The sequence below is a fragment of the Alligator mississippiensis genome, chromosome 2, assembly GCF_030867095.1.
Source record: "Alligator mississippiensis isolate rAllMis1 chromosome 2, rAllMis1, whole genome shotgun sequence".
Classification (NCBI taxonomy): domain Eukaryota; kingdom Metazoa; phylum Chordata; order Crocodylia; family Alligatoridae; genus Alligator; species Alligator mississippiensis.
The window spans coordinates 32,619,244-33,190,589 of NC_081825.1; the positions used below are offsets into that span (position 1 = coordinate 32,619,244).

General features: G+C 44.1%; 5 protein-coding genes and 2 long non-coding RNA genes across 18 annotated transcripts; 3 read left to right on the forward strand and 4 right to left on the reverse strand.

Annotated features, from left to right (window-relative positions):
- Positions 1-6,247: 6,247 nt before the first annotated feature.
- On the forward strand, positions 6,248-113,538 carry C1QTNF7 (C1q and TNF related 7). Of its 7 annotated transcripts, none has more exons than XM_019479799.2 (5): positions 6,250-6,561; positions 37,768-37,907; positions 96,950-97,140; positions 100,306-100,551; positions 103,304-113,538. In XM_019479799.2, exons 4-5 carry the CDS (start codon positions 100,314-100,316, stop codon positions 103,933-103,935), a joined length of 870 nt encoding a protein of 289 aa, XP_019335344.1. In that variant the 5' UTR covers positions 6,250-6,561; positions 37,768-37,907; positions 96,950-97,140; positions 100,306-100,313; the 3' UTR covers positions 103,936-113,538. The 7 variants fall into 7 exon arrangements, with proteins under 7 accessions (XP_019335365.1, XP_019335344.1, XP_019335351.1 ...); XM_019479806.2 differs by lacking the exon at positions 37,768-37,907 and adding an exon at positions 64,539-64,647; XM_006265975.4 differs by lacking the exon at positions 37,768-37,907.
- Positions 113,539-125,854: 12,316 nt separating this feature from the next.
- Positions 125,855-267,759, forward strand: CC2D2A (coiled-coil and C2 domain containing 2A). Of its 4 annotated transcripts, XM_059721590.1 has the most exons (36): positions 125,855-127,462; positions 128,533-128,607; positions 128,850-128,940; positions 151,917-152,005; positions 152,488-152,589; positions 154,199-154,300; positions 155,252-155,437; positions 156,438-156,591; positions 158,443-158,579; positions 160,221-160,352; positions 169,519-169,728; positions 177,442-177,548; positions 185,901-186,041; positions 186,892-187,048; positions 201,975-202,213; positions 205,727-205,904; positions 209,091-209,247; positions 210,442-210,589; positions 221,256-221,394; positions 224,668-224,871; positions 225,678-225,770; positions 227,849-227,940; positions 230,937-231,104; positions 233,339-233,444; positions 235,452-235,561; positions 235,855-235,951; positions 237,318-237,416; positions 238,843-239,019; positions 247,106-247,309; positions 251,284-251,373; positions 253,241-253,354; positions 255,860-255,994; positions 259,183-259,305; positions 260,069-260,127; positions 260,718-260,895; positions 266,597-267,759. In XM_059721590.1, the coding sequence occupies exons 1-36, from the start codon at positions 127,424-127,426 to the stop codon at positions 266,783-266,785; spliced, it is 4,821 nt and encodes a 1,606-aa protein (XP_059577573.1). In that variant the 5' UTR covers positions 125,855-127,423; the 3' UTR covers positions 266,786-267,759. The 4 variants fall into 4 exon arrangements, with proteins under 4 accessions (XP_059577573.1, XP_014463100.3, XP_019335389.2 ...); XM_014607614.3 differs by lacking the exon at positions 125,855-127,462 and having other exon boundaries at positions 128,523-128,659; XM_019479844.2 differs by lacking the exons at positions 125,855-127,462; positions 128,533-128,607 and adding an exon at positions 131,156-131,321 and having other exon boundaries at positions 128,798-128,940.
- A 4,197-nt stretch (positions 267,760-271,956) lies between these two features.
- On the reverse strand, positions 271,957-337,654 carry FBXL5 (F-box and leucine rich repeat protein 5). Its single transcript, XM_006270611.4, has 11 exons — positions 337,506-337,654; positions 315,484-315,699; positions 311,441-311,536; positions 308,655-308,841; positions 305,555-305,737; positions 299,805-299,930; positions 298,118-298,266; positions 297,839-297,921; positions 295,566-296,291; positions 283,469-283,617; positions 271,957-272,874 (listed from the first exon to the last, which is right to left on the reverse strand). Exons 1-11 carry the CDS (start codon positions 337,587-337,589, stop codon positions 272,798-272,800), a joined length of 2,076 nt encoding a protein of 691 aa, XP_006270673.2. The 5' UTR covers positions 337,590-337,654; the 3' UTR covers positions 271,957-272,797.
- A 43,205-nt stretch (positions 337,655-380,859) lies between these two features.
- Positions 380,860-494,362, forward strand: LOC102559494 (ADP-ribosyl cyclase/cyclic ADP-ribose hydrolase 2). The gene is made up of 15 exons (XM_019479854.2): positions 380,860-381,228; positions 412,812-412,941; positions 415,083-415,218; positions 415,726-415,805; positions 416,652-416,728; positions 419,499-419,591; positions 421,682-421,768; positions 422,269-422,328; positions 476,453-476,582; positions 477,230-477,365; positions 478,313-478,395; positions 482,526-482,602; positions 485,805-485,897; positions 488,645-488,731; positions 490,856-494,362. Exons 1-15 carry the CDS (start codon positions 381,068-381,070, stop codon positions 490,929-490,931), a joined length of 1,506 nt encoding a protein of 501 aa, XP_019335399.1. The 5' UTR covers positions 380,860-381,067; the 3' UTR covers positions 490,932-494,362.
- Positions 455,134-461,063, reverse strand: LOC109281238 (uncharacterized). Its single transcript, XR_002087828.2, has 3 exons — positions 460,795-461,063; positions 460,388-460,401; positions 455,134-459,051 (listed from the first exon to the last, which is right to left on the reverse strand). It is a non-coding gene; the product is annotated as an uncharacterized LOC109281238 (long non-coding RNA).
- A 33,466-nt stretch (positions 494,363-527,828) lies between the features above and the next one.
- On the reverse strand, positions 527,829-530,499 carry FGFBP1 (fibroblast growth factor binding protein 1). The gene is made up of 2 exons (XM_006278620.4): positions 530,413-530,499; positions 527,829-528,965 (listed from the first exon to the last, which is right to left on the reverse strand). Exon 2 carries the CDS (start codon positions 528,945-528,947, stop codon positions 528,240-528,242), a length of 708 nt encoding a protein of 235 aa, XP_006278682.1. The 5' UTR covers positions 528,948-528,965; positions 530,413-530,499; the 3' UTR covers positions 527,829-528,239.
- Positions 530,500-547,037: 16,538 nt separating this feature from the next.
- On the reverse strand, positions 547,038-559,002 carry LOC109281239 (uncharacterized). 3 transcript variants are annotated; one of them, XR_009459729.1, is made up of 4 exons: positions 556,209-559,002; positions 553,989-554,135; positions 549,992-550,125; positions 547,038-547,717 (listed from the first exon to the last, which is right to left on the reverse strand). It is a non-coding gene; the product is annotated as an uncharacterized LOC109281239 (long non-coding RNA). The 3 variants fall into 3 exon arrangements; XR_002087830.2 differs by having other exon boundaries at positions 549,996-550,125; positions 556,209-559,000; XR_009459730.1 differs by having other exon boundaries at positions 547,694-549,132; positions 549,996-550,125.
- Between the last annotated feature and the right edge of the window lie 12,344 nt (positions 559,003-571,346).

Genomic DNA, 571,346 nt, shown 5'->3' on the forward strand with positions numbered 1-571,346 from the left:
TTACCAAACTGTTGCTTTATATCAGCTGAAGATCCAGACCCTAATTGATCCGTTAGGTAATTAAACTTGCATATTATGTAATTTTTTCAGGTTTGTGGACTTGCTATAGTTTAGTAGAGGGCAGGGGAGAAGTGACTGGCTAGACAATGTAATTAATCATCTGAGCTTTAGATGATCAATGCATCTTGGTTTTCAAGCATGTTTAGGCCTAGGATAAATTATTATAATTTTGGAGGGTCAGATGTTGTGTTGAAAGCAAACTTCACATCTGTTACAGATACAAAGCTGAATGTGGAGGCAATCTTTGGTATGCAGACGCCTCCCTGAGCTGTAAGGCTGTTGCAGCTGCTCACTGGTACATAACCCATTTTATATTGATAAGTTTAATTTCTCATGGTGGGTATACCAGCTCTGAATGAAGAAGCAAAAGAGTTTCTCCCACCCCTGTTACCCTCTTGGTCCTTTCTTCCCCATGAGCTGAAATATTCACTCATGTGGATTCTCATACTGACCTGTGCCTCATCCCTGGCTTGTGCCACTTACAGTGCAATCTAAAATAATCTTCACCCTCTTTCAGACTGCACATTAATAATTCCAGAAATCCTTCATGGCCACTTCCACTGAGCAGGTCGTCTCCTATTTCCAGCATTCATATACTCCTAATACCTAAGTTTTGCTCTTGTTGGACCAAGCTGTAGTCATATAAAAACTTCTCTTCCCACTATATTTTGCCATTAGGTTGCCATCTAAAGGTAATTTTACACTGATGTAATTTCACTGACCTCACTGAAATTATCATTGATTTTTAAACCACTGTAAATGAATGGAGAATCAAGAGCCTGGTTTCTAGTAATCATGTCCACTTGCTTAGGGCTATAGTGCTCTATGTACATGTGCCCACCCTCCCAACATGAAATTAAAACTTGTCCAGAGCTATCATATTAACCTAACCGTCATATTAATCAAGCTGCTTTGGCATTTTGGGGATGCAGATACAGGCAGTCATAGCACTCGAAAATCTCAGCTGCTGACTTCAGAGGATAAATTATTTTTTATGCCAAAAGTCACATTCCTTCCTGACAACAAAGCACTGCTTAAAGATTCTCTTCACATGAAAGAGCATAGTTGGATTTCCAGAGCCACTGCTTGCATTGGAAATAAAATCCATGGTAGTTTTTAGGACCTGCTGAATCTCAGAGCTCTTTGGATGGAGAAAGGAATTAAGTGCATCACTAACAAAGCCCCAGCTGCTCACCACATGAGTGGATTAAAGCTGACAATTGTCAAGGGCATGATGATGGCTGGAATCCACAATGCTTTTGCTCCAAACTGCTCTTGTGCATCTGGTGCATTGACTTATTTTATTAATGTTCTAGATGTAGTTAGACAATGAACATCCAAACCAAAGTGTCCATATAGAGAGAAATGCCAGAAGTTTCCGAGGTGGGCCAAGAAGGAAGGTTTGTTTTGTCCCTACAAGTTTTTCAGTGGAGGGATTTATTCTACTATTGTTAACTCGAGTGAGTGGTGTTGGATGGTCCAGATTGAAAGTATTCTGATTCTAGCCACATCTGAGTTTAGACAAAGCAAAAGAGGAATTTAACAGAATGATAATGAAGGAAATGGTTGGTTGCCTTTAACTTTACCTGAGTTAAAAGCCAAGTGTACTGCAAATGCATACTGGCAATCCTCTAAGAATAAGCCTGGCTTGCACCTGCTTTGGATCCCTCAATTACAATCAAAGCTAAAAGGTTTGCAGAGGTCCATTTAATCCCTCCAGGTTTACTTCCCTTTCCATCTGTAAAGCTCAGCGGGTGAAGGTAATGGCTCTAACTCCCTTATCACTGAGACTTTATGATGTCACATCTGGCTTCTCTCTCTCCATCTACAAACTCTAGTATGTCACTTCCTGTGACCTCTTTCAAAGAACTTTCTCATAATGACCCTGTCTATTCTTTGTCTGTGATTCAAGACATAAGCAATGACAATTTCTCACCTGGACTTCATTTGCTGCTTTACTTAAATCTTACTTTATAGGTCCTTGAAGGAACTCAAGGTAGCCATGAAGAGCATGGCATTTAAATCTAGGAATCATAGATTTTAGAAGAAGGAACAGCTGAACTGCTGGACTTAGTATTGGTGCTGATATTATAACAGGGTTTAGTAAGAATACTTATTACTTTGCGGGCACCTGTTTAATCCTTTGTGACACTCCTAAGGTAGGTACATAGATATAATACAATTTACTTATGGAGAAGTGAGGCAGAGACATGATATGTTATCTCCAGACCCACAAATATATCCTAGAATTCAGGAATTTGTTGGAGACCAGTCTAAGGAGTAGATTGCTGGAATACCCTTTCTTCTGCAAGTGAATACTCCTCTCCTCGAAACAGTATCTGCTAGGAAAAGAGAAAAGCACCTCAGGTCTCTGTAATACCACCAAAATAATTAAAATAGGTGAAACTGGAGATGAGAATTTGGGAAAGAACTGTGATCAGTTGAAGTGGGGGGGGGGGGGGCTCAGTAATAGGGATGTCTTAATTTTCTTTTTTTCTTTTTTTTTTTTTTGCTAATTCATATAGGCATCCCAATATTTGTTTTTACCAAACTGAGTGCAAGCACACAAGCCATTAGCTGTGTAGCAGACTGACTTTGCTACATAGTAAAACTGGAACGGATGCATCATGTTCACAGACCCTACTATGTAATAAATTGCTCAAATCCAGGGTGAAAAATTACCCCCCAGACAAAATATGCAGTAATTTTATTATGTGCAAAAATCAATATGTGATATATGTCTGGTCCCCTACTGCGGTCAGCACAGAGGATTCCCACCATTGCCTCTGTCCCCTCCCCAACAACATCTATACTGCTCCAGAGCAGCACTCCTACTACTGTCATCAGATCATGCACCTTGGCTTCATGCAAATTGTAAAGGAGTACAGCTGCCATTTTATTGGGAGCCACCACCCTTCACTTGGCTGACCCACCCATTGCCACTAATCTTTCTTTCTTATAACTCCTTTCTCTTGCTCCTTTCCACCATTCCCTGAACTTGTGGAAGGAGGAAGACCTTTGACATTCTTGGTTTTTGGAATAGAGCTGTACAGTCTAGAGGTTTAACAGAAAAATTACTGCCACAAGGACATGGATGTTAAGGTGGGTGCTCAGATGACAGAAAAGGGACACAACTGCTTGCTCCAGCAGTGCACCAGAAAGCAGATGACTTGCAGACTCTATACAAGATGTGCAGATGATGTCTTAGACACCTGTTGGGTCACTTGTCCCTTTGCTATGAGATCTCTATAAATTGAGCTAGCAGTCCCTCCTGCAGTGTCTATTTTAATGTTTTCATTTTGCTGCTTGACCTGCCAGCCGGGCTGTTTGCTACTGTTTTAAATATGTCATTGCTTTTGCTTTCCTGGCAATTAGCAGCAAAGGGCCCTGCCAACAGGGCTCCTCTGCCAATGCGGGGAGGGGGAGGCATGGCAAGCAGCAAAACAAAAACATTAAAGGAGCCCCTGCAGGGGCACTTCCAGTGTGATTTACAGAGATCCCTTGCTCTGAGCTGTCCCAGAATTCTGGTTGGAATCAAGCCATAAAATCTAGCAGGCTTTCTGGAGAGAACAAGAAAAGCAACTTGGAGAGAGGACCAGGGTCAAAGGAGGGCACAGGACACTGGTAACAGTATACTTCTGTTTGAAACCCAGGTCATACAGATGCAGCTGGAAAAGGCTGAGGTGAGACCACCACTGGTGGGCTCCACTCATTCAGCATGATGGGTACCCACAGATCTTGTTGCTAGAGGCCATGGATAGCTAAAGTATTGCTCTCAGGCCCCTGTTTATGGGTATCAGCTCTTCTGAACTGCTCCAGGCACTTAATGCCCCCCAACAGCCATGGATAATATTCTGTGGTTGGTTGTACCCAGCCTTCACACTACCAAGTGCCCCACTCCTGTGGTCTCCAGCACATAAGAAGATTTTGTCCCAGGGCCACCTTCCCTAGGTGGTCTGGTTCATTACTGTACATTTGATACTATCACCATACACACCCTGCGATCTTGACCCCAGTCTTGTTCTATCCCCCAGAACACAATGTAATGTATACTCAGTCCTCCCCAACAAACTTCACCCCCTTACTTGGGCAGCTTCCTTGCATTATCTCCTCTTCTTCCTCCCTCAGGAACTTTCTGAGTGCTGCTGTTCCCCTTAGCTTTTTTCCAGCAAGACACTACACCTGTGGTCATCATGCATCAGCCATACTCCATGGGTCTAGTCATTGCTGTGGAGTAAGTCAGTGAATGTCACCACACTCATGCTCTGCTATTTTTTGTGGTTTTCTGCCAGGCAAGTGACCAGCAGAAATGGCCAAGTAAGCACACACAAGGAAATTTGTTCACCAGATATCTGTAATAGTCACAACTTTTTAGAGCTCCAGTGTATAGTGATTGGCTGACATTTGCTTGTATCTGCTTCTACTATTTAGTAAAGTTACCACATAGTAATATCCAAAGTAAATTTATTACATGGTAAAAAGTTTTGCGTATCCACATTCTAAGTTTCCAGTGCTGTGGATACAGCACAGATTCCCCCAAAACATCTTCCACTAGTTTCAAAAACCCTTCTGGGTCCCAAGTAAAGTCTACGCTATATGCTAGCAGGTTTGCAAAAGGTACTGTACTAACCATATCAAAGCTTTCATATTTTAATGAAATGTGTTTAACATAGCATGCTGTGTCCTAACTCATATCACTTAGTATTGAAATTGGGATTCTGTTAGAAAATAATTTTCCATAAGCCCTCTCTCTTGTCATTAACAACACCCTGTCTCCTAATCTTGATCCAATACATATATGTTTTAGACATGAATTAAAATATTTAGCCACACATTAAAATATATTTAAAGTGTATTATTTTGATGCCATGCAATTTGTAGCTTTGGATACCAGCTAAAAATAATCTATGAAACCAATCCTTTATAATCTTTTTACCCTCAGTAGTTTTCTAAAAGGTTTTTTAAAAATTTTAAAAGGTTGTTGGTATATTCCATTCCTAAAACAACAGTGGTTACCATTACAGTTTTGCAAGGAACTGGCTGTTAACATAGATAGAAACAAAGTCATTTTGTAAAAAGCCTTCTGCCTCTTCAGCATTAGTCAATGGGGCCTTCATTTTCAAAAATGACTTGTCTTTGGACCTCACATGAGATACACTTTACGGCAACCTGGCATTCAGAAAGTACTAAGTGTGTATGCCTTTTAAAGGTATTATAAGTTTTGTATTAAAAAAAATTGCAGTTCCTAAAATTTCCAGTCATGTTTGAGAATTGGAGTCTGGGCATGTATTTGTGGATTATTCTTTAATCATTCCACAGAGTTATCTTAATATAAAACTACAAAAGACACCATATACTATTATTTTCAATTAAATGGGAAGAAACAAAGGCCTACTAATTTGTCCCAGAGCTAGTTGAAATAAGGAACAGGACTTGTTCCCTCTATCTGAGCTTTGGCAAAACCTTCTGCATGCCTAATAACTTCAGGTGTTTCTTTTTTAAATGTCTTAATTTGAGCATCACAGAGTGGAGACATCCCAAATTGGTGAACAATTTTGAAAATCTTGGCTTTTATGTGTAGGGCTCTACAGGATCTTGGAAAGCAAAGATGACTGTAATGGGTGCAACAGGCTCCTTGTTGAAACCCATTCATATTTCTACAGAGAAATGCCCAGAGTTGTGAGGAACAATAACATTCAAGTCTTCTACAGTTCTCCTTTGAATGAAGAAAGGGCACAACAGTGGACCAACAGTGCAATCCAGAAGCCAATAGTGAGGAAACCCAGGAAAAATGCACAGAGGATTAGGGAATCTATGGCCAGTAGATAAGCCAAGATCTGATGAGAATGATTATTCCAAAGTCCATCAAAGTTAATAGGAGATTGTTAATTGACTTTGGATCAGATCTCTACTGGCCACTCTGTGTGTATATTCAAAGCCATGCCTTCTTCCTCCACTTTGAGACTTTTTTCCTTCTCCCATGTCCCACATTAAGGAGAATGTGTGCCAAAACAAGTACAAGTTTTTCCCCTTTACACAGAAGGGGATAATTTGGCCCTAAATGTTTTCCAGATATGATATCATATTGCCTAGGAAAGGCTATACACATTGGTAGGACTGTATGTCATACTGCTTCAGTCTGGAGCTAACACTAGCTCATTCCTCCATAGTATATACTGAGATCTTTCCAATGGGAGTTTTATAGCAAGCATGACAGTTGCTTTAAATTACAGAAGTTGGCAAGTGTCCGAGAAAAGGAGTGGGAGCTTGTTTAGCTGAGAGAGGCAGTTTGAAAACTTATTTGAAGCTTGATGTTCTTGAATTAAGTTTTCATGGTCAGAGACATACATTATTTGTCACCAAGACACATTATTTTGTTATTCTGAAGGACCTTAAAACACCAACACTTACCTGTCAGTTTGAATTTGCAACACTTATGGGACAACCCAAAGGAAACACATTATTTTTGTGGCAAACTTGACTATCCTTCTCCAAAGTAAGGTAAGTTTTGTAACTGGTTCTGTTTTGCTGTCCTAAATTCTTTGTAATGCACTTAATCAAGGGAACAAAAATATGGTGCCTTTGGAAAATGTAGATTGTTATTAGGGAATGTGTGATTACCTTAGAAATCCACTGCTGTAGAGCTGCTGTTAAATCTGTTTACATATTCTGCCTAGCTTACAAGTAATGAACCTTGATGTTTATGAACATAATACTTCTACTAGGAGGTTTACAGACATGTTATTAAAATCAAAGACAAAATGTAATGATCAAAATTATTTATAAAAAGCCCATTTTTGCTAGGGTTTGGTCTAATTCAATTGTTTTATACTGGTAGACATTTTTCTGCATATTTAGTGTTAATCTTGCATTCCATCAACCCAAAGTAAAGATTTAGGACTTTTTCTCACGAAGGATTCTAACATCAATCCAAATATTCACTTAAGCTTTGTTGCTGTGGTTTCCCATAAACTTGTTTTTCAAAAGAGTCTGTAAACACTGAATAAATCATTTTGCTTTAGGGGCATAGTTTTGCAAAGCAAAAGGAACTGACTAAATGTATTCCCACAAAAACTTAATTAGATATTAGCTTACATGATAATCCTTTTTTTAAAAAATCAAAGCAACTAACCTACTATGCTGTCTTGATATGTGTGCAGACAATTTGCTTTGTGTTTAGGTGCTATATCCAGTCTGGGAAGGCAGTTCACATTGTTGAATGAAATATGTTTTTAATCTCAGTAGTCACACATAAACGTGCTCTGGGTAAGTGAGAAAGTAGAGGCATAAACAATGAACTGAGACTTTGTTTCCCCTAATTCTCCATTGTCCATTATTTGGACATTTATGAGGCAACAATTATTTGCATGCCAAGTGTTCCAAACAAGATATTCTGAGCAGTGTACAGTTTCCATAATCCACTCACTTGTGACCAAATGATTGATGCTTTCTTTGCAGGCTGAGGCTTTAGGGAAAATATGGGTGTGAGTGCAGTCCTACAAGCTGTGTGGAAATTTGTGGATGTTGGCTTTGGAGCAGGCTGGAGAAACAAAAACCTGCTGCAAAAGCCACCAAGCCACCAGGGCTACACAACATCACAGAGCTTCCCAGGAAAAGAAATTCCTTCTCCTCCATGGCATTACTTCAGCCTAACGTTCTACCTGTCCCATAGGAATGGGCTGTTCTTTTATGGCAACTTTCAGCTTTTAAAAAGAATGGACCCCTTAATGGGTGAAATTTAAAGGCCTACTGAGCCCTTAAAACTTTATAAACCCAGTTTCCTTGAATCTCTTACCCAGCCACCCACATTGCTGGGACAGGGCAGGCAGCTAGATGTTCTCAGCTTGGGAAATGTCCTCACAGGGCTGTGGCTTTGGGTCTTTGAAAAAAAGGCAGACTTGCCAATTTAAGTAGAAATGGGTTGGGGCATAGAAGTATCATACTTAAATACAAGACAAGGTTCCCCCTCCCCCCCCACCATTGGCAAAAAGCCCCTCATATAATTGCATTCAAGGAAATCTCACTAAATACATTGTCTATCATTAAATTGCTGCCAAAAACAGCATGTGCAAAGCAATGAAAACCAACTGTAAAGTTGATTAAATACAGCCAACTCTGAGCATGACTATAAACCACGTGGCCCACATTGGGCAAACATGCTGATGGGAACCTACCACAAAAATAAGTTAGCGTAGCCCATCTGAATAAGACATATGTTAGTGCACATTAAGCGTATCCCTCATCACTGCCAACTTTTTTTCAAACCAGGATGAACCACAACATTGCATATGGTTCACCCAGCATTGCCCCCTCTTTCAGCCTCACAAGTATGATTGGTGTGGCTCCACTCTCCATGAGGTGAAGCTGGACCCAGTTGTCCTGCACCTCCTCTGCATATAAATGTTTGGAGCATCCCAGGTCTTGCGATAAGAACACCCGGTTTGAGTCATGAATGAATGGACATTATTACATGGATCCTTTGTGGAGTACATGCACATACTAAGTAGTGCTGAGCAATGGGATCACGATGGCTTGAAATGTTGTTGCCTCTGATAGGGCCCCACGCAGTTAAGTATGCAGTAAATCATGAGCCTTTGGTGATAACTAATTTCATGCAGATACTATGATGACCTGGGTGGTTTCCCCAGGGCAAGGCCTGTCCTTTGTAAATATAGTAGGTAATATTGCATTTCCTCCTCAGCAGGGTCCTGCAAGGATTTAACCCCTCTCCTAGTCCTATGCTGAGCTCTCAATTGCCTCTGGAACCTTCTGCATTTTACACGTGAGGTGGAAAGGAGGGGATCTTTACACTGAGTAGCTTCATGTCTCACTTCCCTTGCAGATCTCCAAACTGGAGTCATCAGCCAAAAATAGCCTAGTTGAGTAACATCTGCTTACTTAGGGAAGAGCCCATTAGGGGTGTGCGAAACAGGCTGTATTCAATTCGCATTTGGATTCAGCTTGAATCGGAGACAGTGATTTGATTCATTGATTTGGATCACTGTCCCCAATTCGATCGAATCCAAATCTGAAGATTCAGGGAATCAGCAATTTGGCCACAGACACAGCTTTAAATGTTTTTTCTACATACCTTGAGCTACCAGGTGCAGCTTGTGAATGCTATGATGCTGGGGAGGATGGAGTGTCCCACGGGGAGCGGGGGGCCCTGTATGCTTGGCAGTGAACCCAGAAGTGGACCAGAAGTACTTCCAGTCCATTTCTGGGGCCGCCGGAGAGCACATGGGGCCCCTCCTGTGTCCCCCCCCAGCTTGGCAATCAGTCAAAGGGGGACCCTGGGTGCCCCCCCAGACCCAGGAGGCACCAGTTGCAAAGCCAGGGCGGGCACAGGGCGGCTCCCCTGCTTGGTCCCTGGTGGACCCGGAAGTGGACCGAAAGTGCTTCTGGTCTACTCCCAGGTCTGCTGCTGAGCACGCTGGGGAGCTGCCCACACTCCTGTGGGATGCTCTATCCACCCCAGCATCTCACCATTCACAAGCTGCCTGCTACCCTGAGGTTTGTAAAAAAGCATTTAAAGCTGTGCCTATGTCCAAACTTCTGAATCTTTCCAAATCTCTCCAAATTGATTCAAAGGCTTCCATTTCAATTTGGAGAAATTAAAGGGTCTCCTGATTCAATTCAGATTTGGAGATTCGGCCACTGAATCAGGCCGAATCTCCACTGAATCGAATCAGGGACCGGAGCTTCACACAGCCCTAGCACCCATGTATGTTAGATGGAAAGTGTTTACTGAGCATGTTCAGTGATTACCCATTTCTTTGCCATACTTTTTCAACAGTCCATGAGTCTGAAGGCAATTTCGATGAGGATGAGGACCATAAAGTCTGGTTCAATGTCAGAGAACAGGGCAGCTCAAAAGTTGCATATTGGCATGATAGGGTGGCCACCACAGAAAGGATATTTTAACGCACAACTCTTGTGGCTGTATATCTAGATGGCTTACAAAGCTTCAGTGGCTATCACAGGTGCCTTTTGATTTAGCAAATATGATAAAAAAATAAAGCAAATTGGGGTTTGCATAAAACTGTGGTATATACAAGCTCATGCTGTGCTGTCTTTTTTCCCATTGATGTGCATAACTGCTCAGGTTCAAATGGTATTTAAAGTAGAAGATGAAGAAGACTCTACATAAATAGTTCTATAATGGTTGGAATTAAGCCACAGAATCTCCCCACCCCATTCATTTTGTTAAAGTTGACATATTCTCTGGGGCATACCTGCTTGTGGGTGTCTCAGATATCCTGAAAGCCAAATTCCAGGATAATTAAAAGTCCTAGCTCTTTCTCAGAGATCCAAATGTTTTTCCACATAGTGATGTTGGCAACACACAAAGACATGCTGTCATTACATGATCAAACTACATCAACATACTTGAAAAGAGAGACATTGCAGACACAAGTATGCTACATTAGGGAGGCTACTAAAAGCTTAACTTGGAGGGGCAATCAAATCCAAAAATCTAAATCCTGCATGTAGATTAAAAGGCAACAAAAACTAATTTTAGCTTTGGTGATTTCTAGAGGCCACCTGACTCACCTGTGAGATAAGACAAAATGTATGTTATTTGCTGATGTGAAATGTTTGTAAACCTCAAGGACAGCAAAGCAAATGAACTGATTGCTTTGACACACAACTATGAAAACTTTTAGTTATACAGGAAAATAAAAGCTGTTGTAGAGATATTTACTGGCATTATTTGTTTTAGTTATAATCTGTTTCTGCAACTGTCAGCCAAATGTATCCTAATTAATCCCTGTTAATAGGCACTCCAACTTAAAAGGCACAATATTTAGGAACAAGGATATGAATATATTAATTGATCTTATTGTAGAACTTAACAATTGAAAAGGAAGATACTATGTCCACTGAACTGCTTTAATCATCTAAGGCAGTGGTTCTCACCCCTTGTTAGACTTGAGGCACCCCTTGAAAAATGACAACTCTTAATTTTCACCTATTTTTTTTTTTTTTTTTTTTTTTTTTTACTAATAAAAAATAATACAGCAATTCTTCTGCACAGAGAACTGGGAAATACCACAACAGGTTGAAATATTTTTAATGTTATGGATTCATTTTTTAAATCTCTCGTTTTTATATTGTGAATCATGTTGTACACCTAATAGTGCAAATATTGTGTGGCATACTGTGTCACCCTTGTAAAGATCTCAAGGCACCCTGTGATGCCACAGCACCCTGGTTGAGAATCACTGGTTTAGAGTGTAGACAGATAAAAAAGTACCAAATTAAAAGATGGAGACAGATTTATGATATATTAACTGATGTGCTGCAGCTGTTGTGCATGTCCATGCAATCCCTTAGTAAATGGAAGCTGAACCAGGGTATTTTATCCCTAAATGAAACAACTGCTAAATTAACTATGAGAGAAGTTTTTAATTCAATGTTGAGTATCTTTGCCTCTCCAAACCTCTCAGAATTATCACTTCCAGGGTCAGTGAGTTTCCAAATAACAAATTCTTGCTACATTGTGATCTGGGTAATTAAAAATCCACTCCAGCGCCAGTACAGGGGGCTGGTCTAGACAGGGATAATCCTGCCTTGTGGAGTGGCTTGAACTAGCTCTATTTTTCTCCGATTCTATTTTTGTTTCTTATGAGCAGTTAAAAATTTGCTAACAGCTTGCCAAGCCTTTCACAAGTTCACCAGAGTGCAATTATCTGCTTTATTTAGGATTCATATTAGGCCTTTTAAGTTTCTATATTGATTTTAGAGGAGTTGATTCACCATTCTTTGTCCTCAGTATACCATTCCTTATTCAGTTGGGACATAGATTTGGTTTTTGGGAGCGTAAAGCCTGATATGATAAAGATAGCCTGAATTATTTTAAAGTTATCAGATTTGTGATGGGGTGGAACTATTTAGTGTGAAACAGAGTAATGTAACAAGGAATAATGGAAACATACTAGAATATGGAATTAGGGTGGGAACAGGTTCCTGTCAGGGAAATGTATTAGGTTACAGGTAAAGATAACGCATCACTAGTTGGGATGCTCAATTAAACTAGGCAAAACAATAGGAAAGAGGTATTAAATACAGCTGATTGATTGATAATCCATACGTTTTATGGGCTTCCCTCTAGTCTATTTATTAGGGCTTCCTTGTCTCTGAGTGCATCTACGTGAGATGCTGACTACACAATAGCCGAAAAATACTGTGCAATACTGCATCACAGCATGAAGAGTACTAATATGCTACTGCACGGTATTATTAGGCTACTGCACAGTAGTGTCACCTAAAAGATGTTCACTGACACTACTACGCAGTAACATCTCATGTAGATGTGCCCTGTGAGTACTGAGTTTGTCAGACTTCAAAGTGATGCAACTTACTCATGCTGATTTGAACACTGACCAGATTTCATATAGATATATGTCTTTATAGAGTAGACTCCGTCAGGCCACCCATGCTATTTTCAGCTCATATCCCTTTTGGAAAGACCCCAAAATCAGACATAATTCCATAAACAGGAACATCTGGTGAGAGTCTGAAATTAAAACCAGGGAGTATTGTTCCACAATGGGACACTTAAACCTCTCTGCAGGAATAATGCTCCCTGTACATTGTAATTTGTGTGTTCTGTTTTATTTCTCTCAGTCTTTGTTCCATCCGTTCAGTAAATATATTTTTATTTTCAAAGTAAAGAAAATTGTTGCATACGAGAGGACTGGAATTTATTGAGAATTCCCTATAAAAAACATAGGGAGAAGAGATAAGTGGTCACTTATCTCATAGGATGCTATAAACTTAATAGTGTTTAAAATAGAGACCTAAAAAGGTGCTGCCCCCTCTCACACCCTCATTTGGCTTTGCATGTGGCAGCCTGCAGCAGCCTGCAGAGAGCTCCGCATGAGTAGATCTTTCCACCCCAAAGAACTCCATTGCCTCTGGCCACACAGAGAAGTCTGCCTATGCAGTTTGTTGCAGGATTGAGAGGGGGTGGGTTTAGACTGTAAGCTGCTCAAGGCCAAGGCCTCCCATTTTTGTCACCCTCTAGAGAAATGCTCTGACTTCACTCATGGATGAAATTCACCATTTTCTTGGAAAGAGAAGAATAAAAAGTGTCTTCTGCTTGAACATGTGTCTTTTGTTCTCACTAGCAATTTGAAACAAGAAGGAAAATTTCCGTCCCCTTTTCATCAGCCTATAAAAACTTGATGTTACACCAGTTTTGCTCATGTTGCCTAAATACTCTTCCACAGCTCTAATTTGCTGACCTCTAGGCAAGCTGGAGATCGATCCTGTAAGCTGAAAATCAGTTGGTGCTCTCATGGCTGGGTCCAGGATTTGGCCTGTTGGGGCTCAGTTCAGCTTCCACTAAAGACTAATTAATTGCACAGAGAGTTGATTCAAGCAGTTAATGATCTGTGGGTAGAACTTCTGACCACCATGTCTGAAAAGTCTAAATTTTCTCTTCTTGTTATCACATTCAGATTGAAGCAGTGGGCATGTGTCTCATGACTGGGAAAGAGAAGCTGACATTGAGCCCTTTGCTTGCTTTATATGATATATAGGGTGTCACTGCTTTATGACAGAGTAATGAGCTCTTCAAGGATTGTCTCCCCTTCAGATTCTGCCCAGTGATGTCTTGCCAAATTTTGACTATTAGCACCCTCAATTTTTTATCTCCAATTAATGATACATTCAGCTATTCCTGAGTAAGGTGATATTCCGTACTATGCAACAGTACCATAGCAAGGAAGTTTGGTGCTCAGGGCAACCCTGCAGTGGCAGCCTGCCCTCACCCCATGCACAGACCTGGGGGGTACACATCCCAGGGTACATGTCCCAAGACCTGGACCATGCTTGTCCAGGGGTGCTTGAAGAAGCCACTCCCCCCGTCTCCACACCTCCCAAACAAGCCACTCCTGGCTCCATCCTGCACCCCGCTCTGGCTGAGCAGCACCTCTTGGTGCCCCTTTCGTTTGGCATCCAAGGCAGTTGCCCCATTCACCCCTGCTTGCTATGGTACTGATACAGAACCCCACCCACAAAGTCCACTCAGTCTCTACATGCTTTATCTGTATGCTGAGATAATCCATTTCATACTCTTTCCGTCTCCCAAATTCATCAGTCCTCTCAGACCAATACTGTTGATCCAACACACTTCTCCCTTCCCAGGATCTCATGGAAGGGCCTGTAGGTGACTTCCTCAAGTAATTGCTCTTCCAGCAGCAACAGTAGTGACAGAAGATAGGTTTCTGTAGCTGCTGCTTGATAGTGGGAAGAATATCAGCAGCCTCTGGTGGATTCCACGGTGGTAGGTGAAAGTCCAGTCGGAGAAACAGTCTCCTTTGTTTCTACACGTGAGGAGGTTTATTTTAATTGTCGGTGTTCAGGGTATGGGGAAGAAGGTCTCCAAGCTGGTGCATAAGATCAAAATGTGAGGCTCCTCTGGCCAGTAAGTAGTAGTATAATTTAGAAGTCTACAAGCTCTCTCCAAGTCCACCTCTTCAGACTTTGTATTTATTTTTGGACAGGCAGGCATCAGAAGAGTTTGATAAATTGCAGCAACTATAGGACTTCCACTCCTGGGTTTGTGTGGATCTTGTAATGCAGTAACGTGTGCAGCAGTTAAATAACAGATGTTAATGGGTAACACAGCTCACATTCTTCTGCTGAAAGCAGGGGGAGAAGCCATGCTTTCTCTCCCAGTGAGTTAGCAGAGCTCTCTCTCCTTGATTCACCCTACTTCTGTCTTTACTTGTGTTCATCTAGATATGGGGTTTTCAACCTTTTGCACTTTTAATAAGTGTACCCCTGGCGGCCTTCTTTTTAATCAGTGTAGCCCAGGGGGAGAGGGGAGCAGCCGGATGCAGAAGGTGGGGGGAGGGGGTTGGCGAGTGGCCAGACATAGAGCAGGGGGAGTGATGGTGGCTAGATGCAGAGCAGGGATGTGGTGAGTGGCAAAGCAATGTCTGTGCAGCCCTGCTCTTGCCCTACTCTGGCCCTGCTCCTGTGAGGCAGCAGCATGGGCTGGCAGCACTCCATCCCTGCCTGCTCCCACGAATGCCCTGGGACCTTTCAAAGTACCCCCAGGGGTATGCATGCCCCCGGTTGACAACCCCTGATCTAGATGCCTTATATGAGAATGTAAGGAATAAGTCCCTGTGCAGCTGCCACAGCCACAGAGAGGTCAAGCACACCTGAAAGGCACTGACAGAAGTTACATTTTTTGTGCAATTGGGCCCCTGAAAGTGCTGTGATACATGTGTATGGTGACAGCTTTTAAAGTGGCCAATTGCATGAAAAATTAACCTTTCTCAAATGAGGTATCAGATGAAGTGCAAAGTGCTGCATCTAGGGAGGAAAAATGTCCAGCATACCTACTGCGTAGGAAATGACCTGCTTGGTGGCATGGAAGCGGAAAGGGATCTTGGAGACCTAGTGGACTCCAAGATGAACATGAGTCGTCAGTGTGACGAAGCCATCAGAAAAGCTAATGGCACTTTATCGTGCATCAGCAGATGCATGATGAATAGATCCAAGGAGGTGATACTTCCCCTCTGTCGGGTGCTGGTCAGACCGCAGTTGGAGTACTGCGTGCAATTTTGGGCGCCGCACTTCAAGAGGGATGTGAATAATCTGGAGAGGGTCCAGAGAAGGGCCACTCGTATGGTTAAGGGCTTGCAGGCCAAGCCCTATGAGGAGACACTAGGGCACCTGGACCTCTTCAGCCTCCGCAAAAGAAGGTTGAGAGGCGACCTTGTGGCTGCCTATAAGTTCATCACGGGGGCACAGAAGGGAATTGGTGAGGTTTTACTCACCAAGGTGCCCCTGGGGGGTTACAAGAAATAATGGCCATAAACTAGCAGAGAGCAGATTTAGACTGGACATTAGGAAGAACTTCTTTACAGTTCGAGTGGCCAAAGTCTGGAACAGGCTCCCAAGGGAGGTGGTGCTCTCCCCTACCCTGGGGGTCTTCAAGAGGAGGTTAGATAAGCATCTAGCTGGGGTCATCTAAACCCAGCACTCTTTCCTGCATGTGCAGCGGGTTGGACTCAATGATCTATTGAGGTCCCTTCTGACCCTAACATCTATGAATCTATAAAAGTGGTCTGCTTTAGAGCACCTAAGGAACATGTGTTTCCTAGGGTTAATTTTTTGTGCAGTCAGTGCTGAGCTGATGCACTGGAACTGGACAGGGTGGGGGTGGATCAGAACCACCCCCGGCCTTGCGGTTCCCACCCCCCCAGTCCCTTTTGCTGGGGTACTGGGGGGAACCAGGCTGGGCCCACAAGACAAGGGGATTGAGATCCACCCCCCAATCCCTCCAGCTCATGCCAGGCAAGCCATCAGTTCCTGCTGCTGGCTTGCCCCTCACTCCCCCCCCCCACTCCATCCCTGATGACAGCCCCAGAGCCGGGGAGGGGTGGGGGGCTGTGGAGAGGGGTTCCTCCCAGGCTCCTCACCTGGGGAATGGGGCTCCTTGGCTTGTTAGGCAGGCTTGATTCCCTTCCTTCCTTCATCCAAGGTGAACATGTTTTTGGGTCAGAGGTAGGGGGCATTTTAACACATGGCACTTTATGTAAAATACCATGAGTTAGAGCAGGGATGTATATGGTAACCATATCAGTCTGAGACAAAAAGAAATGCAAAAGTCTAGAACTCTTGTTTCCAAAATGATACCTAATAAAAGGTATCATTTTGGAAGCAAAAATTCTAGATTTTTGCATGAGTTAGAGCAGGGGCCTGAAGATCTGTCCGCACCCAAAGGGACCGAGCCTCTTAGCTGGCAGTGACAGGTCTGTAGTTTTTGGGTGGTTTACAAAAAAATTTTGCTGACCATGTCAGCCCCTTTCCCCCTAACACTCGCTCAGTGCAACAACGTAGTCCATTTCTGTCTGAGAAAATCATACTGCTGTACCTACTGTTTAGATAAAGTTGAGGAGATGATTCTTTGAGATATGCCTCAAGTACAAATAATGTACTCTCTGCAACAAATGCATGCTTGTTGGGGGCAGGGGCATCTTATGCAGGAGAGGAGCCCAGTTGAATATTCCTTTTAACTTTCATGACTGGTTTGCTGTGATATGCATCAGCATATAGTTGTCAAGGCTATGTTCTCAAGGAAAAGGGCTAGAGACTGACTTTAATCTTTAAATAAAAACAGTTTCTCCTATGTAGAGCTCAGATGCTGAAGATCTACATGCAGATCATTATCTGTTACCAAGAAACAGTGATCTAAGCCCTGTCCAGGGCACCAGAGATTCATGCCAATTGAGATAATCTTCCTGTGAATTAGCAGGCATCCCAGTCCTTTGTCTCTTCCAAACATATTCTCTCTTGGTGGGCCACATGTTATAGATTGAGACCACTCAAGCCAAATGGCCCATCAGCATTGAAAAGTTAAGACATACCAGTCCCTATCACTAACTGCACACACCTGGATGCCTGACTTCCCAGCCTGACTAACCAGGAAATCAATCTTAGCAGGGTCAGCTGGGGACAGCCTTCAGCATGAATCTAGTCCAAAGCTCAAAATCCTGCTTCTTGAGCTGTAGCAAGACATCTTCACTGCTTCACTACCATGCCCTGTTGTAAACCACTGGCTATTATAAACTGCATAGCTCAGCATCTACAACAACATTTAAAACAGTATGGGTAATATGGAGGCCCCACTAAAGTTAAAAACATTTTTTGTCATTGACTTCAGTGGGATCAATTTGATACTAGAAATAAAAGCCAGTTTCATCCCTGGTGTAATTCTGTAATACAGAGATAAATTCAGATCCCTTCATCTGCTAGGATTCAGTCTGTTCGTTCCACTTTTGTGAATACGCCCTTTAGCATAGAAGATTGTTTTCATATCTTATGTATGAGGTGAAAATGATTGTGAGGTGACTTCACCATAGCACATCTCTGGATGTGTTCAGTCTGTCTCAGCAGCCAGGAAGTGTGTGCCGCAAACAGAGGTGCACTGCGGTTTGCACTGAGGTTATAATCTGTATTACATTAGATTCCCCAATTAGCAGCATGTTCATCAGAAGAAATAGCTGAACTGTTCTTTCTGCATACACTAATAAATGCCATTGTTTCTCATGTTTAACTGACCTCTGTGGTTAGTCTGGAACAAGCTTTGGATTCTTTGAAATTAAGGCTAGATGATCCCATAACAGAAACAGTTTTGTTTGGACAGAAAAACTGCCAAGATGCCCTTAAAAGGAAGGGTCTGCCTAATGCACGCTGTTCAAAATATTAATTGCTGTTCTGACTTTCTTCAAAAACCACTCTAACTACAGCCTGAGAGAAGCTATGTGGCTCCTCCTCCAATCATTAATGCGCAGGAGAGAGGCCAAATCCTCTCTGTCGTTGCCTTCAGCGGGACTATGCAATGACTGTAGCAGCAACTTCATGACAAACATCTGAGAAACTCAGCCCGCTGGTTTGCACTGTACGTGTCATCTTTCCATTGAGTCAACAAAAGCATATGTTCCTAATTTATCTTAAAAAATAAACAACTTAATCCCCAAATTTTGCAGCACTTGGGGTGGGGGCAGGGACTTAATCCTGTATTGCAAATTGGATAAGTAATCTGAATTTGTCCATGAATGAAGCAACTGTGTGTTGGTTACTGTCGCCAACCGCTTCCTTCCTATAATATTTGTAAGTCCTGTAGAATGGCCTGGTGTCTGAAGTTTTTCAAACTGAGGTTCTAATGCATTTTCCTATTAATGTGGTCAAAAGTGTCTGGGGAGGATTTCTTTAATTAAGGACTGTAATATAGATACATATGTATATGCTTATGGATTCAGGGACTCGTTTGTATATAACAAGCATGCTGAGCTTAGCCAGTGAAACATGCTGTCTTTGTAGTTCCAAAGTGAGGCATTGATGGGAGTTTGCCAAAGGGCAGCCTTCCTCCCTTTGGAAGCCGTTGCATCACTTCCTGTTCCAGAGTAGCCAGACAAGCTAGAGCAGAGGAGGGCAAAATATGGTTTACAGGCCAGATCCAGCCTGCCAGGAGTCTTATCTGGCCCACGGCATGTCCCTCAGCCCCACCCAGCCCAGGCTTGGGGGCAGTCCAGCCAATGGTGCATGCAGCCGCTCCACCCTGCACCTGCACCTCGGAGTGCTGCATGGAGCAGGCGGTCAGGGTCTCCATAGAAATTGACCTGGGCCCCCTGTGGACAGTGTGTGTTCAGCTGGCCAGGGGGGGGTGTTGCTGTAGTCAGGCAGGGAGCATCATCCAGGAGTAAGGGCATCATCTTCATGGTAAAGGTAGCCAAAATTTGGAATGGGCTTCCAAGGGAGATGGTGCTCTCCCCTACCTTGGGGGTCTTTAACAGAAGGCTGGATAGGCATCTGGCTGGGGTCATCTGACCCCAGCACTCCTTCCTGCCTAGGCAGGGGGTCAGACTTGATGATCTGTTGAGGTCCCTTCCAACCCTAGCATCTATGAATCTATGAGTGGGATGGGTGGCTGGGACCAGAGCAGAGTCTGAGCCTGGATCATGGGGCACTGACAGCATGGGGCTGGGGCCAGGGCAGAGTCTCAATCTATTCCCCACGTGGCAGATTGTGACCCAACCCCTGCTGCCCCCGCCCCAGCACATGTGCATGCAGGCAACCCTAGTACAGCATGGCTGTGGACAGCACAGACCAGGAATGCAGGGCAGCACCAACAGATTGTGACTGCATTAAGCTGCCCCACACTGCCTCTAGGGTGACCACCCATCCCTAATTGGGCGGAACAGTCTCAAAATGGAAACTTCAAGTCCCGGTCTGAGGCTGAATGACTCTGGGACAGCATTTGTAATGCGTTCATAGTATCATGCAGGAATCTGGGATTTCCATTTACTTTGGAAAAGTATGGGAAATTGTGGGTTTCCCTTTGCAGGCTGGCAGAGTTCCACCCAGCAAAGGGCTTCTTGGAGTTGGGGGGAGTGGGATGTAGGGAACGCCACATACATGTGTGCTGCATATACTTGCACATGACCAGAAATACAGCCCCAGGCAGTGGTGGAAAGCAGCTCCCCCAGCTGCCTGCAGGTAAGTCTATTGGGGGAGCAGATTGAGGCCCACACAGTGAAGAAAGGAGAGGGACAGGGTTTGCAGCTGGGGCTGGGGGTGCTGTCCAGTTGGGGCAGTGCATGAGGCCTGGGGCAGAAATGTGAATGTGTGGTTGCAGGGCCCAGCTGGGGAGAGGAATGAAGCCATGGATGGCTTGTAGGGCAGGGGGGTGCAGCTCCCTGCCATGTGCACGGCTCGGCCCTGGCCCTGCCCTGGCTCCACGGTGTCACCACCACACAATCCCACCCCCATCTGCTTGCCCGCTCCCAGACACTACTTCCCCCCTCCAACCCCATCCCACCCACCCAGCCAAATGTGCCCTGCCTGCAGGGGTCCCAGGCCAGTCTCCATGGGGCCCCTGCCCACCTGCCCTGTCTAGCACCCCTGGGCCATCTACCACTTAGGGAGTTTTGGTGAGCTATTGCAGGCAAGCTTGCGGTGGGGAGGGTGCTGACCTGGCCTGGCCTGCAACCGCTCACCAAAACTCCCTAAGTAGCTCTCCAGACAAAATGATTGCCCACCCCTGAACTAGAGCCATGTGAAGCGGGCAAATTCTGCCTTCTTTTGTGGCTGTTATACACCACTAAAGTGCTGAGTTCTTAATGTTGGATGAGGTGTTGGGGAGATGAAATGAAGGTTAGTGAGATGAGACCTGGTCACAGACCTGCTGTGGTTATGGCTTATATTGGCATTATTTATGAGAAATGTAACTAGGGGTGGGTGAGCAGGGCCCCAGCTCTCCACATGGACTTAGAGGGAACCCCTTCATGGCAGCCTCCAGGGAGCCTTCATGACAACAGCATCAGCCAAGGTCTGGGGTCAGGTAGGACTTTCCCATGCTGGACACCCCAGTGCTCTCCTCCATACTCCAGTATCTCTGCCTACAGTGCAAAATGGCCAATTACATCTCTCTTATGTGTTGTCTGCATCCTATTAGCAGCAGAGGCCTCATTCAAGCATTAGAGCCCTAGTAGGCAAAATGCTGTACAAACAAACAGAGAGAGAGTCTCTGTCTTGATGAGCTAAGCAGAGAAGGAAGCCAAAGGGTGAGGGAAAAAAAATCAATACAACCTAGAGATTGGGAGCTGAGAACTTAGCATAGGTTCCTTGAGTCCCCATCCAGTGCTTAACCCCTTTTCTCTCGGCTTTAACTGTTCAGATTTAGAAGCGTGGGTTCCAATTCAATAAGACCCAACAGTTTTGTCAACTAATGGTCAGATAAGGTTAGATACAAGTCCACATGACAACCACCTTTGAGGTGGCTGTATCTCAGGATGATGCATGCCTTGAAATGTCATTGCAATTATAAACTAGCCCTGTCACAGTCAGGAAATATCAAAAGTATCTTGATCTCATTAAAATATTCCAGATGCTTTAAAGTTATCATCTTTCAGTGAACTTTTGGGCTAATACTTCTCGGTAGTTTCTGGAACAAATCACCTTCCCTATTTCTTCCTGCTCCTCGTCTATTTCTCTACATTTTGGGGTGGGCTGTTGGCCCATTTTTTATGCCACCCTGTTTTCTCTCACCTGTAATCAAGCCCTATATACCTCTTCCACATCAATTTGTAGAGGGCCAGCTTGAGGGTTTGAGAGCAGTTTGGAAGATGAGCCATTATGATGAATCCTCCAAATGTATTAGACTCCTTTTAAATAAAAGGGGAGAAGAAAGGAAGAAATAGAAGAAAGGAAAAGTAGCCCCATTTTCTTTTATACAAGTGAAGCCCACCTGCTTGCCCCTTTCAGCCTTGTTGCCCAGCAGGCAGTGGTTTATGATTTTAAAACTATCCACATAAAATGATAAGAAACATGCTTTTTCAAATGAAAATTGAAGCTTTTTCCATTTCTAGAATCTTCATGTCAGGGACCCCCTGCTTTCTTTCAAATCCAGCTTCCCCACTTTTGGAGGTAAATGTCAAAACAGGTAACCTAAATTTCATCAAGAAATTATAAGGGTGGACATCCTAGATCATATTTCTAAGTGCATAGTGGAGGTTGGCAGATGTGAACAGCCATCCTGGTGCTCACAGGTTCTGCATGCACAGTGCAGAGCTATGCAAATGTTACCAGTACAGTTTAGGCGGTGGGGTTTGGAAGTCTGGCTCTCTATATTCCTCAGAGCTAGCCAAGTGAGTTGTAATCAAATGCTTTGCGTTCAGCTTTTAACTTAGGGTGTAGAAAATCAAACCCTCCGTTGAAATGGGAGTAATGCTAAGAGACACTGTGTTGATAAACCAGCACTTCTCTCAAAAGTTGCTTCTCATTTGAAAAGCAGCAGTTGCCCAATGCAGCATTTCCAGGGGGCTAGAGCAGTAGGAGGCCTCATTTGTCATCCTCTTTGCACTAAATGAGAGACTGATTAAACTCTTGTACTACTATATTAGAATCCAACAAACCTCTCTCTGAAAAAACAAGAAACAGAACTGCAGATAGGCAGGACAAAGGAAGGGAGAAGGAAGGAGTATAAAAGGACAGAAGAAGTAAAAAGGAAGCAGGAGCGGGCAATAAAGGAAAAGAAATTGAGTCAATTGCAGAGCCAAGAACTGAGATCCTAACTCTCAGTCCTGTGCTCCAACCACTGCATTCACTTCCTCCACATCTATGTAGAAAAAAAATCAGGAAGAAAAATTAGGTCTGGCTAAACCAAAGTGGAAACATTTAAATTTCATGGCAACATAATTACCCTTCCCCCATCTTTTTGACCAAAACAGTTCACCATAATTTTATTTAGTGTGGGGAATAGATTTGGTCCCTCAAAAATTCCAGCTTTCTGTAAATTAACTCTTGGTTTAAAAAATATTGCCCAGTTCTATCATGGTACCTTCTTTCTCTACTTAGAAAGATTTAGGAGAGATACTACAACTTTGTTCCCATAATTGCCTCTGTTTTCCCAAAAAAATACCCACACCCACACAAAAAACCCTCTGCCACTAGCTTTTAGGGGTCAAAAAAGCCGAGCGGTGATTCTCTTCTATCTGACCAACTAGGGACCACAGGTTTAGTAGATGAGCCTCTTGTGGGAAGATCCTCAACTGGTATAAATTAATTGATATAGCTGAGCTAAAGTTAACCAAATGAAGGTCTGACCTTAACTTCAAAGTGCTTTCCTGCTGCCACCATGTACTGCATTACTTGACACAGTCACCTAATCTAGTTGCTCATTATGCTGTGGATGTTCTGTGAGCTTCCCTAGATGCCTGTTGCACCCTATGTTGAGCTTATGGTATGGGTATTATAAAGCTCTGACTTTTAGGACAGTCTGAGGACTGCTTGAAAGAGTACCTTTTTCCTGGTGCTATCCCTGCAGTTGATTACCAGAAGCAGTCCTACTGGAGCTACCTTGATTTTAAGTGAAGTGACAGATTTCAATTTACAGAATTTTTATTCGCCCTTTGGTTTGAAAGAGCTTAAATCGATGTACCCTCAGAGCAGGCTGCAAGTACAGCTTTCAGCATGGGGGACTTGTATATGCAAATAGGCTCAGTATGGCCTGCAGCTAATTTTTATTTCTGGATGGTTATTTTTCAGTGTTGTGGAGGAGGAGGAGAGGCAGTTAATCTTATCTCTCAGTGGTTGTATTTATAATCTATGAATCTAAATCCTGGCATACATGTTTTTTTCATATGATATAAATAGAATAACATGAAGGGGCCTAATGCCAAGTTTAAGGAAGGCTGCTCAGGCACACTAGCTATTTGATAGAAAGTCACACAAACTAACACTATAAAACAAGCACCACTCCCCAGTTCCAGTGAACCTGTTCACCTTGATACTATTCATGGAGTAATGACTGAAATCTGAATCTTAATAGTGGGAGAAGACACCACTCCTCCACAAAGAAAGGGGAATGGCTGAAAGCTGGCACAAAGCTCATATCCCATGAGATTCAAGCTAATCATATACAATTGACACTTTTTCTAGTTAGTTTTATTAATACAGGTCATGGATGTTCATAAATTGCACTGCTCAATAAATCCAAATGAAACCATATGTGGACATTAGAAAGAGGCTAAGCATGATCTTTGATTTGTATATAGGACTGTGACAGTTGACAGATTTGGGGTAATAGTCTAGTGGTACACATGAGGAGGATGAATGGGTCTGTGCACAATCTGAGCCATCTCCTCAGCTGGTACACATCAGCATAGCTCCACTGCAATCAATGGAGCTGTGCCAGCTCATGACAGCTGACAGGCTAGTCCTTCAGTTTTAGAGACTCAAAAGTTTAACTGTGTAGTACATAATAAATTATCTATTTAAAAAGAACCATATTGGCTGTCTTCAGTTGAGAGAAAATTCTCTCTCAGTGATGTATTCTCAGTAAGAAGTTACACCAATCCTGCCTATCATTCACTAGTTCCTACATTAAAACTGAGAACATTTGAATGAATGTCAGTAATATAGCATGAGGTACAGTTGCCACCTTGAAATCACCAGTGTGGGGGTTTGGGTTAGTACAGCAGCATGAGTCCAAGATTGTGTCTGGTCACACTGGACTCACAAGGATATGTAAATAGAAACCATGTTGTCACCATGAAGCAAAATGAGCTCTAGCTAGGTGTATGAATAGAGCTAATATTTTACATTACTTTCCCCTGAAACAGCACTGTTGCCCTGCTTAGCTGATTGCCTTATTCCACATCACTTGTGTATCTTGGCTGGAGTATGCATAAAATGCTGCTACTTAGTAGAAGCTAAACAGTGAGGTCAAAGTGTCGGGGTCAAGTATCTAGGGCATGAATAGTCTTAGAAGCTGGGATATGAGCTTTATAATACTGTCTTGTCTTCTTTCATTGTTTCACAGGATTTCCTTTTGAGTGAAAAGTTAAATTTTAAAATAAAAATAGATTCCAGATGTCTTAAGTTTACTATTCTGGAGCAACAAGTTAAACTAGTTAGCAACACTTACCTTAATATACTTTTGGGATAACTGTAATGTTACTTCTCATTGACACTCTGATGTGAACTATGTGCACATTCCTGTTTTCTATCACCAGTGTTTGTTAATTTTTTTCAGTTTTTTTGAAAAGCTGTATTTTAAATGAAAGCATTCTATAACCCATAAGACAGCTGCCAAGCATATGTACATCAACAGGCATATGTGAAGCAGCAGTGAATGCTGTAAGCACCACAAGTATCTTTATTTTAACCTTTCTTATTTTAGCAGTGAAGTCTGTTGAAAAGCTAGCATCTTACTAATCCCACCTTTTTCCTCTAAAAAAGTACATTGTAGAAGTAGCTTGCAGTTTTGTTATTATGTAAGATGTATTCATATAATACACTTAATGGAAAAACGTGAGGAATCAAAACAAGTAATTATCATTATTAGTATAATACATCATATTAGTGTACAATTAGTATACTTATGTATATTAAAAAGTTTTGGCAGTCAGATATTACAGGAATGGGGAGTTATAAGTACATAAGATAGGTAACTGGTAGGCAAAATACATAAGAATAAAATATGCTTTTCAAACTATACTTACCTGCCTTTTCAAATTATACTTACCTGCCAGACCTTGTTACATCTATGGCTCTGTTCTCACTTGTGACAGTGAAGCTATATCTCTTGGTTCCAATTGTTTCTACATCTATTGAATTGTAGCATTCCAGTTCTGCCAATATAGATAAAATGTAGAATGGGATTTTCATAAGTGCCTTCATGGCTTGCTCTAAAAGCTCCTATCTTCAGGTAGGAAGATAGGAGCCAAACCTTTTCAAACTATTTGTAAGCCAAACCTTTTCAAACTATTTGTAATATTTTTTTTTACCTTTATTTTTTAAAAAAATCTTAAAATCAAAAGGTATAAGTGCATAGCCCTACAGGCAGTGGGGCATGAATTCGTTCATCAGTCAAACCTATCATCTTAACCAGAGATTAGAACCACCTGGCCATCTTCATCCATGAAGAGTGCTCCCTCCATGGCTCACTTTGACACAAATTGGTCCGTGGTGAAGCAGAGGGAAGCGTCCAGATTCTAAAACAAAACATGCTTGGACCAAAAATTGAAAGAGCTGGCCTCTATGAGATGGTTCCTGGGACTCTTCAGGTTCACCATCTTGGTCAATTTGTAATATTTGGCCATTTCAAATTGATATCTACACAATACTTCCTGCCTTTAGCATTGTGCATTGTTTCACTTACTAACTTTTATTTTTTTTATAGCAGGAGTCAGCAGCCTACAGCCTGTGAGCTACATCTGTCCAGACTGCAGAACAGGGATTTTGGCAGAGTTCAGTAGTGGAGAGAAATGGCAGTTTAGAGTAGCAGCAGTGGCTGGGTCCTAGCACCAGCTGGTCTTGGATGCAAGTTGGTCTGGGAAAGATGCAAGGTTTGATGCGGCAAAGCAGTTGCACTTGTCTTCTGCTGCCATGGTCCCTGGCTGCATGGGAAGCCCCAGAGCTGCATTGGGTGCCAGGCTTGGCAGGAGACAGCAACAGCAGTGGGTAGGTTTCCTCTCCCTGCACCTGCCCCTTCCACTTCCCCTCCCCACAACCAATATCCCCTGCTGGAAGGCAGAACCTGTCCTGTGTTCCCATCAGTGTCTCTGGCTGACAGAGACAGGTGGAGTCCCAGAGCCACTCCTGGCCCACTTTAGCCGCAGGCTACCTGGAAAGCTTTATAGGGTGTCGGGCTTTGCCAGTAACAGTGGCAGTGCACACAATCCTTCTTTCAATACCTGGTTCTGGCCAGCAAGGGATACCTGAGGAATGTGGCCAGGCAGGGATGAGGAGCTTGAAGGAAAAACCTGTGCACTACTTCCACTGTCCTCAGCCATGGCCAACCTGGGGCTCTAGCCATGCCTTAGCCTGTGTGCTGAGAGGCAATGTGCTACATCTCACATTAGTAAATCCTGGATCTGCCCATGGCTGGGTCATTCCAGCACACTGCCAGAAAACGTTGCTGACCCTAGTTTGAGTGTAATATTTTGTAGCTATTATCAGAACTCATTTTGCCATCTTATATGATAAATATTATACAAAATTAATTCATAAGCAGTCTTATGGGGCAGCTGGCTGGAAAATGAGATTTTTTTCTTGCTGTGGAGGTATGAAAAAAAAAATTTTGAGCGGGGTGAGGGGAATCCCTTTTCTGGACTGGAACAGAGTAAAAAAAAATCAGAATTTTTGTTGCAGGAAAAATTCTGAACATTTCCATTTCAGAAAAATCAAAATGGGATTTTTTAGGTTGCTCCTGGCTGCCCAGTTCAGCAGGGTGGCAACAGGGGGCGCAGCTGTTCATGAAGCAGGAACCTGCTTCCCCATGCTGCCCAGTTCCCCAGGAGCTTGATGCCTGGGTTGGGCAGCTTGGACAGACAGCTGTTGTGGGAGCTGGAGGAGACCAACCTGGCAAGATACCAGGAAGCAAGTTGTCCAGCCTTACAAGCAGCCTGGTTCCCATTGAAGGTTTTGATGGAATCAGCATGTTCCACTGAAACACTGAATCCATCCAGCATTTGATGATTCAGAGCATTTCATTGAAACAGTTTTGACCCTCTCCACTCATAAGTCCTGATCCTACTTTTCCTGTATGCCTAAATTCCTGCTGAAGTCATCAGGAATTGTTAGTGCATAACACAAGAACGTTCAGCTACACAGATTTGTTCTCTAAGCCAGTCACTGCTTCTTTCCACAACAGCCAGCTCATCTTTAAAACACTTGTGGCATCATGATGGCATGATAGTTCTAGAAATGAACTGCTGGTGTTGAAAGAGCATAGCTATGATATGCTTACAATTACTGAGTCTGTCATTAAAATCAAGCCATAGCAACTGTCTTGCAAAGAGACAATATTTCTCTTGTGGTAATAGCATTTTCTGCCCATCAACTCTGTTTGGCCTCATCTGATCGCAGGTTTGACCTTGTATGCCACCAGAGCTCATAAATTTTCAGTAGTCAGGTGAAACTTCCTATCCTGCAAAACCAAGTTACACAAAACAATATTGTTCTCTGACAAAACCACCTGAAAATGCACCCAGACATTTTACTGAGGTTTACTGTAGTGTATGAATGCACCAAGAGTAAGTCCTGCCTGACCAACCTGATTTCCTTCTGTGATAAAGGTGACAGCCTCTATGGAATGGGGGGAAAGCAATGGATGTGATATATCTTGACTTTAGCAAGGCTTTGATACCATCTCTCATGACATTCTCATTAACAAGCTAAAGAAATGCAGACTAGAAGAAAGTACTGTAAGGTGGATACATACCTGGTTGAATAATCACACCCACAAGTAGCCATCAGTGGCTCAGATTCTAAGATGCAGAAAGTATTGTATGAGGTTCCCCAGGGGTCTTTCCTGGGTCTGGTATTGTTTCATATCTTCATTAACGATTTGGATGATGGGACTGAGTGCATGATTAGCAAATTTACAGACAACACCAAGTTATGTGGAGTTGCAGATACTCTGGAGGGTGGGGCTAGAATCCAGAATGACTTTGATAGACTTGAGAAATGATCCGCAATAAATTAGGTAAGATTCAGTAAGAACAAGTGCAGAGTCCTGCACTGGGAACAACATGATTGCATATACAAATAAACACTGGGAAATGACTGGCTCAGATACAGTATTTCAGAGAAGGACCAGGAAATTACAGTAGCTCATAAGCTGCATATGAGCCAATAGCAGTGCCCTTCTTGCAAAAAGGCCAACAGATACTGGGTTAGAGAGAGGATGGAGATGGGCTTTTCTCTGTAGCTGTAGGGGACAGGACTAGGAGCAATGGCCTCAGGATTCAGTATAGGAAATTTAGTGGAGATTAGGAGGAACTTTCTGACTATGAGGATGATCAAGCATTGAAACAGGCTGCCTAGTGGAACTTTGGACTCTACATCCCTGGAAATGTTTAAGAGCAGGTTGGACAGACACTTGGGTGCCATGGTCTAGTCAGGGGTGATCCTGCCCTGAGCAGGGACTAGATACCTTGGGAGGTCCCTTCTAGACCTACTTTCCCATTATCCTAAGATCAAAAGTGCTACATGCTCGCTACAGTAATTCTGATCTCTTGAGGTTCACTTTGTGTGCAGGGCTGGATTTCATCTCTCTTCATCAAGCAGATTGTCCTGAGTTGTTGAGTAACCGTATCTTGTAATGTTGCTTTCTGTTTGTCAGAAGCAACGAGCCTAAGCAAAAAAAAAATTGATATAGCACAATATAGTTCTCAAAAACTAGCAGAATGCTTTTGGGATGGTAGGCACAGCATTTCCTGAGGACTGTTGAGACTAGAACCCTAGATGACATGCACTACAAGTAGGTTTCTGTAGGAATCACTGCCACCTCTGAATACCAGGTCAGCACTTCAGCAACTGTATTACATCTGTGATCAACACTGAATATTGAACTTAAAACTCGTTAAGACAGCCACCCATCTCTGCCCTATAATATCTAGTATGATTCATTTATTCTAAATCTAAAAGAAGAATAAACAGAATTCTTCTATAGAATTGTTTATTAGAGAAACTTCTACTGAAGCACTGTTATTTATTAATATGGATACTAGGCATTGTTTATTTATTAGACAAGCTACTCCTGATAACACCTCTTTGCTCCTACTTTACAGCCCCCCTCCATTACTTTTTAACTGCTTCACGTTTATATACGGAATTACACAGAAGTCAATATTCGATTTTTTTTTTTTTATTGACCTCAAGCTATGTCTGCTTCTTTCCCAGACACGAGGAAGGGCACTTTGTTCCCAAAAACTTGTCCAATAAAAGTTGATCCAATAAAAAATAATATAAAAAAAATCATTGCCTCCCATATATTTCCTGGATTGTCATGGCTACAGAACCACCCCAACCTTATTTATTAGATACTCTGAGCTTCAGAAATAGATGCTCATAGAAAAGGCTTCATTGATTGTCACCTAAGTTTACTACTTTGCTTAGCCAATAAATCTTCATTGCAATATTACCAGAGGATTAAAGGCTGAGGTAAATATGCAGAACCAGGATGATATGTCTTTTCTATAGCTGTAAGTCCATCTGGTGATGACTCATGGGAGCAAGTGGGTATGTTATGGACAAAGCACAAGGGTTTGCACAAAGTGTAAACATACAAAGGTGAAACCCCCTATAAACAAAGAATAGTGGGCCACAGCTAGACATGTAGATTAGAAGGCAACAAAGCCTGTCTGAGCCAACAAATGCCTTCCCCCAGCCATACTGGGCTCCAGCGCCTTTTCCTCCCATCCACTCAAAACTTTGCTTCACTTCTTAGTAACTGGTCCATAGCTCTAGAGTCCTCATGCTGTTTTCAGGGGACAGCCAAAGTGCTCAAGCTATAGATCATAAGCCCTCTACAATCAGAGATGTTTATGAAAGCATATACAGTACTATATTTTCTTGCATATGACACAATTTTCCCCAAAATCCCACTGCTGGAAATCTTAGTGTGCAGTTTATGTAAGAAATATGGTAACAATCATTCCTATTGGTTATGGGAAAGGGGAAAATAAAAAATGCATGAGACTCATAGGGAGTAGAACAATGCACAGGCTTTGCTCCCTAACTGCTGCTGATCAATTACTTACTACAAAGAAAGATCAATCTACCTTTTAAAAACAAGGTACATTTTATATTCTTGGCTGTGCTGTATGCAAAAATAATATGGTGCCTAGTAAAACAGAAGGAGAACAGGGTTGAGGTGCACCTTATAGACTGACTGAAGCAGAGATGCATAGCCTGATCGCTACACGTCAAAGAATCATAAAAAATTATGGAGGCCTAGTTCAACCTACTGCTCAAAGCAGAACTATCCACAACTATGTCATCTCAGGCAAGGCTTTGTCTAACCTAGTCTTAAAAACCTCCCAGGACTGAAATTCCATACCCTCTCTATCTAACCTGTTCCAGTGCTTCCACCACTACCTGTCCTCATAAGAAAGTTCTTCCTAATATCTAACCTAAACTTCCATTGCTGCAACCTGAGACCATTACTCCTTGTTCTGTCATCTGCCACCATTGAAAAAAAGAGTCCATCTGAGTCTTTTTTGGAACCACCCTTCAGGTAGTTGAAGGCTACCCTCAGCCTCTCATAAGTCATGTGCCCCAGCCCCCTAACCATTTTGTTGTTCTCGCCTGGACTCTCTCCAATTTGTCCACATCCCTTCTGTATTGGGGGCCCAAACCTGGACACACTACTCCAGGTGTGGCCTCCCCTGTGCCAAATAGGAAGAATAACTTCCCTCACTTTGCTGACACCACTCCTACTAGTGAAGCCCACTATGCTGTTAGCCTTCTCTGCAGCAAGGGCACACTGCTGGCTCATTCAGCTTGCTATCCACTGTAACCACCAGGTCCTTTTCTGTAGAGCTGCTGCTTAGCCAGTCAGTCATCAGCCTGTAGCAGTGCCTGGGATTATTCCATCCTGAGTGCAGGATTTTGCACTTGTCTTAGTGAACCTCATGAGATTTCTTTTAGTCCTATCCTCCAGTTTTTATGAAAACCAGGCTGTGTGATTGGGAAACTTCTACTGGCTGTTTGAAGAAAGCCTCATCCACCTCCTCCTCCTGGTCTGGTGGTCTGTAGCAGATCCCCACCATGACATAACACTTGTTGCTTTCCCCTCTGACCCTAACCCAGAAACTTTCAACAGGCCCATCTACATTTTCATACCAGAAATCTGAGCAAGCATACAGCTCTTCTACATAAAGAGCAATTCCTCTTCCTCTTTTCTCCTGTCTCTCCTTCCTGAACAGTTTATATGCATTCATGACAGTGCTCCAGTCATGCAAGCTATCCCACCAAGTCTCTGTTATTCTAGTTATGTCATAGTTCCATGACTGCTCAAGGACTTCCAGTTCTTCCCTCTTGTTTCCCAGGCTCTGTGCATTCATGTACAAACACCTGAGGTAAGTAGCCAGTTGCTCTACTTTCTCAGGAACAATCAGAAGGCCTCCCTTGTTACCCCCTCCAGCTTGTGCTTCTTCCAGGTCTCCTGCTTTCCCACTTACTTCAGGGCTTTGTTCTCCATCCCCCAGTGAACCTAGTTTAAAGCCCTCCTCACTAGGTTAGCAAGCCTGTCTGCAAAGCTGTTCTTCTCTCTCTTCACCAGGTGGATCCCATCTCTTCCTAGTAATCCTTCTTCTTGGAACAGCATCTCGTGGTCAGAGAAACCAAAGCCCTGCTGATGCATCTGTGCAGTCAGGCACTGATCTGCAGGATACGTTTGCTTCTGGCCAGGCCAGATGAATCAGATGGCTGAATGAATCTCGGTAATCCTTCCATGACATCTTGGATCTGGACAAGCATCAGACTTCCCGAGACAACAAGTCAGGCCAGCAGATGGATGCCTCTGTCTCCCTCTGTCTCCCACAGAAGGGAGTCTCCCACCACCAACACCCATCGCTTCCTCTTGGTGGCAGAGATCTTGATCCTCCCAATGTCGGGGAGGCTTGGCCTGGCCTCTTCCACCAATGGAACATGCTCCTCCTCCTCTGTTGCTAGAGCTCCATATCTGTTCTCCTGGGAAATTGCTGTAGGTGGTGATGTAGACTTCTGCTTACTGCCAGAGGTCACAAGCTTCCAGCTTCCACCTTCCTGGGAGTCCAAGTCGTCTTCCTTCTCCAGTGCTGACTTTGGCAGTCCTTCCTCTGCAGTCCTAGAGTTCTCCTCCAGCATCAAATTGATGGAGTTCTCATGGCAGAAGATGTTTCAGAGCCTTGCCACCTCCTCCTGTCTCTCTCTTGCCTGCTGTCTGAGAGACACCACCAGAAGGCACTGCTCACATTGCAAGCACTTCCCCACCTGGCTGTCACTGGAAGGAACCTGCAAACTGCCATCTCCACAGCGCTAAACCAGGACCTGGGTGGAAGCCTTGACTGTGAGTGGTCCTGCTTGGACAGACCCCTCACAGATGCAAGCAGAGGAAGAGCTGGCAGTGGCAGTAGCTCTAGCATTGGGACATCCTGCAGCCATTTCCCCAGGTCTCTTAATGTGCTGCCTCTCTCTTTCTGTCCCCTTTTCCAAGCAGACTCTCCCTAGTAGACTCTCCTGTAAACTGGCCTGTTCACTGCTCCTTGGTCTCAAAAGGTTCCCTTTTCCCTGCTAGCCTGCTTCCTCTCACCAAGCTTACAGTGAAAGAAGGTGAGAGAGAGTTTCCAGGCAAACTTGCCCTCAACAAGGGACTTAAGGATTGGTTTAATAAAGGTGCAGCACAAGTGATCATTTTTGCCCAATCTAGCCACAAAAAGCAGCTTATAGCTGTGACCAAATACAAGTCCACAGCTGCAGAGAGCTTCAAAAATGGCAAATCTGGTGAAAATCTGATCCCTCATTGCATGAGGGATCAGATAAGGACATTTCAAAATGTAGCATCTTTTGTAACTTGTGTCTGCAGAGCTCCCAGCCTGTCACTGTTTTCAGAATGGGACGGGAGGAGGGGGAAAGGGAATGAAGGGAGTTCAATCTAGGGTTTTTCCAGCCCCCCCTGAAGAGTGGGGCCAGGGGTATTGGAGCCTCCCTCCCCGCAAGGTAGCACCGGCTGGTAAACCCCAAGAACAAGCTCCCTCCACTGCCTTTTCCCCTTTCTAGTCTGAAAGTAGTGAGCACTGGCAGAGAGTGGGGCCATTGCTATAGGAACATCTCCTTGGAGCCAACAGTGAACTTCTGTTTGGTCGGGGGTAACCTTGCAACTCAAAATGCTTTGCAGAAATCTTTGGTTACAGCTGGGAGCTGCACTTCTGTCTGCACCCTACACTGCTGAGTTTTAGCTACTAGTACTAAATGTAGGTTAGTTATACTTAATTAAAGAAAGGACTTACTTAAAGACTCCCCTTCAAACAGCAGGGTGGCAAACTACCCTATTTACTTCCCCCAATCACTTGCTCCCTGATTGCTCTGGGAGTCTCCTTTTATACACTCCTGGGCCTGGACTGGCTCCACCCCCTTGTTAGGGCTTTTGTCAGACACAGGCAGCAATCATCCAGCTGGGACAGGGGTGGGCAATTATTTTGGGCAGAGGGCCACTTACTGAGTTTTGGCAAGCCATCAAGGGCCGCATGACAGGCAGCCAGGGGCAGATAAATGATTAATTTTCTAAATTTTTAGGGGCCCCACAGGTTGGAAAGAATGGCCTGGCGGGCTGCATTTGGCCCCGGGCTGCATTTTGCCCACCCCTGAGCTAGGAGCATGCCCAGCTGCTCAGAAAACATGCCCAAACACCCAGCCCACCAAACAAACATTCAGCAAGCCAAACACACAGGCAGCCCTGGCTCACTTACCTTTCCCAGAACGGGATCTGGTGCCTGGCTTCTCATCCTCTTCCTCTTCCGCCTCTTGGTCCCAGAAAACTGCTCACAAACTGCCCGACTAACTTCCTCTCTCTGCTTAGTAAAACAGATGCTTTAAACCTTGCAATAGTATTTAGAGACCACTACTATCTACTACTGTACCAAGAGGACACAAATACTTTTTGTTGTAGTGAAACAAAACACTTGGAACACTGTTCTAGCTTTACACAGCTGTTCTATGGCTGCAATAGGCCTGAAGACTGAGAACAACTAAACAATCTGTACACATGCTGTGTAGGTGTACCACAGGCTGAATTGTGTGTCTGTCAAGTGAAAAATGAAAAATCTTGGAAGTAGGAATGAATATAAAGGAACACCTGTGGCTAAGTAGTTGGCCTTGAAGCTGGTTGTATATTCCAGATATTTGTACTGAAGATATATTTATGTAACAGAATGGGGAGGAGGGGGTTGTGCTTGATATATGCCAAATGTCTCAAAGAGCTTTATGAGAGGATGGGTGCTAGTATAGTATAGTATAGTATAGTATAGTATAGTATAGTATAGTATAGTATAGTATAGTATAGTATAGTATAGCGGCCGTGAAATCAAACTTGGAATCCAGTAATAGCTCACAAACAGTTTTGGATGTTAAAGCCTCTTTTATTGAGACAGACAGCTGGATAGCATAGTAGCACACTGCAACATTTAGAGCCACTTCCTGAAACATGGACACATGTACTTCATCCTAGTCTGTTGAGTATTGATTGTTCAGATAAAGTCTATCCCACATACTCTGCATTTTAAAAATAAGTGAAAATACATCTGTAAAGCTGAATGGCAGGAAATAACAGTTAAATTAAAATGCATAAACAAGAGAGAGAAGATGTATTTGCTGCTGATTTAATAAAGAAAGTCTGAAACAAAATGACTCCAGAAGGGAGGCTTCTTCCACTACACTAACAAAACTGATAAAGAACATCAGAAAAATGAAAGGAGGACTAGATGGGTGAAGAGAATTAGAAGGAGGTTTTAAACAAAGGATAATAGGCAGTGTATGATAACCTAACAAGGCTAACAAGGCTGAAAAATAAGGTAGGAAATTTTGAAATGGATTGTGAAAATGATTGAAAATGAAAACCCACAGAGAACAAGATGATAGGCTTAATGAAATGATTGCACATATGTATTACTGTCATAAACCTACAATATTTTCAGGTGTTTGTGGAATGTTATACATGTCTTCTTGAATTTGTTTTACTGATATGGCATGTGTACATACATGATTATGTTTGCATGAGCTGTGGTATTTGATATAAATGTAATTGTCATATATGTTTATATTTTAGTCAAGACTGTTCAATAAGGCAGTACTAAGTTCCTCACCTATGCACAGTTGTCAGGTGCTAATTTTCTTCCATGAGTTTGTTTATTCATCAGACAGATCCTTGCCAACATGGTCTCTGGCACTTGAGCCAGACCCTTCCAGAAAAGGATGAATTTACATTTCAAAAGAAGAGACCTGTAAAAGTGATCTATCGCAGAGCCCAGACAGGGACAATGTTCCCTTGCCATTGCAGCAGGCAGCTCCTGGCCACAGCTCCAAGATCAGAGTGGGAAATGTCCCAGTCTCTGACTTTGATCTTGGAGCCAGATGTGGAGCTGCCTGTTGCACGGACAAGGGGACATTGTCCCTGCCAAGTGCCACAGTCAGAGTGGGGGTTGGGCAGCAGGCAGCTGCCTGGGGCAGGGGTGAGGGTGGGAGGCAGCTGCCCTGGAGGTGGGACAGCTCCCCTCATTCCCCCTCTCTTCCCCCCACATCTCAGGCCCAACACTGGTGCCCCCTGCCAGCCTATGGCTGGCACCTTGGAGAGCCTAGAGTTCCCCCTGGCTTCCATATAGTAGCAGAGTAAGGCAGGAGCATCCCTGCATTGAACTGCTGCCTTTGGGAGCAAATTTGATTCCAATGGATGCATGTGTGTAGAGATGCACTCTGGGAGAGCTCACTGTGCAGTATTTTATTATGCAGTAAGCTTTCTGAGCGTTAATTGCACATGTTGTCATGCCCAATGTGTCATCAGTGGTCAACCAGCAGAGGCAAAGAGGGGTTTGGGGTTGAAGGGCACCCCTGAACACCCCACACAGCTAAGTACAGACAGTCAGAAAGCCTGAGGCTGAATCAGTTCCTTCTTTGCAGCTTAGTCTAAGCTGCATAGATTGAACTGATGAGCAAGTGAACAGACATTCACTTTCGATTCTGGAAATACAGCCAGATGCCTTAAGGGCCCAGTCCAGAAGCCAGGGGGTGCTACAGCATGCCTTCCTGCTGGGCTGGAATAGATAGCTTGGGCCAAGACTAACCTGTCTACTTTGTGAAGGGGGGGGGGGGTTGTAGGGAGGTGCAAAGCATCCTAGGATGCTGGGGGACTGTGAGTTAGCTTGAATCTGGAGGGGATCTGAGTCAAACCATTTTGACCTCAACCAGTTAAATCTGGTACTACATCCATCCAGGTTTATCTTAAACTGGTTTCAGCCATTTTGAAAGTGGTTTAAGTACAACTGAACTTCTGTTGTGTTACAGATTTGAACCAGTTTCTGATAACTTACACTGGTTTATGTGCAATTTCTGTTCCTAGCCCAGAAGTGTGGCTCAGAGGTACACCTGACTGCACCTGGGATCTGAGTCAACAACTACAATGTCTGTACCTAAGAAAGAAGGCAGCAGGAGGGACAGTGTAGAAGACTTTAGTGAGTGGGATGCTGGAGAGAGTGCACAGAGAAAAGATTTGCAACAGTGTTTGTTACAGAAAAAAAATGTGGGGAAGCATTTATCAGTAATGGTTCCATAAGCACATGGTATGTGTCACTGGTTTGGTAACAGGAATACTTCCAGTGTGAGGTTATAATGCTGTAGAGTATTAAATTAATATAGTATATTTGCTTAAAATAACTAGGGGATCTTTGGATGAGGTTCTCAATAGTACAACCCCATTGATTTAAATTGACATTTGCTCAAACTATTACCTGAAAGTCTGGCCTTTCAGTTTCCACCTGAATAGTCAACAGAAACAGGTAGAAAAGACACTGGTTGTTTCTCTGTTACTCTAATGCAGTATTGAAGCATCACTATTGGGTATGAAACCAGTTATTAGTGTGACTAAAATTCCTGACCTAGAGAGATGGTCTTATCTTGTTTTGAGAAGGCTGTTTACATTCCTGTCTATTTTAAAGTAGCTTCCTGACTTATGTTGCTAATGTAATGTTGACCAGAATAAAATATTGAAAGCTTAAATGTGTTTGAATTTCAATACACAACTTCACTGAATACTCACATTTTGGATTGTGAAACTGGTAATATGTAAAAGGAGGAGAGGGAGAATCATCATGAAAAAGAGTGATTGAAATCAACTATTTTTTAAACTTTTGGTTTTAGGTATTCAGCAGAACAAGTGGATATGAATGGAAACTTCTTTGAAAACTAAGACCTCTTCTCTTGTTCAGCTTGATATATCATTGGTTGTAGCCAGCTGCAACTCAGAAAGGCATCTTATTTAGACATACTGAACTTTTCAGGTAGAGCATGATATCAATCTAATAAATTAAATATATATATAAATAAACCAGGCTTTGGAGTTACGTGTATGTTTTGGTATCTTTAACAGATTTTACAAATAAAAATAAACTAAGACTGAGCATCAAATAAAAACATGCCACCCAAATGTTAAAATAGTTAAAATGTTGTGAAGAGACATTAAGTCGCAAGTACTGAACAATAGCTCACTGAGTATTTTTACTTTAAACTGTTTTTCTAAACAAATGAATGAATTTTTTTTTCAATGGGGAAGAAGTAGTAAGATCTTCCATTTTTAAAAATTGGTTTAAATTTTCTGGTTTTACATTTAAACCAGGAATTTTGAAATTACAATGCATTGAAGTTTCAGTTTTAGTTATTTTAATATTACTTAGATTAATATCCCAACCTGTCCAAAAGGCTCAGTGTGGCTTACAATAGACAAGCAACCCACTGAAAAGGAAACAACAATGGATTCCCCAAACAACACCCCAAAATTTGAGAACTCCAGCCCCCTCCCCAATTGCTGCTTTCCTGCTTAACCAACACCCATGAAAACAAGCCTTCCAGCCAATCCCAGCTGTGCTTTGCAACTGCCATGTACATCCAAACAGCAGGCTTACCTTCCACTTCATACTGTACCACAGAACATGTGTACATCACCTTTGTATATCATGCAACATCTCTTTTTGTCCCTGTCTTCCCTGAGCAAACTGTACCTATCCATTACTGTATTCTAGTTATGTGAACTATCCCACCACAGCTCAAGTCCAATTACATTGTAATTCTGTCCTTATACTAGGATCTCCCGTTCTTTCTGTTTTTCCCCCATGCTACTCATATTTGCATATAAACATTTCATTTATATATTACTAAGGTAATTCTGAGAACATTACTAAGGTTTCTGCTATTGCTTCCCTTTACAAAGCTTTTATTCAGGTCCCCTGGGTCTTTACTTACCTCTGGGCTTTAATCTCTATTTGCTGGTAAACCTAATTTAAACCCTCCTCACTAGGTTAGCAAGCCTGTATGTGAAGACACTCTTTCCTTTCTTTTTCAGGTTGCATACGCCTTTATAATGTTTTAGCAGCTGTATAACCCTATAATCCATGGTATGGATAATAATAATAATAAAGGAATATTGTGTGTCACTATTGCCACATGCTACCCTTTCCAAGAATGCAAGAGATATTGTAGAATTGTTCATTTTTCCATTTTCTTCCTTCTCTCCATTTGTATTCCCCCCTTCCTTCCTTCTCCTTTTCCATTCCTTCCTCTCATGTACCCTCTAAAACAGTGATTCTCAATAGGTGTGCCATGAGTTCCTTTTAAGTGTGCCACACAATATTAGTGCTGTTAGCTGTGTAAACACCTACGCACAATTCACAAAATAAACCCAGAGATTTCAAATGAGTATCAAAAACATTCTGACCTGTTGTAGTCTTTCAGAGTTCTTTGAAACAGCAGAATTCCTCTGTTCATTTCCTGTAGACAACAAGTGGGGTACCATTTAGAAATGGGGTACCAGTAAATTCAGAAAAGTTATGTAGAGGGGTGCCTTGGGTCTAAAAAGACTAAGAACCACTGCTCTTGGAATTTGCCACAATTCCCCAGTAGTATGCCTATCCTAATTTGAGTAAACAAGTATATTACCGTGTCATCTCTGCCAGCTACATGACATGAGAAGGTGCCTGTCCTCTAGTTATGAGAGAACAAGTTACTGTATTTTCTCACATAAAGCACACACCTTTTCCAAAAACTAGCTGCTGGAAATTGGGGTACACATTATAAGATGGCTATGGACACTTTCCCTCTTCCCCCCATACAGAGGCTTAGTCTGCAGAAGCTGCTACTCAGTTGTTGACTGCTAACTACCAATATTTTCAAGGAAAAATCCCTTTTTCTTCATTCTGCTTTTCAAAAACAAGTTGTGTATATTATTTGGGGGCATGTTGTACATGAGACAATTCAGTACCATGCTCTTAAAATACAGTGACTTCTCATCTATCATTAAAGGGGAAAATATTAGGGCTGTGTGAAATTTCACAAACAGTTTTGTTTCGACACTGTTTGGACTCATTTTGAAGTTGAAACAGCAAAATCAAAACAAAACAGATATTGTCAAAACAGCCTCGAAACAAAATGAGGCAAGTCAAAACGTTTTGCCATTTCAATGCTGTTTCAACAGTTCGGCCATAGGCTATAATGAGGAAGGTTGAAACAGCATATAACTTTGTCATTTCTGGCCTGATTTGGATGGAACTTGCACGAATGGTAGCCCCTTCTAAGGGCATGAAACCTGCCAAGTTTCAAGGAGATAGGTGCAGGGGGCTCAGAGAAACTGCACCCCAAAGCCTTGAAAGCAAAACTTGTGTCACGTGTATGTGTTAAGCCACAGCAAAGTCAAAACTGCAAGCATGCTAGCCCCTGCTGAGGCCACGAAGCCCACTAAGTTTCAAGGAGATAGGTGTAGGGGTTTGGGGAAAATTGTGCCTCAAGCTGTGGACAAGCAAAACTCGTGACATAGGTGACACTGTGTGTGTTAAGGCGCAACAGGGTGACAGCTGCAGGCCTGCAAGCCCCTGCTGAGGCCACGAAGCCTGCCAGCTGTCATGGAGATAGGTGCAGGGGGTTCTGAGGCCCTGCACCTCTGGCTGCTGACAGGCAAAACTCGTGACATGGGTGCTTGTGCAACTGACTGTGTCTGTCTTGGGGCAGAGGGCGGTGAAAACTGCAGGCCTGCTAGGCCCTGTTGTGGCTATGATGTTGGCTACAAATGACCAACTCGCAAAATCATCATAAAGTTCTAGTTTATTAGATGGATGCAAAAGTCAGATCATAAACCTTGGGGCTGATCCCCTCAAACACACACACATTCATGCATACATACACACTCACAGTAGCTAGCTATGAATACTAAGCACCGGTGTCAAGATATACCTAATTGATTGAGAGTAGGTTCAGGCTTCATATCAGGAGGCATTACTTTACAGTTAGGGCTGCCAGGCTCTGGAATGGGCTCCCAAGGGAGGTGGTGCTCTCCCCTATCTTGGAGGTCTTCAAGTGGAGATAGATATCTGACTGGGGTATTATGGTCCCAGCACTCCTGCCCAGGGCAAGAGGTCGGACTTCATGATCTGTTCAGGTCCCTTCTGACTCTAGAAACTATGACACTATCCTGAAGCACTGGAGTCTGTCATCGATGGCCAATCGAGTCTTCTTTCAGTGTGATGTTGCTTCAGAAGCGGTTTGCCAGCTGGTCCTTCTGGCTGGACAGGCAGGGTGCTGTTCAGGTCAAAGATTGGGGGTCATTCTTCGCTGCCTTTTATCCCTCTCTGGCAGATTTTGGTGACTCCCCAATTCTCGGGCTTACCCAATCCAGGGGACATTAACCTAGTGGTTCGTCCCTCTTGGTGGCTGCTGAATGGCAGCTGTCAGCCCCAGGGGTCACATCCGCGAGTATGTGCAGTCTTGGGAGTCCACTGATAAATTTTGATTAATTCACTGCCATGATGAATAGGACTCTGGGAGCGGTTGATCGGGGGGTATTCAGTCCCAAGAGTCGGTCTCCAGCATTTATTAGTTCAAACCGGAGCTTCTGTACCTTTAATAGTGAAGTTTCAAGAGGTTCCCAGCTCTGTATTGATTCTTTCCTCTGGTTAGTCTGTGGTTTTATAAGTGTTAATCCTTGCTCATTAACTCATTATCATAGCTAGCTACTGTGTTATGCAATCAATCATGATTCACTCAGGGACCAGCTCAATACAAGAAGGCAGCGGTTCGATTCCCACACTTGTTAACATTGTTATATGGTACAACTTACTTTTAAACATAAAGTACATTTGTTACGAAGTTAAAAAGCATAAAATATAAAATATAAAAGGGTGAAATGCCATGACACATACAACAAATAGACCAAGTACAATGAGGGGGAGACATACCAATGCAGAATACTATTTTACACTCATAAAAGCACCTACAAAATATATTTTTATTACAAGTATACCTTAACTTTGGTTTATGATCTGACTTTTGCATCCATCTAATAAACTAGAATTTTATGATGATCCTGCGAGTTGGTCCTTTGTAGCCAACATCGTGGCCGCAGCAGGGCCTAGCCCTCTGCCGCAAGACAGACACAGTCCCACAAGCACCCATGACACGAGTTTTGCCTGTCAGCAGCTGGGGTGCAGGGCCCCAGAACCCCCTTGCACTGATCTCCTTGACAGCTGGCAGATGTCATGGCCTCAGTAGGGGCTAGCAGGCCTGCAGCTTTCACTCTGGTGCACCGTAACACACACAGTGTCATCCATGTCATGAGTTCTGCTTGTCTGCAGCTTGAGGTACAGTTTCCCCCAAACCCCTGCACCTATCTCCTTGAAACTTAGCAGGCTTTGTGGCCTCCACAGGGGTTAGCATGCCTGCAGTTTTGATCTTGCTGTGGCTTAACACATACACGTGACACAGGTTTTGCTTTCAAGACTTTGGGGTGCAGTTTCTCTGAGCCCCCTGCACCTATCCCCTTGAATTTTGGCAGGCCTCATGCCCTTAGAAGGGGCTACTGTTCCTGCAAGTGCCATCCAAATCAGGCCAGAAATGACAAAGTTGTATGCTGTTTCAACCTTCCCCATTATAGCCTACGGGCAAAATGCTGAAACAGTGTCGAAACGGAGAAACTGTTTCACCCGAACGGAATGAAACAGCCGTTTCGAATTAAAATAAAATTCAAAATGGAACGCTGTTCTGTCGAACCATTGAAACACCGGGTGAAACGGAACGCTGCCGTTTCGCACCACCCCAAAAGATACCATACGTGCCACAGAAGAAGAAAGATTCCAATTTAATCCTTTGGGTCCAGAATGTACTGTCACCAATACAGCTGCTTTGATATATCAAATATAAAATTATAGTGAGTTATAATAAAGGAAACCAATAAGCTAAGAGAACAATTTATTGAAGTCTATAGGAGGTTTGCTGCTGTCTACCATTCACCCATTGCCTTCACTATCCATAACCTTTTCAGTGTTAATAAGAAATATGCACGTGCTTTGAAAAGATTCTCCAGTCTGTAAATTGTTGTACATCTGTCCAAGTACACCTTGAAATTCATGCTAGGCTCACTAAAGCTAATGGCAGTATTCTTGTTTTATATACTGGATTGAATTTCACTCTCTTTATCTTGTGAAAGTCTATGATGTAGGGGTAGCAGAAAGCCATTGGGCTTAAGACCTCAAAATAGAGCATAAGTGATGTTCAGATGGTCCCTAAATCTTTCTTCTGAATTTCTGCATAATGGTAAAGAGTTACTCCCTTAGGAATAATTATATTGAGTTAGGGATTGTGGGACTGTTTTCAAAACTAGTAACCAATATAGTCCATACCAAAATATCAACAGACCTTACAGTTTGAAAGGGTCAGAGAGTATTCTTTAAAAAACAAGAAAGGCACCTTCCATTGTTATAGAAAGCATGCTTTCTATGCTTCTTTCTGTTGAGAACGGAAGAGAGAGGTTATTAATTTGGCACCTGCAGGACTAATCTTTAAAATGGAAACTGAACTATATTTTTAATCCAATTTGTCCAATAATTTTGCATCTATTTTGTTGAAGAGCATGGATTTTCTTTTTACTCAAAGCTTATAGCTGAGTATCTTGGCCCAGCTTGTTTTTGACACAGCCTAACCATTTGCTCCAGTGGCATTTGGTCCAAAGGCCTGTCTTGTTGTTTTATGAAAACTAGAAATATTTGAAACGGTACCAAAGGACGGCGTGAAAGAGGAGAGAGATGGAGAGAGGGAAAGGAAAAAAATAAAAGCCAACCTTTTTTAGGAGGAAGGAAAAATCTGTAAAAGGCTAAGTCTACTCCACTGCTATATATGATACTGTGAATGCCAAACTTCAATCTGGGATGTGTTTACTGGCTGAGATATTGAAACTGTTAGAAATGAACATTTATAATAGTCAATGGGAACTAATTAAAAATATAAATGAGATTAAGCAGAAGGAGCAAAACTAAGAAGCCTGATTCTTCTCAGGGAGTTGAAAGATGAGAGAGTGAGACATTGATTCTATCTATTTTATTTTTATGAGCAAACAAAGAACCAAAAACATGCACAATATTTATTCCAATGTCTCTCTGCAGGAAGTATTCATATAACATACTAGTATTTAACATGACATACCACAGATCCTATGCTGAAATTGCCCACTCTTATGTTACTGCTCAAATATGCATTCAGAAGAGAGCCAACAGATATAGCAGATTTACTCAAGTTGCCGAGGTCTAGGATTCTTTTTTTGGATTCAACCAAGAAGGGAACTCTTAATAACAAACAATATTCTCTGCTTTACATTCTGCTGTCAGTGTGCACCACTGATAAAACAGTATGTGAGAATATTTTTAAAGGGGAATCAGGAAATTACTTATCAATCTGAAGCACCAGAGAGCTATGTGCAGTCTTCGGTGCCAAAGTTAGAGGTTTTTCAACAAAGCAAAACATCTGCATGCACTGTAATTCAGAGACTCCAGCTGCTAGGAGCTCTTGCAAGCCATGTAAGTAAAGGGCTTCATTTCTGTGAAACAAACTTTATTTATTCTCTTATCTCGTAAAGATTCTTAAATAACCCAAATTCCACCTAAGTTTGCTAATGCTAGTTCTGTTTTTATCTGTCTGTGTTGCACTGAATAATGAACACCCATGGGCAAGATAAATAACTTACCTATTCAAAGAATGCTTTACTGGTGAACTGTGTTAGGAGCAGAATCTGTATGCTGGTCACTCTGACTCTCCTTGCTTTTAAGATTGCTGAATGTTCTGGTCTATATTTGTGATTTCTTTAATTTTGCACTGTGCTTTAAAGGGCAGTATGAAGCTGACAGCAACATGCAAAACCTACGTAAATAAAAGTAATTAATGGAAAGCAGGTTTACACAGGGGTATCACTGAGGTCTGTAGTATTGTGTGAACAGTATTAAACTTGGGCTATTGGTGGGATTCATGTTGTAGTCATTAGGGTTGGGAAAGGCATATGAGATGCTTTGCTTGCTTTATATTAGCTCGTCTCACTGTTCTTGTTTGTATTTAAGTTCCGCATTAATCATTACTGTGTGGCCTTTTTACTCTTAAAACTTTCTCTGCTCTTCATGCTGCAGCCTAAAAAAGTGATATATCTTATTAATGTTAAGATAAATCCCACAGTCTACACATTTTTTGCCCAGGCCAAATTCCCACTGATGTTTCTATGCTCAGGTACGCAATATAGGCTTTGGCCCCTTCTTGTATTGATTTCATACATGCAGATAGTTTGAAAAATGAATGATGAGCCACTGTTGTACCCAAAATGCTTCAAAAGCTATATGTCTTTATTACTCAGGGCAGCTTTGTTTTTGTGATATTTTGAAAATATCAGGGGTTCACCTGAAGCTTATCCAAATGTTATATCTCCTCCTACTCAAGTAGATTCTAAGCTTGCCCACAATCACTATAGTTTTACAAAAGTACCTAATGCCCTTTGACTTTCTAGCAGGATCACTTTCCCTCCCACTTATAAAAACCCTCTAGCAGGTGCCTCCTTTCATACCTTTAGCTCTCCTACAGACACTAGCTGTCTTCTGTAGATTCCTTAATGAAAACCTGTTAGACTCCCACCTGGTAATACTAATTATTATTTTTATTATTATTATAGTTATACGATGTATCTTGCATACAAAACACATTTTTTCCAAAAGCCAGCTGCTGAAAATTGTAGGGATTATATGCAAAGACATACAGTAAGAGCAGTTTCTGCTTCTTACCCTGCAAAAGCAAAAGTATAGGCTGCACACAGTCCCCAGGGAGCAGAACGATGAGCAGGCTTGGCTCCCCAGCTGCTGCTGGTCAGTTACTACAAGGAAAGATCTTTTTCCCTTCATTTTGCCTTTCAAAAATAAAGTGTGTATTTTATTCTAAGGTGCATTTTATGTGATAAAATATGGTATTACCACAGTGTCTCATTGTGCAAGGTACTCCACAAGCACAAAGGGACACTGCTACAAAGGGCTGGATACCACTCCCAACCCTACCATAAACCTTAACTTCCCCTGTCCTTTTTTCACCTTTAGAGACAGGAAATTTGAGGTGATGAAGAAAACAGTGTCCAGCATAAGGGGCTGGCCCAAAGTCCACTGAAGTCAAAGGAAATGCTCCCCAGGACTTCAGTAAGTTTGAATCAGGTTCCATGTGCAAAAATGTTGGAGAGCTGAGGAATATTAGTGAGATATTTAACCTTATTCTGCTCCCTATGAATTTGGTGGCAAAACCTGATTTGTCTCCAGTGAGAAAAGAATATGGCTCACTGCAGGAAAACTTCCACTGTGGGTGGAAAGAGTTACATTTTGGAGGGCCATGAGATAAAGAATATTTCACATATTAATGATCAGTGTAACGCTAGATTTAGGTACAATTTGGATATGGGTGTCACTTGATATGACACTCTGATTTCCTTTGCCTCAACTTATTCATACTAAGTCAGAATCACCATACTCTAGCAAGGAAATGAGGCTGTATTTTCAGAATTTATGTACATTCATGCCTTTTATTAGTCTCCTGGCAAATGCATCTTTTGAACGCTAAAGCCTTCTGGACTTTTCATAGTCTGCTGCTTTGATGCAGCAGATGTCTGTGATAAGCAGATGGTTATAGCTTTGAATGTTAACATCTTTAAATGTTCTGCTGTGTATTTTTATGGGGAGGAACCCGCTCTCTCTTACTAGATAGAATTGATGCAGTAAATAAAGAACAGCAATGTCTGGGTTTGTGGTATCATTTCCTAGTCCACAAATTAATAAGCCATTCACCCTCTAAATTATTTTCTTGTGAGACATTTTCACTCCCATTACGTAATAGGTGTTTTCAAGTTAGAAATCTAACTCTTCTCTCAGAGTTGGGACAGATGTAACATTTGAAGTATTTCAGCCGCATAGAGACATACAGCCGCCTGCCACACCTCCCGACTGGACCACTTCAAAATTGCGGCTAGAACAAGGAGACACGCAAGGGAGTGTGGGGCCTCTAGTCTCTTGGTTATGGCAGGGTGGCATGCTCCAGAAGTACTTCAAAAGTTATGTTTGCTCACACACTCAGATGCACTAATCTGATGCAAGCTTAGTCTGTGCAAGCAAGCAAAATGAGGTGTCTCTTGAGCTGCAGTCATGTAACTAAGAATTAAATTTGGACTCTAATGCATATCTAGTAAAAAGGCTGAAATGTCAGTGTTAAAAAACATCAAAGAAAATACTGCAGTGCCTGTGATAGTACCTAAAATGAGATACAGATAATTTTCGTGCTAACTTCTTATTTTCAAGAGCAACTGTATTCATGAAATAATCCATTGTGTGAGTTACTGAAGAATATAGGATCTTGGCCTACCAATAGGTTTTAGAAGATAAGATGAAAAAAAAAGGTGAGATCCTGACCACAGCAAAGTCAGTGGCAAATTTCTCACTGATTTCAATGAGGCCAGGTTTTCACCCAACAAGCGTTATGCTGTTTGAGATTTGCATTCTGTCTAAAACTTTTTCTCTCATCTCCCCTTTACTTTCAGACTTATGCAATCTGTTCTGCAGACAGACTATGGCATGTGAGAGCATTGTTTAAAACAGAATTAATTGATTTCAAGGGCAGAAAACTGTGTGTGTACTGTAAGTTTTTTTGTCAATTAAAATGACATCTGATATGGATTTAATGTGCAGGGCACCACAGCTGATCTGCCAAAGCATAAATACCTCATTCTGATCAATGTTTCAGAATGTTTCAACTACAAATGATCCCAGGATGGAGTACAACAGAAAGCTGATACTTCCCATTGCTGATAATTGCCTCCTCTAGGGGATTTTTGCATCTTCCATAGTGCAAGCTGTGACTGATCATTGCCTTTGGCAGAACACTAGATTTAGATGAACCACAGGTTTGAGCAAGCATGGCAATTCTTTTGGATCCATTTGGGGGGATCATTATGGCCTGTTCTTTTTTCTGATACTGTAGAAAAATATATAAATAAAATATAAATAAATAGAGATCTAAAAATACTTGCAGCAGATGGTCCATGATGACTAGAATTATTTGATGGTACAAAGCTTAGGAATTTGTTTACAAATTGGGAGAGATTTGGCTGAAACATCTGACGAAGGGGATGTTTTTCTATTTTAAATTGGGATTGTTTAAAGGCTATGAACATGTGTCTATATGAGATGGTATGAACTGTATGAGACCCATACTGTATGAGACTGTATGAACATGTGACTTTATGATTCCAGGTGGCACTCTGTGACATAACAGCAGCATTGCTCACAGAAAGGTTATTTTAAAACAGTCTTAATGGTGCAAAAATACTATGTATGGATGTGTACCAAGCTTCTTTCTGCTTTCTGAAAAATGAGGGGAAAATCAGAGTCCAGGTATAACTCCTAGATATTCATGTGGTGAACACTGGCATTGAACACAGAATTGAACTTGCATCTACTGAATCCTATGTTGAAACCTTAAGCACTGTGTATTAGAATAATGAGGCAGTGGAATATGCTGCCTGGGGAATTTGTGGACTCTCCATTACTACAGGTGTTCAAGAAGAGTGTGGACAGCCACTGGTTGGAGATGATTTAGGCTATGTCTATGTTCTACTATAGGTATTTCCCAAGCTTCTGGGCTTTGCTGATTGCCACATGGGACAGGGAGGAAATTCCCCCTCCCCACCCCACACTGCTATGAGGTTTTTGAAGCCTTTGTCAGAGACATTGCCTGTTGGTTACAGCCAGCACTGTAGATTTTGACTGATGTGTGCCAGTACTCCTGCTGGGACATAAAGCCAGAGGTTCCTGGCTACAGGGTCTTGCCCCTCTGGTCTGGGTCAGCCCGATCGACATATTTGAGGTCAAGAAGAAATGTTACACCATGGTCAGATTTGCATGGACTGTGAAGGTTTTTGCCTTCCTCTGTAGTACAAAGCATGGCCCTCTTCCTGGGATTTCTTGAGCATATGTTAACAACCTTTACAGCAGCAGGACATTGGCCACTGTGGTCCCCCTGCTTTACCTGTGGCAGGCTAGGGTATTATATCTTGGTTGTGTCAGCATTGACTGTGTAGCTTTGCTTATAGCTTAGACAATGGATTTTTATAAGATGGTTTAGATAGGGATAAACCTGTCTTAGGCAGAGAGTTGAAATAGATGACCTTTGAAGATCCCTTCTTGTCCTACTTTTCTATGTTTGTGAGGGTGGTAAGGCCACTAGCAGGCCTATAAGAAAAAAAAAAAAGAGATAATATAAAAAAGATTTTGAATACAAAGTTGTGTTGTATTCACCCTGACTTCAGTGTCTTGGGTCTGTGATTTCCTCCTGCAGTCAGAAACCAGGACAAATAAGAACAGCACAGCAAAAAGGAAAAGAAGTAAAGAAAAAAAGATCAGCTAGTCTCCCAATGCAGCTAGAATAACCTAAACTGTACTGAGCTATCAGCAAGGGAAACAGAGAAGAAGTGTTAAAAAACTTTGATGAGTTTAGACTGCAGTCCCAACACTGGTGCAACAGGAAATTCTTGACAGAAAGCAAGAGGTAGGCCAAGACATTGCAAAATAGAGAACTGCAGCTAAACACTGATGGCTTCAACTATAGTGGAGAGCTGAGAAATGTGATTCTTCTGCTTTCATGAGAATCAACCCACTGAAAATCTTGTTGCTCTCTGGTCTATTGGGCAGGCCATGATATCAAGTCTGGAGTGACCATTCCTAGCTAGGTAATACAATCTACTTTAGTGAATGATATCATCTCAGGAGTAATTGAAATTACCAGATGACTCACCATCATTTCAAGTGCAGTTGTAGATGGCTCAAACTCATCTTTCCCTGTCTTGGGATACGAAAGTAAATTATCTTTGAAAGTGTTCTATGCTTTTCCTCTGAGGCCTCAAAGAAATTTGCTGATTCCTGAAGTTGCATTCCTCTTATGCCCAGTCCCCAGTTTTCTCAGAGTAATGTTGAAGCATTGTGCAATACAGAGGTAAAGCAACCTATTCTTTACGTCATCACATCCCTCATTAGCCCCATTGGCACACTCTCTTGTAGTGAATTGTTTGTGGAAAGGAAATTGAGGTCCACTACCCCAACCATCCCTTCTGAGCCAGGCCTTTGGAGGCCTGACTTCCTGTATCTTCAGAAGGTGGAAGATCAATATCAAATCTGTCAAAGACTTTTATAGGGACCAGAGTGCCAAACCCTTGCGAGTCCTGCATCCATGAAATCACATCTGGGTGAAATATTCTTAAGAGGTACAGGGATATGACAAAACTCCTTGATCCTTTTTTTTGTTGTTGCCTTCAAAGCACCTTGACTTGATGCTGACCTTCTTAGAGCCACCATGCCCTTCATATCCTCCCCCTGTGAGGAGTTATCCAGAGCAAAGGAGGGCCCCCTGCACTCCTGAAGGATGATATATGACTTTGAGAATGCAGGAAAGTCAATTGAGTAGTAGCTGAACATCTCAAAAGGGCAGAATAAATTCCTAAAACATGGTTTCAAGTTCAGGCACCCAATCCTGTCCTTCCCTGGGCTCAAGAGTCTTGTTTGTCTGGCTATTCTATTCCTGTGACATGTTGTCCCTTTATAAAAAGTTTGAATAAGAGCTTTGTCACCCAACACGTTTTGAAAAGGGAAATTAGTGAGTGTTCAGAGTGACCAGCTGGGTACACGGAGTAAGAAAGTTAAAGTCTGCGTAACAGGACATAAAGATGGACTTGCATTACATACATCCTGATCATGTGCCTCTGTGTCTCTCTATTCCCCAAATATAGAAGCATTCTTCCTCTATAGGTATCATGCTCTTCATTTTTATCAAATTGCCATAAGATGAGAGGGAGTCAGATTTAACAGTAGGTTGTTTAGGTCCCTGTTTGAAATGAGATGACTGGGGCCAAAGGCAGACCTGTGTGACTTGCATGAGGCTTTGAAAAGTGAGCATCTTGGGTGTGCTACTCAGTAAGTGTCAATATTGATGCCTAAGTCTTGCCCCTGTGAAAGATAATGCCCTGCCAAGTTTTATCCATCTAGAAATGGTGCATTATTATTGCATGCAGTCCAGTTACAGATGTAAACTAAGTGAAGATGCTGCCAGGTCCTAAAAGTGCATCTCCATTGTGCGTAGGGACATTGGATGTCAGCAGAGATCTAGCTCCTAGTTGGGTAAGCTAGTTCAGGTGTAAATTATGCAATAAGGCCCTGTAGAGAGAGAACGCCACAGCATGAACCAATCACAAGATTTCAGCCTTTATGGAGTGCATTTTCCTAACTTCGCTTTCCTGCAAAGTTCTGCAGCATACCCTTTAAGTCAGGGGTGGACAATTATTTCGGCTGGTGGGCCACTTAACAAGTTTTGCTGAGCTGTTGAGGGCTGCACACATACAATCTATCAGAAGATATCATTTTAACAAATTATAGAAAAAAACAAATCATATACTAAAAATCTAATGTCTACTATAACACATTTATTTCAAAACATTCTATTTGTCCTGGTTTATATTTTTTTGAGCAGTATATATAGAAGTAATTGCACAATAGCTCAAAATAAAGTCTTACTCTTATGTATTGTGTGTTTGGGGAGTGGGGGGTTAGGGTGTATGTGAAAGGGTGTGTGTGTATGGGGGGGCATACGCATGTGTGTGGGGGCTAGATCCTGCTAGATCCTGGAGCCAGCCAGGAGGAAGGGAAGGAGTGGGGGGAGTGGGCAGGGGGAGGATGCAGCAGAGCTCGCCTGGGTGGTGCTGTGCAGATGCAGGAGTGGTCTGCCCCCTCCCCCATCTGGCCCATGGCTGTGGTCTGCATGTGGCTGAACCCTGGCCACTCCTGCCCAAGGCAGCCTGTGCCGTGCTCCTGTCTACACCTCCCCCCCCCACACACACACACACCGGGCAGCTCCTACCCCAGCACGCAGGGCTCCAGCTCCAGGCCACCTTCCACCCACTCAGACACCCTCAGGTGGCTGCTCATTATGCCAAGCGGCCAAGTGGGTGAAAGGCAGCCAGAAACTGGAGCTGTAACCCCACACACTGGGGCAGAAGCCACCAAGCTACAGCTTCCCCCCCGCCCCCACCTGGCTGGGCATGTAGTGCCAGGCATGCATCCCCAGAGCTGCCCTCACTTCCCACGCTACCTGCTGTCCAGAGCAGTGCAGAAGGGGCAAGAGGAGAAGGAGGAGGAGCTACTGGAGGTGGGGGGGAGCCAAGCAGGATCCAGGCAGTTGCAACAGCAGCAGGAGCAGAAGTGCCAGGAACAGTGGTGATGCATAGGGGGTGCATGGGGGTGCACCCCCTGAGAGCACTGGTGCACCCCCTGATAGGCAGCACTCCTCGCTTAGGTGATGGGCAGGGGGGTAGGTGGGAGTGCTAGTGCCCCCGCTGTGAGCACTGGCTGGGAAGTGGGGGTGCCAGGTGAAGCACTGCTGGCACTTCTGGTAGTGCCGCAGCCACTTCTGGGAGCTCTGCTTGCACTTCCCATTTGGCCCGATCGGGATCCCCTGGCCCTCCCTGGTCACTGACTGGCCACTGGGGGGGCACATGCCCCCCATGACTCAGGTGGCACCAGTTGCCCATGCCAGGAAGTTGTGTGCACTGACTGAGGCCAGGGCTGGGGCTGGGGCTGGTGCCAGGCCCAGAGCAGTGCTGTCAGCAGGCACGGGGTGGGAGCATGGCATGGGGTGCCCGTTGAGGGAGTGGGCAGGGCTTGACCCCATGCAGAGTGCTGTGGGACAGCCATGGGCCAGATACAATCAGTTGGTGGGCCAGATCTGGTCCATGTGCTGTATTTTGCCCACCCCTGCTTTAAGTAAAAAAAACCTCCCATAGTCAGGTCTCTGATGGTACCTTTTTACGATGATTGAAAAAGATACTCCAGTTTCTTTCTTTTTTTGAAATAGCAGCAGCATGACCAGAATTTGTGTAAATACAACCACTTGAGATTATATTAGTGCTTAAATGTGCCATGGTAGATTAAAGTACATCAGTTTTCTGAACCCTCTGGTTCAGGACTAACCTGCAGGCATTAGCATCAGATCCTTCTCAGGTAAAACTCGCAAGGAAAAGAGCACTTTCCTGTGGCAAATGTGGTTGTCATAGTGGTCCTAAGGCAGTGACTTTTCCTCTGGGTTTAGTGGTTGTTTGCATGTGGGAGAGGATCCTGGCTCTGTTTTTAGTCCATCAGATGAAAGATGGAAGCCAGCCATGCTACAAAAGCACTCAGTAAGTGTGGTTTGTGACTCTTCTCTAGTAGCTAAAGCAACAGACAGTCCTCTGCACGTGTCTATCAGGACTTGTCCTTCAGCTATACTGGTCTGAGGTCTCTTGGTAAGTCTTTCAAATCAACTGAGAATGTATCATATAGATTTTGCCATTTTCTTTCTGGATGATTTTGATTAGTAACTCTAGATGTCCCTTTTGTTTGTTAACTCGATGTGAAAGTCTTGGGCTATTTCCCACCTGGGCTACAGAGCATATATCATGGAGCTGCTCACTGGTTGGTACTTGCCCTCCTGTGCATTTTCTCATGCAAAAGGATGGCCTTTTGGCACCTCAACAGTAAGTGGGAAAGTTTCAGTGTAGTTCTTGCAACATTTATGGGAGTTTACCTGTGTAGTCAAATCCCCATGTACATCATGCTAAAACCTGTCCTTGGAGAGTTCCACTGTAATATCAGTCTGCTGCCCCTATTGTAGCTAGTCAGACTGCTATAGTTTTCAAAATTGTTAGCAAACTTTTTGTAAAATGCAAGTTCACTGCATGCTGTAACGGTGCATCATTTCACTGTGTCTTTGAGGCTCAGCTTTAAAGAAGGTGCATAAGACTGCATTTGTACGTGGACTTCAAGAACAGACTGGATGCTTGACTAATTTCTGTTCAGATGGCTTCTACCATCTTTTCTTCATTGCTGCCAGTGTTTTCTATCATCTCCCCAAGGACACCAGATGCAGCTAATGATTCAGTCTCCAGCTTCCAAAGTGAAACAGATCATGGAAAGCAGCCATGTGTTGTTCAGATGCTGGAATTGGAGGGAAAGAGTGTTTTTTTCCCTTGCTTTTTTTCCCCTCTCACCCAGTGAGAATTTGTTTTATATTGAATTACTGCCACTCTTGTCCTATATCCTAACATAGCAATACCTGGAGAAGAGGAAAGATGGCTTTAAAAAACAAAAGCTGCTCCATGTCTAAGACAAACAGTCCAGGTTCCCATCTGAAGCAATCGGACAGGAGGGAAAGGCATTTAAATGTAAAATCATCACACTGTGGCCATCCAAAAATAAGTGAATAGCCAGATACTTATATATGCCTCCTCCAAACATAAACAGATATGCCATATTATGTGGTACAACTTCACAGCAGGTCTCCAAAACTTAAAAATTAGCAGCAATAAAATACTACTGTATCTTGGCTCTTCATTCCATTGAACGTGTTGTCTATGTTGATGAGTTACTTTGATTTGTGCTTCACAGCATAACTCACTTTCCCTTTAATAGAGTTTCAGCATGTAAATTGTCACTTAGATTGATAGTATTTGCACCAAGTTGGATAATTAGGCGGGAGCTGTAGAATATATTATATTGTTTGTTTTTCATTATGATTATTCCAGATGGTTTTTGTCAGTGACTTTTTCTGAGTTTAGCTATTAATAAAAATTGAAGAAACCTAATGCATACATTTGGTATGTTCAATATGAAGCTCTCTTGGTGGCTGAGATTTGTGTAATGTCCCCATGCAATTTTCTCAGATGAGAACGAAAGAATTACTCACAAATAAATGTGCAGTGGAGAAAAATGGAGTTCACAGATAATAAGGTGGTGTAAGAAGAATGCAGTTGTTCCTGCCTTAAACATCAGCCATTTAAAATAATATGAAGGATTCACTGTGATAATGTGCTGGCTCCTAGAGTTGAAAATTTTCTTGAGGTTAAGGCAAAGAGTTGAGACTCAAGAGAGCTGGGTTCAAACCCTGTCTCTGGTACAAGTTTTCCCTCTGCCCCTGAGTCACTTGATCATTGTATGCCTTAGTTCCTCAATGACAATACAACAAAGCTTCCTCTTCCTGCCTTTAACTGTTTTGTCTAAACAGAATAAAAGAGAATATTTAGGGATTGGAAGTTGAGGAATCATCTAGAAAAAAGAACTGGAGATTTTTTGGGGTAGAAATGGATGAAGAATGGAGCTGTAGTCAAAAAGTCCACATGGTGCCTGGACAGCTTAGAGGTGTTTGGTTGCCAAAAAATCAGAATAAGCTAATATGAGATGGATACAACATATAAAGCTTTCTGTGTGATATGCCAAGGGGTCCCTAAAGAGAAATATTATTTTAAACATTACTTAAAATGGCTGGTGCTAGGACTTACCTAAGATCAGAAAGAAACATCAGAAGCAAAAGGGCAAAAATACAAGATGTCTACCCTCTGCCAAGCTACAAGAGAGGTCAACAGGTGATATAGCATAGAGTGCCAGAAAGCTGATGAAATGCTTAAGTGTCAAGAAATCATATGTTTTGAAATTTAAACCAAAACACTGAGCTGAGTTTGGTTAGCAATAGGTGGTCAGAGCAGGGGGCACAGAGCAGATTTTTGGAAGATCGCCAGAATACACATTGCAACAGACAAACTGGCATTGTATTAGTTTCGTTGTATTAGTTTTATGTGGGCTTTTCCGAGGGCTGCCTGAAGGCCCAGTTGCCTACAGTGTTACTGTCTTCAAACAGGATGTGGTCCTAGTGTTTCTTATTCACTGTGTGGCCCCCACTATGAGTTCTTAAAGCAACCTTGAACAGGCAGCTTGGGGTTGTGGATTTCCAGCAGCGGAAGTTTTTAAGTGTAGGTTAGACAAACATTTACCTTGGATGTTTGTGCCTTCAGCAGGGGGTTGACCTAGATGACCTCCTGAGGTCCCTTCTAGCCCTTTTTCTATGATTCTAAGGTCTCAGTCTCATTAGGTTATGTGAGGCAGTGCTTCCCTGTGTTCAAATGACTGAGCCGTGCACAGGAAAGCTTTGATTTGTAGTGAGAAGGGAGAAGGAATTCAGTATCACAGACTGCATAGGCCCGGCCAACACAGTAAACAGATGGTTGCAACAGCACTTGTCTCTCTCATTCTCTCTGTGTGTGTCCCCTCTCCCTCCCGCTCCCTTCAGCCTGTATACCTAGAGCAGAGATCGGGTTTTCTCTTATGAGAGCACAGAATTTTTTCCTTTATTCCATTTTTTTTGCAGCTGTTACTGAGAAATCTTTTCCTTAAGATTGGATTTTAGCCTGGTTCATCTAGATGCGGTTAATTTTTCAAGAATCGGTGTTAGGAATAATACAACAATCTTGGACTGCCATTAAGTCAGTGTTGGACTCGTCACTCATCTCTTTTGCCGATTTCAGATACATGCCAGGTAAACTAGGCTGAAAAGATGAGATTTAAGTACGTTTGTTGGCTGGCAATTTTGGAGGATTCTTGGAATAAGAAAGGACAAATCGATAAATTATCAGACTTTTGAATCTGACTTATCCAGCTGAGATGGCATTACCTTAAGGCCACCATCTGAGACAACCACCAAGTTAGATAATGACAAGGGAAAAGTTTGACTGGCAAAAGTTGCTTGCCCTTTTGCCTCTGAACAGGAAGGGGGAGACAAGGAATAATGTAGTTGATAAATGACGAGGACAGCCAGGTGCAGGTGGAGCAATAATTCAAGAAGTACCCAAAGGAACTAGACTGACAAGACCAGGAGGAGGAAATGGCTATTTTGTTTATTGCGGCATGAGACAAATGACAGCAAACACAGTGCATTTGGCAATGTATGTCATGTTTTGCCAGTACGTGAGGAATGGAAGTGGTAACCCTTTTGGAACTGTTACAGAACATTCCACTCCTTTAGGGCATGAAGTAAAATAAATTTTCGTTGGGGCTACAAGCAGAAACTCTTTGCCTGTAGTTTTAATGCCTCACCCTTTGATTCAATAAGAAAACACTCATGCCAGGTCTGGTGATTAATTGCACATATCTCCTGCTCTTCTTACAAAGTCACGGGGGGGAAGGGAATACTTAATAAAAGCTTAAGGAGCCACAATCTCTTCCCTACAGCCAGGCAAGATACCTTCACGGTCCATGATTCACCATTGTCCTGCCTTGTGTTGACACTTGCATTTGCAATGTGAATGCAAAATTCTTGCTGTGTTGTCTATGTACACCCATTGCACAGATATAAATAACTGTACAAGTGATGGGGCAGCAATGATTCAAGCCCACAGTGCTCAGTTGTGTGCTGGAAAGTGCAGCCAAAGGATGTACCAGCCTACACAGCAAATGTGCAAGATAGTTTAGTCTGCATGATCAGAGGTATGTGTAGGTATCTCTGTCCTAGCCATATCCATGCTTCCACCAGGAGTAAAGCACATGCTAGGTACATGTTGTTTGCCAAGATGATTCCTAAAGTTGTCACCAACTTTGTTCCCCATTTTTCCTTCATTGGTCAGGGAAGGACCCTCCCACACATTCCCTCCATGGTGCACAGCCCCCGCAGGTGGCGACAGCAGCAGCAGCAGAAACAAGCATGGGCTCTCAGGGCACTTGTGCCTGGTGCAGGAACTGGTGCCTGGCAACACGTGGCTCTAGCCAGTGCTGCACATGGGAGTGAGGAATGCAGCCCGGCCCGACTGACTTTATCACCAGGGTTCCCCGCCATGCACGTGCAACTCCTGGACTTACGCACCACAGTAGGGAAGCTCTACTTGCTGGAGCTGGCTGCCTTTGCTGCTCCCTACTGCACAGGTCCCAGACTCTGTGGGGAAGCAGGCTTCTGGCAGAGTTCTGGGATCTGCGCCACAGGGAGCAGCAAAGACAGCCGGCTCCAGCACATGGAGCTTCCCTCCCTTGGCACGCAAGTCTGGGAGTTGCACGTGTATAGTGGGGAGCCCCAGTGATAGAGGTGGCCCAGCTGGGCTGCACTCTTTGCTCTCCATGCGCAGCACTGGCCAAAGCCACACACCGCTGGGCACCAGTGCCTGTGCCAGGCATGAGTGCCCTGAGTACCCCACCTGCTTCTGCTGTTGCTGTTGCCACTGCCTGCGGGGGGGGGGGGGGGGGGGGAGGGGGGAGGGGGCTTTGTACCATGCAGGAGTGTAGAGAGGTTCCCCACCTGGGAGGGTCCCCACCCCACCTCACATCCACTCTCTGCCCACCCAAGCTCTGCACTGCTGCCACCCCCCAGGCACGCTGCCTCCAGCCCCATGCTCCCGCCAGCCCCATGCTCCTGCCTAGCTGCAGCTCCCTTACCGCTGCCCCTGCCCCTGCCCCTGCTGCTTCCCTAAACTTCTGCTCTGAGTGAGTGAGACACTGGAGAAGCCAAAGAGGTTCCCTGGCGGCTGCATGCTGGCTGCGCTGGGCTGTCCTGTCCACAGGGGTGGGAGCAAGGCACAACAGAACATGTTGCTGCGGGGGGGGAGGGGATGTATAGTGGGTGCCATGCTCCCACCATCATGGGCAGAAGGGTTGGCAGGGTACAATTAGTTGGTGGGTGCTGTGGGCCAGATGAAAGTGCCTGCTGGGCTGCAGGCTGTAGTTTGCCCATGCCTGTGGTAAGGGGATAATGCATAGTATCACTTTCTAATAGAATCCGTAGACTGTGGATATGCCCTGGATTTCTACCAAACATAAATGATAACATAATTAAGCCAACTAATGTTATTCTAGATCTCAATGGATATTGATTTGGTACATTATGTATTAATATTGGTCTTCAGTAAGGATTATTTGGAAAAGTCTCTATCAATCTGCCAAAATCCCTTCCAGGCCTACAATCTAGGAATCTATGAATCTGTGTTAGTGTTTTTTGCTGCCATTCATCACAATGGTATCTGAGTAATTTGAACATAATATTTACCTACTTATGATGTTCTATCAATACTTGTAGTACTTTGGCCTCCTTGATCATGCCTATTCTTGTCTGTTATAAACTAACTCTTCCCAATCCTGCCCTACATTGAGTACCTTCAAGTCTCTTCTTATGTTGTCCATCTGTTGGCAAGGCCTACCCAGAACGTAATAGCAATAACAAATAGTGTAGAGAACTTCTTGGAGTTTGTTGCATTTTTTTTCTTCTTAGGGTAAAAACTGCTTTGGATAGGATTTTGATTTATGTTGTTTGTAGATTGTATTTAGTTACTATTTTTAAATCAAGAGAAGCTAGTTTGCATAGAAGTTTTACTAGAAATGTTGAAAAAATACAAATTGTGCAGTAGTTCATGTGGAACATCTAATTTGCTATAAGACTCAAAAGCGTGTTATTTTGCCACCCTCAGGAATCTGATCTACAAAATCTGTTCCATTATAGGAAATGATGGTAATAATGCAGCAACCTGTTAACGATATTTAGAAGTAGGAGCTATGAAAAATTTAGTGAAGGGACACTGAATTTTCCAAAAAGTTGTTTTACTTAATATCAGTGAAGTAACAACGTTTTAGGTGACAGATCATCTTATAGAAAAATGGATTAATTTGTTGATCTGACTTACTTGCATTATTTCTGTGCTGTTTGAGATGCCTCAAGCCAGCTAAAGTCAATAGACATTGGATGTCTTTAATGGTCTTTGGATCAGACTACATGCCCCCGGCTATCTTAACCAAGGCCTCAGTTCTATAAACACGTCTGCACTTACTTAACTTTATTTATATGATTCCATTGGCTTTGTTGGGATAATGATAACAACATGTGTAGGTATGTATTTGCAGCACTGAGACCTCTGGGCCTGTGGTTCACAATCCTTGACCAGTGAAGGTAGCAGTGAGGTACAGATGGTCATTTCAAGCTTTTCTGACATTACTAAATATGGCAAGCAAAAAGAGAAAAATAAACCTTGCAGGTTGTTCAAGAATGCCAATCAATATGCTCTGCACCCTGCAGTGGAAATCTGATCAGTGTTACTTGTTAATTCCCTTATTGATGGCACATGAAGAGTTTTTTACCTTTATAACATGCCCTACTGCCAGACCTCTGCAGCAACTGCATGTGATGCCAAATGCCAAAAAGCCTCCTGAGATGTTACCAAATAAGGTCTTGTGAATATCCTATACTTGATAAATGATATTTGGATCCTCTATTAAAAAGGACAGCCTTATGCCCTCTAAGTGATGCCATATGTATTCATTTCTTTATGCTGGCACAGGAAATCCATTTTTTTCTTTGAATTCTCCAGTGGCATATACCAACCTGATAAACATGTACAGAGTGAACTGAGGTTTATGGAAACTACACTTGTCACTTATTTCTTGTTGTGGTATGCATATTTAATATGATTTATTTTGGAACATATTTCAGTCCCCGAGTAACACTTTCCTGCTTTTCCACTTGCTAGAAAAAAATAATCTTGAAATAATTATTGCTTATAATAAAATGAATATTAACACCTAATTATTATAGCTGTCATGTTTATTATAATAGTACTCAGCATAATGACATCTCTCAACCTATGGTCACAAATCTTTCTACAGGTAATTATACCTTTCTGCATCCTTTGTGGGGGGAGGGGAGGGAGGATAAGTTTCATGTTCATTTTGATAAAATGAGGCAAGGAGAAGCTAGTTACTTGGCCAACATCACAAACAACGTAATGGTAGAATCTAAGAAAACCAGGAGACTCATTTCACAGTATTGCACTCTAGACAGGACAAGACAACCCTACCTTTAGCATAAATAGCACAGTAATGCAAAATCCTCTGCAGTACAAAGGAGCTAAGGCCTACATCCGAATCCCCTTTGAATGAGCACAGAATACACAGTTAACTTTAACTATGAAAGTAGCATTTTGGGCCATTTGTACCGATTCCACATTCTGGTTCCCCAGGAAGGCACATAACTCCTTGTAAGTCTCAGATAACAGGAAGATGTAAGGGCACTTGAGCAGGACAGGAAAGATCCAGGTTTTAGGCTCCACCTCACCACAGAGAATTTGAACAAAAAATGCCATAACGACCAGATGACAGGCATGGCAGGCCCAAGAAGTAGCTAGCTGCTGGCTTCAAATAACCATGGAGAATGATAGTGAGTGAGAGCAGGAATGAGAATTCTTGGAACCAGCTCTTAAGTAACTGCCCCATGGAGAAGCAGCAAGGCAGTGAAATAATCACTGAGGAGAGGGGTGGCACAGAAGGATTATTTTTAACTTTTAAACACTCTCTTGTTTCTTTAAAAAAAAATGTTTTAGGTGTTTTCAAGCCAGTGCAGTCCTTGGGAGTGCACCATCCCACAGGAATATTTTGCCTAACAAATTATCTGCCAACTGTGCCCAAGTCACTGGAAGCTCTCTTTTCTCTACTGCCTTCCCGTGGCACAGGGAGGGCTTTTTGTAACTGAGCACTTGTGGCTGTGATACAAAAGAGGGGCTGGAGTGAACCTTCTTATCAACCCTTTTGGGCACAGACTTATTGCATGGTTGCTTGCTTCACAGGGAACTGGACTTAATGACCCAGGAAGTCCCTTGCAAGCCTGTTGCTATGAGAATTAGTTGGGAAATAACAGCATTGGTTCAGCATTGCCTCTGAATTCAACATTCATCCAAGATGTATTCTGCACCCAAGCAGCTCCTTACTTAGCTTGAGAGCAGTTGCCAAGATTCCTTTATTCATTTTTTAAAATCTTAAATGGGAATTGAAAAGTCTCCAAGATCATCACTGAAATGTGCATCAGAGAGAAGGGGAAAAACTAAATTTATCACTGGAAAAACAACGCTGATATTCTTGTGGGTGGTTAGAAATCATTTTGACATCCAGATTATGGCACTTCAGAGGCTTCTTTTTCTGATTAAAATTGTTTTTCTCAATTTTTTTACAGGAAAAACTCAGTTTAATTGTTCTTTATCCTTTTTGGGGGGGGAGGGAGAGAGGGGAAAGTTCAGCCTCGTTCTTGCACAGCTATCTCATTCACAGTTCAATTTCAGTGGATGCTAAACATGTTGTTGATAAAACGCAGTGTCATTAAACACACAAATGTCATATATGCCATAAAGGAACTGTCATAGCTGTGGAAATACCCACACATTTGATCCCTTTTCACAGGCAGTGGAATCGACAGTATTAAGCATGCCTGAAAATCATTGTTCATTGTTACAAAAGTGCTGGTTCTGGAATGTCATGCTAAATTCATTTTTTCCACACTTGCTGAGCCTAGAAATCTTCTCTTTAATAAATTAATCAGAAATGATGGCAAATTCCAGGTATCTGCTGTGAAATACTTTGGGTTTCCTTACTGTATTTGTATTACACTGCACCCCATTAAAATGATAATGACAAGAGAAGTATGTCAGCCCATCATAGCACTTGTGTAAACTGCTGTTGTGAAACTTGCAATTTGCAAAAGATCTTTTGCCTTTTTGTTTATATCTCAAGAATGTGAATAAAACCGTAGTTTGTTAACTGATGGTATCAAGAGTAACATGATCATCAGAATTCAAGGATAGATTCATGGAGCTCGATCCCAAAATATGTTAAAATCCTGCAACACTTATGGAAATCAAAGAGAGCTGTGGATGACCAATATCTCATGATCAGGGCCATAATTTTTAATAAGATCCTGAGATTGTCTGAACCACAACCTCACATCTGAACTGCCTGATCTTTAGATAATTTTGACTTCAGATGTGAACTTAGAACCTCAGGGGCAAGGAAGGAGATAGGGAAAGCCTTCCTGCCAAAACCTGTGATTTTCCACAGAAATAAAATTAGCTATATGAACACTTCTCCACGACCACAAAAGAAGCAGTTCAAGCCAGTTCACCAGAGGTTTAAGAAACATTCAGTCATATTGATGTACATTTGTTAAAAGCGTGTATGCGTGTATGCGTGTGTGTGTAATATATATGGAATTAACTGATGGGAAAATTAAAGAACAGTGGGCCTGCCATCAGTACACATCACCTCTTTCCCTTCTGGCTTCTCCAAAAAATGTATGGGAGAAAAGTTTGTCATGCTAGCCAGCTCCATGCTAGAATAAGTATGTATCTTGTGCTTTAGGTGCAATATGATAAAGATTGGACTGAAGACTTGTTTCTTGCAACGTTTATCAGTAGCCTGTGTCCACTATGTAACTTTCAGTCAAATAACACAAGCCAAACTCTATTTTCAACTGGCTAGATGTATTTTTTAAAACCAATGTTATAAGAATGTATACTTGCATTTTTCTCTTATCTGTTTGTTTGTTTGCTTGCTTGTTTGGTTGGGGCTTTTATTTCTTTTTTGTGGGGAGGATGGGAATGGAGAGTACTAGAAAATTATAGCTTTTTGAAAAATTAAGCTAAGATAAAATGTAATAAAAGTGCTATTTTAGATTGTTTTTCCCACTTGGAACAATTTCATTGCAGTGAATAGTATTTCACTGGTCCCTTTGTAATGCCTTGACACCTTCAGGGCTTTCATCTGCTTTAAGAGAGACTCCTTGCATCAACATTTTCCAGCCAAATCAAAGCATGAATTCAGAGTGCCACTTCTTTAAAATTTCACTCCTTCATATTTTACTTGTATCAATAATCTATACAGTGTTGCCAACTCTCATGATTTTTGACTTTGTTCTTAAAGTCTATGCTTCGGGAATGTGAAAAACTTAGTTCTTTTATAAATATATATATAATATATATAATAAATTCATTTCTAAATATAAATGAATATATATATATATATATATATATATATATATTATATATATATATAAAAGAAAGAGCTAAGTTTTTCACATTCTCAAAGCATAGACATCAAAAACAACAGCAAAACGCATGAGAGTTGGCAATACTGTCTATAGCCTGGCAAAAATTAAAGAGTGGGTACAGCAATGCTTACAGCTTGCTTTACAGGAGCATCTATGAGTTCAGTACCAGATCCTACAGCAGGAGTTCTCACCTTTCTGGACTTAAGGCATCCCTTGTTTGAGTCAAGGCATGCCTTCATAACTTCTGTGAATTGAAAAGCAACCCATTTAAAAATGAATTTATTATAGTGCTTACCTCCCTGCAGAGGAGCCAGACAGGGAGGAACTTACCTCCTTACATCTTTTTATCTCTTCACACCTTGCAGTGCCCCAGAGTCCCCTGGTACCTTGGTTGAGAATCATTGTCATAAATCATAGACACTTCTAAACGCTGAACTCTAATACCATATAATTCAGGAGCAGGTGCCCACAACAGCATACGTACTGCCATCTAGTGGTCAAAAGGGAGTATAACTGTTTACAATGCTTGAGAGGCAAGGCTCTTTTGTGGATGAGATCGTGTGGCTTGTAACATATGGCTGCTCTGTGCAGGAGGCTCAGGAGATGGAGCTCAAAGATCCTTGAGGAAACTGTTGATGATGCTGATTTTTGATAAGAGTCCAGACACATTCAAAACCTCAGAAACAAAGATATTGTTACACATTCAATTTCTGCTGTGGTGATTCCTGACTTGACCAGGACAACCTGTTCATGTCTCCACTTCTTTTATTGCTGTTGTTGATCTTTTCACTTGATTTCAATAATTGCTGCTTGTGCAGTTAAATGTTGAAAAGCTTCATTAAACATAAAGATTTGAAATCAGATGGAAGTTGAGGGATACTAATGGGGCTATTCTCTACTTACAGAAATCATTCTATACTAGTTGAAGTAAATATATGGAATTAAAAATCCTAGTATTTCTCTGGAATAAACATCTCCATTCTGCAACTGAGGAGCAAAAAGAGGAGAGAGAGGGTAAGCAGTTTTCCCAAGCTCAGAAAGCCAACTAATTGCAGAGCCAGGAATGCAACCTGCCTATCAATGCTTTTACTTTAGCACTAGACAACATTTGTTTTCTCACATGTAAAATATTTTTAAAGGGAAAAATAGATTACCTGAATAAGGCACGTTGATAAAGTGAAGTTCTGGAATAGGCTTCCAAACAGGGGGTAGTGGCGAGGAGCTTACATTGTGTGTAAATGGAGTGTCAAAGGTCATGGAAGATACAGTAAAATGGGATAGGAGCAAACCTGAGGTAAGACTGGAAAAATGATCATAGTTCTTTCTGGAATAAGTTTCTTTCACTCTTGAATTTTCCTCTTGAGTGCTTACATTACTTCTTGTATCACATTATAGTGTTTCCCATGCTTCAAGGCTTCTGCTGATTACCTGCAGGTGCTAAGAAGAACCTGCTGCTCCTTTGAAGCATTACTTTGCTTTGGAGCAAAGGATGCCCCAAATAAGCCTGGCACCCCAGAGTCTCTACCAGGGAACAGACAGTATAGATTTCAGGGCCAGTGTTGAGCAACGATGGAGATTTTAGGGGCACCCGTGGAGCATGCAGCCTCCCAGAAACCACAAGCAAGGGGGGCACGCAGCCCCCAGCACCTGGCAGGAACAGATCCAGAGGCGATGCATTAGTGTGGCTTCACCTCCCCTTCCCCCGCCCTTCAGACCATGCTGTGGAAGCAGCAATCTCCCAAAATGGACAATAATCTTCCTCTTCCCCTTCCCCTTCCCTTCCCCTCTATCCTGAGCAGCATGTCCCCTCCCCTCCCCATCCACAGTGATTGCAGTGGGAGAGCCCTTTAGAGCTGCCCCTGCCCCACTCCAGCTGCGCTCAGTCAGGGACCATGGTGGTGGCAGCAGGTGGGTTCTCCCTCCCCACATTTGCTCTGGGGCTGGCAGGGAACACCTGGGGGGACTTAGCACAGAGGAGGAACCTGTCTGTGGCTCCTGCTGCCACCACTGTTCCTATTTGGAGCAGGGCAGGAGGGGCTCTGGAGTCCGCTGAGAACTGGGGTGGGATTCTTACCTGATTTGAAAGCTAAAAAAACAGTCTCTGCTTATGCTCCTGTGGTACAGGCTGCCCACCCCAGGGGAGGAAGCACTCCAGAGCACCCTTGCCCTGCATGTGTTGTGTGGGTCCGGTGAGTGTGAAGAGCAGTGCAGTTTGGGATGCATGGAGGACTGACAGGACCCTAGGCCCAGAATGCTTTGTGTTTCCACATAATATTGAACCAGTTCACAGAGGACAGGCTTAAAATATTTGATTTTTCCTGCTGTACTTTTGAATTTACTCTGGAATATGACACAAAGCTATGGGGAGAAGTGGACACGCCGGAGGGCAGGGAACAGCTGCAGGCAGACCTGGATAGGTTGGACAAGTGGGCAGAAAACAACAGGATGCAGTTCAACAAGGAGAAATGCAAAGTGCTGCACCTAGGGAGGAAAAATGTCCAGCACACCTACAGCCTAGGGAATGACCTGCTGGGTGGCACAGAGGTGGAAAGGGATCTTGGAGTCCTAGTGGACTCCAAGTTGAACATGAGCCGGCAGTGTGACGAAGCCATCAGAAAAGCCAATGGCACTTTATCGTGCATCAGCAGATGCATGACAAATAGGTCCAGGGAGGTGATACTTCCCCTCTATAGGGCGTTGGTCAGACCGCAGTTGGAGTACTGCGTGCAATTCTGGGCGCCACACTTCAAGAAGGATGCGGATAACCTGGAGAGGGTACAGCGAAGGGCAACTCGTATGGTCAAGGGCCTGCAGACCAAGCCCCACGAGGAGAGACTAGAGAAACTGGACCTTTTCAGCCTCCGCAAGAGAAGGTTGAGAGGCGACCTTGTAGCTGCCTAAAAGTTCATCACGGGGGCACAGAAGGGAATTGGTGAGGATTTATTCACCAAGGCGCCCCCGGGGGTTACAAGAAACAATGGCCACAAGCTAGCAGAGAGCAGATTTAGACTGGACATAAGGAAGAACTTCTTCACAGTTTGAGTGGCCAAGGTCTGGAACGGGCTCCCAAGGGAGGTGGTGCTCTCCCCTACCCTGGGGGTCTTCAAGAGGAGGTTAGACGAGTATCTAGCTGGGGTCATCTAGACCCAGCACTCTCTCCTGCTTATGCAGGGGGTCGGACTTGATGATCTATTGAGGTCCCTTCCGACCCTAACATCTATGAATCTATGCGCACACACAGTTATCATAAGGTAGTCAGTGTGCTATAAGGTCATACCCTATCTTATCTCAAAGTAACCTGTTGATGTAGCTTTACCCTTTTCTTTCCTCAAACCCTCCAACCACAGGAGAAGTGAATGAATATGCTTCAATTTATTATTCAAGTACTGTACAACCCAGTATATTAGGCCTTGGCTACTCCCAGACTAGCACAGATTTAACTAAGGAGATGTTTTAAAACTATTCAGTTGAAACAAAAAAAAAATCCTCCCCCCAAACATGCCTAAATCAGTTTAGACATAACATAAATTTCTGTAATTTGCATCCATTCCTTCCTGATTTAAGCTAAAACAAAATAAGCTGTTTCTAAATCAGGGTGAGGGTAGTACCTACATAGAGCTTTGAACAGATTTAAATAAAAATATATCAGTGCAAGTTTGCGTGTAGGCCTTTGAAACCTCATATCTCAGAGGACTTCACTTAGTCCCTGGAATGTATAACTTCCTAATTAGCCAGATGTTCAATGGGCTCACTCATAGACCATCCCTGCATTAGAAAAAAAGTAAAATTTTTATTTGGTTTAATCCAGGGGTGTCAAAGATATGGTCCATGGGCTAGAGCCAGCTCACAGAGCTATATCTTCTGGCCCTTGGTGCTGCCCTGGGTCTCAGAATAACCCAAAGGAGGCATGCAGGGTGTATGGGATGGCCCTGCATGCCTCATGCAGTCCTTGCTCCAGTTTGTGTCCCAAAGTGGCAAAGTGGTTCTCATGTGCAGCACAGTCCTGGGGCACCTGCATGAAGCTTTGGGGCCATACGGCATATGGCAGCAGCTCCCGAGCCAAGTGGCACAGCCTGGTGGCAGCAATTGCTCTGGGACCATGCAGCGTAGCCAGAGCAGCACCTATTCCAGCTGCTCCAGGACACACGCTGGAATGTGAGGCTAGTCTGTGGGTCCAGTCCAGCCCATGGACCAGCCCTGCACCTCTCATCTGACCCTTTTGGGCTGAATGAATTGGCACCCCAGGTTTAATTTGTCTTGGCATCATGTGGTGAGCCTGGTATTGCATCATCTTGTACTAACAAGACACAATTTTCCAGAAGAGGGGTGAAGGAGTGCTGGGGGAAGCAGATGTACATTTTGGGAAATGGTGGGGGCAGGTTCTGCTATTGGTAAGAAATTTGAGGAGCCCTAAAAATTTCTCAGACAACAGTTGGGGCCTTCTGCTGCTGCTCCCAATTGATATTATCCTATCAAGTGATTCCTCACCCTATCAGCCATCCAAGAAGGGAAGTGCAGCTCCCCTAAGCCGGAGTGTGGAGGGTGAGCTCTCCCTCTGCTTACATCACTCCCTTACTTTACTCCAGTCTCTGGCTGCACCCTCCTTCTCAGGAATACTACGATGACCCCACCCAGGCACCTGCAGACAAGCTACTGACTCATTTATGAAACAGGCTGTTTGCTGCTTTTAACTGTACTTGGCAAAAGCTTGTCCCTTTGAACCCATAGTAGCAGGCAGATATTAACCAACATCTTCCTACCATTTGTGGCGGTTATGGGTGAGAAAGAGCACAACTGCCTTTTATGGACTGTTGTTATCCCCTAATTTGGGGATGGAGCCCAGAGCCATGGTGGAAAAGAGAATGGAAAAAAGTCTACCCTATTACATACGAAATAAGCAATATAACATTCTCATCATATAATGGCTTTCAATTTTTCCCAAATCACTACATTTGCTTTTACGCAGTGAGTCGTTATTGGACAGTTAATCCTTTCTCTGCAATTAGACTCTCTGGAAAAGAGACTGTACTGGCTTCAATTAGATTTGTACAAGTGGTACTACATGTAGCAAAATTTTTAGGTCTTGTTTGGTCTACAATAGAGGATTAGACTTTAATGGGAGGGTCACCAAAGGAGGGCCAGGCACAGTCCATGAGTTGGTTCCACACCAACATTGCTGCTTTTCAGCAATTGATTTTTTTCATTTGCTGGCATATTGGATGGCAGTTGTGAAATCTAGATGGACCCCAACTATAAAGAAATTGTTATAGGATATTGACTTGCCATAGCTTCTCCTTTTATAGTAACCAAAGCACATATTAAGCTGGCTGGGATGTAGTTGGGGCTGGTCCTGTTCTGAGTAAGGGTTTGGACTAGATGACCTCCTGAGGTCCCTTCCAGCCCTGCTTTTCTATGATTCTAAACTTCTCTCTTCAGAGACTTTTGTAGGAAGATAGCAAATCAGCTCAACCCAGCACTGCCCCTGCACATTCAGTGTCTATGATATATTATGGTCCATCAGAAAGACATCTGCTTCTGTTATGTATAGGGCTGGTTTGTGCTTAGATCTGTCCATATGATGTAGATTGGAAAAAGGAAGGTACAAAGATCCTTCCCAACTTTATGCCCTATGAAGGAGCAGAGGCAGGAGCTGTGAAAGTCTTGGTCTTTTCACTCCTGACACTCAAAAACTAGGGAGTAAGAGCTATAAGTAACACGGCTATAGGAATGGCAATAAAAAGGCTGTGCATCAGTAGGCTGGACCAATACAGAGCAATGCAAGAGGCACATATTGCATGAGAGAAAAGGGCGTAGCAGAAGTCTTCACTGTGATGCATGCTCACAGCCCCAGTATCCCGAGTGTTCCTCTGTAATACTGTGCTGGACAACTTTGCAAGTGAATGGAAAAGTACAGGGCAGGATTAACACATAGGCAAACTAGGCACATGTTCCAAGGGGGCCTGGTTCTTCCCTCCACGGTGGCGGCAAAAATGTCCCCATCCGCCTCCCTTCCCTTCCCCCTGCCCTCCACTAGCCTCACCACCACCGTGGCTGCTTCCTAGCAGTGGCTCCAAGCCCTGCTCCCTGGGGGTGGCAACACTGGGGTAGGAAGCAGGGTCTAAGTCTTGACCGGCCTGGAGCCCATGAGTTTGTTTGCCTAAGGCCCACTAAAGGGTTAATCAGGCCTTGGGAGGGTGGCAAGGCCAGGCTGTCACTGCTGATATTTAGTAGCACTCCCTGGTTAGATTAGCTGCTTATTCTGATTGAAAGGTGCATCTAGGCCACTTGGCCTTTTGTGATGAAAGAAGTGAAATTAGCTTTGAACAGTGATTAATCACAACCTTTACTGGAAAAAGAAGCCTGAATTATGTTGTCAGAAATGTACCAATTAAAGCAAAATGCCACAAAATGTCTGAACTTTCCTTTCAGTGCCACATAGCAACCATATAAAAGTGTCACTCAGCTCTTACCAACGTAAGACCCACTTATGTCTCTTGGAAAACATTTGATTTAGAAACACTTCTACATATAGTTCTTATTTCTCTTGGGAATTAAAAAATACCCAGTTTTTGAAAAGTTAATGCAGTCCTTATTTTATGCAGACCTGATGAAATTCTGGGATGGTGGGCTTAGCAACAGCAAAACACTTGTCCCAGCATGTGGCAAAGAGGCCACAGGACTCAGAGCTTAACCTGATAACAGCATACAACAAATGGAAAAAAATTAGGATGGCACTGAACATCCTGGAGTCACCAAAGGGGAACCAGATGGGAACTCTGAACACTGGGCAATGCCCAGTCATAAAAGATGCAGATTTTTGAATCCCCACATGTCCATAATACAAAAACTACCTGCTCTCAGGAGAGGTGAAGGACAAAAAAATATATAGGATCACCTGATTACAAGGGACAAAAAAGAAAAAAAAAGCAAGAAGAAATTTTGGATCATAGGGTCAAAATCAGAGTACCAAATTGGTTTTGCACCCACTGAGAGGGTGTAGGACTGGCAGCCTTGGACATTAGTGTTCTTTGGTTATCCACACGTGAAGCACAGCAGGAGAGATGAAAGCTTCCCCAGCAGTAATCTTCAGCCACCTCATGGAAGGCCCTGTTGAGTGGTATAAAAAGCTCCCTGTCTGTTTAGTGCTCTTGGGGCAGACTTTTATGGTCTCATCTGTAATTAATAATATTTGTGATGCCTATTCCTGTTCACTAGAAGCTGGTCTGAGATGAGCACTCCAACTCATTTCACATCTACCACTGAAAAGCCACCTGGCAATCCTCCTCCGCTGTGAACATAGGCAAAAGACTTGCCCCTCTGGTTTAGTTAGTCTATAAAGTGCAAATGTACTTGGGCTTCTGCCTGACTTCAGCATAAAAGTAAAGTTACATGTTACACCTAGGCCATACTAGGGGCACTTAAAACACAAGTGTCCTTATATTCAAGCTTGTTAACTAATGCTAAATGTCCTCTAAGCATGTCAAAGTTATGTGACTTCAGGCGAGAGTTAACTCTGGGCTCTGCTACCTAGCTTGTGTTAGGGTAAATTCAGCTTGCTCCAGGGAGACAAATGAGCAGTATGTGTCCTTCAACACCCCAAGATGCACCATCCTCAGCCTTCCCACACCCAGACAGCCTTCCCACCCCCAGACAGGAGGTAGGTGTCTTGGCTCCTAGCCACACCCCTCATTGCCAGCCCTCTAGTGGCAAATCAGAGCTGCACAGGCAAGAAATAGTATTTACCCTTCGCATGCGACTGCTCACAGAACAATATTACTTTATACCTCTTAACATTCTACAGATTTCGTATGGTCTAAGTGTAACAGGTAACTTCACCCTAACACAGCCTCTCACTGGATGCATCTACACGAGACGCAGTACTGTACATTAGCATAGTTTACTGTACAGTAAAAACCCTTAATCCTGCTTAAATTTCGTGTAGCTGTGGGGCAAGGCACAAGTGCTGCATCAGTTTGAGCAGGGCAGGACCTCTAACCCCCACATTTATAAGCATGAACACCGCGTGCCCCCAGAGGCCTGGGCCCTGCTCCAAGTCTGCCACCATCCAGCCCCCGCACCTAGGCCCAGCCCCACTGCTCATCCTGGCTCCATATGGGTGCAGAGATGGAGCTACTGAGGGGAAGGAGGATCTGTTTGATGTGAAGGAAATAAAAGACTTGTTCTTCTGACACGTGTCTGCAATGAGTATGGTGCAGGGGGTGGATGCGTAGGGTTGGGGGTCCGTGGGTAACGGCATAGGCAAGCTAGAGCAGGGAATGCTGGAGGAGGTGGTCAGCCTGGGCCCCTTGCACCCAGTGCCCTGGCCCCTGCTGGCAGGTGCATGGCTCTCCTGGGGCCTGGGCAGGGGGGGTCCTGCTGGGGCCAGCACCTTGGCCAGCAGGAGTGTGAGGCACTGGTCATCAGTGCCGGGGCTAGAGCAGCCATAGCGTGGGGAGGCAGAGTAGGCAAGGAGAGAGCTCCCGCATGCTGCCCCTGTGCTTGGCATGCTGCTCCTGAGCAAGGAAGAGGCTGCCTAGGGAGCAGAGCTAGCTTTTAAAGATGGCTGCCAGGTGCTGGCAGCTGCAGCCGGAGCCTAGAGCTCCCCACGGGGGCAGGAGGGGCCCATTGCAGGGTTGCAGGAAACTGGGTGCAAATCTGTTCCCTAATCCCCACACATGTAGACACCTGCCCTGAAAATGCTTCCACCAGAGTGAGTTACATCAGAGTAAACTTAGGCCGGAGTAAATGCATGTGTAGAAAGAGGGTCTTAATTTTAATGTTCTCCTTAGCCATCTCATCTTGCACCCATGCATCCCAAATTAGAGTGCAGTTTATAAATGGCAATTTCTTAAAGAGCAGTTCTGTTCTTTTTCTAAATTCAGAGTAATGTTTGCTTATTTTAGTGATAAATGTTTCTACTTCTTAGCATTCCTGCTAACACTGCAAAATCAACACAATAAAGACTGAGGCAGCCAGATTCCATTTCATCTTGCAGGTCATCAACAGAAATCTAATCAGCTCTATCCCTGCTTTCCCAGTGAGATGCCAGTGGGTTTATGTGGATGCAGCTGGGGATATAATGTGAAGGCAGTACAGTTGCACAGACCTGCAGAACTTAATTAGCCTGCAGAACGTTCACTGCTAGTGAAGATGAAGAAGGACAGCTGACTTGTAGAAATCCTTTTAACAGAAAAAACAGGAAAAAATATATACCTCGTTTTACTTGTAAACTGAGTACAGTCAACTTAGAAACATGTGGCAATAATACAGAGCTCCATAATGCCATTTTGGAAGATTAATAGAAAAGAATGAGGCAATATGAAATTGCAATTTCATTTTAAATTGTAATTTTGTTTGTAACATCATAATCATCCCAGCAGCTTGAAAGTGTGTCACAGAGATTGCTGGGTTTTATGAATAATGGAACTTCTGCAGAGACCTAATTTCATGTGGTACTGTAATAAAAACAAACAAAGCACATAGGAGAGAAGCTGTATAAATATAATTGTCTGCTAATATATTGTGTGTTTAACTTTTTCCCATGCGGTATCAATGCATGTATAAGATTTCAATTTATTTTTTTACTTATTAGTTTACATACATATATAAACTTTCCCAAAGGAAAGAGGAAACAATAGAAACCATTCAACAAATCATGGTATCTCATGAAAAGAAAATAAGCATATAGCATTCTATTAAGTCTTCTGTTAGGTTGGAGTTGGGGATAGTTCATCATCAATAATCGCAGTCATCCAGTTCAGAGCTTAATCTGTTTTTCAATCGATATCTAAAATCACAAAAGATCGAGATAGCAAATTCTGCAACCTTGAATGCAGATGTCTGTAACAAAGATAAAAAAAAAACAAAGAAAAAACAGCTAATTGGATAGAAAACAAACCTAAGTAGATAATTATTTTAGGCCATCTTAAAACTTACCTGTTTTGGAGCAAATTAACTCTCATCATCCAAGTCACGTAGAAAAGAGTCTTTAATACTACTGTGATGGGAAATACATTCAGTGTACTACAGGGTCTTGAAGAAATGAGGATCAAGAAATCTCTGGCTTAGTGAAATGAAGAGGTATGTATAAAATATAAATATTCAGAGAAATGTACATACTTTCTGATTAATAACAAACTAGCTGGACTGACTGGAAAGAATTCCAGTGTAATGTAATATTGGAAGCATATTTTTTTTATCCCATTTTTGTGACTTCAGTTTTATGTCTGAAAAGAATTTTTTCTTTAATCAAGACAATAGAAGACTTTGTAGAGCTTTTAGTACTTTCAGTTTCATTTACACTCAATAGATTTTTTATTTTTTCCATCAGAGTGAAAATTGCAAACATCTTTACCCAGCTCAGAAACTTGAGGTCCATATGCCTTCCATCTCTCTTGACTCCTTACTTAAATTTTAACTATATGCACAGTTGTTCAAGGGAATTTTTGAAGGCAGGTTTACAATAAATACATTCTTGGCCTGAAAGATGGTAGGTAAAACTTGCATTGTTTTCAAACTGTCCAGAATATCTGAAGGTCTCTGGCAGAGGTTATTTTTGTATTGCTACGCAAGCATGGGCCCCCTGGCAGGAGCATGATAACATTGCCACAAAGGCAAGTTTTCCAGCCAAGGTGCTAGGGGGCTGCTCCTTATAGGCAGCAACTGATTGAGACTGGAGGACACTAGAGCAGGGACGAGCAATTATTTCAGGCGGAGGGACGCTTACCCAGTTTTGGCAGGCTGTTGAGGGCCGCATGGGTAGCCCCTCCCCTTGACAGGTGCCCCGCCCCCAGTCACCATCTTGGGACCAATGTCCCAATGTCTTGGGACCAATGTCCCAGTGCCAGCACCGGTGGGGCCCAAAGCAGGGCACAGGCTGGCAGGGGTCTGTGGAGCCAGGCTGGGCTGCAGCAGCAGGGAGAGGAGGGAGCTGGCCCAGCTCCATAGAGCTCCTGCCGGCTGGGACCCTGCACTCCTGCCACCCTGCTCTGGGCCCCGCTGGCACTGGCCCCGGGACACTGGTGCAGGCCCCATGCTCCTGCTGGCTCCCACACCTGCTCGCTTCCAGTGCCCCCCAGCCCTGTGGTACAGGCGGGGGGCAGCACACAGCCCCGACCCCCTGCTCCCTGGCAGGAAAGAAGCTGGTGCTGAGTGCGGGGAAAAGTGGCCCCTTGCCTGCCCCATGGCTGGTGCTCCCTGCTGCAGGCACTCACAGCCCATGCGGGGTTGTCTGGAGCAGGCACAGGCAGCCCCATGTGGGCTGCAAGTGGCTACAGTGTGGGGTGCCAGCCATGGAACAAGAGAGGGGCTGCTTTTCTCTATGCTCAGCATCAGCTTGTAACCCAGCCCCATTGCCAACCTGGGCACCACACTAGCTCTGGGCTCGCCCGTCGGTGGCAGCAGCTGCGGCCCCCCTTCTTGCCATGCTGGGCAGTGTTGGCTGCTGCTGGCTGCCCAGAGCTCATGTGCTGGGCAGCCCAGAGGCAGTGGTGGCAAACATTGCCTGGTGCGGCAAGCAGTGGGGTTGCAGTTGCTGTCGCCATGTGCAGCCCCAATGGGCGAGCCAGGAACTGGCGCGGGGCCCAGGTTGGCAGTAGGGCAGGGTTACAAGGTGGTGCTGAGTGCGGGGGGGGGGAAGTGGCTCCTTGCCTGCCCCATGGCCGGCGCCCCACACTGCAGCTGCTCGCAACCCATGCGGCCCCATGGCCAGCCCATGTGGTTCTGCCTGTGCCTGCTCCAGACAGACCCACACGGGCTGCGAGTGGCTGCAGCTTGGGCGCCGGCCACGGGGTCGGCAAGGGGCCACTTTCCCCCTCCCCCACACTCAGCTTTTCCCTGGACTCCTTTCTGGTGCAGGGAAAAGCAGCCCCTGCCCCGCCCCGTGGCCCGTGTCCTACAGGCACTTGCAGCCCACGTGGGCTGCCCACGGGCTGGATAGAATGGCCTTACGGGCCATATTTTGCCCACCCCTGCACTAGAGTGAGACTGCTTGCCAGGTGGGAACTTTCCAGGGCCACTGGTGCTCCATCACCAGCAGCCATTTAAAGTTGTAGGTGCTTAGAGCTTACAGCTTGCAGGTGGCCCAAAACTGAAACTGCTGCTGGGGTTGGAGACCAGAGATTGGTGTGGCATGCAAGCCCCTGCTGCTGCTGCAGCCCTGCTGCAGGGTAGCAACTGGGACAAGGCCTTCTGGAAGCTGGTCCTTCCCAGGCTCCCTTACAGCTCCCCGCTGAACTTGCTGTCACAGAGGTAGTCCTTCTCTCCTTCTGCAGAGTGAGGGAAGGAGAGCACAGCCCTACCAGATAGTGGGGGGTCTCCCAGACCTGTCCACTTATTAAATTTGTCCCAGAAGACAATTGCTTGCAGTTTCTTTGTTGTGATTCTGTCATTTTTGTCGCATAAATCAGCCATTTTTTCAGTGTGACAGACAGCATGAACATGTGAACAGCTGCTTTTTATCACACTAAAACAACTGATATGGTGGAACGCCTGTCTAAGAAGAACCAAGAACTAATGATACTGTGTAAAATGTGAAAAGATTATGGAAAGCAACTGTACTTGATTTGCTTCTGAGGAGTAATAGGGACTTTATCATTGCTGTGGATTACTGCAGTAGATAACTTTAATCAGGAAACCTGTAAATATTAAATAACCCACAAAAGTCATATTCACTAGCTATGGAATCACTGGGAATATTACCTATGAATCTCAATTTTCCTCAAAGGATTTTGCAGACTTTGGCATAACATAGGTTTATAGATGCTAAAGAGTTATTCCAGGACCAGGGGCATACAGAGAACCAATCCAAGCTATCAGATGCATAGTGGGCTGAGTCAAGATTCTGCTTGATAATCAGAACACACATATGGAAAACTAAGTCAGTTGACCCGTGGCTCATAAGCCAACATCGTCTATGTACTAGGCCTGTGTGAAGTGGCTAGTATTTGCTTTGGATTTTGCCAGTTCTGGGGTCAATAATTCGATTCGGTGATTTGAATCACTGTCCCAAATCAAGTCGGCTGAATCTGATTCGGAGATTCAGCTGCTGTCAAAAAGGCCAAATCTCTGAATCAAACAGGCCACATCCCCCACATGGCCCCAGCTTCCGACTCGTTAAAAAAAAGAAAAAAAAAAAGCCCTGCACTCACCGGCTGCTGCCAGGCCAGGGGGAGGGAAGGAAGTGATCCCTGCTGTACCTTGCTGCCCCATACTGCATGGGGAACTCTGCCATGAGCCCCCGAAGCCCTAATGGCCACTGTAGCAGCCGGTGAGTGCGGGGCTTTTTTTCTTTTTTTTTAAAAGAACCGGGATGCTGAGCCTGGGTGGGGCAGCCATCAGGTACGGCTGTGAGAGCATGCAGGGGATGGGGGCTTTTGGCAGAGTCCCCCACACAGCACGGGGCAGTGGGGGCAGTGGAGATTGCCTCCCTGCCTGGCATGAGCCAGTGGGGTGGGGCTTTTTTTTTTCTTTTTTTAAAGCACCAGGACACTGGGGCTGGGCAGGGCAGCCATTGATGTGACTGGGAGAGTGGGTCACTTGGTGGGGGCTGGGGGAGCAGGCAGGGATGGGGCCTGGCGAGGGTCCCCCCATGGTCCCCTCCCCCTTCCTCCAGCTCTCCCCCGCCGCCTCCTACTTACCAGCATGGAGTCTGGATCCAGCTCCCTGTGGCAGTGAGTGGGGACTGCCCAAATCTCTGAAGCTCTCCAAATCTTTTCCAAATCAATTCAGAGAGCTTCAAATCGATTCGGACCTTTTTATTGGTCTCCCAGTTCAATCTGGATTTGAAGGTTCAGCCTGCTGAATTGGGCTGAATCTCCTCCAAACTGAATCAGCATCTGAAGCTTCACACAGCCCTACTATGTACTGTCTTTCATAGAGAAACAGTAGGAATATGAAGCAACATGTACTAGCTAAATAAATCAGTTCGGCTGAAAGGCAATTGGCAATAGAATATTATGATGGCAAATCAAATGAACTACTTCTAAGGCCAACTCAGCTTCAGTGCAAGTAGGTATAATTAATATCAGTGGACCTGAATTTAGCATTTAATTGGGAACTGTTACATGACAGATGCCATTAAAAAGTCTGTCTGCCAACTGTTGCTAAATGACCCCTCATACTAATTATCGGGAACACCAGTGCTGAATGCTGACATTTTAATCTGTCTCAGTAAAATGCTATTTTAAATACAAAAGGTGGTTCAAGATTGTCAAAGAAGTGCTTAAGAAATAACTCTGGTGTTCTCCATTAGCACAATAATAGTATGATTATTATTACTACTGTAATTTTAAAAAGTGAAAAACTCAGGTATAGAGGTTAGATGATGGCAGCAAAATAGTTATGTAACAGATACTAAGAGCAAAATATATAGCCTGAGATTAAACCCAGTGCTTTAGTCACAAGACCTACTCTCTTCTTTGGGGTAAGCTTAACATTTCACCACTGAGGTAAATGGGGGTTTACATTTAACTAACATGTATGCAGAATCAGGCCCAAATTACAGATCTTGAATTAATCATTTGAACTAGTGCTCTTCTAAGTTAAATCTCATCAGTTTTTCCATGGCGACTCTTTTTTTCTAACCCGATGCACTCAGACTTTAATTTGTGAAGGGATTTATAGGAAATGCTAGTTACAGTTGTTGTTCAAGAAGATTGATAGAGGTTCTGGAGCTGCACATGGGTTTTTGTCTTTTTCAGGTTTTGTGCAGAAGATAAAAGAAACAAATTATATATGCATGATACTGCTTTTTATTTTACTGCACTTCCCTTCCTCAGAGATTTAAATCTGTCTGTTTGAAATTCTATCCTCCATCCAAGTCTGTATATCATAAATACAGAGGGGAAAGATGAATTGCAGCTTTAGTGCTTGAATAAGTGAGGAGCTCTTAAGCTGGATTTTAAATTTTAAAGTATTTATGCAAGAAGATTCTGTAGGCTTCTTCAAACAAGCAAGTTAGATATTTAAGACCCGATTACATGTTGCAGCATGTACATTTAAAATCTCCCCTCAAACCAAACCTTGCAAACCCAAAACACTCAAGTACACAATTTTTTCCTTGAAGAGAGGATGAGAAAAGCAAACCACATGTAGCAGATACTACTCACATGACTTACTGGAAGTTTCTCGTCTACAAAGGTGTAAGAAGCTACGTGGAATAGAATAGATTTTCCACTGCTGTATAAGTGATTTTATACAACCAGAATAAAATGGTAATGCTTTCCTTCCACTTCACGTGCTCTACACACAAATTCAAGGAAGCAGAATATCAGGCCTTCAAATCAAAAACACATTTAAAGTGGTGCTTAATATTATTAATTTGTGTATTTAATATTAAGAAATCTGTGGAAGAGAAAGCACAGCCCATCTGGAAAATGGCTAGATGTAGCTAACTGGAATTTTCCTTGGGAAAGAATGAATATTCCACTGCAGCTGTTCACACGCCTTCCATCCCTGCTCATCTTCGGGGTTCCTGGAAGGTGGCCCAGGCCTTGCTACAAAATGAGCAGAGAGAGGGTGGGCCTGGGTGGAGCTGGATTTTCTGTGAAGCATGATGAAGGCAGGACACCTCAGCCTTTTGACTGTTGAATGGAAACTCAAATCTTTCATTTGAATAAAAATTATTATACCCCATAGCATTTCAATTTTAGTTTACAAGTCCAAATGGTGTAGAGCTCACTCTTTAATATGACTGTTCTTTAATCTCAGTCTCACAGACAAAAGGGTCAGCCTCACTGGAAGTTAACTTATAATTCAAAGGTTCCATTTTCTTCAGGAAGACACATAATTAAAATTCCTGCTATTACCAAAAAGCAGACATTATGTACATTTAATCCTATTTTTATATCTTTTTTGGTGTTGCCTCAAAAATCTGACATTGACCATAATGATTATTTTACGTTGGACCAGATCCTGTTCTTTGTTACTTCAGAGTATAACTGCAGTGACACTATTAAATGAATAGAGTTACTTCAGATTTGCTGTGGCATAAACAAAGAAGAAAATTTTTCTTTTAATTACCACTAATTGATGGATAATCTGACAACTAGATAAAAAATCTCAGACCCAATTTTTTATCTCACTTTACACAGCTGTAAATCCAGAGTAGTATCACTACAGTTTGCGTGGCTATTACAACTCCAAATGAGGTCAGAATTTGGCTCTCAGGATGTTATTTGATGTGATGACTGGGTCATAGAGCATCAGCACCTCAAAACCCTTCAGCTCATGTTACAGGGTAACATTTTCAAAAGCAGTGAAACAACTTAAGAACCTGAGTCCCATTTACAAAGATGACTTGGGCTCTTAGGAGAGTTAAGTCTCATAGACTTGAAATAACACTTAGGGTCCTAGGTGCCTGTGGGCCAGATACAAATCATTTTCATATGTGCCAAAATTCAGCTTAGTTGGAATTTAGGGCCTTGGCCATGTTATATGAACATATTCACTGTGCCATAAATAGCTACATGCCACATGTTTATTGATTTTTGGCACCATAAAATGGCAAATCAAGCATAAAGATATTATTCCAAAAATGCATAACATCTTTGTGGATATTTTATATGATGCTATAAATGGAACATGTGGCATGCCTCATCATCAAGACCCGGGGAGCCACAGGTCTGGAACCTGGATGGGAACTGCCCAGGTCTTAATACTAACTATCAGCTGAATATCTGCATCAGGGTTTGGGCTCAGCAGGACTCGGCATCTTAAAAAGTCTTGCCCTACAACCCCTGATCTTTGACACTCTTTAAAGTGCTAAGTTCTGGAGAGCCTCAGGGCATGGGACACCTTCAGGGTCTGGCACATAGCCCCCATCCCAATCTTGAGGTTTGGACAGAGGACAACTTTGGGTCCAAAGCTTGTATACACTGGTACAAAGAGGTGCCTGACACATGCAGCAGGGAATGCATTCACCCATTTAGGAGCCACCTGGCACTAGAAGCTGGGGAGGGAACTCCCCCATCGTCCTCTGCTTGCATAGGCACCTCTTTAAACCAGCACTGTGCAGCAGGAGATGGAGGAGCTCTCCAGTCCTCAGTGCTACCAAATAGCTGCCTGGGTTCTGGACCCAGCCCAGGCTGGGCTTTCCTGTGTGGTTCCCAGTGGGAAACCACATGACCCCAGGGAATAAATGGATCCACAAGCCCTTGTTGGGGAGGCTAAAGAAACCCGCAAAGTGCACACACTTCCCCGGGGTCTTGCCCTGACAACAGTGTTTGTAGACTTGCTGTTTAGGACCTCCCTGTCTCACTCTTGTCTTGCCTCTCTCTTAGGTCCTCTGCTTTGGAGCCTCCTGCTCTGCCTCTTGCCTTGCTCCAGCATTTGATCTTTGTGCCTTCCTCTGCCTCTTGTCTTGCTCCTGCCTTGCACTCTGCCTTGGACCCCAGTGCTTTGTTCTTGCTTGTGGTGTGTTCTGAACTCTCCAGCTTCTGACTTCTAGCTTGGCCTCAACCATGGACCCATCTCAGCCCTCAGCATGATATCTCAGGCTCAAGCTGACACCTGGCATTGTGATCTTCAACTCTGACTTGTGGACTTCCAGTAATGTTTACCCTTAGCTTCTGAACCCTGATCCCCAAGGCCAAGATAAAACCCATAACAGAAACCTATGACAGTTTCTGGCTCCTAGACCCATGTTGAATTCTCCTTTTCAATATGGGTCTGCATTTGATTTATTGATTCTTGAGGTGGGCCCTTTTTCTCAAGATATATGAACTAATTCCTGTGAGGTTTAAGAGATTGAGCGTTGCAGCTCATCAGTTTCCCTGTGGTAGCTGCTTGTGTATATACTCTTAACCTGTAGTAAGTGAAAGCTAAACCCTCATCATTATTTTAAGAAATTTGGTAATAGTAGCCCAAATACCAGAGGAGATTTTAGAGCATTTCCGGCAAATTAAAGATCTTTTCTACTCACTCCTCTCGGTACCTGTAATCTCCCATCCCATACAGATATTTAAAGAACAAGGTGCTTCCTGGTTTGATAAAGAATGTGTAGAATGGAAAAGAACATTAAATAGGAAAGACAGGGAATTAAGGAAAACCGGGCACACTGGAACAACTTTTCAGAGTGAGTTTTGAAAGTTATGGAAAGCATATAAACTGCTCCTCCAGGATAAGAAAAAAGAACATTACAACCAGCAATAGAACAAATTGGGGTCAACAATTATCACCAAAGATAGTAAAACCTTTTGGCTACTTGTGTCAAAGGGAACGGCTAACTATAATTATAACATCAAAAATAACATTACTGCAGAAAGTTGAGTAGAATATTTTTCCAATCAGTTTACTTCTTCCATGGAACAAATAAATAGTAATCAAGGGGGTAATATACCTGTTACTGATACAACTAAGTATCGGGTAACAAAGGATCAAATAAAACATCTCCTCAAAGTACAACAGAAGAATAAAACCCCAGGCCCAAACAGAATACCAGTGGAAGTTGATATTGATAATATCAAATGGTGCACTCTGGTCTTGGAAAAATGGTATAACGCTATAATTGAGCTGGGCCAAATCCCAGATTCCTGGAAAGGGAGTACCATCCTACCTATTTTCAAGAAAGATCTAAAAGATAAGCCAGAATCTTATCACCCCATAAGTTTAATAGACATCTCAGCTAAAATCTTTGGGCACCACTTGTTATACCATCTCATAGCATGGGTAAAAGGAGAAAACATATTATATGAACATCAGACCTTTAGGAATGGATATTCCACTATTGATAACATATTTATCCTTCCGTTTTTGAGACATAAAGATACGCACTTGCATAAATCAGCATTGTATGTTGCATTTGTTGATCTGTCAAGAGCTTTTGACAGTATAGATAGAAGTAAACTTTGGGAGAAATTGTTAAATTATGGGATTGACACTTCTCTTTTGCATCTGTTGATAGATTATCATAAAGATACATGGGCGCAAGTTAGGTGGGGCTTGAGGAGCGAACTTACACAGAAATTTCAGACACAAAAAGGGGTTAGACAAGGATGTATTTTGGCCCCCTTGCTATTTAACCTTTATAAGAATGACATTATCAGAAACATGCAGGATGCTCATTTTCATCCCCCAAAGTTACTAGCAACCCCAATCCCTATTTTAATGTATGCAGATGACACTGTCATACTGTCCAGAACCCCCAACAGATTACAGAGAGCAATTACAACTTTTGAGCATCTTTGTGGACAAAATAACTTAAAGATAAATTATAATAAATCCAAAATAATGTTTTTGGGAAGCTGTTTGATGAAATACCCATGGAACATGGGGAAAATCAAACTCAAAGTTGTTAAAACCTGTAGGTACTTGGGTGTGACGTTTACAGCTTCCCATCATGGAAACACCACATTCAGTTGGTTAAAACTAAGGCAGCCCAAACAGCAGTGACTATAAAGAAATGTTATGAGACCACAGCAGGATGATCAGACCAAGCCCCCACATTACCATAAAAAGTCTCCGATCCTGTATGGTGCTGAGGTATGGGGCTATGCCACCAGTAATGGTGTAGCTATACCTTAGAATAAGTTTTTCAGGGCTCTTCTGGGTCTTCTTCCTCCAACTCCCGATTCCTTCTTGAAAGTAGAGATGGGATTAGATTCCATTTTAACTAATATTATTATTAGACTGGCAGGAGTCTGGTTTAAAATGTTGACTGCCTGCCCTTTGGGCAGGGGGTGGGACCCGATGATCTTGAGAGGTCCCTTCCAGCCCTAATGTCTATGAAATCTATGAAAATCCTGCCTTTTCTACCATCTCACTTGCTCAAATTGTGCTATATAGAAGACATCAATAATCCCCCTTCTCTTCAATCTTCCTGGCTAGCTTTTCTCTCCTGCACTTTTTAGGGTGGGACACTGTGTCAAAGACAATGACAGACTCTTCTCCTCCTTAGAAAAGATCCAGGTTTTCCAGAGGTTCTGAGATATTGCCATGCAGAACAGATGCCCACAGTTGTTTTGGCTGGATGTAGAGTTTCTATTCCAAGGTCTAAAAGATGTTGCCCAGCCTGTCTAGGAGTTTTGGAAGACACTATTCATTATGTTTTAGAATGTCCTCTATATAACAACATAAGGAGAAAGTATTTATCACCATTCTTGCAGAAATTGTCATACTATTCAAATAGAGAGCAATTAATATGGCTCCTCCAGCAAACAGATCTATATTTAGTAAACCGTCTTGCAATTTTGCTTAGAAGGCTGAAGTGATCAGAGCTAAACATCCTTTACTGTTGATATGACCGATAAACTTTATAACTATATTTGTTTTTTACTGTATTAATTGTGGACCTATGCACAACATCTTTATAGATTCATGATCTGATTTATCACCATATTTGTACTTGATTATGTTAGTTCTAGGCGTAGGAAAAATGCTTTTATAATGGTTGGCCCTATTTTATTAATATATTTGTGTTTCTGTTATTTTTGTTCAAATTTATATTATGGTTGTATGTCTGTTATGTTGTTTTTCAGAGCACAGCTTTCAGCCAGAATTCTTAATAAATTGAATTGAATTGAATTGAAACCCTCATCATTTACTCTTTTTTCACTAAAGGCTTATTTTCAGTGTTTGTAGCTTTCATAGGATCATAAGAAAGTAGGGCTGGAAGGTATGGTATGTAGTCATCTAGCCCAGCCCCCTGCTCAAGCCAGGATCATCCCTGACTAAATGGTCCCAGCCAAGTGTCTGAGGCCTTCTCTTAGAAATTCCAGGGATGGAGATTCCACAGCTTCTCTAGGTACCAGTTCCATCCTCATAGTCAGAATGTTTTTCCTAGTATCCAACCTAACTTCCCTGTATTGTAGTTTGAGGCCATTGCTCCTAGACCTCCATAGCTCTAGACTAGGGATAGACATTCAAAAAGCCTGAGCCTGAATTGATTCAATCTTTGCAGGTTAGTCTAACCTGGCTAGGCTGAATCACTTTGAAACTGCAAAGACATCCCAGAAATGCAGGTACATGCTAGCAGTGGCTCAGCCTAGAACCCGGGTGTGGGAGAAGGGAGGGCACTAGAGCAGCCCTCCTTTCCCTTGCATAGGGCTGAGCTGAAGGGGACATGGCCAGGCCCTGGCAAGATTAGAGAGGGGTTCCCCCCCACTCCCATGAATGATCACAGAGCATTTATCAGCTCTGTTATCACCATTTATCACCCATTAGAAAACAAACAGCCTCTCTCATTAATTCAAACTCTTCTTAAACAAAGAAGAAATAAAGGGACATTACCAGCTGAGCTTTGATTAGCTCCAAAAAGCCCTAAGCCAGGGGTGTCCAACCTTTGGGCCGGCGAGCCATATTCAAAGACCTCACAGGAAGTGGTATCACATCAGGAAGTGATGTCACATGACCTTTGACACCAATGAAGTTGCAGGAAGTGATAATGAAATGGGTCTGGAAATGTGGTTTAAAATCCAAAATAAAAACAATATAAAAGCAAGAATGAAATAATACCAAACACTTGACTAAAATAAACACTTTCGCTTCTACTCACTTCTCAATAAATGAAAGAAGCATAATGCAAGTTGACAGATCAAATGTGGAAAAGATATCAGCCAGAGTGGAAACTGTAGCAGGGCACTAAGGTGCCTGCTACTTGAAGAGCTGGGATAACTACTCAGGTGCCGGTTGCTGAGGCAATTAGAAGGAACTAGTGACCCACACCTGCCTAGTCAGCTGACCAGAAAGGTCAGGGCCTGGCTCCTATATAAATCACCGGCTGGAGGCCAGGAGGGAGTTCCCTGCTGGCAGACAAAGGGGAAGGAGCTCTGCCTGAGCGAGGAGAGGGAAGAGCCCTGAATGCATCAGCCACTGGAGACTGGTAAAGGATGGAGCACCCTAGGGGTGGCTGGATTAATGTTATAGCTGGATGGCTGGAGTTTGCGTTGTAGCCAAGGGACTTGTGTTTTGTTTGCTGTTTGTGACTGGTGGTTTGGGTGAGGCTAAGAGGGGATGGAGGAGGCCTCATAGGGGACCTGCAGCAGCGTGGGAACCCCAGCTCCAGAGAGTGGGGGCAGAGAGAAGCCCCAGAGAGTGGGGCAGCGATTGCCAAGCGCCACAGAGGGCGCAGAGAGAGAGAGACAGGGCTGCGGAGAGCCCGAGCGCCACAGAGGGCGCAGAGAGAGAGAGACAGGGCTGCGGAGAGCCCGAGCGCCACAGAGGGCGCAGAGAGAGAGAGACAGGGCTGTGGAGAACCCGAGCGCCACAGAGGGCGCAGAGAGAGAGAGACCGAACAACGTCAGTTACATCTGTGAGGCTTGGGGCGTGGTACAGGGGTGGCTGGAGCCATGCATAGCCCATAAGGCTGGGGTGTACAGAACACCCAATACAGGAGAGGAACTAGTGATAACAGGAGAACTGTGGACAAGAGGATGAAAGGCAGCCTCCCTATAAAATATATATATGAGATCAAAGTCATGGCGGGCAAGAATTGGAGGGTGCTAGTTGGCAGCTTGGCATGGTAAAGGAGGCGGCAGGGGAGAGCACGGCAACCCTGACCGCCCTCCTGTTACAGAAACTAATCAAAGCAACAAAATATGGGCATTTTTGAGAATAATCTTCAAAAAGATTTACTTTTATTGAATTAATAACTTGTTAGTAACACATCTTTAACAAGTAGTAACAAGTTGAACCCCCAATCCCGCACAAAGAGAAACAGAAGCAAACACAATCCAAACACCGGACAGTATTTTGACAGACCTGTTGCCCGGCTAGCCTGGTGCCATGCCTGGGTTGACATGGTGCTGCAGAGCTGCTTGGCTACAACCAGGTTGACCTGGTGTTGGAGAAGCCGCAGGGCCAGGCCGGGGTTGACCTGGAGCCCTCCTGGCCTGACGGTGCCATGCCCGGGTTGACATGGTGCTGCAGGACCTGCCTGGGCAGAACCGGGTCGGCACCAGCGAGGAAAAGCAGCATGCAGCTGAAGCCAGCTTCCCATGTGCTACTGGGACAGGAGGAGGCCAGCCAAGTTGGCACCAGCCAGCAGAAGCGGTGGCAGAGTCATGTGCCACTCAGTACTGACCGGTGCAGGCTTGTCCCATCCCGAGCAGCACATGGCTCTGCCGCCACTTCTGCTGGCCAGTGCAGACCCGACTAGGCTCCTCCTGTCCCCAGCAGCACATGAGAAGCGGCCCCCTCGGGGCCACACATGCGGGCAGCCAGACTCGGAGAACCACAGTGCCCGGGGGGGAGACTGGCTGGCGAAGCAGGCGCCGCCTTGCTCTGGGGTGGGGCAGGGCAGGGCAGGACAGAGGGGCTGGCTTTAAGTGGGCAGCTGAGGAGGCAGGCGCGGGCCGGCAGTGCCAGCGGCTGCTGCTTGGCCTCCCGCTCGGGGCTGCTCTGGCAGTGCAGGGCATGGGCACAGGCTCGTGTTGGGGTGGGGAGGTGGGGGCAGGAGCACTGGTGCTCCCAGATGTGCATCCTCCCCGCCAGTGACTGGCGTGTCCCGGGACCGCGAGCAGAGCCGCTCCTCCACCACCCGGCAGCAAAGTTTTCCCATGAAGGCTCCGTCCTGCACCTGCCCCGACCCCGTGGCACTGGCTGCGGCCACCCAGGCAGGTACCAGCTCTCGGGGCGGGGCTGTTCAGCAGCCACAGCCAGCACCAGCCCCGGCCAGGGAGGGGTCTGGCCCCGCAAGGGACCTGGCCGCGCCGCGCTGATGCTTGTCCATTCCCCAGCCCTTCAGCAGCCATTAGGAAGCTGCTGAGGGGCTAGAGGAGGAACAAGGGGTGAGAACAAAAGTAAACCGTGTTTACTTTTGTTTCCTGTCGCAGCACCATGGGCCACAGAAAATGCCTTGGCGGGCCGCATGGCGTCCCACGGGCCATATGTTGGACAAGCCTGTCCTAAGCCAACATTGCTGTCTGCCACAGCATGGACCGTAGCCACCATGTAGTCTGTTAGCTAATGCTTAGGTATCTGTTTAAGGCAGAGGAGACAGGGGATCCCTACTTAGCAGGGAGTGGGGAGGGGAGGGGGAAAGCAGGGGAAAAGTGAGAGGAAACCAGACATTGCTGTGCCTGCAAGTCTGTGCTGGAGCTGCGGCCAGGGAACAGAGGCGAGGGGACAGCTCTGGTGTGGAGCAGAGAGCATCGCCCAGCCCAGAGATAATGCCAAGATGCTGGGGGAGTCTGGTTTATCTTAAACCAGCAGGGGTTCTGGGACAGACATTGCATAAACCAGTTTGAGCCAAATCAGTTAAGTCAGATACTACATTCAACCAGGTTTATCTGAAACCGGTTCCAGCCATTTTCAAACAGGTTTATGTGCACTGAACATCTGTACAGGTTTAAACCAGTTTCTGATCACTTAAACTGTTTTTTGTGTCATGTCTGTCCCTAGCTCTAGAGAAAAGTCTATCCTCTTTATAGTTGTCCTTCAGGTATTTGAAGACTGCTATCAAATCCCCCCTCAATATTCTTTTCAGACTAAACAATCCTAGTTCTTTCAGCCTTTCCTCATAAGCATGTTTCTCAGGCCTCTAATCATTTTTATTGCTTTCTACTGGACTCCTTCCTATCTCTCCATATCTTTCTTGAAGTTTGAATCACTTCCCTTCATTTGTAGGTGACATTCATTTAGTGTCTAGTCTCCAGAGTGCACCCTTCAGCAGCTGCCACAAGGCAGATGATGTGGGCAGAGCACTGGCCTTTTCTACCATACAACAAATTGCTCATGGGTTAATATCCTCAATAGTTTAACTCTTAGTTGAATGCTTAACAGTTTTAATCAGTTCGCATCCCATTCAAACTTTATTGAGACTACACGGGAACTTAGCTCTAATCAGAAGTTTGCTTTTCAAGGATATTTTTAGCACATATATAGTGCCCGAGTGATCTCATTTGCACAGCTTCAAAAACAGAATTATTTGCCAGTGGGAGAAAAATCCCTTTTAGAGGACTTGGGTGTATCCCTTCCCCAGGATTGAGAGCCTAGTGATACATTCAACCCTGGTGTGGACAGAAGTTGAGTAATATCTGGAAAACAGGATAAATTCTGCCAGACACAGCAGGGAAATCCCCAGCTTCTTCCCACACCTATGCATAGAAAATGGAATTATGATGGTAGCATTTTACACATTCTTTACTTAGCACAAGATACAACGTGGAGGAGAATCAGCCCCCAGTGGGTACGGAATATATGAATGTTATTTCTGCTCCTTCTAAGGTAATGTTCTGGCCTTTGGTTTTGCTATCCTATGTCTTCCATTGTCTTTCAGGATCTGCCATTTTATATTTCCTGTTCTCTATCTCTAGTCCCCTGCATCTTCCCTCCCCTTTTCCCTAACTGTATTTCTTCAATCTGAGCCCCACCCCCCACTATTCTATTGCTTCCTGCCTATGATAAAAGTATTATATTTGGTCAGGCAGACTGTATGCTAAGTTTTCAAAAGTTAGATACTGACCATTCTTTTCATAAAACTTGGAATTTGCAAGGCACCTCTCCCTGCAAACTGTGAGTGACTGTCTGAGTTTCTCAGCTTTCTATCAGGAACAAAAGCACAACCACCAATGCCATCTGCCATGGTTTGATTTCTTTTTCAATTATGTGTGTGTTGGCAGTAAAATAGTTGTAGACATCTGCCAGCCCAAATATTACAAATATATTTGCGCTCTCCAGGCTAACATAGTCAGAATGCCTCACTTACATAGACCCAGAACAGCCTGTAGGGCAGCTTTTAGCAAAATGTTTGTAAAACAATAGGACCCGTTAGGACCAGGAAAGGTTTGAAGCCAAGACTGAAAAGAACATGAGCCTTGCCTTGACTTCCCAAAACACCAAACACACTGACTTCCTGGGAAGAGTGGTCTTTCATAGATTTCATAGACATTAGGGCTGGAAGGGACCTCGGAAGATCATCAAGTCCAGCCCCCTGCCCAAACGGCAGGAAGTCAGCTGGGGTCATAGGATCCCAGCAAGATAAGCATCCAGTTTGCTCTTGAAAGTGTTCAATGTAGGCGCTTGAACCACCTCCGGTGGCAGACTGTTCCAGACCTTGGGGGCTCGGACAGTAAAGCAATTCTTCATTATGTCCAGCCTGAAATGGTCTTGTAGTAGTTTATGACCATTTGACCTAGTCGTCATCCCTTGGGGCGCTCTGGTGAACAAACGTTCCCCCAGATACTGGTGGTCACCCCTGATAAACTTGTAGGTGGCCTTCAGATCACCCCTGAGCCTGCGCTTTTCCAGGCTAAAGAGCCCCAGGGCTCTCAGCCTGTCATCGTAGGGTCTGCTTCCCTGACCTCTGATCATGCGCGTGGCTCTTCTCTGGACTCTCTCAAGCTTCTCCACATCCTTTTTGAATTGTGGAGCCCAAAACTGGATGCAGTACTCCAGCTGTGGCCTCACCAAGGCTGAGTACAAGGGGAGAATGACGTCCTGGGATTTGCTTGAGAAGCATCTATGGATGCAAGCCAGTGTTTTGGTCGCTTTACTAGCCACAGCATCGTATTGATTTTAAGCCCTATATTGTCAGTGTATCCATAGCTGTTAACTGTGTTATTGTGGAGCTATTGGAATCCCCACCAAAATCTTCAAGCAGGGGAGAGAGGAGTTCACATAGCAGCTCCATGCCCCCTTCTTAAGGATCTGGACTGATGAGGAAATCCCAGATGACCTCAGGGATGATATTATAATCATGACAATCTTCAAGAAAGGAGACAAGTCTGACTGGAAATTACAGAGGAATCTCCTTGTTGTCCACCACAGGAAAGATCTTTGCGAGAACCCTCCTGAACTGTCTCCTTCCATTTGCTGAAGAGCTCTTCCTGGAATCTCAGTGTAGGTTTAGGGCATCAAGAGGCACATCTAACATGATCTTCACTGCTCACCAGTTGCAGGAAAAATGTCAGGAACAACCTAAATCCCTCTACATTGGCGACGTGTAGGGGGTGCACGCCGGTGCACATGCACCCCCTGAGATTGGCCGTTGCCGACACTGCCGGCAGTGCCTTCAGGCAGTTGCCGCTCGCTACCCCATCCCTTGCTGCTCACACCACCAGCAGCATTTGAGGGCAGTTGCCAACCTCTGCTGACCACTGCTGATGCTGCCAGTGGCATCTGTGGGTGGTCACCAATCGCTTGTTGGCGCTCACCCCCATCCCACCCCCACCGCCAACATCGCTGCAACCGCCTCCAGGAGCTGCCCGCTCAGCCCATCCCTGCTGCTGATACTGTTGCGGCTGCCTGCGGAAGCTCCCCGCTCGCCACCACCACACCCCCGCCGCCACCACCGCACCCCCCCAGGCTCAGCAGGCACATGACATTCATGCCCCTCTATATGGCCTTCTTTGACATCAAGAAAGCCTTTGACTCTGTCAATTGAGAAACACTGTGGAGGATCCTTCTGAAGTATGGATGCCCACAAAAATTCATCACCATTCTTTGCCTGCTCCATGACAGTATGCAAGTGGTGATTCTCCATAACACATCTATCATAGGTCCCTTTGAAGTTAAGATGGAAATTAAGCAAGGCTGCATCATTGCTCCAGCACTCTTCTCAATATTCCCTGATGCTATATCTGACCACCAACAAGCTTCCAGCTGGAGTGGAGCTAAACTACCAAATGGATGGTAAACTGTTTAATCTCAGTCGACTCTGAGCCAAAACGAAGACCATCCCAACCTCAGTCATTGAGCTCTAGTACTCTGATGCTGTAATGTGTGCTTATTAAGAACAGATCTTCAGGCAGTTGTTGACGTCTTTACTGAGACATATAAGAAAATGGGACTGATGCTCAACATTCAGAAAACTAAGGTCCTCCATCAACAAGCTCTTAATGAGCAGACCCCTACTCCTATAATTCAGATTCACAGTGAGACTCTGGAGAATGTTGAGTATTTCCCGTATCTGGGAAGCCATCTCTCACAGAAGGCTGACATCGACAAAGAAATCCAGCATTGCCTCAAATGTGCAAGTGCAGCCTTTGGATGCCTGAGGAAATGAGTGTTCAAAGATGACAACATCAGATCCAAAACCAAGCTCATGGATTATCAAACAGTCATGATCCCCACCTTACTTATAGAGCTGAGACATAGACAGAGTACAGGAGACACCAAGTCACTGGAGAAGTATCACCAACACTGCCTGCAGAAGGTCCTTTGAATCCAGTGGTTAGACAGACGCACTAACATAAGCATCATCTTGCAAGCAAACACCACGAGCATTGAGGCAACTATCATCCAACATCAACTTTGCTGGACTGGCCACATCATTCTGATGGCCAACTCAAGACCCCCAAAGCAAGTTTTATTCTCCCAGTTCAGTCAAGGAATATACTCCAGGGGAGAGCAGAGAAAGTGCTTCAAGGATGTCCTCAAGACCAACTTGAAAAACTGCAACATCTACATCAACTCATGGGAGACTATAGCCCAGGACTGCCCCAAATGGAGAAATTGTCTGCTGCAAAGATCTCAGTGCTTTGAAACCTTACAATGACAACAGAAGATGGAAAAATGGGAGCGGCAGAACCAGTGTGTTGCAGACTGAACCAAGAATCCAGAGCCACCTGCCCCTCACAGAAATATGTACCTGAGCTGCAACAGAGTCTCTTGATCCCAAATAGGCCCTGACATCCATCTTCAGACCCACAGATAAAACAATTATGGAAGACAATCATACTCACAGATTCGTAGAAGTTTAGGGCTGGAAGAGACCTTGTGAGATCATCAGGTCCAGCTCCCCTGCTCTGGGCAGAAAAGACTGCTGGGGTCAAATAACCGCAGCAAGGTGTACGTCCAGTCTCCTTTTGAAGATCTCCAGGGTAGGTGCCTGCACACCCCCCCCCCCCCCTGTCTATTCCAGGGTCTGGTCACAAACTGTGAAGAAATTTTTCCTTATATAGAGTCTGAAACCTTCTTCTAGGAGTTTGTGACTGTTGCTCCTGGTTTTCCCTTGGGGTGCTTTGGTGAATAGTTGTTCACTTAGCCCCTGATGCTCTCCCCTGACATATTTGTAAGCTGTCACCAAATCCCCATGAAGTCTTGTCTTTTCTAGGCTGAACGGTCCCATATCTATCAGCCTTTCCTCATATGGCTCGCTCTTCAGGCCTCTAACTTACAAATGGCTCTTCTCTGGACTCTCTCAGACCAGACTTCTTCACATTCTTCTCGACTTCGAGGGATTGCCAGTAATGATGTGCTGAAACATTCAGCTAATGTCCCTATCCATTGCCTGCAGTGGTAGATTACCTTGGGGGTTATGTATCATTCTGGGGAAAACTAAAGTTCAATCTTAAAAAGTTTCAGATCATCCCTCCCCTTCCTATGCAAATAGAAAGTAAAGAAATTGAAAATCTTCTGTAAGCTACTGACCCATATTATCTGTCCCTCTGTGTGTACCAAAAATAAAGCACATGAGTCTTTGACACTGGCCAGATACAGAACTTATATATCTTGATCAAGCCTCCGGTGTCTGCTCCAACATATTCTGTAATGCAGGTCTGAGTTGCCCATGCATAACTCCTGTGGCATATTGAAAATTTATGGACAGTGTAAAATACATGGAAACAGTCCATAATCAAGACCTGTATTTGAATCAGTATAAAAATAAATAACTTGAAGAATACTGCACTGATTGGACTGTTTATTTAATTAACAGTCAAAGTTTCTGAGGCATCTCAGAAACTTCAATAGCATTGTCAAATTGAGGCTTGTTCAACTTCATAAGCAAAACTTCAGATTACATCAGGCCATGGATGGTAATACTTATCATCTGTTTTTCTGCACACAGAAGAAACAAGAGAAGGCTGTGAAGTCTTTTTCTTCCTCAAGCATGAATGTGTATTTTGGAAGTGAATGTGAAACAGGCCAGGAAAAGCAAAAATAGCAATACAGCCAGGATAACCTGTGACTAATATGTCCTGGTTTTTAACACTAGGGACTATGAGGAAATCTCTTATGGAAATTGTTGTTTTAAAACAGTCGTAAATAAGTGCATTTTAGCATTGATCTCAGCAACTGGAAAAGGGAGGAAGACATTATCTGCCATACTGACTGACACTAGGGGAATTTGCTATAAATCCATTAGGCCTTGATCCTAAAAAGCTGGAATAAGATATGCCAAGTAAATTGACAGTGCAGTATATAGTGCGATTTCTAAGGGCTTGATGTAAAGTTAATTGACGCTAATGGAAACACTCTAACGTTTCAGCCCCTAAATGAAAATCTACTGCATTGCTAGGGTAGTGGAGTAGGAGTATGATCCAAAGAGTATCTTTTAAGGCCAGCTCTATAATTTTAATAGCTTGTAACACAATTTGAGGGCCAGGACAGTTTTTTTTTATATGTTTATAATATTGCAAGAATCAGATGATCTCCTGGCCTTGTACACAAATCCAACGATGATGATGCTACTGGGATATTAATGGTGATGGAAAACATGAATCTGCCCCTTTTGGTTGCAAAAGCTGTGCCAAAAACCATTGTGCTTCAGATCTGATGAAAATGTGCCTAATATATTTCAGAGCACTGTGTGCTGGAGTGGATGCTTGTTCTTGCCTCTAGCTCCACATAGTGAAACTGGCTTTAGAACCTTAACATAACAAGCACAGCATATATTGAAATGCTTCTTGTTGAATTTAGAAGATTATCATCGTGTAAGATTGATGTTATAATTGTGATTATCCAGAAATTATGTGAGAGGCAAGGATTTCTTAGGGTGATATATTTTATTGGACTAATTGTACATACAGTTAATGTGTACAGTTGGTCCAATAAAAGATATCACCCTAAGAAATCCTTGCCTCTCACAAGAATATTATCTGTAATTGTGGATATGTATCTCCCAATATTATTAACACTGAGAGCTTCTTCCAAAATATGAGGGAACAGTCAACCCCTGATGGGTTTTTTTTCCTTGATGGAAGAGAAATTACTTAGGTCAGATAAAAAACATCATTTCCTAATTTAATTGACTGACAAATAAACACACCTTTGAATAGAGATACTAGATGTCAGAAACTAAGTGGAACTCAGTTTCTTGCTGATTTAATAATTACTTTCATAACCCAAATAACCCAGCCATAAGGAATTCCTTCCATAATTATAAGCCTTGATCACTTAAACTATGGCCTACTCCTGTGCTCTTAATATGCACTTCTTAAAGTATAGCCAGGTCTCCTTTTCCTGTCAGAATTGCTTCCCAGAGGATCCTGCCCACCAGTTCCCTGAGTTTATTAAAGTCTGTTTTTTTGGGCTAGGGTCCAGTCAAAAAACCTGAGCCTGAATTGATTCAATCGTTTCAGGTTAGTCTAACCTGGCTAGGCTGAGTCACTTTGTAACTATACAGACATCCAAGAAATGCAGGCACATGCCTGCAGTGGCTCAGCCTAAAAGCTGAGGGGCACTAGAGCAGTCCTCCCTTCCCTTCCATAGGGCTGAGCTGAGGGGGACATGGCCAAGCCCTGGAAGGATTAGGGAGGGGTTCCTCCCCCTCCTTGAATGATTACAAAGCATTTATCAGCTCTGTTATCAGTATTTATCACCGCATCAGAAAACAAACAGCTTATCTCATTAGTTCAAACTCTTTTTAAACAAAGAAGGAATAGAGGGACATTAACAGCTGAGCTTTGATTAGCTCCAGAAAGTCATAAGGTGACACTTCTGTCTGCCAGAGCACGGACCGTAGCCAGCATGTGGTCTGCTAGCTAATGCTGAGGTGTCTGTGTAAGGCAGAGAGGATGGGGGATCCCTGCTTAGCATGGAGTGGGGAGGGGAGGAGAGGGGGAAAGCAGGGGGAAACCAGGCAGACGTTGCTGTGCCTGCAAGTCTCTGCCAGAGCTGCAGCCAGGGAACAGAGGGCAGGGGCCAGCTCTGGTGTGGAGCAAGGAGCCCCGCACAGCCCAGAGAGCATGCCAAGATGCTGGAGGAGTCTGATTTATCTTAAACTAGTAAGGGGTCTGGGACAGACATTGCATAAACCAGTTTGAGCAAAATCAGTTAAGTCTGATACTACATTCAACCAGGTTTATCTCAAACTGGTCTCAGCCATTCTCAAACTGGTTTGTGTGCACTGAACATCTGTTCTGTTACAGGTTTCTGATCACTTAAACCAGTTTATGTGTAATGTCTGTCCCTAGCCTTGAAGTCCAGTGTCTTTATTCTGTTTCTCTAAGCCTTTCCTTAGGATCTTGAACTCAATCATTTCATGGTCACTGTCACCCAAGTTATATTTTGCTTTCATATTCTCAACCAGATCCATCCCTGTTTGTGAGCACCAGAACAAGGACACTTTCCCTCCTAGTTAATCTCTCCAAAAAGTTATCCCCAACACACTCTGAGAATTTGCTGGACTGCCTGTGCACTACTGTTTCCCTCCAAGCAGATGTCTCAATAAGTAAAGTCCCCCATGTCTTTACAGGTCCTGCAATTTGGTGCTTTCCATCAGTTGTTTAAAGAAAGCTTTCTCCATTTCTTCCTCCTGGTTTTGTGATCCATAGCAGATGACCACTGTAACATTCTCCCTGCTGGTCTCCCCTCTGACCTTTACCAAAAGTCTTTAAACAGAGCTATTTCCCAACTCATATTGCATCTCAGAACATATGTGCATCTCCTTTTTATATAGGGCAATTCCTCCTTTATTCCCCTGACTGTCCTTCCTGAACTTAGGAAGTAATACCTATCCACAATAGTACCCCAGTCATGTGAACTATCCCACCATGTCTCTGTAATCCCAATTACTTCAACATTTCTAGGACCTCTAGTACTTCCTGTTTATTTCCGATGTTTCTTGCATTAGTATATAAACATTTCAGGTATCTAACTGATTGTCCTATTGTCTCCCTGGTGCTCCCACTCCTAGGACTACCACTATTGCCTCTCTCTACTAAGTATATATCTGGGTCCCCTGGCTCTTTACTTAACTTTGGTGTTTTGTCTCCACCTCCTTGGAAACCTAATTAAAAGCCCTCCTCACTAGATTAGCAAACCAGTACACAAAGGCACACTGTGTCAACACTACATTTTATCATATATTTGGGGGAAAAAAGATCCTTATTATAATTTGTGTTTGGTGACCCAGTAAAATCCTTTCCTCTCTGTGGAACTGAAAAGTCCATGTTTGTAAACTGTAAGCTGTGGGTGACTCCAATGTCTTTGATGTTCATACCAATCAATAGGTGATCAGTTTGTATGACAATAGGACACTCAGGATATCTATGGAGACAGGTATGTAAAATATAGATTTCTACCAGGAAAACAGCCTGATTCTATGTACAGCTTGCCAGAGTATGTTTTATTGCCACAAGGTCATAAATAGCATTTAAACGGTATTTTGCAAGTAGATTTCTTTGTTTCCCTCATTACATTTTCTTTTTTTCCCCAGAAACAGGTGGAATCTGACTTTGTTAGAGCCAGTAAATTGGCACTGAAGGATGGATAGTTTCAACAACAAAAACACACAAACACTCTAATGATCTGGAGAATCAAAAAGAGAAACACAACTCAATTTGCAGAATCACAGTTCACCCATGAGTGAGAGGTGTGACACTAATTTAGGACAACATTATACCTAAGGTACTGCAAGTTGTTGGCAGCAAGTGCCTGTTAAAATGTTTCTTCTGTTGGCACACAGTAAATTATAAAATCAAAAAATAAAAGGGGAAAACATCTTCCTAAACTTGAATACAGACAATCAGTACAATATAATATTCCTTAAAAAGCAAGTAAATCAATTTGAACTATAATCAAAGCCAGATAGGAAAAAAAGAATATAAGCAGTCTTTTCAAGCTTTGGGCTTAACCCTGATTCTACCTAAGTGGTCTCACTGATATAGTTAACTGTGCTGTTATTATAGTAAAAGGTCTTTTTTTTAAATTGCAGTTATGGGTATCTTACAGATATTATTTCTGTAGACTTAATGAGAGAACATTTCATTCTAGTGCTAACATACAGGTTACAGACAATAATCCAAATATAGCCAATGGTGTGCTCTTGTTGGGGAAAAAAAAAACTAATGGCATAATGGGCTGTATTAACAGGAATATCAACTTGCAAATGAAAGGAAGTGATTCTTTCACTCTATTCAGCACTGGTGAGGCCTCAACTGGAGTCTTGTATCCAGTTTTGGATCCCATACTTCAAGAAGGATGTGGACAGATTGGAAAGAGTCCAGCACAAAGCAACAAAAATAATTAGGGGCCTAGGAAGCAAGACTTATGAGAAAAGGCTGAAAGAACTAGTTATTTAGTATGGAGAAGAGAAAACAAGGGATGGGATTTTCTCTGTGGCCATAGGGAATAGGACTAAAAACAACAACCTCAAGCTTCAGCAAAAAAAAAATTAGGTTGGCGATTAACATAATAACATAGGAAGTAGGGGTGTGCGAAGCTTCAGTCGCCATTTCAATTTGGATAAGATTTGGCCCAATTCACAGGCTCTAAATCAATTCAGAAAAGATTCTGAAAAAGATTCGGAGATTTGGAAGGCAGTCTTTCAGAGAACAGACACTGAGAAGAGTGGGGAGAGCAGGGGAGGAAAGACTGACACCTGTAGCTGGCCATTGACTGTGATTTTTCCCTGAGCCCCCTTCCAATCACAGTGCTCTGGGGCAGGGACATAGAAACAGCATATAAGCCTCTGTCTGCAGCCTTTCTGTCCCTTTTGTGAGCTGTTTCTCCCTGAGCAAAAGAGGAGTGGGCGGCTGGCCCAAGAAACAAGTGGGCAGGTGGAGATCTAACCGGCAGGCCCCCTATTACAGGCTATCATTTCAGCTATTTTCATCCAAATCTGCCTTAACACACACAAGTAACATGAGTTTTGCTTTCAACAGTTTGAAAAGCAGAGGGTGGGATGAATCTGATGGCCCCTAGTCCTGGGGTCTCCACTTTCTCTCTCTGTCTGTCTCTGGCTCCAAGCTGCTCCAAGGCTTCTGCTCCTTTGAGACTAGAATCCAGAACCTTGGGCATTGCAGCCGCTGTGCCCAACACCTTAAACCACTGCAGCAGGTCCTTCAGTGCCAACTCCAGTTTGGGTTCCTGTCCTTAGACTATCATGCCTGTTACTCCAGCCTTCACCTTAGGAAGGATATCAGGCAGAATTCTGGGGCACCCTGTTATGCGGCCTTCACATTTCCCCTTACAGCCACTCCTGTCCCACCAGGCAACCCTCAGCAGCCAATCGCCGCTGACCAGGGGACAGGAAGGTGGAGGGTCCCCCAGTGGCCAATCACTGAACCCAGATCTGCCAGCAGTGAAACTTCTGATTTCATTGACAGCACTTCTCTTGGTGCAGGGGGGCACACCGGTGCTTCTCTTGCTGCAGGGGAGGCACGCCAGCACTTCTCCTGGCACCCCCACTTTTGGGGGCCAATCTCAGGTGGGCACATGCCCCCCTCCGTGCCTACCCTATGCGTCGCCAATGCCCATATCCATCAGCCTTTCCTCATATGGCTTGCTCTTCAGGCCTCTAATCATACAATTGGCTCTTCTCTCAACTATCTCAAGTTTCTCCACATCCTTCTTGAAGTGAGGCACCCAGAACTGGGTGCAGTACTCCATCTGTGGCCTCACCAATGCTGAGTAGACTGGGAGAATAACTTCCTTAGTTTTGCTTGAGATGCATCAGTTGATGCATGCCAGCATATGGTTTGCTCTGCTAAACATAGCATCACACTGGTAGCTCATTCATTTTATGGTCAGTTATGACCCCCCAAGTCCCTTTCGGATGTCATGCTAAATAGAGTAGAACCACCGAGCCTATAAGTTTGTTGTGGATTTTTCCTCCGCAGATGGAGCACTTTACACTTTTCAGATGGCCTTGTGAGGTCCTTTCCAGCCCTACTTTCCTATGATCCTTTAAGATTCAAAGGTTTTCTTTGAAGTCCTGAAAACCTGAAAATGAAATTAAAGCTTTGACCTTTTCTACAATACAAACATTTGCCAATATAGCTATTGTCACAAACCTTTTTTTTTATGTTTCTACTTCCTGTATGGCAACCTAAGACAATTGCCAAGAAAGAAGCTCCATCTACTATCTCCCTCTCTGCACATGCATCTACCAAAAAATGTGTGGTCACTTTTTGGAGAGGGCCCAAAGATTCACTCTAGATCTGTGTCTCAACTATGCTTCTGTGAGCTGTGTTGGATATACACATCACTGCCGTGACAGCAAACAAAAGACATGTTTTTTCTGAGTTACAATATATATGGAGCAGCAGTATGTGGATGGAGCTTGTTTTTGACAGCCATCTCTGGATCACTGTAGAAAAGGTATAATAATATCTCTAGTAAAGACACTGTTTACACCAGCAAAACACTTATTTGGACAGTAGCATAAACACAGGATCCCATAACAAAATAAACTATACACAGAAAAGGACCATGTTATAATTGTCATTATAACTGTCATTATAACTGCATATTGTCATTATAATTGCATCTACAGTCAGAGGGGTACCAGTATAAAAACACTGCAAAGAAATCACTCCACTAAGCAACATCGCTCTACTGGCAAAAGTTTCTAGTGAAGATCAGACATTAAATTCTTCAGAAACTTATAGACCACTGCAGAAACCCCAGTTCAATGTGCCACTTTATATTGGAAAACCCATTTCATGTTTTAGAAGTGCAGCCCCTCCCCCACCACAAGCGCACACACCTATTATCTAAATCAAAATAATTTAAGGGCTTGAATGAAAAGGAATGTATTGATGGTCTCTACGTATGTATTTTTTTTTCCAGAACCAAAGATGTTTGTGTTGCTTTATTTCACAAGTTTTGCCATCTACACAAGTGGACAACCTCTTCACAACCAGTTCAAAGGCGAAAATTCCTACACCAGATACATATGTAGCATACCTGGCTTACCAGGCCCTGCAGGTCCCCCCGGAGCTAATGGATTACCAGGGCCTCATGGACGTATTGGTCTTCCAGGAAGAGATGGTAGAGATGGCAGGAAGGGAGAAAAGGGTGAAAAAGGGAATGCAGGTATTGACTATTCTTGTAACCTAATGAAATAAAGCAATAGCATGGGACCTTCTCATTGTATTTTCTTTTGTTATGTACAGTAGTACCTCACTGAGTATAAAATACTAACAAAAATATAATGGAAAACCAAAACATGTGTCAGCAATAGTCAAATAATTACCATATTTTTTCATGTACTGCACAGACCTTTTCCCCAAACACCATCCCTCCCATACTGGGGTGCACATCTGAAGTGGGAAAGCTGATTTTCTGCCCAGAATAGGAATATGGAGATGCTATAAAATGGCTCCTGCTTTTTTCCTTCTTTCCTGCTAGTGACCACATGGAGGAAGGGGCAAAGTCTAGTCTTCAGCAGCAGCCACTGTTTTAACTCTTTCACAGCTGAATTGAAGCAGGGACAGAGCCTAATCTTTATCTGACTCACATCTTTTTCAATAACTCTGGGAAAATTGTTTTTCTTTATTCTGCCTTCCTAAAAACAAAGTGCATGTCTTACATGGAGCGGGGGGTGTGGTATGTAAGAAATGATAGTATTTTTCATTTGTGCTATTACCCAGTGGATAAAAAAATAATGCACATATATTTGATAAAAAATATCTTAAAATTAAGGAACAATCAGTGTGTAATGGCACTTGTGCAAAATATGCACACATGTTAAATAGCAATAATCTTTCAACACAATGATGTCTGGATTTCAGTCATCTGTGGAATGACTGTATGGGCACATCTACATGTCACCATGCGGCGACATTGCTATGGCACCGTGCTTTAGTACTTTTAAAGTAAAGCACGACACAGTACAGGTGGCTACTGTGCCGGGTGCACAGTGCATGGTTAGATTTCACCGTTACATCGCCATAGCGGTGCACTATACCAGGGAGTGTGCAGCTACAGCTATGTAGCTGGTAATCAGGTGTAGACACATGTGATCACTACATTGTTGTAGCATGCTGTACGGCGATGTAGCGCATCACTATGTCACCATAGGGCAATGTGTAGATGTACCCTATATATAAAATACTTTGGCATGAAGAGTTCTGTGTGAATGTAAAATAGTGTAATGATGTATGGAACTAAAAAGTACAAAAGATCAGGAGTAAAAGACAATGGCCATAGAACTGTAAAGGATTTTTTGCCTCACTGGGTTGAATGCCATTTATTTCAGCTAACCTGAACATTTTCATAAGCTCATTGTGATCCACATCATCATCATCATCACAAACCTCATTATTATTATTACTATTTTAAAGTTTTGTAACTATGAGTGACCTAAGGGTAAAAAAACAGTGAAGGGAACTTGTAATTATTCCCAAACTAACATTACAAACATAAAAAATTCAGGATTAAGGCTAAACTTTAAAGAAATCTAAATACATTAAAATACTATTCAGTTATTATTTGTGCATTATTCTGTTGGTTATTCTGAATTACCTTATATTAATTTTAAAGCCACATTGTAATAATTTTTCCTCATGTTATCTCAGCAGCGCGCAGTTTGGGGTTCTATGTGTCTGACCTGACTATTTCCAAATCTTGGCATGTGTCAGGGCAGTTCGGGAGTCATTCACCTGTATACAGTTATTTGTGTGATTATATATTTGCAACAATGAACACGTTAGACAATACATAACAGAAGCCAAGAGTGGTCAGAAATAGGACAGTAGATCAAGTGTGTAAAAATAATGTTTTGCAGTCACGAGACTGAAACTGTGTACATTTTTGTCCCTCCTTATAGAAACATCCTTTTCTGAAACTTTCCTATCTTGTTTGTGCCTGAAATATCCCTAATCAGCCAAAGGACATATCAACATTTATAGGATAAAATATTTCTTATTATTGCACTTATGCTCTACTTCTGCCCACTTCTAGCACTACAGTTTCTTTGGTTTAAAAAAATCTCACCTGAATGTTGCCACTAGTGTTTTACTTAAAATTACCATTTGCTTTAGGGATATCCAACATATGCAGCAATTACAGTAATATGTCACAGAGATATAAGAAAAGCATACTTTAACAGATCAGATTTAACAGAGATTTTATTTATTTTTAATACTTAGTTTCAAATGCTTATGCTGTTTTGTATCTGGCAGATTTAAAGAATTACCAGTAAAAAGTGTCTTTTCCACCAGAAGTCACAACATTTACTAATGGCAAGAATGTGGATGGTATCTTTTATTGCGCTGCTTGCATGGTTGAGATAGACTTATACAAGCTTTTCAGCATGGCAGTACCTTTACTCAAATCTCGAGAGAGTACTCAAAGAAAGGTACTGTGGTATCTGAAAGCTTATCTTAGTCTATCTCAAGAAGTCAGTTGGTCCAATTAAAGATATCACCCACAAAAATCCTTGCCTCTTGCATATTTCCTGGACCGTCACAGCTACAACATCACTTCAATACTACCAAAACATTTGCTAATGGAATTTTGAAGTTGTTCTAGCTATTTGCAGTCATTGTTCTACACACAGATCTTCCATTTGCATCAATGGAAGATTTGCATTTAAAAAAATAGCAGGATGTACTCTTTAGTATAAAGAATGCATTTCACCCTATTTGATATGTGATTAATTTTATGCATCTTTAAATCTGTGGCCATGATATAATATTGAATTCCACTCTAAATATATGGTGTTTTAAGACCTCCTGAAATTTCACATTGTATATTTGGTGTTTAGCCCACACAATCATTTGTTTTACCAACCAACAAAGAAATTGTCTATGTGATCATTAACTACCTTAAAATGTTTTTGAAGGTTTTAGAGGCAAGACTGGGCCTCTAGGAGCAACTGGAGAGAAAGGAGATCATGGAGAGATTGGTAAAAAAGGACCTACAGGATTGGTTGGTGCCAAAGGCGGTGTAGGTCCAGTTGGACCAGCTGGACCTAAGGGAAATAAAGGAGACCGAGGAGAACCAGGTGCACCAGGGGTCTGTAAGTGTGGAAGGATAGTGCTGAAATCAGCCTTTTCTGTTGGCATCACCACAAGCTATCCACAGGAAAGATTACCAATTGTATTCAATAAAGTGCTTTTCAATGAGGGTGAGCATTACAGTCCTTCCACAGGGAAGTTTGTATGTGCCATCCCTGGTATCTATTATTTCTCTTATGATATTACCTTAGCAAATAAGCATCTTGCAATTGGGTTGGTTCATAATGGGAAGTACCGGATAAAGACGTTTGATGCTAACACAGGAAACCATGATGTAGCTTCTGGATCCACGGTGATATATCTTCAGCCAGAAGATGAAGTATGGCTTGAAATCTTCTACACTGACCAAAATGGTCTCTTTGCAGATCCCACTTGGGCAGACAGTCTGTTTTCTGGATTTCTGTTATATGTTGATACAGATTATCTTGATGCCTTATCTGATGATGATGAACTGTGATATAGGAGATGATCCATCATGGCCAAACTGGACAGTCTAGCAAAGGATTTGATCTGTATAGGAGATAAAATTGTAATGATATTGTGTTTTATTTTTGCTTTGATGGGATAACAAGTTGTATATTGAAGAATGTTTCCAGATCTAAGCAAGACACATTACCAAATAGCAGGGATAACAAAATGAATTATATACTAACCAATGACTATGTCACTCCAGACCTGAATCCTATTGAAAGTTATGTTTATATTAATATTTAAACAGAGTTAAAATAATGTACATTGGATTTTATAAAAAATATATTGAATTATAAAGTAACTGGTACAGTGAAATTGACTTATTAAACATCTAGATTTTTGTATTTGTTATTAAAGTAAAATTATATGTCTGACATCATGTCTTTGCTCATTCCAAGGAGATAAACATGTAAAAGATACAGGTGATAAGAGATTTAGAGAATGGACTACAACAGGTGTTGTATGCCAGAGTGTGGCACGCAAAGGTATTTTGCTTGGCACGTGTGCCTTGGGATGGATGGCAAGGGGGTCCACAAGAGGGCCAATCCTTGTTGTGGCAGTGCAGCCCTGGCTCCTTCCCCACGCTCTGCCTTGAGGTGCGTGTGCACCTGCTGCCAGCAATGAGCCAGGCCAGGGCTCCGCAGACCCCAGGTTAGCTGCTTGCAGCCTTTCTGCTGCCTGCTGCAAGCATCCCAAACTCTGTGGTGAGCACATGCACCTTGGGGTGGATGGTGGGGAAGGGGCTGGGACTGCACTGCCACAACAAGGATCAGGCCCTTTCTTATACTGCCCAAAAACATTGCTGACCCCATGGAATAGAATAAATTGTAAAGGTTGTTTCTGGGCAATATGGACTGTAGAACGGCTATTACTGTATTTCAATCAGAGTCTGGTGCTAAAGATATATACTTGGATGCTGATGACGCATTTGTAATACCATGAAGGTTTAAACCAGCTGAGGATCTGGCTCAATGACATGAGTTAAACAGGGACCAGAACCACAGCTCTGCACATCTTCAGTGGTTTAAAAACTGGCTGAAAGAACTCAAAAGTAGTTTTAAGTAGGGAATCATCCTCCTGTAAGGACTTTTTGGTGTAGTCCTAGTAAGGTTTGTTGTTTCTGTAATATTATTCAATATTTTTATCAGTTATGTGGCAGAACATTTATTGTAATTGTAATTTATTGTATTGTAATTGTTTGCAGATGACAAGAATTGGTCAAAATATAAAGTGAGGAGGATAGGTCCATTAGACAGAATCCTACTGTAAACTTGAAAAGCAGGCATTTTAATACAGCCATCCATAAATAAAATTAATTTAGGTCACACTTATACTGAGGAACAGTATTCTGTAAACAAGTAACCTTGAAAAAGACCTATGGTCATGGTGGGTAATCAGCTGATCATGAGCTGTCACTGTGCTCTCTATCTATGAAGAATATGGACGTACTGGATGTGTAAGCAGTAGAATTACAAGTAGAAGTAGGTTGCATTACCTCTGTATGCTGATAAACTCATGACTGGGACACTGTCTAGTTTTGGTATCAGCACTGAAAACAATTCTGAAAAATTAGAAAACCTTTAAAAAAATGTTAATATTAAGTCTGGAAATCCTGTATTATAGTAAGAGACGTACAGTTGTAGAACTATGCAGCTTGTCAAAGAAATGCTTAAAAGGTGAATTGATTATACTCTCCAATAACCTACAATGGAAAAAATTCTGGGAGTAGATGGAAATTTATTCTAGCAAATGGGCATAACAAGATCCAGCAGCTGGAAATGGAGGCCAAATAAATTCAGACAGGAAGGCAGGCATAAGTTTTTAACAGCAGTTTTTAACAAGTAACAGTAAGGGTAATTAATCATTGAGACAACTTACCTGACATGTCCCATTGAAGGGCATCTCCATCAATAGATGTCTTTAAATTGGATGTCTTTGAATGGGTATCTAGTAATGCTGTATCTCAAGCAGAAGTTATAGACTGGGTGCAGGAGTTAAGTGAAACTTTCTTGCCTAAATTAAGCTAAGATGATTGAAATTATCTCTTATAACCATGAAATCTATAGCTGCCCTGGAAGGCAATGGCAAGCCTCCCATTAAACTCATTAGGACCATGACCTGACTTTATGATTAATATAAGAATCTTACTTATGCAACCAAAATCTTTATTATAGCAAATAAGGGAGCAGATGCAGTAATCAACTACAATAGTGTGTTTATATTCAAACAGAAATACACTTTTATGTGTAGGGAAGTCAAACCTTTCTATTCTATTTTTCAATTCTTTTGGTTGGAAAATCTCTCCTAAAAATGCTTGGTATATTTTGGGGGAAAATATTTATTTTTCTGCAATTATTATAAATGAGAAATAAATTTTTTTCACTAAAAAAAACAGTGAAAATGAACTTTTATGTTCATTTTCCTCCCCAGGAAAATACCATATTTACTCACATACCATATATTTACTCACCTTTCCGTATTCAGGAAGCTGAAGGAATCAGTTGACTTAATGGCTCATTGTTCTTTACTCCACAAGTGTTAATGTTCATCTCTTCTTTTTAATGGTCTTTATGTTCCACTAATAAAGCTAACCTTTCTCATGGCAATTTTACTATCTGCCCAGCTGCTGGTGGTCTTCCTCCTATTTTGCAATCCTGGAGACTCTTGAGCTCTTTTCAAAATCGTAGATCCACCCATGGAGTTCAGCAATACTTAGGGTTATAGATTTAGTGAAGCATAAATTCATAGAAGTTAGGGTCGGAAGGGACCTGAATAGATCATCAAGTCCGATCCCCTGCATAGGCAGGAAAGAGTTCTGGGTTCAGATGACCCCAGCCAGATGCCTATCTAACCTCCTCTTGAAGATTCCCAGGCAGTAAAGGGTGCGTGAGTCAGCTAAAGATTAGGCTCTGTCCTTAGCAAACATTATGCAAACATAGTTCTGGAAAAAAAACCTTTTTTCTTCATTATGCCTTTCCAAAACAGGGTGCATGTCTTGTTTGGGGGTGTGATATATGCAAGAAAATAAGATATCAATATTATGCCCAGTTCTACCTATGCTTTTAGGAACCAATATTTAAATAGATTATTATAAATAAATGATCGGTTAAGGAGTTATTTATAATATTATGGTAAAATCTCTAAAGTTAAGTTTAAGTGATGGATTTTTATTTTAAATACCTATATTCAGCTGCATCTAGCTTCCTTAAAATTGAATTTGGGGCTGAAACTACTCATTCTTCTCAGCCCAGCAGATGATTTTTTTTTTTTAAATAGGGATAATGTGAAGAAAATTCAATTGATTGTTAGTGAGACATCTGAAAGTGTACAAAAATGAGGCTTGAATCTTTTAAAAAAATCAGTTGCACTTTTAAAACTGGATTTCTCCGAATAGCTTTATTTTAGGTCATTAATACAGGCTTTTCTTTGATAAAATTTGCATCTGAATGTAACTTCTTTTCCTGACTTAATTATTTACTAGGGCAAATAACCTTCTGGTGATGCTCTAAGCAGGTAGTTCTCAACCTTTTTAGATTCCAAGCACTCCTCCAAAACATTTCCAAATTTAGTTTGTACCCCATTTAAAAAATAGAGATATATTATGAATACTGTAATATAAAAATAATTTTATTATTAATTAATATGTTAGTAAATGTAAAGCTGGCAAGCACATTTTTCTGCTGCAGCTCTTCGCAGTTCAGGTCTGACATGCCTCCTGAAAACCAAGGTGCGCGGAGGGCAGTTTCTTTCCACAGCAGCAGCACGAGTATCGCAGCGCCTCTGGCAGGTTCTTGCAACACCTTGGTTGAGAACCATGGTCCTGAGCAGTCCTAGATCTTTTTTTTCTGGTTAATAATTCTCTTACCTTCAGGCAATTCTATATCACTATATAAAGATTTTGAAACCTTTGGAGATATCACACAGTAAACTTATAATGTTGTTGGAGTTCAGACTACTTTTCCAGGGTGACCTTCCTGCAGCATCCTTTTTTCTTCAACAGTAACGTCCTCCACTTTACATCTTGCCACAAGCACAATGCCATGTGACATGTTAAAAATCATTTTGTATCTGACACAACTTTGATCTGAGTTCTAAAGGATCTTGAGATAAATAATAGTAAATTATGTAGTCACAATAAGTTGTAAATGGAGAACCCATTTCAGTATATTTGAAAAAGATTTACTTCCTTGTTCTGAGTCTACCTGATATTATCTAAGGCTAAGTATAGATGTTCAAAAAGCCCCTGGCAGAAGCGCTCCAACTATTGCACATTACTTAAAGGGCTATAAGGTAGAATGGAAGCGAATTGAGCAGATGTTCAGTGTTTGGTTGGGGACAGGTGGGGGCTCAGAGCTTGCTCACACCAGCCACTGGGGGCACTCCCACATGCCTTTCAGGAGGCTGCTGGAATGGCTCATCTCCCCAGCCCACCCCCTGCCAGCTGGAGACTGTCAGCAGTGGCTGGGTTGGGACCCTAGACCTTTTCCCCTGAGGTCATCCTGGCCAGACAGTGGTTGCGAAGCTGGGGCTGCTGTGGGGAGGGAGAGCCTGGACACCTTTTGATGTGCCTGCCCCAGCTGGGCAGGCCTCCCAGCCAGCCCATGGGAGCTGCAGAGGAAAGGGATCCATGCATCCCCCAGTCAGACACCATGGGAGCCCCTGGCCCCTTCCCCCACACCTCCCCTGGCCAGGCAGTGGCATGCCATAGGGCCGGGGTAGCTGCAGGGAGAAAGATCTCCCCTTGTCCCCCACTCCTCCAGCTGGCTGCAGCTCACAGCTGGCTGTAGGGAGGAGGTGAGGTTCAGGTTAGTGAGAGCCGAGGGGGCAGGGCTGACCCAATGCTCAGACACAGCAAAACAGCTCTACTCAAGGCTAGAGTACAGCCCTGTGCAACGCCCCCTGGGATGGTGGCAATAGCACTCTAGCTTAACCCTTGATGGGATCTGGCACAGACATTCAATAAAGCGCTTTAACAGAAAGTGCTTTAGTCTAATACCTCATTGTAACAGCGAGCCAAAGGCTCCTGTTCTTTTAAGGGTGAATGAGCAGCAGAGAGACGCTCGGGCAGGAAAAGCTGCTCCTCATGAGATGCCAGGGAACAGGTACTGGGGGATTTACCTGCAGAACTAGCTGCACTGTGGAAGCTCAGGGAGGCAGATGACAAACAGGGGCTGGGCCAGGGAAGTGTAGAAACACAGGCCCGGGGGGTCGGGCTGGTCCTGGAGGCTGCAGAGGCAAGAGCCCCAGAGCAGGGGGAAAGCAGCTCCTAGCTGGCACTGGGGCTATCCTGAGGAAAGCAAACAGAGTGCAGCTGCTTTATAGGGCAATGTCACCTAGGGAAAGGCCTTGTTATTCTGGTTGGATAGCCATTGTTTATGTTTGAACCCCGAGAGGGTTTAGTTTGTGTTTGCCAGAAGGCTTACTTCTTGGTTAGTTTCAACCAGTGGTTTGGGCATGGCTAAAAGGAGAGTGAGTGGAGGCCATGGCCCGAGGGGCATCTGGGGATTTTACCCACAGTGGTATGCCAGAGGAATGCCAGTGTTTAGAGCCCTGCTAGGGGTCTTGACTCAGGGTTTAGACCTGAGGGAGGGGTTCAAGCCTAGAGAGAGAGAGAAGAAAAAGGCTGAAGCCTCACTTGAACATGAGCTGGACAAGGATCAGGAGGCCCAGTGCCCAGGGAGGGCAGAGACAGGGTGAAGGACAGTGGGGCCAGGGTCCCAGATGGAGCCAGAGTAGGCTCATTGCCCAAGGCAGGGCAGAGATAGCCAGTGGCTCAAAGCCCAAGGGCACAACCTGAGAGAGCGAGAGTTGGGCTGGGATCCAGAAGTCAGGCCTGGCATAGTGGGCCTAGGCTAAGGAAACCAGTGAGAGAAAAGGACAGAGGATGGGTAGGTATATGCCCTAACAAGCGTGTAAAAGCCTGAGGTGGCGTGGTATCAGACTGGGGCCAAGTGCCCAACTAAGTCATTAATTGGTAACACATGCAAGGCATGGGCACAGCTGTTGAATCCAACCAGGTGGAGTTCAGAGAATGAGTAGGAAGGTCTGGCGTTGCTGCCTATCTCCTTCTTGGCGCTATGACTTCCTCAGGAAACGTGGGGCCATTATCACCATGAGTGCCCCAACTCTAGCTTCCCCCCTCCCTTAAGTTTATATTTGCCAGTTTTTGTGCAGCACCATGAATGGTTTGTAAGTTACATGTACAGTCCTTCAAACTTCCTTTAAAATGGCCTCCGATCCAGTTTTAATGAGTGCTGTGAAATTAACACTGCTATGAAATTAAGTCTGTTCTACAGGGTAAAGGTACGATAAACTACCCACTCCCATTGTCTCTCTAGTGCACCGATATTCAAGGATCGACAGGGGTACATCTGCCTCCATGGTCTATGCAATCTTGGCTTTTGGCTGAGTCTGCCAATTAGTGCAGAGTTGGTGGCAGTGCATGTATTCTATCAGGAGCGTTGCATCTTACAAACAAGCTATCAACTACATAATAAATGAAACAGAAAAAACCTTTCAAACTGGTAACCTAGAGAAAAAGGCACAGAAACCCATTTCTGACATATCCAGGCCTCTTGAAGTAGAAGTTATCATAGAGAGATGGAAATGCCACCACTCTATTAGTGTAGCTGACACTTCTTATTATAAGATCCTGTTTTCAGTTGTTTGTAACCTCCAAAATTTAATAAAATGGGAAAAGCAATCTGGGATGCCTTTTCCTATACTGGGTGCCTGCCTCTTGCTGATTTTTGTTTGGGAAAGTTTCATCCCAAATGATTTTTGTTTGGGAAAGTTTCATCCCAAATGATTCAACTATTTTGGATGAGTGGGATGGGGATGAGAGGAAAGGGGGGCAGGAAAGATGTCTTCTGTCCTACCAACTATCCCTTGAAGGTGAATTATACATCCAAGTTGACCAATCCTTCTCTGGTCTGGAAGAGTAGGGGCATTGAATTATGCCTGTGTGCATTTTGATATCCTCATTAAGCATGTTAGGCCATGTTTGCCATGTTTCTGATCATCCAAAACATTACTTTAAAAGAATGTTAAGCTTATAAAGTACTCAAGACAAACAAAGTTAAGAAATGGGAGAAAAACTTTAATTTAGGCCCCTGTGAATATGTGTTATGAAACAACTTATAAGTGCATGATAACTGGTTAGGCCGCAGCTGGAGTACTGTATCCAATTCTGGGCACCGCAATTCAAGAGGGACGTGGACAACCTTGAGATGGTCCAGAGGAGGGCCACTCATATGGTTAGAGGCCTGCAGGGAAAGCCTTACGAGGAAAGACTGAGGGACCTAGACCTTTTCAGCCTTTGCAAGAGAAGGCTCAGGGGGGATCTTATGGCAGTATACAAACTCACCAGGTGGGCGCAGCATGGAATAGGAGATGCTCTGTTTACCAGGGCACCCCTTGGAATAACCAGGAGCAATGGCCACAAGCTGATAGAGAACAGATTTAGGTTGGACATCAGAAAGAACTTCTTCACGGTTAGGGCTGCCAGAATCTGGAACAGGCTTCCAAGGGAGGTGGTACTCTCCCCTCCCTTGGGGGTCTTCAAGGAGAGACTGGATAAGCACCTGGCTGGGGTCACATGACCCCAGCACTATTTTCTGCCATGAGCAGGGGGTCGGACTCGATGATCTATTGAGGTCCCTTCCGGCCACAGGATCTATGAATCTATAACATATTATATGCATTTATTAAATGGCCTTGGTACATAGGATGGATGAGGTTTTGGAAAATGACTGTAATGGCTATGGATCCATTGCCTTATTTACTCTAGAAATTAGAAGAAATGTAATGAAAGGGGAAGGGATCTTATATATGCCTGTTCATCCTCAATGTGCCGACTAATATACTTTTTTATAAGCTAAGGGTACTCACCATATGGAATACATGAAGTGTGGCCTTCTTGGAAATCCTAAAGAAATTACTCTTTTGCTTTAGCTTGGTTTTGCATAGTCTGCAAATTAAGTACCATATTTTCTCACATATCATGAGACACGCACCCTGCTTTGTGAGGGCAAAATGAAGAAAAACAGATTTTTTCCAGTCATGGCTGAGTTTTGACTGTTCTGCTGCATCAGCAAAAGCTAGAGTTTTAACCCTCTCACAGACTCTGTTGAATTAGCAGCAGCTTTTGACTTATTAGCCAAAAGCTACTTCCAATTCACCAGTGGCTCTGAAAGGGCTGACACTGTAGTTCTGACCCTGAATTGTTCCCCTCCCTCCCTGGAGCTGTCAGGGGAGAGAAGGAAGGCACCCATTACAGTTGTTATCCATACTTCCATTCCTCCATTCCAGTGCAGAAGATCAGCTTCCCCACTTAAGACACAGACCTCAATTTGGGAGACCTTATTTTTGGGGAGAGGGTACATGTAGTATGTAAGTAAATATGGTATATAATGGGAGTAAAATGCAAATAGCAATTACAACACTTTATTCAACTTTGTACAAATATAAATAACTACACAAAATGCAAAGTAGGAAGAAGGGTTAGGGGGTTCAGTGCTATTTCACTGACATGAATGGCACAACTCATAATAAAATTGAGAAAACCTGAGGAGCATAATTCAATGAGCAAGATTCAGCAATACACTATGCACCAACACTTCTTAATAACTTTGCTTAATTACAATTATTTTTTCCCACATATGGCATGATTCTGCAAGGAACTCTAACTGTATGACTAGTGGGAGGACTAATAACAGCAAATTTGTAACTGTGGGGAAAGATAGGTAAATGTAAAAACTTTAAGTTGGGGAAATTTGTAATAATTAGTAATAAAAAGCATGACTATTTTTCTTCAAACTCTGCAAATACGTTCCCATCAGAGCAAATCTCGCATTTTTTAAATTTAGCAATCAGGCAAACCTATTTCCCAAGCTAAAATTATAGTCAGAATAAAATACAGCTTTCTAATGAAAACTCCCTGGTTGTAACCCTAACTGTTAGCAGAGCTACTGTTTCTCTGTACTCACCATGTAAAAATAAATGAAGTGTAGAGCAGATGAATATTTTAACCACACCTCTGATGAAAGTTACATCATGGGAATAAGTAAACAGAAATGTTACTGCTTCAATCAACTTAATAATCTTAGATACGGATTTTTAAAGTAATGGAAAAGTAGCAGCAGCTTCCTTAAAGTTTCCCAGTTGGGATTACGCATTTATTTGAGCAGTCTAATATTTTTGGCATGAGTCTCTGAAAGTAAATAATTTAAGAAAAATTTTCTTACAGGTCTTGACAAGAACTGCCTCTTACTGTGCATGTATATCTGTACAGAAAGAGCTAGGTATGCCTGATCTCATAGCCTCTAAGTATTTAAGATAATTATTGTTAAAGTTATTACTGTATTTTAAATAGACTGCTTTTGGAAATACAGTCTGTTTTATTGGAAGGTCTTATCTAATGCTTACTTTACAGTATACACATCTTGGGATAAGTTCTTATCTCTGTTTATACCAGTATATTTTCAGAGTACCTCCATTTGATTCTGTGGAGATTTGGAACTACACTAAGATAAAAAGATTCTGTTCTTGTTTATATTTGAATTATATTAAAAATGTCTACATGGTAGGTTCTGTTAGTCTCTGTGAAGTGCTGTCAAACTGAAATAAATATACAGGCAGTCCTCGACGTACAACATTTCGAGTTACAACATTTTGCATTTACAACGTTTATAAATTGACACCCTGTTTCAACTTTATGATGTCAGTTTCGACTTTACAACGCTTGATCCGATGTGACGCCATGCCAGCGAACAAGTTCACTGCATCGCTCATCTCCCTGGAGAACATCTGTCCAAACTTCCTTGGACACTTTCTTTAAGAAAGCAGACAAGACTCCAGAAAAACCTGCAGCCAAGACTTCTGAAAAGACTCCAGGCAAGAACCCTTCAAAAAGTCCAACCAAGAGCTTTTCAAAAAGTCCAGCAAAGTCACCTCAAAGAAGTCCTCCACAACTACAGAGCTGGCTCTGGGAGACGAGGGTCTCAGAACCTGAACCCCACGACTGCGGAGTTTGGGCTGGGAGATAAAGATCTCCAAATGAGAGCTCTGCCTCCATGTAGCTGGCATTGGGATATAAGGGTATCCCAGCCCCCCGCTCTCTGATCACAATGGTGAAGCAGGGGGCTTGGAGCTCCCTGCTGCCAGGCCCAACCGGGCTCTAGTGGCAGAGCCCACCCTGGCAGTAGGCAGCTCCCAGGGGCAGGGAGCAATCTCCTGCCCCCTTGTGGCTGGCTGACCAGGGGCAGATTGGTTCCTGGTCAGGCATCTACATGAATGCTACTGCATCGTTACTAATCGAAAATAAATTTGCTACTTGCATTTGCAGGTAGCAAAGTTACTCACGATTAGTGTGGTTTACTGTGCAGTAAGCATGTGCACGTGTAAATTCACATGCTTACTGAGCAGTAAATTATGCTACTGTGCAGTAAAGTATCTCATGTAGATGTTCCCCCTGCTGGTTAAATTCTTCAAACTCTTTAAAACCACATACATTAAAGCATATATATTCTATTATGATGGGCAGCTTTTTATGGCTTTACAGGGTGCATCTACACAAGATGCTGAAGGCACAGTAGACTAATTCTACGACACATTAGCGTGGCAGGCAAAAACTGTACTATCGTGCAGTAGAAATAGTCTACTGTCCATTAGCATCACAAAAAATTGTGCGTTGGCATTACTGCGCAGTAGAACAAATTATGTCTCATTAAGTCCTAGTTACCACGTAATTACGACACATTAATGAACATGTACGCTCTCCACAGTAAATAATGTAAAATCCCAACAACAATGAATGGTTAATGTGCTTTATTAGGTCTGCGTTAATAGTTGTTGTAGTCATTTATTTATGTAGTGTTTTATTTATATTTATATTCCACAGGTCATGCCTTGGGTCAATTAATTAATATAACATTTACTGGAGTACATATTCTGATACACTTAATTTATCACTTGGTTTACATTTTACATGCAGCTTGACTATATTGATGTTTTACTATGCAATTTGTTTAGATTGATAAGTGGTAACTTCAGTTTAATGTGAAAGCATCCAGTTCACTTTTATAAATGTGATTCAGTATGTGATGGATCTAGTTCAGTAAGTAATATATGTGAATTAGTAAATGATAAATATGGTTGAGAAAACAATACATCAGAATCAAATGATGATATATCACTGCTGAACTGCATCTGTGCTATTTCATTAATAGGTATGTCTTTCCCTTTGAGTAATATATGTTTTCAAGAAGTAATTTATCTGTTTCAGTATAAACTATTTAAAAGTCACCATGTGGAGCATTTACATTAGTATGATATATGCATCTTAGAGTAATATACCCTTTCAAGTACAGTTACAGTATTTCTGATTTTTAGAGGAATAATAATTCTTTTCCCTGTATTATTAAAAGTTCTATCTACTCTAATGAAGTTCTTACAATAGTATTAATTTTATCTTGGTGATATGTGGAATATTGACTCATCATGGAAAATAGGCCACAGAGCATTAGAAAAAATAACCTGGACATGTATATGAGTAATAAGACTATCCAGACTTCAAAAAGCAAACATCTAAATGAAGACCATAGGAAGAGATATAAACCTTTCATCTTCCAGTTATTGGAGTGGTAGAAGGACATTTTCTTAAGGGGTAGGTTCTTTTACAACTGTCTTCCCCCAGGTTTCCTTCCTCTGAAAAATCTGGTATTGGACACTTAGAGACAGGACACTGCATTAAGTGGCTACTGCCTTGATCTATTATGGCAATTTGTATGCCTCACAACCAGAAAGAAAATTTGGATTGATGAGAAGTAAAGGGAAATCTCGTTTTAATGATTCAAATGACCTCTGTTATAGGCTTTGTATAGGGTCTGTCATAGGCTTTGTAAAATTATCACTTAGGTTCCTCCAGGGACATCTTGTGCAGAAATAATTTGGCTACCCTCCAAAACATTAACCCAGAAAATTAGTGTATACTGGGTATTCCTTTCATGGGTCATAATTCAATATGTTCCCTAAGGCTACCACTTAATGATATAGTGAGCCCTTCCTGCCGGTTAAGGTAGCCGGATAAATCATATAACATTCTGGAGTCCCCACAGGGAGGTAGAACAAAATGTATTTCTGGGGGTTTTTTTTCATTTTTAGAGCATCTACTTTAATCCTAGACTCTATACAAAATGTAACATAACAATCATACATTGATTTTGTGAGAAACTGACTGAGTTTGTTTAATGTTAACACGATAACCAGACTGAGAAAGAAAAATTTCCAAAACTGAGTGGCTGTCATGAAGAATGAACTACCACCAACTTCCTTCCTTTTCATATCAAGAAAATAATATCCTGATCTTAAGAAGATGATAGTTACTTGAAGATTAGAGAGAGAGAGAGAGCAAGAGAGGGAAAGAGACCGAGTTGATGCCTCAACAAATGTCTACTAAACTATTCAAGGCCTGTTCAAACCCAACTTCTTTATGCACTTAGATATTATTCAGTAGTAATCAGTGCAGACCTCAAAGTACTGCTGTAATTTCTTCTCCTTCCAATATAATTCATTCATAGTCCAGCAAATATTTTGGTTGTGACTACTGAGTGAAAAAAATTATGGGATTTACTGGGTGTTCTATTGTTATTTCTATCATGTAGGAATAATCAACAATCTTTTTAACCAGGATGGTCTTAATTCTTCCCAAACTTTTGATAATCTTTTTGAATTTGAGATTATTGATGGAAATCTATATAATAGAAGACTCTTAACCCATTAACAGATCGACAACCTTATCTAAAGGTTGAAAAATTGCTTATCTTAGAGTTTTTTTCTTTGTTTGATTTTTTTTCTGTTTCGTTTTGTTTGTGGAGGGGAAACAAAGTTGCCAACTGTATATAAATTCAGGGTTCAAATTACGGGGGAACTTGGAGGGGGCTGAGTCCCCCATAAGAGACAACAGCCCCCCTGTAAGATTTGAAAATCATAAACTGGGGGGCTCTCTGATTTTATTAGGGCATTGTGATGGGGAGCCCAACTTTTTTTGCAGATCTCCACCAAGAGTCAAAGTGTGATTTGAACCCTGCATAAATTTACAGAGTCCGTAAAAAAGGGCTGAAGCACTCATCCATAAAGTCCTTAAAAAATGGATCTTTCAATAAAAGCTAAGACACAGTGAGCTTCATTGAAGATCCCCTGTCAGAATGAGGCAGGATGCAATAAACAGAGCAGTGCCACCTTGTGGCTAGAGAACAGAGGAAGGACCTACCTTCTTCACCAGGACTTTGTGGCCCATAGGAGCCTCCACAGTGTCCTCGTTCTCCCCACAAAAGTTATGTGCTGCTGCTGCTGTGTCCCATCAGCCACTGTAGGCAAGACCACATAGCCCTCAGCAATCTGAGGCACCTGAGAGGACAGGGAGGTGGGCACAATGAGTGGGACAGTGCTGCAGGACCGGGAGGGAGAAAAGGAGGCAGGTTGGGGTTTGTGTCAGGACAGAGGGACTATAGCTAGTTGGGGTGATAATTCGGGGGCAGGGGGGGCGCTGGAATAGGGGCAGCATAGTGCAGAGTGCAGTCAGGGGTGAGGCGTGCCAGGGTGTGGGAGTGAATATGAGACTCCTGGGATGGGGGCATCATGGTGTAAAACCATTGCGGCAGTCAAGAAAGACTTCGTTAAAGGTTGGCGTTGTGCCCCTGAATTTGAATTTGGCCCTTGTTACTGCTGTCCAGGGCCTGGCAGTAGGGTTACATTTCCATTATGTAAAATATATGCAGTATCAGTAAAAACATATATCAGCGTAAAAGCTTAGTTGCCAGTAAAAAGTTTGCAGATTATGAATAATTTATTTTTCCTGGGTTGGCAACCTAGAGGGGAAAAGATACACTGATGGTGATCCAAGTGACAGAACTACCATGAAAAGACAGAAAGTAGATCTCAGCCCTCCTTGTTATGTTTGTGGAAACTATTTACCTTTGAATTTAGGGGCAGAGATATTGGTCTATATTGCCATTGAAACATTGGCTAGTGATTTATTGGCTACATCTTGTCACACCATCTTGTTTGCTTAGTAAAGGAACACTGGACATGTCTAATACAACTAAGTGGTTATGGTCTTGCAGTTGTTTTTATAATGTTAACTGAAATGGATGTGGTTTTCTCAGCTCTGAAAAATGTATGTTGCTTGGATTCTCTGTTTCTCCTGTGACTCAAATACTTGCACTCACATATGTTACTAAATATCTTCCTAATCCTGTAAAACAAGCATCTGCACCAGTGTTCAGTTCTTTCAGGGCAAACTACTATTCACATTCATCCATCATTTTAAATTGTTTGCATGACTATTTATAATACAGCAAGGAATCATTGGGAGACTGACCTCTTAGTAAAACAAAATGTTTAAAAGGGGTTATTATAGAAATGTCATTTGTGTAGTCCTGCTCATTGTATTATTTCCATAAATTATATTGTCATTCTCAGCAGTTATGGAAGGTTATATAATTTATATGCACTTTTAGAAATATGTCTTCTGATAAGATTGCTCTTATAATTTTTGGTCACTGTAAGGTAAGCTATTCTCTGACTGTGATAAACTGCTGTCTCATATATTACAAATTCACACATCTATCTCTGTTATAACAATGTATTCTGCTTTTTTGCTGCTTCCCATGAGCTTACTTTTATCATAACAGGATCCATAAATAGGAAAAAAATTATCTTCTTCCTCTGATATTACTAGAATGAATTTGTAGAAGTGGTTTTTGGGATACTATTTGTGGACAGCTCGCATGAGAGTCCCATGTTTACTCAATTCTAAGATGAGGTTTTTCCCCCATTTAACTGTTTGTGTGTGTGGGGGGAAGCCCCATTGCAGAATTGTGTATAAGGGTGGTATGGGGGCAGGCAGCTGCTATAGTCTGGGGTTCAGCCTCTGCCCAGGTTTGGAGCCATAGCTTCAGCTACTGCCTATCTCCCCTTCACCTGCCGCCCCCCCCCACCCCCCCAGGCCTCTGCACTGAGCAATCTCCTCACAACCTCTGCTCCCTTGCCTGCCCCTTTCCCTCCCCCACTTTCCCCTGTTCCACGCTGGCTGGTTCTGTCCCTGTTCCAGCCTGGAGCACTGAACACAGCCCCATCCTAGCCCCGTAGCAAATATACCAAATCAATTTGTGAAATCACTTTCATTTCCAGTACCTAGATGACAACCATGTTACTCTAGAATACTGTAGAAATAGGATCCATTTTCTATTGCTTCTTTAATAACAGTTATGAAAAATAAGCCTTCCTTTAAGAATGATACCCTCAGACTGAATATAGTTTTGATATCCTTCTTCTGTCCTTTTAGTTGTGAAAAAAAAATTATTATTCCCGCAAGAAGTCTACGGGCCAATGACAGGTAAAGCGCTGCTTGACCTGGTACTAGCTATGGGGAATGACCTAATCAGTGATCTAATTATCAAAGAGAAGCTGGGTAACAGTGACCATGAGCTAATCACCTTTACCATCTGCCATAAAGCTGGCAAGTCAGTCAGCAATACAGAAGTCCTCGACTTCAGGAAAGCTGACTTTGACAAGCTCAAGAGGCTTGTCAGTGAGGCCCTAAAGGGCCACAAACCAAAGGGGAGGAGAGTTCAGGATGAGTGGTTGCTCCTCAAAGGAGCGATCCTGGCTGCACAAGCAAAGTCTATTCCATCTTGGAGGAAAGGCAGCAAAAGGGCACTAGCCCCCTTGGCTCTGCAGGGAACTAGAGAACCTCCTGTGTCTAAAAAGAAAGACCTACAAAGGATGGAGGACTGGTTCCACCTCCAAGAAGGAATATTCTGCACTGGTCCAGACCTGCAGGAAGCGAACAAGGAAAGCCAAGGCTGCGACCAAACTCCATCTAGCTACAAGTATCAAGGACAATAAAAAGTCCTTTTTTAGATATGTAGGGAGCCGGAGGAAAAGCAAGGACAACATTGGACCTCTGATAAACCAGATGGGACAACTGACAAGCGACACCCAGAAAAAAGTCAATTTGCTAAGTAAGTACTTTGCGTCGGTCTCTCACCAGTCCCATGGAATGCCCCTGCCCATTACAGGAGAGGGAGGCCCGGGTGAGGGTGATTCCTTACCCTCTATCAGTGCTGACCTCGTGAAGGAACACCTTGAGAGGCTGGATACCTTCAAGACAGCCGGCCCTGACAGTTTACACCCAGGGTACTCAAGGAGCTGGCGAGCATCATAGCTCAGCCCCTAGCATGGATCTTTGAGAACTCCTGGAGCTCTGGTGAAGTGCCCAAAGATTGGCAGAAGGCCAATGTGATGCGTATCTTCAAGAAAGGGAGGAAAGTGGACCCAGCAAACTACAGGTCCATAAGCCTGACCTCTATCCTGGGGAAGGTCTTAGAAAAGATTATCAAAGAGGCCATTTGTGGTGGCAAGATGCCTCCACAGGCTCCCGAAGGGGAGATAGTAGTCCCCGCAGGCCCCAAACCCCACAAACAGCCCCCCCATGGGGGAAACTTACCTCCCGCTGGGCAGCCAGAGCCCGAGCAGGAACCGTGGCTGCGGCCGCGCGAGCCGGCGTTATGCCGGCTGTTTAATCAGCTGTTCCCTGGACAGGAAACAGCTGAGCCAATCGCGGCGGCCGTTCCAGCCACCGTGGGAAGATTTAAAAGCCCCACTAGAACTCAGGGGGCAGGAGGAGCAGAGGGAGCATGCCAGACGCACTGAGGCTCCTGCAATAGAGAGGAGCAGCGCAGCCGGTGCAGCGCTGGCAGGCAGAGCAGGGGAGGTATTTGAGCCCCCTGTAGAAAGATGGGAGAAAGGAGGCAACTCCACACCCCTCTCCTCCCCACGGGCCTATTTCTTTTGAAAAAAAAAAATGGAGAGGAGGCTTAAGAACTAAGCGCCCTACCCAGAGGCACTGAAGTAGGTGCCAGCCTATTAACATATAGTTTGCCAGTCTCTAGGGCGGAAATGCTACTTGTTGAAACAGAAGGGGCAGCCTGACAAGTGCCAACAGAGCCCACCCAGACGTGGGGTGCCCCTCGAAGCAAGCCATGGTCGAGCCAGCATGACCAAATCATCATTGCTAGTGCCCATCCGGTTGGTGAGTGGACAGGGTGTAAGGGAGGCGGAGCCCCGTGGAACATCACGCCTCGAACCATGAGTACTGCCATCTCCAGGGACCCCCCCCAAGAATGAAGATCTCCACTGAACCCTCTCTTTATATAATAACACCAAGTCGTGGCAGGCGAGTCGAGGGGCGGGTCTCCACACCAGACGGATAGTGCATCACCCAGGGAACCCCACTTAAGGCACTGTCGCAGGGCACCTTAGTGCCTGCTCCTAGAGAGGAGAAACTGCCAGGGAGAGAGCCCTGGCAGAACCAAGTGAGCACAGCTGTGGGTTGCCGGAGCAACTAAGCGGAGCCAGCTGCCTGTAGGGGGCAGGGCCTGGCCCTTATAAAGCCCAGGGCTGAAGCCAGGCTGGCAGTTCTCTGCCAGCAGCCGGAGAGGCAGGAGCTCCCTCGGCCGAGATACGGGAAGGAGCCTAAGTCGCAAGTACAGCTCATGATAGCCCTGGAGGCTTGAGCTATGATGATGAGTTATGGCCAGGCGGCTTGCATTTGTGTTACAGCCTAGGGGCTTGTGGTTTTGCTTTGTGTTTGTATTATTACACCTGGAGGCTTGGGTGAGGCTGTAGGGGTTGGAGGAGGCCTCAATTACTCGCACGCCAGTGCGTGAGCAACTGGCGGCGAGGAGCGCGGCCAGTGGGTCGCGGGCGCAACCCATAGATTGCAGACAGGGACCTAGACCCCGGATTGCGTGTGGGGGAACATAGACCCCGAAGGCGCAGTTCGCACGCCACTGCGCGAGCAGCTGGCGGCGAGGAGCGCGGCCAGTGGGTCGCGGGCGCAACCCGTAGGTTGCGGACGGGGACTGAGACCCCGGATTGCGTGTGGGGGGAACATAGCCCCCGGCCCCAGGAAAGGGGCGGTATTACTGAGTAGCCCAGTGTGGCCACGGCGAGCCCCAGAGAAGGGGGGAGCGCCATACTGAGCAGCCCTAGAGAGCGGGGCCATACTGAGTAGCCCAGTGTGGGTGCGGCGAGCCCCCAGAGAGGGGGAACGCCATGGTGTTTTATTGAGTAGCCCAGTGTGGGCGCGGCGAGCCCCCAGAGAGGGGGAACGCCCTTGTACGTTATTGAGTAGCCCAGTGTGGGCGCGGTGAGCCCCCAGAGAGGGGGAACACCCTTGTACGTTATTGAGTAGCCCAGTGTGGGCACGGCGAGCCCCAGAGAAGGGGGGAGCGCCATACTGAGCAGCCCTAGAGAGCGAGGCCATACTGAGTAGCCCAGTGGGGGCGCGGCGAGCCCCCAGAGAGGGGGAACGCCATGGTGTTTTATTGAGTAGCCCAGTGTGGGCGCGGCGAGCCCCAGAGAGGGGGAACGCCATTGTGCTTTGTTGAGTAGCCCAGTGTGGGCGCACGGGCATAGCGAGCCCGGCCGCAGGCTAGTGCGGCAATCCCCCTCAGACCAAGGCAGGGCGCTGCGGTTGCCCCTGAGAAGACAGGGAGTAGCAGCGCGGGGAGCCAGAGTCAGGGAGGGTGTCTGTGCGGTTGGCCCATAGGACCGGAGGCCCGCTGGAGAGTCCCGGAGCAGAACCACACTGGCAGGGGAGGCCCAGAGTGGGCCAGACGAGAGTCCCAGCAAGAGGCTGGGCATGAGAGAGGGAGCCCAGGGTGGGCCACAGTAGAGAGACAGACCGGACAACGTCCTTTACATCCGCGAGGCTTGGGGCGTGGTATCAGGGGAGGTAGGAGCCACGCATAGCCCATAAGGCTAGGGCGCTTGGGTAGTGCCCATTATACGGGGAGACCCACGAGGGGTCCAGGAGCTGACAGGCCTGAGGAAACACAAGGCAGCCTCCCTATTACATATATTCCATCAAGACGTGGCGGGCGAGAATGGAGGGTGCCCTCGGGCCGAAGTAGCGCGGTGAGAGGGCCTCAAGGAGATCACGGCCCTCCGCGAGGACCCCGCCGTGACAGGCACCTTCCATCACACCATTCTTAACAGACTGGCCACCGGCAGCATCCTGAGGGATAGTCAGCACGGGTTTGTTGTGGCTTGAATACTGGGTTTGTCACGGGAAGGTCTTGCTTGACCAATCTTATTTCCTTTTACGACCAGGTGACCTATCACCTGGACAAGGGAGAAGAGATTGATGTCATACATCTTGACTTCAAAAAAGCCTTCGTTCTGGTATCCCATCATCACCTCTTAGCGAAACTGGCTAACTGCAGCCTCGGCTTCACCACGATCTGCTGGCTGGGGAACTGGGTCCGTGGTCGGACTCAGAGGGTGCTAGTTGATGGAAGTCAATTGTCATGGTGCCCTGTGACCAGTGGGGTCCGTCAAGGCTCGTCCTTGGGCCAACACTATTCAACATCTTCATTAATGATGTGGACATTGGTATCAGAAGCAGACTGGCCAAGTTCACCAACGACACCAAACTTTAGGGTAAAGCGTCCATACCTGAGGACAGGAGGGTGATCCAGGCTGACCTTGACAGGCTTAGGAAATGGGAGGACAAGAACCTGATGGTGTTTAACACCAAAAAATGCAAGGTTCTCCACCTTGGGAAGAAAAACCTGCAACATACTTATAGGCTTAGCAGTGCTACGCTGGCTAGCACTACAGACAAAAGGGACTTGGGGGTCATGACTGACCACAAGATGAACGTGAGCCTTCAGTGTGATGCTGCAGCTAGTAAAGCGAGCAAAACGCTGGCTTGCATCCATAGATGCTTCTCAAGCAAATCCTAGGATGTCATCCTCCCATTGTACTCAGCCTTGGTGAGGCTGCAGCTGGAGTACTGCGTCCAGTTTTGGGCTCCACAATTGAAAAAGGATGCAGAGAAGCTTGAGAAAGCGCAGAGGAGAGCCACACACATGATCAGAGGTCAGGAAAACAGACCCTATGATGAGAGGGTGAGAGCTATGGGACTCTTCAGCCTGGAAAAGCGCAGGCTCAAGGGTGATCTGGTGACTGCCTATAGTTTATCAGGGGTTCACACCAGGAGCTGAGGGAACATCTGTTCACCAGAGTGCCCCAAGGGATGACAAGATTGAATGGTCACAAACTCCTCCATGACTGTTTCAGGCTGGATATAAGGAAGAACTTCGTTACTGCCCAAGACCCCAAGGTTTGGAATAGACTGCCGCTGGAGGTGGTTCAAGCACCTACTTTGAATGCCTTCAAAAGACATTTGGATGTTTATCTTGCTGGGATCCTATGATCCCTGCTGACTTCCTGCCCCTGGGGCAGGGGGCTGGACTCAATGATCTTCCGAGGTCCCTTCCAGCCCTAATGTCTATGAATATATTAATAATTTTATAAATAAGAATCAATGGCATTTTACCTGATCTGTTATGTCTGCTTCTGAGTCTTGTTTCCCCATAGCCAGAATATTTATTAACAGCTTTATAGTCATGACACTATAAGAAAAACATCCTACTTTTCTACATCATAACTTCTGAGAAACACATTGTTTTACAGTATGCTATGTTTCCATTTTTTTCCAGAGCTTGTTCCAAACAAATACCTCTTAAAATTTTTGCTAAAATTTGCAATAGTGTGAAATGCATACATATCTTCAAAGAGGGTGGGCATGATTATCTGCAGTACTGATATAGATTTTTTCTAAAACTTTGTGGAATCAGAAATGGAAGATGGTATTAAAGAGATTGTGTCAAGTGATGGTTTTAAAGGTCTATCTTTAAATGACTGATGAGAAATAAAGAAGTCTGCATGGTATCTAATATTGTAATATTCTCAAGGAAATCTTTTTACCATCTGTTATGTTTTTGAATGAGGGAAATGTCCCTTTGGATGATAGGACTGAATAGGATTAAGTAGAGATAGTAAACAGAAAAGCATTATTTTGGAATCTGAAGCCAAGGAGGTTTGCTTTTCTATATTCTGCCATGGTTGGATCCAGGATTGTGTAAAGGGGGTGTGGGAGCAACGACTGACATGGAAGGGGGGTCTGTAACTCCACTCCCAGTTCTGCCTCCCTCGCTCCCTCCACCACAAGAATGGGCAAGCCACGCCATGGGAGCAGCAGCTAGGGATTTTTTTTTTTGAGTCCCCAAAACAGGTAAGAATTTTCCCTGCCATTCTTGGCGCTCCCTCCCTTTTCCTTTGTACTCTCCTCCCACTCCTGCCTGCGGCTGTCCATGCTGTTGTGCAATGCAGTGCTGCCAGAGACCGTGTCAGCAGCAGCACTGGGCAGGTTCCCTTTCCCTGAGCTTACTCCTTGGCTAGCGAGGAATACTCAGGGGCCTGGACATGGAGGAGGAACCTGCCCACTGCCACTGCTGCTCCTGGCCAAGCCTGGCTCCATCTGCAACCCAGCTGAAGCAAAACTGGAGCAGCTGTGGAGCACCCCACTCCCCTGGGGCAGCCAGAGACACTAGGGACAGCAGCAGTAGTGGGGGGTGGGGGGAGATGGGATATGCCACTGAGCACAGAGAATCATAGAAAATTAAGATTGGGGGAGAAGGGAAGGAGAGATTCGTACCTGATTTCTGGATTTAAGAAAAGTTGCCTGCTGCTGCTCCTGCAGCGCAGACTGAAAGATGGAACCACTTCACCCCTTGTAGATCCATCCCTGAACTCTATTCCCTCCTTGCCCACTGTCACACCTACTCACTTATTACTGATGAACTCTAGATCCTCAATGCTGTGTAATGTAATGTAATGTAACATAATGTAATATAATTTTAAAATGGTGGTACTTGACTTGGATGGGAATATAGGTGAATATGCACGTTCAGATTTTTCTCACATCTCCACTTAACTTACATTTCAAGAAAATAAAAGGATATATATTATGCATTCTGTCTATGAACTGGGGAATAAAAAAGAGCCCCAGATCTTTACATACATTAGTGTAATACATATTGGCCATTAGTGCACAATTTCATTTTGATCCTGCAAATCCTGCAGATATACATTTGGAGAGTCTTAATGAAGTGAACATAGGCAGACAAGGTTCTTAGGATAAATGTGATATCTTTTATTAGACCAACTAAATAGCTGGAAAAATTGAAGTGAATGCAGTTACTCACATGTGTAAGTAAGTGCTTGACCAGGGTGGCCATGATCCCTTGATCTTTTGTATGCATTATTTACCACTATTTCTTTCCTTTGATTTTTTTTTAAAGGGATGGTCTTTCCCTATGTGTATGTAGCAAACCATAGACACTTTGCTGACTCTTTCTCTTTAAAAACAAATCTCAGTGACCTTCCTTAGCAACCTTGTTGCTAAGATGGGTGTATTTGTTATGGCAGACTGTTGATTGCAACTCCTGAAATGCTGCCTAAGAAAACCCAGGTATGACCCAAATATTTCCTTTTTAAAGCTTTTAAAGTATCTCCACATTCTCCATTTTTATTAGAGACAAGTTTAAGATGCAGAAATCCTCAAAACAACTTTTATAACAACTTTTATAAAGATTCTCAAGGTAATTTATTTTTAAAAGTGAAGTTAGTAAACTGCAGAAATGTCTATTTTCAGTTGTAAGTCATCTGGAGACAGGCAACTCCCTGTGATACTGAATAATTTTAAATCTCTTGTATTCTAGTGTAAAGCATGGAATTCAATTATTTATTATATTTTTAAAATGTTTCTTATGGCACTTAGTTTCCAGAAATATTAGAAAAGCATTAAAATGATTCAAAGGCCTTGTCCTTTTCATGTACATACAAGACTATTCTAATGTTTTAAAAGTGAAATCTGCTAAGTATTAAAATGCTATAATTTACTGAAGTATAATATTTATATTGCCCTGGGATATTAGTGCTGCAAACAGGCAGATGTTTCAGTTTTACGCAATGACATTATACTTAGCCATTCTGTGCAGTACTGGAGTGGGAATGAACTTGTGAGCTGGTATGATTGCACTGATCTGGGCTGCCTAACTAGCATGGGGCATAGCTGATACTGCTGTAGGAATACAAGCCATACTTTGGGCTAGTTTGGCCCCCAACACTAGTTAGGAAAGCCTTTGAATTTACTACCTAAATCTCGTTTGGTGTTTTTAGCAGCGGAGTGACATTTTCTGGTCACATTTTCTTAACCCTAATACATTTGTAACCTGCTCCTATGCAGGAAGCAGGGATGACAGTACAGACTGTCAGTGGCATCACTCCTATTAAGAATTATCACACATTATGCCTTAGTTTGAAGATTATGCGAATTACAAAAACAGGAAAAAATCCAGTTTTCAAAACTGCAAAACTGCTTTGAAGTGTTAAATAATTATATTTTAAGACATCATAAGTCTAAAGGTTATATATATATGGTGCAGAGGTATGCCTCATGTGGAGTGTGTTGGATCAGTGTGTAAGTATTTAATCTGTATATTGGCCCGCCAGTAATTTCTGTTATTTGTGACAGCCAAGTACCATGTATCACAAACATGAATCTCAGTGAAGAATCTCAGATGATGGTTATGGAGGTTAGTTTAATAATTATGACACATATTGTTTTAACGAAATTTCTTTCACCAAAAATTATGATACGGTTTTGTTCATCCACCACCTTTGTCAATTACATGAAGAGTAATATATGTATTTCTGGACCGCTTTGCGACTTGCAATGCTTATTTAGTCATTTGTCAGATTTGTTCTGCATTTTGGGGCCCTGTCACCACACGGGTTGCTTCATGGTAAATCTGCCACTGTCCCCACTTTCCCTCTACTGCCAAATTCCCCGAGTCCTCCTGCAGCAGGTGGAAACTGGGCCATACCCCCTCTTCCACATGGCCACATCACGGCTGGGCTCACTCACTTCTGTGTGAGGCCAGATCACTCCCCTTTCCCCCTGCCCGGCTGGGCCTTTCCCCCTCCCCCTGTGGAGCTGGATTGGGGTCAGGTCAATCCTCCTTTGCCAGGCGAGCTAAGCCCCTGGATCAGGGCTGGGCTGCCCATCACCCTCTTGTGCGACTGACAGGGGCTCCGGCGCACCCTCCTTGGGCAGTGGATCAGGACCACCAGCTGGATGTGGCCCATAACAGGCCCGTGCATGGCCCATGAGGCCTGGCAGGCAAGAGGGCAGGGCAGCACTGGTGCATAATCTGGAGCAGGCGGGTATTAAACAGGGGGCGCAGCGAGGTCTCCATCCTGCACGTCCCGACAGGCACGCAGGTTGCCACCTCTGCATCTATCCTGGGAGGTTTCAGCACGCGACAGAACAACATTAATGCCCAATTAATCTATTGCGCTGCACGCCTGTACATTACTGTTACATTTAAAAAACCCACTGGACTACTGTCTAAATGGGAGCCGGCATTTCGTATTTATTTGGACGAATGCCCCGTCGTTTATCTCCCCGGTGACTCTCAGCAGTCTCCTGGAGACTCTGCCCGGCGCCAGCAGCCCCCCAGGGCAGGTGCCAGCTGCGAGGGAGCGGTTTCCCAGGCCCCCGGCCCAGCCGGGCTCAGGGCAGGACGGCCCCGCAGGCCTAAACGTGTTTCTTTCCCGTGTGATCTGTTTCATGCACCGACGTGCCTCCCCGCGGACGCGGCAGGAGCGCGGAGCTGAGGCGGAGGCGGAGGCGGGCGGGCTGCAGGCGGCGCTGGAGGCCCGGAGGCGGAAGAACCCGGTGAGCGGGCAGGCAGGACGGACCGGAGCCGCAGCAACGCCAGATCAGCCCAGTACGCATGCGCGGAACGCCGCACGGGCTGCACGGGGGGATTGACTGCTGCGCACGCGCGCCGGGACTCTAGGGGCGGGGCTCTGGGGGGGGTGTCGCACAACATCCGGGTCCTGCGGAGGGGGCGGGGCTTGAGTTTGACTGGGGCCGCGCGCTGCTGACGCTCCCCCTCCCGTTGCTTGTGCTTGCAGCTGACGGAGCCGGCGCGTCTCGTCACGCCACCAGAGGCGGAGGCGGCAGAGGGTGGCACAGCTGGCATGGCGGCGGGCCGGCCATCGCGCAGTAAGTGTCTCCGACCGGCCTGGGGGGCGGGGCTCTCGGGGGAGGGGTGCGCGTCACGTGAGGGCGGAGCTCCTGGGGCCTGTGGGCGGGGCGTAAGTGCGGAGGCCTGTGAACACGTGAAGGGGTTTCGCAGCGGGGCCTGCCGAGGAATCGAAGACCCCTTTAATACAGGGGGGCCCGAGGGAGGCGTTACTGAGTGCCTGGGCCAGCTCTGCCCAGGGTGAGGCGGGGGGTGGGTTAGTCCTCAGCAGGTGGCCCCACACCTGGTGTGTGGGGTCCAGCGCACGGCGCTCTGGTGCGAGGTGGGACCCAGCAGGTGGCTGCCGAAGCAGCCTGTGGCCCCAGAAGTGGTGCGCTGTGTTGCACCTGGCACGTGACTCTGGAGCACCGCAGTGGCATCCCCAGGTTCGGCGCCTGGGTTTGATCTGGCAGCTGGCTCCCGAGCTAGAGCGCCAGGTTGGACCCTGGATCCGTGTTGTGTTGGTTCGTGGTCCCCAGCTGACCTGAGGAGCTGGCAGCAGGTTTGGAGTCAGCGTATTTCACTAACTGTTGCTCTTCCTCTCAGTGGGAGATTTTTTTTTCCCCCTCTCCCTTCAGGTTGCCCTTTAAAATAAGGGTGTATGCTATATATTGGGTTGTGCTGTATGTGAGAAAATAAGTTATTGTTAAACCTGTAAACACAAAAGTGATATGTGAATCCAACGCAGCAGAACATTTGGTTGTGGGGATGCACAGTGTGTGTCGAAGTATCTGATACTTTTTAATTTGCTAGATGGAACTATTTGCACTGTATTGCTGGCAGATATTTTAGGGAACAGTAATACTATGAATATTTGCACAATTTTTTTTATGGCGCGCATGAATAAGACAACTCTCCACTTAATGAATCATCTCGATAAAAGCTGAAAACCTGAAGATGTAGACAAGGCAAGGATTAGTAATAAATAGTATTTAAGTGTATAATCACCACTTTGGATAATAAAGATTGTTGTGGTTCTGGGCCAGAAATAAAATGTACACAGAGAATGAACAAAACAAAGCATCTTTATGGAAAAGGGACATCCTTGAATATTTAAACAGGAAAAGAAATACATTATTTTGCTAGATTAGATAAGTCAAAGTAGTGATACTGTGAGAAGGTCTATTTTTTGGCAGAAATGTTTGCAAAGTTTAAATGGATATAAAGAGGGAGGAAGGTCATCATTACCTGTAACATACAGGAAGAATTTCAGGAGTCGGGTAGATTATAGCAGGTCATAAAATCCATGTTGATGTTCAGTCCTTGGTTCCTAGTGTCCAGCAGACTAGGAACAAAGGACTGAACATCCAAAATGGATGTTATGACACACTATAATCTGCTTGATTCCTGAAATTCTTATTAACATTATAGGTGATAATTTCTTTCCTTCATCTGGATAGATCTTGCTCACCCAGTAATCAGCTTCTTTTCTTCTGCTAATTGTTTGTCTGCTACCCCTGGAAATTTCCCTCCACTCCAGTTTCCTGCCTTTTTCAACTGCTCTTAAAAAATTCTGTGCTTGCTTTCCTCTTCAGACATGAAGAAGAATGCTTGGCATCTGCAAGCTTGTCTGATTTTTATCTCAACTATACAGTTGGTCCATTAAAAGGTATTGCTCCAAAAAATCTTTGCCTCTTGAATAACTTATGGACCATCACAGTTACTCTAATACTACCACTTTTATTGATTGGGAATTTAATACTTAATATGAAGGCATATTAGTGTACTTGAGAGAAGCAGTTAAGGGCTGTTTGTAGGTCCTCCACAGTAAGTGCAATGACAGAACAATCATTGGCATACTGAAGTTCTACAATCAAGGCCAATATAACTTTGATTTTGGCATGGAGGCGGGAGAGATTGAAGATTCCCATCCATCCAGTGCCATGTATCAGATGGTCATGGATGAGCATCTTGATGACAGCAAGAAAGATGGAAAACAGAATAGGTACAGTCATGAAGCCCTGCTTGACACCAGTTTGAATGTTAAAGGGCTCCATAGTGGAGCCACTGCATAGGCTGGAGGCAGTCATCTGGTCAGGAAGGAGTCTTAAGATGTCGATAAATTTTCCTGGGCAGCCAGAATTTGATAAGGACTTCCATAGAGCCTTACGGTTAACAGTCAGAGGATTTGGTCAAATCAATAAAGGCCATATATAGTTCCTGGTGTTGTTCTTGGCATTTTTCCTGGATCTGCAGGGCCGCAAAAATCATGTCCATGGTGCCTCTTGATGGTCTGAAACCACACTGAGACTCAGGAAGGATTTCTTTGGCAAGAGGGAGCAGTTGGTTCACCAGAATTGGAGTGAGGCTCTTCCCAGCAATGAAGACGGGGGAGATAGCGTCCACAGTTAGACTTATCAAGGTATCTCCCCTTTTTTAAAAATGGTGATAATATTGGCATTCGTTAGGTCAATGGGAATTTCCTCACTGTTCCAGATTTTAAGAAATGGTGTGTGTACCTTGTTGGTCATAATTGGCCACCAACCTTAGAGACCTTAGCTGGTGTGCCATCAGGGCCAGATGCTTTGTTGTTCTTCATCTGTCTTACCTGGTGGACTTCTTCAGAAGTTGGTGGATTGGTAAGTGCTTCCCTTACTGGATGGTGTGTGATGGTGTCAGTGGTTTCATTAATCACCATCAATTCTTGATTCAGGAGCTTTTGGTAGCACGCTTTCCAGTGGTTTTTGATAGACTCATTTTTAAGGAGTGTACTGCCGTCTTCAGAGTCCACAAGAATTTGGTCCATACAGAGCTTTGATTGCTGCAAAGAAGCTCCACATGTCATGGTTGTCAACAAATTGTTGCATTTCTTTCATTTTCTCTTCCCAACATTTGTTTTTGATTTTTCAAATCTTCCTCTGGGCTTCAGCTTTAAGCCAGTAAGAAGTTCCCTTCTTCTGACTGGATGGTTTTGCCTGTCACAAAGCTTTTTTTTTCCAATTGAGAAGAGCTTTGATCTCAGCTTTGTTTTTATCCAGCCAGTCCTGATGGCATTGGGTGATAGACTCCATGCAAGCCTCATGGATAGTCTTTTTTAGAGTTTGCCAATCTTCCTCAACACAAGTGCTACCATTTTCAGTCCTAAGATTGGTGAGTTTTTTACTGAGATGTTTGGAGGGTTTTGTGGTATCTAAGGGTCTGAAGGCATTTCATGCTGTACTGTCTTTGGACTGATTTGGGTTTGGTTTTTTTTGATGTTTCAGTGCAACCCTGATGGACATGATTGATCTCACTAATTGATGATTGATTTGGCTGTCATTGGCTTCTCATGACACGTGTTATAGGGGTGTCTTTAAGATCACTTGCTCTACAATGACATAGTCTAGAAGGTGCTATTGTTTTGAGCGGCAGTGTTGTCGTGTTGTTTTGGACTTGTTGCATTGTCTGAAGATGGTGTTAGTAATGACAAGGTCATGCTCTGCATATTTACTGGGTAACAGGATGCAATTGGAATTGGCCTTGCTCACTCCTTCCTTCCCTGTGGTGCCTCCCACATGTTAAAGTCCTGGCCAACTCTTGCACTGAAGTCTCTAAGGAGAATGATTTTGTCCTGTTTCGGGATGATAGGATTTCATCAATGTCAGCATAAAATAGTTCTTTCTGTTTTTCTTTGGCATTGAGTTGTATGTACATATGTAAGTAGCAAATGTAAGTTGGCCAGGTGGAGACAGAGTTATAGAATATAACCAGTGGAAGGTTCTCTTAAATTTGGCCCTCTGACTACTATCCCATGCTGCTCCTCCATGTGGGTACCAGTGATACTGCAAAGGGAGACCCTGGGTTGATCAAAACTGACTACAGGGCTCTGGGTGCAAAGGTGAGGAGGTCTGGGGCTCAGGTTGTATATCCATTGATCCTTTCGGCCAAGGGAAAGGGCCCAGGCAGGAACAGGTGCTTTCTGCAAATCAACACCTGGCTGCGCAAGTAGTGTCACAAGCAGGGCTTTGGCTTCTTTGACCATGAGATGTTGTTCCAAGAAGGATTGCTGGGTAGAGATGGGATCCACCTGACAAAGAGAGGGAGGAGCATCTTTGTAGACAGGCTTGTTGACCTAGTGAGGAGGGCTTTAAACTAGGTTCGCTGGAGGATGGAGATCAAAGCCCTGAGGTAAGTGGGGAAGCAGGACACCTGGAGAAAGAGCAAGCAGGAGGGTGCAACAGGGGAGGTGAGCACATACTTCCTGAAAAATCGGGACAATCAATTAGTTACCTTAGGTACCTGTACACAAATGCATGAAGCCTGGGAAACCAGCAGGAAAAACAGGAAGTCCTTGCACAGTCACAGAACTGTCACCTGATTGGAATAACAGAGACTTGGTGGGATAACTTGCATGACTGGAGCACCGTCATCAATGGGTACAAACAGTTCAGGAAAGACAGGCAGGGGAGAAGAAGAGGAAGACTTGTGCTGTATGTAAAAGAGCTCAGAACTCTAGTATGAAACTGGAGATAGCTCTGTTGAAAATTCTGAAAACAACAAGGATGATGTCTTGGTGGGGGTCAGTATAGACTACCAGAACAGGAGGAAGTGGTGGATGTGGCTTTCTTCAAACATTGCAGGCAATCCAGGAAGTTTTTAGAGAGTGCTGGGGGCAATTTCCTGGTGCAAGTGCTGGAGTGGCCAACTAGGGTGCATGTTCTTCTTGACCTGCTGCTCACAAATGGGGAAGAATTGGTGGGGAATGTAGTAGTTGATAGCAACTTGGGCAGCAGTGACCATGAAATGATTGTGTTCAGGATCCTGAGGCAAGGAAGGATGGAGACCAGCAGAGTAAGGACCCTGGACTTCAAAAAGGCAGACTTTGACTTGCTTGGGGAACTCAGGGGAAGCCAGACTGAGGGGGAGAGGACTCCAGAAGAGCAGGCTGTACTTTAAAGAAGACTTACTGAGACTACAGGAACAAACCATCCCAATACCCAGGAATATTAGCAAGTATGGCAGAAGACCAACTTGGCTTAGCAGGGAACACTTCAGTAAACGAAATCAGAAAAAAGGAAGCTTGTAAGAAGTGGAAACCTAGACAAATAACTAGGGAAGAATATAAGGGCATTGATCGGGCATGCAGGGATGAAGTTGGAAAAGCAAAAGTGTAAATGGAGTTGCAGCTAGCAAGGGACATGAAGGGTTTTTACAAGTATGTTGGTAGCAAGAGTAGGATCAGGGAAAATGTGGGTCCCATACTGAGTCAGGGAGGCAACCTTGTGACAGAGGATGCAGAAAAGGCTGATTAACTCAATGCCTATTTCACCTCAGTCTTCCCAGTCAAGGTCTGCTCCCAGACTACTGCACCAGGCAGCACAGTTTGGGGAAGAGGGGACCAGCCAGCAGTGACAAAAGAACAAGACTGTTTAGAAAAGCTGGACATATACAAGTCCATGGGGTCAGATGGGGAGTTGGCTCATGTGATTGCAGAGCCACTGGCCATCACCTTTGAAAACTCATGGCAATCAGGAGAGGTCTCGGATGATTGGAAAAAGGCAAATATAGGGCCCATATTTAAGAAAGGGGAAGAAGGAGCATCCATGGAACTACAGACCAGTCATCTTCACCTCAGTCCCTGCAAAAATTATGGAGCAAGGAATCCATCTTGAAGCACTTGGAGGAAGAGGTGATTAGGAACAGGCAGCATAGATTCACCAAGGGCAAGTCATGCCTGATCAACCCGATTGCCTTCTACAATGAAATGACTGGCTCTGTGGACACGGGGGTGGGGGGAGGGGAGGGAATCACCAGTGGATGTGGTATACCTGGTTTTTAGCAAGGCTTTTGATACAGTCTCCCACAGCATTCTCACAGGCAAGCTGAGGAAATATGGGCTGAATGAACAGACTGTATGGTGGATAGAAAACTGGCTGGAGCGTTGGGCTCAGATGGTGATAATCGGGGATCCGAGTTTTCCATTTCCTATGAAAAAATAGAGAAAATCACAGATTTTCCAGTTTAAATGGACAAAACATGGATTTTCCTTTTTAGCAGGGAAACCCGCGGGTTTCTCCCTTTTGCAAAGAGCAGTGCAGGCTGGCTGAGTTCCAGCCTGCAAGAGCTGTTTGCAAAAGGGGCAGGAAAGCCCCAGCCCTGCTTGCATGTGGAGGGAGAGGGGGAAAGGTCGGGACCTGACACAGTCACTTTACCAGAGGGTGCCCCAGGAGGATCAGTCTTCTTCATTCCTGAAGGTAAGTGGGGCTTGGGGTTGCAGGGCAGGGCTGTGGGGGAAGCTGGCTGAGGGAGTGAGGATGTGTTGGGGGAAGACATGGAGTGCCTGCCAGCCAGTGGAGGGGTGAGGGGCACTGCCAGCCCCCCACCTCAGCTTATTCTGTGCCTGCTCCCAGAAGCAGGGCTGGTGGGGGCGAGGGCAGCAGTGCTTCTCGGTGGGTCACCTACATGCTGCTTGGCCAGGGGAAGAGGGGGAGCTCGCATGCAGCAGCTGCCAACACGCCACAGCTCTCGCCATTTGCCTTCAGCCAGCAATGGGAAGGCCACATAGGGTGTGGTGGTGGCTGCTGCGTGCAAACCCCCTCCTCCCTGACCGAGCAGGCATGTGAGGCCTGCAGAAGGGCACTGCTGCCCTCACCCCTGCTCTGGGCAAGCAGCGCAGGGCTTGGTGGTGGTGGTACAGTGATGCTAGCAGCCGCTACCACGTGTGAGCAGAGATGCATTTGTGGGGGCAGCTGCCGGCGGCGGTGGCAGCCACTGCATGCCAGGACCACTTAACTGCCGGTGCCACGCCCTGTGCCACTTGCATGCAGCAGGGCCAGGGGGGTGAGTGTAGCAGAGCCCTTTTGCAAGCTGCACATGCCCGCCTGGCTGGGGAGGAGTGGGGGCTCGCATGCAGCAGCCCCCAGTACACCACTGCATCCATGCAGCTTTCCTGCTGCCAGCTGTAGGCAAGCAGCGCAAGGTGCGGTGGCGGTGGTGCAGTGGTGGTGGTAGTGGCTGCTGAATGCATAACTCTCTCCCCCTAGGCTGGGCAGTACGTGTGAGGCCCACAGAGGGGCACCACTGCCCTTGCCCCCCTGACGCTGCTCCTGGGAGCGGGCACAAAGTGACCCAAGGTGGGGGGGGGGGGCGGCACTGCAGTGTGTTGCGTGGGGCTGGCAGTGCGCCTTGCTCCTCTGTTGCCTTACCCTGCTCTGTTTCTGCCCCCCCTCTCCCATACTCCCCTCTGCTGCATGTTCACCCGCCCTGGCTGAGGGAGGGGAGGGTGTTGGGGAAAGCCCTACCAGGAGTGCCTGCCATCTGGCAGGCACTCCATGTCTTCCCCCAACACATCCTCGCTCCCTCAGCCCCGTCCAGCTTCTCCACCCCAGCAGTGGTGGTGTGGTAGTGGCAGCTGCATGCGAGTTTCCCCCCTCCCCGGGAGCAGGCACAAAGATGCACTTCTCCCCCATTCTCAATCTGTCTCCCCAACCCCTTCTTTTCCTCCCCTCCCCCAACACACACCTACCTCCTGGGGTGTGTGTGTATATGTCTGTGCCTGCGTGTGTGGGGCTGGGGGCTGTTGTGGGAGTAAGGGGCACAAGGAGGACTGGGCAGGCTGTGAGGGGTGATTAACAAGGCCATGGGGGGCCTTTAATTTTTATCACAGATTTTGGATCTTTTATCAGATTTTTTTTTATCGGGGAAAACCAGAATCCCAGGTAAAAATCAATGGCTCTATGTCTAGTTCGCAGCCAGCATCAAGTGGAGTGCCCCAGGGATCAGTCCTGGGTTCAGTTTTGTTCAGTAGCTTCATCAGTGACCTGGAAGATAGCATAGAGTGCACCCTCAGCAAGTTTGCAGTTGACACCAAGCTGGGGGGAGTTGTAAATATGCTGGAGGGTAGGGCTAGGATTCAGAGTGACTTAGACAAATTGGAGGTTTGGGACAAAAAAAAAATCTCATGAGGTTCAGCAAGGGCAAGTGCAAAGTCCTGCACTTAGGACGGAACAATCCCATGCACTAGTGCAGGCTGGGGGCTGACTGGCTGGGCAGCAGCTCTGCAGAAAAAGACCTGGGTGTTACAGTGAACAATAAGCTGAATATTCACCAGCAGTGTGCCCTTGTTGCCAAGAAAGGTTATAGCATACTGGGCTGCATTGGTAGGCATATTGCCAGTAGGTCCAGGGAAATGATTATTCTCCTCCTATTCAGCACTGGTAAGGCCATGTCTGGAGTACTGTGTTCAGTTTTGGGCTCCCCATTACAGAAAGGATGTGGAAAAAATTGGAGAGTCCAGTGGAGGGTGACAAAAATGGTTTGGGGGCTGGGGGACATGACTTATGAGGAGAGGCTGAGAAAACTATGCTTATTTATTTTAGAGAAGACTAAGAGGGAATTTAATGGTAGCCTTCAACCACCTGAAGGAAGCGGAGGGTGTTGAAAGAGGATGGAGCTAGACTGTTTTCAGTGGTGGCAGATGACAAAGCAAAGAGCAATGGTCTCAAGTTGCAGCAGGGGAAATTTAGGTTGGATATTAGGAAGAATTTTCTCACTAAGAGGGTAGTAAAACACTGCAACAGGTTGCCCAGAGGAGTGGTGGAATCTTCTTCCTCAGAGGTTTTTAAGACCCGGCTGGACAAAGTTTTGGTTGGGATGATCTAGTTGGGGATGGTCCTGCTTTGAGCATGGGGTTGGACTAGATGACCTCCTGAGGCCTCTTACAACCCTAATTTTCTATGATTCTATGAACATCATTCAACAAAGCTTTCATTTTATCCAAAGGAGTCTTTCCAACACTTAGTTCCTTTTTTTCAAAATAGTCCCTTAACAGAAATCTGTCATTTTTACCTTTAATCTTATTTTATATTCTTTTGGATCCTGGACTGATTTCTTAACCCCAAGGAATTGGCTGTATTTTAATTTACTACTCAGACAGACTAACAAGTGAATAGAGAACAGCTGCAAATAGGAAATGTTTCAAGGAAACATCCCAGCATCTGTTTATTATTCTTTTGAGAATGCTGGAGGACCAAAATGTTGGGAAGTCTTTCCTGCATCATTATTTTATTTGGAATGCTTTATTATTTTCTCTATTATTCGAACTAGGATCCTTTAAATGTGTTTGTGTGTCTGACTTATTTTGTGACCCCTGTGGGCACTTTTACATATGTTTTGGAGGTTGAGGGGGGCAGTGCTTTAATTAGAGCAGCTCCAAGAGGCTGCTGGAGCATGATAATTACCATACTCCAGCAGACTCGATTAATGGAGTCTGCTTGATACACTGTAGTTACAGAGTATTGGAGCAGGTTCCCCACGTGTGTACAGGCACCCTATATTTCTCACTTGCAGGCCAAAGCCTTGTGCATTCATTTCTTTTGTATAGTTTCAAAACTTCTTGGCTTACAAAAACTTGAAAATGAAAGAGATCTTAAATGCCAGGAAAGGAGAAGCTACGAAAAAAAAGTTTGGATGGGGTCAGAAGTGCAAGAGGTAAGAAAATAAGCAAAGATTGAAAAATCAATAACACTTTTAAGCAACTTAGGTTTATATATTATAAAGGCCTTAGGTGCCTAATTCTGAAGCATTTGGGCCTGGAGTGAATTACAGTACTATGTGCAGAAGTGCCTAGACACCCACGTGATACATGGGGAGGAGAGTTACGTTCCTCTGAATGGCCATCCAGAAATCCACACACTGTATACAGGGAAGTGTTTCAGAGAAGAGATCACTTAAATGCTGCCTTACTCTGGAACCAAGACACCTGGGTCTAGGATGTAGTACCTTGTCTAGTTAGGACCCAGAACATGAGCCCTTTCCTTAGTGTTGGTTTACTTTTTCTTTTGAAAGTTGAGAAAAGGAGGAGAAGCTGGGAGTGCTGCTGTGGTTGCCCACCTTTTCTGGGAAAGATGGGAAAGTAGAGTCTTGGTCCTCTGTGCTCCTATGACTGCTTGTGTTTCTTATCCACTATTTAATGTAAGCTACAAGCTTAATGTAGTACAACTTTGTAAAATAGCTTTGATTAAAGTATTAATTGGCACTGCATATACTGTGGTGGTTTTATACTTCAAATAATAACGTAATTGCTGGTTGTGAGGACTAAATGTTGAAACAAAATGAAAAGTGTGTGTTCCCAAGCAGTTTACTTGACTTATCTATAATTTTCTTAAATGCCCCGATAATCTAGAATAAACCTTGCTAGGTTTTATATTTTATCTTTTGTAATGCATTGTAGACATCAATAGCACTGTTAATGAAAAAGATATAGATTCATAGATGTTAGGGTCAGAAGGGACCTCAATAGATCATCGAGTCTGACCCCCTGCATAGGCAGGAAAGAGTGCTGGGTCTAGATGACCCCAGCTAGATGCTTATCTAACCTCCTCTTGAAGACCCCCAGGGTAGGGGAGAGCACCACCTCCCTTGGGAGCCCGTTCCAGACCTTGGACACTCTAACTGTGAAGTTTTTCCTAATGTCCAATCTAAATCTGCTCTCTGCTAGCTTGTGGCCATTATTTCTTGTAACCCCGGGGGTGCCTTGGTGAATAAATACTCACCAATTCCCTTCTGTGCCCCCATGATGAACCTATCCACAAGGTCGCCTCTCAACCTTCTCTTGCGGAGGCTGAAAAAGTCCAGTTTCTCTAGTCTCTCCTCGTAGGGCTTGGTCTGCAGGCCCTTGACCATACGAGTGGCCCTTCTCTGGACCCTCTCCAGGTTATCTGCATCCCTCTTGGAGTACTGAGTGCAATTCTGGGCGCCATACTTCAACTGCGGTCTGACCAGTGCCCGATAGAGGGGAAGTATCACCTCCTTGGACCTATTTGCCACGCATCTGCTGATGCACGATAAAGTGCCATTGGCTTTTCTGATGGTTTCGTCACACTGCCGACTCATGTTCATCTTGGAGTCCACTAGGACTCCAAGATCCCTTTCTACTTCCGTGCCACCCAGAAGGTCATTTCCTAGGCTGTTGGTGTGCTGGACATTTTTCCTCCCTAGGTGCAGCACTTTGCATTTCTCCTTGTTGAACTGCATCCTGTTGTTTTCTTCCCACTTGTCTAACCTGTCCAGGTCTGCTTGCAGCTGTTCCCTGCCCTCCGGCGTGTCCACTTCTCCCCATAGCTTTGTGTCATTTGCAAACTTGGACAGAGTACATTTCACTCCCTCGTCCAAGTCGCCGATGAAGGCATTAAAGAGTATTGGTCCAAGGACCGAGCCCTGCGGAACCCCACTGCCCACACCCTTCCAGGTCGAAGCCGACCCATCCACCACGATTCTCTGGGTGCGACCCTCCAGCCAATTCGCCACCCACCGGACTGTGTAGTCATCCAAATCACAGCCTCTTAACTTGTTCACCAGTATGGGGTGGGATACCGTATCGCAGGGCTTCCTGAAGTCTAAGTATATGACATCCACCCCTCCTCCTGTGTCCAGGCGTTTCGTAACCTGGTCATAAAAAGAGACTAGATTGGTCAGGCATGATCTGCCTGCCACGAACCCATGCTGGTTTCCCCTCAGCATAATTTTTCCTGTTGGGCTCTCGCAAATGTGAGCCTTGATAATTTTTTCAAAGACTTTGCCAAGGATGGAGGTGAGACTGACTGGCCTATAGTTGCCCGGGTTCTCCTTCCTCCCCTTCTTGAAAATGGGGACCACATTGGCCCTTTTCCAGTCCTCCGGGACTTGGCCCGTGCGCCACGAGTGTTCAAATATTCCTGCCAGTGGCTCTGCAATGATGTCAGCCAGTGCCTTCAGCACCCTCGGATGGAGCTCATCCTGTCCTGCCGACTTAAAGGCATCCAGTTCTTCCAAGTGACTCTGCACCATCTCAGGGTCTACGCATGGAAGTCTGGCGCCTTGCTGCTGCCTCTGTACAACCCCAGTGAGAGACTTGTCGTGCCCCTCGCTTAGGAACACTGAGGCAAAGAACTCGTTGAGGAGTTCAGCCTTGTCCCCCCTGTCCGTCACCAATTGTTTCTGCCCATTTAGTAGGGGTCCTATTCCTCCCTGGGCCTTCCTTTTACTCCCTATATATCTAAAAAACAATTTCTTGTTATCCTTTACTTGGGATGCCATCCTCAGCTCCATGGTAGCTTTGGCCTGTCTAACTGCCACCCTACAAACACGAGCAGAGGAGGTATATTCATCTTTGGTGATCTCTCCCTGTTTCCACTTTTTATGTGCTCCCCTTTTGGCCCTTAGGTTGCCCTGGATTTCTGTGGTCAGCCAGGGAAGCCTCCTGGCCCCTTTCCCTCTTTTACCTTGCACAGGGATCGTCTCTCTTTGTGCCCGAAGGATCGTTTCCTTAAGGCACAGCCACCCTTTTTGAGCTCGTGTCACTTCAAAACTCCTACTCTGCAGTGCGTCCTTGACTAATCGCCTGAGTTCATTGAGATCAGCTTTCCTAAAGTCTAGCACTTTCACCCTACTAGTTATCTTACCCACTTGACGTCTTATGGTGAATTCTATTAGGTGATCACTGTCCCCCAGATGGCTACCGATCTGTAGGTCCCCTACCATGTCATCCCCCATTGCCAATACCAGATCCAGTATGGCATTCTCCCTACTGGGACCATGTATCTCCTTTGTCAGGTGGAGGTCCTGTACACAGGTTAGAAACCTGCGTGAACGGTGGGACTTTGCCGTCTGTGTCTCCCAGCAGATGTCTGGGTAGTTTAGGTCCCCCATGACTACCGCCTCTTTAGCTTTTATGGTCTCCATGAGCTGCCTCAGGAGCCCCGCATCTCTTTCTTCCCCTTGATGTGGGGGTCTGTAGCAGACCCCTACCACCAAATCCCTTTCTCCTTGCCCCCCATGTAGCCTAACCCACAATCCTTCTACTTCCTCATCCTTGGATTCCGTCTTGATGAGGGTTGACGTATATTGCTCATTGACATAGAGCGCAACCCCTCCCCCTTTTTTCTCCACCCTGTCCTTTCTGTACAATCTATAACCCTCAATATGTACCGCCCAGTCGTGGGACGAATCCCACCAGGTTTCCGTTAGCCCTACTAAGTCGTAGGTGTTTTGTGCAAGCAGGAGTGCTAGTTCATCCTGCTTGTTCCCCATGCTCCTAGCATTAGTATATAAGCACTTAAACCCTGCGACAGGTGCCTTTGCTGCCCCCCCGCTTCGAGTCCCATGGGGCCCCTTATTTCTTACCTTCTCGTTTCTTACCTGTGCCGTAGTGCTGGCCGCCCCATGTCTTGCAGGTTCCCAATGTTCTCTTTCTTCAGGCTGGGCTGTTCTTGTGGGTGCCACATGGCTTGGTGGTCCACAGCTTCCCCCGCCCTCAACTTCCCCTCCCCCCGGCGAGCCTAGTTTAAAGCCTGCCGGAGGAGATCCGCCAACCTAGAAGAAAACACATGCTTACCTTTGGGGGACAGGTGAAGCCCATCCCAACTGAGCATGTCCCTCGTCGTGATGTGCGGGTCGTTGTCCAGGAAGCCAAAGCCTGCCTCGAGACACCACTGCCGAAGCTGCCAGTTGGTCTCTTGGATGCAGTTTTCATGCCGTCTTCCGCGTCCATTCACTGGTAGGATAGAAGAGAATACCACCTGTGCACCGAACTCCCTCAGCATGCCGCCCAGAACACTGTAGTCCGCCATCAGGTGATCGGGGGTTCTCCTGGCCGCATCATTAGTACCCACATGTACTAGGACCATGGGGTAGTAATCGGTGGGCTTGATCCTGGTCTGGATTACCTCCTTCACATCCCGAATCTTTGCTCCAGGCAGGCAGTATACATCTCGTGTTGAGGGGTCCTGGCGACAGATGGGCCCTTCCGTACCTCTCAGGATGGAGTCGCCTATGACAAGCACTCATATGTCAAATTATCCTAGTTTTCAAACAGTACCTTGTCTATTAAATATTTTCTACGTATGCATGTACAAAAATGGGTTTGACTTGTGAACATAATAAAATGTTTTAAATAGTTTTTCCTTGAAGTCTACAAATGTATTGTCTGTATTGAGGGAGTGTTAAATAGAGATGCACCAATTAAAGAGTTTTTTGGATGGATACTGATGGCCAATTTATTAACCAGTCATACTGGCCGATACCAATTGTCAATATGCAGCTTGGCAGCTTGGAGAGTAGCATGCAAGGTGCCAGGGGCAAGAAGCTGGCAGGAGGGGGCACGGATCAAGGTCCCAGTGGTGAGGAGGGGCTGGGGTAGGTGCTGCGCAGCTGGGCCAGGGCATGGGACAACCATGGCTAGTCTGCAGAGGGTGAGGGGGCTAGCTCCTGTGGCTGTGCACACCCTTGGGGCAAACACAGGGTGCATATGCCCCCTGGATCTGTACATGGTGCGAGGGTGGCTGCCTGCTGCGCACTTGGGGTTGGAGCCTTGGCCAGGCTCTTTCAAGTGGGGGGCTAAGCCTCAGCTGCTTTTGGGGTGGGCGGCAGCGGTGCTGGGAGGTGGTGGCTACAGGGGTGGGGGGGGGGCTACAACCACCTCAGACTTCACCGTAGCCCTCCTTCCAGTGCTGCTGCCGCCCACCCCAAGCACAGCCTGGGCCTAGCTCTGGTCGGGAAGAGCCCGGCACAGCCTCCAGCCCCAAGTGTACAGCGTGCAGTCCATCCTTTCCCTCCACTGTGTTAAAGAACCTTGTTTGGGTATACTGAGTGACAATAACACTTGTAAGTTACAAAAAGAATTATAGTTGGGGCTGAAATTTTGTAAATTAAACTTCTGCTTAAAAAATCGTTGACTAATAATTATACAGCCAGCCTGAAAGCAGTGTTTTAGTCTAATGGTTTATATAGCGCGCTGCTTTCACTGATACCCAAATTCTTCACAATAATGATTTCTGCATGTTTGTTGTCTTTCTATGTGAACCAATTACTTGTCTCTTAGGTCTTGTTTTGTGGATGAGAATATGCTCTCTACATTGAGAGACAACTGAAATTAATTAAAATAATGTTATATGGTACTTTTGGCAAAGAATCACATGATTGAGATTAGCAACCCTTCTTGTACATCCCATCCTATAGCAATTAAAGTGCTTAAATCAGTTTTACCATGACTGAGTTTAAAAAAAACCAAACTAAAAATATGTTCCCATTAGATAGAGAGGAGGGGACAAAAACCTAGAAAACCCCCTTTGTATCAGGCAAGTGATTACATTCACAAAATATGCCTTTCTAGATTATTGAACATATATTTTTTAGGTACCTAAAATGTCGAAGGATTGTTTTGGTGCCAATTTTATAAGCCTAGACTACTCAGTCTAATTTTGTTTGGCTCAGGGGAGACTTGGAAGGATATGTCCAATTTCTTATGGTTTCCAAACCACGTTTTTATCTGTTTTTGCATTGGCTATAAATAGTGAGGAACTGAGGTATAAATGCTTTTGATCCATTGGAGCAGTGCATACTTCTATAAGCTGATATGTCTCAGAGCAAATAATAATGTCATGTTAAAAATTTCCAAATGTGAAGAATGCTTCTCCTTGTATACCTGCTTAGCTAACGCCATAGTTTAAAGGAGACAGAGTCAAACAAAGCTTTAATATATCCTTTTTGGAGATCATAATTCTTAATCACAATGCTACAGACTAACATGTTTTCCTTTTAAATGACCCAATTTAATTCTAGAATTTAATTTTTACCTTGAGGTTGGTATACCATGTAGCCTGTACATGTTTTTAGAGTGAGTCTTCTGTATATCTTCTACTGACAGACCATGCATTATAATAATCTTGGATCATATTCTCAGTTTATCATCAATCTTACTTAATTACATAGTCCTCCCAAATGCTCTGGCCTTTTCAGTTTTACATCCTTTTTAAAAAAAAAAATGCAATCCTTTTTATATAAATCTTAAATCTCCCTTTACTCAGGCTTTGGCAAGTAATATTTTTTTCCAAAAGAGAGAAGAGCAGAGCAATGTTTGGCTCAAAGAACTGACTAGTAATGCAGTGGTATAATTGGAGATAGCTAAGAAACTTGTTTACTCAAAATGTCAGTGTTCACAGCTGTTCAAAGAAAAGTCTGAGATCTCGAAAAAGCTTCAACTAAAAAAAAACTGCTGCCCTTTTTGTCTGACAGTCATTTTCCAGCATAAGGACTAGCTTGTTGGGCATGGGATGTAAGAGGTAATAGTTACTTATAAAGGTGCAGAATAGAATCTTGTTTAAGTGAGGGGTGAAACTGGACCAGGAAGAGGATTGCTGAAAAACATCAAGTAAACTCTGGAATTGCAACAAGAGTAAGGCCCTGGACAGACATTAACATTTGAAGCCCTTCAGGTGGCAAGTGGAAAGATGTACTTGCCTTCAAAGATAACCCAGGATGAAAGAGCAGCTATTTGGAAGTACTTTGTTTCATTGCTCTGCTCTTCCCAGTCCCATACTGTTCCACAAGAGATGTGTAGCCATCATTGGCAATCTCCGGAGGTGGAGAGGCACATAGGGAAGCATTCTGTTCAGCCCTGAGGCTGCAGAGCATGATTTTTTTTTTTTTGCATGCTTCTCTGGCTGGAACCAAGAGACTGGTGGCCAAGTGTACAGGAGAACAATTATAGGCTGTACTGTGCTCTCCCCATGGATCTTCGTTATATAAACATAATGCATCTTCTATTATAAAATTTCACAGACCTTTTATAGCAAGTTTTTTTGAAGCGTGAACTCGTACAGAATGAGACTTGTGTATTCTCAGACATATCACGGAATGAAAATATTACCTATACTTAGGGACCTGCAGAATTCAGGACTGCTGCCCCCCCAATTTTACGGGCAGAATGCATTGCCCAGCACCCATTTCATAGGTAGAGTGCAGCAGGCCCCCACACCTCTCGCCAAAGGGCCCTACTTTTTGCTACTGATTGGCTGTGAGGGCTACCTGTTGTGGCCCCACTCCTCACTGCTGATTGGTGGAGAGGGGCAGGGCCACATGACATGCAGCCCTCACAGCCATTCAGCAGTGAGTGTCAGGGGCGGCAGCCGTCTTGCTGGCAGCCCTTCGAGCAGGCCCCCTTGCCTTCCCTTCCTTGCCCTGGTTCACTGCCACAGCACCCTGAATATTGCTGCCTCCCTCTGGAAAGCCACCATTTGATTTTTAGTAAGGTTTTGTTTTTTCTTCCCTCCATCTATTTTGCAGGCTTTACAGGCATTGCCAGATTTTGCAAAATACGTGAAATCGCAATTTTGGTAAGTCCCTATCTATGCTGTCCAACCTATCCTATGGCTAGTTATGTTTTAATCTAGTTATACACAAAAATCTTGAGTGTATCATGACAATAGACCTACATGTCAAGCTTTAATATTCTTTCAGTCTGTATGTATGCAGAGTTGGGCCATGGACACTAGCTCCTTCGGCTTTGTGATATAGACAGTCAAACCCTACCACCAATTGCACTGTGGAAATCTACTGAAGAATTATTAATACATTTCTTGCAGTAGTCCCAAACAAGACCACGTTGTGTGTATATACGCAGTATAAATAGTGTTTGCTGCAAAGAACCTACAGTTGAAGTTGTGATGTGTAAAGTGGTAGGAAATAAATGCTATACAATATATGGACCAGGAAGCATAATACATTTTGATAAAAAAAAATTGTGTATTTATTCAATTTGAAAGTAGTCATATCAGAAGAGATGCCAAAACCTTTAGGGAACAAGGATTTATAGTAGAAAGCCCCTTTTCATCCAACAGTTCAGTTATCTGAACCAGTGTATCTCAGCCTTTCAGGCTTGGAGACTTCTTATTCAAAGTAAAATAAAATAATTACCATGCCTGTAATTGCTATAAAATTAAAAATAAGTAATATATTATGGGTAATGATACTTTTATAAAATCTCTGCATTTCAAGATGGTGAATGCAGGGAATACTCGACCTTCCAAATAAACGGAGAGTGAGTCTTTCTTTGTGTTAAGACTGAAAGTTTTCGATGTCTTGTGGCGCTCCTAATTGTCTTTTACTATTTGGGCTTGTGACCAGTTGCTTGAGAAATACTATTTCAAAAATCTTTCATTTATACTTACAGGTGAATTTGGTATTCTCTCTTTAGAGGGTTTTATTTTTGGGTTTTTTGGCTATTTGTACACTGCAATATATTTTGAATAGGGATCTTAATGCTATAATTATCACTTGGGACACTTTTTTTGCTCCTTGGGATCTGACCCAGTAAATATACTGTAATCAGCTAACAGAACAAGTATACAAGACTTTCTGTAAAACTGGGAAGAATGTAGACAGACTTAATTTTTAACATGGAGACATTTTGTGGGACTAAGTTTAAAAACTTGGTTCCATTGAAATCAATGGGGAAAAAAAATCCTTCTGACTTCAGTCAGGACAGGCTTGCATCTTGCATGTTCCAGCAGCTGTCTTTTAGTGAACACCCTTTCTCTCTCATCAGAATAGGGCATTACTTCCTTTGATCAGTGCTTCTCAACCTTTTTAGATTCAAGGAATTTCAGCCTTTCTAGATTCTGGGTCCCCATTGGAAAATGCCAGCTCTTGACTTTCACTCTTTTTGACTATGAAAAAATAATAGAGCAGATTTTCTGTTGCGGAGAACAACAAAAACCATAATAGGCCAGAAGTGCGTTTGACACTCTGGACTCCTATTTGAAATCTCTGGGTGCGTCCAGACAAGCGCAGCCGTGCGGTATGTAGTGCCGCAAACACGTCCATGGCGTCATATACCGCGCAGTCAGTAGTTCAGTGTTTTTCCGCGCTGCAAGAGAGTGCTGCCTATGCTCTCAATGCTCCACGTTTTTTCCCCACAGGTTTTTTTGACCCCTGGACCCCCAGCCTCCCTTACCTCATCCAGTATAACTAGCTGTATGCCAAAGTGCGCGTGGCATAGGCATTCCCCAGGGATATGTAGCAGTGGTACAAGGTGCACCTAGCACTATGGTTGAGAATCACTGCTATAAATGGTGCCTGTGTTAAAGATGAGCTTTCCTGGAACTGCAAATTTTGATTTTTTTTTTTTCTTTTTTTGCCACAGGATGTACCGTCTACTACAAAAATATTTATCACTATTAGAGACAATAATGGGCGGATCTAGAATTTTGAAAAAGGGGGTACCGGTGGTGTAGTGCATCATCACATATAAAAAAACAGCACACATTTTTTTCCAGTTAAAAATTAACTGGAGGCTTTACTAATATTCTAGAGACTTAGGGGTTCATTATTCAATTTAAGATTGAAGCAAAAAGAAATATAACTTCATTGGAAAGAGTTAAAAACCATTTGTGGGGCTGTGAAATAGAAACGTCATTACCAGGAGTAGCTAGCAGACAGCAGGATTGCAGAACAAAGTATAGGTTGATTGGTGGAACATTGAGACCATTAAAAAAGGAGAGGGTAACACCGGTAGAATGAAGAGATCAGGTAGATAATAAATCATGAAGTCAAGTGACTCCTTTGGCACTGTCTTCGCTAGAAATGCTGCTGCCTCTCAGGCAATTGGTTTTAAACTTTGGGTGGAGCAGGAATCAAAGTGGGGTGCAAGTACACCAGTGCATGTCCCCTGCATCTGCCCATGGAAACAATTTTACAAGTATTGAACCACTTGAAATTCTTGTCTTGTAGTTGCCTGATGACTGATTTCCTAAGCTGTTGTTTTTCATAAAATTTGCAAAGGAAACCTTGCTTTGTGCCTGTTTTGCTAATTTCATATTTATGTGGTGTTTCTTATTTTTCAAAAAAAAAGTTCAAAGAAAATCCCTCACTAAAGTTTTTTCTAACTTTCAGTCTCACAAGCTGAATTTGCAATCTAAAAGTCAAACTGTTGTTTCCTTATCAGTGGCTCATGCGTCATCAGCACTTACAGAGGTTCTTATTGCCCAGTTTTGTCCTCACTTTCAGCTCTAAAACTCTGACTTTGATGGGACTGCACAGCTCAAATTGGAAGTTCATTAACAATTCTGTTGGTCATATTTGAGTCAGAATAGACTCTTTATCTTACTGTCATCATTATGTTGGAATTTAGTGCTAAAATGATTTAAGATTGTGTGATAGAGATCAGTTAAAGCAAATGGATATGGCTAAATACAAAAAGTGGACGTGTACAAATGGTTGTGTTTCCAATCTTTGCTGTTCTAACCATGCTTCAACTTTAACTCTGTAAGAGGCAAGAATCTTGTGGATGACTTTTATTGGACCATGTGTATGGTTTGTATAGACAAAGATATCACCCAGAAGAATTCTTGCCCCTTGCATACTTCCTGGACATCATGGTTAGGGACAGAAGTTACACTGAAGTGATCAGAAACTGGTTTAAACGTTTAACAGAACAGAAGTTCAGTGCACATAAACCAGTGTGAAAATGGCTGAAACTAGTTTACAATAAACCTGGTTGAATGTAGCATTAGACATAACCGATTTAGGTAAACCAGTTTATGAAACTTCTGTCCCTGACCCCTTCCTATTTCAAGATAAATCCACAGTCCCCCAACATCCCAGGATGTTTTGCAGGCCTGGGCTGGGCTGGGCTGTGCCGTCTGCTCGAGCAGAGCACGGTTGGCCCTGCCCCTCTGTTCTGTAGCTGGAGCACTGAGGGTTGCCTGACAAGGGGGTGATGGTGGGAAACCCAGCTGGGGACGCAGCCCTGTCTGCCTGGCAGGGGCATGGCAGACTTTTCCCTCCTGGAGAGGAGGGGGTAGGGCCATGGGACAGCAGGCTCAAGTGGAGGGGAGAGTGGTGGATTAAACCCCCTGCCTGTCCTCTCCCACTTGCACAGGACCCTCCTACTGGCCACTCAAGTGGTGGGGGGCATCGCCCACCGGCAGCATGGGCAACGCCTTGGGCTTGGGAGGGAGGGGGATTAAACTCCCCTGCCTCCCCTCTCACTGCCCTGGGACCCCAGCTGGGGTCTGCCAGTTTTTCCCCTTCACTGGCTGCTTGAGCGGCAGGGGTTGTGGCCAGCCGGCGACATGGGCAGCGCCTTGGGCTTAGGCGGAGGGCAGGGAGGGTGTTTAATTCCTTTCTCTCCCTTCCACTTGAGCCTGAGGCACTGCCCAGGCCACGTCCCCTGCCACTGGGGAACAAATCTGGAAAGGGCTTCTTCTCCCTTCACCCTCCAGGCACACCCCAGCTAGGTCCTTGCAGGCCACAGTAGGGGTTTAAACCTGTCGGGACCCAGGGCAGCCGGCCAGCAGCTCTCCCTGACTCCCACCCGGGCAGATAAGGGTCCGGGGCCTTAGAAGGCCATCAGGCAGGTACTTGTGACACTTGGAGTGGAATTAATTAGGCGGACGCTTATCGGTTGCAAAGCAAGATTGTTTACTCACGTCAAGGTGGTGTAAGACAGAGGTCAGAAATACTTCGTTAGTTACAGCTTAGAGATTATCGTTCAGTCGTTCTGCAGATATATATATACGGGCTGGCAGTCGGCTTATTGGGCATGCAGGGCGAGGGTACGCCAGGGAGGTCGCGGCGGGAAGACGCTGACAACTGATCAAATTGTCAGATTTACTCCAAGGTGTGGGCAGAGTTGTCTTCGACTTTGCGAAAAATGTAAGCGGGTTTTGTTTGTATGATAGCCAATTGTTTTTCGCCACGTCATAAATCTAATTAGAATCGCCAATTATCTAGCAGTCTTTGCTAGAGTGTTATTTTCACAGGGTTACTCCTTGTTTTCTTTGACCAATTATAATGATTTATATAAAGCAAAGAAGGCAAAAGTTTTTATCTCTGTTAGTGGCGCAGCAATAAATTTCTTTTCGACATGCGCAGAAAAAAGCGGTTACTATCATTATTGTTAACCCTTAGTTAACCTAGTGCAGAAAAAACTGTTTTAAATGGTTATTACTTGTTTGTGACATGGGCACTACTTAATTTGGTTGTGACAAAACCCCTCCCCAATCATACTCGGTGGCCTGGCAGGGCCTGGCCACCCCCCCCGTTCAGCTTCCCTCCAGACAACACCACCCCAACACTACCGGAATTAATTCTGAATATTCAAAGTCCTAGATCTGTCGATATGTCATGGCTTAATCATAAGTGAAGCTAATGGGAGTGCAAATGAACTTTAAGTTAATCATATATCTCCACAAGCATCCTATTTTGTGGAGATATCAAAGATCTACCCTGTGGAGTCATGCTATCCGACCTGTGGGGCTTCTAAAGATGAGTGCAGTTGGGGCTTGCTGCTGGATTCTAGGGTACAGAGCACCTTTTGGAGATGCATTTGATTGTGGCAGGATCAATGAAGTCTTCATTAGTCTTGATGTCTCCCTGTGCTGACACAGGAGCTCAGACCCTGACTAGAGCTACTGCTGGAGGTGGGTCCTGATCCAGCTTTCAGGGAGCCTCAGTCAGATGAGTTTGACCCCTGGGATTCTTTACTATTCTGTAACACAAGGCAATGACAGGACATAACAGGATTGAAGCTTTGAAGAAGCCAGAAGATGGTATACAAGAATACTAAAATCAGGGATCAGCAAATATATTAATCTTGGTTTGTTTAATTTAATTACTTGTAATATATTTATTCATCTTATTTTGAAAAGGTTGAAGATGATTACCTAGATTATTTCTAGGGTTATGGTAAAAGAAAAATCAAGGTTTTAATTCATTACAGTGTTATTACATTATTAAAATATAATAGATTAAACATTATTGTATTTGAATAATATAACAGACTTGAGTAAAGACCAACACTTCTCTCTGACTTCAGTGTTTATTTTGGGAGTTTTCGGTATGTTATTTAATCACCATCAATTACTTACAAACCTATATAACGTTTCCATCAGTGGAAATGAGAGCACATCGGATTCATTCCTTTAATGGAAAGAAATATGAAGTACTTTGGATAGGTCAGATCTCATTAATTTAAATTTTGGTAGGTAGATCCAGCTGGACTGAAGACTTTCAATTGCTAGTCGAAAACATGGAAATCAAAACTCGTTTCATTAAGTTAAAGCACATGTATATCTTTTCATATTTTCTCATGTAGGGGCCTTTCAGTTAGAAATTGGAATTTTCCAATTCTGTAAAAAGCTATTAAAATAATTATACACTTCTTGATTCTTTCACAAAGAACTGCAATTGTAAACTTGTTATCATGACTTTCCTGTTTCAGGCTTGCCTCCTGTTCCTTCTTCATCAAGAACAAGCTTTGCTGAATTTTCCATTAGGGAACGAATGAGAGAGAAATTAAAAGCTGCAAGGGTAAGCATTTATAAAACATTTTATTCCATCTACCATATTTTACTTACTTAATGCTTCACAAAAGTGAATTACAGATGCTTTTTGTACTCTAAGGATGTTTATTTTTATATCTATAGGTTTTACCCCCCATATCTAATTCTGTATTATTTTCTTAAAGTTAATTTGATTCTTATTTGAAATTTAGAAATGACAGTTGTTTGGAAAAATCTTATTATTTGTATTATAAGCCAAATTTTACCATGTTTATGCAGAGTTTTAAAATGTTAAGGTCCTTTTTGCAATTAATGTTTTTTTCTGAATTAAAGTTAATATGTAATAAAGGGTATCAAAATGTTGCTCTGTTTAATCATTTAAGCTGATTCTATAGTTAAGAGTCTGTCACAATATTCACATGTATTAAGACTTTGAAGCTGCTGGGATTGATTGTAATATTTACTTTTATATGACATAACCAAACCTTTTTTTGGGGGGGGGGTTCTCAGTCTAAAGCAGAAAGTGCTTTGTTGCAAGAAGTCCCCAGTCTCCCACCACGACGTATAAAAAGCCTCAGAGAGAGGGAATCAGAAACCGTATTGCACGAAGAGGTGAGAAACGGGGTGTGAGTATATGTTCTATAGTGTCATATTGCAAAAAACAAAGATAAAACGTAACTATTAAATATTCAACATCTGTTACATTTGATCAGCATCATAACTTATCTTTCAAAAGGGCAGAGCTGTCACTTTTTAAAGAGTCTGGTAGTTAACAGTAGCTTTCCCAGTCAGTGCTTTCAGTGCCCATAATGTACAATACCAAATATTCTGTTCTTTTAGAAAGGAAGCATCTATTACAATGATTAGGCATTCCAGACGTTGTGTTCCTGTCATTTTAACTTTTTGTTGTTGTTTTTTTTTTTAAATATGGTTGTATTTGGACCAAAGATGCCATTTTATGTATAAATGTTATAGCTTTATATAATTTCTATGAGAGGTTATACAAATAAAGCTAAAGCTTTATGTAAAGGTACAGAGCTATAACAGCTGAACAGCTCTGAATTGCTTTGTAATCGTTGTATTTCATTATCGGCATTTTGTATTAGCTGTAGTTCTTTTTAGTTAGACACAATCTTTTTTTACTAAAGAAAAATATCTAACATAAAAGTTAATGGATATTTCACCAGATCCCTAACATTTTTATACTGTAATTTTCAAGAGTGTAATTATCATGGTTCAAATCAAATTGTAAATTTACTTTAAAATTTCTTTGTTTGGGGGAAAGTGTGTGTATATCTATATATCTATATATTTTTAAAAAACAATGATGAAAACAGGCGTTTTCTAGCTGCCAGGCCAGTATTGTCTTTTTGTATATTTGCATTACTAAATTGTGAAAGTGCTATCCATGCTTATTGATAGTTATCAATTTCTGTATAGGGCTCATTTTGAAATACCTCAAATATGTTTTGCTTCTCCATTTATACTTTCATAAATTGCTGTCACCATAGTAGCTGTAATACAATATCAAAACCACATAATCAGGTGTAACTGTCACATTTAAAAAAAAAAATGTCCTCATGTTTGCCCTAGTTAATTTGGATTGTTCAGTGTGTGACAGCTCTCTACTTTTCTGAAAACTATTTTATGGTTTACAACTATCTAAAAACTACAGGGTTTTTTTTTTTCTTTCAATATTTATAGTGCACATTTTTGTTACATCCAGGGTTTCAGTATTTTTCAGTTTAAACTTCTTTGTTTAGACTTTACTGGAGCCAGGATTTCATTTGAAGTCAGTGGGAATTTTTCCATTGACTTGAATGCAGCCAGTATTTTATCCAGTATTTTTTTTTTCAGTTTTTCTTTTCATGGATGTGCATGACTTGTATTTTGAAGTTTATGATTTGGGGAATTTTAGAAAGCTGAGAGAGATTCCAGTTTTCAGGTTAATATATAAAAACAACATCTTTTATAAAATTATGCTTCTGATATCTTTACAATATATTATTGCATGAATAAAAAAGAATTTCTATTATCCTGGTTAAAAAGAATGTTGAAATCTACACCTGAATTATCTTGTGTAGACAATTCAGCATGGCATTGAAAAGCCAGAGTTTTTACTGTCAGTACACAGTAGTTATCTGTATGCTCAGTTAATCAATGTCTTCGTTTTGTTGGGTGTCTAAATAACTCATGTAACTAAAAAGTTGTTTCTATGCAGTCATATAAAGATGAGCCAAGGGAGATACAAGAAGACAAACCCCAAATACCTTCAAGATTAAAGTTTCATGATTCTGTCAAAAAACTCAAGCAAAAGCCGCATGTAAGGATCATTTTCTTTAACTTGTACTGCCTTTACTCTGCATGCAGCAGCTAGCAAGATTTGGGACCTTAATTTTTAAAATACCCTCCTCGTTATTATGGGCCTTAAGAGTTTCACAATTTAAGATTTTTATTTATAGATACCTATAATTCAAATATAAAGCATAAAATTGAAAAAACAACAAGAATGACTGAAAAAGAAAACTAACAGTCATTGGGACGCAATTGGGCCCATAGCATTTCTTATTGGTTATCAGACAAGTTTCTCTAACATAGGCCATCATTTGACAGTCTCAGTGATTTATAAAACGATAACCTCTGGTTAATGCACTGGTCCAAGGGAAATGCAAATAATTCTGAATTATCCAGTTGTTACCATTCATCATTATGGGTAGGGGATGCTGGCAGGGAATTGGAACAACAGCAAACTGAACTCTAGGTAAATCAACGAGACTTTTCTTTGCATGTAGCAACAAAATGTTATTAATTGTGTTCTCCTCTAAACATCCAAAAGAGTATTTTTCCTGCCTTTGTCCTTTACAGGCAGAATTTATCCAGAAACTGCTATTTATATAAATGTTTTTATTCTCAACATGCAGGGCTATAGCTTTTACAGCCACAACACAACAGACATATTTGAGATTTTCACAAGTATGTTTTTGTTTGAAAAGATGAGCAAACTAAAATTGAACTAATTAATGTTAAAAGCATTCTAATAAATGATTTATTATGTAGTAAATATATTAAAGGTTAAAGAGTTTGGTATATAAACTAGTTAACAGCTGTTTTATTTTAGTCAGTTTTAGTATTTATATGATCTATTTTTTTTAATTAATTAAAATGTTACAGTATATTATTTATAAATGTCCCTGGTAATTTTTGTGTGAGAATATTTTTATTTTTACTAAAACAGTTGTAAGCATCTTAAGTAAATGTTGGCCTTTCACCTTAGGTCCAGAGTGATTTTCCTTCTGCAGAGGAAGCATATAATTTTTTTACATTCAATTTTGATCCTGAACCAGAGAATATAAAGGATGAGACCAAGAGCAAGAAAGAGAGAGAATCCAATCAGGAGGAAGAGGTAGAAGAACAAGTTTCTGAAATAAGCCATCAGGAGGAACAAGATGATGATGAAATGGTATAAATCAAAGAGCATATTTTTAGCCAGGTTGCTGTATGCTAACTAATTTTGTTTATCCATTTTGATAAATTGAATTGTATTCTAATTAAAACCAGTAACTTTAGGACTTTTGGAAGATTTGCATTCAGATTTTGACAGCCTCTCCACGTGGCAACACTATCATGACTCATAGTGCTTTGAAAATGTGTCCTGTTGTTTGTTTTCCTGAATTATACTAATAGCTAATACATTGTATCTGTTACAGATTAAATACAACTATTTGTCAATATAAACCCATTTAAAATTTCAAACCTGTAGCCCAGGTACTAAGTAGAATCTGATTTCATTGCATTAATGCTTTTCCTCCAATAGTAAAATACTTCCTCCTTAACGGTTTTATAAAATAGTTAATGCTCTTGATAGAAAAGCCTAATAAGACTTCATAGACTTAGATGAGAAAAAAAGCATTCCTTTGTAAAGTGAACAAATCAATAGACTTTGTGTAGAAGTTGTCCAAAGTTTAACAAAGAGATCAGAGAAATAATATTAGAGACTATTGTTTCAACACAGTATAAAAACCAGATGAAAAGGTATAAAGTAAAAGTGATCAAAGTTGATAACAGATCGAACAATCTTTTTTCACAAGTTTTTCTGTTCATTCCAAAAGGATTGCTTGAGTAATATATTCCTTAGAATGAGTAAGCTTGGCAGGATCTGGTCCTAATTAACACATTTATTAATACATTAAACATTTTGTTAAAATTAACTGAATTTTATTTTATTTTAACAATAAATAGTGTTCTGGCAGCTTGAGGATAATGAAGTTAACTTGGATCATTCCAGCATATGAAGATAAATAATGTGCTTTACAACTAGAAGATGGCTTAAATAAAACATGCTTTTTTCTGTTGGCATGCAAACTGGTGACATTAATATTCTCCAGCTTAGTGTTTAATACTAAAAAAAGAAGAGCAGGTTCAACTGCCAGCTAATACTTTTTCCTTTATATAAAATATAGGATGAAGAGGATCACCTTGTTAAAGAAGATGAGTTATTCCTAATAGAACAGACAGTCAGTGATTTTTTGGTAGTAAAACCTGCAGGTTATGAAAGCTATTCTGAGCGACTGAAGAAGGAAAGAGACATTCTCTTCATTCCCAGCATGAGAACAGGTATACAAGTCTCCCCCTTCTGTTGTTTATTAGATAGCATAATATTATTATTGTAACTCCAGTTGCAACAGGTAAGTAACCCTTCTTAAACAGGATTCTCAAACAGGATGCCACAGCACCTTGGGGTGTCTTGCGATCCTTTCAAGAGTGCCACGAGATGCCACACAGTGTGAGATGCCACACTGTTAGTTGTGCAAGCAAGGTCAACAAGATAAACCCAGAGATTTCAAATAAGAATCCATACTGTTAAAACCATTCTGATCTGCTGTGGTCTCTCTTAAGTTCTTTGCAACAGAAAAATTATTCTTTTGTTTCTCTGTAATCAAAAAATAAGTTAAACTAAGAAGTTGCATTTCTGAGGGGTGCCGTGACACTAAAAGAGTTGAGAACCACTGCTCTAAAATGAAGTCCCTTTAAGTATTATGAGTAATGAAATATTTTTGTTTAATGTGTATAAAGCATGCTTAGTATTCTTATAAAGCTATGCTGGAGATTTGTCCTGCTCATAGAAATGAGAACTGCTTGTGTGTGTTGTCTATACACTATGTCAACAGATATATATATGAGGGCCTCTGGGGGCCCCTCAGCCAATTGGTGGCAGGAGGCAAAAGTGGCGCCATATTTAAAACCATGTTTTTCACTTCCCTGCTGGTCAGGAGCAAGTGGGGAGCAATGGGGTCCCTCTGTCAATCAGTGGTGGGAGGGAGGTATGTGGGGAAACCTGAAAGATTAAAGTAGCTGCTGTGCACTCCACTTCTGCTGCAAATTAGGTAGGTCCCTATTTATACATGTGCTTTTATGTATATATACATACATACATGGGCAGATCTAGAATTTGGAAGAGGGGAGTGCAGGTGTTGTGGCACACCATCACATATAACATAGGACACTCTTTTCTCCAGTTAAACAGAAATGAGAAACTTGACTAATACATGAGGGATCTGTCACTTTGATTCAGTTTAAGATCCAAGCAAAAGCTAATATAACTTTATTGGAGTTTATACTGAACAGTACTGAACTTTATTGTTCAGTGATTTATCAGTTTAGATATTAAGTGTAAAAAGCACAAGCCAGGCAAAACATAGTCAAATGATATTGCCTCTTTAGTCCTGTGGTTGTTATAGCTTAATGTATGTCTTTTATTATGATTTGTGGAAAAAAAACCAACAACGTTCCCCACCCAAACTAGCCTCCCTGTGTTCTTGACAATGCTTCCAATACCTCATTGTCAGTCATTTCTACATCTGAGTTAATAATATCACACCTGAATTAAAGATTTTAACTAGAGCTAAAAACAGTCTGTAGGGCTGTGAGTTAGAAGAACACCATTCCTGGTGGTGTCTAACAAATGGCAAAATTGCAGAAGAAAGAATAATCTCAATAGTGGAACATCAAAAGGAGCATTAGAAAGGAGAGGGTTGTTAACACCTGTGGAATGAAGGAAAATTAATAATAATCAGGTAGATTACATCAGATATGAAGTCACTTGACTCCCTCAGTGCTGCCTGAATAGAAATGCTGATTTTAAAGTTTGATTGGAGTAAGAATCAAACGGTGGGGGGGGGGTTGCAACTCTACCACTGCACCTCTCCCTTTGGATCTATCCATGCATATATATATTATTAATTAATAAAAAATAATTAATTTATTAATATTTATATATATTATATAAATACACATACAAAATTAATAATCCTTTTTATTAAAAGGAACATTTCAGTCTCAACACTTTCAAAGTATGTGCATTAGAGCAGCAAATTATCAGTTGTTGTTTAGAGGACAGTGTAGGACCTTGCAAAGCTTATATCTCCTGATATGAGTCTTATAAATTTGGATATGTTTGTTCTTTAGTGCCTACTTCTCAGAAGGTGCCTACAAACATGCAGCCAAGGTACCTTGAGGATGAGGGTCTTTATACAGGAGAAAGGCCCACTGTGTCATTCTCTAATCAAAACATCTTGGAAAATAGAATAATCAGACAGGAGCAGGTAAGTCACTGTTACATTATTGCTAATATTTATTTTATGGTGAATGTACTTTGTCATCTATATAGGAGTCTTCATGATTCAGACCTAATAATTAGTCAAATTCTTGTCATTGTTATGATTTAAGGAAGCATATACCTTATTTTATCTCAAACAGTACATCCCCAAATAAAACATACATTTTCTTGCATGTAGCGCACCTTGTTTTTTGGAAGGCAGAAAATAAAACTTTTTTCAGAATCTGGTTGAGTATGTGACATAGAGTAAGTCTTCCTGGGAACATAGAGTATCCAGGAAGTGTGTCACCCCAGGAGACAATCTGGGTTAAGTAACAGGAGCTTTCTAACGGTCTCCTGGGATGCCACACTTTCTGTTCTCCTGGAAACAGAATGTACTTACTCTGTTTCACACAAGGTTAGGTCCCAGACCCTTGCAAGGGCAACAACAAGACTTTGTTCTTTACCGTAAGTAGTTCTTTAAATACGTTCCTGTAAATAACATGTTTCTTCCATATCAAGATACTACCATTAGCTCACTTGCTGCCTCGGGCATAGCCTACTGTTCTCATCCAATAGCTGTGTGTCATGGGTACATCCTGAACAAGGGTCAACAATACCAGAAGTCCAGAAGCCAAAGCGGAAGGTCACAGTATTAGGTGTCAGTTTGAGTCTGAGGTATCCCAGTGGGTATTGAGATGAGTCTGGGCTTGAGATGAGTTCGTGCTTCAGTGCCAGAAGTCAAGGCAACCATGAGGCAGGAAAAAGATACAAGGGTAAAAAGCTTGAGCAAGACTGAAGCAGGACAGGAGTATGGCTGGGGGTAGGCAGAACCGTTCGCAGCAGAAGTGAGCAAGGAGGAAAGCAGAGGGGTCCCAAATAAGGCTATAAATGCTTTTGCCAACACAGAGCTCCAGGGGAAGTAGGAAGACCCCATCAAGAACCTCCACTGGTTCTCCTGGGCCACAAGGTCCCTCACTAGGAACCTCATGGGAGGGCCCAGACTAGGCTGGAAATACACTATTTTAAATCCCAGGTCTGGCTACATTAGCATTTTTCTTAACGTGCAATGTTGAAAAAAATGTCAACGTAGACAGGGGTCAGTCTGGATCCTTCAGATTCTTGAAGCTTCTAAATAAACTAGAATATGCTTAAAGTTTTATCTTGGAATCATTTAAAGCAGTGATTCTCAACCATAGTGGCAGGGTACCCAAGGGTGATGCAAGTTCCTTTGAAGGATGATCTCAGGTGTGGTGAGATAAGCAGATAAGTGCAGGCTCAGCCTCTTCCCCACAACTTTGCCCCTGCTGCCTGGCCCCTCCAAAGAGGTAAGTTTTTTAAATGGGGTGCTGTTCACTTCCACAGCTATGGGAGGGTGCCTTGAGTTTAATGAAGGGTGCCTTCAGTCTATTAAGGGGTGTCTTGAGTCTAAAAAGATTGAGAACCACTAATCTAAGGCCTGGTGGAGGGTGTCCATATAAGTTACTCATGTTTTTTATATTTTTGTTAGGTAGCTTCTTAAAAGAAAAGGATTTAAAATCAAACTGTTTCCTAAACAGTGGGGTCTCAGTCTTTGAAATAATTGTAATTTTGCAAGTCATTTTCTGATAACAATTGCTAAAAAATAATTTTACTTCATTATTCATAGGGGAAAGCATGGTTTGGAGATGATGGCAATATCTTGGCATTGCCTAATCCGATTAAGCCATCTCCCACAAGGCCTCCAATATTCTCATTGGAAGAAGGAATAAAGCCAGAACTGGAAACAGTATATAGAAAGGTATTTTGTATATTCTGTTACTGTGACATCATTTTAGTATGGATTACTATACACCCATAAATACCTTATTGTAGGAATGCAGGCTTATCCTGCATCCTGATATGTTTTAGCTCATCTCCACCCCTACAAGGCACTTACAGATCTATAAGCCTGTACTTGTATGTGCTGAGAACTTGTGTTTACTTGCCTGACCTGAGGTATAGATTGAAATTCGTGTTTTGGTTAAGGTAGGCTTAGACTTGTTCCCCTTGTGAGGATGCAGCCTAAGCACAGGTAGCTGAGCTCTTGTTTAGATAGCACTCTCGTGCCACCCCCCAAGTTCAGGAGTGTCAAACTGGTTTCGTCCTATAGATGGATTTACTCTACAACTTGCTGTAATAATGAAGTCACAAGCAGAAACAGCTTGTCCAGTAGTAGTGGATAGGACAAACAAGTGATCCCACAATAAATCACAAACTGATTTTTAGAATGGTTCCAGTTAGTGAGGCACTGAGAATCCTAGAATATGACCCAGAAACTTCCAATTTCTGTCAGTATAGATGTAGGTAAATGAGTGTATTGTGAGAGAGAACACTGTGGATATGCCTTATGAGATTTAAGGCATAGCCACACCACTTTAGAGCACTGCACTGAGGCATGCCATACGTTCTTTACATTCATTACCTTACAAAACTGAAAAAGAGTTTTATTCTGCCATTCTAATAATGATAGCTCCATTATTACTTCCATTTCAAAAGTTAATACATGAGCTCTGACACCAGTTCTGAGATGGTATAGGCATACACTTAATTTCTAACTCAAGATCTTGTGTATAAGGTGTATTTTTGCACTGATATGGCTATACCAGTGAAAACCCATAGATACTGTGAATTCATTTATGAAGAAAATTTCACTTGCTTGAGCTGTAGCAGTTAAAGTCACTATTTACACTGGGGCAACAAATCTGTTTGGGTTGTTTGTACAGTGCATCTGCTTTAGTGAGTGCCTACATTCTTGCATTCTGTTGGGGTTGCAGACAAGCTTTATGAAAAACTGGTTGGTGTTATCGGTAAGATTCCAAACATTGAGGACTTATATTTCTTGGGGGACTTAACTGCCAGAGTTGGTGCCAACAGTGAATCCTGGGCTCGTATAACACGAGGGCTAGGGACAGACATTACACGTAAACCGGCTTAAGTGATCAGAAACTGGTTTAAACCTGTAACAGAACATAAGTTCAGTGCACATTAAATCAGTTTCAAAATGGCTGGAACTGGTTTAAGGTAAACCTGGTTGAATATAGTGTCAGACTAAACTGATTTGGGTCAAACCGGTTTATGCAGTGTCTGTCCCAGACCTCTTCCTAGTTTAAGTTAAAATGCAATCCCCCAGCATCCCAGATACTTTGCAGCCCTGGGCTGGGCTGTCTGCCTGCTTCAGAAAGTAGAGCTGGCCCTGCCCCTCTGCTCCCTAGCCAGAGCTCTGGCAGAGACTGCAGGTACAGCAGCATCTGCCTGGCTTCCCCCTGCCCCACCCTCCCTCATCACTTGCTGCTCAAGCAGGGACTCCTCCCTCCCATTTCAATTTCGCTGGGACAGGGCCATGTCAGACAGGACAGTGAATGCTTAGGGCTTTTTGGAGATAATCAACAGGTCAGCTGGTAATGTCCCTCCTTTTCTTCCTTGGAAAAAGCTGTTTAAGAAGATCTTGAACTAATGAGAGAGGCTTTTGTTTTCTTGATGACCTGATAACACAGTATTATCAGCTCCCTTGCCTGTCAGGTTTGCTGCAGACAGTGTGAAGAAGCAGGGAGAGGAAGACTGAAAAAGCTCACTATCATCAACAGATGCATGCACTCCACCCCTTTACTTCAGAGTGCTAGCCGGTGGCTGGGGTCTGGCAACACTCCTGACCCTTGAGCAGCGAGTGGGGAAAAAGCCTGGGACTGTGCAGGCAGGGTGGAGGTTTAAATCCCTCCCTAATCAGAGCATCCTGCCAGGGCCTGCCCCTGCCCTCCACCCAGCTCAGCATTGTGGAAGGGAAGGGAAGGGAAGGGAAGGGAAGGGAAGGGAAGGGAAGGGAAGGGAAGGCTGCTCTAGCACCCGCCAGCTTCTAGTGAGAGCCACTGCAGGCATGTGCCTACATTTGCTCAGTCCAGAGGGAATGTCTGTACATTTGTAAACTGGTTCAACCTCAGCAGGTTATACTAATCTGCAAAGATTAAATCAATTCAGGCTTTTTTAATGTCTGTCCTTAGCTGAGAACCATGAAGGATAATGGACGCAGGCTGTTGGAATTCTGCTGCTGCCATAACTTGTACATCACCAACTCTCTCTTTTTAAACAAAACTGTGCTATAAGGTGTCATGGAAGTATCCAGGATTCGGTCACTGGCACCGGTTGATCTCATCATTACTAGGCAGTCCAGTCTCACTAATGTCCTTCTTTTATCCTCCTTACAGCTATCATGGCTCTGATTGTAACCCTGATCACTTTCTTATGGTCACTAAGAGTAAACTGAAACTAAACAAAATCTTCTGGTCTAAGTATCAGTGTTTGCAAAACATTAACATCACCCATACATCTAATCATCATCATGCAGTTTTTAAGAGGCTCTGGAGGAGGTTGCTTCAGAGCTGCCTTTGTATAAGACTGCAGAAGAAAAGTGGGGAAGCTTTAAAAAAAAAAAATCTATGTCACTGCTGACTGTATTCGGCAAACAGGTCACAAGAAAGTGGAATTGGTTTGAGGTGCGCTCATGAATTGAATTTTTTTTTTTTTTTTTTTTATCAAGGCCTGACAAACTGCTATGTTAAATCATAATGCTTGAGGTGCAACATCAGAGGAATTTAGGAAAGTAAGGGGTGTTGTCCAACAAATGTCAAGGTGGTATACCAGTAATTATTGGCTGCAACTTCAAGAAAATTCAATCTGCATTGAAGGGGGCATGTATGACTTTCAAGAAGGCAGTAGGTCCAACTGCAAAGAAGTTGGTTTAATTAAAAACAGCAGCAGGAGAAGTTGTGGCAGACCAAAAGCAACAGATGGAAAGATGAATGAACACTTAATTGAACTCTGTTTAAGGGAAAGTGATGTAATTGATACAGCTCTTAACGCTATTGAAAGTCTCTCTGCCCTTGAAGAGTTTGATGGTATTCCAGCTGTTGAGGACCTAAGTAAGGCCATAGGCAATCTGGCCAGTGGCAAGTCCCCAGAAAAAGATGGCATTCCCACAGAAGTGATCATATGTGGAAAACCCATGCTTCCTCCCCACCTATATGAGCTTCTTACTCACTGCTACACAATACGGATGTGCTACAAGATATACAAGATGCCATTATGGTCATGTTATACAAGAGCAAAGGCTACTGCAGTGACTAACAACTGTCATGGTGTCTCACTACTAAGTGTTGTTAGAAAGATCATCACTCTGGCATATATCACACAGGTGGTGCTTAGAAGACTTCAGATCTTTGCTGTCTCTGCTTACCCTGCAGCTTCAGAGCTAGTAGGTCCACCATAGATATGATCTTCTTCCAGCAAATCCAAGAAAAATGCAGGGAACAAAGACTCCTTGATATTGCTTCCATTGGCCTGACCAAGGCCTTTGACTTTGTCAACAGAGAAGGCCTATTCAGATGATTGGAAAAGACTGGCTGTCTACCAGAGCTGCTCAGCATAATCTGGTGTTCCCATGATGGAATGCAGGGGGGATGATCAGCTTTGATGGATCAACACGTGAGGCTTTGGAGATTTGAAGCAGTCAAGTAGGGCTATCTCCTTTCCCCAACCCTGCTCAAGACTCTTTTCTCTTTTGATGTATGCTTTTGGAACCACTACTGAAGGAATTTACGTGCATGTATGCTCAGGTGGAAAATTAGTCTTCGCGTTAAGCATGTGAAGTTAAATAAAGTGGAGAAAGTTTTGTTTCATGAGTTGCTGTTCGCTGATGAGAGTGCAGTGAAAGCTCACACAGACATTTAAAACCTCATCAGTTGCTTCACTCATGCCTGCCAAGAGTTTGGTCTTACAATCAGTATCTAAAAGACCAATGTTATGAACCAGAACATTGGTTCACCACCAGCAATTGCAATAGGTATTGGATATTGTAAGTAAATTTACATACCTTGTGCTCCATTGTTACCAACAGCTTGTCATTTGGCTGATTTGTATAGGCTGAACTGAATACCTGTATTGGAAAAGCATCAGGTGTCATGAGAATACTGAGCAAAGAAACATGCAACAACAACAAACTGACTCAAGAAAAGTGCCTCAACAGCTTTCACTTACATTTCCTTTGCTGCATTCTAGGAATTTCCCATGTCAACATTCTGAGCATCCATTCTCTTCACAGTCAGCATGAGCACTGATGGCTTGGTCATATGTAGAGAATGGATGATGACCATATACCTAAGGATATTTTGTATGGAGAATTCTTTACACAGAGGAGACCGCGCTGGCACCCTTGCCGGCTTTTCAAAGATGTTTGCAAGAGAGGTGTGAAGGCAATGAACATTTAGCCAAATGATTGGGAGAAGATTGCTGAAGATCAGAGTGCTGGAAAATGATTAAGTGTGGAGTGAAGGCTTTTAAAGAAAGAAGATCCTAACATACAGTAGTAAGAATAAACCTCAGGAAGAATCCTGCATCACACTCAGGAGTCAGACACCAACTTCACATGTGTTAAGTGCAAGGATCCTACAGCCATTCACAGATGTTTAATGAGTTGATGCCTCACTCAGTACATATCTGTTTTGTCTGTGCATCCGCTTGGAAAATGCTGTTCCTTAACCATTTAAACCTTTCAGCAGTGTTTGCTAGGTTTTAAATCCTAAATTTTTGAATGCTTCTGTTGGAGCATTGAGAAGAAGCAGTGACACTTTAGTATGTGACCTTAGCTGCCTCTTTGCAAATGAGAATATTTCTAACTGCAGTTTTGGAAGTGATTTTGAGAGTTGCCCACTAACTACTCCTAGTGACAATTACAAATACGTAATTCTCCATCCAGTCCAGTTCCAAGGATCTACTAATGGGTCTTCCAGCCTCTGCTGCAAGAGGAGGTAGAATTAGGTGCATCTGGCACTAGAAAATGCTTAGCATAGGGAACTCGCACTGTCTCAGAAGTTTGATACCTGGCTCAGGATCCATATTAGGTGCTCCTGTTCACCTGGAATCCACAATCCTAGTCCTGCTTCTTAGCACAGTTGCCTAAGTGAATTGCAGTGTCTACTTTTTGCGTAGTAACCGAGTGGCAAGATGACTTCCCAAGAAATGGGAAATTTGAGTTCTAGACCTTCCTCAGCCTGAAGGGATTCACATCCAAATTTCCCAATTTCCAGGAGATTGCCCTAACCTTCAAGCTATAGAATATGGTTGTGTGGGGGAATCTTTGAATCCTGCTTAATCTTGGCCACTGAGCAGCCAACAATACAAATGTCATAGGACCAGAAGAAGACCAAGTAAGAGAATGTGTTTCTGTAGCCTAGAGATTACAATACCCCCTGCAGGAAGGGAGACCTGGTTTCCAATGCCTGGTTCAGGGTTTTGTATGCATTTTACATTAGACAATCATTGGTTAAACAAGCTTGGCATGATTTGATTTTATTGACAAACATCAATAAAGGGTGATTTTTGCCACACACTCATGATCCAACAGAAAAATATTTCCTTCGGTAATAATTGAAATTAATAGAAAAGGGACTGTAACAGGGAACACTTACCCCGTTACTGGACAGTGGCGAAAGACAGATGGAGGGACAGAGGGCATAGGGGTTAAAAAAGAAAACAATGAGTGGCCCAGTAACTTGCCAATTAAGCAATTAGTTTGTCATTCACAGGTGTGAGAAACAGGCTGGAGGCAGATAACAGGCTAGATCAGGGGTGGGCAAAATATGGCCCGCGGGCTGCATCTGGCCCGCAAGGCCATTCTGTCTGGCCTGCAGGGTCCCTAAAAATATTTGGAAAATTTAATATTTCTCTGCCCTTGGTTCCTGTCAAAAATGACAGGAACCAAGGGCGGTAGGACCCAGGGGAAGCCCAGCGGGCTCCAAGGGGGGCCTGCCTGGCCCTGCCCCCCAGCCAGGGTTTCTGGTCTGGGAGTCCGTGGCTGCCCTGGTGTGGGAAGCTGGGGTAAGTGGGGCGGGGGGGACCCCGGGCAGGGAAGGAGCACAGGGAGGGTGAGAGGAAGTGGCCCCTCCCCACCCACGCTCAGTGTCCTATGCTGCAGCTGCTCGCAGCCTGCATGGAGCTGCCTGTGCCCGCTCCAGACAGCCCCATGTGGGCTGTGAGCACCTGCAGTTTGGGGCACCGGGCTGGGGTGGGGGAGGGGCTGCTTCCCCCCCCACGCTCAGCTTTTCCCTGGGCTCTTTCCCTGCACGGAGAAAAGTGGCCCTTCGCCCACCCCATGACCAGTGCTCCATGCTGCAGGCGCTCGCAGCCTGTGTGGGGCTGTCTGGAACAGGCACAGGCAGCCCCAGGCAGGCTGCAAGCGGCTGGGGCACTGGGCACGGGGTGGGGAGGATCTGCTCCCTCCCCCGTGCTCAGCACCGCCTTGTAACCCGGCCCCACTGGCTGGCAGTGGGGCCGGATTACAGGCTGGTGCTGAGCGCAGGGAAAAGCAGCCCCTCACCCGCCCCATGGTCGGCGCCCCACGCTGCAGCCACTTACAGCCTGCCTGGGGCTGCCTGTGCCTGCTCCAGACAGCCCCGTCCAGGCTGCGAGTGCCTGCACCGTGGAGCACCGGCCGTGGGGCAGGTGATGGGCCACTTTTCCCCACACTCAGCACCAGCTTCTTCCCTGCTGGCGAACGGGTTCAGGGCTGTGCACTGCCCCCCGCCTGTACCATGGGGCTAGGGGGCACTGGGTGAGTGGGCAGGGAGCCAGTGGGAGCACAGGGCCCACATTGGTGTCCTGGGGCCAGTGCCGGCGGGGCCCAGAGTGGGGTGGCAGGAGCGCGGGGTCCCAGCTGGCAGGGGCTCTATGGAGTTGGGCCAGCTCCCCGCTCCCTGCTAGTACAGCCCAGCCCAGCCCAGCTGCCCGGACGCCTGCCAGTCTGCACCCCGCTTTGGACCCCACCGGTGCTGGCCCTGGGACATTGGTCCCAAGACATTGAAACGTTGGTTCCAAGATGGTGACCAGGGAGTGGGGCACCTGTCAAGGAGTGGGGCTACCCATGTGGCCCTTGACAGTCTGCCAAAATTGGGTAAGTGGCCGTCCGCTCAAAATAATTGCCCACCCGTAGGCTAGATGAACAAACCCCTAAGACCAGAGGGAACAGTATTTGAGGCTCCAGCCCAGTGGCAGCAGAGTCCTGCCCAAGCCGGGCCAGCTAAGCATGGGGGGTGGCGGAGAGGGCAGCCACTGCCTCTCCCTCTCCCCATGTTCTCAAAGCTCTGTTAGTGCCATTGCCCTCCTCTTCTGGTCCCTGCCTTTCCAGCTCTTTCCTGGTGAGTGAACAGAATTATTTAAAACAGGTATGTTTTATTGATTTATGGATATTTACTTTTTATATTTTGACATGTGATTTTTAACAGTATATTGTCATTACTAAACTGTCTGCCCCCAAGACCTCTAATTTTTTACAGTCCTGAAAATTTAAATCGATTAAAAAAACTGTAAAAACATTTTTTTTTTTGGCTTAAAAATTGGGTTTTTTGGGTTTTTGGGGGGGTTTTTTGGTTGTTTTTTTTTTTTTTAACTAATTATATATATTAAAATTATATATATAAAAAAAGAGCTAATTCTGCCAAGTCTAGTTAAATGATAGAATTAACCTTGGGAGTACTTTGGCAGGGTTTCTAGGAGGGGTTAGCTAGCTCACTCATACCATGGGTGGACAGATTGAGTTCTGCTTTTTTGGAATAGGCTGGAAGAGTTGTTTGTGGTTCTGTAACCCTGAATTCTCAAACATGATTTTTTTTGATAAACAAGATACAACTTGAACTTTAAGAAGGTCTTCAATACAGTATCCCATCCTATTTTTATACACAAATTGAATGGCTGTGTCATAGGCGATTACACGGTTATGTGGGTGGCAAATTGATGTAAGGGTCGTACCCAGAGAGTGGTGGTGGATGAGTTGTTATCAGCTTCAAAAGATGTGGGCAGTGGGGTCCCCCAAGGCTCGGTCCTTGGGCCGGTGCTGTTCAATATCTCCATCAGTGACCTGGATGAGGCCATAGAAAGCACTGTGTTCAAATTCGCAGATGACACCAAACTATGGGGTGAAGAAATACACTGATGGGAAGAAACCAAACCAGAACCTGGACAGGTTAGAGAAGTGGGCAGAGAACAATAGGATGCAGTTTAACAAGGAAGAGTGCAAGGTGCTGCACCTAGGGAGAGGGAATCACCAGCACACCTATAGGTTGGAGAATGACCTTCTCAGCAGCAAAGTGGCAGAATGAGATCTCGGAGTCATTGTCAACTTCAAGATGAATGTGAGTTGTCAATGTGATGAAGCAGTTAGCAGAGTTAACCGTACTTTGTCGTGCATCAGTAAGTGCATGACCAGGTCCAGGGAGGTGATGCTCCCTCTGTATGCGGCACTGCTTAGGCCATAGCTGGAGTACTGCGTCCAATTCTGGGTGCCGCAATTCAGTGGACAATGTTGAGAGGGTTCAAAGGAGGGCCACTCATATAGTTAGAGGCCTGCAGGGAAGGCCTTGTGAGGAAAGGCTGATGGCCCTGGATCTTTTCAGCCTCTGCAAGAGAAGACTGTGGGGGGATCTTGTGGCAGTATATAAATTCACTGGGGTGGGCATCAGGGAATAGGTAATGCTCTGTTTACCAAAGTACCCCTTGGAATATCCAGAAACAATGGCCATAAGCTGATGGAGAGTAGGTTAGGTTGGACGTCAGAAAGAACTTCTTCATGTTTAGGGTTGCTAGAATCTGGAATAGGCTTCCAAGGGAGGTGGTGCTCTCCACTACCTTGGGGGTCTTTAAGAGGAGACTGGAAAAGCACCTGGCTGGGGTCACATGACCCCAGCACTCTTTTCTGCCACTGGCAGGGGTTTGGGCTCGATGATCCTTTGAGGTCCCTTCTGACCCTAGCATCTATAAATTTCATATTGTTGAAACAGATAAGATTACTAGGTTATTGCCTATTAAGGGGTCATCTTTCCAATGTTTAATGTATCTTTCAGAATAATCCTACAATACAATTTTAATCTTTTCTTTTCTTTCAGGCAATAAAACTGATGCCTGCCAACCAATATATTGTTGGCTCTGGGGATCCTCATGGCCAGTTTCAAATGGACATAGATATTTCTGGGTTAATATTCACCCATCATCCTTGTTTTAGTCGTGAGCATGTTCTGGCAGCCAAACTGGCTCAGTTATATGATCAATATCTAGCAAGAAAACAGCAAAATCTTGCCCAGCTTCTTACAGATAAGGTATTTTCACTACATACTTTTGGATTGCTGACATAGTTGGTAAATGGGTTAACATTAAAACTGAATTTGAGATTTAAAAAAGGTAACAATGTATTTTCTAGGTATGTACCATAGTTCATATGTTTTGGCGAGATGATTCTGTATTGCTAGAAAAGATGTTTAAAATGTATATATTTGGTCTTTTAAAATCAGATCTGAAGATCTTCAGTGCCATTTGATTACTGATTTAAACCAAAGTCAACAGATTTCATAAAACATTCCAAGTTTAATGCAGCCTTATATTTGTAAGTTTATTAACTACCTTAATTTATTTTTAAATTAAATCTATAAAGATTAGTAGTTTCAGGCGGTAAAATAGAGTACACTTTATGTAGCATCCTTTATACAGAGTATCAAAAAAGTTCCTCGGTGGACATGTTTACAAAAGATACTACTGTGCAGTGATTACTGCACATTTATTTAGTACTTTTATTAGCAAGCACTAAATAAATGTGCAGTAACCAGAGTTACTGTGCAGTAGTGCCAGCGAACATCTTTTAAGTGATGCAACTGCGTAGTAGCCTAATAACTGTGAAGCACCATATTAGCACTGCCCATGCTGTGATGCGCTAGCATGCAATATTATTTGGCTACTGCACAGTCAGCTTCTTGTGTAGACTCGACCAGTGAGAGGTAGATTCAAGGCATATGGCTTTACAGGGTTGTATACAGGGACTCTTGACAGGTAGAAATGAAAAACAAGATAAAAGAAAAAAGTGATTACATTGCTTAAATTACATTGACAAAAATTCCTTATCTGACATTTTTAGGAAAAATTGCCACATATAAAATAATTGGATCTGTAGCAATCCAGTCCAATGTTTGGATCTGGAGTGGTTTGGACCTAAATAGATTCTGTTTGATTATTCTGTCTCTCTTTATTCCTTTGCTCTTTATTACATAATTAATGTAAGATGCTTTTCAACTATCTTCATTTATTTCTATTTATCATCCGTATTGCAGTACTTGGGTGTTGTTCCATTCAGTTTCTGTTACCTCTATAAGGGCCAATTTTAAATTCGACAGCAGTAGTTCTCATTCTTCCAATTTATTGCTCGTATTCTTTGCATTCATTTACAAATGTTCCCGATGCCACTCATTTTCCTTACCAGATGGGATACTGCTGTTGCTAACAATATTGTATGTCTGGCTATTGTTCTTCTCAGTATTAGATGAGATGATTTAAATTTTTTTTTTCTCCTGGCTATCCAGATTCCTACTGTAAAGTTGCTTAGCCTGCTAGTTTGCAGGGGAATTTGTTCTTTGAGAAGATTCTCAGTAAGTCCACTAAAGCAAAGTTCGGTCTTTTAAATAAACAAAACAAAATCCCTCTCTGCCCTGTCCTGGACACTAGGAAGGGATCCCCACTTTTTTTGGGCCCCAGCACACCTGCTTGACCCCTCCTTGCAGCAAGCTGTTCCTTTCATAGATTGCTTCCTCCTCCTTTTACATACTTTTCTGGGAGCTCCCAGTGGGATACTTTCTGCTTACCCAAATGCCCAATGGCAAAGCTAGACTTTCTTGAAAGGGTTAACCATTCCTCCTTAAAAGGATTGGATCACCATTTTACACCTATCTTCTGGTGTTCCTTTACCTCATGTTTTAGTCATGGCTAGTCCATGAACTTTCTCCCCCATTTCTTGGTTCAAAGCTTTTTCTTATTAGTTGCTAGCCTTGATCCCAAAAGTCTAGTATCACCATTTAGAGGAGTTCAGCATTTGAGGAGTGTCTTCATTCTGTGAATGCCTTCTGCTGCACACATATCCCCATACCTAATCTGTAGCACCAGTTCTGTTGATTACTTTTTTTAACTGTCACCCTCCTTTTGTATGGACCAGGAAAGGAAGAATTGCACTGACAGTCATGAGAGCCACCTTTTGATTTGGCATAATCATACTTAATCTGTTCCAATGCAAACTTGGTAGTGTCATTTATCCTAAAATGAATGAACACAGTCATGATCTTCAGTTACAGGTCCATACCTTGTGTAAGATTTCAGCTGGGATGGGTCCCCAGAGAGCAACAAGGAGGTCAGCTGGGTAGGGGTGCAGGTTACCAGGCTGTCAGGTCAGGGTCCGGGACACTGGAGCTAAGGTCCATGAGGTATAGTTCAGGGTGTAAAATGAGGTCAGAAACCAAGAGAATCAGACAGCCGGGTGCCAAGTTCCAGGGAAGATCCAAGAGCAGGGTCAGGGAAAGCTGAAGCTGCGTCAGGAGCTAGGAGAACTAGAGACAGTAGTGAACATAAAGCTTGCCGGAGCAGACTGAGGCTGTTATCAAGTTGTGCCTGCAGCCTGAGGCTGCAGGTGTACTTAAATAGGCTGAGTGGTGCTTTCAGCAGCCCGTCCAGTCTCAGAGAACTGGGACAGTCACATTAGCTATGGATCAAGGTCAGGTATGGCAGCTCAAGAGCTTGCCCAGCTGGGTCTGACTGTCCAGAGACCCTGACGCCTTGCATCTCTTCTTACAGCATGCTATCCTGTTCTCTGGATTTGCTCAGGTGACAGCCAGTTGATTCTTCTAAAAGTCACAAAGCTCGTAGACTTGCCTTTTTCTTTACTCTCCAATTCTCTTCTTAATATTCTTTTCTTCTTGGTATTCTTTTTCTGCAAAACACTCCATCTTGTTTTGACTCTTGAACTCCTCAGTATTTCATCTGTGTTCCTCTTCAGTCTTTTGGACTCTTTGGTCCCCATCTTATCTTCTGAGTCTAGCTAATTTTGTTTCTTCTCTTTCTGTTTGTATATCATCCTTATTCTCCAGTGCTACAATCCTCTATCCCTCTGTAGCCAGTCTCTTCCATTGCCTTGTCCTAATGGTCACCATTATCTAGCAGTCAGTCCTCTAGGTCATGTGGTTTATTAGCAAGTGTCTACAAATCTTGAGTTGTCCATACAATCTCTTTTTTCTCCTCCACCATATTTCCATCTGAATACCACAAGCTGCCTCTCTAGTTCTTGGATCTTGTATTTCATTAAGCCTCTCAGGTGATACTTCATACATAAATGGATTATATCAGGTGAACACTCAAGGTTAATGTATATCCTTCAACTTCTACAGCTTTCTTTCTTGTCTACTCCATTATTGGGTCTCCTTCAGTGCTGCCTCAGGAGCCATCATCCGTATTTTTATTTAGTCCTTAAATTTGCATAAGATAAAGTCAAAAGTATTCAAATAACTGTTCTCTGGTTTCTGGTTCAGTTTGGTCACAGGTTGCTTGGCTTTTAAATCTTTTTTGCTTATGTTAGCCCTGGCCCATTGACACACATTTAAGTATCATTGGTGATCAAAATCAGGAAGCTTCCATCTCACCCTTAGTTGTCAGTGTTGTCCTACACAGAACACACTGCTCTGAAACTGACTTGTCAAACTAAGAGCAACCGTGAAACTGACTTTTCAAACACAGAGCAATCAAACCACAGACTCTAGGAAATATGACTCGTGTGAAAAGGTTGGAAAAACAGTTTATTTAGTCTGGCAAAGAGAAGATTGAGGGGAAGTTTGATAATAGTCTTTATAACCATCCTTCAGGTATTTAAAGAAGAAGGTCATAGACTACCTTCTGGGGCCAAAGGGAACAGGACAAAGGATATTAAAATTGCAACAAGGGAAATTTAGTTTGGGTAGTAAGAAGCTTTCTCACTATGATTGTGGTTAAACATTGAAACAAGCTACCTAGAGAAGTTATAGTTTCATAGTTGGTAGGTTTGGAAGGGACCGGAGCAGATCATCAAGTCTGACCCCCTGCCCTGGGCAGGAAGGAGCAGTAGGGTCAAACGACCCTGGCTAAGTGTCTATCTAGCCTCCCTTTGAAGACCCCCAGGGTAGGGGCGAGCACCACTTCCCTTGGAAGTTGGTTCCAGATCCTAGCCGCCCTGACTGAAGTAGTGCCTCCTGATGTCTAGCCTGAATCTACTCAGTCAACGTATGGCCGTTATTCCTTGTTACTCTCGGTAGTACTCAGGGGAACAGGGACTCTCCCATTGCCTGCTGGTCCCCTTTGACCTGTTTATAGATGGCCACCAGATCCCCTCTCAGCCTTCTCTTGTAGAGGGTGAACAGGTTCAGGTCCTGTAGCCTCTCCTCGTAGGGCCTGCCCTGCTGCCCCTGATCATGTGAGTGGCCCTCCTCTGGACCCTCTCCATGCTGTCCACATCCCTTCTGAAGTGTGGCACCCAGAACTGGACACAGTACTCCAAGTGTGGCCTGACCAGTGTCGCATAGAGAGGGAGGATCACCTCCTTGGATCTGCTTGTGTTGCATCTGTGGATGTGTGACAAGGTGCAGTTAGCCTTATTGGCCGCATCCTCACATTGGTGGCCCACGTTCATCTTGGAGTCAGTAATGACTCCAAGATCCCTTTCTGCCTCTGTGCTGACGAGAAGGGAATTCCCCAGCATGTAGGTATGTGGCTGGTTCTTCCTTCCCAGGCTCAGTACCTTGCACTTGTCAGTGTTGAAACCCATCCTGTTCTCATCTGCCCACCCTTGTAACCCATCCAGATCTAGTTGTAGCCTGTCCCTCTCCTTTAGCATGCCCACTTCTCCCCGCATCTTAGTGTCATCCGCAAATTTGAACAAGGTGCTTTTCACCCCCTCATCCAAGTCGCTCATGAAGATGTTGAACAGTGCGGGCCCAAGGACCGAGCCCTTGGGGACCCCACTGCCCACATCCCTCCAGGTTGAAAATGACCTGTCCACCACTACTCTCTGGGTGCGACCATCTAGCTAATTTGTCACCTATCTGACTGTGTAGGCATTGACACCACAGTCGCCTAATTTTTTAACGAGAATGGGGTGAGAAACAGTGTCAAAGGCTTTCCTAAAGTCCAGAAAGACTGCATCCACCACAACGTAGTTTCACAGGTCCGTGTGTCGTCTGAGTTAGAGTCCACGTTTCCAGCATGCTGTTTTCTTCTTTCTCAATTTGCTTTCATCCTCTGGATCAAAGGCACTTCATGTTGACCAGGCACCCAGTGCTAGATGTCCCCTCCAGATTGGACAGGAGTCCAACCACTCTTCCTAGCTTTCTACGCTGATGTTAAATGACTTCGATTCCAGAATGTTAAATGACTTCAGTCATGGTACCCCGCCTTAGAGCAACTCTACTTTCTAGAGCTGTCTTGAATCTAGCTATACAAAAGATTTTGTATTGTCTTCTCCCATTCTCCTGACATAGCCAGTCCATTGCAATCTCCTCTTCTTGACAGTGGTTTCTAAGTGTGTTAGTCCTGTGCACTTTAGTACCTCTGTGTTTCATATTCTGATCTTTCCAGTTTATTTTCAGGATCTTACACAGGCATCTCATGTGGAAGCTGTTAAGTCTAGCATATGTAGTCCACATTTTTGAACCATAAAGCAGGAAAGACCGCATAAAAGTCTTATAGATTCATATATTCACCTTCGCTGCTAGTTTGCTGTTCTTCCATGCATAGTTTCTGTAATAGCCCCAAATTCTTAGCTTCTTTCTTATTTCTGTCAGTCAGTTCAGTCTGAAGGTCAAGATTCCTGCTGATCATAGAACCCAAGTAGCAAAAACTGTCAACAACACCAAAAGATTCATCCTGATGTCAGGCACTGGTTCTTCCACCCCTTGGTACATGATCACTGTCTTCTTGAGAATAATTGCTATCCTGAAGCTCTTGCATGATTCAGAAAATCTGCCCAAAGGATTTTGCAGGGAAGATTCATTGTGAGCAACCAAAGCTGCATGATCTGTAAACAGGAAATCTCTCAGAACCAGTTCTTCCACCTTGGCATCAGGTCCCCAGGGCCCAATCCAGCCTGCAGACAGGCCGCATACCACTCCTGTGGCCCATAGGGCCAAGAAGTCAAGCAACATGGGTCTAGGGGAAACCTATTCTGTAAATCAATGACTTCAGACAAGAGAGAGTCACAACCCACATCACAGCTGATGCGGCAGAGAGAGTGCACTGGCAAGAAAAAGGATGTTTAGTGCAAGCATCATCCATGGAGGAGCATGACTTGGTTAGTGGAGAGGTATTTGAGTCCAGACAGAAGTTCATTCTTTCTCATCTCAGCACCAGAGGTAGAAGGGTCTGGCAACCAGGCTGAGGTGGAGAGGACTGCAATGTCTCCTGCCTTTCCTGGGGTTTTCTAAAGGAAGCAGAGCCAGAGATTCACTGAGCAGCCCGGGGGCACCTGCAGCTGCCCTCCAACTCCACAGACAGGGAGCTGGATACTCATAAGTGTAGGAAATAAGCTGTTCACAGAAGCCCAGACAGGGAAATTGCGGCGTTTCTCCATTGTGTGTAGTCTCTGGTGCCAGAGAAGTTGCGTACTGCAATGGAAGCCTTTCCCACACTCATCACACTTGTAGGGTCTCACTCCTGTGTGGATTCTCTGATGTATCATAACATGGGAGCTCTGTCTGAAGCTTTTCCTACAGTCAGGGCTTTTGTAGGGTTTCTCCCCTGTGTGGGTTCTCTGATGTCTGACGAGGTGCGAGTTGCAATTGAAGATTTTTCCACAGTCTGGACACACGTTCTGCCCCTCTGCTATCTGCTGCATCTTAGTCTATGTAATCTCCTTGGAAGTTTTGAATGGAATGGCTTGAGCAGGGGTTTAGACTACATCAATGGTTTTCAACCTGTGGTCCGCGGACCATTGGGGGGTCTATGTCTAAAGGGTCTGCAGAAGATGACTATGGTCAATCAAAAATATGTGAATATCCACACTTATAATTCAAAGGAATCTGCACCTTCATTTGAAATTTTTTGGCAGTCTGCAAATGAAAAAGCTTGAAAAGTACTGGACTAGATGATCTCCTGAGGTCTCTTCCAGCCACACTTGTCTGTTTTTAAACCCCAACAAGCCACCAAGCAGCAGACCATATAAACAAATTTACTTATGCCCATGGAACAAAGATGTGCTCTTCATCAAGAACAAGTCCCATGGAAATGCCTTTTATTTCTGCTGTCTGCTGATTGTCTGGTCAGTGGGCACGTTCTATAGCAAAAGGATGCTGTATAGACAAGGGAGCAAACCTATTAGATGTCTAAGTGGCATTTAGATGTTTACATATCTAAGGCTGTTAGCACATGGTTATGGCACCACAGGTCTAAATACCCAATCCTAACAATAGTGCATCCTACCTGCCTCACATGTGTATGGTAGAATGTGCAGTTGTCTGGTTTAGGAACAGATCCCAATTATGTGGCAGCTTGCAGCCCTACCAGGGCTGTCAGTTGCAGGGGATCAGAAGCTCCCAAACCCCAGGCCAGTTGGAAACTCAGTGTAGTCATGGCCAGGAGACCCAAAGCTGCCCAGGGCTAATTCTGGCAGTCAGATGTCTGGGGCTGATACCCATCAATCAGCATGCCATATGTTCAGTTTATGGCAGCATGCATTGTATATGGAACATTCTTTATGGCTAGTTATTCCTAATATGGCACCTTGAGTTTGGTGCAAAAGTAGCACTGGTGCCATTTATAGCAAGTCTGAGATTTGTCATTTGCTAATCTCTCTGAATCCCACTAATTTCTGAGGTGCATCATTTCAAGAGGATACAGAGTAGGAAGACAAACTAAACTCTCTTACATTTTAGGGCTAGCAGTTTTCTCTCTGGCAACTAATTTGTTCATTTCAGGTTATAGATCAGTGTATCCTCCATAAACAGTGAAAGCATGGTGAATTGTTTGTTTGTTTGTTTAAGCTACATGCTCTGAGGAATGCTGTGGGATGTAATGTGGACATCAGTAGAACCAATATACCTAACCCTGTTGCACACCAGAGTATAACTGACTATAAATTTGAAATCAGGTAGGCAAAATTTCATCAAATTATTTCTTTCTCAAATTTTATTCCAGTTTTTTTCTTCCTGCAGGTACAGAACTATAAATACTACAAAATGAAGTTTAGCATGTTAAATATTTGTGTTTATGGAACTAGGCTGCACAGTCCAAAAAACAACCTAGCCAAACATCCCAGAAATCATTCACTGAATTTACATGAAACCAGATAGTGCCATGTTTAATGTTGCATTCCAAGAAATCCATTTTTATTATATGATGTACTTTTTTCTGGGTGATTTAACAGCTAGAAACTCCCAAAGGAAGCCAAGCAGACGTATGTACTTTTTAGATGATTAATAAGTTATGTTAGTTTAGGCTTTCAAAGTGCTCTGAAATACCTTGGATGTGTATTTTTCACAGCATTCGATTGTCATTAAGAAAGTAATAGTCCTGAGGACAAAATCAAGTTGCTATTGCATTGTTTTTCACTATGTGTCAACTGTGTTTTGCTCTTGTAAAAAAAATTATACCCACAAACAATGAACCCTGCAATTGTCAGCTAACACTATCCATATGAAATATGGATTTCCACTTAAAAATTCAGATTATTTCCACTTGTGTGGAATCTGTGTATGTAGCATGCAGAGTACTTTTCTGGCCCCATTGAACCATTGAATAACAGAAAAAAAGCACCTTAGTAGACCTAATCCATTGCCCTGCCCTACAGCTCAATCACTCCTAACAGATATTTTGTCTAATCCATTCTTAAAGGCTTCCAGTGATGGAGATTCTACAACCTCCTAAGTAATCTATTTCAGTGCTTAATTACAGTTAGAAATTTTTTCTGATGTCTTACCTAAATCTTCCTTGGTACAGTTTGTGCCCATTATTACTTGTCTTCTCCCCTGGAGAACAGTTTATAATCTTGCTGTTTTCAGTAACCTTCATAGTATATTGCTTTCTAGTGGGGCAAAGCTCATCTTAAAGTCTACTAGTTTTCCAAGAATTTAAACCCTGGTCAGATACCAGTTTATACGGAATTGTGCTTGCGTGCATATAGGCATAATGATCATCAGCTAAACATAATATTTCTGTAACAATATACTGGCACGTGACAATACATTGATATTTAAATATAATTTCTTATTGCATTCCAACTGGATAGCTTAGATGACTGGAAACCAGAGAAAACAGCTTTATATCTCCTGTTTATATGCAAGTCATTATTATAGTGTGAAGGTTGAATGGGGCCTGTGTGAATTGTTAATCTCAATTAACATATTAGGGGGAAAAGATAATTATAAAAAAGGAAACATCCACAAAATCTGGCATTATTCATGCTATTGTTGGTTTAATAATTCATAGCTTTCTACTTAGAGAGATTAAGGATATAGTATGTGCCTGAAGAATACATCTTCAGCTGGCCAGCTCAAGGTTGGACATGATGATTTAGGTACAAAATTGTAACATGTAATAACGTACCATGGGAATGATCAGGAACTTCACCCTATCAATTGAGCCTGTCAGTTGAGCATTTTTCACATGGAGTTCAAACAGGCTGACACTTTGTATATGCACAGAACTTTCATTTACTTTTTGGAGGATTCCAATTTAATTTATTTAGATGTCATCTATTTCATTTTCCACCTTGTATCAGGAAAATGTATATATATTTTATTTAATCTCAGTTAAGAGAAAGTTTAAATAGTAAATGTTCCTTTGGCCTGTTGTAAACAATTGCTTTAAATTTTTTTTTTCTCAAATTTACTAATGTTTTATTGTTCCTAGAGGAGCAGGGTATTTCTGGAAAGCTTTCTAGAACATTTTTGGTTTTCTGACAGAGAATTATTAACAGATGAGCAATATCTCACCAATTGGGAGCAGCTGTTATTCTCTTCTGTATGACCTAATTTGGGGATCTGAAGTCCAATTTAAATGTAATGCAAAAGACTGTTGACTTACACAGTTGAATCATTTCTAACTAACGGTCCCATTCATTACTCTTTTCTCAGGTAGATTATGTGGGCCCTAAAACGTTTTGCTTGTTAGTTACGTACAGACTGTAGCAAAAAATAGAACTTGGATACAAGTCTTCTGAAGCTTTTATTTAGAAAAGTACTTTCATGTGATGCCTTGCTTACTAGAAAATAATGTGCACAATTAGACTTGCCCCATGCCTAATCTTGATAGAATCAGCCCAGTGACTGTTAGTTTTGAATTGCATTAATCAGGAATGCTAACTGTTTCCTTGAAGTTGCATGATAAATAATGTTATTTTACATATCCTCCAAAAAACTATTTAGAATGAATTTTTCCTTCCTTTTGATTCCACCTTTGCACCATATGAAATAATGAGTTGATTTCAAACCGTGTTCTAGGCCTGTTTCCCATTGTCATAAATGGGATGCTGTGGGCATGTTATTGCTAACAGGTTAAGATGTATAAAATTATTTAATATAAATCAGTAGTATTTTATACAAAATTATCATTATTGTTTTTAGATAATAAATCATAGGTAGCAAATATTTTCCAGTACCTGAATCATTAATAAAACCTGTTATTAATGAGAGCATATGGACAGCATAGCACTGTAATAAACACAGGCCAGAGAAAGGAACATTTATTTATTTATTTATTTTTTTACATAGTTTTGGATCTGTACGAGGAGATGCGTTTTCTGAGATGCAGTGCATGCTGATCATCCTTTTAACTAATAGGTGCATAAGAAAAGTGATTTATCATAAACTGAAAGCAGACAATCATGTGCACATGTTTCTCTGAAATGGTGGGGTTCTGCCCCCCAGCTGCCAGGGCTACAGGGCCAGGGACCCAGGTCCACTGCCCCCTGCCCTGCCCCCCCATCAGTGACCGAACCCTGGCTGTTGCCCATGGGAGGCAACAACTGCTTCAGTGGAGCAGAGCATGGAGCCTGGTTCCCCTTCCCCTCATGGGCGGCATTGCCTGAGAGGAGTGGTAGGGATGATTGTGGGCTTGGGCTCTCTGTCCTGCTGCCAGGGCTCCACAGCTCAGCAGGCAGGACCTGGCATGGCAGGGCAGAGTGGGGCTGGGCAGGGAAGCTCCTTGCTGCTGCAGGTCCTGTGCTGCCTTGGCGAGGTGCCCCCTGCGCGCCCAGCAGCATTGAAGGCCACAAGTCTGTGCTGCTGTCCCCACTACTTCTGGGCAGGCAGGGGGTGCTGGCCCAGGGTGTCGTAGGGCTTGCGGAGGCAAAGAGCTTCCCCATCCAGCCCTGCTCTACCCTGCTGTGTCAGGTCCCACCCACTGGGCCACCAGAGGCCATGGGGGGGAAGGCAACAGGGTGGGGAGCCCCAAGCCCCACAATGGGCATCTTGCCCTTGCCCCCAGCTGTGCACAGATTTGGGGGGCACATGCCTCCTTTGGCCCCCTCACAGGAGCATACACAGTGGCCGGGAGCTAGCCCCACTCCCTGCCCCCAAGACAAGCCGCCTGTGGTCCCTTCCCGCTGGGGCCCTGTGGCGGTGCATTCAGACCCTGGGCCCCAAGCCCCATATGCCGCCCAGCTGGGCAGTAGCCCCAGCCCTGCTCAACTCCGTTCTTCCCTATGGGGGCCTCAATCCCCCCTCACCCCTTCCACCCAACTTACCTGCAGGAGTTGCTCTCCAGCATGTGCACATGGCACCCCCTGCCTAACTGCTCTCCTGCTGCTCTCCCCAGCCCCTTGCAGGCTGGAACTCTGCCACCCTGCAGAGAGCTTTTTGCAAAGGTGGAAATCCACGTGTTTCTGTTAAAATGAGAAGTCCACATTTTTCCTTAGTTAAAAAGGAAAAATCCACATTTTTTCCTGTTTCCCATGGGAAATGGAAAACACGGATCCCTGTTGAGATGATTATTGTTCCAAGAGCAACTGGATTTCATCAAGGAAAGCCATGGAGGAATTAATTTCAAACGGTGTTTCTCAAGCAACGTCAGTATAGACCACATCATTACTAGACCAAATTAATGAGGAGTAAAATGACCAAGGTTCATTCACCTGCACTTCTACCAGAGTCGTGTATGCCAGCACCTGGTTATTGTGCCCCTCTACAGTCTACATTGAACAGCCAGGGCATCCCTACTTGTAAAAATAAATGCCAGTCTAAGACACACAGGTCTGCAGCACAGTACTTGAGCTTTCCTGGACATTCCATTTCCAACCTCAGGATAGTTGTTCATAGTCAGTAAAACTTTAAAAACTAACTTGAATGGGAAATTACAGAACAAGAAATCCATTTGCGGACTGCCTGGTGTTAGGTATAGTTTAAATCTGGACTATGGATTCTTATCCCATTACCTGGATTAGCTTTTGTGACCCCCCCCCCTTTGTTTCTAGGTGTTTATTGCTTGATTGTTTGCCTCATCCAACACTTCCCTACTCCCCACCTTTTGTATTCAAACCACACTGTATACACTGCTCTGCGTGTGTCCTTTCACAGCATCTGATTAAGAGAGTTCAGGCTTACCAAAGCTCATGCTAGATCTCTGATTTACTCAACCTATAAGGTACAAATGTGCCCTGTCTTCAGACTAACATGACTGAGTACCTCTCTAACTCAAGATCAGTTTGGCTATTGTAGAACTAGGATGTCTTGTACCTGTAATTTTCTTTGGATACAGCTTCATTGTTGGAAACTGTTTTGTATCTGAGTTTGTGGTAGAATTTTTATCACCTGAAGTTGTTTGTCTTAACATTATGTTGTATATATATTGGTGAACACCTGTCTGAACCTTGCATTATTGCTTCCATAATGGTGGCAGACTCATTGAGAATTATAGATTACAGATCTAGAGTAGATAATATTCTTCTAATATTTCTTTCTCCTTTTGGTAGCAAGATAGCTGTTGGAATTCACAAAGTTTAGCTGGAAATTCGGCAAAGCCTGTACTCCCATCTGTATTGTTAGACTTGCTGTTAGCCGATCAATATTGTAACTAGAGTCCACAGATTAATTTATATAGGGGTGGGCAGGCAAGTATTTAAAATACTGAGGCAAAAGGAGTGGTCAAGAGCCATAAGGTTTAGCCACATAAGAGTTAAAACTCAGACTGGATATCCACCGGACTTTATGTCAGAGTTTGTGTAAAAGAGCCCAAAATAGACACATGCACAAGGATATATTAAACCAAATGTAAGTATGTTGTTAGATATAATAAAATGCAAGTTATAAAACAGGATAGAACGGTAAAAAAAAGTTATATTAATATATACCAGAGTTGCTTTCAGTATGCGGACACAGATAACATGCTGGCGTTGCTTTGCAACCCTGGCCACTGGCCCACAGATTTACAAATTCATACTCCTCTCATGCCAAACAGTCTCTTCTTTCTCAAACCGTCAGCTATTACAGAGCTTGCATACACTAAACCTTTTTCTAATCAGATGTTGAGGTACTTGGGTAAATACTTCACTTAGACTATTAAGTAAGTACACACTACCCCCTCCTGCCTTCCAGATCCCTAGCTTCACTTCCTCTAGGCTTCCCCAACAGAAAACAGAGGCTAAGTCCTTCATCTCAATATCAGGGTCAGGGTGATACTTTACCAGAAGCTACAATTCCTGCAGCTCTAGGAATATCATGCAAAGAAATTACCGAGGGCTTGATTAGAGAAGAAGTATGTCCAAGTTCAATTCTCTAAAAGCTCACCTCACGTCCACCTGGGACAGCACCAGAATCAGTACACTTCATGGATCAGAGCCTCCCTCTGGAGCAGAAACCCCCTCCTACTCCAACACACAAGCTAAATTCAGACTCTTTCACCCCATCTTACTCATCCAATCACTTCACGCTCAGGCCTGTTCATCAGAAAGTTTTGTATCAAGCACACACTCAGACTGTATACTGTCCAAACAGATTCTCACTTACCTCATGCAGTCTGCAGTAATTCCCATCATCAAACTTTGTATTGAACACTTGCTCAGACCATGTCCTGTCCAATCAAATGCCTGTCTATACACTACCACGCTATTGCACACAATGCCATACCTTGCACTCAGCAGGTGGATGCTAGCCACTACGCATGCCTACAGCAAAACTAGGTCGCTTAAGTCAGCCAAGGGCAAGAATTCACTCTTCCTAGAATAATCTTAACTGAAATGACTACTGCACATGGGCAGTATAAGATCTTATGCACTTAAAACCACAACTATAACAACTTAAGCAGGGGAGTTGTCTAGTGCACTGAAAATTCCTCTCATCGTTGCAGTCTCTTTTCTTGTCCTCCATATTCTTTTCTCCCAAGTTGCCCCCCTATCCTGACACATGCTTTTCCTTCCTCTTTCTTTTATTATTTTTCCTTTCTTTCAAAACCTCTCCTCTTCCCTGCCGTCTTTGATTGCTGTTTCATGTTCTTTTACTAGGATGTAATGTCTATAATGAAAAGGCTTACTGAAAACAGTCCCGCTTCAAAAATGATTTAAAAAATTGGTATTTTTATAAAATACATTTAAATTAAGGTACCACGTGCTATTAATGCCACTTCAGAGCCTTAGGGTATGGATACACTTCTCTAATGAAAGAAGATATTTTTTCTTTGGCTACATAACTGGAAGCATTTAGGCATGAATCTATAAATAAATGTATTAAAACCAATACAGACAATAGTAAACTCAAAGACAAATCAAAACCTGCAAATAAAACATTAACAGCAGCAACAAACAGCCTTATAATAAACATATACTAGAAAGAAAAATTAATGTGGGTTTTGGCTGGAAAGATGCTACATAGGACCTCGGTACTCTACAGCTCTACCCCCTGCTCTCATTTGCTGTAGCTCTACTTAATACAATTCAGAGCTATCAAGTTACCCTATCATTCTTTTAAATAAGTTGGTGTGGGCTGTGGAGGTAAGATGTCACAGACTTTTCTGGACAAAGGCTTATAACCTAGTTCAACAGCTGCACTCTGGGTAATTTTTCAAGCTTAAGCCCTAAAGTATTTTATTAATGTAGGAGTGAATAAAATACAAGTATTTGAAAGCAGAAACAAAGTTCGTGCAAATAATAAACATAAGCTACTGCATATCTGGATCTTAACTTTAAAAAACCCTCTAAGTATCCTGTTTTACAACAGTAATGTTCTAGGTTGAGTATCTTTTTATGTAAATTAGTTTTGTGTTTACTAGGCAATTAACTATCATGACAGTACTGAGACCATAGTCATTTAATTCATCTTACAAAGCCAATTACAAAAGAAAATAGACTTTATTTTCTAGAAGTACATCCTTGCTTAAAGATTTGAACTCACATATCCTTTATGTAATGATGTAGAAGATGGAAATAGTTCCAAATGTCAAATATCTACACCAAGCCAAAAGAAGCTGTTAATTTTGTTTGTGTTTGGAGTCCTCCAGGGCAATGACATGATTTACATTACTTCATAGATGCGTAGTTCTCATTGGCTGCTGTCTACACACGCTGGGCCAAATTCATCTGTTTGTGTCATGCCAGGATCAGGACAGCTGGGTCTAGGGCCACTTGAGGGATCAAGGTGCTGACCAGGACCACGATGGCAAGCAGTATCCAAGGACAAACCAGGTCAGGGAGCTGAGAGATCAGTCAGAGTGTGGAGTCGAGGAGCAATCTGAATCCAGGGATTGGAGGAGTAGACAGAGAGCAAGATTACCAAGAAGCGAAGCCAGGAGATCGGTCAGAGAGCAGAGTCTAGGATCAAACTGAAAGAAGCTGCAGCACAGTCATGAGTCAGGTAGAACCCTATTGCTCAGACACCTCCTGTTGCAGCTAATGGGTTTATATGGGGGAAGTGGCAGATTAGCAGACTCCAGCCAGCCGCTCCAGTGACAGGGAGTGGGTGGAGGGTGAGGCTCTGCTGGATGCTTCAAGTCCGCTTTGACCAGTCTGGATGATCTGCTTTAGGGTGGCCAGCTGGCATGAATGGCTTTATTGGTCAGGCTGAGGCCCCAGGTTTGAGACTGCAGACTGATCATTTATTAGTCCATTTCGTTCATGCAGGAGTTCAGCCTGTTAATTTTAAAATGTGTTTTGTAATGTATGACTGTACTAGGCATTACTTCATAGCAGCAGTGTTGGGTTATTGTTTACATATATTGATGTTAAAATGCTTTTAATAATATACAGCTGTAATAAGCCTTTTTGAAGACTTGGAGAACTGAAGAATTACTATAATTGGAGTCAGATTGTCCATAATTTAAAAGAATAGAATGCAGATCTTAAAGGAAACTACGTGTTATCATCTTCAAATTTTATGTGGGTTTTTATGCTTTCTTGGTTTAAAAGTCATTGCAGACATCAGTCAAATTGAAAACAACATCATTACTACATCGCAGATTCTCTCTGTATTGTTTTGTCTAGTTATGTAAATCCAATTTTGTTTGTATATATTTGTAGGCAAACTCGACGACTTCGAGATGCCGAACAAGAAAAAGATCGAATGTTGCTCAAGACTGTCATAAAAGTTTGGAAAGAAATAAAATCCCTGCGTGACTTTCAGAAGTTTACTAATACACCCATGAAACTATATTTGCGAAAGTATGTTTTAATAACATTTTTGTTACTTCATGAGCCAGCAGTTGGATTTCATGGAGCACAGTCAAGTTTGGGAACTCAAAAATTACATGAAATAGACACTAAGATAAGCCTTCAGCCAACAATTGTTATAGGGTGAACCTGCTACTCTTCCTTTTTTAGGTTAAAAGTTACAAGTAATTATTGTAGCAGAGAGAAATTTCCAGAGGATAACAAACAAAGCCAGAATTAAGTTCATCATTGATAGTTACTGTCCACTTTCCATTCTTTTAGAATCTATCACAAATCTTGACACTAATTCCCTGCCATTTTGAAGTATTTATTGTATGCTGCATATAAATTGTTCTGGAATGTCTCACTTATTTTATGACTTGCTTAGTTTTATCACCACACTAGCTTATTAATTTCTAATTAATTTTATTTTAGGAGAATGCAATCACTTGCAAACTAATGGCAACAAAGGGGTGAGATTAGCTAAATTCTGCATTGAAGAACTGTCATACGTGAAAATTAATTTACTAATTGGAGTTTGTTGTTGCTTAATAAGAAACTCATCTCAGGATTCCAAAAACTTTCTTTGTATTTATCTGAACTTATGAAAAAGATAGTACTGCTAGAGTCACTTTGCTGAGAACTGTTTGAAAAATTACCCTCTGTGGCAATGTAAATGAAAGAAAGGCTAAGATGTGAATGAATTTTTCAGTAGAACATATTTTTGGTATAGTGACAGGATTCAACTTTGAATATAACATTGTTCTGTAATGTTTATTTTGTCATTTATAAGCTCAATAATACAACATATAGACCTAATAATGCATGGTACGTTGTCAAATTATAACAAACTGTTTTGAAGGGAAGAGGTTGATCGAAGATCAGATGAAAAAGCATTTGAAGAAGAAATTCAAGCTGAAATAAATGAACTATTGGAAGAATATATAGAAGAATATGGAAAAAAAATGGAAGAATACAAAGCTGAGTTACAAGAGTGGAAATCCTGGAGGAAGGCAAAGGTAATGGAAACAGCTCAGATTTTCTAGATTGCATTGTTGTTAAACGTGTCTTTGAGGTATCTTTTGCCAAGTCCTACTTCAGAATGGTCCTGCTTTGAGCAGGGGGTTGGGCTGGATGACCTCTTGAGGCCACTTCCAATCCTAATTTTCTATGATTCTAAGGTAGAAATAGCTTAAAGTCAAGGATGGTCATGTACAAATGTTTAAACCATAGTTGAGTTCACATGGATAAATTATGTTTAGGATTGCTGCTATATTCTTTTCATGTTAATTGTATTGATGCATGTTGTTTTCGATTGAGTACAGGAAGTTACACTTTCTGAAAAGCCTTGTCTACATTACAGAGTTTTTTTGTTCATAGCAGTATTTGGCATGGACAAATGTTCACTTGCAGTAGAGTGCAGCAGCTGTTGCACTTTAACTGTTGCACTTGCAGAAGCTTGTAGCAATACAAGTTTGCTAAATCGCTCTAATTTATAATCACATGTTGCCTATAGAAATATGATTATAACAAAACCGCTTCAGCTTTAACCCTGCTTCATCCAAGTTTGTCTCTGCATGTGGCTCTGGAGCCAACATGCAGGATTAGACTCAGCATGCAGGATCAGACCAGGTCCAGGGCTGTGCGCCAGGTCACAGCTGGTGTGCTAGGTCTGGCCGTGGATCAACCCAATCCATTGCATAGAAGGGGAGGGGGGGCTCCCCACAGGTTTAGTAATTTGGTGATGGAGGAAGGGGGGAAAGCATTGTCAGTGTTAATTGCCATGGTTCCCAGAGTTGTGCCAAATTTTCCCATGCCAAATTTACAGACCCATGGGTATCATTTTTCCTCACATATAATGCTCACCTGGATTCTACCTAGCTGGTTTAGGGGATAAAGGTTACATATGAGGGACTTGTTGCACATTGCACTTTGAGCAACTCAGATGTTGATCAGTTTTCGTGCTAGCTCGAGTTTGCAGCAGTCATGCCTTAAGGCTAAAAACCTTCTCTCACTCTTCCCAAGCTGCACAGCTATGACTTGGCACTAGAGCAGGGGTGGGCAATCATTTTGCGTGGAGGGCTGCTTACCACATTTTGGCAAGCTGTTGAGGGTTGTACGAGTAGCCTCACTCCTTGGCAGATGCCCTGCCCCCTGGTCACTATCTTGGGACCAGACGTCCCCCCCCTTCCCCCCCCCCACCCTCTGACCCTTGCCACCAGAAGTCCCTTCCCTTGCCCCTGGAAGTACTCCGTTGAGGAAGAGGGTTTGCCATCTTAGAACTGGAAAAAAACAAATTATGTACTAAAAGTCAAATACCCATAACATAAAATTTTAATTCAATTTAAAAATATATATTTTTGTCCTGATACGTGTGTGTTTGTGCTTTATATGTAGAAGTGATTGCATATGAGCTCTAAATGCAGTTTTACTCTTGTATAGTGGGGGTGGGGGTAGGGGTGGGTGTATGTGGGGTTTTTGGAGAGCTGTGGATGTGTATGTGTGTGGTATTTGTGTGATATGTGAATGTGTGTGGAGGAGGGTGTGGCTGTGGGGTTTGCAGGTTTGAGGGTATGTGAGGTGTGCATGGGAATGCCCTGCACCCACCCCCACTCTGCAATAGCCCAGAGCCCAAGCGTACTGGTGCAGCTGCTCAGATCCAACTTTGGGGGAGCCTCCCCGGGCTTCCGCTGCTCTGTGCTGGGTCCCCTCTGGCTTGTTCTGGCCTCAGCTGCACCCCTGTGCTGTTTCCCAGGCCAGCCAGGCCCTTCCCAGACAGCCCCTTGGTTCCTAGCAGCTGCAGGAGCCTCTGGAATGCAAAAGCATCCACGGGCCTAATCCTGCTCCTGGCGGAGCCTCCCTGCCCGTCCCGGGGATGGGAGCAAGCTGCCGATGGGACTCCAGGCCCCTGGTGTGCAGGGGACCTTGGGCCTTCCCCCCTGGTATGGCACCGCACCCTGGGGCCAGCTGTAGGGGGAGCCAGCCAGACCCTTGCTGCATCAAGCCTCACGGCCACATTTGCACTCTGGCAGCTCCTGGTGCTGCCATGAGGCTGGGGGCCACTGAGGAAGGGCCTGTCAGGCCAAGAGGGCAGCATGGGGAGCTCCTGGAGCCGCTGGGGAAGCAGCCCGGGGTGTGGGAAGCGCAGGGAAGCAATGCATAAGTTACATCCTGTGCCTGAGGCTTGGGGCAGGAACGACCCAGTTGCCCTGTCCCACGGGTGGCTCCGGTGGGTGCCACCACCCTGGAAGGAAGTTCTGACCCCCCCACCCCGCAAGGGCCCAGCTCATCCCCTGGCCCCAGGATGGGCAGGGAGGCAGTGCTAGGAGATGGAGTGGAGCCGCGGCCACTTTTCTGCTCCAGAAGCTCCTGCAGCTTCCAGGAGCCCAGGGGCCTTAGGGAAGCTCCTGGCCATCCTGGGGGACATCATGGGGGACTGCCCAAGGCCACTGGGGTGGCACGACTCAGCAGGGATGCGACCCAGGGCGTGGGAAGCATGGGGAGGCAGCACAGAAGTTACATCCTGCACCTGAGGCTTGGGACGGCAACAGCCTGGCTGCACTCCCCACGGGTGCCCCAGTGGGTGCTGCTGCCCTGGGGGGGAGACCTGGCTCTCCCTCCTGCTCTCCAGGGGTTCTGCGGCCTGCCAGCAGCTCGCCTCCTGGCCTCAGGATGAACGGTAAGACTGCTCCAGGATCTGGATTGGGTCCACGACCACTTTTCTGCTCTGGAAGCTCCTGCGGCTTCCCTGGGCTTCCTATGCCCCAGGCGGGGTCCCTGCCAGGTCATGCCACCCCCAGCAGCCTCGGGAGGCGACCCGTGCTGCCCCCAGGGCTGGCCAGGAGCTTCCCCGGGGCCCTCAGACTCCTTGCAGCTTCAGGAGCTTCCAGAGCAGAAAAGCGGCCACAGCTCCAGTCCAACTCCTGTCAAAGACTCACCGCCTGTCTAGGGGCCAGGGGGCGAACTGGCAGTGGGCCGCCAGGCTCCTGTGGAGCAGGCAGGGCCGGACCTTCCTTCTGGGGCAGCAGCTTCTGCTGGGCCTGCCTGTTGGGGGGGAGCTTCACCATTGCTGCCCCAAGCTTCAGCTGCGTGATGTAAGTTCTGCGCCACCTCACAGCGCTGCCCACGCCCTGGGCCACATCCCTGCTGGCTCTTGCCACCCCCAGTAGCCCCGGGCACCCCCTGTGTTGCCCCCAGGGCCAGACAGTTCCTTCCCCCAGGGCCCCTGGCTTCCTGGCAGCGGCAGGAGCTGCTGGAATGCAAATGCGGCCATGGGCCCAATGCAAGTCTCCATGGCCACCTGGCCCCAGGCCAGGCTGCCAGGGAGGCAGGTACCTGCCTGGGCAGCCTGGTGTCTCATCCTTTCTCCCAAATAGGTGAGTGTGGGACACATGAGGTTGGGAGTGAGCACTCTAGTCTCTGCCTGTACTATGAGGCAGGGGTGGTGGGGCTGGAAGCCAGCAACAGCAAACAGTCCACTGGGGCCAGCACCAACGGGGCCTAGAGTAGGGTAGCAGGAGCCCAGGGTGCAGCTGGCTGGGCTCCATGAAGCCAGGCTGGGCTCTGCCAGCACGGAGAGAGGGGAGTGGCTCTGGGACACCAGCGCTAGCTCCCGTGCCCCTGCTCGCTCCCAGCCCCTCCGCTGCAGCCCTGTAGCTAGGCAGGGACCAGTGCGCGCAGCCCTGACCCTGCGCTCACCTGTCTGAATGAAAGGATCCCAGCTGTTGCTGGCTTCCATGCCTACTTGCTCCCGGCTGCCCACAAGACCCAGCAGGAGCTGACCTGGCCCCGAGGACTGGGGTGATTGCCTGTGGTCCTCCCCTGCCCTCATCTGCCCCCCATGCTTAACCTGAATTTCCTGCTCTGGCACAGGCACAAGCAGCCTCATGGTCCCAGGCCAGAAGCCTCTGCTAGTCAGGGTTTCCGGCTGTGGGGGGGGTGGGACCAGGTGGGCCCTACTGTTCCAGGGGCCTGCCGTGGCTTCCCCTGGGCCCTACTGCCCCTGGCTCCTGTCATTTTGACAGGAGCCAGAGGCAGATAAATATTACTTTAAAAATGTTTTAGGGGCCCCACAGGCCGGATAGAATGGTCTGGTGGGCCAGATGCGGTCTGCGGGCCATATTTTGCCCACCCCTGCACTAGAGTGCTGGCAAACTGAGGCCAGACTAGTAGCTATAGCTTTGAATTGCCACTAGAGAGCTGGTGAACCAGGTCAGGCTTCTATTCCTGCTTGAGGTGGGGATGTGTGAAAGATGGGTTGGTGGGGGGGAAGGGGCAGGAACATGAAGCTGGAAGGCAGAGAGTTAATGGGATGGTGGTGGGTAATAAAATGGGAGATGGGAAGGAAATGGGGTTAGGGGATGGATAGTGATATGTGGGAAGTCAGCCATTGAAGGATACAATACAAAGAAATAAAGAGGAAGTAAATTAAAGTTGGTCTTCTTTTTTCATAAACTTGGATTTGGGATTGGGAGGTGGGAGTGCTGGTCATGCTTCCTGGGGTGGCCGAGAGGTGGGAGCAGTGAGGGAAGACACTTTTGAGGAAGCTACTGCCCCTGCCCTAGGAAGGAAGCCTCATCTCCTGGGGACCTGATCTGATTTCCTACTTTGTTCCCCCTATCACCCCACTGGACCCCATTCCCAGACCCATCTGTGCCCTGGAACCTGGATAACTTGCATATGCTCTGCAGCCTGTTTGCATAGGGTTGCACCCTAGGAGTGGGAAGGTCATATCCCTGGGGGCAGGCAGGGGAGTTGACTTGGTGCCAGAATCCCTTCCCTGAGCAGTAGAGTTAGATTTCAGAGGGTGGAAAGTTTGTCCACACCGAACAGGAGGGTGAGGAAGGGGACACTGCATCCTGGGATGCTGGGCCCCTGGGATGCTGAAGGATGCCTTGGGCAGCTCATCTTTGAGAAGTGACTACACATTAATGAAACACAAGCTGGGTAACACAGATCAGAGATATACTTGCCCTGGAATGGCATAACTTTAAGCCACCTAAAGCATGCTTAAAACTAGTTTCAGGTGTTAATATATGGACAATCCAGGCATTAAGAGCTCCAGGAACCACCTAAATTAATGTGTAACAAGGCCCTGAGAAAATATGTTAACTACTACAACCTAACGGAGGGCAGGCGATCCAGAGTAGTGTTTCTCCCTCCCCTTTTGAAACTACTGCAAGTGAAGGATTGTCTACACCCCCTGTATCCAGTATCTCTGCCAGGATTTTGGGTGGTGTGGATGGAGCTGTTGTGTTGGGAGCTGGTTTGGATCTAGTAGCAGAGGAACTCCTGCTGGAGGACCTGTGTCTATACCAGCAGTCTGCCAACCTTACAGCTGCCAGGTGAAGCAGCAGGGCCCTCCCCGCCCCCTTCCCTGGTAGGATAGATATGGCCTGAGAAGTTTATTTTGTATTTCTAGAGTAGATTGTTTTGCCTGGTGTTGATGTTCAGGCTCATTTGCTTGCATTTCAGCAGTTCAACTCTTCCATTAAATCAGATCAAAAAATGTTGTTCTTCTGTGTTTTAAGTTCAGATCTCTCTGATTGTGGGCATTTTTCATGTCCCAGCAGACGTCAGCAGACATTAGAAAGAATGTATTTCTTATGAGCAGTGAACAAAATGGTATAGGATGTCTCTTATAATCTCATGGTAGATACTAAATGAGGCAGTTACATTAAGGAACATCTTAAAACTGGAAATGAGATAGTGTGTTAGCTTTTTACTCTTTCAGAGATGTGCAAACAGTTGTTTTCAGATGCACATTAAGAGCCCTGTGGTGCCCGGAAGCTATATCCCAGAGGAGAGTTTTCAAAGGTAAATTTCAGCAATCTCAGCAGTAATTGCAATGTGGAGCAGCCACAATATGGTCTGGAGCTTTCTGGCAGTGTAACTTAAAATATTATTTCTTTTGAAGGAACAATGTGACCTCCCTACAAACTGTGCTGGAGGCTACAAGAATGGGCATATAACAGACTATGTCCCCAGGCATGGTAGTTGCATCCCCTGTGGCCTGAGTAGCTCCTAGTCGACTCTGGTATCCTAGTCTCACCTCCTCAGCCATGCCTTGCTGGAATTATTTAACTTGGAAACAGAGAGGCTGCCCAGGCCCCAGAGCGAATTCTGGTCTGCTGTTGGTTAGAGTACCAGCAACATTACCCTCATGGGTCAATTTTGTGGCCTCCAAGCTCCCCCCCCCCCAGCCATGCCCATGCCTTGCAGGTGCTAATCATTAATGTTCAAATGAGCTCTAGACCGTAGTCCAGTATAAGACCCTCTCTGGCCTCTGTGTCTAAGTGTCCCAGTAAGCTCTCAATTCCACCCCAATATATAGCTTTCTTCAGCCTTTGTGTCTTTAGGGTTCTCAGTGAGCTCACAGGCCCAGTTCGGTATATGGTTTAGGGCTGTGCAAAACAGCGCCATTTCATTTTGACTTCCATTTCATCATTTCGACAGGACAGTGTTTCATTTAGTTTTGAAAGCACTGTTCCGTTTCGTTTCATCAAAACTGTTTCGATGTTTCACCCATAGGCTATAATGGGGAAGCAGGAAACTGCCTATAACTTTGTCATTTTTTGCCTGATTCAGATAAAATTTGCAGGAATGGGAGTCCCTTCTGTGACCATGAAGTCTGCCAAGTTTCAAGGAGATAGGTATAGGGGTTTCTGGGAAACTACACCTCAAGCTGCTGACAAGCAAAACTTGTGACGTGCTCCCCCAGAGCACTGGGATTGGAAGGGACCTCAGGGAAGAATCACAATCACTGGCCAGCTACACATGTCAATATCAGAGCAGTCCTTCCTACCCTCCCTCTTGTTAGTTTCTTTTTCCCTGCAAACAAGCCCAACTTCGAAACTCGCTTTGAGGCTGTTTCAAAGCCTTTCATTTTATTTCAATTTCACTGTTTCAAGCTCAAAATGAGTCAAAACAGCATCGAAATGAAATACCCGGAGAAATTTTGCACAACCCTAATGGTCATCTCTGGTCTCTGGGTTTTTAAGAGTCCCAGCAGGCTTGCAGTCCAAGTTCAGTATGCAGCCCTCTCTGGTTTCTGCCTCTCATGGGCTAAACTCTAGCTTGTGCCCTGCCAGTCTCTTCATGCCTTCCTGGTACTATCAGGACTTCTGCCTCCCCTTGCTAGTCCCAGTCTGGTCCATTAGTAATAACTACAATGAAAAGGTAAGCCCTCCAGCTATAACTCTACTAGAAGCGCCCTGGCTACCCAGCACATTTGGTTCTTGGCAGACCCCCGGCTCCTTGCTTGCCGTCAGCAGGGAAGTGGGGTTCCCTAGCAGTCCCTCAGCCTCAGTTACCACTACACATTGTTCCTTCCCTGGCAGCTTGTAGGGCTAGTCCCCTTCCCCAGATTCAGCATGGGTTATATATCCGCCAAGCTGTATCCCTGGGAGTCGCGTGCTTTCCTTTGGCCTGCTGCAGGTGTCTTCTATTAAGTCTGCAAGCTGGCCTAACTGTGGTAGCAGTTTCCCTCTTCTTCAGGCTGAACTCAGTCTTATAGTACTATTGCTGTACTACGAGAGTTTCAATAAGTACTCTGCCGTATCTCCTTACTGCTGAGCCTCTGGTTCTGCACTGCATGCCTGCAACCTGTCAGTACCCTACAGACTGGCCCCTTCTGGCTGCTGCTAAGCAGTTTCTTGCACCTCAGATTTCCTGTGGCTGTTGGCCACTTAAAGTAACAGGGAGTCCCCAGGAAAGCTCATAGCCATTTTCCCTCCATGCTGCTTTTGAGAAACGCCAGGCATGCTGGTTAGGAGGAGTCCTTGTGCTCAGTTGGACTTCAACCAAACCTTGCAACATCTTTTAACATTTTGTGCTTATCACAGAACCGTTATGTCTTCTCCAAACAAGAAATGCAAATTAATGATCATCTTAATTGCCAATAGAAGAAGGCAGATGAAGAGAAAAGTATGAATGCTTTTAATTGTTCTTTTCCCACATGGTCTGGAGTGGAACACACACCCATTCCATAGTCCTTTGCCCCTCCTGTCCTGAGTTTGACACCCTTCTGTTATTATTAGAAACATTGGTATTGTTATTATTTCGTTTGTTATTACTTCTTGATCTTTGCAGTGTCATGTTACTGCATTGTCCTAGGCATTGCATAGACATAAAGAGACACAACTATTTCACCAACAAGGCATTTAAGTACAGTCCTATGCCACTTTCTTGACTTCCTAAAAAGTGTTAACACATCTTTTGTCTATCCTAGACCTAAGCCCAAGTCATGTAAAGCAGTTAGGAGGAGGAGGATCCATCTGCTTTTTGCATAAAAAATGTTTTCCAGAACTTGAATAGAAACTTAAAAGACAGTTAGGGTATGTTTACAGTACGTCCCTGGTGTTCCCAGGCATTGTTGCTCTCAAGCATACGGTGACCATGTGTTTCCCACGCACATATACCAAACCTGACAATGATATGTTGAAAATGATCTAGGGACCCACTTCTGCTGTTTTTGAGATCTTTGCCTGCAGCATTAAGAGATGCCCTTGGTGGCTTCACCACCTCATTTCTGAGGTTGGCCTTTCACATGGGAACAAATAAGTGGGGTGTGCTTAGGAGCAATTCTCCCCAGGAGTGCTGGGGACACATTGTAGATATACCTTCAGACATCCAAGTAACCTTTACATAAGGGTTGTCCAACTGGTGGCCCACAGGCTGGATGTGGCCCATGAGGGGTAATGTGCAGCCTGTGGTAGAATGCCATCTCTGTCTCTCCCCAAACTCTGCTGTCAGGCTGATTACGGTTTGGTTACGATGATGACTGCAGAGAGCAGACACCCCTGGCCCCATTGGCTTCAGGTAACCCTGAGTTGTAACCTGAGTTGAATACATTCCTGAGGGAGGGGGAAACCTGCTCCCTCTGCCTACGTGAATGGCCTCACATACCTGGGTGGGGGACTTAAATGCTTATTGTTCTAAGCAATGTCATCATGACTGGGATAGGGCTAGAGACCCTGCCAATCTACCCAGCAACCAGTGATGCATTTCAGATTGGTTGGCTGGCAGCTAACAAACTGCTGTCTTTCATTGTATCGGGTAAATGAGGTCATAAGGTCCATATATGTTAAAGACTGCCCAGGAGGTGGGGAGGAGCCCTGACGAAAATTCTCAGAGAAGCTGGACTATCTCTCTCTTTTGAAATGCATGGTCAATGAACAGCTTGCCTCCAGAGGAAATCTCCACCTGCCTTTGGATGATACTTATGAGTAAGCTACTTAAGCTCTAACTAGATATATAGCTTGCAGTAACACAGATCTGTAATCAAAGGCTACCATGCCACTGTTTGCTCTAAGGGATTTCTCTTATATTGCTCTACCCTGTACCCTATTCCAAACCTACTCTTTGTAACCAGTAAAGTTCTCCTTTGTACCTACCATGAGAGACTTACTGGGAGAGGGTCTAGATTATGCCTTGGAGTCCCCTTGGTCCAGCTGACTAAGGGAGACCACTATTTGCACTATTTGTGCTTCAGACTGAGCAAAGCACCCCAAATTCATGCAGTAGGTCAGGTACCCTCAAGGACTATTAGATCTGTGTTTCCCAGGGAGCACAGGGCCAAGATGAGTCCAGAACCTGGGTGGTGGCGGTGTTATCCCCAGGCTTGTGGGTGTGCTCCAGGAAGGGGATTGACCAGATGTGAGGCGCCCCCAGGGAGGCACTCGGAGCCTGGAAGGTGATTGGGCGCAGTGAAGCGGGTGGCTCAACACAGGAGCACTCCGCGCTGTCCCGCCACACTGCCCACAGGTTCTTGCCTGGCCCCTACTTCTTCCATTGCTCCTATTTCTCTGGCAACTAGGGTCTCTGGGGCAGGGCAGCGTGGCCAGCAGTGGCCTGATAAGCTGGCTACCTGGGTTGTGGATGATTGTTTAGGCTGCCCGTATGACACTGCTGAGTTGGGGAGAGGGTTGAGTGGGAGGCTCATGCTACTTATACAGCAATGATGGCAGGAGCCAGAATTTCAGGGGAGGTTGTGGTGCTTGCACAGCAGTGGGGACATGTAAGGTTAGGGGTCCTGGGAGCCTTTAAAATTGTGGGGGAGGGTGATCCAATGAATTTGCAGAACATGCAGCCCCCATGGTGTGTTTCCCAGGGCCCGTGACTCATTCAATGTGCAGCCCCTGGCTACTTGGAAGTTGAACAGCCCTGCCTAGATTCTGAAGTTTATGTAAGAAGAATTGTTCCATAATGTGAAGCAGGATATCTTACCTAAAGACCTGTCAGAGCTGTCATGATGAGAGCCAGCAAGTAGATTCAACAAATAGGGAAAACAAGTGAGTGCTGGATGGATATGGTCAGTGTAACCTAGCCATGTTTATGTTTTTTTTATAGATCATACAACAGAAATAATCTGTAGGGAAAGCTTTGAAGACCATGTACTGAGTTTGCTGATTTTCATGGATAGCTCTTCTGTTGCATCCTCTGAGGAAGCTCAAAGGTGTTTGAAAAGCATTTTGACTATGGGCAGTATAAACCACTATTGTTGGCGGAACAGAGGTGGGATTTAAAAGATCAGTAGCATGTAAAATATAATAGGTAGGGTAAACCTAAGTTAGAAAAACCTTTAAAACAAAAAAGAATACTATATTTTATTGCATACTATATGCTGCCCAAATAAAACACTTCTCTTGTTGTAGGAAGGCAGAATGAGGAAAAAAGGTTTTTCCAGAGATGTGGCTGACTGCGAGTCAGTCCTCTTCGGAAAATAGAGTGCCTAGGAAGAATGGCCCTAAGAATCACCTAGTGCCAGCTGCCTTACCCTGCCTTTTCGCTGGGATGCAACACTTCCTGGAAACTCTGTTCCCAGGAGGACTTATGATCTGTCATGCAAGGTTAGACCCTAGATCCTTACAAGGGCAGTAGAAAGACCGTTACTCTGACTGAATGTGAGTAGTTATCATACCAGGTTGTGGGTGTCAAGGTCTGGGGATCACTCAGGGTTCAACGGGCTGACTGGGGTCAGGAGGAGTGAGCAGAATCCAGGTATGGGCCAAGTTAGGAAGCCAAGCTGATTTCAATGAACTCAGGCGATTAGTCAAGGATGCACTGCAGAGTAGGAGTTTTGAAGTGATGGGAGCCCAAGAAGGGTGGCTGTGCCTTAAGGAAATGATCCTTTGGGCACAAAGGGAGACAATCCTGATGCGAGGAAAAAGAGGGAAGGGGGCCAGGAGGCTTCCTTGGCTGACCAGAGAAATCCAGAGCAGCCTATGGGCCAAAAGGGGGGCACATAAAAAGTGGAAACAGGGAGAGATCACCAAAGAGGAGTATACCTCCTCTGCTCGTGCTTGTAGGGAGGCACTTAGACGGGCCAAAGCTACCATGGAGCTGAGGATGGCATCCCAAGAAAAGGATAACAAGAAATTGTTTTTTAGATATATAGGGAGTAAAAGGAAGGCCCAGGATGGAATAGGACCCCTACTAAATGGGCAGAAGCAATTGGTGACGGACAGGGGGGACAAGGCTGAACTCCTCAACGAGTTCTTTGCCTCAGTGTTCCTAAGCGAGGGGCAGGACAAGGCTCTCACTGGGATTGTAGAGAGGCAGCAGCAAGGCACCAGACTACCATGCGTAGACCCTGAGATGGTGCAGAGTCACTTGGAGGAACTGGATGCGTTTAAGTCGGCAGGCCCGGATGAGCTCCATCCGAGGGTACTGAAGGCATTGACCGACGTCATTGCACAGCCACTGGCGGGAATATTGGAACACTCGTGGCGCACGGGCCAAGTCCCGGAGGACTGGAAAAGGGCCAATGTGGTCCCCATTTTCAAGAAGGGGAGGAAGGAAGACCCGGGCAGCTATAGGCCAGTCAGTCTCACCTCCATCCTTGGCAAAGTCTTTGAAAAAATGATCAAGGCTCACATTTGCGAGAGCCCGGCAGGACAAATCATGCTGAGGGGAAACCAGCACGGGTTCGTGGCAGGCAGATCATGCCTGACTAATCTAGTCTCTTTTTATGACCAGGTTACGAAATGCCTGGACACAGGAGGAGGGGTGGATGTCGTATACTTAGACTTCAGGAAGGCCTTCGATACGGTATCCCACCCCATACTGGTGAACAAGTTAAGAGGCTGTGACTTGGATGACTACACAGTCCGGTGGGTGGTGAATTGGCTAGAGGTTCGCACCCAGAGAGTCGTGGTGGATGGGTTGGTATCAACCTGGAAGGGTGTGGGCAGTGGGGTCCCGCAGGGCTTGGTCCTTGGACCGATACTCTTTAACGTCTTCATCAGCGACTTGGACGAGGGAGTGAAATGTACTCTGTCCAAGTTTGCGGATGACAGAAAAATGTGGGGAGAAGTGGACAAGCCAGAAGGCAGGAAAGAGCTGCAAACAGACCTGGATAGGTTGGACAAATCGGCAGAAAACAACAGAATGCAATTCAACAAGGAGAAATGCAAAGTGCTGCACCTAGGGAGGAAAAATGTCCAGCATACCTACTGCCTAGGAAATGACCTGCTGGGTGGCACGGAAGTGGAAAGGGATCTTGGAGTCCTAGTGGACTCCAAGATGAACATGAGTCGGCAGTGTGACGAAGCCATCAGAAAAGCTAATGGCACTTTATCATGCATCAGCGGATGCATGACGAATAGATCCAAAGAGGTGATACTTCCCCTCTATCGGGTGCTGGTCAGACCACAGTTGGAGTACTGCGTGCGATTCTGGGCACCGCACTTCAAGAGGGATGCGGATAACCTGGAGAGGGTCCAGAGAAGGGCCACTCATATGGTTAAGGGCTTGCAGGCCAAGCCCTACGAGGAGAGACTAGAGAACCTGGACCTTTTTCAGCCTCCGCAAGAGAAGGTTGAGAGGCGACCTTGTGGCTGCCTATAAGTTCATCATGGGGGCACAGAAGGGAATTGGTGAGGTTTTACTCACCAAGGCGCCCCTGGGGGTTACAAGAAATAATGGCCACAAGCTAGCAGAGAGCAGATTTAGACTGGACATTAGGAAGAACTTCTTCACAGTTCAAGTGGCCAAGGTCTGGAACAGGCTCCCAAGGGAGGTGGTGCTCTCCCCTACCCTGGGGGTCTTCAAGAGGAGGTTGGATATTCATCTAGCTGGGGTCATCTAGACCCAGCACTCTTTCCTGCATGTGCAGGGGGTCGGACTCGATCTATTGAGGTCCCTTCCGACCCTAACATCTATGAATCCAAATCGCTGATAAAGATGTTGAACAGTACAGGCCCCAGGACTGAGCCCTGGGGGATTCCACTGCCCACATCCCTCCAAGTCGAAAATGCCCTTCCACAACCACTGTCTGCGTGTGACCATCTAGCTAGTTTGCCACCCATCTGACTGTGTAGACATCAGTGCTGCAGTCACCTATAACAGGACTCCACTGTTTTGTCTTCTGCATAGCATGCACAGTGTGCATAGGCTTGCTTCTTTTCCAGTGAAGAAAGGAGTTTCCCTGATTACAACACTTATGCCAGTTTGGGGGGAGGCTGCTTTTGGGGAACAAGGTTTGTGTTGTATGTGAGAAAATACTGTAATTTGTTACAGTAAAGAAGAAGGAGCTACAGGTCGGATGTAGAGAAGTGGAAATCATGGCTGTTTCAGTAGCAGCATTTGAATGCATGTAGAAATTAACAAGAGCTGCACCTAGCTTCAGAAATGACTGTACATGTTTGAAATTTAGGTTATAATAGAATCTGTAGTTCTCAACTGTGTAAATCCTTGCCTTTTTGCAGTCAGATGCAGGTGAACAAAATACTTCATTCCTCAGCAAAGCATTTTCTTATGTGAGCAAATAGTTATCTGAGATTTGCTAGCACATGTTGTAGTTTTAAAAAATATTTAGGTAATTTGGGTAACAAAATAGAATGAGGGAAAAGGGAATGGAATAGGTTAAAGAGAAAATTGACGACTGAAAGTGCAGAGCAGAGTGAAATTAAAGCCCAAAAGGTTAGGATGTTAGCAATAACAGTTACACAAGTTGTTTGGCAAGTTACAGAAATCAGGGTGAGAAATTCTATAGTCTGTTTATGTAGAAGTTTAGACTACATCATCATACTTTTGCCATTTGACTTTAAACATGTATGAATCATAGCATTAATTTAATTAATTTATAGGAATATAGAACAAATATTTCAATGAAACTATCATGTTCCTCAACCATTCTGCTAAAACAGTAATCCTAAGAGGGGTTCATGAGATCAGTTAACTGATCTACAATGATAACACTATTTTATTAGAGCGATAGAGGTACATGGTGATGCCTGGTGTAGTAGTCTACCAATCAGATAAAAATTTTACAGTGCCAGTTTTCTTCTGTTTGTTCCTAAGTTTACCTGTTTCTAATAACAACAGGAGTATTGGAGCCCTGGTTTGGTCAGTAAGACTAAAAGGTCAAAAATATAAACTCATTACATTACTAGGAGAAGAGAAAAGAGAACTGAACTACAGCCTATTATGTACATGATAATCAATAATAATGATCCCCTTTAAAGCAGAAAAAAATGTTGGCTTAATGACCTACTTAGAGCTTGTGGTGTTAGTAATATGAGCTTTATTTCCTGTATGCTAGATGGATTAATTGTAATAATAATTATCACAGTCTTGACCTATTATAGTATTTAAAGAACCAAGTGTGGTCTTGGAAATCATTCATCACCCCTAATAGAGAGAGTGAACGTGAGGCTCATGTTAAAAAGAGAAAATAGAATAAACGTGACGTTTAGATTTTTCAGGTAAGTTATCTGGGGTGTGGAAGCAAGTTCTCTTGTTTAGGTACATGAATAGTGAGGATCACTATTTGAAAGCCTGTGGAATAAGATTCCTGAATGAGAAAGCTTTGTTTCTCTTTGTTATACTATGCGAATAACAATTTAATACGTGTAAGGAAGACGTATCAGTCAGATCAGCTAAGTTTTAGCGTATGCTTTTATTAAAGGGGTTTCAAGTAGAATGTTAATTTTCTGTGTTCAGAAAACCAAGAAAAACAAGAAAAAACATTATCAAGATGAAGAAGAAGTAGGAATGGCAGAGGACTCTGAGCTTGGTGAGGAGCCCATAAAACCTGTGCCTCCTAAACCGGTTGACAAGGTGGATGTCGAACAGCAAGTTAGAGAAAAAGCTGTCACCATCAGGAGGAAACCTGGAGAACCTCTCTTGATCCCTGAGTTGAGCCTGACAGGAAATGTAACCCCAAATGAGCTGTGTCCTCGGTAAGGCTGCTCAAAACCAACCCTTTTATTAGTATGTTATAATTTGTTATTTTATTTTATAATTTTATGTTATCATTATCACAATTTTCTATTGTTTTCATTTTTAATATTTATGTTTCACTGTTAATACATTCAACTCTAGAAATATGCACTGAACACTCTGTTTTTCCTGGCGATTAGTACCTTGTTTTTTAAAAATTGATAACGTTTGATTAAGTTTATGATTTACATCTTGTATCATACTTATGTTTTAAGAATGGTCAGGGTCCTTGGTCATGTCCCCACAATGAGGAAAGTGCATTTCCTTGGGGATGAATAGCGGCACTGTAGTGCTGCTGCTACTTGTCCTGGGGAACGACCATGCATGCATGCTGTGGCTCACTGTACGTTGCCCTGGGTGGGGTAGGGGAGGCTGGGGCCAGCACCTGGGCTGGCCCCAGCAACTTTACCTGGGGTCTTGGGGGCCTCCAGGGGCTGGAGCCCTGGTGATCCAGCATCAGGGAGATGGCTGGCAGCTGGAGTGTGGCTCTGGTTGGCCAGGCTCTGGTTTCAGAAGGCACATGCTGCCATCATATATGCCAACCCACTCTTTTTTGGCGGGGGGGTTTACACCAGGCTCTCCTGGTGTCAGAAACCCCCCTCTGCACTCAAATTAGCAGCGCAGGGAATACCTGCATGTGCAGCACCGCGTACCGCATGGGCATGTTCATCCGGTCGCATCCTTTGGGACTTCTTTGTGGCCAAAGAGAGAAAACAGTACTGCTATTACAGGTGCAAAATGGAAAAGCCACACACGGGAACGTCGCAGCCCTCTGTACCATGCAGTCAAATTCTGTGACAGGTTTTTATAGGAGTGAAAATGCATGTCTGAGAGATGCCAAGGGAGTAGCGTGAAAACTGCAAAGATCCTACGGTGATGCTGCAGGCAATAGTCATTTGAACTCTAAGTTATATGTGTAAGAACCTACTTAATCTGCAGTTTCACAGATTGTCTGCAAAATCTGAGAAATCTGCAAAATCAACAAAAAAAAACTTTAATAAAAATAAAGGGCACTTACACACATGTGGGGAGCCTGCTTTGATGCACTGGAAATCTAGTGTGTAGGAGCAGGCTAGATTGACATACTCTGGCAGCCTTGCATATCAGTAGCACAGTGCACCTTCATGCTGACAAAATGGTGGCAGTGTGCTTTTAACTAAAACATGTTCAATGTGCTTTAGTTCAGAGTGCACTGCCGCCATTTTCTCAGCACAGAGCTCACTGCACCACTAATACTTGTGATGTGCGGGTGCTTTTAATTAGCTTTTAATGTGCGGGTGCTTTTAATTTTTGATGAAACGCTAATTAAAAGTGCTTAGCGCCACGTCATGAACATGTGCGAGCCAGGCCCCGATCCCGCCCTTGTTGCCATGTGCGGCGGTGATTCCGATCCCATTCTGGCTGCCATGGGCAAGCTGGGGGTGAACCGGGGTCGTACCAGACCCGTCTCCGGTGCACGTGGGCTGTGGCTGGCAGCCCGGGCACGCGGGGTGGGAGAGAACCGCGGTGCGGTTTTGCGCACGTGAGTTAGAATTAGTCACGGAGGCGTAATGGTTGATTGAAAAGATTATTTACTTACACCGATGATGGTATTGGTGTAGACTGGACAAGTTTCCAGGCACAGCTCTTGCTTGAACCCTCATTGGAGGACTCTGACAAAACGATTGCTCCCATGGAGTTTGCTAGGCTCCGCGGGTCCGGTTAAGTTGGGTTCGAAAAGTTTCCCCGGAGTTATTCAGGCTCCGCGGGTCTGATGAGTTTTCCCCGGAGTTTGCTAGGCTCCACGGGGTCCGAAATTACCGGAAAGGGATACGTCTAGGATTGCGCTTGGCGACGGGGAGAGGCGAGAAGCGAAAGCTCCGTAGGCTCGGTTCTATTGCCTCTCTTGCCTGCTTAGGGGAGGCGCGCCGGGTCTGCGAGGGTCCACAGCGCTTGAAGATCTTCACACACAATCTCTCTCGTCCTCCCTCCTCCGGCTTGGACGGAAACTACCCAAGCCTTTTGTACGGCTAGCAAGCCAATCGCTAGCCTCCATGTGTGCCTAAATTAGGAATCGGCCAATAACATGGTGCGGATCCTAATACAAATGGCAGGAACTTCTTTGCAACGTGTATCACTACGATGCAAGAAAGAGATGCACACTGCAAAGAAGCTACAATTCAGCGGGAAATCCCCCGCTGCACCAGAGTTCTCTCTTGCAGCAGAGAACTCTACGGTGCAAAGAAAGCGACAAATTGGCAGGAAATAATTTAGCAGTGCCGAAGCGCGCACACAAACAAAAAATCACAACTTTGGGTTGTGACAGAACACACGTAAAAATGCCCAATATGCTGGCTTCCCAGTTGGAGCCAGTGGTCCTGCTGCCAGGAGGGGAAGACACCAACTGATAGGGCAGCAGATAAAATGGTTTCTGCTTCTTCATCCCTTCTCCCTGATGTCTTTCTTCAAATCGGCACCAAAGGTTGGGGCCACAGCAAAATGACCATGAAATTGGTAAATCTCCCTGCAATTTTAGGTAGACCCTTGTATATGTGGTGTAACTATAGGTAGAACTGTTATCCCCTCTACTTCCCTCTGCAAGACTACTTTGGTCAAGCTTTTGCGCTAGGTATCTAGAGGTTAATCAGGACAGGAGCTATCTCATGATTCAAAGTTAAAGAACAACCTACATCTGAATGCATCCACTTCAGCCACTCGTGGGCTGTTGTAGCTTCAGGGCACACCATCCCATGTGAAGTGTAGAGGCAGTCTTCAGAGAGTCAAATCTCTGATAATGTTTTCACCTTTTCCTCCCCCTTACTTTCCTGCTTGTACCAAAATCTAGCATTATGGTTGTATGTGAGATCTGTGGATGTTGGTGGGGACAGAAAACCAAACCAAGGGCAGAAACTGGGCAGCTCTGCACCTGCCAGTACTGTAAACCCAGTACTGTATCAAGTAGTGTTGTTACTGTATCTCCTCAGACCTAAATGAACTTTGTGGCCAATAGATTTTCACAGATAGTACCCTCTTTCATACACTTGCTTGTCCACAAAGAATCACTTCCTGTATATTCCTCTTATTAAAACCAAAAGGGTAAAGCTTTTGTGCATACAAATTCTATTGCTGAAATATTATAAAAACATAGAATACTGTGTTTGGAATAGACCTCAGAAGGTCATCTAATTCAGCCCCCATGCTCAATCAGGATATCATCTCTTTCTAAACCATCCCAGCCAAGTGTTTGTCTTAACTGACCTTAAAGACCTCCAAAGATGGTGATTCCACAAGCTCTCCGAGTAGCCTGTTCCAATGCTTAATCGCTCTCAGAAAGCACTTCCTACTATCCAAATTAAATGTCTCTTATTGAAATAGAGGACCACTGCTCTTTGTTCTGTCCCCGGTGGTCAAAAGAAAGTCTCTCACTTTCTTCTTTGTATTCATCCTTCAGGTATCTGAAGACTAATACCAAATTTATTTTGTCATGTTCACAGGGCAGAAGTTTCACGACGAGAAGATGTAAAGAAACGTTCAGTATTTATAAAAGTCCTTTTCAACACTAAAGAAGTCTCGAGGACTGTCACCCGGCAAATAAGCTCAGACTTCAGAGTACACTTTGGACAGATTTTCAATTTACAGATATTCAATTTGCCAGAGAGTTTGAAGCTTCAGGTAGACAGCAATTCTTTTATAAATCCTGTGCTACATAATTAGCATGGTCTTTTTAATATTTATCATGTCATTTTATATTATTTGCTTCTACTCTATATTGTTTATAGTAACACGTCAGAGATCATGGAAACCTCTGCTTTGGCTCTTAAGTGCTTGAATTCTTCTCTCCACTTTAGCTGTACTTGACAAATATCCAATGTTGCCCTCTGCATTTTTGGCATCATTCAGTGAAGATGTGTCCCATATCTCTTGGTCTGTCTTTTGTGGACAATATTAATAGGAAAACTTTGAGAAAAAAATTGAAACATCTTCTTAAAACTACACTTGAAATTAATAGTTTCTGACTGGATGATAGGCTTCAAAGGGGAATTAAAAACAGTCAAAATTGTATGGTTTATTGGGTTAGTGGAATAAGCTTTTATTTTTAGAGAAGCTGGGTCTTGTGTCACAAATTAACTCAAATAGTAGAAAACATTCTTCTTTGCAAGCTCTCGGGTACACTCACCCTTCGTCAGACAGGGAAACATCTACACGTTGTCTGTGCTCTTCCTGGATGGACTAGTAAAGCAGCCAGAGGCCAGTACATGTGCAAGAAAAGAAAACCAGTCAGTTAAAATGTAAATTGGGTTGGTCAGTAGGTGAGACAGGTAGGAGTGGGGGAGTAGGAAGGGGAATGAAAGTAGCTGTAGTCAAAGGATGAGAGATTGTGATAAGGGGTGGGGAGGGAATGAATATAGTTGGTAAAAAGTGGAGGATTTATTTGGGGAATCAGATGTTAAGCAGGTTATAATGTGTCATGAATCCAATGTCAATATTTAGTCCATGATTTTTTGTATCCAGTAGATTGATGAAGTTAATCATAGGTTCATCTGTGATAGTTGTTTTGTAAATTTCCCTTGAGGATTAGAACTGATAGATTAGAAAGAGTGGTTTTCTTGTGAGAAGTGCGCACCTGCAGGTAATTGGATATTTTTGTCTTTGATACATTTTCGGTGTGCATTCGTTCTGATATGCAGTTGTTGTTTGGTTTCTCCTGCATATTTTCCATCAGGGCATTTGGTGCATTAGATGAGATGTATTACATTTCTAGAGGTGCAGGTGTAAGATTCAGGAATGTTGATGGTTCTGTTGTGGGGTGTAATACTTCAATCTCTCAATTCTGATCCTCAAAGGGAATTTACAAAACACCTTTCACAGATAAGCCTATGAACTTTACTTCATCAATCTACTGGATACAAAAAATCACAGACTAAATATAGACATTGGATTTATGACACATGACCTGCCTAACATCTGACTTCCCTGGTAAACCCCCCACTTTTTACCAGTTATATTCATTCCCTTCCCCCCCACATCCTTTGACTACAACTGCGTTCATTTCCCCCACCTTCTCTCTCACCTGTTGAACAACCCAATTTACATTTTAACTGATTGGCTTTCTTGCAAAAATACTGGCCTCTGGCTGCTTTACTATTCTATCCAGGAAGAGCACAGACCATCTGCAGATGTTTCCTCTGCCTTACGAAGGGTAATTGTACCAAAAAGGTTGAAAAGAAGAATTCTTCCAACTATTTGAGTTGGTCTAATAAAAAAGTATTGCGTTTACCCAAAGAAACTTGTCCGCCTATGTCCAGACCAGCACGGCTACAACCTACACCCCTTATATCACAAATAAATTTGTGGTTGTTTCTGCCTCTCAGGAAACGTGTCCACATCTGAGCTTCTGGACAGGCTGGGATATAAATCAAATGAATGAATACATGATAAAACCACCATTTAATTTGAAAGAATTTAGCATTGTTAGGCACCTAAATTCATGAGGGGTCCAGCATTTTTGATCAAGTTAACTGTAGTTAAAGGAAGCATTGGTTTTGCATCTATCTGAAAACTGCTTTGTTCATTCAGAAAATAGAATGATTAAATAATGTAGTGAAACAGATGCTAAAATATATTTTTTAACAAAGTACCACTAAAATCATATTGCAACGAGTGCGCAGTGCATAGTTTTTCATCCAGTCTGTGTCTTGTGATGGTTTACCAAGAGGTATACAAGATGGCTTCCTTCTTCTCCTTTCTATATGTAACACCCAGCATCCTGCAGAATAGTTGTAGTTCCTGTTCTTAATGAAGTGAAGAAACTAAGCCCACCAACTGAGCCCACCCCATTTGGCACTAGAAGGAAACAGGGCCTTACCCCAGTCTTTTATTCATCCCATCTATGGAGCTAGCTGGGAAAGGCAGGATACCACTGTCCAAAGGCCTGAGTCTGTATTCAGCCTGATAGCTCCAGGAAGGATTGAGTATTATAAAGCATAGTTCCTCCACTAGTTTCCCTTGGGACAGAGTGGCCTTTCACCACCACACTGGTCAGCAGTTGTATATTGCAAAGTGTCTTATGAGGCTAGAGCTCATATCTTGATTGCATCTATGAAACCACAGTTCATAGGTGATTTCCACTGAAGGCCTGTTTTTGCCCTAACTTCCATCAGTCTTACCAGCCTGTGGAGAGGATACTAAGCATCACCCAAAATCCCCAACAGGAAATTTGATTCAAAGTGAGCTAAAATTCCTTCTGGAAACTCCCACAGTTATGTCTACTAGGTAGCCATTGTTTTAAAAGCTGTATGCATATAATTATTTAAACCTTTTCTTACTGGTCAGTTTCTTCATCCTGTAATCATAGTAACTGCTTTTCTCTGAACAGCCTCTGATTTATTTACTGTATTTACTCAATTCCAAGACAAGCCCCCTCTCCTCCCCTCACGTTTTGCATGCGGGGGAGGGGAGGGGGAAGCCCCTTGTCTTAGAACTGAATGTAACATGGCAGGGGACAGGAAGTTGCTCTGGATCCAGCTTTGGCCCCGACCCTGGGTTTGGGCTGGAGCTGCAGCTGCTGCCTGCCCTGCCTCTTTCCTCCCTGCTGTCTCGGCATCCCTTACCTCTTCCCACTGTAACCTCAAGCCCCCCCCCCACACCTCTCCCCTTATCCTTCCTCCATTTTTGGCATGTTCTGTCCTGCTCCAGCCTGGGGTATGGAGCATGGCCCCTGCCTGGCCCTATAACATGTACAGAATCTAATTATTGGGGGTCATCTTAAATTCTGGATCATTGTGGATTCAGGTATATAAGGTGTATTATCAAGAACTGAATGTAGGATGTTACCTTTTATGTCTCTGTTTACTTCAGATATATGAAACAGTAGGGCTCAGCAGCCCTAACGTGGTAGCAGAAGTGTTTGTACCCATTCCTGAGACTACAGTTCTTACTGGTAGAGCTCCTGTAGAAGAAATCGAGTTTAGCAGCAACCAGCGTGTGACGTTGGACCATGAAGGAGTCGGGAGTGGTATGAGTTATTACTTACTCTGAGTAATTCATTATTAGACTGTTTTGTCCTAAGATTCCTCCCACTGCATTACTTTTTAACCAAGTACATAAAATATATTTCTTTCTGTTAAGGATGTTCTCCTTATCTCTGGCATAAAAACTCTGAAAATGAATTATGTAAAACAGTCTCAGTTCACATTATTAGCTAAGTTTGTAATGGGATATTTCTTCCACATACTTTTTTAAAGTACTTCTAGTTTTTCTGTAATAAAATACATTTTTATTACATTGTTTAAAATTTCAGAGGAGCTCTTTTTAGTCTAGTTACTTTTCAGTATTTAAAAATATGGCCCTCTCCAAAGCTTTGACTATAGGAAATAAACAGATGGTATTAATCAGTGTAGCTCCACTGATTTTAATGAATTGCAGCAGCTGATGGCCCTGTAAATATATTCATGTACTAGTTGTTTTGCTTACATATTCTAAAACACTTTTTTATTACTTGTCTTGACTTTTAACAACATTAAATTCTAATAGTTTCTTTCTCGGTTGGCTTAGAGTCCCAGCATTTCAGGCTCCATCATCATTATTATTATTTATTGCTTTAATAAAAATTTATATAGTACTGTAAATTTATATGATGCTTTAAAGATTCTTCAGAGATTAACAAAAAGTACTGCCCCAAGGAGTTTGCAATCTTAAGTCAAATAAAGTAAGAACATGAAGATAAAAAATAGTAGTACAAAAAGGTGAACAAGGGCAGAAAAAGTCATAAAATGAATGACCCATGTAAATTGCAGTAACTTAGGTAGGGCAAAAGAGTAGGAGCCATCCACATAGAAAGAGAAAGCAATTCAACACAAGGTGAAAGACGTAAGTGTTGAAGAGTGGGAGGACAAGAGGTCACTGTAGAACTTGGATGTGTAGAAATATGCACATCATGGTTCTGTCAGGATGGACTTTTTAAGCTTTCCTTCCTTTTTCATTACTGCTGAGGAAAAAAAAAACGTTTGTGCTGATGGATGAAGAAATTAAGAATTAGGAAAATAATTATTGGTACTGATTGGATCTTTCATAATAATATCGGTACTGATTGGTGTTAACATATGCATTCTTTTCACAAATACCAAATTAATGTTTAATACCAATAGCGTATTGCTGTCCTGAAACATAAAGGAAAGATCATCATATGTTCTTTTTGTTCTTCTTGTAGGTGTGCCATTCTCATTTGAAGCTGATGGTAGTAATAAAATTACTCTAATGACCTCTGGCAAAGTGTCCAATAGCATTTCCTGGGCTGTTGGAGAAAATGGCATACCTTTAATTCCTCCAGTATCTCAGCAGAATGCAGGAATTCCAAGGTAATATTGAGCAATGACTTGTTGAGAAACTTTATAGATTTGTATTTTGGTGCTTAAAAGTATTGAGGAAAGAACAAGTGGCTTTCATTTTCAAGCAATACTGTATTTACTCAGATCTAAGACAACCTTGAATTTAAGACAACCCCCTTATAATGAGATTATATACATGGAAAATTGATATATTTGTTATAATTTTCTGTATGTAGAATCTAATTATAGGAAGGCCCTCTTTAATCCATCCCTCCCACTGCTGCAGGAGGGAAGGCAATGGGGATGCAGGTGTTGTGGGGAGGTCAGCTGCTTACCCCCTGCTTGTGCCTGTTCTCTGCCTGGCCCCCTCCCCCTCCCAGCTTCTGCCTGCCCCCATTCACCCCTTTCTCCCAGCTTCTGTCCCTCCTCTCCCCCTCCTAGCCTCTGTTTCCCCCACTCCCCCCCCCCAGTCCCTACTCTCTCCCTCCCCTCTAGCTTTTGCTCCATGCTGGCAGACTTCATCCCTGTTCTAGCTTGGGGAACTGACCACAGCCCCAGTCTAGCCCCCGATAGAAGCCATATGGGCTACATGCTGCTCCTGCAGAGCCGAGCTTGGGCTTTGCTCAGTGCCCCAGGTTGCAGCATTCACAGTCTTCTGGTCCAGAGCAAGAGTGTGCGTCTGGGGGGTGGGGGTCAGGGAGAGTGCAGACGGGGAAGCAGAGACAGTGTGTGGGGGGAGATAACGGAGAAGAGGCTGCAGGGTGGGAGATAGCAGGGTGCAGAGACAGCAAGAGCAGGCAGCAGCTGCAGCTATGGCCCTGACCCCAGGTAGGGGCTGAAGCTGGAACCACAACAGCTGGCTGCCCCCCCCTCCACCGTCCTCACGTGTGATTCTAAGAAAAGGGTTTTTTCCCCCCCATGTTAAATGGGGGGATCTTGTCTTAAACAGCAAGGGGCCTACTTTTTTCTTTTGTTTTTCTGGTGGGGGCTGCCTCAGCTCAGAGCCAGCACCTGGCTTGCAAGTACCCTGCCCTGGTGGCCCCAGGGGGCACCGCTGCCATGGAGGGAAGGACCAGGTCCCCTGTAGCTCAGGAGCTCCTCAGCCTGGCAGCAGCTCACTCTCTGGCCATGGGCAGCCTGTGCTGAGGTGGGGAGCAGAACCGTTCCTGTTTAGGAGAAGTAAACCCCCATCATGTGAACAAGCGGCCCTGGTTTAAATTTGGAAGATCCTGAGTGGTGGAATGGAAGGGTTAGAGATTCATTTACATAATGGAAAAAAGTGGAAACAGGGAGAGATCACCAAAGATGAATATACCTCCTCTGCTCGTGCTTGTAGGGAGGCAGTTAGACAGGCCAAAGCTACCATGGAGCTGAGGATGGCATCCCAAGTAAAGGATAACAAGAAATTGTTTTTTAGGTATATAGGGAGTAAAAGGAAGGCCCAGGGAGGAATAGGACCCCTGCTAAATGGGCAGAAACAATTGGTGACGGACAGGGGGGACAAGGCTGAACTCCTCAACGAGTTCTTTGCCTCAGTGTTCCTAAGCGAGGGGCACGACAAGTCTCTCACTGGGGTTGTAGAGAGGCAGCAGCAAGGCACCAAACTTCCATGCGTAGACCCTGAGACGGTGCAGAGTCACTTGGAAGAACTGGATGCCTTTAAGTCGGCAGGCCCGGATGAGCTCCATCCGAGGGTGCTGAAGGCACTGGCTGACATCATTGCAGAGCCACTGGCGGGAATATTTGAACACTCGTGGCGCACGGGCCAAGTCCCGGAGGACTGGAAAAGGGCCAATGTGGTCCCCATTTTCAAGAAGGGAAGGAAGGAAGACCCGGGCAACTATAGGCCAGTCAGTCTCACCTCCATCCTTGGCAAAGTCTTTGAAAAAATTATCAAGGCTCACACTTGCGAGAGCCCAACAGTAAAAATTATGCTGAGGGGAAACCAGCATGGGTTTGTGGCAGGCAGATCGTGCCTGACCAATCTAGTCTCTTTTTATGACCCGGTTACGAAACACCTGGACACAGGAGGAGGGGTGGCTGTCGTATACTTAGACTTCAGGAAGGCCTTCGATACGGTATCCCACCCCATACTGGTGAACAAGTTAAGAGGCTGTGACTTGGATGACTACACAGTCTGGTGGGTGGCGAATTGGCTGGAGGGTCGCACCCAGAGAGTCGTGGTGGATGGGTCGGTCTCGACTTGGAAGGGTGTGGGCAGTGGGGTCCCGCAGGGCTCGGTCCTTGGATCGATACTCTTTAATGTCTTCATCAGTGACTTGGACGAGGGAGTGAAATGTACTCTGTCCAAGTTTGCAGATGACACAAAGCTATGGGGAGATGTGGACGCGCTGGAGGGCAGGGAACAGCTGCAGGCAGACCTGGACAGGTTGGACAAGTGGGCAGAAAACAACAGGATGCAGTTCAACAAGGAGAAATGCAAAGTGCTGCACCTAGGGAGGAAAAATGTCCAGCACACCTACAGCCTAGGAAATGACCTGCTGGGTGGGACAGAGGTGGAAAGGGATCTTGGAGTCCTAGTGGACTCCAAGATGAATATGAGTCGGCAGTGTGATGAAGCCATCAAAAAAGCCAATGGCACTTTATCGTTCATCAGCAGATGCATAACGAATAGGTCCAAGGAGGTGATACTTCCTCTCTATCGGGCGCTGGTCAGACCACAGTTGGAGTACTGCGTGCAATTCTGGGCGCCACACTTCAAGAAGGATGCGGATAACCTGGAGAGGGTCCAGAGAAGGGCCACTCGTATGGTCAAGGGCCTGCAGACCAAGCCCTACGAGGAGAGACTAGAGAAGCTGGACCTTTTCAGCCTCTACAAGAGAAGGTTAAGAGGCGACCTTGTGGCTGCCTATAAGTTCATCATGGGGGCACAGAAGGGAATTGGTGAGGTTTTATTCACCAAGGCGCCCCCGGGGGTTACAAGAAATAATGGCCACAAGCTAGCAGAGAGCAGATTTAGATTGGACATTAGGAAGTACTTCTTCACAGTTCGAGTGGCTAAGGTCTGGAACGGGCTCCCAAGGGAGGTGGTGCTCTCCCCTACCCTGGGGGTCTTCAAGAGGAGGTTAGACGAGTATCTAGCTGGGGTCATCTAGACCCAGCACTCTTTCCTGCCTGTGTAGGGGGTTGGACTCGATGATCTATTGAGGTCCCTTCCGACCCTAACATCTATGAATCTATAATCTCTTCCCCTCCTGGACAGTTCTGCAGCAGTGTTCTTAGTACAGTGAACACAATGCTTGAAAAGTGCTATACTGACTGACGACCTGTTTCTCTACACCTTTATCGTGAATACTCCAAGTGTAAGTGGCTTCCCTGTATTGGGACCAGTGCTGTTTAACATATTCATAAATGATCTGGAATAAGGGGTGAGATGGCCAGATTTGAAGATGACATAAAATTATTCAAACTGGTAAAGACCAAGGTGGACTGTGAGGAACTACAGAAGGATCTGGAACTAGTGAGTGAATGGGCAACTAAGTGACAAATAAAATTCATTGTAGGTAAGGGTCAAGTGAAGCACATGAGCACAAATATCCCAAACTGTACCTACACTGTGACAGGCTCTATGTTAGCTGTTACCACACAGGAAAAAGATTAAGAAGGGATTTATAAACAGAGTAGAAAGTATCATGCCTCTTTATAAATCTATGGTACATCCACACCTGATTAGCGGTATAGAGAGGCTTTTATAAGAGGGGAAACTAGAGAGGCTAGGTCTATTCATTTTAGAAGGGGACGCTTGGGGAGGCATGATAGGGGCTTACAAAATACTAAATGGTAAAAAGAAAGTAAATAGGGATTTGTGATTTACTATCATAGAATCATAGAGCAGTAGGGCTGGAAGGGACCTCCAGAGGTCATCTGGTTCACCACCCTGCTCAAACTATCTCATACAAATCCATGAATTAACCTCTTAGTAAAACTACATAGTCAACCCTGATACAACACAAGACATAACACCCTAACCTTGCACAGGTAAAGCCAGGGGATCATGGTGGCCAGCATCCTGCTTCTGTAAAGGTTATTAATACACTCAGGAGATCCCAAGAAAAAGTGCCATGCCCCCTAATACAGAGGCAGACAAAAACCCTCATAGTTCATATCAATCTAACCCTGAGGTAAAATTCCTTCCTGACACCAAATCCGGCTATTGATCTCACCCTGAGTGGAAAGGCAAGACCCTCTAGCGAGGAGCCTCTGGTTTTGAGTCCCAGTAGGAGCACTGGCACACCCCAGTCAAAATCCCCAGCCTTGGCTGTAGCCAACACCCACCGTCTCTGACAAAGGCTTAAGAAAAATACCTGACACTTGTAGAAGCATGTGCCTTTATCCAGGTGCCAGATACAAGAACTAGGGGGTCATAAAATGACACTGGTAGATAGTAAGTTGAAACTAACCAAAGTTCTTTTTCACACCACATGTAATTAAAATGTGGATCTTATTGCCACTAGATATAGTGGAAGCTGACAGTTTTTAGCCAGATTCATAAAGGCCCCATTGGGTAAATTCTTGGAGGAAAGGAGCATAAATATCTATTGAGCAAGGGATTTAGGGATACAGCCTCTGAATCAGGACTTTCTACACCAGTGGTGTCAAACTTTTTCACCCCATGAGCCAAAATGGGTGGTGCAAGGTCCATCTGCAGGCTGGATCTGCCCCCCTGGTACGTGGGCTGGGCACAGTGGGGCCTGATCTGACTGCATGGAGGGAGGGTGTGTGGCTCTGGGCCTGGCCCAGCCCAGACATGTGGGGAAAGGAGGCCATGCAGGGAAGAGGGGCCATAGCCCGGGCCTGATCTGGCTGTGCAGCAGAGAGGGGAAGTGGTCTGGCCATGATCTGGCCATGCAGGACTTAGAAATGTTGCAGTGGGGGCACGGTGACTGTATTAATTGCTCTGTTCCCCTACCTCCACCCAATATCTTGACCTCTGAAGAGCCCCACGGGCCAGATGCCATGACTGTCGGCCAGATATGGCCTATGGGCCAGGGGTTGGGCATCCCTGTCCTATATCTTAAATGCTGGAGGCTGCAAGTGAAAGAGGAACGGGAAAAACACCTAGTCATACCCAGTTAACTCTTCCTTTCAGCATCCTCTCTCTGCCACTGAGAGACACAGGATACTGGGCAAGATGGACTTATGGTCTGACCCAGTAAATGGCAGGTCTTATGTTCCCACTGCTGCCCTGCATGGGTGCCTCAAACCTGGCTGACAGAGACTACTACTGGTAACGAGATGATATTGTTACATAGCTGTCTAGTCAGTGGTTGGTCACTGCTGAGACCTCCATTTAATTTTGGCCTATCATAATTTTTTTTGAGTATATAAGCCAACAGGGGAGTCAGGATATCATATCACTCTTTCAAATGGTGTCATCTTGAATGCTGTGGATACTGGTCTTGATCCTGATGCCAAAGAATACCAGACCCTTTTTTTACCTTAATGCCTTTCTCTGTAGAATGATGATACCCATACAGATGTGTAATTTCTGATAGTCCTAGAAGAAACTCCTTAAATAGATCTTCTGTGCAACAGTAAAAAAATACCATTCCAGAAATAAAATGTATTCAATTTAAAAGCTTAATTGCAAACATATTAAAATCTTTACATGATATGGTACAGTTATAAGAGGAGCAAGACTTTGCACACAGTAGTCTCCCTGGTACATAGTTGTGGGATTTTTAAAGCAGTCTTCCTCATTTAGTTAAGCACTTACCTTACTCCAGGCAAACGTAAACTCATAAAAAATTTGATACAAGATGCTATGGCTATGAGATAGACAGGGCCTCATGAATAATAACCTCATCAGTATACAGTTGTTGGATTACAAAGCATTCTTAATCAATGACTTCAGCATGCAATCTAAATTTGCTCAGGATAAAAAACTGTCAGTAGCATATGTGGTGAAGTCTACAGTGTAAGAGGGAGTGTCTCTTTGGGCTTAGTTACATGTTCATTTTAGGCAGTTCAGGAAGCTGTTACCACTGGGATTGTCCACACTTTAAGATGTGAAACTAGTTTTAAGTACCCTTGAGGCATCTTAACGTTATTCCACTCCAGGGTAGGTTTACCTGTGTGATCTGTTACCCTGCTCATGTTAGACTAACATGTGGCCACTCTCTAAGCTACACTCCTCCAGTCACCCCCTCACTTCCCCTGCCGGCTTGGATTGGGCTTATCGTCCCCCACCACTGTCCTCCACTGTCCTGGACTGGGCCCACTGCCCCCCATCCCTTTGCTGCCCCAGATTGGGCCTGTTGCATCCCCCCAGCACCTCAGATCAGGGCCACCGTCCCTCAGCACCTCAGATCCCTGCTCACCCCCCACTACTACCCGCAGCTCCCAGCTCACCTGTGGCTGCTGGTGCTGTTCTGGGGGACAGGCTGGGAAAGGGAACCGATATGCCCAGCCGCTGCAGCTGCTGCCACTCTCTGGGAGAGCAGCTACAGTTCAGCAATGGTAATGGTCAGGCAGGCAGATTTCCCTTTCCTGCCTGATCCTTTGGGACAGTGCCGGCAGTCACAAGTGACCCAGGGGACATGGGGGACAGAGGTAGGTAGGGACCCTGAGAGCCAGGGGGGAGCCCCAGGGATGGGGGTGGAAGACACTGGGATGCCCTGAGTGGCAGGAGGCAAGTCCTGGTGGGGGGAGATGCAGGGAATGGGGTGGGGAGGGGTGGGAATTCTTACCTTTCAGTCCTCCATGCCCCTGCTTGTCAGTTGCATTTGACTTCCTAAGAGAACTGATGGCAGGTTCCCCTGGGAGCCTGAGTGGGAAAGGTGTCCAGGAGAGATGGTTGTATTTTAAAGAAACTTTAGTGAGGGTGCACAAACAAACCATCCCAATGTGCAGGAAGAATAGCAAATATGGCAGGCGAGCAACTTGGCTTAGCAGAAAACTCTTCGATGAGCTAGCTTAAACAGAAAAAGGAAGTTTACAGGAAGTGGGAGCTTTGACTGATGACAGGAGAGGAATATAAGAATATTGCTCAGGCAAGCAGGGATGAAATCAGGAAGGCCAAAGCTCAGTTGGAGTTGCAGCTAGCAAGGGATGCGAAGAGTAACAAGAAGAGTTTCTACAAGTATGTTAGCAACAAGAGGGAGGTCAGGGAAAGTGAGTCCCTTACTGAACAGGGGAGGCAACCTAGTGACAGATGATGTGGAAAAGGCTGAAGTGCTCAATGTCTTTTTTTTTTACCTTGGTCTTCACAGGCAAGGTTAGCTCCCAGACTACTGCACCAGGCAGGACAGTTTGGGGAGAAGGTGAGCAGCCCTCAGTGCTGAAAGAACAGGTTAGAGACTGTTTTAAAAAGGTGGATGTGTACAAGTCCATGGGGCTGGGTGCAATGCATCCAAGGGTGCTGAGGAAGTTGACTGACATGATTGCAGAGCCACTGGCCATTATCTTTGAAAACTCATGGGGGAGGTCCCAGACGATTGAAAAGGGGTAAATACAGTATTCATCTTTAAGAAAGGGAAGAAGGAGGATCCAGACCAGTAAGCCTCACCTCAATCCCTAGAAAAATCATGGAGCGGGTCCTCAAAAAAATCAATTTCTAAGCATTTGGAGGAGAAGAAAGTGATCAGGAACAATCAGCATAGATTCACCAAGGGCAACTCATGCCTAACCAACCTGATTGCCTTTTTTTATGAGTAACTGGCTCTGTGAATGCAGGGAAAGCAGTGTGATATACCTTGACTTTAGCAAGGCTTTTGATACCATTTCCCACAGCTTTCTTGAAAGCAAGCTGAGCAGGTATGGGTTGGATGAATGGAGTGTAAGGTGGATAGAAAGCTGGCTGGCTCAAGGGGCAGCAGTCAGTGGCTCAGCGTCTAGTTGGCAGTCGGTATCAAGCTGGTATTGGTTCTGGAGCCAGTTTTGTTCAATATCTTTATTAACGATCTGGAAAATGGGGTGTATTGCACCCTCAGCAAATTCATGGATGTTGGGGGTGGGGGTGTAGTAGATATGCTGGTGGGTAGGGCTAGGATTCAGAGTGACTTAGACAAATTGGAGGATTGGGCCAAAAGAAATCTCCTGGGGTTCAACAAAGACAGTTGCAAAGTCCTGTACTTAGGACAGAACAATACTATGCAGCGCTACAGGCTTGTGACTAACTGGCTAAGCAGCAGCTCAGCAAAAAAAAAGGACTTGGGTTACAGTGAACAATAAGATAGATATTAATCAGCAGTGTGCCTTTATTGTCAAGAAGGCTAACATCTTATTGCCCTGTATTAGTAGGAGCATTGCCAGAAGATCAAGGGAAGTAATTATTCCCCTCTATTTGGCACTGGTGAGGCCGCATCTGGAGTACTGTGTCCAGTTTTGCCCCCCAATAGAAAGGATGTGGATAAATGGAGAGAGTACAGTGGAGGGCAAAGAAAATGGTTTGGGGGCTGGAGTGCATAACTTATGAGAAGAGGCTGAGAGAACTGAGAATTTAGTCTGCAGAAGAAAAGACTAAGTGGGGATTTGATAGCAGCTTTTAACTACCTGAAGGGTTATTCCAAAGAGGATGGATCTAGGTTGTTCTCATTGGGTAAAACATGGAACAGTGTCTTAAGTTGCAGCAAGGGAGATTTAGATTGGATATTAGGAACAACTTTTTCACTAAGAGGGTAGTGAAACACTGGAACACAGGTTACCTAGAGAGGTGGTGGACTGTCCATTCTTGGAGTTTCTTAAGACCCGGCTCGACAGCCCTGGCTGGAATGATTTAGTGGAGGATGGTCCTGCTTTGAGCAGAGGGTTGGATTAGATGACCTTCTGAGGTCCCTTCCAACCCTAATTTTCTATGATTCTAGGTCTAGAACAGTCAGAGAACATGTGACTTCTGTAAAATCAAGCTAACTAACACTGATTACCACTTTGAGGAGCCTAGGCATGATGTGTAACAAGGCCCTTTCAGTACTAAATGCTGTCATATACCAGTGGTCTGGAAATTCAGATGCTTAATACATTTTGCAACAAAACAAGTGCAGCGTGGTCTTAGCTGTTAATTTTCCTGTCCGCTTCTAAACAAAACATCCTTTCTATCCTCAGATATTATATTTAGGCTTGGCAGAACTCATAGAATCATAGAGAATTAGGGTTGGAAGGGACTTTAGGAGGTCATCTAGTCCAGCCCCCTGCTCTAAGTAGGACCATCCCCAGCTACATCATCCCAGTCAAAGCTTTGTCTAGCTGGGTCTTGAAAACCTCCAAGGATGGAGCTTCCACCACCTCTCTGAGTAACCTGTTCCAGTGTTTTACTACCCTCCAAGTGAGAAAATTCTTCCTAATATCTAACCCAGACTTTCCTTACTGCAACTTGAGACTATTGCTCCTTGTTCTGTCATCTGCCGCCACTGAGAACAGTCTAACTGCATCCTCTTTCAACACCCCCCTTCAGGTAGTTGAAGGCTGCTATTAAATCCCCTCTCAGTCTTCCCTTCTCTAGACTAAATAAGCCCAGTTCCTTCAGTTTTTCCTCAAGTCATGTGCTCCAGACCCCTAATCATTTCCGTTGTTCTCAGCTGGACTCTCTCCAATTTGTCCACATCCTTCTGTAGTGGGGGCCCCAAAAGTGGACACCTAATGTACTCCAGATGTGATGTCATCAGTGCTGAATAGAGGGGAATAATCACTTGAGCTCCTGGCAGCACACCTACCGATGCAGCCCAGTATGCCCGTTAGCTTTCTCGGCAGCAAGGGCACATTACTGGTTCATAGCCAGCTTATTGTGCACTGTAACCCCCTGGTCCTCTTCTGCAGAGCTGCTGCCCAGCCAGTCCAACCCCCAGCTTGTACTAGTACATGGGATTGTGCAGCACTTTGCACTTGTCTTTGTTGAACCTCATGAGATTTCTTTTGACCCAATCCTCCAGTTTGTCTAGGTCCATTTTTATGGACCTGACAAAAAATCCATTTTTATTTTTTTTTAATACTTTTGACAGATGATATCAATATTTATTTTTAATTTATTTGATTTTGATTTTTATCAGTTTAAATATTCAGGATTGCATTAAATTAGAGGTGTGGGGAACAGATAATTTATTAATGACAGTATACTATTATAGTGAGGTTTAACTGTCTGATGTGACAAACATTAACTGCTGTAGGACTGTCCCCAGCTGAGTGGCAGAGCTGCCATCAGTCCTGGCTCCACTCACCAGAGCTCCCTTGTTTTCTTTGTTACTTCTTCTTCCTTTGTCCCCAGGCCCCTGAGATTTCTGGAAATTGCAGTCCAAACTACAGTCAGCATGGTTTTGCAGGACTGCTCTTCCTGTCATCACAGATTCCATCAGCCACCATTTTTCTTGCATCCTCTTTCTATAAATGTAGATCATTAACAATGGATTTTTTTTGTCAGTCTGTGAGCATGAAGTAAAATTAACATCTATCAACATTTACTGATAAAGATCAAATCCTGCCAAACCTAATTGTATTATAGATGTTTATATAAAAATGCACCCTGTGTCATACATAAAAATGCCCGAAACTTGCTCACCTTCTAATTACAGGTATGAATTCAAATTGTGTATTTCAGTGAACTATGGAAATTATGGGCTGGTGAAATAAACAGTTCAAGTATTTTTTCCAAGATACTGTTTTAAATGTTTATTACATTGCATTGACCAAAACGTGCATCTGTTTCCAAATCAAAATCATTCTGATATCAACTCTGTCATTTCAGTGCTCTGAAAAATATTGATGCCATTGCATCTATTGGTGCATCAGGTTTAACTGACATGAAGAAACTAGCTAAATGGGCAGCAGAAGCAAAGCTTGATCCAAATGACCCAAGCAATGCAGCTTTGATGCAGCTGATTATGGTAAGATGACTTTAAACCATTGTCAGGAAATCTGTGATTAGTGAAGTTGTTCAGGACTTTTTAGGAAATAATCCAAAGAATGTTAAATTCTACAATTAATTAATTTCCAGCTATGTTTCTTATATTTAGGGATCTGGTTTTTCCATTTCCCACAGGAAAATGGAGTAAAACATGGGTTTCCCCCCTTACTGGAGTAAAATGTGGATTTCTCATTTTAGTGGAAAAACCCATGCATTTTGCAGTTTTGCAATGAGCCCTTTGCAGCCTGGCAGAGTTCAAGCCTGCAAGGGACTGGGAGATTCATAGATTGTAAAGCTGGAAGGGAACTTGGAAGATCATAGGTCGGGCCCTCTGCACCAAGCAGGAAAGACAACTGGGGTCAGGCGACCCCAGCAAGGGGACTGTCCAGTCTCCTGTTGAAGATTTCCAGGGTAGGCAATTGTACCACCTCTGGAGGGATCTTATTCCACAGTCTCGACACCCTAGTTGTAAAGTAGTTTTTCCTAATGTTGAGCCTGAAATGGTCTTCCAGGAGTTTCTGACCATTACTCCTAGTTTTCCCCACGGGTGCCCTGGTGAACAGTTGTTCACCAAGCCCTTGATGTATACCTGTAATGTAGCAGTAAACTGCTACCAAGTCCCCTCTCAGCCGCCTTTTTTTTAGGCTGAAGAGTCCCAGATCCCTCAGCCTTTCCTCTTATGGCTGGCCGTGCAAGTCTCTGATCATATGGGTGGCCCTTCTCTGGACTCTCTCAAGCTTTACCACGTCCTTGTGAAAGTGTGATGCCCAGAACTGGATGCAGTACTCCAGCTGTGGTTTTACCAGTGCTTAGTAGAGTGGGAGAATCACTTCTTTGGTTTTGCTGGAAATGCATGGATTGATGCCAAGGTATTGTTAGCCCTGCTGGCTACAGTGTTGCACTGCTGGCTCTCATGTTCATACTGTGGTCTATTATTACCTCCAGGTCCCTTTCATTCATAGTGCTGGTCAGGTTGGCGTAGTGCTGGAGGAGGGCGGTCAGGCAGGGGGGTACCATATGTATGTACATGCACATGTCCGCCAAGCAGCCTGAAGAGCAGCTCCTGCAGGGAAGTGGGGTGGGGGAGGGGGATTGAGGCCCTTGTAGAGAGGGAGGGAGGGAGTTGGGGTAAGGCTGGAGCTGGGGCTGCTACCCCGCCGGGTGTTGCATGGGGTTTAGAGCCCAGGGCTGCAATGCTAGGCCACAGTGCCCCAGCAGAGAGTGGGATGGGGCCACAGGTGTCTCATATGGGGGTGGGGAGTGGGGCCAGCTCCCTGCTGCTGCGCATACTACCAGTGGGGACCCATGCCCCCCCCAGACTGTGTGCAGGCCAGGTTGCCCTTCCCTGGAGCCTCTGCAGCCCAATGGGTGCAACCCAGTGTTGCAAAGAACAGCTGGGCCACGCAGGAAAGCTGCTAGCTGCTGCTAGCTCTGCACTGCCCTGGCGAGGTGTCCCCTGTGCACAGCCCAGTGCTGCACAGGGGATCCATCGCCAGGGCAGCGCAGAGCTTGCAGAAGCAAGCAACTTTCCTTCATGGCCCTGCTGTTCTTTGCAGCACCGGGTTGCACCCACTGGGCTATGGAGTCCCCGGCGAAAGGCAACAGGGTGGGAACCCAAGCCTGCAGCACGCACCCACCCCCATCCTACACACAAATCTGGGGGCGTGGGTTTCCTCTGCCCCCCAGAGGAGTACGCACAGTAGTGGGGAACCATCCCCCTGCCTGAGCACTGCAGCAAACAGGCAGCAGAGGGGAGCTGGGCTCTGTTCTCCTGCAGCAGCTGCTAGCTCCTGCCACAGGCAGGGGACTACGGACCCAGGCACCTGGCCCTGGCAGCTGGGGGCCCCCTCCGGCAGGGCTGGGGGAGCATGGAGTTGTGGGTGGGGGGCAAGTGTCATGATCAAGGCTGGGACAGCATGTGGGGGGGGAGTGAGGGGCACCAGCAGGGCCAGGGGGCTGTGTGGGGGGGCAGAGCTTTAATTTTTTTAATCATGGTCTTGGGCAGTTTTATTAGAGAATTTGCAATTTTATTTTTTTTTTATTTTTTTTTTTTTTTTATCAGGGAATTTGTGATTATTTATCAGGGAAAACCAGGATCCCTGCGTTATTTTTAATGTAACACTGGGTATTTCTAAGTTGCTGCTTTAGCATCAGCCATTTATATTCATAGATTTTAAATCCTTAAAATGAAAAAAAAAATCCAAACGAGAATTCTTTCTGTACCCTAAATATTAAAATTCTGTGTAACTTTAATTTGTATGGCCCTTTCTTCATAAATGTTTAATGTAATTATGCTGGATATGCTCCTAATGAAGTCATTGGTACTTTTTATGTTGACTTCAAAAGAAACAGAATTGAGCCCTGTGTGACCATAACAACATGTTGTAGTGTTTGTATATAGGTATGAGATCATCAGCCTCCTAATTGAAACCAGAGTGGAAGAAGTTTTTTGGTTCTTTTCAGATTGATTGTATTTTCCCATCTTTGCTGTTGCATTGTTTAGCTGTGACTAATAAGTTTGTTGTACGTCATCTTTCTCATTCATTTAGAAACTTCTCTGTCAATGTACTTTTTAAAAAAAACTACACAAAAATAACAGGTCCTAGATTCCATCTTATTTGAAAGAAGCCAGCACCTCTCTAGAACACTCAGTTAGGTACCAAGGCCAGAAAGGTACTAAGCATAAAGTTTGTAGACCTCAAGCCTGTCAGGTTGACTTTATATCATCTGGACAAATTGCTGAGGCAAATCAAGCCCTTTAACCTGGATACCTTGTTACTGGGCCTTCTTGCTTTCAGTAGTGGATTTCTCACAGTTCTTCAAATTTATGACGTATGGCTAGTTTAGGCTTATAGTGTTATTTTGTTCACTGGTTCCTGTTAGGCAACATGTTTGGCCTTCATGTCGTCGTTGGTCTGGAAGGAGAGGGCCACCCGAGTTAATACTTCAAGTTCCTTTTCTTTGCCTATAGGTACAAGTTAGAGGTTATCTTACTGTTTTTAGTCCTCAGTGCAACCTTCTATCATTGTATAGATACTTCTATATCAAATTGCCTGTTTTATGCACTCAGTTCTTCTCTACTCCATTTTCCTGTGTTTCTGAGTACTTTAGTTTTTCTGCATAGAGGAATTATTTTTCCTTTGGGAATCTTGACAGTATATCAGATTAATCAAATTACGCAGTTCCTTAAAAATGGTAGTGTGAATTTTTTTCTTTCTAAATTGAACTTTTCATATTTGCCTGTTTTGTTTAGGTTGCCACTAGTGGAGATACATATGTTCCTGATTTCTTCAGACTGGAGCAGTTGCAGCAAGAATTTAATTTTGTTTCAGATGAGGAACTTAATAGGTCAAAACGATTTCGACTTCTGCAGCTCAGAAACAAAGAGGTGGCAGAGTTCCGAAACTACAAGCAGGTGCCTTTAAATGACAGAGAAATCAATGAAAAAATCTTCCAGGTAAAAAATCAATTGAGATTATCTATATTAAGGTCTCTGGTAAAATGTTTCTTTCTTGCATAGGTTTAACATTAGTAATATTTTATTTAAATCAGTTCCTCATTACTTTAAAGGCCAAGGTGGCATCAAAAAGGTTACAAGACCATAAGCTGGAAAGGAATTTTACTTTTAATATACCCTATATACTTGTATACCATATGCACCATTGCCACAAAAAATCAGCTCTCCAAAAGTGGTATGCTTGTCTTAAGTGGGGAAGCTGATTTTCTGCACTGGAGCACTGAATCAGGCCTCCAGACTGACCCCATGTTCAAGATCCAGCTTGTGGACTGGTCCTGCACCACTCATCTAGGCCATGGGGCCAAATTCCATTAGACCATTAGACCATTCCATTAGATTCCTCATGGAAGGCATGTGCATCACCAAAGTGATAGACAGAAATCTCTCTGTTGTAGTTTCACAATATAGGTGAGCCAGTACTTTTTTCCACTTCAAGTGGAACTTCATTTTACACTAACAAGTCAAAGTTCAGCTGTATGAATAGAAGCAGTGAAGGAATTCTTCAAACTATTTGTGGTAATTTAGACTACATGATTTCCAGCTATCTTAAAGGGATTCTTTTATTACTGGAAGTTGTGCAACTAAACGTAAAATTTCCACTGAAGCTTTAAAAATGTCACTGCTTACATCCAAATCAGTTTGTTCTGATCTATTATGGTTTTTATTAATTCAACATTTATTATTTTCTTACGTGAAATGATAAACTAGAAGGGATATTGGATAACAAACTTTGTATATGCTCCTAGGATTATGAAAGAAGGCTGCGTGAGAGGGATATAATTGACAGCAAGGATCACCTAGATGCACACAGAGCCTTTGTTGCCAAATATCTCCAAAAGGTGAGAAATGCAAAAATTGTGAATCCTTCAATTTTTCTAGACTTACTAGTTCAATAAGTTACTACTGTATTTTACCTCTATATCATTTTGAAAGCTACAAATTATACATAAGTCATGTTCAACATTGAAAGTAGCTTTATGTAAAAAGGCATAACAGTTTATAAATTGACAAAAGGAAGCTTTAGAAGAAATCCAGGCAGACTTTTAAAAAAAAGCTAAAAGTGGAATCCTAGATAAATAGACTTGAAAGAGAACAGAGTAGGTTTCTAGTCCAACTCTCTGCTCAAGACAGGACCATCTCTGTCTAAACCATCCTAGACAAACATTTTCAAACTGTATTTAAAAACTTCCAGCAATGGAAATCTGCAATCTAGGTGATGTGTTCCACAGCTTAATCACCTTCATTGTTAAGAAGCTCTTTCTAATCTCTAGCTGCTGTGTCGCTTCTTGGCATTCTCATCCAGTCACCCGTGGGCAAAGAGAACAGTTCTTGCCATCATCTTAATAACAACTGTTTTTTTTGTATTTGGAGACTGTTATCAAATCTCTGCTCAGGCTTCCCTTTGCTAGACTAAGTCATCCCAGTTCTTTTAGGCTTTTCTCAAGATGTCACATTTTTTAGAGTTTTAATAATTTTTGTTGCTCTTTAAGGGACATTTTCCAATTTTTCTACATGTTTTCTTGAAATACAGCAGCCAAAACTGAACACAGTATTCTAGGAAAGGCTTCACCAGTGCTGAATATAGTAGAAGAATCCAAACATTTCTTTGTGTACAGCACTCCTACTAACACATCCCAATATACTGTTAGCTTTTTTGCAAAGTTGTTGACTCCATCTTATGAGCTGCTATAACCCTCAAGAGTACATTGCCAACTACATTCCCAAATTATATTAAAATTGATTGCAGGCAAAGATAGGTTCAGCCCCTTTTATGGCCTAATTCACTAGACCTCACTAGATCCCGCATTATATGGGACTGCCAAAACTGTATAGAAACCCTCTAAATGCTGCACATGACAGCTTTGCTCCAGAAGGGTGTTGTGAATGGGACACAAGTGCCATCCCTGAATGAAGGAATCAAAAGAGAAATAGGGCTGGAAGGGACCTCCAGAGTCCAACCCCTTGCCTGACTCAGGATCATTCTTATCCAAACCATCTTAGAAAATATCCATTGTCTAACCTATTAGCAAAATTCAAAGCTTCTGAAGATAGCAGGAGAGAGAGAGATGGCACAATTTAGTATTATGTCAACATAAGAAAGTAGTTGGCATAATGCAATGATGTATAAAGACGTAGGCAAGATGAATTTAGATCTTAAATCACTAGAAGAAAATATCAGCGTCGATATTGTAGACGCTCTTAAATAGATTAGAAATCCCAGTTTACTAAACTAGTATGCCTCTAATTCAACCATTCCCCTTCTGTCTTCCAGTCTCAGAAAAAAAGAAATCTCACTTATGCACTTCAGCCTGCCGCTAAGGGATTATTTGTTATACTGGGAATTGAAATCATTGAATACTTTTTAAATTGTATTTCTTTGCAAACATCTTACGTATAAAAGGTGTCTTATTGACTGACTTTTACTCCAAAAGGCTGTACTTGTCATGCGGTATCAATTGCACAGATAACAGCAATGCAGTCTTCCCACACTGCAAGCCTCCCCTCCCCCCCTCCCCCACCTCCATTAACTGTTTTGTTAATCAGCTTCATCCCTTACTTCAAGTTCAACCCTTAGTTGCTGCTATTTGTTGAATTTCTGATGGTGATATCTGTCCCACTGGACTCTGGAAAACCTAAAGAATTTCTGACCATGCATCTTTCTACCTTCTTCCATCTTACCTAACTAGTTATTCATCCAAAACAGCTAGAAGTCTGCTTCTGGAGGAGTCAGATTACTTCTAACGTGGGCTAGCATTTTTTGCTGGCAAAATGACTATGGAAAGGGAAGCCAGAATCAATTAATGTGTCCCTCCTTTTTATGAAGTGAGTTAAGAAAAAGCTTTCCATTTTTTTTAAAAATGGACTGTATGTATTTCCAGTCATTCTGAATCAGATGTGCAATTGCTTTTGCCTCCAGGTTAGAGAATCAGTGATAAACCGGTTTCTGATAGCAAAACACCATTTACTTCTTTCTGACCTGGTAAATGAAGAGGAAGCTCCTAGCCTGGGGTAAGGAGAGAACATTCATCATATGTAAATGCAAATCATTCATCTAAAAATCTCCATGTTTCTAACTTCTATTTTTTTGCTTTTCTGAAAAAATAGTTGATGTGACAAACTTCCTATTTATTTAAATATTTATTTATTTATTTAAATATATGGTATATTTCTGTAAGCACTGTGCATACCTTTGCAAACATAGACAAATGTTTAACAACAGTAACAGAACTGTGTATCATATGCTTTAAAGAAATGTGCTCTTTTCAGCAGAAGTATTTATTTATAATGGCATTTATTTATATGCTGTTAGACTGCCTTATATTTTGATTTTTATAAGCCAGTGGTGCTCAATGTTTTGGCCCTGTGGGCCAGATGAGTGGCATGGGTCTGGTCCATGGACTAGATCAGGTCCCACAAGCCAGGATTGGGCCCCATGTGGCTTCAGCTGGCTCCTGTATGCCTGGATTGGGCCCAATACCAGCTCTAAATGCTGGTGCTGGGCCCTGGCGCCCTGTGCCTCCCCTGCATGCTGGAATCGGGCCCCACAGCACACCAGGATAGGGCCCCATGCTGCCTCTGCCTGGCCTTTCACATCAGGATCAGACCTTGGCACCACTTCCTGGTAGAAAATTACCTGGCCCCATGCACTGGGATCATGCCTCACCCCTGCCCGGCCCCGTGTGCTGAGATTTGGCCCTACATACTGGGACTCGGCCTGGCCCTGCATACCAGGATCAGGCCCTGTGCCATCCTGCATACCCAGTTTAGTGCTATGTGGCCCTCAGGGCTCCCTTGGGTCTGGAAATATGGCAGCAGGGGAGCAGCAACCCTGTCACCAAATTTTTGGATCCATGGGGGGGCTCTGCAGGGTAGATGACAGGGCTCTGGGGGTTGCATCTGTACTGTGCACTGGGGGCTGAGCACTCCTGTCATAAGCCAGGCAGTATCCAGTTCTATATAAGCCTGAATGGCTGATCTCCAAATAAGGCCTAAGTATCGCATGTTGTGGCTTTGGTAGTCCCATGTGGCACACTTTCTTCTGTATTAGTCATAGGGAAGTGCCTCAGCCTGCTGTTAAGGGACAGTGTTCTGGCAGAAATATGTTATTTCAAGTAAGACATCTGTGTCTGTCACACATTTTTTTTAGTGCCATCACTATAGCATCTAATTACTTAGTAAAGTAAATAAATGTTTTCCTTAGAAGACAATGTAGTAGTGGGGTGTGTGTGTGTGTGTGTGTTTAAAAAGACAAAATGCACAAATTTGAAGATGCCTAACTTGCCACAGCATCTTAATGGCGTCCTATTCTCTGCATGTCACCCCCTTTTTTTATCTACTTATGAGCTTCAGATGCAGTGTCTTATTTAAGTTAGTTGGCTTGCCTTTGAAGTCAAAGAACTTGTCTCATTTATTTTGCAAGATTTCAAGGCATCTAGCATGCCGTGGGACACTTGAAAAAATAATATTTACCTATATATCTGTGTGTGTGTGTATAACATAGATAGAATTATTTCTGGATGAAAGGTGAGATATAAATATTAGTTATAATTATCATTGTCACGGTCTTGATCTCAGAAAGATGTTTGAAACAGACAACCACAAAAGTGTTGTTTAGACTTCAGATCATTCAAGTTGCACAGTCCCAAGGCATCTTGAGAAAAGAGTGGATAAAAGGGGAAAAAGTAGCAGAGAAAGATATGCTGTGTATATTGGAGAAAAGACACAGAAGGTTCTGTGTAGATAGTATGCACATATTTTGTTTTTGACCCTTCTGTGTATTTTCTTTCTTTTCTGCTTAGCACCTTTTATGCGCAGTCTTTATTTCAAGTAGAATGTTTTTATCTTTAAAATTCGCTCTTGTCATTTTATTTACTTACTACTTGTTATTTTGCCACGCTGACTTACTGTGCAAGTCATAACATTCTTGCATTTGAGATCTCAGCATGACTCTTCAACATATGAATGATAAACTAGCATTTGTTTGCTTTACATTTTTTTAAACAAATACGTAATGAATGACAAGTGTATTTCTTTGTTACTTGACACCTATTTATGCTTACTACAATGTTATAACCATACGCTATAATTATAACTTTTGATTGAACTGTATAAACCTAAATGGTCCCATCTACTGGAGATACAGAGACTTTCTCCCTTTTAACAGTCAGTTCTCCTTTTCAAATATTTTCATGATGCAGAATGGGAAATATAATTTTAATCAGCTTACCAGTTTGTTTAAAACAAAACGTTTGACTAATTTTTGTAAATTGGTTTATGTTTGTCGCATATTTAAAACATATGCAAAACTCTGCATCATAGATGTTTTGTGTATTTATGAATTTTCATATAAAAAAATCATAGTTTTATACTGAGGTTTAACAACAAAATTGCATTGTGTTAGATGCACATAATGAAAAGTTGATCTCTGTTATCAATTACCTTTTTAGGATTGATTCTGAAGGGCTCACTGTCATTAAAATATTTTTATACTTTAGTATCACTTCTGATTGTTTTTGCACATCTGTTTTATTCTTTTTCTTTTTTTCTTTTTCGTTCTGCTTTGCCTTGTTATAAGTTCTGATGACCCAGGGTATGTCATGCCATATTCATATCTCCTTCCACTTTATAGCCTACTGTTCCTTGTAGTTCTCAAGTTAGGTTTTTGTGTATTAAATATACTGCTAAATATAATTTAATATGTACCGTGACTATATTTTTACAGTAGCTTAAATCCATTTCAGTGTGGTTTAATTCATTTTCTTCCACACTCATACCTTACCCTTTTGTTGTTGTATATCTTACATAAGTTTGATTTATTTTAAAAATTGCCATTCATGTACTGTTAAACAATTAGATATATTTGGCAGCTTAAGCAGTTATGTATGAAATTGAGAAGATTGTTTATTTCCCTTTTTCTGAATGCATATTTTTGTCTGTGTATCAAGGCAGCCTTAGAACCCGGCATCCTATAAAGAAAAATTAACTTTATATTTTATCATTATTAGTTTTTTAGGGCTCAGTCTCTTTAAATTGGCAGAGCCAAAACGACCACTAAAGCCTAGAAGAAGAGAGAGGAAGAAAGTTACAGCACAGAATCTATCAGATGGAGATGTAAAACTTCTGGTGAATGTCATTAGAGCTTATGACATTCCAGTGAGAAAACCAGTTATGAGGTATGAGCCTACTAAACGGTCTCTTGTTGGAATTTTGTTCTCACTTTGTCGTTGCTTTTAATCATCTGCTAAACTTTCATATAAAGACCGTATGTTTAAAATCCCTCTTTTTGAGTATACATGCATGTGCCAATCTAACTTTTGTAAGCAAAATTTTTTAGTGACTATAATTTTGTTTTAAATTATATTATTTTTGATGCTTGTAATTATAGCACAACTGGATCTATTTACAAGTTGGTTGATATTGTTTAATAATATAAATATTATAGCTTTTCAGGTTCTTTAAGATTTTAGGTTCTATAATACAGATATTATAATAGCTTTTAGGTACAGGTGTTATAACTTTTCATGTTACCTATTTTACAATTCATTCTAGTCTATCTGAGAAAAAAAAAACCTGGAAGATAATTTGTCATTTTACAAACACTAACAGCCAGACATTCTGTACCTAAACAGGACTTTTTAATTGTATCCAGTTTCCCCTTGTCCTTAAATAAGATTATATAGACTAGAATTAAGTTGAAAAGAAGTCCAAATGCTCTCTTCTATCATTGATTTCATATTTCCTGATTTCTCTTACCCTTCTCCCATCATATAATTAAACATGTTAACAGTGACATATTTAAGCAGTGGCTTGTACCTAATGTAGCTTCATTATGTTAAATTTGAAGGTCAGTGCTGCACTTTAGGTGCATCTGTGGAGCTGTGATGCTATGCAGAGATACCCAGGATACCCCTGAACGAGTTATCTTGGGCAGTGCAACCAGTGTAGCCATATTAACAAGGTGTCCCACTAGGATTAATAGACCCTGGTTCACCCCCAGACCCAATTGGTGTCAGTCCATTACTGCCCATGCAGAATTATACCCCTCTTGGTATTTTATCTGCTTACTGTGATTTGAGTTTTCATAAAACATTCACTTTGAGAAATCAGCAGTGCATATACGAAACTTCCCAATGATAATCTAAATCGGTAGTGCTCAGTCTTTTGGCCCCACTGGGCCAGATGACTGGTATGGGGCCTATCTATAGTCCAGATCAGCCCTGGGGCTCAGCACCACCCCCTCCCTGCCCTATGTGCTGGGATGGGATCTTGGGGGCCTGGCACCACCCCTTTCCACACCAGGATTGGGTCCCAGGGTCCTGGTACCTCACACCAGGACTGGGTCTTGGGGGCCTAGCACCATCCTCTCCTGCTCCCCATGCACCATGATTGACTCCCATGGGGCTGGCAGCACCCCATCCTAACCCCTGCATGCTGGGATTGGGTTCCAGGGAGCTAACAGCCTCCTGTGTCACCCCTTCCCCTGTGCATGCTGGGATTGGGCCCCAGTACACTGCTTCTGCCTGCCCGTGCATGCTAGAATTTAGCACCAGATCCAGTTCACAGGGCTTAGTGCTCCCCGTAAGCCTACAGATTTGCCAGCAGAGGAGTACTGCTACCACTCCCAACCACCAAATTTCCAGACCTGTGGATAGCTCCACAGGCTGGATGATGTGGTGTCACAGGCCAGGAATGGCCTGCAGGCAGGAGGTTGATCACCCTTGATCTAAATATCTGAGAAGATTTTTTTAATGGAAAAGAAGAGAGGGGAAGAATTATTTCCAAACTAGTTATCCACTTAATCGAATGTTGAAATTAATTAAAATCATAGTATCCATTTTGTTCTCAGTAGTCCAAGAAGTAGCCTTTAAAAAAGCTGTGGTCTTATATTCTGTTCTACATTGAGCTATTTGCCTATTTTGAAGAGTTATTTATTTTTGTACAGGTTCTATATTATTTTTACATGAACTTTGACTACAAAATATTATACAGAAGCACTGAACATATTCACGCTTGCATTTGTTTTACTTGATATTTTGTTTTCTGGTACATGGATTTAATTCTCCACAGAAGGTTTGTCAGTATGCCAAGTTATCAGCCCCATTTGTAAACTCTGTCAGGATTGAGATGTCTGTAGATATTGTGCATTGCAAAGGAAGTAAGAAAGCTGGGACTTGTATATACATCAGAGATGAATGTCTCTAAGCAGGAAGCTCTGTTGCACTATAGAGTTTTTAAGGTCTGCATGCTTACTATCCTCACAGAAGTCTTCTTTAGTTATTATTATTTAACACATTTCCATAGGTTATATTAGAGATCTAATATAAAAATATCATGTTTTAGAGTAAAAGTAATGATGTGAAGTGCAACCTTTAGTTGCATGTTCTCTATCACTTATTTTCTTTCACAGCAAACTTCAACAGCCATCCAGATCTTCAAGATCCTTTAATGAGATGTTTGCAGCCGCTCCATCACCTCAGAGCCCAACCCATAGTATAGATTGGGCATTTAACCAGGTAGAGTATAAAACTGACAGTTTTGCGCAGTCATTTAGTCGTAGAGGTGGTGATCTGCTAAGCAGTAACTTTATGGATAAAATATTACCAGCAGGGCTGGCATTGGGACTACCATATTTTCTTGCATACAGCACACCCCAGAATATAATATGGCTCTTGCTTTTGAAAGGCAGAATGAAGAAAAATATTTTTCCAGATTTATAGTTGCATAGAGAGGGAACAGAGCCTAATCTTAAGCTGACTCACCCTCCCTTTCCTGTTTAACTAAAGCTATACCCTAGTTGCTGATAAGGACTGATATGCACTGCCAGGTTTATGATTCTGAAAACAGCTAAAGAGTGTCCAGATCTGTGAAACAGGAGGAGAAACCAGTAGAAGCTAACAAGCAGCAAATTGCCCTAAGTGATGTTAGCTTGATTAGTGGAACAGCAAAACCATTAAAAAGGACAGATGCTGTGGATATAGTATATCTGGACTTCAGCAAGGCTTTTGACAAGGTCCTGCATGACCTTCTTATAAACAAACTGGAAAAATGTGAGCTAGATAAAACCACTATAAGTGGATAGATAACTGGCTCAATAGCCGCAAGCAAAGGGTAGTTATTAATGGGTTTATGTCAGAATGGGAGGAGGTTTTGAGTGATGTGTCTTCAGCCCTGTGCTGTTCAACATGTTTATTAATAGTTTGGGTGCCGGCATAGAAAGCCTCTTGACCAAGTTTACACACAGTACAAAACTTGGAGGAGTTGAGAACACATTGAAGGATGCAAGTGTAATTCAGAAGGATCTTGACAGATTGGAAAGTTGGGTTAGAGCTAACAGGATGAAGTTCAATGTGGACAAATGCAAGGTGCTGCACCTCAGAAGGAAAACATGTCATATGAGGAAGAGGAAAAGAACCTTTTCTCTCTTGCTGCAGACAGGAGGACACAAATGAATGGCTTGAAGTTGCAGCAAGATATCTAGAAAAATGTCTTCATTGTGAGAATAGCGAGGCAGTGGAATTGACTGCCTAGGAAAGTTGTGGACTCATCACCACTGGAGGTGTTCAACAAGAGGTTGGACAGCCACTGGTCGGGGATGATCTAGGTGTAGGTATGCCTATGGCCCCCTGGGGCAGGGCATTTTTGGTGCCTACCACTTTAAGGGGCTTGAGCAGGTGTGGCCTGGTCCAATTAGATGGTCACATGCCTGAAAGGGGGCCACCGAATTGGAACAGGCAGCCTCTTGCTTATGAACAATTATTAAGTTCCAACAAGGCGTAGCAGGCGAGTCAGATGGGAAGACTGCCCTAGACAGGCAGGCTGGCCAGTGTCATGACTGGCCTCAAGATGGTCCCCTGTCACACCTCCTCTACATGTTACATCTAATGCATGATTAACCAGGCAATCACGCCTTAAGTTGACGCAACTACATGTTCAACTAATTAATGATATGATAAAATAAGGAATAAGCTACAAAGTGATTCCACAAAAAATGTGTGATAATTGTGTACCTTGTTCTAATCATAACATTGATTGAACATGTGGCTAAGCGCTTCCCTGTGGCTGGGAACCTGACCACCAAGGGGCTCTCAGCCACAGGGATGCACCACCTACTACTAGCCCTGTAGCTGACAAGGCTCGCAGTGGCAGAAGCATTGTTAGCTGTGGGACTTGCAGCAGGGAGAATACCACCCCCCTGTGAACCTGGTGAGGTGTGGGGCTCGCAGTAACACCATTGGGAAGAAGGCTGCTGCCGGTGTGACCCTGCTGAGGTGCAGGGCTTGCAGTGGGGGCAGAGTTCTCCCTGCTGCCCCAATGCAAGCCCTCCGTTTCCCGTTGTGAGCCCCCTCCCGCCTCCCCGGAGCACTTATATAAACATCCAAGTTTATCTATTGCAACCAAAATATCATAGCCTTCATATATTATTTGTTTTTATCTTGGTGAATGCTTTGAAAGACGATTTTAAGATATTCTTTTAAGCTTTTTATGGAGTTCTGTTTTTTTATGTTGATTGTATTTTGAAGGTGTTAGTCCGTCCTTTTGTAGAAGTTTCTTTTCAGCGAACAGTCTGCCGGACCACAGCAGCAGAGGGACCAAACCCCAACTGGAATGAAGAGCTGGAACTTCCATTTAGGTATGAGTAAGATCAAGCAAGTTATTACTTCTGCCTTTCGCAGTACGGTAAATGCTGGCTGGGATTAATTTGTTCTTTTGAACAATGTTTGTAAAGTCATAGGTGCTGGCTTTTATTTTTTTCCGGGTGGGAGGAGGGGGATAGATGATGGACACGTGGAAAGTTTTACGCATTTCAGGTAACAGCTCTCTTCCTGAGGGGAGCCAGGGGCCTCGGGCCCCCCACTAACTCAGCACCTCTGTGTAAATTTAGTATGTTTCTGCATTCTTTATAAATTGCTTTTTTCTTGGTAGAGCTCCCAATGGTGACTACAATACTACCAGTTTACAATCAGTGAAGGACGAAGTGTTTATTAATGTTTTTGATGAAGTACTCTATGATATCTTGGAGGTGAGCTCACAATTAAGAAGTCATTTTTTTTATTCATTTCAACGTCTTCGATACTAGCTGCATACACATGGCCACATGATCTCGGAAAATTCTCCTGAGTTTGTTTTCCTGTTAGAAAAACTTACCCACAAACCTCTAAACAGACATTCTAATGCTGACACTGTGAGCGTACTTGCCCCTGTGCACACATCTCAGCATGCTCTGCAGGCTCCCTCAGTGTGCGGTGACAGATAGTAGCAGTGCACAGGGCAGTCTTGCTTGGGTGACACAGATCGTGCAAGGTCAACCTGTGTCTGCAGCACAGTGTGGGGGATTGTAAAGGGAATGTGTTCTGCTCTGTGCCCTGGTGGAGCAGTAGAGTCCAGCCCAAGCAACACTGTCTCCTGCAGGGGAAAAGGGGTGGGAGCAAATCACCCTGGGATGCTAGACTGTGCTACAGCTTCTCTCAGAAAGGAAAGTGTACAGACATTTTGCTTTGCCAGAATAAACTTGCCTGAAAACAATTTAAACTTGGTTGTTCCCAAGTCATTTTTTCTTATGGAGCAGCCATTTTTGCCTTGGGAAAAAATTCTGAAAATCTTTGCACTCATGATTACTACTGGAAGAGCAGTGATTCTCCCACTAGAAAACAAATTTCTATATGAGGCCACTAAGAACATTAGTAAATAGTATGGCTCATGTTTTCCATGCACATAAGAGAAATAGGCTAAAGAGGAATGAACAACATAGATGTATAAATTAAGTCTGACCTGAGTTTTAAGCAATATATTCCCCATTCTCCCATGCACTTTTCCATTTCCCTTTATGGTCCTCGCCTTTGGCCCTTGCCTTGAGCTTAGGCAGGAGTTAGAGGCCTAAGGATCAATTCAAATTGCCCTTGCATCAGCAACTGAAAAAAATTACCTAAATCCAGTACACTTCTCAATTAGGTCTTCACCAATTCTTTGGCATTTGTACTTGGATACATATGCCCACTCAGAAGCAACTCTGTGATCACTCACTTCAACAGCTAATTCCCCCATAAGCGTGAGGGGAATTAGATAGACCAAGGGAGGATATCCAAGCTGTTCTTAAATCCCCAGAGAGTACTAAACAGACTAAGTAACTGAATCCCACCTTTTTCCTCAAGAACAATGGAACTCCCAACATGCACAAGAGTCTAGCCATACAGAGCTCATTGCAGCTTTGTGACCATTTAATAGAAACTCTTTGTAGCAGAGATTCTGTCGTCTTTTAGTATTTCATTATTTTAGTTATTTTGATAACTTGACTAAACCATTGGTTAAGTTTTTAAAAAATGGTCTGCGTGTAATGGTGCCTCACAGGGTTATTAACCTAATATCTATTTTTTGTAACTTTCCTATAGGATGACCGTGAAAGAGAAAGTGGAATCCATACTCGTGTTGAGAGACACTGGCTGGGATCTGTTAGGATTCCATTTACTACCATATACTTTCAAGCAAGGGTATGCACTGGTGAAGTGGAATAAAAAATTTAAAACATTCATAATGAATGGGTTGGAAGGGACTTGTAGTCTATTAGACTTTTGGGTATAAACAGAAGTAACAGTTATACTGATTTTCAGAGGATAACAGAGACTCTTGAAATGGGTATCTAAATCCATAAAGATTTACTAAATACGTTCCAGCGTCTCATATTAGAGTATATATAACCACAGCCCTAGTCCCCACCTCTGCGTGCTTAAGGAATATTCTGTATCAGTTGCATGTAGCTCAGGGCCCCCATTTACCCAGCAGTTCTCTCTGGTTGAGGTTAGTGTAACCAATGCCTAATTTGTCAGGACTGTTCTGCCATTTTGGTTCATTTGGGATTTTTGGCCCCCTTCTTCCTGAGGAGGTAAATAAGGCACTTTTTTCATGTGGATTCCATGACCCATCCTCCTTCCCAGATATTGCAGAGTCCTTTAGGTTTGGAACTAGGAAAAGTGATTGGGCCTACTTCATGCTTTTATTCAGTTGGATATAGGATGAGAGAACATGCAGGACTCCAGCAATCCAAGAGAATTGGACTTGTGCAAACGGGGCTCATACAAACATATGTATAAAATATTTTAGAAAGCCTCAGCTACTGTAAAACAAGAAACTCAGCTGTCAAATCCAGGTCATACAAGTTTAAATGTTGCTATTCTCCCAAGGATATTTATTCTGCATCTGCTATTTAGTCGTATTGTATTATCTGCTTCTCTGGTGAATGTAAAGATATGACAAATGATACTTAATTCGGAGCATCAACATGAACATCCCAGTTAGTATATTCACGTGCAATATACTAATTCTACTGTGCATTACCGCGGTGGGAAAAACCCATGCTAATGCACAGTAGATTTAGTCTACTGAGGCATAAACATCACATTAGTTTGAGCTAAGGTGCAGTAGTGCCAATTATAGCACATTAAGTTAGTACCGTCATTACAGGTACTACTACCATTATTACAGCGCATTAATGAATGTGTAGATATGTCCAGTGTTATGTTGAACTGATTTATTGGTAACATATAAGAAAATTATTTCTTAAAGAATTAGTATTGTAAATTTTATGTTAAATCTTAGTTTGCATTCGTAGCAAATAAATTAAAACCCTGCTTTAACTAATAAATTTAATTTTAAGTATAAAGCAGTGCATAGTTCTTCTATAATTAAATGATTTGTATGTCATACAGTCTGACATGACTGTTTCTGTTGTCTGGAGAAGTAAGTAAAGAAGATGCCAAAGTAACAAAATGAGAAGGGTAAGTAACAAAATGAAATCCCCAAATACAGCAAATAATAAATGTACCTCAGGAACCATGGCTTTTTTTACTTTGATGGAATTGTTATTCTTGGTAATGAATGACTGATGAGTTTGCATTAATATCTGGCTATCTGTTCTAGATTGATGGTACGTTTAAGATAGACATTCCTCCAGTCCTTCTTGGCTACATTAAAGAAAAGAATCTAGGAAATGAAAGAGGTTATGATTCTGTCCGAAGTCTCAGTGAGGGTTCCTATATAACACTGTTTGTTACTGTTGAACCACAGCTTATTCCTGGAGAACCAATTCGAGAGAAGGTAACTCCCTTCAGATGTTATTTAAAGCAGTCATTCTTATATAACATGAATACAGATTTTGCCTTTTTCACTTTTACCATATAATGACATTTTTTGATTCAGTAATATTCTAACTGACTGGTTAGCATGCTTGACAATTTGCTTGACTATTTTCATTCTAAAAGTAATGCTAAAGCAATTTTTGTTTTCAAACTTAGCTGAAATCCTTGCTGACTGATTCATCTTTAGTAGAATTCAGTTTTATTTAAAGGTCCACTGTTAGCAGACATGAGTATTTGTTGTTCATAATTTTCAAAGATATATTTTGCAGAAGTATTGGAGTCTATGGCTTATTAGTCACAATTTGAACTGTGTTGCTGAGCCAGAATCAAGGTATAAATTGGAAAGCTTTCATAGTTTTTTAGGGGCTGGAAGGGACCTTACAGATCATCGAGTCCAGCCCCCCTGCACTTGGGCAGGAAAGACTGCTGGGATCAGATGACCCCTGCATTTACCTCAGCTGTCTGAGAATAACTTATCAGCTTTTTGATTTAACTGCTCATGAAAAGTAAAGTTTGGATTCACTTTCCATGTTTGTATAACTTTTGTTTCATATGAGCATTCTTGCTTATTATTACACAAATATTTATGGAAAGTGAATGTAGAATAGGTACATACCAAATTAATTAAAAATGTACTCTGAACATTTTTGTAGTGTTTGCTAATTATTACTGTATTGTACTGATTGCAAGTCTATCTTTTTCTGTCTTAGGCTAGGGACAGAAATTACACATAAAATTGTGTAAGTGATCAGAAACCAGTTGTAACACAAACACGTAGATTGCTGTCAAAATGGCCGAAACCAGTTTAAGATAAACCTGGATGGATGTGGTATCAGACTTAACTGATTTAGGTTAAATTGGTTTATTGAAGTTCTGTCCCAGACCCCCTCCAGATGCAAGTTAACTTACAGTCCCCCAGGATCCCAGGATGCTTTTCATTTCTCCTGCAAACCCACCCCTCACAGGGCGGGCAGGCTAGCCTTGGCCCAAGTTGTCTGCTCCAGCTGAGCAGGGTGGTGTGCTCCAGCGCCCCCTGGCTTCTGGCCTAGGTTGCTGCAGGCATGTGGCTGCATTTCCAGAATCAAAAGCAAATGTCTGTTCACTTACTGGTTCGATCTTTGCAGTTTAGAGTAACCTGCAAAGATCGAATCAATTCAGCCTTGGGCTTTTTGACTGTCTGTACTTGGCCCTAAAGAACCTAAAACTCATCCCCAATATATGTGGGGTCATTCTATAGTTGGACCTCCAGCAGTTTTGAACTTTGTATTTGAAATATTTTTGTGCATAAAAATAACAAATCAATTTTTTTCAGAGTCGTTTTCATTTTAGGATTTTAGTGCAATTAACCGTTGGGGTTCTTTCCTTGGATATTGGATTTTCCTATGGCATTTTGTAAGGGCAATAGTGATTCAAAATCTGTCTGTAGTTATTAACTTATATTCAGGAAGAAAAACTTTTGTTTTTTTCCTAAAATTGAACCTGACCATGCAAGATCAATTTTTATGTAGAGTTAGTTTAAAATTGGAACACTACATTTTAATATGCCATTCAGATATAGCATTTATTGCCATTTTTCTGCCCTCCTATAAATTGTTTGAAGATAAATGTTTCTAGATAGCAGCTTTTATTTTTCTTTATCATCTTTTAAAGGACATGATCTAGCAACAAAAATTGTTCCAGGCTTGCCAACTTGTAAACCAGTGCACCTCCTGTCACTTTTTGTAGCACTGTGCAATTTAATGGTGAGAGGCAGTCAGGATGTATTTGTGTTTCTTTAGCACATGCAGCAGCAGTTTTGTTCTTGCTTCAGACCTAACAGCTACAGTGGCAGTTTATTGGAAGACAAAGAGTTTGGGAGAAGGGATCATATCCCTGCATTATACAAAACTAAAATTAATCAATTTGGAATTCTGGAAATAGAATTTGTGTAATACCTTCAGGAATTACAGTCTTCTAAAATATCAGTTCAGGTTCTTTGTTCAGCACTTGTCTTATTTCTTTCTGGCATGAACAGAGAGGGGAAAATATTACATATAATTTGATTCTTTCATGGTCTTAAATTCAAGGCAACTTAGCCCAGTGCCATGGCAAATTAATAAGACATAAAGTTGTAAAAACTTACAGAACAGTCTTGAAGCTTGTTTTTTAAACCAGCCCACTTGCAGTCTTATTCTCAATTTTTGACTTCAGGGAGACAAAAAGTCCGTTTTTTGAATCTACAGTGGTCATCAGTTTTAGAAAGAATTGTTCATATAAATTTATATTAAATTCTGTTACTTGATAGAAAATTCAGAGTTGATTCTGAAATATCACATTCAGTATTTTTTTATTAATTTTGAGTTTTCCCTTATTTAAAGAAATTATGACCAGAATTTCATAATTTTTGCACATATATAATCTGTTGCCCAGTTTCCACTGTAGTATGTAGCACTGTGGTAGTACTGAATGCACTTCTTAAATTGGGGATTAACACTCGTACAGCCCATACCAACCACTCATACAGATGGGCCAACAGCAGGGATGATGCTCAAGGGTAACAAGCATGGTTTCATTAGGGGCAGGTCCTGTCAGACCAACCTGATTGCCTTCTACAGTCAGGTCACAAAATCATTGGACGCAGGTGTCGCGGTGGATGTAGTCATTCTGGACTTCAGAAAGGCCTTTGACACTGTCTCCCACCCCATTCTCATTAAAAAGCTAGGCGACAATGGCATTGATGCCTACACAGTCAGATGGATTGCAAATTGGCTGAGGGGTCGTACTCAGAGTGGTGGTGGACGGGTCATATTCGACCTGGAGGGAAGTGGGCAGTGGAATTCCCCAGGGCTCGGTCCTTGGGCCCACACTATTCAATTTCTTTATTAGCGACTTGGGCGAGGGGGTGAAAAGCACCCTGGTTAAATTCGCAAATGACACCAAGATTTGGGGCCAGGTGGACACGCTAGAAGGGAAAGACAGATTACAGCAGGACCTGGACAGGTTACAGGGGTGGGCAAATGAAAATAGGATGGGATTCAATACTGACAAGTGCAGGGTGCTGCACTTAGGCAGTAGGAACCAGCAGCATACCCGTAGGCTGGGGAACTCTCTTCTTGAAACCACGGTAGTAGAAAGAGATCTTGACTCCAAGATGAACATGGGCTGACAATGCGAGGACATGATCAGTAGGGCTAAACGTACCTTGTCCTGCATCCACAGATGCATCACAAGCAGGGCCAAGGAGGTGATCCTCCCCCTCTATGTGACATTGGTCAGGCCGCAGCTGGAGTACTGCATCCAGTTCTGGGCGCCGCACTTCAGGATGGATGTGGACAAAATTGAGAGGGTTCAGATAAGGGCCACTCACGTGATCTGGGGACAGCAGGGCAGACCCTACGAGGAGAGGCTACGGGACCTGAACCTGTTCAGCCTTCACAAGAGAAGGCTGAGGGGGGACCTAGTGGCTGTCTATAAACTTACTAGGGAGGACCAGCAGGGATTGGGAGAGACCTTGTTCCCCCAGGCGCCTCTGGGAGTAACAAGGAATAACAGCCATAAGTTGCTAGAGAGTAGGTTTAGACTAGATATCAGGAGGCACTACTTCACAGTCAGGGCGGCTAGGATCTGGAACCAACTTCCAAGGGAAGTGGTGCTGGCTCCTACCCTGGGGGTCTTTAAGAGGAGGCTTGACGTCTACCTGGCTGGGGTCATTTGAGCTCAGTTTTCTCTCCTGCCCATGGCAGAGGGTCGGACTAGAAGATCTACAAGGCCTCTTCCAACCCTGCATCTATGAATCTATGAAACACTTTAATTACTATATTTTCTCACATACAATACATCATACTTTTTCCACAAGATCAGTCCCTCATAATTGGGGTGCATATTTTAAGCAGGGAAGCTGTTTTCTTTGCTGGAGAAGAAGCAAACCTAGAGAGACTGTGTATGCTGTGCTGTTGCCCAGATAGCTGCATCTTGTATCCACTCAGCAAGCTGAAGGGCCAGAGTCTTGTGTTGACCTTCTCCCACTGTAGCTATTGTCTGAGCATTGTAGCACATTCCTGAAGCAGTAAGTGCGCTGCCAGTATTATCTTGATGAGGCTTGTGATGTGGAAATGACACATTATTTACAGGAACTTATACAAAGAACTACTTACAGTAAAGAAATAAGTCTTGCAAGGGTCTGGGGGCCTAATTTTGTGGGACATACAGTAAGTCCTCTTGGGGACATAGTGTGTCCAGGAAGTGTGGCATTCCAGGAGACAGTCTTGCCATACCAGGAAGTTCCTGATGCCACATTTCTGGAACCATTCTGTGTTCCCAGGAGGACTTGTCTCACAGTTGTCCATAACTGGAGAAATCTTTTTTTTCTACATTCTGCCTGCCAAAAACAAGGGGGAGGGGTGTTGTTTGTGGATGTGTTGTATGTGAGAAAATACAGTAATGGAAAGGTTTGTCTTTTCAATAATTCTTTTAGATTTCACTGACACTTTTCTTTCATTTCAGAGATGATAATACTAGCTAGCTATCCCTAGCCAGACTTAAGATGTAAGAACTAGAAAGGGAATGGAAATATCATCCACTTTGAAGATGCAGCAAAGAGCTTTATCATGGTATAGAGAATGAGAGAAACAATATAGGAACCCATTTCTAAATGTCACCGAACAATAGTTGTAAAAGCTGAATTGTTGATATAGTATATTTCTCAATAGTACCAGAAGTAAGCTAATATTAGTGAGGTAAGAAAACTATTAGCGTATGTTTTCTATTTCTTAATGTTTGAAAAATTAAAGTGAGTGAAAAAAGGAAGGCTGTAATGGATTGTTCAGTAATTTATTGCATTGTACTTTAGCTTTGGCTATTCATTCACTGTGTCTGCATTTGAGTTTATACTATATGTAAGACAGTTTAAGGATTATAACTGGTGACAAATGAACAAAAAGCCTTTTTATTTGCAGTTAGTTTGCAAAACAGATTATTAGTTCACTGAGCCAAACCAGGTTACTACTTTATCAGGCATTCTGTATAGCTTTCAAGTGATCCAAATTTGAAGGGAAAATACATAGAAAACAATAAAAAGCTATAGTATTGGGAGAGAAAGAGAAAAGGAATATATAATACAGCAGATTGTTCCGTTTTAGTCAAAGTGCATTTTATTATTCAGTTGTATATACAGAAAAGCATGCCAAGCTTCACAAGATTTCATGTGCTTGTCTTCTAAATCTCTTGACCCAAAAATAAAAAAGTACTTGTATTTTGTGTTGAATGTGACCCCCCCCACAAACATAACGTCTTGTACAGTTTTCAAATGTTTAATGAAGAGAACTGTGGCTGCTGACAGACATGAACCCCCCTCCCCTCTTCCCCCCCCCCCCAAAAAAAAAAAACGAAAAACAAAAAATCAAGCCTGCTTTACTGGAAGAAGCAGCACATTTGTTTGACCCGGCTCTGCAGCATCTGTATAGATCTCGTGCTTCAGTGGGGCTTTTTGGCACATATATCTAAAGCTGATTCAATTAGCTATTAGATAAGAGTGTTAAAAAAGCCCCACTGAAGTGCCCGATCTATATAGATATTGGGTGAGCCAAGTCAAACTAATTTGTTGCCTCTTCTGGGCATGTGCTGGGCTCAGTGCTGTGGTGTGCTGAGGTTAAAGTAAAACACCTTTTGTGGTGTGTTTTTTTTTGTTTGTTTGTTTGTTTGTTTGTTTTTATTAATCTGTAAGCAACCTGTATGTAGCTAATTGGATGGCTCAGCACATTTCAAAGAGAATGTAAGGCTTAATCCAGTGTCTGAGTTCAGTGTACACTAGATCAATACATGTAACCTTTCAATGGTGTGTTATTGTTTCAAATACAACTTAGATCTTCATTGAAAAAAGTCCCTACTAGTGAATGGCTATTTGGTGACCTATATAAAAGTAGTGAAACTTAGTTCTTCATGGACACATACCTGCATTTCACAGCTGCATCAACTGTCTGTGCTGTTGATTTCAGCACAGAGGGCAAAGATAGAAAGGGCAAATCTTGAACTAGTCTCTGGGGGTGCCTATACATGTGCTCAGAAGTTGAGGAGGGGGGGTGGTGTTTTAATTAAAGCACTTCCTGGAGAACCACTCTAATTAAAATACCTCACTATCACATATATTAAGCTCTTGTGGGTTTAAAAATGGTTGCAGGATGCTTTATCTAAACCTGATTTGACGAGGTTTAGATAAAGCACTCCAGCAGCCATTTTTAAATGTGTGGGGGCCTTATATATGTAATGATGAGGCCATGCTTGAGTGTTCTAATTTTAATTAAAATGTGAACCAGCATGTGTATAGGCAGACTCTAAATCTTTCCAGGTCACAGTGGAGGCCTTTCAGTGTGGTAGTAAAGGGAAACACATGTACTAGAAACCACTGTCCTTTTTCCTGTGTTGTGGATCAGTGAAGGACCTCAGTCTCAAGGACTATGAGTCACCAGCAACTCTGTCTTGAGTACCACATGCATGTACCAAACATCAACCTACATTTTATAAAAGAAAGGAAATTGCTGTAGTGCAAAGTTTGTGTGGGTTAGTGCTTACACATTTTTTTCCATTCTCAGCAGTGGTTACATAAAAGTGCAGCCTCAGTATGTAACTTGGGATGTAAGCAATCCCTGTGAGATTTTTTTTTTTAACTTTATTATAGAACATGTTAAATCAGACACAAAAAAGTCATTGAATATTTTGCTGTGTTATTCCTTGCTGTAAGGAAGACGCTTGAAATATATTTAGCCTCTTAGAGTAATCTATAATAATTAACTTTCTTAATTTTACTGCCATTTTCTTCTCTTTTATTTATCTTTCTTTTTCTGGCTGTCCCTCGTGAATCTGTGTAGATGAATGAAATGCTCAAGAAGGTACAATATGCATATTGATATTTACGTTAATCAACAGGTACTGCTCTTTACTATTTAGGATCATTTTGTTTTTGGTCCAGCTAACCAGCTTTTCCCAGTGAGTCTCCATCTGTGCTTGATCATTCGTGTATTGGATGTAGCATGCAAATTCCTTTACTGACAGATGGGTTCTTTAGATGGGTTGTTTAATCAATGATATTTTGCAAGAAAATACTCATTTTTCATTAATAATTTGGTGCCACAAGGACCACTACACAAATTCCATATTTTGCCCACCGTTTTTGATTGAAAAGAAACTCTGTAAGGTATAGCTTTTGTGTTGGGGAAGAGGTTCTACCTGAGAAATGCATGGAAATCCCAGCTCTGGTTAGTCTGGGCACCAAGATAACACAATGAAGGGGTTATACAGTATTTGAGTGTAGGCCCAAATTCTGAGTAACACTCAGACTGTTTTGCACCACTTTGGCATTGTAAAGGGGCCTTTTAAAGTTGATATAAATGTACTTGACATGCATTTCAAAATGTCTTCAAAATCTGTTCCAAATAAAATAGCATTGCGTCCCATTGTCTCTTAGTTGGATGTTTGCTCTTAAGTTCCCGTGGTGTTGTTTTTGAAACCCCACCTAATCTTAATGCAAGCCTGCCTTGTAGTGACTTTTACTTTTCTAAGTATGTCATAAGGCCATCTGTATATAATTTTTTAACGTTGCACAGGGTTTTAGTCACGTGACTTCCATGAAAGCCAACAGGAGTTGTGCATCTTAAACAAAGATTTAGCCTGATTGGTATTCTAATTCAGTTGTTATTGTGCAAATGTAATAAAAAATCAGTACCTTTTGGTGTCTGATTATAATTACTCTAACTGAATGACTATACAGCCATTCTTGCCTTATTCAAACAAAATTTTCACTTAATTTTCAATACGTGAGGAAAGACTGTGCAATATATACAGTGTGTGTGTGTGTGTGTGTGTGTGTGTGTGTGTGTGGAGTGCAGAGAAGCAAATGCAGAAGACCTGTTTCTCTGCACCTTTAAAGCGTTTGTAAATATACACCTGGAGAAAGCTGAAATGCTACCAGAACAAAATTGTACATCCACTGCATAAAGTGCAAAGGAGTGAAGAATAAAGTCCAAGCTCTGTGCATAGCTGTATTTTGATATATTTTGTAATATCCTTTGAAGTTTGATTCCCAGGAAGATGAGAAATTGCTCCGAGCAGCAGAAAAGTATCAAGCTGAGTGTGCACTGAAATTTCCAAGTCGCCGGTGCCTGACAACTGTTATTGACATCAATGGGAAAACAGTCTTTATTACCAGATACATCAAACCTCTGAATCCACCACAGGAGCTCCTCAGTGCACACCCTAATAATGCTCAGCGAACAGCAGTAAGTATTTGATTTAGAAACAATGATGCAGTTCATGCGGCATAAATTTAAGAATTCTTGTCTATATAAAAGTATACATATATTTGTACAAAAAAATATTTGGCTGCATTGGAAAGGAGAGGGGAAAAGTAAAGAAATGATGCTATAATAGAAACAAATGCATTCGTGGTGACAGTGAGCAGTACTTCTTAGAAAGGACAAAACAAAATTTATTTAAAAATATGACGTACTGCTTGCAGGCAAATTTTCTATAAGAATACATAAAAGATAAAAAAGGGGAGGGGAAGAGAAACAAATAGGATAGAGAGAGAATAATAAAGCACGTTCTACAACTTGCTGTTAGGTGATACTACACACAGCTCAAGTCCTTGGCCCCTGAGACTGCTTGTGTGTTTTGCATCAGTTAGTTTTTAGATAAAATGCTTGAGAAGGCTTGAGAGAGCTGGGAATGGACCCAGGATTCCTGTGTCATAAGGCTCCTTGTTGCTTGTTTATCTTCTAGTCCTTGACTTGCATTCTTAGCTGCCTGCTGGCTCACCTTCACTGAAGGGGGCAGGGTGGGGAATACTCCCACTTATAGAACTTTCTAGCCTGAGGGTTAGGACACTCCTGGGAAGTGGATGAGGTGGGTGGGAGGGTGAGGAGGGCCTAGAACTCATGTCTCCAGCCTTCTGGGCAAGTGTGTAATGAGCACAACTACTGGCTAGGAAGTGACCCTCTCAGCAGCACAAAAGTGGAAAGGGATCTCGGAGTCATAGTGGACTCCAAGATGAACATGAGTCGGCAGTGTGACGAAATCATCAGCAAAGCTAACTGCACTTTATCATGCATCAGCAGATGCATGACGAACAGAACCAAGGAGGTGATACTTCCCCTCTGTGCGGCATTGGTCAGACCGCAGTTGGAGTATTGAGTCAAGTTTTGGGCGCCATACTTTAAGAAAGATATGGATAACCTGGAGAGGGTCCAGAGGAGGGCCACTAATATGGTTAAGGGTTTACAGGCCAAGCCTTATGAGGAGAAACTAAGGGATCTGGACTTCTTCAGCCTCCACAAGAGAAGCCTGAGAGGTGATCTTGTGGCTGCCTACAAATTCATTAGTGGGGCACAGCAAGGGATCAGAGATGCTCTCTTCACCAGGGTGCGTCTTGGGGTAACAAGGAACAATGGTCACTGACTGACAGAGAGCAGATTTAGGCTAGATATCAGGAAAAACTTCTTCACGGTAAGGGTGGCCAAAATGTGGAATGGGTTTCCAAGGGAGATGGTGCTCTCCCCTACCTTAGAGGTCTTTAAGAGAAGGCTGGATAGGGATCTGGCTGGAGTCATCTGACCCCAGCACTCTTTCCTGCCTAGGCAGGGGGTTGGACTCGATGATATATTGAGGTCCTTCCCAACCTTAGCATCTATGAATCTGTGAATTCACAATTACTGTATATATTCAATTCTAAGGTGAGGTTGTTTTTCCCCCATTTAACTTGGGGAAACAAGCCCCTCGTCTTAGAGCAGAAGCAGGCAGAGTCCAGCCCATGAGCCGGATCCAGCCGGCAGTGAACTCCATTTCCTAGCAGCTGCTGCCTGCATGGCTGGAGCCAGTCTCCTTGGAGACCCCAGCTGTTGCACTGTAATAGCACAAGCCTGGGGTTGCCATGGAGACTGGCCCCAGCTACGCTGACAGGGCGCAGGGCAGGGCAGAGAGCTTCTCCAGAGCTGCTGGGATCTTGCAGCGGGGGCATCTTGGTCGCCTGCACCTCCTGGCAGGGGCGCACAGACAGCAGATCATGGCTTTGCCCCGGCTCCTTGAGCGGTGACCGCCTGGTCCTGAAAGGTACAGAGCCATGATCCACTGCCTGGGCACCCCTGCCCAAAGCGTGCAGGTGGCCGATCTCAGCTGGACCAAGCTGCCCATGTTGCAAGATCCCAAAGGCTCCGGAGAAGCTCCCTGTCCTGTCCTGCATTGCACCCTGCCAGCACAGCTGGAGCTGGTCTCCATGGCAACTCCACCCTTGCACTATCACAGCCATATGAGCAGGGGCTTCTGGGAAATAGAGTCCAGCTGCCAGCTGGATTCACCATTTTGCCCACCCCTGTCTTAAGAGTTACGTGCAATGTTTGGTGGGAGGAGCCGCTACTTTGGCTCAGACTCCAGCCCCTATCTGGAGTTGTGGGGGAACTGCGGGAGCAGAGGCTAGGACAGAGGTGGGCAATTATTTTGGGCAGAGGGCCATTTACTGAGTTTTGGCAAGCCATTGAGGGCCACATGACAGGCATCCAGGGGCAGATAAATATTAATTTTCTAAATTTTTTAGGGGCTCTGCGGGACGGCTAGAATGACCTGATGGGCTGCATTTTGCCCACCCTGGGCTAGGAGGGAAGCAGGGAGCCGAGCTGGGGGGAAGGGGGAGAGCAGGTGCTGGAATGAAGCAAGGAGCAGAGGCTGGGGGGAGCGGGGAGCAGAGACTGTGAGGAAGGAGGCAAGGGAGAAGGCTGCTTGACCTCCCCATCACCTGCCTCCCTACTGCCAGCCCCACTGCAGAGATGGGAGGGATAAATTAAAAATGATCCCAGAGTGACTAGATTCAGTACATGGAAAATGAAAACAAATGTATCAATTTTCCATGTATAGAATCTAATTATTGAGCAGTCATCTTAAATTCAGGTCATCTTGAGTAAGCATGAAATACTAAAGCTGGGAACTATAGTGGCCGCTGGCTGCTATGAGAGTGATCACACTATAAAGAAATTAAATTTACAATTAACTGGCTCTTGATACTGGTATGAGTTAGGTCAGGGGTGGGCAAAATGCAGCCCGGGAGCTGGATGCAGCCCGCCAGGCCATTCTATCTGGCTCACAGGGCCCCTAAAAAATTTAGAAAATTAATATTAATGTGCCCTGAGCTGCCTGTCATGCAGCCCTTGATGGCTTGCCAAAACTCAGTAAGTGGACCTCTGCCCAAAATAATTGCCCGTCCCTGAGGTTAGGTGCTTCTGTGCTAGGTACTTTGGTAGAAAATCCTGGTGTGCAGCCCTAAGTCATGAGCCATAAGACGCAGCCCTGTGCTTGGCTCTTCCTATTGGCTTACTGCTGGTGCCTCACTGCCAAGCGTCTAGGCGCTCTAGATCACTAGCTCTCTACATTGTGTATAGGGGCTCCTACATGCTTAACCCTGTCAGTTTTCTTTCTTCTGGAATAGTGCACTTTAATTTTAAGAGCTGAGCTAAGTGGGGATGCATATAAGGAGAGTTTGGATCTAGCTCAAGTGCCTTATGAGGGGGTTTTGAGTTTGAAAATGTAGTATCCTGTATTTCAAAATCTACTGCTATGCTTACATGCAGGCAAATAATGATCTTTTTTGCTCTGTCACAACACATGGCATGCATCAAAGACTTTTTCTTTGCTACAAAAAAAGATGCGCAGTTAGCTAATGTATAAAGATATCAGTTTCCCACTGTGGACATAGACAAGATCTCAGAAGTGAAGTGCAGCCAAAACTTAAGAGTTTCTGAAATAATGGAATCTGACATTTTGAAATGGAGTTTGAAAACGTTTATGTATGTAAGAGCAACCATTCAAATACATGGCAAAACAGGACTACAACAACGAGCCAAATGAGAGGCATTCTTAGAGATCTGTGTAATTATGAATATTTCATGACTCAGAAGAATTATTATCAGTATATCCCTTTAAGTTACAATATAAACGCTCATTGGCTAGTTACTAAAAATATTAGGTTCAGTTAAATGTACTAAAGATGCAGAAAACTATACAAAACATCTGTGGACTTCATCGACCCTCAGAAGCCAAGAATCAAATCAGGCTTATTCATAAACCCACAGAAACATGCTAGCTGCTGCTTTGTGAAGTCAGTGTTTTCCCATTGACTTCTATGGCAGTAGCAATATGCTGCTAATACTACTGATATGTTGTACTTCATGGTTAATGAGCAAAAAGAATGACACTACTTTGTTTGCAGGAGTTGGTGGCTCGATACGTTGCTTTGATTCCTGTCTTGCCAGATAGCGTATCGTTTGCTGGAATCTGTGACTTATGGAGCACATCAGATGTAAGTAAAGGGCAGATGTTTTTGTTCCTCTTTATGCTGAGGCTTAGTTTTCTTTGTAATTGACATTGACTCTTTCAGTATTGCCAGTTGCTTCAAAAAATGAAAAATATCTTTGTCATTACTGAACCATAGGCCAAGGTTTGAAAAAAAAAATCATCCTGAAATAATTTGTACAAGTTGACCAAATGGTTCTAGTCCGGTAGCCTGCAACATATTGGACCTCTGATCACCGTAAGATGTTCCTCATTTTCCATTACACAAAAATTAAGATGCTCAGTGAAGGAAAGAAAATAAGAGAGAAAATAAATTTTAGATAACATCTGGTATGTTCTCCATATAACTGCACCGAGTCAATATAGTTCCCTTATGAACATGGAGGACACGGCTTGCATGTCAGCTGCACTATCAGACTTAACCAGGCTCTGATGTTTTGCCAAGAGGTAAAATGATGGAACATTTTTTTTTCCTACTGCTGTATATGAGACTTAAAAACAATGTTACTTAATCCACTCTCAGTAAAACAATGTACTGGGAACAAATTAGGTGAACCTGACACTTATGATGCCAGGCTGTAATTGACTGCCTTCCTTCCCATTCCGTCCTAATATTAGCAGTAAATGTTCTTCTGTTTCTCACAAATTAAAGATTAATTCCTTGTGCCATTTTAAATGAAATTCATAATGTTTAAAATGTTAAGTAAAATCCATGTATTTTGCCGAACCCTACAATGGGAACAGTATAAAGAAGTTTTGTAAATCTGAAATATGAAATGTTTGAAAACCTGATTGGTATTAAAATGTATTTTAATCTTTAATTACAGTTCACAGTTTATTCATAGTGAGAAATGCTTTTATCATTTGAAATAAATAGCATGAAAAGTGTTGGAACAAATTTAGCTCTGCCCCAACTGAAAATGGTTTGCTTATTCTAATCCATTTATAATTTTATGGGCAAGGAATTATCAAGGAAACATGTTCTTTTTGTATGATTTGCCTGAATGCTGTCTTTGTATATGGATTTAACTATTACATTTACACAGACCACTTCCTACTAGCTGTACAACTGGAGCAGTGCAAGCCTTAAAGCCAGGTTAATTTACACTCAAATGTCACCTTTTCAGACTATAATATCAGATAAAGAGTTTTAGACAAAAGCCCCCCCCCTTTTTTTTTTTTTAAACCAAGCCTTACCTCCATTGTACATTCGTCATTAAAAACGCATGTAAATAGAGAGCTGGAAGGTAGTGGAATACCAATACATCATGTACTAGCCAGAGTGAATATCCATCATGTATTAGCCAGAGTAGCCCAGAAGATTTTGTCAGAAATCTGTACTGCAAACTCAGAAGGTAGAAGTTGACTTCTGTGATTAAAATTTCCTATCTAAATGGCTCTGCCCTAGCTCCCTGCAGCAGTGATAGTGTGGTCCCAAGCCAGGGCAGAGCCGTGATCCGCTGCCTGGACCAGGCAGGCAGCAGATCGCAGCTCTGCCCTGGCCCCGGACCAAGCTGCCCCACCACAAGATCCCAGCAGCTCCGGAGCAGCCCGTGCACTGCCCTGCCCTGCCCTGCCCTGCCAGTGCGGCTGGGGCTGGTCTCCATGGCCACCACAGCTTTGCACTATCACAGGACAGTGGCTGGGGCTTCTATGGAGACCAGCCTCAGCCATGCAGGCAGGAGCTGCTGGAAGTGGAGTCTGGCTGCCAGCCAGATCTGCCACTTTTCCCACCCCTGAACTACTGCATAATATGCAATAAAGACCCGATAGTTGCAGGTTGCGTGCACAGTATTAGGAAGGACTTTTAAATGACTTTGGTTGGGAGCTGTACTGATACTTATTTGTAAATGTAACTTTTGTTTCTCAATCAGCAATTCCTTGATCTTTTGGCTGGTGATGAGGAAGAACATGCTGTGCTCTTATGCAATTATTTTCTTGGTATAGGCAAAAAAGCCTGGCTTATAATTGGAAATGCTATCCCTGAGGTAAGAGATTTTCATCTGATTTGAACATGTCTATCATCTCCAAATGCCTATGAAAATATAGCATGCACCAGCAAAAATGATGAAGTTCCAAGCAGTGAGTAAGGTTTTCTCTTGAAGGCATGATTTTTAAAGTAGTGATCATAGGCCTCTAAAAACTGGTGCCACTGGAACCATTATCTGATAACTGAAAGAAAAATAAGGTAGAAGGTTATTTATGTGTGGAAATAATAGACGTGCATTTAAAGTTAGAGTGGTGGTAAATGTAATCCTGCTTCAACCACTGTCTGGCATATGTAAACCCTCCTCTAACATTTATTTTGTACTAGTGTAAATGACTGCCAAGAAAAAGGCAGTGGGCAGTGTAACATATTTAAATTCCTTCACCAGTAGGGAGCAATTTGTCCCCATAGACTTTGGCAGATTCCTGAGTGACTGTTACCACCAAATTTTCTGAAAGGCTTCAACATCCATGGCTGTACTTTCCATAGCTATAGCACAATGCCCTCAAGTTCAACTGCTGCAAAACAGTTGTGTCCTCAGCATTCTTGAGCAGTTACACAACTGGGTTTTGTGAAATCTGGCCATATTTTCCCTCCTTTAATAGCACTGGGATCAGATGTTCAAAATCCAGTTAATCTGGTCAAAACCTGATGGAGATTTAGCCCCATGGCACCAGAAGGAAGTTTTATTTCACAAACTTCCAGATACCCAAAAGTCCAGATAAGGTCCTTGGGTTTGGGGAAAGGTGGAAGAGCACATAAGCAGTTGACTGCATACGTTGGGTGGTTGTTGGGGTTTGGAAGAGAGAAATGGGTGCTGGAACAGAAGTGGGTTGTCTAGAGTGGCTGTCTAGGCATGTGTGCCTGGGGACGCAGGTTTTTGTTCAGAGGCATACCTGGTGTCTGCGAGGCCAGCACAGTCCAGCCACCTTGCTCTATTGATGTTACCATCTACATCCTTGCTGGCTGTTAGTTTGTTTGGTTCCAACAGGACAAGTAGGAAAGGGCAGGCAGCCTTAGAGCTAAAAAGGTAATGCAAACAAGTCTCTGTATCTTACCTTGGACACGTGCAGTTTCAGCAAGGCTGCAAGGAAGAATACACCTGCCAGATGTTTGTCAGACAGCGGGCTGTTGTCCTGCTAAGTAATTTTTCCTGGGGACTGTTGGTGCATGCATGGTATTATGCAGGTATTTATTCTAGCTTGGATGCTTATAAGGCTTTTATAGTGTTAACCAGATTCCTGTAGTGCTTTGTTAATCATGCCTGGTGGGCCAGTTGGACCTTTTATAACCTTTTGCTTAGTCACCTGTCATGAAAATTGTCTAGTAAGGGCTTTCTGCTGCTTTATTGAATCATAAGAATGGTAAATTTAGCAATCTTTATTCTTCCCGTTTTAAGAATGCCAGACAGCTACCAGTAAAAGGGATTTGTAATCCTGTTATTGCAGTATTTTAGATGCTTCTGTTTTTGAGTTAAATACATGTGAATGAGATAATTTTGTAAGATTGTGTTGCAAATGGGATAGCTGTAGAAAAGATTGTGTGCAGTTATTTCCTGAGCTTGCTTCATAAGAATGTTACCGCTTGTAAGAAATGAAGACTAGCTGTTTTATTGATTATGGTTTATTACAGTCCTGATCAATAACTATTTGAGCTGTAGTAGATTGGTCTTCTTAACTTGTATTCATAAATCAAATGATAATCAAGAAAACCTTTTTGCATGCAGGGTTTTCAAAAAAACATTATTATACAAATACACATATTGATTCTTACCTACAGTTCTCTCTGTAAAACAGATCATTAGCAAGACTTCATAGTGTTAAAATTAATGCCAATGTTGCTTTGGTAGTTTACTATAGCCAAGTACTTAAGCTTCCCTAAAAGTTTAGTTTTATAATTCAGTATATAGAGAAAACTTAGTTTGAGCCTCATTGTATATTATAGCAAACTCTTTCAAACCTGGTCTACATTGTGGTGGCCAAAAATCATTCCTCACTGAAAGTGGCCTCACACCATTTTCTGAAGAAACCAGTAAGACTCTTGCTGGTAGCCTGGGAAAGAAGGCCAGGGACTCAAGCATATATGGAGACTAGACTCTCAACCCTAGTATCTGTGACAGGCATGCTGGCTGGGCAGTGTGGAAACATATGTATTTTTATTCTGTGGGTAAATGGAAAATTACAATCTCCTTGTGGTTTCTATCTGACTACATTTGAGAATGACGAAATGTTTCAGCCATGCTGATGCTGTATACTACCTCTGTGGTTCTAATGTAAGCCAGAAGAAAGCTACACACAACTTTAAACTTGAGATGCATAGTTACTTGAATGCCAGTTAAGATGGTGGAATTGCAATGAGTTTATTTGAAGCAAACTATATTCAGCCAGCTGGAGAAAAAGTGTTGTGACTTCAGTAACAAAAAAATAATGTGGTACTGCATAAAATGCAATATCTGTTATCCTTGCAAACCAGCTTTTAAAAGGTTTGTTATCTTTTTCCCTCATAGGGACCAACCACATATGTACTTACTTGGGAACAAAATCAGTATGTGATATGGAATCCTAGTACTGGACGTTTTTATGGACAATTTGATACTTTCTGTCCACTTCAAAATGTGGGCTGCTTGATTAGCTCTGATAACGTAAGTATTTTCCATATTTTCTTAAATATGGGGCTTTTTTGTCATCTCTTTGTTTGCCTTATGGTGGATCAGTGCTAATAACATGCTTTATATTAAATAGGGAAATAGATCATCAAACAATGACTGTGCCATTTTAATTAGGATCTGGCTAATTTAATAGTTAAACATTGCCCTTACCTGCTGTAAGACAGACTTTTACCAGAGTTCAAAAAAAATGTTGGAACTAGAGCACCACAACCAGCTAATGTAAAAGGTGTGGCTCTCTCAATTTCATCAGACCTTGGTCCATTTGCATCACCTAAGGATTTGACCCAACATTTTTTTGAGAGTAACTAAACCAGGATTTATATATAAAGGCAACAGTTTATATTGTGTGTGTGGTATAGCCTTTGTGGATTCAGTTTTCCAAATTATGCATGAAAACTCAATAACACTGTGGTCCAATATTGGTCTTTATAAGCATTATTTCTAGTGATAATCATGCTGTGGGTCTCCAACTACAAGTGATTCTTCAATAGGTCACCTGCACCTTTTTTAAAAAAAGGTCATCAATGTTTTAAATACATGTTACTGGGTGTGTTTTGAAGCAAATATATACACATCAATTTTATAAACCCTAAAGAGGCTTACCACCCTTTGTTGGACTGTGGAAACGTTAACTAATGTACTGTCATTTGAACCAGAACATATTTGCTATAGTTCCCTAGGTTTATATGGCTGTGTGTATACTGAAGCCAGTTATAGTTGCTTTAAAATATCAAGGCTTGTTTTTAATACATATGTCCGATTTAAGAAAATGTTCCATGCCGTAGCTTAAGTAACAGTTGTTGTGACTGAACAACTTCCCTTCTCTGTCACTGGCAACTAAGATATTCTTGAGAATATTAAAAAAAAAAAAAAAATCTTTCTTTGGGTTGATCTTCATTGTAGAATATGTTGGGGAAAATAACTAATGCTGGATTTTCAGGCTAAGAAGGTGCCCAAAATAGAGGTGTCAAAAGAGGAGACACTGAAGCAAACTGAATAAATGTAGAGCGACAAGTTACCATAGGTACAGCTGACAGTTCTTAGGAAATTTAATTTCTGAGTCAGCAACAGAAAGATGCACATTAAAATGATGCACTAGGGTACTAGACAGCTGTAGGTGAGGTACTCATCTTAAAAAGTTATAGGTTATTCTAGGAATTGCAGACACCTTAATTCAGTATGAGGTAAACTGTTTAAGTCATAACTAAAAAGATAAAGCTGCAGGAAGAGTGCAAATATGATAGGCACAAACTAGCATGACCCTGTAAAGCAAAATTATGCTTCATACTCCACAAGAATATTTTTAGACACATTAATGAATTAATGGTTAAAGGAAAGCAGATTGACATGATTTTGTTATATTTGCTTTGAAGGATTTTGTTATAATTGCTTGACATAGTCTGTCAGAAGTGGCAGAGTAAGTATCTGTGAAGTGAGAGGTTGTACAGTGTCTCTTAGATACTGGCAAAGAGAAGTTTGGCGGGTGGTATCTTTTTGGACCAACTAGATGGTTGTGATAGACTTCATCAGGCTGTCAGGCTTAAACAGTTCCTAAGAAGAATGTGCTACAGTCAAAAGTTTCTTAGTTTATGAGGTTCTTCTGAAGTTGCTTGCATTTTTTGCTAGCCTTGATTAACTTAGTTTTTTTTTTTTAGTATACCAGCTGCATGTAAAGCTGGGTGATGTCAGAACAGCTCAGTGAAAGCATTGCTAAAAGCCCAAATTAAATATTAGGCTGTGCCAGAAGTGAAATGAAAAATAGAATTGAAAACTATAATCATTCCATTTTTTTATATATATAAATAAAAGGGACCTTTGGTGCCATTGGTTTTAGGTGTTCTTGTCTGATAATGTAAAAACAAGTTGGTGGGCAATAAATTTTGATACTAACCACCTTAAAAGCAATAGTTGTTTTATAGAGCATGTACTTGATGGAACATTCTACCATGATGTATCACTGAGATAAAAAAGATGAAATGTTTTATATCCGTAAGTTCACCCATAGTTATGTATGTCAAATGGGATGAAAAAAATAAGAAGATTCTTTTGCTTCTCAAAAGTAAATCGGATAATGATTGATTAATAATCTTAGCTGCTATTCCATAATTGTTCATTATGGGGTTTCTTGCACTTAGCTGATTCTGGACACTATTGGAGACAGGGTCTCTGATTTGGTAAAACAGTGACCCAAGCTAAACAGGCAACTCCTGTGTTTGCTGAAGTATGTCTGTATGATAAAGCACAAATAGAGTATGTCCCAACAAGCACGCATGTGTGGTTTGCAGCACTGCAAACCTGTCTGCAGTGGCACAGACTGTACGTTCTGCACATGCTGCACTGCTGGTGAGTGTGTGCGGGGGGGGGGGGGGGTTGATACCGGAAGGTCCTGATATCAAAAAAGTGGCAGAAAAAGCAGGGCAGCACACATGGCTGCAGCGTGTGCCACCCAAAACTAGAGCCTGACTGGTCAGAGCCATGCTCCGGCTGCCAGCCAGACTCCAGTGCATGGATCCCTGCTGCTGCAGCCCTGGGAGGCCCCCAGGTAAGGCTGCTGGGGCTAGTCCACATGCTGACCCTGCCTCCCCTACCCCACCCGGGGCAATCGCCACATGCCAGAGCACGTGTGCAGCAGCATGCCCAGGGACATGCATGTTCCTGCTCATGGGGACATGCCCATAGTGTGTTATCTGAAAGACATATGTAGAAAAAGCAGACTACAGCAAACGTTTACATTATTTTTAAATTGTTTCAGAAAGTTGATTTTAAAGTGTTGTGTAGCACATCCTAAAGTCTCTTTAATATTTTATTATAAAAACAAAATGGTCACTTCAGAGAGTTTATAACATCACAGATATAATTTCTGAGCATTACACCTTTCATCTCATGTTGAAAACCAGTATGACAACTCTTCAGCCCTAAGTCAACTCCAATAAATTGTAATTACATGTAGTATAGTAACATGTTAACCTATATATAGACCTATAAAAGATGTGAAACTGAATATACAGGACAGTTTCTTGTCTTATACCCGGTTTATTCCTGTTGTAGCACTGGAATATAGTGATTACCCTTTTTGGAAACTGGAACACTTTATACGTGTCACCAGTGCTTACCTGCCAAAGTACTGGAAGAATACTTACAGCAATGTTGTTTTCCTTTAGATCTGGTTCAATGTTCAGCAATATGATTCCCCAGTAAGGATAAATTTTGACATCAGCAAACCCAAATTATGGAAGCCTTTCTTTTCAAGACACTTACCATATCCTGGCCTCTCGAGCGTTCAGGTATTCCTGTATCTTTAGATTAATTTATAGTTCAAAACAATTGCTTTAATGCGTATTTAAGGGGTGAAATGATTCGCAGTTATGATGCTTATGATGAGTTATTTTTCTCTCTCACATTTTACATGCCTGTTCCTATAGACAATCCCCATGCAGTTAAGTTTAAGTCCTTACCATTTAAGGGTAAACTTGTTACTAATGTGATTGTTAATACATCAGGCCAACCACACTGAATGCAGTATTTAGGTCTTTAGAGTACAATATTTCTAACAAATGCCAATTATTACTACTTAGTAGAATGGATGATGAACGGCTCTCAGAACACCAACGTGAGATCTGAGGACAAGTACGATTTGTGCCATTCTCTGTGCTCAGCCACAAGTAAAATCCAAACCATGCAACGTCAAAATCAAAAGGGACATCAACTTTGTCTTTAAAATGTGAAAAAATCGAGTTCCAGTCTGCATGTAGCAGTACGCTCTCTGTAAACAAACAGTGCTTTATCTGTATTTAATCAGACGTACAAGCATCAGTGGTTGAAGCCAACTGTACGGAGGGATGTCTTTCTTTACATACAACAGTTTAGCTCCAGTTGCGTGTGTTGTTTCTGAGCTAGCTCGTTTTTTCTTACCACCTTCAATATGTGGTGGGATGCATACCTCTAGTGAAGCTACACTTGTGTAAAACTGTGAGAAAAGCTCTGTGCTTTCATTGTTGATTAAAATCCTCACATTCTAAGTCCCTTTTTTTGGTTTTTTTTTATTAGCCTGAAGAATTAACTTACCAGCGGGCAGACAAAGCTGCTGCTTTAGAACTACAGGGCAGGTAACTTTACAAGCATCTGCATAATGACATTAAATGCTGCGAGTGTCATCAACACTGAAGACTGAACATTAACAAAATCTAGCCTGTTCGATGACCCATATTCATGTCTAGATCCAAAGGTCTGCTGAGTCTGATAAGGCAGTTAGGAAGCTGTGGTTACTTTAGGAGCACTATAGTGCTCATGGTTGCTTTTTTTCAGGTGTTAGCTAAAGGAGCTGTTTGCAACCTTTTGTATCTGACTACTGTTACAATAGGGTAAAGATAAAAGTGCTATAAGGACAGGAAAAACATATGCAAAGCTCAAAACTCACTTTCCTATATATGACTTTTGGAGAGTTCTTTGATAAGCCAGGACACCGTCACCTTACTGCTGTTATGCATGTATTACTTCTCTGAACTTCTTTGTGAGCAGTGAAGGGTTCATTACTTTCCTTAACATCTCCCCACAACCTGAGTAGTTAGCTGAAAAAATATGCAGCAGTCAGTTTTCTGGAAGAATCCCTAGTACTAGATTGTGAAGATAGAATTCTACCTTGAACTGGCACTGGTTAACATACAGCACTTAACAAATAGCTGAATTTTTCTTGCAGGATTGAAAAGATACTAAAAGAGAAAATTATGGAGTGGAGGCCCAGGCACCTCACTCGTTGGAACAGGTACTGCACCTCCACGCTTCGTCATTTCCTGCCTCTCTTGGAACAGAACCAAGGCAAAGACATAGAAGATGATCACCAGGCAGAACTGCAAAAACAGCTGGGAGATTACAGGGTACTTATTTAAATGAATGCATGTGTCTTCTGTAATGAAGCTAGATCATGAACTGTCAGATTGAAACACTCCAGCGACTTGCTGTTTACTTTCAATTAGCAAAGGGGAACTTCTTAGCAGCAGCTGTACAGTTAGGCTAATGATCAAAGGCCAACATCTACTGTCAACAGCAGCCAGTGGTTAATGCTTCCAAAATCAGCAAAACACCAACCAAGAAAGCCAAAAAAATATGGGCAATTCTGTGCTCCTGGTATTCTAGGAAACTTCCAGGGCCACAGTGGACCTTTGCTCTCTCCCCAGAGAGCAAATTAATTTCTGTAGAGCACCAGGAAGTGAGATAAATGCTGCAGTCTGCTTTTTTTCCTCTCACTTCAGATCCATCATATCTAAGTGTTCTCTGCAGTGGAGGAAAGGACCTGGCCTAACTGCTTATCACCCATCCATGTTTATACCCAGACAAAACATACATTCAGTTTGAGAATGGCCTGGTCCAATGCAGATTTCTGGTAGTACTTGTGCATGTTAACTGGAAATGCATACTCTATTTGCATTCATTCATAGTTATTTTTGCTGTTGTACTGCACCTTCCCTCCTACCTAATTGGCCACTATTGCAATGACTCATTTAATAAGAAATTGACCCTTCCATCATTCTAGAGCTCGGGGTCACAAATTTTAGTGGCTAGATCTGCAAAAGGATTTTCATAGATTCATAGATGCTAGGGTCGGAAGGCACCTCAATAGATCATCGAGTCTGACCCCCTGCATCGGCAGGAAAGAGTGTTGGATTCAGATGACCCCAGCTAGATGCCTATCTAACCTCCTCGTGAAGACCCCCAGGGTAGGGGAGAGCACCACCTCCCTTGGGAGCCCATTCCACACCTTGGCCGCTCTAACTGTGAAGAAGTTCTTCCTAATGTCTAGTCCAAATCTGCTCTCTGCTAGCTTGTGGCCATTATTTCTTGTAACCCCCGGGCACACCTTGGTGAATAAAACCTCACCAATTCCCTTCTGTGCCCCTGTGATGAACTTATAGGCAGCCACAAGGTCGCCTCTCAACCTTCTCTTGCGGAGGCTGAAGAGGTCCAGGTGCCCTAGTCTCTCCTCATAGGGCTTGGCCTGCAAGCCTTTAACCATACGAGTGGCCCTTCTCTGGACCCTCTCCAGGTTATCCGCATCCCTCTTGAAGTGCGGTGCCCAAAACTGCACGCAGTACTCCAACTGCGGTCTGACCAGCGCCCAATAGAGGGGAAGTATCACCTTGGATCTGCTGATGCACGATAAAGTGCCATTAGCTTTTCTGATAGTTTCGTCACACTGCCGACTCACGTTCATCTTGGAGTCCACTAGGACTCCAAGATCCCTTTCCACTTCCGTTCCACCAAGCAGGTCATTTCCTAGGCAGTAGGTATGCTGGACATTTTTCCTCCCTAGGTGCAGCACTTTGCATTTCTCCTTGTTGAATTGCATTCTGTTGTTTTCCGCCCGCATGTCCAACCTGTCCAGGTCTGCTTGTAGTTGTTCCCTGCTCTGGCGTGTCCACTTCTCCCCACAGTTTTGTGTCATCCGCAAACTTGGACAGAGTACGCTTCACTCCCTCGTCCAAGTCACTGATGAAGATATTGAAGGGTATCGGTCCAAGGACCAAGCCCTGCAGCACCCCGCTGCCCACACTCTTCCAGGTCGATACCGACCCATCCACTACGACTCTCTGGGCATGACCCTCTAGCCAATTCGCCACCCACCAGACCACGTAGTCATCTAAGTCACAGCCTCTTAACTTGTTCACCAGCATGGTGTGGAATACCGTATCAAATGCCTTCCTGAAGTCTAAGTATACGACATCAACCCCTACTCCTGCATCCAGGTGTTTTGTAACCTGGTCATAAAAAGAGACTAGATTAGTCAGGCATGATCTGCCTGCTACGAACCCGTGCTGGTTTCCCCTCTGCATAATTTGTCCTGCCGGGCTCTCGCAAATGTGAGCCTTGATCATTTTTTCAAAGACTTTGCCAAGGATGGAGGTGAGACTGACTGGCCTATAGTTGCCTGGGTCCTCCTTCCTCCCCTTGAAAATGTGGACCACACTGGCCTTTTTCCAGTCCTCCGGGACCTGGCCCATGCGCCACAAGTGTTCAAATATTCCCGCCAGTGGCTGTGCAATGACATCAGCCAGTGCTTTCAGTACCTTCGGATGGAGCTCATCCGGGCCTGCCGACTTAAACGCATCCAGTTCCTCCAAGTGACTCTGCACCATCTCAGGGTCTACGCATGGCAGTCTGGTGCCTTGCTGCTGCCTCTGTACAACCCCAGTGAGAGCCTTGTCCTGCCCCTTGCTTAGGAACACAGAGGCAAAGAACTCGTTGAGTTCAGCCTTGTCCCCCCTGTCCGTCACCAATTGCTTCTGCCCATTTAATAGGGGTCCTATTCCTCCCTGGGCCTTCCTTTTACTCCCTATATATCTAAAAAAACAATTTTTTGTTATCCTTTACTTGGGATGCCATCCTCAGCTCCATGGTAGCTTTGGCCTGTCTAACTGCCTCCCTACAAGTGCAAGCAGAGGAGGTATACTCCTCTTTGGTAATCTCTCCCCGTTTCCACTTTTTATATGCTCCCCTTTTAGTTCACAGGCTGCCCTGGATTTCTCTGGTCAGCCAAGGAAGCCTCCTGGCCCCTTTCCCTCTTTTTCCTCGCATCGGGATCATCTCCCTCTGTGCCCAAAGGATCATTTCCTTAAGGCACAGCCACCCTTCCTGGGCTCCCATCTCTTCAAAAAGGATTTTGCCACCACAATTCCCAGCCTTGTGATAACTAGTTTTTAGGTGACTGGGCTGCACAGCACTGAGTTGGGTACTAGAAGCCTCTCTTTCAACATACCCAGTCTGATGGAATCGGAGAACCATAGGATTGGAAGAAACCCAAATCATCTAGGCCAGGCCTCTGCACTGGCATAGGATAAGCTGTTTCTGAATCATCTAAGACAAATACCTATCCAGCTACTTCCAAACCTCCAGCAAAGAAAATTCCATATCTTCCCTAACTCTGCAGCTTATGTATTGTCCTCTTGCTCTTACAATTAGGCAGTTTTTCTTTAAGTCTAAATCTGCTTTTCTGTACTTACAACTGCTGGCTCATAGCCCACCTTCTGCATTTATACTTTAAATAGTCACTAGATAAAATGCACAAACACCATTGAGAACAGGGGCTAGAACTTAAGATTTAGCTCTCTTCCAGGGCAACTAGATAAAATGTATCCTTCCTTCCTTTTGCTTGCTTTCCTTCTGGGTCCATGAATCTTTTCCTCTCGGCTGCCCAGCTGCAACAGCAAGGCAAAAAGGTCCTGCTTAATTCAGCTGAGCCATGAGCCAGTCCTAGAATTTAGAGGCTCCTATACACATTCAGGGAGCCTGCTCTGACACGCTATAATTCCAACACTTCGTCGATTAATAGTGTTTGCTGGAGTCTGGAAATTAGTGTGCTCCAGCGTAATGTGTATCAGTGTCCCCATGCTGAAAAATGGCAGCAGGGTGCTTTAAAGCTCATTCAGTGAGCTTTAGTTCAAAGTGCCCTACCTCCATTTTTCAGCATAGGGGCTCTGATGCACATGATGCTCCAGGCACTTTTAATTAATGCCCCTCTCAGAGCTGCACTAATTAACGTGCCCCACCCCTGATCCACACACCTCCTGGAGCACGTATATAAATGCCCTAAATTTCCCACTGGCCAAGCTTTAAGCCTAGGATATACAGGCAGTCCTCGGATTTATGACACAATTGGTTCCTGAAAACTGGGTCTCAAGTCGAAACGTTGCAATTCCAAACCAATTTTCTCGTAAGAAACAAAGTCATAAATAGGGGATTGGTTCCTGAACCGAGGCCCAATACCCTATTTTCACCAAAAATACACCAGAATTTTGTACTCAGTTATAGATGAGTAATATAGATACATTAATGTATTTATATTGTAAATAGCAATCATATCGATTTGGAAGGACTTCTTTGAGGTGACTTTGCTGGACTTTTTGAAGGGCTCTTGGCTGGAGTTCTCAGGAGTCTTGGTTGCAGGTTTTTCTAGAGTCTTGTCTGCCTTCTTAAAGCAAGTGTTCAAGGAAGTTTGGACAGATGTTCTCCAGGGAGACAGGCGGTGCAGCAAACTTGTTCACTGGCATGGCATGGCATCAGATCAAGTTTTGTGAAGTCAAAACTGACATCAGAAAGTTGAAACAGTGTCAATTTATAAACGTTTTAAGTGTGAAACGTTGTAAGTCGAGGACTGCCTATAGTAGGAGGAGCCGTTTACCAGATGGCAATACTGACTTCACTTTTTGGTGCACATAGCTATCTTCCCACTTGGGTCCTGAATCTGAGTAAGAAGGATACCTCTTGGATCACGCTGATTTGCAGTATGATGGATGTAGTGTAGACTATAGTAAGGCTCCCTATTAAGCAGTACAGCTTGGTGTTTTTGGAGGTGCATAAGTCCTGTCTATTAAAGAAGAATGCTGTGTGCCACCATAGGCAAAATAGGATCATGCCCTAGTGTGGTAGTCTTAGCTTGTGACAGGCAGAAGCTAAGTCTAGGGACTTCTTAGTAGTGAAACAATACTAAGCCCTTATTGCTTTTGTTTTCTTTCTGATGGCAGAGAGGTTAAAATACCCCATTAGTACTAAACTGACCCATTCTAGATACTTTTTGATTCTGGCTTGAAGAGTGCCTTACCATCTCTTTCCTTATTTGCCTGTTGTAGCCCTATTATTCTATTCCTGTTTTATCTACCTACTTAATAGATCTGTTACTTTATATTTCTTGCACCTTAGAGCAGGTGTTCATTATGCAGCATCTCCTCCTGGATCCTCAAGCAATTCACAGCTGCCATTGAAGCTGTGCCACTGCCTAAAAAATTAGGCTCTGAGCACCAGAGAAAATGAAAATGATGCTGGATCCTAATACTAACAGTACTCATCTGTGTGTAGATGGCAGGCCAGGGGGATTCCAGTGTTTGTTGTGCTGCATATCATACTAATGCATATTAAATAAATATTCAGCTAGCAGGTGGCTCTCTCCATCTGCAGTTACATGTTGATGTTTGTTAGATGTGCTTTGGGATCCCCTGTTTTGCATTTAAATCTTGTCAGGATCCAAAAGTAGGTGTCATGTCTGAGGCCTTTTTGGACACAACAAGTAATAAAAAAATCAGATACCGTTTAGGGAGTCCTCCCTCCCCCAGTATAATGAAAATGCATTCTTCGGTGTTATCAAAGGAAGCATCTTCAGCATGAGGATTTGGGCTCAAGGTACCCTAATCCTTTTGTGGATCTAGCCTTAAGTCCATAGTAGCACATCACCAAGAATGGACTGGGTGCAAAAGAGGTAGGTGGTGGGCCTGTGTTGAAGCAGGGCCAAAGGCTGACAGCAATTTAATTGATCAAGGTTGTGTATTAACCAGCATCTGCTTTGTACTGGAGTCAGATAGGAGCAGATTCATGAGCGTTCCGTTTTCATGGTTTATGGCCTTAGTCTGCCTCTACTAAGCTTTCTTCTTAACTTACATTTGTAAACAAAATTAGATTTAAAAAACATCATTACTATTGCTTCTTTTACTTTCCCTTTCCCTCTCCAAAGTATAAATTGTATTTAGAATAGAACACATCAATCCACACCTCTCCCAGAAGCATTAATAATTTTTCTTTTCTTGTTCCTAGGTCTCAGGGTTTCCCATTCATATGCCATATTCTGAAGTGAGACCTTTAATAGAAGCTGTACACAGTACTGGAGTTCACAACATTGATGTTTCAAATGTGGAATTTGCTCTTGCTGTTTATGTCCATGGTTATCCAAAAAATGTTCTCTCTGTATGGATTTACATTGCTTCACTAGTACGTAATAGATAACAGGAAGTTAAAGCAGAATAAAATCACAGCTAAAAGGTATCAGCCCCACCAAAGAAAAGCTTTGCTATGAAAAATCATTATATGAAGTAGTACTTAACAAAATCATCACTTCCTTCCATTTGTGCAGGTTGGGGGGGGGGGGGGTCCTTCTCTTCCCTTCTCCCCAGTACAGTAAAAATGCATTCTTTAGTTCTTGTATACCTGTGAGAGTAAGTTGCAAAGACCAAGAAAACCTAGATGATATAGAGGCTTAAAATGCCAATAACCCCTGGAAAGTTTTCTACACTACTTTGTCCCAACCCTGTTACTGTGAGAGCTGCTGCAATGGTGGAAGATTTCTCCCCAGAAATGCCAATATAGGCATGATTTTTTAACCCCTTCCCTCCCCACTACTTTCTGGCCTTCTATCCAGGCCTCAACAAAAAGGACATGATTAGTGAAGAAGTATAGCTAGTAAAAATTAACACTAAAGCTTTACTTCCCCAGGGATTCCGCCTCAGTGGCTCCAAAACTGATCTCCAATTAAATTATTTTTCAGTTAAGATACTAATGAATATTTGGGGCCCGATTCTCTTCTTGCACTTCAGTGACTCAACTTCAGTAGAGATATTTCAAGTTTACACAAGTTTTTTAATGAAAGGACAGACTGTTCTCACACGTTATTTCAGCAGACTGGCAAGGCACATGTTGAACAGCTTCATACACAACGAGAAGCCACTGATGAGAACAGAACTGTGGCATCTTTCACAAAAACAGAAACCAGAGACTTCCTTCTCAGGCTTTGGTGCTTTAAGACCAGAATCAATGGTATCTGTTCTATTAAGACTCTGAGGTTGTCTGAATATATATTAATTTGTATATGTGAAAAATAATATTTTACTATTTATATGTATTTATATAGTTTTACTTTCTCTGTTTAACTATTTTATGTACTTTTAACCTAAAAAAGTAAATATATTTTATCACAAAAGCCATTTGTATCAAGTGTCTCATTTGTGTAAAATTTCCTTTGATTTTAATAGTTAACAATGAGAAAATACATCCATTGAAAGCTACAGGACTGTATCATTTAAAAAGGGTACAGTTATTACAAAATGGTTTAGCAAAGCCTAAATTCTCATTTTAAGGTCTTGTTCATCTAAATTCTTTCACCACCATTATAAGTAAGAATCATTTCCATAATAGAAACTAGATTTAAAATATTTCTGCTGCACCTCAACCAGCTGTACTGAACTACAGATAATTGAACCTAGAGATGAAAGGGAGCCAGTATAGAACCATAAACTGACTTGGGGACAAAGGTGTCATGAAGGATGAGCCAGGGCAGCACGGAAGCTAACAGTGAAAATATCAAGGAATCTATGGGTATGGACACACACCTTTAAACTGGGGTAACTTACATTGGTCTGCACAAGCCAAAGGGCAGAGCAGGCAAAACTAGCTCTCCAGAAACAGCTGCCTGCACTTGGTCCTATTACAACACCTCGCCACTAGTTCTCAGGGGAATCAGTAATACCATATTTTCATAGATTCATAGATGTTAGGGTCAGAAGGGACCTCAATAGATCATCGAGTCCGACCCCCTGCATAGGCAGGAAAGAGTGCTGAGTCTAGATGACCCCAGCTAGATACTCATCTAACCTCCTCTTGAAGACCCCCAGGGTAGGGGAGAACACCACCTCCCTTGGAAGCCCGTTCCAGACCCTGGCCACTCGAACTGTGAAGAAGTTCTTCCTAACGTCCAATCTAAATCTGCTCTCTGCTAGCTTGTGGCCATTATTTCTTGTAACCCCTGGGGGTGCCTTGGTGAATAAATCCTCACCAATTCCCTTCTGTGCCCCCGTGATGAACTTATAGGCAGCTACAAGGTCGCCTCTCAACCTTCTCTTGCGGAGGCTGAAAAAGTCCAGGTTCTCTAGTTGCTCCTCGTAGGGCTTGGTCTGCAGGCCCTTAACCATATGAGTGGCCCTTCTCTGGACCCTCTCCAGGTTATCTGCATCCCTCTTGAATTGCGGCGCCCAGAATTGCACGCAGTACTCCAACTGCGGTCTGACCAGCGCCCGATACAGGGGAAGTATCACCTCCTTGGACCTATTCGTCATGCATCTGCTGATGCACGATAAAGTGCCATTGGCTTTTCTGATGTCTTTGTCACACTGCCGACTCATGTTCATCTTGGAGTCCACTAGGACTCCAAGATCCCTTTCCACTTCCGTGCCACCCCAGCAGGTCATTCCCTAGGCAGTAGGTGTGCTGGACATTCTTCCTCCCTAGGTGCAGCACTTTGCATCTCTCCTTGTTGAACTGCATTTTGTTGTTTTCTGCCCACTTGTCTAACCTGTCCAGGTCAGCTTCCAGCTGTTCCCTGCCCTCCAGCATGTCCACTTCTCCCCATAGCTTTGTGTCATCTGCAAACTTGGACAGAGTACATTTCACTCCCTCGTCCAAGTTGCTGATGAAGACATTAAAGAGTATCGGTCCAAGGACTGAGCCCTGCGGGACCCCACTGCCCACACCCTTCCAGGTCGAAACCGACCCATCCACCACGACTCTCTGGGTGCGACCCTCCAGCCAATTCGCCACCCACCGGACTGTGCGGTCATCCACATCACAGCCTCTTGTTCACCAGTATGGGGTGGGATACCGTATCGAAGGCCTTCCTGAAGTCTAAGTATACGACATCCACCCCTCCTCCTGTGTCCAGGCGTTTCGTGACCAGGTCATAAAAAGAGACTAGATTGGTCAGGCACGATCTGCCTGCCACGAACCCGGGCTGATTTCCCCTCAGCATAATTTGTCCTGCCGGGCTCTCGCAAATGTGAGCCTTGATAATTTTTTCAAAGACTTTGCCAAGGATGGAGGTGAGACTGACTGGCCTATAGTTGCCCGGGTCCTCCTTCCTCCCCTTCTTGAAAATGGGGACCACATTGGCCCTTTTCCAGTCCTCTGGGACTTGGCCCGTGCGCCACGAGCATTCGAATATTCCCGCCAGTGGCTCTGCAATGATGTCAGCCAGTGCCTTCAGCACCCTCGGATGGAGCTCATCCGGGCCTGCCGACTTAAAGGCATCCAGTTCTTCCAAGTGCCTCTGCACCATCTCAGGGTCTACGCGTGGAAGTCTGGCGCCTTGCTGCTGCCTCTCTGCAATCCCAGTGAGAGACTTGTCGTGCCCTTCGCTTAGGAACACTGAGGCAAAGAACTCATTGAGGAGTTCAGCCTTGTCCCCCCTGTCTGTCACCAATTGTTTCTGCCCATTTAGCAGGGGTCCTATTCCTCCCTGGGCCTTCTGTTTACTCCCTATATATCTAAAAAACAATTTCTTGTTGTCCTTTACTTGGGATGCCATCCTCAGCTCCATGTAGCTTTGGCCCGTCTAACTGCCTCCCTACAAGCACGAGCAGAGGAGGTATATTCGTCTTTGGTGATCTCTCCCTGTTTCCACTTTTTATGTGCTCCCCTTTTGGCCCTTAGGCTGCCCTGGATTTCTGCGGTCAGCCAGGGAAGCCTCCTGGCCCCTTTCCCTCTTTTACCCCATATGGGGATCGTCTCGCTTTGTACCCAAAGGATCGTTTCCTTAAGGCACAGCCACCCTTCTTGGGCTCCCATGACTTCAAAACTCCTACTCTGCAGTGCGTCCTTGACTAATCGCCTGAGTGCATTGAGATCAGCTTTCCTAAAGTCTAGCACTTTCACCCTGCTAGTTACCTTACCCACTCGCCGTCTTATGGTGAATTCTATTATTAGGTGATCACTGTCCCCCACTGACAACATAAAATGATTTTTTACATGTTATGAACAGTCTAGGACTTACAAAGCAGTGTAACACTTAGATACTTTAGAGAGACAATAAATCCCCCAAATGGAAAATTATGGAGTAATCCAGTTATTGAAGATTAAAGTATTTTGACAGTGTAGTCATAAATGTACCAAGCAATGGATCATCCATCATTTTCCTCGTGTGAAATAGTTTCATAGTTTTTTAGGGGCTGGAAGAGACCTTACAGATCATCAGGTCCAGCCATCGTGCACTTGGGCAGGAAAGACTGCTGGGATCAGACGGTCCCAGCAAAATGTTGCAGTAGCTCCTACTGTCAGAAAACTTCCCTGTCCGTTTGTTATCAGTTCTACCACAGCACAGAGATCTCAACTGCAATGCATGCCCTAGTGTACTAGGCACTTTACAAAAACGTAACACTGGACAATCTCTGCCTAATTTAGTTTAAAATGTGCAAGTTAAGTAACGGGCAGTAAGGAGAAACAGAAGCAAAGCAAAGCAACTTACTTGAGACCACAAAGCAGGTCGGTAGTCGATTCTGGAATAGAAGCAAAAGTTCCTTGACTCCCTCCAGTGTCCCATCCACAGCACTGTGTGGTTACATCAACAGTCACACCTAATAGCTAAAACACCAACCCTGACCATTGGTGTGCAGTATCTCCAGAGCTTCTGCCCTCCAAACACTTGCAGACTTTTGCTCCCAGGGGTTTCTCTTTCCTTGTTTATGACTTTTCCATGTTGTCAGCATGTGATACGGTGCTGCGAGTCTGGCAAAGGTACACTGGGCCAACCTGACAGAAGGGTTTCAACACCTCAGTCCAAAAATGTAAACCCTCCAAACTTCCATTCAGTAGCCACTAACAATTACCTCTGCCTTTCGCTGATAAGAGTTCTGTAGGTGCCTAAATGCCTGCATCCTGATTATACTGAGCAGCTTGGCAGCTAACTCATACCTGTGCCTTATCAAGAGTCACAAACAAGGCATTCTTGCCTTGCCCAAGGCCAAAGGCATAATTCAATACCAAAGCCATCACCTACCTTTTACCTGATAGTTTCCTGGTCAGACCACTAGCCTATGGAAAGTGGAGATCCGAGAAACCTGCAAGCTTGATATAGCACGGCAACAGCCCTTTCACATGTTTATCCAATCAATGGGGAATCAAATATCAATGAGTAATATGTCAAAATAAGGAGCCAGAGTTTCCTGAATATATGCTTCCTAATGGGCTCTTCCAAAGAATTCTGCCAACTTGCAGTTGTACTGAGACTAGGACAGTAAGGAAGAATATGCAGGGCGCTGTTTCTAACAGCAGATTTTTTTCCAATCTCCACTCCAAATTACATGCGGCCGCAAGTACTCCCCGTGTTCAGATCAAAATTGATTATTCATCATTGGTTAAGTCCTCAAAGACATGTTTATTGATTGGTACATATGTTCATATGGTTGAAAACTTAACACTTTGAAACTCCCTTTCAAAATTTAGCATCTTAACAGATTTTATAAGAAGAGACGGTGCAGATCCCCCGGGGCTGCTCTGGAGTTACCATACATACACAAATGACTTGTGGAGTCATACAGCACTGTACATTGTGTCATTACACCTTAGAATTATACTGATTTTGAGTGCTAAGTAAACCTGTTGTGTTGATGGGAATGTTTTATTTTAATATAATTTTTCAAGCCCAAATACAAAAATCAGTGCTATAGGAAAGATTGGCCCTTCCCTAATTTTGCAGCATAAGGAAGGACTTTAGGGGTCAGAGGAAAGAGGGAGAAACAACACTTCTAAAGATGTATATTGTTACCCAAATAACAAAAAGTATATTTCAAATTATTTGCAAAGCTTTATGTTCTAATTGTGGGTTAGAGAGAGAGAGAGAGACACAGAGAGAGAGAGATTAAGTTCCACTCAACATAAAAAATCCAATAAAAGTATATTTAAGTGCCAAACCTGGAAAAAGTGGCATTAAAAAAATCTGATGCGTTTTCCCATCTCCCTCAAATTAAGTAAAATAAAACCCACCACCTTTCAAACCAAATGAGATTCTGTGAGATCAGTACAACACTGTACAGGACACTCAGGATCAAGATTGTAAAGCTGTGGGGAAGGAGGGACCAGTATAACAAATCGCACTCCAGAAAGAATTGTTAACACAAGATGTGGACTGGAAGTAAAGTGCATGAGAGGAAGCCTGCTCAGCTAAATGAAGTAGACTGAAAGATCAGAAGTCAGGGGTCATTCGCCAGAGCGGCAGCAGGCCCGAAAACCACACTGCAAGTTCTGGCATCCACTGGCGGTTTCAGCATGAGGACCTGCATGAAAACAGAACAAATGTTAAAGGAGGAAAAACAAGTTCTGCTCATTTTCAGGACTACCATGGCAACCTGGTGATTTATGCACTAGATAATTTAAACAAAGAAATGGGAGTTTAGAAGCGAGGAAGTGTGCTTCTATGGAGGTGGCTTTTAGCCTGGAATTTATTTTCCTGGAAAAACTCCTCACTAGTTAGATCTCTTGCATTCTCACTAGAAATTCAAGAATGTACAGAAAGCATCTTCATTATGACCACTGTGTTTATTCAAAATCATAACCTGATTTCTATAACCGTGCTTTTAAAACCAGGCAAATTTATATTCCCTCTGTAATGGAAACAATTTTTTATGATAAGTGTTAGGTTACTCCACCCTTTTTATATAATGAAAGTGCAATGGGGCTAAGCTGTGGGAGTTGTGAGGAATTATTTTGAAATCAGGCTTTTTGTACATAGATAATCTTAACCATGAGTTTCAGTCACCAAAACTCACTGCTACTGAAATCCATGAATGCTGTAGTTATCATGTGTACAGAATATGAGATCACACACTTGAACATTTTCAGCACATTTATCTCCACAAACTAATATTCAGCTACACATCTGCATGTCTGAATAACTACCCTGTGTCTGTCCCAACTCTAAAAAGAAAAATGATGCATCACAGTTGTAACGTCAGCTTCACCTTTTTATTACTGTAGTTCACAATTTCTTTCCAAAACACTATTACATACATAAAAGCTTAATTTGCAGATAACACTTGAACATTTTTACAAATTAGAGAATATTTTAAAAGTGAGAGTGTCCCCCTGATCAATCTAAATCCCCTCAAAAACTGAAATGGGATTTTAACCGATGCAGACAAATAAAAGCCTGTCAGCTAACATGTATGTACCGAGTCAGAATAAAGATTGAACAGAACTACATCTTAGTGGACTATCTGACCCCATACCAAAGAATCTGTCAGCCAGGAATAAGCTGCACAACTCATATAAAACTTACGTGAATTCAAACATTGCTATTGTAATTCTACCCGACTTCACTTACCGTCACTTACCGTTTCTCCTTTGATTTAAAATACTTAAAAGAGTATATACAGAGAGCAAACTATTATCATTAGCACTACAGGATTCCCTCAGTTTTGGCCGTATGTATGATGTTACCCTTTTGAAGACACAACATTTACTTCCATTCAACTTGCTGAACTCTGGTTTCCCACCAAATTCAGCTATTCACAATCAATTTAAACTGTGTGGAAAATCATTTAACACTACCCACCTCCTCCCCTTACTGCACTAAAAATACAAATGAAACCAGACAACCCTGAATCCAGTGTTAAGGCATTGTTTTAATGTATTTGAAATATGGTTATGGACAGAGAAACAACACTGCTGACAACAGCATTTAGATGCTTTCTGTCCCGATTTGTTCTCTAGCTATAACTAGAGAACTAGTCAGATGTGATTAGCTCTCAAGTGAAATGATTTTTCTATGTGCCAGCACTGAAAACACCACCTGGTGCCTGGGAATAACCATTTCCTGCTTCAGAATGAGCCAAATTCTGAAGAACAATTTAAATAGCAATTTTATTCAAGCATGAGGACAATAAAAGGCACCTGGACTTGTCTGCAGAGCAGTAAAAAAGAGTTTGTCAGTATGTTGAATTTGTGCTGCAGGAAGACAACCAGAGACAGTGCAACAAGGACCCATTTAGAGGAATATTTTCTGATCAAATCTTTCTAATCACTGCACCAGATTCTGGCCCTCCACACTGCATGCGTAGGAGGCACTTCTAGCAATGCTAGTGAGACATGGCACTTCCTGGAGCGCTGGGCAGGGAAAAGGGACTGACCACATGCTCTTGGCAGGAACGCTTTAAGGCTGCTGACAGACATGAAAAAACCACCACTTTACCAGAAGAGGAAGCGTGTTAGTTCGACCCAGTTCCCCTGGGTCGTATAGATCAGGCGATTCAGCAAGGCTTTTTGGCGCTTTTATCTAATAGCTCATTCAATCAGCGATTAGATAAAAGTGCCAAACAGCCCCACTGAAGCACCCAACCTATATAGACATTGGGCAAGCCAAGTCAAACTAACACAATGCCTGTTCTGGGCAGGCGTAGGATACGCTCAGTGCAGAGGCATGCTGACTTTAAAGTAAAGCGCTGGTATTTTTTTTTCTTTCCGTGTCTGTAAGTAGCCTAAAGTTGTAGCAGTCTCCTGGCTTTCCTATCACAGTCTACTGGGCCAGTCAAATCATTTTGAGAGGATCTCTGGGCCCTTTCCATTACTGCTAGAGCTTGTTCAAAATAATACATCCAGAATCATGCATGCCATTAGATTATAAAATGGTATTAGGCTACCGTTATGCTGTTTTTCACCTCATTCTTTCTTATGCTTTAACACTACCTGCCTTTTGCTCCCTGAGTGGCTACAGTTAATTTAAAGCCCAGAAAATACATACAAGTAGTTAAAATTGTTCCTTCCAAAGTAAAATTTATTTAATTTACCTTAAAAGTGAAAGGTAATGTAATCTGTAGATTTTGGTGCAGCTCCTCACAATCTTCTCTTAACTTGTTTGGAAGTGCTGCCACCTCATTTTCAAAATCATGAATAACCATCTTAAAAGCAACACTATTCCTGGAAACGGACCCTATGAATCTTAACTCATGCTGAAAATGAAATACTTATTTTCTACTCTTTTTCTCGCCAATTCCCGATCTATGACAGTTCTTTGCTTCTTAGGCCCTAGCTACTTAGCTTCCACAAGAACCTGAATTTCAGTTAAACTACATCTCTCTGGCCCTCCTGTCTTCAATTTTCTTTGATATGCTAAAATAATTTCAGGTGTTTTATGACTCAATATTGAAATAAAGCACCCCCATTCATTAATGGCTGGCCATTCCTAGCTTGATGCCAGATAGGGTTGTTATTTGTTTTCTTTTTAAATAACACTAAACAAAGACTTCTTGTTAGTAACTCAAGCATTTCTCAAATTTTAGCATTTCCCCATTTATTCAGCCAAAAGAACTTCTCTCTCCAACATCCTAAAGCAGGGGATGGCAACATTTTTGGGCAGAGTGCCAAAAACACCTGCAACCTGGACTTGTAAGATGTTGGCATGTGTGCCAGGGACAGATGGCGGGGGAGCCAAGAGGGGCTTGATCCTTGTTGTGGCAACATAGCCCTGGCCCCTTCTGCACCGTCCATCCTGAGGCACATGTGTCAAGCAAAACGTCTTCATGTGCCACACACTGGCACAAGTGCTGGAGGATGCCTACCCCGTCCTACACTATGTACCAAGTAACCTTTCAGTTTCTCTAGGGTATCCCTGCCCTCACTAACTTCACATTTTACCAATAGTTCTGCAGGCCTAGCTATTCTCTCCCAGTCTCCCTTTCTGCTACACTTTGTGAATTTCTTGTTTGTTTCCTTATCTCACTTCACTATACGTGAGCATTTTTTATCTTTGGCTATTTGCTCTTTAAGTTTCTTTTTTGCTTCCTGAATGTTTATTTTTATATTTTGCATCCAACCTTTACATTTTAATTTATGCTTCCCTCTGTTGGACTGGATTTCCACTATCAAAAGAATCTGTTTAGCTCAAATATGCTGTTGAATCTTGCAATAAAACCATATTGTTCTTCTTCCCACTTCCCCCCCCATGTGAACATGGGGGATGGCAGAAGAAGGATATATATTTCTCTTACCTAAATATGAACTGGATAAATCTTAATCCAGAAAACATGGAGACAATTTGGCCAGTAGCATAATTTGGTACACCTACTTAGAGGGGGCATGAGAACAGCAGATGCTGCCACCGGCCCTACTCCAGCTTCCGCCCAGGATGCAGTACCTGGTTGTTACACCTCTGGTACTGGACTTCTTCAATGGAGAGACTATATGCTGCTCTCAGTTTTGAGGTTTGCAGGTTATGGCATTTTATCTCCTCACAGGGAAGGCCACAAATTACACTTTTTTAAAAAGTCTGTGGCTGGTGCACCTGTAATAACCTCTTCTCTCATAGTCACAATTAGTTGTGCCACATTCTAAGGCAATAATATAATACCGTATTTATCCGTATATCACATTCACATTTTTTCCTGAAAATTAGCCATCCAAAATGGAGGCAGGGGGTTGTGTTCAGCACCATCTCCACCAGGACTGCTTGAGATAAGAGTAGAATCTACTCATCAGTGTTATTTCCCCCGACCCTGCTGCAGGGCCAATGCAGCTACAGGTTTAACTCTCTCATAGCCATTGCCAATAGCTGTACTGGCAGAGCTGTGTGTTCGCAGAGTAGTGGAAGGGGAAATGATTCTCATGACAGTACTCCCCTCCCTTGGACTTCACTGCCTGGCTCAGTCAAGACCATAGCAGCAAAGACTGGAAAAGAAAACCTCTCTTTTCTTTTCCTTCATTCTGCCTTTCCAACAGAAGATAAGTGTCATATTGCAGGGACATGTGGCACAGGATATGGTATATGGCATTACCTGATGTGGCATGGTATATGGAATATGGCATCACCTTGAACTTGGATTGCTGTAATGCACTTGAAGAACAGGTAGGTACTTCAGCTGACACAGTACAGAGGATCACTTACTTATTCAGCTTGCCACAGGATGTACATTGCAACACAGCTTCAAAGACAACAACACTGTCATATTTTACTGCGTCTCCCTCCCCACGTCCCTCCATCCCAGCTGAGGTCATTTTTGATGCTGATATAAACAACCCTTGCTTTGAACCCATATACGTTGAGATAGGGCATCCTGATCGGAAGGTCTTGACTGGATATCCACTTTTTCAAACTGATCCAGTCAGACTTTGTTCATTTCAAGGCACCATGCAAAAGTTACCAGTTTACCCAGTCTGGACAGTAGCATTAGCTGCAATGAACTAATTGTTCAAGTAACAGCTTAGGGCTATGTCCCTTTTATCTATGTTTTTACCACCAGAGCGAAGCTACAAAGTCAATGTAAGCTCTAATGGCAGTATATTAAAGCTATAGTTTCTGATATAGTTTACAGTGGTAAACTGGGGTGGGCCAATTCCGGCCTGTGAGCCAGACTGGGCCCACAGCAGACTCCATTTCCCAGCAATCGCTGCAATCAATTTCCATGGAGACCCCAGGAGCAGCAAAGGCATAACACGGTGGAGCCAGGGTTTCAATGGAGACTGGCACTAACAGCGCTGGCAGGGCACATGGCTTGGTGTGGAGCTGCTTCAGGGACGGGATCTTGTAGTGGTGACAGTGTGGTCTGAAGCCAGAGCAGAACTGCAATCTGCTGCCTGCACTGGAGTGTGCAGGCAGTGGATCATGGCTCTGCCCCAGCTCTGGACCATGCTGTCGCCACTGCAAGTTCCCAGCCCTGGCCCCGGAGCAGCTCCCTGCCCAGCCATGCCCCATGCCAGCACTGCTGGGACTGGTCTCTACAGAAACCCAGCACACTGTCACACCCCACTGCTGCTGGGGTCTCCATGGAAACTGGTCACAGCAACACGGGCAGGGGCTGCTGGGAAATGAAGTCCAGATGCTGGCCAGATCTGCCATTTTGCCCACCCCTGCTGTAAACATACCCAGTGGTTTAAGCAAAGGATGCATAACTCTGTGCAAAACCCAATTGTGAAACAGAAATAACTTCTCTTTTCCACAGCCCAGAGAGGCAGGAAGTAGCTTAATGTTACAGAAAGAGAGGTTAGATATTTTCCTCCTCAGATCCGCAGCAAGTCAGAAGAATCTTAGTATTTCAGTCCAGTGCACAGACTCTTCTTCTAGATTGTTTAAATGCATGGAGCATTTGAGGGAAGATGACAAGAGCAACACACTGAAAAGTGATGAAAAATAAAAGTGATGAAATTGAGCATTAACTACAATAGTGAATAAGGCCAATATTATTTGGAACTCATGCTAGGCAATCTAAAACTCAGTGAAGTAAAGCATTGAACTTTTCAGCAGAATTCCAGTTATCCAGAAGATGCAAGCAATACCCAAAACATTTGCACCAAGTCAAATCAGCAGTAATGTCAGTATACAGGATCCCGTACCCTGAGCAAAGGTTTCAAAATACACTGACAGACCTAGAGGCAAGCTCTGTTCCTGTGGATCTTTAAAGTTTTGTAACAAAACTAATCATCATCAAAATCAAACTCCTATTTCCCCAGCATCTCAATTCCTTAGCCTAGGCCTTTGAGCTCTCTTGCAACCCAGATTTTTGGACTCAGGAGTGCAATAAGGAGGCAACTTGTAGCTGAACTAGCACCAGAACAACTGAAGAACATAACCAAACTTTAGTTACCATAGTTCATTCAAAGAGATCACATTAGCTTCATCTCATTTGGGTAAAATGCTTTGTCATCATATTTTTTCTAGAAATAAGCTGAGCAGCAAAGGTGTGCATTCAGACAAACTATTCTCAGCCTTATCTGGAACTCAAGGTCAGTTTTACAATGGGATATGTAACCTCTTGTTGGAGTCTTTCCATGTATAGAGTTGAACCATATCATTATACAGCCCCAGTAAACCAAGAATGTCTCAGAGCAAGAAACTTCTTTGTAGAAAGAGCTCTTTCAAACCAAGATACTGGACTCATCTACTCACAAAAGTTGTACCACTTTAACTCTGCTGGGATAAAGTGATATGACTCTTGCTAGTGAAACAGGAGCTATAAAAACTGCATGCACATCAAGCAGTTCTCATCACATTCATGAGAATGTGAAAATTGCAAACATCTCTACAGCATAGCTCCAGTGAGACCTGCTCCATCTAGGTCATGAGAATGCATGCCTTGGGCTGATGGCATCAGACCCACTATTTACAGGAAAACTATGAAGAAAAGTTTGCAGTTGGGAATGAAGACCTTGCATGCTAACAGATGTCAAAGCAAAACCTGAATCATTCGTAATCCCATGCTTCAGGTTCCACTTTTTGTGATTCAAGAACGAGGAATTTTCCAACACCGTACTACGCATCCCCTCTCCACAAAACAACCCCAGAGAGGTGGAGAACAAAAAAAACAAAAAAACCCCACCACACAAACATGCAGAGAATTCGGTAATTATTTTACAGTGCTTTCGTGTATAATGCTTCTGATGTACAAAGTATGATAAATGAAAGCCACAGAAACTTAAGCTGCTGGAGATGAAACAAAACACTTTAATTGATTATTAATCCTCCTGCTCTTATTTATGAAGAACTGCAGTGATACAGGAATAACTTCAACAATCACAGAAATGCAGCTACATCTGGGATAGAATATGATGTCTGTTTAATATTATGAGAAGTAGTACCACATGCCAGGCTGAATGAGAAGTTAGGAATATACCATCCAAAATAAACTGTAGAGGGGGTTTAATGAAGGATATTATTACCCACCATGGTTAGTTATCCAAGCTTCAGTACTCAGAAGGTAAAGGCCTTAACTATGCTTAATTTGAGAGAACATTAAATATCATACAACACTTCTCTCAACAGTAGGGGTAAATGAGGCAATTATATTCTGTCTCCCATAATCAGCCCTCTGCCACACTGTTTTATACAGGTTACATAGATAGCATCCACAACCATGGTGAATGGTTTACAGAACAAAGCAAGACAGTCTCTGACCTCACAATCTAATTTTAGACATGACAGTAAATGCAGGTACCAGCAACCAGAGAGGGCACAGCCACCATTACAGCAGTAATATTCCAAATGTACTCAGCTTGGAGATGCTTATGTCTCGCTCCTCTAAATAGTAATATTTAAAAACTCTTATGACTTCACAAACTAAGAGGAGGGTGTTTCATATGTTACTGGTTGGGGGACTGAAAAAAATGTAGAGATAAATGCAGACAGTGTGATCAAGGCTGGTATTGTTAAGAGAATGGAAGGTGGGAGGGAGAGTGACAAACAACTGAGAGAGTGGGCCAGGTTTGTAAAGAGCCTTAAAAAGTAGGTTTAAATCGAATACAGTGCAAACAGGGCATCAGTGAAGGATTTAGAGTAGGGGCGGGCAATTATTTTGGGCAGAGGGCCACTTCCTGAGTTTTGGCAAGCCATCGAGGGCCGCATGACAGGCAGCCAGGGGCAGATAAATATTAATTTTCTATATTTTTTAGGGGCCTCACGGACCGGACAGAATGGCCTGGTGGGCCGCATGTGGCCCACAGGCTGCACTCTGCCCACCCCTGATTTAAAGGGAGATGTGGAAACAGTCTGGCAAGGCAACTGTTTTAGTAGGAAGAAAGGAAGGAAATCACCAAGAAAAGTGGGTGGGTGCACTAGTCAAAATCCATGGCATAGGAAAAAGAAAAAAGCTGCAGGAGTAATGAGCACAGGCTGTTTGGGTATAATATTCACTTTCCACTCCACTGCTAGGGCCTAATAATCCAGCACCAAGTAAAGCTCCATGCGAGCCTTTCCATCCAACTGGTCTGGACTCTTTGCTTGTCAAATCTCCCTTGTATTGTTAAAACTCCACCGTTCTGCACCTGAGTTGGCTATATCCCAAGGATGCGAGAAGGGATTTCAGTGTCTAAACTGTAACACGCCTTCAGGTTCCAACACATCATATGAACATCAGGTCAATATCCACAGTGATTGTGGATTTTTTTTTAATAGGTTCCAGTAATTCAGAACCATCAGATGCACAGTCAACCATTAGAACGTGATCTCATTCTGTTAGCTTTCCCCTCCGTTCCTGCCCTTCTCTCTTGCATTACACTTACCTTGTATAATTTGATTATACTCAGAACACAAGTTGTTAGGGACAGGAGCCATAATTTCCCATGAATCTGTCTTGTACCTGGCATAACAGAACCCAACTCCAACTGTGGCAGCAGCCAAAGGTCTCATTATAATTGTATTGTATACATTGACCAGCGCCCATCACCACCAACATTTTTCCCCAACCTAGATTCATCCCTGGCCAATGTTATAGCATGAGAATGGGAGGATTGAATGAACATATACCCACCATCTTTAAAGCATAATACTCATATTCTAAATATTGTTCAAGTGACTGCCCTTTATGGAGGGTCTTCAAAATCCATGTTTAACGAAAGCCAGTTCACAGAGAAGAACTCTTTTCAGTTCAAAACTCTTATAATTTGCAAAAGGTCAAGAAATAAAATGAAAACTCTTAAAAATGATAGTCCAATACTCAGTGCACTGCTCTAAGCGTGCAAAAACAGCTACTCTGTTCTTCTAGGACCTGTATCTCCCAGTGGTAACAAAGTGGTATATTTAAGGAACAAAAAGTCAAGGAAAAGAGCCAATGTCTTTCCAGTGAGCTCCCTCTGCCTTCTCATTATAATAGGAAGGAAGAGATGGATACTGAAAAAGTGGTGCAGGGAACGGACATTGAGAACAATGACAAAAGAATTATGGGATATTCAGAACTCCCATCCCTCGTCTTCAAGAATCATAGAAAATTAGGCTTGGAAGGGACCTCGGGAGGTCAGCTGGTTCAATCCTCTCCTCCAAGAAGGGCTATCCCCAACTATCTCATTCCAGGCAAGGCTTTGTCTAGCCAAGTCTTAAAAACCTCCAAGGATGGAGATTCCACAGTCTCTCTGGACAGCCTGTTCCAGTGCTTCATTACCCTCCTAGAAAGAAAGTTTTTCCTAATATCTAAATTGCCCTTGCTGCAACTTGAGACCATTGCTCCCTGTTCTGTTATCTGCCACTACTGAGAACGGTTCAGCTCCATCTTCTTTGTAACTACCCTTCAGGTAGTCCAAGTTGTTATTAAATCCCTTCCCCCCCCCCCCCAGTCCTCTCTTCTCCAGACTAAATAATACCATTTCCCTCATGTGAAATCACAAACATGTTTTCTTAGGTACTGCTCACCAGTACAAGAAAACAGATATGTTTACAAGCTACTTAAAATTTGAAAGATCCAACAGAGCAAATGAAGAAATGAGTTAAGGTTCCATGGATAAATCAAGAAACTCAGGGCAGGATGCAAATTGCCTCAGTCTGCACTTAAATTTGGGCAGAGCAATGACTTACAATTGAATACATCCGTCCCAGAGGATTCAAAATGATCTAGCCAGAAGTCTAGGAATCCCATATAGTCACTGGGGAAACTTCACAGATATGATCTAGGAACAATTTGGGTTTATGCATCTGAGCATTTGAACAGAGCATACAGGGGGTGCTAGGCATCTCCACAGGGATTCAGGAAGACCAGAGGCACTTAGAGATACTCTATGGGAAATACTAAAGCATTTCATATTAGGCTGAAAAAAACAGAAATAAACTTCACAGTAGGGGCCATTGCCAAGCATTCCCCAATCCCAGGGGAATATCCTAACAAGAAGCTACCAAGGCTGGCTCCCTCTGCTAAAAACTCTCTTCCTAGCCCCATGACTCTTGCAGTCCCAAATGAAGGGAAACAGTGGACTGAGGCAGGTAATACAGCCGTAGGAAGCTGGCACCAAGCTAATTTGAACTGCTCCTTTGGACTTGGGCATCTAACACCCACCTAAATCCTGGTAAGGACCTACTAAGACCATATGAATCTGGTGTCTGGTGCTACATTAAAGTAAACTTTAAAAAATCCCATGGAGCCCCAGAAAATCATCATGCGTCTTTATAGAAAGAGACATTACCGTTAATGTTGTCACAGTAGTAAAAGTGTTCGTCATTCAGAGAAGGGCAAGCAGAGACTAAATCCTGCAGGCCTGCGCCAGTTACAGTAAGACAACCCGAGAGATTAAGGTGTTCCAAATGCGGCAGTCCTCCTCCCAGAGTCAGCACCCTGTGGGGAGAGACAATTAGGACATGTTAAGATATCACAAGAAACCAGACTGCAGTCTGCGCACAATTCAGTTATGGTGCCATGTTCAGGAATGTCCTACAAGCAAGTTCTGATCTGAAGAAAGCAAAAACAAGGAGCTGCCACGGCAGCGGTGAGCACTGAACTAACTCCTGGTCTGTCAAATGAACACTGAAGTAACCTCCTCTAATGAAATATTACCAAAGTTTTTCCCCTACTTATTAGCAGGTGTGCACCCTGCAGATACCAAAGAAAAGTTATTGATGACAACTGGAGAAATAAGTAAATCTCTCTCATTCTCCTCCCTTTGCTAGTTCTTCACTTTCCTGGGACCAAGTCCAGCAACTCAACAAAGTAAGTGGAAGCTGTTGCAATGCTACAACAAGCAGAGTGAGTGAGCATCAGACAACGCCCCTCCCTCAGCCCTGTATCAATGTCTCAGCTTCTGCCAGGATTCAACCCCAAAAGTGAGCTGCCTGGCTGCCCATTGGGGACCAGAGGTCAGCTTCCCTTTTGCAGAGCATTTAGGAGCAAACAAAGCTCAAAACACTATACTCTGCTTCAACAAGGGTCATCCAATTGTCATAGCTCCGGGGTGTCAAAACTCATTGAGCCCTGGGGCCAAGTAAGGTTCACTGGGCTGGTCCATGGGTCTGGGACCAATCCTGTGCCACATAAAGCTCGTATGCTGCATGCAACATGCCCGCTCATGAGGCATGCCACTGAACCCAGAGCTGCACAGAGCACAGGGAGTCTGGGGCACAGGCTGCATGTAGCGTCCCACCTGGACCAGCTCAGGTCACATGCCATATGCAGAATGATCCCAGCGTCAACTTGGGCTGTGCAGAGTGCACAAACTGGACCTGCCATGCACAGCGCACACAGCACAAGGGGACAGCATGGGGTGGCGCTACATGTGGTGCCCTGCCAGCCCAGCCCTGTGCACTGGGCCAGCCCCAGAGCCAGAATACAAAGCTGGTCTGATGCAAGGAATGCATGCAGGACATGCCCCAGACAGGCACGCAGTATGGGGAGTGCCAGAGCCAGCACATGCCCTATACGGATCAGATCACATGGCTCCATGTGCTTGATCTGACCTGGGAGCCCATAAGTTTGACACCCACTGCCTTAGCTATTGAAATTGCTCTAATTCCTTATCTCCAGATAGTTTCTTACAAAAGTTTAACCTGGATGGTGACTAGGTCCTCTGACTACACGGGAGAAAGGTGCAGTTCATCTGCAGAGCCTGGCAATGCAGGAATATAGTGGACTTTGAAGATTCATGTAATCTTTTGTGGATCGACAAGCACAACTTTTAACGCTTGCAGGTAATGGGACTTGTAGCCAATTGTAACTCAAGGAAAGTGCCTGGTAAAACATTAGAACATTACTCCCTAAGAAGCTAATACTGTGCACTTTGGTTTTAAGAACACAGGATTCCACATTTATATGAATAATCAAAAAACAGATTTTTATGCTGCTCTCTACTCTCACTGGGAAGCATTCATGGTAAGGACATTAAACTTACAAGTGATGCAACAGGAGTTTTGCCACAATAAGGATTGCAAGGCCAACATTCATGTTTTAGAGGTCTTACCATTTGCTTGTTGTAGAAACTACAAAAATGAATAACAGCTATAATTTAGATCTAATTCTACCTATAGATGTCGTGCAAATAATGTTTAGTCCAATATACCCACAGTGGGGAGAGAAAGTAAAAGATGGGTATAAACACACATCAGGTGCAACCCTCAAAGATCTGTGGACTCCAACAAATTCCAAAGCTTGCTAAAGGACAATTCTCCCAAGATTAAAAGTTGTTAATCAACATGCTGGTTCAACTCAGCATGTGCAACATGCAACTCATCCCCCACACAAATCTCCTTCATTTCCTGACACAGTGTGCTGGTCTCAAAGGAGGGCAGAAACTCCAAACAATATGGGATAAAAAAAAGCCTCAGACATGCAGAAAGAAACCTAATTAATCCATCCAAATCTATCCTGAGGCCAAGATAGCCTTCTAGAAGTCTTCACTGAAGCTGCCAAACCCTGCTACCAGGAGTTTTCCAGAGTGGTAAGCCACTCTGAATGCTGGGACCTGCAACAGAATCAGGTACGAAGCTCAGAAAAACTAGCATCCTACTAACTAGGAAGACATTACATAGAATCACAGAAAATTAGAGTTGGAAGGCTCATCTAGTCTAAACCCCTGCTCAAAACAGGATCATTCCCAACTAGATCATCCCAGCCAGGGCCTTCTGGAGCTGGGTCTTAAAAACCTTCAAGGATAGAGATTGCACCACCTCTCTAGGTAACCTGTTCCAGTGCTTAACCACCCTTCTAGTAAGAAAGTTTTTCCTAATGTCCAACCTGAACTTCCCTTGCTGCAACTTGAAACCATTGCTCCTTGTTCTCTCATCTGCCATCAATGAGAACAGTCTAGCTCCATCCTCTTAGGAACCACACCCTTCAGGGAGTTGAAGGCTGCTATAAAAACCTTGCCCTCAGTTTGCTCTTCTGCAAACTAAATAAACTAAGTTCCCTCAGCCTCTCCTCATAAGTCATGTGTTCCAGCCCCTGAACTATTTTCACTGCTCTCCAGTGGACTCTGCCCAACTTGTCCACATCCCTTCTACAGTGGGGGACACACTACTCCAGATATAGATACACCAGTGCAAAATACAGAGGAAGAATCACTTCCCTTGATCTGCTGGCAACGCTCATAGTAATGCAGTCCAATATGTTGCCAAGCAAGCTAGCAGCAAGGGCACACTGACGACTCATATCCAGCTTACTGTCTACTGTAATCCCCAGGTCCTTTTCTGGAGAGCTGCTATTTAGCCAATTGGTCCCAAGTCTGTAGTGGCACATGGGATTCTTTCATCCTAAGTGCAGGACTTTGCACCTGTCCTTGTTGAAGCTCATGAGATTTCTTTTGGCCCAATCCTCCAATTTGTCTAGGTCACTCTGAATCCTAGCCCTACCCTCCAATGTATCTACTACACCCAGCAGCTTGGTGCCATCTACAAACTCGTTGAGTGAACTCCATCCGTTTTCCACATCGTTAATGAAGATATTGAACAAAACTGGCTCCAGGAGCGACACTTGGGGCACTTCACTTGATACTGACTGCCAACTAGACATCGGGCCATTTTATCACTACCTGTTGACTCTGACTATCCAGCCAGCTTTCTATCCACCTTACAGTCCATTCACCCAACCCATACTTCATCAGCTTGCTTGCAAGAATGCTATAGGACACTGTATCAAAAGCTATGCTAAAGTGAAGGTGCATCATGCCCGCTGCTTTCCCCACATCCACAGAGCCAGTCATCTCATTGTAGAAGGCGTCAGGTAGGTTGACTTGACCTTAGTGAATCTATGCTGATTGTTCCTAATCACTTTCTTCTCCTCCAAGTGCTTAGAAATGGATTCCTTGAGAACCTGGTCCATGATTTTTCCAGGGATGGAGGTGAGGCTGACTGGTCTATAGTTCTCTGGATCCTCCTTCTTCCCTTTCTTAAAGACAGACACTATATTTGCCCTTTTCCAGTTGTTCAAGACCACCATCACCATGAGTTTTCAAAGATAATGGCCAGCAGCTCTGCAATCACATCAGCCAACTCCCTTAGCATCCCATCCAGCCCCACAGACTTGTACATATGCAGCTTTTCTAAACAGTCCCTAACCTATTCTTTCATCACTGAGGGCTCACCTTCTCCCCAAACTGTGCTACCCAATACAATAGTCTGGGAGTTGACCTTGCCTGTGAAGACTGGGGTAAAAAAGGCATTGAGCACTTCAGCCTTTTCCACATCATCTATCACTATGCTGCCTCTCCCGTTCAGTAAGGGACTAACGCTTTCCCTGGCCTTCTTGTTCCTAACATACATATAGAAACCATTCTTGTTACCCTTCATGTCCCTTTCTAGCTGAAATTCCAATTGTGCTTTGGCCTCCCTGATTTCATCTCTGCATGCCCGAGCAATATTCATAGATTCATAGATGTTAGGGTCAGAAGGGACCTCAATAGATCATCGAGTCTGACCCCCTGCATAGGCAGGAAAGAGTGCTGTGTTTAGATGACCCCAGCTAGATGCCTATCTAACCTCCTCTTGAAGACCCCTAGGGTAAGGGAGAGCACCACCTCCCTTGGGAGCCCGTTCCAGACTTTGGCCACTCTAACTGTGAAGAAGTTCTTCCTAATGTCTAGTCTAAATCTGCTCTCTGCTAGCTTATGGCCATTATTTCTTGTAACCCCCAGGGGTGACTTGGTGAGTAAAACCTCACCAATTCCCTTCTGTGCCCCCATAATGAACTTATAAGCAGCCACAAGGTTGCCTCTCAACCTTTTCTTGCGGAGGCTGAAGAAGTCCAGGTGCCCTAGGCTCTCCTCATAGGGCTTGGTCTACAAGCCCTTAACAATATGAGTGGCCCTTCTCTGGACCCTCTCCAGGTTATGCACATCCCTCTTGAAGTGCGGCGCCCAAACTTGTACACAGTACTCCAACTGCAGTCTGACCAGCGCCCGAGAGGGGAAGTATCACCTCCTTGGATCTGTTCATCACGCATTTGCTGATGCACAATAAAGTGCCATTAGCTTTTCTGATGACTTCGTCACACTGACGACTCATGTTCATCTTGGAGTCCACTAGGACTCCAAGATCTCCTTCCGCTTCTGTGCCTCCAAGCAGGTCATTTCCTAGGCTGTAGGTGTGCTGGACATTTTTCCTCCCTAGGTGCAGCACTTTGCATTTCTCCTTGTTGAATTGCATTCTGTTGTTTTCTGCCCATATGTCCAACCTATCCAGGTCTGCTTGCAGCTGTTCCCTGCCCTCCGGCGTGTCCACCTCTCCCCATAGCTTTGTGTCATCTGCAAACTTGGACAGAGTACACTTCACTCCCTCGTCCAAGTTGCTGATGAAGACATTGAAGAGTATCGGTCCAAGGACCAAGCCCTGCGGGACCCCACTGCCCACACCCTTCCAGGTCGATACCGACCCATCCACTACTCTGGGTGCGACCCTCTAGCCAATTCGCCACCCACCGGACTGTGTAGTCATCTGAGTCACAGCCTCTTAACTTGTTCACCAGTATGGGGTGGGATACCATATTGAAGGCCTTCCTGAAGTCTAAGTAAACGACGTCAACCCCTCCTCCTGTGTCCAGGTGTTTTGTAACCTGGTCATAAAAAGAGACTAAATTAGTCAGGCATGATCTATCTGCTATGAACCCGTGCTGGTTCCCCCTCAGCATAATTTTTCCTGCCGGGCTCTCGCAAATGTGAGCCTTGATAATTTTTTCAAAGACTTTGCCTAGGATGGAGGTGAGACTGACTGGCCTATAGTTGCCTGGGTCCTCCTTCCTCCCCTTCTTGAAAATGGGGACCACATTGGCCCTTTTCCAGTCCTTCGGGACCTGGCCCGTGCGCCACGAGTGTTCGAATATTACCGCCAGTGGCTCTGCAATGACGTCAGCCAGTGCCTTCAGCACCCTCGGATGGAGCTCATCCGGGCCTGCCGACTTAAAGGCATCCAGTTCCTCCAAGTGACTCTGCACCATCTCAGGATCTACGCTTGGTAGTCTGGCGCCCTGCTGCTGCCTCTCTACAATCCCAGTGAGAGACTTGTCTTGCCCCTCGCTTAGGAACACTGAGGCAAAGAACTCATTGAGGAGTTCAGCCTCAGGAGTATATATTCTTATACTCCTCCCTAGCCATCTGTCCAAGCTTCCACTTGTAAGCTTCCTTTTTGTGTTTTAGCTCACTGAACACTTCTCTGCTAAGTCAAGCTGGTCGCCTGCCATATCTGCTATTTTCCCTGCAAATTGGGATGGTTTGCTCCTGCATCCTCAGTAATGTTTCTTATAGAGGTGCACCGATATATTGGCCCATATCGCATCAGTACTAATAAAAAGAAAATGGACAATATCAGCAACTGGCTTTTTTTGCCTGATGCAGCTGATACTGTCACTGATAAATGTTATGTGCATGCATGCAGCTGCAACATGCATGCAGCCAGGAATGCAGCTGGGCAGCTTGGAGAGCAGCATCTGGCTGGTAAATCTGTGGGGAAAACGGGTAAATCTGTGGGGTGTGAGGGAGGCAGAATGAGAGCCCCATGATGAGAGAGGTAGTGGGGCTGGGGCCAGGGCAGAGCCATGGGCAGCTCGTCTAAGGGACACAGGGAAGTGGGGAGGGGAGGTGGGTCCCCGCCACACGCCCCCCCAGATCTGTGCACAGGGTGAGGGCATGCTGTCTGCTGTGGGCTCAGGGCCAGAGGCTGCACCAGCCTCTTCCCTGCCAGGGGTGCTGGGCCAGGGCTGTGCTTGGGGGAGGCAAGGCAGACAGCGGTGCTGGGAGGGGACTGATGGGGGTGGCTATAGGGAATTTTGGGGGGGCTGTAGCCCACCCATAGCCCCTGCTTCCAGTGCTGCTGCCACTTACCCTGCTTTACCCCCGCCTGCCCTGAGCACAATCCCGGCCCGGCCCAGCCCCACCCCCACACCGGGAAGAGGCCAGCACAGCCCCCAAGCCTGTGCAGGCAGCCCACCCTTGCCCCACACACAAATCCAGGGGGTACATGCCCCCAGTGCCTCCCCTAAGGGTGCCCATCATCCCCATGCCTCCCAGATGATCCGTCGGCTGCTCCATCCCACACCTCGCCCCATCCTGGCTGGCAGTGCCTGCCCCTGCCCAACCCCACTCCCTCTCTCAATGCAGGGGCTTTGATCTGACCCTCCCTCCCATGCCTCTTTCCTCCCCACACCCCGCTTCGATTTACCAGCTGGATGCTGAACTCCAAACTGCAAGGCTACATATCAGCTATTGGACTGGTATCGGCTAATATGGCTGGCTAATAATCGGCCATAGGTATTGGCCAGAAAAATCTTCATCAGTGCACCTCTAGTTTCTTTAACAATACAACCAGCTCTCCTGGACTCCTTTCCCCTTGAGACTGGCCTCCCAGGGGAGGCCATACTCAACAAGGCTTGAGTTAGTGACAATACTCTGCTGCTCTCCTTTCTTCCTTTTGTCAGCATCCTGAACTCGATCATCTCATAGTCACTTCTGCCCAGACTGCCATCGACTTCTACATCCCCCACCAATTGTTGCCCGTTTTTGACCAGCAGCTGAAGAAGAGCACAGCTCTTCAACACTTGCGCCAAGAAATTGCCCCCTATGCTCTCCAAAAGCTTCCTAGATTGCCTGTGAGCTGCTTTATTGCCCTCCCTGCACATGTCAGGGTGACTGAAGTCCCCCATGAGAACCAGGGCCTGTGATCTGGAAACTTCCACTAATTGTCTAAAGAAAACCTCATCTACCTCATTGTCCTAGTCCCAAATCCTACACACTCGGTGTAAGGGGCCCATGCCTATGTGCACAGCCCTAGTTCCATTGCAAAGGTGAAGGGACAGCAAGCATGCCCTGCCCCCACTATGGGTTGCTGCAGAATGTACTTGACAGTCCTGGTTATTGCTCTGGAATAGGTCAGGGCCCTAGCACAGCCCCAGTTTGTTCACTGGATAGATAGGGGGCATGGAGTATTGTACCCTGGGACACTGAAGATGTCAAGCCAAGCCCTATCACTGAACATATAATATGCTGTATGTTCAAATTAAGACACAATACAAACCAGCTGCAAAGATGGTCCACATTTAGGAGTAACATCTTTGAGGCTGGTAATATGTTAATCGTGTGAAAAATACAACATCTGCCAGACACTTAGGATAGGGGAGGTGCAGTGCAACAGACCAGGACGTGCAGTATGACAAACACACCTTCATTTTAGTCCACCACACCAGGGGAGTAACTGCCAGGGACTTTTCCTTTAAGTCCCAGAAGCAAGTAAGAATCCCTCCCTCCCTTCCACCCCAGGCCCAGCAGCATGCTACTTCCCCCATCCTTCCCTCCCTACTTCTCCCACACACTGCTGCCATTGTCCCCGACTGTCCTAGGGCTGGGTTGGAAGTTCCAGAGCCGCTGCTGTCCACTCCAGCTAGGCTGCACACAGAGCTAGGCTCAGCCAGGAACAGCAGCTGTGGCAGGCGGGTTCCTCCTCTGTGCCTAGTCCCCCTGGGCATTCTCTGCCAGCCCAAGAACAGGAGCAAGGGAAGGGAACCTGTCAGCTGCCACTGTTGTCTCTAAACCTGGCTCCCTGTGCAACCCCACAGGATAGGAACAGCTCCAGAGACCACCCCAGCTGACCGAGGGGCTGGGGGACAGCAGCAGCAAAGAGGCAAGGAAGGAAAGATATGGGGGGGAGGGGCCATGCTGCTGAGCACACAGGAGAATGGGAGGGAGGAGGGAATTATTTTTACCGTCTTGCCAGACTTAAAACAAAAAGTGTCCTATTGCTAGTCTCCTTGCCCTCATAAGGGGGGAGCAGGGGTGCAGCCACCCCTTCAGTGCATGTTATTATTTCCACACCTCTCTTTGCAGGATTCTGGATCTGGCAAGGCCTAAGAGATACTGTAGAATTGGTTTCCATTTGCTTTTTTCTTCCTGTTCCTGCACTTACACTTCTCCCTTTTCTTTCTTCTGATTTGCCATTTCTTCCTCCCATGTAGCTTCTAAAAGTATGCCAAATATCCACAGGGGTACATCATGCCACAGTCTGACAACCACTGGGCTAGAAGAATATATCTCCTGCAGGCAGATGACCTCAATGCCTTAGTTATCCATGTTTTCATGTTTCCCAGCTGGACTACAGCAATGCAAATACATATATTAGATGTGAAGTCTTCTACACTTAGTACTAAGTTACTTGAAACACATCACTCTACTATGGTTCCCTCAGAGAATTCAAAATTTAAGTTCAAGATCTTGTTTCAGTCTGCATCTTCAAGACACTACATGGCCTCGATCGAAATCTTTAAAACTGTCGAAGCTTCTGAAATGAAAACCACGGTCATTAACTAAACTCCTCAGGCCCAATGGAACTTTGTAGAAGTATAAAGCCCACTGCATAGGAGACAGACCTGCACAGGGCTGTGAAAGGAACCTGAAACCTCACAAACCTCTCTTTGATTTTGCTTTCTCTAATAATACAAAGCAACACAACCTTGTAACTCCCCCTAAACACCCAGTGAAAGCATGGCACACCACAGCAAACACTTCTCTCAACAGGGAAAGGCTGAAAAGAGCTGGTCATACTACTTAATGTACTACTGAAACCTCAGGTACCACACTTGGACCAGCAGTCTAAGAACACACAATAGCACTACACAACTGAAAGTTTTAATGGATGTTATACTACATATTAAGAAACCTTTTCAGTTTTCCCTAAACTAAGGGAGCTATTTTAATAGCCACATTAAGATTCCCGCCTCCGTATTTTTCCTTTAAACACTAAATAATCTCTCACACAATTTGTCCTTGGGCACAGATAAAGTTATGTCCAATGCTTGGACATTTTAAAGGACATTTTTACTACTCTTTTAGATTTTTGAAAACCTGCCTATACATAATTAAAAACTAAACTAAGCAAGAAAACCTAGCAATAAATTTCTTGTCGAATGCTTGTATATCATTAACAGTTAAATCTCATAACACAAAGGCTACCCTAAACTATTGTTTAATTAAATGTTAATGCAACCTGAGACAGATATGTACAGATATCTTCTGGGGGAATAAAAAAAAAGTCTCCCATGGAAAAGCTGCAGCAAATTTTCAAATAGAGTGTCACAAGTCAAAAATTATATTCAGTTATAAAACCTGAAAAAGTAACTGCATGAAACCTTCCTTTATAACTCAGAATTGCTACAGGGAAGATATGTAGATATTATGTCAAAAACAGAGGTCGTTTTATAAAACAATAAATCTCTATGCGAATGCATTTCATATTTTTATGAAAATGGAGGAATGTCTCAACTTACAAACCTAAATTAAGCCGACTGCATAGCGGTACTCTGGAGATTTCCTTATCAAACTGAATAGCTTCTGAGGAAAGAAGAGCTCATGGAGTTTTCACAGTTTACATCATTCTGAATTTTCAATACCTAATTCTAATTTTTGTGTTCATAGAGGCTGCACAACTACAAAACCACCCTGGCTTTTTCTCCAAACACTGCCCCATGTAAAAAAGTATTTTCATTCCCTTCCTTTTTTTGTTAGTTTTGGTAGCAGCACACTCCTGCAGACCCATATACGAGTTGACAGTGCAACACTGAATGGTATTCTGCTCAAACATAGTTACTATATTAATTGGCATACCCCTGCAGAAGAGATGCACCTTGTTTTGGGAAGGCAGAATGAATTTAAAACAAGACTTTTCCAGAGTCCAACTCCCCCAGGGCTAATCCCCACCAGCCACATGGAGTAGAGGTAGAGTCCAGCTGTCAGTGTCACTTTTCCCCTACTGCTCAGACAACACCACTACTGTCAACCCAGAGTCAAACCTGTAGCTGTTAGCCCTGCAGCCAGGAAAGGGAGAGTGATGCTAATGACCAACTCTGCTCCTGCTTCATAAGGCCAAAGAAATCAGCCATGGGTGATCTGGTACTGCCCCCTGCCACCATTTCAGCATCCCCCTGCCTCCATTCTGCCACGGAAATCAGTTTGCTTAAGACACGCATCCTAACTTTGGATAGTCAATTTCCTGGGAAAAGATGCATATGGTATGCAAATAAATATGGTACTTACCAGCAAATGAAGTGTTGAGGTACACTGTCTGTACACACAGTTCCACTGCATGTGTGCTGCAACTCCTTGAGCTAGGAAACATTTTTTTTTGTCTGAATAGTACTAGTTGTGTGTGTAGGGGTGTTGATACATGTGCTCTGAGAGGTGTTTGGGGGGCCTTTAATTAGCGCAGCTTGGAGAGCCGCATTAATTAAAAGTGCCCGAAGAGTCACATGTATTAGTGCCTCCATGCTGAAAAATGGCAGCGGGGCAATCTGAACTAAAACTCATTGAACAAACTTTAGTTTAAAGCACCCTGCCACCATTTTTCAGCACAAGGATACTGATACACATGATGCTGGAGGCTGCTGGATTGCGTTAATTTCCATGCTCAAGTCTGCACTGACACTCCAACATAGAGTCTGTTCCAGCACACTAGAACAAGCTTCCTGCATGTGTATAGGAGCCCTAGGTTTCCTTGCATCTCCCATGCTCTGTACTTAGGTCATAAAAAGGTACTGTATTAATTCTGCCTCAATTCCCAGGCCATCAGGTCTCCCAAGACAGAAAATGTAGGTGTAAACTGGAAATACATCTCAAAAAACTCAAATCAGCAATAAAGGACTTTTCCTTCTCCTTTGTGTGTTTATATGTGCACATTCCCAATAAAAGTATAAACAGATGTCGCCAAATGAAGTAGATCAGCTGTGCTGGGAAACATCCCAATTCACTGGACAAAACCCATTGTCCTCACACAGCTGAAGCACACACACAGCAAAGCAGGCATAGGAGACTGCTAAAGGACAGAGACAGAAAAAGAGGGAAAAAATAGAAAGGGGCAAGAAATGTACTCTCAAGGGTACATAAGAAATGGCACAAGGCTTACCAAAAACTGTAAGTTGAATGTGGTGAAAAGAGAATGCCCTCAAGCCAACATAATTGAGAAAAACTCTGGATGGGAGGGATGCAGACCTCCCTCTGAAACTACTTATGAGCCTGTACGCGGCTTCCTTTACACATTCAGTGCAGAGCACAAGAAGAGGGAGAATATAAACATACCGTATGGGTACTGCTACAATACAAAGAGCTCTCCAAGCTTTAGTGCTTGATATGCTTATGTGCCTACAATGGAAATATGCAAATGGACTAGCACTGAAAGGAAAACATGTCTATTTTTAATTTTCTGAATGAGTGTTTCAAAAACAAGCTGGACATTTTCCTGAAGAGACTCACCCTATCATCAGCCAGTTGATGTCAACAAACACAAGAAATATAAGGTGCTCTTTGACTTTAGTTGTCAATTTCTTACCTGAGACCACGATCTGTGATCTGGTAACATCCAGACAGACTGAGGAACTGAAGACTTCGTGCAGTCTCTTCATCTGATTTTTCACACCCAGAGTATGCCAAGTCTTTTCCCTCTGACTGTTTAGTCCTTGCTGTTTTTTTACACAGTGCAGAGGGCTCTGGAAGTGCTCGTATAGTTCTTAGTGCCGTTCCAGCACAACAAAATGAGTGTCCGCAATATGTCAAGGCAGCAGAAGCACAATGCTGCTGCCAACAGACAGTAGTCCTTAGTCCAAAAATGTCTTTATTATAACAAGATGCTGGACAACTAAGATTAGATGCTGGTTCCATCAAACAAAGTCCCTCGACATTTCTGCGTCGCCATTCTGCAGCATCTTCAATATCAGCCAGATCATCTGAATCTAACATCCAGACATAGGCAGAGCTGAACCCTTCAGAGCTGACAGGCTTACTCCAATTACGCTCGTTACCTTCTCCCTCGATAAGATTTTCATTATTTATGTCACGCAAACAACTATATTTCTTGTTGGACTGCATAGTATTGTCCTTGTTTCGCCATACAGTCTTCACATTCCTGTTTCTGCAAATTTTTGGTGCTCCTTTGCTGTTGTGAGCTGACAGGATTCCCAAAGCTCTGGAAATCCTCTCAATGGCCACATCCGTGATTTTTTCACAGCCAGACAGATCAAGATGGCGAAGACTCTGGCAACAGCCAACCCAAGACCAACTGAAATTAGAAAAATGTGTACAGTTATGGTAATAAAAAGATTTAACAAACTATTTCTCTAGGCAAGAAAGATTCTGGCTTCCACAAAGAAATTAAATACTAATACTAATATTCATACTGCAATTGCTTCAGCTCCGAAAGAAAATAATTCATTAGCATCAAGTACACGATTTAGAATCATGGAAAATTAGGGTTGGAAGGGACCTCAGGAGGTCATTTAGTCCAACCCCCTGCTCAAAGCACAATTGCAGCAAGAACTGATGTGTATGCACCCAAAAAGACTAAGTTCATCTAAAGGAACAGAGAACACAACAGATTCAATAACGTTACTGCAATATAGAATGGTAAAATAGGAACATTAGCCATCAGAGATCCACAACTGTCCACAACGGTTTAATAGATTTACAAGACAGCCTGTAGACAAGAGAAATGAATGTAGTTGGACAATTCAAACAGTAGTTCTTGTTGCACAAATGCAATTGCCAGCAGAACAATTTTAATTTACTAAATGTACTGCAGGGAATATGCATGTTTGAGCTAGCAAACTTGGGAATATACTTTGACCTGGAAATGCATGAAATGTGGTCCTTTTAAAAATACTGAAGACTTATAGTTCATGAATTGTAATTTCTACCACTGCAAGTATTTAAAGCAGGGAATTACTTTTGAGTTCCTGAAGCTCCAGGAGAATGTTGTATGAAAAAAAACAAAAAAAAGTTAGTTTGCATCTTCAAAGTACCCTGGGGCAAGGACTGTAACTATTACCAGATGCCTGACAAAATGATGTGGGTGGAGATGGTTGAGGCTCACTGTGTCTTGTGGGAGGCACAAGGGTCTTTGTTCTTCTAACAAAAATGAAGAACTCTGTATCAAGTAACTTCCACAGAGGCTGCATCTTTCTAGAGAGCTCACTGTTTTTAGCCTTTAGAAAGCTGTAATATTTTCTAGCACAGCTGACAAAGTATTGTTACCTGTTCAACATATGAAATAGACCTTACATATTATACTAGGAAATCTCTCTCACTGGTTACAAGCTCTTTTAGTATATCTCATAGACCCTGTAATCCTCATGATCCCCACATGAAAACACACTGTCTACTGAAACATGTAATTTTAGACTACAAATCTGCACAAAGACATAACAAACTAGTGCAGGCCTCACATCCCTAGTGCCTCACTGAAGTCAATAAAATTTCTGCAGCCTTTTCTGTAAAACTCAACAGAACTCCTTATGAACAGAGCTCTATTCTACCTGATCACAACATCCCTAGCAAATCTTCAAGAGTGAGGTTTAACATTACAACCCAATTCAGTTTTTATGTGTGGTTATATTCAGGATTCTGCACAACAGTAAAACAACAAAAGCTTTTACATACATTCCATTCCAAGGTTATAAGCTTTGCTCGCTGTTAGGTATAAAATTAATGTTACTTTAATATGACTGTTGGTTACTGAAGTATAAGTTCTGTACTAGTCACTGCATTGCTGATGCTGTTTCAACAGGAAAAAAATCTATAAATACTGTGTTTTAAAAACAAGTAGCTAACCTTTCAAATGCAGAGTCTGAAATATCAGTTTGAGTTAAATCCAAATATTCCAAGTTAGGACACAGTTCCAAGATCTGTCTAACCTAGAAAAGGAAGAACAAACAGAAATAATGCAAGCAGCTTATAGGGGGAATCTCGGAGACAAGACAAACGAACAGTCATTTGAGTTGCAACTCAAACGCCATTCACTTTTAAATTAAAAGCACAGCAATTAAATATTTTTACTGATTACAGAAGGTACACCATACTTATTAACATACAAGGGTTGACAATACTTGCCATTTTGCTAGAAATTGCTGAACTGTAGGCCAGTACTAGTGATTTCACTGAAGTGCCCACATACGGGAGAATATTATGAATTAAGCCATGAAGTAAATGTTTTTCCTTCTGTGCTATGTTAATGGCAAGCGACTCTTCCGCAGCTTCTTCTACAAAATAAACAAGGGGGGAAAAAAAACAACAAAAAATTAATAATGAATTTTGATCAATTTAAAGTTCATCTCACCTTCTTACATCCAGGATTTACAAACCATAGGTTTAGAAAGCCTACAAAATTTTGTACCTGAGATAATGCAAAGAAGAAATTAATAAAAACACAAGTTTTACTGAAATCTGGCTCCAGGGAGCAGGCTGCAAAGATGTAGGTCTACCATTGGTTTATCTTGCTGCTAAAGAGCTCAGAAAGGATGAGGAATGTTTCTTACAGATTGTGCACGATTTCGAACTTTACAGATTGCTTCCAAAACTTTAAAACACCACCATAATTAAACTGGTAAAGTGCACACTACTCTGTGTTTTGTGGTCCTCTCACACCAAAAATTCTGGAGCTGTTTGAGGCTCACTGCATCTTGTTAGAGACAAGACACAAATGAATACTCAAATGAGTTGCAATTCAAATACCATTCACTATTAAATTAGAAGCATAGTAATTAAATATTTTTACTAATTACAGACAGCACATCATACAAGGACTGACGATACTTACCATGCAGCAGGTAAAGCTGCCAATTACCTCTGCATTGGTAATCCCATATACGGCACACTGAACTGATCAGACCACAGATTACACAGGATCATGGACGTGGTCTACAAAGCAGACAGCAAGGTCTGCAGTCTCAAAGACAGTGCTAGCAGTAAGAAAACTACAGTATGCCATCAAAAAGTTCCATTGTACCTAACAGGATTCAAAGATCGTGGTCTTTATACCACCGTATTTTTAAAGTCAGTTTTATCATGGAACTTGCATACCAAATGGATGTACTACTCTAAATTTATCTTTGAGATGGGGATCTTTTGTCAAAAAGAAAAGGCTAGAATAAAACACCCACAACCTTGCCCTTCCCAATGTTCAATTCATGATGAAAAAAGCAGAGAGCTGGAAAGGAGGCCACCAAATGTGAGATAGGGAGCATAATTCACAGCCAGGCTGCAGCAGCACGAAGTCACAAAATTTGCACCTATCAAATTGCAGATTTCTTTTTTTAAAGGACTTTTGTTGTTTTTGACATTTTTTTTTTTAACTGAGAGGCGACTGAGTATCAACAACGGAGGTGGAAGATGCTTCTACTGCTTTGCCTTTGTAAAGAGAAATAGAGTACAAATAGCTAATACAGAGCAAATATATCTGAAGACCTACTATACCCTGCAACATATAAAAGCTGTGAGCTAAACGCCTAAGACTCAGTAAAGAATTCATTTAATTTTAAGCATAGTAGTTTAATCTTCATTTACAGCTGCCAGTTGAAACTGGCCAATAACAGTTCAGATTCAAACTAGGTTATATGCTTTGCCATTTATTCATAACAGAATGTATAATAAAAACAATTAAGATAAAGCTTTGTTCTTTTTAAAGTTATCTGTATTTGCCTCTATGTAAAATTATAGCAGTACGATAGCACCTCTTCAAGATTTCTGTTTCTTTATCATGAATGAATTTTCAGAGCAACTGAATTTATATTTTGCTTACCAGATTCATCTACATCGGCATCTTCATCCCACTCCTGAAAAGCACGACTTTCATCTTTTCTATTTTTTACCCATTCCTCATCAGGTTCTGTCTCAAGATCATCTGCGGGACCACTGTACCAGTCACCTACCCAGCCAAAAAAGGAAATAAATGAAAAAATACTGTAAGAAACATTTGGTCTTTAAAAATGAAAATTCCAATAACAAGTAGATTTTATATGTTAGGGTCTAAGGAAATGACATTTAGGATTTTTTTATTTAACATTACTTGAAGTTGGAATGAGCTTTTAGATCAGGGGTGAGCAAAATACAGGCCAAAGGCCAGATCTGGCCCGCAAATCAATTAGTCCAGCCTGTGGCTGCCCCCATGGCATTCCGCATGGAGCCAATCCCCACCCACTCCTGCCCAGGGCAGCCTGCATCCTGCCTGCCAATGGCACCACGCCGACCCCAGCCAGCATGCACAATGCTGCTGCTGCAGCTGCTGCTCAGGTACTGCTCAGCTCCCCACACCTCCAGCAGCTCCACCTCATCCTCCCACCCCTGCTGCACAGCTCCAGGCAGGGGGGAAGTTGCAGTTGGTGGCTCCTACCCCAGCATACGGGGCTCCAGCTCCCCAGCTCCTGGCCACCTTCCATTCATGCTGCTGCCTGCAGGTAGCTGCTCATCGCACTAGGTGGGCCGAGTGGGTGGAAGGCAGCCAGGAGCTGGAGATGAAGCCCTGCGCACTGGGGCAGAAGTCAGGTTTGGAAGGATATACAAGTGGTGGTGGGCAGGTTCCCCCATCCTGCTCTGCTCCTTGGCTGATGGGGAACATCTTGGGGGATTGGCCAAGGAGGAGGGACCTGCCCACTGTTGCCACTGTCCTCTGCTGAGCTTGTCTCCACAAACAGCCCAGCTGAAGCAGGGTAGCAGCAACTCTGAAGCTTGCCTTGCCCCCAGGTCTGCTGGGGATATTGGCAGTAGTGGACAGGAGAGACATGCCATTGGGCACAGAGGGGAAGGGAGGGGGTGCCAAGAGCAGAAAGAAGGGGGAACTTTCACCTCCTTTAGGGACTTGAAAGAAGTCCCCAGCTGCTGCTCTTGCAGTGTGGTCCTAAAGAGGGTGAAACTGCACCACTGCTCTCTCTGGATCTGCCCCTGAAGTCACTGTTAAGTTAATGTACTGTTCTGCCTTTAAGCGAGATCTAATTTTTTGGATTTTTAATTATTCCCCTGGTATGTTCCAGAATAGGAGAGCTTATCAATGAAACATTTGGATTTTGTTCATTCTAAAATTCAAAAACTAAACTTCGATGTAATCAACCCTGACGTTCCATGGAAAATCCATGAAATGACTTAAATCAACAAGTTTCTTTTTTATTAAAAACATCCCCAGGATTTACTAATCATGGCATTTGGTCGTAAGGCAACCACTGTGGAAGAAAACAAGCCTACTTCCTGCATCTACAGGTCATAAGTTCTCAATTATACATTCCATTAGAAAAGCTCATTTTCTACAAGACAGCCAGACAGGTATGAATTAACTGTGTTTCTTATTTGAACAGCTTATATGGTAGCAGTGAAATATCAATTAGTTGAGTGTTGCTTACTCTAAAGCAAAAGGTTGGTAGAGTAGTTGTTATTTGGTGGGCTGGGCAGGGACAGGGAAGGAAGGTTGGTTGCTGCTGCTTGTGTCCTTTATATTCAATCGTTACAATATTTACGAGGAGCCTCTAAGGTAGGGGCAGGCAAAATACAGCCTGCGGTCTGAACCTGACCCACCAGGCCATTCTATCTGGCCCGTGGAGCACCTAAAAAATTTAGTAAGTTAATATTTATTTGCCCCGGCTCCCTTTCAAAGCTGACTGGAGACAGGGACAGTAGGACCCAGAGGCAGCCCTCAGCAGGCTTGCAGGCTTCAGCAGCCCGGCCTACCCCCAGCCAGTTCTCTGCTTTCTTGCCCCTGCCCTGCTCTAGAACCAGGTGGCTGTGGATCCCGGCTGCATCCCTGGACCACAGAGCACGGGACTGCACTAGTAGGGGTGTGTATGTGTGTGCACGCATGTGGGCAGACACAGGAGCAGAGTATGCACGTGTCTGCAGGCACAGGGGCACAGAGTATGTGCGTGTGTGTACACGCAGGCACAGGGCCAGAGTGTGCACACACACACAGACATGAGGCCAGAGTGTGCATGTGTGTTCATGGGGTGAGTCCCACATGCACACCCCTCCATACACATACACCTACACTTCCCCTCGCACTGCCATACACAAAACCATCACCCTCCCCCCATACCCACCCACACCCCACATACCCACACACCCATAGCCCCCACAAACCTATATCCACTCCCACACAATATACATGTGTAAGACTTCATTTGAAGGTATTGTGCAATCACCCCTATGTACACTACACAAATGCATGTAAATCAGAACAAAAATATTTTTTCAAATCAAATTAATGAATGTTATAGATGATCGCTTTTTAGAATATAGTTTGTATTTTTCTGGTTCTGAGGCAGCAAAACCCCTTGCTGAAAGGAGTACTTCCAGGACAAAGGGGAGGGACTTCTGGTGGCAAATGTCAAGGGTCAGGGGGTAGGACTTCTAGTAACAAGATGATGACAGGGGGCGGGGCACCTGTCAAGGAGTGGGGCTACCCATGCGGCCCTTGACAGCTTCCCAAAACTCGGTAATTGCCCACCCCTGCTCTAAGGCAAGAGTGTCTCCCATGGGCTCGAGCCCACATCAGTTTTAATCCTCGTGGCTCCCAGAGCCATTGCTTTGGTGCAGCTCCAGAAGCCCCAGGGAATTAAAGCTGCTGCCACTCGCCCCACTTCTCCCCTGCCACCAAACCTAATTGCCAGCAGTGACTAAAACCTCTGATTTTGATGGTAGGTAAGGGGAGAGGGGGAGGGAGGGAGCAGCATTACCCCTACATTCTGGAACCACACCAAAACAGCAGGGTTCCACACTGCCACTACAGGGGCTCCAACAGCTACAATGACAGGTCCTACAGACTGAATGTGGCCTGCAGAGATGGGTGGTCCTGCCCATGAGAAGCTCTATGGACCAGATGACCAATTCGTGTTTGACACCCCTGCTCTATGATATTACTTAGATTAGAAAAGTTACAGTATTTAAAACTAATACTGCAAACACAGACTGGAGAGGCAAAATAAACCTGAATCACTGTGGTAGTTTTGTGCAGTTGAACAAGTTGTACATTTTAAAGCCTGAGAAACAAGCAGGCTCTGCACTGAAAGTTATATGAAAGCACTGAATTTAGCCCTGATTTATTCAAAGGTAAATATGCCACTGTTTGGATAGGGCGCCACTAAATGTGTCCACAGCTTGCCACAGACTGCACATCCATGGCGAATCTACTAAGTTAAATTTGTGCAAAAGCCTACACGGGCAACACGGTTTGTTCTTTGCTTAAATCACTATAACTTGGCTCATTAAATTTACCAATACAAACCAGTTATAGCAAGCACTAAACCAAATCTAAATGGTTCTACACAAGGGTGTGCAGCAATTCAAGTGATCCACTTAAATGTATTCAGTTAAAATATAACAACTTCCCACAGACAGAAACCTGAGTTACTTTCCCCATTCACTGAAACTTCAGCTGCAGCTTTCCTTAAGCTCAACTCAAGGGAAGAAGGAAAATCTTTAAAAGAAAATCTCAAAATTCTAAAATGTTTTGTGAAGCATTTTTCTTAAAAAACTATTAAATAGGCATTTGCTAAAAAATGCCTATCCAGTCAACTGATGAGTGCTCAGGTTTGAGCATCTTGTAACTTCTTTAGGAGAGGATTACCAGCCAAAGCCAGAACCAAAATTAGTGTTTAAACAACTGAAACACATGCACAACTCTTTCTGAGGCTGTCTTTACAAGCCATAAAGGAATGAACAGCACAAGCTTTCATTATGCTTTGTATTTCATTATTAAATGTTGTTACATATTACACTTCTATCTACTAAAAATGTAAAGCTATAACCAATATAAAATATCTACTTAAATGTATTAAGTAATTAAAAAAAGAATTAATGAGAGTGTGTGAAACTTCAATATGGTCTAGTGGAAACCTCATCGTAGTCCTACTACAATGGAATCAAGTTACTCTTTTTGGGTGCCTGTGCGGTGGCTGCTCCAACGCACTGTAATTACAGGGCATCAGAGCAGACACAATTAATCGTCTGCTGGAGTGTGGTTATTACCATGCTCCACCAGCCTCCCACATCTCATGTATCAGAGTCCCCACACTTCAAAATGGCAGTGGGGCACTTGAACTAAACCTCATTAAACAAGCTTTAGTTCAAGTGCCCCCACCACCATTTTGAAGCACAAGGACACTGATACACGAAACATTGTGGTGTTCTAATTAAAGCATACACACAAACACACACCGGAGCATGTGTAAAAGTGCCCTTAAATCTATCTAGTGCTCTTAAATAGTCTTCAGACTCATGCAATGGTTTTGAGATGCAAACTTTTAGGAAAACAATTTAAAAACAAGCTAGAAGGATAGGTTTTAATATCTGTCACTTTAAAATAGACAACTAAGGCCCCATCTACACATCACATGTATCACACAATTACTAGGTTAACTGTATAATTAGGCTACATGTGCAAATTAACTATCACTTGATAAAAAGGTCCAACCAGCTATAAAGTTAGAGATGGAAAATGTGTAATAATTTTATATCTGGTTTCTATTCAGCTTTAATTTGTATATGTAGCAGGTTCTCTCCCTCTGGACACAAGTCCTATCAGCTGATGGGGCTCCCAGCCATATGGGTGCACCATGCACAGCTGAGGGGACTCTCAGCCCTAGCAGTGTCCCATAGCTGCCAGGACCCAGAGTCCGGTCAGCTGCAGGATTCTCCACCCTGGCAGCTGTGGAGTGCTGCAGGACCCAGTCCTGCAGCTACAGACTCCAGTAGCCATAGAGCACTGCTGGGACCGAGAGTCTGCAGCCACAGGACTCACAGTCCTGGCAGCCACAGGGCACTGCTACAGCTACCAGTCACGTCAGCTATGGGACTCACAGCTGTGGGACCTTTCTACTTGTCTGTGCATGGGGAGCCCAGGATGGCAATCCCAGGTTGCCCCTTTACTGACAATAAGGTACTATAGAAGCTGATGCTGGATCCCACAATCATGACTCCTGCTATGTGACATGGCAGAAGGCACAATTTTTGTAGATCGTATCAAATCCTATCACACATTAGCTGAATGTCTAGAGGGGGCCCTAATTTTGAGATGTGCCATATGCATTCAATTCTGCAGTTAATTCTAGTCTTGGGAACGACATGCCAGAGAAAACTTTTGAAAACTAAAAAAGTTTTTGTGTTAACCAGCAACAAAAACACAACTATAAAGTATTTTATCATCAATGGTTACAACTATCTCTTCCAACCTCAAAAAATGAAATTGCTACTAAACTAGCATAACTGTTTAAAATATTTTTAAAAACCCACAATATATTAAAAGGTCTTAGTTATCAGGATTAAGGCTAACCAACAAGTGATGAGCTATCTGTTGATTGCTATCAAAAATTAAGTTAATTTTGTACTGCTTCGTAATGTTTCTTTATGAATATCTTCTAATACCCTGAACTAAGCTGGCAAATGTCATTTTTTGGCCAGTTTCTACAAATAAATTATTTTAGATGCATTATACAAAACAACAGCGATTGTCTTGCTTTTGTAGATTCCTGAAGTGTTTTTAAAAGACAACTGAAACTTTTGATAACCTACCTCTGGCCCAGCGAACAGGGTAGAGATGTTTCCAAAGAGATCCAGTTTTAGCCAGTTGGGACCATTTGGTGCTGACTTGACTACACTGACACAACTCCTGAGGGTTAAGGTAACTGAAAATGGTCAGCATTACTTCAGGAGGAAGATGAGTAATGTTTGTGGTATGCCCTGTCACTTCAGTTTCTGAAATACAGAATACATGCGTTTAAGAAATATGAGGTTATATTTCTGCATCTGAGCTTCCATTTTATCTAAAGTGTTATAAGAATAAAATGCAACTGTAAGTAAGCTTTCAAATTAAAACACTACTTTTAGGTTTAAAAAAAGACAGAAAGAAGTGTGGATTGTTTTGATTTTAAAAAAAAGAAATAAAACCCCTAACTGTTGTCCAAACCCTATTTCAGATTGTAGCAACTCAGTTCTACACTTCCTATTTCCTTTAAATGCCCAAATTCTTGTTCTGAAACATGATCAAGAAATGGATCCGGAAGCAACTGAACTGGATGCCAAAAACACAGCTAAGATGGACGATACACTCTGTGGTGATGGAAAGCTTAAAGAAGCAGCACCTCCACCTTCAGCTGATGTATGTGCCTGCCTTTTGCCAAAACAGAATGCATGGTTGTCCCTGGATTTTCAGATAGCAGTAGTAACCCCTATGGCCTTGTTTCACCTACAGCTAAGCAAGCAGACTGTTTATTCTCTAAGGAGGACCATGTTTTGTGTCATGCCCACTGACTCCATCTTCTTGACTGAGGTAACCCACCCCAAGCCTATCAACCCTTCACACTTCCTTCCCATTCATTCCTGTGGGTTAAAAGGACATTTTTAAACTTCTACATGATAAAGAAATGGCAATCTGGCATCCTGTGATGTCTATGAATATCAGTTTAGGGTCTCTCACTATTGATTCCTGGAGTTAATCTATACAGGGCTTTCCCACCACTAACAATATTCCCTTAACAATCCCCATTGCCCTAGACAGGCTACAGAGCATTTAGGAAATTATTTTGTATCGCTTAGATATGATGTTTCTGTGCTCTAGCTTTCTCTTTCCTATCACTGCTAGCAAGCAGACAGCAGCCCTTCATAGTGTGTGCGTGTACATTTCAAAAAAATACTTTTATCCCCTTTTAAAAATAAGAACTTTGCCACTATGAAACAAATATTTAGAGAAAGTCTACTGAACTTTTGTAGGTAATGCTATGAAAAATCTGATCAGTGAGAAACCAGATGAAAAAAACAAATATGGATAATAAAGATAGGAGTGTGAAAAGGTGTAAAGATAATCTGAAGACTAAATATTAGTTACCCCTCACTTTTTCAAAACTAAAACCAGTAACTGTAGCTGCAGTTCAACATGAACAGTCTGTAGTAGCATTGCCTTCTGTAGTCCTTTAGGTAAAACTACAGAGGGCAATGCTACTGTCTCTTGCTATAGAGGATTAAGATTATCATGCCATGGTAAATGTGTTCAAGTAGACTCCCACTTTGGCATACATACTTTCAGAAACACTTTTATTGATGCGCACAGATCAGAGTCTGATGCTCATGGAGAACGTCAGACACCTGGTTAATCAGAAAGCTGTTCAACTGACAATCAACCCATGGTGTCTTGCATCAAACCTCTGCGAATTCCAATGTAAGTATAGGACAAGTAAAGGGCATTTCCAAAACCAGACAGAAAAATGCAATCAAGCACAAGTTTACCTGATTAACTGATCCAGATGCTCAGCAAGTCCTTCTCAGACAGAATATATATACTGTTGCTGCTTCTCAGAGAGAAAGCCAGCAGTGTAAGAGGAACAGAATAACAGTAGCTGATTTTCTTCTACGGTTGCAATGAAAAACAAACAACTCCCTCAAAAATCATATTCTTCTATATATGCTTCCCCAACAACTGTCCTTTAATACCAAACTCACTAAACTCAAAACAAAGAAGTTCAAGAAATCTTACCGTTCCTAAATTCCTCCTCTGGTTAGAGATGGCAACAGCCAATTCTGTCAGGCTACTTGCTTACCACATCTGAATGTTCAGAACCAAAGATGTATCCTACACCCTAAACTATGATCTTAATTTGTGTCAGGATGGCCTAGAGGATAGAAACTGATTGATTTAGTAGTTCAAAGGTAGTCTCACATCCTACTGCAGACTGAATTACAGAATACAATTATTGTATTTGGTTTGATTCACGTATTTTGTTTGCTTCATGTACACAATTATTGTACTTCGCTTGCTTTTCGCTGAAGGTGGACTGTCACCTTCTCAGCTCAGGGTCGTCAAGTTCCCAGAGGGTTTGCTGCATTTCCCCTCCCTACCTCCCCACTAAGACACCCTGGCTGTATTGAAATACCAAAAAAACCTGTCTATCATGCTACATAGACTACCCTTTGAACTGTTAGGAAATTCTGAGAACAAATTTTAACACTGACAGTGTTAGGGCTGTTCCATCATTCACATTCAGTAAGATACATGTGTTCATCAAGTGATCCATCCTATATTAAGTTTCATAAAAGAAAATTGAGGCGGAGTTAGATATTGGTACAAATATCTTTCTAACAGTGAACATGACATTTCACCTTACACAGTCATGCATCTTGCAGATCCTTTTTTCTGACTCTCTCCTCCCTCACTGGATCCTTAGAAAAAGGAGGTCCAAGGGAGAATAATTTTTTCTATCTAAAATACTGTCATTTGACAGTTCTGACATCGTTCGGTTGAGAAAAATCAAGAGAGAAAAGTCCAGACTGTCTTCAACCAGAAAATTAAGTCAGGGTCTGGAAGCAGAAAATACAATCTGAAAGTGAAGTGTGAAATTAGAAGGAGAACACCGTGTTAGTTCTAAGCCAGACACTGGAGACAGGGCAGGGAGGGAAGCAGAGTACATACTTACATGACTTGTAAAAGACCTGTATAAGACATATCTAAACAGCCAGATTCTTCCCATTATTGCATTATTAAAGGAAGTCAACATTTTGTAACAAACAAACAAAAAAAATCACCCATAAAACATTTAGCAAATGGACAGTAAATTGATCATTTCCCTGGACATGATTTTGAAACTCAGAATTGCTTTTACTCCAATTTAAAGTAGTTCACCTTGATCTGCCTTTTCATCCACAGAATACTTCAAAACTTTCTGGAGCTCTCCAGCTTGATTCCAGAAGCTGAAACCTCTAAGGAATTCTGCAGGTTCCTTCTGCGAGCAGTGCTGTGCAATCACTTTCTTTTTGATATCCTTTAGTTCTTCGTAAGTGAAATATTCCATCAACATGGGCTGAAAAACCTAAAAATGAAACATGCCAATTAACTATGACAAGGCATGGGTGACAAGGGACAGTGCTGTCAGAGTATTTATAACCCTATTTTTCTTGTAATTTACAAAAGGAACTTCCTACAGCAGAGTACAAGTTGACCAGCCTGATGCACAAGAACAGAGAATTCCTGAATTCTGACCTCCAGTGGCTTCACATGCGGCCTTGGGCAAGTGAATTAATTGTTTCTTTGATCTTCCCACACATAAAATGGAAATAATTAAACTTGTTTAATTTAGATGTTACCGAGACTCTCACATGAAAAACACTGAAGTAAATAGCAATACCAATGAAGAGAAAGATGTTGAAAAAAACCTTAATGTATTAAGTTCCATCTTGAACAGACTGTTGAGGCTTTTCTTTCTCCTAAGGAGGCTTCCCAATTTTTCAATATAAATAAAACATTCAAACTGGTAAAACCAGTCTGTAAAGTATAAAGTATGTGTAAGAAGTAGTTTGGGAGTGGTTGTTTGATTCTTAAGACATTGGTTTACAGTCATTTTTCTGAGTACATAAAAACTGTCATTTACTGGATCAAATCATCTAGCCCAGTACCCTGTGTCTCACAGTGGCAGGAAGCGGATGCTGAAAGAGAAAGTGAACTGGGTATGATCAGGGTTTTTTGCAGTGTTCCTCTCTCACTTGCAGTCTCCAACATTTAAGACAGGGGTGGGCAAAATTCGGCCCGGGGGCCAGATGCAGCACACCAGGCCATTCTATACAGCCCATGGGGCCCCTAAAAAATTTAGAAAATTCGTATTTATCTGCCCCTGGCTGCCTATCATGCGGCCCTCGATGACTTGCCAAAACTCAATAAGCGGCCCTCTGCCCAAAATAATTGCCTGCCCCAGATTTAAGATCTAGAAAGCTCAGATTCAGAAGCTGCATCCCTAACTCCCAGCTCAACAGGTACTGATGCCTCTTTCCTCCAAGAATCTGTCCAGTCCCTGGCTAAACAGTCAGCTTCCACAAGATCTGGTGGCAATGAGTTTCACACTAAGTACAAACTGTGTACAAAAGAACTTCCTTTTGTTCAACTTACCACCTACTAGTTTCGTTTTGTGCCCCCTGGTTCCTGTATTGTGAGAGATGGTAAATAATAAATCCCTATTTGCATTCTCTTCATCATTTGGTATAGTTTAAGTGTTTTTAGATCTCTGGCTAATTTTATGGTCTCCTTTGGAAATTAATTTACAATATATCATAGATATCGTGTAAGATATCTTATGAATAATATATGAAAAACATGTTGCTCAAAATATTCTCTCTTCACTTAAGGTCTTCAAATATTTATTTCTTAATGGGAAGCTGGGGTGGTACAGGCGTTAAGGAGCACAGTTGACAGCTGAAAGGTCGTAAGTTCGAGGCAGCAGCAGAAAAGCTCGGTGCCCTGTCAGATTCCAGCAAATCTATGAATTTTGCTAAATACTTTGTCACAAGGCCACAAAAAAAGAAAAGGATGTTGTTTTTTTAAAGGAGGCATTCCTAAACAAAACAGTGATGAAGCCAAATTAAAAGAGTCCTTCATATTACTGACTCTTTATATAATATTATACAGAAGCTCTGAATTAATGAAACTACACAAACATTTTTAAATTCCATCTTCTGTTTATGAGCAATGGTAAGATGTCACCTGCATAACCAATCAGCCACAAAATTAAAATTAAATATGCCTTCAGCTTTTATCACAGATGTTATTTATTCTTCATTTCACATCCAAATTTATTACAAAATCTCTACAACTGATGGAACCCTTACTGGAAAAGGAAGTGCCAGGCCAGAACTACTTGGATTCTGGTTATTATATAATTAAAATTACAAGGATAATTATTTACATCTTCACCATGGTAACAGTTTTTACCCCAATGGATGATAGCTAATAATATTGTAGCACCCAAGATCACAACACAATAAAAGGCTGAAATGCCATTCTAAGCAGGCAAAACCTACGTGCAGGTATGAAAGCATGCAGTTGATTGGTAAGCTCTCAAAACGTAAATGAAAATACAATACAACAAAAAGATACTGTATTTTAAAATGGAGCTTTGTTAACAAAGTTCCTGTACCGTAAACTAAAATTTGTTGATTTTAATTCAATCTGGATAGAGACAGAGATGCCAAGGATTTTCTTGCCTTCTGATTAATGTCATACCATGTGATAATGTGCAACAACATCTGGTTGACTGCACTGTGGCTGTATTTTGAATTAAAGTCAAAAGACTACTATATGCAACATCTGCTGTAAGTAAACTCAGAAATTCTGAATCCAGGAGAGTTTTGGCATTGACTTCAATGAGCCCAGGATTTCACTGTCATTTTAACATCACTGTTGTTTCTCTCTCTCTCATATCTCAACCAAAACCCAGAATATAGGCAATTTACCTTCCATGATCTCCTTTCCATTCTCCCATAGTTCCTATGGGCACAAACCAACCTATTATAACAAAACTGAGAATCATCAGTCCACCACGTCTTTCCTTCTGGTATCTTTGATCGCTTTAATCATATTCAGCCTTTTCAACTCCCCAAATAAGAAAATCTAGTGTCATTTTTAAGGCAAGGTCCACCTACCTCCTCTTCCTCTTTCATGTGAGGAAGGAAATCCCTGGTAAAGGCTTCCAACCTTTCTTTTAGCTGTTTCTCATAGTTTAACTGTTCATATTCATTCTGAAAAAGAAAGCAAATCTTTAAATATTAAGCTTCTCTACACTCCAGAATAATTAAAATAATTTACCTTTTCTCCCACAATTCATGATTTAGCTTTTTCTAGGAAGATTCTGAATTAATATTTAAAATATATTTTAAAAGCTATTTAAAAATCTTTGGTAAGAAGATCATTAGCATATTCATTCTTGTAACATATTCATTCTGTTACAATTTGTGTAGTCTAGCTTGTTTCTTCTATTACAATCAAGATTGCATCATGTCCAGATACAACAGAACCTTTCTATTCCAAACCCCGCTAGGCCTACAAACCCTGAAGAAGTCACATACAGATTCTCAAAAATATTAAAAGTAGTTCCTTAAAACATGTTATATTATGTAGTGTGTTTCTTAGTAAATTATATCGTGAAGTACCAGAAAGTACTAAAATAAACTACATTTCTCAATATAAAAAAATATGATGCAGTATTTATTACTTCTATCTTATTTTCTCATTTTTGTCACTAGTCAAATTAGTAAGTACAACATCACTTCCTAATTGTAGAATACCCTGCACTCATATGTGAGTTATCATGTTTTTAATGATATGCAAAGTTGTAATTTAGAGTATTAAAACTGAAACTTACCAGTCTGTAACAACATGACCAAAAACGTTCAAAGCAATCTAAATAATTTCTAACATTTGTATAGGGAACTTTGATGAAGTGATGTTGGCTTAGTTCTCTTTTAATAGTATATATTTTATGTTAAACTTTGATAGTAAAATGCTGACAAGTGAAATCACAATTGACAGTTTCGCAGTTAAATGTGCTACAGAAACTTACTTTAAAACAGTCAGAATTTTAAAACATTCAACTTACTTTAACGTCATGGATCATTTGCTGCCTACTTTCTTCAACTATGAATGCTTTACTCTTTTTTTATTATTATTGTAATAAGAAACTGGCCCTGGAGTCTATCCAGAAATTGCAACAGACGGAAGTTTATGCAAGTTCTTACAGTAAATTTTTTAGTAGTTCAAGGAAAAAAAGAAAACAATTGATGTCATCAGGTGCTTTCTGACAGCTTAGTGTTTTTCTTTCCTCTGCTGAAAGTGACAAATAAGGGATGAAACTAAATAGCCTTATTCTGTTGACCCAAAACATGCAATAAGTAGACTGGTCAGACTGAACCAAAATAAGAGTTACTAATTTATGTTCATTACAGTCAATATCAGCAGTGTAGTCATGGGCTCTGCTACATAAAAACTGGTACAGAAAGGAATCAGGCTGAAGTCAATCTGTACTTTTTCCTAAAATTGATTTCTAGAAACAAATGGAATGAATCAAAATCAACAGCATGGTGGGAAAAACACAAGTTAAATGCAAATTTAAACAACTAAAGCCTGGAAAAAAATGACCAAGACTGTGACTATATCTCCCTCTAGTTTTCTTACATTAGAAATATGTATAATTTAAAGGTTTTGTTGTAGCTTCTAAAAAAGCTTCAAGACAAAATATGTACGTTATACGTGTGTGGCCTGCGTTTCCTATTATTTGGGTAAAACTCAGAAGCACAGGATAAACCAGCCTTATACCAGGTTCAACACTATCAGGGAGCTGAATTTCCACTACAGGACCAGTTGTATAAAAATCCCAATGCACTCCATGTCAGTATGCACCAGCAGACAAAGCACAATATATTTTAAAAGTAAAAAATCTGAAGTGATTTGGGAAAGGCATTTCTGAAGTATGACACTTCTAGACCTAGAGTTGTTTTGTTCAAAAAATCCTCACTTTTCACCAATCTATAGCAAAAAAAAAAAGAGGACTGAGAGGAAATAGTCCGTCAAGCTGGTGACCCACCAGCTGTATAGAGCCTGCAACAGGTTAAGTTGTGGCTTAACTAGGGCTCCTGCCCAGCCATCCCCCACCACCATATCACTCGAGCCACAACAGCAGCCAGTGTCTCCAGGCTCCCCCTCCTACCACAGGGGATGGGGCGGGGCAGTGCACAATGCAGCAGGGGGAGGTGCGGGCACCCCCTTGGCAAGCAGCCCTGGGACCTGTGGTTGTGGTCCCTGCCCAATTAGAAATTGGACAGCCCTGGTCTAGGGGGACTGAGGCCTAGGAAGCAGGAGCAATTTATATTTTGTTGAAAGCTGTTTGGGAAAGAAAATTAGGATGGCAATCACTTACTGCTGCTCAAAAATATGAAAAGTTTGGAACAGGCCTTAGTGAGATGGCTTATTAATAGGTCAAATGCAAGAAAAAATATCAAGGCAGCAGTTCTTCACACACAGCGATTCCTTTCACCTATGAAATTATATGAAGATGTACTTCAGAAAATAAAAATCTGTAAGCTTTCTTAGCATATTAGTAAAACAATTCATAGTCTTGGCCAACAGAAATCAATGGAAGTTCCATCATTTAACAGAACGCTAAATTAATCTTACCTCACATTTCTACTTAAATTATGACATTTCGAAAAGCCTTTAGAGTATTTCTTATAATTAGGGGTCTACCAAATTTGGAGGTGGCCAGCTAATTTTGCAGGCAGAGCCTGGGGCTGGCCACTAATTTCATGGGTTGAGCATGGCACCCCCACTCCGTGCCCACACACACCTTTGACTGGCCAATGGGCCACAGCAGTCCCGCCCCTCCCTACAGACTGTCAGATGGGCCAAAACTATGGCTTAATTATCCTGATTAAACCTAGGGAACCTTTAACCCACACATTATTAAGCGTAGATTAATGGCTTCTCCCGACTTAATCAGGGTAATTAAGCCACGGTTTTGGGCCATCCCCAAGTGGTGGCTCACTGAAACCCGCCCCCCACAAGAAACAACAAAACAAAACAAAAAACCAAGCGTACGAGCAAGGAGAAAAGCCCTGGCGTCTTAGAGCAGGGGTGGGAGCGGGGAAGGGAAGCATGGAGGAGAGGAGCAGAGCAAGGTTGGGAGGGAGTGGAGCTGCTCGCAGCAGGGCCAGAGCACACACCACATGTGAGGAACATTGCTGTGCTACCAGGCTGTCATCCTGCTGCCTGGCCCCGGCTCAGCACCCATTTCCTTTTGTGTTGCTGCAGTTGCTGCCTCCCACCCCGCCCCAGCAAGGAAACCTCCAGCCACTACTGCTCCCTGCAGCCAGCAACTCACTCTGCCTGCTGACCCCTGCCCAAGTTTGCAACAGAGGGCCTGGCAGGCTAGCATCCTGCAAGCTTAGAGCTGGGGAGGCAGGGGCAAGAACAGGCACACACACAGATAGATACACAGTGTCCAGCCCGCCCCACCCCTCTCCAGCCTCTTCTCAGCAGAAGTCTGCCCAGGTACTGCAGCAGCAGTCTACTCTTACATCACTGCCCCTCACTCCTTGCCTGCTACGTGGCACCCTCTGCCTTTCCCCCACTGCGCTCAAAGACTACAGGGCTTTCTGTATGGTTTTCTCCTTGATGGTATGTTTGTTTATTGTGGGGGGAGTTTGCAACGAGCACACCAAAAGCACAGAGCTTGTGGTTTTTCATGAAACTTGCCCAAAATCACTGTTTCCACAAAAATCGTGAAATAGCAATTTAGGTAGGTCCCTATTTACAACAAGGACTTGAGGAGGCAGCCAGCTCATTTTGTGGGCAGAGCCCAGGGCCAGTTGCTAAATCTCACAGGCTGAGCGCTATTTATAAGACTTTTCTGAAAAAAATTCAAAATGTACATGTGAACAGGACTCTTACTTGATAATCTGTAACTTTGCTAAATGAAATAAGCACTGTGTTTTCTACTTATGGAAAATGGAAAGTATCTGCTACATTTCAAGGAACATTTCAAGGAAGTCTGAGAGTTACTGTTGTTCTTCATTTGTTTGATGAGAAACTTTAGAAAAAAAACAGCTGATTAATATATAATCTTGACAAGTTTTCCTTAATACATAATTAAAGGCCTTACAAATATTTCTGTTAGCCTATTTTAGAAACTTACTTTTACATTTTTCAAACCTTTCTCAAAAAGACTAAGCATCTCTGAGAGCTTGTTGTCCGAGTGCACGTTATACACAGTCCGACTGCGCTGCTGAAGTAAGCCAATGATGTATTCATTTTCAATCTGCTCATGCATTTTAAATTCCTTGAATGTGACATAGAGTGATAACAGAAGAGCCCGGAAATCATTGTTATTGGAGAAGTTGGTCTTTGAAAGCTGGAATAGAAAGAGAAGTCAGTTTTCCATGTTAATTTTTATTATCCCACCTAAATACTAGAAAAGCACACCACTCCTATTTTTCATAAGCATTGTGCCTCACTCATCATTTCTCAAATTTAATAGATAACATGCAAATCACTGGTTTAAAATGTGCCAGTGTCAACCACAGTACCACAAGCTTCTTTTAAGGGTGCTACACAATATTAGCACTGTTACATGAGAAAACATTTACACATGATTCACAAAGTAAACCAAGGGATTTTAAACATTATTTCACAGCATCAAAACCATTCTGACACACTATAGTCTGAGTTTTTGCAACAGAAGAATTGCTTTACTATTTTTCTGTAGTCCAAAAATGAGTGAAAGCTAAGAGCTGGCATTTTCTGAGGGCTGCCTTGAGTCTAAAAAGATTGAGCACTACTTTTCTAAACTAATATATAGATACGTATACTATGGAAGCGAAATCATTTCCGTTTATACAGAAATGTTTGGCCGACATTTTAGCAATATAATGTTTTTGAGTGTTTCACACTTCAAGCAAAATATCTAAGTCACAGTCCTTCAAGCACATGCAAGTTTTTGAAATGCAGTAACACTTCAATCTTAAATTGGAGTAATTTTCCCTTGGTTTCAAGTGGAGCAGGATTGGGTCTTTTTACAGGCAGCCCCTGACTTAGAACTTTGAGTTATGACAAACAGCACTTACGACCATTTCAAGGTTCTGATGCCAGTTTTGACTTTACGATGCTGAACACAACTGCCTCCAGCTGATAAGTCCCTTGTAGTGGGGGAGGGAAGGAAGAGGTGGGAGGGGGCAGCTCAATACCTCTGCAGCAAGGGAGGGACTGGGGCTAGAGCTGGGGCTGGGACAGGGGCAAAAGCTGCCCAGCCGGGGTGGGGGGTGCAAGGCAGCTCCCGCCACTGCACGCCACTGGTCCGGGAGCAGATCGTCCTGTGGCTCTCACTATTGCTCCCGCCACCTGTACGGGAAGGCATGGAGGTGGGGTTGGCGTGCCTCCGGATCAGTGTGGGGCCGGTGGGGCCGGTGGGGCCGGAGCTGTGCTGGGCTGTGCTGGGCTGTGCAGGCAGCGGAAAGTGCTGGAAGTGGGGGCTATGCCCTCCTGCCGCTCACCCAGCCAGGACAGAGTGGAGCCACTGCGCTGCCTCTGGACAAGCGGCACACAGCAGTGGGAGACACCCCAGCCTCCCAAATGAACAATGGCTTAATCCCACACCACACCCCATCCCTCCGCCCTGAGTGTAGGCAGGGCATGTGCTCCCTGACTGGGGTGGGCAGCAGAGCGTGGGCTACGTGGGGGGCTGCAGCCACCCTAAAGTTCGTTGCAGCTCCCTTATAGCCTCCACTGCTGACCCGACGCACAGCCCGGTGCAGCCCCAGCCCCACCTGCCCCGTTCTGGGGGCACATGCCCCACCATGCCCTGCCACTGCTTGCCCAGCATAGGACAAAGCTGCTGCTCATCAGGAGGCTAACTAAGGTTTATCAGGTGAAGATGCTGAGCTCTATACACCTGTAAAGAAAATAAAAATAAAGAGCCAGTGTTGTGTGTGGGTGTAAGTTAGGAAGCAAAATATTGCCTGAAATATTTTAAGAGCACTCCACCTTCTTCATCTGAAGGATTTTGTGGGGGGAAAATAACCAAAAAGTAAACTTTACTTCTCGTTTTCAGTATCTACAGTCCATAATATCGACTCTCCTAGCATTCTCCAAAGTGATTTCACATGCAGACGATGCAGTAAGCAGCTGCTTATGCTCAGAAGTATTTTGTAATGACCTGATGCAAACAGTGTCTTGCTCTAACCAAGTTTGTGTTTGTCTGAAACTTAAGACAGTTCTCAATTCTGAACCAAAAACTCTCTGGACTTGCCCATTGACTTGTGAAGGTGATTCAAAAATCACCTTTACACAGAGAAGGCATAAAGCCTTAAATATTAAATGTCAATTCAGGTGCGCAGGTGAATGTTTGCACTGGTCTTGTATGTGAACCTAGCACCTGGTTTTGGTTACAACACTAAAATAGTTCTGCTTATGTCTGTTTTTAAAAGGTTACAGCTCTGGATGATGCAAAGCAATGAGAGGAGATGATCTCTCCTTATCTTTGTCTCATACTTCCTCTCATAATTTCCTTCCTTTTCAAAATGAATCCACAGTAACACTAAACAACCACTTGACAGTGTGTTGCCTTGTGCCTCTTCACTTGTGACATCTATATTGATATTGAAATCTCTTCCAAACAGGGCCTTGTATAATGCCAGTAAAAAATGGGGAAAGAAAAAATAAAGGTGTAAAAATGAAGTCTAGTAAAATTTGGCCAGTACAATTCGGGGTTGAAATTTACCCACCCACAGACACCGAGACCCCAACAAACACCACCACAGACCATAAACAAACCTGTCCCATACACCCCCCAACAGCCAAACCCCCCAATAGCCAAATTGCCACACACAAGTGCAGTTCAGAAAAATAAAGAACCTCACAGCATTTGGAGCAAGGAACACATCTAACACCAGTTCCAGATAAGGCATCAAATCAAAGATGTCTTCAAGCATATCGCCCAAGAGATGCAGCCAAGGGGTCACAACAAAGTCTGGGAGTGGTGTCTGGCCACGACTCATGTTGATGAGGAGGCATTATTACCGCATGCTTGATGCTAGAGAGTGGTCTGTGGGCCAGGGGCACAGCATGCCATTCTACAAGGACCTCACCAAGAACAGGGCAGACGCACACCTGGTGGGCACAGGGCATAGTGGATGGGCACACACAGGACAGCTGGCTGTGGCCACTAGGTCGCAAGCCATGACAAGCTGCTGCCGCATCAGGTCCAGGTGGGCAGCCATGATGTCCCCACCAGTCAGTCAAGGGCGGCTTGATGATTTGGCTCCACTTGGGAGTCTTCAGCAGCCCAGGGAACCTGTGGGGCATGCTAGGAGGTGTGCAAGACCCCCTCTACCTGCTGGCAGGCTCTGGGCCTCCACCTGCCCCCACCAAGGGTTCACACATGTTTTGCTACCTCCTGACCTAAACAGGAGTGCTTACAGTAAAGGTTGAAAGTTTGAACGCTTCTGCCATGGGCTTCCTGAATACCTGTATTTAGCCATTAAAACCCATTACACATTGTTACTCACAGGGTAGTTCTGCCTCTGCTCAGCTACTTATACCTAGAGTAACCATTTGAGGGAAATCTGGTATGGGGGAGAGGAGAGGGGGCAGGCAAGATAGCACGCGCGCACACACACACTCCAACCCCAACAACTCCCAAAAACAGAGCCAGGCAGGACACACCACATACACACACCTCACCCCGCCACCATCCCATGGCTCCCAAGAGCGAGGCCAGGCAAAGGACACGCACAGCCCCAACCCCACAGCTCCCAGAAGCAGGGCCAGGCAGGACACACACACACACACACACACACACCTAGCCCCAACCCCGCAACTCTCAGGATCGGGGTCAGGCAACAGCCTCACAGCTCCTGCCCATGCTCTACTCTACTGGACAAGCGACTCTGCTTGCAGCCTAGAAGAGTCCAGACCAGGAAGCAGCCCACTGGCTGGACTCCTGAGAGAAGACTGAGGCAAAAGTACCAGATTGGCATGAACCTACCCACCCGTACCCAGCTCCTGACTCAGGAGCTGGGAATGTGCGGGCAGGTTCCAACCAATCCAGGAGACTTGGGTTCAATTTTCTCCAACAGCAAAGATGTTGAGACAGCCTCTAAAATCTGGGACTGTCCCAGTTAATCTGGGACATATGGACACCCTACTTTTACTTGCTACATAGTAACTTTGACTTGCTGCTTGCTACATTAAGACTTGCTCCACTGTTACTTAGACAATACTGCCTCTACTAGCAACCTTTAAATTAACAGTACCTGAAAAACTGGCACTGCTAAAAACCCACCCTATGTTGAGATGGGCTAGAAGGATTATTCATACATCCTGAATGCCTGGCAATTTTTAATTGCCAAATGAGCTCACTGGATACATCTTAGATTGTATGGAGATGCAGAACTTCTCAAATCAAAATGCATATCTTAAAATACATTGTGTCCCTTTTTATAAACACCCTACACAGTGCAAGCAAGAAATACCAGTATGCTAATTACTTTTTAATAACTGTAAATTTAAACATTCAAAAAAACTTGTCTGTTGTTGCAAAAAGACTAGAAATGTTTAATAGAAGTAAATGAAAGCTTAAACTGGGGGAAAAAAGATTGCTTAGGTTTAACAACTGCTAGGGAAAGCTTTCAATTTGCCAATCACATCAGTACTTTTTTCAACATGGAAGACTTGAGTGAAAAAAGTGACGAGTGGCAAACTGAAAACTTTACCTAGCAATTGTTAAACCAATGCAATCCTTTTTTCCAGTGTAAGCTTTCATTTATTTTTATTAAGCATTTAAGTCTTTTTACAAAAACAGACAAAATTTAAAGTAAATCAGTATTTTCCAGTGATTAGCAGGGATACTGGTTTTCTCTGATTAAAAAAATCCCCAATTTTTGGATTTAAAAAAGTAGCCCAAAATCCACATTTTTCCATTATTACTTTTTTTAATCCAAAAAATTGGGGATTTATTTTATTTTAACAGAGAAAACCAGGATCCCTGGTGATTAGGCTGCTCTTTAGGGTTTTCCAAAGCAGCCCAGAGTGAAACCAGCAGACTGGTCAGTATAAGTCCTATTACACAAAACCTTGCAGGAAGTAGTGGAATTACCAAGAAACAAACCAATACCATTCTGGCATTCACTTGGAAAGCTATGAGTATTTGCAGAGGCAGCAGAGTTATTCACAAGGAACTATACTGCATGAGTAATAGACAGGATGTGAACAGATCTTCACAGAAGCCAAGAGAAAATGGGAAAGGCAGAAAAGATGAGACTTCGCCTCTCCTACCATTGGGGTTACCAGGAAATGGGCAGAAAAAGTTTGTTTTCTGTTCCATCAACCAACAGAAATATACAGATATCTACTAGCCATCAAGAAAGCCACAGATTGTGATTATTTTTGTTGCAGTGTTATTTTCTTGACTGCCACTAGGGCTACAACTGACACATGCTGAATAGCTGCCAAGTACTTACGCAACACCAGATCAGCACAGCCTACAGTACGTTACAAGCTGTACTTTGCACTCAAGCATGATTCATTTGCTAAGGCAAAAAACATTTCCCCAACTTCAAGATGCAAATATTGGTTAACATTACACTACTACTATTAATATCTTTTAGATGAGCTGATTGAAAGTAAAAGTACCATATTTATTTGAATATAAGATGAGATTCCCCTGCCCCCAATCAACATGAGGGACAAGCCCTTTGTTTTACATTTGCAAAGAAAGTGGAAAGGGGAGCAGGTGGCTGGTATGGCTCTGGCCATGAGCCCAGGGCAGAGCCAGAGTCACATTCACAGCAGCCTCTTGCCCGCCCTACCTTCACTTCCCCTCTGAAGCTTCTGCCTTGCCCCTGCCCCTCCGCTCTTTACAGTCAGGTGCAGCTCAGCTCTGGCTTGGGCTGGGGTCTCTCCCAGACAGAGTGCTTGAAAACGCCCTTCCCTTCCCAGCCAATCAGCAACACCGACAGTGCTACATGACCAGGAAAGGCCTGAACTTCCACATGCTGTGCTCCAGGACAGAGCAGCCTGAGTGGCATCTGATGGTAAGGTGGGGGAGGGAGGGGAAGAGACTGGGGGGAGCAGGGAGAAGAGGCAGAAACTGTGGAGCAGGAGCGGAGGGGAGGGGGGAAGGCTAAGACTGGGGGGGAGCTGGGGATGGGGAGTGCAAGGGGGGGCAGAAACGCTGAAGGCAGAAGTGGGCAGGACAGACAGCAAGGGGGCCACCTCACCCCGTCTCCCCCCCAGCCACTGCTTTCCCTGCTATAGCATGAGGAAGGAATTCAAGACAACTCTCCAATATGTAGATTCTGCATCTGGAAAATTATAACAAATATATAAATTTTCCATATATAGAATCTAACTATTGGGGGGGTTATCTTATATATTTGAGTAAATATGATATTTTGCAGACCCAAATTTGATTTATTTTCTCAGTTACGTGCTGAAATCTGCAAATACAAATAAGAGAAAGTGTTTGGCTCATAACTTTTTCCTTCAGTAACCATTTCAATGCAGAAACTAGCAAGATCCATCTTCCCTTCATGCCCTTGGGTAAGAAAGCTTGAAGTGGCAATTTTGCTGGAAGTAACAATTAAAGAAATCCTTGGACAAATGACTGCTTGCAAATTCAGGGAACTGGACTTAACATATATGCATGTATTCTACTATAGTACTTCTTTTGAAAAGACCTGAATTTTACCCCAACTATGGGACAGTCTGACAACCCTGTCTAATGCTTCAAGCACTAACCCACAGAAGTCAGTCTGTAAAGAGATTTTTTTTTTTTTAATTCCCCTTTGCCTAAAAAGCCTACTTTTCCCTAAGGCCCAGATTTTTTTTTTGCCTTAATTCTTACATTTAATCTTGGAGCTTTCAGAGTGTTCAGAAGAAAGCTAAAGAGTTGTTGGGTGCAGACAGCAATTTGGGAGACTCTTCTATAGCAGGTCCATTTCCATTTCATCTTTCCACCTCCTGACCTTGTTAAGTAGGGACTACAGAGGCTTTTGGTATTAAAACTACCTGTAATTTGAAGACTATGTCTATATACACCTTATAAATGCTTAGTAATTTCACAAAGCTGTTGCTATCAAAATAGCTGTATCACAAAGGAAGACCTTTTCGTTCAAGGACTCACACAGGTACTCAAAAGACCAGGGATGACTGAGAATGCTTAACTTCAACCACCAAGTGGTATGCCAAGGAAGCTAGCTGAAGCTTAGAAGCAATGAGGTCCCTTGGCAGGCATGTATAATTAGCTGTTACGGTTGTTGAAGACAGTATCATAACGGAAGGGAATCAAAGATTAAGGGAAAGACTGCTTTATTCCTCATGTCATTTTTCACCAGTTCAAGATGAAGGACAACTAACACAGAAGAAAAGTCTGCCACACTGAACACAAATCCCTCTGGATTCCCAACGTATGGACAAGCCAGATGTAAAGGCACTATGTTCAGGATACTTTTTTTCTGTATGATTTGTTCTCTATTGTGTTTTAATAGAAAGGAAGGACATGGGTTTCTCTGTGGCTGTGGGGGACAGGACTGGGAGAAATGGCCTCAAGCTGCAGCAGGAGAAATTTAGGTGAGAGATTAGGAAGAAGTCTTTCTGATTATGAGGATCATCAGGCATTGGAACAGGCTACCTAGAAAAACTGTGTAATTTCCATCCTTGAAAATGTTTAGAAAAAGGCTGGACAGACACTTGGCTGAGATGGCTTAGTAAGGGATAATCCTACCCTGAGCAGGGAGATAGACTAGATGACCTTGTGAGGTCTATTCCAGCCCTACTTTCCTATGAACCTAAAGTGCAATGATGTTGCGAAGTCCTGCACAAAGCCTTGCACAATGAGTATAAAACACATGCCATGCCTATCATATGTTCCAGAAGTGTCAGCTATATCTCAAAATATTCACACAGCTGGAATCATAGGAAAGAATAGGTTTTAAAGCAGTGGGGTATCAGCACTTGTCCTAGGTGCCTTCGATAAGTTATGGGACACTTTTCCTTTGGTAGGATAAAAAGGGAGCCCAAACACAAAATGCATGAGAGATACCGAAGGAGAAAACAGCCCTGCAGTTTACTGAAATCCAGGAAACCTGAGAACAGGCCCAGCAGATGGAACCAAACACAGCTCTGTGCGTCAGCTTCCCAACAGAGGGAGCTCCCCCAAAACCTCTCTGTATCAAATAATCAGACCCTGGCACATATTTTGGAAACAGGCTCATCTAAAACACAATAAAGGTCATCTAAAACATGCCAGACATCTAGTTAGCTCAAACATTAACCCTAGCAATTTTCTAAATCCGCATCATGAATCTATCAAATTTCTCACTGTTGATATATGCAATATTTTAGTTTAACCAGTGAAGAGGCCCCTGCCAATATCAGTAGAGATGGAAAGGACCAAGTCAAAACTGGCTTTTAAATACATTCCAACCAATAAGGACAGAAAGAGGATGAACACCCCGTTACAAATCAGCTTACTGCCTTCTTTAATTTTCCAACTCTCAAATAATCAGCTATGACCTACTGACAAAATGGGGTTTTCCACACAGCTCCCACCTCCGCAAAATGTATCAATAGTGGAGGGCAACCAAAGAACTAATGTTCAACACAAAACAAACATTCCCTAAAACCATTTAAAAAGTCTGTGACTGCAGCAACATTAAGGATAAAACTATGCTTCCTGTGAAGAAATGCATATTTCTACAATTCAGTTACTATTTCATAGATAAGGGAATATGGAAGACACCATTTTTAATGTTTAGTTGTTAGGTTCAAAAGCTAATAGTATAAAGGAGAAACTAGGGGAAGACCAAAGGTACTAGGATCTCTTCAAAGAAGACTTCAATTTAAATATCAAATACAGTGATTTCAGTATGACTTAAGATGACCGAATTCAATGAACTATCTTAAAATAGCAGACACAACGATCACAGATTCAGACAGGATCAAACAAAGTACACATGCAGCCTGCAGCGCCCAAACTTTTTTTCTAAATCCCAATGTTCTTTTCTGAGAAAAGAACAAGGTTTCTGCAGGTTTCTGCTACAATTATTTTGTGCTCGGAAGAATGAGACAGCATAGAATAATGCTGGCAAGATTATACAGTGATCATACATTTGTACCAATCAGGTAGTTAATTTTTAAAATACTCAATAAGAAAAAAAATTAACCCTATTTTATAAAAAAGGGAAAAATTAATAAAATCATCGAGCAATGTGTGCAGGGTGATGCAGCAAGTCAAGTCAGGGAAAAAAGACTGAATTCCCAGAGGAACCTCCGCCTTCCCCTTCCCCCAAGACAGACAGAAAGAGTCTGCCCAGCCACTTGAGTGCCTAGCTGTGAAAAAGGGTTCATGGCTGTCAATTCCACGTGGCAGGAGATGCAAACTCTACTTGAGCCTTCTTCAGCCACAGCATTTCTTCTGAAATACAATAAACTGAAGGAGCGCTGAGCTAATTTTTCTCTTATCTCTGAAACTAGCACCACATTATGCACCAACTGGGGTTTTTTACAACAATTTTGTACAGTTTATACGGTTTATTTTTCCTTATTTAGTACATTTTATTGGCCTTGGACAATGAACACCGACCCATCAGTTTCACTATCTGGCATTCGTTATTAAAAGATTGGAGCTGTGGAATAAGCTAATCAGAAGAGAGAGCCTTACAGTCATAAGGCCCTGATTAGTCAAGTTAAGTCTGTAGCAGGTACATTTTAAGCTATAACATAAAAAACCCAAAATATCTACAGCATCCAAAGTCTGAAATGTTCAACCTTCTGCTCAGCCAAACACACTATGGACCTAAATTTCTACTCCTGGGCACGAGAAAAATCCTCATGGCAATGAATACCTTAGTACCTAAACTCTGGCCAGATTATCAAACTAAGCATTCCCCACTCCTGGGAGTTCAATCTAGCATGTATTTTCAAAACACATCTACATCACATCGAATGCCTAGGGGTAGGAGGTGGTGCTGGCAGCAGCAGCATTGCACCAAACAGTCAAAGTACGCATCTGGGAGCTTAAAGACCTCATTTCCAATCCCTTCTCCTAAGGGAGCAGAGGAAACACCCATACCCCGTTCTTGTACTTCTGAGGCAGGTGTTCTAATTGCTGGGCTATTGGGCATAAGTGAGCTGCCCACCACCACCATCTCCTCTTCCTTTTATTTTCTGTGAGAAAGAATTTATCTTAGTTAATTGCCTAAATCTAACAGAGTGATCTTGGCTATGACTTCTGAGTGGAGGAGGTACCACCCCTCCAGTCCTGAATTACCTGGGGGAAGGGCTTGTCCCACTCTTCTTCATAGCATTTCCTAACTAGTTTAGGCCGCTCCCAACTCTGGCATACTGCCTTCTGCAACTCCCACTCTTAGATGCCTAAGGGTATGCCAATGTGGCACAACGCAGTGCTGTTCAAAGCTAGCTTGGGTACTTTAAGCAGCACAGTGTTTGGTGCTTTACCTTGGCTCACATACCCTGCTTCTCAAAAGAGCTATCTAATCCAGAAAGAATGCTTTGCTATGCAGCTATACTGCTCCCGCCACCCAAGCTAGTTTGAGTATTCCTGCATGGTACTGCACTGTACTACACAGGCACATCCTAACTGTTAATGTGCGTGATAAAATAAAGCATAGGTATTCAAGGGCTTGACCAGACAGCGGAGTAGGCTCAGCATCATAATGTGTAATTTTGTGGATTTAACCCTCTGGCTCTCTGTCTTGCCCTCTTCTCAACACAAATCTGTAAAATGGGAATAGCATTCCCTTACTTATCTTGCTGTGAGAACTTACTTGTGAAAATAAATAACACAAGACCATGAGATGCTGTGATACTACAGTAATCAATTCTATATAACCTAAACACATTTTATAGGTGTCAAGATAAAGATGATGATGATGATGGTCAGATAATGCACCTAAATTAATTCACCATACTACAGGGGAGTACTAAATTCAAAGAGAACAAAAAGAACTCTGAATTTAACTCTTTTGATGGCGGAGTTTTAAAAAAACCCCACCCCAACCTGGAACACCACTTTTTAATTTTGGACCTAAATTAGGTTACAAAATTTCTTTAAGTACCTTATTTATCCAAAACCAAGATGACTTAAAATTTAAGACAACCCCCCTGTAATTAGATTATATACATGAAAAATTATAAAATTTGTTCAATTTTTCATGTATAGAATCAAATTAGTGGAAGGTCATCTTAAATTTGCCCCCACCCCCTCTACGGCTGTAGTAGAAGTGCGAGGGGCCAGATGCCTGATCCTTGTCCTCCCACAGCCTGTGCCTGTTTTCCCACATGCCTCTCCCCACTACTGCCTGTCCTTTGCCACCTGCCCCCCTGGATCTGACTTGCTGCCTGACCCAGGCCAGCACCCGAATCCAAGGCAGGGCTTTTTTCCGTCTATGCTGATGGGAAAAAAAATAATCTTGGATTTGAGTAAATACAGTATATCAAATAAAAATCTCACAGATGAAGTCTGTGCTCTATTAAACTGCCAATTGTTTTTGCATAGCTTTTAATTAAGTTGGTATTAACACTGCACAAAATAAGAAAGCCTTGCATTGGAAAGTTTGTCCAACTTTATCCTAAACATGTAAAAGATATCACCCACAAAATCATTGCTTCTCTACTAAAAGCTATGCACACCCACAGTCATTTAAGCTTTAATTCTTGTAACGTGGTGAAGCAGAGGGCTTTATGCATCATCCATTTTTTCCCCAAAGTTTAAACAAATTTCTGTTTTCTTTACAAGAACAAGTGGAGCTTAAGTCTGAATAAGAGCATCCATGTGGGTACATTACATATGTAATTTATATGCACAACTTCTACTTCACAGCTTCATTTGATTTGCCAGACAAGCTCTTACCCATACATCAGAACATACCTAATGTCCCTAACCTACTAAAATGGAGTAAAATGAAAGGAGCCTCAGGGTATGTCTCTACTACTCTGGTGACTCACCCACTACAGACACTTCAGGAATGCTTTTGCCTCTCTGTGCCAGCCTGACCACAATGCCCTTGTGCAAGTCTCCAAGATACTCAAAAGAAAACATACAGAAAATTCCTTGCTCTTGCTTAATCCCTCATTTTAGGCAGAGCCAACTACAAAAAACAAACTAAAGACTAAGATCCTCTCAGAAGCTGCAGACTAAACCCAACCTAATCAGTTATTTCAGAGATTATGCACCATGTTCTGGGATAATTGCATAATACCTGTATAAACACTACAAGATACTAATTATAGCCTCTAGCTTTCACAGGTCTGCAGCTTCTCATCTCACCTCCATTTTTCCCCAGAGAATGGAAGAGGAAATCAGGAAAGAAACTGCTCCTCCTAGGGTGGCAAGAAGCAGAAATGGTGACAGTGCCACTACTACTGCCTGGGGTGACAAGAGTAAAGGCACACACAAGGGTATTACCATATTTTTCGTACTTATCATGCACCTATCACCCCCCCCACCGCCAAAAAAAATCAGCCCCCCAAAATTGGGGTGCATGTATTAAATAGGAAAGCATATATTCTGCCAGGGATAGAAGCACCCTGCTTTGATTCCTGCTCCACACTGCAGCAGCTTTGGCATTACTATACAAGTAGCTGAGTCAATTTGATTTAAGGGCTCATTGTTCTTCACTCCAACATGCTAAAGATCACCTCTCCTTTTTAATGGTCTTGATGTTCCACCAATCAAGGTAAGCTTTCTTAGAGCAATTTGCTGTCTGCTAGCTGTTCCTAGTCTCTTCGCTTCTAGTTTACAGCCCTGGAGACTCTTGAGCTCTTTTCAAAATCATCCACCTAGAGACAAGCTTCCAGCAGCAATTAGGATTTCAGCTTTTATTAAACAGGAAAGGGAGGGTGAGTCAGCTTAAATTAGACTCTGTCCCTTGTCTATAGAGCCATAACTCCAGAAAAGAAGTATTTTTTTCATCTGCCTTTCAAAAACAAGTTGCATATTATATTCTGTGGCATGTTATATATGGAAAATATACTACCTGCAGTGTAAGGTGCATAGAAAAGAATTACTGGGTGACTACTGAAGACCAGAGGCTGTTATGGCAGGATGACGAAAATCTGCAGCTGTTCCAAACAAACACAAAACTGACAGAATGGGGAAGAAAGGAGCTAGAAGTACAGAAAGGGTTTTTTTTTTTTGTTTGGCAAATTTGAATGGAGGGAAGACGACCTGAGATGGCAACCGTGCTAAAAAGGGCTTAGGGTGCATGTAGGCTATTGTGCCTAAAAAGCTGGCTCTACACTACAAAGAAAAGGGGAAAAAACAACATTACAGCTTCACTGAAACACTGATTTGCAAGAATTAACATACCTGATTTTTTTTAATTGCAGCCAGTCTGCATTATAAACTGGAAATAAAAATATTCCGAAAAGGTAAAAAGTGAGGTGATAACTTCCTAAGAAGGATAAAGAGAAGTTACAAAAATGTCTAGAAACCAATATGAGAAAAAGAACAGGTACAATCACTGATTAGAGGGCAAGGTGCAGGGCTAATGAGTAGATACAAAGGTGTTTACACCCTGAAGAGGAAGTACTAAACGGAGCTGTGATTTCTTAGAAAACTTGATTTTTCTAAATCTAGAAATCTTTAGAAGGATGGCAGGGCACCCGATAGCTTTATATAGAAACCTAACTCATCTTATTTTTTAGCTTTACCAGTGCTGAATTTTCTAAATCAGTACCCTCCCAGACATTCTGGATTACCAACCTCCAACGTTTCTCACAGAAAATTATGCACCCTTTTAATGTGCACCACAAGGGCCTAGTACAGTCCACACACTGCTATGGGCTCACATTGTTTGCTGTGGGCTCATAGCTTGGGAACCACTGTGCTTGGTGGTGGTTCTGTCATTCTGTTAAGTAGGAAAATGTGTAAGCAGCAGTAAGCTGATTAGCAATAACTGAGCACTAAACACAAGTACAAAAATTTAACTCCGGCTGCCTATATTCTAAAGAACTGGTAGAAATGAGTGAGTACATATGCTAAAGTAATGGAACAGAATTCTTCTAAAGCAAAATGAAAACATTATCAATTTTTTCCCAAGCGATAGTGTAGAAATGGGCTAATCATAAAACAAGAAAATCTGTTCTCTTCCCCAACTAAGCCAGCAAATAATACTTTTTCTCTTTTGAACTGGAAAGTCAAGATGTCAATTATTTTGATCATCTTTTCTAATGTATTTGTATAAAAAAGTCATAGCTTTTCAAATGCATAGTTAGTTGCTTCAGATATCACTTTAATCCCTCATCCTTCAAGGAAAATTCCAGCTTCACCTGAAGGATGACTGCACCCAAAAGTTTGCCAAGAAATTTTTTCCAACTACTCAGTTGGACTAATAAAAGATATCATATCTACCCAAAGAACCTTGCCTGCCTACCTCCACCTGAAAGCATTTTTATACCTTTAACATGTAAGAAATTAATCTGTGATTATCCTATAAAAAACAGAAGTAAAGAATTTACCTTAATTCTGTGCTGCACATATGGTAGTTTATTAACAATGTAAAGAAATGATTGAAACACCTCTCCCTGAATGTGCTCCATGACAAATTTAAAATGTACAATTCTACATAATGTGACTGAAGGACTAAATAAAAGAAGAACTAAAAGATTCAAATGCTGCCACGAACGTGGGCTTCAGCAAACTCATGGAAAAATCAACTCTTCACTCAAACTCATGGGTAGGATCTCTCAGGGAGATTTTCTAAAGCAGGAATCAGCAACCTTTTAGCAACAGCTGACTGAATTAACACAGTACAGTCCTAAGGGAACAACCAGATCATAAACAGCTTTTCTCACCCCCAAACCCAGGTTGCTAGGTTGGGTAACATCTTTTTGCTGGCTGGATCTGGCCCATGGGCTGCATGTGACTGACTCATGATCTAAGGGCCTATTTGCTTTGCCATTGGAACAGTGGGTTTTAGGCCCACCAGAAAAACCTTTAGCCTCCCTTAATTAGGAAGGCTACAGGGGACACAACAACTAATTTTGTGGGACCACAAATTTGAAAACAGGGATGGGAATTCAGGTCAAAGGCTAATAACAAATCCTCCCAGCGGGGACACCAAGGACAAAACATCAGTTAGTCCCCACTGACCCTTAAATGAGTACAAGGAGCCAGTGGACACAGCCCAGTGAAACACTGCCCAGAAGCATGAAGGGACAAGAGAGTGGAGGAAAATGGCCTCACAATCACTAGGGGTCCCCCACAGCCAGAACCTCCTTCCCGGTCAGATAGATGGTGATCTAAAGGATAATTTGAGAACAGGCAGTTACTGAAATAGATAACTACCTTAAAAGCATAACTGCATGCTCTTCAAATGAAAAAGAAAGATAAGCATTGTAAGAAACCAGTACGGTTGCATCAGGGAGAACTCTTTAATCACCTGAAAATCAAGGAGTCATCCACATAGAAACAATGACTCAAAACTAAGTACGGTATAAGTCTAAAGGAATAGCACAAACATTTACGAATCAGATCAGGAAGGCTAAGGAAAAAAATTCCCCTTACTAGTTGTAACCCATAACAGGAAAAAGAACAGGTTCTCTATTATGTTAGGAGAGAAAAAAAAAATAGAATCAATTAACTAATAGGAAAGAACAAAAAATACAACACTATTCAATAGGACTATGCAAAACAGCACCGTTTCATTTCTACTTCCATTTCGCCATTTCAAAGGGATAGTGTTTTGTTTCGCTGTTTCAAAGCACTGTTCCGTTTCGTTTCATTGAAGCTGTTTCTCCATTTCAATATTTTGCCCAAAGGCTATAATGGGGAATCATGAAAATGCCTACAACTTTGTCGTTTCTTGCCTGACTCAGATGAAAATTGTAGGAATGGTAGCCCCTTCTGAGGGTATGAAGTCTGCCATGTTTCAAGGAGATAGGTGTAGCGGTTTCTGGGAAATTGCACCTCAAACTGTTCAAAGCAAAATCATATAAACTTGCCAGCAGCGGCAGCCTGCTGTCATCCCGCGAGCAGACCCAGGGTCCTGCGCCCCCCTGGGAGGGATGCAGGGCGGTGCCAGATTCCTCCGGGGGGCGCAGGCCCCCGGATCTGCGTGCGGGATGACAACATGCTGCCACTGCCAGTGGAGCTAGCATCAGCACCCGAGTCTGCCCAGAGCTCAGCATGGGCTGCACCAGGCAGATTCAGGTGCTAGTGCTGGCCCCAGCCAGCAGTGGCAGCCTGCTGTCATCCTGTGCACAGATCCAGGGGCCCATGTCCCCCAGGAGGAGTCTAGCACAGCCCCACAGCCCTGATTTCATTTCAAAGCTGTTTTGCCTTTCATTTTGATTCGATTTTGCTGTTTCAAGCTTGAAATGCATTGAAACAGCTTCGAAATTAAATACATGTTGACATTTCGCACAGCCCTACTATTCAATGCTTTCTTTCCTCCAGTCTTCACAAAAGAAAAAACATAAAGAAGATGCATAAGGTGACATGGGAAAACCTAGCATCCATGTTCAGAAAGGAGAAAAAGGATGACAGAGAATTACAGACCAGGCAGGTTCGGTTTGATGCTCAGAAAGATGCTAAAAAAAAGTTTAGATGACCAATTTAGAACAACAAAGCAGCAGGAGCCAAACTTTTTAGAAGGCATGCCACAAATTAGCCCAGTGCCCTTCTCAAATATCACTCCAATCCCCTTCCCTGTCCAATCTGCTGCTCTACTTTCCAAACTCTCCCACCCTATGTCCAATCTGCTTCTTGTACTGTGTTCCTTACCCGATCTGCTGCTCTGCTTTCTGCTGTATCTGCTACGGTACTGCCTGTCCCCTCTCCAATCTGTCACGTGCCACTTGTGTCACATAGCCAACCTGTGGCACATCTTTGATGTAAAGGTTTTGAAGGCAATAAAAATAACCAATATAGATTTCACAAATCACCTCAAACCAACTCCTTCCTTCTGCCAAAAAACAACTACAGATGAGGAGAAGCAATAATGTAGTATATCTTAATATTTGGAAGCTTTCTGAAAGACTCACAAAATTAAATTGCTACTAGATGGGTATATAACTAGCTGAAAAAATTGTTCTCAGAATAGTTATCAATCAGTCGCCATCACATTGGGATGGTACATCAATTAGGGTCTCACAAGGGTTGGTCCCAGGCCTGATTCTCTTCAATATTTTCATTAACTTGAATGATGAATAGAAAGTATGCTCTACTCTGTAGAGTCAGAATATATCTTAGACTGAGCACCAGTCAACAATGCAATCCTTTTAGCAAAGAAAAAAGGCAAATCTTGTTCTGAGATGTATAATCAGGGGACACAGATAGTAATTACTATGCAACACTTGGTGATCAGTGTTCAACTTAGAGCACCTTAAAAAAAAAAGAAGATATGAACAGTGCAGAGGAAAACAATAATAATTACAAGTAGTTCAGAAAACACACACAATGTGGAAGAGTTAAAGGAATGAGTTTTAGCCTTGAAAAAGGAAGACCAGGAAGAGATATGATAGCAACCACCCAACACAAAACGCATTAAAAAGGAGATGGAAATCAATTGTTCCTCTTGTCCTATACTTCAGGTAAACATGGAGCAACTGGCTGAATTGGCAATGATTTGGAGGGGGGGGGGGGGAGGAGGGGATTTAAGTAAGGATAGTGAAGCACGATAACAAGCTAAGGAAGCTGTATAATCCCTTTACTTGAAGGTTTTTAAAAACAGGTTAGACAAGGCATTCAAGATATCATTTAAGCATCAGCACAAAGGGACGGACTAGGTGACTTGTGGCCCTTCCCCACCTTTCTATCATTTCTAAGATATCATTTCTAAGAATAATAATACTTGGCTCATGAAACATGAAATAAGATTTGACAATAGCTGTAAGAATTCATAAAGAAGAGTGCTTGTATCTTTACATATGAAAAGAAAATCCCTGAATAGTGTGTCCAAATTGCTCAAGATGCCATCCAAGAAGTTAGGAAAGATTTATGACAAGGGCTCTTCCATTTACTCAGTGATAAAATGATTAAACTGAATGACTTTCACAGATGTAGTCAAGCACCATTAAGTGTTCTGTCTATGGTTCTTTGTCACACTGATTACATCTCACTGAGAAAGCATAACACCTAACCATCCTAAAGAACACCACCTAATACAATCTTTTAAACAATCATTGAAAGTGGACTCATTGCGGTTGGACTCGATGATCCACTGAGGTCCCTTCCAACCCTAGCATCTATGAATTTATGAAAAGTCCCACATTTGACTGGTAGGAGTGTCAGTGCACCAACTTCTTACCAATAATGATGGAATTTGGGAAAACTGTCACTGTACATTTGCATCTAATTTGAAATTTCTCTCTGAGCATGAGAGAATCATCAGAGAAAATACATCAGGTTATTATAAAACAGTAGGGACTTCACAGGAAAAACACCAAATGTAAATGGATGTGGAGAAGATGCTGTTGCCATTATGGTCCAGGAGATATGCAAGAGGCAACAATTCTTGTGGGTGATCTCTTTTTTTGGGGCCAACTGTATAGCTGGTATAGACACAGGCCTATTGTTGGTATAGACCAGTAATTCTCAACCGGGGTGCCTTAAGATCCTTTCTAAGGTGATGTGGGGTGCCAAGCAATTTTAGTACGGTTAGGTTTACAAACATGAGTCAAGATAAACCCAGAGATTTCAACTAGAAATCCATAGCTGTGGTCTTTGTGAGTTCTTTGCAACAGAAAAAAATGCTCTTATTTTTCTATAATCAAAAAAGGGTGAAAACTGAAAGCTGGCATTTTCCTAGGGGTGCCTTGAGTCTAAAAAAGTTAAGAACCACTAGTACAGACACAGGTCTATGTCTATACCAAACATATAGTTGGTTCAATAAAAAGATATCACCCACAAGAATTCTTACCTAAATGTAAAAAAGGTAATTAAAGGTAGCTTTGAATTTGGATTTGGCTGATTATGGTTGCAGCATAAATGGAAACCCAACCTGATCTAATTAAGAACTGAGATCACTCAAGGACAAAACTCAAGACACTTCAGAGAAGCTAGAAACTTTTCTGCTACATAGCTAATAAAACTGACCTCAAGTACAAAGGACGTAAATAGACCTATAGCAGGAAAAGCGATACAATCCTACACACCTGCTATTTCTTCTAATGCTTGGATACAAATTTCCACTTCATATGCATTAGCGAAAGAGTTTATTGTTTGAAAATGAGAAAGTAAATGCACAAACTATAACAGAGTTCTGTCAGTATTAAAATGACCCCTCCCCCAATATTCCTATCCAACCAGCTCAATATCTACTTTAACACATCCCAAATGATTAGGCCAAATCTTTGGATGAGATAAAAGTAAACAACAGTGTAAAAGCAATGCTGTAGCTGTGATGGTCTAGAAATTATGTGAACAATTAGGATTTCTTAGGCTGATCTCTTTTATGGGACTTTTGTGGTTGGGACAGTGAGACCAATGGTTGGGACAGTGAGACCAGCAGAAATTTTGTGGTTGGGACAGTGAGACCAGCTCCCAGATGCCAGACAGACCTGAGGAAGAACATATTGCAGTTGAAAGCTGGTCTCATTTTATCCCAACTACACAGGCCTATATGATGCATAAGGGGAACTTGGGTCTTAAAGCCAGACAGCAACAATTAGCCCCCTCCGTTATTACAGACATCTATTAGGTATGCATCAACTGAGTTTGGGGGACAACTAAAGGGAGTGAGGTCACAGGTTTAAAACAAATGCTCCAAGGAGAGACACCAAATAGAGCTGACAGCTCCCACTGGCCCTCGAACAAGTCCAAGGAGCCAGTGGATGCTACCCAGTGAAATTAAGCCCAGAGATCAGGTAAACAGCCCCGCAGCCCCCAGGGGCCTCCCAGCCAGAGCCTCCTTCCTGGTCAAGTAGATGGCTAACTTGGCTAGGATCAGCAAGTCCCAAATATACAGGAATTTTAACATGTCAAGAAGAGTCACAGGCTCAGGCCCACCAAGGAAACTATCAGCCCCCTTTAGCACTAGAAACCACTAATGATGTGTTACTGAATACCTGGGACAAATAATGATGAAAACAAGGACAGGAGTGGAGGTCACAGGTTAATAACTAGTGTGCCAAGCAGGAACACCAAGCAGAGCCACTAGACAGCGTCCACTGGCCCTCAAACAAGTCCAAGGAGCCAACAGATGCTGCCCAGTGACACGAGCCCAGAGATCAGGAAAAGAGCCCCATAGCTCTCAGGGGTCTTCCCAGCCACAGCCTCCTTCCTGGTCATGTAGATGGCTAGGTTGGTTAGGATCAGCATGCCCCAAATACACAGGGGGCCCAGGAACACAGGCCACCTAAAGAAACACTGGTCACCCCCTCCTGCTGAGGCTCTGGCTGCACTACTCTCCGCACCTTTCATTTAGAGACTCCCTGTCCATGGCCCCATCAAGTCCCAGGACCTCCTGGTCAACCTCCTCCTGGCCCTGACCAAGCTGGCCATGTATCTGACCAGGAAGGCTTTGGCCGGGAGGATCCCCAGGGACTGCTGAGCCACTCTCCTTGCCCTACTTCGTTCCTGTCTCTGAGCAGAGTATCGCTGGGCAGCCTCCGTTGGCTCCTTTGACTCATCTGAGGGCCAGTGGGTGCTGTCCCGTGTGCTCTGCTCAGTGCCTCCCTTGGCATTGTTTTGAACTTTTGACCTCCACTCCTGTCCCTTTTTTCATTAGTTTTGTCCCAAGGAATCAAATTTCACCTTTCCTGTAGCTTATCCATCCAAGGGAGGCCAATAAAAGATATCACCTGTGGCAAGTGGGACTTGGTGGGCCTAGGTCCATGTGACTGAAGGTGACAAAAAGACCTGGTCAACCTCCCCCTGGCCCCAACCAAGCTATAAATATATCTAACCAGAAAAAAAGGTTTAGGTCTGCTTTCCTATCCCTGGTCCATTCCCGTCTCAAGGCAGTTTCATAGGAGAGCATCCATTGGCTTGGTGGACTCATCTGTGGGCCAGCGGGTGGTGTTCGGCATGCTCTGCTCGGTGCTCGCCTTGGTGCACTTGTTCCGACCCCAGGATCCTCACTCCCACCTGTTTTGTCTTTGAGTTGTCCCCAAAAAATGAGTGATAAGACCTTAGCGGCCCCATCCTCAAGGGGGCCCACAGCTCTGCTGGGTGGGCTCCGGCCCACATGCCCAAACAGCAGTCAAGAGGCCTGAGGAAGTCCCTGCCCCTTGGAGGCAGTGTTGCCAAGTATATAGTAAGTATCATATCTGTACAATAACTTCAACCTTAGCATAACGTATGATCAATAAGAGCAAAATCATTCAAAATGTACTACGGACGCCTCCATGAAATCCTCTGAAATATGAACTTCCATTTCTATCCAGGAGAACTTTTACAGTCTTTTCTCTGATGCCTGATGAAGGGTGTTTGTGCCTGAACGCTTGCAATTAAAGAAATTTTGCTGAGAAAACCTTGTTTGTCTAATCAAAGATATCACTTCTGTCCACGAGCCCCGATTGCTTTTTCCTCTAGACCAATACCGCTACAACCTGGACACCCTTCAAAGCATAGCATGATTTTTGAAGCAGCTCATTGATGCAGCACCTGTAAAGACCAAGCTGCTCTCAGGGAGTCAGTCCTAACTTGACTTTCAGGTTTGCTGCCAGCACTCTCTCATCACTGCCTGCCTCAAAATAAAGAAATGCTTCAACTCTGAGCACCCAGGTCTCCATCACTCCGCGATGGCTGACAGTCAGGTGTCAAGGAAATAAGGCGGCTGCTTCTTTGCAGACGTATTTGCCTATTTTTCCACTGGGCAATAGTTTTTTAGCAAACACGATCATGTTGAGCTTCCAGGAGCATAATGTCCTATTGAAGACCTGGCCACGCTGCTCAGAGGAATGAGGCGCCCCTGGCAGCCAGGCCCCACTCGGGGGTTTCCAGGTGCGGGGCGCTGCCCACGCCCGCCCACCCCCGCCCCCCACGGAGGGGCGGGGCCTGCGCCCCCGGGGTGTGGGGCGGGGACGCGCGTCTGCCGCAGGTAGAAGGGGGGGGACGAGCCCACCGCTGGGAGCAGGGGGGGGACGAGCCCACGAGGTGAAGGGGGAAGCGCTGACAGCTGCGCACTCGGTAAATCGTCCCGCTGGCCCGCCCAGGCCGGGGCAGGGCGGCAGCTCCCGGCGCGCACGCGGTACCTTATCGCAGTAGAGGCCGACCAGCTGCTTCATCCGCCAGTGCGGGGCCGTGAAAACATCCACCTCCTCGGGGAAAGGAGCCATGTTTTCCCCATAGAGCCCCGCCGAGGCCAGCGGCGGCGGCAGGGGCGGCAACGGTTCTGCGCATGCGCCCAGCCTCGCTGAGGGCGTCGCGAGAGCCGCCATCGCCCCATGTCACGTGACTGGGGGCACCTGAGCGGCCGCCGCCGCCGCCGCTGCTGCCTGGGTGCGCAGGCGCAGACGCGTCACTCTGTCCCGCGCGTGCGGGACTGGGACGGAGTGGTGGTTGGTGGCAGCGTTGGCAGGGCTTCCAGATGAAATGATCGCCTTGGAAGCTCGAAATTATGTGTTTGCTGGAAAAATATGCAAATAACTCTGCAAATAACTCTTATTTACTTGCTATTGCTCACTGCCCCTCCCAGTGAGTGGGAAATGGGGCATCCAAGCTGAAACATTTGTTTTGAGGCTGACAGCAAGCTCAAAAGTTGGTTAAGACGCTCTGAGAGTGACTTGGGTTTTGCAGATGCTGCGTCAATTATCTGCCTCAACTATTATCATACATTTTGAACACTTTTACTGTTATTGATTGTTCAAGGGCTGAAGTTATTGTACAGACATAATTATTTGTACACCTGGCAACTGTGCTCAGTGGTATGACCTGCTGCATGCCCTGTCCTGCAAGGGGTCTGGACATGCGGCGCCTGGGGCATGGGACAGCTGCCTCGCCTTGCCAGGCGCTAGCAGCCCAGGCTGCCCCTGTAGTCCCAGCCCCGTGTCCCTGCAGCTGGCAGAGCTCCCTCTGGAGACCCCCACGCCCGTAGGCAGGTACTCTGGAGAGAGATGCCCTTTGCTTCACCTTTCCAAAGGTAAATGACAAAGGTGGGTGTTAGAGGATCAGATGTGAAGCCCAGAGTCAGGGAGGGGGTCACTGCCACCCTAGTACCCACAGCTTTTCCTTGGTGTTACTGCCAGACAGGAAAGGGCCAGGAAAGCTGAGCCCCACCCTTGATTTCACCACCTCACCCTTCACTGTTTCATAAAATCAGAGAGAAATCATGCTGGAAGGGACCTGCAGAGGTCACATCAAATCCAGTCCCCGCCTGAGGCAGGACGCTCCCACCCCCTTCCAAATCATCCTTTACAAATCCAAAATCTAAACTCTTTGTAAAACTACTGTCAATCCTGACACAACACAAAACCTAACACCTGGCCTTGCCACAGGTAAAGTAGGGGGCCCATGGCAGACAAGTCACATCTAATCCAGGCCCCTGCTTGAGGCAGAATTACCCTTATCCAAAACATCCTCTACAAATCAGTAATCTAAACTCTTAGTAAAACTACTGTCAGTCCTGACACAATACAAGACCTAACACCCAGCCTTGCCCCAAGTAAAGTAAGGGGGCCACGGCAGCCAGTGTCCTGCTTCTGTAACACGTTGTTCATATACATACACCCAAGATCTCAGATAGAGGGGCCATGCCCCCTGCTAAAGAAGAAGGTAAAACCCTCTACAGTCTGTGCCAGTCTGACCATAGGGTAAAATTTCTTCCTGACCCCTACACAAGTTTCAAAATCAAATGAGCAAACTTGGGGGAGTTTCTAAATTGGTCAAGGCAGGCAATAGGGTCAATACAAACATCTGTAAGATACCCACCTTTGTATAGCACAATATTCTGACTGAAGAATCAGTGTTAGCATATATTAGCTACACTAAGGGTATCAAATTCACCCAGCTCTCTGGACCAAATTAGGGTTACAAGGGATCCTTGGGGGTTGGGCCAGGTGGTGGTGGGAGTGGGACTAGCGGCATCAGAGAGGGTAGGGGTTAATGCTGCCATCACTTGCCACTTTGGCCAATACACATCCTGTATGGAGTCCCCTATCCCAGATCTCAATGATGGGCCCCATGCCTGCCAACCCAGTCCCCAAATTCCCAGCCTCACTAGGAGACCTATGGATCGCATGAGCTCTGTGAGCAGGACCCAGCCTATGGGCCACAGGTATGACACCTTAGGTCTAAACCAAGAAGCCTCAAAAGGTAATTGTAAATGGGGAATCACCATCTAATTTAAGTATTTTAAATAGGAGGCCACAAGCATTTGTTCTTATCCCAATGCTATTTAACATATCAATTGTCACAACCCAAGGGTGTGATTTTGTTTGTGTGCGCTTCGGCACTGCTAAATTATTTCCTGCCACTCGGAGCTTTCTTTGCAGGGTGCATTTCTCAGTTGCAAATAGAAATGCACAGTGCAAAGGAGTTCCCACCACCTGCATGCAAATTTGTGTCCCACTATTGGCCAGTTCTAAATTATTCCCACGTGGCGGCTAGCGATTGGCTTGCTAGCCGTATAAGAGGCTTGAGCGGTTTCCGCCCAAGTTGGAGAACTCCGAGGACAGCCCCGCAAGGGAGGACTCCACAACCATCTGGAGGAGGAGGGCTTCACATCTTGTGAAGAACTCTAAGCGCTGCGGAACCTATCGAACCCAGCGCGTGCCTTAAGAAGGCTATAGGGGTCTGATCAACCTCTGGCCTCTCCCCGTCACCAAACGATCCCTCGATGAACCCCTTCCCTGCGCGCAAGTTCCACGGAGCCTAGCAAACTTCATGTGAGTGTATCCAGAGCTCTTCTCCGAGTTGTTTTCTTCGGTTGACACGATGGGCTTGCGTTTTTAGAGCCTTCAACCGGATTGGGCTAGAGTTCGCATGGAAGGAACTCTTGTCCGCTTTTCTTCTTTCCTGTCTGTAACTGCAACTCAAGCAAGTTTTCCTGCCTGCACCGCGACCATCTACAGTGTAAGTAAAATAATCTTTAATCAACCGCTAAGCGTCCATGCCTAATTCTAGTCCGCTGGCCTGCATTCCCCGACCCGTGTGCCAGGGCTGCTGGCCACAGCCCACCACGTGCCCCCGAGGGCCTCGGACCGCTCCCGGCCCGCACATCAATGACTTAGAGGAAAATAAAAAAAATAATCACAGGTAATGTTAACAAAAAAACCCAAATTTGGGGGGGGGGGGGGGTAAACAGTCAGGGCAGATTCATTCTGCAGAATGATCCAGATCATTTAGTAACATTTGGGATTGATAAACAACATGCTTTGTAGTATAGGCAAGTGCAAGTTTTCACATGAACATAAGTTACACAGATAGGAAACTGTCCTTTACAAGGTGCCTTGATAGAAAGAGATTTCAACCTAAGTATTGTGTCTTATTGTGTTTTCCTTGTGTTGGCTACAAATGTCCAACTCAGGATCCTTAAAATTCTAGTTTATTAGGCGGATTGAAACACTGTAAACATAAACCTTGGGGCTGGTCCCCACATACACACATGCACACATACACACACACAGTAGCAGGCTACAGAGTCAGGTATACCTATCCTACAAGCGCTGGAGTCTGTCGTTGAGGCTTCTTTCAGTGTGGTGTTATCTTGCAGAAGGGGGTTGCCGGCTGGTCCTTCTGGCTGGACAGGTCTGGTCGAGTTGGAGATCAAGAGGGCGCCACTGAGGGTCACTTTTCACTGCCTTTTATCTGTCCCTGGCAGACTTTGGTGACTCCCCAGTTTTCAGGTTTGCCCAATCCAGGGGTTGTTGACCCTCGTGGGACTTCCCCCCCCTCGGTGGCTACTGGATGGCATCTGTCAGCCCCAGGGGTCGTCTGCATGTACATGCAGGTTTGGGAGTCCGTTGATGAATTTTGAATAGGGCTCTGGGAGTGGTCGATGTGGAGATATTCAGCCCAAAAGTTTGTCTCTGGCATTGATTAACTCAGGCCAGGGAGAGTTCCCGGTTGTTACATTGTCTTCTATTGAGTTCTTCCCTTGGTTGATCTGCAGCTTCCAGGTGTTAATTGCTGCCTGCTTCCATGTTACACATTCAATCATGTTACACATTCAATCACTGATTCACTGCTCTTTCAGGGGCCAGCCTGATACAAGGAAGAGCAGTTTGATTCCTACCCTTGTTAACATTGTTACAATGTATAACTTACTAAAACACATTTAGTTGAAAGTTGAAAGGTGAGGAGTATAAAATATAAGCTACAAATGCCATGGCACACAAATAGATAAAAATACCAAACTACAAGGGGAGATACAAAATGCACACACACAAATTTTAAAACACAATTCCTTATCTTAAAGTGAAAGAGAGAGGAAGGAAGAAAAGGTAGAAAAAGAGAAACATATCCAAAGTGGGGAGGGCAAATGCAGGCAAGAGGAAAAGGGGGCTTTCTGCTACACTTTTACTGCCCCTTGAAGGCCAAAGCCCTCATGTTCAGCACTGCAGGGTTGTTTCCTTTGTTTTCCCCAGTTCTTGCAGCACTGGGGACTCCATTGTCTCTGCCATGAGAAGCCAGGGGCATTCTTGTTTTCTCTCCCTCCACAGGGCTGGACTGGGTCAAGTCAGAGGCAGAGCAAGTATAAGTTCTGCATACATCTACTGAAGGCAATTGTTAAGATCCACCCTGGATATGATTCCAGAGAATTATAATAATGAATAACTGTTAGTCCAACCCAGGAGCGTCCAGAGTGTTGTTGATGAACTCACAACATATCTTCTGGCGACAAGGATGGGATCCTTTGCTGAAAACACACCCCTAGATTGTGGAATGACATTCTGAGACCAGGCTGTGTTTTGTGATCAGAGGGAATTTTTTTTCTTCTTCTTCTTTTCTCTCTATTACGGCTGATGTTAGTTAGGATGGCTACACTGGGGCATATAGAAGAATTTGATGTGAGCCAGCACGCTTCTTGGGACTCTTATGTGGAAAGGCTATCCTATTACCTGGAAGCCAATGAAGTGGAAAACCCAGAACAGAAGCGCGCAATCCTCCTGACAGTCTGTGGTGCCAAAACATTTGCCATTGTCCATTCCCTCACAGTGCCTGCCTTATTAAACACTAAGTATTATGCTGAAGTAATTGCTCTACTAAAGGCACATTTTTGCCCAAGGCCATCCGTTACCCTGCAGAGATTTCATTTTTTTTTTTTAAATGGGACCAAAAGGCCAATGAAGGCATAGCAGATTGCCTGGCTGAGCTCTGTCACCTTGCCGAATTTTGTGGGTTTAGTGATCTCCTGGATGGCCTGCTTCATGACCATCTCATTTGTGGGGTTCAAGATGAAGCAATCCAACGTTGCCCACTCTCTGAACAAAATTTGACCTTGGCTACTGCACAAGAAAAAGCCTTGGCAGCTGAAGCAGCATCCCATAACGTGAGAGAAATTTGCCAGGCATTGTTGAAACTCAAGGTTCGGAGATGATTGCAACTGTAGTAATAAATGGAAAGAAGTGCAAAATGGAAGTGGACTCGGATTCAGGAGTATCCCTCATAGATGAATACACACTCTTCCAGTTATTTCGGCACCCTCTCCCCAAGTTATTGAAATCTGAGTGTTGCCTGCACAACTACAATGGACAGATTGTGGAAAATTTGGGTAGCTGCAGTGTTGATGCCCAGTATGGATCTGTTAGGCAGAGTCTACCCCTCATTGTCACTAAGGGTTCTCACAAAAGTCTTCTGAGAAGAAATTGGTTCTCACCTTTGGGAATCAATATTCAAGGCATACACAGTCTCTGCACAGAAAGTCATGAAAGGTTTGCAAGGGAGTTTCCCCAGGTATTTTCCAAGGAATTAGGAACTTACTCTGGTCTACCTGTGACGTTCCAATGTACCTTTTGCACTGCGGCTGAAAATTGATGCAGAATTAGATCGGCTTATCGTGCAAGGGGCCTCAAGCCAACTGTACATACAAGCTGGGCCACACCAATTGTTCCTGTTTTAACACCTAACAACAGTGTTCACATCTGTGGGGATTACAAGTGCACTGTTAATAAAGCCCTTAAGCAGAACCCGCACCCAGTGCCTGCCATGAACCAGTTACTGTCTGTTCTTGCAGGAGGGAAGATTTTTTCCAAACTTGACCTCACTCAAGCCTATTAGCAATTGATAGTGGATGACAAGGCTGCTGAGGCCCAAACAACAATTATACACTGGAGAGTGCTCTGTGTCAAGCGCCTCCAGTCTGGAATTTCTGTGGCACCAGGAACGTTCCAGCGGTTCATGGAGAAAATGCTAGCAAGAATTCCCGGGGTTGTTCCATACTTTGATGCTGTGTTGATCATGGGGCTGTCTAGAGAGAAAGTCACTGAGAGACTTAGAGAAATTTTACAGAGATTCGATAAAGCAGGTATCAGAGTAAAAAGTGGAATGTCAACTGGGAGTTTCCAGTATCAACTTTCTGGGATATCAAATTGATGCTTCTGGTATTCACCTAGTTGAAGACAAGGTAAAAGCAATACATGATGCCCCTATAACAAAATTCAGACAGGATCTTCAAGCATTCTAAGGACTTCTCAATTTTTATCACATCTTCTTGAAAGACAAAGCCACCATAGCAGAGCCCCTTCATCACTTACCGGATAAAGTAGCTCAGTGGAAGTAGACTTGCCAGCACAACAAAACCTTCCAGGGCATCAAGAAGTTGCTGACATCAGACTCTGTTCTTGTTCACTATGATGAGCAGAAGCCACTGTTCATTACTTGTGATGCCTCACCATTTGGTGTTGGCACTGTCCTCAGTCACACGTTGCCTGATGGCATGGACACACCTGTTGTTTTTTACTCAAGAACAATGACTTCAACCGAGAGGAACTACACACAGATTGATAAAGAACATTGGCCATCATTGCAGGAGTTAAAAAAATTCACAGTTATGTTTATGGCCACAAATTTGAAATCCGAATGGACTACAGACCCCTTCTTAGAATTTTTACTATGGACAAGCCAACTCCTCCTATTTTGTCTCCCCATATGCAACACTGGAGCATTATGCTAATGGCTATGACTATACACTTGTGTACAAACCTGGCAAAATGATTGCAAATGCTGATGCATTGAGCTGCCTACCACTACAAATACCTGATTGTGCTACCCCTCCACCAGCAGAAGTCTTCAGGCTGGAATCCATGCCAGAAGCCCCTCTTCAGGCTGATCAGATAGCAAGGATGACTGCAAAAGACTCTATCCTTGCCCATGTCCTCAATTGGGTATGGAGAATTGGGTATGCCCTGCAGAAAAATTGGCTGAAGGATTCAGGCCATTTTCATTACGTCAGCATGAGCTGTCTGCCCACAAGGATTGCCTCTTGTGGGGAAATCATGTTGTAATTCCAGAAGCAGGACACCAAATCATACTGACAACACTGCACCCAGCACACCCAGGTATCGTGAGGATGAAAGTGCTGACTAGAAGTTATGTACGGTGACCAGGTATGGACAATGACATAGAAAGGGTAGTGAGGGAGTGCAGCATTTGTCAAGCAAACCGTCATAATCCACCAATGGCACCAGTGTTCCCTTGGGAAATGACAAAGGAGCCCTGGTCATGCATCCACATTGATTTTGCTGGCCCTTTTCAAGGTAAGAACTTCTTAATTGTTGTTGACTCATACTCAAAATGGCTTGAAGTGATTACTGTCTCAACTCTTACATCAACTGCCACTAACACAGCTCTCCATCAGCTGTTTGCAACCCACGGGGTGCCTGACACTATCGTTTCTGATAATGGCAGTGCATTCACCTCAGCAGAGTTCCAAGATTTTGCCAGCCACAACCTCATTTGAACTGTTACCATTGCACCTTGCAGGCCACAAGCCAATGGGCAAGCTGAGCGAATGGTGCAGACTACGAAAGATGCATTGAAAAGGATTGTTGTAGGAGACTGACCTACCAGACTGGCCAGATTTCTGTTTGCTCGACATTGCCCTTAATTCCTCTGCCTTACGACAGAGACCAGCCTATCAGGGGTTCTTATGGGCTGTCATCTCAAGATATGCCTTGACTGTGTTAACCCAGACCTTGTGAGAAACATGCAGTTTAAGAAAGAAAAGGAGTTGGACTCCACATTGGCATCTTGTACCTTACATCATTTCATTCCACAGGAGACTGTTTGCTCAGAGCTATGGGACAGGCCCACAATGGGTTCAATCTAAAATTGTAAGCGCCACAGGACCCATCTCATATACAGTCCAGACTGATGATGGACAAGTTTGGAGACGTAATGTGGATCAGCTGCATGGGCATTCTCCTACTGATAATCCTACACCTGAGTAATCTCCAGGCACCAATCCACCACCGACAGACATGGATTCATTGGAGAAGTGCCTACCTGTTTTCACCAATGCAAACCCTTTGCCATCACCATCAGAAGGAAGCATCCCTGTTGAGTCTCAAGATAGGCTGAGAGGGCCATCATCTGCTGAACCCCTCAATGAGTCCGGTTCTATGGGAAGACCACAGCAGAAGCGGAGTCCTCCCAAATGGTTGGCTGAGTATTCTGTCTAGGGGGAAGGGGTGTTGTGTCTCATTGTGTTTTCCTTGTACTGTCCCTTGAAGGCCAAAGCCCTCATGTTCAGCACTGCAGGGTTTAGTTCGCTTTTGGCAGTTTTTACAGCACTGTGGACTCCATTTTTGTCTGCCTTGAGGAGCCAGAGGCATTCTTGGTTTCTCTCTCTCCACAGGACTGGACTGGGTCAAGTCAGAGGCAGAGTAAGTATAAGTTCTGCATACAAATTGTTACCTGTCATCTCTGTATTCCTGGGGGAACCCTGGCACCCAGCTTGCTGGACTTACAAAGGGCTTTTTCTATTCCCTCTTCCCCCCTCGCTCCTCCAACGACACACACACACACATACATACCTCACCTAACCAGAACTAAGCAGAAGAAAAGTTTAATAGGCATCTCGGGCCGTACATTCTCCGGTCCCAATATGGGAGACCTCTTTAAACTTGATTGACTAAAACTCGGTTGCTGGGTTAGGGAATGCTGAGGCAAAAGACCAAGTCAGAGTGGGTATGGGCAACATTTGAACAATGGTTAGGGGTTCATCACAACACCCAGCCCATTGGAGCCCTGACCACAAATGCTGTCATACTTTTCCCGGGATGACTGGTGGAAGCAGTCCCCACAATATTTATTCCAAGTAATCCCCTGAAGTATGTTAAAAGACTACAGTAAGTTCTGAAAGTCATGCTAAACTGAGGCTTATTCACAACCTGTAAAATACAAAACACTGATGCTGACTTCACAGTGCAAGCATAGCTAGAAGAAACAATGTGGTATCCCTTCCAGTATATCTTCTATATTCATAATAATTTCAAGCTGGCTCCTAGGTGTTTGGTTACTCCTTAAAACTTTGTTTTTCCTGGTTCTTAATCAGTTTCTTGAGATGTTCCAAACAAGATAACTCCTCATCACTGAAAAAGGTAATTCATTTAAGTTGAATCTGTTTATATAACAGGAATTTCCCTGTCAATTACGGCTTGGGACCCTCTTGATTTACATAATTAAAAGAATGATTTGAAGAGGCTCGACTAAGGGTATAAGAAAGCTGTAAAGCAGCAAACAGTGTGCTTCAAGAGGGAGAAATCTCTCTAACACCATCCACTGTTGTTCTTGAGAAGATGGGATAAACAGATCTCTTTTGGTTGCCCTTTTAACCTTCAACGATCGTGCTAGCTGCAACTTTGCCTGTCAACAAAACACCTGAGTGCCTTGGAATAGTGAGATCCCAGCTCTCTCTCTTTCTCCTTTTCTCTCTAGGCATAGCTTTCTGAACCTGAATTTTATTAGTTAAGCTTGAGCTAGGTTTGCTCAAATACTCAGTTGAACGAGGGTACTATTGTAATTGTTTTTGTTTGTTTTTCCTTACATGTCTATTACTACTAGTACCATCATAAATTTCATATACTTAGCAATACATAACTTTTATAGTCAAACTGGTGGTAACCGGGTATTTACCTTATTTTTCCTTCTCTACTTCCCCTTCCCCACTCGCTCTGCAGCAAGACTTCTTTTACCTAAGCCAAAAATCCCTGTAAAGCCCAAAACATACTGTGGGGTCCACTCATCAAGAGGCTACCTCTACTAGGAGTTAGGGCAAAAGATTGGGACATGCTGAGTTTGAGACACATGAGGGGATCAGCTTGTATAGGCTGATTGACCCAGTTTGGCTCAGACATGCCCTAATGAACTGAATGCTGGCCCATGAGGGTGTCAGCTGGACACCCAGCCTGATTCAAAGGTATTCTGTTCACTTGTGTGCTTGTGTCTTACTGCATTTTATTGTCACCTTAATGAACTAATTCCTGGCGTATGAGGGTGTCAGCCTATACATACTGATCAACCCAGCCAGGTCAGGTATGTCACATTAATTTGTGTGTGTGTATGTATCTGACTGATTTGGTGGCTGGAGGAATCCAGCCCCATTGAAACTGTGAGGACTTGCAGAAGGGAGAGATACAGCTCCATATAGAAACACAAGCAACACAAGCAGCACATTGATAGAAATACAGAGACCCCAGAAATATACCCCTAATAAATGAGCGCACCCCAAAGTGACAGGCAAATTTGGTAACAAATATACTGAGGGCAATTGTTAAGATCCACCCTGGATATGATTCCAGAGAATTATAATAATAAATAACTTTTTAGTTCAACCCAGGAGTGTCCAGAGTGTTGTTGCTAAACTAACAACATATTACTAATTGTGTAATAATTGTGCAATAATCTCCCGCCATTGTGCAATATTACTAAGTGCTGTATGTAATGTAGTATCAACAGGACATCTACAGGTCAAACTGAAGAAGCTTGGTCAACTGAGTTTCTCAAATAATATTAAGACTTGATCAAAGCCAGTAAGCATCTACAAGAAAAGATTCTGCAAGTAAATGGCTATTAATCTAGCAGGGAACAGGGCAGTAAGGATCCAGTGGCTAGAATCACAGATTCAGGCTAGAAGTAAGGTATACATGATTAACCACGAGCACAATTAACCACTGAAACAAGTTATGTAAGAATGGAAGGTTTTCAGGTCTTCAAACCAAGACTGGATGTCTTTCTAAAGGATACGTTGTAATTCAAATATGAGTAATGGGCTTGTAGGAATCAATGAACTATTATGGCCTGCACCATTCAGAATATCACTCAAAATTATTACAATGGTTCATCTTGGCCTTAAAATCTCTGGATAATATCCTGGTTGCACTGAGCCAATAGTAAAATCTTACTGATTTTATTGGAACTAGAATTCCATTCTATTAAGTTAATAAAATAGGCAGCAGTAGACGGCAACCAAAATACCAGCCCAATCACCAGTTTTGAATGCTGCTGGGGCTACTGTCAGCTGGTAACCATCAGCACAATGCAAGGCACAGAAACAGCTTGTTACTCTGGAGACAATAGCTGTCTTGATGATTAGCAAAATCTTACTTTCAGAAAAATGAACTAATCAACTAATTACTAGTGCTGACCTGGTGTAATATAAATAAAGAGGTAAAAATTTAGTTTCTTGTGGGTATATTGCTATAAACCGTGGCCCAGATGAGGCTCCCAGACCTGTGTCATCTGGCCTATGGGGCTCCCCATGGATCTGAAAATCTGGCAGTGGTGGAGCAGTCACCACTTCCCTGCTGCCAGATTTCTGGGTCTATGGGGAGCCCCACAGACCAGATAGCATGGCCCTGAATGCTAGATTGGGTGAGCAGGGCAGGTTGAAGCCCAATCCCAGCATGTGGGAGTGGCATGGGGCACTAGCATAGATGGAGGGACAAAATTTTATTTGGTGGGGTTGAGTGAGTGCCCGCTTGCATGTGCATGCACCCCCCCACTCCCAGCAGGTAAGTCTGTTGTAGGGCAGGGGCGTGGGGGGGGGCGCAGATTGATGCCCCCACAATGAAGGAGGGAGTGGGGCAGAGGTAGGGACTGGGGTGAATGGGACCCCGAGGCTGTGGCAGGTCATGGGATACTTGGAGCCCATGTGGCTCATCCAAGGTGGGGGGGCGGGGCTCCCGCCATGGTGCAATCCTCTGTGGAAGCCCAGGGGGCACATGCCCCTGGATCTGTGCCTGGGGTGGAGGCAGATACTGCTTCAGGCTGGACTCTGCATCCCGCTGCCACTGCCCAAAGAGCCACATGACACAATGTGCCAGCTGCCGCCAGGTGGGCAAGGGACACAGCACAGGTGCAGCCAGCACGTGGCAGGCACATGGCATCGCGCCACTCCCAGGGTAGCGGCAACAGGGTGCAGAGCCCAGCCCACGGCGACAGCCACCTCCACCTCGTGCACTATCTATGGTGACGGGGCATGTCTACACGAGACCTTGACTGTGCAGTAGTTCGAAACTACTGCGCAGTAGCATCGCATGGCAAAAAACATACTAAACACAAACGCCACTGTACAGAGTTTATAAAATAAACAAACTGAAACATGCATCATTACATCAAAAACTGAGACCTGCGCATAGTAACAGAGACCACCACAGTTATTGATTTTGAGTGGGCATTCATTATGGGTCATTAATAATTGTTTGTGCCAAGACTTTAAAAGTTTGTAAATTAATAGGGCTGTCAAACAATTAAAGAATTTGACTGTGATTAGTTTAATAGATTTCATAGAAATTAGGGGCTAGAAGGGACCTTGCAAGATCATCAAGACCAGCCCCCTGCCATAGGCAGGAAGTCTGCTGGGGTCAGATGATCCCAGCAAGATAAGCATCCAAATGCCTTTTGAATGAGTCCAGAGCAGGTGCTTGCACCACCTCTGAGGGGAGTCTGTTCCAGACCCTGGACACTCAGACTGTAAAGAAGTTTTTCCTTATGTCCAGCCTAAATTGGCCTTCCAGAAGTTGGTGGCCATTAGACCTTGTTATCCCTTGGGGCACCTTGATGAACAACTGTTCTCCCAGATCCTGATGCACACCCCTTATATACCTACAGACTGCCACCAAATTCCCCCTGAGCTTTCTCTTCTCCAGGCTGAAGAGTCCAATGTCCCTCATCCTCTCCTCATAAGGCTTACTCTCTTGGCCTTTGATCATGTGACTGGCTCTCCTTTGGACTCTCTCAAGCTTATTCATGTCCATCCTGAAATGGGGGGGCCCAAAACTGGATGCAGTACTCCAGCTGTGGCCTCACTGGGCCGGGTAAAGCGGAAGGATGATATTCCTGGTTTTGAATTGGTGGATGCATGCCAGAGTTTGGTTTCCTTTGCCAGTTACAGCATCACACTGGTGGCTCATGTTCATCTTGTGGTCAGTCAAGACCCCCAATTTGTGCATTAAAAAAAAATTAGTTGCAATTAATCATGATTTTAATTGCACAACTAAAAACTCAAAATGTTGCGCAGAAAAACTCAAAAGTAATGAAAAATTATGCAGGTACTTTGTATGGTTGGGGGGTGGATGTGGGGTGCATATGGTGTGTTGGGGGGAGATTTGTGAAGGTGTAGGGGGGCTGTAGATGTGTGTGTAGGGTTTTTGTTGGCTACAAATGTCCAACTCGGGATCCTTAAAATTCTGGTTTATTAGTCGGATTGAAGCACTGTAATGAAGTTAAATCATAAACCTTGGGGCTGGTCCCCCCCCCCACACACACATGCACACACACAGTAGCGAGCTACAAGAGTCAGGTATACCTATCCCACAGGCACTGGAGTCTGCCGTCGACGGCCAGTTGAGACTTCTTCCAGCGTGGTGTTATCCTCCAGAAGGGGGTCGCCGGCTGGTCCTTCTGGCTGGACAGGTCGCACGCTGGTCAAGTTGGAGATCAAGAGCGCGCCGCCGAGGGTCACTTTTCACTGCTTTTTATCTGGCCTTGGCAGACTTTGGTGACTCCCCAGTTTTCAGGTTTGCCCAATCCAGGGGTCGTTGACCCTCGTGGGAATTCCCCCTCGGTGACTATTGGATGGCATCTGTCAGCCCCAGGGGTCGTCCGCATGTATGTGCAGGTTTGGGAGTCCGTTGATGAATTTTGAATAGGGCTCTGGGAGCGGTCGATGTGGAGATATTCAGCCCAAAAGTTGGTCCCCGGCGTTGATTAACTCAGGCCAGGGCTTCTAGCCCTTGAACAGTGAGGTGTAGAGATTTTCTGGTTGCTACATTGTCTTCTACTGATTTCTTCCCTTGGTTGATCTGCGGTTTCCCTAGGTGTTAATTGCTGCCTGCTACTGTGTTACGCATTCAATCACTGATTCACTGGCTCTTTCAGGGGCCTGCCTGATACAGGGAAGAGGCAGTTTGACTCCTGCCCTTGTTAACATTGTTACAATGTATAACTTACTTCTGAAACACATTTAGTTGAAAGTTGCCAGGTGGGGAATATAAAATATAAGCTACAAAAGTAATGCCATGACACACAAATAGATAAAAATACCAAAATACAAAGGGAGATACAAAATGCACACATCCAAATTTTAAAACACAAAGTTAAAGTGAAAGAAAGAGGAAGGAAGAAAAGGTAGAAGAAGAGAAACATATCCAAAGAGGGGAGAGCAAATGCAGGCAAGAGGAAAAGGGGGCTTTCTGCTACATTTGGATCCCAGGGAAGGGGGGTTCCTGCATACCCTGTCAGGATGTGGGGTACTGTGGGTTAGAAGTGAGCAGTAGCAGCAGGGCTGGGGGGGGCTATGGCCTGGGGGTGAGGGGCACACACACATACACACACAAAGATACAGACACATACACAAATGCAGACACACATACACACCCCCAGCAGGTAAGTGGGGCTGGAAGGGGCAGGACAGGGAAAAGGGAAGGGGCTGTGGCGGGCATATCAAGACCCCCACAGTGCATGAGAGAGTGGGGCAGGGGTGAATGGGATCTGGGGTGGGCAGGGCCATGGGACAATTGGAGCCCGGTGGTGCGTCCAGAGGTGGGGGAGGGTCTCCCACTGCTGCGTACACCATGGGGAAGCCAAAGGGGTCACGTACCCCCCTGGTCTATATGCAAGGCAAGGGCAAGCTGCCACTTTGAGCTGGGCTCTGCTCTGCCTCTGTGCCTCGCTGCCGTTGCTTTGAGAGCAGTGTGACACCATGTGCATCCTGCCCTCATCCTGGGCACAGATTGGGGGGGCACGTGTCCCCCCTTGGCTCCCCTGTAGTGCATGCAGTGGGGGGAGTCCATTCCCCCCCCCCCCCCCGTGTCCCTGGATGTGCCACCAGGCTCCAAATGTCCCATGACCCGACATGGCTGGGGCCCCATTCACCCCTCCCCCACTCTCTTATGCACTGTGGGGGTCTCAATATGCCCCCCTGCCCAGCCCCTTCCCCTTCACAATGAAAGTAGACTGAAACTTGCCTGCCATGCTGGGCAGCCACACACTGAGTCTGTGATCCTGGCTGTGTATCTGAGTATGCGTGCCCCTCCCCCCACATTGCAGCAGCTGGGAGCCTGCAGCTGGGCTGTCCTGGGGCCCTACCTGCTGCCCTGTGTTTGTGGGGAGCTGAGCTCAGGTGGCCCCTGCCTTCCACTGCCTATGGGCATCAGGGCCCAATCCCAGTGCACAGGGCTGATCCCAGCACACACAGCCAGTGTGGGGTCCTATCTCTGTCTGGGCAGTTTTTTAAAATATCAACAAATGTCCAGGATTTTCCTCTGCTCAGCATCAAAGTTTTTCCCAGCACTTAGCAGCTTGCCTAAGAAAGGAGCTACTTGGGGCTGGACAATTGGAGGCAGGGTGCACACTCACATGGTCAGCATACAGCTAGGCAGGGTGGTGGGACAAGCCCAGGCAGCTGCATGTAGGTAAGTCTATGGGGTGCATGGGCTGGAGGGCCAGGGCTTGGGGACTGTCCGGGTAGTGTGTGGAGGGGATGGGTGTGTGAGGGGCCAGGTGCCTGCTGGTGCTGGGGGAAGCTGTCTGGGTGCTGGGGCTGCAGCAGGATCAGGGAGGCAGAGGAAGTGCCTACCCCTCCAATGGGGGAAAGGTGGAGGGGGGGTCCTTCAGGGGCAGCAAGGAACTGTGAGGCCAGGCTGGTGGTACCAGGGGCATCGCCTGTGCTTGCAGGGGTGTGGCAGCTGGGGTGGGGGTTGCAAGGGGCTATGGGTTGGGGGTGAGGGGCACCAGGGAGGGCAGGGGATCATGAATTGGGAGTGCGGAGTACAGGAAGTGCCAGGGGCTGCAGGTTGGGAGTGAGGGACACCAGCATGGTCTGGGGGATGGGGTACTGCGGACTGGGAGTGAGGGGCAGCAGGACTGGTGGGGGCTGTGGTTTGGGAGTGAGGGGCAGTGGCAGGGCATAGGCATATCACTGCCCACCTGCTCCCCAACAGATGTCCTCTTTTTTGAAATTGGAAACATGGTAACCCTACTCAAATCCACAACCATAACATGATGAAAAAGGAATTTTGGGGAGAAAAAAGTTTGACTGCAAGCATTACCATTAATATGGTCTGTACAGCACATAATTTACAGTGAAAGCCTTCAGCCAGGTAAAGATCTTCTCCAGGAGGCATCAAGGCAGGCGCGCAGCAGCAGTCCAGATAGGCCCTCCAGCAGGCGAGGGAAGTAGATTCACATGTGGAGCGCAGCTGCTAGGGGCCCCGCCCCAGTGGCGCCACCTGCCCTGGGCTCCTCTGAGGCCTCTGCCCGGATGGAGTTCATGGTGGGGTCGGCAGCCCCCTTCCCCCCTGTCTGTGGGGCTGGCCTGGACACAGTGCCTGGTGGTAGTGGAGGGGTCTGGTGGTTCCCTTGCCTGTCCCTCCTGTGCCTGACTTAGGGCCCTGGAGGAGCAGGCAAGGGAGCTCCAGGCTGAGGTGAGCAGGCTGTGGGGGATCAGGGCTGCAGAGGACGAGATTGACATCTATTTCCGTTCACTGAAGGACCAGGCATCCAGTGTACAGACCCCCCAGGAGAGGCGCACACCAGAGGTGTGGCGGAAGGTACCCACCAGAACTAGGGCTGCTCGGGCTAGCATGGTGGAGGCTCCCCAGGTACAACTCAGGAATAGATACAAGGCCCTGGCAGCCCTGGAGGAGAAGGACAAAGTGGATGCCTCCAGCAGGGACGGTGCCACTCCATGCACAACACAAACAGTGTAGAGAGGGAGTACTTGGAGGAAGAAATGCTGGGTCCTCATCATTGGGGATTCCATCCTAAGAGGAACGGAGGGTCCCATCTGTCGACCTGACCCCATGGCACGCGAGGTCTGCTATATGCCCGGGGCTCAGATTCAAGATATCACAGAGAGGATCCCAGCCTACATTCAATCCTCAGACCAGTACCCCATGGTTCTTATCCATGTGGGAACTAATGATGTGGCCAGGGGCAACCCAGATCACATTATGAAGGACTTCGAGGCCTTGGGGGCCAAGCTCAAGGAGACGGGGCCACAGGTGGTATTCTCCTCTATTCTCCTGGTAAGGAGACGTGGATGGCGACACGAAGCCTGCATCAGCGAGGTTAACTGGTGGCTACAGAGCTGGTGCAGTCAGGCAGGCCTCGGGTTCCTGGATAACGACCCACACTTTCGCGCAGGGGACATGTTTGGGAGGGATGGGCTATATCTCTCCCCTAAAGGCAAGCATGTCTTTTCTTCCAGGTTGGCTGATCTCATATGGTAAGCTTTAAACTAGCTTCACTGGGGGATGGGGGCACAGGAGGACATGAGGACACCTCCCAAGACGGGTGACAAGCACAAGGAGTACCCAGGTAAGTGACGGGAGTCCGAATAGTCCTAAGAATCTGGCGGTGGTGCATGCACCAATACAAGGCCTTAAATGCTTCTACACTAATGCTCACAGCATGGAAAATAAGCAGGAGGAACTTGTCCTCCAGATAGCTAGTACAAACCCAGACAGAAACCTGGGTTTCATCCCACGACTGGGTGGTAAACATTAGGGGCTACAGACTATACAGGCAGGATAGAATGGGGAGAAAAGGTGGGGGTGTGGTACTCTACGTCAAAGAGCAATACACATCCTCAACTAACAGGATGGGGTCAGAGGAGGGGCAGGCTGAAGTGCTCTTGGTCAGAGTATAGGGGGGTCATGGGGAAAGGGACTTGATGGCGGGGGTCTACTACAGACCACCCAACCAAGGGCAAGAGCTGGACCATGAATTCTGGGGCCAGCTTGCAGAGGCACTTAAGGCAAGGGATGTAGTCGTCATGTGTGATATAAATTACCTGGACATCTGCTGGGAGGAGCAGTTATCCAGATCAGACTGATCATGAAAGTTCCTTGCTGAGATACAGGACCTCCACTTAACCCAGGAGGTGCACAGTCCCACCAGGAGGTACGCCCTCCTGGACCTGGTTCTGGCCACAGGCGATGACCTGGTGAGGGGACTCCAGGTTCTTGACTACCTGGGTGACAGTGATCATCACCTACTGGAATTCACCATACATCGCAGGGTGTCAAGGGCCTGCAGCAAGGAAGTAGCCCTTGACTTCAAGAGGGCCAACTTCAATGAGTTGAGGAGATTGGTAGGAGAGGCACTGGTATCCTGGAGGGTTGGGGAACTGGGTGTCCAAGATGAGTGGTCATTCCTTAAGGAGGCGATCCTCTGAGCCCAAGGGGTGACAGTCCCAACAAGAATCAAAGGGGGCAACAGTGCTCAAAAGCCCCCCCCCCCCCCCCCCCCGGCTCACCAAAGGCATTCAGGAATGCCTGAAAGCGAAAAAAGAGGCATACACCCAGTGGAAGGGAGGGGCTATCACCAAAGAGGAGTATACCTCCATCGCTCGGGCTTGTAGCAGGGCTGTTAGGAAAGCTAAGGAAGATACAGAACTAGGGCTAGCATCAAGGATCAAGGACAACAAAAAGTCCTTTTTTAAATACATAGGGAGTATGAAGAAAGCACTGGGCAACATGGGGCCCCTGCAGGATACACTTAACAATCTGGTGGTTGCACCAAAAGAAAAAGCAGACCTTTTTAGCAATTTCTTTGCCTCTATTTTTTTGTGCAGGGACCGGGACTCTCCCACTGAGATTCAGGATAGACTTAGGAGAGACTCTACCAGACCTAGGGTTGTGGGGGACCAAGTTAGGGAACTGGAGGGGCTGGACGTGTTCAAATCAGCAGGTCCAGATGCTCTCCACCCCAGGGTGTTGAGGGAATTGGCAGGGGTTATCGAGGGGCCCCTGGCACGGCTTTATGAGCACTTGTGGTGCTCTGGCCAGGTACCAGTTGACTGGAGGAAGGCCAATGTGGTCCCCATTTTCAAAAAAGGGAGGAGGGAGGACCCAGGCAACTATAGGCCCGTTAGTCTTACTTCGATCCTGGGGAAGCTCTTTGAGAAGATTATCCAGGAGCACATCTGGGAAGGACCAGCAGGTCAGACAGTGCGAAGGGGTAACCAGCATGGGTTCATTAGAGGCAGGTCCTGACAGACCAACTTGATTGCGTTCTATAATCAGGCCACAAAATCATTGGACACAGGTGCCGCAGTAGACATAGTCTTTCTGGATTTTAGGAAGACCTTTGACACTGTCTCTTACCCCATTCTCATTAAAAAACTAGGTGACTGTAGCATTGATGCCTACACAGTCAGATGGGTCACAAATTGGCTGAGGGGCTGCACCCAGAGAGTGGTGGTGGACAGGTCATATTTGACCTGGAGGGATGTGGGCAGTGGGGTCCCCCAGGGCTCAGTCCTCAGGCCCACAGTGTTTAATCTCGTTATTAGCAACTTGGATAAGGGGGTGAAAAGCACCCTGTTCAGATTCACAGATGACACGAAGATCTGGGGCGAGGTGGGCACACTAGAAGGGAGGGACAGGATACAGCTGGACCTGGACAGGTTACAGGGGTGGGTGAATGAGAACAGATTGGGATTCAATACTGACAAGTGCAGGGTAATGCACTTGGGCAGTAAGAACCAGCAGCATACCTATAGACTGGGGAACTCCCTTCTCGAAAGCACAGTGGCAGAAAGAGATCTTGGAATCATTATCAATTCCAAGATGAACACGGGCCATCAATGCGAGGGCACGGTCAGTAAGGCCAACCGCACCTTGTCATGCATCCACAAATGCATCACAAGCAGGGCCAAGGAGGTGATCCTCCCCCTCTATGTGACACTGGTCAGGCCGCAGTTGGAGTACTGCATCCAGTTGTGGGTGCTGCACTTTAGGAGAGATGTGGCCAGCATCAAGAGGGTCCAAAGGAGGGCCACTCGCATGATCCGGGGACAGTAGGGCAGACACTACAAGGAGAGGCTATGGGACCTTAACCTGTTCAGCGTTCACAAGAGAAGGCTGAGGGGGGACCTGGTCTATAAACTTACTGGGGGGACCAGCGGGGATTGGGAGAGACCTTGTTCCCCTGAGCGCCTTCCAAAGTAACAAGGAATAACGGCCATAAGTTGTTAGAGAGTAAGTTTAGACTAGACATTAGAAGGCACTACTTCACAGTCAGGGCGGCTAGGATCTGGAACCAAATTCCAAGGGAAGTGGTGCTGGCTTCTACCTTGGGGGCAAGGTAGAAGCCAGCACCACTTTAAGAGGAGGCTTGCCATTTACCTAGCTGGGGTAATTTGAGCCCAGTTTTCTGTCCTGCCCAGGGCAGGGGGTCGGACTTGATGATTTACTTAGGTCCCTTCCGACCCTACATCTATGAAAGTATGGATAGGAAATACCGTAAGTAGTATATGGGTGTACATCTTGCCTAACTGACAAGCTCCTGCCCCTTGCCCCGCCCTAGCCATGCCCCTAGCCTCTGCCTACTGTCCACCATTTTGGCCACCATCTTTGGAACCAGAAGCCCTGCTCCTAACCTCTGACCTTTGCCACCAGAAAACCTGCCCCTTCCCCCGGAACTTCTCCATTTTGGGGTGTTTCTGCCCATCACATGCCCTTATGACATCAGAAGGTCCACCCCTGACCGCCATGTTGGTGGCCATCTTGGCCGCCATGTTATGTCCCAGAACACTGTGTTCCCATCACATGGTCTGTGACATCATAAGGCCCATTCCCTCTGTCATGGGGCGCTAAGGCACTAAAGGGATCCTTTAAGGGCAGAAACTGCCTAGATAGAGGGCCTTAAGAGCCAGGCAGAACCCCCATAGGTGCAGGTTGCTGTGATAGCAAGCTAATGAGGAAATTAGCTAGCACCTGCACCTGGCCAGCTGACTGGAAGAAGGCAAGGCTCTGGGCACATATAAGCCCCAGGGCTGGGACTGGAGGTAGTTAGTGCTCTGGCAGCAGCCAGGGTGGAAGGAGTTTGTGCAGAAAAGCTCCGCGGAGATGATTGGTTGCCTGTTCTTCTGCTGAAGTAAGACTAATGGGCTCTAGGAGCTCCTAAAGTACCTGGGGATAGGAGGCACACATTGCGGAGGGGAGAAACTGGCCCTCTTAAAGGTGCAGAGTGTGGCCTCCAGTGTCATTGTTATTGTTATTGTTAGGTTGTAGCCCAGCAGCTCATATTTATATTGTTGTTTAATCTGGCGGACTGGGATGAGGCTACTGAAGAGGAGGAGGCCTCATTGGGGCACACTACAGTGTGGAGAACCCAGCACCAGAGGGTGTGCAGACAGGGCCGGAGAGAGCCCAGTGCTAGAGAGCGTGCAGATAGGGGCCAAGGGCCCAGTGATGGCAGGAGGCCAAAATAGCTTAAGGCCGCAGAGGGACAACATTTGAATACCATCTGCAAGGCATGGTGCTTGGTAAAGGGACAGTTTTGGAGCCACGCATCTACCCTATAAGGCTTGGGGTGTCCCGCGAGGCACTTACTTAAAGCACAACCCAGCAAGAGGTCTAAGAGCCCACAGGGTTTAGTGGGGTCCACCTGGACGATGACTGCATAGCAACTTGAGGGCAGCCTCCCTATCTACTATCTATTATCTTAACCATCAAGACGTGGCAGGAAAGATTAGAAGGTGCCCACGGGTGCAGCTGGCATGGTCATAGAGCCCTAGGGGGATCATGGCCGTCTTTAGGGACCCCACCCCATGACACCCTCATCAGAAGGTCCACTCCTTGACCAGGAAACACCTCACCCCAAGAACGGTGCTGAACCACTTGGGGCAAGTATAGAGTCTGGGACCTAAGCTGGAAGCCCCTGGCCCACCTCTTTTCTAAAGACTGTTGGGAAGCCCTCTAAAACAGCCTGTGTGTTTTCTGAGACCACGCCAATGCAGACAGAAGCAAATATGCATTCTTACACTTTGGAAGCCTCAGACACTGTTCAGACCTCTCTCAGAAGCACTATGGATGAGATCTTGGTAGTTGAGACAGATTCCTGGACTCCCAGAACAGATCCAGGGACCATGGCAGACCTCCAACAGACCACATCAGAGCCACTGGCAGAGAGCATGGAAGTGGCAGACAAGCTAAACCTCAAGGGCTCTGCTGTGGTAACTAATCTAGATTTCTTTTTTGGAGTGAGCAGCTTTCTATGGTAACAGGGTGGGTCTGTGTTAACTATACAATTTCTTTGTAGGTAGATGATGCCTTTATAGAGAGCTTTCAAAACCTACGCATTGGTGGACCTGTGAGAATAAAGGTCTCTTGCGTGAACTGGTTTTGTTCATGTCTAACAGACAGGAGTTCAAGACAAGGCTGAAGATATATGCATCAATTTTGTCTGAGTCTCTGGAGCCCGTTTATGAACCTATGGGGGTCGCAGAGCAGGGGTGTGAACCTATGGAGGTTGCAAAGCTCCCCTCCTGTTCAGAGAAGGATTTTCTGTGCATCTAAAAGAGGAGTTCAAAACATGACTGAATAACCCTGTATGTGCTGCTTTTCATTGTCTGATTAATAAACCTTGTTTTGCCACTGTTTAAATTTGTTGTCAGGCATTTAAATCTACCATACTGTGTTGGTGAGGAGGGTACCAAGGTTACCTACCATGTCTACACAGGAGGCTTTGTTAAAGGAAATGTATTACACTCCTGGGGTAGTGGGGAGTTTTGGTAGGGTGAACTCACTTTTTAAGTGGCCAAAAGTCAGAATAAGAATTTGAACAGAAGTCAGGTGATTCATAGATTGTAAGGCTGGAAGGGACCTCGAAAGAACATTGGGTCCAGCCCCCTGCACCAGGCAGTAAGACAACTAGGGTCAAGTGACCACAGCAAGATGACTATCTAGTCTCCTCTTAAAGATTTCCAAGGTAGGTGATTGCACCACCTCTAGAGGGAGCTTATTTGACAGTCTGGACACCCTAAGTTTGAAGTTTTTCTTAATGTTGAGCCTGAAACAGTCTTGCCTGGCTTTCAGATCAGGATGCTTACACCCTACACAAGTCAGCAAGAATACATTTTAAAAGGAACAAGACTGTTTCTTCAGATGTGGATGCACAATGGCAGGCAGATTTGGTGGATATTCAACAGTTCTCCAAAAACAACAGTGGTTTTAAGTACATCTTAACAGTGATAGACATGTTATCCAAGCATACCTGGGCCTTGGGACTAAAAGAGAAGTCCGTGGATGAAATCTCCAAGACCTCTAAAAGCATTTTCTCAGCAGGTTGTGTGCCTCAAAAACTACAGACTGACCAGGGGAAAGAATTTTTAAATAAGCCCTTAAGCAAACTGCTAAAGCAGTATAATATCCACCATTTTGTTACAAATAATGAAGTGAAAGCTGCAGTTGTAGAGTAGTTTAACAGAACATTAAAGTCAAAGATATGGAGGTATTTTACAGCCCACAACACCTTTTGCTACATTGATGTGTTACTAGAGTTTCTAAAGAGCTATAATCACAGTTTTTACAGAATTATCTGTGCCAGGACTGCTGATGTGAACTCTTCAAACTCTCCGCAGGCGTGGAAAACAGTGTATGGAGACTACTTTAAAACAAAAGCAGCAACACCCCCATTCAGACAAGGAGACTACGTGAGGGTGCCTAGAACCAAAGGGAGATTTGAAAAAAAGTTATGAACAAACATTCACCGATGAAATTTTCATAGTGGACAAAGTCATTAAGCAAGTACAGAACCCCTCTACCACCTAAAAGATTACAAAGATGAATCTATCAAGGGTTCTTTTTATCCTGAAGAACTATAGAAAGTGAACCCCAAACAGAACAGTTTACAGGATTGAAAAAGTCCTAGCAGAGAAAGGAAAAGGAAGAAAGAAGCAGTTACTGGTAAAATGGTTTGAGTGGCCAGCTACATTTAATAGCTGGGCTGAAGCTTCACAAGTCTGTAATATTTAGAGTAAAAAAGAAATCATTACCTCTGCTGGATGGGCAAGATGAGTGATGGAGGTTTTTACATCACTTTACTCAGTAATGCTTGTGCCAGGGTTTTCCCACAGAACACCAGTTTGAACTTTACCATACAACTGCTTAAACCTCTGGATCTCCTGGGGAGCTGGGAGGAAGGGTTAACAGAAATCCAATACCCGCTCAGCTGGAACAGTATCAATGAAGACACCCCTTTTGTAAGCTTTTCTGGGACTAAAAAATGGAGGTACGTCCTGTGACAGGGGTATTATTCATCCATCACAGAGTTGATAGATCTTATGAGCAATATTATTACCAGTCACCCTACCCCACCTGAATTAGTTATGATCTATTATGAAGTGAGTAGAAAAATGAGACTTAAAGCTAGCAATAACTCTTACGCTTTTTCTACTCTTGGGGAACTAGCCTGTGTTTTGGGATTGCTACCCGGGTCCACTGTTAAGAAAATTCCCTTTACAGCTGATATTACAGGAGGATTTAATTAATTGTATCTCTACACAAATATTGTCGAACATCAGCTTGTTGGAGACTTTTCGGTTCCCCTACTAAGTTGTGTACCTGTCCATGGAAGAAACAATAAGTTTGTCACATATCACATTTAAAAACACTCTACAGACAAAAATTTGAAGCAACATAGCATATTTTATTGCAAGTGTAAAACTTTACAGGCTGATCCACTTGCTTTTAGAGACAACCTTTTGCTTCTTTGGCAGCGAGGGTGTTTCTTGGCCTGCAGAAGAGGCTTTCAGGTGTTCCAGATGATCCCAATTTGCAGCATTGCCCATAACAGAGGCCAGTAGGTTCAGCTCGGCCACAACTTTCATAAAGATGTCCCAACCTTTAGGTGGACGTTTACTAGAAGTGGTGTGAGTCTGGAGGGCCCCCTGGACTAAATCGAGCATGTTAGAACCCCTGATGAGCATCCCTTTGTATACAAACCCCCTTGATCATCCCAGGAAGAAATATGCTTGTTGCTGAGCAACACTTCAGCATTTTTCCTGTATTGGGTGGACACGTTATCCAACACTTCCTGAACAGTGAGGTCAGGATTCGTTGGTGTTTCTAGGGGTTTTGCCATTTCTAGGGGGTTCTGTTCTGGCATAAACAGGCTTAATGTCCCTCTGTCCAGATCACCTTGCTTCACATGCAGCAGGTATTTTTGAAGCACAGAAGCATACAGTTTAGCTTTATCATGTTCTGCTAAACCCAGCCTTTGGAGAATGTCCCTCATTTCAGCATCCAATGAACGGGTCTCCTCAGTTCGGATATTTTCCTGAGGTAGTGGGGGAGCCCTTAATTGCTCCAGTTGGTGACCGGGCACCAGGTACATTTTTTCTGTGTACTCCATCACTGCTTAGTCAAAAGTCCCATGATCAGAGGGATGGCAAAACTTAACAGGGGTCCGATAAAACCCCCCAGACAGTTTCACCAGCTGTTTCTTTTTTTTTGAGAGAGAGTCTTTTGTACTTAGGCTTTTTATGATTCCGCATCTCTTTTTCAGTACACAGATTTGGTGGGGTGTCAAGGGGATGTTTCCTTTTAAGTGCTCAGAGCCATTTCCAAAACGGCTGCTACTAAATCCTCAGAGGCTGAGCAGAGTATAGCTTTCCTCTGCTGGGGGGAGAACTGAAGAAGCAGTTTTAAGAGAGCCAAATTTCTCTTCACACAGTTAGACATGTTCCCCTTCTGCAGGCTCGGGAGCTAAAGAAGAGCCTGCTGCTACATCATCTCTTTTTATGTCCACCCACCACTTTTTTTCAAAGTGTAAACCGCCGGCTGGTCAGGAGGAAAAAGCCCGGTTCTTAATCTAAAAGTCTCTGGGGCAGTAGTGTTTAAGTCTGTCCCCAGATACCTGTAAGGTTTTTTAGTGGCATCTTCAAAAGCTTCTAGAAAGAACTGGGCCTTACCTGGGTACATCTGCCTTGCCAGCGATACAGCCTGTAGCTTATCCCTGGGCTTTTTAAACAGAACTATGTATGTTGTGTTGAGGGTGATGGTGCGACTCGTTTTCTCCTGACAGAAAACAGTCTGAAGTATGCGCATGATGCTAAGATTCCTCTGATGTACGTACTTGGTAAAGGCTTTCTCTATTTCACCACTCTCACAAGCAGAGTCCATCAAACCATCCACCACAACCATTTTTACCTGATTCGGAGGAAACACCGGTCATCATTAAGACTGTCTGGCAGTCCCTCCACAAATTTGATAAAAGGATATTTACAAAGAAGTTCTTTATACAAAGGCTGCCAACAGCTATAGCACCACATGAGAGTCTCAGGCATGACAGGCAACAAGCTATCAGCATTATGGAGAAGGTTTTTTATAAAGTAGCTTTTATCACAGTTGCTAGGTCCTGCAAGAATCACAGAGAAGGGGTGCTTCCAGCACATATCCATATTCAAAAGCCATGGGCGGGGGGGAACGGGACTTAAAGGGGACTTAAAGTTTTCTGAGAGGCCCCTTTTGTCATAAATGACTTTCTGTGTTTTCTTAATAGCCTTGGTCTCGATTGTCCACTGCTATTTGTTCCTGACAATAGAGCTCTGCTGTACTGCAGTAGTTTTAGGGGTGTCCCTGATGGGGTTTGCTCCGTAACGAAGAATGAGATCTCTCAACCTCTCAGAGCTGACTTTTTCACAGTTGACCACATTCAGGTTAATCCGTTTGACCTTTAAGCAGGCCTTTCCTCCTGACAGTTTATGCCCATTGGTTTTCAGGCCTGCAGACACAAACTCTGGGATGTATTCATCTGGCGGGATCTCATTTGTGACCTGGCCTAAATAATCGCCTAGCGCAGGCTTCCAGTCTCCCTCATGGCTCACAAATATCACGGAGTCTGTGTCGTGGTTTAGGCACTGGTCTTGCAAGCTGTCTAACAGTTCGTATCGCTCTAAGCATGCATACACTGTGGTGAAACAGGCTATAAAGATATTAGTGTTGCCTGAGAGCGTGTAATACTCTTTGACGTGCTTCCAAGACATGCAGGCCATCACATCATTCATAAAGTCACAGGAGGAAATGTCATAGGCAGGAGAAAAGAGATAGCCAAAGAGGTCTTTGAGGTCTCTCATGATGCTGGTGTTGGGGAGGTTTGTCCTCTGGCCGAAATTACCCCACAAAGAATTTAGAAACAAATTGCGATTTGACGCTTTGTGGGGTTGGTTTTAATATGTTCTGAGCATAAAGACACACCTTTTTGAAAGAAATTGGCTGTGTATTGGTCTGGTTTTTCTTAGTAGGGCTGTGTGAAATTTTGCCGCCTGTTTTGCTTCAACGCTGTTTCAGGACATTTTGACCTCGAAACAGTGACGTTGAAACAAAATAGGCAGGCTTGAAACAAAACAAGGCAGGTCAAAACGTTTTGAAAAATTTGAAGCGTTTTGAGTTTCGACTATGAAGCTAAGCTTCAATGGCTTCCCTACAGGGAAAGAGAAAGTAAAATAAGGGGAGGGAAGGGGAAGAGGGAGGAAGGTGGAGGGGAAGGAGTGCTCTTATTATTGACTGTCTAGCTGGCCAGTGACTGTCACCCTTCCCTGAGGTCCCTTCCAACCCCAGTGCTCTGTGGGAGGGACAGAAAAACTGCATAAAAGCCAGCATTTTTTTAAGTGCCCTGCTTTCTGCCTTTGGTGACTTAATGAGTTGTCTGTTCTAGCAGCTCATCATCTGAGCACTACAGCCAGCAGCACTGATTTTCTAAAGGATTCCCTGCTTGCTACCTTAGCAAGAGGGATTTCAGAATACCTTTTTCTTGTAGGTGCTTTTATTTTATTATTATATTCATTGATTGGTTCTTTTGAATTATATACTTATATTGGATAGGATTACTATAGAATTTACTTTATATAGGAATTTACTATATATATTAGTTTTTATATGTTCCTGCTTTGCACCACACCTACACTATTGAATTTATATATGGAGACAGATATATTTCTATCACTTTCATAAATTTCTTGACTGCACCACACCTATGCCTAGATTTCTGAATTTTTATACAGAGACAGATATATTTCTATCATGTTCATAAATTGCTTGACTGCACCACACCTATGCCTAGATTTCTGAATTTTTATACAGAGACAGATATATTTCTATCATGTTCATAAATTGCTTGACTGCACCACACCTACATTTTTGACTTTATATATGGAAACAGATATATTTCTATCACGTCCATAAATTTCTTGACTGCACCACACCTACATTTTTAAATTTATATAGGAAAGCAAATACATTTATATATTTGTTGAAAAGGAAGACATGAAACACATCATGAAGCATGGTGGCCACACTGGCCAGCCTTCAGGGAAGGGTGGAAGAGGGGGTAGAAGGAGAGCTATAAGTCCTCACCCACCAAACTGAGATGCAGCCTCTTTCCTCCAGCTAAAAGGGATGAGGCTGCTACAAGCAGCAAGGAAAGGGGAGCAGTGCCACTGCCACTGCCTGTGCCCAAGACTGCATCCTCTCCATGCACAGCAGCCATAACCCCCCCACCATGATGACAACCACAACCAGCAGCACCAGCACCAGCACAACAGCCTACTCCACCCCTATTTCACTTACCATGCTGAGCCTTCCAGCACCAGAAGAAGAGCTGATGCTGGATATGGATCTCAGTGCCCTAGCAAGGGAATTTCTGGGGAAGGAGGAGGAAATCAGCTGAGTTTGTGCTCGACACCCCTCAAGTTTCCCTTTGAGCCAGATCTCCTTCCCCAGAAGGCACTTTGGAGGATGTTGATGTAGAGGTGGAGGCAAGCGGCTGAGCTGAGTCCGTTCCTCCTCTTGCTGTGCCTCTGCCTGCTGAGGAGGGGGAAAGTGCAGCAGCATCCACAGATGCACCCGCGCCCCAGAAGTGAGCGGTTAGTGTGGTCTGGGATCATATTGAGCTGGCAAATGATCCCATGTACACTATCTGCCTGCACTGCCAAACCAAAACCAGCTGGGGCAAGGGAACAAAATGTATGAGCACCACGGGGATGCTGATGCATCTCTGCAGGCACCACCCCCTTGCCCTTGCTCCTCCTCAGCCTGGCTCCTCAGCCTGGCTTCATTCCCAAAGGGAAGTCCCCCGCTCACTCCAAAGCCCCCACCCCTCCAAAGCAGAGGCAGGCCACCCTGGAACAGTGGAGGAAAGGCAGACAGAAGCAGGGGGTGGCACGTTCCAAAGGCGAGCGAGCTCACACAGAGCACTGGGGAGATGCTTGCTGTTGATGGCCATCCATTCTCCCTAGTTGAGTGGCCAGGGTTCAGGTGGTTCATGGTGCTCACAGTGCCATCATACCAAGTGCCCACATACACCACCTTCGGTAGGACAGTGGTGCCATCCATGTATGAAGCATGCACAGAGTACTTGAGGGAGAAGCTGTGCAAGGCAGGTCCACAGGTGGCCTTACACTTCACCTCAGACATCTGGAGCAGCCAGGGTGGAGATCATGCCTACGTCTCCCTCATAGGGCACTGGTGTGACCAGTCAGGCCATCAGTGGGCTCTCCTTTAAGCCAAGGTGATGGATGAGTCTCACACAGCAACACAGATAATGGGGTCCATGAATCACTTGATGCAGGGGTGGCTTGCTGGACAAGATGAGCTCACCCATGGGTTCACGGTCACTGACAATGGGGCCAATATGGTCAAGGTGGTCTGGGATGCCAACTTTGTTGGCATACGCTGTGTGGCACACAAGTAGCACGTTGTTGTCAGGGACATCTTGGAGGGGAACAGGGCTGCTGGTGATGGCACTGCCACTACCAGCAAGCTAATTTCTAAATGCAGGAAGGTGGCAGGATACTTCCACTGGAGCATCAAGGGGAGCAAGATGCTGTGGGATAAACAAAAAGAGCTGAACATCCTGCAGCACAAAATCATGCAGGATGCGGAGACTCGGTGGAACTCCACATACCTGATGTTCGAGAGACTGGTGGAGCAACAGAAGGCCATCCTTGAGATGGCTTTGCTTGGGGAGATTGAGATCAGCTGCCCCCTGAACAGAGCTGAGTGGGATACCATCTCCCAGATCTTGGTGGTCCTCAAGCCCTTCCTCAACGCCACCGAGAGCCACAGCACTGCTGATGTCCTCCTTAGCCAGGTGATACCCATAGTGAGGGAACTTCAGAGCCAAATGGAGAGCTTCCAGGAGATCAATGTTTCTGGCTGGGGAAGGCTGCTGTCACCAAATGTGCAGGCACTAGTAACATGGGTGAAGGAGGGCATTAGGAAATGACTTGATGCCTTGCAGTCCAGTACAGTTCATGTGCTGGCCACCATGTGTGACCCAAGGGTGAAGGGCATCGTATGTGGCAGCCAAATACTGAATCAGTGGACAGAGGTACTGGTAAAGAAAGTCAGGGAGGCAGAATGGTGGAGGTCGGGGGATGTGGAACAGGGGGATTCACTGTCTCATGCTAGCACACCATCCATGAGCCAGTCTTGTCCTCCACCACAGGCACTGCCAATATGCGCTAAGGGCATGGCTTCTATGGTGGGGTCCAGAGCCACCAGACCCCAGCATCAGGCAGGTAGCACTCATACCTTGGTAGTTGCCTATCTTGCCGAGGATATGGAGCCACTGCTGTGTGACCCCCTTGGCCTACTGTGCAAGCGACAGCCAGGTGTGGTCGGATCTGGCCACAATTGCCCGGGAACACCTGTTTTGTCCACTGACCAGTGTGCCGAGCAAGGGGGTGGTCAGCATCGCTGGGGATGTAGTGACACCTCACTGCACCTGCTTGGATGCTGGTTTGGTGGAGCAGGAGGTGTTCCTGAAGGTGAACCTCCCACTGCTGTGGTTTCCCAAGCTTCAGGTGCAGACAGACTGAATGCCACCCTCTTCACTCCATCCACACCTATTTCCTTTTTTCATTTTTTTAAAAACCAGGTAATTCCCCGCTCTCAGATGAAGGAGGCACTAACTGCATTACCAGCCAGTAGGGGAAGAACATGTTCCTGCTGAGCTTGTTCCCTTGCCAGGATGAACTTGGAGGTATGGGATGGGGCTATGAGGAAGGAAGAGGCCCCAGGTCCTGGGCATGACCACTAAAACTGCACCCTGCCAGGGTAGGGAGGCCTGGTGGGATTGCTGGTGGTGTGGCAGCCCTGTAAATGCCAGGACCAATGATCCCATTGTGAAAGGCAGGTAGGAGGCACCATACCTGGACGTATTTAAATCAGCTGGTCCTGACGACCTCCACTCCAGAGTGCTGAGGGAATTAGCAGAGGTCATTGCAGGACCCCTGGCATGGCTTTACGAGCACTCGTGGTGCTCTGGTGTGGTGCCAGAGGACTGGAAAAGGGCCAACGTGGTTCCCATTTTCAAAAAAGGGAGGAAGGCAGACCCAGGAAACTATGGGCCAGTTAGTCTTACCTTGATCCTGGGTAAGCTTTTTGAGAGAATTATCCTGGCGCATGTCCACGAGGGGCCAGCAAGGGAGGTTATGCTTAGGGGCAACCAACATGAGTTCATTAGAGGCAGGTCCTGTCAGACCAACCTGGTGGACTTGTATGACCAGGTCACAAAATCCTTAGATGCAGGTGTAGCAGTGGACGTAGTGTTTCTGAACTTCAGGAAGGGCTTTGACAGTGTCTCTCACCCCATTCTCATTAAAAAACTAGGGGACTGTGGTGTTGACAACTACACAGTCAAATGGGTTGCTAACTGGCTGGAGGGCTGCACCCAGAGAGTGGTGGTGGACGGGTCATTTTTGACCTGGAGGGATGTGAGCAGTGGGGACCTCCAGGGCTCGGTCCTCGGACCCGCGCTGTTCAACATCTTCATCAGTGACTTCGACAAGGGGGTAAAAAACACCCTATTCAAATGTGCTGACGACACTAAGATGTGGGGGGATGTGGGCACGCTAGAAGGGAGGAATAGGCTGCAATTGCAACCTAGACAGGTTACAGGGGTGGGCAGATGAGAACAGGATGGGTTTCAACACTGATGAGCGCAAGGTGCTGCACCTGGGAAGGAAGAACTAGCAGCATACCTACAGGCTGGGGAACTCCCTTCTCGTCAGCGCAGAGGCAGAAAAGGATCTTGGAATCATTATTGCTGCCAAAATGAACATGGGCCAGCAGTGTGGGGATGCAGTCAGGAAGGCCAACTACACCTTGTCATGCATCCACAGATGCATCTCAAGCAGATCCAAGGAGGTGATTCTCCCCCTCTATGCAGCACTGGTCAGGCCGCAGTTGGAGTACTGCGTCCAGTTCTGGGAGCCGCACTTCAAGAGGGATGTGGACAGCATGGAGAGGGTCCAGAGGAGGGCCATCCTCATGATCAGGGGGCAGCAGGGCAGGCCCTATGAAGAGAGGCTACGGGACCTGAACCTGTTCAGCCCCCACAAGAGAAGGCTGAGGGGAGATCTAGTGGCCTGTTACAAACTAGTTAGAGGGGACCAGCAGGCACTGGGGGAGTCCCCGTTCCACTGAGCACTACCAGGAGTGACTAGAAATAACAGTCACAAGCTGGCAGAGGGTAGATTCAGACTGGACATCAGGAGGCACTACTTCACAGTCAGGGTGGCTAGGACCTGGAATCAACTTCCAGGAGAAGTGGTGCTGGCTCCTACCCTGGGGGTCTTTAAGAGGAGGTTAGACGAACACCTTGCTGGGGTCGTTTGACCCCAGTACTTTTTCCTGCTATGGCAGGGAGTCGGACTTGATGATCTGCTCAGGTCCCTTCTGACCCTACCAACTATGAAACTATGAAACTATAACCTCCAGCCAATGCATGAGTCCTGGCTGGAGAAAGCCCAGACCTGTCACATCCTTGACAGGCCTGACATTTGCTGGTTGCAGTGCAGTTGTGAGGCTCCTGGTGTGCTCGGCTTAGCTGCCCAGGGTGCCAGCTTTCGGATTGAAAAACGCTTTGTCAGTCCGAGGAAGTACCTGCAGTTGGTGCGTCTCTTGGCCCTGGATGGAAGGAATAGTAAAGAAGCCAGAGGCCCGCCTGGCACGCAATGCAGGTAAGAAAGCCAGTCAGTGAAAATGGAAATAGAGGCGTCAGGGGATGAGGGACAGGCTGGGGTGGGGGGAAGGGGGATGTAACAGCACAGGTAAAAGCGCAGAAGTACCTGAGGAGTCAGATGTCCGGCAGGTTGCAGTGTGTCAGAATTCCACTGTCTAATCTATATTGAGTCCATGAGTTTCTGTACCTAGGAGACTGATGAAGTGTAGTTCATAGGCCCAGCTCTGAAAAGTGGTTTGCATTGTAATTTGTTCCCTCTCAGGATCAGCCCTGAGAGACTGGAGGCATAGGGTTTTTTGGTGAGGAATGTGCCCCCATAGGTAGTTGGGTATTGTTGTCTTTGATAGATTCTGGTGTGCAGTTTGTGGGAGTACTGGAGATAGTTGGCAGGTTTTGTGTTTTGAGCTGTAGGAAGTTGGCTTCAGTTCTGGTGATGAGGTTAGGTACTTGTTTGAATGTACAAACCACTTTTGAGAGCTGGGCCTATGAACTGCACTTCATCAGCTTCCTAGGTAGTAGGTACAGAAACTCATGGACTCAATATACACCGTGGAATTCTGGCACACTGCGACCTGCCGGACATCTGACTCCCCAGGTACCTCTGCACTTTTACCTGCCCTGTTACGTCCCCCTCCCCCCTACCCCAGTCTGTCCCTCACCTCCTGACACCTCCATTTCCATTTTCACTGACTGTCTTTCTTGCCTGCATTGCTTGCCAGGCCAGCCTCTGGCTTCTTTACTATACCTTCCAACCAGGACCAAGAGACACATCAACTGCAGGTACTTTCTCAGCCTGACAAAGGGTTTTTCAACCTGAACGTTTCCTAAGATATATTTCTCTAACTATTCCATTTTTTTCATAATAAACATATAAACATAAAAAACACAAGATAAGCCATCACACACACCATGAGTAATATATATCCAACACAACGTCTTTACTTCTTGCTGTCAATTCCTTTATAACAAGAAAGGCTCTGTGACAGTTTCGTTTGGCTACCATAGATGCTCCTGGTGCTATTGGTGTTGAGTCACCTACATTATTTTCACCTGCCATCATTTACAGTGGTGGACTGACCGAAGCTGTAGGGGAGGAGGAGGCCTCACTGGGGCACGCTGCCATGTTGTGCAGAGGCCCCAGCACCAGGAAGGGTGCACCTGAACACACACACAGTGTCACCCACCCATGTCATGAGTTTTGCCTGCCTGCAGCCAGAGGTGCAGGGCCCCAGAACCCACAGTCCCCCTGCACCTATCTCCTTGACAGCTGGCAGGCTTCGTAGCTGCAGTAGAGCCTAGCAGGCCTTCAGCTTTCACCCTGCTGTGTCTTAACACACACAATGTCACCCATGTCATGAGTTTTGCTTGTCTGCAGCTTGAGGTGCAGTTTCCCTGAACCCCCTGTACCTATCTCCTTGAAACTTGGCAGGCTTTGTGGCCTCAGCAGGGGTAGCAGGCCTGTAGTTTTGACCCTGCTCTGGCTTAACACATAAAAGCAACAGGAGTTTTGTTCTCAAGACTTTGGGGTGCAGTTTCCCTGAACCCCCTACACCCATCTTCTTGAAACCTGGCAGACTTCCTTGCCTCAGCAAGGGCTAGCAAGCTTACAGTTTTGACCCTGCTGTGGCTTAACACGTACATACAACACAAGTTTTGCTCTCAAGAAGTTGGGGTGCAGTTTCTCCAAACCCCCTGCACCTATCTCCTTGAAACTTGTAGGAATGGTAGTCCCTTCTGAGGGCATGAAGCATAACACGTTTCATCAAAATCAAGCTAGAAATAACAAAGTTATAGCCTGTTTTGACCTTCCCCATTATATCCTATGGGCGAAACAGGGTCGAAACACGAACTGTTTCAATGGAACGATACGGAACAGCCGTTTTGGCTCGAAACAGAAGTTGAAAGGAACACTGTTCCATCGAACCATCAAAATGCTGGTCGAAATGGAAGGCTTCCGTTTCGCACAGCCCTGTTTGTCAGTACACCAGGTGGGATACCCCGTGGCTTCGTTTCTGCCGGAGGTGGAGTTCTATGTACTTTTCAAAAAGTGTGTTAGTCATCTCAGGAAAAGGCCAGACTTCATAGATTTTAGCTACTTTGTACCGTTTTGTAATACCTTTTTTCAATTCTGGTGTGCACCAGGTGCCCAGGAGAGCCCTTTCCTCATCAGTGTGGGTGCACTTTGGTTGATTTGTTTCAGCGCAAGTGCGGCACAGTGGGAACATAAGTTTCCCATTCACCCTGACAGATACCACAGGGAAAAAGAGACCCCATGGTGGGTACAATTTCATCTTGGCCAGCACAAAATAGCTCTATAGGGGCCTGAAATTGTTGTGAATGATTTCAGGGTGCCTGATGGGGTATTCCTTTGTTTTGTTTATGAAGGGGTAGAGACTGGTAAAATCATAATAATGTATTTGTTTACCCAGGTTAGTTTTGTGATAGGGACAGATGGCATTAGTTCTCCCCACCAAAGAGAGCATCCCTAGGCATCAGAGGAGAAGGCATCTGGGTTCTGTTTAAGAAATCTGCGAGCTCCCTGTCTGATTCTAACAAAATCCTCCACTCATACTCCCAAATGGCCCTGACGGTAAACCACACTTTCTTAAGATAATCGGCTTTGTGCTGTGTCTGATCATTCAAAAATCCATAGGTTGTCCCTGTCAACGGGTTCCACTCACTTTCATTGTAGCAGGTGACACAGCAGTGGAAAAAAACAGCCATTAAATTCAAAGGCCATGGATTTCCCATCAATGTTGGCATAGCCATCTATAAAACGGCCTCCTACCTGAAATTCCCCACTCTGCAAGGCATGCTGAATTTGAACGTTTTCTTTGTCGGAGATGTACATCAGCCATAGGATAGATGGGATAGAAAATCTTTTTGTCTGTCTATGATAGTTGTCTGGGGGAAGTAGTGCTATGGTCTGTTCTTTCAAAAACATAAATCTGTATATGGCCATAGAGACAGAAGCTAGTGTGATGTATTGGAAAGGGTCCGTGCAGAGATTTACCCATTTGAGTTTACCTTCCTTTTTCACCAGCTCTACCTGCCATGTCGTTTTTCATAATTTCATTCCTGTAGAGGTGACAGGCCTCCTTCAAAATGTTTATATCCAATTGGCAATTATAGGCCAGTTCCTTTTGCATGTCAAAGGTCTTATTCATGGTCGTCCTGATCCAGTTCTAAAATTTGCTCTCTTTTACCAGGCATCATACTTTGAACCCCGTAGTACTCTGCTTCCAGGAGAGGTCCCACATAATTCTGGTTTTCCCTTGTGTTAAAAAATGTGGGAAATGTCCTTTGCATTCTTCAAATCCCATCACGTGGGGGAGCTTGCTAAGTTTCATGGGTAAAAAGTTTAAAGAATCTATGAAACGTATACCTAGGCTAGTGACTTCTATGCACATGAGTTTACCACCATGGGTGTTGAGATTCACACCTGTTTTTTCCTTTAATAACTGGCTAACAATGAAGTAGCCATCATAGCCTTTGGCATTGTGAGCTACAAAGGTGTAGCCCTGGTACTTTTTGCTGATAAAACCCTTAATAAAGTCAGACAGATACTCTTCACTCTTAAATTCCTAAGTCTGTTCTGTCTTTCGAGTCTTAGCTTCCCAAGGGGTTTCTAAGGCTAATTCCAGCATGAAAAAGTAATTGGATACGTGCATTCCTGTCTCTTGCATACATTCAAAATCATAAAAAAATGTAACCCTCCCCTATTTCAGGCTTAGTAATCCATGGCATAAAGCACTTGTGCTTGTCTACATCCAAGATCCACCCATAGCACTGTTTGCATTGCCTCCCTTTGCATTCGTGGTTTTTGTCCACATAAAATTTACACTTATAACACAAAGTTTTAGACAGACAGTCAATCTTTTTTTCAGAAGCCAGAGCTATGTGTCTTTCTAAGCACTCTTTGAAACAACAGACCAGTTTACACTGAGAACACCTCTGTGCTTCACCCACATTAACTGCACAGTCTGGCCTCAGACAGAGGCAGCACCAGAACCTGCATGCGTGGCTATGGCTGTACAACGTCTGACAAAGGTGGCAGTAATTTTTTCTCACCCCAAAACCCTTTTTCACATCCAGAACACCATAATAATGTTCATCATACAACATAAGGAAACGGGTATTTGGGTACTGGGGCGTGTTGTGTGTTTTAAAGAAACCCCACCCTGTTTTCCCCTTCTGCATTACTATATGAATATTAACCTTTACAAGGTCTTCAAACAATAGTACATCCCTCAGCATAACCTGTTTTTGAACTGACCACCCCAACTTCTCATGCAGCTGGTTTGCACCATGTTGCAGTTCTGCATCTGTGGGTCCTCTGAGAGTGGTCAGAGCAAGCAGACTATCAGCAACACAGAGTTTATTATTAAAGGTGATCCGATCAATTAAATACCTCCTCTTTTTGGCAATGAGGGATAGAACTTATCACTCTACGGGCACCACCGCCCACACCTCTTACAATGACCACAATCAGCCAGAATATTGAATCAAACAGTATTTCTCTCTGACTTTGTAAAAGCTTCATGATCCACTCTAAAAACAGGTCAGTGGACATGTCATTTAAATTAATAGCTAGAGAATACAAGCAGTTTCTCATATCATTTGCCTCAAGGTAGAGCTGGACATAATCAACAGACGTGAATAACTCACAGAGAGTTGCTACAATTTGTTCTACATCCCTGCTTATGGCTTCAAAAGCTACATGTACTGGCACAGGTTCCAGATTCCTAAAACAAAACTCCTCTATATACCTCTGGGCTCCAAACCTAGCTATAGGCCACTCCCGCCTTCTCACCCATACATCCTCTGCAGGTTCAAGAGGGGCTGTATTTGAGGAACCCTCTGAGCAGTCTTCTAAATCACTTTTGTCACCCCTATGATCCAATTCCACAGACCCAGGAGGTAAGAAAGGTTTCAAGGGGCTCTCTAGAGGGTTTTCTAATTCAGTTTCACCAACACTGCACTCTGACTCCACAGGCTCAGGGGGTGTGTGAGATTTTGAGGGACCCTCTACAGGGTCTTTGAAATCACATTCGCTAGACCGGCTCTCTGGCTCCACAGGTTTGGGGTATTTGGGGTCCCCATGCTAGGGGGGTCTCTTATTCTTTCTCAATCGGCATTTAGACTTTTCCACTCTCATCTTTAACCAGGTCCTTACCTTCCTCCCTGCAAGCCACTTGTTCTCAGGATTATTAGAGCCCCTGCTCTTATGATGCATACCACGCCTAGTGTCCAGACCGTATAGACCACTACCCCCCCACAACATCTGTTCTAGTGTCCAGACTGTATAGACCATCACCCCATTGTAGAACACCTGTTTTTTTTTTGTTTTGTTTTTTAACAATAATCATGATCTTTCAAGATCCTATGAGTACCAGCAAACCCCTAACACCTCCTCTTTGTTTTTGCATAATGATCTTTCAAGGTCCTGTGGGTACCAACAACACCCCAAAGTCTCCTCTTTTTGCTTGAATGATAATCATGATCTTTCAAATACGTAGGAAGAATCACCTCAGGGTTCTCTAAAGTGTGAGATTAATCAGTCTTGTGTTTCTTATTCTCAGACCCCAAAACAGCAGCTTTGGAACTGTGAATGTTTGTGTTTTCACACATGGCTCTCTCAGGGTTTGGTGGTGTGTTTTCCTCTGAGGAACCATGTGGTCTTTTCTTATTTTTACTATGTCCATCTGCTCTGATTTTGGGCGGGGTTCTGATCCACATGGTTTCTGATCCTCAGGGTGAGTGTTTCTGTGGTTTTCAGTAAGTGCTGTTAGAGGCCTTCAAACTGGATCCTGCCCCTCTGGTGTTTCTGGAACATCATCTCCCTCTTTGGAGGTGTTGCGTGAGATCACTTAGGAAACATAACATTGACATCTCAGCATCAACAATTCACTTTCAAGATAAACAGACACCCTAACCCTAACCATCAATGCTTTAAAAGACCCTTAGCAAAATTAAGCCCATCACCCCAAAACACACCCTGATTCTAACCCTAAATACCCATGCTTTAAAAGACACTTAGCAAAATTAAACCCACCACCCCAAAACACACACCCACACCCTAGCCCTAACCCTACACCCACACAGAGTTTCAAAAGTTTGATTTCAGAAAATATACCTTTCACCACAGGATGAAGACATGATGGGGTATGGTTGTTCTGCTTTTCCATTTTTGAAGAAGGGTTTCTGTTTGGCATACTGTCTGGAGTTTGGAAATCTGTCTCAACCACCAAGATCTCATCCATAGTGCTGCTGAGAGAGGTCTGAACAGGGTCTGAGGCTTCCAAAGTGTAAGAATGCATATTTGCTTCTGTCTGCATTGGCATGATCTCAGAAAACACATGAGTTGTACTGGAGGATGTCACAGGATGGGGTTCCCAGGGATGGCCGTGATACCCCTGGGGCTCCTTGACCATGCCAATCTTGTCCAACAGTCACCCTCTTTCTCATCCACCACATCTTGCTGGTACTTTTAGTATAGGGAGGCTGCCCTTGATCTTATTGTCTGGACACAGTCTTGCTGGACCCCTCTGAACCCTATGGGTTCTTAGACCCCTTGGCATCCTGCTTCAAAATGGATGATTCACAGAATACCCTCAGCCTAATGGACTAGATGCGTGGCTCCAAACCGTCCCTTTACCACGCCCCAAACCTCGCAGATGGTATTGATATTGTCTCTCCTGGGTCTTGCTATAAGTCAGCCCCTGGTCCTCACTGGACTCTTTGCAGCCCTGTCTCTGTGCCCTTCTCTGGCGCCGGGGTCCCCACACTGTTGTGAGCCCCCCAAATAGCCTCAGCCCAATCCACCGGTCAAAACAGCAACTAAACTCTGATCCTCTGGGCTATAATATAATATAAGCGGTTCCAGGTGTGCTTTGTCCCTTTAAAACATCCAGCTTCTCCCAGCACTAAGTGCCTTATAAGCCAGAGTCTTGGGTGAGCTCTTGGAACCCCTTAATCCTACCCAGAGTAGAACAAGCCACCAGGACTCTCTCGTGAGCTTCTTCTCCAAGCGCTCCTTCCCCCTCAGCTGCTGGCAGAGAACTCCCCCTTCTACTCCCAGCCCTGGGCTTTATATTTGCCCAGGGCCCTGCCTCTCTCAGTCAGCTGATTGGGTGCAAGTGCAGGCTAATTTACTCATTGGCCTGTTGCCACAGTAACCTGCACCTGTGTGCCTGGCTCTTAGGACCCTCTCCCCAGGCAGTTTCTGCTCTTATAGGAGCAGACACCTTAGTGCCCTGAGACAGAGGGTTTCCCAACAGTCTTTAGAAAAGAGGTGGGCCAGGGACTTCCAGCCTAGGTGCCAGCCCCTATACCTACCCCAATTGGTTTGGCACCTTCTTGTGGGGAGGTGTTTCCCAGTCAAGGAGCAGACCTTGTGATGAGGGGTTGGGCCTTATGGCATCACAGACCATGTGATGGGAACACAGTGTTTAGGGCCGTAACATGGGGGCCAAGATGGCCACCAATATGGTGACCAGGGGGTTGGGCTTTCTGATGTCATAAGGGCATGTGATGGGAACAGGGTGTTCTGGAACAAAACATGATGGCCAAGATGACTACAAACATGGCAGTCAGGGGCGAACCTTCTGATGTCATAAGGGCATGTGATGGACAGGACTTCCTGTTTCAGGGCCAGAAACACCCCAAAATGGAGAACTTGCAGAGGAAGCGGCAGGGTTTTTGGCGGCAAAGGTCAGGGGTTAGGGACAGGACTTCCAGTTCCAAAGATGGCGACCAAAATAGCAGAAAAGATAGTGGCCAGTGGGCGGTGCTAGGGGCGGTGCTAGGGTGGGGTGGGGCTGGGGTGGGGCAGGGGGGCAAGGGGCAGGACAACTGTCAGGGGGCAGGGCTTGTCAGTTTGACAAGATGTACACCCATATACTACTACATTATATAAATCAATGTAATTTCTTCTATGCATGGGAAGTCAATCTTCCTCTATTTAGTTCCAATTGTGACTGATTCCACTGCAAGATAGCTTTCTTCAGCATTTTATTAAACCAAAATCTGAATATTGCCAGATATCCAGCTGTTTGGACAATATTATTTATATTGATTGTATTGTAAGGCCTTCTGGAGGGTAGGATGTCCTAACACTTAGTATGAAATTAATGCTTTAATGGTTGTATATGTTTTCCAGTTTATTCTTGACTTTTATTTCAGCAGTTTTTGCAATCAGTAGAAAATTGCTCCTTTGATCCCTTTGCCTCAGTCTCCTCTGTTCTAGGCCACATGGACCTCCTGGCTTGGAGCTAGAAGTTCTCAGACCCTGGTCATCTTCCGAAATCACAGGGAAGTGGCCCCAGCAGCATCCAGCCAGATATCAAAACCCCTGACAAATTTCTCAGCTATGCAGGTCTATTTTTTTTTTTTTCGGTTGAGCAATGTTTTTCCTTAAAGGGCAGGGGATGATGAGTAGGATTTGGAGGCTGTCGCATTCCCTCACCCCTTTGAAAGAGGATGGTACAGGCGTGAGAATGACTTCAGGCAGTGTGAGGAGTTCCCTGGGTGAGGCAGTGGCTTGGGAGATGAGATAGTCACTGCCCACCTGTGAGTGTTCGAGGTATGGCCTTGTGAGGGACAGCACCATGCTGCAGGAGTAATCCCTTGGGCATGAAGCAGGGCAGTGGCAGTGGGTAGGGATGAGAAGAAACATGAGGTGGGTTTTTTCATTTTGGAGGAATTGAGCACGGGTTTGGAAAGCAAGGCAAGTTTGAGCAAGGGGGGAAATGATCAGGCAGGAGGTAGAAGGGTGGGGTGCATTGCATTTGTATTTGGACGGTTTTTGTGGGGGGGGGTTGTTTTGTTGTACCTTCTTATTTTAATATTTTATTCTGTTTCTATAATTTTTTGTCTTTTATTTTAAGCTACCCCGTGCCTTTTTTGATAAAAGTGGCAAATAAGTCTAATAAATTATAGCTGGGGATCTGGGTTTTCCATTCACCATGGAAAAATACAGTAAAACCCATATTTTCTCCTTTAAAGGATAAATCTAATAAATTATAGTCAGGGATCTGGTTGTCCATTCACCATGGCAAAACATGGTAAAGCCCATATTTTCTCCTTTAAAGGAAAACATTGGAAACAGTAGGTGTCTCCTTGCAGGGTGGCAGAGTTCCAGCCTGCAAGGGGCTGGGAGGAGCAGGAGGAGGGCGGTCAGTCAGGGGGTGCCATATTCATGTGTGCATGTACACATGCACATGGCTGCCAGACATCCTGGAGAACAGCTCCCACAGGTAAGTCTGACAGGGAGGTGGGTATTGAGGCCCCCATAGTAAGGAAAGTGCTGGGGCTGGGGCTGCAGGCTGCAGGGCTGGGGCTGTGGCTGCAGCTGCTGCCTAGTCTGGGCTGTGTTTGGGGCCTGGGGCCAGGGAGCAGGACAGAGCTACAGGCAGCTCATCTAGGGGCTGGGGTGGGGCTGGCTCCCCACCGCTGTGTGCACTCCCAGGGAGGGCATGGAGGGGATGTGCCCCACAGATTTGTGTGTAGGGCAGGAGCAGACTGCCTGCTGCAGCCTCAGGACTCCTCGCCCTGCTGCCCTCCCCTCAGGGCCTCCATGGCCCAGCAGGTGAGACCTGGAATGGCAGGTTAGAGCGGGGCCAGGCAGGGAAGCTCAGTGCCACCACTACAAGCCCCATACTACTATGGCAAGGTGCCCCCTGCCCACCCAGCAGCAGCAGGATGCAGAAGCCCATGCCACCACCCCCACTGTTGCTGGGCAGACAGGGGGCACCTCACCATGGTGGCACTTGGCTCACAGCAGTGGCATTGAGCTTCCCCACCCTGCTCTGCCCTGCTGCACTGGGTATCACCTGCTGGGCCACAGAGGAACTTGGGGAAGGGCAGCAGGGCGGGGAGTCTGAGCTCGCAGCAGGTAGTCTGCATCCACTCCCAACCATGGGCTCCATACTGGCCATGCTACCCATAGGGAAAGGGGAGCTGGGCTCCGTACTCTACTCTGCCACAGCAGCCCAGTCTCCCACATGCAGCAGCCAGGGCTTGGATGCTGTTGGGGGAGTAAGGGGCTGCGGACCCAGGTCCCTGGCCCCATCGTAGCCCTGGCAGTTGGGGGGTGGGGAGTGAGGGGCACCAGCAGGGGTGGAGGGCAGACTGTGGGTTGTGAGTAGGGGCACCAGCAGGGCCAGGGGGCTATGGGTGGGGAATGAGGGATTTGGGGGTTTTAATCAGAAAAATTTTGTTGTTTTTTTTTTAAATCAGAGAATTTGCAATTTTTAAACAGAGAAAACCAGGATCCCTGATAATAACACGTGACAAGTTTTCTTTTCTTTTCTCTATTGAGCAGGATTGTAATACTAATCAGTCGTCACCAGATGGCACTATTAGAATTTCCAGTTTGTGTCTTCCTAACGTTGAAAACATTTATCTTTCAAGGAAGTGATGTATTCTTTTTGCTACTCCAGGAACTAGAAACACTTTGGAATGTATTTTTTCTGACTGCTTAAAATGATTTAAGTACAAAGATACTTGTTACAGAGATAATCACAAGTGTTAAAAACTTTGTTGCAACCTAACCTTTCAAATTTGGACTTCAATATTTATCTTTTTTTAGAACTTCTGTTCTCCAGGATTCAGAATGAACAGCCTTTTCTTGCTTCTGTTAGTTCTTCTTTTCAGTAAGGACTTTTCAGGAGTAGATGGGAAGAAATGGAAAGGTGAAGGTACAACACCTAACCTGGACAGCATTATAATTGGAAGGTGTTATGAGTACATTAGAATTGTGAATCCTGCTGTTGGGTAAGTGTTTGTCTTTATGTCTTATGGTTTTTAATTCATAGTCCTGATACTGAAGCATTCATTATATAAATAACCCTATTAAAACCAACTCAGGTGGCCAGAACAAAAAAATTGATGTTAAGAAATTTAGTCAAAATAAAAGAGATATGACACAAAGCAACATTTTCAGGTTTTCAAGTATTATCTCATCTTTTCTTTGCTAGGTTGCAGGGTGCATTGATGAAAATGCTGAGGCAATGGGATCTCTGATGGACTTTAAAACTTTTATGCTCTGTGATTTATTGTATGTGAATTTCCTGCCGCCAAATACAGGTCCTAGTGAGTTGTTTCATGTACTGTTTTTAACCTTAAACTTTATTCAATGATTTAATGAAACCAGACTTTTAACCACATTTGAGGAACAGTGCTGAAAACATATTAAAACTGTGAAATGAGTATTACCAGTGCTTTTAGTTGGGTTTAGTCTGAACTGTTTGTAAGAAAAAGATTCTGGTGTTTTCTTGGAAAAAAATTAAGTGGACACACTAGGTTGTTCTTCTATGCTAAAAAGGTCATTTCTATCTTTCTGATAACAAAAAACAGACTTGTTATAAGACCTTCATCTATGTTTTGTAAATAGTTCTGTAAGAGTTGGGCAGACATTTTCTGGAAAGCTGCTGACAAAATATGTTGTTGCCTACAAAAACTCATGCCTCTCGTAAGTCAGTTAAAAAGACACCAATTAATCTCAAGGATGCGATCTTCTACCTGGAAGGACAATGAGAATGGTTTCTAGAAGGAGAGGAAGCCAGAACAAGAAATGGAAGAGAAAAAGAATGTTGCAGAACCTTAAGGTGAAAGCAACAGGTGTAAACTACAAAAAAATCATTCCAGGTGGTATCCGAAACCATGTCTCCTGTGACTTTATGCAGGAGCAGCTCAGGACTGACAGCTCAATTTAGTGAGAGACAAAATTACACCTATGTCACCAAAAGAGACTCGAAGAGAATTATTTATGTAAGGAGAGATGTTAAATAAGACGCTAGGTGCAGAATAGCTTTTTTCAGGTCTGAGAAAGCAGGAGATACAGTTTGAGTTAAATATTAGTTAAAACAATTACTTCTGTTTAACCACATTCTAGGATAGAGAGTGGTCACTGAAAAAGGGAAGTGAGAAACAAACCTGTCTAACAAAGAGCAATGATTAGTGGAAGTGGTTAGAAACTAAAGAAGAGTTGCTATATTTAAACTGACTTCTGAAATTTGCAGTTGGTTTGGGTTGTTTTTTTTTTGTAATATATGGTAAATGTGTTACATTCACATGGTTTATTCAATGATGCAGCCTGTTTCTCTGCTGGATGATCCTTGGTAGGCAAAGGCAGTTTTTAGACTGGTGAGGTGCTGGCCCTCCATGCTGTCTGCCCCCTGCCACATGCCCTGCTGCTGCCTGCCTCTCAGTGCCTGTGCCTGCCCCCTACCCTTTGCACCTCATGCCTGTGCTTGCCCCTCCACTCTCTGCTTCCCCTACCCCCTGCTCCCCCATTCAGCCCATCTCCCCCATGTCCTGCTCCCCTGTGCCTCCTGCCTCCTCCAACCCTTACCTTCTGCTGCACCTCTACTCTTCCAGGGCAGTTGGCAGTAGCATGGTCCCAATTAGGAAATACCATATATAAATCAATGTAATACATGCTGGCCCCAACCTGGCCCAGCCCAGCCCAGCCCAGCCCAGCCAGGGAGAAGGGACAGCAGATCCCAGCAAGGCTGGATTGGAGCTGGAAGGGCAGGAGCCAGAGAAGGTAAGGGGGGGAAGTGGTAACTAGGGGAAGGGGAGCAAGAAGTTAGGGGGCAGGCACAAGCATGGGGGGAGGCAAGTAGCGGGCAGGCTCTTCACCATGTTCCCGCTGACCACATGTCCCCTGCCCTGCCAAATGAGCCATTCTGGCCCAAAGCAGAAGGTGGCTCAGCTCCAGCCTCAGCCCTTAGCCTGAGGTCAAAGCTGGAACTTACCCACTCCCACCCCAGGATGGTACTCACATCCAAGATGAAGCTTCCTTCACCCCCAAGCTGATTTTGAGTGGAAAAAAATTATTCTGGATTCAAGTAAATACAGTTGATTTAGGGCAGATTTAGCAGTGCATCTTTCAAATCTGGTTCAAGGTGGCTCATGAAGAGTTTGGCAAAATAAGAAGAGGTCATCCTTGTGCTCACGGTTTTGCAGAGCCAGCTGTTAAAGGTAAAATTATTTTGGGTGAGGTAAAACAGATGAGTTATGCAGTTCACTATGGCTTGAAATCTGAGTTGCCCATGGTTCAGTAAGGCTTTAATGTTTTCCAGGTAGGGGGTGTTAGTAATGATGTCCAGGGATCCTGGTTTGCTCTGATTAAAAAAACAAAAATCACAAGTTTTTGGAATAAAAAAGGTAACCCCAAATCTACATTTTTCTGTGCTCAAAATGAAACACCACTAATATATTAAAAATGTGGATTTTGAGTTAGTTTTTTAAATCTAAAACTTGGGGATTTTTTTTTTCAATCAGAGAAAACCAGGATCCCTGGTGGCAGATACAGTCTTCTCAGGAAGGTAGATTATGTTGTGGATTTTGTTGAGAAATCCTGTTATGTTTTGTAGAAAACTTGTTTGAGTGATAAGTGGATGAGATGATGGTTGCTATTAACCCTGAATGTTCTTCAGTATAGATACTGCAGTTGGATATGATGAATCTTTCAAGGTTTTCTTGTTTGTATATTTTAGGAGGCTTGTACAATGTTTCAATGGAGGGTAGAGAAGACATTGGTTTGTATAGATTTTTTTCTTTGAAATGATGGAGAAAGTATTTGGTATCTTTGAGTTCAAGGGTGAATACTGGCATGAGTGACTGGTGCCTCCTGAACCAGCCCTACTGACAGTATCAGTGTTGGCCATCAGGGGGCACACTGGCCCCCTCGGGGGGGTATGTGTACCCCCGTGCACCACCTACCAGTCGCCTATGAATACTGGTGTAAAGGCCTTTTTTAGTTTCTTACAATACTTGGTCTAAGAGAGTTGTCTGTTGATCTAATTTTTCCAGTTTGGTATGACAATGGCTCCTTCCTTGTCTGCTGATTTCATCACTGTTTGGTTGTTTTAGCTTAGGGATTCTTGTAGTGAGTAATGATTTTACCCAACAAGGATGCTACACTAGGGAAATAGACCGCATCACTGAATGGTTGGTTTTGCAGAACAGCATAAGAACTACAGATCTGCATTATGTTATTATGATATGTTATTTCCAATCTGCTTTTAACAGATACTGATAGAATTTGAATTTAATTTCTTACATGAGTAGAATCCTGTGTCCTCTACTGAATACAATTTAATGTGAACCTTTTTAAGGAAACATAAAAGTTTTTGGAAGTTTAATAGTTTAATTTGGATTTCAAGTTACTAATAGCTTCTAAACAGTCTTCTCCCCTGATTTTTTATTTTATATTCATTAATTGATATTCTAATTTTTAGAGTTAATACTGAGTAAGATTTTCAAAAGTGTTTAACTTTCATTATATCCAAATGAAAAAAAAAGCATACATTTTACATTTTTGAATTTTTTTACCCCTTGTGATTAAAAGGAATCTAACAAAATATTTTTAAAAATGTTTATGAAACCATACATTGAAATGGGTTTATGAGATACAATTTTAGATGGCAAAGTAATAACGGATTCATTTCTTGGACACTTCTTCCTTCCCATCACATCACATAAAAAAGGGATAGGCAACAATATTAAAGGAATTTTCCTGTTTAAGAAAAAAAATAAATAAAAAGAGCTTTTTGTTTCAGTCTCCCCAGTGATATCACTGTCTCCATCCAAAGTTGCAAAGCTGGTGGAGGATATACCTAAAAGTGTATCCATGCAGGAAAGGATGACTGTAATAAGGGTGGATATTGGTACACAACAAAGTGCTTTCCTGAATCACAGTAGCAACTGACATTATAGAAAGCAAGAGCTGCAGAACCAACGTCAGCGTTATGCATTTTCTTGTTTTCTTGCAGTCCTATAAACAATTACTGTAAATCAAAACAAAATGGAAATTCCATGTCACACAGTTGCAAAATAGATATTCTAATTTTTAATACCCTTGGGTGTGTACAGAAGTTGCTTTTTTGCCCTTTAAAACGCTTTATTGCCATGACTTAACAGAAGTGCATGGCTTTATAGCACTTTAAAAATCGGTCAAATTTCTGACCAGTGGAGAAGTCCCGGGCAGTTGTGGAGTGCCTCCTACGTTGGAAAATGCAGGGAGGGAGCCTCCCCCACCAAACAGTGAACTTCTGTCATGTTTAAGAGTGCTGTAACTGTATAGTGCTATAGAAAGTGCTTTAAATTACAGCACTATAAAATGTGCACAGAGTACTTCTGTAGACACCCCTTCTATTTAATTTTTTTGTAATTTATTTCCAAAATGGTCCCAAGCCAATGCAGGTGTAGGCCAGTTTACACTTTTGAAGTTGTGTAGCACAAAACTCTTAACAATATATTAAATATTTTCATGTGAGTCAAACATGAGTGAAGAGATTTTGCTTAGACATTTTAAATTATCTTTGGATTAGAACAAAACAAAAGGAAAACTTCAGTCAAAAGTGGATTTTTTTTCAGAACATCACTATCATATAAAAGTAAGGGGTTAGAATTAAAATAATATTGTGGAGTATAATGAAAGTTTCTAATAAGAAAATGCTATAATTACACATGTACTATACTATATATAGTACTATATACACACACACACACACACACACACACACATATATGTATATATATGTGTGTGTGTGTGTATATACTATATACACATTTATATGCTACACATTGCTGGGCAGTATAGAAAATTCAAGTTTCTAAAATATAATATCTTCTTATTTTTTTTTTAGCTGTCTGCTAAATAAATCCAACATAACTCATTGGTGTCTCTCTTAAGGTTGCTAAAAGTTGTCCTAAGAAACAAGCCTTCATCATGCCATAGTTTCAACAAGTATTTTTGTTAATTAAGATGCCTTGGGTAGTACAGTAGAATGATAATTTATTTGCTTAGATATGAGATGAGAGAGGTGAATAGGAAAAAAGCAGTAAATGAATTAATTATTCAGTCATTTACTTCTGGACTTCAACAGCCATTGAAGTTAAGTTCCTACATGGAAAGAAGGTTTTTTATAGTAGACTGCTTTTTAATGGAAAAGACTTGGTGGAAGGAAGCTAAAGCCAGAAAAAAAGGCACAAATAAGGCCATTGGAACAACTTGCGTAAAGAGGTGGTAGATTGATGTCTTTAAATTGAAACTCTGTCTTTCCAAAAGATACACTACCATTCAATAGAAGTTGTAAACTTGATAAGGAAATCGCTGAGTCAATCTGTGGCCTGTCTCATATAGGAGGTCAGATTAGACAAGGGTTCAGTCTAAATCTATGGCACCTTAAATCTGTTATTCTAAGAACTGAGAACATTCAGCATCTCAGAGATGTGCTCAGTATCTCCAAGAACTATACAGAGAGGCCTGCCCCTCTACTATAGCCACAATGCTGGAAGAAGCATGGTTAAATAAAAAGCACACATTATGACATGGGTTTCAAATGGAAAAGACATATGCCATGGCTATACTACAGACTTCTGCTAACACATGTGTCATGGAGGTGTGAAGAGGTCCAACCCCTGAACAACACAGACATGTCTGCAGAAACTCTTATGGTCATGAGTAGTATATAGGCTCACTGCCCTTCAGTGCAAATGACGGGTGGGCAGGACCAGAAATCCTGCCCCCTTAGCCCCACCCGTTCCCCCTTATATGGTGTGTGACGTCACTAGCCCTGCCCCCTGCCCCCAGTCACATGGTGTGTGGCATCATCAGCCCCGTCCCCTGACCCCTGTCACGTGGCGTGTGACATCAACAACTTCGCCCACACCCCCAGTCACGTGGTGTGTGACATCAGCAACTCCACCCCCACCCCCAGTCATGTGGTGTGTGACACCACCACCACATGGTCCATGACATCAGAAGGACAGCCCATGCAGACCCCCAAAGCCCAACCCCTCATGCTGCAAAAATCACCCTAGATCACATGGTACAGTTATGACGTATCAGGTCCCAGACTGCTCTAGCCCCCACCCCCAGAGCACAGTCATGGCCTATGGGGTGGTAGTGGGGTGGTGTGACCCCTCTAACAACCTGCCCCACCACCCCCAACCAATTGGTGGGGGTTTCAGAGAACTTGGACCTCCCAAGAACAACGTTGAACCAATTGGAGCAAGTAGAGGGGTTGGGATTTAGGCTGCAAGCCCCACCAGGTCTATCTGCTTTCCCAAATGACCCCTCTGTTTGTCTGACACCGCGCTCAGACATGAGGGGGGAAAGACATGGAGGAGATTCAGGAGTGTAAGATGGATGCCAAGTCTACCAAAACAAGACCAGGGACTGTGACAGAACTCGAGCAGTCCATATCAGAACCGCCTATGGAGAGCGTGGACAACTCTGTCTCAAGGGACTCTCAAGGGACTCTGCTGAGGCAACATTTTTGTCCAAAGATAATGACCATTAACCCTGGCTTTGAGCCTGTGGAGATTGCCGAGCAGGGCTACAAGCCCATGGAAGTCACAGAGAAGGGCTATGAGCCCACGGAGTTCACTGAGCAGGGGTGTACTTGAGGGCTATTTTCAAATAAAAAAGTATCCCACCCCCCCCGTTCAGAAGAAGGTTTCTTGTGTGACCTGGTTTTGAACAACTGTTCAAGATGAGGCTGAAGACCTCGTTAATGTTGTATTTCTTACCTGCTTAATAAACCTTGTTTTACCATGGTTTAAATTTGTCCTCAAGCATTTCAATGCACCACACGGGTGTTAGCATGGGGTGGGTGTGGGGCAGTGGTTACCAGACATGTCTACACAGGAGGCTATGTTAAAGGAAGTTTATTACTCTCCTGGTGAAGCTGGCAGTTTTGGCGGGGTAAACACGCTTTTTGAAGCTGCCAAAAGGCAGAATAAGGTTCTGAACAGGAGCGGGGTCGCCATCTGGCTTTCAGATCAGGACACTTACAACCTACACAAACTGGCAAGAAGATACTTTAAAAGAAACAAGATTTGTTTCAGATATTGATGTGCAATGGCAGGCAGATTTGGTGGATATGCAGCAGTTTTCCAAGCAGAATCATGGGGTTAAGTTCATCTTAACAGCGATAGACATATTATCTAAGTATGCCTGGGCTGTGGGTCTAAAAGACAAGTCAGGAGGTGAAATAGCTCGAGCCTTTAAAACCATTTTTACAGAGGGCCGCGTACCTCAAAAATTACAGACTGAACAGGGGAAAGAATTTTTAAATAAGTCTTTAAGCCAACTGTTAAAACAGTATAATATTCACCATTTTGTGATGAACAGTGAAGTGAAAGCTGTGGTGGTAGAGAGGTTTAACAGAACATTAAAATAAAAAATGTGGAGGTATTTTACAGCCTGCAACACCTTTCACTACATTGATGTGTTACCAGAGTTTATAAAGAGCTACAACCACAATTTTCACGGAACTATCCACACCAGGCCTGTTGATGTGAACTTCTCAAATTCTCCATGGGTGTGGAAAACCATGTACGGGGACTATTTCAAAATAAAACCAGCAGCACTTATGTTTAGAAAAGGAGACCACGTGAGGATGTCTAGGACCAAAGGGAGGTTTGAAAAAGGTTATGAGCAAACATTCACCGATGAGATTGTCATAGTGGTTGAAATCCTTAGACACGTGTAGATGCCTGTATACTGCCTAAAAGATTACAAAGACGAACCTATCAAGGGTTCTTTTTACCCTAAGAACTACAAAAAGTGAACCCCAATCAGGACAGAGTTTACAGGGTTGAAAAAGTTCTAACAACGAATGGAAAGGGAAGAAAGAAGCGGATGTTGGTGAAATGGTTGGCGTGGCCGGCTAAATTTAACAGCTGGGTGGACAGCCTCCTGGGAGTGGGAGGAAGGCACGAGCACCCTCAGGAGGCCTCGGGTGCCTCTACACTAATGCTCGGAGTATGGGGAATAAACAGGCGGAACTCACCCTTAGAATAGCCAGTTCAAACCCAGACATAGTAGGGATCATAGAAACGTGGTGGGATTCATCCCACGACTGGGCAGTGAGCATTAGGGGCTATAGGCTCTACAGGCGGGATAAAGAAGGAATGAAGGGAGGGGGTGTGGCGCTCTATGTCAAAGAGCAATTCACATCCTCTGCCAGCAAAATGGGGTCAGAGAAGGGGCAAGCTGAAGTGCTTTGGGTCAAGATACAAGGGGGTCGTGGGGAGAGGGATGTAACGGTAGGGGTCTACTACAGACCCCCCAACCAAGGGGAGGAGCTGGACCGGGAATTTTCAGGCCAGCTTGCACAGGCACTTAAGGCAAGGGATGTAGTTGTCATAGGTGATCTAAATTAACCGGACATCTGCTGGGAGGAGCAGTCAGCCAGGTCGGACCGATCCAGGAGGTTCCTGGCTGAGATACAGGACCTCCACTTAACCCAGGAGGTGCACAGACCCACCAGAGGAAATGCCCTGTTGGACCTGGTCCTGGCCACAGGTGATGATCTGGTAAGGGGCCTTCAGGTCCTTGACCACCTGGGTGATAGCGATCATTGCTTGCTGGAATTTATCATCCACCGTAGGGTGACAAAGGCCTGCAGCAAGGCAGTAGCCCTAGACTTCAAGAGGGCCAACTTCAAGGAGTTGAGGAGATTGGTGGGAGAGGCGCTGGGGTTCTCGAGGGCAGGGGAACTCAGTGCCCAAGATGAGTGGTCGTTCCTTAAGGAGACGATACTCAGGGCCCAAGAGGTGACGATCCCAACTAGAAGCAAGCGGGGCAAGAGTGCCCAAAAGCCTCCCTGGCTCACCAAGGAAGTCCAGGAATGCCTGGTTGCCAAAAAGGTAGCGTACATCTGGTGGAAGGGGGGGGGGGGAAGGCAAATCTCCAAAGAGGAGTATACCTACACTACTCGGGCCTGTAGGGGGGGTTGTTAGGAAAGCTAAGGCAGACATAGAGCTAGGACTAGCGTCCAAGATCAAAGATAATAAAAAGTCCTTTTTCAAATATATAGGGAAGATGAAGAAGGCACCAGGAAATGTGGGGCCCCTGCAAGATACGCTGGGCAATCTGGTGGTCGCGTCAGAGGAGAAGGCAGACCTCTTTAACAAATTCTTCACCTCCGTTTTCTTGTGCAGGGACTGGGACTCCCCCACCATGTTTCAAGATGGACTCGAGGGGAATGCCTCAAGACCTAAGGTTGAGGAGGACCAGGTTAGAGTGCTACTGGAGGGGCTGGATGTGTTCAAATCAGCAGGTCCAGTTGCTCTCCACCCCAGGGTGTTGAGGGAGCTAGCAGGGGTTATTGCAGGGCCCTTGGCATGGCTTTACGAGCACTTGTGGTGCTCGGGCCAGGTGCCAGATGATTGGAAGATAGCCAATGTGGTCTCCATCTTTAAAAAAGGGAGGAGGGAGGACTCGGGCAACTATAGGCCCGGCAGTCTTACCTCAATCCTGGGGAAACTCTTTGAGAAGATCATCAAGGAGCACATCTGTGATGGGCCAGCACTGGGGATGATGCTTAAGGGCAACCAGCACATTTTCATTAGGGGCAGGTCATGTCAGACCAACCTGATTGCCTTTTACGATCAGGTCACAAAAGCACTGGATGCAGGTGTCGCCATGGATGTAGTCTTTTTGGACTTCAGCAAGGCCTTTGACACTGTCTCCCACCCTACCCTCATTAAAAAACTAGGTGACTGTGGCATTGATGCCTACACAGTCAGATGGATTGTGAATTGGCTGAAGAGTCGTACTCAGAGGGTGGTGGTGGATGGGTCATATTTGACCTGGGGGAAAGTGGGCAGCGGAGTCCCGCAGGGCTCGGTCCTTAGGCCCGCACTGTTCAATTTCTTTATCAGCAATTTGGACGACGGGGTGAAAAGCAACCTGTTCAAATTTGCTGATGATACCAAAATATGGGGAGAGGTGGGCATGTTAGCAGGGAGGGAGAGAGTGCAGAAAGACCTGGATAGGTTGCAGGGGTGGGCTAACAAAAACAGGATGCGTTTCAATACTGACAAGTGCAGGGTGCTGCACTTGGGCAGTAGTAACCAGCAGCACACTTATAAGATGGGAAACTCCCTTCTTGAGAGCACGGAGGCAGAAAGGGATCTTGGAGTCATTGACTCCAAGATGAACATGGGCCGACAATGCAAGGTCACAGTTGGCAGGGCTAACCGGACCTTATCGTACATCCACAGGTGCATCTCAAGTAGGTCCAAGGAGGTGATCCTCCCCCTCTACGTGACACTGGTCAGGCCACAGCTGGAGTACTGTGTCCAGTTCTGGGCACCCCACTTCAAGAGGGATGTGGACAACATTGAAAGGGTCCAGAGGAGGGCCACCCGCATGATCCGGGGACAGCAGGGCAGACCCTACAATGAGAGGCTACAGGACCTGAACCTGTTCAGCCTTCACAAGAGAAGGCTGAGGGGGAACCTTGTGACCGTCTATAAACTCACTAGGGGGGACCAGAAGGGTTTGGGGGAGACCTTGTTTCCCCTAGCGCCCCCCGGGATAACAAGGAATAATGGCCACAAGTTGTTGGAGAGTAGGTTTAGATCAGACATCCGTAAGAACTGCTTCACAGTTAGGGCGGCTAGGATCTGGAACCAACTTCCAAGAGAAGTGGTGCTGGCTCCGACCTTGGGGGTCTGTAAGAAGCGGCTTGATGCCTACCTGGCTGGGGTCATTTGAACCCAGTTTTCTTCCTGCCCAGGCAGGGGGTCAGACCTGAAGATCTGCAAGGTCCCTTCCAACCCTACTTCTATGATTCTATGATTTGTAACATATAGGGGTACCTCAGTCAGAAGGCCGAGATGTGTGATGGCAGCTTTTAATCACTTTGCCAAGCAAGGCTTGCACCAGGATTTTTCCAGAAAACACGAGCTCAAACTTTACTATACAGCTGGTTGAACCTCTAGATGTGCTGGGGAACTGGGAGATAGGGTTAGCAGAAATACAATACCCGCACAACTGGAACAACATCACTGAAGACACCCCTTTCAGTATCATTTCTGGGACTAAAAAATGGGGGTACCTCCTGCCTTGGGGGTATTATACAACCATCACAGAGTTACTGGATCTTATAAACAATACAATTACCACCCACCCTACTCCACCCGAATTAATTATGCACTATGACCAAGCGATCAGAAAAGTGAGACTTAAAACCAAAGATAACTCTTATGGTTTTTATACTCATGGTGAGCTAGCCTATATTTTGGGAAGGCCACCCGGGGCCTCTGTTAAAAAAAAACACCCTTCCCAGCTGATATTACTGGAGGGTTCAATTCACTGTATGTCTACATGAACATTGTGGAACATCAGCTTGTCGGGGAGTTTTCAGTTCCTTTGCTATGCTGCGTCCCTGTCAGTGGGAAGAACAACGAGTTTGTCACCATCACATATGACAACCCACATTATGTCCCCATTAGTCAGCAGCACATCGACACAATCAGCATTGAAATAAAGACAGATCAGAACAAACACGTCTCATTTCGCTTTGGTAAGGTAATCATTAAGCTTCACCTACACCCCTAGAAGACTTTGAGATTTTAAAATAAGTAAAAACATGATGGTGATGGTAAAAAACTATGGGGACCCTAACTTGTACAGAAATTATTATAAAGCCCAGGCCAGGTATTTTCTTCCTGGATATCAGGGGGTGCCCGTGATGTATGGGGCTGGTGTGGTAGGCATATTTCTCATTCTCTTTAGAAAAGCTGTTCTGCTTTTGAGAAGAGGTCTGGATATTATTGAGCCCCATGCTAAAAATGCAGCACAAAACACAGCCAAAGATGTGATCAGTCATGTCTCCTGAGCTGTCCTGGATAAGGTGGTCAAGCTGGCAAAGCAGGAGGGGTCTGGTCTCGCGTATATTCAAAGAAAGAGCCTTAAAAGAAAGATAAACAGACCAGACTCTGGACGTGCAGGACCTCCTCAAACCCTTAAAAAGAAGAGGGTAAGTCAACGGGGCCGCCACACACGAAAAACCAAGAAGCAGCCTGGGAGAAAGAAGGGGCAGTCTCCTGGAGGAAACAAAATATATTTTAACCACCATGGCCTTTGTTCACTGTGAGTCTGAAGAATGCACCAAATCCTAACTGGATGTGTTTCAAATCACCCCTACACAGACCTGTATTGAGAAAAGCCTGTATGTTGAGATCCCCCCCACCCTCGGCTATTACTGAGTCCAGGCCCCTTGACTTTCCATAGCCAGGAATGGCGAAGAATACTAGGATTTGAACAACACACTGCTGTACCTTTGCTTTGGGGTATACCTTATTTGCCTTTGACCTGTCTCCTGATCAGGAGTATGCTGATCATTATTCGCTGATTAAAACTGGGAACCTGAGAGCAGAAATACACTTTGCTGCAGCTTTTCCCACCATAGTTAACATGATCATGTACGGGGTCTTTGACAACATCATAGAAATAATCAGAGGAGAAACGTCCTGTTTGACTATATGTGAAGATGGACACTGAAAAGCTTGCCAGGGTTTTATCTTCAGACCCCTATGCCAAAGAAACTTTCTTAGATGTTTTCCCCTGTGACTGGCTTCCTAAGACTCAACTGTCTCAAAGGCCCCTGAGCTTGGTGGTCAACACGCACCCGTATAATCAACCCGGAGAACACTGGTTGGCTGTTTACCTGGAGGATCGGAACCGCGGAGAATTTTTCAACTCATACGGTCACCCCCCCAAACAGCGCTCTCTTTCCTCAAAGCATTATGTTGTTTTTAAACAAGAATGCTATTGACACTGCTTTTCAGACGAAACAGTTACAAGACCCCCAATCTGTCATCTGCGGATACCATTGTGTGTTTTTCCTACAGCACTGTAGCAAGGGGCTATCATTCGAACAGATTTTAAAATTGTATCATTCTGACGATTTAGCACAAAATGATAGGGTGGTGATGCACGTTGTAAAAAGTAAATATAAAAATTTCCATGTGGCTGAGCCTGCTCAAAACATGTTTCAACATGCCCAGACATGTATTTCTTGCTATGACTTTCACGAACGCTTTGTCTAAATAAAACACTTAGCTGGTTCTGTGTAAATAAAGCTGTTGTTGTTTAAATGTGTGTATGTGTGTTTTCATTTTTAAAAATCCTCTGTAGACAAAAACTTTATAGCAGTATAAAATAGCGTAAAACTTTACATGGAGAGCCAATGGCTTTTAGAGACAGTTTTTTGCTTCTTAGGCAGCGCTGTTGGTGTTTCTTGGTCTGAGGCAGATAATTTCAGGTGTTGCAGATTATCATGATTCATGGCATTGCCCATAACAGAAGATGGTACATTCCGCTCGGCCATGGCTTTCATAAAGATGTCCCAGCCACCAGTCCGGGCATGAACCTGAAGGGGTCTCCGGACCAAGTCGAGCGTGTTAGAACCCTTGACAAGCATCCCTTTGTAGACAAAACCCCCTTGATCATCCCAAGAAGAAATATCCTTGTGCTGGCTCAGCTTAGTGAGCAACACTTCAGCATTTTTCCTGTATCAGGCATTCACGTTATCCAATACTTCCTGAACGACAGTGTCAGGGTTTGTGGGGGTTTCTAGGGGGTCTGCTCCAGCAGAAACAGGGTTAATTTCCCCCTGTCCAGATCACCCTGCTTTACATAGGTCAGGTATTTCTGAAGCATGGCGACATACAGTTTAGCCTTATGATATTCTGCTAAACCCAGTCTTTGGAGAATATGCCTCATTTCAGCATCCGATAAGCAGGTTGCCTCAGTTCTGATATTTTCCTGAGGTGGTTGGGGAGCTCTTAATTGTTCCAGTTCATGTTTGGGCACCAGGTACATTTTTTCTGAGTGCTCCATCACCAGCTAGCCAAAAGCCCCGTAATCAGAGGGAGAGCAAAACTTAACAGAGGGCTGATAAATCCCCCAGACTGTTTCACCAGCTGTTTCTTTTTTTTTTAAGAGGCAATCTTTTGTTACTTAGGTTTTTTATGATCTCGCATCTCTTCTTTCAGCATGAAAATTTGATGTGGTGTCAAAGGGATGTTTCCTTTTAAGGTGTTCAGAATAATTTCTGAAATGGCTGCTACTAAATCGTCAGAGGCCGAGCAGAGTATAGCTTTTCTCTGCTGTGGGGAGGTTTGAAGAAGCAGTTTTAAGAGAGCCAAATTTCTTTTTACGTGGTTGGACATGTTCCCCTTCCACCGTCTCGAGCGCTAAGAGGCTGCCACTACATCATCTCTTTTTATTTCCACCTGCTGTTTTTTTAAAAGTGTAAGCAGCCAGTTGGTCAGGAGGAAAAAGCCCTGTTTTTCATCTAAAAGCATCTGGGGTAGAAGCGTTTAAATCAACCACCAGATACCCGTAAGGTGTTTTAGTGACATCCTCAAAAGCTTCTAGAAAGAACTGGGCCTTACCCAGGTACACCTGCAGTGCCAGGGACACTATCTATAGCTCATCTCTGGGGTTTTTAAACAAAACCGTGTATTTTGTGTTAAGGGTAATGGTGCGACTCCTTTTCCCTTGACAGAAAACATTTTGAACTATATACATAATGCTCAGATTCTGATGATGCACGTACTTTGTAAAGGCTTTCTCGATTTCACCTCTGTCACAAGCAGAGTCCATCAAATCATCCACCACAACCATATTTATTTTATTAGGAGGAAACAAATAGTCGTCATTGAGACTGTCTGGCAGTCCCTCCACAAACTTGATAAAAGGATATTTACAAAGCAGTTCTTTATACAAAGGCTGCCAACAGCTATAGCACCACACGATGTTCTCAGGCATGGCAGACAACATTCTATCAGCGTGATCCAGAAGGTTTTTTATAAAGTAACTTTTACCACAGTTGCTAGGGCCAGCCAAAATTACAGATATCCATCTTTAAAAACCATAAGGGAGACTGTTAATGTTTTCTGTGAGGACCCTTTTGTCATAAATGACTTTCTGCATTTTTCTCAAGGCTTTGGTATCTATCGTCCACTTGCTTTTGTTCCTGACGATAGAGCGCTGTTGTATCATGATTGTTTTAGGGGTGTCCCCAGCGGGGTTTGCCCCATAATCTAGAACAAGATCTCTCAAGGTTTCAAAGTTGACTTTTTCACTGTTGGCCACATTCAGGGTAATCCCTTTGACCTTCAAGCAAACCTTACCCCCAACAACTTGTACCCGTAAAGTTTTCAGACCGGCTGACACAAACTCTATGATGTGCTCATCTGGTGAGATTTCGCTGGTGAGCTCACCTAAATAATCGCCTAGCGGGAGGTTCCAATCTCCCTCATGGCTCACAAATATCACAGACTCTGTGTCATGGTACAGACACCGGTCTTGCAAGCTAACAGCTCATACAACTCTAAGCGTGCATAAGCGGTGGTGAAACAGGCTATAAAGATGTTTGTGTTACCCGAGAGCGTGTAACGCTCTTTGGCATGCTTCCAAGACACACAGGCTGCCTCATCATCAATATAGTTTCAAGATGAAATTTCATAGGTGGGAAAAAAGAGGTAGTCAAAGAGTTCTTTGGGGTCTCTAACAACGCTAATGTTGGGCAAGTTGGTTCTCTGACCAAATTTACCCCACAAAGAATTTAGAAACAATTTTGCTATTTGGCGCTTTGCGGGATTGGGTTTAATATGCTCTGGGCGTAAGGTCATGCCTTCTTTTTGCAAGAAATTGGCCACGTATGTCTCTTGTTTTTCTTGCTTAGTACACCAGGCGGGGTAACCCAAGGCTTCCTGGTTCTGTCAGAGGTGCATTTTTATGTACTGTGAAAAAAGGGTGCTAGACCTCTCAGCAAAATGCCAGACTTCATAGATTTGAGCTACTCTGTACCCCTTGGCAATAGCTTTACTTAATTTTGGTGTGCACCACGTTTCCAGGAGGGTCCTCTCTTCATCAGTGTGGTCGCACTTTTGCTGTCTTGTTTCCATGTAGAGGCGGCACAGTGTGAACATCAGTTTTCCATTCATCCTGGTGGGTAGCACAGGGAAAAAAAGGTTTCGCAGTGGGTACGGTTTCACCCTGGCTGTTCCAAAATATCTCAACAGGGGTTGGAAATTGTCATGAATGATTTCAGGGTGTCCGGTTGGGTATTCCTTCATTTTGTTTATGAAGGGGTAAAGACTAGTAAAATCATAATAGTGTATTTGTTCACTGGGTTTAGTTTGGTAATATAGACAGATGGCATTAGTTCTCCCCCCCAAAAAGAGCATCCCGAGGCACCAGTGGAGAAGGTAGCGGGGTTCTGTTTAAAAAATCTTCCAGCTCCCTGTCCGCTTCTAACAGAGCCCTCCACTCGTGCTCCCAAATGGTTCTAACGGTAAACCCCTCTCTCTTGAGATAATCAGTCTTGTGCAACGCCTGATAATTCAGAAACCCGAAGGTGGTCCCCATCAATGGGTTCTGGTCTCTCTTATTGTAGCAAGTGACACAACCATGGAAAAACATCCGTTAATTTCAAACTCCATAGGTTCCCCATCAATGTTGACATAGCTGTCTAAAAAAATAGGGGCCTACCTGAAATTCCTCACCCTGAAAGGCATGTCAAATTTGAATATTTTCTTTCTCCGAAATGTACATTAGCCACTGGCTAGATGGGGTTGAAAACCTCTTTTTCTGTCTGTGATAATTGTCTGGGGGGAGAAGCGCTATGGTCTGCGGTTCCAAAAATATAAACATGGCCATGCAGACAGAGGCCAGCGTAATGTATTGGAAAGGATCTAAGCAGTGTTCTACGTTTTGGAGTTCACCATCTACTTTCATTCGGTCTACCCACCATGTCATTTTCATAATCTCAACCCTGTAGAGGCAGCAGGCCTCTTTCAAAATTTTTACATCCTGCTGGCAATAATAGGCCAGCTCCTTTTGCATGTCAAAGGTCTTATCGCAGTTATTCTGATACTATTCTAAAAACTGTCCTTTCTCACCAGACATTATATTTTCAACACTGTAGTACTCCATGTTTGGGAGACACTCAACATAATTTTGGTTTTCTGCCATGTTAAAAAATGTAGGAAATAACCTTTGCATCCTTCAAACCCCATCGCCTGTGGAAGCCTGCTAAGTTTCATTGGCAAAAAGTTCCCTAAAAAACGGATGCCTAGCCTGGTCACTTCAATGCACAGTTTACCACCCTCATGTGATTAGGGAGTGATTAGTTTCACCCCCATTTTTTCCTTCAGTAACTGGCTAACAATGAAGTAACCATCATAGTCTTTGGCATTGAGAGCTGTGAAGGTGTAGTTCTTGAACTTTTTAACCATAAAGACCTTAATAAAATCAGACAGCCACTTTTCGCCCTTAAACTCCCAAGTGCTTTCTGGTTTTTTTGGGCTTAGCTTTACAAGCTTTTGGGGGGTTTTTGCATGCGGCTTTCTGAGGGTTTTTTTCCCCCTGTCTTTAGCTCCATTGAAAAAAGGTAGTTGGGCACACGCATCCCTGTTTCCTGCACACACTCAAAAATCATAAAAGATGTACCCCTTGCCTTCTTCAGGCTCTTTAATCTGGCGCATAAAGCACCAGTGTTTGTTTACATCTGTGATTTTCCCATAATATTGTTTGCAGTGCTGCCCCTTGCACTCATGCTTTTTATCCACATAAGATTTACACTCATCACACAGAATTTTAGTTGGACATTTGATCCACTTTTCAGAGGCCAGGGCCATGTGCCTTTCTAAGCACTCTTTGGAATGACAGAACAGCTTACAATTAGGGCACCTCTGTGTCCTGCCCACATTTTCAGCGCAGTTTGGGCTCGGGCAAAGATGACATCAGAACCTGCACATGTGGGTATGGCTGTGCAATGTCTGACAAAGATCGCAATAATTTCTCATGCCAAACACCTTTTTCACATCCAAAATGCCGTAATAATGTTCACCATGCTGCAGAAGAAAACAGGTGTCGGGGTATCTGGGTGCCTCCTGTTTTAAATAAACTCTACCCATTTTTTTCCTTATGCATCACTATGTGAATGTTAACCTGTTCAAGGTTTTCAAACAAAGGTACTTGATGGAGCATAACCTTTTGATATGCAGACATGCCTAATTTCCTATGCAGTTCTTTGGCACCATCTAGCAGTTCGGCATCTCTGGCCCCTCTACATTTTGTAACAGCCAATAGACTGCCTGCAAAGCACAGGTTAGTATCATAGGTATTCAAGTCAATTAAATACTTCCTTGTCACGGCGTGGGGTCCTGCAAGGCCCCCTTCCCGTTCCAAGTTGGCCCAAAAGGCACCCTCAATTCTTGCCCGCCACATCTTTGATGATAAAATATATAGTAGGGAGGCTGCCTTCATGTTGCCTTGGACACGGTCTTGTTGTACTCTCTGACCCTGTGGGCCCCTGGACCCCTTGTGGGTCCCATTCTACAATGGGTGTTTCGGGGCACCCTAGCCTTATGGGCTATGCGTGGCTCCAACCACCCCTTTACCATGCCCCAAGCCTCGCAGATGGAACTGACATTGCTCGGTCTGGGCCTTGTTATAATTTGGCCCCCTTGTCCTCCCTGGGCCCTCTGTGGCCCTATCTGGCACTGCACCCTCTCTGGCGCTTGGGGCCGGTGCACCCCCCCCCCAATGCTGCACTCTCTCTGGCGCTTGGGGCCAGTGCACCCCCCCCAATGCTGCACCCTCTCTGGCACTCGGGGTCCCCACACTGCCGTGGACCCCCTATGAGGACTCCTCCATCCCCTATTAACCTCACCCAAGTCACCGGTCTTAAACAGCAAACAAAACACAAGCTCCTGGGCTATAACATAAATTCAAGCCACACCAGGGGTGCTCCATCACTCACCAGTATCAGAGGCTGTACCTGCAGTCAGGCCTCTCCCCTTTGGTTGATCTGAGAGAGCTCCTTCCCCCTTGGCTACTGGCAGAGAACTGCCAGCCTGGCCTCAGCCCTGGGGTTTAAATGTGAGCCAGGCCCTGCCCCTTCCAGTCAGCTGACTGCTGGCAGGTGTGGGTCACTAGCTAACTCTGGGTGCCCTGGCAACAAGCAGCTGGGGCTCCTCACTCACTGCTAGGGCTCTTTCCCTAGCAGTTTCCCCTCTTAAAAAGGAGCAGGGCACCTAAGTGCTCTGCCACATTCCTCTTTTTAGCTTTGATCTTGGAATAGGGGATAGAGCTTATAACTCTATGGCTCCCACTGCCCCAGCCTCTCACAATGACCACAACCAGCTGAAATGTCAAATCGAGCAATATTTCTCTCTGGCTTTGTAACAGGTTAATGAACCACTCTAAAAATAGCTCTGGGGTCATCTGGTTTAAATTAATAGATTGAGAGTATAAACAGTTTGCCATGTTATCTGCCTGAATACATAACTGGGCATAGTCATTGCCCGTGAATCTCTCGTGGAGTTCTGCTACAATTTCTTCTACCCCTCTGCTTATGGCTTCATATGCCACATGTAATGGCACATGGTTCAGATTCATAAAACGGAACTCCTCAGTGTACCTCTTCCCTCCAAACCTGGCTATAGACCACCCTTGCCTTCTCACCCGCACCATATGTACGTCTGGTAAACATCCTCTGCTGACTCAGGAGACCAGGGAGTGCTTGAAGGGTCCTCTAAACTGTCTTCTACACCAGATTCATTATCCCAACTCTTTGACCCCTCAGGTCTTGGTGGTGGGGGAGGCCTGGGAGGCTGAGGTACATTTGAGGGACCCTCTAAAGGGCTTCCTGAATCATATTCTCCACCCCCTTTCTCTGTCTCCAGGGGTCCTGGTGAAGGGTCAGGCCTGGGAGGAGGGGAAGTGTTTGAGGGGCCTTCTAAAGTGCCATTATTAGTGGATCTCTTATTTTTTTCTCAACCAGTGTTTAGCCTTCCCCATGCTCCTCTTTAACCAGGTCCTTACTTTTTACCCCATAAGCCACTTGCTGGTTTGCCACCCATTCTTATCCACATGTTTACCATGACTCCCCCTCTTATGATACAGGCCACGACTGCTGTCTGAGTTACACAGACTACCTCCTCTCTGAGTAAAATTTACCTTTTTGCTCTGGTAGTAATCATGATCTTTCAAAGTGCTCTGCACACTCTTTCTGAGATGTATATGCCTGCCAGCACCACCCCAAACCCCCCTCTTTTTTCATAATAATCATGATCTTTTAAGACAAGGTGGTTACACCCACCCTAAAAACCCACCTCTTTTTTCACAATAATCATGATCTTTCAAAAAAGGAGAAAGACTCTCCTCTTTCTCTAAATCATGTGATCAATTGCTCCTGGGTTTCTTATTCACGTGTTTTGGGGGTGTGACTCCTTGTCTTTTTACATATGGTTTTCTCAGAGGTATGTGGCTTGTTTTCCTCTGAGGAACCGTGCCCTTCCGTTCTGTCCCATTGGTCTTCTGATCCTTGGGTGTTATGATCTTCAGGCTGAGCACTTCTGAGTTTTTTTGCTTGTGCTTTTAGAGGTCTCTACCCAGGCCCCCGCTCTTCTTCAGGAGTGGTGCATGTGATCACTTAGGAAATATAAAATTTACATCTTAGCATTGAGAATTCACTTTCCTCACACACTACAAATTTAAAATTTGCTTAACTCCCCTTACCCATCTGTGGCAGGCCAGTAGGGAGAGCTCCTGCATTGAGCCTCCCACCTCACTACGCCCATCCACCTTCCAGACTCCACGTGTCTCCCCAGGGGCGCCTAAGTCCTGGCAGACCCCCTTTTGAGCCCCACCTCAGAGTCCAGGGGTAATGTGCCACCACCACCCCGAAAGGGGACCTTCTAGGTTCTGTGTCCTCAGGGAAACACAGGCCTAATAGTCCTATGGGTACTCAACCCAATACAAGCACTTGGGGCACCTCCCCAAGTCGGGGGCCAAAAAGGATAGTCTCCCTTAGTCTGCAGACCTAAGGGGTCTCCTAGGCATAATTAAACCCACCCCTCAATAAGTCTCCTATACCAGTCACAAAGGAGAAGTTTATTGGTTACAAAGGGTAGGGTTAGAATAGGGAAAGAGGTAGAGCACTATCAAGAGATTACCATTGAGCAAAACAGTCTGGCTGAGGTAGCTGTTTGATATGCAAATGCATCACTGTGAGCTGACTAACTTTCTAGAAACACAAGTATCATCCAGAAGACTCTCTGGTCTCCCAAGATCTGGCTCGGAGAGTTCCAGAGAGAGTGCATTTCCATTGGATCAGACTCTCTCCCTGTGTCCTGGTATTTGGGCCATGCTGGTAAAATGGCTTCTCTCCCCCTTCTCCTTGGATCAGGCACTTATATAGCCTTTCTGACCTCAGCAGCCCAGTCCAATAGAAGCCAGCAGTGTTGGCAACTAGCCAACCAATTTAAAAAGCATCACTGGTTACCTGGGCAGATGCACAGGGGCTTTTCCCTCCCCCACTCAGGTAACCAGAGGGACCACACCCTAGGCACCAGGCTTTTGTCATGTAGGCAGGGAGGAAACTCCCCCCTCCCTTAGGAATTCGACCCCAGTGTCCCAAGCTAACCGGGACAGATTTCTAGAGAGAGACACAGAAGGTGGCATTTCTCACACACCACAAATTTAAAATTTGCTTAACTCCCCTTACCCTCTATATTCACAGGGGGCTTATATACACACACACATAACTTCTTCTCCCACAAGAAACACATAAAGTTTCAAAAGCTGATTTCAGAAAAATTACCTTTTACTACTGGATAAAAACATAACTGTATGTGTTTATTCTGCTTTTCTATTTTAGAAGAAGAGGTTCTGATGGAAAACAAGCAGTTACAAACAGTTCTTATAACTTAGTGTGATTATATTAACACAGCCACAAATAACCCACCAGTTTAAAATAATTTTACCTTGCTGTGGTAAAATTGCATGGGGCTTCCCCACTAGATAACCTCTCTGTAATATAAATGAAATGATATAATAAGTCAGCCCTCTACATTAAAATTAAATAATACAGTAAGGAAAATATTGTATGTATAAAGTAAAATATAACTGTTTTAAAAATCAGTCATAACTAAAAGATAACTCCACCCCTTTGGTCTCAAAATATGTAGACATCTGGACACAGGTCAGCATTTTTGTCATCTGGTTATCTTTACAACACACCCCTGGTTCTTGGAAAATTCACAGCCCCTCCCCTAGCACAAAAGCCTTGTAAGAATATATATTTTTATCTGTCTTTATTTCCATCAAAAACCTTGACAATATTTACTGGTTTATTTTGTTAAACCCTCTCCTAAAAAGAGGTTTTTTAAATCATTTCTAGGGACCGTTAAGCCTTATTGGCTTTATCTTTACAAAAGGCCTTTTGGTAAAAGATAACTCCTTTAGTCTTAAAATATGCAGAGCTCTGAACACACTGGTCATCTTTATTTTTTTTTTTTTTGTGGTCTGTTTTATCTTTATAACACCCCCCCTCCCCCCCACCCAATCCCATACCATACAAAAACTGTGAAAATATATATTTTTAAATTCAGTCTTTATTTCCATCAAAAACTTTTACAATATTTACTAGTTTATTTTGTTACCCCTTCTCCTAAGAAGGGGTTTTTTTTAATCATTTCTAGTGACCATTAAGTCTCATTGGTTTTATCTTTACAAAAAACCCTATATGTATGCTATTAGAGATCCAAAACACTAAAGCAAATGCTAATCTACATTAGATGTAGAAAACTGTGTACTGGTGAGTAGGCTTTCTGGAGTCATTAAAAAGACTTCATCTAACTGCAAAGGAGTTCAAATAAAGGACTTAGTTAGCTGCTGTTTAATCAGTCCTTAGTTACTTCCAAACACACACATACTATGAAGTGAACTCATACCACTACCCTCAAAATCTAAGTGCCCCCACAACCATGCTCCAAGTCTCTTGCCTGTCTCTCCTCTGCAATGACCTCTACTTCACATGTAGGCTCTGGCACAAAGATACCATCTTCCAAATTCTCAACATCTACTTTGGGGGCCTGGGCCTCTTCCATTTGCCTGTTCATTGGGTCTTCCTGAGCAGGGTCAGGCGTCTCAAAGAGTCTTTGGGCTAGGAACCTGGCCTCGTCCTCAAAACTATTTCTACAGTAATGCTTTCTGTGAGGCCGTCTTGGGGTTGTGGTGAGTGGGCCTACAGGCATTGTGAAAGAATCCATATCTGCCCCTGCTTGCCTTAGCACAGTCTCAGATAAACAGAGGGGTCGTTTGGGAAAACGGATAGACCTGGTGGGGCTTGCAGCCTAAATCCCACCCCCCTCTACCTGCTCCAATTGGTTCAGCATCATTCTTGGGAGGCCCGAGGCCTCTGAAGCCCCCGCCAATTGGTTGGGGGTGGTGGGGCAGGTTGTTAGAGGGGTCACACCACCCCACTGCCACCCCATAGGCCATGACTGTGCTCTGGGGTGGGCTAGAGCAGTTTGGGACCTGATAGGTCATAACTATACTACATGATCTAGGGTGGTTCTTGCAGCATGAGGGGTTGGGCTTTGGAGGTCTGCATGGGCTGTCCTTCTGATGTCATGGACCATGTGGTGGTGGTGTCACACACCCCGTGACTGGGGATGGAAGGGCGTAGTTGCTGATGTCACACACCATGTAAATGGGGGTGGGGGTAGAGTTGCTGATGTCACACACCACGTGACTGGGTGTGGGGGTGGAGTTGCTGATGTCACACAGCACGGGACTGGGGTCAGGGGGCAGGACTGGTGACATCACACACTGCATGACTAGGGTCAAGGGCAGGGCTAGTGATGCCACACACCATATAAGGGGAAAGGGGGCAGGGCTAAGGGGATGGGACTTCCAGTCCCGCCCACCTGTCACATTTGCATTGAAGGGCGGTGAGCCTATATACTACTGTCATGATAGACATTACACTTTACAATTTGATAATGTGTTATAAACCATAACATGATACACGTGCATGGGGTTAAATCTTGTTTAGGGGCCTGATCATTATGTGATAGCTAAAGCTCGATGGACGTAGTTTAGCTGAACCAGATGTAGTTGAACCAGGTTCTGCAACTGGTTTTGTAACATCTATCATGTAAATATGATTTAGGGCAGTGGTTACCAACCAGTGGATCCCGATCAGCTGGTTGATCGTGGAGCCTCTGCCAATCAATCTCAGTCAGGGACTGAGATCAACTGTCAGAGGCTCTGCGATCAGGAGCGGCAGGATGCATGTGTGGAGAAGCTGGGACACAGTCCAGGACTGGAAGGATGGTGGCAGGATGCACATGGCTGGGCTGCGCTGCACCCCCTGCCACTGAGGCTGGGCTGGGTGAGTGGGGTTATCCTCCTCCACACCTTACCACCCTGTGGTGACGGGGGGAGTGTGGCAGAGGCAGGGGCAGGGGCAAGGGTAAGTGGGGCCCTGGCCAGGCTGGGGGAGGATCAGAGCCCTGGTGGCTCGTCCAGGTATGGGGGTGGCTCCTGCCACTGCACACACCCTGACGGAGGCCTGGGGGGCACGTGCCCCTCAATCTGTGCATGGGGGTAGTGGCAGCTGCCACTCCATGCTGGGCTCCTTTTTAATTTAAAAAATGATCTCCTAGCTAAAAAGATTGGAGACTACTGATTAGGGTCTGTCTGCATTGAGAATGATATAGTTTGTCCACCAGGTATAGCTCCAGAGCCTATAATTTCTTATCTCCGTCCTTCCTGGTTGTGGGTGGGTTTCAGTGAGGTTAAATAGATAAATCAGGTTTTTGTTGCTGGAAGTGCAAGGTACTCAATTATCACCTTGGTATTTGCCAACTTGAAAATCCAAGTAGCCAGTTGAGCTAGGAGATTTCTGAAGTGGGATCCTGGACAGACAGGTGTGAGATGGAACTGGTATTTCCCAAAACTGAAAGTAGTCACTTGACATACACAATAGTGTGATGGGCAATGCATTGTTCTAGGAGGTTTCCCTATCATCCCTCTCATCCTCCAAGCAATCACCCTTGGGGTGGGGGATGGTAAGCTTAAAGGCCAAGCTTAAGCTGGAGTGTAACATGTATTGAAACTGCTAGTTCTCTGCCAGGAATCATGGCAAGTTCCATAAACTCAGATCCTCCAAATAAAGACAGTTCTATTGCTACCAACATTGTGCCAACACTGAAAATTCAAGTATGCATGCAGATACAATTCAAGACTGTAATGGTCTCAGCAATGGGAGGGGCAAAACTGCCATTTATGATATTAATAAAAAAATCAGACTACTTGTTAGGTGCAGTGAAGGAAGTGTTAAGGTAAGAAAAAGAAAAAGTTTTTAGCTCTATAAAGAAACAATCAAAGTATAAACTCCCTTTATGTTATAGCAAAAGAGTGTGTTTTCTTTTTCTTTGGAGGGGTAAAAATAGATTAATAGATTGTAAGGCTGCAAAGGACCTCAGAAGATCATCGGGTCCAGCCCCCTGCACCAGGCAGGAAAGACAGCTGGTTTCAGCTGACCCCAGTGAGATGACTGTCCAGTCTCCTCTTGATATTTCCAGGGTAGGCAATTGCACCACCTCTGGAGAGAACTGATTCCACAGTTTGGACACCCTTATTCTGAAATAGTTTTTTTGAGCCTGAAATGGTCTTCCAGGGGTTTGTGACTATTACTCCTAGTTTTCCCCAAGGGTGCCCTGGTGAACAGACGTCATGCCCCTGGTGAACAGACGTCATGCCCCCAGCAGAGACTACCACCCCTGCAAGTTTCTTCTGAATCAGCCAACAAACATCAAAGTTATAGATATTGCATTGATTCCTCATTATACCCTAGCCGAATCTCCTAATCTCCAAATCTTTTCTGAATCAATTTGGAAAGCCTAAAACTTGTAGCGATTCGATTTGGATTCATAGATTCAGCCTCCAAATCATCCAAATCATCTCCAAATCTGAATCACAATCCGAAGCTTTGCACAGCCCTATTGAATAGCACTGGACCAAGCATGGACACAACTGGCTACTTCCTGTCAAGATGACACAGATCCATTCACTAGAGCTCTCTGGGTCCTACCTTGCAGCCAGTTTCCTTCTCACCTGATTGTCTTGTAGTTAAGCCCACAGTCTTCCAATTTTCTCATGAGAACATTGTGGGATACGGGATCGAAAGCTTTTTGGAAGTCAAGGGACAAAATATCAACCTTCTCTCTCTTATCCAGGTAGCGAGTCACCTGATTGTAAAAGGAGGTGATGATCATAAAAGAAGATGAGACCTACCTGCAACAAAGCCATGCTGGCTGTTGTTCAGAATCCTACCTTCTGCAAGTCTATTGCACATAGACTCCTTAATGAATTTTTCCAGGATTTTTCCTGAGGTAGAAGTTGTAGATTGCTGGAAGCATTAGCACTCCTAATGAAGGAATTTTGTCCTAATACCTGTCTTGGGTAGTGTGCAGTGTGAGGAATTAATATTTTGAAATGAAGAAAAGTATACAGATAGTCTGCATAATTAACCTCTATTGTTTTCTGGTCTTATTCAATGAATACATGAGAGCAGCGACATGCACTCCAGAAGTGCAAAATACAAGGAATTTCAAAGCATTTTGTAGATAGAATTAAGCCTTGAAATGAGCTTCTGAGTAACATTAAGCTTTACTCAGTACGGCTGTGTGACTAACAGCCGCAGGGCGGGAGCCAGGCAACAAGCTGCTGGGGACCTGTGGGGGCAGCATGGGTGTTGGGGTCCAGGAGGGCTGCTAGGGACTGGGAGCTCACACTGGATCCCTAGGAGCCCCTGGCCTTGCTCAGTCCCTTTAGTCCTTGCTGGCAGCCTCTCAACCTTCAGTGCAACCCCCTGAGACCCTGAGGCATTTTTTCAGCTAAGCTACGGTGAAGAGGTGACTGAGATTTTATGGTCCTATGCATTATTGCTCATAAGCTGTCTCTCGTGCCTTGTATCAGAATCAGTACAACTAAGCCATCTCAGTCCTGAGATAATGGCTCTGTAATGAATGCGCCCACAGGTGGACTCTAAAGAAAAACCATCAGTGTTCATTGTTGTGTGCCTCCAGGCATCTTCCCGAGGCCCACCTCCTCCTGACTTGGAGCCTCTTGTATTCCCACAACTTTCTTTCACTTATCTGGGGCCAATGGGCCATCCGGTTCCTTGCTGTTTCCCTACAGTATTAATGGAGCCCCCCACAGTGCATTGCCACCCCTTCCCACTTTGGCCCACCCTAACCTGAGTCTGGGCTCTTCCAGGTGGCTCCTGCCAACACCCCAGATGCTCGTCTTGGCGTCCTTGACTTGATTCCCTTTGAGCATGGCCCCTCTGCTGCCGTTACTCAGTGCCATGCAGCTGCCATGCCGCTGGCCACTCCACCATGTGGCTCAGCTCTAGTCTTCCACCCCACCTCCGGGGCCCCTCTGCTGTGTGCCTCCACTGCACAACACCGCCCTCTCTCAAGGGCCTCTGTGCCACGCACCGCTGTCCCTCATGGCTTGGTGGCATCCCTCAGCCCTCCCTCCAGAGCCTCTCTGTCGGGTGCTTCTGCCGTGAAGCTCTGCCCTGCCTCGAGGACTTTCTTGCTGCTTCCCCCAGCCACAGAACTCTCTCCCATCCCTGGGGTCTGTTCACTGCCATTCTCTCTCTCACAAGGCCCTCTTCCCCCACTCTGCCTGCCTCCCAGGATCCTCTACCTCGGGCCACTCCGCAGCCAGCCTTTTCATGGCTCTGCTCTGCCAGCGGGCCATGCCTCTTCTCCCCGCTGAAGCGGCACACCAGAGCCTCCCTTGCTGAAGCCAGCCTGCCACTGGTGTTCACCACCTCTCTTATGGTGAGTGATGTGGGGAACCATGGTGGGCTGTCTCTTCCACCTTCACAGTGCCTGCCATGCAAAGAATGATCAGGGCCAGTGTCTTGCACTGTTACCCACATACATGTACAGGGTCATTGCAAGGATCTTCCCTTACAGACCATATTCCCAGCCCTTCCACAAGTCTGGAGTGAGTTCATGAGCCTAAATTTTTCCTGCGTTTCACTGCATGAAACCACATTCTCCACTCCTCACATGGCTGTAAGTCAGCAGCAATTCTGTGGTTACCAGTGAGATGCAGAACTGGTGGCATTAGGACTACACTGCTGTGGGGAGCCCTTGCCAACAACAGGGGTAAATTCAGAAGATTTTAGGGGTGAATTCAGGTACTAGGAGATGGCATGAGATGCAGAAGCAGTGGGATATCCTCCCACATAACAGCCTGAAGTCTTTCCAGGTGCTACAGTCCATCAGACATCTATTCTGGCTGTCAGCAGCACAAATGCTGGGCAACTGCCTCTCTGTGGGACCATCATGCAATCCCAGGGCCCTGCAGACAAGAGGAGCATCCAGATGAGCCCAGCTGTGTGGTGTGTGGCATCACAAACACATATGCAGCGCCACATACCGCACAGTCAGATGTTTCCCACGCTGCAAGGGTTTGCTGCCCATATGTGTGCTCTTCCATTTTCAGAGATCAAAAAAAACCCATGGAAAAAAAACAAACAGAGCAGCATATACTCGGGCAGCTCATGATGCTGAAAAGTGGAGCCAGGCTGCCTGGAGCCATGCTGTGGGTGCTGGCCAGGCTCCACCCAGTAGGATTGCCATGGCTGCAGCCCTGGGAAGCCTGCAGGACCCCAAGTAAGGCTGCTGGGGTCAGCACAGTGCTGGACCTAGCCTCCCCTACCAGACCTGGGGCACAGCTGTGTGGCAAAGTGCACATGGCACAAGTATTCCCCAGGGACAAGTACCTGCAGTGCAAGGTGTGCCACTGCTACTTGTCTCTGGGGAGCCAAACATCTGCGCTCATCTGGACATGCCCAAGAGAAGCACGCAGATCCAGCTGTACCTGAGAGGCTGTCTGCTAGGGCTGTGCGAAATTTCACTGCCAGTTTTGTTTTGATGTTGTTTGAACCTGTTTCTAGGTCAAAACAGAAAAATCAAAACAGAACAGCAAAACAGCCTCGAAACAAAACGAGGCAAGTCGAAACGTTTCAACACTTCACCCATAGGCTATAATGGGGAAAGTTAAAACAGCATATAACTTTGTCATTTCTGGCCTGATTTGGATGAAACTTGCAGGAATGGTAGCCCCTTCTGAGGGCATGAAGTCTGCCAAGTTTTAAGAAGATAGGTGCAGGGGATTTGGGGAAGCTGCACCCCAAAATCTTGAGAGCAAACCTCATGTCATGTGTATGTGTTAAGCCACAGTGGGGTCAAAACTGCAGGCATGCTAGCCCCTGCTGAGGCCTGCTAAGTAGGAGAAACTACTTCACAACTAGGGTGTCCAGACTGTGGAATAAGCTTCCTCCACAGGTAATGCAATTACCTACCCTGGAAATCTTCAAAAGGAGACTAGACAGTCACATTGCTGGGGTCACCTGACCCTGCATTGTCTTTCCTGCTTGGTGCAGAGGGCTGGACCTGATGATCTTCCAAGGTCCCTTCTGGCCTTACAATCTATGAATCTATGAGTGGCTGGAGCCTAAGACTTAGGAGATATGGCTTTGAAACAGTTCTTCCAGGCCCCAGAACCTCCCTGCACCTATTTCCATGACAGCTGGCAGGCTTCATGGCCTCAGCTGGAGCTAGTAGGCCTGCAGCTTTCACTCTGCTGCACCTTAACACACACAGTGTCACCCGTGTCATGAGTTTTGCTTGTCCGCAGCTTGAGGTACAGTTTCCCCCAAACCCCTGCACCTATATCTTTGAAACTTGGCAGGCTCTGTGGTCTCAGAAGGGGCTAGCATGCCTGCAGTTTTGACCCTGCTGTGTCTTAACACATACACATGCCATGAGTTTTGCTCTCAAGACTTTGGGGTGCAGTTTCCCTGAACCCCCTGCACCTACCTCCTTGAAACATGGTGGACCTCATGTCCTCAGAAGGAGCTACCATTCCTGTAAGTTTCATCCAAATCAGGCCAGAAATGACAAAGTTATAGCCTGTTTTGACCTTCCCCATTATAATTTATGGGCAAAACGTTGAAACAGTTTTGCTGTTTCGACCCTGTTTCGATGAAATGGAATGGAACAGCTGTTTTGAATCGAAACAAAATTTGAAATGGGATGCTGTTGTGTTGAAACGTGGAAACGCTGGTTGAAACGGAACGCTGCCATTTCGCACAGCCCTACTGTCTGCCACCAATCGTGTCCAGAGACACAGGCAGCAGCAGGGGAGTTGTGCAGAGAGTAACACGGAATTTCCCCCAACCACATCAGGCAGCAGCTGAGGAGATTCACTCATTTCTTGGGTTCAAGTTATCCCACACCTATCACTGAGCCTACCCAGCTCCTCTTCTCTTATTGTTCTTTTTTCCTTTGGAGACAGTCTTTTTATTCTATGTGTGTACAGCACCTGGCACAATGGAATCCCACCCCATGGCTGGGGCTGTTACATGCTCCTACAGGATAAATACTGATCATATCTGAGCCTGACACTGGCATAAAAGGGACTGAGAAATGGGAGAGGGTTTAATGAGTACTTTCAAATAGGTCAGAGCTTTCCTTTAGCTAAAGTTTGTGTGACTGTTTTTTTCCAGTTTTTCATCTTTCTTCCTCTTTCCTTCCCTACTGCTGTCTGCAAATGTGTGCATCTTGGAAGAACAAATGTATGTATTTATTATGTGTCTGTGTATCTGGAAGCATGTAAATGGTGAGTGAGTTTGTATGTGTGCTTCTGACTTCCTAAGATACAGGCATCTCAGGAGTGACAAGTGAGCAAGATTTAATGACTCATAATCCTCTCATTTCTCCGTCCTGAGAGCATTTAGGCACAACCAGTTCACTCCAGACCAGGGCACAGAGGCTCAAGTGTCTAGCTTTAGGACTGTCCAGGATCCCACTGCTGAAACCTACTAGCTCAAGTGACTACTTTAATTTTCAAGTTAGCAAATACCAAGGTGATAATTGAATACTTTGCATTTCCGGCAAAATCAGCAGAACTTGTTTTATCTATTTAACCTCATCCACACCCATTCCACAATGAGGAAGTGTGATGTCTCTGAAGCTACACCTGGTGGATGAACTATGTAGCTGTCAATGAAGACAGACCCTAACATTGTAGACATTACAAAACCAGTTACAGAACCAGGTTCAACTACATCTGGTTCAGTTAAACTACATCCATCGAGCTTTAGCTATCACACAATGATTGGGCCCCTACACGAGATATAACCCCATGCATATACATCATGTTGCAGGTTGTAACAGATCATTGGGTTCTAAAGTATAACATCTATCACGGCCTATTATGTCTTGTATAGTAGGGATTACAAGGAATGTGGAAAGGAGTTGGTCCCTATATCTCATTCCTGTGTTGTTAAACTCCTTTCACTATCCAATAACTTCATTCATTTATCTTAAAAAGTTTAAGTAAAGTGGCTAGAGCAACTTGCGGGGCAGCAGGAGATGCAGGTTCAACTTCCTATGGTTAGGGTGCCTAGAACCTGGATTTCCTGCTCTCAGGAACAGTGATGTATTGGGCATGCACAGGATAATTCTATTCCACTATAGGTGGAAACAGAAGTCAAACTGTGCATGAAGGTGAAATGGGATTTAGTCCTTTGTCCCTTTATAATTGTAGTAGTAGTTACTTTTGTGGGAGATTTTGAACAAAGCATGTATCATTACTTTGCCTCCAGAAAACATCAGTAGTCTATCTGTTTTGATTGTTACAGTGAGAAGAACTGTTCTGAGCTGCTGGAAGCATTTAAGAAGGCTTTTATGAACAAGGATCCTTGCAACATTTTACCATCAGACTATGAATTATTTATTAACCTGTCACAACACTCAATTCCACCTAACAAGGTACTAATTATCTGAGTTACATGAAACAACCAACAACGTCTGCCACTTCCTGGACTCAGGAGTCAAAATTGAGCAAATTTGGTATCATGAGTCACAGTCTGTCTTAACTGACTTAAAGATCTAGTTACTCTGTGTGCTACTGACTAAAAGGTTTAGTTAGTTCTTGTTCCCCCACAGCTGTAGAATGCAAATTAGATGTGACTTATGTAACAGTGACCATGGCTACATATGTACTTTACTGCAGAGTAGACTAGTTGCAGAGTAAAGTGTCACTGTCTACATGTGCAATGCTATTAGGTATCAGTAAACTAATTTATGCCAGTGTAAGATAGTACTGTCAGAAACAGTACTATCTTACATAGGTGTAATTTACTGTAATTAAATGCACATTTAGACACTGACCATAGGCATAAATTGAGCCTAGTCACTCCAGCCAGCTGGGTGCCAGGCTACTACATGACACCTAGACACACAGCTCTGCACTTTCAACACTTTTGTGCCCCAGCCAGCCCCTCCGCCACCTGACACTGCCACCTGGACCCCAGCTCTGACCCTCATGCCCTCTGCCAGCCTGGGCCTGCTCTACCCCAGCTCAGATTCCTGCTGTCCTAGGCACATGTCTAGACATTGTACCTGGGAGTAGTTTACTCTGACTCAAACTGCTCTGAAGTTTATTGCTTCACACTAATTGCAAGTGTAGATGCACCCAGTATTTTTGAACACCCGCATCCAACTAACTCTAGAATTTCAGGGGATGCTCTAGGCCTCAGCAATCAGAGTTCTCTATTGATTTGGGGAAAATGAGAAAATGGAAAGAGTGAAAAATGGGTTAAATGTAGAACTGCTGGCACCTTCTCAGCACAGTCACAGTTTTGAGGACCTCTGCCTTTGGTTGAGCTGACTGCACATTCAAGGGGTCCCTTGCAATCCTCCATTGCACCTCACAGCATTGCTGCTTACCATGCTGAGGCATCCCTTCTATTTTAGGGACTTCTTGAAGTCCCTCACCCTCTTTTCTCCTCCCAATCTCACTGAAGTTTTCCCATGGCTTTTTCTTCCCTCACACGCATATCTTCCACTCTCCTTCCTGACAAGTATTCTGTAGATTCCTCTTTTTCCCCTTCTCCCCTTTCAAAGTCTCCCATTCTCTCTGCCAGCCCAGTTCATAGGATCATAGAAAATTATGGTTGGAAGGGACCTCAAGAGGTCACCTAGTCCAACCCCTTGCTCAAAGCAGGACTGTTCCCAACTAGATCATTCTAGCCAGGGCTTTCTTCAGCCAGGCCTTAAAAACCTTGGAGGATGGAGACTCCACCAATTCTCTGGGTAACCTGTTCTAGTGCTTCACCACCCTCCTAGTGAGAGAGTTTTTCCTAATATCTAAACTACACTTCCATTGCTGCAACTTGAGACCTTTACTCCTTGTTCTGTTGCCTGCCACCACTGGGAACAGTCTAGCTCCATTCTCTCTGGCACCACCTTTTAGGTAGTTGAAGGCTGCTATCAAATCCACGCTTAATCTTTTCTTCTGCAAACTAAATAAGGCCAGTTCCCTCAGCCTCACTTCATAGATCATGTGCCTCAGCTCCCTAGCCATTTTCCTTCCCTTCCATTGGACTCTCTCCAATTTGTCCACATCTTTTCTGTAGTGGAGCGGCCAAAACCAGATACACTACTCCAGATGTGGCCTCACCAGTGCTGAATAGAAGGGAAGAATCAATTCCCTTGATATGCTCACAATTCACCTACTAATACAGCTCAGTATTTATCAGCCTTGGCAATAAGGGGACACACTTGGCTCCTATTCAGCTTATTGTCCACTGTAACCCCCAGGTCTTTTTCTGCAAAGCTGCTGCTTAGCCAGTTGGTCCCCAGCCTGTACTAGTGCATGGATTGTTCTGTCCTAAGTGCAGATTTAAACGAGATTTACACAAGTAAAAAGGGCAAATTCTGTTTCTATAACAAAATTATAAAGTATTTCCTCAGTGTTAAAAACCATTTGTGAAATTCTGACATACGTAGAAATATCAAGAAGTGATTTTACATATTTTTGCATCTACATAATATTGATGCCATCGTATACAAATACCCAAGTACTGGTTTGGTTAATTTTTTTAATTAATTCTGTTTTCTTTACTTAGTCTCTATTCTGGGAAAACAACCAATTTCTAGTCAGTAGCTATGCAGCTAGAACTCGTCGATACATGCCCCTGGGTGATACTCTAATTGGGGCCTTTGGAGATCTGCTGAACTGGTGTGGACAAGCAAACAACACTGGTAAGACCATAAATGATATAAGTTGATTACAAATTATGGAAGTGGCTTAAAAGATAGGTGGATGGCCTGTAGTGGAGGTATGGGTCTGCTTCCTGATCAGTGAAATCAGGGCTGTCTTGTATAACATTTTACGCTTTGTCTATATCTGAACAGTTCACTGAAGAACTCATTTGGAAGCATTACAAAGGTAGATTTATGTCTCTTTTACCGGTCCTGCCCGAAATCCTGGGGTCCTATCCAGTGTCACAGCATATTTTATCTTGGCCTTAACTAATGTACGGTCTATGCTTTTTGGCCAGAATGTGTCATTGATCAAGTGCAAGAGCTAGTACATGCAGAGATAAATGATGCAGATGTTGTGTATGCATATCTTATCACGTGCCCAGCCATATGAACATCTATAGCCTGTGATTAAGCAGAAACACATCCAAACAACTTCTCATGCCACTTTAGATTTTTCTTTGTTTGTCATCTCCTCAGTTATGTATTTTATATATCTTCCCACAGAAGTAGATGACTCCTGCCCGACCACAGAAGAATGTGAAAATAACGCAGTAGAATCTTTCTGGCGGATTGCATCAATCAATGTAAATTATACAGGAGTTTACCTTCCTTGAGCATATCTTTGGGTAGCTCAGAAACTTGACTTGTTACCTGTCATGTAAACATAACTGTAGGCCTTATCTAGCGTAGGATGTAAGAGTGTGATGATAACAAGGGGAGCTTAACCACAATGAACTAAAACATATTAAAAATTGCAATTTGCCTTGTCTTTACTAGCATTTTAAAAGTGTTCGTTAATTTGCATTAAAATGTACAGTTTTTTCTTCATGAAGATAAGGCCAAAGAAAATTGAGCTGTGAAGAAAAGCACTACTCTGGCAGACAGGTGGAAGTTTTATCTGCCTAAGACACTGTCACCTTCTCTTGCAGCAATAAGGCTTACCGTTTATAGATAAGCCTGGTTTAATATTTTACCATTTAATTACATGTGATTAGATGAGCTATCTTTTGCTGTTTCTCCAATGACTTCAGTGAAATTATTCCAGCTGGGTATTGTTCTAACCACAGAGCAAGTACAACGCAGAGTTGCAGTGCAAAGTTTCTTGTGCTAATCTGCAAGTGTCCCTTGACCTTGCCTCAGACTTGTTAGATTCTCTGATGTCTGGGCATGGGCCAAGTATCCAAGTACTCGCTGGGCCCAGTTTTAAGTGTGAAAAAAACAAGTTTTTACAGCCATTCATATCCTCTTTCCTGCAGCTGCCAGCTATGATGCCAGTTTTGATGGTCATTTTGGCAAGTGGTGTCTTCACTGATGAAATGCCATGTCCATTGGCCATGACTACTTAATTGTAGCACTAAGTCTTAGATAAAAAAAAAAAAAAAATCTATTAGGGAATGTTCTGAGAAATAAACTTCTCTTCTCTATTGCAGTATGCAAAGCAGAGTTCTGGAATAATACATGTCATGCTGAATGGTTCTGCAACAGGAGGAGCCTATCCACTTAAAGGGTAAAAGAAATAAAATGACAATGCAGGACTATATACAGTCTGACCTCAGAAAAAAGTCAAATGTTTGGTGACTGCACCATGCACACCTGTGAACAGGAATCATTTTCAGAAGTCCATAGCAACACAGTCACTTTTATATTTTAATTAGACAAGAGTTTCATAAGTACTTATGTGAGGTTGATAATTCTTGAGCTCCTGAGTATGAAAGTCACTTTGAAAGTGTGGTTCAGACTCCTAGGGGAGTCCAAAAAATAAAATTGGCTGCAGGCAGACAATCACATACTCCACTGACAATTGCATCAGCCTAGTATATCAGTCAGGAACAAAGAGACAGGCAGCTAAATAGGTTAGCTGCACAGAATAGGTGACTATTATTATACCCCACCACAGAATAATGATAGCTATCACAAAAATTACTGTGGGAAATTTTGGGACCTGCTTTATAGAGATCAGATCACAGAGGTCTGTTCCAACCTTCACTACAAGCCTTGTACCCAGCACAGTACAAAAAAAGAAAGTCAAAATACTTAAACTCATTCCAGTAGAATTTCTTCTCTCTTTTGTCAGGCTAGGCAATAGATTTAAAAAAAAAATCCAGTTACATATGCAAATAACCACACATAACATTTTTGCAGCCTTTAAACCACCCTCCCTCCCCCATCCTAATTGGGCCATAATAGTTTGAATTAAATCAATTTTGAATATGCCTCATACATATCCAGTGTCTTCACAAACTTTTAGGTATAGGAATATAAAAAGACTTTTTCAATGACAGAAAGTTTTCAAAATTTATTACAGAAAATTTCACATAATACAAATGCAGATATTTCCAGTGCTCTTTTCAAGTAAAAGTGATCCTGTCAAAATGATACAATGTGCATAAAGAAATCATTGCCTAAGACACTGTCACCTTCTCTTGCAGCAATAAGGTTTACCATTTATAAAAAAGCCTGGTTTAATATTTTACCATTTAATTACATGCGAGTAGATGAGCTCTCTTTTGCTATATCTCCAGTGACTTCAGCAAAATTATTCCAGCTGGGTACTTTGCCCTTTGGACACAGATAGTGTTCATGAGTCTAACAAACCATGTCTATGGAGGACTGTCATGGGACAGGGTCCCTAAGAATGACTGTGTTACCCCTAAGGCCCCTTGACCATGCCAATTTGGCCCGCTGGGCACCCTCAGTTTTTGCCTACCATGTCTTGATGGATTTATAGTATAGGGAGGCTGCCTTTATGTCCTCTTGAACATGGTTTGATGGACTCTCTGAACCCCGTGGGTTCCTGGACCCCTCGTAGGTCCCACTTCAAAATAGATGTCACAGGACACCCCAGCTTTATGGGCTATATAAACTGTCCCTTTACCACGCCCCAAGCCTCGCAGATGATACTGGTGTTATCTTGCCTAGGTCCCATTATAATTTGGCCCCTCGTCCTCACTGGGCTCTCTGCAGCCCAGTCCCTGTGCCCCTCAGCACTGGGGTCTCTGCACCCCAAATGCCATGCCCTCTCTGGCACCGAGGTCCCCACGCTGCAGTGGGCCCCCCAATGAGGCCTCCTCCTTCTCCAAATAGCCTCACCCAAACCACTGGTGTTATAAAACAATGACCAAACATAAGCCCCTGGGCTACAACATAACACAAACCACCCAGCTATAACATAATTCGAGCCACACAGGGTGTGCTCTGTCCCTTAACAGTACCAGAAGCTGCACTTGCAGTCGGGCCTCTCCCCTTTGTTTCCTCTGGGAGAGTTCCTTCCCCCTTGGCTGCTGGTGGAGAACTGCCCTCCTGGCATCTGGATTATATACGAGCCAGGCCCCGCCCCTTCTGGTCGGCTGACCGCTGGCAGGTCTGGGTCCACTAGCTCGTTCTGGCTGCCCTGGTAACCAGCAGCTGGGGCTCCCAACTGACTGCTCAGGCTCTCCCCCTAGCAGTTCCAGCCCTTAAAAGAAGCAGGACACCCGAGTGCCCTGCAACAAGGACCTTCCTTCCATGCTAGGACGGGACAAATTGAAAAACCACTCCCATATGGTTTTATGTGTTTTCACCCCATATTAATGTATAAACCTATGATTTATTTATACAGACTAAAATTTGTCTTGTTTTTGTTACTCTTACTTTAGAGAACTCTCCCCCCCACCAACAAAAACATCCCAACAACAACAAAGCTAGAGCCTACGCGGTGCCTGGAAAGAGGCTGCTCTTGCAATTTGTTCTCTTTTTAACTAAACACTAATTCATTTGTTATTTAACTGTTGTATTTTAAACTTTAGCCCCCTACCCAGCAGTACTACTGCAGCTTATTCCAGCTCCATGCTGCTAAGAGCAGCAATTAAAAGCAAAGAACTTTGGCTCCAAAGACTCAAGCTGTGGGAACAGTCAAAATCTTAGTTTGTGTTTTGCTGTTTTGTGTCTGATGACAAAATCATTGGTACAAATGGGGGCCTCAGATACTGAATTACTGAAATTAGTAGGGGCCATGATCAGAACCCTGGTTACTGCCAAAGAGGTGGGGGGAGAGAAGCAGGGTCAGACATGGGCTTGGGCGAACCAGGAGGCCGTCTGGGGCCAGGACATAAAAGGGGCCTGAAAAAGGTAATTCTTCTTCTTATTATTACTATTATCTCTGGTGAAGGAGGGCCAGATACTAAAGGTTCACTCAGGGCTGCCAGGAGTCTAGGTATGATGCTGGAGGGAGGAGAGAAAGGGAGGGTTCCCTTTCCATCCCCACCTTTGGTTTTAACTACTTGGGATTTTTTACTTAGTTTTTTTGCAGACTTTGAAATTCCTAATCTCCAGAAAGAAAGAATCTCACAGATTGAAATATGGGTTATGGATGATATTGGAGGACCAGATCTGTAAGTTAAATGTCTTCAGACAACTTTGTTTTCACCTTTTATGAACCCATTTCATTTTATTTTTCTCTATGATTATTATTAGATAACAGAAAGTAGGGCAGGGTGGCATAGTGGACACTAACTGGTTCAGAGAGGCATGAACAACAACCTGTTTCTTCAGATACTATGAATGGATTGGCATAAAGAAAGGGTTTTATATAGAAAGGAAAAGGAGAGGACACTGATGAGAAGTAAAAAGTGGGTTGATTACATCAGAAACACTAAACCTCAATGTTACATTAGGTGCTTTCTTAAAAAAGGAAATTACAATCCCTTCCTCACGTAAATAGATAACTTTAAGCTAGCTATTTTAGGTACTGCTAGCAGGGTGGCCAAAGACAGAGCTTAGTATAAGCTAACTACCCAAGTATTTACTCTGCTCTGGTAGGTTTTGCAGCTCTTACTAAATTCTCTGCTTCCTTAGCTACACTGCACCCAGTCAAGCTAGTTTAAAGCTAAGCTTGATGTGTCTGTACAAGCTCAGTGTAGCTATAGCCATTAACACCTTTGATTCTGACACTTGTCTTCCACTACAACAGTACTAAGCAGGTTTGAAAATCTGTGTTCTTATGAAATTCATAGTCTGTTTTTAAAGACCTCAGAAATCAAGCATCCATCTATATTTATTACATGGCATAATTTTGGCATAATTCTTTTTAAGGATGAAAACTAGAAGGGATATAGAGGTAGGTGGCAAAGTTAATAAAGGGGGTTAGAATGCATGCTAGACGATGGACAGATCAGAGGTAGAAGTAAAAAACATCAGTATGCGGAAGTGATGACAAGCACAAGGGAGAGAAAATGGGAAGTTGAGTAATAGTCATTGTGACAGAGGTGAGAAAAATCATCAAGGGGTGAAAGATAAAATAAGGTTAGAAACATGGAAATTAACCCAGATGCTTCAATTTCTAATATGTTTGAGGAGGTTAGTATTGATATTCATTTAAGTCAAACCATGCTAATGAATTAATAATGGTACACAAAAGTGATATTGTTACTTCACTCAGAGGGGCTGATTCTCACTCTAGTCTATGCTGATGATATAGACCTAGTATTATTTATTGGAGGTATCAGAAGAGCTTATAATCCTGCACTTCAAGATATTAGGGCCTTCTTACATGGTAATTTTGCCTGGCTTCTGGAGCTCTTAACCCCTGCATTGTCCATACATTAACACCTTAAAGTGGTTTTAAGCTCTCGTTACACGGCGCAGAGTTATATCACTCCAGGGCAGGATTATTGTTGATCTGCACTATCTAGCTCCTGTTCCATTAAGGTGTGTCCACTCCTCACAAATGTGCCACCAAAGTTAGAAGTCCTCCAGTATCCCAGGATCTCTCACACCCCCACCCATGGAGCAGGGATTGAAGCCTGTCTTGGCTCACCAGACCTCTAATGGCAACTCACAGCTCCTAGTGGTCTTGCTCACCAGGCCTCTAGAGGCAAACCACAGCTGTGCAGACCGAGGACAAGGGACAGTCAGAGAAAGTTTCTAAACTGAGGGTGCGACTGCTCCAAACTCCAAGCTAGCACTAACACTGATCAACCTTTGTGCAGCTGAAGGCACAAAGTGTAACAAGGACCTCAGCATGGTCGATTCCTTTGTGGGAACAAGATTCAGTCTGAGAAAGGTGAGGAAACCATAATGCACAAAAAACTGATGAAGCAATTAGGTATTTTAATTTGGGAAAGAGAGAGGGATAAAAGGTAGACTGAAAAATACATGACAGTTATTTTCAAATATTTGAAAGACCATTTTCTCATTTTATGACATTGATCTCCATTGTGACAGGTAGAAGGATATGAGGTAGTCTGTTTCAACTGCAGGAAAGTAAGTTAATTTCTCAGGACAAACTTCGTAACTGGCAGCAGAGAAAGGTGCCTAGGGAAGCTGTGAAATCTCCTTCATTGAGGGTTTTCAAGAGGAGGTTGGGTAGGTAGCTGCCTGGGTTGGTTTAGTAGCTGCACATTTTGCATCTGTTGCAAGGGGTTATACTAGAGGTCACTTCTAACACTATGGCTTTATTTTAATCCAGACATCTCTTTTACAGGGATTCCTGTGGAAAAGGCAGTGTACAAACATTAGAAACCCAACTGAAAGAGATGGGTTATGACATCACTTGCATTGACAATTATAAGTAAGTGGAACTTTTAATAAATATAGTGCATTTGCTAGAGTTTCAGATAGAGAATGGGTAGAAGTAGGTTAACCTGAACTCAGGTGCCACTAACCTGCTAGGCCATGCCATGTGTTAAGAATGATGATATTCTTCAGCCACATCCCTAGGTTTGGTAATACTAAGGTTTCAAAACCCTGCCTGCAGGGTTTTTGTTCTGTTTTGCTTTTTTAAAGTGCAGCATTGTACTCATTCAGTACCAGGCACAGAAGATGGCCTTCCATTTAGAGCTTTGGATGGAAAAAGGACTGCACAATCTAGATAATGGTTATAAATTAATATCCCATACTGATGTCTGTAGCTCATAGCTGTGCTTATTCTAGTTTTTTGGAGCTACATTGCAAAACAAGTACCATAAGAAGAAAGTTTAGGCAAGCAAACTAAGTCTCAATGTTTGCTCAATGTTTGGTTTACTTTATTTCCTAATCAAAGGATGCTGAACAAAAATAATCTCATTACAGATCTGTATTGTTCTTACTCTGCCTGGATCATCCTGATCACCCCAGTTGTCCTGTTGTATCGTAAGTAAATGAAGATCAACCTAACTTCTGTTGAATAAATTTATTCAGAAGACTTCAGCTCTTCTACTAGCTGTGCATGAGCAGTTTGTAGTATTCTTGATTCTAATATTTGAATTAATTCAGCAAGTAATTTCTGCTTTACAGATTATGTATAATCAAATAGTTACAAATATTCAATATTAAAACTAGTGTTGACTGGTTCCAATTTAATGCCTAGTCAACTGTCCATTGACCAAATGAACGTAACTCTTAGATTCAAGTATAAGATTTGCTTTCTATAATCATTCCCCCAAAAATGTTGAAGTGCTAAGTTAAATGAGAAGAGCAAATGTAGAAAACAGCAGCTCTCTTGCTAAATATGGTGCAACTGTGTGAACACCAAATTGCAAGGATATTTGCATATAGTCTCAAATTTACGTTTCACAATGGAGACATAAAAATAATTAAACATACTTTAAAAAAATTACCTTTGCAGTAGACTTCACCGAAATACATCAGGGTGAAGTTTAACACTGTTAACCACAAAAGTGTGTTCATTAGCGCATGGAAAGCCTGACACAGAAATTTTAATTATGAATACCTTGTGCTGAGTTTTGTTAAGGTACATCTTCCAGGTAACCTGAACTCTGTATTGATAACTCATTAAGGTAGAAGAAGAATACAGACATTTGCTTAATACATAAAGTACGAAATACGTAGGAGTATTGAGCAACAAATTGCTGTCCCTCTGCTAGGCAGCAGAAGAATGTCAGTACAACAGATCTGGAGACCGACCTTGTTCTGCATTAAGTATATCTACCAACAGCAAGAACATACATACTGGGAGAAGCAAATATGCATGAGACTTCAATACCTTCAATGAGTTCTTCCACATCTATCTGATACAGGATTTGCTATCTTCAATATAGGATTATTAAAGAGAAGTTAGTAATGATATTCAGTACCAATATTCAGTACCAGTATCTGTTGGATACTGACATAATATTTCCTTGTCTCTGTATCTGCCATTTTGGAAAGGTATTACATCTGTTTCATCATCCAAAATTACTCTCTCACACCAAATAATGAACATGTGAAAACAGCAACATTTAAGAGTCCAAAAAAAATGGTCACACCTCAGCTTGTCTCCACAAGGGATGAGGCAACCAGGCATACAGAGGCATTTTTTGTTGCTGGTTCTAAGTTGTAAGCCTGCATGAGCTGATTGTGTAGTAAAATATAGTGATTGCTAAGGCTTTTGCTGTTAAGCACTGAAGGAATTTCTGACTGTCACTTGTGAAACCTTGTGCGCCAAAAACTAATTAATTATTCTGTGAAAAAAAGCTAATAAAATTAGCCAACTGGAAAACCCAAATATTAACAGGGCTTTCCTGTTGGATATTGGGAGTGCTTAATGCAGGATCTCTCTTCTCCCAGGTTTTAAACCATACCTCTCAGTCTTGTGGTGTGGGTACATTCATTGGCTGACGAAATCTGGATAGGAAGCATTTTGGAAACCATTTTAGAAAAACTGGTCTTTTCACCTAAAGGCTGAGTATACCACCCCTTCAGCACTAACACATACTGCAAGCAGGGGACCAATTGCTTATTCCCTTCTGTCCACTGGAGTATTTATTGGACTATTATCACCACTATATTAGAGCACCTTCTTCATGCTGCCCTTAATCTTGCATGTTACTGACCTCCCTACAAAGAAGATTCCCTTTTTGGTCATTTTCCACTCTCTGATGCATCTCGCCTGAGATTTCTAATCCTTTTTGCATGTTCAGCTGTGTACTAAACTTGATGCATCTTGTTTTCACTAAATCACTGACACTAGGAATTAAGGTTGCATGCTGAATGGGTTTGGCTACCCCAGTCACTGCACCACCTGGAGATAGAAGTAAATTAAAATGAGAAATCAATGCAAAATTCTTATGTTGTGGTGAGTCAGTTATCTGCAATGAACAACTTTTAACCACCCCCCTCGCAAGACATCTACCCATCAGATTATGATTTCTCAAGTTTATGAAGTATTTGAACTTTTTGATAAGTAGTTTTCTAGATGGTTTACTCTATGGTTAAATATTCTGTTAATCTAATGTGTTTGCTGACTCTGACATGGCTTTGGCAGAAGTTGTTATTCACCACTGAAGTCCCATTTCGGTCAAGAGCCCTAAAATTGACACTTTTATACTTAAAGATTAAAAATAATGACAGCAGACATTCAGGTTCTGATTTCTGGGCTCCAGTATAGCTCCTTTTATAGTGGCTCACTGAGACAGGGGCTGAACAACTGGTTTAACCAACCTCTGAAGAAGACAGCACAAGGGGTATGTTGAGTGGTATAGGTGGCTAAATTCTATCACCATAACACCACAAGTCAGGCAAGTATACCAAGGGAAAAGGCAGTGTCATGGCAGGGGCAGAGCTCCCCCAAGATCATAGGCTGGTGTAACCTATACTGAGAACTGTACTTTAGACTGGCGGCACGTGTCCCTTCTTGACACTTGGGCTGTACCACCTGAGGTATAGTATGGGCACTGGCCTGTTATAAGCTGTAACAGCTGGGCATTAAAAGTAAGCCTGTAGAGGACAAGAATACCCACTAGGTGGCACAGAATACAAACAGAAAGCATTTCACATGTACTCTGATCATAATAAGTGTATTCTGAGTATTTATTATTTAGACCATTGCATAACAAAAAGAGGCCTACTAATAGACCAGGACCCCCATTGTGCAAGGCACAGTACAAATACAGAACCAAAAAAGTTGTCCCTGCCCTATTAGCTTATAACTTAAGCATAAGGCAAAAACATCAAAGATGGATACAGACAGGGAGGCCCCCAGGGAGCATGAGCAGACTGAGAAAATACTGGCCAGTAACAGGCTAATGCATGATTCTGTGCCCAGATTTTTTGTTTATAAAACCACAACAGCTGAGCAGAATTGAGAGTCAGTTCAAAAACACTATAAAGAGACTTCTGGAAGTTAGTTTCCAACTTAATGTTTGGACTTCATCCGAGTCCAAACAACAAAGCTCCAGTATTTAAAAAGATCTTAATTCAGCTGTGTGCTATGAACATCCTGTTTGTTTTCTTTTCTTTAGGTCTGCGCTATCAGCACAAAGAGGATGTGTATTTTCAGACCAAGGAGGCAGCTGGAACAGGCTCACGCTCATTTCTTTTGCAGCCTTTGTTCTTCAGATCCATTTTAATTTACTAAATCAATTTGCCTAATTTGGGACTCCTAATTGCCTCCACTCTCCCTAAATTTGGCCACAACAAGCATATCCAGATGAGCACACACATATGCAGCTTGCACTGCTGCAAACCGCATATGCCACACTGCTAATTTGCAGCGTGGCAGCTTTTTTTTGACATCAGGAAATCCTGGCGTCAAAAACAAACAAACAAACAAACAATAAACAAACAAAAAAACCTGCAGAGAAAAAAAAAATGCAGGACAGCATATGGAGTAGTGGACAGGGTGACAGTGTGCACCACGCAAAGCCAGAGCCATGCTCCAGCTGCCAGCCAGGCTCTGCATGCCTAGATCACTGCTGCTGCAGCCCTGGGAGGCCCCCAGAACACCAGATAAGGCTGCTGGGGCCAGCCCAGGGCCACTTTTCATGTGTCAGAGTGTGGGTACACAAATATGTGCTGCTGCTATTTGATCCTGGGAAATGCACGTTCCCGCTCATGGGGGATGCACCCGGCCCATCTCTGAATGCAATAGCTCCCTGTGCCTGTAAATCATTTTTTCATTTCTTCTTTTCTCCTCTTCATTGGTCTCTGGCCACATCAGTACAATGGTCTCACCCTTAGTTCTCCAGAATCCCAGAATGCCCCTTTGTTCACAAGTCCTGGGAAGCAGAGCCACAGCACTCCCAGTTACACATGCATCATTGACAGCCCCCAGTCATTTTAGGTCCATCTCAGAAATGTCTTCCTCATTTTTAAAGCTAGCCATAGGCTTCCTCCAGAAACCAGACCCAATTCTTCTCTGCCTTGCACTGACTTCATTCTGAAAAATGGAAGTGAAAGTCATCTGGATCTAAAAAACCCCACAATCCCTAGCAAGAACAAATGGAGAACTCTGATTTGCTAGCATCTAATACTCATTTTGCACTTGAACAATGTTAACATCAAGGACTACACAGCAGACAGTTCAGCTACAATTGCTTTTATTTTCATATACAGTACAGCACCATTTCCTGAGCCTAACGTCTCTGACAATTTGTAGGAGAAGACCCTGTTTTGCATACAGCTTTTTACACCACCTCATAGGTGCTGACTTATTTTTGCCAGGTGGGGGGAGGGCACTAAGATGATGGACATGTGCGAAGTTTTACTCATTTCAGGTGACAGCCTTCCTGAGGGGGCGCTGAGGCCAGGGCCCCTGGGTCCCCACATATCCAGCATCTCCGCACAAACTTACAGCTGACCAATCACCCAGATGGTGGTCTGCTGGTGCTTCTTGTTGTTTACATTAGTGACTGGCTTCACCAAGGCCAGAGAGCTTAGCACAGTTTTCACTATAATGTAATAAACAAACTTAAAATGTATCAAATTCAGGCTTGAATCCTTCTAAATCCCTGCAGGGGCCTAGACTAGATGACCCTGGAAGTCCTATTAAGCTATCATGGCCAGTTATAGAAATGGAATATTCTCATTTTAGTGTCATACAACCAAGATTAGTTCCTATTCCAATATAATTTAACTCAGTCTCTATATCGCATCATATTATATATAAGTGTACTTGAAAGATGGAATAGCAAATAAAATTGTATTGCAGTTTATCTGTTTGGTCTTTATTCTTGTAACAGTTAGGTCAATACCTTCTTGGAGTCTTTGGTATTTACATATGTAGCCCGGGTACACCAGGGGGCGTGTGCCCTGTCCTCCAACGACAGTGGTGGTGGTCAGGCAGGGTGCTGAGGAAGGGGTCAGCTGCTAGAGCGGCTTCCTCCCCTCTCTATACAGCTAAGCCAAAACCAAATACTTAACTATGTACAATTTATTACAAGAATAAATGTAGATGCTTAATATAAAACAGAATATTTACAAGGCTTAACATATAATACTATACATGATATTCCATAATTCACATATAATACCAAATATGATCCAAATAACTTACAACCTATACAACACAATTAACACCTAGGGATAGTAATTTAACCACAATATTTATTTAAAACTTCACAAATAACAATACTAGTATATACACTGAGGCATTAAAACACATAAACCATATAAATCCACTTAAAGAATACCCCTAGCCATATAGCCCGTAATACAAAGACAGCTTTAAAATAAAGAGTGCACTCAGCACCTCCCCAAGGGATTTCCCTGAAGTCCCTCCCCTTTAGGGTCCTGGGACATGGACACGCCCCTCCAGCAATGGAGGGTGGAGGCGGCAAACCCTCCTCACCTGTGTCAGCCTCCCTTGCGGGGCCCACTTCCCCAGTAACTCACACTTCCTCTCTGGAGAAGTCAAGACTCATCCTCTGGTGGCCAATCCCACAAGAGCCTGTCCCCAATGGCACCTTCAGCTCTCCTTGATGGCCAGGTGCCCCGCACTGGGCACCCAGGGCTCTCTCTTGTGGGAGTCAAGCCCTTGCAGGCTCTGACTCCCCAGTCTCACACTGGGGGTTCACTCTTTTCTGGGCCCTGCTCTGGGCACCGGGGCTCTTTTAGTTAAAAGTGGAGCCGCACTATGGGGCTCCAGTCACTTGGCCTAGGGCTGGGGCTAACATGAGCAGCCGCGAGCTGCTTCCAAGGCAGTTCTCCATGTGCCGACCTGCACACTGTGCGGGACCTGAGTAGCCACAAGCTGCTCCCAGGGCTAGCTCTCTCTTTCTGATTTGCACACTGATTACCCAGCCACTTGCTGGGTTTGCAGGCTCAAGCCACCTCCAGCAACTCCTCCAGCCTGATCCCCATGCACTGATTTGCGCACTGCTGAAGCTCAAGCAGGATCCTGAGGACGGCCATCTCTGGAGCTCCTGCCTCCTCACCATCCCTTGTCGTCTCCCCAGCCTGCTGAGCACACTCCCCTTTTATACTCTTTAGGGGCTCCACCCTGAAGTTCTCCCAACCTGGCTGGTACAGTTCCCATTCAGGTCCAGCTGCTCCTTGCCCCCTCCCTTTGGAAAATGGTGGGGCATTGCTTCCCTTGTGCTGCCTCTGGATTGGTGGGCAGGCTTCACCAATCAAACTGCAGACCCTCAATGCTGGGACTCAACCCTAGCTCTGAAAAGGTAAGTCTGCTACACACATATCAGACATTGGCAGATTTAACACTCTATACTTTTAGACATCTGGACAAGACTTGGGCTTATACAGCAACATTTTATGCATTTACTTAGGCACTTGCAAATGTGAATGCCTGTAGGCAGGCCCATGTTTGAAAATTTTGGCTGCCATAATCTTCAGAGTTGTTCCATAGCCACCCTGAAAACATGTTTCTTTTAGGTTTTTTTCCAATGAAAGCCAAGATATTTATGTAAAAAAAAGAAAATGTATGTCATTTTTATGTGACAAAAATTGAAGAATGAGGATTCCAAGGGAAATTATTTTTATTGCTTCTCACAATAATATTGCCAGTATTGGAACCATGGTCATTTAAAAAGTATTAATAATTCAGGGAGAGAGGGGAATATTTCCAATCCAAATGATAGTAAATACTTTTCCTTCTTTCAGATGTAGTAATGTACAACACATTTTTCTTGAATCAGGAACTATGGGCACAGACAGAAGAACAGTTCCCTGCTGTAACTCAGAATGCTTTGCAGGAAGTGTTATGAGTTACAACAATCCCCCAGGCCAAACAGCAGTTCAGTGTTGGTTCCAGGGGGAAGGGGAATCCAGTTGCCTTAGCAACAACCCCTGCTCCCTCCCAACCTGTGCTGTTTTCAGAATGGGAGAGGGGGAAAGGGAGCAGATGGAGCTCCTTCTAGGGGGGTTTTGAGCCCATGCTGGAGGGTGGAGTGGGTGCATTGGAGCTCTCATAAAGTCAGGAGCCTCCAATATACCCACCCCACCTTCCAGCAGGGGCTCAAAAAAACCCAGACTTCTGCTTCCTTTCCTTCCCCCCCCCCACCTCTTCAAACAGCAAGAAGTTGGGAGGCAGTGCAGACAGAAGTTATTGAAGATGCTGTTTTAAAACATCTTTATCTGACCCCTCATGCAATGAGGGTTCAGGATTTTTGCAAGATTATGCCCCTTAAAAGCACTTTTCAGCCATAAACTTCTGTTTGGTCATGGTTATAGAGCTCTTTCTGGGGCCAGATCAGGTGAGAATTGTCACTTCTGTCTGCATCCTGTTCTTACCCCTCTTTTTATACTCCAATACTTGTGCAGAATTGCCTCCCCCCCCCCCCCCTTACCCCCCATCCCAGAGAGATCCAACCTGAAATGTGACCACTTTGGAAGGCTGTGGGCAACTTAAGGCAACTGATTAGAATAAAAGTACGTGCATCATCAATGATAGTACTGGCTACTGTTCCCTATATAAATGTGTTATACTTAACTAATTAAATATTACCCCAGAAAAAAAATAAAGTTACTCTCTAATAGGGTGACCATCATAGAGTTGTCCCCTATTGATACGAAACCCAATGCTTGTATGTCCTCTATTTTTCTCTTCAAAGACATAAAGGCATTGGGTTTTGTATCAATAGAGGACAGAGTAGCAGAAAACTGGAATGTCCTCTATAATGGCCACCCTACTCCAAAGAAATCACAGTAACCACAAAATCAAATTTCTAAGACAAATGCACAGTATCAGAATCTTCAGCTGCAAAGGAAGCAAAGTTGATTTTTATTCCTGGCATGCGGTTTAACAAAAAGCAGCTTTATTTGTTGCCAATATGCTAATCTTAACCCTTTTTTAGTATGTGAATCATGCTAGAAAAGCTGGGCTAGATTTATGAATATCCAGCCAGTTAATGTGTGCAATTAAGTGAAAAGGTAAAGTTACAACAGCATACTTTCAAAGAAATACCAAAAATTAAAAGACAAAAAGCACAGAAACGTTAAGTAATGAAACACTGCAATGCTATATTACAGTAGTAGGAAAATACACCAGAAATCAAGAGGATTTCACTGAGCAGACTTTGAAAACCAGTGACTACATACCTTTGAAAATGCTTATTAAATAAAGGACATAGAGGCCAAATCCACAAGGGACTCAGCTATTGCAATGCCAACTTTCAGTCACCCTGCTGTCTAGCTGAATCAGTGCATGAGGAGAATTAAACACCTAAGAATGGATGTCTCAGAAGAGAGTATACTTGGCATCTAAGTTTTCATTTTGGACATAATAAAGAGTTAGACTAAGGCAGTTTCAGGACCCACAATCTGTCAGACTTGAGTACTAAATTGGCAGTTAGAATCTTGACACATTTCCCCAGCATTTGGAATAGATCAGTGGTTCTCAACCTTTTTAGACTTGAGGCACCCGCAGATAGACCCAAGGCACCCCTTGGAAAATAACAGCTCCTAATTTTCATTTGTATCTTAACGACAGAAAAATAAAGCAATTCTTTCATTGCAAAGAACTCAGAAGGACCACAGGTCAGAATCCTTTTAATACTATAGATTCCTACCTTGGATAAGTCTCTAGATTTATTCTTCAACTCATGTTTGCACACCTAACCGTACTAACAATGTTTGCAGTACACAGCACCCTTGAAAGGATCCTTAAGGCACCTCACTATGTCTAGAAACCTGGTTGGAATAGCTGGACATTCATCTGTCTATTCCAGTGATTCTCAAGATTGCCATTCACAGTAGGGTGCCTTGCCACTAGGGGGTAGGCAATCAGGCAGTAGCCTGCTTAGTTATAGCTTTACCCCTAATCCTTGTTGGGTTAATTTTATTGAAGACCTAATAATGTACTACTGTACACTGCAAGTCCTCTTCCTATTTACACCAGTGTAGGAGGCTGATTAAACTAGTGTAATTATGTCATGAGTCCAAAACTTTATACCTAAGCCGCTTTGTGGATTTATCCTTATATCTGACTACCATAATAGAACATTAAAATGATTGAGATTTGAATATTCCTGGAATTCACCTTATTCAACCCCTCATCACTAAATGGCTGAATTCTATAGAGAATAAAAGTGGGGCAGGGGAGAATCTACCAAAATCCTTCATCTTCAAAACATACACAACTTGATCACTTGAAAGTTTTTATTTTTGTGTGTTTAGTTAAAAAAAAAAAAGGGGGGAAGCACCAAAAAAAAAAAAAAAAAAATCTTAATAAAAACAATTTTCATTAAATAAGCCTGCCAAAAGTTTAACCTCCCCCCCACCAACTCTGCAAGTGAACAGTGATAGGCATTGAAAAGTACACTCTGAACACCAAACAAGTAAGAGTATAATCTCTTTGTATCATTGTAAAGCACTACATTTCTGTGTGAAAGACATCAGTTTTCAACTTCTAATTGCTGCTGCTTGGAAATCTGCCTTGGTATTTTTTCTTTCCTGTTTTGTTTGCACTTCATGAATCTTTGGCTTTAGAATGTAACAGTCAAAACACTTGTTTACTCAATTCAGTTTCTTTTGAAAAACGTGCTCTAAAAAAAAAAAAAAAAAAAATCTGCTTTGGACAACCATAAAGTCAAGCATTTTTCATATTATGATGCTGGGTCTACTATGAGACCTGACCAGCTGGAACAGAGAAAACTTATTGCAGTAGAGAAGTACATTCTCTTTTGTAAGAAATACAACACACTGGTGAGTTTGATGTTTTGTGAAGGGTGAAATTTAGGATTTTTCTGTTTGGCACAAATATCTACAAGACTCCCATTGTTGTCAAAGGCAGCTATGCACACAGGTTCCTGTCTGAAAAGCTTTACCCCCTCCATATTCCTGATACTTAGCCTTTCAGGCTAAGGACAGAAGTTACACATAAACCAGTTTAAGTGATCAGAAACTGGTTTAAACCTGCAACAGAACAGAAGCTCAGTGCACGTAAACCAGTTTCAAAATGGCTGAACTTGGTTTAAGATAAACCTGGTTGAATGTAGTATTAGACTTAATGGACTTGGATCAAACTGGTTTGTGGAACTTCTGTCCCAGACCCCTTCCTGGTTTAAGTTAAATCAAAGTCCCCCAGCATCTCAGCATGCTTTGAAGCCCTAGGCTAGGCTGGGCGGAGCCATCTGCTCCAGAGAACAGGGCTGGCCCCACCCCTCTTCTCCCTAGCTGGAGCACTATCACTGCTCCAGCTGGCTGATGAGGTGGAGACTCTGCCTGGCTTCCCCTGCCCTCACCACTGAAGCAGGGATTTCCCTCTCCCCACAGCATGGACCCTAGCCTGCATCTGGTCATGGTCCCACCACCCCAATGGTAGCTAATGCTGAGGCGTGTGCTTAGGGCTTTTTGGAGCAAATCAATAGGTCAGCTGATAATGTCCCTCTGTTTCTTTCTTGGGAAAAGCTTTAAGAACTTGAACTAATGAGAGAGGCTTTTGTTTTCTTGATGGGCTGTGAAAAACTCTGTGTTATCAACTCCCTGCTGGCTTATTTGCCTGTTAGGTTTGATCCAGACAGTATGAAGAAGCAGGGAGAGGGAGATTGAAAAGCTCAGTATTGTCAACTGATGCATGCATTCCATGCAAGCAGTCCTCCCTGCCCCCACCCTTTGTCTCAGAGTGGTAGTTGGGGGCTAGGATCTGGCAATACTCCCTGCCCCTTGAGCAGCAAGCTGGGAAAAGCCTAGGACTGTGCAGGCAGGGTGGGGATTTAAACCCCTCCCTAATCAGAACGTTCTGCCAGGGCCTGGCCATTCCCCCTCCCTGCCTCAGCTCAGCACTGCAGAAGGAAAGGGAGGACTGCTCTAGTGCCCCCTGGCTTCTAGCCTGAGCCACTGCAAATTGGTTCATGCTGTGCAGGTTAGACTAACCTGCAAAGATTGAATCAATTCAGGCTCAGGCTTCTGAATGTCTGTCCCTAACCTAACAGATACTCCAAAGAGTTACAATAAAAGGAAATATTCAGATGCCTTAATTGTGTACATCAAGTGAATTACCACACTCATTTCAGATTTAGAATCCCTGATATTTGCCAAATGCCATTGTGACCTATTGATATAGTTTCTCCAGCATATGTCAAGGAGAAATTTTACAATTCCCTGTAGCTGATCACCAATACAAGAACAGATTTATGTACAATTAGGTACAATTTTGTACAAAATAATGTATACTTTTGTACCAAAATGTTTTCCTTTCTGCTCAATTGTTCTTCTATGTTTTTAAGTTGCTTGTAAAGCAGCCAGCATACATTGGTCATTAAAACAGTGTGAGATGGGGACCATGTTCAGGGCTCCAGAGACCCAAATGCAGCCTGAAACTTATTGCTCAAGTCACCATTCTACATCAGGGAAAGGGTTAGTGCACTTTGGTTACAGAAAATTACTTATGTTACCAGACAAATACCATGTAAGCTGGAAGAGAGAATTGCTGGACATTATACACTACTAATTTATAGGCACATTTTTGCATGTAGCTAATGTGCCTAGTTTATTGGACTGGTGTTACAGTTTTCTACAGCTGGCATTTTTGTGCCACTTATTGTCTTAGTTTCCCCAATTAGTAGCTTTGCTATAATCTGAAGCCCTTTCTAAACATTATGAAAGTTTTCTTTCTGCAATGGTGGAAAATGATGAGATGAATATAGACATTGCTATTAAATAAAAGCCAAGACAAAGATTTTTTCTTTAAAATACTGAAAAGGCTGCTGATCTTTTCAATTTAAAAATTCCCATTTTCTTTTTACGGCAAACTGAGCTAAGATTTAGAGATAGTAGTTAAGTGTCTGTAAGTGTAGAAAATGACTAATGTTCCTGTAAGTGACACAGTATCACATTAGTACAGCTTTCAAAGGACTTCCAGACACTAGTTGCATAGTGTAGCTGTCAAAACACTACACTATGCAACGACTTCTGATTAGGTATGGAGCCACTGAAAAATACTCTGAGCAAGAATGTTAAAACTTTGAGACAACTGTGGCCTGTCTGTACTTAGTAATTAAAAGTGCCTCGACACAGCAGAATTCTTAGCACGATGCGAGTGCTCAGTGCAAGGGATGCCTCGCTACGGCGGGAAAAGCCTTGGTGCAGTGATCAGCTCCCGCCAAAACTAGCAGCTGCACTGTTTGGATGCATGCTACCAATTGGCTCATTGTAAATTATTCATACCTGGCGGCTAGCAATTGGCTCACTAGCCGTATAAAAGCTTGGGTAGTTTCCGCCCAAGCCAGAGAACTCCGCATGTACATTGGGAATGAGTTCCTCGTGTACCTTGGAGCAAAATTGGGGCCTGATCAACCACCAACCACTCCCCATCAACGACTGTCCCAACGTACCCCGTGCTCTGCATGCTCGGAAAACATCGGTGTGCTTTTGCTTGTGCCTACACTGTGTGCATCGATGCGAGTCCCTGTACATCAGTTTGTAAGTAAAGTTCTTTTCAATTCAACCAGTACGCGTTTGTGCCTAATTCCACTCCATCGGTGCGGCCCCAATTCCAGCTATACTCGGCCCCGACATGGCGTCACGAACAGGATCAGTATCCGGGGAAGACACAATGGAGTTGGAATTAGTTAAGAGTTGCCCCTGGTGCAATGGGAACCGCCACGTGCAGAACGCCGTGGAGTTGGGTGCACACATCGCCTACCACCAAGCGGGCGGAACGGGTGGAAGACTCGTCAGCGGTTACCTCTCGCTCAAAGGAGAAGAGGAAACTGCGAAAGAGTGGGAAGTACATCTCCATCCTGGGGCGTTCGGATGTGTGATGGGAAGTGAGCGGGTTCTATTTAGACCCCGAGAGGAAGGGGGCACAGAACCCTTCGCCAGACCAAAGCCGAGCGAAGAAAGCACTGCCCTCAGCCAGGAGTTTGCCCCCTGCTTGCGCTACACGCAGGAGGGCAAAGAGCCGGCGCTGATTAATTTAACACTGGCGCCTGAGCTGAGAGACCCCGAGCTTCTTTCGGAGCTCTGCAAAAAGCTAGAAGGGGAGAGTCACCCTGAGATTGGAAGGACCGGCTTGGAACATGGAAAGGGGAAAATGTTAAATGCAATGTTCCGCATGATAACAACTTTGATGCGGGAAAAGGCAGACCTGGAAGCCCGATTGCTTGCCGTTCAGGCAGCTGAGCAGACGGCAACGGGAAAAAACCCCGGTCCCCCGCCATTTCAAGATGGCGTCGAGAGGAAAGGGAGCTGCCCGGAGGACCCGGAAGAGAAAGGCAGATCCTTCGACGGACGGGCGGAAGTTCAGTCACTGACTCGCCCCATGAGGCTGCGTCACTCGCGACTACCCCGCCCTCACAGTACAGCAAAGGGGCAACAGAGAAATAGTTGTATCCGGTTCCCCTAACGGATGCAGCGACGTCTCAGATGGCCACACATCCTGTGGCAGCAAGAAGCTGAGTGATTGGTGAGCAGAGTACAGCTTGTATCACTGCCAACACCTATCACACTCAAACCTGGACGGAATTGCAAGAGTTATGCAAGAAGTCCAAGATGAGACCTGAAGAAACCTTGGCTATGTGGCTGGGACGCCTGGTTGTGGAGTTTGGGTCCGACCTAGTGGACAGAGAGAAGGCAAGTTTTCTAACTGGACGAGCCTCGTGGAGTGGAGGACACGCCACCGATATTACCATAGTGACGTGTAATGTCCACTGGCCCATCCCACTTCCAGCGCTTGTTGCAGATCAGGCTAGCCTCAAGTCCTACGCGTGGCATGGAGGTCGCCCACTAAAGGTTGATATAAAACAAAATCTTATTGGCAACGATTGGAATCTCGTACTGCACCTGGAATCCTAGAACACATGCACTGGGACTGACACCACCCCAGCAAAGAGGACTGTGGTCTCACCGTTACCTGCAAGATCCTGGAGCTGTCCCGATAATGCTCAACGGCGTGGAAGTCTGCATTGAAGTTTACGGAGGAAAAGCCGCCACCATTCTCCGAATTCTTCTAAACCCATTAGTTGGACAGCCCGCAGGTAATCTTTTGTGTCAACTCCCACAATTGCAAGCTCTCATCAAGCCGGGCATAGAAACAATCAGTGATTCGGAGCATCGATCCACCGCATGCCCGCACAAGTCCAGCTCGCGACGACCACACGCGTCGCCGCAGAGAACACCAGAGGAGCGGATAATGTTCAGATTTCTCCTGCAGCATTCTGGACTCACGAAACGGCAATTGCGAATTTTGGGAGATGAGAGTCAATGGAAACTAGCATACGAGCTAGGTTTTCGATATTCAGTTAAGCCAGATGACGAGTCATCTTGTTAAAATAATGTTGTAAGATAAGTTGGTTAATTGTCTAGAGAGTTTCTTTCTCCAACAGGTCCGAGATCTGAGACACGTGCCGGAGCCGGATGAAAGAGGGAAAGAATACTCCAAGAAGCAAGGGCTCGACGTGCGACGTCATCATGACACCCACCGAAATCCTTGTGATTGAACTTTTTGTGACGAATTTGTTAATGCGTAGGTGTGTTCTGCTAGGCTATTGTTTAATCCGATCTTTAGAGAATTAACTTGTTTTGTTATCTACCTTTGTTCATACCTATTTGCCTTATGAACCCTTCGGGCAAGGCGACGACTTAACCGACTCGCATGTGCTCCAATTTCAGCTGTGTCATCGGCAAGGGGGCATGTCTGTACTTAGTAATTAAAAGTGCCTCGACACAGCAGAATTCTTAGCATGATGCGAGTGCTCGGTGCAAGGGATGCCTCGCTACGGCGGGAAAAGCCTTGGTGCAGTGATCAGCTCCCACCAAAACTAGCAGCTGCACTGTTTGGATGCATGCTACCGATTGGCTCATCGTAAATTATTCATACCCGGTGGCTAGCAATTGGCTCACTAGCCGTATAAAAGCTTGGGTAGTTTCCGCCCAAGCGGGAGAACTCCGCGTGTACATTGGGAACGAGTTACTCGTGTACCTTGGAGCAAAATTGGGGCCTGATCAACCACCAACCACTCCCTGTCGCCGACCGTCCCGACGTACTCCGCACCCTGCATGCTCAGAAAACATCGGTGTGCTTTTGCTTGTATCTACACTGTGTGCATCGACGCAAGTCCCTGTACGTCAGTTTGTAAGTAAAGTTCTTTTCAATTCAACCAGTACGCGTTTGTGCCTAATTCCACTCCATCGGTGCGGCCCCAATTCCAGCTATACTCGGCCCCGACATGGCCAAGTTTCAGCTCCCTACTTTCCCGCAGATGCAGCCGCTGGTGTTTGTCCCTCCTAACAATTAAGTTTCTGAACAGCCCAGTCCAGCAGTTTTGTTACCGGAAATAGGTACTCTGAGCTACTCTAGCATTTGGGTTGGATGGTATTCTCAGAGTTCACTTCTTTCAAGACAAGTCCATTCTTAACCAAAATAAATCACAGAAAAGTCTCCCCTATGGGCAAATATTACCTGATTATAATTACCATATTCTAAACCAATATGAGGTTTCTTGCAACATCTTCTGATGGTGTAGCAGAAAGCCCCCTTTTCCTCTAATGTAACAGAAAGCCCCCTTTTCCTCTTGCCTGCATTTGCTCTCCCCTCTTTGGATATGTTTCTCTTTTTTCTACCTTTTCTTCCTTCCTCTCTCTTTCACTTTAAGATAAGGAACTGTATTTTAAAATTTGTATGTGTGCATTTTGTATCTCCCCTTGTAGTTTGGTATTTTTATCTATTTGTGTGCCATGGCATTTGTAGCTTATATTTTATACTCCTCACCTTTCAACTTTCAACTAAATGTGTTTTAGTAAGTTATATATTGTAACATTGTTAACAAAGGCAGGAATCAAACTGCCCTTCCCTGTATCAGGCTGGCCTCTGAAAGAATGAGTGAATCAGTGATTGAATGTGTAACATGGAAGCAGGCAGCAATTATCACCTGGAAGCTGAACTCAATAGAAGACAGTGTAACAACCGGGAACTCTCTATACCTCTCTGATCAAGGGCTAGAAGCCCTGGCCTGACTTAATCAACACCAGAGACCAACTTTTGGGCTGAATATCTCCAGATCGACCACTCCCAGAGCCCTGTTCTAAATTCATCAACGGACTCCCAAACCTGCATGTACATGCGGACGACCCCTGGGGCTGACAGATGCTGTCCAGTAGCCACCGAGGGGGGGGAAGTCCCACGAGGGTCAATGACCCCTGGATTGGGCAAACCAGAAAACTGGGGAGTCACCAAAGTCTGCCAGGGACAGATAAAAGGCAGTGAAAAGTGACCCTCAGTGGCGCCCTCTTGATCTCCAACTCGACCAGACCTGTCCAGCCAGAAGGACCAGCCGGCGACCCCCTTCTGGAAGATAACACCACACTGAAAGAAGCCTCAACGACAGACTCCAGCACTTGTAGGATAGGTATACCTGACTCTGTAGCCTGCTACTGTGTGTGTGTGTGTGTGTGTGTGTGTATGTGTGTGCATGTGTGTGTGTGGACCAGCCCCAAGGTTTATGATTACAGTGTTTCAATCCGCCTAATAAACTAGAATTTTAAGGATCCCGAGTTGGACATTTGTAGCCAACAATGGTATATCTTGTTGGGAGACAAGATATCATGTAAGATGTACTACTGGCCTTGCCAACAGGCATTTTATGATTCTACAGAAAATTATGTTCCCTTTTCCTGTTTATAAGATTAATTTTGCTGAAATTTCTGAAAGAAAAGTGATTAATGTGACAATGGTATAACATTGCATATTAATAATTATTTAAAGAACTTTGACTTGTAAGTAAAAACAAAACAAAACAAAACAAAACAAAACAACCAACCAACCCAAGAACACCATAGCTCTCAGATTATTGTAAATCGCATTTTCCCCATGTCAATTATGCTAATATTGAGAGAGAAGAATATGCCTCTCCCAGATCTGGAGTTTGTTTTCTGGGCAAGACTTGCTGTTATTTATATTCCCCTTTCTAGCTGGAATTCCCCTGGTTAGTAATCATACAATGGATAAGAAAAAAAAAAGCAACCAAAGAATATTCAATCAATGTGTCTCAAATGTAGTCAGAAGGTTTTTACAGCAGTTATACGAGACAAATCGCAATTTAAGAAAATGATTGTCAGCATATGGCACAGCAGTAAAAGGTATGCATCTCCCAGCTATTTCAGAACAATATGATCATGTTAGGGATTTTCCACCAAGGATACTCAAAAAGCATTTTGTCATGCAAGCCAGGCAAAGCCCAAAACAATTTATTAACAGAAAAAATTGTTATTTAGTTCAGCAACTTATGATATAATTTATAATAATTTACTTTCACCTATTTTTGTGAGAATCCCAATTTCCATGTTCAAAGAAATGACTATGCTATCCACTTCAATGTTACAGAGGATATTTGGTAGCTTATCAGTTTCTGGTACAACTGTAGCACTTCCTAATTAAGGTGGCTGTGCTGGTATTCTTAAAAATTCATATTACAGGTGATCCAAATCCACATGCAACAAAGAGGAAAGAAACCATATATGCTTGATTTTCAATGATATTTCTCATTAACATTATAAACATATTCACAAAAAATATTAGTTTACCTTTAGTTAAATTCTTGAATCTCTTTTTGCTGATGGCAATGTTTACCATTGAGTCTGCATGATATAAAAGCAAGAATGCTAAAGCACAGGTGAATCAAGAACCCATAACACGTTAGGATCAGGACAAAAAACAAAACCAAGCAGCCAAAATAACCCCAAACAAACAACAAGACATGGATGTTTTTAACCAGAAAGGTCCACAAATAGTTCATTTTTACTAACTATGTGGCTAAAATAGCTATGTCTTACAGAAGAGCTTACCATACCCAACAGCAGGAATTTGCCTTATGTGATTCATCTGTGAAACTCACTGTCACAGGATAACAGGACATTAACTTAGTAAGATACAGACAGGAAGACAAAGAACAATAGAAGTATGTAACAAACACTTGTCCCAGGGGTCGCAGTAATGCCTCCGAGTGGCTGCTCAGCCCTTACCTAGGGTGTATTTCTGTGGGCACTCTCTCCTTTACTTTCTGCCACACCTTGATGTTAGTCTTTTAGAAAAAGGGAGGGTGTCTCAGGGCTTCCCAAGTCAGATCTCTTCTCATGAGTGCAGGTGTTTCTGCTTGTTGCCTTAAGGGCTAATTACATGACTGACTGCCCCTTACACCATGCCCATGTCTTGCAGGTGTTATCAGTCATCTCAGTCAACAGCCCTCTTGGGCCATGGCCTCAGTCCTTGTGACTGGGCCTCCTTGCCCAGGCACTTCATCTACCTTGGCTACTCCCTGGCACGATTTCTAGACTTACCAGCTTCTCCCAGACACTTTGCTTATTATGGCTACTCCCCAGCACAGACTCCCTACTTGTACTCCCCACCCAGGGACTTTGTGTACGTGGGCTACTCCCGAGCACTACATCCTGTCCTAACAGGCTCCAATCTCTAGGGTCCTTCAACCCACTTCTCTCTGGATTATGGGCCTCGAGCTCCAATCCCTGGGATTCTTTTCCCTGCCTCTGCCCCATCCAGGCTCCTTTGCCCAATTCCTGGGCTTCTTTGCCCTGTTCCTGCGGTCTAGCCTTGCTCCCAGGCCTATGGCCCTACTCTTGGGTCATTTGGGACCTCCTCTACCCCATAGTCCCTTCCAGAAACCTCCAATGCTACTTACCCCAGTTCAGCTGTTAACCAGGAGCCTGGCTGCAACCTTGCTGTGCAGAAGCTCCTCTCCCTGTGGCTCTCAGGACTTGGCTGCTGGAGTAGTTCAAGCCCTAAGTTTATATACTGATAACCCAGCCCCTTGCCAGTCAGGTGACTCCCCTGATTACCAGGGATCCAGGTTTTCTCTGATAAAAAAATAATCCCCAATTTTTGGATTAAAAAACTAACCCAAAATCCATTTTTTTCCATGATCAAAATGAAACTCCACTTTATATATACTCTAAATTTATATATATATATATATATATATATATATATATATAAAGAGAGAGAGAGAGAGAGAGTGGTGTTTCATTTTGATCACAGAAAAATGTGGATCTTGGTTTACTTTTTTAATCCAAAAATTGGGGATTATTTTTTTATCAGAGAAAACAAGGATCCCTCCTGATTACCACCTAAGCCCTCACTGCAGCCTCATCTCATCTTCAAGTAAGAGGTACACATGAAGTACCCTTTCGCAAAGTATATGCAATTTATTTTGGTAGCTGGGATACAAGTTATAAAGTTTTACAGATCCTCTATTCAAAGCATAAAGTAATCCCCATTTTTGTATTGTTTATAGACTGCTGGTATACTGCGGAAGATGCAGGAGAAGATGACAGACAGCTTTCCTCTGAAATATCAAATATGTACTATTGTCAGTCTATCAACACCAGAGATAGTTAGCTGTGTTAGTCTAGTGTCAGACTAAAGGAATCATTAGGCTCTTTAAGCAAGGGAATTCCAGTGCCTCTGTGCTATCACAACAGCCTTTAATTTCACAGATGCTGCAATTCAGATTCCAAATGTGCAAAAACAATTTCAGTTCTACATTTTGTGCTCCAGCTGCCTTGCACCGTCACATTTCAGGTGGAGCTTTCCAGCCTGAACAATGCTTGTTCCACTTAGTAACGCAGTCCATTAAGCAGCAGGTCACTGTTAGCCTTCCCAGAGCGAGCATGTGAAGGCAGGGTGAGAGAGAAGGGGGAGGTGCACTATGACATATTCAAAGGCTACTTTTCAGTCAGGCCTGGGAGAGCAGTTGCTGCTGTTCTTCACAAACTTCACTTACAATGCCTTCGCAAAACAGCTCCTTCAGAACTTGGCACCGGATGGTCCTTTTAGTGGGTGTTCTGGTGCTGCTAGTGTCACTTGTTGTTGTTATTGTGTTGGCTGCTATCCTGACACCGGGAAGGGACACCAGCTCAACCCTGCTGCAGTGGAAGGGCAGAGGGACCACTAAAAATCTGCGAGAAGTCGTTCTTGGGAGATGTTACAACTACATCACAATGGTGAACCCTGAGCTGGGGTGAGTAATGACTACTATGCTGCATAATATGCTAGAATATCTCCACTGAAACATGGGTATTTGGCTTTTCAACAGAACAGAAAGGAGGGCTGATTACGAGTGTTTTAAGCCAGATTTTAAATTGGCCATATTCCACTGAACAATTTTTTAGCACAAGATGCTCTATTGAATGAGTGTGAAGCAACAGTAATACTGGGCTAGATTCCACCCACAAAAATGTAAGTGAGTGAAGCTTCATCAGAAGTCTCAGAACTAAACATCTAAACCAAGAATGGGCAATTACTTGGGCTGAAGGGCCACTTCAGGAGTTTTGGTGTGCTGTTGAGGACCTGAGGGCGGTGAGGGGTGACGCAGCCTCAGCCCTCTCATCACAGCTGTTTATACCACCTGGTACAGCAGAGGGGGCAGGGGGGAAAGAAAGATGCTAATTGATCCTATCCAGCCCTGGGCCTGTCCACTCTCACCCACCGCCGGGTGTGCTGGAGGGACAAGGGGGGTGGGGTCTCCATGGAGACCAGTCCAAGAACCCCATGGGCAAGGTGCGCTTATCTGGGCAGATGAGATGGGGTCACCAGCGGGTGGGGAGCAGCTTCTAGGAAAAGGATGGGTGGGCAGGAATTGTAGGGTGGTGATTGGGGTGGAATTGTAGGGTTGTAGGAATTGTAGAGTGGTGATTGGGGTGACAGTGTGGGGCTGGGGCCTGGGGCAGAGCTGCAACCCACTCCCCACATGTCCCTGGAAGCACAGGACAAAGAACCAGTGTCTCTCACATGGATGGGCAGGGAGTGGATCACACCTGTTCCCTGGGTCCCATCCCCACGCAGTCATGGCCCTGCAATGCTGACCCTGGCCCTGGCCCTGCATGCCTGACTTGCTCCAGATGCTACTCCCTTGCCTACCTGTGGCTGCATCCCATCTACCTGGCTGTGTGCGCCCTGCCCATGGGGGTCCCAGGCCGGTCTCCTTGGAGACTCCACCTGTTCTGTCCAGCACCCCCAGCAGTGGCTGTGGGGTAGACAGGCCAGGGTGCCTGGGCAGCGGGGCCTGGTTTGGCAGCAAAGACACTAGCAGTGGCATCCAGAAATGTAAAGGCAGAGTGAACCTCCACTTCAGAGTCAACTGGGAAGCCAAGTCTGGCCACTGCGCTGCCCGTGCCCCATGGACTACAGCTCCTGGCTTGCATGAGAGCCACACGCAGGGATAGGACAGGCTGTGCTCTATGCCAGGTGGCACCTCCGCACCTGGGAGCAACAGAACTGGCCACACACACCATGGGCCTGGGTTGCCCTTTGTGCATGGGCTAGGCATGGCCAAGAGACCTGTCATGGGTCAAACAGAATCACATAGTAGGCCAGATCTGGCCTGTAGTCCATATTTTGCTCATCCTAATCTAAGATGAATGTTACATCTCCTGCTGATATGAAAACTTTTTTTTTCAAGTGATCTCTAGCCTGATCTTCCCTACAACCACCACAGGCTATGCTAGCAATGTGCAAGGTCCCACCCCTCTGGTCCTTCCACACCATTGAGGAGGAGGCAGCTGCAAAGGCCCATGAGTTATATGTTAACCACTTGTGAAACACATGTGGCCCATGGGTCGCATGCTGGCTCCTTGCAGGTTGCATGTATTCAGTGGGCCACTAGTTGGACAGGCCTGGATTACTACATTGTGGCTCTGGCTTGCAAATGAACAACAACTTCATGACAACTATTACATAGAGCATTCACTCTTCATAATTCATCTTGTCACTAGTCACAGAAATCACATAGTATTGTTTCTCTGCTATCTGATATGATACCTCTAACCCACAGAGCTGTCAGGATGGTCACCCAAATACTTCTGCCAGTAATATCTGGCACATAATGCTTTTTCTTACTGAAGAGAGCATCCTTGGACAAACATTTTGAGGGAAACAGACTTCAAATTCCATAGCAAGCAAGGTGATGAGTGTCAGTCTCCTCAAATCATTTGTTTGCAGTATCACTCTTATTTCTAGGTTTTTGTTTGTTTGTTTGTTTTTTTAATATAGAGAGTACGTGTGTGTGTGTGTGTGTGTGTGTGTGTGTGTGTGGAACCAGGCTTGAGAAGGGATTTGTCTGCCTGGGATGTGGTAATGTCTAGTTGGACAGTTGCATTACAGCCTCCTCTATTGTTTGCACTCTGACAGCATCTGCTCCTGCCACAAGGTCAGATTTAGGCCAATAGTCTGGCAATCTGATTTTCCTGAGGGTTGGACTAGATGACTAGGACTAGGAGTCAAACTCTTCTTTGTTTACTATTGAAAAATTCTTAGGGTGTGACAGATGAGAGCACACATGTGTTTTGCAGCATCTCAAAGCCCTTTGAGATGCTGCAAGAAGCACGTGAGGGAAAGAGAAAAGGATATCCAGGGGTCCAAAAAAAAACCCCCCCAAACTCAGTGAAAAAAAGCAGACCATGCCCCAAGGCAACCGGAGGGTGGGTCCTCCACAGAGACCCTCTGGTAGCAGCCAGAGCATCTCTAAGGTTGGCCCTCACCCTGGTGCTGAAGCACGCTGCAGGGAGGTAGACCCAGGCTCCAGTGCTGGTAAGTAGGGGGTGGGGGGACTGCAAGAGGGGGGAGAGGACCATAGGGGGGACCCCATCAGCCCTGCCTGCTCCCCCAGCCCCCCTGGGGGTTCCCCATGAAACCAGGGAGGTCCAAAAGCCTGGAGTCCACACACAGTTATTATATCTGGGGTCAGACTCGATCTGCTAAGGTCCCTTCTGACCCAAACTTCTATGAATCATTTTTATATAACCCGTGCTGGCACACTAGGCCAGGCGATGTGCCGGATTTCGAATCCTCAGGGTGCCAGTTGCTCTGGGAACCCTGTCAGGCAGGTCTGCTGACTGAGGTGTCCCATGGAGGGGGATGCGCCTCACTCTCACCGCCCAAAAATTTACTCCAAACCCAATAAACACATTGGTTTCTTTATTACGTACAACTATATACAGAAAAGAAATGATTAATCAAACGAAGATATATAAAATCAATAGTTAATAATAAAACCAACAATTTGAATAAAATTTACAACAGCAACATTAGGTGAATAATTCCAACACACTGAGTGGTCCCACTTGTATCAAACAACCTCAAAGATTACATACACCTGGTTATAACTCTTTAAAACAGTTTCCCTCCATAATCCAGGTTGATTTCCCTTTGGTCACCATCGCCTTCCCATAACAATACATAACAACACAGCTTTAACTATGAACCACCACTAGATGGCAGAGGCAAGGCTTCTGCTGCTCTGGTGAAAGTGGACTCCTTGGTCTTTCTTGGTAACTCAGCAAAACCAAGTCTCCCATCAGCCACTGCAAGTAATAGGCTTCTTTTCTTTAGTTTCCTTCTGAAAAGTATATGTCCTGGAAACACTAGAGGTTAAGTGTCCCCTCACAGACCCATGCAAATTTGGGATTCAGACAGCCCAGAGAGGGAGCAGACTGTGAATCTCCCCCAGCACCTCCACATGTAGACAGGGGATTCCCTCTGCAGGCCTCTGTCCCTACAGTTCAAGCCTTTTCAGCTCAAACAGAGGATTTCCCTCTGCAGGTCCCTGACCAGGCAGCTTCTCCCAGCTCCAAGCCAACTTACCAACCCCTCCCCACTCTTTTCTTGGGTACCTGTGTCTGATTGCACAGCTCGGACCCTGGTCGGGAATGAGTGATGTCTGCTCCCCAGCATGCCTCAGCTCTGTTCCCTTTGCCTGAGGAAGGAAAGGAGAGGCTGAGTCTTTGCCCCTTTCTCCAGGCTGGTGTTGCTCTCATTTGACTTCTTCCCCTCAGCTTTTTATGGCACTATAGTAGCCAATCAGAGACCAGGGTCTGCAATGGGGGCTCTGGTCACAGTTCAAATGCTCAAGGAAAAAGTATGCATTGTGCACAGCATATTCTCCGTTTGGAAAAGCTATTGCACTCTCTGCAAACTTTTTGCTGCCTTTCTTGCAAAGTTCTTAGGCACAACTCACCCACTCAGCTTGCAGCCAAGCAAACCTTTGCAACTGTTACACTTAATTAGCATGTAAACCCTTTGGGGGAGGATCCATGTGCATTCACTTGGCCAGAGTTCTTTAGGTGTTGAAATAAAAATAATTTTCTTGGCTTGCCTGCTCTGGCAACTGCAATTCCCTTCATCCTTTCTAAATGTTACTCTTGGTTTCCCTTTAAGGTTTAACAAGCATGCAGCCTTCTAGAGTCACACAGATTTTTAACCTGATGTTAAACTGTCTGTTAGGGCATCTACTTCTATAGTAGTTACATTACATTGTCTGCAGTTGATATGCTTTGGTTTTTCAAAAGTTCACTCTGTTAATTCCACTGATGCTGAGGAAGCCTTTTTTAATATGAAAAATGCATAGTTCTGCCTACGTTTCTAAGAGCTGCCCACACTTGCCCTTTATTGGTATTTATACTGAATTTAGTATTTGTTTCTTTTAAGGTTACTTTTTTCCTAGCTGTTTTAACTGAGAGTGATTTTGATCTGTAGTGGTGCCGACATTTGCTTTTGTTTACCAAGAGGTGCAGTATTTTGAATCTAGCCCAGAGCACCAATGAAATATGCTTCACTAAGGTTTTTCATGAAGATTTTTTCCAAAAAAAATCTCTGCTAGTACACGGGCTCTTCTGGGTTCCATCACAACCTCTTTCACAAACTAACTGTGGTGTTTTGGACATCTCTGCTCTGCCAGAAACTCAGGAATAGGACAACAATAATTCATCTCTGGCCCATCTTACTATCTTCTCCTTTTAGGGAGTGCCAACACTTTAAATAGAAAGACTTTCTCTGTTTTTAGAACAGTCAAGTTTGTGACAGTCAATAATTAGCCTAAATATGTTCTTCAACAGCTAATTACTAGCTCAATCTCCTTTCACGCACCCTTCACGCTACAAATTTGGGGTTGTTTCAGTCACTACCCAATATTAATCATTTCTGTTCAGTTTTCACATTTAGTTCTCCACAACTGATTTACCTCACTGAAGCCCAGTGACTGTCAGTGCACAAATGTTACAAAAACTATTTTTTCTGCAGGGCAGTTGGCCAGGGATCCACATTTGAACTGTTTTTGTATTTTAAAAAAGGTAAAATTTAAGGTCCACAATCTCAAAAGTTTGTTTTTAATCTTAATGATTTAAGGCCACATTTTACTCAGCTACATTGGAGTAAATCCAGAGGAACTTCATTACTTTAAAACAGAATCACTCTACATTTGTAACAGTGCAACTGAGATGTGATTCTATCCCTCGGATTAAGAATTTATTTTTTTCCTTTAGTGGACTAATAGACAAAACAGCAATTACTCACCTCAGAAGGTGGAAGTTGAATTAAGTTATGTTGATCTCCTCCAATAAGGATGCCATACAAAATTCAGTGTTATTTTTAAAGCTTTAGTTGTCATTTATGATGCAACTCTAGGATTAACTCATCCACACTGATTAAGTTCCTTGCATAATAATTTTTTTTTAAAATCCCTCCCTCTGCTCCAACCCAAGACATCCCAGAAACCAGAGAGGCGATACCTCCAAGAAAATCTCTAAAAGTTAAATCAGAGGTCTCAGCTACTGATGGGTTGAACAATGCAGCTCCATGTAACTTTCCATTGCAAGATTACACAGGTGTTTTTTGTTTTGTTTATCACAGTTGTTCATCTCCTGGTTATTCAAACACAGGCTTCCATTTGGGAGGTGGTAAAAATTACTACAATAGTTTTGTAAATTAATATACATATTAATTTACAAATAATATTTACAGAAAAATATTAAGCACATATTTTACAATGAGGATCTCTGCCCCCATGTTTAAAAATAAATTTACAAATCTGTCCCCAACTCAGATATGAGCATGGTGTCCTCAGACATCTAAGGTCATGGGTAGGTGAGAAGCACATTCTGAATCTTGGGAAGAGCTGTCCTGTGTTATCAGTTTAGTTGCAATTGGTTCATTCATTCCTGACAAAGGCAGCAGCCACAGTTACAGATGCCTTTTAACAAAAAATTTTTTTTTTTAATTTCTGCCAATTTCATATATTAATAGCTGTGCCTGCAGTTTTCCCAAGTCTCCCTTAAGATTGATATTTTTGTATTAACTGTCCCATGAGAATCTACTCCTCATTTTTTCCAATATCTTTTCCTTTATTGACTTCTTAACCTTCTAACCCTGGCCTCAGCCTTGGAGCACATAACATAGTCCCTCATTTTTCCATTGTTTTAACGGTCTGTAGCTCATCAAAAGGAGTTCCTTCATGCTTTAATACCTGTTTTAAATTTTTCCCTACCATTTACTCATTGGTAACTTTTTTCCTCTGCCCTCACACCATGTGTGCATTCATCCAGACATACCAGGTAGTAATGCGTCTAACACAATTTCTCTCAGGGTGCTGACAGAAGTGACGTTTTGTTGCACAGTCGGCCCCCTGAAGCATGCTACAGCCATGCCCTGACAGAAAAGCACAGTTAGAGAGCACCTTAAAAGTGCCTGATCACACAACAATCTGAACCTTCATTATGTGAGGATTTGGATGAAGGCACTCTGAAGAGGAGCACGTCATTAACTTCTGTCAGCATGCACCAGGAGCAGGGCTGAGCTGATGTAGCCCAGCTCTCTCTCCAGTGCTGTCTTCAGACTGGGAGGGGGAGAAGGGAGGGGAGGGGAGGGGAGGGGAGGGCAGGTGGACTGGAATCCTCCCCCACCTCCAGATTGCAGCTCCATGCTGGTAGAGGCTTCTTCTGTAAGGTAACACCCACTGCTTGTAGTAAGTGGGAAAATTTGCATATCCAGGTTGGAAGGTTATTCAGTCTTGGTTGGAGAGTCCCCCCACAGCATTCACTAAAGTAGTGTTTCTCAACCTTTTAAGTAGCAAGTACCCCCTAGCTTCTGAAAATTTTAATAAGTACCCCAACACTCACTTTTCCAGAGGATCTTATATTTACTGACTAATGTGTGCCATATGTTGGAAGAAGGGCTGTGTATACAGGGCTATGCTATGACAGGTGTCTGATCTGGTATGGGTAGTGTTGCCACCTTTTAGACCAGGGATGCACAACTCAAGTATGTATCAGGGCTAGAAATGATGCTGGCTGAAGCTAGGAGGACTGAACCCAGTTCAGCATACCAAATTATTACTGAAGAATTTAAAGCATCACGCAATGCCTTCATAGTTTTGAGAGGAGAAAAAGAGGGTGAGAGAGAGGAAAAGAGGGCTAGAGAAAGACAGACAAGGAGGCAGCTGATACCAGCCATGTTCCCAGCAGGCGGCTAGGAGGTTGCAAGGCCTGCTGCAGGCAGCCTGGGCTGTGTGGTTGGTAGCAGCTACCCAGAGCCAGCTGCTCTAGGCTCTGGCGGGTGCACATGCACCTCAGAGCGGACAATGGGGGGGGCCCTGAGGCAGTGCAGCCCAGAAAATTCCAGTGCTGCTGCCAGCCTCCGCCTATAGCCAGCCTGGGCTCTGGGCAGTTGCAGCAGGCAGGCAGCAAACAGCTGCCTTGGGACCTGCAGCCCTGGCATCTGTTTCATACCAGCAACTGCATGTGTGCCTCAGAGCAGAGAGCAAGGGAGAGTTGCATTGCCTCAGATCCTATCCCCGATCTCTGCTCTGCAGTGCACGTGCAGTCATGCAGGGCTCCACAGTCCTGGCATCAGCTCCATGCTGGTAGGCACTGCGTGTGCGCATCAGAGCAAAAAGCGTGTTTACCCCTGCTGTCCAGGGGCCAGCACGGGTACTGGGCTTTTCCCAGTGTTCAGTGGAGGTGCCAGGCCAGGCCAGGCTGGGGAGGGCTACAGTGAATATTGGGATGGTAGTAGCCCCCCTCCCATCACTGGAGCCCCCTGCAAGCGCCCAGTGCCACTGTCAGCCCTTCCTGCACTGTGGGGGTCTCGGTCTGCTTCCCCCTCCAGCCCAGGCAGTATAAAGAAAGAAACTTACCTGCCTGTGCCTGGGTCGTCGGGGAGTGCGCAGGTATTTGTGTGCCCGCCCTCACCCTCCTGCAGCAACCTGTGGCCAGCTTGGGGGGGAGGGAGGGAGCAGCTGGACACTAACCCAACAGTGGTGGGGGGGGAAGCAGCAGCACCCCCTTGCTATGGGGGTTGTCAGCACCCGCATACCCTGTGCCTGTGTCTCATGTACCACGGGTTGAGAAACTATGCACTAAAGCAGTTCTCTCTCTCTAACCTTTAATGCATCAATCCCTAGTGCAAGTTCACTTGCTCTTTCCCTTTTAGTTTTGTGCCTCCTTTCATAGGTAACATGATTTACTGTAGGTTGGTTTCAAGGGAGGGCGTGCGGGAGGGTGCCAGACCCTGCCTGCACACCCCGCACGGTAGACAGTCCCAGCCGTATCCAGCCTACCAGAGGCATGACACGGATGGGCATGCGCCGCACCCCGAGGGTCCCCTCGGGCTCCGCGGCCCCCCCCTCTGGCACCTCAGAGACGGCTACCCAGACGGAGCCCCTGGTTCCGGGCTCCACGCAGACGGAGCCCCTGGCTCTCGGCTGCGGGGGCTGCCTGTCCCTTTTTCAGGCTCTGGGGCCTGGGAGCATGGCGACCTCCCCTTGCAGGGTCTGCTCCCTTTTGGGGTCTCTGGCACGCCAGCTGGAGGAGCTCCAGGCCACAGTCCACAGACTGCGTGCCATCAGGGACTGCGAGCAGGAGATAGACTCCTACTGCCAGGCCCTTCTCCCCTGGGAGGCAGAGGGTAGATCACAGTCTCCCTCCAGGCCAGAGGAGGACTCTGTGACCTCCTGCTGTGTCCAGCCAGGGGCATGGACCAAGGTGGTCAAGGGCCCTAAGGCCCGCCGCACCAAGGCCCCACTCCCGCCACAACTGAGCAACAGGTATGCACCTCTTGCTGCCCCAGCAGAGCCTGCTGAGTTGCCGGCCCCCACAGGCAACATGGGCCTAACTGCAACTCCTGCCCCTGCTCTCCCCAAGACAAAACGTAAGGTGTTTGTTGTGGGAGACTCCCTCCTGAGGGGAACGGAGGGGCCAATCTGCCACCCTGACCCCTTAGCCCGGCAAGTCTGCTGCTTCCCAGGGGCCCGCATCCGGGACATTGCAGAGAGGATCCCCAAGCTCCTCAAACCCACAGACCACTATCCCATGCTCCTTATTCATGTGGGCACCAATGACACGGCTCGGAGCACTCCCAGCCAGGTCATGAGGCGCTACAGGGATTTGGGAGCAGGGCTTAAGGGTCTGGGGGCACAGGTGGTGTTCTTGTCGATCCTCCCAGTCTCAGGCTATGGGCTGAGAAGGGACAGGAGGATCTATGTGGTCAACCAAAGACTGCGGCGCTGGTGTCGTCAGGAAGGCTTTGGCTTTCATGACCACAGCCCGCTCTTTGGCGAGAGAGGCAGCGAGCTGCTGGGAAGAGATGGTCTCCACCTCTCTCCCCTAGGGAGGAGGCTCTTCTCAGCCAGACTGGCTGACCTGCTCCACCGGGCTTTAAACTAAGCCCGCTGGGGGACGGGGGGACTACCGCCACTGCTGGCCCGCTGAACAATCCTTGCAAAGCCAGCGGACCACGGCACTCAAGGGAGCCCACCCCAGCCCCAGCCCTGGCAAAATCTGTGGGCAAGGAAGGAGCCCCCCAGGGGGCACTTGCTTGCCTGTGCACAAATGCCAGGAGTTTGGGGAATAAGCAGGAGGAGCTCATCCTCCTGCTCAGTACAAACAATTACGATGTCATAGGGATCACGGAGACCTGGTGGGACTCCATCCATGACTGGACCACAGGGATAGATGGCTATACCCTGTACAGGAGGGATCATGTAGAGAAAAGGGGCGGGGGTGTAGCTCTCTATGTTAAGGAAAGCTACGCGTCCCTGCAAGCCGATATTGGCGACCAGGGTGGACGGCTGGAGACCCTCTGGGTTAAAATCCGTGGGGAACACGGCACAGGGGACACAATGGTGGGAGTCTATTACAGACCTCCCACCCAAAGTCCTGAGTTAGACCAGGAGTTTGCCCAGGAACTGGCTGAGGCAGCTTGCTCCAGGACCATGGTTGTCATGGGTGACTTCAATTACCCAGGCATCTCGTGGGAGGATCGCTCAGCAAAATCTGAGCGGTCGCAGAGCTTCCTCTCGTGCGTGGATGACCTCTACCTGACTCAAGAAGTCTATGGGCCAATGAGAGGCAAAGCGCTGCTCGACCTGGTGCTGGCTACTGGGGAGGACCTAGTCGGCGACCTAGTGATCGATGGGAAGCTGGGTGACAGCGACCACGAGCTGATCACCTTCACCATCCGCCGAAAAGCTGGCAAGTCAGTCAGCAACACGCAAGTCCTTGACTTCAGGAAAGCTGACTTTGACAAGCTCAGGAGGCTTGTCAGTGAGGCCCTAAGGGACTGTGACCACAGGGAGAGGGGAGTTCAAGAAGAGTGGTTGCTCCTCAAGGGAGCGATCCTCAATGCCCAAACTAAGTCTATTCCATCTCGGAGGAAAGGCAGCAAGAGGGGACAGCAGCCCCCCTGGCTCTCCAGGGACCTAGCAGACCTCCTGAGGCTAAAAAGAAAGGCCTACAAAGGATGGAGGATGGGAGTCACCTCCAAGGAGGATTATTCTGCACTGGTCCGGTCCTGTAGGGAGCAGACCAGGAAAGCCAAGGCTGCAACTGAACTCCAGCTAGCTTTGAGCATCAAGGACAATAAAAAGTCCTTTTTCAGATATGTGGGGAGCCGGAGGAAAAGCAGGGGCAACGTTGGACCCCTGCTGAACCAGATGGGGCAACTGACAACTGACGCCCAGGAAAAAGCCAACCTATTAAATAGGTACTTTGCGTCGGTCTTTCATCAGCCCCATGGGACGCCCGTGCCCGCTACAGGGCCGGGAAGTCCGGGTGAGGGTGATCCCCTGCCCTCCATTAATGCTGACTTTGTGAAGGAACATCTTGAGAAGCTGGATACCTTCAAGTCAGCCGGCCCTGACAATCTTCACCCCAGGGTACTCAAGGAGCTGGCGAGCATCATAGCCCAGCCTCTAGCGCGGATCTTTGAAAACTCTTGGCGCTCTGGTGCAGTGCCCGAAGACTGGAAGAAGGCCAACGTGGTGCCTATCTTCAAGAAAGGGAGGAAAGTGGATCCGGCTAACTATAGGCCCATCAGCCTGACTTCTATCCCGGGGAAGATCTTAGAAAAGTTTATTAAGGAGGCTATCCTTAATGGACTGGCCGACGCCAACATCTTAAGGGATAGCCAGCACGGGTTTGTTGCAGGTAGGTCTTGCTTGACCAATCTCATTTCCTTCTACGACCAGGTGACCTATCACCTGGACAAGGGAGATGAGATTGATGTCATATATCTTGACTTCAAAAAAGCCTTCGATCTGGTGTCCCATGATTGTCTCTTGGAGAAACTGGCCAATTGTCGCCTTGGGTCCCCCACGATCCACTGGCTGGAAAATTGGCTCCGGGGTCGGACCCAGAGGGTAGTAATTGATGGAAGTCACTCATCGTGGTGTCCTGTGACCAGTGGGGTCCCCCAGGGCTCTGTCCTTGGACCCATACTGTTCAACATCTTCATTAACGATGTGGACACTGGAGTCAGAAGCGGACTGGCCAAGTTCGCCGATGACACCAAACTTTGGGGCAAAGCATCCACACCAGAAGACAGGCAGATGATCCAGGCTGACCTGGACAGGCTCAGCAAGTGGGCGGATGAGAATCTGATGGTGTTCAATGCCGATAAATGCAAGGTTCTCCACCTTGGGAAAAAAAACCCGCAGCATCCTTATAGGTTCGGCAGTGCTATGTTGGTTAGCACTATGGAAGAAAGAGACTTGGGGGTCATCATTGACCACAAGATGAACATGAGCCTGCAATGCGATGCTGCGGCTAGTAAAGCGACCAAAACGCTGGCTTGCATCCATAGATGCTTCTCAAGCAAATCCCGGGACGTCATTCTCCCCCTGTACTCGGCCTTAGTGAGGCCGCAGCTGGAGTACTGCGTCCAGTTTTGGGCTCCACAATTCAAAAAGGATGTGGAGAAGCTTGAGAGAGTCCAGAGAAGAGCCACGCGCATGATCAGAGGTCAGGGAAGCAGACCCTACAATGACAGGCTGAGAGCCCTGGGGCTCTTTAGCCTGGAAAAGCACAGGCTCAGGGGTGATCTGATGGCCACCTATAAGTTTATCAGAGGTGACCACCAGTATCTGGGGGAACGTTTGTTCACCAGAGCGCCCCAAGGGATGACGAGGACGAATGGTCACAAACTACTACAAGATCGTTTCAGGCTGGACATAAGGAAGAATTTCTTTACTGTCCGAGCCCCCAAGGTCTGGAACAGCCTGCCGCCGGAGGTTGTTCAAGCGCCTTCATTGAACACCTTCAAGATGAAACTGGATGCTTATCTTGCTGGGATCCTATGACCCCAGCTGACGTCCTGCCCTTTGGGCGGGGGGCTGGACTCGATGATCTTCCGAGGTCCCTTCCAGCCCTAATGTCTATGAAATCTATGAAATCTATGAAGGACTCTGTGGCTGCATTTGCTGTACATTTCCTGTTAAATCGGGAACCTTCCCCATTTATTCCATGTATGACCTCATTAAAGCTAGGTGATCTATTTTTCCTGTGAGCAGGGGTGGACTCAGTGGTTTTCTTTTAACTATTTGGATGCTTCTCTCACTCTTGCATTTACAGGTACTATTCTAGGCTTCACATCAGGGTCACCAGTGTTGTCAGGTGTTATCAGTGTCATAGTTGCTATGGTCCTCATCAGGTGTTTTTGATATGCTGTTAGTGTTGAAGTCTCAGGAACTGCAGTGCTAGCAAATGTTGTAGCCAGGAGATCTGTACACCAGTCTTGTCTTAAAGAACAACCATGGGTTCAGTTTGGTGGCAAAGATTTTGGCAAGGTTTATTGTATACAAGTACAGCCCTAACACATTTTGGTCTAACAAGTACAACAGACAAGGAATTAATTAATATTTGTATCTGTAACAAGGTAGCACAACACCATGCAGCATCTCCCAGGCTGCTACAAAGTTCCTATACTTTCTAACCCTCCTTTTATACAAGGGTGAAAACAAATTACATATTCCATTTCATCTGTATCTTTAACATCTCAAACTATCCTGTACCATGGGCTTGTTTCACATCCTGACCTGGTTGTTCCCATTCCAGCCTCATCATCCTGGTACTGGACTATCCTACACCTTGTAAAACCATCTCCCCCTCCCATCTTTTAGTAGGTATGCACATCTGGCCCACATACCAAGTTTTATTTATGTGAGGAGTCAGGTTTACTGGTCAGACTTACTCTGGCAAATGCAAATATATTGATATATAGATTCAAACACATTGATTGAATTATATATACAATATATATTCATACACATAGGTAGATTAACACACAGGCCAGCTGGGCCCAGGCCCAGGGGTCCCTGCCTGATGAAACTGGCAGCTGGGCAGGGTGTGCATGATGTGGCAGGCCATGGCTGCTGGGCACCATTTGCCGGGAGCTGCTACAGCTGGACTGAGCTGCCGTGGGGCAAGAGGCCACCCCCAGAGCTCAGTTTGTGCTGCATGTACCCAGTGGGCAGCAGATCTGCACCCCCAGCACCAGCTCCAGTGTAGACTTGTGGGCAGGGCCAGCTGCGGGGCCCCAATGAATCTTAATCCACCCCTGGCTGCCAAGTCTGCCCTGCTAGGGAAGGACCAAGCTCCAGCATCCCAGAAGAAGAGGTGTGAGCACAACACTATCCCCCTACTATGGGCACTTTTGTATGGGTGATCTCTAGTTTATTCTTTGTGTGGCCAAACAAGGTCAAGTAGCTAGTATAAAATAGCATTAGACCTACAGAGTCTGTTCCCTCAGCTCTCTACTTACTGACATTGCCTTCACCTGTGTCAATAAACTCTCCCCATTTGTTGCATAAACTCCTTGTATGTCCACGTTCTGGCAGTGTTTCAATTCCATAAAATTAGTCCATCGTAAACCCTACTCATTAAGGGAAAACAGAGAAATACAATCAACAACCCAATACTATTAGACATTCCAGTTACCATTTAGTTTGTCTTTCCTAAATAGAAGCATTTTGTAATACACTATAATCAAATTTTTTTAAGTCTGTGAGATACCAACTTAAACATGCTTGATTCATCACCTTTGAGAAAACTGCCCTCACTTTGTGTCTTTAAAGGAACAGTTGCAACCTTCTGTCAATTTGGAGTCTAGACATGGTCTTAGCCATATTTTAGAACTAGGAGAGAATCATAGGGTTGGATGGGCCCCCAAAAGGTCATCTAGTCTAACCTGTGTGCACATCCTAAACTGTCCCATATGCCTTTTCAGCCCATCCTTGAAAGCCTCTGATGAAAGAGATTCCTCAATTTTTTAGGCAGATTGTTCCATTAGCTTACTGTTCTTACAATTAGGAAAGTTTTTCCATGAGATTTGTTCTTAATCTGCGTTTAAAGACTAAGGATGCCTGTACACATGCAGGGAATCTGCTCTGATGCACTCTTACAGCACATCAGAGCAGACTAGATTAATCGAGTCCACTGGAGTGTGCTAATTAGTGAGCTCCAGCAGCATCCAAGTCTCATGTATTCAGCGCCCCCATGCTTCAAAATGGTGGCAGGGGTGCTTTAAGTAAAGAGCAAATTAACTTTATTTAAAATAAGCCTGCTGCCATTTTGAAGCACAGGGAAACTGAATGCAAGATGTTGTGAGCACTTTAATTAAAGTGCACCCCTGCCCCTCCCAAGGATGTGTAAAGAAACTAGACTAGGAGAATACTGGTATTGTAACAGTCCTGATGACAACTGTGGAAGTAGCATAGATAGGGTCTTGTCTATGAAGTCTGGAGCCATTGACACAGCCATTTTAACCTATTCAGACTGGCCAGCAGAAGATTCTGCTTGTGTGCAGCAGTTTTCCATTAGTATGAGAACTAGTTCCTACAGCTTCGTGTCAATATCCCTAGCAACATTGACATAACGGGGCATTTTTGCACATGCTCAGATGTGTTCCAATTAAAACATGTCAGAACAGATTCAATTAATTGAGCACGCTGCGGTGTTCTAATCAGAATGCTCCAGCATCTCGTGTATTCAGTATCCCTTGTTTCACAATGGCAGTGAGCTTCAGTGAGCTTTAGTTAAAGTGCCCCTGCTACCATTTTGAAACATAGGATACTGAATACGTGAGACACTGCAGGTCTAATTAAAATGCCTCCTCCCCCACCCTGGGACATATGAATAGGCACCCATGGTTACTATTGTTCTACAATCATCATCCAGAAACCATACACCAAACTCATAATTAGCCTTTAGGTTCCTATTTAGATCAAGATTGGGACCAAAGTACATGAAATCCATAAGACCAGGAAGTGGAAATGTACTCCCCATCAGTCTTTATCTCTGTGCATTTATTTAAGAGTATGTAGGTATTCCAGATATGAGGGACAATATGGCCCCAGTGTTCCTCCTGATTTAGGCATTTAGATAGTTAGTCACTGCAGTGAAATCAGCCTCCCACACCCAAGAAACATTGCCAGGATTCTTTTCTCTTCAATTCAGATATTTGGGTCTTTGCCTTTGACTCAATTACTAAAATGCCTTTTTTCCTGGTGTCCAATCCAGTTAACAGGGACCGATGGTTATACAAGCACAGCCAAGAAAAGTCAACTGCCGTAAACTGAAAGGATTTAAGTTGTTCAGATAAATTTAAATTCCAAGATTACAAGCCTGTATATTTTCCCCTATGGGTGGATAGAAGTTAATCTTCATTGAACACCTTCAAGATGAAACTGGATGCTTATCTTGCTGGGATCCTATGACCCCAGCTGACTTCCTGCCCTTTGGGCAGGGGGCTGGACTCGATGATCTTCCGAGGTCCCTTCCAGCCCTAAAGTCTATGAAATCTTTAAGAATATCAGGAGTCACAACCCAGCTTCATCCAAGTTTCTTCCTTGTTCCTTTTCTTCTTTCTGCTTGTCACTTACTAAGAGCAACTGATACAAGTACTTTTGCATGGTCAATACTGAAAAGCTATTTGACTGGCCACAGTACTTAGCACAAATACAAGTTTCCCTTGTTTTATGCAGGTTCTGTATGTACGAATTTGCTCTTATGCGATGACCCTTTTTATACCAAAAATTCGTGATATGCGAGATAAATTCACTCTTATGTGATCAGTGTGATGGAAGCTCTCAGTCAGCTCCTTTGTGCAGGGCATGGTGGGAGTGATGTGCACCAAAATACAGTCTCCTGTATGGATCTGTGCTCCTCACTCGTTGTCTGCGATATGTGTTTCTGTAGTTGCCATCCCCGTTACGGTAACATTCACCATCACCCTGTGCTTGTGTGTACCATCTGTCGCTGGCGAGTACCAAAATTGCCTTGTAAGAGTGGTAGAAATGGGTCTAGGAGTTAGTACAGTCATGGTTTTGGACTGTATCCCTGTTTGTTACATTGTAAAGTAGGTTCGCTTTATGCAAATTTAAGTTATGCACCGTTTCGCAGGAACACGTACACCCTATTTCTGATTGTATCACCAAGAAGCCTCAACTTTGTCTGGTGTATGCACTCACTGGTTTTTAAGGGCAAATTTTAACAAGTGCCCAAATTAGTTCTCTCCTAACTTTCATATAGGATTTAGAAGAATATACAGCTTAATAGTCTCTTTTGCATTACTTTTCCTGGTTACTCCTTTCTCCCACATGGTGGCAATGTTCACTCTGAATTCAACTTAGCAGAGCCTTGAAGCTGAAAATATAGAAGAATAATACATCTAGTTTAACTGGGTTTTTGACTGCTTCATATCTATCGTGAGGCACAAAGGTGCAAGAAAATAAATGTTTAAAATGCATAGGGGAAAAATAGCATTGTGTGCAGCCTAGAGTGCAATTCAATATAAAACACAAGGGTAATAATACTTAAAAATGTGGTTAATAGTTTCTGTGCGACAGGCATGTACATTCTCCACTATCAGACCCAATTCAAAATAAGCTAAAACTCATCTTCAAGGGCACTATTAACCCACAACCACAGCAAGATACCTAGCACAGGGAGAGACCTCTGAGAGTTACGAGATCTGAATGGGCAGATCCAGGAAACCAATGTAGCGGTACAGCCACACTGCATTCAGCTGTGTAGCACATGCTCAATGAGCTTTCAAGTTCAATGAGCCCATTCAATGCAGGCTCCAAACCCTGGGGAGTAAGCCCTAACACAATTTGCCCTCTTCTGCCCACCTTTCCTGTGCCAAATTCAAATGATTGCAGTGCTTACCCCCCTGGACTCTAGTCATGCAGAAAAGCCTATGCTGACCAGCTGATGAACTCGGAGAGCTCTGTGCACAGGCAGGAGCCTGCGCTGACCAGCCAGGAGCTCAGAGACCTCATTGTGCAGGTGGAGCACAACAGAAGAGGAGGGGTGCCCCACCCCCCCACCCCAGATCCAGCCTTGGATCCATTTGATATAGAAGTCTAGGCAGCGATGGAGAAAGCCTTTGGCACACAATCTGTCATTAAAAAGGGTAGTTCAAGTTCTTCTGCATGTGAAGTGACCAGTCCAAAAAGTCAAACCAAAGTTCACACTTCTCTTAGAGCTGTCCCCATTCATGTTAATGGGATTTTAAACTTGGAAGCCTAATGATGGCTACAAGGGTCAAATTTCTAAAATCATTTAGGTGAGGAACTTCATTCCTAACATCTGTGACCAGGGGCAACAGCCGGGTGTGCAACCTTGGTCACTGGATTCACAAATGATAAAAGAAAAAAAAAAGAAAAAGAATAAGCCACTCTAAGGGCTCCTACAAGCATTTTCCCAGCCCAAGAGATATCAAATGCAACAAACTACTCTTTTAAGTGAGGGCCAGATTTCCTACACAAGAACTTAACTCATTTAAATGAGGTAAGGTTCTGCTGCTGACCCTGAAAGTTTAATAAATCGCAGATAAAATTCTACCCTCAATGTACTGCCCATTGACAGCACAGGTTGCTTATGACATTTGTTTTCAGCCTGCTCCTACAAGCCATAATTTGACTTTGTTGCAACAAGTTTAGCATATCTAATAAAACAACAGAAAAAACTTAGTTACCTTGCCTGAAGTTACTGAGGAGCATCAGGGAGATCAGTCAGAAAAAACAAACAAACAAACAAAAAGAAAAGAAAACCAAGCTTACCGGCCATAGTCACAAAGTTTTAGATGGCAGCAGGCCAGGGAGCCCCAAGGCTGCAGTGTGCAGCTTGCATCTGCCCCCACCCTGCACACAAGTCTGAGGAGGCATGTGCCCCACCATGTCTCCTTCCCTAGGAAGGCATGCAGCAGCAGGGAGCTAGCCCCTACAATCCCCTGGATGATCTTCCCATGGATCTCTCCTGCTCCCCATCATGGCCCCAGGCCCCACCCTGGCTGGGCAGCAGCAAGGGGACCAGCCCCTGCCCCACTCCCTCCCTCACCATGGGTTCCTCAATCTTCCCTCCACCTTCCTCCATAAAGCTTACCTGCAGGCAGCTGGGGGAGCTGCTCTCGACTGCTGCCTGGGACTGAATTCCTGGCCACATTCTTGTGCACGCATGCACACATGCATGTGGCACCCCCTGCAGCCCCTTGCAGGCTAGAACTGTGCCAGCCTGCAAGAAGAAACCCATTTCCTGCATTTTTCCATGGTGAATGGAAAACCTGGATCACTGCATGATACTGGGAGTCTGGGACAAATGCTGTCCTGGAGTCATGTAGCACAGGACCAGGGCTTGATATTCCCATTTTGGGACTCTTCCACCCAAGTAGGCATGGGTGGTCATGGCCCCCTCTTCCTGGGGGTGGGGAGCACAGACTGTGGGGTCTCATGTACTTGGCATTTGTGCCATAGGCTCATATAGAAAGTCCTCCTGTTTTCTTTATCAGTTTGAACCATGCCCACAGAGGCATGCTAGTTCAGAACAAAAACCTGGAATGCAGGACACTGGAGTATTTTTGTGTGCAACTGAATTTGAAGGTAGTTCCACCATCCCAGTGTTTTCATAATATACCAAGGTCCATTTCTGATTGAAGTGGAGGATCTCTCACAAAACATAAGGGTATCCTCAGCTCCTACACTCCACACCTGGCTGCACTCCAGAGCTGAACCAACAAAATAGCATATACTGTTCAAGGAGGAAATGAAACACCAAGTTTGTCCCTGCTGAAAGTTCATATACATTTATTTCATTGTACTAGAAATGAGCTTGTTTCCATACATCCAAGTATAAAGAAAAGAAAGGACATTGGAAAATAGAAAAAATATGAAAAATTTCATTATCTTCAGCCTCCAGATAATTTGATCTCGTCTCCTAAAGTTTCTCTTGCATTTAGTTACAAATGGAAGAACATTTCAAGCTTAGCCACGAAAAGTCATATACTGATCCACAAGATACATTGTTGAAGAGACTTGCCTCTCTTTTTCTTTTTTAATATGCACATTAACAGCTATTTGAGTGGCCAAATGTTAATGAAAGTGTCCTTGGCCCCAACTTCCTTTTGGCAGATGAATGAGATCTTCATTAAAAAAGATGGATGAATAGAAATAGCTAAATTAATGGCCAAAAGCTACTTAACAGTTCTATCCAAAATTCAGAGACATAAGGCCAATCCTAGAATATGCTATGTGCTTGCTATTATCTATTGACTGCAAATGTCACAGCAAATCTCTCACAATTATCAGCTTTAAATTTTAGGTCTCATTTGATGGTGTATTCAGCAGTACCCACCACCACACCGAAATAGGCTTCTCTCTCCTGCTATTTCTCCAGGCCTCCTCTCTCCCCCTGCTCTGCCTCAAGTAAGAGAAAGGAAACAAGTCTGCCTTTTCAATTCACATGTGAGAAAGGGTTGCAGAATCAGGTCTCAAGTCTTAAACCTTGAGATACTCTTACAGTATTCCTACTGTGTCTACTCAGTTTTATCTATAGCAGCAATTTTCCAACTTTCCTTCTGAAAACAAAACAAACAATATTTGGAAGAATCTCTCTTTGTAAACATGTGCATCTTAAGTCTTAAATATATTTAGACTTAAAAATAATTCAAGTATCCTTGGGTACTTTATTTTAATTTAATTATACAAAATGAATATATTTATTCAGTTAAAAATAAAAATATACTTTTATTAAAAATAGGACTAAACAAATGAGAACTCCATTCAGCAAAAGTTTTCCAAGTTGTGGCACTGATTTTGAAACAAGACCAGAACCTTTCAAAGCTTTTTACCTCCCTCCCCTCAAAGAAGAACCTCACAAACACCCCTAGAACAGTGGTTGAGGCATTCACTAATGCCTGGTCTTAAACAACCCAGTTTAACCAGTGCACTAGTAGCTTCTCTTGTTTTGTACAAAAGATGCCATTCTAGGGGTAAGAAAGATTCCTGAGCTTCCATTCCAGGTGTAAGAAAGTAGGGGAGGGGGGCACCTTAAAAACCGATTCAGAGAGGTAAGAGCTTTTATAGACAACAGCCTACTTCAAAGCAGAAGCCTAGATATGCCTGTAGAGCTGAGCAAACTGCCTAGCAGTTCTACCTGCTGGGATGAGACTCAAATTGCAGCCAGCCAGGCTTCTATCCCTTCTCTATGGGTGAGGGCGTGAGAGATCCTGGGATGCTTGAGGACTTCCTTTTGGATGGTATATCTATCTATGAGGAATGGCTACACCTTAATGGAATGATCTGGGTAGCACAAGTCAGAGATAACTGCCCTGCCCTGAAGTGGCATCACTTTGAGCTGCATAACAAGTGTTAATATGTGGACAGTTCGGGGGTTAAGACCTCAAGGAGTTGCCCAAAATTATCATGCAAGGGCCATTTTAAATAGCAATTTTGGGTGGCTCCTAGAGCTCCTAACTTCTGGATTGTCTGCACAATACATATTAATACCTGAAGCTGGTTTAAAACACTCCTTATGCAGCTTGGAGTTATGCTACTCCAGGGCAGATTCATCCTTTGATCCATGCCATTTAACTCATGCTGCACTAAGGTATAGACACTCTGGGCATATGCTTCTTCAACAGCTTATATACCACTGACTTGCCCATGGGTGGATCTAGGATTTTAAAAAAAGGTGTGTGGGGGAGGGGGGGGTAAAACTGAAGGATGGAAGGATAGTTTAAAACACTGGAACATCAAGAGCATTGAAAAAAAAGTTAGGTGGTCATTAACACCTGTGGAGTGGAGAGAAATTAACAGGAACTAGGGAGATGACTAGAAGCCAAAAATTCAATTGACACTGTTAGCATGAATAGAAATGTAGCTGTCCCTCCCAGGTGAGAGGCCTAATTTTGTTGCCTCCTGATGTTATCCTCTTAGATGTTAAATGTGATCTATGCAAATACAAAACACACAATCCAGCACTGATCCCAGCCATATGCATTTTCAAATACAGGCACTCCTCACTTAACGACCGAGTTCCGTTCCTGCGACTAGGTCGTTAAGTGAATTGGTCGATAAGTGAGGAGCCGCCCCTTGATACTGCGTGCCTTGGCTTGAGACGCCGCGCTGCTGTTTCCACAATACGTTTCGTACAATACCGACTGCTCAGAGAGCTGGTCATAAGTCCGCGCGGTCGTTAAACAGGTAGGTCGTTAAGTGAGGAGTACCTGTACTAGAAAACTGAATTCAAAGTCTGGACTTCATGATTCAGCTAGATGCTTTGGCAAGTCCTGTAGCGTCTATCCTGCAGTAATTGTGACCACAGACACACCATTCCTAGAATGCTTTCTACTGTATCTATTAGTTAACTCTTTGCTTTAGGAATAAAAATCCGATCTTCATATCAAGTCAATGGAAAATGGTCCATCTTCTGGGTATGAGTCTTCACAACTGACTTACCAGGCATTTTTCCTTTCATTTTGCAGTTACCTTTGAACTATGCCATCTCTGAATTCTTCCTGGTACCATGGCCTTTTAGTTTGTCTGTGATACACAGGGGCTTTTAGACCAGGTGCTAACTTTAAAAAGGTCAAAATGTTTTACATGTTAGAAGGAGCAAACCCTGCAGTTCAATTGATCTTTCCAATCAAGGGAAAGAGCCCAGGCAGGAACAGGTGCATCCTGAAGATCAACACCTGGCTGCACAGGTGGCGTCACCAGCAGGGCTTTGACTTTTTTGGCCATGGGTGTTGTTCCAAGAAGAAGGATGGCTCGAAATACAGGGGATCCACCTGACGAAAGAGAGGGAAAAGCATCTTTGCAGACAGGCTCACTAACCTAGTGAGGAGGACTTTAAACTAGGTTCACCAGGAGATGGAGACCAAAGCCCTGAGGTACGTGGGGAAGCAGGAGACTTGGAGGAAGAGCCAGCAGGAAGAGGAAACAGAGGAAGTTGTCTTATACTTCCTGAATCCTGAGAAAGTAGGACAATCAACTAGTTACCTCAGGTGCCTGTACACAAATGCACAGAGCCTGGGAAGTGAGCAGGAAGAATTGTAAGTCCTTGCACGATGATGAAACTGACGTGATCGGAATAACAGAGACTTGGTGGGATAGCTCGCATGATTGTATGGGTATAAACTGTTCAGGAAGGACAGGCAGGGGAGAAGAGGATGAAGTGTTGTGTAGTATGTAAAAGCCATATGATTGCTCAGAGCTGCAATATGAAACTGGAGAAAGGCCTGGTGACCGTAGCCCAGAGACTTTCAGAGGGGAGAGCAACAAGGGTGATGTCATGGTGGGGGTCTGCTATAGACCACCAGACCAGGACAAAGTGATGGATGAGGCTTTCTTCAAATAGCTAGAAGAAATTTCCCAGTCACAAGCACTGGTTCTAATGTGGGACTTCAATCACCCTGACATCTGCTGGGAGGGTAATAAAGTAGTGCACAGGCAATCCAGGAAGTTTTTGAAGAGCGTTGGAGGGAACTTCCTGGTACAAGTGCTGGAGCAGCCAACTAGGGGCTGTGCTCTTTTTGACCTGCTGGTCATGAACAGGGAAGAATTGGTGGGCAATGTAGCAGTGGATGGCAACTTGGGCAGCAGTGACCATGAGATGATTGAGTTCAGGATCCTGAGGAAAGAAAGGATGGAGAGGAGCAGAGTAAGGTCCCTGGACTTCAGAAAAGCAGATTTTAACTCACTTGGCAAAACTCATGGCCAGGATCCCCTGGGAAGCCAGTCTGAGGGAGAGACGAGTCCAGGAGAGCTGGCTGTACTTTAAAGAATCTTTACTGAGAGTACAGGAACATAACATCCCGATGTGCAGGAAGACTAGCAAGTATGGCAGAAGACCAGCTTGGCTTAGCAGGGAACTCTTCAGTAAACTAAAGTCACAAAAAAGAAGCTTATAAGAAGTGGAAACTGGAACAAACTACTAGGGAGAAGTATAAGAGTATTGCTCAGGCATGCAGGGATGAAGTCAAGAAGGCCAAAGTGCAATTGGATGCAAGGGATGTGAAGGATAACAAGAAGTGTTTCTAAAAGCATGTTGGTAGCAAGAGTAGGATCAGGGAAAGTGTGGGCCCCTTACTGAAATCAGGGAGGCAACCTTGTGACAGAGGATGCAGAACAAGCTGAAGTACTCAATGCCTATTTCACTTCTGTCTTCATAGGTAAGGTCAGTTCCCAGACTACTGCACCTGACAACACAGTTTAGGAAGGAGGTAAGCAGCCAACAGTGGCAAAAGAACAGGTTAGAGACTATTAAGAAAAGCTGGACATATACAAGTCCATGGGGCTGGATGGGATGCACCCAATGGTGCTGAGGGAGTTGGCTGATGTGTTTGCAGAGCTGCTGGGCATCATCTTTGAAAACTCATGGTGATCAGGAGAGGTCCTGGATGATTAGACAAGGGCAAACATAATGCCCATATTTAAGAATGGGAAAGAGGAGGATCCAGAGAACTAGACCAGTCAGCCTCACCTCAGTCCCTGGAAAAGTGAGGGAGCAGATCCTCAAGGAATCCATCTCGAAGCACTTGGAGGAGAAAAAGGAGATTAGGAACAGCCAGCATGGGTTCACAAAGGGCAAGTCATGCCTGACCAACCTGACTGCCCTCTATGATGAGGTGACTGGCTCTATGGATGCAGGGAAACCAGTGAATGTAGTATACCTTGATTTTAGCAAGACTTTTGATACAGGTCTCCCAGAACATCCTCACAGGCAAAGTAAGTAAGTACAGACTGGGCGAATGGACTATAAGATGGACAGAAAACTGTCTGGAGCATTGGGCTTAGAGAGTAGTAATCAATGGCTTGATGTCTAGTTGGAGTACCCCAGGGGTTGGTCCTCGGGCTGGTTTTGTTCAGTGTCTTCATCAACAACCTGGAAAATGGCATAGAGTGCACCCTCAGCAAGTTCACAGATGACACCAAGCTGGTGGGAGTAGTAGATACGTTGGACAGTAGGGGTAGGATTCAGAATGACCTAGACAAATTGGGGGATTGGGCCAAAAGGAATCTCATGAGGTTCAGCAAGGACAAGTGCAAAGTCCTGCACTTGGGACAGAACAATCCCATGCATCAGTACAGGCCGGGGGGTGACTGGCTGGGCAGCAGCTCTACAGAAGGACTTGGGGGTTACAGTGGACAATAAGCTGAATGAGCCAGCAGTTAGTGGCTTATTGATGCCATTGTTGCCAAGAAGGCTAACAGCATACTGGGCCGCATTGGTAGGCGTGTTGCCAGTAGGTCCAGGGAAGTGGTTCTTCTCCTCTATTCACATCCTTGCTGTAGTGGTGGACCCAAAATTGAACACTGTGCTCCAGTTTTGGCCTCACCAGTGCTGAATAAAATGGAAAGAGTCTAGTAGGGGGGGGGGGGCAACAAAACTGATGAGGGGGCTGGGCCCATGACTCTCAGAAGCTGATGGAACTGGGCTTATTTAGAGTAAAGATCAGAAGATTGAGAGGGGATAATAGCAGCCTTCAACTACATGAAGTGGGGTTCAAAAGAGGATGGAGATGGACTGTTCTCAGTGGTGGCAGATGACAGAGTAAGAAGCAACAGTTTCAAGTTGCAGCAAGGGAAGTTTAGATTCAATATTAGGAAGAATTTTCTCCCTAGGAGGGTAGTAAAACACTGGGACAGGTTACCCAGAGAGGTGGTAGAAGCTCCATCCTGGGAGATTTTCAAGACCTGGCTAGAGAAAGCTTTGGCTGGGATGTTCTAGTTGGGCATGGTCCTGCTTTAAGCAGAGGGTTGGACTAGATGATCTCCTGAGGTCCCTTCCAACCCTAAATTTTCTATTATTCTAATCTCCAACCACCATCTTTTATGGCCCAGCTGATCCCTGCAACATAAAACACAGGCTGTAGCAGGTTCAGGGATTTGCTCAGCTCAAAATAGTCTGTAAAGACTATATAGTCTATATTCCCAGGGCTTGCCCATTATACAGGTATCCTCCTATATCAGAGAGTCCTCAACTCTGACCCAAACACAGACCATAAAGAACTTATAGATATGAGCCCTCTTCAGCCTGTGAGAAGGTGCCAGTGGCTTGCTGTTGCTCCTTTCCTGCTGTAGTCTTTCTTCTCAGGCTGTCTGTGACTCAGCTTCCCGCCATGGTGCTGCTGCTCCCAGTCTTGCACCTGAGTCTCCTCCCAGAACCTGAGAGTCCCTTGTCAGGTATTGCAGCCACTGGCCGAGCTACTCTCATTCTTTCCCCCCTTCTGTTCATCTATCTCTTCCCTGGCTTCTTCTCCTAGAGCCCTATGGTTTATTCTGGAAGTCTTTCTTTGGCTTCCCCTTCCTGGAAGCCTTTTACTTCTGGTGGCTGCTAATTATCTCCCTCAGCTGATCCAGTCCTCCTGAGCAGCCTGCAATTAGCATTACTGCTTGCAGCTGGGCTGGAGCCTGAGCCTACAGCCTGTGATAGGTTTGCATAACCATTCTGAAATATAATTACAACTCTTCCATTTGGGCTGATTTAACATAATTATATTGACACATTGTCATTATGTGACAGCACAGTATTAAAATAATTATTTTTTTTTCTACTTATGCTATTGGGTTAGAGTTTAGGATGTCCCCAATTTAATAGTCTTATTATTGCCTTTGCCAGGTAATGCTTGGACAACTAGGGCTAATAAGGAACTATTAAAATGGAAATCATCATCACAATCCCTTATTTACATTTCTGAAGTTTAGTGCTTAAAATAAGAGGTACCATCCCACCTGGCCTGAGCTGTGTCTCCTTCCATCGGGCTGAATGAGATCCACTACGCAGCTAGAGCTGCCAGACTGCACCAATGTAACTCCATTCTTATTTGCACAACCATAGACCTCACAAACTGCTGAGCACAGTAACCATTTTGCAGTATGCAGAAAGGATCATAAACTCCCCTTTCTCTTGAAACTTCAGGCATTCCCTAAACGCAGATCATAAAAATGTAAAAAGCTGGTACACAAATGTCAACGCCTGAAAGAATTCCCCCTATACTCCCAATAGGGACCAACAAACAGTTCTGCAACACTGTCCTGCCCAAGCACTCTGAACTAAGTGCATATGAATAAACTGACAGCATGCGTCTGAGTGTTGTAATGTTATCATCTGTCCACTAAGTATCTAAAGTATGGCCTTCATCATCATAATAATCTAATTACCAATGTGCAGTCTTTCAAATCACTTTCCTTCCAGCCTGTGGCTCCGTTACCTTTTTTTCTCCCTGAAACATTCCTAGCCTGTCCCTCTGGGCTGATTCAACATGATCATTTTGCAACATTGTGTCATGATGTGACAGTGCAATGCTGTAATTTACAGGAGAGGTGAAAAGGAGCTGTCCCTGGAACGCTTTGTATTTCAGTGTTTCCTTTGCAATTTGTTCTTAACAAATTCTGCAACAGAGATTGTCACAATTCCCTAAGTCAAGTGGATTCTAATGTTTGAGTTTTAATTCCACTTTTGTTGCTGTTTGAAACACTTTCTCCTTAACCATCTTCCCTTGTATGCAATGTTCAATATCATCATCCTTAATCATTTAATTTTTGGACTATACGTAGATATTGCTTCATTTTAACCTCAGTCTTATTGCAAATGGACTCACTTCCTTCCTGTGTTCTCTTTTCATTGATATGGCTTATGAATATTTTTCTATTTATTTTACTTTCCTTTGCAAGGTCTAACCCAGCCTGACTTGGCAAGTCTGACCCTATCCCTGTGCTTTGCGAATGCTACCACAGCTTTCCTTGCTGACTAACCCTTTCTTCATTCCTTACAGAATATCTTCTTCTAATTTTCTTTCCAAGGTGCTTATTAATTCAACTAAGTCTGAAGCTGCTCCCTAAAAGTTTCCTCCCTTGCTTTGGATACAAAGTCCAGATCATTTGTATATCTTTGATTTAAAGAGATTTTGAGCTTTCTTTAGAGCCAAATCCTTGAGCATTTTGGTCCACTTGACTTTACTAACTGAGTAAAGGAAGCTAATTTTTGCTCCTTTTGAAATTACAGACCTGTATTTTGCTTGACATTAAATGGAAAGTATGACAAGGCATAATCAGCCAGTCCAACATTATCTGCTATGACCAACTCCCTGTGGTGCCAGTTTGGTGAAGAGATCTGCTAGATGTCACTTCCAGGAATATCTGGGCCCTCCCATTATAAACAGCATTGATTCTCCAGTCTATCTGGGAATTTAAGAAGTTTCACATACTAACACAATTCCTGGGAGCTAGTTTCTGATAATATTATAGAATTCTCCATTTGGAGTCAAATCTGACTCCGGAGATCTATAGCATAGCCCAGCATCCTTTTTTATTCTGAAAAAAAAACCTGGCATGTCAGAGTCTGATAGCAATAATCTCAGAAAAAATAAAATAAAATAAAATAAAATAAATAAATGATTCAGTGGTGCCACTTCACTGGAGAATTGCAAATGAAGTATTTATTTTTAAGACAAGGAAAATGTGTCCCAAGTGACTGCAGGGTCTGTTATTTTTACCTCAACAATATGCAATGCTTTCGGCCAAAGCAAAGATAATTAAAGGAAAAACATTAAATACATGACAATAAACAGAAAACAGGATGAACTAAAATGTGAATTTATGAAAGGTAGATCATGCCAGACTAAATCAGTATTTATCTGTGTATAAGAAGATAACCTCTATTATAGACAAAGAAAGTGTGGTAGATCCAATTTATCTGGTCTTCAGTAAAGCATGTGGATGTAGCAGCACATAGAAATTATTAGTTAAGGTGAAGAAGATAATCATGAATGGCGCATGTCCTCAGTGGCTGCGGGGGGCATGGTGGCAGTGGGAGAGTGGCAAGGGAGCTCCCGTAGCCGCCGCCATGTCTGTTGGCGGTGGGGGTGGCGAGCACCAACCAAGGGATGGCGACCACCCACAGCCACCGCTGGTAGCGGCAGCCCACGGGAACTGTGGACCACCTGCAGCTGCCACCGGAGGTGTCAACAGCTGGGTGGCAACCAGCGACCGCCCGCAGGCACCACTGACACTGTCAGTGCTGCCTCTTTCCAGGAGGTCGACCACCACATTCGGGGGGTGCATGTGCACCGCCTATGCGTCACCCCTGAAGATAATGCAAACATTGCAAGGTGGGTAAGGATGTGGAAAAAGGGGAGATGGCAAATGGATTATGCTGAAAGGGGAATACCAGGTAGAAACAGATCACTAATTGACTTTCCTCGAACAGTGGTCTGGTAACCAATCTTATTTAATATTTTCCTGATTAGAAATAGCGATGTACTAATAAAGGTTATTTTTACTAGAGCTACAGAATATTAGTACCACTATACCAAGTGTTGGGGATATTTATTCCGGAATATTATCATTCATATTCTAGAAAGATTAATTCAAACCAGAATAGGTGCACAGAGCACCATTAGAATGATTAGAAAATAGAGATCATACAAGAGGAGACTAAAGGACTTGACTTGGTAAGCCTAGCAAGACAAAGGGTGAGAGGAGATACAATTGCTCGTTCTATATCTTGAGGGTAAATACTGTGGAGGGAAAACTATTTAAGCTAAAGGACAACATTGCCACAAGCACAAAGAGTATAAAGTGACCATTTAAACTAGAAATTGGAAAGTTTCTATCATGGTAGTAAAGTGATGGAACTGTTGCCAGCCTTGGCCATTTTCAAGGGGGCTAGGCTAAGCTGCAGAAGTGTTGCTAAACAGAAGGTCCAGAGCTGGTTTCTGAGTTTCGATAGTGTGAACCTTTGCAGAAGTGACCATTAACTTGGTCAGCAAGTAAAGGAAACCATCAAACAATTAAACAAAGCACAAGGCCTGAAGAGAGATTCATAGATTCGTACATTGTAAGGTCAGAAGGGACCTTGGAAGATCATTGGGTCCAGCCCCCTGCACCAAGCAGGAAAGACAGCTGGGATCAGACAAGGGAAGACCGTACATTAAGTAATCCAGATACACTTTATCATAGCTTTACCTTAAAATAGTAGTAGTAGTACATGGTAACCAAATGTATTAGAAGTTATTTTGCTATAATGCTTAGATAATTTGTAAAAACAAAACAGCCTTGGCACAGAATACCATAAAGTAAGGTAAAGAAGAAACAGGAACAGCATTCCACAATGGGGAAAGAAAGGAGATAAGAAACACTCCCTCTTTCCCAAGGATATCAATCCCAACTAATTGGCACCTTCCAAGTCTACAAGAGATCTGGTTTGGTTCAGTTCCAAAAGTTACAGTGAAACAGACATTTAAATACATCCAAATTGGAAATAATTTATTAGACTATTAAAACCAACCATATATAAATATTGGGTGTAGGCTGGAGGGAAATTTAGAGAACTCAGCAGATTCAAAAAGATCTGCTGCCAATCTGCATGCCACCCTCCTCCCACCTCTCAAGTCTCCCCAGCCGGTGTAGGTGTGAATCTATGTGGTGCTGTTGCAGGTAGCAAGGTAGACTTTGGGATAAATGTTTGTTTTCATGTTTTAAAATGCAAGCAAATAAAAGGTTGGGCTATAGACCTGTTTCTGCCTCTTATCAGTAGCCTACCCACAAGGTTACCTCTAATCTGGGTAACAGAACAGCCTCCCAGTAGTAGTGGGGAGAGCATCAAACCTAACTAGGTTTAGGATGGAGCTGGATCATGTCATGAAAGGGGTGTGACAACTTTCTGTTGCACAGTGATGATCTAGGGAGCAGGTGTTTCTGGGAAGTGTGATGATGAAGCACACTCAACCACAGAGCAGCTCTTTGCTAGCCTATAACTCCTCACTATCTGAGACTGTTTCTGAAATGTTTCCAACTCTTGGAACAGGCCCACTTATGTTGGGACAGTCAACAAGGTAGTAAAGTAATGCTTGTTACACAACAATTAAGTAAACTGCTGACACATACTCTACTGTCTGGAGTTATGTGGAATAAAGCTGTCAAAATTAATTCTGGTGACAAACAGCTAGGTGCCACCTCTTCTCTCTTCTTGTACAAGAGTAATAGTGGCACTCCAATATGGAGCAGTCAAACATGAAAGCTCTCAGCTGATGCACCCATTATTCTTAGGGTTATATAAACCAGTGTTCAGCATGGTGCAAACATTATGCAAGTACAGCATGTCTCCAATTCAGAACCCTTGCTTATCATCTTAAAACACATTTGTTATTCAGAATATGCCTTGCAATTTCTTGTTTCATTTTGGCAGCAAAATGGGAATTTTCCTTGTTGTATTGAAAGCACTAGAGGAAAGAATCTTACAAAAGTCTGCATGAAATTTCTGTCTTTCCTTCACAAATACTCAACTCTTCTTAACCTACACCCCTGCAACTCTTCTTAAGTCAGTCTGCATCTGGGCTATTAAATTAAACCTACCTTTAGATCTCGTGATGGAGAAGCACATTATGAGTAATAATAATTTCTCACCATCATTACCCAGTGATGACGATGATAGTGACATTTTTGCACTAACATGGCTTCAGTAAGACCAAGAGGGGACTTCTACAATGGCAAAAGGGCTTAGGACCTGGACAGGTGACTCTTACTTTAATTATTTATACTACATTCCAAAGAGGACAAAGTAGTATCTATCTTGTGGCAGCTGCTAACAGAAGGCCCTTTTACAGTGACTTGCCATTGAGCAGCAAGGAAGCAGGTAAATAACTTGCTGACAATGAGTAAACAGCTATCCCAGGATGAAAACAGACAGATGACACCTAAAGCAATGGGACTTCTGTTAGTATAGTGTTATTCCAGTTATTCCTGGGATTATTCTACACTGGATTTGAATGTTACATTGTAAGGACCTACCTAAATCTTGGCGGAAGTCCTACCTAAATCTCACCGGTTTTGCTGCATGCCCCCACCCCCCTGCCACTGCTGTTGAGCTGCCAAGAGGCAAACATCGCAGCATTAATTGCCTCTTGGCCACTCAGTGGCAGAGGTGGGATGGGAGGGTGGCACAATGAAGAGAGTGAGATTAAAGGTACCACTGCTGCAAATTTCTGTAGTGATTTAGGTAGATCCCTATACATTAGTGTAAGGATTCATGTTATCTGCCCACTTCTAGTTTATACCAGTGTAAAAACTGGTTATGTTGATACAACTCCAAATCGCTCTTTCTTCATGCTTCCTGAAGAGATTGCAAAAGTCTGAGGGTGGGAAAGGAAATTCTAGTTAGTTCCAGCTATAGTGATGAATTGTGCAACGTGTTCCATGTTTAACATGTCCCTTCTTTAGAGAGATTTCACAAGGACTCACAAAAGCAGTGAGCAGGAAGCAACAAGTCAGGAAAGGATGAAGGTGATAGCTGCTCAGTTTGGACTTGCAGATATTAGAGCCATTCAATCAAAGTGTTTTTTTTTTTAGTTTGCATTAAAATAAAGAAGATAATGGTATAAAACTGTGAATATTAATAACTTATTATGGCACCATGTAAAAGGTGAATTTTCAACAAAGGCTCCAAATTTAGGATTAGAAATGGATTTAAATTTAAACAATTTGGTGATTATCAGAACAAAGAAGAAAGAAAGGGAATTTCACACACAAAGGGCAGCTTAGGAAGCGTATACACCAGCTGAGAATAGCTGTGGGTTGATATTTGTAACAGTATTCATTGCTCAAATCCAACAGAACAGATGGTCCTGAGTAGATCTAAAACTCACATCGCGATTCACAAATGAACAGGCCAGCATTTCACTGAAGTTGGGAAAAAATCGGAGTTTCTCAAGAAACTTACATATTGAAATATGGCCCCAGGTTGGCAGAAGGCAATGCACTACCCTTTGGCAGGAGCAGAGGAACTCTCTGTCTTGCCAGCTTTGACAATTTTTTTTCTTTTCAATGCTGAGGACTTTGCTGATGGAGCAATATCTTAAGCAACAAATTTAGATCCAAATGACCTGGTTCTGCTCCTGCATGCACAAAGTCCACACTCTGGTAATTCTATTCACTTCGCAGGGGTACTGACTTACCTCAGTGCAAGTAACAGGCTAAGGACCAGTACTGGAGACTGGAGTCAGAAAAATACTAAATTAAAGAAAATTCAAAACAACACATTGGAGACCAAGTGCCTGATTTGGATCTCATTTGCCTCTGTACAAAGCATGAGCTATATCATTGGAATCCAGAGCTGAGAGCAGATCCTAGATCTTTATCTAGATTTTCATATTTGTTTATTTATAAAATATGAGGTGCTACCTATGTGGAATGAGGAGACTCACAGCCTGATGTTATGGGCTAGGGACAGACATTATACATAAACTGGTTTAAGTGATCAGAAACTGGTTTAAACCTGTAACAGAACAGAAGTTCAGTGCACATAAACCAGTTTCAAAATAGCTGAAACTGGTTTAAGGTAAACCTGGTTGAATGTACCATCAGACTTGGCTATTTTGGGTCAAACTGGTTTATGCAATGTCCTTCCCAGACCCCTTTCTGGTTTAAGATAAACCAGAGCCCCCCGGCATCCCAGATGCTTTGCAGCCCTGGGCTGGGCTGGGCTGAGCTAGGCTGTGCTCTCTGCTCCAGACAGCAGGGCTGGCCCCACCCCTCTCTTCCCTAGCCAGAGCTCTGGGGGAGACTGCAGGCACAGCAGAGTCTGCCTGGCTTCCCTCGCTGCTCAAACAGGGATTCCCCCCCTCCCTACCTCCCACAGCATGGACCCCAGCCCCATGGACCCTAGGCATGTGGTATGCTGAGAGGCATGTCTGTGTGTGTCTCCAATTTCACTGGGACAGACATACAGAACAGTATCCACTTAAGGCTTTTTGGAGATAATCAACAGGCCAGCTGTTAATGTTCCTCCATTCCTTCCGTGGAAAAAGCTGTTTAAGAAGAGCTTCAACTAATGAGAGAAGCTTTTGTTTTGCTGATGGGCTGATAAACACTGGTTTTATTAGCCCCCCACCCCCAACCCCCGCTGGTTTGCAGCCCTATCAGGTTTGCAGACAGGAATAGGGAGATTGAAAAGCTCAGTATCATCAACAGATGCATGCACTGCATACCCCACTTTGCCTCAGAGTGCTAGCTGAGGTCTGAGCAGCAAGTGGGGGGAAAGCCTGAGACAGTACAGGCCAGAGCGGGGGTTTAACCCCTTCCTAATCAGAGAATCCTGCCTGGGTCAGGTCCCCTTGGCCCCCCCAGCTCAGCACTGTGAAAGGGAAAGGGGGGCAACCCTATTCAACTAGTCTTCTGCCTCAACTATAAAACATATGAGCTAGAATCTGTCTTCTTTGCTTCTCAAAAGTATTACAACATTATTATTACACTATAGCACTACATTGCTTTGCAGGTGCTTTCACTGACTTTGGTCAGACAGCTCATTGCACAACTGAACAGGAATAATGGGGGCAGAACTTTTCCCTCCGCGTAGGGCCAGGGCCATATGTTCATGGGTAAGGTGCCCAGAGCAGGGGCCAAACTTTAGAAAGAGGTCAGATGCTTATTCAGATGGTGCTTATTCAGATAATACAGTACTAGGCAACACTATAACATCCTGAGAAAAAAATGCTTGAAACTGCTCAGCATCTTCAACCCCAGTGGGCTGAGGGTTGTTTTAATCTGGCTTATTCTTTTGCTGCCTAACAGAGCTGAGACAAAAACCTGTATCAGAGGGTCTAAGTACTTCAAAGAAATTCTTTCACAATCCTTTCCTGCACTTCTTATTTTCTCTTCTGGTAATATTTCAGCAGCATGTGATAGAAATGTAGGCATGACTTTGGAAGGCTCCCTGTTTCTATAAATGGTCAATTGCCACTTATCATTATTTTAATCTTTCATAGAAATAAGGATTGCCTAAAAATATGGGAGACATTACAAGATGCATTTATGTACAAGAACCCATGTAATATTACAACAGATGACTATCAGCCTTTAATGGATTTAGCAAGACATCCTGTACCATGCAACAAGGTAACAATGCTTGTGTGTGGATACGGACTGTATGTGTTCTTTCTCTGTATAATTCCTACTACAGTGGACTCTTTCCATGGTAATCACAAGTGATTCCAAATACCTGGAGGTATCCTGACTTCAGGAGTGCTATAATGTCCAACCCATGCATATGTTCTTCTGGACCAAGAATCCCTCAAAATTCTGTTTATTGCCAGCCATTGCTGAACATCATTGTTTCTACTGACAGTGGCTGGACCATAAAGGGAAAATTGTGGTGTCTGTTACAGCTTTAGAAGAAGTACTCTCCATAAGGGAGATGTAGCTATACGGTTAGAGGCAAAAAGCTTTTAAAAGTTATTGTCCCATATGGTATCAGAATGCAGATAGTAATGGAGAAGTTATATTAACTAACCAAACAATATCCCTTAAAGTTATTTAAACCACATTGCTAAAAACATGACAGTTTGTGATAAAAAAGCAGCCATTTTCATCAAACCACTCTAAAATCTGAAAAATAAAACAGCTTTTATTTTCAAGCTTTTCACAAAACCCTGAAAACTAAAACATGTTTATCATCATCAAAATGGTCACAATGAAAGTCTTCATTTTCTGACCAGCTCCAATATCAGTGCCATTTATTACACATTATCTCCTCTCTCACACAGTCACTGTTTTGGAGCAAGACAAATGAACTGGTTCACCGTTACACAAAAATTGACCACAATTTCCTTACACTGGAGGACACCTTGTTGGGTTACATAGCTGACCAGGTGTCATGGTGTGGTGATCCAGCCGGTCCAGGTAAGGATACTTTTTCACTCCCGTACAATAAATATATGAGCATTGATAGTTGTCATTTTTCCTTTGCTCATATATTTCAATAACAGATTACATACCTCTCAGGACTGATACTTCCCCTCCTTGGTTTCAACCCAAATGTAATTTATTTTGAAAGTATTGAACCTTTAGCCTTGCCTGAGTTATGGAATTATGAAAAAATATTTATTTCTCAACTTAACTTTTAAGCAGTTTAACTCCCAGTGCTGGGAAAATACCACATTTTCGCTTCACAGAACACACACCTTTCCCTTCCAAAACACTGTGGGGCAAATTAGAGTAAATATTATATGCGAGAGATATGCATTTCAATGGGTCCGAAAATTTGGTGGAAAGGAAGCATGGCAGCATTAACTGCCATAATTCTGGGCATGTGGATTAGGCCAGTGTATGGGAGCAGTTTGCAGTTGGACTTAATACACAGCCCGAGACCCAGCATGCTGGATTGGGCCAGTGTGCAAGGTTGGTTCTTTGACATCATCCAGCACATAGGACTGGCAGCAGGCTCAGCTCTCCAACTGTTACTACATGGTTACTTACCTATAACACAAGGTAAGAATGTTTATTTTTCAAGATGTTTTCAAGATGTCTTTCAAAAACAGGGTATGTATTATATTCAAGGGTGAGTTGCATACAAGACAATATGATATCTCACTGCACTTGGCATATCACTGGTACAGACTACAGGGTCACATGTCTTTACTTTAGTCAGTATCTTACTGGGATTGCGATGGTAGCAATTGACAAATAATGTCCTGAGGCTGTAATGGAGCTCTAATCAGAGAAGCCCTTTAAATTTGCATAGTCTTACTGAAGATAGGATGCAATATTACCTAAATGTTTCATGACTTCTCTAACTATAGTTTGTGACAAAATGTTTTTTTCTGTTTGTTTTGTTTTATGGCTTAAAGGCATTAACTATGAATCTTGTCCAAAGTGGACCGAATGTGAGAGCAACCCCAGCACTGTATACTGGAAAATGGCATCCAAAATGGTAAGGCCTATATAGCAAATTTCATCTGCTATGGGGGAGGGGATAAAAGAAGGTAAATCCTGGCCCCACTTCAGTCAGTGGCAAAACTCCCACCGATTGCAGTGGGGCCAGGATTTTATTTGGCCTCATTCAAGAGGGCAGACCTGTGGCTAAAGTATTTATTTATCACTTGGTTCTGTCTGGTGTCTTTGTTCTATTGAATGGGGAACTAAGGCTTTGATCCTGCAATCAAATCCATGAATCTTTGCATCCCTTCAGTGTGACTTGAAGTCTTTCTACATAGATCTGTCAATACATTTATTGTAATAAAAGAAATGTAGCAAAGAAAAATAGTTAAAAATTAAATGTTAGAACATAGCATGAATTTATCACTGCTCAGATGCAAACTGCACCCAAACTATCAGTAGTACAAAGCTGTACCACAAGTCATAGAAAGATTGCAGTAATCACAAGGACCTGACCTGTGGTTGACTAGAGGCCTCAACTCGTTTTAAACAATTAAGAATGAGAAACTGTGCCACATGGGTCTGAAAATAGACATTTCCCAAGGTTTGCACTAAGATCTTGTATTTCATGCTGTAGCAGGCTTAGGGGTCCAACACTGGCATCTGACACTCCCCAGCAGTCAGATTCACATGCTGCACTCTCTGGTCTCCTAACCTCCTATCTGCCTGTATGACTCTGAGGTTAATAATGATGCACTTGGGAAGCTGTCTTTAGAGGCTAAAGTAGTTCATTTAGCACCTTCCTTTTCAGCAGTCTTAAGGGTTTCTCTGCCTCCCAAACTCAGTTCTCAGGGATTCTCCACCCCCAAAGCCATACCCATGCCTCATAGGTATTACTCTAATTTCATTTACTGGGTACACTGGACTTGTCTTTATCTCACTTTATCCCAGCCTGTGGGCACCTTACCCTTGAAGGGCTGCTCCCACACTGTCCCTGCTCTTTGCCAGGCTCAAAGCACAGAGGGCCTTCCCAAGATATCCCTCTGTAGCCTCCAACCAAACCCAGTCCTCCAGGTTGGTGAGGGGTGGATAGGTTACATAACATAAAATGCCTTATTGTTGTAAGGCTCCTTCTTCTTCTGAAAATCTGGGCCATCCTGATCCTCTAGCCCCAGGCTTAGGCTTATTTGACCCCTTTCTCCTCCTCCTCCCTCTGACCTGGCTCAGTGTTAACAGGGCCCAAGTGTTGCTAACTCCCTAATCAACAGCCCAGCATCCTGGTACCCGCAGTCTGCAGGCTGGGTCCTGCAGCCTATTTACTACTTGCATCTGCTGTAGGTTCCCCACAAGCTGCACTTGCTTTGCTGGCTTGGTCCTGCTCTGCTGTCTTCCTTCCAGTAACAGGGGAGGGGGTCACTGGTTACATATACACAGTATTTAATGTCACAGTTGTTTGGCCATTCTTATCCTGACCTGAATTGGATCCTCTATAAGTGACCATCTGGATATTTGCTCTTCAACAGTACCAAGTGTATGGCAGTTGCTTTATAAATACTAATTACAATTTTTATAATTAATGAGGATAATATTATCAGAATCAAGCCCACAAGGTAAAATTACTAAAGTAAATATGTGAAGGCTGCAAAGCATTCTGGAAATCACTATAGATTCTGGCTGAGAGAACGAGACTCCTACCTTCTTAACATAAACCCAAAGAGAAAACACTTCTTTAAAATTCACCGATACAGCAAGGTACTGGCAGAATTGCCTCACATTAAGCATGCAGCAACCCCACTGACCTCAAATTAAAGTTAGGCAAATACTTTAGTGTCTTGCTGAATCAAGGCTTTTCTGAATACTCATTTAGATCTATTCTGTTAGGAGTCTTCTAAATCAAAGGCAATTGAAGGCCACTTTTCATCACCTTCAAATCATAGATAATCTTCCTTTAACACTCCCAGCTCACTAACTTTACTCTTACTCCTGGATGATGTCAGTTGACAAGAGAACTCGCAGTAATGCACTAATGGATCCAGAAGAGGGACCCTGATTGGGACAACCTTTGCTAAAGATTTTAGTAGAAGTTAGACAAATGTCTCTTGCTACTGTGTACCGTTCTAGTAGGTTTAACTATGGCCTCTGGGAATGACCAAGACTCCCTGACACACTTAGGTTGAGCAGCAGTTTTCTGTGATGCCTGCTTCCCTTGCTAGTTTTTGGCAGAAGAGGAAGATAGACATAGTTCAATTCAACTACATCTACTTGGAGCGTAAAACGGTGCTTAAAGATCAATCATACCTTCAGAATTAAAATTAGTGACCAGCTCCAAGGAGATAAAGATTCCACTTGCTTCCTTGGGACTTAAAGATTACAGGAGAGGGTCCCTCCAGTCTCAAGAAAGGATAATGTTTTTACCTGTTATTTTAGTTGAATTAAACACTTTGTTTTCTCTTAGTCTAAACCAAGCATTAAGAGAACATTCTTCCTTGGTCTGAATAGTGCTATTGCCATCACTCTCTTATGTGAATAGCCTGAAACAAAAAAAAGTACAATTTTCAGAGATTGTTCTGGGTGTGTGTAGTGCAGCTTGCCAATCTTCTAAAATGTGTAGGATCTGTAGCTTGTTCTTGGATCAGTTCATGAACCCGATTGATGATGGTCTCCCTTCCCGCTTCTGCCAGAGACAGATATATTAGCTTGAACTATGGCTGAGGAACACACAGTAGTAATGGGGCAGCCTAGAAAGGGCTTCAAAGCACTTTTGTGCCACTCAGCTCTCAAGGCTCCTTTGCATCACATTGGGCCCATCCCCAGTATAATTTAGCATTGTCTGTTGGCTGCTCTGTTTTGCAACAACTGCTTACAGACTCAGGAGCCCATTTTAGCTCTGGACTGCAGGGATATCTGACTGACTGTAGAAGGAGCAAGGGATAACTTAAGCATTGCAGTAGTGACTCCCTCATGTAAGAACTGATTTTCACAGGGGAGTCCTCCAAGAGCTGCCAGAGGCTTGGCTACTCTTTGCTACAATGCAGCCCATCTCAGGTGAGGCCCTGGTTTGTTGTGTACAGTAGGAAGTGTAGATTCAGTCCCATATCCAGCAGGACATCCTGATCTCTCAGGTGGCTCATAGATTTACAGTTACATCCAGGGTTGGAAAAGGGCATTCCCAAATGGAAACAAGTGGTCATGCTCCCTTTGCCTCTCATTAGCACTTGAAGTAGTTTACTTTCCAGGACCTTCTGTTTGAATAGCTTGCTGCTCTCTTATTTTTTTCTTTAATCCCACTAGCTTTCAGTGGCAGAGGCACAGGCTAGTTCAAACACAAGTGCTGAGGTTCAAACAAAGTTAATTCCCTGCAAAACAACTCAGTCATAACAGGAAAGAGTTGTGCTTAATTAACTCCTGTTGTAACTTCATTGCTTTCAAGAGGTTAATTTTACCTTAAAATTATATATAAGAACACATACAAGTATGGACATACACAGCCATTAACACTGAAAAATCACCTTATCCTCCAAAAGCATAAATAAATATGGGTACTCAATAACTGTAGCCATCTTAGAATACTTTAGAGAATAGAGGTACATTAATGCTTTAGTCACTTAAAAGTCAAACACTACATAGTGTAATGTTTTATCAAAGGAAAGCTGAAGACCCCAGAGCTTGAGCTGCTGAAGACAAGCACACAGCACAGCTCAGAAAGGAGAGGCTGCTCTAAGGCACATTGCATATCCTCAAGCCTGCAGCTGCTCTTCTTTGGGTTATTGTCCCAGGTTAAGTAAAATTAGTGTAAGGACTTCTCTGTCTTTCACAGGCTGCCAATAACTCCATGGCACTGATGGCAGCTGAAAGTCAGGGTCATTGTACCCTGTGACCCTTAGACTATACACAGAACAAGTATGGTACAGACATCATTATGCCCACTCTCTGCCACCCCAGGATTAGCATGTAAGCAACAATTCATTTCTAGCCATTTAATGAAGTGTAAGGGCAATTTTGCACCAGCATATACAACCTTTTCTTTTCACTATCATCTTCTATTAAAATAGCAGGGCATATCCTTAGCTGTGTAAATTGATGCACTTCCACTGAAGTCAAAGGAGAGATGCAAATTTACACGAGCTGAGGACTTGACCCTTTGTTTCACTGGTCTGATGTAAAATGTCTATTTGCTTTGTTCAGTTTGCAGAAGAAGCGTGTGGTGTGGTTCAAGTGATGCTCAATGGATCAATAGATGCTGGAGCATTCAGAAGCAGCAGGTATCTACTTAACACAGGGGTGGGCAAAATACAGCCCATGGGCTGGATCCGGCCTGCCAAGCACTTCCCTCTGGCCCATGGAGCCCCTTCAAAACCCACATAATGGTGGCTGCCTCTCTAAAAGCCTCCAATGGCACCAGCTGCCGGCTGCAGCACCTCAGGCCATTTCCTTGGGTTCTGGTTACGAGGCAACCAACCCTGACCTCAGCCTGACCCAGCTGGTCTCGCCCCGCCCTGGCTCAGGCCACGTTTGCAGCTGGAGAGGGGCGGAGGGGCTGGGCCAGAACCTGTGTCACCAGTGAGGGGAAACAGTGTCTGGGCCAGGTTCTGCTTTGCTGCACGGGACTGGAAAAGGTCCTGCCCTGCAGGTAAGCCCGAGAAAGTGGCTGCTGGGCAGGCTTTCCCTGTGCCGTGCCACTCGGGTCATGCAGGGTCAGGCTGGGCCGGCACTGGGGAGGGGAAGCAGCAGCAGCTGGGCCGCAGCTCCAGCACAGTCAGCACGAGAGAGGAGAGGTGGCGGCGGAGCCATGTGCCGCTCGAAAGGATGAGCCCAGCTGGAGCGGCAGGGGCTCAGCTGCATTTCCCCCCTACCTGCGCTGGTCAGTTCCGAGCGGCGTACGGCTCTGCCACCGCTTCTGCTGCCCAGTGCAGACCTGGTGGGACCCATCGCATCCGGAGCAGCATGCAGCTGAAGCCGGCTTCCCACGTGCTGCTGGGGACAGGAGGAGCCCAGCTGGGTCAGCACTGGCCAGCAGAAGCGGTGGCGGCGCCGTGTGCCACTCAGGACTGACCGGAGCAGGCAGGGGGAACGTGCAGCTGAGCCCCTGCTGCTCCAGCCAGGCTCATCCCATCCCGAGCGGCACACGGCTCTGCCACTGCTTCTGCTGGCCAGTGCAGACCCAGCCAGGCTCTTCCCGTCCCCAGCAGTACATGAGAAGCCGACTTCAGCTGCATGCCGCTTTTCCTGGCCGGTGCAGACCTGGCCGGGCTCCTCCTGTCCCCAGCAGCACACGGGAAGCCGCCTTCAGCTGCATGCTGCTTTTCCTGGCCAGTGCAGACCTGGCCGGGTCCATCTCATCCAGAGCAGCATGCAGCTGAAGCCAGCTTCCCAGGTGCTGCTGGGGACGGAGTGAGCTTGACTGGGTCAGCACTGGCCAGCAGAAGCGGTGGTGGAGCCTCCTCCTTTTGGGACCAGTTGGCATAGGTAGGGGGAAAGTTCTGGGGGAGGTCTGATGCCCCTGAAACCCCACTGCTGGGGCAGGATGTTAGAGGGGTCACAACCCCTTGCTACCTGGTAAGTTGTGCAAGGGGAGGGACTTCTGGCAGCAAAGGTCAGGGGGTGGGGTGGGGCTTCTGGTCCCAAGATGGCAACCAGGGGGTAGGGCAACTGGAGGGGTGGGGCTACCAATGCGGCCCTCAACAGCTAGCCAAAACTCATCAAGTGGCCCTCCACCCGAAATAATTGCCCGCCCCTGACTTAGCAGATCACTTTCCGTGTAGCTGTTCATCTAATCCCTTACATAGGGACTCTGAACTGATGCAGGGCTGTGCACTAACAAATCCCAGTGTGAGACTGGGACCTTATACTAATTAAGGCTGGCTCTTCGGTTTTTGTAAATCAATGTACGTCCATTGCCTGCTCTGTAGTTGCACTAATTTAAACCCACCGAGGATCTGATCCATTGTATTCTGAAAGCATTTTGTGATGCACTTGATCCAAAGGGCTTTCCAGGTTTCTTTCGCTTTATGCTGTACATGCATTCCTGGAAAACAGTGCATAACTTTAATTCACGTAAAAGGAACCCATTTTACAATGTAACAAATAGGGAGGGATACGTTCCAAGACCTTTACTGTATTGACCTCCAGACTCATTTCTACCACTTTTACAAGATAATTTTGGTACTCACCAACAGCAGACAGTACACACAAGCACAGGGTGGTGATGGATGTTACCATAATGGGGATGGCAACTATAGAAACACATCGCCGACAACAAACGAGGAGCACAGATCCACACGAGAGACTATATGTTGATGCGCGTCATTCCTACAATGCACCGTACAAAGCAGCTGACTGCAGGCTTCCACCACATCAGTTGTATAAAAGCAAATTCACCCACCTCAAATATAACAACTTCTTGGTATAAAAGGATCATTGCATAAGAGTGAATTCAGACATACAGAACCTGCATAAAACGAGGGAAACCTGTAGAGGAATAGTTCAGAACAGACTCCTCTAGTGTTTTACACTCACGTAAACTATATGCAAATACACACTTAAGTTGATTTAAGAGCCAATCTATACAGAGATTCGGGGAGGTTAGACTGGGCAAAAACTAGTTAGCCTGATCTAAGTTAGATCACCTGAGGAGGTGACATAAATTAGATTGATGGGTTAGCCTGATCTACTGACTGTCTGCACATGTTTGAAGAACAGCCCTGGGGCTTGGAAAACCCAGCCACTTGCCCCAGCCATAGACTGTGGTCTTCCTACTCCCCACCCTGACTGGGCTGTTTTTAGCTTCCTGCACTTCCTGGATGGACGACCCTCCCCCATAGACTCCCCAATACCTACCAACCCCCTCCAATACTGCCAAACCTCCCCACAGACACAGGAATGTGGCTAGTTGCCCCAGTCCTGTCTGCCCCTCTCCCCACCCTGACTGACTTAGTTTTGGTTCCTGGCACAGCTCCCGGCACTGGCAAATGTGTGCACAAGCCACTTCCAGTCCACAATGACATGGCTTAAAGTACACAGTGGAGAATGTTTGGATGTACCCATAGCCAACACGGATCACTACCCATTGAGAAGACTTGGTTTTGATCCTATGTTTCCCTCACAACTGACAGGAGCGCAGTCTCTGATAACACAGAGATGGAGAGCCAGCCTGTTGTTCTGCAAAACCAGCAAAATCATTTTAGGCCTGGACTGCACTAGTGAAGAAAAAAATCATTAGAGATCAATAAATCTTAATGTCTTTCATTCTCTAAGACTCCCTTGAATGAATGAAAATAAGGAAAAAAAGTCATTTTCCACAAGTTAGTATTCTGTGAAAATCCCATGGAAAAATTCTGTGTTCTTTCCCCTGGGAGTAAAGGCAATTTGTATGATAACATAAAATAGTACCTGAAGAACAAGCTTGGTATATCTTGTCTGGATACTTAAAAGGTGATTAGCTTTTCCCTGCTTCCATTTTTTCAGCATATTTGGCAGTGTTGAGATCTTCAACCTAGACCCAAATAAAGTTTCTACAATACAGATCTGGCTTATGCACAACATCGGAGGTCCTAAAAGGTAATATCATTACAGCCACTTCTGCTGAGCCAGTTCAGCTCAGCGTGAAATTGGTTTTTTTCTGCTATCAGTTGAACTACTTGTCAGCCCCCTTGTCTTCTAATTCTTTCTCCTTTATAGCTGTGAAACTCCACTGAAAACCTATATATCCTTGTCAGCTGTGCAGAAAACTAGTCACACAGCTGGCAGAGTTGAAAACCTTGTTTTTATATAGGAGCTAAGCAAATTTGCACACCACTGTGAGGCAGTAAATGTAGAGCCACCACATTGCTTAGGTGTTGGCCAGGGGTAACTGATTACTAATTATTCATTTGATACCATTCTGAATTCACTCATTTTTAAGTGAACTATTTAATGATTGGGAAATGGTTTAGACAATCCTCATTGACTTAATGATAACTCAGCAGTGTTACAGAAAAAAAAAAGTTTATGAAAGAGTAAGTCTCTTACCAAACTTTCTTCCGGGGATTACAGAACACAGTGGGGATGCACCTGAAGTCTGTTGCCAAAGTGAGTGTCAGAGTCAAACTTATATAGAAAATGTGTCACGAGGCAAATAAGGCTAGAAATTAGAAATGCCATTGTCTTCTGAAAGTCTGAGAACAAGTCCAAACGAGTTCTTGGTGGTTCTTGGGAAGGGTCACAATTAAACAATGTGTATCACTCCAGGAAAGATTTGCTTCTGAAAAGAAAGGGAGTTTTCATCTTTCTTCTCTCTGAAACTCATGCACCTGCTAGCCATTGCCTGAAAGTCCCTAGCTTGGTTGACACCATTGGGCCCAGCTCAATTAGCAACCCCCGCTAATCAAAGTTTAAACACTAATTAGAGCACTGGTTCTCTCAGCCCACGTTAGAATAGCATCCATATCAAGAGACTTTCTTCAAGATTTTGGCATAACCATGCAATGACACTATATAAACTATATCAAGTTTATGTAATTCTCTAAATGTTATCTAGGAGATTAAAACTACATTGATAGACCTAGGTGCATAGAATTATAGATAAATATGTGCATATAGTTTTGTTTATGTATAATGTGCATCAAGACTATGTGAACAACAACAAAGCCATTTTTTCCAAAGTCTATTTTAAAATAACAGTGTTCAGAAGTAGTTATTATTTGAATTATTTTAATACAGAAAGTGGTTTTAAACCACTGGAGGATTTCTCTTGTAGGCTCATCATGACAGTATTTGAGCACTTTCCTGTAGTGCATGACTACACCATCTGTGTGCTCTCATATCCTCTCCCCAAAAGATGTGGTGTGGTCAGTGAAGTGTTTTAATTTGGAATTTATTTATCATACAAACAGATTGTTATATGTTATGCTAGAGAAGACAAGTATAATAATTTTGCCTTGCATTTGCAGCCAAAGATGGCAAAAATTGTGTACTTTGCCTGGTATAGGAAGTCTTTAGGCAAGGGGGATAGTCCGTGTTCTGGATCTCTGAGTAACACCACATACTTCATTGGAATCACTCCTGAGTTTTACCAGTCATTATATTAGAATTGGATCCAGGGGCATTTCTGCTAGTTGAGAGGCTCTGCTTATTGCTTACATGCATTTGAGTATCTGCACATCAGTTGGCAGAAAGTGTTCTAACAACTGGATTTATCTGCACACAAAGGCTGAGCCCCAAACCAAGATAAATGTTATGCTCAAAGATGGCCCCAAGCTTCCAAATTTCTGTGACCAAACCACAAAAAGGGAATAGGCTCATTGTCCAGAATAGTGGGGTTCAGAAACCACCAGGACACATTTCTGCACTACCAAGTCCTTGCTGCCAGTCTTCACTCCTCACTGTGCAGCTGTTGCACACAACCCAGGGCCTCCACAAATGGCCCCCATGGTGTTGTTCCCTCTTTACATTTACTTAAGTTCCACTAGCTTGTTTTGCCCCCCTCAGCAGCTATAAGGTGAGTGTAGATATGCTGTGAGGCTGCTCCAACTCACTGTAATTACAGCACAGCTTTTTTTATGCTGTAATTACAGAGTATCAGCATCCTGTTGCTTCAAAATGGCAGCGAGGGCACTTGTATTAAAGCTTGTTGAACGAGTTCAAGTGCCCCCACTACATTTTGAAGTATGGGGATGCTGATACACAAGATGCTGAGGTGCTTTAATTAGAGCAACTCCTGGAGCTGCTCTAATTAAAGTGCCCACCCCTGGAGCACATGTAAAAGTGCCCATACAGTAGCTCCTACCTTGTGCTCTGACAGACTCTTCTCTATACTTTTCACTAATGCCAGAGGTCCATTCCTTGAATCCTCATTTATTATTTCTGGAGCATCAGCTCCATGAATATTCACTTCATCTCCAGAGTCACACTACACATCATGTCACCAGCAACTCTGGTTCAGTATTGTGAACAGGGAGGTGTTTATCCACTTTGCAGTTACCCTGTATTTTGTGGCACAGCCCTGTGTTTGCCTCAGTGTCAAGCCACTTCCCTGACTAGTCTCACAGACAGGACCACGAGAACAGGTGCGTTCAGTTACAGTGCGCATTTCTTACCACTGAAGTGCACTGTCCGACCTATATTTTTGTATTTCACCTGCTGCTCCATCACTTTATGATCTTCAGTCCTACATCACTAGAGAGCTCTGGGAAGAGCAGGACTGACCTTGCTGAAGGCAAGGTATTTCAATCAATGAGGCATCCAGCACCAACAGCTGCCTTTGCTTCTTCCTTGGTTTTCCCAGGCTGCAATATTCCACACAAGTAACAAGCTATTTTTCTTTCCAGGGACTCTTGTACAGGTTACTCCATAACAAGGTTAAAAAGCATCCTAGAAGAACGAAACTTCATTGTCTCCTGTGAAGACAATTATAGGTAATAATTTGCTTTGCGTTAAACAGTGTACACTTGTTTAAAATGAGGCTGTTTCTGCCTCCCCAACCCCTCTCCACCATATTGGATTATTTTGGGAAGAAAACACATCACGTTTTATTATCCTAAAGTATAAGTTGCTGTTGCAAACATGACACCCGAGGCATAGGGTTGGTATCATAACACTCATTGCTTTTCATACCAAGGGAAACTAGGAGGTCCCAATATGTTTCTCTTTTCTCCCACTTAGCAAAAGGCTGACCTAGCGGCAGGGAGGGGTCCACCAGCATCATCCCAGGCTGAGCTGAGAACCATGATACCAAAGAAATAAAAACTGGATCAGGGGATTACTACATGATGGGTGTGTCTACACAAGATGCTACTGTGCAGTAGTTCATTGCTACCATGCAGTAGCATTGCCACACACTAACCACGTGGCAGCTGTACTGCACAGTAGTAATGAGCTCATTGCTACTACAATGAGCTCATTGCTACTACACAGCAATGCTGGAAAAAAAAAGTGTGGTGATGGTACTGTGCAGTAATGCTGGTTTAGTACTTATGCAACTACTAAATGACTTGTGTAGATGTGGCTACTGTTTACAGGATATTATATTAGGGACCATGATGATATTTTAGGAGAGTAGGTAGAAGACTGTGAAAGAAACCTCAACCTGCAATCATGACAGCATGTTTGCAGTATGTGCGCCTGTACTGGGGCTGGGGTGGTTTTGGATCCTCCATTTTCTTCCTCAGTGTAGGCACATATTGGGTACTGCTTCTAGTCCCCAAAATGAAGAATGCCGAAGAAATCTTGTGCCCGTCCTCAGAAACTAAAGATGATGACAGGAGTAGACTGAGTATCTCTAAACTTGATCTTAGCCTACAAGAGGCCAAGCAGCAATGCCAAGGGATTAGGAATATACAAAGACATCCAGATGAAGGAGAAAAAATTCTTTATTCACATTGTTCTTCCCTTGAGTTTAACTAATAAACACAATAATTATGTCTTATCTATTGAGAAAAGCTTTTCTTGGTGACAGACTGGGACCTTGATACTATTTCTGAAGTAAACAAACATCTTGTTAAACTACTGTGAGTTTTATGAGAATTGTTAGCCACCTTTAACAAAATGAAGACGTGGGCTTGCAAGGGAGAACAAGTGGACAAATGCACTTTCTGGCAGCAAAGGTTTAAACTTTTTGTTCTGTGCATGTTTAGATGTTATTTAAAAGTGCTCTGCACTGTGTGGCATCATTAACATGAGAACAGAGTCAAATGCTACCAGATTAGGATGTTTTATACCCACTTGGTCTTCCTGTAAATGTAACTCTAGCCAATACATCAAGAACTGAATCAGGAATTTTCAACGCTGAAGAAATGAATTGTTCCTGCTTCAGTTAAAGAACCAGCACTTTGTAGCTGAGGGACATAGTAAGTCAGCTCCTTCTGGGTTATCACCAAATAGGACCCATCACATGCACTCACCAGTGTGTCACAAATGATTTTTTGTGGCACAGAGCAATAAAGAATTGGTCCTTCCATCAGAGCTCAACTAGTAATCAAGTACTTCCCCTGCCCTCCCCGCCCCGATGATTAATAATACTCTTTTAGGCACAATGGGAGAAAGACGCATCATTTAAAATATTCAGTAATACTCTCCAGGCAAAACCTTCACCTGCTGGCAAGTGACATAGCTTCACTTAAATCAGTGTAGATGGAGCAATGGCAATTTACAACAGCTGAGCATCTGACTTGTCAGACCCTATAGCTGCCACAGCATTCAGGCTTCTTATCTTTCCTAGAGAGTCAACACTGTCATCTAGAAATAAAGAATTAGTTCAGTGGCTAAATTTCAATCCCCCAGAGTCCATTTGAAATTTACTTACATGTTGATTTTAAAGCAATGATGATTTTAGACTGTGTAAAAAGTAACCAGCCAAGTTATCTCTCTGCAATAATCTACATCACCTTTTAAAAAGAGATTTCATGGTCTCAGGCCTATGTAATATGCACTTTGACCTCCACGTGGCATTTGATAATTACTTTTAATGATCACCAGAGTTATGATACTGTGTACCTCGAACAGCTACTAAATGTTTTGTTTTGTTTTTTGTCTTATCACAGGCCAGTTTGGCTTTTTCAGTGTGTGAGTGAGCCGGGCCACGAAGACTGCAGACTTTGCTTCTGTGGCATACAGTGAAATGCACAGTACTCTACACTAAGTCATTCATCAACTGTGTATAATAACACTCAAAAGGAATACGTGGATAATTTGTAGAGTAATAAATAGAACACTTGTATGTACATACACCATAGCAGAAGCAGAAATTCTTGCTCTGGCACAAACAGATGAATGAATGGAAACACTATTTTAGGTGTAGTTACTGAACACTGCACAGCTTCCTGTTATATGGCTTCCAACCTCTTCAGCCTAAAGGCCAAACATCCTATCTCATAAAGGTCAAGGCTAGGGACAGATATTCAAAAAGCCTAAGCCCTTGATTCAATCTTTGCAGCTTAGTCTAACCTGACTAGGCTGAACTGGTTTGAAACTGGTCAGATATTCTCTCTGGACTGAGGAAATTCAGGCACATGCCTGCAGTGGCTCAGACTAAACACCAGAGGGCGCTAGAGCAGCCCTCCCTTCCCTTCTGCAGGGAGCTGAGCTGAGAGGGGCATGGCCAGGCCCCAGCAGGACTCTCTCATTAGGGAGGTCTGCCTGCACCATCCCACGCTTTTCCCAGCTGGCTGCTCAAAGGGCGGGAGTGTTGCCAGCCCTCGAGCCTGTGCTAGCACTGTGAGATGGTGGGGGCAGGCAGTGCAGTGCATGTATCTGTTGATGATATGGAGCTTTTCAATCTTCTTCCCTGCTTCATCATACCATCTGCAGCAAACTGACAGGCAAGCAAGCCAGCTAGGGGGTTGATAATAGTCTTTATCACCCAATTAGCAAAACAATAGCCTCTCTCCACATTACTTCAAACTTCTTAAACAGCTTACCAGCTGACCTGCTGATTAGCTCCAAAAGCCCTAAGCAGTCACTGTTCTGTCTGCCTATCCCAGTGAAATTGGAGAGAGACACACACACAGACACCTCTTGGCATTAGCTAGCATACCACATTCTGGCTACAGTCTGTGCTGTGGCAAAGAGGAGGAAGGGATCTCTACTTAAGCAGTGAGTGGGGAGAGGGGGGTACAGGGAAGCCAGCAGACCCTGCTGTGCCTGCAAGTCTGTGCCAAGCTCTGGCCAGAGAGCATAGAGAAAGGGCCAGCTCTGCTGTGGAGCAGAGAGCCTTGTCCAGCCCAGAGAGCATGCTGGGATGCTGAGGGACTCTGATCTAACTTAAACCAGCGAGGGGTCTGGGACAGATGTTGCATAAACCAGTTTGAGCCAAATCAGTTAAGTCTGATACTACATTCAGCCAGGTTTATCTCAAACTGGTTTCAGCCATTTTCAAACTGGTTTATGTGCACTGAACATCTGTTCTGTTACAGGTTTAAACCAGTTTCTGATCACTTAAACCAGTTTATGTGTAAAGTCTTTCCCTAGCCCAAAAGTTTGCAATGAGTATTTCAAGCCAGATTTTCTGTCCCTCCAACTCAAGTTGGGCAAAGGAAAAGAAACCACTGGTAAGTCCCCTGGTAGATGTATAAAAGTGACAGTAATCAATTCTTTGCTCTCCTCAAGGCAGCCCGGCAGCACAAAAGAGCATGAGCAGTCAGAACAGGAAGTGGCTGGAGCGTGCCATATTTTGCTGCCCCCCCCATTTGGAACACGGTCCTTAGGGGAACGTTGCCAAATGACAACCTGGAGACACCCACAGGCTAGTGTGAGCTGCACCAATAGAATCAGTTTCAGTTCTGCTGCTTCTTTTTTTCTCCTTTCCCAGGATGCCTGCCTGGCTGTGTGGGGAAATGGAAGCACTCCCCTCAGCTCAGGCAGAACCAACTGAGCCTTGGTCATCTTCTCTTGGGGAGGGGGACTGGGGTTCCATCTGCCTAGTTGGCAAGTAGAGAACTATAAATATCCAGAACCACTTTTGTATCCCTCCTTAGCATGCCATAAGTGGCCAGTGAAGACAAGGTGAAAGAAGCAGCTGCTCAGACACATTCAACTAACCCTGGAGCCACTCTTGTGGTTTCAGGATAAAGGGACTGGAGACAGTGCAGTAAGGCAGGAGAAAGCAACAGCTGATTCCAATACTGTCACTTAAAAATTCCCAGACACAGCTCATGAAAGGCATTTTCAGTCCTGAATTGAATTTGCTTCCATTTTACAGGCATTGCATAAGTTTTAAGAACACTTATTATAACACTGAAAATATGGGGCCAGATTTTGGACCTTGGTTCCAGCCTCTTTGGACCACTTTAGTGACACAGAGGGAATGGAGAGTTGCTGTAAGAGAGATCTCTAGGTATTGCAGTGCCAGTATAGCCAACACTTTAGGGACAAGCAGATGTGCAGCTCCCCTGTATAAGTCATGGCACTTCACAGAAAGTGCCATGAGTTAGACTGATTCTTCTGCCCCAACAGATGTTAGCTCTTGGGTCAGAAGGATGGGGGATTGAGCTCCAATTTGGACCTGATCTAGGAAGAGAGGCTGCATCTCTGCAGCCTCCTCCTTTAGCTCTGTCCCCCTTTCCACGCCTCTGGTGCTGTCTCAGGATGGAAGGGGAAGAAAGCAGGGGAGGGAGGTCCTTTCTGGGGTTTCCCCAGCTGGTGCTGGAGTTGGGGGGTAGGTGGATTGGAGCCCCCCCCCTCCAGTCCACCCTCCCCACTCTCCAGCACCAACTGGGCAACCCCCTGAAAGAGCTCCCTCCGCTCTCTTCCCCTGCTCCCATTCTGAGATGGGTTGGGCTGTGTCAGCTCAGCCCTGCTCCCAGTACATACAGACACAAGTTAATGGAGGCACTCTGCTTTGGAGCACCTTCATCTGAATGCGCATGTAAAAAAGGGTCCATATTGTTGCGGGATCAGGCCCTTGTAAAGCACTCTGCAGCTGCACACTTTGTTTGGTCATGGCTGTAGAGCACTTTCAGGTGCTAGATCAAGTACAAATTGTCACTTCTCTCTGTGCTTTTTGCCTGGCTCCTAGTACAGAAGGGAGATGGCTGGAATGCAATGTAACTTCAGCTGCTCTACATAAAGCTGGGAGGTCTAGAAAACCTCAGGTTAGAATACTAGGAAGGTCCTTAGAGATGGTGTCTTTTACCAGGCTCTTCACTGTGCAGAGCTTGGCTTCCCCTGTGGATATAGGCCATTGTGCTTACATTAAGTAGAACATTTATTTTTCAATTGAACTCTGATAGGTAGTGACTGCTATTAACTCAGACTTACATTGTTAACCTTAACTCAGTTTATTTCTGACAAAAGAGTTTGAGGATTTGTCTTACTATTCACTTTTGTACTGAATTATGCCATAATATGAAACACTGAATGTAAAATTGTGAGGTATTTTCAAATCTCAAATGGCAGCTTTACTAACGTTATGGTTAGTTTTGGACTGGATATTAAATACGTAAATTATTAAAGCAAGAGAGAGATTATCACATGGATTATAACAGTGAGAAAAGTAAATTTATTTTGGAAGTTTCCAAAATAATGATGATAATAAAGAATAAATCAGTCAAGCCAAGAACTGCAGTTTTTTTCCTCCGAACAAATAGCTTCCTGTTTTTTCTCTAATTATAGTCATGCCTGGACACTGCCAACTATTGACAGCCTAAGGCAGTGGTTCTCAACCTTTTTCATTCCAGGACCCATTTATCAAGATCAATCGCTTGTCCCAACCCACACCCCCTGACCCTGCTGGTGTCCAACCCAAAGTCCACTGTGGGCACCCCTCACCCCCCAAACCACAGCCCGCTGTCTTCCCGAGGCCATGGTGATGCCCCTCACTCCTGATCTGCAGTCCCCTGCGAGCCCCAGCCCTACTGGATGGGGCCCCATCTGCCCCACTCCCACTTGAGCTGGAGCACGAGCAGCGAGTGCCAGCCCCTGGGTGTATGGACATCAGCCCCATGCTGCTGGGCCAGGCACACAGCTCCCTGCTGAGAAGGACCACCCCTGTCTTCTTCCCCTGCTGAAGGGCCAGGCACATGTGCCCACTGCCTCCAATCATCCCAAGCAGCCACTTGCAGGCTGGAACACTGCCATCCTGCAAGGGGAAACCCATGCTTTCACAGGTTTTTCTGTGGACTTGGTTGCGACCCTTTCAAATATTCTTGCGACCCACTTTTGGGTCATGACCCACCAGCTGAGAAATACTGGCCTAGGGGGATTCTCCCTCTCAGAGTTCCTGCTGGGATAGTAGATCTGTGCACAATGTCTCCTGAAAGTTGCCGCTTCCATGGGCCACATAGTCCTGAGGCATACGCCACCTTCAGTGTGCCATTCTACTGCAGTATTCATATGAAGAGCTACAACAATTTGCTTTTTCTTTCAAAACATTATCTAACTAGGATACACTGTTCCACTGGGGTGAAGGGGACTTATGGAAATAATAGTTATTGATAGTTCAAGCTTTTTTCAATATTTTGCTGCTGTGTTTTTACCCACAAAGCTTTTAACATTTAGTCATTGTTTAAATATATGGCACTTTTGCTGAATGCCTGTACATAGAAGCCAGTACTTTCTTGTTCATGAAAACTCAATTACCTTCTCACCCTGCCCTCAGATAGTCCTTTTAGTCAGACCAGAGAGCACAGGGAACTTAGTGGATGCATCTACATGTGTGATTAATGCACATGAATAAATTCTGGAGTTTATTGCTCCACAGCACATGCAGCCCGGTCAGAGCAGCCCAGGCTGTCAGGGGACCCTGAGGTTAGCCTGCCAGCCCAGGGCTCTTCTGACCAGGCTGCACATACTGTAGCGCAGCTGGCTGAGGCATGAGTGTGCTTCAGTACAGGGGATGCCTGCTAGCTAGCCCCACACAAAAACACCCTGTCCCCCAGTCAGCTGAAACAGTGTCTGCACATGCACTGGTGCTCATGAAATACAAGTACTGCAGCAGTACTGCAGGGCAGTACTTGTATTTACAAGTGCAACCCTGCTGCGGAGTTTAGTAGTTTCATGCACCCTAATAGAGTTATATATGTAGGTGCCAAGATGTTTACTGAGCGGTTAATTAATCTGCTGCACAGTAAACATCTCATATAGACACACCCAGTAGGTATGGCAGGAGCAATAGTGCTTCAAAGTGTCACCACCTAAATCAATGGTTCTTAACCTTTTTCAGCCTCAAGGCACCCTTCCATATATTTTCCAAATTTAGATCCAAGCTCACTGATTTTCAACTGCAGCGCCATAAAATTTGGAGACATTAGAGAGGTGCCTAGAGGCTAAAAAGGTTGAGAAATAGTGCTCTATGCCAGCATTGCTCCAAACCTTTTATACCCAGGGTACATTATTTTCTGGATTAAAACTGGTGGCACCTTTTCAGTCTTAAATCTGAAAAGATGTTTATATTACACATACACATACAAGACATACACAGCAGTGCCCAACCTTTTGATCCTGCAGGCTGTATAAGTGGTGCTGGATGAGTCTGTGGGTCCGATCCCACCACATGGGGCCAGCATGGCCAGGGCCTGATCCTACTGTGCAGGGTTTGGAATTCAGGCAGCAAGGTGCTGTGGCAGGGTTAATTGCCACCGATCCCCCACTGACAAATTGTTCAACCCCTGGGCCAGATCTGATACTGATAAAGTAACATTTTCCACAACATACTTCTGCTGGTCTCATAACACGCCCTTTGTGATTACCAGGGATCCTGGGTTTCCCTGCCCTTCACCCCTCCCCACCCCACCCCCTGCTCAGCTCCTGGTCCTGCTGGGGCCCCTCACTCCCTCCACTCCTCCCACAACCCCCCCAGCCCTGCTGGGGCCCCTCACTCCCCTGCTGGAGGAGGCCCCTGCTCCCAGCTGCCAGGGCTATGGGGCCAGGGTCCACAGCCCCCTGCCTCCAACAGGAGTCAGTGGCTGCTGTAGCAGAGTGGAGCCCGGCTCCCCACCCCTGCTGCCCACTGCCTGCATGCTGCAGTCTCGGGTGTGGGGCCGGCTCCCTGCTGCTGCATGCACTCCTGGGTGGGGTAGGGGGGACCCATGCCCCCAGGCCTGTATGCGGGGTAGAGGCAGGCACAGGCTGCTTGCTGTGGGCTTGGGCTCCCACCCTGCTGCCCTCCCCTGGGGCCTCCACAGCCCAGAGAGTGTGACTCAGTGTTGCAGGGCACAGCAGAGCCATGCGGGGAAGCTTGTTGCTGCTGTGAGCTCTGTGCTGCCCTGGTGAGACACCCCCTGTGTACACAGCAGCAGTGAGGGGCACAACCCTGCACAACCACCCCCACTATTGCTGCATGTGCAGGTGGCACTTGCCAGGGCAGCATGGAGCTTGCACCAGCAAGGAGCTTTCTTGTGCAGCCCTGCTGTGTCCTGCAGTGCTGGGTCACACCCACTTCCTTTTATTCAAGGGCAGCACATTTGGATTCCAAGACTAATTGGCAAATATATGAATGACCTCTGAATGTGTGACAAATAGACAGCCCATCAGTGGGTATGTCCCACATTACCCGGCTAGAGGAGCCTTGTTCATTCCAAGGCGAAGGATTAGCCACATGCTATTAAGATGAATTAGAAAAAATCACCACCAAATTGTATTTTGATAGAGACCACTCTGTGTGTGTGTGTGTGTGTGTGTGTGTGTGTGTGATAAGATTTGAGCAAATCATTTGGCAAGGGAAAAATGCATCCTTTCCTCCAGTCCAGCAATGAATATGTAATGTCACAGTTATCCAGACTCCTCGTCTCACACATTACTTCACAAATCAAATGATAGAAAATATAAACCTTGAACATGACAATACATAGAACTTCATTTTCTCTTTAGGTGTTAATTAAACTACCCTTTCTGACCTAATGATAAATTCTCAAATAACTCAATTAACCACAACTGCTCACAAAAATACACAAATGCGTAGCATTTCTATCCTATACCAAAGAAAAGAAATCCTTAAAGTTTCTGAGCAAGCTAAACAAATGACTGTGTATCATTAGTATGATATCTTTATGGGATGGGGTCCTTTAGGAAGAGCCATTATAAATGTAATGTTACACCCAGTGATAATTCTCTTTATAATGACAGGTATTGCATTTGGTATCATGTGTTATATGTTCTGTTAGATAAAATCAATGTACCCATGACTTAAAAAATTACAACTAGAAACCAAATACTTATTAGCCAGACAAATTTAAGTAATTGTGACCCATCCATCACTGGCATACGGAGGGTCAAAGGAGGAACATTTAGTTAAACCTTTAAATAGTTTAGTGGAATCTAGCATGAATTTAATTAATTGATTTCTGTCTTCTAGAAAGTAGCTGCTTGACTCTATTCTGTAATGCTTCCAGCTTGACACAAGTGAACAAACTTTGTGGGCATGAGAGACATGGGTAAGGGGTGAGTGAAGAATGAATGGGAGTTTTGCATGAGAAAAAGGAGAGAGGATGTAACTGTTTATGTAAGCAACAAGGTGCCAGATGTGTAAATTACCAGTCAGTAACTAACTAACAAACAGCTGAAGAATCCCTTTGTAGCTCCAGAGCACAAAGGAGATAGAAGAAGAAGAAATGTTGCCATGTGGGCAACAAGAACACTTTAAGGCTGAGACCCATTTTTACAACTAAAGTGACCTCGATTTAAGATAAGAAGAAGACAGATGCAAAGCAGCTGCTAAAACACAGACTAAGCATGGAAAAACCCCAAGAAGCAAAACAAAGACTGGCAAACCATATAAAAAGAGAACTCAAATGATGCCAAGTGGGTGAAATCTTCTGTCTTCCTTTCCGGAGCACAGACACACCTGCTTTTCATCTCATTCCAGCTACTGTCTTTCACCACCATCATCAGCTTCAACATCTCAGCTACTCAGTGAACACAGGGTTGGCCACCCTGTGTTAACATTGAGCAACTATTGCTGGTAACTATATCTAGTATCTGTCTGTTTGCATGGAATTGTTGTTCTCTCTATGTGTATGTTTGTGTGTGATGATGTGCATGATGATTTGTGTATGTTTGTATGACTGGTGTGTCAGAACCTCTGTGTCTAACTCATGTAATCAATAAACACGGCATTCTGCGTTATCCCCTTTTTCAAAGGCTCACTTGTGATTTAAGCAATCAGGTTAATTTGATAACACGCAGGCCCCCAGGGGAGGGCAGCACGGCAGGAGCCCAAGCCCACAGGGGCTGCACCTCTGGAGTGCGCAGAGGGGCAGGAAACCAGCCCCACCTCCATCACGCCCTGGACAAACCACCTGCAGCCCAGTCCCACACCACACTGGGGCCTTGTGGCCGCGCTTTGCGATCCTAGGACCCAAACCCCATGCACTGCCCGGCTGGGTAGCAGCCCCAGCCCCAGCCCCAACCCTATCCAACTCCCTCCCTCCCTCCCAATAGGGACCTCAATCTCCCCCTCCTCCCATCCCACTTACCTATGAGAGCTGCTCTCCAGGCTGCAACTCTGCCAGCCTGCAGAGAGCTTTTTGCAAAAGTGCAAAATGCGCTGGTTTCTCTTTTTAAATGAGAAATTCACGTTTTCCTTGGTTAAAGGATGAAATCTGTGTTTTTCTCTGTTTTTCTGTGGGAAACGGAAAACCCAGATCCCTGGTGATTACTGCTCTAAGGTGTCTCAGAAGCTAACACACTGCAGTGACCTGACCTGAAGGCATGCAAGTAGTCTGATTATAAATGAATTATTCACAGTAATTAAGGAAGATTATCATGATTATCAGTGATTATGCAATGAACCTGTCAAAAGCATGCATGTGGTTTCCTTGTTATCAGAAAATATATACTTCAAGGCAATGGCAAAAAATTAACTTTGACAACTTTGCTTGAAAACAAAAAAGATGAGAGCGTTTAGTCCTGCTGGCTGGTGTAACATTATGCCAGCATCAATCTTTTTTTTTTTAAAGGATTAAAGTACAATATACAGAGAGACTTGGTGGAAAAAACAAATTAACATTAGTGAAGCAGTAAATACTTGACTGGTGCGCTCAGTCTGTGGGGATGTCTACACTGCAGTCAAATGGGACTGCAAATGTTATAGACATACCTGAGCTAGCTTTAAAATTAGTGAGACTGTTTGTCTGAGTTTATACTCTATTATAGTGTGTGGCATTTGCTCAAGACAGTCTCTTCCCCTCCTTCCATCTACCCTCCCTCTAGATGCCTATCCACCTACTTTGCTGGTGGTGGAGAAAATGAGAGTAAGTCTGCTCCCATTGCCAGAGTGTAGTGACCCCTCATCTGCTAGCTTACATCCCTCCAATTTGTGCAAGGAGGGTCCCCACCATGTAGGGATCTCCTCTTCCTGGCACACAAGGGAGATCAGTCACTTATACCACTGTACTAGGTCTCAGGGGTCTTTTTCACATATCCAGAGTATAGAAACCCATGTTATCAACATGGATGAATATTGAGCAAACTGGAGAGAACAACTGGGAGGGGGTGGGGCAGAGATCAAATATACAGAGTTGTGGATAAGCAAGACCAAAAATTCTTATAATTAATTAAAAATGGGAAAGAGTGCATGTGTGTGCATGGTGTCACACATGTTACATATATCTGTATATACAAATGGTGTGGGGGAGCACATGTGGAGTGTAATCTTTTTGTAATTCTGACTAGATTTTACTAAGAAGAAGATTTTACTCACTTCTGGGCCAAGACAGGCATTTAAATTTTCTGCTGCAAAGACAAAGTTTTTAGTCAGTTTTGGCTAACCAACAACAGAGGGTTTTGAATATGATTTCTGACATGTTTTCACCTGCAGCAGGACCCATGGTACAGAAGCAAAGCTTTTCCCTGCATCAGTTGGCACAGGTTGCCCTCCATGCATAGACCTAGCAAAGAACAGGGACACCTAAGAAGAGGAATGCTTTATGCCTGACAAAAGAAAGTCCAGCAGAGGGAGCAGAACCACAAGGAAACCCCCTACTAGGAAAAGAATGGCAATATGCTAAGTCTTAGAAGCTTTTTTTTAGAACAGTGGTATTTTCAGATTTAAAATGTACTGACAGGCTGATTCCCACTCGTTCTTTGACTGGAATTAAAAATTAAGAAACTCATCTAAACCAAAGTGCTTTATGAGTAAAATATACAAAAAACTAGAACTCCTGCTTCCACAATGATACCTTTTATGAGACCAACAGGGAAATCACAAGAAAATTGTCCTTTTTTGCAAGCATTCAGGATCCAAGTGCCTTCATCAGGCTCTGAGAAAAATGTAGATGGTACAAGATGATAAAAATCCCCATAAGTAGGAAATAAATTTCATTTTTGCACAGAGGGAGCTGGAGATGGAGGGCTGTCCCTCTGGGTCCATGAGAGTGTCTATGTGAGCTGTGCTGAGTAGCTCTTTGATGGGTTGATCAGGTAGAATTCCTTCCCTGGAGGTGTCAGATGGCAGACAGGGAGGTAAAATATCTTTCTTGTTGTTCTGCAATGAAATTTTAAATCCAAAATCAGCTAAAATTCAGCATAGATTCATAGATGCTAGGGTCAGAAGGGACCTCAATAGATCATTGAGTCCGACCCCCTGCATAGGCAGGAAAGAGTGCTGGGTCTGGATGACCCCAGCTAGATGCCTATCTAACCTCCTCTTGAAGACCACCAGGGTAGGGGAGAGCACCACCTCCCTTGGGAGCCCGTTCCAGACCTTGGCCACTCTAACTGCGAAGAAGTTCTTCCTAATGTCTAGTCTAAATCTGCTCTCTGCTAGCTTGTGGCCGTTATTTCTTGTAACCCCCGGGGATGCCTTGGTGCAGCACTTTGCATTTCTCCTTGTTGAATTGCATTCTGTTGTTTTCTGCTCATATGTCCAACCTGTCTAGGTCTGCTTGTAGTTGTTTCCTGCCCTCCGGCGTGTCTACTTCTCCCCACATTTTTGTGTCATCCGCAAACTTGGACAGAGTACACTTCACTCCTTTGTCCAAGTCGCTGATGAAGACATTGAAGAGTATCGATCCTAGGACCGAGCCCTGTGGGACTCCACTGCCCACACCCTTCTTGGTCGATATCGACCCATCCACTACAACCCTCTTGGTGCAACCCGCTAGCCAATTCACCACCCACTGGACTGTGTAGTCATCCAAGTCACAGCCTCTTAACTTGTTCACCAGTATGGGGTGGGATACCGTATCGAAGGCCTTCCTGAAGTCTAAGTATATGACGTCAACCCCTACTCCTGCGTCCAGGCATTTTGTAACCTGGTCATAAAAAGAGACTAGATTAGTCAGGCACGATCTACCTGCTACGAACACATGCTGGTTTCCCCTCAGCATAATTTGTCCTGCCGGGCTCTCGCAAATGTGAGCCTTGATAATTTTTTCGAAGACTTTGCCTAGGATGGAGGTGAGACTGACTGGCCTATAGTTGCCTGGGTCCTCCTTCCTCCCCTTCTTGAAAATGGGGACCACGTTGGCCCTTTTCCAGTCCTCTGGGACCTGGCCCGTGTTCCATGAATGTTCAAATATTCCCGCCAGTGGCTGCGCAATGATGTCGGCCAGTGCCTTCAGTACCCTCAGATGGAGCTCATCTGGGCCTGCCGACTTAAAGGCATCCAGTTCCTCCAAGTGCCTCTGCACCATCTCAGGGTCTACGCATGGTAGTCTGGCGCCTTGCTGCTGCCTCTCTACAATCCCAGTGAGAGACTTGTCGTGCCTCCCTACAAGTGCGAGCAGAGGAGGTATACTCCTCTTTGGTAATCTCTCCCTGTTTCCACTTTTTATATGCTCCCCTTTTAGCCCGTAGGCTGCTCTGGATTTTTCTGGTCAGCCAGGGAAGCTTTCTGGCCCCTTTCCCTCTTTTTCTTCACATTGGGATCGTCTCCCTCTGTGCCCGAAGGATCATTTCCTTAAGGCACAGCCACCCTTCCTGGGCTCCCATCTCTTCAAAACTCTTACTCTGCAGTGCGTCCTTGACTAGTCGCCTGAGTTCATTGAAATCAGCTTTCCTAAATTCTAGCACTTTCACCCTACTAGTTACCTTACCCACTCAACTTCTTTTGATGAATTCTTTTATTTGGTAATCACTGTCCCCCAGGTAACCACCGATCTGTAGGTCCCCTACCATGTCATCCCCGATTGCCAATACCAGGTCCAGTAAGGCATTCCCCCTAGTGGGACCTGCATCAGGTGGGGGTCCTGTACACAGGATAGGAACATGCGTGAACGGTGGGACTTTGCTGTCTGCATCTCCCAGCAGATGTCTGGGTAGTTTAGAGCAGGTGTCTGGGTAGTTTAGTATCTTCCATGTTTCAGGAGTGTACTTGGTAGCCCTGTTGGTCTGAGACAAGAAGACCTACAAAAAACTAGAACTCTTGGTTCCAAAATGATACCTTTTTTTAGAACAACTGTGAAATCTCAAGAAAATTGTCCTTTTCTGCAAGCTTTTGAGATCAAAGTCATTTCATCAGGCTCTGGGAAAAATATAGATGGTACAAGATGGTAAAAAGTCCCCATAAGTAGGAAATAAACATGAGTAAAACAAAGTCAACATAGGGGAACAGCCACAGAGTGGAGTGATAGAACTTAAATTTATATGCAACAAGGTCTCAGTAGAGAAGGAAATGCTAGCCAAGTGATCCAGTCTGTAAGTAAATAGCAATGCTAAATAAAACACCAGTTAGCTATCATGGGAGTCATTCCTGCAAGTTTCTGAAGACCGTGAGCCCACCCAGTTAGTGCTGGGGCTCACTCAAATCTGAATCTTTGTGAATGGCAGATTTAAGTATGTTGGTTAAAAGGGTTTTTGTTTGTTTGTTTAATGTATGTTAAAGTCAGGAGATACAGGAAATGTCACAGGTAAAACTCAGAGATGGGGGATCAGAGCTGAGAAACCAAGGGTCTCCAATGCCATAGGTCCAGAAGCCAAGCTGAGGGTCAAAGTACCAGATGTAAGTCTGAGTTAATGGTGCATGCCCGGGGATCAAGCTAGTTTGTGGTCAAGGCCATGCCAGAGGTCAGGAACCAAGAAATCCAACAGACAGGATGAGGTAAGCAGGAGTGATACATGGGTCCAAGGCTGAAGACAGGGCTGGAAGCAGGACAGGAACAAGGCACAAGCAGTACAAGGGAGTCCAAGGCACAAGCAGGAGTACCAGAGTCAGGCATGAAGGTCCATTGCAAAGACACTGGAAGTGTTGCTGCAGAGACAGGGCCCTGCAGGAAGTGGGAAGGTTTTATAGGCCTCCCACCAGGGTCTTGTGGCTCCCATTGCTTTCCCACCTGACTCCCCATTGGGACCCTCACAGGAGGCACCAGGCTGGACTGGCTCTAGTACCCTATCAGTTTCTTGGTGATGCTGTAGTTCCAGCCTCCAGTCATGCACTGAGAAGGCCCATGTTCAAGTCCTAGGGGTCCTGACATGAATAATCTTCATTTATTTTAAGGCATCACTTGTTTTAAGCCACTTGCAGTATTCCGTGGTTACTTCTGACTTTTGCTCATTGCCATACAATATAAGTTGGGGCCCACTCAAATTTCCAGTTCTACCCATGCCACCAGCTTGCAGGATCTTCTTTTGTGTCTTGCTCCCATTATAACTCCCCTGAGCAGTAAGGAGGAAATGAAGTTAGCTCTCCTGGTGTATGAATTCAAGGGATCATTGAATTGACCTGTAAAGGCCCATGGCTAGAACTACGTGATTTGCTAAGGCATCATGCTAAAGACAGCTCTGTACCATTCGGTATAGATATAGAGATTATTTTAATGGGACTGGCTGGCTGGGAATGAAACAGCAAGAGTTTTATATTTAAAATCACCTATTTGTTCTCCTTCTCTGATCTTAGTCCTTCTCCCCATTTGGGAAGGCTGCATGCATGTGGAGGTTGTGTAGCTGCCTGCTCCCATCACCTTCTTTGCTCTGCTTAGTTGACTATCTCAGTGAGGAAGTACATTCCAATGGGAGCAGCTTCTTATCAACAGGGAGCCTTCTCTTGGAGTCCCCCAGTAACAGCCAGAAGACTCTGAGGTCTAAACATCAGGTTCACACATAAGTTCAGGTTCACACAGAGAAATTCACATTTGTAACAACACAGAGACCATAATTCTGAACCATTTACTTCTGGGAAGGTTGTTTCCCCGCCCCCTTTTTAAAAACTCCATTTCAGTTTTTAACACATTATTTCATAAGGAGTTCTTTTAAGCAGGAAAGAATGGCACTTGATATTCTTATCAGATAGAAGTGCGATGAAGTGTTTATAATCACAACTGCTAGTTCTTGTTCTGCTTCCTGAACACTTATAACAATCATATACTTGTACTGAGTATCTCAGGAGCTGACAGTGCAAAAATTCAGTCTTTCAAACACAGTGCATTGAATTAGAGGATCTAATGTGGCACCAGTAGTAAATGGAATTAGATTTTTTATTGACTGCCTCCATTTCACAGGCTGCATTTTGTTGCCTGCCTCCATGTCTTTGCCTGACACCAAACATGACTGCAACAGCGTTTTCACTTAGTATTGGTTTTTAATCCCTTTGATGTCTCTCTCTAATCTAATAACTGCAGCAGAGTTAAAACTGACTCCAAGCACCTTAGCAAGGTCCCTAGTTTTTCTGGTCTTAGTGTAGCAGTGACTCTGAAGATGCTGATGTAGAGAGTGTTCTGTTTCAGTCTCTGCCATATAAGGTATTTACTGGGTGCGTCTACACAAGATGCTTAATGTGCAGTAGACTAAGTCTACTGTTCATTAGCTTGTAATGGCAAAAGCTGTGCTAATGTGCAGTAGAATTAGTCTACTGAGCAGTGTCATGAAAAGACCATGTGCCAGTGCTACTGTGCAGTAACACCAGTTACTGTGCATTTAGTTAGTACCTCATATTATAGATACTAAACTTAATGTGCAGTAACAGCACATTAATGCACATATAGACATGCCCACTGTTATCCAGGGCCACCTCCAGGCTTATGTACTAACTCAGAGCTGACCAACTTGTAGCTCGTAAGTGGCTAAGATGTGACTTGTAGGCCTGGGCAGATCCAGGATTTTGTACAGGTTGTTGTGAGAGCAGCAATGGGTGCTACAAGGGTGGGTACATTCTGGCTCCCAGCTCCCCCACCCCAGGCAAACAGATCACATCATGGGAGTAGCAACAGGGACTCTTATTAAGTCCCCAAATCCGTTAAGAATCTCATCACCCATCTCCCACAGCTCTTAGAACCCACCCCTCCTTTCCTTCCATCCTCAGCAGCAAGTCCCCTCCCCTTGCGTTCACCTCTTCTCCATCCATCACGGCTGCTGTCCTAGGGTGATGGGGGGTGGGGCAGGGCACCAGAGCCACTCCTGCCCCTGGCTCAGTAGGGGACAGTAGCAGGGGCAGCAGGTGGGATCCTCCCTTCTGCCCATTCTCCTGGGTGTGCCCCACAAACCCAGAGGCAAGCACAGGGAGGTTGGGGGTTTCAGCGAACTCACCTGCTGCCATGGCTGTTGCTGTGCTGATCCTGGCTGCAGAGGCTCTGGAGTCCCTCCCCCACAACTCTCCCAAAACACAACTCTCCCAATTCATTTCATGGTGAGGAGGCACTTCAGAGGCATTGCAGCCAGGCTTAGCCGAGAACAGCAACAGGCTGGTCTCTGGCCCACGCTTGCTCTAGAGTTGGCAGGGAACACCTGGGGGCAATGGAGGATTTATGGTTAGTGGGGCCCTGTGATCCAAGCAGGATACAGGGCTCCACCTCCCATGCCACGGCACGTCCGTGGGGGAATTAGCATGGCACATCAGCCATGGGGGAAGGGCAATGGCCAGAATTTCCAGCCGGAACGGCTGAAGATGCCCACAACTTGCTGGGCAGGAGACAGGGCCACAAACCAAATGCAGGAAGCTGTCTGGTGGTGGAAGCAGTGTCAGCGGTGGGGCCCCCTGTCATTGGGGGCCCCGTGCCACCACACAGTTTGATTCATGGTAAATCTGCCACTGCCGGGGGGACTGGGCAGACAGGATGAGTCTACCTGTCACTGCTACTGCCACAGCATCTGGCTGGAGCAGGCAGAAAAGGCTCTGGAGCCCCCTCCCCCTCAGCTAGGGACAGTGAGATCAATGGGGACATGGGATGCCTAAGCTATTGAGGATGGAAAGGAAAGGAGGGGGCGATGAGTGGAGGGACAGGGGACAGGACTTTTACCTGATTCTGGACTTTAAAAAATTCCCCACTTCTGCTCCCACAGCAGTCCAAATGTGGGGTGGACCCCACAATACTGCACCCCCTCTTGATCCACTCCTGCCATGGGCCCTTGCACCTGCCTCTCCTAGTGCTGCATAGCAGAGGATGGTGTGCTGCTGGTGTAGTCAATGTGGCCGGGAGGGGCGGAGGGGGAACCACATGCCTTTAGCAGGGGACGGGGCAGTGTACTACTGGCACAGCCTTGGCAGTACCACTTGCAATTTAGGGGGGAATTGGGTGGGGGCACACCTGCCATGCCAAAGTTGGACAGTCCTGCTCTAATCTAAACTTGCTGACCATTAGGCCTGTGTGAAGCGGCTAGCATTCACTTCAGATTCAGATTCGGCCGATTCGGGGGACAGTGATTTCATTCGGTGATTCAAATCACTGTCCCAAATCAATTCAGCTGAATCTGATTCAGAGATCTGGCTGCTGCCAAATCAGCTGAATCTCTGAATCACACAGGCCCCTCCCGCACCTGCTCTTCCAGCCCCACCTGGCCCCAGCTCCCAGCTCTTTGGGAAAAAAAAAAGCCCCCATTCACAGGCTGCTGCCAGACAGGGGGCAATCCCCACTGCCTCCTGCTGCCCCATGCTGTATGGGGGGGTCTGTCAAGAGCCCCCTGACCCCCACCTACTTTCCCAGCCGCCCCCCCCCATGGCTACCCCACCCAGCCCAGCTCCCAGCCCTTAAAAAAAAAAAAAATAGCCCCAAATCACCGGCTCCTGCCTGATAGGGGGCCATGCTTGCTGCCCCCACTGCCCCATGCTGTGTGGGGGCGCTCTGTCAAGAGCCCCCAGGTGCCCCAAGGCCACTGCAGCAACCGGTGAGTTTGGGTGTTTTTTTTCCTTTTTATAGGGCCAGGAGCAGGGGTAGGTGGGGCAGCCATGGGGGCGGCTGGGATAACAGGCCTGGATCAGGGGGCTCATGACAGAGCCCCACACATGGCATGGGGCAGTGGGGGGCAGTGGGGATTGGCTCCCCACCTGGCAGCAGCCAGTGAGTGGGGGCTTTTTCTTAGAGCCAGGAGCTAGGGCCAAGCAGAGCAGCCATGGGGGGCTAAGAGAGCAGGCAGGGGTCAGGGAGGTGCTTGGGGGACTGGGGGAGAAGGCAGGGGATGGGGCCTGGTAGGCATCCCTCCATGGTCCCCTCCCCACTCCTACAGCCTCCCCTCCCCCACCCGCTACTTACCAGCATGGAGTCCAGGTCCAGCTTCCTGCAGCAGCGAGTGGGGACTGTCTGAATCGCTGAAGCTCTCCAAATCTTTTCTGCATCAATTCGGAGAGATTTTAAAATCAATTCAGACCTTTTAATTGGTCTCTTGATTCAATTCGGATTTGAGATTCGGCCACCAAATCGGGCCAAATTTCCTCCAAATCAAATCAGCACCCAAAGCTTCACACAGCCCTACTGACCATGTATGTTTAAAGCCCTTATCTTACCTGCCTGTGGCAATCTAGTCTGGCCCCAGATGCTCGCCTGAATGTCACAGCCTCCTCCCTGAACACTATGTTCAGAACTTACCTAAACTGAAAGTCAAAAAAACAAGAAGTCCTCGAGCACCTCTCTTCTGGCCTTCTGTATCCTATTTCTTGACTGTACTACCTGGAATCAGGCAAACACAGAAGGAGAAGAAGCAGTGGGAAGACAATTCTTAGAAGGAAGTCTAGGGTTCTACTCGAGCCCTTCTAGGTTAGTTTGCTCACTGGCTTGAGGCTGAGATCAGAAATTGCTGTGCTGAGAGCAAATGAATGAAAAATAAATAACTAAATGAAACAGTAGTAGTGGATTTTCCCATTAAATCAACACCAAGATTTTTAGTCATCCTCTGATCATTTCTACACCCCATAGTTGAAAATGGGGAATGGGCAATAACCATGAGGACCTGGAGATCCCAGAAAACAGCACTCAGACCACACTATAAAATGTTTATGAGTCCATACCCTTCGTAGGCCTTCATTATGCAGGCTTTAATCAGGAGGAGCTGAAGTCAGTAAGGGTTAGCTGAGTGAGGACTGCAGACTCAATGAGCTGGCCAGATTACTGTGTGTTACACTTCAGAGCTTGTCTGTACTGAAGCAACAGCATGTCCCAGTGAATATGCACAGAGGTGGATCCACGGGGGATGCAGTGGTACCGTTGCACGCTCTGCCCCCGCACCCCTTTGATTCCTGCTTTACCCAAACTTTAAAATCAACTGCTTGGGAGGGGCAGCTGAATTTCTATTCAGGCAGTGCTGATATCAGTTGACATCATACCCCTGGTCATCTCACTACCTGTTAATCTCACTGTACTCCACAGGTGTTAACAGCCCTCTATCCTTTTTAATAGTCTTGATATTCTGCTGTTTAAACTATCCTTCCTTCTGCAATTTTGCTGTCTGTTAGCTGTTCTCAGTAATGTCTTTTTTCTAATTCACAGTCCTGCAGGCTGCTTTTAGCTTTAGCTAAAAACCTTAACTCAGGTCTGGTAATATTAACTCAGCTGTAGAAATGACCAATATTGCCACTGTCAAAAATCATGAGACAAACTCTTAGAAATTAAGAGATTTGGAATGTATATCATGAGATGCTATTTTTGAAGTGTGTGTGCGTGGGGGGAGTTATTTATGAAGGTGTGTGTGGGGGGTTTGGAGCCTGGAAAGGGGAGGCCCCTGCACACCCCGGCAGGATGTGGGGTACTGTGGGTCAGGAGTGAGGGGCAGCAGCAGGGCTGGGAGGGCTGTGGCTTGGGAGTGAGGGACACACACATACAGCCACCCAGGGCTCTGTTGCATGACTTGCTCTGGCCCTGGAGCCCCATTCACCCCATCCCTACTCACACCCTCACTGTGGGGGTCTCAATCTCCCCCTCCCCTCCCCACCCCTTCCCTCTCCCTCTGCCCCTTCCTCTCCACTGACTTACCAGTTTGGTGACCTTACATGCGCCAGAGGAAAAAATCCTGAGATTTGATCTCTCTATCAGGAGATCATGAGTCAGAGATAATTTGACTTGGAAATCAGGTTAATAAGAGTTGGCATTACTGAACGACAGACAGTAAAATACTGGAGACACTGTCAAGACACTCAAGAAGGCTAGATTTTATTTTATGGATCTGAATTAGAGATATACATTTAAGTACAATGACTACAGGACTAATGATACTATTGACTATTTTACCTATATTTGTCTACTTTGTTGTGTTTTTTTTTAAACTTGATATTTAATCTAGTTAATCATTACATTTTTACATGTGTTCCTGATGCAGCACCAGGCACTTTTAATTAATGAGTCACCCAAATTAAAAGCACTTGGCGCCACATCAGGAACATGTGTATGAGCAGCACAGTGTGCCTCCACGTTGAAAAAATGGCAGCAGTGATGCATTTTGAACTAAAAACCCCCAAATTTGTTTTAGTTCAAATCACACCACCACCATTTTCTCAGCACAGAGGTGCTCTGCACCACTGATACATGTGATGCTACTCTGAGCTTGTCCTCTGATCCTATTCTCAAGTCCTTGGTCTCTGGTGGGGCTGAAAGCAGCTGTTAGAAACAAGGCCAGAGCACTAGTGTCTCCAGTCTGGTGAACTTCCAGGTTAACTTTCGGTTCTGAAGAACATTAAAGGGCTCAAGTAGGACAAGGCATGTTCAACGAACCCACCCCCGCAACCCCCCAATCTTCCCCAGGACCAGCAGGCAAGTCCTTAATGTCTTTCATTAATTCATGGAGGCATCTCTAAGGTATTCAGCACATTGAAAGGTGCTTAGAAATAAATTCCAGTTTGTAATCACAGAGGAATGCATAAAGCTTATAAGTGTTTTATTAGTTGTAATAACAACCTTCTTTGGCAAGATCTTACATCTCTGGCATTATTGCAGTTTTCCTGTAATGGATGGTGTGACTCACCACACTTAGAAGGCATGTGTATCTCTGTTATTAGTGACTGAAAAAGAACAAGCAAACCTCTTTTGGGAAAAGTATTTCTTGGGGCGGGGGTGCTTTTGTCTGTAAAGTTAGCAGTATAACCTGGGAATTATTTTATGTATTTTACATGTCTTTCATGTGGAACGCACAGATGTTTCTCACAGTGAAACTGGGTCCTTCTATTTTGTTACCAGAAGGCACCAAGAAAAACTACACTCTAGCCAACACATGATATGATGGCATTAGTCTAAATGGCAGGCGAATTAGATCATAATTTATATTGCTGAGTTCTAGTGTTTCTGTACTTTCATAACTTCAAGCATGGTTAATTTTCCTATGTATCTTAAGTATCCCAATGGAAATTCAACCTATAACATGTACTATTCTGTTGTGCATCCTACAGATAGGGTCCTGGTCTATTACTAGGAATCATAGGGGCTATGACAGCACACATAAAAATCATTATCTTACTGGGGTTGCAAATGTAAGCTCTGGACTGAATTTTCATGTAAGTAATTGGTGTTGGGATGTCAGATTCATCTCTACTTATAATGGTTGCCGTTAAAAATTCTGTACTTGGCATCACATAGTACAATCTGTCACCATTATTTCTTATTCTAGGATTTTCAAGATAGGTTGAACAGTAATATGTTGGATCTTTCTGCTAATATTTGATGTATTCTATCTCAAAACTGAAACCAGTCAAACCCTGGCCTTTCTGCTGCAGCAGCCAACTGGAAATGTCATGCCAGAAAGAGTGTGATAGTGGCATTTTCCTTGAAATACCATGTATTCCAATACACCTGGTTGGATGGTGAAGCCCTGCCCAACTCTCAATGAGAAATTAGAATTACTTCATGCAATAATAATTGTGCACACAACTATATTAAGTGAATCTGAAGTCTTGGACATACATGCAGCAGTGTGCAGAAAAACTTTTTTTTTTAATTTCATTTGCCCTGCCCATTGCCAGGTAGAGTTTCCCAAGGTCTTGAGCACAAAAGACAGATGGGCATTTTTGGATGGCTGAGTAAAAATATTTCCAAGATATTTTCCATGAGGAAACTTACGTGGAAGTGGCCCAGTAAAGAGACTGTCATCAGAGAGACTTCACTGTACATGGAGCAGGCTGTCAACCCTGACAGCAGAAATTCACCAGGCAAACTTGCAAGGGTCAGCAGATGTTGCTAGGTAGACCTAAAATCATAAAAAAATGTGATAAGACAATGTCCCATGTATTCCATGGAATAAGCTGATACAAAATCCTTAATATATACTGGGGGCAGTAACATTATCTAGAGGGTACTGCTTGTTGCTAGATAGGGGTACCTTCTTGCAACAAGTAATTTTGGAGAGAAGTTTTCAATAGTTGTTATTTTCCCAGAGTTATTTTTAATGGTGGATTTTTACTTTTGTTGGTGCCTTCAGGTTGAATTCCCAATGCTCCTGAGTTGTATGTTCCAAAACGGCACCTTTCAAAATCTGCCCACTCTGTGTTATTTGCCAGGCACCACCAGTATGTTGGTGCTGTTGAACCACATAAAGAGACAATCCCTGCTCCACGTTGTTCCAAAATAGCTCTTCCAGAGGCACCCCCAATACATTTCAGACACCAACCACTCATCAGGGGGACAGTGATCAGCCATCTTGGGGACAGTGATCACCTAATAATAGAATTCTTTATAAAACATCAAGTGAGTAAGGTAACTAGTAGGGTGAAAGTGCTAGACTTTAGGAAAGCTGATTTCAATGAACTCAGACGATTAGTCAAAGACGCACTGCAGAGTAGGAGTTTTGAAGTGATGGGAGCCCAAGAAGGGTGGCTGTGCCTTAAGGAAATGATCCTTCAGGCACAAAGCAAGACAATCCCGATGCGAGGGAAAAGAGGGAAAGGGGCCAGGAGGCTTCCTTGGCTGACCAGAGAAATCCAGGGCAGCCTAAGGGCCAAAAGGGGAGCACATAAAAAGTGGAAACAGGGAGAAATCACCAAAGACGAATATACCTCCTCTGCTTGTACTTGTAGGGAGAAAGTTAGATGGGCCAAAGCTACCATGGAGCTGAGGATGGCATCCCAAGTAAAGGATAACAAAAAATTGTTTTTTAGATATATAGGGAGTAAAAGGAAGGCCCAGGGAGGAATAGGACCCCTGCTAAATGGGCAGAAACAATTGGTGACGGACAGGGGGGACAAGGCTGAACTCCTCAACAAGTTCTTTGCCTCAGTGTTCCTAAGCGAGGGACACGACAAGTCTCTCACTGGGGTTGTAGAGAGGCAGCAGCAGGGCCCCATACTACCATGTGTAGACCCTGAGATGGTGCAGAGGCACTTGGAGGAACTGGATGCCTTTAAGTCGGCAGGCCCGGATGAGCTCCATCTGAGGGTGCTGAAGGCACTGGCCGACGTCATTGCAGAGCCACCGGCGGGAATATTTGAACGCTCGTGGCGCACGGGCCAAGTCCCGGAGGACTGGAAAAGGGCCAACGTGGTCCCCATTTTCAAGAAGGGGAGGAAGGAGGACCCAGGCAACTATAGGCCAGTTAGTCTCACCTCCATCCTCGGCAAAATCTTTGAAAAAATTATCAAGGCTCACATTTGCGAGAGCCCGGCAGGACAAATTATGCTGAGGGGAAACCAGCACGGGTTCGTAGCAGGCAGATCGTGCCTGACTAATCTAGTCTCTTTTTATGACCAGGTTACGAAACGCCTGGATACAGGAGGAGGGGTGGATGTCGTGTACTTAGACTTCAGGAAGGCCTTCGATACAGTATCCCACCCCATACTGGTGAACAAGTTAAGAGACTGTGACTTGGATGACTACACAGTCCGGTGGGTGGCGAATTGGCTAGAGGGTCACACACAGAGAGTCATGGTGGATGGGTCGGTCTCGACCTGGAAGGGTGTGGGCAGTGGGGTCCCGCAGGGCTCGGTCCTTGGACCGATACTCTTTAATGTCTTCATCAGCGACTTGGACGAGGGAGTCAAATGTACTCTGTCCAAGTTTGCAGATGACACAAAGCTATGGGGAGAAGTGGACACACCGGAGGGCAGGGAACAGCTGCAAGCAGACCTGGACAGGTTGGACAAATGGGCAGAAAACAACAGAATGCAGTTCAACAAGGAGAAATGCAAAGTGCTGCACCTAGGGAGGAAAAATGTCCAGCACACCTACAGCCTAGGAAATGACCTGCTGGGTGGCACGGAAGTGGAAAGGGATCTTGGACTCCTAGTGGACTCCAAGATGAACATGAGTCGGCAGCGTGACGAAGCCATCAGAAAAGCCAATGGCACTTTATCGTGCATCAGCAGATGCATGACGAATAGACCCAAGGAGGTGATACTTCCCCTCTATCGGGCGCTGGTCAGACCGCAGTTGGAGTACTGCGTGCAATTCTGGGCACCGCACTTCAAGAGGGATGCGGATAACCTGGAGAGAGTCCAGAGAAGGGCCACTCATATAGTTAAGGGCTTGCAGACCAAGCCCTACGAGGAGAGACTAGAGAACCTGGACCTTTTCAGCCTCCACAAGGGAAGGTTGAGAGGCGACCTTGTGGCTGCCTATAAGTTCATCACGGGGGCACAGAAGGGAATTGGTGAGTATTTATTCACCAAGGCGCCCGCAGGGGTTACAAGAAATAATGGCCACAAGCTAGCAGAGAGCAGATTTAGATTGGACATTAGGAAGAACTTCTTCACAGTTCAAGTGGCCAAGGTCTGGAACGGGCTCCCAAGGGAGGTGGTGCTCTCCCCTACCCTGGGGGTCTTCAAGAGGAGGTTAGATAGGCATCTAGCTGGGGTCATCTAGACCCAGCACTCTTTCCTGCCTATGCAGGGGGTCGGACTCGATGATCCATTGAGGTCCCTTCCGACCCTAACATCTATGAATCATCTAATGAATCAAGCCCCAAATCTCCCCGTGAAACTGGGTCCTTCTATTTTATTACTAGGCAATACCATTTCTTTTGCTAAAGACTTCATAGTTGCCAGTTAGAGACAAAAAGAGGAAATGGGCATGTCTGAGAGGACTTACAGGATCTCTACAAGTTTAATCTAAAGTCCCATTAACTTCAATTGATTTGGGATCAAGCCCAATAAAAAAAATATGTTCCCATTATGATCCTCAGGCTATTAAAAGTAGCCTGTAAAATGTACCAGTCACAAACATGTTTCTAAAAATCATGAGACAAACTGTAGTCTCTTGCTCTACAGCTATTGGAGGTGATATATAAGGTGATTATAAAGAGCCAATAAGACCTCTTACCTGAACACGATTGCTTGCTGTTTGCAGTACCCAAATTATGGTATATAGAAACTGGTTTAGGCATGTCTAGTGGAAACAAACCTTTAGAACACCAATACAAACAACAAACTCTGGCTTCTGTATGTAAACTAGGAAGCATATATATATATAGATTCATGAATCTATGAATCTATATGCTTCCTAGACACTTTAATATTGTAACATTAAAGCAGCAATTGGATCATATGAGCTAACTATTGCTCTACCTCCATTACAGTCCACCAACATGAACTCTGAACTGCAAGGGAGGTCATTAAGAAGAACACCCCATCACCAGCCAGGACCTGGAGAATAGACTATTGTTCCACCTGAGCGGGTCCTGAAATCCTAACACCAATGTTTTTTGCTTAATTAACAAATTTGCTTATTATAAGTCCTTCTTTTCAGATCCACCTGGCCCCAATAGCACAGCTGATCAGGATGCAATTGTACCATCTGGGAAAAGAGCCTCTTTTGTATTCATTACGGGTTAACAGATGCCACTTGACAAGTGACATGTGCCAGGGCTTATCACAACTCCCAGGAATCCCATATCTAAGCATGAAAAAATTACCTTTAAAACTGGCAACAACACTTACTAAGACACAATAGTTTCATCTTCTCTCTTGCCTTCTGACCTAACCCATTCATCACATCAAACCCAGGACAGTTTCTCTCCCTCTTAAAAAATGTGGCTCTTTTAACTAGTGCACATAACAAAGGCAACAGGAGTCAACTTTGTAGCTTTGAAAGATACCTGAGGCTAACCCAGTCATCTGAATTCTAGCCACAGGGCTCGCTCACATAACACACAGAACTTCCTGACCTCCATATCTTTTCTAGGACAAAGAAAAGAAAGACAGCAAATCCTTTCATTTAAATTCTATGATGCTTTGGGCAGAAAAAGCAGCAGCGTGTTATTTAACTAAGCAAAGCAAAGAAAGTTTGGAACAATATAAATGCTATCCTGGATTAAAGCCACAAACTCCGGATCATCACATGTATTCTGTCTCATCATTACTACAGTATTAGCTAGGATTTTTAAATCACTGCCATGTAGCGTACAATACACAATACTCTTAAACCTGCCTTTGTGATGTACATTTCAAGGGATTGCAAACATGTTCACTGAGTGGGATAGGCAATATACTGTGTTAAAATTTTGTATAATATGGGCTGTAATTGGCAGCACCACAGACATTCTCAGTAAGACAAGAACTGAATGTGCTCCAACACTGAAGAACATATCCATCTGGTGTTTTCGCCTGGGTGTGGGAAAGGCTTATTGTCAGGAGCGTACATTAACCTTCCACTGGAATTTTTTCTAAAACATCTTGTGAACATGTAGAAGACTTAAACAGCCTGAACCTTTACATAGAAGTAAAAGTTTATGTAATATGAGTATGGTAAAAGGGAACTGCAGGGATAGTGTCAGTAATAATGATAATTTTACAGTGTGAGTGATATTTGTTTGGATAATTCTTCTTTTTCTCAAACTCAGCCTTTGCTTTCAGCTAACCCCTGAACCCACTTTTTACAAAAAAAATGCTATAGAATTTTAAGAATTCTGTGTTCTTCTAGGACTTTATGTTAGATATACATTACAATGGCTATTTTTGAAGAATAACATCAGTTCTAGTAACGAGTCACTGGCTAAATTCTGTTCTCGGTAATACTAGTGTACATTTAAAGTAACTTTGCTGTTATCTTTGGGGTTATAGCAGATCTACACTACTGTAACTGAAAGCAGAATTTGACTTTCCCTGTATAAAATGTTGCGATCTAAAAGGAAAATCGAGGCTTCAACATGGAATACAAACATGAAGCTTTCAAAATCAAAGGAGAAGCCAACTGCTGGAGTCATTTAGCAAGAAAAAGGAATGGCAAAGGTGGATCAGGATTCTTGCACCATAGGAATGCAGATGAATTAGTTATCATCTCTAAATCAATCTTGTCCTACTTCCAGGGCTATGAAAACAATATGAGAACTGGTACAAATCTCAGCTTTACTCTACCAAACTGTTTTTAAAAACAGGCAGTGACTATTGTGGAAAATATTTAAATGAACTGGAAGAGCCTAATCTTGTATCCTGATCTTATATTCATACCACAGGCTCAAGACTAGGCATTAAAGTAACCTGAAGACTGCAAAGTAATATGCTAAATGCAGAGAAAGGAATGGCTAAAATTAGTCATGTGGGAAAAGCTCAAAACAAATTCAGGGACTCATCCTGACTCACGAACTCATCCACACACAATCCTACTCATTTTACCAGGCCTCTAACTCATTTTCGCCACCTCATGTTTTGTTCTTGCAGAAAAGGGAGACATGTTGTCTTGATAGAATTATTTGGGTGAAGGCCATATCCTTTTCTGGTCTTTCCATCATGCAAGGACCTACAAAGCAAGTCAAAGTGGCTTCAGTCAATGGGGTAGGGTTTGTCTGTGGAAGAATAAATATGATATAACTTCAGCTGTGTGGTAGTATCCAAACAAGAGATTGAAATTTGAAAAAAACCCTCATGAGAAGCTTCACTGAAACATTCACTGGAAGCAATGCTCAACTTTGATGGCATATTCACAAAATATTCTGGGGGAAAACCCTGAGATTCAAGATAAAAGCCTGAGCTGGCACAATATCATGACTTTAAATTCCAACATTAAATCTCCAAATTGTATTGCAATTTTTTCTTTGTTTTTACCTTCTTTACTTTCTCTTTACGTTCTTGTTGCTACCATAAATAGACTGACCTTCCTCAGATTCAGGACTCCCTCCCTAGCCCCCCTTTTGGCCCTGCAGAAGTGCAGTTTGCTAGGAACATGGCAGCTGTTCAAGCACCACATTACTACAGAACAATTTAGGGCATACAGTAAAGAATGCCATGTCCAACTGAAACTACAGGGGTTTAGAAAGCAGAATATAATTATTACCTAGTTGCAGTTTGGTCAGTATACCATAAAGTTCCATCCTTACTCTGACAAAGGTGGCAACATGGACCTCTAATGACCACAGTTTAAAGAATAGTTTGATTTTTATGGATTATTATTCAAAAGACTCTATGTGCAGCAACTTGCCCTCCCTTAAAATTTTGCTTGAGAATTATTTCAGTTCTAACTGAGAAAGGCCATTACCATCGCCCTACTTCCAGGTCATTTGTACAGGTATAATCAACACCAATTCTGATTCATTTTCCAAAAATAGCAGCAAGAAGGATTTTTGTTCCTATTATGGTCCTGGTACAGAACTGATGCAGCTGCAAAAGCTCTTTAATGGAATCAGAAACATTTTTGCAACGAAAGTTCTTTGTTGGACAATTGTAGAGACAGACCCTCTTCCAAGCCTTGGGTCAAGGGCAGCAGGAAATTCCCCATAGCAAATACAGCTATTAGGATTCCCAGATGTTGCGGAGTAGTTCAAAGGCAGTCATGGGCTTTGCCAATGGCCACACCACACCCAGAGCAACCTAGAGTTGTAAAGCTGTAAAAATGGCCTACACCTATAAATGTGTGTGTGTGAATACACACCCACCCACATGCACATGAGCACACACACACACACACACACACACCCCCCCCATATTTTCTTGCATACAACACGCCCCCAAATAAAACATACACCTTGTTTTGGGAAGGCAGAATGTAGAAAAAAAGATTTTTCCGGTCATGGCTAAGTGTGTGACATGGAATAAGTCCTCCTGGAAACAGTGTCTACAGAGTGTGGCATCAGGAACTCCCTGGTATGGCAGACTGTATCCTGTGATGCCACACATCCAGGACATTCTGTGTTCCCAGGGGGGGCTTACTCTATCTATGTCACACAAGATTAGGTCCCAGACCCTTGCAAAGGGCCATAGTAAAGCTGTTATTTCTTCACTATAAGTAGTTTTTTTAATATTAGTTCCTGTAAATAAAGTATTGTTTCCACATCACAAGCCTCATTAAGCTACTGCCAACAGCTGACTTGTTGCTTCAGGCACAAAGTTCCAGTGCTCAGCCAATAGCTAAGGCTGCAAGAAAGTTAATACAGGACTCTGCCCCTTCCCTTTGCTGAGCAGACACAAGCAGCAGCTGTTATGGCAGCCGCACGGCATGCTTGGTGTTTGTTAATTTTTCAGAAAAGAAAACAGTTTCCCTACTTAAATACCACCCCCCCCACCCAATTTTTTTTTTTGGGGGGGGGAGGGCAGGGACACATGATTTAGAATATGTTGTATGTGAGAAAACATGGTACTTAATTCTATTATCCTTATTTTTCTTGATTGCAAACACAGAGAATAAATAAAGCACCATTCAAGATAATACAGTACTAAAATACTTTTACAGATTTAATATAAGAATTATAAGAAGACAATTTGGTTGATTTGGGCAATTCTTCTTAACCATAGCTCATGTGAGATACATTAGAGAGCTGCAATACCCACACATGCACAAACAGTTTCAAACGTGTTTCAAACTCTCATTGAGAAGTGAAGTCCTTGTGATGTAGCTATTCCCTGTAAATCACAGTGTGATTTCCATGGTCAACTGGGAACTTCATGCTAATTACATTTATTATTGCTGCACAGTGATTGGCAGGATCAAAGACTGGTGCCATGTGGCACCAATCCTGTGGAATGTCCCCACATGAAATTTTCTGAGTTCCTTCCTCCCTTCTTTATCACTCCTTTATCTTGAGCCTGCCTTTTCAATTCAGTCTGGCAGAAGGCCAGGGGACAATGGCTTTTACCTGGAACAGAAGCACGTTGCCAAGGAAACAAGTGATGGACAAAGTCTTGTTGATTGAGTAAGTTGTTTGCTAATGCTCCCCCTCATTTTTACTGACAACAGCTATGTGAGTTGTACAGATCTGACCTGAAGTAAATAGAAGGACAGTAGTACTGTCTCTTGCCCCTTCTTTTTACAGAAGCCCCCATACATCGTCTTAGCTCTCGGCACAGCTATGATGTAGTCTTGAGCTGTGGAGGAATAAAGTTGGGAACCACTGCCATCCTAAACCATTACCTCCTTCCAAATGTATCAGGATATTTCAGCATATGATAACATGACCCCACTGGAACACTTTTATTCTACCTTCTCCTCTGTGCTGCCCTTTGAGGGGGCAATGGGGCAGCAGAAGGGGTTGAAGGTTTCCCTGGTTGCTAAGAAATCTGTGTTGGCCTAGCATAGGGCAACTCAGTCAAGACACTAGGCCTCTGCACAGAACAACTTGGCTCCTTACAGTGACCTTGAGATCCTTAGGATTTCCTGTCCCTGTCATGGAGTTGAAGAGTAAAGACCCATGAAGACCCTAGGGGAATCCTAGGGGAATAACCCCCCTGCCTCACCCCCAATTAAAAGACTGCAAGGACAGTCTGAGCTAAAGCTTGTGGAGTTTCATGTCTTTTAAGGAAGGTTTTTTCCCATTGAAGCCTGATTTGTTGATTGATTTGTTGTCACCCTTAGAGACAGCTTGGAGGAAACAAACAGCGTAATGTATGGAAATAGAGTGAAAAGCAGGCAAAGAATAGGAGAGGCTTAGCAGCCACTAACAAGTAAAAAGCTGCCCTGCCCACGGCAGCATCATATAAAGATAAATGGGAGTGGAAGTTGTTATCTGAGCTATGTCTACATGTCCTAAAACCATGGTATAAAACGTGCTGACTTAAGACTGAACTTCCAAGATGATTGGCCAGGCCAGGGTGAGGTGATATCAGGCGGTAAGTACTCATTGGCTCCCTCAGGGCAAGGGGAAGGTTGGGCTCTGTTGGAAGTCGGAAGGTTGAGTCACCCACCGTCTGTTCTCCTGGGGGGTAACATGAAACATGTTAGGAGTTTAGGTGTGTAAAGTGGACAGCTGCCAACTGGTGACTGAGTAGAGCTGCACAGGAAGGGAAAATGTATTAAGGAAAATGTTTCCTGGGGTGAAAGTGAGTGGCAAATACATTGAAATAAATAAAATAGAAATCAATTAAAGTTAAAATTAACCAATATTTCTAAGAGCATTAAATAAAATTTTCAGTGTTATACCATAACCATTTTAGTTCTCTGTCAGCTATATGACTAACAAGTTACCATTTGAGCCCATTAACTTAAATTCTACACAAAATATATTGTTATATATTTGGAAGCTGGGGGGGGGAGGGGTGTTGGGGGTTTTTTTGTTTTTTAAATCATGGAAAAAATTTCTCCCTTTAAAAAATTGGTATTTTTACTTAAAGACAAGACCATTTGAGAATTATTTTAAACAATATTATGCAGTTATATGGAATGTAGATATAATGCAATGCAATGCAATATTTTGTGGGTGTTTCATTGTTGTTTGCTTGTTTTTGCTTTTCTAAAAACTGTAACAGTGGGAGACCAACATTTTTGACAGGCACAAATTAGCCTTAAGGCCTCCTTGAGTAACACTCCAATCCCCTTCCCTTGCTCAATCTGTTTCTCTGCCCTGTGTACCCTGACTAATATGATGCTCTGCTTTCTGCTTCTTGCCTTGTTCCCTGTGTAGTTCACTGCTCCACTTTCTGCTCCCTGCCTTATCTGGCACTGAGCTGCCCCACCCTGATCTGTTGTATGCCATACACAGGCTGCCCATATAACTTGTTGCGAGCATGCTGAAGATTGGCTACCCCTGGAGTAAACAATAGGCTAAGTTTAAAAGCTTATTCATGGTTGAGGGAGGTTACCAGATTATTCCCCATTTTAAATATGGGATAATTTTCTGAAACTTTACTATATCACTAAGCCCAGAATCAATGTTCTGTCTGTGCACACTTTTTTCTCAGGAAAGATGGAAATCTAAATTCATTAATTTTGTATAAGAGCTTACTGTGTTTTATTTGAAAGAAAATTGCACAAATAAGCTAAAAATACAGTTCAAATTCAGAAGAGCTTCAATCCAATATTAGATATCATAGGAAGCACAGACTAAGGATTAGAGCACTGGACTGAGGCTCAGGAGAGCCGTGTTCAGTTCCTGGCTCAGAGACAGTCTTCGTTTCTGTGACCTTGGCCAAATAGGCTAATCTACTTCATGCCTCATTTGCCCAACAATGTTCCTTCTAATGTGTAGCGATCCGTGAGCACGCTGCTTTGGTCTGTGAGCACACCGCTTCGGTCCTTTCCCAAATTGGTCCTGCCTCCCCTTTTCAGTGTGCGCTACTTTGGTCACTGCTTACTTGTGCGTTCTTGCCCTGCTTTTATGCAGTCACTGTTTTATTTCCCCTACGTTTAATTTCCGCTACAGTAAATTAATGCTTGAACCAGTACTGTGCATTTTGTAACCATGAAGATTCCTTTTAGGGTCATAACTCAACACAGTCAATTAAATGCTGGGTTTTCTCATTTCTATATCATATATAAATAGTAAATATAATATATTTATAAAATATAGTGTCCTGTTCTTGGTGTTTTGGGTATTTTACCTGCTAGCTGCATGTGAAGATTTGGGGGGATTTCTTGCATTTTTAGAATTTTATAAGCAATTTAGTTACACACATCTTGGTGCAGACATGGGTCAGACTAAGAAGGATCTCTCTCTTGGTCAGGATGCAGCTCCCCTGAGTGGTAGCTAGCCTATGCCACCCCCAGCCCCAGCTCCCACCCCTTCCTTGCCTTGCCTTGCCTTGGGGAGCAAAGAGGCACATGATGTCGGGGCTGGGGAGCAGAGCAGCTCCCCAGCACCAGCCCCCACCTCTCCTTGGGGATGAGTCATTGCCTGTCCCCTGTGAGGAGCTTACCTTCAGTAAGTGTCCCGCACCGGCCCGGGTGCCTCTGCTGCGCTCCATGCCCAGCTCCACTCTGGGTGGATGCGTGGCATTAAAAAGTTTTTGTGCGGCAAGATTTAAATCGTGTGCAGTCATGCACATGCACAGCTTAGAGGGAACCTTGTTGCCCAGATGTAGAATGGTCAGAACATCCTTAGGGAGCAGTGTGAGCATAAAATCTGTGAATGACTGCACTTAGGTACTATAGTGATGAGGGATGCATTAGTGCATAGATAACTAGATGATTCAAGAAGACTATGAAGGGAGATTATCAAACAGAAAAGAAAGAATAGGAAGAGATAGCAAAAGGATCACAGCAAGAAGCCCCCATTTACTCAGCATTGTCATGCTCTATCTCAGTACTTAGTGCATGGTCTCACTACGTTACGTATGTAAGCGCTGGACTAAACATGCATCAGGGTTGAAGCGCTGGGCTCTTAGTAAAAGCTACTGACTACAGAACAGAAGTAAATGGAAATAAATGAGGACTAGAGGCCAGGAGACATTATCATTAGACACTAAAAAAAAAAAAAAAGATGAAGATGGGCAATTAGGCACATACTTTTGTGGACAAGGCACTGAGCTACCAAACTGTGGTTCCAGCTGGTAACTGCTATCATGCAGCCTGAACACAAGGCTGTCTGCAAGGCTGGAATCTTCACTGGCTTAAATGCAACTCTGGCTTAATTCTGATCACCTGATAGGAGGCTGTAAAAAGCAATGGCTCCTTACAGCAAGAGACAGGCGTGGAACGGGCCTGAAGCAAGAACTGTCCAGTGTTTGTGTAGGTAATGGCACCTAGTTAAGGCTGGATTTCTCCTGTAGCAGAAAGCCCCCTTTTCCTCTTGCCTGCATTTGCTCTCCCCTCTTTGGATAGGTTTCTCTTCTTATACCTTTTCTTCCTTCCTCTTTCTTTCAGTATAAGATAAGAATTGTGTTTTAAAGTTTGTATGTGTGTATTTTGTATCTCCCCTTGTATTTTGGTATGTTTATCTATTTGTGTGCCTTGGCATTACTCTTGTAGCATATATTTTATACTCCTCACCTTTCAACTAAATGTGTTTAGTTTCAGAAGTAAGTTATACATTGTAGCAATGTTAACAAGGGCAGAAATCAAACTGCTGCTTCCCTGTATCAGGCGGGCCCCTGAAAGAGCCAGTGAATCAGTGATTGAATACATAACACAGTAGCAGGCAGTAATTAACACCTAGGGAAACCGCAGATCAACCAAGGGAAGAAATCAATAGGAGACAATGTGGCAACCGGGAATTCTCTAAACTTCACTGTTCAAGGGCTAGAAGCCCCGGTCTGAGTTAATCAACGCCGGGGACCAACTTTTGGGCTGAATATCTCCAAATCGACCTCTCCCAGAGCCCTATTCAAAATTCATCAATGGACTCCCAAACCTGCACGTATATGTGGACAACCCCTGGGGCTGACAGATGCCATCCAGTAGCCACCAAGGGGGAAGTCCCATGAGGGTCAATGACCCCTGGATTGGGCAAACCTGAAAACTGGGGAGTCACCAAAGCCTGCCAAGGACAGATAAAGAACAGTGAAAAGTGACCCTCGGTGGCGCCCGCTTGATCTCCAACTTGACCAGCACCCGACCTGTCCAGCCAGAAGGACCAGCTGGAGACCCCCTTCTGGAGGATAACACCACGCTGAAAGAAGCCTTGACTGGCCATTGACGGCAGACTCCAGCATTTGAGGGATAGGTATACCTGACTCTTGCAGCTTGCTATTGTGTGTGTGCATGTGTGTGTGTGGGGACGGGGACCAGCCCCAAGGTTTATGCTTTAACTTAATTACAGTGCTTCAATCCACCTAATAAACCAGAATTTTAAGGATCCTGAGTTGGACATTTGTAGCCAACACTCCCAGCATGCCTAGAACAGGACAGTCCACTGAACCTATCATAGAGGCATTTGATTGCATCTGGTGCATTGGTGTTTACTGTCTGACCACTCATACAAGATTGCTTCAACATACAATTATATGAGCATATATGCTTGTGTCCAACACTTTTCTTCTTTTGCCACAACATTCTTATAGTATCATGAAGGCCGAGCCAAAAAACAGGGTGGCTAGAAGACAGAATATAGCTCTACACCCACGACTGGTATAACAGTTAACTGATAACTTGCCTTCAGCATCATTGTAAACGGCTAAATCTTTATGTAACTCCAACCAGCACAATATGGTTGATTCACGTCTCAACCAGCATAATCCCCTTGAGCGAACACATTTTGGGGAGTGTTCTGCTTTGAAACAGTTCAGCCAAAAACATTGCTGCCTTTTCAAGCTTCCTCAGCAGTTGGCAGCATTGCCTGTTCAGTGACGCTTGGCAATGGGCATCAGCATATTCTAGAAATACAGTATCTGTCTGATAGATATGACAGTGAGTAGATGAACAATAACCATGTGCCTACTCCTCCTTCTATCTGGACTTTGAAATAAAGTTGGATGTCTTGAAGTAAAAATGTAGTGTGTATGCCTAATAGCAGCATCATATCTTTGGAAAGTTGGCTCTATAAAAGCAATATCTGGAGTACAAATTCACATACTTAGATAAAAGCGTCCAAAGCACTGTGACTGATGGCAGTACTGAACCTATTCTTTCACTTTTCTACTCTGCCATGATAAGCTTCAACCAGCACAATATCGTTGATTTGGGTCTCAACCAGTATGATTCCCTTGAGCAAGCAAACTTTGGGGAATGTTCTGCTTTAGAAACAGTTCAATCAAGACAGACATTTCTTTTGGATGCATGTCCTCTGCCTGAGGACATTTGGGTAAGAAAAGCTCATGTTTTTTAAAAAGTATGCATCAAGATGTTTTTCACTGGAAAGAGACTTGAAAACAAACTGATATACATTCATTGCAAAAACCAAGAGAGACATGTGTGTTCTATTACTGCAGCAACAGGCTGGAGGAAGCATTAAGATGTGCTACCATATGGATTCATTGTGCATAAGAGGACTTAGTGTGAGGCATTTCCCTAATTCGGAAAAAAAATTATGTATCTTTATCTAATCTATAGCTTTGTGATAAGTAACAACCCAGGGCTGTGCTCTGGGGTGCCAGCAGCAGCGGCAGAAGGCACAAGTCAGCTGCAGTGGCTGGGCTGGCAGAAGTCCTGTTCACATCCCCATTGAGGAAAAGCCCTATTCTCATGGGAAAAGCACAGCCAAATGCTTCAGTACTGAAGGTTCACCATATCTGCAGTAGGTTTGGAGTGTTGTTCTAGCTGTGATGGTTCAGTAAATGTGTGAAAAGCAAGTTTATTTATTAGACCAACTCTGTAGTTGAGAGAGATGTTAGACAAGTGTTCAGGCACAAAAGCTTTTTGCTCAAAAATGCATCTAGCATGTCTCCCAGCTAGACTGCTATTCCAATAAAAGATGTTACAAAAATAATCCCCCTTGCTTCATACACGTTTGCAGCATTTTATTTAGTGGTTTGTCCAAATACTAATGGTAATAAGCAATGTATGTATTCTTTGGCAAAGACTGTACAATCAAGGTCCATACATGAGGTCTCTTGTTAGAGTAAAGGGATGGGAGACGGTCCAAGACCTATTCCCTTTTCCACTTTCTGTATCAGTCTGTGATATAACAGCCTTCTATATCACAAATAATTTGATATCTATTCAAAGTTTACAGACTTGAAAATGAGTGTAGTGTTTGCCTGTGCTGTCATGAGAGAGATTCATAGACATCAGGGCTGGAAGGGACCTTGGAAGATCATTGAGTCCAGCCCCCTGCCCCAGGAGCAGGAAGCCAGCAGGGATCACAGGATCCCAGCAAGATAAACATCCAAATGTCTCTTGAAGGTGCTCAAAGTAGGTGCTTGAACCACCTCCGGTGGCAGTCTATTCCAAACCTTGGGGACTCAGACAGTAAAGAAGTTCTTCCTTATGTCCAGCCTGAAATGGTCCTGGAGGAGTTTGTGACCGTTCGAACTTGTCATCCCTTGGGACGCTCTGGTGAACAGAAGTTCTCCCAGATCCTGGTGAGCACCCCTGATAAACTTACAGGTGGCCACCAGATCACCCCTGAGCATGCACTTCTCCAGGCTAAAGAGTCCCATGACTCTCAGCCTCTCGTCATAAGGTCTGTTTTCCTGACCGCTGATCATGCGCATGGCTCTTCTCTGGACTCTTTCAAGCTTCTCCACATGCTTTTTGAATTGTGGAGCCCACAACTGGATGCAGTACTCCAACTGCAGCCTCACCAAGGCTGAGTATAATGGGAAAATGACATCCTGGGATTTACTTGAGAAACATCTATGGATGCAAGCCAGCATTTTACTCGCTTTGCTTGCTTGAGAGAATGAGAGACTCGATGCTTGTAAAGTGTTCTACAATCTTTGGGTGAAGATACAAATACAAAGCTTTGCAAAATGCTCAGGAAAATTTATCAGTTCAGGCACAAAAACTTGCTGTTGCCCTTTACTTTCATGATAATGAAAAAGTAATGATAATTTATTTGCCCATTAAAAAATTGCTCAACCAAGGTACGTGAGCAAGTTGAATTTTGCAAAGCAGCAAATATATTAATGAAACTACTCTGTAGGTGACACAATGCCTTCAGACTATGAATGATCAGTCCTCGACACATATCTGAACAGGCACTCAAGTGCAATGGCTTAGTTTGTCCATAGTGTTTAAGGGGTAGGGTTGGAGATTAAGAGTAGGAAGGGAAGGAAGAATAAGGAGGGATGGGAAAAGATTATGTCAACATATATATGAAAGTTGGATGCTTCACACACACAAAAAATTAATTTAAACTTTTCATACTTTTGCAATAAAAAAAATCAGTCTTTCATGAGAGAGAGAGAAGTCAGTTCAAATACACAAATAGATAGATAGATAGATAGATAGATAGATAGATAGATAGATAGATAGATAGATAGATAGATAGATAGATAGTCAAAAAAGCTTTTGAATATATTTTGAAGTTTATTATTGTTAGTAATTTTGACATCAAAAGTACCCTACCAAAAAGTGCACAGCACTGAAATCATGACTTTGGCTAGCACAGCTCAAAGAGAAACAAAGAAAGGACTTGGCTTATATACATCTTTACAGAGTATGTAACATTTTTAGTAACATTTGCATAAAAAGGTATATGAAAATAAAATCTACAGCATCTTCAACTGTGCCAAGTACAGAGAATTCAGTATAACACTAACTCAGACAAGATCTTTAACTGCTCAGCTGTACGCCTTGTTACTTTTTTAACATAATATAGCAGGAGAGGAAAATCTGGAATAGTGTGCAGTAGAGTAGATGGTACCAAGCTTTCAGTGACAGTTTTATCAATAGTAATGAATGAATAGTTATCACCTTATCAGCATTTTTTATCCTGTATCATTGAGATGAAGAAGTTGCAGACGGAGAGCAAAGTTTCTGGACAGTATTCTTCAGCCACCTTTCTCTGATCAACATAATCTATGTCTTCAACGCAGTCATCAAAGGCAGTCTCTGGCTTTTTTTCAGTTCCAATAGCAGGTGCTGAAGTTTGGAAAACTTCTTTATCCTGGTGAGTTTTCTCTTCTTTTTGTGGAACAAGGCTTGAGCTGACTAAGGTGAGGTGGGCAGTTTGTGGCCCTTTTTTACATACTTTAGATTTTAGGACACTTTTGGGGTCTTGACAGATGTTTTTCTGTTTCTTTAAGGATCGAGAGATTTGTTTCCAGTAAGCAACATGGTTTGCTGCAAACTGAGGACAGGTAGAAGGGTTTCCTGAAAACTCGCACCAGAAGCTGCTTTCATCTTTCTTGCATTCCACTTTGAGAGTGACAGCACCTACTTCACTCACTGCCCAGCTGCACTCAGAATTATCTTTGGTTGCAAATCTGCCTTTAAGTGAAGCTTTGCCTCCTTTGGAGTTCTGTCCTTTCTCATTCTGTTGCCTAGAGCCCTTTTGGCTTTTTCTGTTCTTTTCAGTATTTTGCCTTTCTTTTGGTCTTTCTTTCTGATCTTCACAATTAGCTAATAGCATCTGAGAGACCAGAATCAACATACAAAGAAGTGCGAAACTTTTGGTCTTCATCATCTCTGATTTGCTTGTTACCTGTTTTGCAAATAAATAAAATAATTAGGGAAATATCCTAATTAAAACTGAACTTCATCCAGCTGCCATATTTTGAAGCTGTAGATAGGAGAGTGGATAGACAGTGTATTAAAGCAGCATGACTAGGCAAATTCCACTGATTTGGATAGGACCACTCTCTGGTTTATAGGATTGCTTCATTTTATACTTGTGAAAAATTCAGCTATAAAACATTGGTGTCACATCGAGAAATTACATCTTCGTAAGGTTGCCCAAGCCTCTATAGAGTCATTCTCTCTCCCTCACTCTCGCTCTAGTCCAAAAATTATTTGAATATTTATACAAATTGAAAAAGCTTTAACAGAAAAACTTAAGGGAGACACCCCTACATGAGAATACCTTATACCAAGGTATTTCAACCACGGGAATATAAATCCCTGCTCCATGCCAGGTAGAGAGAGGGTTTAAACCTCGTCTTCCACATGTCAGATATGCATCTTAATCACTGGGTTTTTTAAAAAACTTTTTTTTTAAAAAGGAAACTTGCCACTATAACTCCTTTTTCTCTTTACTGTTTTTGATGGCACCAGGGTCCCTTTGTTTTTCTCAAAAAAACCAATCCAAATAAAATGTAATAATTTGTTTCAGGTTGAACAAAATGTCTCATTCAGTCTCAAACATGATTCTTTTAGTTTTCTGATTATTAGAAATTTTTTTTTGCACGGAGCACACATAAAAATAATTTATTTTTTATTATTTTTTTATTTTGAATACAGAATCATTGCCTATTTATTCAGAAAAATGTATCTATCTAGTTTTACTTCTGAAGGTCTTTGCAATATACTGAATCAGAAACCATCCAAATCTAGGAGAACAGAAGTTAAGTGATGATAGGTTATTCAATTTTAAAACTATAGCAAATTCAAGGTGGCTAAAACACAGCTTCCAAAATAGGTTCCATTATCCAGCACACTGCTTCGTATAGGTGGACCCCTCCCTCCAAATTCAGTCCTGGGGTCATTTATACTGAGCAGCCTGCAAAAATCAGGACCCATGGCTATGATAAAGTATATGGTAATAATAGAGCATTTTATGGTTCACAAATTTTTACCACACCCTTCCTGTAGTAAGGTTTCCAAATTAATAACTTAGCTTCAGGCAAAGCATTCTGGCAAATACTTTTATTTAACTATAAATGCCTTTAAACACAAATTTACTCCTCTGAATGAGTAGCCATCAGAAGATGAGAGCAGACTCTTCTTTTAGTGTAGCTCATACATGCTTTGTTGAATTACTATAGTGACTGTCACCATCTACAACTGTAAAGCAGGGAGACCTCTAGAGCAAGGGTGCTGCAAATATTGAGCACCCTTTTAGAGGCAAACAAACAGGTTTGCCACTAATTATGTGACGCTAACTTTCTACAAGAAATGCAATGCTGGGAAGGTGAGATCATCTGAACACATACCTTGCAATGTGCTTGCCTGGGTCCAAATGCAATTCAAGATGAATCTCGGCTCTTTCAAAAGTCTCATGCTTAGTTGTAAAGCGGGTGCTATTTATAAAGCCAGGGACACACCTTCCTCCCTCCAACAAGGAGATTACAACACAATGGAATACTTTAGTGCCTTATTCACTTACGCCAACACACCTTCTTGAAAAAATGCCAGCTTGTCTAAAGTGGAAACCCCCCCCCACAGAAAAACGTCCCAGTGGGGTGACAGGCGTGTTTGAGTAAGTTAGATGTTATGCTAGTTCCCTCCTTGCACGTGATGATAAAAGTTGTATTCATTCAGAGGTTCTTTAAAAAGCTCTTCTCAGTCATAAAGGGCTGGATCCTATAGGGAACCAAGCACCTTCTGTTGCCCACTGTGTTCAGTGGGTGTTCAGAACTAAGTAGGATCAAGCTACGCTGCTTGTAGTAGTTTTTATCATCTCTCTTTTTATGTTGTTATTCATGAGAAATTTAAAATATTGAATATTATTTATTTAAAATAGCATACCTACATCACTGTTAAGGTAAGCAGAATTCTACATATGGAGATGATCTCAAGCCAAATAACTCACAATCAGATCCCACCTGCCTGAGGTTTCAAGGCATGAAACTCTGGAAATTCAGATTAGCCTATTAGAGTCATAGCAGCAAACTGCAAAATGTAGATCCAGGCACCTCATTCCTCCCCACTCTGAGGTAGTTTGATTATGAGATTTCAGCCTGATTTCTGTTAAACCATAAAAGAACATTAAAATCAAGTTGAGATATCTGGACAAAAATTCTGGTGTTAATAAATTCAATGAAGAGTGAGGTTGCTTCAAGAGTTTCATAAAGAATGGTTGTAACAACAAACCTCCATAGAACAGCTGAGGCTCCAGCAGCTTCCTCTGAAAGCAGAGAAGGGCATTTGATATACAGTGTTTGGTAGGTATTTTCAAGGACAAAAAGTGACATGGCCTCGGGGATGGAATTAGGATTAGGAGTAAGAAAGAGATGACATGCATTTCTCTCTAACTCCTCGCCTCCAGGAGCAAATGAAGTAAGACGTTGGAAAATGAAGACAGAATTCAGAGGCATTGTCTGAAGTGGCTTGCAGCCGAGGAGATGTTTGGACCGTATGTGGAAGGCCCCAAAGCAGAAATATGGGAAACGAGGAAACAGAAGAGTTCAATTTTCTCAATTTTTTCAGCATTAGAAAAATGAAACTGAGGTACATGCTAAAGTAGTGATTTTTAATCTTTTTAGACTCAAGGCACCCCTTGTTAAGCTCAAGGCTCACCTCCAAAAATGCCAAGTTTTTGCTTTCCCTTATTTTTTGATTATAGAAAAAAGGACTGTGGTGCAATTCTTCTACTGCCAAGAACTCATTCTGACTTGTTATAGTCTTTCTGTTTTTGATGCCATGGATTCCTATTGGAAATCTCTTGGTTTATCTTGTGAATCACATGTAGATGTTTGCACACTGAACTGTGCTAACATTATGCGATACCCCATGGCACCCTTAAAAAGCTGAGAAGCACTGCACTCAAGTGACTGACCACTAATCCCCAACTCTGCCAGTTTATCTACTGATATTTAGCTACCGGCGCTGCAGACTGCTAACTAGGGTCAGCAACTAGATATGTTACCTGCATTTCTGAATTGGCCGAGGCAATTATGAAGCTAGTCACATCATTCACCTGGTGATGAACGTTCCAGGGTTGGCCTTGAATACAAGGATTAAGAAAATGCAGTTAAGGCACAGAACATACAGTTCACAGGCCTGGTCAAGATTGTGAAAGTGGCACAGAATCAATTAATTAGGAGAATAAAAAAAGAGAAAGAGATAGATGACTAAATTGCCCTAAGGATGAAGAAGAGCAGTTGGGCTTGGGAACCCCACTTGACCTATTTCTCATTAAGAGAAGTTATTCACACAAAATGGATCAACACTCATGACAGATCTGGCACTATAAGGTATTCTGAATGCAAACTCCACTGCCAGGGTTGACCTTTGAGTCTTACAATCCCAGTGCCAACATTCAGACATGCCTCTGATTCAGTGATAGACAGCTGTCAGGGATAACTTCAGCTTTTTTTCTTTTTTTTTTAAAGCAGTTCTAGCTCTTTTTCTTGCAAAATAGTCTTGAAAAATATAGTTAGTGTTCCAGGTTTGGAAGCTTTCCTTTATTTTAATGAGATTTTTAATCTATTCATGTTCTTACTGCTCAAGCTGTCAGGATGAGTTTCTGAATCTGCCCTACCTCTTCAAGTGAGAATCAGTGTGATGTCTGGCTGCTCAATAATGTGGGAGGCATGACAGGACACTGGATCAGAGCAAGGATTTGGTTATGACACTGCCACCCTCTGCAGCCTTCATCAAATCACTTACCCATCCTGACATATTTTCCTTGGCCTGGATTGAAAAAGGATTTGTGGGCCTTTTCTCTAATGTGCAATTCAGCAAAGACATGCCTAAATGTTTATGTACATATGAAATCCTTGGTGTTTCAGTGCAAATCAATGGTTTTTTTGCATGCAAGTGAGTAAGGACCTAGGCACTGGAAAACACAGCTACTCCACATGCTCTGTACTCCCGCTGTTTTGAATGAGAAGCATATGGTAGCATTTGTTTGCATCTTATGGCTTTGGGGAGTCACAAAGTCTTCTTCTGCCAAAGCCCCTGGGAGGCGGAGCGGGGGAAGAAATCACCTACTTTGTAACCAGTTGTCTAGTGGTTAGAGCACTTTCAAGGAAATAGAAATCCTGGACTGTACGTTATCCTTCTGCCTTAAGAGTGCCCTCCTCACCAAGCTACAGCCAGGTTCTCTCTTGTTTGCTCTGGTCCCAGGAATCCCATACTCCGGGCTGCCCCAGGCCGCACCTCCACAGGGGAGGTGCAGGATGCCCTCAGCCTGGCCCAGCCCATAACCTGGTGATTAGGGCCCTTTTCTGGAAAGTGGGACATATGCATTCAAACCCACTGTGGTTAGTGGGCCTGAAGTCAGGGCTCCCACTTCCTAGTCCTAGCCATTAGTTTAATGGGCAAAAGGAGGGCAGGCCCTCCTCGGTTCTAAGTGATGGGGGAGGGGTTCAGATTGTGAACCTCATATTGACTGAAACGCCTGTCTCCAGGCAGCAGGCAATAGTGCTGCTTAACCACATGAGAATGGCAGGATTGCACACATTCCCTGGTCCTTACCACATATTTCCTGCTGACTGACCAATGCACCTCCCCACCTAGAGTGCTGGCTGCTATGAATCGTGACTCATACATGTCTCCATTTATGGTGTGCAGATCTCAAATGAATAACTGCACAGAGCTGCTATATTTCCAGTGCAGGGTAAAAAAATCCTGATCATAAGTACCCTCCAGAGCATCTGCTTCTGTCTCCTGTGGCCAGTGGTCCAATTAAGAAGCAGGTGGTGGAGGTGATCCAGGTCACTCCCTGTACACATTGAACCCATCTTTTGAGAAACACTGGGCACGTCTACACATTCACTAATGTGCCTTAGTTACTGTGCATTTAGTTTAGTACTTGCCTAGTGAAATACTAACTAAATGCACAGTAATTAGAGTTACTACACAGTAGCACCAGCGCATGGTTATTTTCATATATTTTTCATGTGATGTAAGCCTGTGTTTTTCATGTGATGTAAGCCTGTATTTCGTTAGTGTCCTACCTTAGTTACTGCTACATACATTTGCAATACCTTAATTTCTAATAATTCTGAATGGTCACAAGAAAAATAAAACTTACCACTTACGGATATTTTACAATAGACCAAAGTTCAAACATACCTTTTCAATAGGAGTATTGTTTGAAAAATATTTCTTGAGCAACTTGAATATTGGCGATAATTGGAGTAGCAAGCCGTAACTTGCTTTTGCTAATAACAAATGGTCCTGGGACATCACAGATAACAGATTGGAGAAGATGGATTTACAGATGTAAATTTTGCCAAACACCAAAGTGAGCCATAATCCAAAATTTCTCATGTTTGTTTACATGTCTTTGGAAATCAGTTTGAAAAAAAAATCTCTGCTAATTTTTTTGGTTGCTTCAAGTGTGTGGCACACTATCCCAGTGACAATTTCTCTGGTTGGTTTTGAATTACTGCTTTAAATGGACAGAGCTTCCTTCATATTATCCAAATCCCAAAGCAGGATTTAAAACATCTTCTCTGATAGAGTAGGATAGTGAGAAGTCAGACCCTTTGAAATCATTAAATTCCTCACAGACCTGTATATGGAAAGGACATCCAATAATCCCCTTGTGCTAGGGACAGAAATTACACATAAACTGTTAGAAGTGATCAGAAACTGGTTCAAATCTGTAACACAAAAGAAGGTAATTGCGCATAAGCTGTTGTCAAAATGGCTGAAACCAGTTTACTATAAACCTGGATTGATGTCATATTAAACTTAACTGATTTAGGTTAAATCAGTTTATTGAACTTCTGTCCCAGATCCCCTCCAGATTCAAGTCAACTCCCAGTCCCCCATCATCCTATGATGCTTTGCACCTCCCCTGCAAACTCCCTTCTCCCCACCCTTGCAGGGTGGGCAGCCTAGCCTTGGCCCAAGCTATCTGCTCTAGCTGAACAGGGACTTCTGGCTGGGGCCACTGCAGGCATGTGGCTGCATTTTTGTAATCAAAAGTGAATGCCTGTTCACTTGCTTATTGGTTCAACCTATGCAGCTTAGACTAACCTACAAAGATTGAATCAGTTTAGCCTCAGGCTTTTTGACTGTCTGTACTTAGCCTTGGAGATAACCTTTAGATATTTGCAGTTTGCTATACAGTCCATTCACCTATCCACCCACCTGAGCTATGTTTTGTTTCTTTCCCTCCTGAAAGTTTCAAGTTCAAAGTATTCCACATAGTGTTTTAGAAAGATCATTTTACACAGAAATGAGGGATTTTTTTAAGTTTCTTTAAATCCATAAGTGCTTCTTTCCACTTTTTCCTTTGATAACCAAAGAACTTCTTTCCTGATATGATTTTTTCCCCAGGAATTTTCACCAACAGATCTCTTAATACAGTAAGAAAAGCTTTCTGAAACTGCTTCCAATACTTCTAGGATGGACCTAAATATGTAATGAATCAGGTATCAGTTCCCTTCAGAAATAGGATTTGTTGCTCGCTAGCTATATTCATAGCATTAAGTAACATGAAGGATTTGTAATATAGTTGCTCTTTATACATTGGAATGCAGTATAATATACTTCACACTCTTTACATTGTCCAACTAAACCAATGTCAGTTCTAATAATATCCATAGCACCCCTGGTTATAGTAGAAGAACAGTTCTGAAAGCCATCACACTCAAAAGTGCATGTTTGTGCAGTGTCAAAATACCACAGTCTTTTCAGTGAAGTTAGTTTCAAAGCTTCCTTGATTACCAAAAAGATTACATGGAACAGACCTCATAAAAATAAGCCATAAAAACAACATACACATGGAAAAAATCCAAAGACAAATAACTACACTTTTCAACTATATCAAATAATTATTCTAACCTGTGCCTATCCATATTCACAATTCTTCTAGACATGGTTTGATTCAAAAAGGTGAATTTCATCCATGGGAGGGCAGATTGAAGGATAAAAGTGCCAAGTACTGGAAGACCACTTTTCATCAGGGCATTTGGTGCATTGGATGAAATGTATAACATTTCTGGAGGTGCAACTGTAAGATTCTGGGATGTTGATGATTCTGTTGTGGGGCATAGTAATTGTGGGGGTGGTGGAGATATGTTGGCAGGTTTTACATTTCTTGTCATGACATGGTCTGGATCCCCTTGCCTACCCAGCCTGTCTCACCCACTGACTCCTCAATTTACATCTTCACTGACTTCCTTTCTTGCATGTATACCAGCCTTTGGCTTCTTTACTATTCATTTCAGCCAAGAAGAGCACACATGAACTGCAGATGCTTCCTCAGCCTGACAAAAGGTATTGTTAAGCTTGCTAAGAAGAATGTTTCCAATTATTTGAGTTGGTCTAATAAAATATATCATATTTACCCAAAGAACCTTGTCTGTCTATGTCTTTAGACCAACATAGCTACAACCTACACCCTGTCAAATGCAAAAGGAAAGCATACAGGCAATGTAAGAATGGGCAGGTCACCAAGGACATATACCAGGAACTAGCAAGAACCTACAGAAAAGACATCAGGAAGGCAAAGACAAAAAATGAGCTGCACCTGGCAAAGGAGTTTAAGATTCTATAAGTATGTTGGCAAGAAAAGAAGGACCAAGGAAGCTTTGGGTCCTCTGTTAACAAGCCAGGGGGAACTCCTAACTGAAGATATAAAGACGGCAGAGTTACTCAACAGTTACTTTGCTTCAGTTTTCACCAAAAAGAAAAAAAAAGCTGCCAGACACCTAATAGGGATTATCTGGATAAGGAAGCGAACAAGCTGAGAAGAGGAGATAACAAAAGAGATAGAGAGCTTCTGTTGGATCTGAATGAATTAGTCAGCAGGGTTGGATGAACTTCATCCCAAGGTCCTGAAGGAACTGGCAGAGGAGATCTCAGAGCACTTGACAATGATCTTCATGACATCATGGGAGATAAGCCAAGTACTAGAAGGCTGGAAAGGGGCCAGTGTGACACCCCTCATTAAAAAGGCAAAAAGAAGGCTCCAATACCTGAGAATTTACTGGACCATATCCTAAGGAAGGCCATTTGCAAGCATCTCAAGGAAGAAAGGCTGATCACATGAATTTATGAAAAACAAATCATGTCAAACAAACCTGATCTTATTTGACAAAGTAACTACTTGGGTGGGTGAAAGGAATGCTGTGGATATAGTATATTTGAACTTCAGCAAGGCTTTTGACAAGGTCCTGCACAACCATCTCATACACAAATTGGAGAAATGTGGGCTGGATACAGCTACTACAAAGTGGATAGATAAGGCTCAATGGCCATAAGCTATGGGTCCCTTTCAGAATGGCAGGAGGTTTTGGGTGGAGTCCCACAGGGGTCTGTCCTGGGACTGGTGCTATTCAACATATTTATTAAGAACTTGGATGATGGCATAGAAAGCTTCCGGAGCAAGTTTGCAGATTACACAAAACTGGGAAGGATTGTGAGCATGTTGGAGGATGTGAACACAATGAAGGATCTTGACAAATTGGAAAGTTGGGTTAGAGGATGAAGTTCAGTGCAGAAAAATTGAAGGTGCTACACCTCGGGTGGAATAATAAAAAACACAAATACAAAATGGGGAACACCTGGCTGGATGGCAGCTCTATGGAAAAGGACTTGGGAGTCGTGGTAGATCACAGACTCCATATGAGTCTTCAGTATGATGCGACCGCACAAAAAGTGAATGCAGTTTTGGGATGCATCTATAGAAACATTAGGTGCAAGACACAGGAGGTGATAGCTCCTCACTACTCAGTACTGGTTAGGCCTTATCTGGACTACTATGTGCAGTTCTGGGCTCCACATATTAAAAAGAATGTGGAGAAGTTAGAGAGGGTAGAGGCAGGAAACACGGAAGATCAAGGGCTTGGAAGGCAAGTCATATGAGGAGAGGCTGAAGGAGCTAGGCATGTTTAGCTTGCAGAAAAGATGCTTAAGTGGGAACATGATAGCAGTCTTCAAATACTTACAGAGCTGTGTGACAGGAGTTGTGCCTGTGGACTTCCATGGTGTCCCATAGTTCTGTGGTTCTCAACCTTTTTTATACCAGAACCCATCTGTAAATGTTGAGGGCCAGTCCTGACCCAGTGCCCGTCACTCCCAACCCACTGCCCCCTGCCCTAAAGCAGGAGTTCTGACCGCCTGCAAGGGAAAAGCCATGTTTCCCATGTTTTTCTTCTCTACAGGAGAATCCATTTTTAAAGTTTGTTGATCCATTTTTAAAGTTTGCTGATCCATTTTTAAAGTTTGCTTATGACCCTTTTACATATTTTTGCAACCCACTTCTGGGTCATGACGCATGGGTTAAGAAGTACATCCATAGCTGTTAGCCTGATCCTGTCAGGCCCTTGCTTCTGCCTCCCAGGGTGTCACCCTGCTTCCTCCCCTGCCACACCTTATTAAAAGTAATGAGGGGAAGCTACCCTAGGAGGCTAGTGAGCCTAGGTTCTCTCTCTCTCAGTATTTATCCCCTCAAGCCCTACATGCCTTAAGAGAGAAATTCATGGCCTCCTTCTGCCTCTACATCCATGGCCATGCCTCACAGGTGTTACACCATTGTCATTTGATCCCTTGTTAGGACTCAGCTTTACTACCTTTGGCTTGCGGGTTACTCTGGCTATTGCCTGATGACCCATGCCCTCTGTCTCTGGCCTGGCCTTTCCAGTCTCTCTGCTGTCTCACTAGTATCCAGGTCTCTGGCCCTTTCTTGCCCTGTTTCTTCCCTCCCTCCCCCCACTCCCCGAGCATTCCTGCCCAGGGCAAGGAGTCTCTCAGGTCTGCCTCCTTCTGCAGCATTTGGGTTCCAGCCCCACACATCCCACCAGGTCCCTGACCCTGGCAGGTCTCTATGCTGGCTCCCCTTGTAGCACCCCGGTGGCCTCTAGTCTGCCTCTTATAGCCACCCCTGGTCCTCTGGTATAAACTAAAACAAAATCTCAAGCAGCTGTTTTAACTCAAAGTCCCCCCTCTGGGTCATCCTCCTACTCTCTAGCTCTTCCTGCCTTGGGAGTACTGGCCTGCATCTCCCATTCCCCACCATCCTGCATGGCAGGAGCTCCTCTCTCAGCAGAGGTCAGGACTGCACTGCCCCCCTGCATCAGGGAGCCAAGCTTATATCCCCTGAACTCCTCATCCTTCTGCTCAGGTGTTCTCTTGACCGGCTGCAGGTTTGTCCCCTCACCTTAATGGGAAGCTTCCTGTCCAGGCTGCAGTTTTCCCTTGATGCCTTCCCTCCTGCAGCTACCCCTGTTTAACTGACTAGGGCTCTTTTTGATACAGTCTTTCCCCTAAAGTAACAGAAGCCCGTGGCTTGCTGTTACAGGTTGCCATGAAGAGGGAAAGCACCTTTTCTTTCTAGCTGCAGACAGGAGTACACAAACCAATGGCTTGATGTTGCAGCAAAGTAAATTTAAGTTTGGATATCCAGAAAAACTTCTTCACTGTGAGAATAGTGAGGCTGTGGAATAGACTGCCTGGGGATGTTATGGGCTCTCCATCACTAGAGGTATTCAAGAAGAGATTGGACAGCCACTAGTTGGGGATGATCTAGGTGTACTATGCTTATTTTCTACCATGGATATTTCCCATGCTTCTGGGCTTTGCTGGTTGTAGGGTGGCCATCATAGAGGACATTCCAGTTTTCTGCTACCCTGTCTTCTACTGATACAAAACCCAAAGTCTTTATGTCCTCCATTTTTCTTTCTTCAAGAGAAAAATAGAGGACAGAAAGGCATCGGGTTTCATATCAATAGAGGACAGAGGACAACCGGACTGTCCTCTATGATGGCCACCCTAGCTAATTGCCCTTTCCTCCCTCGCCTCCCACACACACACTCCTATTCTGCTCTATGTATTAGCACAGCGTTTCCAAACATTTTTCACCATACGGCACACTTACATGGCCTCTCCCACCCCACTGCACACCGGCGAAATGTGAAGTGCAGAGGGAGTGGTGAACAGCTGAACGTGGAGCAGGGGGAGGTGGTGAGTGGCAAAAAACCGGGGGGGGGGGGGCAGTGCACAGCCCAACGAAGAGCAGGTGGCATGGCACTTGAATCACTGGCTGAAGCCATACTCCCAGTGTGGCTGGCTGGGGGTGTGGTGGGGGGCATGGCTCCAGCCAGGCGGGGGGCGTGGCTCTAGCCCAAAATGCAGTGGCACACCTGGATATGCACACCAGTGTGCCATGGCACACTGGTTGGGAAACATTGTGTTAGCATATATGCCACAGGGGCATTAGCTTTGCTAAGCCTAGGGACTTCAACTAAGGTGTGCCAATTGTCCTACTAGGAGGAAAGCCAGAGGTTCCTGTTTGGAAGGTCTTGCCCCACTCAGGGTCTGACTGATCACCAGATTTTCAGAAAATAATTTTACCCCATGGACAGATCGGTACAAACTGCAGGGATTTTTGCCTTGCTTTGTAGCAAGGGCAGGCCCTCTACCCGGGACCTCTTGAGCATATATTGACAACATTTTATAGAAGCAGGACATTGGCTGCCATGGTTCCCCTGCATTACCTATGGCATATTAGTGTGTTAGGTCTGTGTTGTGTCAGACTGCAGCCCTGACCTGTGCTGAGAGAGGAGCTCCTGCCAGTTCAGAAGGATACTTCTATGTAGAGTTTAGATTATGGTTATATGGGTTGGTTTGGATAGGGATGATCCTGCCTCAGGCAGGGTGTTGGACTAGATGACCTCTGGTGGTCCCTTCTAGTCTTACTGCTCTATGACTCTATGATGCAACAGTGGCAGAATCTCAAGATTTTTGTCAGCTTTTTCATCCCCAAAGAGACATGACTCATTTATATTGTACACAGGTTTAATATAGAATCATTATTAACAGCTTATTTGAATTTTCTAATTTAGGCACCACAGAATACAAAGCAGCAACACTAGGTATTTGTTGGGTGTTAAGTGCTTTGAAAAATTCCATCTGCTTCTTAACTTTCATTTTCAAGGTGTGCATAACTGCTGCATGAGCTCTGTCTACATATCTAGCATTTAATTTCATATCCTATTTGCTAGAAGATTTATACTGTACTCTTTTGTGAGTGAAAACATCTTGAAGAACACAAAGCACTGAGATTTCCCATTGCTCTTTGAACAAGCATTTTACTCCTCCAGTGCTTCCCAAACACTCTGTTTATCATACTGATTTTACACTTATCTAGAATTCTGGCTCAAGCAAACACCAACCAACACTGAAGCCGTGTTTATACAACACCAGCTTCATTGGACAGGATATCCCCTAAGGATGCCTGACAACCAGCTCCCAAAACAGGTCTTGTACTTCCAGCTCACTGATAATCACCGCTCTAGAAGTGGGCAAAAAGTGAGATTCAAAGATACCTTGAAGGCTAATTTAAAGAAATGTAATATTAACATCAATACCTGGGAGGCACAAGCACCAAATCCTCCCCAGTGGTGCCATGATGTATGAAAAAGAAGGCATCTATCATTTTGAGATCAGCCTCCTCAGTCATCTCCAGACTCACTGATGACTTCCCTATTTACTGGAAGACAGTCATCCACATAATGAGGTACTGCCTATGGTGATTTTCAACATGACAGCAGTCATTGTGAGTAACCTGTGAGAACAGTTCTTACAAACAACTAGAGTTACTCAACACTTCACTTCTGTCACAACATGCTTCCTTCATTGCAATATGAAGAACGAGAGACAAGTGCTGACTAGCAAAGTGATATGACAGTGGCAGGCTTGTGAAGAAGGTTGCCAGGTTGCAAATTGATTGTGGAAATGTCTGCATTCAAAGCCTATGACCTGGATATGCCTACATTGCACAAGTTAGCACTGAGACAGCTTTGCATGTCTTAGCTCTTGAACAGGAATCGGAATAGCTGTGTTAGCCTGGCACTTGTCACAGGCAAATTAACTCAGCTGAGAGACAGGGCTTCTGGTGCCAGAACTAGTGTGTACACAGCTAACACGAAAAATGTAGAAGTCACACCTGGGATGTTTTATGCTGGTCTCAAATGGATAGTGACATCGATGAAGCTATGCCCAGTGCTGCATATGACAAACTTGCAGATCATAGCAAGTGAAAGTTATTAATCAGTTATTGCTCTCCCAGCACAGTGGCAGGGCATTGTCAGTGCCCTTTTTTCCCCTCCTTTTATCTGTGATTGTTCTTGGTGTTTCTAGTTTGTGACTTGTAGTTGTGATGCATGAGGTTTTGAAGTTGGTGATTGTTAGGAATCTTTGAGTAAATGAACCCACTGGATTAGCTTTGATGGCCCAAAAGGCCCCTTTTAGTGCTACATTCCTAAACTGAAAAGTGCCTTCAGGAAGCAGATGCTGTACTAGCCTGTCATCTCTATTTACCACTGCTAAATTACAGAACAGCATCAGTAAAGACTGTGTTGCCACCTGCTGATATTAAACTCAACAGAAAACTGAAAACAAAAATGCCTGCATCATTGGGAACGTGGAGATGAATATAGAGAGAGATGAAGCAAACCAACAAAAAAAATATCATCAATATGATTTTGGGTCCCAGAAGCTACCATCACTTCATGAGCAGAACAGTCTAAGGAAAGTTTGCTTCATTCAGTATCTAACTAATCAGTGGTATGTAATGGGAAAGCTTGTGCACATGATTCACCAGTGAACAACAGCGTATATACAAAAGTGTAGTTTACACACAGCCCCATGCCCGTGTAGTTGAGGCATATGATTTTCCTAATATGGTAGCAATATAAAAATTCTTCTGCTGCTATAGGTTATTAACTTCCCATATTTCCACAGCTCTAACCAAAATAGCAACATGAGTGCAAAAACTGTGTGCAAGCCAGGCTGCATGGAATGTGGAAGTTGGCTGTTCCAGCATCAGCACAATCAGAAGGCAAGGCATACACAGGTGCTCTAGTTAGACACTCAAGAGCCTTATTTTCAAAGGTATTTATGCAGAAAGGCTGGTAGTGAGGTTCTGAAAAGTGCGAAAGCAACTTAGACATTTGACTTCCTTTGAAGCGATGTGCCTACCTGCACTTTTGAAAAATTGTTGAAGCAGTTACTTACTTGCATAGATGCCTAAAGACCTATAAAAATCTGGCTCCACTTCCAAGATGATAGCCTGAATCCTTCCTCAGGTCTCTGGTCCTCCTTGTCAAACTCATATTTTGACCTATTTTTTTCAAAAGAGAAATAAAGTCTGTTCTTTAATATTATGATTAATTTATCCGACAGTGCAGATAACATCTGGTTGGGTAATGTCTCTCTCTCTCTCCTTTAGCTGAAAATCACATGATCATTATCTCTGGGGAATCCAACAGTCATCTGTTTCAACTTATAGTAAGGTACTGTATTTACTTGAATCTAAGACAAGGTGTTTCCCCCAAGGGGAGAAAGCTCCTCATCTTAGATTTGCATACAGTGTGAAGTGGGAGGAGAGGAGGAAGGTCACTGCTGCGGCTCGGACTCTGGCCCTGAGCCCAAGTCAGGGCCAGAGTCAGACCCACTGCAGCCACCTGTCCCCCTCCCCCCCCATCTTCCCCTCTGCCCTTCGGACCCTACCTCTGACCTCTTCCCCTGCCTCACTGTCAGGTGCAGCTGAGCTCCGGCTCAGGCTGGGTTCTCTCCTGGGCAGGGAGCACATGGAAACTCGGTAGCCTCCATGGCTGATCAGCAGCACTGTCACTGCTGCATGGCCTGTCAAGATCTGAGCTCCCACATGCTGTGCCCTGGGAGGCAACAGAGCGTGAGAGGAGTCTCTGACAGTGGGGGGGGGGGAGGAAGGGGCAGAGGCTGTGGGGAGCTGAAAGTGGAAGGGCAGAAGGTATGACGCCCCAAGACACCTGACCCACCAGCTACTATTTTCCCCTGCCGTAGCAGTGGGAGGGGGGTGAATTCAAGACAACCCTCCAAAAAATTATATTCCATACCCCCCACTCCCAGAGCAGATGTATAAACACCCTGAGATTGCAAGTGAGAAGATGGTTTCTAACAATCAGAAGACTGAAATTCTGGAAAACTCTTCTGAAGTAGTGGGGGCAAGACACATGTATTGCCTTAATGTAGAGCTCAACATATTTATGAAGGCAGAAAGTCAGGTCAATGCTGAACGGTTCCAGCTGTCTTTCTGCTGCTTTTTTGATTTGGGACATCTGATAAAAATATGCATTGAAATTAGATATGATGTTGATAATTTTATGTTTTAAGGCATGAATTGATAATTTTCTGTTTTTAACCATGAAAAAAATAATTTAAAAGAATGACATTTTGGGGGAATTTACTGATATGTGATGAATGGAGTGGTAATCCATGCTACTTATTTAGTCCTTTTTATTGGTCATACATTATTTACAGATATGCTTTAAAAAAAAAAAAAAAAGCATTTGTTATTGCTTGAACTGTTTATTACCAGCAAACCCTGGGTCGTGTACAAACCATACTGTTTAAACAGTTGCTTTTGCTCTGTGGTCTCACCTTAACTCATTTGGTATTGTTCCTGCTAACTTTTAAAAAGAACAACAAATGATGAAAAATGGATGTATCCCCTTAAGAACATGCTAATAGAACTACTTGTATGAACAACCATTATTTTCCAAATACTCCTATTGATCCTACCTTCTTGGTTATTCAGACAAATGTTCACAAATTAAAAGGGACAGCAATACGAGTGAAGTGAATAGCTGTTTGGAATTCAAATGAATATTCATGCACACTGTTTTGCAACATTCAAGCTTCTTATCTCTAATCATGGTTTAATATAGTCTGTGTGAGAGTTTGTCACTACATAAAGCTGCTGTTCCAAGGATGTACAAGGCAGCTACGGGCACCTATACACATTCCTGATTCCTGCTCTGACCCGTTCTTGTTAGAACGCTCCAGCAGCCTTGGTGTCAGTTATAATTCTGCATCTCCTCTGTAGCAGGCTTACCTTTTCAGAGCTTGGGTTGAGTCCCAGGATCGAGGGTCTGATGTTTGATTGGCAGAGCCCGCCCACCAATCTGGAGGCAGCACAAGGGAAGCAATGCCCTGTCCTTTTCCGAAGGAAGGGGGCAAGGAACAGCTGGACCTGAATGGGAACTGTACCAGCCAGGTCTGGAGAACTTTGGGGGTGGAGCCCCTGAAGAGTATAAAAGGGGAGCATGCTCAGCAGGCTGGAGAGACACGACGAAGGACGGCAAGGACAGAGGAGCTCCAGAGACGGCCATCCTCAGGACCCTGCTTGAGCTTCAGCAGTGCGGAAATTGGTGCACAGGGATCAGGCTCTAGAAGCCATTCGAGGCAGCTTGAGCCTGCAAACCCAGCAAGCAGCTGGGCAGTTGGTGTGCAGATTGGCACATACAGAGCTGGCCCTGGGAGCAGCTTGTGGCTGCTCGGGCCCCACACAGTGTGCAGGTCGGCGCATGGAGAACCGCCTTGGAAGCAGCTCATGGCTGCTCATGTTAGCCTCAGCCCTAGGCCGAGTGACCGGAGCCCCGTAGTATGGCTCCACTTTTAACTAAAAGAGCCCCAGTGCCCAGAGCAGGGCCCAGAAAGGGGGAGAACCCTGGTGTGAGACCAGGGATTTGGAGCCTGGAAGGGCTTGGCTCCCATGAGAGACATAGAGCCCTGGGTGCCCACTGCGGGATGCCGGGCCGTCGAGGAGAGCTGAAGAGGCCACTGGGGAGAGGGTCTTGCAGGATCGGACATCAGGGGACGAGCCTTGACCTCTCCAGAGAGGAAGTGTGAGTTATTGGGGAAGTGGGACCCCGCAGGGGAGGCTGACACAGGTGAGGAGGGTCTGCTGCCTCCGCCTTCCATTGCGGGAGGGGCGTGTCCACGTCCCAGGGCCCTAAAGGGGAGGGGCTTCAGGGAAACCCCTCGGGGAGGTGCTGAGAGCACTCCCTATTTTAAGGCTGTCGTTGTGTTAAGGGGTATATAGCTAGGGGTATTCTTTAAGGGGGCTTATATGGATTATGTGTTTTAATGCCTCGATGTGTATATTGGTATTGTTATTTGTGAAGGTTCAAAGAAATATTGTGGTTAAGTTACTTGGGTTATATAGGTTAATATCCTTGTGTGTTAATTGGGTTGTATAGGTTCATTTGGTTCATATTTAGTATTGTATGTGAATTGTGGACTATTATATATAGTATTATATGTTAAGTCTTGTAAATATTCTATGTTTTATATTGTCTATATCTATTCTTGTAATAAACTGTCCATAGTTGAGCACTTGGTTTTGGCCTAGCTCTATAGAGAGGGGAGGAGGCCGCTCTAGTATCTGACCCCTTCCTCAGCACCCTGCCTGACCACCACCACTGTCATCGGAGGACAGGGTACACCCCCCAGGCGTACCCGGGCTACACCTCATTCCAAAATGGTGGCGGGGCTGCTTGACTCAAAGCTTGTCAAACAAGCTTTAGTTAAAGCACCCCCACCATCATTTTGAAATGAGGGGTGCTAAATACACACGACACTGCAGGTATTTTAATTACAGTGTCTCCTGAGAGAGCAACTCTAATTAAAACACCCCCTCCCACCCCACCCTAGAGTATGCTCTTTTATTCTAACACAGCCCAAGGGAATACTCCTTCAGGAATACTCCTTCCATTGCAAAGGTTCTCTCTTAGTTGAGCATTTTCACACAGATCTCCCTGATGACACATGTATGATAAGCTTTACCTCTGTGTACAGGGGGCATACCCACAAAACTCATTAAAAGAGCAGAGACAAGCATCTCCTGCACACCATTTAAAAATATGCAATTCATTCTACTGTGTCTTTAAAATTTGTTGAGTGACATGGAGAAGGAATGATATTATAAGAATTATATAATATTATAAGAATTGTATATTTCATCTGAGTATTTTATTTAAAATTTACTGGACTGATGGAAAGAAGAATGTTAAGAAGCCACAGGGTTGTTTTTGGCTTAATTAAGCCAATACTTCTAATGTTAATTTCACGATTTTCTCTTTCAAGTAAATAGATCCAATTCACATACAAATTTTAGAGAAAACATCATTTTTATTATACAAATACTATAATAATATCGGTGCAATACTAACATGCAAGCCTCAATATAATTAAAATAGCAATGCTGTTCATGTACTGTTAATAGAAATCTAATCCTTCAGACATAAAATACTTCACAACTCTCCACTAAAAATATCCACAGAAAGACAAAGGATTTTATACCAGACACGTGATATGCTTATACATCTAAGAGCAATATGCTTCCTAGGATGAAAATAACAGGTCTTTTTTCATTGAATAAATTTAATAACTGTGAAAGAGACTGGTTGGACTGCTCTGAAAATCCAAACACTTTTAGGGATGGCAAAAATATAAGTACTGCATAGACAATGGCAATACTACCACCATCTTCTCTATACCTCACAGTCAACAAAGGACACTGCCAGTATAGTTCAGTCTCCATGGCCAATATTTCCTAGTAGTATTCTGCTGAAGAGGCTAATTAGCATCCATCCTGGCAGGGACTTTGGATATGTACTGAAGACCATGGATACTCTTCACAACTAAGAATAACTTTTAGTCACTTCTGACCTTGAACTGGATTCATCTTGGTAACAGGAGGGCAAAAAAGGCACCAGATCCCAGGGTAACTCCCAGAGCCAGCCCCTCCACACTCCTGCTGCTTCATTTTCTTTTTTGCATTGTCCACACCTTAAATTAATTGACCATAAATTAACCAAATGCTTAAGTTTTTTCTGAAGCTAATCAAACAAATTGAATATGACAATATAGAACTCATGGAGAAATTAAATGGAAATTGTTTCACCAACATTTACAGACATAAAGTTCATAAACAAATGGAGCTATCTGTAAAAACTAAATAACCTGGAAGCTTGACTGAAGTTCAATCTCTGAACAAGGCTGCATACTGAAGGGCAGGCAGAGCAGAAGAGCACTACTTGGTGTCTGAACAGGAGCACAGCACCCTGCAGGGAGCATTCCCTCAGGGTTTTGGAGCCTGTAGTCCATTCCCTCACCAGTCATATGCTGCTGCTGCTCCTATTGTTGCATCCTGTGGCCTGCCTGTACCACTACTGGTAGGTAAGTAGGCAGACTGTAGTCCTTATTTGGGGGTCTATGGTGGGATGGGGAGGTGGGGCTGGCAAAGATAAGGCTGGAGGGGGGCAATATGGTGCAGAGCGTGGTTAGAAGCACCAGAGTATGGGGGCGAGTAGGGGATCATGAGGGTATGGGGGTGAATGTGAGGTAGGGACAGCACTATGTAAAAACTCTTGCTGCATTTAAACAGGGTTGCCACCCCAATATTTATTTTTACTGACATAATGTAAAAGTAACTCTTTTTCAGGCTTTGGACAAGGGTGACAAGTTGAACCCACCCTTGTCCAGGGTCTGGCAGAAGAGTTACATTTATATTATGTAAAATGTATGCCAGTAAAAAAGTTTGTCAGTAATAAGATTACAGATCATCAATAACAAAATTGTCTGTAGGAAAGTAGGGCTGGAAGGGACTTTAAGAGGTGATCTAGTCCAGCCAGCTGCTTAAGGCAGGATCATCCCTGACTAAACCATCCCAACCAAGTATCTATCTAACTATCTTGAAAATTTCCAGAGACAGAGATTACACAGTTTCACTAGGTAATCTTTCAGGAAGTTCCTCCTAATCTCCCAACTAAATTTACCCTGCTGAAGCTGGAAACCACTATTCCTAGTCCTGTTCCCTCTAGTCAAAGAGAAAAGCCTATACCCATCCTCTCTGTAATTTCCCTGCAGGTATCTGAAAACTGTAATCAAATCCCCCTCAGTCCTCTCTTCTCTCTAGTAAAGTTAGTTAGCATGTTTTCTTTGCCCTTAAGGACAGGCAAGGACAGCTATGTTTTGTAAATCTTAGTATATTCTAATTAATCCTAAGAGAGATAAATGGTAATCACCAGCCATGAGCAGCCAAAACTTTAAAAAAATGTGACTATCTTTGTCTGCAATAGGATAAGGCAGATACTAAATCTCATTTAATGTTATTTAAAACAGTTTAGGTACCATGTAAGGCAAGACAATATATTTTCCCTTCGTAAGCTAACCTTAAGATCCTGGCTCTCCCCGGTCTGCATCTGGTGAATAAGTGGCAGGTGAGAATAAAGGCAAAGCCTAGAGTTCAGTCAATTCTCTCAAAACATGAACCAATATGAAATCAATTTTCAGTGTTATTTCTTAATTTTTATCCATATGGAAGTTAGTATTTCTGAACAAGTGTATTTCTCTATATAAATGCATTTCTTTATATTTCTCTATATATCATATTTGTCTATATAAGAAAGGACAAAAAACAGGTCATGTCATATAGAATATGAAATGCTACACAGAATTTCATACTGACATGTTGCTATTTTCCCCATATCTGACTGGTTCCAATTTTACAATTTGCCTTTGGCATATTTGTTTTAATTTTGACTCTGGTGGCAATTGTGACCTGATAATACATTCTTTGTCTCTTGTATGTTTAAAAGTTTCCTCATTACAACCAGTTCAATGTCTCCATTTTTATTTGGGTAATCTGGGTGCTTGATTTGTTAGGTTAAATTTACTATTTTTATGGTTTGTTTGAGTTGCTGTGGCAGCCAGGGGAAATTAGATGTTGACTAAGCTGCAGTCCAAAATATTTAGTCTACTAAGGATTTTATGGCTTAGTAAAATATGGGTGCCAGCCTGTCTGACCAGAAGAGTCTAACAGTTCTAAACATCTCAGTATGACTACAAGCTACAGCAATGGATATGGATTCATCACACAATGGGTGCATCTTTTACCACATGCACTCAAAGAAATAATTATGAAATGAACTATATTAAAAAGAGACGGCTGTGTGTTGCGTTCTGTCATCTGATTGGTCTATGCAATGGCTACAATACTCTAACAGCAGTTGCATATCTATCTGGGAAGGCAGGATCTGACACATGAGGATTGCTTTATACCTACTGTCACAGAAGTAAGCGGAGTTTGAAATGTGGTCCATGGTGCAGCTCTTCTGTCCATAAATGGTGAGTTTCAGGAAGAGTAAAGCTTCGACCCCATCACAAAACCTTCATTTTTTCAAAGTGCACGATCACTAGAAAAAAAAAAAAGTTGCAGGCAAGAAAACTCCATGCACTACTGAGAAAAAGCAGGGACAAGTCGCTACACTCAGAAATTATCTAGTTTGATATTAGTTAGGAATTATGTGGCTCAGGAATGCACGTGTGCGTGTGGCTCAGTATGGGATTAAGATAATTACCTTGGTCCCACTGGAGGGTGGGCTATCTGGCTGAAGACTGGTCTTCAAAAGGCAGTCTAATGTATCTGCCTGATTCCTTGTATTGTATCTTTCATGGCAACAAGGGCACTTCTCAAATGTAGGAAAGTACAGAAAAGACCTCTGCCTCTCACCCATAGTTCTATTCTAGGGAGCTTTCCATAGCCTTTTCTCATATCTGTGACATTGGTGGGGTTATGGAGAGGACAGTGGAGTTAAAAAATAGCAGGGGATGAGCAGGGAGAGAGGCAATGACTCCACTGCACTCCAGTCTCCTATTTGCAAAGGGCTGCCCTTCTGTGAGTATGTCCTACCCACCTGTTCACTACTCGGCCACCAAACCTAGACAGATGATGGACACACTGCTCTCAACTATGCCAGAGACAGGGGTCATGAGAAGCTCTGGGGTTTCCACCAAGGCAGCTTCACTGATAGATTTCTGGGTTTTGACATGCATAAATGGGAGCGAATGGGCACAGTGTGTTGAGACACCCCCTCCCCTTCTGGCATTGCTAGGGACGCAATGATGATGTGCCCTTAGACACTTGCTTTTATTGCCTTCGCTTTACACTTGTTTACTCAGAAACTGCAACTACATTCAAGGATACACTGTATTTAATCAGTTTTCTTTCTTCCTAAAACTTTGTGAAAATTCAAGTCCTTTAAATTAGCTTCCTAAATCCTCCCCACTCAGATTTGCAAAGCCTCTTAAATTAGTGGTTGCAACGTGGTACAAAATAGCTAGATTTTCCCCACCATAACCAAAGACCAGAATCTGGTCTACTGACTTCAGTGGGAGTTCTGGGTTAGCTGGTATAATTCAAACCAGTTCCCTGAATGAAATAAATACCAGACTTTTTTTTTTGCTGGTAGAATTATTTCTGTACTGAGGGCTTTTGCTGGCCTAGCTATGACAGTTAGGACTGGGAGACAAATTTACACCACTTATTGACATAAGGCCTCATGACACCTTCCCCTGTGAGCTGCACAAATGCTGATGGGCGTTGGTGCTAGCTTGAGTTTGGAGGAGTCACTTCAGACCACCAGGGGCCTGGAGGACTGAATGGTAAGAATCCCTCCCTTTTCAGGCTTCTCCCCTGACCCCTGCTCCCCAAGGCCCCTCCTGTTCCCCCCTACCCCTTGTCCTCCCCTGCACTCCCCTTCCCACTTACTTGTGGCTGCCTGTGCTGTCTGTCTCAAGGGAGCAGGCAGGGAAGGGTTAACCTGCCTGCCTGGCCACCACTGATGCCAGGCTGCTGCTCTTCTGGTAGCAGCAGCAGCTGTTGTGGCCGGGCAGGTTTCACAGTTTCATAGTAGGTAGGGTCAGAAGGGACCTGAGCAGATCATCAAGTCTGACCCCCTGCCCTGGGCAGGAAAGAATGCTGGGGTCAAACAATCTCGGCTAGGTGATTATCTAGCCTCCTTCTGAAGACCCCCAGGGTAGGAGCGAGCACCACTTCCCTTGGAAGTTGGTTTCAGATCCTAGCCGCCCTGACTGTGAAGTAGTGCCTCCTGATGTCTAGCCTGAATCTACTCTCAGTCAGCTTATGGCTGTTATTCCTAGTTACTCCCAGTAGTGCTTGGGGGAACAGGGATTCTCCCATTGTCTGCTGGTCCCACTTGGCCAGTTTGTAGATGGCCACCAGATCCCCTCTCAGTCTTCTCTTGTGGAGGCTGAACAGGTTCAGGTCCCATAGCCTCCACTCATAGGACCTGCCTTGCTGCCCCTTGATCATGCGAGTGGCCCTCCTCTGGACCCTCTCAATGCTGGCCACATCCCTCCTAAAGTGTGGCACCCAGAACTGGACATAGTACTCCAACTGTGGCCTGACCAATATCATATAAATGGGGAGAATCACCTCCTTGGACCTGCTCGTGATGCATCTGTGGATGCATTGCAAGGTGTGATTAGCCTTCCTGACCGCATCCCCACATTGGCAGCCCATGTTCGTCTTGCAATCAATAATGACACCAAGATCCTTTTCTGCCTCTGCTGACTAGAAGGGAGTTCCCCAGCCTGTAGGTATGCTGCTGGTTCTTCCTCCCCAGGTGCAATAACTTGCACTTGTCAGTACTGAATCCCACCCTTATCTCATCCGCCCACCCCTGTAACCTGTCTAGATCTAGTTGCAGCCTGTCCCTCTCCTCTAGTGTGCCTACTTCTCCCCACATCTTAGTGTCATCCGTGAATTTGAACAAGGTGCTTTTCACCTCCTCATCCAACTTGCTGATAAAGATGTTGAACAGTCTGGGCCCGAGGACTGAGCCCTGGGGGACCCCACTGCCCACATCCCTCTAGGTCGAAAAAGACCCATCCACCACCACCCTCTGGGTGCAGCCCTCCAGCCAATTTGTGACCCATCTGACTGTGTAGGCATCGACACAACAGTCACCTAAATTTTTTTAATAAGAATGGGGTGAGAGACAGTGTTGAAGGCCTTCCTAAAGTCCAGAAAGACTACGTCCACCACAACACCTGCATCCAAGGATTTTGTGACCTGGTCGTAGAAGGCCACCAGGTTGGTTTGATAGAACCTACCTCGAATGAGCCATGTTGGTTGCTCCTAAGCATAATCTCCCCTGCTGGTCCCTTGCAGGTGTGCTCCTGGATAATTTTCTCAAACAGCTTCCCCAGGAGCAAGGTAAGACTAACGGGCCTGTAGTTTCCTGGGTCCTCCTTCCTCCCTTTTTTGAAAACGGGGACCACATTGGCCCTTTTCCAGTCTTCTGGCACCTCACCAGAGCACCGTAAGTGCTCATAAAGCTGTACCAGGGTTCCCACAATGACCTCTGCTAATTCCCTCAGCACTCGGGGGTGGAGATTGTCAGGACCTGCTGATTTGAACATGTCTAGTCCCACCAGAAGTTCCCTGACTAGGTTCTCACTGACCCTGGGCCTGGCAGCACCTCCCCTGGGTCCTTCGGGGATCCCAGTGGGGGGATGCCCCGGTCCCTGCTCAAAAAGATGGAGGCAAAGAAATTCTTAAAGAGGTTAGCTTTGTCATCTGGTGTGACCACCAGATTTCCTAGTGTGTCCTGCAGAGGCCCTATGTTACCCAGTACCTTCTTTTCAGGTCTAACAAGGCATTTCCCCTGGTGGGACTGTGCACCTCTTAGTTTAGATGGAGATCCTGTAACTTGGCTAGGAACTTATGCGAGCAGTCAGACCTGGCTGACTGCTCTTCCCAGAAGATGTTCAAATAGTTTAGGTCACCAATGATAACCACGTCCCTTGACTTAACGGCCTCCACGAGCTGACCTGAGAATTCCCAGTCCAGCTCTTCCCCCTGGTTGGGTGGCCTGTAGTAAACCCCTATTACCCCCCACCCCCCTTGTATTCAGACCCAGAGAACTTCAGTCTGCCCCTCCTCTGACCCAGTGCTGTTTGTTGAGGATGTGTACTGCTCTTTGATGTAGAGCGCCACACCCCCACCTTTCCTCCCTGTTCTATTCCTCCTGTACAGCCTATAGCCCCTGATGTTTACCACCCAGTCATGTGTTGGATCCCACCACGTTTCAGTGAGCCCCACTATATCCAGGTTTGTGTTAGCTAGCAGGAGGGCAAGTTCCTCCTGCTTGTTCCCCATACTACGAGCATTAGTGTAGAGGCATTTGAGGCCTCCTGGAGGTGTATGCACTGCCCCACTAATTCCAGGACTATCTGGGCCCCTGTCTCTTACCTGGGTATTCCTTGTGTTCGTTACCTGTCTTGGCTGGGCTGTTCTTGTGGATGGCTCTTGGTTTGGTGTTCTGTGGCTCCCTCCATCCTCATCTTCCCCTTCCCCCAATGAAGCTATTTTAAAGCCCGCTGGAGGAGATTGGCCAACCTGAAAGAGAACACACGCTTACCTTTGGGGGAGAGGTTAATGCTTCCTTGCCTGGTCCCCCAAGGCAGACAGTGCAGGCAGCAACAAGTAAGCTGGTGGGGAGTCAGGGAGGACAGTGAGCAGAGATCTGGTGTGTGTGTGTGGGGGGGGGGGAAGTGGGGGAGGCAGTGGACCCAATCTGGACCAGCAAGAGAGGGGGGCAGGTGGGGTGGTTACACTAAAGTGTAGCCTACCTAGCATGGCTACACCTTAGTGCAACGTGAGCTGGATAGCATGGATCAAAGATAATCCTGCCCTGGAGTGGCATCACTTTCAGCCACCTAATGAGTATTTAAAACCAGTTTCAGAGTTAACTTGTGGGTAATTCAGGGGTTAAGAGCTCCAGGAGCTGCCCCAAATTCCCATGTAACAAAGCCCTTACATTAAGGTGTAGCCACACTAGGTTACACCTTAATGTAAGCACCACACCCACCCGCTCCCTCTAGCTCTGATCCAGCCCACTGCCTCCCTCTGCCTTCCCTAGCGTCCCAGATCCCAGCTCGCTCCCCTTGTCCCTGCTTACTTGTGGTTGCCCACGCTGTCTGTCCCAGGGGGGCAGGCAGGAAAGGGTTAACATGCCTGCCCAGTCATTGCCACTGAGCCTAAAGAAGAACAGCAGCCTGGCAGGCAGGTGGTGGTCCAGGAGGTAGGGGTGAACCCCAAGGGACAGAGGGAGCCCCTGGGGTCAGGGGGAGTATAGAATGGGAGGGGGGATTCTTACTTTTCAGTCCTCTGGGCCTCTTGGCTGAAGTGTGACTGCTCTAAGCCGGAGCTAGCCCTAAGCCCGATCAACATTTGGGCATCTCACAGTGTAATGTGGAATGCAGCCCTAATGCAAGCTGGGTAACATGGACCAGAGATAATTCTGTCCCAAACTGGCATAACTTTGAGCTTCCTAAAGAGTGCTTAACATTAGTTTCAGATGTTACTGTGTGGACAATCCAGGTGTTAAGAGCTTCAGGATCTGCCCAAAATTATCATGTAACAAGTCCCATAGTTAGGCTAGGAAGACTTTTAGGTGGAATTTTGGCTTTCCTTAAAAGAAAACAACTACAATAGAATTCCAAACAATGTGTCCTGCCCAATTAATAAAATATAAAAACCCAGCCGCATCCTCCACAACACTTAGAACAGTGTGACAGGGGGCCTTCTCGGGGCCGAGCTCCAGGGCCCGCCCCCTGTCTCAATGGGCCAACCGCCCGCCTATCTCGCCCACCACACCTTTGATGATAATCGATTCAATCTGATGTCAATTAAGCGGGAGGCTGCCCATTGTAATGCCCCGATACCAGGGGGCGCTCTGAGGCTCCGACCTCCCCTAATACTGCAGCCCAAGCCTCGCAGATGGCATCATGGTGTTCACATAGTCACCGGCCCCACACTGGGCCCCAGAATCATCCATACAGGACCCCTCTATGATCCTCTCCTATCAGGCGGCCACTCCACCGTCATCCAGGCTACCTAGCCCTCCCCCCCGAAGCCATGTTCCCCTGTCGGGTGTGGTCCCCCCGGGACCTTCGGCTACCTGGCCCTGGCCCACCTCCAGCCCAGTCGGGACCCCAGGCCCCCGGCTCTCGGGCATCCCTCGCGGTGGGCCCCTGGCCCTTTTGACTCCCATAGTCCTGGCCCCAGCTTGGGCCAGTCGAGGGTACTCTCCCCTTCAGGCTGGATCTCTAGCTGCTCACTCGCATCCTCGGGCCTCACCATGCCACTACTCCGTTTCTCCTAGGGGCAACCGCAGCACCACGCCCTGTACTCCATCACACTCTCGGGGTCCGCCCTCTCTGGGCCCCTCACAACACTGGCCCTCTGGGCCCCCCAATGAACACCAGGGTAACCCACCCGGTGGTAGTGGGAGCTAGGGGTTAAGGCGCCCCGACCCGCCTTTCACAGGGGTGATAACTGGCCTGGCATTTCCTGGGGGCTCCCGCGCCACTGAGAGCCCCACCAAGCCACCCACTCCCAGCAGGGTGCAGTTTCAGGTCATGCCCAGGACCAGGAGCCTCCTATTCATCCCCTTGAAGCTCCCCTTACCTCCGGGTCGTTCACAGCAGCCCTACGGCCAGGCAATGTTGCTACCTGACCTCCTGGAGCCAAACTGCCCTGTTTATATAGGCAGCCGCTGCCTCAAAATGGCTGCCGTCATCAGGCACCTGGAGGCCACCAACTCCAGGCCCTTAAAGTGGCAGACACACCCTGTGCTCTGCCACAAACAGATATGGGGTTTTATGTTCAGCTCATTGCTCTCACAGACAAAAAGCTGCTTATTTGCTACATTGCTTCTCTCACTGTTTTATTTTATTTATTTATTTATTTATTTTGTAATATTTTTAACTCTACAGCTCCCCCAAGTGGAAACCACCAGCACCCAGGAAATAAGCAGTCATTTGCATACTACATTGCATACATAGGGAAACATTATCTTGTTCATAGTATATATTAATATATTAGGAACTTCTATTCATTGGCCCTTATTTTAGGAGTAACTTGTACTAAGGTCCCATTTGATAGTGTGAGGTTTGACCTAGAAACTACTATGCAAAGCCTAAGCAAAAGTGAATGTTATGTGATGAATGCCCATCTGCAATGATAAGGAGGAGACAGTCTTAGATAAAGGAGGCTTGAAAACAAAAGCAGAATCAGAGTACTAGGCCAAAGGGCTCATTATAATACTAAAAATCACACCCCTAGGTGGGCAAAAAATATGCTAATGAAACATGTATGTATGTTAATGAGATACATAGCTAAAACACAGGCTCAGTAAAGAACTCCTTGCGTCACTCCTTTATAGCCAATTAGCAAACAAGGATGCTTATGAAGGTTTAGAAACTCCTGTATAAAAGGGCTTAGTTTTTTTAAATCTAGTGTGCTTGTTCTGTAAGATTATTCCGCTTGCACCTTTTATTGCTAGCAATAAATCTTCTTTATACTTTCACCCCTGGTATCTTTATTGGCCTTTGCATACCGGGCACGAACCCAGACTTGAGCTGGGGCCTAACAATAGGACCTGCAAAACCGATACATGCACAACAAATGAGACGGAGGGGATAAGTGGCTAATTAGAATCCTTCTTCTCCATGGTGGGCTCCTCTTAGCCAGGTAGCAAAGCTCAAAGCCTAATAGCCAGGTAGCAAAGCTGTTGGTTGCGAGGGAGCTGTAGGCTGCAACTTTAGGTAAAGCTCTACAATGATGGATACTCTAAACATTCGCTCCACTTTATACACTGTCTATGCTTGTCCTTTCACAGTATCTGATGAAGTGAGCTCAAGTTCACAAAAGCTTGTGCTTTCTATATATCTTATTTAGTTAGTCTATAAGGTGCATATCTACCTTGCCTTCTAGTTGCTTATCATGAAAAAGGATCAAATTGCCCCTTTCATGGGGAACAGGACAAGCTCCTCCTCAAAGCCCTCTCAAGAAGCAGCCTTATTTGGTCTCTCTCTCTCTCCTAAGAGGACTCCCTGAAGCCAGCTCTAGCATAGCTTCACAAGTGGCAAGCCTCTAGCTTTGAGACCCTGGCTCTTATCAGTCTCTGGCTTTCCCAGTGATTCATAGCACCCCCACCTCTGGGGGCTCCTAATTATCAGTCAGCTTTCTGGAAGGAGGGAATGTTTTCTTCTTTTAGGCTAGGGACAGACATTAAAAAATCCTGAGCCTGAATTGATTCAATCTTTGCAGGTTAGTCTAACCTGTTTGTAGCCATACAGGCATCACCTCTGGACTGAGGTGCAGCAGCTCATGCTAGAAGCCGGGGGGTGTTAGAGCAACCCTCCCATCCCTTCCATAGTGCTGAGTTGAGGGGTGTGTGGCCAGGCCCCTCAGCCAGGCCAGGCCCCTGCAAGATGCTCCGATTAGGGAGGGGTTCCCTTTCCCCTTGATAACAGAGCATTTATCAGCTTTGTTATCAGCATTTAGCACCCCATTAGAATACAAAGCCTCACTCATTAAATCAAACTTTTCTTAAACAGCTTTTTTCAAAGGAAGAAATGCAGGGACATTACCAGCTGACATGTTGATTAGTTCCAAAAATCCCTAAACAGACACTGTCCTGTCTGCTTTACAGTGACAGCTCTCAGCATTAGCTAGCATACCACATGCTGGCTATGGTCTATGCTGTGGGAAAGAGCAGGAAGGGATCTCTACTTAAGCAGTAAGGGTGGTGAGAGTGGCTTGGGGAAGCTGGGCAAACTCTGCTGTGCCTGCAAGTCTCTGCTGGAGCTCCAGCCAGGGAGCAGAGGGGATGGGCCCGCCCAGCCCAGAGAGCATGCTGGGATGCTGAGGGAGTCTGGTTCAGCTTAAACCAGGAAAGGATCTGGGACAGACATTGCGTAAACCAGTTTGACCCAAATCAGTTAAGTCTGATACTACATTCAACCAGGTTTATCTCAAACTGGTTTCAGTCATTTTCAAACTGGTTTATGTGCATTGAATGACTGTTCTGTTACAGGTTTAAAACAGTTTCTGATCACTTAAACCAATTTATGTGTAATGTCTGCCCCTAGCCTTAAAGAGGACAGGTCAGGGTGTCAGTGTCCCAAACAACACAGCAGACTGCTTCAAAATAACCAGTCTTTATTGTGCCATTGCAATTCCTTCCATCCTCACTCAGACTTGCTCACTCCACTCTGGGACTTTCTCTGCCCACAACTGTCTCAGAGCTTCACTCGTTCTTCTCAAGCCCAATCTGCCATGCTTGCAACAAAGCAGCTACAAAACTATAGTCTGAACCTGGGGATAACTTCACCCAAAACACTGTGTCATGCGAAAACAATAAAAGAGAAGCCTCTGTGGCCTGCTGTCAGGCCTAGATTGCCATCTGCCCTTGGGGTGAAAAGGGCATCTAGGTATCCTACTCAGCCCCACCCGCCTTACACATTACAGGTACCTTGCAATTAACTGGTTAATTGTGCAATTATTTGGAGACCAGTTACACCTGTAAAGTAGCTATCAATTGATAAAAAGCTCCAACCAGCTACAAAGTCAGACCTCAAAAATGTGTTGTCCAGTGCTTTGAAAATGCAAAACACAAAGTAGGTTTTAAGCATGATTACTACTAGTACACAGTTTTTATCAGTTTATTTTTCTAATTCAACATTGTTAAAGTGATAAAGGAAACTATTTGGAAAGGATCAAAGAGTAAATAGTTCAGTTAAATGTAAACGTCACTAACCCAAGAAAACACTGTTGCATTCAGCAACATGATTTACTTTAAACTGTGCTGTCACACACAGAAAAATGTATATTCACTTAGTGTACTGTATATATTAGGATTTGCTTTGCAACATGACAGATTTACAGTAGAAATAAAGAACTAATGAGACATAGAAAAAGAAAAGAAGTGCATACTGATTACAAAATTGAAAAAAAAAAAAGCAAGAGGCAGTACCTGGGAAGGCAAGGGCGCTTGCATTAGAGAATGTCATTATCAGTTCTAATGTGCGCAACCTGTTCATTAGAAAAAATGTTCCATTCTGTGAGTTTGTCTCATTAAAAAAATTTCCCCACACATCAAACTCGGACATAATCAAAGATCACTTCAGTCTCTTCAGTCACTTTAGGACTTGATCTTTTCATCTAAAGCAGAAGTGAAGAAATGATCCTGTGAGGCAGGACTAGGTATAAGGAGACAAAAAGAAGAAAGCTGCCAAACCAGGAGTCTCAATATCCATCTAGCTGTATCCTACATTTATCACTGGCCAACCCCAGATACTTCAGAAGAACTACCCCACAGCAGACAAAGGCGGAGAAATTGCCCCCCACTCTCCACAGGTCTCATCCTGGTCTTCAGTTAAGACTTTTTCATCTTCTTGACTTTGCTAGAAATTCCATGGTGAAATCTTGGCTCCACAAAATCACAAGCAACATTCCCACTGACTGCAATAGGGCCAGACTCACTTACTGTGAACCTTTGGTTGTCCCTTACAGCCAGCTTTCAAAACAGCACCTCTTTTTATGAGCCTGAAAATATACATATAGTTACATTTTTTGTCTCTTCCCCCAGCATAGCCATAGACGTGCACATACAGATGGCAGACTGGCCCTACTTGAGGGAATTCTGTTTGTTTAACTTTTGGGCACAGACAAGTTTTTTAACCTGTGTGTGACTGATAGACTCTGCCAGGTGTCTGTGAAGGTGACAGCATTCAAAATGCATTCAATTCATTGTACATTCTTAACTGCAAACCAAATTGGAGCTGTTTTACAAACCTTGCACAGCTTCCTAAACCTTAAAAAGTGGCTGCCAATATCTGCTTACCTTGGAGAAGCATGGAAAAGCTATATTTAAATTCCATTTTGTAAAGATGCTTTGAAAAATGTGAATGGAAGGTGCTGGAGAACTACAAGATAGTGTGATATGAAGCAATTATGAGGCTAAAATAAGCATATTGTAGTGCAGAGAGCAATAATTTTCTTTAATCCATTTTACATTGAAGAAAACAGTAAGAACAAATAGAAATTGAAGTCCCCGATTTCTTTTTACTGGAATGAACCTCTTTCCCTGCCTGTATTTTAGGGTATATCTCTTCTTGCTATAACTGGAGGCATTTTAGTCTTCACCCTACGGGATCTATATCTGTGCTAGCCAGGTACTTCCACAGTTGCAAAAGAGTAAATTGTTATTGGAAGATTAAATGTAAACTGATAGCAGTGCCTTAATTATATAGTATAAAGCAGTGGCGATGCATAGGGGGTGCACATGCACCCCCCAAGTGGCCACTCTTGCCACTTAGGCGATGGGCAGGGGGGCAGGTGGGAGCTCTGGTGCCCCCCCGCAAGCATCAGCCGAGGAGTGGAGAGCCATTGCACTCCTGGAAGTGGCTGCAGCAATCGGCTGTCTTGTGATCAGCTGTGGGGGGACCTCCCGCCCTTGGTTAGCAAGATTGGCTGCGGGGGTACTCCCCTCCACCGCAGTCACTGTGGGGGTATGTGCCCCCCCCCCCCCTCCCCGACTAAGGCAGCACCAGTGGTCCATGGTATAAAGCATACACATGGGCTTCAGAAAGGGTGATCAGAACACATCTACATGCAAAATGTATCCCAGGTCGGACAGATGAATATGTTAATTTCAAAAAGACAGTCTGGTAACAAATTTCCCATTCTGGATCCTGGCTCTTTCCTGACTGAAAACCTTTGCAATATAGTCAGCGCTGAGGATGTGAGAAAAATAGGACAGGAAAAAAATGTTCTTGCCATTCCCTAAAATCAGTAGCATGAATCTATTCTAGGTTTCTGCACAAAACACCTTTCTGCTAAATTAACCTGCTGCGCTGAGGACTGGGGGTGAAGCCTGTAGTGTTTTATAAGAGATTTGTATGGAAATCGAGGTGACAGCTTTGCTGATTTCCTCTGTAGTTACCGAGGCCTGTTCTGCCCAGGAGAATGCCAGAAGATGCATTGAATGTAATCATTGTGTCCACAGCTGCTTATGCTCAGGTAAAAACAGCAGCTGCAGATGAACTGATTTTACAGGATTGAGATGTTTCAAGCCCAAGAATATGTGGTAAAATAAAATGAATAAGGATGTGATCCCTTTCAGTTCTACTAGGGCAATTCATAATAGTTCCTTACATATTTAACAATGTGTGCATCTCAGACACTGAGGCTTTAGGCAAAATAAAAGAAGGTAAAGGAGGAAGAACTAACCTGGGTAAAAAAAGATGTTAATATCTTTCTGCAGTAGCTAATCTTCATGGCAAGTGCTTTAAAGCTCACATCATCTATGAGCATAGATTTCAGAACCTGGGATCAATGACCATATATTTCTGAAGAAAAAATACAAGGGTATAGAAGTCTTTGATTTGAACAAACAGGTCCTGAATAATTGCATCACTCAGGGCTGGTCTCAGATAAGGAAAGATAGGTTCTTTCTGTTGGACACACTTATTGCTCCAAAGACTGATCCTTACTGACTCGGACTAATAGGTCAATAAACCAGAGACTTAGGGTGATACCATATTCAATGAGAAGCATGTGCATATTCAAGCAGTTTATCACACGTTCCCTTGTGGCATTGCAAAGTTGTTACCCTTCAGGTGAGGGGTATCTCATTCGCATAATGTACTAATAGGTCTCTACATTCCAGTCATTTGCCATTTGTTGCAAGTGAATCTGTGATACCACCCTTAGATGAGCATATATTTGATACTTTGAAGCTTATTTCACTGACACAATGGTATCCTAGGTCTTTGGCCCAGTCAAAGCCACCCTTTAAGGAAGTCTAGGGCAGAGGTTCTTAAACTCTGGTCCACAGACCACCACTGGTCTGCGAGCTCCATTCAAGTGGTTGCAGAAAAGTGACCTAAGGCTAAAGATGATAAACATTACACCCGACTTCCCAGAACTTTGCTCAAAAAACCAGGGAGATCCAGCACATTAGAAAGGTAAGACTACTGATATGAAAATATGAGTTGTGTACTTTGATTTGTAGAAAAAAAAAAGTCTATTTAGTGGTCCACCAAGACCCTCAGCAATTTTCAAGTCGTCCGTGAAAAAAAACCTTGAGAACCATTGGTCTAGGGGATCCAGAATGCCTCATTTTTCTGACCTTCTCATCTTGATACCTATAAGAAAATTGTGTCCATACTTTTACCTGCTGTGGAAGCCCTCCGGGAGGTTAGGAAGACATCTGCTAGTTTGGAGCTGTGGCTCAAATCTTTCATGGGATTTGTCACACTATACCAAACTGTCGACTTCAGGCTGTTTGGGGTAGGATGCAGGAGCAGATTCTTCTGTCTGAGAAGATGAATTGGAACATCCCTGACAATTTGGCTAGGTCTGAAAACCCCTGCTACATTAGATCAATTTGGGGTGTCAAGAACAACCGTCTCTTCTACCTTTGTAATAATCCAAATGACTCCTTCTAGCAGCAGAAGAGGAAGGAAATTTGAGAGGCTTTTTGTCCATCTGTTAGCCAGAGCATCCATTTCCACTGATCTTTGATCTGAGTCAGTGGTGAACAAAGGGTATTTTTTTTCATGCTGAAAAAAGATGATTAGCTCCATAACTAGCAGATCAAAAAACTTACTTCAGAGTCAATAGATGTGGATTATCTACTAGCAATTTAATAGTCCTGCTTCTGTTCTTTTATATCAGGGGCGGGCAATTATTTTGGGCGGAGGGCCACTTACTGAATTTTGGCAAGCCGGAGGGCCACGTGATAGGCAGCCAGGGGCAAATAAATATTAATTTTCTAAATTTTGGGGGGGCCCCGCAGGCCAGATAGAATGGCCTGGAGGGCTGCATCTGGCCCCCAGGCCACATTTTGCACACCCCTGTTTTATACAGATGTGCATAATGGAAGCTGACTTATATTCTTCCCAAGAGAGGATCTTTTTGACATTTATTCCTCAAGCTTTTTTGTGCCTTTTCAATGATATTATACTATGTTGGAACAGCTTCCACACATCAGCTTGACTGGACCAATCTTCTGACCAGCTGATGTTCTGAAAGCCCTTTATTACCTTGACCATGTTCCTTGTGTGTTGTGGTAAATTAAGTGAGCTACAAACCCATCAATATGAATTTAGAATCTGGACTGAGAAGGGAGGGTATTGGCTTTCTTTCTCCATAAATAAAGAATGGATATATTCTATGCATTTTCCCTTTGGTCGCTGTCTCTTGTTAGAAATGAATACAGGCCCATAAAAGCCAGTCCAAAAATTCCTTCAGTCTTATACATGTAAATAGCTTTTATTCATGAGGCTAGAAAAGCTGTTTATAGAGATCAGCATCTGGATGCTGTTAAGCTTTTCCTGCTCGGAGAGGAGTCTCACATTTCTGGATGATCCTGACATGTAGGTGGAAAACTCTGAAAGAGAACGAGGAAACTCCTCTTTAAATTTTACTCAAAATGTGCATGCTCAAAGCACAGAGAGCACCCCAACAGCACATGTATGCATGCTCAAGAAAAGTAGGGGGGGAAATACCATCATTTAAGCATTATTTTTTATGTGCAACAGCAATGACATGAGTGTGCATTCAGCCATCAGCAATCGTAATAGTACAAATTAGTTTGCCAGCTAGCCAGTCCTAAAAATGCTTCTTTGTTCCCTCTTGACTACAATCATTGTAAGGCTAAAGGAATTGGAGGAATATGTACTGCAAGTAGACGGTTGAGCAAGTGGTTTCATAACACATTTAAAAGGAGAACTGTGTCAGCTATAATTCAGGTGTCAGCTGTTTCTCACTTATGTTACACATAACTATAGTATGACTGTTCTGAAAACTTAATTGCTGGCCTCTTCCTTAACACTTACCTAATAAACTTTATAGGCAGGTTGTGAAAATGATGAGAAAAGGCTTTCAGTACTAATAATTTTACTTATTTGTTGACAAGGTAGCTGTGTGACAATACCAACTGTGTACCACTGTGCTTTGCACATTGTACGTTTGCTAAAGCATACACCATGATGTGCTACTACAGAAATGTGTTCATTAAGTCTGGGGAGGTACTTTTTTTTGCTTATTAAGAAGGAGACTATGACAGATGTGATAAAAAACAAATTTCATAGACTACATTCATCAGCTCCAGAAAAACAAGTAGGGGGACACCGATAGAGATTTTTGGGGCCGATACAGATGGCCAATTTTTAACAAGACTTATCAGCCGATACTGATCCAATTGCTGATATGCATCTGGGCAGCTGGGAGAGAAACATCAGACTGGTAAGTCTGTTGGGGTGGGGGGGAAGGGTGGGGGGGAGCAGATCAAGGCCCCTGTGGTGACGGAGGGAGTGGGCCTGGGGCTAGGGCAGGCACTGCCCAGCCGGGCTGGGGTGGGCAGCTCCTGTCACTGCATGCACCCTGGGAGGGCATGGGGGGCATGTGCCTCCAGATCTGCACATGGGGTGAGAGTCAGCTGGTGCTGCAGGCTGGGGCCAGGGTGATGCTGGGCTCTTCCTGGTGGGGGGCTAGGCAGGGCTGTGATGGGGCCGGGCAGCAGCAGTGCTGGGTGGGGGATAAGGGGGGGGCTGCAGCCACCTCAAAATTTGCTGTAGGCCCCCAACCTCCCCTCCCAGCACTGGTGCTGCCTGCTTTGAGTGCAGCCCAGCCCAACACCCCCACTGGGAAAAGCTCAGTGCAGCACTGGCCCCAGCCTGCAGTGGAAGCCCACCCTTGCCCCGCGTGAAGATCTGGGGGCACATGCCCTCCTGAGGTGCACATATTGGCAGAATCTTCACATGGCTCAGCCCCACACCCTGCCCCAGCTGGGCAGTGCCTGCCCCAGGCCCAGCTCCACTCCCTTCCTCAACGCTGGGCCTTGATCTGCCCCCCCCCCCCTTCCCTTCCCTCCTCACCCACCCTTCCCTCACTGCCTGGCTGCACTCCTGGCCACCTGCATATTGCACTGTGGCTGCGCGCATGCATGTGGCATTTATCAGCCACATCAGCCAAAAAGAAGCCGATTGCTGATACAGTCAATTTTTTTTATATCATTGCCGATCTGATATGGGACCGATGTATCGGCGTACAAAAAGGGAAGTTTTAAAAAGAAGACAACAGGAAGTACCAACAGAGAGAAACAGGAATAGAAACAAGAGACTTGGGAACATTTTGTTTTCCTCTAACACTATTTCCACAGTAAATTCCTTCTCTGCATCCACAAAAATTCCTAAAACTATGACATCAGTTCAAACAAAAATTAAACAGTGATACAAACCTGTAAATTAACCCAATTAATTAAAAAAAGAATATAATTGAACCAATTCTCTCAAAAAATAAAACATCAGAGTGCACTATTGCACAGTTAAGCTAATGCAATAGCTGCTTGGTAGGAAAACCATCCTGAAGCTGCAATATTATCTAGGCATATATTTAAACTGCTTTAACACAATGATCCAAAGCATTGGCATAGTCAGGGCTCACTTGCAAATATGCACCTCCTTAATTTTTAGTTGTCAAATCCAAGACATCCAAGACCTGATTTTCATAAGTGCTGAACACTTGAACCCTCTGCTGACTTCAAATTAATGCCAAGATCGGGATGAGTCAAGGTCCAACATCGGAAGCAGTCAGTCAGGACACTTTGGAAAATGTGGGAATTAAAGGTGCAGACAGAAGTGCAGCTCCCAGCTGTAACTCAGAACAATTTTTACAAAGTGTTCTGAACTACACCATTACCCGAGACCAAACAGAAGTTCGCTGTTGGGAGGGCCAGGGGAAGGGAAACTAGCAGCAACTGGGAGCCTGCAGCCAGGATCCCATAGCAACGGCCAGGACTCCCTACGAGTGCTGGCTGTTTTCAGACTCGGAGAGGGGGGAAGGCAGCGGAGGGAGCTTGTTCTTGGGGCTCCCCAGCTGGTGCTGAAGGGTGGGGTGGGTGGCTTGGATCCCCCCACCTGCCCCACCCTGCAGGCAGGATGGGGGGCTGAAAAATCTCCAGACTGAACTTCCTCTGCTCCCTTCCCCCTCTGCCATACTGAAAACAGCCATAGGCTGGGAGCTCTGCAGACACAAGTTACAAAAATGCTACATTTTGTAACATTTTTATCCAATACCACATGCAATGAGGTCAGATTTTCACCCAGTCAGCTATTTTTGAAGCTGCTTGCAGCTGTGCACTTGTGTTTGGTCACAGCTATAAGCTGCTTTCTGTGCCCAGATCAGGCAAAAATCATTACTTCTGTCTGCACCTTAACATGCAAGTGAGTGCATAAAGCCTGATAGTGGGGAACTGCTAAGACAAACAACATTAAAGAAAACCTCTGCCATTTTCCACTTGGAATAAAAATGGTTAAATCAGCAGTGATTCTTTGCACAGAACTAAACATACAGAGAGGTAAATAAAAGGATGAATTATTTAATTGCTGGAATTTTCAAGATTCCTTGTAATTTTCTCCTCTTCACTCTTGATGATATGTGTAATACACATCTCCATGCTAGGAATTTAGCTATGCTTTTAAAAATATATTTGACATTTTTCTCCTGCTTTATCTTTTCAAAACATTTTAAACCCTCACAATGGCCTTACAAGATGGGCACTGACTTTGTGTCATAAATATATCTTGCCCAGTGACTAAATCAGCAATGGATCTCAGGCCTTTTTGTGTTCCAGCACCGACCTCAGTATTTAGACTGTGCTCTCCCTCTGTCAAGAAATTAAAGTTAGGCATCATCTTCATTTGTATAGCTTTCCTTTTGTACTGTATGATGGACTAGCAGTTTAACCTAAAACAAATGGGCTTTTTGTTTCATTTACAGGATACTTGCAGACTGTGCTAAGCTTATGGCAAACACTTCTCAATTCATCCTTTCATCAACAAACAGCATGTCAGACCAAAATGGTAGCTGGAACTGCATTTAGACCTTTAAATTCCCATTCTATTGCTTCTATTTAACCAAGGCTTTAAAAATGCTGTTGTTTGATTATTGATCCAATTTTATGATGGTTTGCGGCAAGATTATTAGTTAATTATTTGTTTTGTGTATATGCCACTACATAGTTTTATCTGAAGGGAAGCACCTCTCAACTTGGTATTTAAATACCTTCTGCTTTTTAGAAAAGGATTGATCAAATTAAAATCTTGGGCTCCATCTTGTTTCCTGTAGGCTGTTCACAAGGTGTGTGCTTTCAAATAAGAAAGCACATGCCTTATTTCAGAAATAAGAAAGCACACACTCTTATTTCAGAAATAACAAATATATACAGCAAAAGAAGGTAACTAGGATTACATTTTAGTCAGTATGCTGATGACTAAAATGTAATCCTAGTTACACCCCCACCCTAGAAACACCTCCACTCTCTTTTAATGTTCCCAGCGTGACAGAATGCATCCAGACGAGCATGGACATTTGGTTTCATAGGGACAAGTAGCTGCGGCACACCTTGTGTGCAGCTAATTGTTCCCAGGGAAAACTTGTGCCACATATGCTTTGGTGTGCAAATGACTTTGGGGGCAGTAGGGGAGGCTGGGACCAGCCTTACCTGGGATGCTGGAGGCCTCCTGGGGCTGCAGCAACAGTGCTTCTGCAGGCAGCTGCAATATGGCTCCAGGCAGTTCAGCTCCACTTTTCAGCAGCATGCGCTGCCTGCACGTGCACTACTCTGGGTCTTTTTCTTGTAGGGTTTTTTGACCCCTGGAGATCCAGAAGCGCTGTGGCTGTAGCCCCAGGAGGCCTCCAGGACCCCAAGTAAGGTTGCTGGGGCCAGCAGAGAGCTGGCCCCGGCCTCCCCTACTGCCCCCAAGGTAACTCGCTGCATGCCAAAGCATGCTTGACACAGGCTTTCCCTGGGGACAGGTAACTGCGGTGCAAAGCATGCAGCTGCTAATTGTTCCCAGGGAACCAAATGTCTGCGCTTGTCTGGATGCAGACTATCAATCCATCACAGGGGGATATCCCAGAGTAAAAAAACACCCACTGAAAAACCAGGGCAGCACATGCACAGGCAGTGTGCCCTTGCAGTGCAGCGAAGACCTCAGCGTGCGGTATGTGGTGCTGCAGATGTGTTTGCGGAGCCACATAGCACACGGCCGTGCTCACCTGGACACACCCATAGCATCTTTCAGAGACAGGGATGTGGGGGATTATCAGGCTAAGATCAAACCCAGAAGAGATGGAGTCAGTGGGCATGTCTACACATCACCCTTTGGTGATGTAGCAACATACTACATTGCTGTATGGCAAGCTATTGTGACAGAGATTGTGTGTGCCTACATGTGATCGCCAGCTATGTTGCCATAGCAGCCGGCACAGCACAGAAACAGCCCTGTACTGCACCATGTTTTAGTACTTCCAAAAGGAACACAGCGCTGTAGCAACAGTCATACGGCGGCATGTAGACGTGCGCAGCGTATGTAAAGTTGGGACAGGAAAAGAAACAGCAAATTGCATCTGCAGCCTTGCTTGTTTCTGAAGTTCTCAGCCCAGAAGTCATTAATCTCTAGCTCCTTCTAGATATCCGAGTAACAGAAATTCCCAAACATACCTATCCATCTCCATTCAGCAGGAATGCCATTTTCTCTTTGGAGAGACAATGTTGGTAGAGCTTTCTCCACCTCTTTCATTTTTCACATCTTCACAATGCTAGTTTTCCCCCAGGCTCCTTTACAGGAGCTGTTAAGAGGGTTGTGAGAAAATACAAAAAAGTGGAGCTCTTCTAGCGCAGGAAGGTTTTTAATAGCTGTGTGAAGCACTAGGAGCTCCACAGGCACACCTGGAAAACTCTGTTCTACAGCAGCTCCTGGGGACTCTCCAGCAGCAAGTGGTAAGGGTGGCATGAGCTTTGGGAGAGGCAGAATCACAGTGCTGTATCACTGCTGCCACAGGAAGCCTCAGTGCCCAGCAAAGTGGCAAGAGTGAAGGTTTTAAGAGGGCACAGCTTGGTAACACATTAAAAATAATCTCCCCCCCCCCCCCTTGCTGAAGTGATATAGACACTTCAATTCCAATCATATCTGTTTTCATTTAATTTGAAAGCTTATTTTTCTGGATGCAGATCTGGATCCAGCAGCAGGTTCTACCCTACTTCGGAGGCCAGAACCTGAAGGCAGACTAGTCAAACCCCTTCTCCCTCAGTTCAGTGTTGTTTCCCTTCTCCCTAAGCTTACAGAAGATCCTAATGGCACCTACATTTCTGCCAAGACACATTTGCCCAGTTGAACTTCTTAAGGAGCTGTTAACAGTGAATTGGATATAGTTCATTTTTGCTGCCTCTTGCCCTACTACTTCATCTCAGCAATGGGTCAGAGATCTCTTTATCCAGGAAAAAAGCCATCTGGAGAGTGTGCCCACAGGCACTGGGTTTTCTAGCCAAAGTAAAGTTTAAATAACTGCAAAAAAGGGACTGTGAAGGAGAAAGAACACACAGCACATTTTACTTTGTAGGTACCATGAATTTGGGGGAGAGAGACAGAATTCAAGTTGTACAGTTATTATATATATTTAAAAATCACTTTGAAACGTATTGGGATTTCCATTCCTTTGAGGGCAAGTATTTCTTGACGTCTGTTTACTTAGAACAACAACCTTCGATTCATCTGAGTGCTGTTCCTTCTCCACTGCCCCATTCCAACTCCCCCACTTCACTTCCTTGTGTGGATCCTTTCACATACAGAATCACCTTTCACATATCAAACTTGTTGGAAGAAACACAAGCAAGGTCCTGAAATAATTATACTATGTTCTTAAGTAGAAATCAAGCAAAAACAGAAGCTATTTCAAAAGCATATAGTTGCTGAGTTCAAAATCCCAGGTGCAGCCTCCAATATTTTCTTTAAAAAAAATGAGGTGAGGAAAATAATTTCACACATCAGCCTACCTCACCTTTAAAAGAATAATATTTCCTTCAATTTGCAGCTATATATTTATAAATCTGTTTTCCAAAGCGTCCATCCTGTATTGTGCTCAGATGCCACAGTAATGGGCAAACTAGAATGGGAATTTGACACAAGTCTACGTTCACATCTCCCCACACTTGAGGCTACCATCAAGATGCCTTCCCCAGAAGCAGAGTTGCTGCTAGAGTAGGGTAAATTAAATTACAGATGGTTTACCGCATTATTTTATGAAGGTTGACAAACTCAAGCTTCTGAGTTTCCATTCTTGATACACCTTCTCAATGCTTGCTCCTGTAGTAAATCCACCCGTTTGAGTTTCAGTTAATTTCAGCACCTATTTTTCTCTCGCATTTAATTTTTTGTCAGCAAAACACTTTCTTGCAAGAATAATTGCATTTCAATTCAAGACACCAGGTAAGTGTTTGCAGAATGAGTCGCAGCACAACACGACTACTCATGTGACCAATTCCCTGGACTTCAAAGTACTCAAAGGAATGAAATTGCATAAGTGCTTAACTACTCGTCAGGACTGTAGATCACAATACTAAACTAAACACATCTGGATTTAAGCTAGTTACACAAATACCTCCTGCCACTGTGTGACAGGTTACTGGGGAAGATTGTCTGACCCAGTAAATGGCAATTCTTATGTTCTACGAAGACAAAACAGCAGATATCCAGCCACAATCATTTTCCCCATTACTGAATTTCTGTTATGTCATGCTGAGAAAGACTCATTTAGGGGCAAAGGAAAGTATTGGATAGGTATTAAAAGTAATTTCAGAAGATGTAGATTATGCAAAATATTTTTTGTAACTATGGTCTAGAATGACAAGCAAGAGAGTCCTTTCAGGGCTTTCCTTCATTTCTGAAAATGTTTATGCAGAAGCAATGT

Bases quoted from the DNA above. Each gene is read 5' to 3' on its own strand.
- LOC102559494 (XM_019479854.2), top strand. From the start codon at position 381,068: ATGAACAGCCTTTTCTTGCTTCTGTTAGTTCTTCTTTTCAGTAAGGAC. The intron at 415,219-415,725 runs GTAAGACCATAA...ATCTTCCCACAG, and splicing joins TGGACAAGCAAACAACACTG to AAGTAGATGACTCCTGCCCG. The intron at 421,769-422,268 runs GTAAGTGGAACT...ATCTCATTACAG, and splicing joins ACTTGCATTGACAATTATAA to ATCTGTATTGTTCTTACTCT.
- CC2D2A (XM_059721590.1), top strand. From the start codon at position 127,424: ATGAATCTCAGTGAAGAATCTCAGATGATGGTTATGGAG. The intron at 235,952-237,317 runs GTGAGCTCACAA...ACTTTCCTATAG, and splicing joins TACTCTATGATATCTTGGAG to GATGACCGTGAAAGAGAAAG. The intron at 251,374-253,240 runs GTAAGTAAAGGG...TTTCTCAATCAG, and splicing joins ACTTATGGAGCACATCAGAT to CAATTCCTTGATCTTTTGGC.
- FBXL5 (XM_006270611.4), bottom strand. From the start codon at position 337,589: ATGGCTCCTTTCCCCGAGGAGGTGGATGTTTTCACGGCCCCGCACTGG. The intron at 315,700-337,505 runs GTACCGCGTGCG...TTTCTATTCCAG, and splicing joins TCGGCCTCTACTGCGATAAG to CTTTCAAAGACCAACTTCTC. The intron at 299,931-305,554 runs GTAGGTTATCAA...TTGGCTGGGTAG, and splicing joins CCCTGTTCGCTGGGCCAGAG to GTGACTGGTACAGTGGTCCC.
- C1QTNF7 (XM_019479820.2), top strand. From the start codon at position 100,314: ATGTTTGTGTTGCTTTATTTCACAAGTTTTGCCATCTACACAAGTGGA. The intron at 100,552-103,303 runs GTATTGACTATT...ATGTTTTTGAAG, and splicing joins GGGTGAAAAAGGGAATGCAG to GTTTTAGAGGCAAGACTGGG.
- FGFBP1 (XM_006278620.4), bottom strand. From the start codon at position 528,947: ATGATGAAGACCAAAAGTTTCGCACTTCTTTGTATGTTGATTCTGGTC.